General features: G+C 40.9%; 8 protein-coding genes and 1 non-coding gene across 17 annotated transcripts; 5 read left to right on the top strand and 4 right to left on the bottom strand.

Annotated features, from left to right (window-relative positions):
* The first annotated feature begins 12,776 nt into the window (after positions 1-12,776).
* Positions 12,777-38,742, top strand: LOC118661599 (cytochrome b reductase 1). The gene is made up of 4 exons (XM_036319804.1): positions 12,777-13,050; positions 25,161-25,369; positions 34,512-34,666; positions 35,522-38,742. Exons 1-4 carry the CDS (start codon positions 12,858-12,860, stop codon positions 35,820-35,822), a joined length of 858 nt encoding a protein of 285 aa, XP_036175697.1. The 5' UTR covers positions 12,777-12,857; the 3' UTR covers positions 35,823-38,742.
* Positions 38,743-103,010: 64,268 nt separating this feature from the next.
* On the top strand, positions 103,011-155,897 carry DYNC1I2 (dynein cytoplasmic 1 intermediate chain 2). 5 transcript variants are annotated; one of them, XM_036319316.1, is made up of 17 exons: positions 103,011-103,148; positions 104,198-104,314; positions 110,124-110,241; positions 120,275-120,365; positions 127,215-127,274; positions 129,340-129,455; positions 137,304-137,399; positions 137,613-137,775; positions 137,883-137,982; positions 138,757-138,882; positions 139,768-139,914; positions 140,274-140,387; positions 140,696-140,829; positions 142,377-142,521; positions 150,921-151,061; positions 152,888-153,013; positions 155,566-155,897. In XM_036319316.1, the coding sequence occupies exons 2-17, from the start codon at positions 104,207-104,209 to the stop codon at positions 155,677-155,679; spliced, it is 1,899 nt and encodes a 632-aa protein (XP_036175209.1). In that variant the 5' UTR covers positions 103,011-103,148; positions 104,198-104,206; the 3' UTR covers positions 155,680-155,897. The 5 variants fall into 5 exon arrangements, with proteins under 5 accessions (XP_036175209.1, XP_036175208.1, XP_036175207.1 ...); XM_036319315.1 differs by lacking the exon at positions 103,011-103,148 and having other exon boundaries at positions 104,135-104,314; positions 155,569-155,897; XM_036319314.1 differs by lacking the exon at positions 103,011-103,148 and having other exon boundaries at positions 104,135-104,314.
* A 16,052-nt stretch (positions 155,898-171,949) lies between these two features.
* Positions 171,950-338,838, bottom strand: SLC25A12 (solute carrier family 25 member 12). 3 transcript variants are annotated; one of them, XM_036320047.1, is made up of 18 exons: positions 338,718-338,838; positions 255,665-255,718; positions 236,734-236,876; positions 226,515-226,630; positions 217,954-218,093; positions 208,174-208,320; positions 206,054-206,192; positions 204,904-204,997; positions 203,026-203,110; positions 196,829-196,910; positions 195,371-195,529; positions 191,998-192,050; positions 191,668-191,748; positions 180,095-180,235; positions 177,518-177,656; positions 174,456-174,614; positions 174,251-174,341; positions 171,950-173,016 (listed from the first exon to the last, which is right to left on the bottom strand). In XM_036320047.1, the coding sequence occupies exons 1-18, from the start codon at positions 338,733-338,735 to the stop codon at positions 172,818-172,820; spliced, it is 2,040 nt and encodes a 679-aa protein (XP_036175940.1). In that variant the 5' UTR covers positions 338,736-338,838; the 3' UTR covers positions 171,950-172,817. The 3 variants fall into 3 exon arrangements, with proteins under 3 accessions (XP_036175940.1, XP_036175941.1, XP_036175942.1); XM_036320048.1 differs by lacking the exon at positions 338,718-338,838 and adding an exon at positions 256,679-256,803; XM_036320049.1 differs by lacking the exons at positions 236,734-236,876; positions 255,665-255,718; positions 338,718-338,838 and adding an exon at positions 221,965-222,068.
* Positions 278,265-327,395, top strand: HAT1 (histone acetyltransferase 1). The gene is made up of 11 exons (XM_036320050.1): positions 278,265-278,381; positions 280,801-280,905; positions 288,280-288,355; positions 294,304-294,424; positions 307,027-307,203; positions 307,459-307,580; positions 308,081-308,185; positions 308,507-308,613; positions 313,200-313,351; positions 318,719-318,835; positions 327,025-327,395. Exons 1-11 carry the CDS (start codon positions 278,375-278,377, stop codon positions 327,190-327,192), a joined length of 1,257 nt encoding a protein of 418 aa, XP_036175943.1. The 5' UTR covers positions 278,265-278,374; the 3' UTR covers positions 327,193-327,395.
* Positions 279,330-279,436, bottom strand: LOC118662391. The gene has a single exon (XR_004969746.1). It is a non-coding gene; the product is annotated as a U6 spliceosomal RNA (small nuclear RNA).
* A 131-nt stretch (positions 338,839-338,969) lies between the features above and the next one.
* Positions 338,970-407,175, top strand: METAP1D (methionyl aminopeptidase type 1D, mitochondrial). 2 transcript variants are annotated; one of them, XM_036320051.1, is made up of 10 exons: positions 338,970-339,057; positions 388,252-388,409; positions 390,361-390,510; positions 391,895-392,043; positions 392,617-392,659; positions 396,955-397,118; positions 404,243-404,340; positions 405,595-405,642; positions 406,544-406,622; positions 406,741-407,175. In XM_036320051.1, the coding sequence occupies exons 1-10, from the start codon at positions 339,018-339,020 to the stop codon at positions 406,817-406,819; spliced, it is 1,008 nt and encodes a 335-aa protein (XP_036175944.1). In that variant the 5' UTR covers positions 338,970-339,017; the 3' UTR covers positions 406,820-407,175. The 2 variants fall into 2 exon arrangements, with proteins under 2 accessions (XP_036175944.1, XP_036175945.1); XM_036320052.1 differs by lacking the exons at positions 338,970-339,057; positions 388,252-388,409 and having other exon boundaries at positions 390,369-390,603.
* Positions 407,176-411,729: 4,554 nt separating this feature from the next.
* Positions 411,730-416,254, top strand: DLX1 (distal-less homeobox 1). Its single transcript, XM_036320891.1, has 3 exons — positions 411,730-412,534; positions 413,211-413,410; positions 414,606-416,254. Exons 1-3 carry the CDS (start codon positions 412,222-412,224, stop codon positions 414,858-414,860), a joined length of 768 nt encoding a protein of 255 aa, XP_036176784.1. The 5' UTR covers positions 411,730-412,221; the 3' UTR covers positions 414,861-416,254.
* Positions 416,255-425,966: 9,712 nt separating this feature from the next.
* On the bottom strand, positions 425,967-429,014 carry DLX2 (distal-less homeobox 2). Its single transcript, XM_036320043.1, has 3 exons — positions 428,575-429,014; positions 427,917-428,101; positions 425,967-427,468 (listed from the first exon to the last, which is right to left on the bottom strand). Exons 1-3 carry the CDS (start codon positions 428,951-428,953, stop codon positions 427,046-427,048), a joined length of 987 nt encoding a protein of 328 aa, XP_036175936.1. The 5' UTR covers positions 428,954-429,014; the 3' UTR covers positions 425,967-427,045.
* Positions 429,015-435,553: 6,539 nt separating this feature from the next.
* On the bottom strand, positions 435,554-438,797 carry LOC118661843 (myoneurin-like). Of its 2 annotated transcripts, none has more exons than XM_036320301.1 (2): positions 437,323-438,797; positions 435,554-437,238 (listed from the first exon to the last, which is right to left on the bottom strand). In XM_036320301.1, exons 1-2 carry the CDS (start codon positions 438,719-438,721, stop codon positions 436,889-436,891), a joined length of 1,749 nt encoding a protein of 582 aa, XP_036176194.1. In that variant the 5' UTR covers positions 438,722-438,797; the 3' UTR covers positions 435,554-436,888. The 2 variants fall into 2 exon arrangements, with proteins under 2 accessions (XP_036176194.1, XP_036176195.1); XM_036320302.1 differs by having other exon boundaries at positions 437,578-438,797.
* Positions 438,798-541,377: the final 102,580 nt, after the last annotated feature.

Below are 541,377 nucleotides of genomic sequence, written 5' to 3'. Positions count from 1 at the left end.
AAAGCACGGTTAAACAGTTACAGTTTTGTAGGTTGATCATAGATGCCCTTTGTCAATTTGAGGAAGTTCCCTTCTAGTCCTAGTTTTCTGGGTTTTTATTGAATGTAGATGTTGGAATTTGTCGCATTCTTTTTCTGCATCTACTGAGATGATCATGTGGTTTTTCTATTTCAGACTGTTAATGTTTTAAGTTACATTGATTGGTTTTTTAGTGTTAAACCAACCTTGAATTCTTGGGATGAACCCACCTGAGACCTCCACATTTCCAACCATATTTAAAATCAGACAATTCCTGCAGTTCCACTTTTCACATTGTGTGAAAAATAATGAATTCATAAAATTTATCATATTTGTACTGCGGCATACGTGAATAGTTTCAAGTACATTACATTTAGATGACTTTCTGCCTTTACAGATAATTTTCAGACATGTTGGGGCCTTTTGCCAGAGGTTTCATCCTCATAAACAGAATTTAGCAAGTTAGGATTTATAACCTTCGAGGAACTCTGGGCATGTTGCCAGCCTCTCCCTGTCTTATCTCAGTCCACAGAGTTCATATACTAAATAAAATACCTGAAGTAGAAAAGTCAGTTAATCTGCATGACCCCGGTTACTTCTTTAAACCCATTTTAGTTCAATATACTTTAAAACCTTGAACCATCACGAAAGTGATGACACAGTGAACTAAATTCATAAAGATACAAACAGCGAACAGATTCATATTGAGGCCACTTTATCTGCTTAGATAATAAGCATTTATAAATTGATCTCTCAAATGAAATTTTCCAAAAAAAATTACCAGTAGTTCTTTACCAATTCTTTTTACCAATAAAAGTTTTATGGTTCAATTAAGTATTTTTTATTTTCTCTTAGAAAGGCATTTGCTCAAGGAGACAACCATTTCTGAATCTTATTTATTGTATTGCTTATCCTATTTTAGACACCCTTTAAAAGTCACAAGCTTCAAGGGCACACCTTTTCAAACTCTGTAAGAGCAACAAAAATGGCTATAGCATGGTTAAAGAATTACAGTTTAGGATGTGAGGGCGATCTGGCTGCGACATCTGTCACCCCATTGATTGCCAGGGTTGATTCGGCTGATCTGGCTGGCTAGGCGGGTGTCCCCCTCCTCCCTCACCGATCCATGTGCGTCCCTCCCAAAGCTGCGCACTCGGTTGAAGAGGGCGACCTTCCCCCCCCCCCCCCCCAGGAGAGGACCGGTCTTCGGTCAAGGGTATACGAGTAGCTGCGCTCCCCTGCTAGAACCTCCAAACAAGCTCTCAAGAATTACAGTTTAAAAGCCATTCCAACATTTCATTTTCCTGTCTGTAATCTGTCTCTCTCTGAAATTTGTTGAGACTTACTTTATAGTCCAGTATTTGGTTAATTTTGCCTAATTTTTCATTTGTACTTGAAAAGTTCTACTTTTCTCCCAAATTTGCCTGTTCATTCCTGGTGCTCTCTTATGGTTTGTTTATCTTAGCAATGGTTTCCTTTGTTTTCTTTTTTTTCTAAATTAAATTGTGAAATATAACATGCATCTTAGGGGGGAAGCATAATTCAAATAATAGCCACAAAACAAATAACCACATAACCCCTCCTCCAGTTCAAAAAATAGATTATCAGCAGCTAAGGAGCCACATATCCGTGCCTTTCTGATCACAATTCTGTCCCTCCCTCACAATGTAACCATTATCCTGACTTAGAGCAATTCCCCTGCTTTTTTAAAAAAATTTAAAATATATTTTTTACTGATTTCAGAGAAGAAGGGAGAAGGAGAGAGAGAGAGAAACATCAATGATGAGAGAGAATCATCGATTGGCTGCCTCCCGCATGCCCCCACTAGGGATCAAGCCCACAACCCGGGCATGAGCCCGACCAGAAATTGAACCTGGGACTTTTCAGTCTGCAGGCTGATGCTCTATCCACTGAGCCAAACCAGCCAGGGCACAATTCCCTGCTTTTTATTTAAAATATATTTTATTGATCTTTTACAGAGAGGAAGGGAGAGGGACAGAGAGCTAGAAACATCGATGCGAGAGAAACATCGATCAGCTACCTTCTGCACACCCCCAACTGGGGACCTGCCTGCAACCAAGGTACATGCCCTTGACCGGAATCAAACCTGGGACCTCTCAGTCTGCAGGCTGACGCTCTATCCACTGAGCCAAACCAGCCAGGGTATAATTCCCTGCTTTTAAAAATAAACGTCCTGCCTCTGTATGCATCTCTAAACAGAAGGGCTTATTTTTACCTCTTTTTGAATTTTAAATCTATAACTACATTGTGTATATTATTTTGTGTCCTGCTTTTTTACTCAACATTATTCATTTATGTTTTTGTAGGTATCTCCAACTTGTTCCTTTGTTGCATTTTAGTTTATTGTTATTATTCTATAATATTCAATTGTATCAAAATTGATCTATCCTACAGTTGGTATGTTTTTGGATTGTTTTCAGTTTGAAGTCAATTATTAACAACTAGAGGCCCAGTACATGAAATTTGTGCACTAGGGGGGAGGGGGGGAAGTCCCTCAGCCCTGCCTGCACACTCCCACAGTCCGAGATCCCTCAGGGGATGTCTGCCTGCTGACTTACATCCCTCTCACAGTCCAGTGGAAAGGCCCCCACCACTGCCGCTGCACTCGCCAGCTGTGACCCAGGCTTCTGGCTGAGCAGTGCTCCCCCTGTGGGAGTGCACAGACCACCAGGGGGCAGCTCCTGTGTGGAGCATCTGCCTGCTGATGGTCAGTGTGCACCATAGCAAACAGTTGTTTCACTGTTCAGTCAATTTGCATATTATTGTATAGGATCAGTCTGTTCTAAGATTCATTGTTTATATACAAATAGAGACTATCCAAGGAAAATGACTTCATTGTTTGGAGCTGAAATTTAGTAATTAAGAGGAAATTCTGGACAACTAAAATAGTCATTTTAATGCTGATGGAGAACCATCACTTAAAAGGCTCCCACCCAAAATTTAAGGATGATGGCAAATATCCTTGTCCCCAACACTATTCCACCCTGGGGTCAATGCAAAGTGTTCTAAGTTTAATCTTGGAAAACTATTTAAGGGCAAAGTGCATAGATATATTCTCATTTTCGATGTCCATGGCAAACCAGAGAGTTCAGGCTGGACTTTCAGATCATTATACATTTCCATGAAAGACTTTCTTAAGAGTTTAACCTGGGTGAGTCATGCAAATTAAAAGAAAAAATAGTCATTATTTCTTAATTATCCAAAATTAAGACTGTTACCACATAAACAGATAAGATCAGGTCCTCAGATCAGTGGTTTTTATGACTCTGTACATAAGCAAAGAACGCTTTGATGAAACAGGAGGGGAGCCAGGAGTATACTAGAACCTCGTTTGCGACTTTGGACTTAAGTAATCATCTTAACACACCTTAAATGCACATATATTACCTAGAGATGGAAACAAGGGCTTGGAGGAGTTTCTTTGTTACTAATGTTGTGGCCCCACCCCATAACAAAGAAACAGACTTTCCGGAGGATGAGGCCCAGCAATCAGGATTTTAAAAAGATTCCCAGGTGATTCTAATGTGCAGCCAAGGTTGAGAACCACGGATCTAGGGCCTTGATATGGTGGTATATGGTAGTCTGAGTGTTGGGGGTTCTTGTGCAAACTGTGGGTGCTGGGAAGGAGAAGAGCCAAGGTAGGAGAGGAAGGTCTAAAAAGAGGGGGCAGCAGGATACTCATGACAAACAGGATCTGTTTGATACTCTTGCCTGGCCTGGCTATGCTTATAGAACAGCTCTGCCAGACCATCAGAAAATGGAGATTAAGCAATCAAGAGGCAGGCCTTTTATTTTCAGGACAGCTCAGCATCTAATAACAGCTCTGGGTTACGAAGATTTGAGGTTTTCCTCAGTTAATCTTCTAAGAGACACATCAAGTTCTTCAAGTGCTGTTTCTTACATTCCTATCATGGTAGGATGGTGACTGTACTTTGTAAGATGTGAGGTTTAGTTGATAGCCTTCCCTGAGTTTCTGGGTTCAATGGCACAAAGTATAGATTTAAAGGCAGGAAAAAAAGCCTTAAAGGTCATTTAGTTGAGGGATTCTTGGCCTTCATGTGTATTGGCTCCCTTCACAGACAAATATTTCAATAAAAAGGGCGGGGGTGGGGGGGAGACTAATAAGACCTATGGACCTCTCCTTCAAATATTGTTTTAAAATGCATAAAATAAAATGAAAAAGGACTACAAAGGAAACCAATTCCATTGAAAAGGAGTTATCAAATTAAAAAAAACAAATTTGTGATATAATAGTATATACGCTTCATTGCTGATGCCTTGAGATCTAGCTTCAGGCCCAATAACTGCTGCAGCTCAGAAGGAGCACTGAGTACAAATGGTAAGTTGAGATATCCACAACTCTTAATGGGGGATGAAAATATCAGTGGTTTGTACTGGTGACAAAGTCATTGCCACTGCAATACTAGTGGGGCTTGTGTTTATAGTTTAAGAAACTGCTAAATTTCAATTCTAAGTTAATGAAAATAAAGGTGCAATTTTCTTCCATTTCGGGTTCTATCCACAGACACCAGGTTAAGAACCCTGATCTAGTATGAAGCTATCCTGTCACAGATTAGCAAACTGCAGCCCACTTTTTGGTTTCTATAAATTGTCTGATTACACAGCAAGCTGACAGCAGATTGAAGGCTTAGAACCGTGCATTTCCTTATTCCAAATTGCTTCTTGTTGACTGAAATCTCAAAGATCCAGGCTTGGAGGAAACGTATAAATAACAGAAGCCAAGCTAAATAATTTTGGAACAAAAGTAAAATTTGGACTTATCCCATTTGGTGTTCTCTTTAAAAAGAGCTTTTACCTACTAATAGAAATGACAACCAAGGCTTCTTGAGACTCAGTGAGGTCTGTGTAAGCCACTTGCAAATAAAATTTATTTAGCCAAATGTTTGGCCAATTAAAAGAAACTCTCTGGTTTATTTTCAGAGTTCTCTTTTTTGGGCATGCATGGTTCCTTCATCATTCTATATACATAAAAGCCTAAGCGACCAAACGACCGGTTGACCAGTCGCTATGATGCACACTGACCACCAGAGGGCAGACACTCAATGCAGAAGCTGCCCCTGGTGGTCAGTGTGCTCCCACAGCTGGCCGCTGTAGCCCAGAGACTGCAGTGGAGTGGCAGCAAGCCTACGGAGCAGGAGCAGCAGCAGCAGTGGCAGGTGCAGCGGGGCCTGGGATGAGCAGGGGTGGCAGGCAGGAGCAGCAGGCGCGTTGGTCTGCCAGTTTTGGCCCGATCCCCGCAGGTCACACCGAGGAATCCCACCGGTGCACGAATCCATCTATACTAATAAAAGGGTAATATGCTAATGAGACTGGGTCAACCGGACATCTTCCATATGTCTGACTTCCTTTCAGACAAAGCCACGGTGGTGGGGGCCGAGGCAGAGGCAGTTAGGGGTGATCAGGCCAGCAGGGGAGCAGGGAGCAAGGTTAGGGGTGATCAGGCTGGCAGGGGAGGGCAGCTGGGGCGATCAGGCTAGCAGGGGAGCAGTTAAGCGGCAATCAAGCCAGCAGGCAGAGGTGGTTAGGGGCGATCAAGCAGGCAGACAGGTGAGCAGTTAGGAGCCAGCAGTCCTGGATTATGAGAGGGATGTCCGACTGCCGGTTTAGGCTGCAGGGATCAAGCCTAAACCGGCAGTTGGAGATCCCCCGAGGGGTCCTGGATTGGAGAAGGTGCAGGCCGGGCTGAGGGACCTTCCCTTCCCCCCAACCCCCCATGCATGAATTTCATGCACCAGGCCTCTAGTATTTCAATAAAACCTTGAGATCCATGAGCCAAAATTTTGGAAATATATTTCTGAGACACTCTGCCTATGAATGCCCTTTAAAAATATGCATCCATGTCTGGGAGAACTGTAATTAGAGCCCTTAGTCCTGCTATTACAAAGCCAAAGAAGCATCCAATAAAAGTTTTCCAAAGGTAAGTGATGTTTTTGACTACTCATTAATTACAGTATAATCCAGTTCTTCACATGCTATAATGCCCCATCCAACAGTTTAGTGTACTTATAAATCTGGTTTACATAGGAAAAAGCTCGGTTATGAGGAAAGTGTCCCAGAGCACTCCCTTCCTGCTAATTCTTTAACTTTTTTCTAGTCAGTTCACAGATGTGTTATATTAAAGGCCTTGCCTTTGTCAATAACAATTATAGGCTGTACTAATTATATTTTATTTCCCCCCCTGTATTCTTGATGCTCTGGTATTTTGGGGCCTTTGGACTGGGGAAACCACTCTTTTTAGAGTTGACTAATTCCTAGCAATAACAATTTGCCTGCCAGAATACCTTTGATATACAGAACAACCAAATCTGAGTCTATTCCCTCCCCACCGCCCCCCCCCCACCCCATCTCCTTTCATGAGACTTCTACAGTCTGGGACACCATCCCCTGCCCTGCAGGGCCAGGTACCAGGCACTGTGGACCACCCCTAGAGCCCAGAGCCCACTGGAATTATTAAAATATCCAATTATTAGCTTGCTCCAATTGTTTACCTTGCATCTCTCATGCCTTCCCTCAAAAACTACAGGAAAGGCTCCTGGCTGCAGTTCCCTCTCTCCCTGCCTGATCATCTTGCTTCCCACCTTCCCGACCTTCCCGGACTGGCAGTGCATGGAGATCCATGCCTCCTGTTTCTAGGGGACTGTGAATACTAGAAAAAAAATAACTTCTTCCTTCATGGCAAGCATTTTCATGTCTCTATGTCATCCTACACCTGCCTCAAAGAAATTCTCACCCTGAAGGAGCTTATATTTTAAACTAGGATGTTAACCTAAGGATAAAAAGCAGAAGTGAGAGGCAACAAACGTTTATTTGAGATCACAGAATTGCAGTTCAGGGGCACAGATTCCGGCAGAAACCCAAATTGTGTCCCAATTACAGGGTGAAGGCAAGGATGTTTTGTTTTGTTTTTTAATTTAAAAAGGAGGGGAAATAATTACACAAATAGAAGAAAAGAATTTGTCTTGGTGTTAACAAACTGAGTTATTCTTTAGCTATACCTAGCTGATTACTGGCTTTATCTTCAGAAAGAGTGTGCAAAACCATCAGTCCTGTGGTCACAATGCCTGCTTTCCTGTTTGTTTTACAGACAGCTGTTTGGAAGACAATGTTGGTGTGTCCCCGTTCAAAGGTTTATTTTGCCCAGCTCAAGCATTCCAAAGGTTCAAGGAGCAAGATGTGCAAGCAGGTCTTGGATGGCTGCTCTGGCTCTTTTAAAAAATGGCTCCACTAACATCAACTTTTCAGTAGGATTTGTAAGTTTGCATGGGGATGAGGGCTCTAAAATAAATAGAGCCTAGATGTGACCAAACCTCATTCTTTTTCTTTTTTTTTTCCTCACTTGGTTATTTCCTACTAACCTATGGGGTAAGGGTGGTGGATGAGAATTGGGGAATCATGGAACTTAATTCTTTTCCCTTTTGCCTGGATAAAGACCACACTCTGTGTCTGGACTGGATTGCTGCACTTTGGCTGAGAGGGTAGGGAAGGGATAGGGTCACTGCAATCTTGTCTTGGCAGAGAATTACCAGGTGATCAGGAAGAGTTACCAATGGCATGCCTAAGTGCTTCCTGCCTCACCAGTTATCCCCAAACTCAACTGAAACAGGATGATAACGGAAGCAATTTAAAAAATTACATGAGGCAGTGCCCTCAGTGGTCCCAGATGGAGCAGACCCAGGGACGCCCCTTCTTCTAGCCTCCAACCACCCTCCACCCACTTTTCCAATCACCACCTTCAACCACCTCAGCTATCTGCAGCCTCCAAGACCAGCCAACACACCGTTGTTGTCTTTCTACCTTAACGCCTTATTGCCCAACAACCATGAGTTCCCAAATTCTTCAGAATTATTCCACCGAAGTGGAGGCTGCCACCAACCGCCTGGCCGGCCTGCATCCGAGGGCCTCCCGCACCTACCTCTCTCTGGTCTTCTATTTCTACCGCGCGGATATGGCTCTGGCTCTGGAGGGCGAGAGCCACTTCTGCAAGCTGGCAGAGAAGCGTGAAGGCACCAGCTTCTCTTAAAGTTACAAAACCAGCGTGGTGGCCGCATTTTCTTCAGGATGTGCTGAAGCCTTCCCAAGACAAGTGGGGTGAAACTCAGGATGCCATGGAAGCTGCCCTGGCCTGGAGAGGACCCGGAACCAGGCCCTTGGGGGTCTGCCGGCCCTAAGTTCTACCCTCGCAGACCCTCAGCTCTCTGACTTCCCGGAGAACCACTTCCTGGGTGAGGAGGTGAAACTCATCAAGAAGATGGGCGACACCTGACTCACCTCCGCAGGCTGGCCAGCCCCCAGGCTGGGCTGGATGAGTATCTCTTCGAAAGGCTCACCTGGAGCCTTTGGAGCCCAGAGGCCTTTAAGTGGCCCATGTGCATTCCCTGGGTGTCTTTTTAAAAATATATATATATATATATATTTTATTGTTTTTTTGCAGAGAGGAATGGAGAGGGATAGAGAGTTAGAAACATCGATGAGCGAGAAACATAGATCAGCTGCCTCCTGCATACTCCCCACTGGGGATGTGCCTGCAACCAAGGTACATTGCGCTATGGTATGAAAGGAGTAGAGTAATGCCTTGGTCTGACCTATGCTCACCCCACATCCTTCTCCACCCCTGTGTGCAGCATGGGAAAGACGCTCTACTGAGCTGGGTGTTTTGCTTGGCCACCTCAGAAGGTGCTCTCCTCACTCCCCATGTCCTTCCCAGAATCCTCTCCTCCTTGGGTCTGCTTACCAATCTGTGTGCCACTTTGCTCCCTCAGGAAAAGAGCTACTTCTTGCCTCGTTGCAAGCTGGATTTCTGTGGGCTGTGGCCAGATACAAATGGAATCTTTCCTTGCTTCAGCCTTGCCCTCTTGGGGTAAATGGACCCTGAGTCAGGGAGGTGGTACAGGCTGCTCCACAGCTGGTCTCCACACAGCTAGGTCTGAGGTTCCTCTCCTCACTCGTTCCCTCAGAGCAGAAACACCTCACACCTCAGCAAAGCAGACATTGGGTTTTGTTCCTGAAGACAACACAGTCTAGCCTCGCATGAGGAATGTATGTTCCTCCCATTAGCATCAGTTTGACTGTGTTCATCTCAAAACCGGAACCCATTTTATTTTGCTAAGGAGCCTTGGACCACTGCCTGGGCTTGGCTTATGTCATCAGTCACAGTGTCAGCCGTGAGTTCTTTTATTTTAGTCATCGGGGATCAGCTGTAAGCTGCTTTATTTCAGTCATCCAGGACAGCTTTCTGAGCCCCCAATCTCGGTCTACTAGAAGGGAGGACAGGAAGATGTGTGATCTCCTTTCTTCGTATACTCCTCCTTTCACAGTGTGCCCTCAGAAGGCATAGACAGTTAAGGGGCGGGTGGCTGGGGAAACAGCATTAGGCAAGAGTATTTTTCCGCTTGTCTCTGTCAGGGTCTTGCAGGAAACAGCTGGTGCAAAACAGAGAGTTTAATCAAGGGACTATTTACAGAAATGCAAACAGACTTAAGAGAACCCAATCGAGGGGGATGAAGACCCGGGACAAGCAAGAGCAGGCGACCAATACCTCACGCAGGCCTGGAGAAGCAAGGGCGCACAGTGTTACTGGGCACAAAGGAAGGCAAAGAAAGGTGGAGACTGTCAACACAGTCAACATTTGAAAGTTTAAAAAAAATGGCCCACTTATTCCACAAAGTAAGCTACTATGTACAGCTTATTATACTTTACATTAGAATACTGGACTTCTGTGTGCACCAAAAGAAATGCAACATTCCTGTGTGAACAATTAATAGATAGATGGCATGCAGGGCACCTGGTTCCAATTCTCCTGATGGTTGGGGTGCGGCTTTTCTTTTCCCACGTCTTCACACCTTATCTCCTCACTCTGCATTCAGTGACTACACCAGGGACAATCAAAATCTGTGTCCACATGTACATGTTTCCAGAATCAGGGTTTTCAGGAAGGCTAAATGCCCCGCCTACACACCCCACCCTCCCTATACACACATAGCGGGAATCCCTTAGATAGCATTGCTAACAGGTTACCTAGTCTTTCTAAGTACTTTGGTAACAAATTGTTTTACCATCTCACATGGGAAACTTTTTAATCGAACAACTCTTTTAAAAGGTTGTTAACATTATGATAATATTTAATGAATTTTTTTCTGTTTCAAGTGACAAGTTTCATCAAAGTTAGGTCCTAAAAGGACAACTTACAAATCGAACTTCTCTCAGTTTAGTTTGTAACTTCAGGATGATTCAACACCACCCATGCCACCTGGCCATGCTTTCATTAGATGGCGTCTGGAATCCCAGGAATTTTATTTGCTGCTGCTGTTGCTGAGCAAAATCAATTCAAGAGTGAAGTGAAGGTGTTGGGTCAAGGGGATGAGGAAGTTAAGTAGATACTTGTAGAGAGAAGAATAGGGATACGATGACACTATTGTTAAAAAATTCTAGTTAAGCCCTGGCGGGTGTGTCCCTTGCACCAGGAGGTTGCGGTTCAATTCCCAGTACGGGGCCTGCAGGAGGCAGACAATTGATGTTGTGTTCTCACAGGTTTCTCTCAACCTCTCCCTTCCTCTCTCTCTCAAAATCAATAAACTCTTCCTTAACACATTTTTTACTGACTAAGTGTTCCAAAAGAAGAGAAACAGCATAAAATTAAACAAAACATTTGCAGCACTCAAGAACCAAAAGTGTCTGAAAAAAAATGAGACAGGAAGATTGAGTGAATTTTGTTTATTCTGTAGACCTACTCTTACCTTTCTCCACTCTGTGGTGTTCCCTAGGAGGCTGAGCTATTGGACTGCATGAACTCCCCTCTGGCTTCTGACTAAGGTAAGCTATTCAGACTGTGCAGGAGATTGGAGGGGAGGAGAGTAAGGCTGGAATATTTCTGCCTCCCATTCTTCCTCTCTGTGGAGTTCCTGCAGGTTAGTCCCTCAACTCAAGGCCATAGCCCTAATCAGATTGCCTTTCCTATGCATTTTTATCGCCCTGGATTTCAGTAGCTCTCTCCCCTTCAGGCCTGGGCACTGCAAAACCCTTGAGGTTACCTACCCCCTGCCCACAACTTTATAAATACTAGGTCCTGTTAGTTACTGAATTGCTCGATTGAGATGTGCCATCGGTTTCCTGCCAGGACCCTGACTCACATACTCAGTCCCATTCATGTCTCAGCAAACATTTACTGAGTAACTACTACATGCTGAGGAGAATATAAGGAAAAATTAGACGGTTAATACCCTCAAGGGGTAGTCTGGGACATGGAGACAGGCACAGGGACAGATGGTTGCATCTTGATAAGTGGTGTAGGCATGCATTGGCTGTAGAAGTGCGGGTAGGTGTAAAGTGGGGCATGGACAGACTCAGGGAAGGTTGCTGGGTGCAGGTGGGCTCAGGCAAACCCCGTGGCTGCTGGGACAAGGAATATGGAGCACTGATGGCCATGCACGGCTGCAGGGACTTTCTAGGCGGCTGGTTGGCTCCCTGTCAGAAGAGCAGGAAGGTGGTAGGGAGTGGTCAGGGGCCGTGGACATCAGGGCCAGTCAGATTGTGGGAAAGGATTAGAGTGGAGGACTAGGCTGGCTCAGACCACAGAAAGCCTTACACTATGGGGAAGGGTCCTTCTATTCCATGTGCTTATTCTCCCTCTCTTTCTCTCTCCACCAAGAGAAAAACTGACAGGGGGAAGTCCGCAGCCTCTTAACTGAGCCGTTAATCCTGCCCACTATCAGGGCTTTGCATGCCTACTTTCTTGGCCTAAAACTTGTGTGTGTTTTTTTACACTGAAAACCACCCACACACACTTTCTAAGGCCTTTCGAAAGGCAACAAGGCCAGTCCTTAGAGATGAGCTGCAGGAGAGGCTAGAAGTGAATGTCCCCACGCGCAATCTAGAAGTCCTAACAGGGCCCCGTTTTCTTTAATGGCACTAGACACCACCGACACTTTTCCTGTCCAGCGGAGAATGGGTAATGATAACGTTGGGAAAGAGGGCAGGGAGTGAGCTTCACTTCAAGGTGGGGCTTTGGTCCAGATGGGTTTGGGCAGGGAGGCCCTTTACAGATCCACTTCTATCACACTATACTAGTATAGGCAAGTCCGGGGTTCGGGGGTGTCTCTCTTCCCTCCCTAAAGCGCGAACCGCAAGCAGTTTCCTTGCTAGGTAGGGCCAAGCCCATCCCACCCCACAGGTTCCTCCTTGGAGCATTCTTAGCACCAAAAGACGGCCAATCCTCTCGGACTGGGGCTCCGAAGCCTTCATTAACCAAAGTCACATACACAACCCCACCCAACGGACCCTCCTGTCAAACAGCCATCGATGGAGCCCTTCCTCCCTCCGCTCCAGCCTCATCCAAGAAAACGCAGGCCCCCCGAGCTGGCTCCCCGCGCGCGTGGGCCAAAACCTCGGGGACATCCTGAAGGGCTCAGTCGATGGCCGTTCAAGTGAATAAGCCCGGGGTGAACTGCCTTATTCAGCCTCCCACAAATAAGGAAGGGACGCGGGAAGAGTTAAAAGGAAGTGGTGGGTACGGAATCACCCCGGCTCTGACTCGCAACAACTACGTGGATGGGTTGTTCGCGCGCTCTGCAAGCTGGGGCGCCGAGTCAGGGGCGCCCACCGCGCAGCGAGAGCTCTCAGCGGCCGGAGATCCCCGAGGAAGGACGGGTGTGTGTGTGAGGGCGGCTACCCGCCCCCTGGAGGCCCCACGACCCCGGCAGCCCCTCCTCCCGGGCGGAGACGCCTCCTAGAAGGCTACGCCCGCGATCCGCCGTGGCCAGTCCAGTTTCTGCGGCTGCGGCGGCGCGGGGCATGGGGTGCTGATGGCCATGGACGGCTACCGGGGCTTCCTGGGGCTGCTCGTTTCGGCGCTGCTGGTCGGCTTCCTGTCGGTCATCTTCACCCTCATCTGGGTCCTCCACTACCGCGAGGGGCTCGGCTGGGACGGGAGAGCGCCCGAGTTTAACTGGCACCCGGTGCTCGCGGTCACCGGCTTCATCTTCATCCAGGGCATCGGTACTGGCGCCTCCTGGGAGGCGGCGGGAAGGGGGCGCGGGCCGGGGTCCCCGACCGAGAGAGGGGCCGACGTGAGCGAGTTAGGAAGTGAGGGAGGATGCAGGGAGCGCAGAGGGCCAAGGAGGGGGGAGGCTCCCCGGAGGCGGGCGGTCGGGGGGAGGTCGGTGGTCGGCCCCCGCCGGGGGGTGGCCTGAGTGCGGGGCGCGGTCCCGCAGAGCCGGGACCGTGGCCGACGTGAGCGATCGCAGGAGCGGCGGCGCGGGCCCCGGGCGCGCGGGGCGGGGATCCGCTGCGAGACTCGTTTCGGGGGACGGCCGGGCGCAGCGGCGGCGCCAGGCTGAGCTGGCCCGGGCGCCGAGCGAACTTGGTTAACTCTTTGCAGGGAGTGGCTGGGGGGCACTTGAGGCGCCCCAGCGACACCCGGATCGGGAGCCGAGGAGACATGCCTGAGCGCCGTGAGCCCGGCCCGGGCAGTGCACACGCCGGGAAATCGCTCCCTGTGGACCCAATTCGCGCAGGCAGGAGCGCGAAGCCGCTCTTTAGGCGAGGCCTTCGCTGCACTTTCTGGGCTGCAGATTAGGGGAGCAAGGCCGGGGTCTGGAAGGGTGGAGATGCGAGGTTTGCCCCTTTACGGCTCAGCCCCGAGTTCAGGCGCTGGTCCCCTGGAGCCCTGTGCGTGCAGCGTCCGCTCTGGTTTCACTCCTCTTAGAGGAGTCAACCCATCGAGGCCGGGAAGCTGCCAGGACTCCAAAGGGTGTTTTCGCGGCCCGGCCTGCACTGTTCAGTTTGAGCCCAACTTGTTTATGTGGCTGCAGATGGAATACTTCCCCTTGAGGCTTCCTGTTGGGCGCTGACCACTAACTCGGGCGGAGATGCCAGCAGGGGGCCCGGCCTGCTTGGCTTCTGCCCAGGATGTCCCGGGGTTTTGGCCCACGCGCGCGGGGAGCCAGCTCGGGGCCTGCGTCCTCTTGGATGAGGCTGGAGCGGAGGGAGGAAGGGCTCCGTCGATGGCCGTTTGTTTAATTTTGGACGCATAATTGACCTATAGCATTATATTACTTTTAGGTCTCTATCATCATAATTCGATATATGCACATATAGCTAAATGGTCACCACAACAAATCTAGTTAGTGACCCATTATCACACAGGTATTTTTTTTTCTTGTGATGAGAACTTTTAAGATCTACTCTCTTAGCAGCTTTCAAATATACAGTATGCCATCCTTCACTATAGTCACCATGCTGTACCTGACATCCAGGACTGATTTATTTTATATCTGGAAATTGGTGCTTTTTCACCCCTTCACCATTTCCCCTGCCTACCTCTTCCTACCCTCCTCTGGCCGTTTATATTGTGGCCTAGTGCCTCCCAGGATGTCCTGCAGTTTCCTTCGGCAGTTGTTTTACCAGAGGGACCTCTAGCTAGTGGGACAAGTGCCATTTATTTGAAACCACTTTCCAAGCACTCTGCCTTGGCAGAGAAAATATTTAGAAAAAGGTAGAACGTGGTGCCCTGGGGTGATGAAGAGTGGAGGGGTTTGGAAACAGGTACCCTGTTCTTGGAAGCAGGCTGCCTTTTCTTCACCAATATTTAACTTTCCACAAACAAGCAAGCAAAGAAGTGCCCACCTCATTCCTACAGAAAAGATTTTCTGTTTAAAGCCGGTGCTGCAGCCTTGGGCAGGTGTGGCAGGCACTCTCCCACTCTGAGATGTAGTGGCCAGCATTACTAATGACCCAGCCATGGCCGGCATGCTTCCCTGGTGTGAGACTGGCACTGGAGTGTGAGTTATTTCAATGGATAATCCCAGTTATTTCTCATTGCACTAAAATGAGAAACACACACTCAAGTTTCAAAGCCGCTGTCATCAGAAGCGCTCTTCCTTCATGGTGGGTGGAGCCCTTAAGTTTGGCCAGAGCTGTCAACACCTCTGCTTGCTCCGAGCAGTAGGAACAGTTTCTTTATCTCTTCAGCCATGCCTTCAGAGCAGCTCCTAATACCAAGACATTTTCCAGAGGTTGTGGAGTATCTTTTCCTCATACTTAGTATTAATTGTATCCTGACTTACCAAAGAAGAGACCAAGTCGAAAACAAGTTTCCATTTAGCGAGCGCTTTCTGTGTGCCCGGGAAGTGCATTGTTTCCTCTATCAGAGCTAACTGAGTCACAGAGCACTTGAGTAACTTACCGATGGGAGTAGTGTGTTTTCCGTGGCCTTCTTTTCAAGGTTGATTTCTCTGCTTTTATGGCAATATGCTTATTTTCTGCAAAACATATTTTTTTTTAGAGAGGCAAAAGGCTTCATTTATTATATACCTTGGAACTCTTCATTCATATTAGAGTTCATTACTATTTTCCTAAAAGGATTTCTAGTTCTCTAAAATTTGGACTTTTTAAAATCTGCTTGTACTCACTTTGGGGCAAAAAAGTGTAAGTGGGTGTTTTGGAAATGTTCATCTGCTGCTCTTATGCAAACCTTGTTTTCTTACAGCTTAGTTGCTGTATTTGCATCAGTTTTGGAATGTTTGTCCTGTCAACATTACCCATCCTGTTCACTCTTTAGATTCCGGAATTGCAAAGCATTTAACCACACAATACATTTAATTGACATGAGCATAGCTTTTTCATACATAGAGGCACATGCATCGTACCTTCAAGTTCTCAGAAATCTTGGCTCACTTTTACCTCCTCGCACCCAACAGTAGGAAGGCTCCCGCGGAGAGACTAGGAATATAAATGGTTGACTGTATAGGCCAGGAGGGAAGCAGATACTACAGCCTAGCTGTGTTATAACACACTCTTCCCCTATGTGGCATAGCTTCAGGGAGAAAACTTTTAGGCTGTGCATATGTAATGTAATGATGCCCATGCTTTTGTGAGATTGGCTAAACCAGTGCTTCCAAGCTGGCCTCCAAGCAAGAGGATCACAGAGGGGAAGAGAGGGCACTTTTACTTTAGAAGAGGCTACTGTAGTCATCACACATGAGTGGCTGTAATGTTGCATTTTGTTACTAATTTACCGATGCTACAGAAATAATCACTCATTCTTTCAACAACTACTTATTGGACTACCATATGCCAGTTCTAGGCATCATCCTAGGAGCTGGGGATACAGCAGTGACCAAAATAATCATGTGTAACACATCCTTATTAGTTATGTTATAAAGAGTTCTGCATGCATTTATTTATAACAGAAATGGTGTCTGGGGTGCCTTGAATTGTCTTTTTAAAAAAATATATTTGATTGATTTTTTACAGAGAGGAAGCGAGAGGGATAGTTAGAAACATTGATGAGCTGCATCCTGCACACCCCCTACTGGGGATGTGCCTGCAACCAAGGTACATGCCCTTGACCGGAATCGAACCTGGGACCCTTCAGTCCGCAGGCCAACGCTCTATCCACTGAGCCAAACCAGTTAGGGCAAATTGTCTCTTTATACTCTGTGAAAACCCTTATTGCCCTTCCTCTCTCTGGAAATCAATTAAAAATAAATAAAAAATATTTCACATCTCTAATAATGGACATGACACAAGCATTTAGAGACGAGGAAGGAAAAGCTAAAGTACATACAGGCATTGCTCTAAGCATAAAATGCTTTACAAATGCAATATACAAACAGTAAACAGTATTTGAAACTATGTGAGAACAAGTACGAGTCCTTTGAAACACCTTTAAGAAGTAAGGTCTGAAGAAAGGAAGGCTTGCCTAGAGTTACAAAAAAAAAAAAATGTCTCTCCCCTCTCTCTCCAAGTATATTTTGGAAGACATTTGGTTTCTAAAATAAAGTACAGCAGACTATAGAATATCTAAAACCAAAATAAAAATTTAAACTGGTAGGAAATCTGGTGAGCATGAATGAGGAAGAGTTCCAAAGAGAACTTTAGAGGAGGCTTTGTGCTTCCCTGAGAGAAAGTTTCCCATGAAACAGGTATACTGCCAGGAAATCAGAGAAACAAACCTTGAAAGGCCGCAGCAGACTGAAACAAACGAACGCTCTCAGAGTGGCCGCTGACCTTTTAAAAGGTTCAACAGGTGGAATGTGCTCTTTAGTAAAACATAGAAAATTCAAGTTTATAAATTTAGCGCAAAGAAGTCTCAGCAATTCTATACTCCTTGTTTTTCCACTTGTAGAACTCTATTGTATAAACTGAAGGAAGAGAAATAGAATAGTATCATGATATCAAGTTGGTTTTGTGAGAGAACCTAACTACACTTAAGTAACATTTAAAAGAGTAACAAAAAGAAATGAAGAGTAGTTCTTAAAAGGCATTTGGAATATCCTATTAATGTATCTAAAAGTGACCAAATTTCAAGACCGGTTAAATATATTTGAAAGGGCTCTTGGGTAAAACCTGGCAAAGAAGATAATGGAGAAAGTGCCCCAAATACCTACTCCAAAACCAGCCTTGGGAACACAATTGGTAATAAAAACCTTTCAATATTAGGGAAATAAGTGTTTTTACAAAGTGTAACGAAACAATTCAAGGCAAACCAAAAATACAGTTTTTGTTATAAATAAATGCATATGGATCTGTTTATAATATAACTAATAAAAATGTTTTAGATATGGTTATTTTGTCCACTGTTGTATCCCCAGCAACTAGAGTGATGCCTAGAACTGGCATATGGTAAGCCAATAAGTAGTCGTTGAAAGAATGAATGATTATTTCTGTACCATCATTAAATTGTTAGTAATAAAATTCAACTTTACAGCCATTTATGTGTGGTGATAATAGTAGCCTTTAAAACAAGCATGTCAAACTCACGGCCCACAACAAATATTTTTGCAGCCCAGCCAATATAACGGTATGTAAGAAACATTTTAATAAAAATTTTGTGACTTAATTTTTATAATATCTTGTTAACATAATCTTTTTTTAATATATTTTTTATTTACTTAAGATATTACTTATGTGTCCTTATCCCCACGTTACCCACTACCCTCCCATCACCCCGCTCATGCCCTCACCCCCCTGTTGTCCGTGTCCATTGGTTAGGCCTATATGCTTGCATATAAGTCCTTTGGTTGATCTTTCCCCCTTACCTCCACCCTCCCCTATCTTCCCTCCAAGCCCTGACAGTCCAATCAATGCCTCTCCGTCTCTGGATCAGTCCTTGTTCATCAGTTTATGTTGTTCATTATATTCCACAAATGAGTGAGATCATGTGGTATTTATCCTTCTCTGACTGGCTTATTTCACTTAGCATAATGCTCTCCAGTTCCATCCATGCTGTGGCAAATGGTAAGAGTTCCTTTTTCTTCTTCCTCTTCTTAAAGAATACCTTTCAGCATTTTATATAATGCTGGTTTGGTGGTGATGAACTCCTTTAGCTTTTTCTTATCTGTGAATCTCTTTATCTGACCTTCAATTCTGAATGATAGCTTTGCTGGATAAAGTAATCTTGGTTGTAGGTTCTTGCTATTCATCACTTTGACTATTTCTTTTTTTTTTTTTTTTTTATAAATATATTTTATGGATTTTTTACAGAGAGGAAGGGAGAGAGATAGAGAGTTAGAAACATCGATGAGAGAGAAACATCGATCAGCTGCCTCCTGCACATCCCCCACTGGGGATATGCCCGCAACCCAGGTACATGCCCCCGACCGGAATCGAACCCGGGACCCTTCAGTCCGCAGGCCGACGCTCTGTCCACTGAGCCAAACCGGCCTCGGCACTTTGACTATTTCTTGCCACTTTCTTCTGGCCTGCATGGTTTCTGTTGAGAAATCAGCTGACAGTCGTATGGGTATTCCCTTGTAGGTAACTGACTTTTTTTCTCTTGCTGCTTTTAAGATTCTCTCTTTGTCTTTTGCTCTTGGCATTTTAATTATGATGTGTCTTGGTGTGGTCCTCTTTGGGTTCCTTTTGTTTGGGGTTCTCTGTGCTTCCTGAACTTGTAAGTCTATTTCTTTCACCAGGTAGGAGAAGTTTTCTGTCATTATTTCTTCAAATAGGTTTTCAATATCTTGCTCTCTCTCTTCTTCTGGCACCCCTATAATTCTGATGTTGGTACGCTTGAAGTTGTCCCAGAGGCTCCTTACACTATCTTCATATATTTGGATTCTTTTTTCTTTTTGCTTCTTTGGTTGGGTATTTTTTGTTTCTTCATATTTCAAATCTTTGACTTGATTCTTGGGATCCTCTTGTCTGCTGTTGGATCTCTGTATATTCTTTATTTCAGTCAGTGTATGCTTAATTTCTAGTTGGTCTTTTTTCATATCCTCCAGGGCCTCACTAAATTTATTGGCGATTTCCATAAAATTCTTGAAAAACCTTATAAACGTGGCCTTGAACTCTATATCCAGTCATTTGCTTTCCTCCATTTCTGTCATTTGTGACCTGTTTCTTTGTCCCCACATTTTTTATGCTTCCCTGTGTTAGTAGAGTGGTTTTGTGTGCTAGGTGTCCTGTAGGGCCCAGTGGCTCAGCCTCCCCAATTACCTGAGGTGGACACTCTTGGTGCACCCCCTTGTGGGCTTTGTGCACAGTCTTGTTGTAGTTATGCCTTGGTTGTTGTAGGATCACTGGGAGGAATTGACCTCCAGGCCAATTGGCAGTGAGAATCAGCTGTGTCTTCAGTGGGAGAACTTCTGTGCTGAAGACACCCTTCTGGGGCAAGACTTGCTTCAGTGGGGCTTTGGTGCTCACTGAGACTGCACCCTGAGTGTGTCCCTTATGGATCTGAGGAGTTGTAATCTGGATGGTCCCACTCTGGCCACTGGGTACACTGGCTCTTGGATCTCAGGAGGTGCTAATTTAGTCTCTGCCTGAGGTTACACAGCAGGAGCTACGAAAAGATCTGCAGATTCCCCTTCCTTTTTTGGAGTTTGGAGGTGCCCAGATGAGGCCCAGCTGTGAAGCAATGCAAGCTGCTGTGGGGCCTTGGGCCTTCTCTTGGAAGTTCTGGGTCTGTCTGGCCCAGCTGTAATTTGTTAGGTAATTTTCAGGTTGCAAAGGGCCAGGGCATTCCTATGCAAAAGCCTCTGCCGAAGCCTGGGTGGGGCAGGGTCTCAGGGAATGAAAGGGCGGAGCAAGCAGCTATGGCAGATCCTCAGCCCTGCCCTAAGGGGCCGCATGTCTCAGTGTCCCGATGATTGCTGCAAGCACCTCTGAGGGAAAGCCGCCCTCGAGTTCCGAGTTCTGCCCGCTGCCAGACAGTCCAGTTTCTCCCCGTATGAGTCCTGGGTCCCCAGAGACTTCCTGGAACTGGAGTTCAGAGCAGTCGGGAGCGTGTGACTCCCTCCCGATTCAAAAAGACAGCCGTGTCCTCAGGTACCGGCCCCTTTCCACGCGCGCTCGAGCCTCCGTACCTTTGCACTTTACTTCCGCAGCTCCTGACCCTCAGTGTGCTTTTCTCTTTCCTTGTAGTTGGTGAATTTCCACGCAGCCAGCCTTCCTGTAATTCTGGATGATGTCCGTTTTGTCTTTTTGTTGTATTTGTGAAGTTGTTGTAGGAGGCAGCAATTTCGGTGTTTACCTATGCCGCCATCTTGGTTTCTCCTATACATAATCTTATATAATAAAAGGATAATATGGAAATTGATCCTAACGGCGGAATGACCAGTCGCTATGATGTGCACTGACCACCAGGGGCCATAGCTCAACGCAGGAGCTATCTCCTGGTGGTCAGTGCTCTTCCACAAGGGGAGCACCGCTCAGCCAGAAGTTGGCTCATGGCTGGCCAGTGCAGTGCTAAAGATTCTGACTAACGGCTTAGGCCCGCTCCCAGTGCCTCCTGCACCCCCCTGACTGGGGATCAAGCCCGCAACCCAGGCATGTGCCCTTGACCAGAATCTAACCCGGGACCCTTCAGTCTGCAGGCCGACGCTTCATCCACTGAACCAAACCAGCTAGAGCATTTCATTTATTTTTAAATTTACTACAATAGCAGGTCCCACTACGAATACATTTTTTTAATATATTTTATTGATTTTTTACAGGGAGGAAGGGAGAGGGATAGAGAGTTAGAAACATCGATGAGAGAGAAACATCGATCAGCTGCCTCCTGCACACCCCCCACTGGGGATGTGCCTGCAACCCAGGTACATGCCCTTGACCGGATCGAACCTGGGACCCTTGAGTCTGCAGGCCGACGCTCTATCCACTGAGCCAAACCGGTTAGGGCGAATAATTTTTTTTTTTAAAGATGTTAAATGTGTTTCTCACATATACAGATGGTCCCCGACTTGTGGTGATTTGATTTAGGATTCTTCACTTTATGACGATGCAAAAGTGATACACATAATAAATTACATGAGATATTCATCACTTTATTATAAAACAGGTTTTGTGTTAGGTGGCTTTGTCCAACTATAGGCAAATGTAAGTGTTCTGAACATGGCTAAGGTAGGTTAGGCTAAGCTATGATGTTCGATGCGTCACGATATTTTCAACTGAGGATGGCTTTGCTGAGCTGTCACCCCAGCATAAGTCAAACATCTGTATGTGCTTATGTTTCCCTTCTTTTTCTGGTGGAAAATGGTCTGTCAACTAGGATCTCTAACAGAAAACTCTTGTTTCAGTCACAAGTAGCTATTTGATAGCTGTTCCCCTCCTCATGGGCTTATGAGACCTTTTTCTTCCTTCCCACTGAACCTCAGGAATGGTGTCTAGGGAAGTGCCAAGCCAAAGAAGCAAGAAATATTTAAATTCGGCTCTCCAGGCAGTTTTCTAAGTGTTGAGAATAGACTGTTGTTGAAGAATGCGGTCTGATTTGTTAAGGTTGCCCTTTTTTCCTGAAGTCCACCGCATTTTGGTTATTTATACATTTTTAAAGCACATGAACATCTTATGCAAGTGCGTTGTTTTGCGATTATCCTTCATGTATCCAGACAGCCTTTTGAAGCAAGTTCCACCATCCAGCAGAGCTTCTCTTTAGCCAGGATGGCTGCTGAGAATCCCGTGCCTCACTCAGGAAAGCCCCTCAGATTTCCACAAGCTGCCTAAGTAGTCGTTGAGACTAGTTGGCTATGGATTTGCAAGCTTACAGCAGTGTTTTTACACTTTGGAACTATTATGAATTCTTTAAAGCATACAGAAAATAATAAACAGCTTGCCATGTGCTCACCACCCAAAGTGAACAAATGTGAAGATTTTTGCCAACATGAAAATTTATAAGCAAGAGCTTAGAGCTGGTAGGAATAAAATGTAAGGCAGGACGGAGGGAAGAGGTTGGGGGTTGCACCCTAACCTGAGCTAGAAACTAAAAGAAGAGATAGAGCCCGGCTGGTGTGGCTCAGTGGTTGAGCATCAATCTATGAACCAGGAGGTTATGGTTCAATTTCCAGGTCAGGGCATATGCCTGGTTTGCAGGCTCCATCCCCAATAGAGGGCATGCAAGAGGCAGTTGATCAATGATTCATCATTGGTGTTTCTATCTCTCTCTCCCTCTCCCTTCCTCTCTGAAATAAATATATATATAGGGAGATAGAAACATCAATGATGAGAGAGAATCATCGATTGGCTGCCTCCTGCACACCCCCCACTGGGCATCAAGCCCACAACCTGGGCACGTGCCCCGACTGGGAATGAAACTGTGAACACCTGATTTTTAAACCTTATAAACTTGATTTGAAAACATTTGTTTACTCAAACAAATTCGTTACACACTAGCTTTCCTTCTCCAGCAGTAGCACAAATAAAGCATAATTTAATCTTTTATTTATGATTCGGGATAATAAATAAAACATATTGTCCTATTAGTCTAAGAGTCAGCTCTTAAGGGCTCTGCAGGAAAAGATGTGCTAGCCTCTGATACAAATGGGCCCAGACAATTACAGATTTTCAGTACCTGGAGGTCTTGTTTAGAGTTTTTCTCTTCTTAAAAAAAAAAGATTGATTCTATTCTCATCATTGAGGTTTCTCTCTCTCTCTCTCTCCCTTCCTCTCTGAAATCAAGAAAAAAAAAATATTTTTTTTAAATTAAAAAAAAAAAAATCAAGTTTCAGTACCCAATGGGGGTAGATCTCAGTTTTATGGAATATTTGACACATTTCCCTCGGATGCCTATAGGATTGAGAAGAGTTAAAAAGTTTTCACTGGGAACACAGTTGTCTTTGAATTTTTTGATAACTCTTTTCTTTAGGTAAACTTTTTATTGAAGAAAAGTACTTAAATCATAAATGATGTCTTTTTATAACATGAACACACTCATGAACCCAGATCATGAAACACTATTCCAAGTGCACCAGAATCCCCCCAGTAACCCTTGTAACTCCTCTCAGTCATGAGAATCACGCCTGATTTCAACATCAGAGATTAGTTTTGATTTTGGAAATTTTTGATGTAATATCATTCAAATTGGGGAGAAAAAGCTCTTGTGATTTACTCTTCATAACTTGCTTTTGAAGCAAACACATTTCTGAGTATTATCTATAAGATCTTCAAGTTCCCTCATCTGAGATTCCTTCCCCTGGGGTGGAGCCTGGTTGATATGATGATTGCGACACCTCATGTGGAAGCTTTAAAGAGGCTGACTTCACATCTGTCTTTGTGGTTTTAGACATGTTTCTGTCTGAAAATGGAATCCCTTACATTTTTATGATTTTATGAAGTTTCATATATTTAATTCATAAATATCTTTGGTGGGAAGAGGCTTTTATTTTTCTTGCTAGAATTAGGAAATCTACATGATACACTGCTGATGTAGTGGGATCCATCTTCCAAGGAAGCATTCTTTAAACTTTTTCAACCGACCATACATTTCCAGGTCTCTACATTTTCTCTGACATGGACTAAAGAGGTGGGGTGAGGCAGGTATTGTCTTCAGCACACAAAGTAGTTGCAAGCTGGCCGTGTAATCCACTATTTAAATCAGGACACTTAAAAAAACCACCTGTTTTAAAAATCTTCTTTGTTGAAATTTAATCTATATGCCAAAAAGTGTACATGTAAATGTATAGCTTGATGAATCTAGGTATGTAGCCAGCACCCAGACTGAGAAAGAGGATATTAACAGAAACCCCTGTGTATTCCCTTTCAATTGCTATAACTCTTCCTCACAAGGGCAACCACTAGCCTGACTTTCCTTATTGCATAGATGAGTCTTACCTGTGTTTATACTTCATATAAATTGACTCATACAAGACATACTTGTTCATATCTTGTTTCTTGGGATTGATCCATATTGTTGGGTGATGTTCTAGTTATAAATTATTTGTTTTCTTTGCTCTATTAAGTGATGTGAATGAATATATCACACTTTATTATTCATTCTATTGATGGGCATTTGGGGAGTTTCCAGGTTGGACCATTACAAATAGTGCTACTAATAATATCCTAGTGCATGTCTTTTGGTGAACGTGTTTCTTTGGGGTGTATACCTAGGAGTGGCATTGTTGGATTCTAAGGTATGCCTACGTGTGTAGCTGAAGTAGATACTGCTAAATTCCATAGTCTTTGTTCTCATTTAAGCTCCCATCAGCATAACATGAGAGTTTTGATTGTTTCACATCCGCTTCAGTATTCCGTATCGTCATTCAGACATGTGGTAAAGGTGTTCTCAGTTGATTTTAATTTGTATTTCTCTGTTGAATAATGAAGTTTATGTCTTTCTTATGTTTATTAGCCACTTGGATCTACTCTTTTGTCTTATTTAAATCTTTTTGCATATTTTTCTCATCCTTAGTCTGCCTTTTTCTTATCAAACTAAAACATTTTTAGAAAGAAACCAGGTCACAAGATTAAGAATTTAGTTTTGGATGTGTGAAGTCTGAGATATTTAGGAGGCATCTATATGGATGTCAAGAGGCTGTTGGATGATGTGGGTCTGGAGTTCAGAAGAAAGTTTTGGGCTGGAGATTAAAGTTCCGGAGTCCCTGCCATGTAGGTGGCACCTCAGTGAAAGAGTGAATGAGGTCACCCACAGCAAGAGCAGGAGGACAGCCCTGGGACTGAGCCTGGGGGCACCAAAGTTTGGTCACAAGTTGGGAGTAAAGAAGAAGCCAGCAAAAGAGCCCAAGAAAAACCATTGAAAGGTGGGAAGAAGGTAGAAGCAGAAACCAAGAGGAAAGGCTTCCATGGAAGGGAGTGTTCAGTGTGTCAAACTGTGTATTGTGCGGATTTAAAAAACACACACCCACATTCTGCCCCCCCTTGTCTCCCTGTAGCCATCATTGTATACAGACTGCCATGGACCTGGAAATGCAGCAAGCTCCTGATGAAATCCATCCACGCGGGGTTACACTTCGTTGCAGCCATTCTTGCCATTATTTCTCTGGTGGCTGTCTTTGATTTCCACAATACGCTGAAAATCCCCAATATGTACAGTCTACATAGCTGGATTGGACTGACAGCTGTCATACTCTTCATGTCACAGGTCAGTGTCTCAGTAAGTTTATAAACAAGGTGTAAAAAGTAAAGCAGTTCAGATACTGTAGATGTTTTCTATACATTAATATTTTGTTGGAAATCATCTTCTCATTCCCACTAGTCCTTGTTCCACTTGTTTCCATTATAAGTATTTCCCCTTGCGGAGGCTGGGGACCTGCAGTATTTACAGCCTGTGAGCCTGAATGTGAGATTCTAAATATGGGCATATGTATCTACAGGGAAATTGCCCACAGATCACATCTAGACTGGTGTTGCTGGGACTTCAAGTTTCATGTGCTGAATAAACTAGCACAGACAAGAGCTATAGATTTCCACATTCAGTCACATCTGTTTTCTAGGTTTAACTTTATGCATGAAAAGATGAATTTGTATCTCATTGATTCTTTGAGTTTGAAGACTCAGTGTTTATTTTATTTTTCCTCTGTCCTCGCTTACTAAAAATACATACTTTGGACAGCACTATATTTAAACATAAGTTAATGGAGAGTGATAGGGATTTGGCTGTTCTAGGTCACTAAAGAAAAGGTAAATTTTAAAAGTCCTTATGGTGTTAACCACTTTATTGAAAAATCTTTGTAAACTGTGTTGATTTACTTCCTTTCTTCAGTTAGTACAGTATACATTCAACTCCCTTATTTTGGACATCATTGTGAGCTACAGTTTTCTGTAGATAGAAAAGTAAGAAACTGGAGTGAATTTACAAAATATATGAATGTATGACCTCTGAAAAAAAAGGACCTCTTACCAGGCATTTATTTGTCACTTTTCTGCTTAAGGCTTTTTGAACGTTAATTAAAGTTAATTATATGACACTACTAATTATTATTTTTTAATATATTTTTTATTGATTAAGATATTACATATGTGTCCTTGTCCCCACGTTACCCTCTACCCCCCCCCCCCCCCGCTCATGCCCTCACCCCCCCGTTGTCCGTGTCCATTGGTTAGGCCTATATGCTTGCATGTAAGTCCTTTGGTTGATCTTTCCCCCTTACCCCCACCCTACCCTACCTTCCCTCCAAGGCCCGACAGTCCAATCAATGCCTCTCTGTCTCTGGATCAGTCCTTGTTCATCAGTTTATGTTGTTCATTATATTCCACAAATGAGTGAGATCATGTGGTATTTATCCGCTCTCCAGTTCCATCCATGCTGTGGCAAATGGTAAGAGTTCCTTTTCTTCTTCCTCTTCTTAAAGAATACCTTTCAGCATTTCATATAATGCTGGTTTGGTGGTGATGAACTCCTTTAGCTTTTTCTTATCCGTGAAGCTCTTTATCTGACCTTCTATTCTGAATGATAGCTTTGCTGGATAAAGTAATCTTGGTTGCAGGTTCTTGCTATTCATCACTTTGAATATTTCTTGCCACTCTCTTCTGGCCTGCATGGTTTCTGTTGAGAAATCAGCTGACAGTCGTATCGGTACTCCCTTGTAGGTAACTGACTTTTTTTCTCTTGCTGCTTTTAAGATTCTCTCTTTGTCTTTTGCTCTTGGCATTTTAATTATGATGTGTCTTGGTGTGGTCCTCTTTGGATTCCTTTTGCTTGGGGTTCTCTGCGCTTCCTGGACTTGTAAGTCTATTTCTTTTACCAGGTAGGAGAAGTTTTCTGTCATTATTTCTTCAAATAGGTTTTCAATATCTTGCTCTCTCTCTTCTTCTGGTACCCCTATAATTCTGATGTTGGTACGCTTGAAGTTGTCCTAGAGGCTCCTTACACTATGTTCATATTTTTGGAATCTCTTTTCTTTTTGCTTCTTTGGTTGGGTATTTTTTGTTTCTTCATATTTCAAATCTTTGACTTGATTCTTGGGATCCTCTTGTCTGCTGTTGGATTTCTGTAAATTATTCTTTATTTCAGTCAGTGTATGCTTAATTTCTAGTTGGTCCTTTTTCATGTCCCCCAGGGTCTCACTATACTTATTGAGGGACTCACTAAATTTATCGGTGGTTTCCATAAAATTCTTGAAAAACCTTATAAACGTGGCCTTGAACTCTATATCCAGTCGTTTGCTTTCCTCCATTTCTGCCATTTGTGACCTGTTTCTTTGTCTCCGCATTTTGGCTGCTTCCCTGTGTTGCCCAAGAGTGGCTTTGTGTGCTAGGTGTCCTGTAGGGCCCAGTGGCTCAGCCTCCCCAGTTACCTGAGGTGGACACTCTTGGTGCACCCCCTTGTGGGCTTTGTGCACAGTCTTGTTGTAGTTATGCCTTGGTTGTTGTAGGATCACTGGGAGGAATTGACCTCCAGGCCAATTGGCAGTGAGAATCAGCTGTGTCTTCAGTGGGAGAACTTCTGTGCTGAAGACACCCTTCTGGGGCAAGACTTGCTTCAGTGGGGCTTTGGTGCTCAGTGAGTCTGCCCCCTGAGTGTGTCCCTTATGGATCTGAGGAGTTGTAATCTGGATGGTCCCACTCTGGCCACTGGGTACACTGGCTCTTGGATCTAAGGAGGTGCTAATTTAGTCTCTGCCTGAGGTTACACAGCAGGAGCTACGAAGAGAACTGCAGATTCCCCTTCCTTTTTTGGAGTTTGGAGGTGCCCAGATGAGGCCCAGCTGTGAAGCAATGCAAGCTGCTGTGGGGCCTTGGGCCTTCTCTTGGAAGTTCTGGGTCTGTCTGGCCTGGCTGCAGTTAGGTAATTATCAGGTTGCAAAGGGCCAGGGCATTCCTATGCAAAAGCCTCTGCCGCAGCCTGGGTGGGGCGGGGTCTCAAGGAATCAAAGGGCGGAGCAAGCAGCTATGGCGGATCCTTAGCCCTGCCCTAAGGAGTCGCACGTCTCAGTGTCCCGGTAACAGCTGCAAGCACCTCTGAGGGAAAGCCACCCTCAAGTTCGCCCGCTGCCAGACAGTCCAGTTTCTCCCCGTATGAGTCCTGGGTCCCCAGAGACTTCCCGGAACCGGAGTTCAGAGCCGCTGGGAGCTTGTGACTCCCTCTGGATTCAAAAAGACAGCCGTGTCCTCAGGTGCCAGCCCCTTTCCGTGGGCGCGAGCCCCCGTACCTCTGCACTTTACTTCCGCAGCTCCCCTGGCTCTCAGTGTGCTTTTCTTTCCTTCTAGTTGTAGAATTTACACTCAGCCAGCCTTCCTTTAGTTCTGGATGATGTCCGTTTTGTGTTTTTGTTGTATTTTTCACTTGTTGTGGGAGGCAGCAATTTCCCGGTGTTTATCTATGCCGCCATCTTAGTTTTCCGACACTATTAATTATTTAAGGTTGCATTACCATGCCCAGAGGTAGGGACTGGGGAGTGGAAAGGTGCCAGACAGGAGAGGAGCACAGAGGAAACCCTACAGCAAACATGATCTTCCTGGTCAGGAAGAAGCAAGGAAAATATCTCAAAGTGGATGGATGACAACTGCAGGGAACATTGACCTGGAGACAGTTGCTTTGGGGAACCTCTTCACCTCCTGTCATTTCCTTAGGACTTTTTTCAGCTGCCTCTTCCGCTTGCAGTGGTTGGTTCGCCTGGCGTTGCTCCACTTCCTTTGCGCCACCTCAGAATTCCAGAGCCCGAGCCCTGTGGGGAGCATCGACTCACCTCACACAGCCCTTTAGTGACATAGCCTTCAAGGTGCTGAGGATGCACAGGTTACACAGTCAGTGGCTCTTGGTTCTGTTTCCATGATGTCCCCATGATCACTCAGCTCGTGTTTGAGCATTCGCAGCGGAGGGCTGTATTTCTGAGGACCAGCGTGGAAATTACCCAAACTCTTTGTAGCTTCGCCGTGAAAGGGTTCTGTACTCCTGAGCACGGTAGCTAAATAAATGCCTTTACTGAGTTAGTTATATGACAAGGCATTGTTTGAACATCTGGAAAGATGTGCATTATTTTTCTTTTTATTTTCTGAATTTTCTAAACACATAAGCATTCCTTGTATAGTAGTAGTAGTAGTAGTAGTAGGAGTAGGAGTAGGAGTAGGAGTAGGAGTAGTAAACTTTTAAAGCTAAAAAGCTTTTCAGGGTCAGCTTTAGCTCAAGCGGTTACTTCGGCCTCTGCTTCTTGCGGACACATAAAAAGCTTTTCATACCAGATATGCCTCCTCATTATTAAATTTATGCTTGTAAATCTGGATGATTTTTCTAAAAATTAATTTATACTCTGCTCTATATCTTAATATGTAAAATTAAGAAATATTTAGGGATTAGCAAAAAAAGAATACTTATTCTAAAATCTATGGGTCTTAGCTAAAATGGTTCTCAGAGAAATATAGGCTTAAATGCTTTTTTTTTTTTTTTTTGGAAAGAAAACTTAAAATACATAAACTAAGTATTCACTTAAGAAACTAAAAAGAATAGCAAAATAAACCAAGAAAAGAAAAATAAAGATCCAAAAAAAAGCCATGAACAGTTGTGTTAGTGTTTACTATTGCTGCCGGAACAAATTACCACAAATTTAGTGGCTTAAAACAACACCAATTTATTACCTCACAGTTTCTGTATATCAGAAGTCCAGATTGGCTTGTCTGTTTTCTCTGCTTTGGGTCTCGCAAGGCCAAAATTAAGGTGTCAGCTGGCCTGGGCTCTTACAGGTGGACTTTGGGGGTACAATCAGCTTGCAAGCTAATTCAGGTTATTGGCAGAGTCCACTCCCTTGCGGCTGTGGGACTGAGATACCTGGTTCCTTGCTGACTGTTGGCTGAGGGTTGTCCTCAGTTCCTATAGTCCTCTCTGTGTTCCCCTCCATTAGCAATGGTTCACTTACTCTTTGACCTAGCAATGGCACATTTGGTGGGGAGCAGAAATAACATATTGTCTGAACCGTGTCCAGCACAGCCAGGAGGGAACCTGAGAAGGGGCGGTGAAGGATTAAAGAAGACAGACAAGAGAATACAGTTGGGGCTAGGTAGGATCACTGTGCCTGGATGAGGCAACAGTGACACAGCCTGTAAGCCAAGCTTTATTTTATAGTCAGATCACACAAAGCAAAACAAGGTGAGTGGTCAACATGTTTACAATCTTCTTGTGAGTTTCAAATCTATTTTGTTACTCAAGCCTTGTTTTGGTAGCACTTGCTGCACCTCCCACAGCCCATTAGCTACCCAGGAACAAGGGAGACCTATACGGTCAAGCTTAATTGTGCTAGGAGGGCTCTGCCCTCCAAGCTGGGACTTGTAGGTGGCTCTGCCACAGGTCAGTCTGAGGCTTGACCCTATAGCTGCTCCCTACCATCATGATATAAGGAACTCTAAGAAGGGTGTTTAGCCAAAACCGGTTTGGCTCAGTGGATAGAGCGTCGGCCTGCGGACTGAGAGGTCCCAGGTTTGATTCCGGTCAAGGGCATGTACCTGGGTTGCGGGCACATCCCCAGTAGGAGATGTGCAGGAGGCAGCTGATCGATGATTCTCTCTCATCGATGTTTCTAACTCTCTATCTCTCTCCCTTCCTCTCTGTAAAAAATCAATAAAATACATATTTTTTTTTTTAAAAAAAGAAGGGTGTTTAGTGTAGCATTGTTCGTATAGGCAAGAAGCGGGAAGCAAAATAAATGTCCAAATAAAGGAATGAATGGTTAAATCATTTGTGGTAAATCCATATTGTTGGCAATTATACAGCTGTTACAAAGAATGTAGTTATATCTACTGATCAGCAGTAAAATCCATGGTATGCATTTCAGTGTAAACAATACTAAAGAGTAATGTGTGTAGAAAATGGGAGAGGGGAGGAAAAAAGCATATATGTATAGATGTTCAAAGAAAGGTATGGGAACATATACCTAACTGCTATAACTGTGGGGGTGGGTAGGGTTGGTTGGGGGATTATTAATTTTTAAACTATATCTTGTTTGACTTGAATGTGTAGCTCTTTTGTTTGAAACAGAAGTAAGCCACATATGTTACGTACAAATCACACATACATGACTTTTTAAGCTAAATTAAGCAAACAGCATCTCCTCACCACAGTTGTGAGCACTCGAGTCGTGCTTGGTGTCTTCTGGCTGTTCCTTCAGGAGCCAGGTGAATGGCTTCCTGTTCCTGTTGTGGAAAAAATGACGACATTCCAGCTTTATTTTTGTTGTTATTGCCTAAAAGCTGTTTTTAAGTATTTGCATTGCTTGTCCATAGAAGTGACAGAACAGATCACTCAGGAAGAAATTAAATGAAAAAACATTTCCTTTCCCAGTGGAAAGAAACCAATTCTAAACTTGCTTTCTTCACCTTTGATAGGAGCCCAGCTCTGTCCTTATTACGATTCACGAAGATTCCTGCCTCCACATCCTTAGTTGAAAAAATACACGAGCCATAAAAATACAGCTTTGACAGAGATGTGTTTCTACCAGATTTGTTAGGTTAAGAGTAAAAAGGGGAAGTGGTTTCTCTTTCTGAACTAGAAGAGTTCCAAGTGGAGGTTCTCCTAGCTGCCCCTGTGGGTGGAGAGCTGCAGCCTGCTTGTGGCTCGCTTACGCCCACACTGCTGTGCACTTCACTCACAAAGTCTGTTGTGTCCTTTGAGGAAGGAGGGAAGGTGAGGCAGGCAGGAAAACAAGACAAGCAATACACTTCCTCCTGTGTATCTATGGGTCATAAAGCCTTTCCAGTGTAGAATTCTTTTCTATTTGTAAGATCTAGCCACTTTTTAAAAATAACAAACTCTTGTCCTAATCAGTGGTCGGCAAACTCATTAGTCAACAGAGCCAAATATCAACAGTACAATGATTGAAATTTCTTTTGAGAGCCAAATTTTTTAAACTTAAATTATATAGGTAGGTACATTGTTATTAACTCAATTAGGGTACTCCTAAGGCTTAGGAAGAGCCACACTCAAGGGGCCAAAGAGCCGCACGTGGCTGTTGAGCCGCAGTTTGCCAACCACGGTCCTAGGTGGTTTGTTCAGTGGTTAGAGTGTTGGCCCATAGACTGAAGGGTCGCAGGTTTGATTCTGGTCAAGGGCACATACCTTGGTTGCAGGCTCCATTCCCCAAGTCTGACTCTTCCCCTCCCTTCCACTTTCTCTAAAAATTAATGGTAAAATATCATCAAGTGAGGATTCAACAAAACACCTCTTGTATGTATATTGAAATTATGTATCATAATAAAATTGATTTTCGTGATTCCACCATCAACCTAATTTGGAAAACATAGAATCCCGACCCACCTTGACCCCACATCTCTCCACCTATCCCAACCCATGAAGGTAACCATTTTCCTGAAGTTTTTTTTTCTTTTCTCACTCTCTGTTTTTTTTTTTATAATTTTATCACATACTGTGAATCCCTAAACAACATATCGGTTAGTTTTCCTTTAACTTTTAAAAGTCTCATAATATATGTAGCCTAATGTAACTATGTTTTAATTCTTTTGCAACCTTTCTTTTCATTGTACTGATTCAACTATCTTGTTTCCTCTAGTTCATTCATTTTTACTTTTGTGTTCCATTATATAACTATACCACAAATTTACTTACTCATTCTCATGCTATTAGACATTTGGGTTATTTTCAATTATTCTCTGTGACATTAGACATTCAGATACACATTTCCTGGCTCTCATATACAAAGGTTTCTCTGGATGTATACTTAGGAGTGGAATTATAGACAGAGCCTAAAAAAAAAAAAATGCTAAATTGTTTTCAAAAGTGGTTGATCCCAATTATGTTCCTGCCAGCAGGGTCTAAGAATTCCCATATGGCACTTCCCTGTCAACATGCATCCTCTTCAAATGCCCCCGCCCCCCAGGTTTAAACCTCCTTTGTTGACATAAAAGTATTACTCTTGTGTTCAAATGCTTTAACTATTGTAAGCTAGTGGATATAAAATGATGTCTTCTTGTGGTTTTAATGTTTATTTCACCGATTACTTGTTTCTCTTCTAAGAAACACCTGTCCGTGTCTTTTGCCCATTAAAAAAGAAAAGTTTCTTTTTCCTTTTCTTAAACATTTGTAGTTCTGTTTCAAATTCCTTTTATATGTATTGCATATGTCTTCCAATTTGAAGCTTGTATTTTCCTCTTTTGTTAGTATTTTTAAAATCAATTCTCAATTTTAATAAAACAGGAATCATGTTTTCTTTTAAGGTTATTATGTTTTATTTCGGTGACTTGTTTATGAAAACCTTCTCTACCATGAACTCAAAATGGGTTCTCAGGTTCTACTCCAGACCTGCTGGGTCAGAAACTGTGGGGTGGGGCCCAGAAAAATGTGCTTTCACAGGCCCTCCTGGTGACTCAGATGCACACTAATGTTTGAGAACCACTGGCTATCAAGAGTCTTAAAGTTTTAGCTTTGATATTTAAGTACTTAATTCATCTGGAATTAGCTTAGTGTATGATGTGATGCTGTGATCCAACTTGGTGGGTTTTTTTTTTCCATATGGGTAAGCTGTTTCCCCAGCACCATTTATTGAATTGTCCTTGTCCTTGCTACTTACCTGCAATGTTCATGTGGCCTTGTTAATGTAACGATAGCAAAAAAACTGGAAACAAGAACACGCATAAAGAACTGAATCAATTATGTTACATCCTCAAAATAGAATATTAGCCTTTATAAAGAATAAACTAGATAATCATGTGTTGCTATGAAAAGATATCCAAGAACACAATATGCAAAACAAATATGCGTGCGCGTGTGCACACACGCACATGCGCGCGCACACACGTTTGTTTATATAGGCACAGAAATTTTCTGGAAGGATGCTTTAGAACAGTGGTTCTCAACCTTCCTAATGCTGCGACCCTTTAATGCAGTTCCTCATGTTGTGGTGACCCCCAACCATAAAATTATTTTCGTTGCTACTTCATAACTGTAATTTTGCTACTGTTATGAATCGTAATGTAAAATCTGATATGCAGGATGTATTTTCATTGTTACAAATTGAACACAATTAAAGCATAGTGATTAACCACAAAACAATATGTAATTATATATGTGTTTTCCAATGGTCTTAGGCAACCCCTGTGAAAGGGTCATTCTACCCCCAAAGGGGTCGCGATCCACAGGTTGAGAACCACTGCTTTAGAAGATGATGTTAGATGTTACCTTGGATTAGTGGAACTGGAGTGGGAAAACTTTTCATTTTATGTCCTTAGTTCTATATGAAATATTTTCTCATTTTGCACAGATTGCTTTTAAATAATAATGTTAAATTTCTATAGTTAAAACTTAAAATTAAATGATAACCATTGTACTTTTTGATGTTTAGCTTCTCCTAGGTTTTTTCATCTTTCTGCTTCCTTGGGCTCCACTTTCTCTCCGAGCATTTCTCATGCCCCTACATACTTATTCTGGACTTGTCATCTTTGGAACAGTGATTGCAACAGCCCTTATGGGAGTGACTGAGAAACTGATATTTGCCCTGTAAGTGACGTAGTTTCCCTAATTGTATACTTAAGCTATAAGTGGAAAATACTTATTCATTGGGAAAAGGTAATCAAATATAACAAAATTTTAAAAATATTACAACATCAAAAATTTTAAATATTTATTCTTAAAAACATTTATTATATAATACAATATAACATTATATATAAATACAGGTTATTATATTATACAGTATAATACTACTTAATGCTTGAAGAAGGACCAAAAATCCAATAAGTTGTATTACTCTTTTTTTTTAAATATATTTTTTATTGATTTTTTACAGAGAGGAAGGGAGAGGGATAGAGAGTTAGAAACATCGATGAGAGAGAAACATCGATCAGCTGCCTCCTGAACACCCCCACTGGGGATGTACCCGCAACCAAGGTACATGCCCTTGACCGGAATCGAACCTGGGACCCTTCAGTCCGCAGGCCAACGCTCTATCCACTGAGCCTAACTGGCTAGGGCAAGGTGTACTACTCTTAAAACAACTATTGAAATTATGCATGCCCTTACAATATTTTTGATGTGCATGTTTTTATTGATTGTAATTATGGTGTATGTACATTTTTGTATCATCCCTTTTTCATTTTTTAAGTGATACAGGTGCTCCAGAAGCTATATTATTTTTATACTAAAGTTGTTGTGTTTTTTTTAACAATATCATACTATTCCACTGAGTGAATGATTGCATAAATTTCCCCTTACTATCAAGCTTTAAGGGAATTGACACTGAAGCTGTACCAGTGTGCATTTTCAGCAGATAAATTCAAAACTGTTTGGCATGTTGCTGTCTCACTCTGTTTGTAAGTGGACTGACTCTCGCTCTCTCTTTTATTTTTTTGTTAGGAAAACACCTGGCTATGATACATTCCCACCAGAAGGTGTTTTTGCGAATACCCTGGGCCTTCTGATTCTGGTGTTTGGGGCCCTCGTGTTTTGGATAGTCACCAGACCACAGTGGAAACGTCCTAAAGAACCAGCTTCTCTCCGTCTTCAGCCAAACGGAGGCACTCCAGAGGGAGTGGAAGGCTCCATGGCAATCAACTTTGGCAACACGGACAAATCAGATTCAGAGTTAAACAATGAAGCAGCAGCCAGGAAAAGAAACGTTGCCCTTGATGAGAGTGGTCAGAAGTCCACCATGTAAGAGGTAGAGGTGTAGTCATGTAACTTCGCTTTTAAAAACTAGCCCTACAGTTTAGCGTCCCCTATTTAGCCATAAGATGATTGAGCTCCATAGCGTTTATATTGTTTTAATCATAAAGTAGGATTTCTTGAAAGAGTTGGTACTGATCGAGGCCTGTGAACTTACCTGCATTGGAAAGGAGATGGTCAGTGTAAATGATAGCAGCTATAAACTGTGGTTCTGTTACCTCTTGTTGAGGACCAACGCATCCTGTGCCTTGCAGAGCGCAGATGCTCACACTGCATCTGTCAGTTGGTAAATCTGATAAAGCGGCAGCCCTGGAAGTTCTTCCAAAGCTCAACTTAGTCCCAAGGCTTCCCTGGGGTTTGGCATATTTTATGATCCGGATTCCAAACCCAATTAAATCAAGAATGTGCCTGAATTCTTAGGCAGCACCAACTGCTCTACAAACCTCACAGAGCACTTTTTCTCCAGTTTCTGTTTTTATTTATTTTTTTTTTTTTAAGTAGTTGCATGGCACTTACTCTGTGCCAGGCGCTATTCTAAGCACTTTATAGAAATTAGCTCATTCGATCTCCAGACAAACCTTATGAGGTAGGGACTATGATTATCTTCATTTTACAGATGAAAGATCTGAAGCTTGACCTGGTTAGTAACTTGCCCCAACGTCATAAGTGGTGGAACCAAGATTCAAAACCTGCCAGTCTGGCTCCTCAGTCCATGAGTCCCACCACGTCACCATGCCATTTTTTTCTGTTTTATACTAACCTGCACCTACTTTGACCCTCCCCTGAATAAATTTCTGTTGCTGGAGTGCAGTGGCATGGTTAATGGTTACCTTCTGGCTCTTTTTGCCAAAATTCCTCAGATAACCAAGGAAAAGGGCCTGGAAATAGGTCCTGGGCGCCCTTCCACGGTCAACAAGCCATGGTTTACCTTGATGCCTCTTTGTTCTTAAAATTGTGTCTTGATGACAAAGCAAGTTTGGGCAAGAACATCTGTAGCTTTCAAGATAATCAATTGAGATTTTTGTTCTTTACGATCTTAGCTGCTGGACAGTTTCAGTTTGAAGATGGGAGAGAGAGACTGACCTCAGGGTCTGCTGTTCATGGGGGCAGCAGCTGGGGTCCTTCCAGACTTGCCTGGAATTTTAGGGGATACCTTGAGCTTTGTGTTCTCAGTCGTGAATTGCGACCCAGAGGTGACAACTTTCATGCATGGAGACCTCTCGGGGTTAATTTAAACTAAAACCTAGAGCCGTGTCTATGCTGAAGTGATGGTTTTCATTTGCGGGTCGATTTTCGGTTTCCCTGCAATGCTAAACTGGAGCACTTTAAGAAGGATAAAAACCTTACAGTTTTACAGCAAATACACTTGACTTTTTTAGTGCTTAGTGGATTTCCTCTTAGGATAGCTGGTAATTACTTCTATAGATTGAATATTGAATACACTCCACCACATCCCTTAAGCTTCATGGATAACCATTCAAAATCCCCTCTCTGAAACACTGTTTTCTTATGTAATTCTATTTCCAAAATTGGTAATAGTGTCAGTTTGATATCGGTAGAGCAGGCTAGGTAAGAGGAACTCCATTGCCACACACAGACATTTGATAAATGGATACTTCATTACATGGAGCGGTACAGAATTCCAGGAGTTTTAGAGGGGAAGGGTCAATGAGAACCTCAAAAGTTGAAACTGCCATTCCATTTTACATAGGCCAAGAAAGAGGTAATTAGTGAAAAGTTAATTATGGGTTTGGTACTAGAACATTCTGCTCCATTGCAAACTATTTGAGCACCCCTCATCTCAGCCCTTTCTTTTGTCTTTCTTTCTGGCTAATATGAGGGTAATCTTACAGATATTATAGGAGCTTCTTTCCGTTCTTTCTCAGCCTTTATGAAAACAATGCATGGCAAAATATACCTAGAAAAACTTTCTCTTTGAGACTTTTTTTAATGGGCTTCCTATTCTAAAGATAATTGCACCTTTATCTTTCAAAAGCTAATATTTTCTACCTAAAGCATCTCCCCCAAAAATATCTCATTAAAAAGCCCACAAGAAAGAATAGGGGAGAAGAAAGCCTTAGGTATCAATTCCAAAACAGTGACTGAGATCCCTACTAACAATTATAGCTTCTGTCATCTGCAGAGATAATCTGGCTTGGTTTACCCCTAATCTAATTTCAGGGGGGAAAGTTTTATTTTAACACTCATCTAAATCCACACTAACGCCTTTTCTCTTGAAGGGTTTATTGAGAAGCTCAAATGAATATACGTTTTGATTTAATGTTATCAAGTGTGCAGCTTCTTATGCTCCTTGTGTCAAACTGAGTCCACCTTCCAAGGGACTTTTCTTTCTTCTCTTTGTGTGGTTACATTTGAGCTGTGATGGTGAGAAACAGCATTGCAGGACTTACATCAAATGACAAAGGAGGCAATTGCATCTTTTAAGGGATACTGACGAGTGGTGTATGTTTTCTAAAGGACAAAGTAAAGAGGGTGTCTTGTTTTTAATTAGGGTCTTTCCCAGCCGAGTTGGAAATTCCAGTGCAATACTGGTTGACCGCAGCTGCCAAATCTAAAAGCTCAAAGATGAAGTAGAGCTTCCTGCTAGTTTTATTGCAACATGATAGAATTTTTCTCTTAGAAAGTCCTTTTTTCAGGTTTACAACAGAAAACTGTAACTGCTATGTCTTAGAGCTACACATAGGAAAGTAGAGAAGAAAGAAAACTATTACTCTTTATTCCTATAAGGTACCTGGAAAAATATCTGTGTGTGTGAATTTGTCTTTCTATCTCAACACATTTATGGGAAAATATTAAATAACTTGAGTATTTTTAAATTTTGTAGAAAAAATATGCACCTATTTTTTTCTTGACTTGGCTTTATATAGTAATAAAAGTTATTTTGGAACTTATTTGTCTGTGTTATCAATTCGTTTAGGCTAGTTACGTGTAGGCATGGTTCTGAGTTTCTTTCCCATGGAAAATTTTGTAAAGTTTCTTTATTGAAAACGCTGCCAGGTTTCTCTCTAAAGTGTACTCTGGGTGCCATACCTTTTGCATTCCTAGAAGGATTAGAAGCCTCGCAAACCTGGCGTGGTCTCCTCCACACGGGATCTTAACTGGAGCCATGCTCTGTGGTGTGAAAGGCAGCCTGAAATGTGAGCACCCCAGCAGGCACAGTTCCAGTTGGAAAAGCTTGGAAGAATAACCTATTTAAAGTGCTGGTTATTACAATGTTATTAGTTCTATGTTACTAGTTCCTTGTCCTCAAGAAAGTACATAATTAGTAATGAACACATTGCTGAGGTTTTTATTTTCTAAATAAGAAAGATCATTCACATCTAACTAGTGCCAATGCTCATCCGATCTTAATTTCTCCTCTCATTTAGTCTTTTTTTCACCTACTTTTTGTCTTCTGGGAAATGTTAATGGTATCTCATGTAATAACACCATAATATATGTCCTATTATTCCTTAGAGCTAAAGTATTGTGAATGAATTGAGTTCTAATGTTACACTAGAGGCCTGATGCATGAAATTTGTGCAAGAGTAAGCCTTTGCAGCTGCAGTGTCTGCCTTGATCCCTCCCTCACAGCCGTGGTGGTGCCTCGATCCCTTGGCAGCAGCCCTGGCTTCGTCTGGAAGGTGGTCCGGAAGGACATCAGGTCTAATCAGCATAATATGCTTTCATTATTATAGATCCTATTTTGTCACTGATTTATATATTTAACCTCAGGGGCATGTATTTCATTTCAGATTGATCTTAATTGGAAAGTACTTTGGACACTTTATAAATATATGGCTCCAGTACATTACCATGTAATTTTACATGTATTAGCTCATTTAACTCCATTTTCAGTTGTACCAGTGCCCACTATGCCCTCACCCCTCTAAGGCAGCTGTGTTTTACTGACTCCATGTTACCTACATCTCGGCCACAATTGACTGAAAAACGTGGGAGAGAACATGTCACCTGTATACAGCCTCACCATAGCTGGGGAGGTGGGCGGCAGGAAAAGAAGATGTCCTTTAATTTCATTCCAGGCTGAGGAATAAGGATTTCAGAGGAATTTGGTTCTCTCTCTTCTAGGAACTTGGACTAGGAAATACTTGAAGAATGAGGTAGTGAGAGCAGAAGCTAAACGAATGCCTAGAGACAGGAGCCATGAATCTAGACCAGGGATCAGGAAACTGTCTCTAAAAAGACATATTGGGCCCTAGCTGGTTTGGTTCAGTGGACAGAGCGTTGGACTGCAGACTGAAGGGTCCCAGGTTCGATTCCCATCAAGGGCACATGGTGCCTGGGTTGTGGGCTCCATCCCCAGTAGGGGGCATGCAGGAGACAACCAATCTATGATTCTCTCTGATCATTGATGTTTCTAGCTCTCTCTCCTTCTCCCTCTCTGAAATCAATAAAAGCATGTTTTAAAAATAAATAAATAAAAATAAAAAGCCATATTGGTTTTGTGAACCACACTGTTTCTGTTGCAACCACTCAACACTGCCTTTGTAGCTAAAAGAGGCCACAGACAATAGTGAATGCGTGAGTCTGACTGTGTTCCAATAACGCCGTATTTATAAAAGCAGTGGCAGGCCACTTTTGACTCACAGGACCACGTTTGCCAATGCCTCGACTTGACTGTGAGGTTTGACCATGATGCTTGATGGCAGGCTGAGAGGATGAAAAATCAAGAACTATGTGGTAAAGAGGAAATGCTGATCTTGGAGAGGAAGAGCCAGTCATTAATGATAGGAAGCACACGTCAACAGTGTAGCGGGGGAGTGACGACTCAGATCCTGCTGAGGATTCCTCAGAACTGCTCTGGTTCCAGTTCTAGTTCCCTGAGACCTGCTCTCCGGGAACCATGGAAGACCGCTGTCTCTTTTTAGCCCGAAATAAAATTCTGTGAGTTAAATAACACCGCCTTACAGACAAGGGAACTCGGGTTATGAGAGGTTAAGTGTTTGCCCACGTTCCCCAGCTGGAAAAATCGCAGTCAAAATAGACACCTAGATCTTCTGACTCTCAAGTACAGGACACTTCCCACCTCAAATCAATGCTTCAGTGCACTTTGAAGTTTGCTACCTAACAAACAAAGCTCTAATCTGAAAAGCAAAGCTTGCTTTTGCAAGATAAACAGCAATGCATTCATTTGTAAATTTTAAACATCTTTAATAAGGCAAACAACTTGTGCTTTAAATGGAAAGTTTGGCACCAAATGTCCTCTGTGATAATCTCCAAAGATGACCCCCATCAGTTCCCCTTCTCTCCAGGCTGCTCCTCATACCAGGAGGTGAATGAAGTCTGTTTCCTCTTTGCTTGAATCGGGGCTGGTCTGTTGGCTTCCTTTAACCAGTGGAATGTAGAAGTGACATTCTGAGAATCTTCCCACGCCTTAAGAGAATTTACAGGTCTGTTTCCTCCTCTTGGAGTCTGGCCATTATGCTGTTGCGGAAGTCTAGACAAAACCACCTGAAGGCCACCTGAAGAGAGACAATGAGAAATAATAAATGGTCGTTCTTTTAAGCCACGGTATTTTGAGGTGGTTCATTATGCAGCAATGGATGTGGCACATCGTTCTTGTTTAAAAAATTAAAATGGGTGTAGACTAAATCTAAATAGGAAATGTTTTCCAGAGCATTTCTGCAGGGGTGATTACATTTTCCTTAGGGTTTTTAAAAATTTTGCTTTGTGGAAAAAGGAGTTTGGAAAACACAGAGTTAAAGATAAATAGGTCTCTCTAATGTAGGACTTTGCATACCGGTTCCCCAATATCTTTTTATGAGCATTTTCAAACATACAGAAAAGTTGGAAGAATTAGAGTGAACATGCACACACCTACCACCTGGAGTCAATCATTAATAATTTCTTAAATTTGCTTTATCACTTTTCTAGCTATCCATTTCTTTATTCATCAAATACTCATATTTTTGATACATTTCAAAATGTTACAATCCAGTAAATTAGTGTGGGTGAACATTTCTAGTTCATTAACTATCATAGAGAAAAAGCATTCCATATGCTATTATTAAATATGTCATACATGATTTTCATCAGATTGAAGAATTTTAATTTGCTGAGTTTCTTTTATTTTTTATTTATTGTAAGACTAGAGGCCCAGTGCATGAAATTCATGCCCGGGTAGGGTCCCTAGACCTGGCCAGTGATCAGGGCTGATCGGGGCCTTCCACTGCCAGCTGGGGTCTCCCTTCCTCGGCTGCCAGCTGCCGGCTGGGGCCTTCCTTCATTCCATGCCGCCCCCTGGTGGTCAGTGCACATCATGATGAGTGATAGAACTCCCGGTCTCCCGGTTGAACTCCCGCGGGGACACTTTGCATATTAGCCTTTTATATATATAGACTAGGGGCCCGGTGCCCGAAATTTGTGCACTGGCGCGGGGGGGGGGGGGTGTCCCTCAGCCCAGCCTGCCCCCTCTCACATACTGGGAGCCCTCAGGGGATGTCCTAGTGACGGCTTAGGCCTGCTCCAGTCCCTTCACCATGAAAAAATGACAACTTTCTTTAGGCATTTTCAAGATGTGTCTTTCATATAATGATAATTTCTTTATTATTTTTTTTATCCTCACCTGAGGATGTTTCCATTGATTTTTAGAGAATGTGGAAGAGAAAGGGAAAGACAGAGAGAAACATCAAAGTGAGAGGAACACTTTGATTGGTTGCCTCCTGCATGAGCCCTGACCTGGGCCCTGGCCAGGGAGAAGCCTGCAACCTAGGTACATGCCCATGGTCAGAACTGAACCAGACCCTGCCATCGGCAGGCCAAGGCATTATCCACTGAGCTAAACTGGCTAGGGCAGGATATGACATTTCTTAGCCCTCCAGCAGTGGACCTTCATTTTTTTCACCAGGAGTGTGGTGAAAAAACCTAGGTCACCTTTTTGGATTCTTATTACCCAAGTTACTAAGAATATTACCAGTGGCATACAGGGAGCTTAGCCAATGAGTGGTCAGAAAAGGTGTTTCCTCTGTAGTTCACACCAATCACTGGCTTGGTTCCCCCGGCCCAGGCCTGACGCCTCTAGCCCAGGCGTCAGGCCTGGGCAGGGGACCCCCACTTCCCCCCGATCACAGGCTCTGCCCTCACCCAGGCCTGACACCTCGGCCAGAGGCGTCGACTCCATCACCCTCCGATCGCCAGATCAGCCCCTTGCCCAGGCCCGACGCCTCCACCAGAGGTGTCGGGCCTGGGCAGGGGACCCCCATCTCCCCCTGATCACCGGCTTCTGGGTGGCTTCTGGGGCTTCTGGGGCCTGCCTTCGGCCCAGGATCGGATCCGATCACGGTGGCAGGCAAGCGGCTTCTGGGGTCGCACACGGGGGCCTGGATGGCGGCTCTCGCGTGCTGGTGGCTGCGCTGTCCCGCCCTGCCTGCAGTATGCAAATTAGCTGCCATCTTTCTTGGCAGTTAATTTGCATATCACGCTGATTAGCCAATGGGAGGTGTAGCGTAGGTATAGTCAATTACCATGTTTGTCTACTATTAGATAGGATATTATATAGGATGTCCCTATTTCCCCCTTTTGCCCCCTCTACCCAGCTCTTGCCCCCCACTTCTCTCTGGCCATCACCATACTGTTGTCTGTGTCCATGGGTTGTGCATATATTTTCTTTGGCTAATCCCTTCTTTAAATTTTTATTTTCAGATAAATGCTTATAACTGCACTATTATATATTTTCTATTATATCATTTAGAATTAAGATATTTTTTAATTGAACCCTTATAAATTTTAGCACAATTTAATAAATTATGCTAGAAGCAATTAGGAGATTTTTCATGTAATGCAGATACATTTCAATTAATATTTTATTAATTTTTAATATTTTAATTTGAAATAATCTCATACATGTAAAAAAAACCCTATAAAATACTACAGCATATTATATGTACCCTTCACCAAATTTCTTAGGTGTTAATAATTTAAACATAACCATTATACAACTAACAAAATTTGGAATATATTTTTCTTATAATCTCTTTAATGTTAATTCATTTACTTTGTTTTTGTTAATCTTCACCCAAGGATATTTTTCCATTGACTTTTAGAGAGAGTGAAGGGAAAGGGAGAGACACATTGATTGGTTGCCTCCTGCACATGCTTTGATAGGGACTGGGGATCAAGCCAGCAACTGAGGTACATGCCCTTGACTGGAATCGAACCTGGGACCCTTCAGTCCACGGGCTAATGCTCTATCCACTGAGTAAAACAGGCTGCAGCTTAATTCATTTACTTTTAATCTATATGTGTCTTTATATTTAAAGTGGGTTTTGTTTTTGATTCACCCTCATAATCTGTTCTTTAATTGGTGCATTTATGCCACTGACTTTCAGAGTGCTTACTGATAGAGTTACTGCCATATCAGGCGGCTTCTGGGACTTCTGGGGGTGGGGCTGCCTTGCTGCCTGGGACCCGCCAATTGGGTCCTGGGTGGCAAGGCAGGCCGGCTTCTGGGGCTTCTGGGGCCGGCCTGCCCTGGATGGCAGTGCACTGGCGGCTCGCACTGTCCCACCCTGCCTGCAGTATGCAAATTAGCTGCCATCTTTGGGAGGCGTAGCGAAGGTATGGTCAATTACAATGTTTGTCTATTATTAGATAGGATGGTCAGGATCTGGTAATCATACCCAAACATCACCCCCACTTTCTATGCCTTCCAAAATTCAGAATCTCCTCTAAAACTCAGATCAGGCATCACCTGGGAAAACCCCTCGCTGGCTCCTGCTTCTTCTCCTTTGCCCCTGCTCCCACCATCCCTTGGTCTGTGTGGAGCGTTTCTCCTCAGGGCATTTAAAGAACCAGGTTCCTGCCACTAACCCTTCTTATCAGACTATATGTTCTGCTCACTGGCTCTCCCTCCCTGATTTCTGTAAGAATTAGGGAGCTGGGATTTGCACCCCCAGGCTTATGGTAGGACCAGATAGATGTGTCTCAAGATAAGCAGACCATGATAGCAAGAAAGAAACTAGCACGAGGCAGGGGAACTGCTGCGGGCTGCTGCTCCTCTGTGCTGGACAGGAGTTTGGGGATTTGGCCCTAGGCCAAATTAAATGTCCCTTTTTGACTCACTGGCATTTTTTCTTAGTCTCTTCCCTCCCTCATTTCTCATACCCTAACTCTACCATTTTTTCTCCTATCAAAATCCACCTACATTAGTGTGAAAGGCAAGATGGGGACTGGGGAGGGTACCTTAATCCAAAGGAAGTTTCCTGGGAACAGTTGGAGAGATTAATATATGCTCTTGGTATTTGAGGAACACAGTGGACTTGTATCAGCATCTGCAAATAAATGGGGGAGAGACAGGCTAGCTCTCAGAGGAAGGGAGCACGGAGAGGTTGCGGCTGCACCGAGCCAGGCCTGCAGCTCCTGAAGCTGCTGGGAAAAAAGTGCACTTCCAGTCAACTGGGCAGTCACTCTGTCCTTAGCCAGCACCCAGAAAGCTGGCATTTTTCCTTTAAGAGGCTCTTCCACCTTCTTAGGTGGTCCTCTTAGACAAGACCTAGATGACTTCTCTCTGTGGACCTCCCCTGGCTCCACATCTTTTCTTAAAGAGATGTGGACTTCCTCCCATTACAGTCAGTTGCATGAAGAACAGTCTTGGAGCCCAGATAATAAATCTTTAACTATAGAATGTTAACCTTTAGGCAGCTCAAAAAAAAGACCACAAACTGAAAAGAGCTCCGTTCCCCCCAAATCCCCACTCACCCCAGAGGCACAACCCTTAGGACCTCACCCTACCCCCGTCCCCATTTTAAGGAGGGCCACATTTGGGTGGAGAGGCTGCTGGAAGTGAGGTGTGTTGGATCTCACAATCTGGCAACCTCTGATCATGTTGGAGGTAGCCCAACATGCAACTTTATATTGCAAATCTGGATAAGAGTATGTTTGTGCTTTGTCAAAAAGACAAAGAACGTCTCTAGAATTGCCTAAAGCCTGTGTGTTTAGCTCTTGGAGTAGGGGAGTCAGCTACCATAACTTTCCTTCTGGCAGAGACTTGGGGTGTTTTGAAAGGAGAGTGAGGTTCATCGAGTAAACAGAGGAAGTTTTAGGACAGAATTTGATTAGTGAGTGGGTGGAAGGCTTCCTGATTGACTTTCAAGTGCATCTGGCAGCCTTTGATTGGTTCAATAGCCACCAGAGCTTTCCAAGCTGAGTGGGGTCAGACAGGGTTTCTTTTGTCGATTGGAAGAATATCCAGTCTCCAGCCTCAGGTCAGAATCTTGCATAAGCAGCTCCTCCATTTGGTTAATGACAGGGTAGAAAGTTGGCCTGAAGTCAGTCCAAATAAATGTTTTATATGTAGTTACTAGAGGCCCGGTGCACAAAAATTTGTGCACTCGCGGGGGGGAGGGGGTTCCTCAGCCCGGCCTGCGCCCATTTGCAGTCCAGGACCCCTTGGGGGATGTCCACCTGTCAACTTAGGCTCACTCCCCGGGAGATCAGGCCTAAGCTTGCAGTCAGACATCCTTCTGGCAGCCAGGGAGCCCTCGGGGGATGTCTGACTAAAAGCTTAGGCCCCCAAGGGAGCTGTGATGAGGAAGCGGGGGTGACAAAGGAGCCACGCTGTCCCGCCCGCCGCCCCGGGTTGGGTCACACACGGGTCGCCCGGACAGCGGCTGGGCAGGCCAGCCGATTGCTGCTGCCCGCCTGGCCACCCCGGGTCAGGTCACACATGGGACACCTAGGCAGGCTGGCCGATTGCTGCTGCCCCGCCCGTCCGCCCCAGTTCAGGTTGCACACAGGACGCCTGCCACCCTGGGTCGCAGATAGCGGGCCTGGATGGCAGCGGGGCAGGCGGGATGGCACTGACCTGCCCTGCCTGCAGTATGCAAATTAGCCACCATCTTTGTTGGTGGTTAATTTGCATATCATGCTGATTAGCCAATGGGAGGCGTAGCGAAGATACAGTTAATTACCATGTTTGTCTATTATTAGATAGGATACTTATTTATATGACTCTATCACATCGAGGCCAAACTGAGATTTGTCACCAATTTCCTTCTCATAGAAAAAAGGTGAAAAGGAGAAATATAAATATCAGATGGATGTTGCACTGGATAATGTATGAGATTCCTCTGAAGTTAGGATTCTGAGATGATTTCTTCTATTCTGTGGTTCAGGGGCTGGAGGGACTCCAAGGTCAGACTGGGTGTCCCCACAGGGCCCCCCTCTGGCTCAGGCCTGGCACACACACAGGCAGGCAGGTGTCCAGGGCTGTGAGTGCTCCTTCTTCCTCCACCCAGGCCCAGCTGGGGCGAAGGCAGAGAGAATCCGAAGCATCCTTGCCCTTCCCCGCTCCACCCATTCCCTCCCTCTTCTCTCAGAGCTCATGCTCCCCTCACATCTCTAGCTAAGAGGTCTTTGGACAGATTTTAGAAGATTCTGGGCCCCGTGACCTCACCTGGAACACTCAAGCAGAGGAAGGTAAGTAAAAGAGGGCTGAGGCAAGGGGAGTAATGATAACTTTTAAGTGTGACCTTATTCACCCCAGAGGAAGCAAAAGTACAAATGTAACTCAAGTGTGTGTAAGAGTGTGGAGTGGTGATTATGATTCAGGCCTCACGGGATAGGAAGTCACCCCGCCCTTACCCAGCCTTCCAACCCCATTCTCTCTCTTCTATTCCTCCCCCCAACCCCGCCCCTGTTCCTCTCCCCCCCCCCCCCCACCCCATACCCCTGGTCTCACACACACATATACACACATGTCCCTTCCTAAAAATGCAGTTCAAACCAGCATGCAAAACTGGAGATATCCTTCTTTGTTTCATTAAAGACCTTTTTAAAAATTCTATTTCCAGCTTTCTAAAGTGTATTAATCTATGAAGTTGTTCTCCTCACCCTTCCCCCACCCTGTTCATTTCCCAATGTTCTCGACCTTCCTAAGTACAAATACGTGATTGATTTCGAGAAGGAAACCCGTGAGATCTGGCGGTTGTGGAACTCTTTGTTTCTCCTTCGAGGAGGGTGGTTGGGTTCCATTTTCCTCCGGAGCTTTGGTGGGTCCTTGCTCCCAGAGGCAATCCAGTCCCACGGCCACACTCTCTTCCCCTTATTTCCAGAGCAATGGCGTGTGAGCGGGTGCAAGTGGGGGCGGGGAATCGCTCCTACAGGGACCATCTGATGGCAAACCATCTTTCACAATTTCTTGTCTTTGAAAACAATGTCCAATAGATAGAGAATAAACAAATACAATGTCATACTAAGACATTATGTCATCAAAATTATGTTGTAGGTGAGTTTAATAAAATAGAAAGATGTTCATAAAATGTTATTAAGTAAAATGAACAGTGTATAATACATATTATGGTGTCCCAGAAAAGTGTATACACACTTTAACAGCTGATAGCTCAATTTTGAAAATAAGATGTATTTTAATAAGCACTGCTTTTATAATTATTCAGTGTGTGTGTATACATTTTTGGGAGACATCTTATACATACATAACTGAAAGCATAATATACCAAATAGTTTAGTTAATAATGATTCTCTTTGGGGCAGAGTAGGATAATGGGCAGTATACATTTCCATCTTTTTGTTTTATTTATATTTCCTATAGTTAACATGTGCTACTTTTGTACTAAAAAAAAAAACATTACAAGTGCTTAAATATATATTTTCAGAAATCTACCTGCCTAATGGATATTACCCAAATCTTTGTTTAGTCTAGTTTTTAAAAATCAAAGGCAATATTTTAAAAACCAAAATAAATGCTTTCTCAACACCAGGAAAGAGGAATCAAAGCATTTGCCAAGAGCCCGGCTGGGCCAGACGCCCGACTGGCCGGAGGAGCCACCTGTTTTGCGGCGCTGCTGATCCCCAGAGCCCCCGAGGCGGCAGCAGTCCCAAGTCTTCCCCAGGGAACGCAGATTACGGGAAGCTGGGCAGTGAGCACGGGATAAAACAGGAGGGCCTGGATTCTTGTAAGAGCTCTATCGTGGTCCGGGCGTGTAACCTCGGATAAGGCACCTGATCTCGCATCCTCTACAGAAACAGGCCATTTTTATTTACCCACCAATTATTTACCCAGGCTCTTCCGTGTACACAGCACCGCCCTGGGCACATGCCAGGAGGTTGCATCTATGTTATTTTATGAGACTTTCACCCAATTTAATTTACACCATCATTTTCATCTTTCAGCACAGAACTATTCAGAATTCTCAAGGCTTACGAGTGGAATAAACCTCTGGTAATCTAGGTACTGAGGGCTCCAGAAACAAGAGTGTATTAGTGGGCTTTGTAAAGGTGACAAAAGAGACAAGACTGAGGTAAGGAATAAACTGAGTAAAGAGTTACAGATGGACTAAAATGATTCAACTTGACTCAGAACAGCTTGGAGGAAGGAGGCAAAAGGGAGAAATCCTGGGCCAAAGCCGTGAGGAAAATGAAGATCGTGCTGGTAAATCCCCAAGCATCACAAGCTAAGTGCCTTATTCTTCTTGGTGTACAATTCACTATTCTTTTCAGGCAACAACACTCTGAACAGAACAATGCTTATGTGTTGGCTATTCCTGCAAGAGAGGGAGAGAGTAGGTTACATAAATTTGCCCTTGAAGATTTAACACTGTTCATAACGGTTAAGATAGTAGATTTTTTACAAACATGGAGAACATGAGCCAAAATCAATAGAGACTGTGTTTTGTTCCAGAAAAACTACACCGACTAACCATGACCACACAGGACATAGTGTCAGGAAAAGTTATTTTCACACTTTTCGGAAGGTGTTTAGATACATTGCTTGGCACAGCATTTTGTTTTGATTTTTTATATACCATAATTTTATTGTTTTTCATCTTCCCACAGCACTAAGGATATTCAAAGGGCTACAGTAAAAACCATTGCACATGCTCACATAAGAACACGCACTCACATTCAAATGCAAACACACACAGACTCGAATAAATGCCATCGAAGAAAAAGACATAGGAGGTATTCAGTAAGGAAAACTGACCATTAATCAGAAATTTAACTTTGAGACCAAAAATACCTTTGGTCAAAAGTTGGTAAGCTTATTGTCTCTTTATAAGAATCAAAGGAGATCAATGCTGGGTTATTTTAGGGTTCCCCTGTGCTCAGTCATCATAGCTAATATAGGATTGTCAGGCACAGGGTGTTGCATTCCAACCTGGAGGGTGGTTGACAGGAATACAGAACCTAGTTAGATGCTCTGAAGTCAGGACTGAGACGTTTCTGGCCATTATGACCATGTGAGTCATTAAATAAACACTAAGCAAAATCAACTCATATTTCATCACACACACAAAAATAATAAAGTTCTTTGATTCATAACCCATGTGGCCCATGAGTTCTCTTACTTTTCTATTAAGAAGTGAGGAAAGCTCAGCTGAGATCATATTAATGTTTACTCGTTAGAATCCGGAAATGTGCCACTTGCGGATTTTTGTAAACAGTACATGCGTGGACAAGGGCTCTGTATATATTCTAACGTGATTGGAGTATTTTGTGCATATGAAGGCCTTCTAGAAAATTTGTGCCCTTGCCTCTCTCTCTTTCACACGCTTGCATCTCCGTTTTTCTGTGTGAAATGTGGTATCACCATAATGCTTTACAGATTCACATTAGACATTATGTAGTTAAATATGTAACGTATATCTTAGGGTCCCAAGCCTTATCAGTTACTAACTGTAAGACCTTCAGCAAGTCTGTCTCTCTGACTTACAGCTTCTACGTCTGTAAAATGGAGCGAAGGATACCTTTTTCTGGTGACTTTATTTTATTTTTTAATTAAATCTTTATTGTTGAAAGTATGACATGTTTCCCCCTCTTGCCCCCATTGACCCCTTCTAGCCTGTCCCCAACCCCCGCCCCAGGGCTTCACCACTATATTGTCTAAGTCCCTGGGTTATGCATATATGCACACAAGTTCTTTGGTTGATCACTTCCCACCCACCCACCCACCCCCTCCTTCCCTCTGAGAGTCTGCAGTCTGTCCTATGCTTCCATGTCTCTGTTTTACGATGATTTTAAAGCAGGTCCTCAAATTCTTTGACACGCCTCCCATCAGAATATGGAGTCCAATTCCTTAAGCATGGGCCAGGCTTAGCGACTCACGTCTAAAGAATGGAGCGTGGTGCAAATAATGCCTGACTTCTGACACTAGCTTTCCCCTGGCGCTCCCCCTTGGGATGCTTCCTCTTGGAACCCAACCACTTCACCATTTGGTGAACAAGCCAGGCTGCCCCATGGGAAGGTCATGTGTGGCCATTCCAACAACAGTCCTGATAAGCTCCCAGCTGACGGCCAACAACAGCCACCAGACATGTGAATGAGTGCGTGTTCAGACTACTAGAGCCCCCAATCTTTCAGCCACCTCAGCTGACACTGAGTAGAGAGAAGCTGTCTTCTTCAAGTTCTTCCAAAATTGTAGATTCATGAGTCAATCGATGTTGTCAGTGTAATGTTTATGCCATCACATTTTTGAGTGGTTTGTTATGTAGCAAGAGATAACTGGAACAGATTTTGGTACCATAATAAAGACTGAAAACATGTAGCAATGACTTCAGGTCTTGGTGGCAGGCAGAATTTGGGAGGGTATAATAAGAGACTGTTCATGAAAACCTTGTGGTTCTTGAAGTTATTGGTTAAGGCTGACAGAAAGTGAGAAAAATGTTATTGGGAGATGTCATAGATAGTAGTAGAAAGTTTAGCAACACCGTTATCGGTGGTAACATGGAAAATAGAAAATATACCAAATTAACTGAATGACCTGTCTAAGGAGATCTTCAGGAAGAGTGTTGAAGGGGCTGCCTGGTTTTTCTCACTGACTCTAGTAAAATGCAAGAGAGAAGAAAGAACTATTAAAGAGTATTATGCTAATAAGCCAGTCAGAGAAACACAAGCACCATATGATTTCACTCAGATATGGAATCTAACAAACAAAATAGAAACAGACTCATTGATACAGAGAACAGACTGACAGCTGTCAGAAGGGAGGGGTGAAGGGGTGCTAGGTGAAAAAGGTGAAGTGATTAAGCAAAAAAAAAACAAACAAATAAACAAAAACACACCAAAAAGCTCATAGACACAGACAACAGTATGGTAATTACCAGAGAGAAAGAGGGGTGGGAAGAGGTAGAAGAGAATAAAGGGGCGATAAATGGTGATGGAAGAGAATTGACTTGGAATGGTGAACATACAACACAATATACAGATCATAGAATTGTATACCTGAAACCTACATAACTTTATTAACCAATGTCATCCCAATAAATTCAATTTAAAAAGAACTATTAAATATAAGGTGTCCCCCCCCCAAAATATGTATATACACACTTTGAATAATTATAAAGGCAGTGTTTGAAAATACATTTCATTTTCAAAATTGAGCTATCAGCTACTAAAGTGTGTATACATTTTGGGGGGACACCTGTATATAGGAGCCAGAAATTTCTGGGTTTGAAAATAACCGTTTCTCCTTCCTCACCCCCTCATACAGGAAATGAAATGGCTTCCAAGTAGGATCAAATCCAGAGTGCTGTCAGGAAAACAGTCCACAGGTGAAGCCAGGGATGTGACTACAAAACTGTTAAAACCTCAAAAAGTTGCTTCGTAGACCTTTACAAGCAGACAAAGGGCCTACAGCTTTGGAGAGTGTGAGGTGGAGAAGGGCTAAAGGAGACTTATGGGTGTGGCTTTTGCCTAACGGAGTTGGTTATAAATTGCTTGATAAGAAGCCTACAATAATGTTGTTTTTTATTTTTACTTTAATTTTTTTTTTTACTTTTAATTTAAATCATTTTTAACTTTCAAATTACAGTTGGCATACAATATTGTATTCGTTTCAGGTGTCCACCCCAGTGATCAGACATTCTATAACTCACTAAGGGAACATCCGGATAAACCTAGATATTTTTTATCTTCTTTAAAAGAAGTGGATGGGTGGTTGGTTGTCTCACTGATCTCCCTGCTGGTTAGATCAGGGAGTGGCTTGGAAGAGGAACAGGAACAAAATAGAATCCTGTGCTTGGAGTTTGGAAGTCAACTGAGTATTGACCTCAGAACTCAGATTTCCTGCCTCCCCAGCCAGCACACCATTCTCTCACACCGTAGCTTCTCAACACTAGTTAGCTTCCTCCTATATGGGCTAAGCATTAAAACCAATGTCACATTAAATACCCATTAAATGGCCGGAAGTCCCCACTATCTGCCCTTAGAGGCCTTGCAATCCATGGTGAGAGGACTCAGTCAGAGGCCTGGGGTGGAAACCCGCCTCCACCACATACTCTCTGGGAGCTTTGCAGGTGTAAGTAAGGGCCTTGAGAGGAGACCATCGTGGATTACATGGGCGGGCCCTAAATCCAATGACAAGTACCCTTATAAGAGGAGAGGAAGGCACAAGCAGAGAGCAGAAGGCCTTGTGAAGACGGAAACCGAGATTGGAGTGATATAGCCACAAATCAAGACCATCTGGAGTCACCAGAAGTTGGAAGAGGCAAGGGACAGATTCTCCCTCAGAGGCCCAGCGCAAGTGCAGCCCCGAGGACCCCTTGATTTCAGGCTTCCAGACCTCGGACGGCGAGAGAAAGCATTTCTGCTGTGTAAGCCGCCAAGTGTGTGGCAATTTGTATGGCAGCCTAGGAAACCGAGGCAATGGATGAATCTCACACTCATAACATTGAATGAAAAATCCAAATTACAAAAAGAAACACATTGAAATAAAGTTTTAAAAACACAAAAACTGATACTTTATATTGTTTGTGGACACATATTTATTGATAAAAGTATTAAGAAATAAATAGGTATGATTAACACCCAATTTAGGGGAGTGGGAACCATGAAGCAATGGGAAGGAAGGGAACACAGTCGGGGTACCCAGAGGGCTTCACCTGTATTGATAATATTGTGTTTCCTAGAGCTGAGTGATAGGGTCAGGCACCATCAACATCATATTCTTCTACCATTTATATGATCTAACAATTTCACAATAATTGAATGTCAAATAACAAATAAAAGAAAAAGGAAATGGACAGGAAGGAACGGTGACAGCATTTTGAAGTGGGGAGCTGCTTTCTTGGATCAGGCATGACCTTTCAAATGTCAGCCAAAACAACATGCATCTCCTGATCCCTAATGAGCAGAGGAAAATCACTTTGTTAATATTCAGTGTTCTGATGTTGATTATAAATAATTCCAATAGTAACCTTTTTCATTGGAAAAACACCTGTACAGCGCCGACTCTGATTACTCCCCGTGGGTATTGCTCAGCTAAAAATTAATATATCATCCTTTCTAGAATGACAGATTGCGGGCTGGAATAAGAGAAAAGCAGTAATTTATAAGATGGAGTAATTACTGGAAGATCCAGGTACTATTTACTGACTTTCTTCTTTGTTCTCAAGTCAAGGAAATTATTCGTTCCACCTTCCCAGAGTCCTTTATTGGCCTTAATCTTAGGTTGTCTATCAAAAACAGTACCGTTGTGGATTAATAAACACCGCAAACCCATAATACACCGCCGGGGCCCTTGGTCTTCCAAGGTAATAAGTGAGCTCAGCTGAAGCATCACCGAGGTGTGACTGCCTGGGCTGTGGGGCGCGCGCCATTGGCGTGGCCGAGGCCGCCTCCCTGGCTGCGCTTTCTGGAATGTCCACGAGGTGGCAGCAGCTCCCCGGCTACCAACCAGTGGCCTCCAAGAACAACAGGCCACCATTGACTTCGTTATCAATGAAGGCAGCTGTGGTTTCCCAGTGGATTTGGTTGTTTCTTTTAGTGCTGGGATTAGATAACATTGTGACTATTTTCAGTGAAAAATTATTCAGGTTTAATCACAACCAACACAAATACAACATGGCCTCAGTTCTCCCTGGAGTTTCACAACAACGATTAGCTGGTAGAAATGGGGCCCTAGCTCAAGATCCAGTCACTGGGCTTGCCTGTGGTGTTATACTTCTAGTCGCCTTTCTTTTATACTAACAAAACACAAGTGTTTAGCAACCCTTTTTTGTTAAAGAGAACTCCATCTTTGCCCACTCTTTCCCATCCCTCTTCTGTCTTCCAAGAATGGATCTGCCAAACAGGTTCTAGGGGCACTTGGGGAACTGAAGCAGTGGTTCTCAACCTTCCTAATGCCACGACCCTTTAATACAGTTCCTCATGTTGTGGTGACCCCCAGTTTCATTGTTACAAATTGAACATAATTGAAGCATGGTGATTAATCACAGAAACAATATGTAACTATATATGTGTTTTCCGATGGTCTTAGGCGAACCCTGTGAAAGGGTCGTTCGACCCCCAAAGGGGTCGCTACCCACAGGTTGAGAACCACTGACTTAGAGGAAAGACTGAGGACGGGGGCCCTCAAGCTAGTCCTGTAGAGGAATTTCCGAGCAAGAATCTCTGATTTTCATCTGGCAGGTGGCCCTCCAGAATCTCCAGCTCCCTTGGAAGCTAGTTATCACTGTAGGACTATAGGACTAAGTTCTGGCCAATGGGATATGAGCAAAAATAATGTGGGCAACTTCTGGGTTATGCCTTTAAGCGGAGGGGTTTGTCTTCCCTTCCTTCCCTTTCTGCCAGCAGGAATACTGGCGTGGGAATGAACCTTCTTGGTCATGAAGATGAGGACAACACCTAAAAGATGACAGAACAGCAAGAGGTGAAAAAGCTGAGCCCTTGACGATTTGCAAAGGAAAGCCGCCATACTTTCACATGAGCGAGAAACCATCTTCCAACTTGTTAAAGCCATTGAATACCAGTTCTTACTTGTTTGAGTGGATTTCCTCCCAATATCAATATCTGTGTCAGCCTTTCAGACCCTGGGCCCTCCCAGCACCTCCTGCCCCACTATAATCAACCAGGCCAGGTTTAGAAGACTACAAGGTACAATTTGTCCTGTACTTTCTTGTTCTGCACGCTCTCTCTCTCTCTCCTGTGGTTCTTAGGTATGTCCTCTGTGAAAAGCATTACACAATGTTCTTTCCCCCATTCCGTTCTCTGCTCTTAGCTTTCAGTCCATCAATCTTTCTCGCTTTCTCTAAGGCTCCATTATGAAGCTCACCACCTTTGTGCTGTTGGCATCTATTAAGGCTGCAATTCCGTGGTTCTGCTGCTCATTCCTGACTGACTTGCTGCACTGTAGAATGGGGCAATTTACTGCCTTCAGAAAACTCTATCTCCACGTACATAGGGAAAGGACAGGCTCTCTCACAGAAAACCACCAGGAAGATGACTTTCCCAAGGAAAACAAACAAAGCCTCATTGTCCTATCTCATGGCACAGCCACTCTCGGAAGAACTAATTGGATCCCAACTGGATCAAAGACTGAAATCAGCCCCACCTCATCCCTGCAGGAAAGCCAGCTGTTTTGTGGGGGAGTGAGGAGGGGAGGGTCATTCACTCAAGCCAGAGAAAATAGTATTTTGAAACACAACAGTTGGTAGTCCAGGCAAGCTGTTGTCACCAGAAATATGCTGCAAGAATTACAGTGGCGTCTGATTAGGAGGCAGAACCTGGCACTGGGAAATCCAGGAGCAAGCTCTATTTGGGGACTAGGCTTATATTTGGTATTAAGGAGGCTGTCAGCAGATAGTAGGACTCCAGGCATCAAGCAGGAGTTCAAGGACAGGACTTCAGGCCCCAGCGTAGTGATTCCCTACTGGAGGGGATCTTGTCTCTCTAGGGGACACGTGGCAATGCCTGGAGAGATGTTTAGTTGCTATAATTGGGGGATGCCAATGGCATCTAATGAATAGAGGCCAGGGATGCTGTTAAACATTTTATAATGCATAGAGCAGCCCCTACACACAGACACACAATACAAAATTGTCCAGCACAACGTGTCAGTAGTGCCAGTGCTGAGAAAACCTGCCTTAGAGATTTACATGAACAGGGTGGGGCGCCCCTCTCAGGGGTCTCCTGTGTCCTGAGCAGTCTGCCAAGGCACAGGTTCAAGAGCAAGAAGACCTGACCCCCAAAGCTGGGCTGAGAGGCAGGTCAGAGGAGCAGGACTGAATCCCATTGCTCAGAATGGGAGCACAATGTCATAGCCAGACTAGGAGCAAAGTAAATTCATCCCACACCCCAGGGTGTCCCACCAGAACAGCTTCAACCCCTCTGGAAAACTGGGAGATGGTTCTACAGCAGGATGCTTAGCCTGGTGCCATAAATCTTTTGGAAGCAGGGGGAGATCCTTGCACATTGATAAGGAGATCTTGACCTTCCTCAAATTATTTGAAAATTATGTGTTTTTGTATTTCCCTGGGGTAGGAAACCAAAGCTTTCCTCAGGATCTAAAAGTGGATATAAGATCTCACAAAAGGTCAAAAGCCACTGCTGATGACCTGGGACAGTGGTCGGCAATCTCATTAGTCAACAGAGCCAAATATCAACAGTACATCTTCAAAATAGACTTGCCCAGGCCGAAAACCAACTTCTGCGCATGGGCCACAAAGTTTCAGTCGCACTGTACGCGCGCCCGCATGTGGTATTTTGTGGAAGAACCATACTCAAGGGGCCAAAGAGCCGCATGTGGCTCGCGAGCCACAGTTTGCCGACCACGGACCTAGGGTATCAGGTTGAGCCTGAAGGAAGGAAACATAAGGTCTTAAGTAAAGAAAAAGGAATGGTGTAAAAATAAGGATAACAGCTAGCAATAATTACACACTTGCTGTGTCCCAGGTACTGTTCTGTTACCTAATTTGGATTAACTCATTTAATCTTCATAAAAATCCTTTGAAGCAGGTGCCTTTTCAACTCATGTTACAGATAAGGAAACTAAGGTTAGACTTTCCCCAAGGCAAGCTTCCCAATTTTCTTCCCATCATGGAACACACACACACACAAAATAGCTATTATAGACAAAGAATATTAGAATTAATAAGAGAGCGTAGTAAGTTTGCCATAAATAAGATCAACAGAAAAATTGCAAATCTACACTTTAGCAATAAATATTTAGAAAAAACAATTAAAAGAAAGATGCCAATTACAATGACAAAAAAATTATAAGGAATAAACCCAGTAAAAGATGTGCAAGAGCTTCATAGAGAAGTCAGTAATAAACATCAAAAGCTCAGTGGAGTAAAGGGATGAGAATGTTTATGTCCAGAGGCAACTTGGCCAGGGGCTCCTGCAGCCCCAATTCCCTCTCAGCTATCTGCCTTGGAAGGCTGAGAGTTTAAACTCTCTGAAGCCCATTCAGAAATATCAGTTTGCTTATATGGCACACCGGATAGAAAACCCTGCTATTACTATTAAGAAAATTTGATTAGTAGTTATGTCTTCCTACAAAGAAAATACTGGGCTTGGATATTTCTTTGTTGTTGTTGTTGCTAGTCCTCACCTGAGGATATTTTTTCCGTTGCTTTTTTAGAGAGAGTGGAGGGGAGGGGGAGAAACACAGAGAGACAAACATCTATGTGAGAGAGACACATCAACTGGTTGCCTCCCACACCCGCCCTGACCAGAGCCAGGGATTGAGCCTGCAACCCAGGCTCAAGATAAGTGTCTTGACTGGAATTGAACCCAAGACCCTTCAGTCCTTGGGCCGACACTCTAACCACTGAGAAAAACCAGCTAGGGCAAGGCCTAGATATTTCTAAAGGCAGGCAAACACTCAAAAGCTTATTCCAATCATACATGAAATCTTGCAAAATGGTAGAAAAAGAAGGAATAGGGTCCAATTTATCACCTGAGGCTGGTACCTTGATACTAAAACTAGATAAAAACTAGGAAAATAAACTGTCAAAATATAATAAACAAAACACAATTGCAAATCTATACTTCAGTAACAAATATATAGAAGACACAATTCAAAGCATGATGCTAATTACAACACCACCAAAAAATAGAAGGCACCTTGGAATAGATCTAATGAAAGATGTACAAGCTGTCTATGGGAAAAAAATCATAAAACTTCAGGAAAGACATTAGGAAGATGTAAACAGTATTTTCCTAAAACCATCTATAGCTTTAATGATATTCTATTCATGGAACTTGACATGCTAATCCTAAAATATAGGACAGTAAAGAGCGAAGAATGGTTCAAACAATCCTGGAGAACAAGTAAAAGCAATGACAGCAAGATGTTTTAGAAAGTCATTAAAAATTAAGAGCATGTTATTCCTCAGAGATCGATCAGTGGGCCAAAACAGAGCCTAGAATAAAACTCATGAATAGATGAATCTATAGGGCGTTCCAAAAAGTGTATACACACTTCGAATAATTATTAATCCCAATGGGTTACATCTGAAAAGAAATAAGCATCAATGGAGCTAGCGGCTGTTAAAGTGTGTATACATTTTGGGGGACACCCTGTATAAAGAATCTAACTATGGCACTGCATATTAGGAAGCGGGGACAGACTATTAGGAAAATATTAATTGATTAGTCATAAGAGGGGGAAAATTAAGTGAATTCCTACCTCACTCTATACACAAAAATCAATTCTAGATGACAAAGGACTTAAAGACAAAACTTTAAAATGTTGAAAGAACATGTAGAATTTCTCTTTCTAACTTGGAGGTAGCAAAGGATTTCTTAACACAAACCTGGAAGCATAAGTTCAACTACATTAAAATAATAAAACTGTTCCCCAAAAGAAATCAAGAGAGTGAAAACAGAAGCCAAACCTGAAGGAAGACACTCGCTGCACCTATGGTGGATTCAGGGTTAGCATCCAGCCACATGTGCACCTTTAAAGCAATAAGAAAAAGATAAAAATCTAACATAAAATGGACAAATACGAACAGCCTTGAACGGAACGTGTCTAGGTGGTAAATAAACATTTGAAAATATGCTCAAACTTCATTAGTTACTAGAGAAATACAAGTTCCTGTTTTATTCCCGCCAGATTGGTGGAAATTTTAAAGTCTGACGATAGCGAGTGTTGGTGAGAATTTGTAGAACTGGTAACTTTCAGGCTGTGGGAGGGTAATCTGGAACGGCCCAGTGAAGCCGAACATATGCATTAACCCTGCCACCGAGCAGTTTCTCTTCCCGTGTAGTAAGCAGGCTTCTAAGGCTCCCCTAATCACCTTCACCTCCTGGTTTTCATGGCCACATGAATTCCCTCCCCTTAAGGGTGGGTGGCACCTAGTGGCTTGCTTCTAACCAATAGAGCACAGCAAATATAACGGGCCGCTGAGGGGAAGTTTCAGAAACCGACTCTGCCTAGCTCTCATTCTCTCTATCTCTTCTTACTTGCAAGAAGCAAGTTGTTAAAGCAAGCTATAGCCACAGAGAGATCAACGTAGCCACGAATTTGATGGCAAACCTATGACACGCGTGTCAGAGGTGACACGCAAACTCATTTTTTTTGGTTGATTTTTCTTTGTTAAATGGCATTTAAATACATAAAATAAATATCAAAAACATACGTCTTTGTTTTACTATGGTTGCAAATATCGAAAAATTTCTATATGTGACACAGCACCAGAGTTAAGTTAGGATTTTTCAAAATGCTGATACGCCGAGCTCAAAAGGTTCGCCATCACTGCCCTAGAGGAACTGACCCCTGTCAACAACTGAGTGAGTGAACTTGGGAGCAGATTCTTCCCCCAGAAGAATTCACAGTCCAATTCTCTTCCGTCACCATCTATTTGCTGAGGGTCATTTTTTATGCTGCGATAGACAACTACATCTGAGTATAAATCCTAGCACAGGCTTCCCCAACAGGTGCACCAAGGCACACTGATATGCAGAGCATGGATTACAGGTGAGCCCAAGGCATTGATCCTTCAACCACTGAGGCTGCCAGAGCAGGTAGGTCAAGGCAGATGTGGAAAAAATACAGTCAAGAGCAGATTACCCCCAGCCAAGAGCAGCCTCATTTGTTTACCCCAGTGTGCCATACAATATTAGTGTGTGTGTGTGTGTGTGTGTGTGTGTGTGTGTGTGTGTGTGTGTGGCATGAAGTGAAAAGGGTAGGAAAACGCTGGATTATAAAATTTCAGTTTCCTCTGGAGTTTGTTTGGTAATATGTATTTTCTAGGACTGTGTTCTCAGTGTTTCATCACCTGGAAACTTGCTAAAAATGCAGGTTTTTAAACCCCATCTCAAAGCTACTAAAGGAGATACTCTAGGGGTGAGTCCCAGCAATCTGGATTCGAAAGCCTCCGAGGTGGTCCAGGTACACATGAAAGCCTAGGGAACTGCTCTAGGGACTTGGCATTTCACCTGTTTGCAAATTTATTGAGGAAAGAGGCTCCAGTTGTCTTCTTACATCCTTTTAGCACCTAAGTCATGCCTTCTTTTCATTGCTAATGTTTGTATTTTCTTCTCTTTCTTGGTCAAGCTCTCTGAAGATTTGTCAGTACTGTTAGTCTTGTCAAAAGATGTACTTTATTGTTTCCTCGTGTTCTATTTTATTGATTCTTTCTCTTATTATTTCCATTCTTCTGTCTTCTTTAGATTTATTTTGATGCCCTGTTCCTCCTGTTAACCAAATATTTGGGAGCACACTGGACCAAATATTTGGCTTAGATTTATTGGAGGGTGGGCAACAGATGGTATCAATTCTGTCCCCAAACACGTGTAGTTAAATATTTTCCAAGTATTCTCCTCATTTTTACTTTTTATTTAGATCTAATGATGGTAGGTGAATCCCCCCCCCCCTCTCTCTCTCTCTCTCCCCCCCCCCCCCCATGCTCTTACCACCAAACCCCAGTTCAACCCTCTTAAATGAACCTAATAGAACCTCTCTGGAAATGTGGCTTCATGTGAACATTTTCCAGTCCATCTTCTCAGCTTCTACAGGCCTCATGTGTTTGTCCATCTCCTCGCCAGGTGGCCTCCTAGCATAGCCACAGCCCCCATGGCAAACACCAGCACCACATGGCCTTATACTTCTCTGAATTTTTATTTTCTTATTACTTATGGCAAGGATATTCCTCCTTTTCCCAACAGGCTAGCCAACTGTTTTAAAAGATAGAAGTGTATTTCATCCAGAATTTTTAGTTCCATACTGGAAGACTTTCTCTGTGCATTTAGTCTTCGTTATAGCCAGAAACGGAAGTCATTGTACTTATAACATAAACACTTTCTTTGTCTTTTTCTAATGTTTTACATTGAATGCTTATTTCGCTTTTAAGGCTTTCTTATTTTTTTATACTTTTAAGCTATAAATTTCCCTCTGAATACCACTTTACCCCACAATAATGATCAAGATAAAATTTTGCTGAGTACTTATCTGACTATGCAAACTCCCATTCCATAGATGCCATGCAAACTGCTCTTTATGCATGGTCTCATTAATCTTCACAAAACCTGGTGAGATGTGTGCTATTCTTCTTCTTCATTTATAATGAAGAAATTGAAGTGAAGATAAATTAAGTAATTTCCCAAGGATAATAAAGGCAGGGAGCATGCAGGGAAGCTGGGTTTCCAACCCACATTTATCTTACAACCAATTCAATGTGTTTTATGGGCAGGGGTGAGGGGAGAGGAGTGAATATTTGAGATGAGAGTCAAAAGGAAAAAAAATGACATTATTTGGTTTTAGAGTGTTACAGTAAAAAATATCTCACAGTTTGAACTAAGGAAGAAAAACGATGCAGTTTATTGAGGGAATACTAAAAATCCAACGCAAACTCAGAGACCCGGTGTACACTGAGAAAGTGTGGCAAGCAGTAACCGGTGTGTGCAAAACACCATCTGGATTCCCAGGAACTCTGAGAAAATTCGTCTTTCTCTGCCTAGTTCAAACTATTAGTTTGTACTTCCTGGCACAACTTACAAAAAAACAACAACACAAAAAAAACAACAATTTTTAACCCAAATGGCCATGTGTATAATTTATAAAACCATCACTGACAAATATATTTTTAGCCCAAAATAAAATAGTTTCTTCTGCTAATCCCAGACCTTGGCTCTAAGCCAACCGGCTTCTTGCTTTTATTATTTGCAACAGAATCCAGCATTCAGAGAGAATAAAAGAGCTGAACAGGAATACAACTCCTGGTAATATTGTCTCTGTTCCTTGTGCATTTATGCTTTTTGTCTCTCCCCAGGGGAAGAGCAGATATTCTTACTTATGCTAAATCCAGTTGTTCCCCACAGCGCCATGTAAATCCTGGCGCCACATACTCCAGAATAAAAAGTCAAGGCAGTGGGAGGTGCTCACACGAGAGCAGTATGCAGCCCCAAAGCCCCAAACTGTTCCATCCATTTTCTGCTAAAAATAAAGGGCTCTATTCATCAAAAACTTTTATATACTCTTGTGATTTTTCTGACAAAAAAAGCTAACATGATATGCAGGCAAAGGATAACAACTGGTTCACAAACCAGGCAGCCTTTCATCCCCAGAGTAAGCAAATAATCCAGAAAGAGGACAAGTACGAGAGGCAGCTTTTGCTGTATTCATCAGACAAAAAAAAAAAAAATGTCTTCTGCAAAAAGGGATCTAACCTCAAATCAAACATTGAAATTGTTCAGTTTGAGGGAAACCATCCCCTTTTGCACACCCACTTAACAAAAGGAGTTACCCAAAGCCTACGTGAGAGATGCCATAGCTTTGTTTTAATGTGATTTCTAAATATCATAATTTCTTGTCATTTCTTCCCAGTCAAGAAATGACAAGAAATCTACTCATCTTTACCAAAATTTAAAGATTATTCAGATCTTATTCTTCTATTCTCCCTCCCTGTTTCCTCTCAATCTTTAAAAGCGGTCTGTCCATTGTAAGTCCAGATTATTGTATGCATTAGAATGTTCCCTCTGCTTATTAGCACAATACTATCATTTGCTAACATTTTTAAAAGGTAAAAAATCACAATTCCACCCAAAAGTCAGCTGGTTTCCATTCTCCAGGCTTCTTTTTCTGCCCTGAATTTGCATGCATTTACTTTACATAGTTTTCTATGTCTATTTCCTTCACCAGGTTAATGACCATGGAAAAATCCAAATAATTAGACAGAAAAAGCAGAATGGGTAGTTGTGTTGGGGCTTCTCACTGGTGTTTAGCCATTAATGTGACTCGGCTTCTTGCTCTTCCTGTGCTAGTATTTGTTGCCTTCTCCCCTCTTCTAACTCCTATGTTTGCACATCAGTTTGCCTAGAGAAGGAACCCCTTTGGCCCAGCTCATCTGTTCACACCAAGTCTCGCCATAATTTTAGGGGAGTCAAAGACTTCCTGGGGTCACTCTCATCCCCTGACATACCCTTCCAGCCCCCACCCCCGCCCACCCTCCCACAGGCATACATGTACAACTAGAGACCAGCTAAGGTTGAGTGAAGCAAACCTGGGGAATGATGTTCTCTGTATCTATAGTTTAACTGTGGAAGAAAAATATTCATTGTACAGTCCCTGGGACATAGATTTTTCTGCTTATCAATGTGCACTAAAATGAGGTAGTGTGTGTAAGTGCATCACCCACGGCCTGGCATGCTCGGGAGCCCTCAGTGTTAGCTGTCATTACCAACAAAATTTGCTTAGAACAAAACCCTGGCCTATTTTTTTCTCCCTAAGTCTCCTTGAAACTCTCTTCCTTCCTCAGGAATTCTCTAATCATTCTATGTAATTATTCCACACATGTAAATCCTACCCATCTCACAAGGCCAGAAAATCCTGTAGGAGTCTTTTCTATTTTTTCCTTCGGACCCTCCACAGACTCTGGCAGAGTATTAAAAGCATAGAAAGTGCTTAAATGATAGAGTGTTTTCTGTTATTCATTTGCCTTGCTAGGTAGTCATTTAACTCAACTGAAAGTTTATTGAATTGAAAATTCCCATTAATAAGACAGTAATTATTTGAAAGACACAGGAATTTTACTAACATCTCTAGAGACATGAGATACTGTGTTTAGTCCCTCAAACATGCCAGGCTCTCCCAGGCCTGTCTATCTTTGCTTGAGTTGTCAACCTGGAAAGCACATTTTCGTTCTTTCAAAATGTTGTGTAAAGCCCACCTTTTTTATGAAGGTTTTCTTCAATTCCATCCCAAGATATAATGTGTCAATCCCTTCTTCAGGTCCCTCTATATGTTGTGCTAACAGTATAATAATAACTTACTTGTTATGAGTGATACGATCACCTCCCCGCGAGAGTATAAGCTCCCTAAAGACAAGAACTGTATTTTATTCACCTGTGGACAACCATCGTTCGCGGTTCTTTGGATGCCATGATCACTTCATAGTGTACATGGAATGGCAAATGGCAACTAGACACCTACCTAAGTGGTCTCACTGCTATTGTGATGGGAAAGAAAGTTTAGGCAACTTGTCGAAGGGTGAGAGAGCTAGTCAAAGAACAGAGCACCACAGCGTGCTGCCACCCTTTCTATGCTCCAAACATTCTGACTCGGAGAAAAAGAAAGATATAGCAGCAGAAAACACGAAATGGTTTCAGACCTATATTTGAATCTAAAAGATGAACTAGCCATTAAAAAACCTTTTCTTATGGAAAACGTCAGACATCTACAAAAAATAGACACTAGTTTAATGGCATCTCCAGCTTTGCGAGTTATCAGTATTTGGCAAAACTGCTGTTTATGCTCTTAACCATTTTCTGTCCCTACTGGATTACTTTAAAGCTAAATCTAGGCAATCTGTTTACATTTATTTTGTAAAAATTTTAGGATGTCTCTAAAAGATCTTTTATTATACATAACCATAATATCAGTATCACTAAAAACTAATGATACTTTCTGTGTATCATCAAATATCCAGTCAGTGTTCAAATTTCAACTGCCTCATTAATATTTTTTTTCAGAGTTTTGTCATCAAGATCAAAATGAGGTCCATACTTAACATTTGGTTGATGTTTTTCTTAAGTTTCTTAAGAAAGTCTCCGTTTTTCCCCTTGTAAATTATTGGTTGAAAGAACTGGGTCATTTGTCCTACAGAGTTTTTGCAGTGTGTTTTTTGTTTTGTTTTGTTTTGTTGGTTTTATGTTATAGGATGCATCCCAGTCAAATTATTATGTTTGAAGCACCTTGAAATAGTTCTCTGTGTGGTTAAGATACCCACTAAATCCACAGTGGGGTTCATTAGTTTCATTTTTTACTTTTGTAGTTATTTTATTTGAATCATCTAAAACACTTACATGATTCCAAAGTCAAATATCTAAGTAGAGTAATTTCAGAAATATCTAACCTTGATTACTAGTCTCTCCTTTTGTCTCTTCCACCTCTTTGGAAAAACTTTTAAAATTATATTTTGATTTATCTTCCACTAAAACTAGTGAATCTGGAACTTTAAAAAATTAGCATGTACCTTGCACCACAAGCATTCCCATCTCATTTCAGCAGGGCACATCCCATCCTTCCTTACGACCATTTGATTTGCCCAAAGTGAGAATGATGACAGTAACGACCCCACCGGCAGTTTGCATAAGTGTGGTTCTGATCAGCAGTTGAAAATACAAGTTGTTTCATGGTACTTTTTATGTTTATTAGGGTCACAAAGGAGCTCTGAAACCATTTCATATTTTCTGCTGATATATATCCTTTGCTCTCTCAGAATCAAAATGGTCGCAGCAGTGAAATAGCAGTGACACTCATCTATTCTCCGTGGGGAACTCAGACCATGCATTTACCGAAGCTTGGAAAAAGAAATCGTGGGGGAAATAATTTAGTCCATTTCCTTGCTCGGGTCTGCACTTAATGTATTTTAGGCAACTATTATCATAATCAACACCAAAAATATACTTGTGATATAGCACCATGTGTGGTAGCCATGAGAACTCACCTCACGAATCTGCAACTACAGGGGGTGTGATTGTCTGGGGCCCTAGCACCTAAGGTGCTCTGACACCCACTGCAGCGTTTTTAAAAAATAACATCTTTATTGAGATATAACTCAGATACCATAAAACCCACCCTTAAAAGTATACAATTCAGTGGTCTTTAGTATATACACAAAGTTGCACAACCATCACCATTACTCTCCATTATCTCCTTATCATTTTAATCACTCCAAAAAGAAAGCTCTGTACACCAGTGGTCATTCCTCCTTCTCCACTCCCTCCAACTACGGCAACCACTAACCTGCTTTTTGTCTCCATGGATTTGCCTGTTCTTTACATTTCTTATAAATGGGATCATGTAACATGTGACCTTTTGTGTCTGGCTTCTCTTGCTTCCCATAATGTTTTCATAGTTTATCGATGTCATGAAGTATAAGTACTTCATTCCTTTTTTCCCTTTTTTTTTTCAACTTTGGTAAATAAAATACACATAACATAAAATATACCATTTTAACCATTTTCATGTGTACAGTTCAGTTATGTTAAGCACTTTCACATTGCAGTGCAACCAATCTCCAGACCTTTTCCTCTTGGAAAAGTTGTGCAAATTGTGGGTACCATTCCACAGGAGGAGAACTTCTGTGTTTTTTTCACCTCAATAAAAATGTAAAATAAATAATTGGAAGGCAAAAAGTGACTTTAAACTAAATTGTTGTCCCTTACATTTTTAAACTTTGGAAAAGAAAAATCATTAAACTTACCAATGGTTCTCAGAGATTAGGGCCACTAATATAAAGTGGTGATGGACCGGTTCTGTGTGTTGATTGTGATGGTGGTTATATGATTCTGTAAATAGGATAGAACTATATACAAAGACATTTGTAAAAAGTGAAAAACTGGTCAAGTCTGAGTAAGGGCTGTAGTCTGGTTAACTGTATTGTGCCTGTGTCAGTTTCATTGTGTCAATCATGTACTATAGTTACAGAATATGTTGTCATTGGGAGAAACTGAATGATGGGTATTGGGATCTCCTTACTATTTTTGAAATTTCCTATGACTCTATGATTATTTCAAAAAGCAGAAATAAAGCAGGCAGTGGGCTGAATTTGGAGAGGACATAATTCGCTGACCCCTTTTTTTGAGAAAAGAGCTTCTTTCTCACATTTCCATTTCAAAAACATCCCAGAAGAAGACTCGGATTGTCCTGCTTGGGTCATGTGCCTCTCTCCTGTATCGATCACTGTGGATAAAAAGCAAGGTCATGTGATCACATGTTAGAACCAATATGGGGTGGAAAGTTTCCCCCCCCAAATAATGGGAGAGTTGAGGGATAGACAAAACCATATATGTCTGCTACAATGGGTGTTTTAAAAGTCCCCAAATCAGGAAGTACAAATGGGCCTTGTGCAGAACTGGAACTAGAAACCCCAAAGCCATCAGGAGCTAAAGAAGCTATGCTCTTCATGGAGCCAAATAAATATATTTTTATTTATTTCAGAGAGGAAGGGAGAGGGAGAGAGAGATAAAAACATCAATGATGAGAGAGAGTCATTGACTGCCTCCTGCACCCCCGACACTGAGGATAGAGCCCACAACCCAGGCATATGCCCTAACCGGGAATCAAACCATGACCTCCTGGTTCATAGGTCGACGCTCAACCACTGAGCCACACTGGCCAGGCTTATCTCTCTCTTTTTTCTGCATCTTCTTACTCCACTCATTCTTCAGTGTGGCTTTCTCTGCTTTTCTGTGGGGATTAAGGTGATCTCTCCACAGCTTCTGTATTCATAGGTGTTGTCAGGTAAAATCTAATTATTTTGCTTGAATTTTACATTATTTCAAAGAATATTAAAAGATAGTAACCTTTTGCCTTAATGAATTTCATTTAATGAATTTGTATTACTAATTACAGTCAATTTTTATTTTTATGATGCTGCATTCCTATCCCAGCCTAATAAGCTATGTGTATTATTTTAGAAGGCCCAGCACTATGTAAAATTTGTAATAGATTTAAAACAAAACATGGTCTCTAGTAAGAGTCTGCATATATTATTTTAGTTAAAACATTTAGTAAACAAGTAACATTTTATTAAACAGCATAGAGACTGACTGTTATCTCAGTATCTGGTCAAAATCTCTGAAAGGACCTGTTAGCCCACTTGTTATCTTTTAATTCAACAATGATCTATGACAAGTGGTGAAAATAGATAGTAAAAACATGACCGCCAGGGTCCACTGTTTAATGCAGGTGTCCCAGGGGTCTTCGACCCACCATGGGTTCTTGGCATCATGCAAGAAAGAATTCAAACTCAAGCCAGCGTAGAGAGTTTATTAGTGAAGCAGTGGGGCAGAGAGTGGCTACTCCACAGGCAGAGCAGCCTCTCCCTAATGGGATTTACTTCTTTTATTGAGTTCATTTAATCAAGGGGTAGGGCATTCAATAAGGGGGAGGAATATTCAAGACTTTTCCAGGAAAGGGGTGGAGACTTCTTGAAAGAGCTTCATCGACCGTGTTGTATCCTTATACGTACTTCCCGTTTCTGCTCATGGTGGCATGGGGTGTGCCATCTAGTATGCTAACGCATTAGAATGAGAATATAATGAGGCTAGGGATTCTGGCAAGGTGAAATTAGTCACCATGTTGGTGGGAGCTGGTCTTCTGCTGGTTCTAAGCCATAAATCCGTTGGGGGTTGGTCTTACGATCTCCTTGATAGCCTTTGTAGCCTTTATTGGTGATAGCCATTTTGCCACACACTCTCCCTCACCTTTGGTCCTCAGGAAGTTCAGGTTTTAGTGCTGCCCGGTGATGCGATCTGGCTATATTGTGTAACTCTCTGAGCCTCAGTTGCTTCAATTGTGAAATGAAGAAGTTGGACTTGATCTCAAAATTCTCTAGTAACTCTATGATTCTACAATTTCTCTAGTGACTCCATGATCCTACTATTATTTCTACTATTATTTCTGCACACACACACACACACACACACACTTTAAGAGCTATATATAAAATCCTGATAACCTTCTTACTTCACAGCATTTTATAAAAGTCAGAGAAAATTAGCTCAAAAATATATAGCAATTAACCTTTTTTTTCTAGGTTTGGAAAAAAAGTAGAAGAGGAAATTGTCAACAGAAGAAGAAAAGCATCGACTACTCCTACAGCTTATAAAATCTAACAGATTAAATACAATAAACAAGCGAGTGAAAGAGTTTCAAGTGTACATTCTCATTGAACCAGCCCACAGGATGTTGGGTCTTGATCACTGCCATCACACAAGAGGAAAATTGAAAGTCTTTCTTTGGGGACTTAACAGCATCATTTATTAAATAAGCACTGTGGGAGCTAGAGAATTGTTTAGCTCAAGAGCAGCGAGACACATCGAGAAGAGAGGAATGACAACGTGAGTCCTTCTAACAATTCAGCAGTGTGTTCAGTGGAGGGATGTTAATGTGTTAAAAAAGAAACATCAGCTCTAATGGTAGTAATAATAACTGGGATTTATATTTGTACTTAGGTAGCAACCTATTTTCAAGAAGCTCTAAGCACATTAACTTCCTCAATCCCACATTGGTGGAATACTAGCAAATACTACACCATTATTCTCACTAAACAGATGAAAAACCTGTAAAGGCATTTATTCACGTCACATTTATATGTATCCAAGTTTCAACATACCCCATATGACTTCAGGGGAAGTACAAGTTATTTCACATGAAAAACAATAATAGTAACTATTTTGGTATGACTAATAACATAGGAACACTAAAACTTGCTTTTAAAATATAAGGTTCCATGTTATTTTAATCTTTACAACAATCCAGTGATGTAGGTTGGATTTACAACGTGAATCCCATTGCATAGGTGAGAAAATTGGAGCGCAGGGAGGTTAAATGGCATGCCCACATCCAACTAGGTGGCGAAAGCAGAATTAATGCCAGGATCCAGGGCTCCCGACTTGGAAAACAATTCCAAGTGTTATTCATGGTTTATAGCAGCAGAAGTTTAATTGAAATAAAATAGGACCAGTAATGTGTTTTCAGAACTGGCATCATAAGTTGTATCTTCTAATGCCCACATACCTTATATAGACATCTGAAGAAGTGTTCACACCTATGGTACTGCTCATGGAAAGTGTCCTATTAGGGTCACAAAGTAAGGCTGCATGTGTAACAAGAGCCAGAATGACTAAGGAGGTAAAAGGGTGTCACTACCCATGTTTGTCTCCAAGTCTGTTCAAGAAGATGCCAACAGGTTTGTATCCGAGTCACGGCACCAAAACAAAACAAAACAAAACAAAACAACAACAAAAAAGACGCCAACAAATGTTTCAATCCAACTCTATTTCATTAATCTCAACATAGACAAGAAGTATCGGTTAGTTCCCCCATGTTGAATACACTTCCCCACTCTGTTAATTCAAGCACCACTTCCTCAGGGAATCTTTTCCTGACCCCTGGTCCTTTGTACTATGCTCTCTTTTCCTTCAACATGCTTTACTCAGCTAGTGACCATACATTCACCTTGGTAGTTCTATAATTATTGTTACTCTCCCCAGAGCGTGTGAAAGTCCCATGAGAGCAGGAAACATATCTGTTTTTGCTCACCACGATATCCCCAACAACTAGCAGAGTATCTGGCCACAGCAGGTATCCAATTAGTATATGTTTGAACAAATCCTTGGATGGATGGATGGATGGATGGATGGATGGATGGATGGATGGATGGATAAATGAATGAATGAAATTTAATATAAAGGATTAGGGTGGCCAGGTAAAATTCAGGATGCCTATTTAAACTTGAATTTCAGATAAATAATGAATAATATTTTATTACTAATATTCCCATACAATATTTGGTACATACATTAAAATATTACTCATTGTATATCTGAAATTCAAATTTACTGTATTTTTATTTGCTAAATCTAAATGTTGAAGTTGGAAGAAACTTTGGAAATGATAGCTCAAATCCTTCATTTTAAAGACAAAAAAACTGACACCAAAAGACATGAATATCAGGGAAGATTTTCCTTAATGGGATTGTAAACGTGGTCTTAAAGTTTTTAAATTGTGGGTTCCCTTCCTAGCTTGTCTAACTACATTAGAGGACGTCAGAGCCAAGAGATAAAGAGAGGGATGGCATTGAGTCCTGGCATCCTGCGGTGCCTGAAACAATTCTTGAACTTTTCAATAACAGGAGCCAGTAAATACCCTTTATCACTTGAGCTCGTTTGAATGGTATGTCTATTTCTTGTAACCCTGAGAGTCTCACTAATGTTATAAGCCTTTCCACATTTTCTTATTCAGGTTGTTGGGCTAATCATCATAGCAGAAGCTCAGTAGATATTTATTAAATAAGTCACGGCCTTGGTTTAGGCTATCACATCATGTTATCATTTAAACATTTTCCTTATCCATACAGTGTTTTCTTTTAGTCTGAATTTCTTTTCCTGAGCACATGCACACAAAACCAAACTAACTATATTATTTTTTACATTGTAAACATGTAAAATAATGAAGCCAGAGATATATATCTGTACCACTTTCTATGGATGGCTTGAGCATAAAATTAGCCAGATTGGAGAGTTTTGTGTTTTTAAACACTTCCATTCTTCTTTTCCAATTAGTCCCAATTTTGCAGGATAAGAAACCTAGATGTAAACTTCCATAGTTTCTTTATGAATAAAAAAGGTATTTTAACTTTAATAAAGTCCTGGATAATGAAGTTCTACAACTAAAATGCCCTTTTTTGTAATGGATTAAATTTCCCCCTCAGGACAAAAACCTCAGCTTCACGGAGGGGTGATTTTGGCAAATTTGCTTACTCATACCCAGCTGTAAACATTAAGCCATTTGAAAGGCTGAGTTGGCATTTCCGTCTCTTAATTCTCCAAGGCACTCACGTTTCTGCATGTAGACTCTGCAGCAGACCTTCTACAACTGAGCTTCTTGGACATTTGAGAGCCCAGCTCCAAGATAGTTTATGTCCAGCTTCACGTGAGTATCTATTTCTGGAGTAACGGCCCAAAATTCGTGCAAGGCACTCAACCCTCGCAGCCCTGGCTGCCTCGGCCCTTGCAGCCCCGGCTGCCTCACGGCCCGCGCCCCACCCACTGGTCGTCCGGAAAGTTGCGGAAAGTTGTTCTGGAAGGTCATTCCCCCACCAGGTCTAATTAGCATGTTAGCTCTTTTATATATATATATAAAATATATATATATATATTTGATATATATCAAATATATTGATATATATCAAATATATATTTGATATGATATATATATGATATATATATTATATATATATATATGATTAGTAAAGGAATCACATATGCACCTAAGCACTGTCTTCTTAACCATGTAATGTTCAAACATGACATTCTCCCCCACCAATCCCCACATCAAACAAATTGATTGCTTTAGATTGAATTCCAGAGCATTTCATCAATAGGCAGTTCTAAGTCTTCTTCACATTAGCATCTAGTTTGGGGTGTTGAGGCAAGTTTCCTAGTAAAATCAGAGAAATATGTTATAATTCTTTAGATGATTTTATCTTGTATCTAAACCCTAATCTCAATATTAAAAGTGAATTTTCCTAACATCATGAAAACAAATATGCTTTCATTTCAGTCAACACTGTGACATGTTATTTTCAAATATAATTGATAAGAGGAACTTGAGCAGTTTTCTCAAAAAGTTATTTGTACCTCTTCCTTATGTCTCATTATATAATTACCAAGCTTATCTTTGATCTTCACAAATAAAAATCCATGCGATTCATTTAAGCTGTGAGTTCCTATACAGTTTAAATTAAGCATTGTAGGTTCAGCTTATTTGTTTTGGTTTATGGTTTGTCTGTTTGGGCTCTGAAGTGTCATTTTGTCTCCTTAGGCGTTAGGCTGATAGAAGCCATGGTAGAGTTTGGTCGAGTCTCTCAGTGCCAGGGTTCGGATGGAGTTGTGCTGAGTTTCTGCAATTCTCACAGGTCCAATGGCATTCAGTAGATTTTTGTAAGTTTCCCACAAGGGTTGGAAACACCTTTTGTTGCTTGATATCTGACTGGGTTCTTTCAGTCTTTTATTAGACTAATAGAGGCCCAGTGCACCAAATTCATGCATGGGGTGGGGGGGTCCCTCAGCCCAGCCTGCCCCCTCTCACAGTCCAGGAGCCCTCAAGGGATGTACTACTCAGGGAGCGGGCCTAAGCTGCAGTCTGGCCTCCCTCTGTGGAAGATGACCAGGCTGACCACACCCATCACCCCGCTGCTGCTGCCACTGCTGGCTGCCACAGTTGCCAAGGTGTTTTCATCAACACGGACTCCAGTTCCTTCACCATGAAAAAATGACAACATTCTTTAGGAATTTTCAAGATGTGTCTTTCATAGGAAATGACCTTTCTTTCTTTCTTTCTTTCTTTCTTTCTTTCTTTCTTTCTTTCTTTCTTTTATCCTTGCCTGAGGATATTTTTCCATTGATTTTTAGAGAGCATGGAAGAGAGAGGGGAAGACAGAGAGAAACATCAAAGTGAGAGGAACACTTTGATTGGTTTCCTCCTGCATGAGCCCTGGCCTGGGCCCCGGCCAGGAAAGAGCCTGCAACCTAGGTACATACCCTTGGTCAGAATTGAACCCAGACCCTGTGGTAGGCAGGCCAAGGCATTATTCACTGAGCCAAACCAGCTAGGGCAGGATATGACATTTCTTAGCCCCTCCAGCAGCGGACCTTCGTTTTTTCCTCCAGGAGTGAGGTGGAAAAACCCTAGATCACCTTCTTGGATTCTTATTACCCAAGTTACCAAGAACACTGCCAGTGGCACAGGGAGCCTAGCCAATGAGCAGTCAGAAAAGGTGTTTCCTCTGCAGCTTATGCGCAGAGGCGGGACTGCTGTCAAGCGTGGCTGGCACATCCCCCTGTCTCCAGGTCCACTCCAGGCCTGCTCAGGCCTCCGCCATGGCTTGGGCAGGGCCCCCCAGCTCCGCTCAAGCATCCACCATGGCTTGGGCAGGCCCCCCCCGGCTCTGCTCCGGGCCTCAAAGCAAGCATTCTGCCTGGCCGCTCACGCTGCCCCCGCTCAGCAGCCGCCCACCCCACCCCCAGGGACTGGGGGACTCCAGCAGGGCTGAGAGGACTGGGCACTGCCATCTTGTGGCTATGGGTGCCACCATCTTTGTGATGGAGTGATGGTTAATTTGCATATTAGCCTTTTATTATATAGGATGGCTTTCATTACCCTCTTGCTAAGTTTTTAAAGTCTCTTCACGAACTTTTGAGGCTGCTCTTTACCCCCATTCATGTCCCTGGTTAAACTTTGCAGAGTGACATAGGGATTGAAATAAAATCTGAAGCCAAGAACTGGAAGGGCAATTTCCTACAGAGGCAGTATTTGTTTTTCAGAATTTGTCACTTAAAAAGTAAGGGCTGTGTCCATTGGTTAGGCTTATATGCATGCATGGTCATGGGGGGATAAGGACACACATGTAATACCTTAATCAATAAAGAAAGTTTTTTAAAATTGCATTACAAATAAATAAATAAATACATAAATTAAAAAGTAAGGGCTGAGCCCTAGCTGGTTTGGATCACACGGGTTCAATTCCAGTCAAGGGTATGTACCTCAGTTGCAGGCTCGGTCGGGGGATGTGCGGGAGGCAACCAATTGATGTGATTCTCTCACATTGATGTTTCTCTCTCTGTTTCTCCCCCTCTCTTTCACTTTCTCTAAAAATCAATGGAAAAAATATCCTCAGGCGGGGATTAACAACAACAAAAACAGCGGAAGTAAGGTCTGAAATAAATTCTTTTTTCCCCCCAAGGTTGATCCTGCCCAGATGACCTGGGACTTAACTCTCTTCTCCAGAAAACTGTGGGATGAAGACTAGGGATGATGTCCATGGAGAATTTTAATTTAAGTGTTATTAATAACACTTATTGGCTTTCTCAGCAAGAAAAAAAAATTATGTATGTTCTTTTAAAAGCTATGCTTATGAAATTGCATGCTTTGACACCTGCTCTTGGTTTCTGTCACTGACTGGGATGACCTAATTTGCCAGTTCCAGCAGTTTCTGGGCTGGGACTATTCTATAACCTTATGAGAGAGAAAAGGGGGAAAATTAAAAGCAATTAAGTTGAGGTGGGCTTGTAAAACAATGAATTAAAAATCCGAAGAGAATGTAATAATTTCTCTGCCATGCCAGTTTCTCTTTGTTATAAGCGTCCTTATTTTTAACATGAGTTCCCAGGGTGCTAAACCAATTAAATTGAGGCTATGCTTAAATATTGTCTCTTAAGACCTATTTTAAAACATAAAGTGAAGCTTGACTTTAAATTAACCTTTCTGAAATAAATAGTTCTGAATTTCCGCTGGGGAATGGAAGAGTTAGCTACTGTCAGACATGCATTTTCTCACAAAATGTACAATTACAATTCTTCAAAATCAGAACAGAGAAGATAAAGGCAACTCGGTTTTAACACCATAAAAATTCAAGACTTAAGGTGGCTTTAGATTTATTTTTAAAGGGAATATAATATTTTCATCATCTGCTCCTTAGACGTATATTTCCCTTGGTGTCAAATCTTTGTTGATTTTCTGTTGTTAAATTTAAAATTCAACTACATGAGCCTAGCAGGGATCAATCTGAGCCATTTATGGCTCTTCAAAGCTTATCTAGCCTTGTATGTGCATTTTGAGAATTTTAGACTTGATTCTGCTGTGTAAAAATGCTGTTACTTAATTACATGACACTGTGAATGAAAACAATACAGCACATCCTCTGAAAGGCTTAAAATGGCATTGCAAGACAGAAACAAATGAGGGCACTGCAACCAACCCCAGCAATCTGAGAGGTGTTTCTATAACAACCTTTGTGAGGGTGGTGGCTCAAACTGGACAGAAGGGAGAATGAGTGAGTAGGGTGGGTCTTTATCAATGACATTGATAAATTCTGGTTTCTAATTTCAGCCAAGACTTACATTACCTTCTTTTCTAGTGAAAATTTAATGTTATATGTAGAGGTATACATATAATAGGATATTAAATATATATTAAATATTTAATGTTATATATATTAAATATTGCTTTAAAGATATTTTCTCTCTTAAGTGTAGCTACATTATTTGGAAAAGAATAAGAAGAAATGATGATTATTTATAGTACAAATCAGATACCAGTGATTTTGAATGACCAGCAACTCAGTGTAAATCGCAGATTGAATGTACAGGTCAATTTAAAAAAAATGTTGATCTGGAACAAAAAATGAGTAATATTAGGCATATCAAAAAGAAACTGTGAATCCCAATAAGAAACCTCCCTCTCATCTGAAAGTTTAGTTCTGTGAGGCATCTGAGTTGGGGCTGGAAAAACTGCGGAAGGTAGAAACAAAAAATAGTTTTGGCGTGAGCGTTCTCTGGCTCTTGGTGGTTCTGTGTGTTGATTTGTTAGATTGTATTTGCCTATAGTGGCCTTTTGCACCAGGATTTGCAGTACCTTCATGTTATGCTCACGTGGATTATAGATTGTAGTGTTTGAATGTCGATTACAGTAGACCCTTTTGTCCGCTGGGTCAAGACCCCCAGTGGATGCCTGAAACTGCAGATAGTACTGAACCCTATAAGACTGTTTTTTCCTACACACACACACCTCTGATAAAGTTTAATTCATAAATTAGGCACAGTAAGAGATTAAAAACAATAACTAATAACAAAGTAGTGCAATTATAACAATATACTATTATTAAGTAAAATAAGGGTTAGTGTGTGATAGTCAATCTGATAACTCTGACAGCTAGTAGGTGGCTCACAGGTGGGAAGCATATGCAACTTGGAGATGCTGAACTAAGGGGTGACTCCGGTCCCGGGAAGGATGGCGCTACACGGCATGAGATTTCATCATGCCACTCAGAGCAGCGTGCAATTTAAAACTTATGTATTGTTTATTTCTGGGACTTTTCATTTACTATTTTCAGACAGCAGTTCACCGCGGATATACTGAAACCACGGAAAGTAAAAGCATGGGTAAGGAGAGACTGCTGTGCATGTAGATTGTAGTAGCATGCTCATCTGGTTTAGGGATTGTAGTGTTTGAGAGCCTCCAGGAGGCCCAGCTGCTGCTTTAAAATTGTGCCCCTCAGTTCACTCCTGCTATTGTGCGGTGCCATGAGACCCCAGTGTGTGCCAACAAGCACAGGAAATGAATGCTGGCTACTGAGACCGACAGCCACGTCACAGGCTCACTTAATGATAACCCCAGCAACTATTTGTCAACTGTTTCAAAGCAGCTTTGGCTAATGGAAAACACAGGTTCTGTCTTCAGGGTGAGTGGGTGGAACGGGACATTACCAACACAACAGCACCTCTCAGAATTCTACACAGGTTTTAGGTAGATGTTTGTTCTTGCCAGACGCATTTAAGTTTACAGAATTAGCCCAGTCAGTGTGGCTCAGTGGTTGAGCATTGACCCATGAACCAAGAGGTCCCCAGTTTGATTCCCAGTCAGGGTACATGCCAGGGCTGCGGGTTCGATCCCCAGTATGGGCATGCAAGAGGCAGCTGACTGATGTTTCTCTCTCATAGATATTTCTATTTCTCTATCCCTTTTCCTTCTTCTTTCTCTAAAATCAATAAAAACTATTTTTAAAAACTTGTCTCCTTGCTAATATTCTTAAAAGATTTACATAATTATATTGGATGTGACTTTTTCTGTGTTTTTTTTTTGTGTGTGTGCTTTTGTGTGCGTGTGTGTTTTTTTTAAAAATAAGTCTTGTTTGAAGCTCTAATTCTTTACAATTAAGGCTGGGCTCATTTTTTTTTTTCATATTGTTTATCCACATTTTCACACCTTTTGTTTTTTATTTCAGAGAGGAAGGGAAAGGGAGAGAGAGAGAGATAGAAGCATCAATGACGAGAAAGAATCATTGATCGGCTGCCTCCTGCATACCACACACTGGGGATCAAGCCTGCAACCTAGGCATGTGCCCTTGACTGGAATCAAACCCGGGGCCCGTCAGTCCACAGGCCAGTGCTCTACCCACTTAGCCAAACCAGCTAGGTCCAGACCTTTTTTTAAAATTAAGCATTTTTTATTTTCCAATTACTTTGACATACAATATTAAATTAAGTTCAGGGGTACATCCCATGATTAGACATTATATAACTTAATAAGTGATCATCCTGATAAATCTCATACCCATGACACCAAACATAGTTATTAGAATATTATTGACTATATTCCCTATGCTGTACTTCACATCCCCATGACTATTCTGTAACATTTTCAGATTTTATTTTCAACTAGTCTGAGGCTCAGAGTTTCTGAAAAAGCATCCCAATGTATCCAAAAGTGGCTTTGTAAAAGTTATTCTAAAAGAACGCTTTGAAAAATATTTTCTTTTATCTTGCCATCTTCAAAATTGTGTGTATGAGTGAATTAATATTGAGGCAGCAGGTGGGAACCCAGATGTCAATTTTCCCCGCATATTGAAGTAGATTTTTATGTTTTGCCTATCTACACTAATAAAAGAGAAAAATGGTAATTGGCGTACGACGCTACCCTTTTCATTGGCTAATCAGGGCTATATGCAAATTAATTGGCAGTTAACTGCCAACAAGATGGCGGCTAATTTGCATATGTAGGCACAATGCAGGGAGGCGAAAGGGAAAGCAGGAAGAAGCCCCCTGCCACTGACAGTGATCGGAAACCCAGGGGGGAGCTAAGAGCTGGGGGGCAGGGAAAAGGCAGCCCTGGGGCCGCCTTTGCCCTGCCCCCCAGCCATGATTGGAGAATCAGGTGCCTTTTCCGCCCTGGCCAGTGATAGCAGGAAGTAGGGGTGGAGCCAGCGATGGGAGCTGGGCACAGTCGAAGCTGGCAGTCCCGGGAGCTAGGGGTCCCTTGCCTGGGCCTAAAGCGAAGCCCACGATTGCAGGGCCGCTGCAGCTGCGGGTCTCCGCTGCCTGGGCCCGACGCCTAGGCCAGAGGCGTTAGGCCTGGGCAGGGGCGGAGCCTGCAACCGCGGGGAGCTGGGGGTCCCCTGCCCAGGCCTGACACCTCTGCCGGAGGCCTCAGGCCTGGTCAAGGGGCCGATCCGGTGATTGGTGATCGGAGGGTGATGAGGGTCAACTCCTCTGGCCGAGGCATCAGGCCTGGGTGGGGGGCGGAGCCGGGGATTGGGGGGATATGATGGTCCCCTTGCCTAGGCCTGAAGCCTGGGTCAGAGGCATCAGGCGGGGGGTGGAGCAAGCGATCAGAGGGAGATGGGGGTCCCCTGCCCAGGCATGATTCCTGGGCCAGAGGCCTCAGGCCTGGGCGGGGGCCAGAGCCAGTGATCGGGGGGAGATGGGGGTCCCCTGTCCAAGCCTGACACCTCTGGTGGAGGCGTCAGGCCTGGGCAAGGGGCCGATCAGGCGATCGGAGGGTGATGGGGGTCTACGCCTCTGGCCGAGGCATCAGGCCTGGGCAAGGGGCAGAGCCAGCAATCGGAGGGGTCTGGGGGTCCCCTGCCCAGGCCTGACGCCTCTGCCGGAGGCCTCAGGCCTGGGCAAGGGGCCGATCCTGCGATTGGAGGGTGATGGGGGTCAATGCCTGAGGGCTCCCAGTATGTGAGAGGGGGCAGGCTGGGCTGAGGGACACTCCCCCCCCCACACACACACACCCAGTGCACGAATTTTGTGCACCGGGCCCCTAGTATAAAATAAGAATGTTTTCTCAGTTATTGGTTTGTTGGTGGGCCCATTGCTAGTAATTTAATGAAGTGGTTTAGAGGGAAATAGTCCAGACTATTTTAGGATTGACCCATATTTATAGTATAGATACTCAAACTGAGCTGATTTGCAGAACATGGTTGATTTTAGTTACAAACCCCAGTCACATACATGTGTAATTTTCTAATCTAACCCCTTTGTGTGAACCTACGTAAGAGTAATGCAGATGTCCATTATTCTTCAGATATTTAAGGTTAGAGCTGATATAAAATTCCTACGTTCCTAGGCCTTCCTTTTATACCCATTAAATTAGAATCTCTAGGCCAGTGATGGCGAACCTATGACACGCGTGTCAGAGGTGACACGCGAACTCATTTTTTTGGTTGATTTTTCTTTGTTAAATGGCATTTAAATATATAAAATAAATATCAAAAATATGTCTTTGTTTTATTATAGTTGCAAATATCAAAAAATTTCTATATGTGACACGGCACCAGAGTTAAGTTAGGGTTTTTCAAAATGCTGACACGCGAGCTCAAAAGGTTCGCCATCACTGGTCTAGGCTCAGAATCTGCGTTTGCAAAACTCTACCCATGCTTCTTACTATGCTAAATTTTGAGAAGTACCCTCTTGGAAATATACAGTCACTCTTGGTTAATTATACTAACCACGTGTCTATTTTCCAAGTCCATTGTGATTTCCAATATTCTGTTTTATGAATGCATCTATGGTTTTTCAATTATGGGCCTAATGTTAAGCTCAGTTTGTGTGCTCACCCTTCTGGGCTTTCTTTCTTCCCTTCCAAATCATTTTCTTAGTTTAATCGAGAAAGTTAACTGACCTTAACTTTCACCTTCTTCAGGTCCAAGGCAACAACTAACTAATAAGATTAACCAATCACTGTTAAAATGGGACAGTGGCCCATGTATACATGCTGGTGGTTTTTCTTTAATCTATTAATCTAACGTTTGTAAGCATTTTACAAATTTGAATCTTCAAGCCTGTGACATAATGTATTTTTTTATCTATTTACATAAACTTTAATATGTTTCAATTAACTCTTATCGTGTTCTCTATAGAGGACTTACGTGCTTTTTGTTTGGTTTATTTCTAGCTACCTTTTAAAAAATAATATTTTAAATGATAAGTATCTTTAGAATTATAGTTCCTGTTTGTCCTTAGATTATAGAAATGTGTTGCCTTTGGGGTCGGATTTCTAATAATTTATTTGTATGTTCTTTTAGATTTTCTACGTAGACAGTCATATCCCCTGAAAATCAGTTTTATTTCTTTTTCTCCTTTACTTCCCACATTGTACTTTCAATACAATATTAAACTGAAAATAATAATAATAATACTTATTATAGTATTGTTAGAGGCCCGATGCATGAATTTTTGGCCCCTGCCGCCGCCGCTGCCGCCACCGCCTCTGCCTTGGCCCCCGCCCACCGTGGCTTTGTCCAGAGGGAAGGATGTCCGGTCTAATTAGCATATTATGCTTTTATTATTATAGATAATAGTGGGCATCCCTGTCTTATTCATGATATTAAAGAGAATGATTTTAACATTTCACATTTAATGTTTGCTCTATGTAATTATTGGATACCATTTATCACACTGAAAGCGCCTATCATTCCTTATTTGCTAAGTATTGTTTAAAATCATGAATTCTTCTTGCTGGGTATCCAACCCTTTTTCTACATTGATTGAAATATTCATGTGCTTTTTCTCCTTATATTGCTAATATGGTAATGATAAAAAAGATTTTCTGATATTAAAGTAACTCTACTTTCCTGAAGTAAATCTAACCTCATCATGTTTTATTATCTTTTTTTATATATTGCTGGATTCAGGCTGCCAGTATTTCATCTGTGATTTGTACACCTATGTTCATGAGAAAAATTTCCCTGTAAATTTTCTTTCTTATATTGCCCTTGTCTGTTTTTTATATCATAGTTATACTAGCATCATAAAATGAGTTAGTGTCCTCTAGTTTTCTCTTCTCTATAAAAGTTTGCTTAAGACCAAAAATCTCTTTCTGAAATGCTTGTCCCATTTCTCTCTGTGCTTTTATTTATTAACTTTCTTTTCCCTTAAAGAGCTCCTTTGACTTAAAAGCATCAAAGAAATTGGGCTGAAGCTCAAGGATCAGGATATCTTAATTGATGTTTTTAATATTTCCAAATATAACATTTCTTTGTGTTTAGTGTGACCAATTAGTGCTGCCTAGATGGGGGGGGGGGGGGGCGGTAATCTTGCAGTCATTTAAAATAATACTGACTGTTAAATGAAAATGAGGATTTCAATACTCTGTTGATAACCACCTATTTTGAAATATTTTTAAAACAATTCAGTCACATTTATAACATGGTAATTCTAGACTTCTCTGCCTTCTGACACTCAACAATGAAAGGAAACATTTCTACTATGTAAAGAACACATCAAGATTTCATGGAGGCAAGAGTCTTTTCACAAATAAGCTATGATGATTTTCCAAGTGTTTTTTTAAAAAAATAAACCTTTATGTTATATATTTTATAGATATAGGTCCTCTCCTCTCTTTTCAAATAGCACAAATGCAATTGTCTTGAGGGAGCATTATTTCTAAATAGTAAGGATTATTTTAATTATCTGTAAAAAAAAAGAAAAACCTGGGACATTTTTTCTTTATTTTAGTTGAAATGTAACTATTTAAAAACCCTCCATATCAATTTTATTTCTTTTCTTCTAGTGACTTAGTGTCTAAATACCAATGCTTTTACAAAATGCAAATCTCTTATTCAAAATATAATTAAATTATAGCATACACAGATTATAGGCAGTTATAGTCACATAATGTGTATAATTTCAGTTTGGGGGGGTAAAAAAAAGCCTATAAATGCACAGCTGCCACATTTGAACAAGAAATATTATAGTTCCTTTTTGGAAATGAGATATACCATAGCAAAAATACCATTTCTAGGTAAGAATGTAAAGTAAGTAGAGTAGGTCTCTCCAGAAGAATACAAATTAAGCCTGCTTCTATGGGAATTCTACAGGGGTCCTGCCTATTGATTTAGGTTATTTAATTATGAGAACAATTATAAGCATTTTATACTGAGAACATGTATTCCACCAACCTTGCAATCTGGATTATTTCCATGGTCACATACACTGATGGTTACGATAACTAATGTCCATTTTGTAGCACTTCATGTCAGTAGTCCCCCTCAAAAAAACCTGAACTGAATTGGGATATTCCAAAACAGATTTCTGAGTTTTCATAGGTTTAAACATTAACCCCATTTTTTTTCAACCCTTGAGTTGGTGGACAATGTGATGAGTTACCTGAAAGGGCGAGGACTACGCCCTCCATCTTACCCTGGGTCCTCCATTTTTGGGCAGAGCCATGTGCTCGGCAAGGCTTCTTCCTAGAAGCCCAAGCCTCTGCTAGCCACACCCAGGATTTCTCTGGACTAACCAATGATAATCAAGGGAAGTGCACGCCATCAATATGACCACATCCTGTGTAACGAGACACCGACTTGCACCTGGCCAATCGGCGGGGCCCAAAGTCCCCTCTCCTGCCCTTACTCCACCCCCCTATAAAACTCCTCGTTCCATCGGGCTAGGCCTCTCTCTGCCACCTGCTGCTGTGCCAGTAAGGAGGGCAGGGGAGCCAGACCTAGGTTTGAAATAAAGGACTCTTTGCTTCTGCATCGGACTCGCTGGCTCCCTGGTGGGCTCTTGGGAATCTTGAAATCTGGGCATAACACTGAGTTCCTCTTAAGAAAATAACACAGACTTGTACAATAGCCCCAAAATGTCATAAATATGCACATAACGTGATTAAGCCCTGTTCTTTTGTAACAAGTTCACAGAAAATAAAGCAGGTTAAAAATAAACTCAGCACTATTTTTAAATGTAAGTGCTTAAATATCTATTAACCATTTTTATATTTTACTTCATTCTAAAAAGGATTTGGATCACTTACAATAAAACACATATTTCAATATATTAAAAAATAAGAATATGAGAAAAACTAAGGTTAGAAAATAAGATAAAGCTCCAGGTAATGTCAATATCCAAAGTTTATGATATTGTTGGTGGTAAGCCTAAAATTTGGCTCTGAGCATTTCAGTTACTAATAACAGGTATAATAGGCTGGTCCAAGTTCCCAAGTCATCAGGTTCACTCCAGATTATTAATCTAAACCAATTGTGCTAATCCTATTCCTCTTGCTCAGAAGTGGTTTAAGAATGTGGGTATGACCTATTTTTGGCAACATAGACATGGAGTTAGTCTCCGGGGGAGGGGTAGCTTTCCATGGAAGGCCTCCTCATTCTTGTTCTTAAGAGAGAGAAAAGAAATCCACCATCTCCTTTCTTCCTCTGGATGCTATTCTGTCTGAATATGATGCTTGGAATGAATGAGTCACCTTGGTATCAGCCTGTGAACAAAGCCAAAACATGGGGGGGGGAGCAGGGGTAAGGGGGGCAGAACCAAGGGCATCCCTGTGAAGGGACAGGGACCCTGACATACTGCCCAGGAGCTAGACCTCTGCTTATGTCAGTTATGACATTTTCTGTGTTATGGCTTTTTTTTTTAATTTAAGGCAACTTTTGTTAGGACTTTTCTGTTATTTTAAACATTATAAATGGCTTAAAATCAGCAGTTAAGAGTACGGCTATAAAAATCAGACTAACCTGGTTTTACCATTTAACTTGTTCTATGTAAACTTGAACAAGGATTACAATATTTAAACATCAGTCTTTCACCTGTATATTGGGGTACCTCCAGTACAAATTTGTACAGATTTAGTGGAGACATAAAGCATGTGAAATATTAGCATAGAACCTGATGCATTGTAAGTACTTAATAAAGAGCAGACGTTAACACTGAGGAGAAACACAGATACTCAATACCCAAGTGACTGGCAATCGGACTTTCTGAGTCTGTAATTCAGACTCAGCCTTTAGTGAAGGTGGAAGAGCGCTGACCACTTCTTGCCTGTAAAACAATTCCATGCTGAAGTTCATTACTAGAGATCTCGTTGTTAATCTCAACTGAATATCTAGAACCAAAATTATAAATTAATTATCCTGTGCTCTTACTGAAGGAGCACAATAGTGTGACAGGGTAGGGCTCAAATATCACCGTCATGTGTCCTACAGTCAACAGATGGTCTTTATTCTGTCAGCCCTTCTTGGCTTTAGTCTCCTTGTCTCTTGCAGAAGAGCTCTTTTCAAATCTAGTAGCTATTACCAATGCCAGCCACCTTTGGAATAAAGGTTCCTTCCCCTTTCAGGCTTTGTAGAACCAAATCCTTTAGAGCCAGCCCCCAAGAAATCATGGCAATATTATTTTGTTTTTTAAGGGGCTGTACTAGTATATGGTCAGTCACTAAACCATCTCTAGCCAGCCCAGTGATCTCTCAGCATTAGGTCCTGTCCATTCAACTGGAGGAGAATCTCATCTAAAGCTGTCTGATCCCGCTGACTATCAGAATACCCAGCATTGCATTAGCAGCAAGGTTTGGGGAGGGTGGATATGGGAAGAGTTGTGGGCTGAGGGAGAAATATAGCTGAATACCCCAAACAGGAATATTTTTACCATTCTCAGGAAGCAGTAAAAGGGGGCTAATTTAATTGTCAGGGTGTGGCTGGTGACTCAGACTGTGAAAGAATTCCCAACTAAAAGAAGAGGTGCAGAGAGGAGATTTATGTTACTTTCCAAGGGAGGAAAGGGCCAAGTATTGCTAGTCAACGGCAGGGTGGGGAAGAAAGAGTGGCTCCGCGCTTTAAGCAGTTGCTGTTGCTAAGCGACCAGGAAGGGAGGGGGATAGTGTGGAAGCTGAGCAGATACGGGAGTTGGGGGGACTATTTTGAAAAGTTACAATTTGTTTGCTTTCCAGGAGACAGCTGGCAGATGTCCTAAGGAGGTGTCTTATCAGCATTTTTCCCAAGTCTGCAAAACATGCTTAAAGCAAAAGTTATAAAGAGTTCAAAAGGGGTTTGTCTGGAAGCGAGGGGGAAAGGGAACTTTCTACTAACCAGAGACTCCTTGGTGCCAATTATCGCTGAGTTGTTAAAGCAGCTGAGAGGAGGAGGGTGGACGAATGTTGCTTATCTTGTCCCACATTTTGTACAGAGGGGCTGTTTGCATCAGAGGAGCCAAAATCTTGGGGTTGAATTACCCGGTGCTTCTCCTAAATTGTGGAAGGCCACAGCAAAGAAAAGGAGAGGCCTGTTTCTGTCCGTACATTACGTTTCTTAAAGCCTGGGACTGTGTCTTCACTGGTACCATTCATTGCCTGAAAGTAGTAAGAGTAGTGAGTTATTGCTCTTATAAATTTTAAAATAAAGTTTAAACGTCGATATTTTCAAAATAAAGCCATTAAGCACATTTTGTAACTAAAGGGTATAACATAACAGGGTAATTTAATTTTTTAAAAACTCCTTTTTTTTTGTTTTGTTTTTAATATATTTTATTGATTTTTTTTTTTATATAGAGGAAGGGAGAGGGATAGAGAATTAGAAACATGGATGAGAGAGAAACATTGACCAGCTGCCTCCTGCACCCCCCCCACCCCCCCCCACCCCCCCACTGGGGATGTGCCGGCAACCAAGGTACATGCCCTCAGTCCGCAGGCGGATGGACGCTCTATCTACTGAGCCAAGCCGGTCAGGGCTCCTTTTTGTTTTCATTGTTGTTTGTTTAATTCTGTTAATTTGGGGTGGGGAGGGGAAGAAAGCATGTCTTTCACCACCCCCCGCCCCACCACCACCACCACCAGCACCACCACGGAGTTAAAAGGCTCAGTGGGTGCTCAGGGACTGAGCGCTAAGCCCCAGTGAAGGTCCCTGTGCCACAATGAGCAGAAAGCACGCGGCCCCCAGCAGAGCCACTGTGCATTGCCTGAGTGAGGAGGATCAGGAGTGCCAGCCCCGATGACCTGGAGAGGAGAGGCCCTTCTCCAATTTCCTGGGGGTCCTTTTACAATCTCAAGAGATGGGAAGGGCTTAGAAAATTACAGAGACTGATGTCTCTCAATTTTAAGAGAACAACAGCCAAGTCAGATTTACTTCTAGCTAGAATAAAACTGCCCTGCTGAAACCGGTTTGGCTCAGTGGATAGAGCATCGGCCTGCGGACTCAGGGGTCCCGGGTTCGATTCGGCCAAGGGCATGTACTTGGGTTGCGGGCACATCCCTGTGGGAGGTGTGCAGGAGGCAGCTGATCGATGTTTCTTTCTCATAGATGTTTCTGACTCTATCTCTCTCCCTTCCTCTCTGTAAAAAAAATCAATAAAATATATTTTTTTTAAAAAAACTGCCCTATGAAGCAATTCATTCCTGTTGCATTTGTAATTTTTTGTTTGTTTTTGGTTTCCTCCCTTTATGCATTTGTAATTTTTAAACGTATGCAAAGATAGAGAAACAACATGAAAATAAAAATCACACACAACCCACCACTCAGAGATCACCACTCTTAATATTTTGGTGACTACTTTTCCTGAAAACAAACACATATACCCGTATATATATTCATATGTGTGGGATTATACTTATATATCACTTTATAAACTGGGCTTTTTTTTTTTTAAACACAATGTAACAGTGCAAATATATCCACATCAATAAATACATTCTACAACATAATTTTAATAGCTACATAGTATTCTATTATATAGAGTCTATATGTTCTGTTCTACAAATACTAGTAATGTGCACAACCAAACCATTAGTGAGGTTTGTTGTTATAATTAATAGCACTATGATAATTATAATCAAACCTCTTTAAGATTCCTTTTAAACTCCTAATTTCCTTAGTACAATTTCTAAAAAGTGGAATTTCTGCTTTAAAATGTTTGTACAATGTTAAGTTTTAAAATATATATTGCCAAAATTCAGTAGGATATTTAAATATTTTTATGAATTACATTCTCTGCTTCGAGAAAATTCATTGGCCTATTAAATCATCATATAAAAATTTTCACTTTCTCTATACTTAGCAGATTCATAACAAGACTCCATTATGATAGCAATGAATTTATTACTCCAATATTGTCATATGCCTTATTTTAACTTCAAGTAAAAATTCTTTTATTTGCTAGTTACTTACTTTCTTGAATTTCTCCCACACTTGGAATCTCAATAACTGCATTTGTAGCTCAATCTTTTGGTCTAGTAATATAGGCAAATCTCTCTAGTAGTTCTATTCATTTTTTAAATCAAATTGATCATTTTGCATAAAACAGTAAGTCGTCACTATTTAAATTAAGTGAATTTAATGTAGGATATGCTAGGCCTTTTTTATTTGCAAATTCACCTGTAATAGTCATTTCTATGCTCAGTCTTTTGAGATTAACACAGCATGAAAAGCAACAGTTTTTATATTTTGGTAGCATACATTTGTTTTTAAAATGTACATATATATGTATATATAAACACACATGCATTCTAGGAATATGTTATGCTTTATTGCTTACAGATATGGAATAAATTATTTAACTACTAAGCCAAGTATTTGCAAATGTGTTTTATTATTGCTTCTAATCTGTTTTAAAAAACACTAGCTAGCACTGGCTTGTGTTTCTCAGTGGTTAGAGCATCAGCCCATGCATTGGTGGGTCAAATTTGATCCCTGGGCAATGGCATGTACCTGGATTGCAGGTTTGATTCCTGGCCCCAGTTGGGTGAATGTGGGAGCCAACTAATCAATGTGTCCCTCTCACATTGATGTCTCTCTCTCTCTCACTCTCTCTCTCTCTTTCTCTCTCTCTCTCTCTTCCTCCTTCCTCTCTTCTTCTCTCTGTAAAAATCAATGAAAAAACATACTCTGGTGAGGATTAACAAAACAACAAAAAAACCCACTAGCTAGATGCTCCCTTTTCTGTTATGTCAACCTTAGCGAGCAAGAGTATACAGTAGTCCCCACTTACCTATGGTCTCGCTTTCTGTGGTTGCAGTTTCCCACAGCCAACCAAAGCTGGAAAATATTAAATTTCCCCAACCACCAACATCATCTGCTCCCGACATTCAATGGCCCACGTCGTTGTGGCTGGAAGATCCAAGACCACCTGAAGCAGATGATCTTCCTTCTGATGTATCGTCAGGCCAACGCTAGGCTAAGTCTACATCACAGTGCCTACGTCATTCACCTCACTTCATCTCATCACACGGGCATCTTACCGTCCCACATCATCACAAGCAGAAGGGTGAGTATAGTACAATAAGATATTTTGAAAGAGGGAGGCCACAATCACATAGTTTTTATTACATTATGATATAATTATATTATTGTTAGTTATTGTTGTTCATCTCTTACTGGGCCTGATTTATAAATTGAACTTTAACATGGGTACGTAGGTATAGGAAGTAATATAGTATATGTGGGGTTTGGCACCCACTGGGGGTTTTAGAATGTATCCCCCACAGATAAGGGGGGACTATTGATAATAAACTCTGTTCAGAGGCTCAGAAAATGCTGATGGTTAGACAAGGGACAGAGAATTTTAACTTTAGATTTTAGCTTAAGTTCACAACACCAACCACTTCTTCATTCACACAAAACTCAGAAAAATGTCCCTTTCAGGGAAAACTGTTATGACATGAATACGTTTCCCTAAGTAAATGTAATATGAGTATACAAAATTCATTGAGACAACATACTAATTCCATATATTTGGGAAGCATTGTGGGATATTGACATTGACAGGTCATTTCTATAGGAAAATTTGATTTTTAGGAACACAACAAATTGGGCAATCGTCTGGATGAAACAATGAGTTAATTACATATAAAGACCCACTACTGTACTTTCCATACCTTCGGGGATCAATTTCACTCCAAAGTGAGCAGAGCCAGCAACACATGGGCGGCTATCCCGGACTGACCCCTCTGATTCAAATGCAAAATGCTATTGCAGCCGACACCCACTGGCACAAAATGTTCAATGGAAAGATTCCATTTCCAGTGGAGCAGAAAGATATTTGCCAGCATCTCATTAAGGCTTCGATACCAAGTCTTGGATTTCAATCAGCATTGAGATGGAAGAGCAATAATCCAGTAGCAAGAATGTAGCCAGGTCTTTGTTTCCCATAGCATTATGCATTTTTCCCATCTATAATAAAATCCTGATTTTTTTTTCCAGGAGAATAGATAGGGAAAGAAATAACGTTGTAATCATTTTAACACAAAGCGTTCGGGGAAGCCTCTGCGGCCTAATAACTTTGCCTCTCACTAGAGGAGAAGGTGACATCATTTGCATTTAGCCCAACTCGTGAAAAGGCCTGAAATTCTCTGCATCGTAAATGTAGCATCAATTCTTCCACCTTTGCAGCCCCACCTCCCGTCATTAATACAGTCCAGCCATTTTATCACCAGCATTTTCTCCACTTTGCCTAGAAGTAATTTACCGACTTAATGGAAATGTGAGGGGTTTGCTTTAACAGATTTTATGAATTTAAGCAAAAGGTCCTGCTGAACATTTCCCTCTGGAGAAGGGTTATTCTTTGGCCAGGAGGCATTTGTCATAGTTAGGTAATCAAAAAAGATTTGCCTCGGACTTGCTAATTTGCTCAGACTCTTAAGTAACAAAAGGATCTAAACTCTGCCTCTCAATTTAAAGGGAGCCCATAAAAGCTTCCCAGTTTAGCAAGGAAATCTAAGAATCCACAATCTGAGCTTTTCACCCCATTTCAATTTGTGCAAGTGTAATACCATTAGGGCCTAATTTCGACTATGGGGTAGCTGTGGCTTTTCATGGAATTTAGTTCTTTATCCAAGAGGTGGTGGGGTGAGAGGACACAGTGAAGACAAACTACCACAAAAATAGGCTTGTTCCCCTGAAGGATTAGATGCTGGGAACGCTGCAGATTTCATGGGAAAGTCTCTTTTCTATGAAACTTTTGGTCAAATGTAGGCAGGTAAGAGCTCGGGATTAGACTTGAATTAAGGGGTGGAAAATTCAACTGTATTCTTTTTTTCTTTTTTTTTAAGGGGAGAATGATGATTTTTATTTTAATTTTAATATATTTTATTGATTTTTTACAGAGAGGAAGGGAGAGAGATAGAGAGTTAGAAACATCCATGAGAGAAAAACATCAATCAGCTGCCTCCTGCACACTCCCTACTGGGGATATGCCTTCAACCAAGGTACATGCCCTTGACCAGAATCGAACCTGCGACCCTTGAGTCCACAGGCTGACGCTCTATCCACTGAGCCAAACCGGTTAGGGCAACTGTATTCTGAATTTTCATGGCTGCATCTGAAGAAGATACAATCAAGCAGATTTATGACACTGTATTCCCAGCATCAAGAACAGTGCCAGGCACTGGGATGCTCAGGAAACATTGGATGCATGAATGAACTCTAGTAGCACAGAGCCATAGCCATTGTTTGGCGAGGGAGAGACACTGTTGCTTGTCTCAGTTTGTATCAACATCCCGCCATTCTTGGACTGGCTTCTTTGGGCTGGTTGCTCCAGCTCCTGCTTCTAAACACTTCTTTTCCTGGAATCAATTAATCAAACTGCACAATTTAATGGGAAAAATATGTAATGAAGACTAGAGCCTCGTAACCCAGAGAAAAGTAGAAGAAAACTAACCTGTAAATCTATAATCTTGCTCAGCAACTTTGGTCCTTAAAAAAAAAACAACCTACACAATTGAGAACCTGGAATTACCGTATTTGCTGGAATTCCTGAGAGAGTTCCAATCTTTAAAGTTTTGTCTCACTGCCTTAGAAATCAGTGACTAACCATACCATGTGCTCATTCCTATTAGACTGGCAGGTAAGGAGAGAAACATAATAAGATATCAGGAAAGAGAGGACAGGCTTTGCCAAAGCATAGCAGAACTAAATTATCTCCTCCGGATATGTCGTTCTGAGAATATTAAAAACCCCACCAAACAGGATGACCAGCCCCCACAAATAAGGCAAAAGGGATAATGATGCAAGCCTCGGTGGCCCAGCATCTGATATCCAAAGTAGTATCAGTGGTGGTGAGACTAAGGTCGGTTCATAAGGGTATATAAAGAACCACCTGGGAAGGAAAGGTGACGCGCTTAGGTAACGGGGAGGGGAGAGTTCCATGTGACCGAAATATCAGCAAGTTTGGTTCCTCATCAATCCTCTCTCCATCTATGCTAAAAATTCTTCCTGAAATACCCTGCCACTCCCAGTGCAGTTCTCCCTGAGCACTTTGTACTCGCACTGTCTGAGGCCCGTGGCCTGGCCTGTCTCATTGGTGTGTTAATTGGCTAAATCATGCTGAAGTCTTGCAACTTTTAGAATCAAGGAACAAAACAAATATCACTTTGGTTGGAATAAAAACTCCTGTGGAGTACTACTTGTCGTAGGCAAACGAGAGAGGTGGCGGGGGGATGGGGGGGGGGGAGGGAAATGTATAGGGATTTTGCCTTTGTAAATAATCCCTATGTTTTTGTTTTGTTTTTCAAAATGTGGATAAATGCTTTTCTTAATTTTTTTTATTAATTAATTGATGCTCATAATTTAAACAGTCAAATGATAATATTAGGGTTCTGCCCCAAACTTCCCCACCAATAATATCTGCTCTCTTAGTTGTTTACCCTCATTTCTAAATAATATTTTTAAGCTACTATTTCTTAATTTTTTTGCAGTTTTATATTTTATCTTACTTCCTACTATAGAATAATTTGATTCTTATCCACATATCCTCCCACCCAATCTCTTCTTCACTTTCTTATCCTATATAATAAAGAGGTGATATGCAAATTGACCCTCACTCCATCACACCGTCACAAGATGACTGCACCCACAGCGGAGGCAGGGTTCCCGTAACGAGCGGTAACAAGTGATCAGCAAGGACCTGAGGCTGCGTGGTGCCAGGCCGAGGGGGGGGGGGGGGACCTGGGGCTGCACCCCCCACCCGGTGGGGCTTGATGGGGGACCTCAGGCTGTGCCCCAGGCCTGGCGGGGCTTGATGGGAAACCTGAGAGTGCGCTGGAGGACGTGAAGCTGTGCCCCCTGCCTGGCGGGGTTTAACGGGGGTGGGGCCAGCCTGGTCTGGATCTTGCCCAATGGGGGTGGGGCCAGCCAGGTATGGATCTCTCGAAATTTCAAGGTGCATGCAGGTGGACAGGGACTTGACTCTGGGTCCCGCAGGGTGCCCCATACTCTGACAGGAGGAAGATTTTCATATACATTTTACTAATATTCTTTCATCTCTGACACTTCTATTACAGAGAAAGGCAAATAGCAATATTAAAATATTTTCTCTAATTAATTTCCTTTTAATGTGCATGAATTTTGTGCACCGGGCCACTAGTGTAGATATAAAATAATTTTCATTCACTATTCAATGTTTTCATAATTACCATGTTTAAATATTTTTCACAGCTAAGCTATAAAGTATACTATAAATAATTTTCTTTATGGTACAATGCTTAGTTTTCTCTGGCCATAGTTTTCTCATATTTCCATTTGCTTAATTTTCTGTGATTCATTCCTAAACTTTTGTTGTTGTTGTTGTTGTTAATCTTCACCTGAGGATATTTTCCCACTGATTTTTAGAGAGAATGGACAGGAGAGAGAGAGACAGAGAGAAACATCAATGTGAGAGAGACACATCAATTGATTGCCTCCTGCATGCAACCTGACCAGGGCTGGGGAACCTGCAACCAAGCAAGGTACATGCCTTTGACTGGAATTGAACCCGGGACTGATGTTCTATCCACTGAGTAAAACCAGCAAGGGCCATCCCTAAGCTTTTTAAAAGAAGTACCAATATCCTTCCAGTACATTCAGATACACCAAGTAATCTAGCAACTCCATTTTAATCATCTTAGAGACATCCCTACCAGAGGGCCACATTCTCTGACTCCCATCTGGCCTGGTTGTGTCCAGGCCTGCTCTACGCTGAGAACTTCCTTCTACCCTGTCCTATATTGCCTTCCTCATTTCCCAGACCCTGTGTCTACTTTCTTGTTTTTGCAAAGCAATGTCATTACATTTCTTTTTGCTAGACCCCTAAATTAGTCTGTCTGTTAAGTCAATGGTTTCATTTCCTCTCACCAACTAGAGTTTGGTCTTGGAGATATGGAAATCAATTACTTATCTGGCTACACAACTATAACAAAGAGCAGAATCGAGCATTGATTCTTCCCTATTGAACGAGATTAATCCTTCACTGAAAACAAGATGCTTTCAGAATTGACTTGGTCAAATTCTCTTAAAACAATTAAACCTCAAGATCAATACAAAAAGAATATTCCAATGCCCATTTATGCATTTCTTTTACATGCTACAAATGTATCTGTCTGTATTTTTGCTTTTCTTTACAATAAGCATTGCCAGTTGTCTTGGCTGTGGTATTGCACAAGCAAATAATCTTTTCTCTGAAAATCTGAACTGTCATTAATGATTCAAATTCTAAGGCAAACATACAGAGAAAGGACTACAAGGGCCTGATTACCCTATAAGAATATTCTTCAGCCCTAACCGATTTGGCTCAGTGGATAGAGCATCGGCCTGCGGACTGAAGGGTCCCAGGTTCGATTCCGGTCAAGGGCATGTACTTTGGTTGCGGGCACATCCCCAGTAGGGGGTGTGCAGGAGGCAGCCGATCGAAGTTTCTCTCTCATCGATGTTTCCAAATCTCTATCCCTCTCCCTTCCTCTCTGTAAAAAATCATTAAAATATATTTTTTTAAAAAGAATATTCTTCAATTGTTAATTATTTGATACATTTGCACTTAACAGCAACAAAAGCTTCTTCCCTTCCCTTTCCTTCATGGGAAGTTGCAATGTTTTCACTCGAGGCTCCAATAAATCAGGGATAGGTTAGGTATTCCCCAGGCTGAGCATGCCACTATAGTGCCAAGAATATGGGATTTCTAGAAAGAGGAGTGTAGGACTTCCAGTCAAGATGGCAGCATAGACAAATGTGGTACTCACATTCTCCCACAAGCACATCAAAATTACAACTAAACTAAAGAACAACCATCATTCAGAACCGCCTGAAATCTAGCTGAATAGAAGTCCTACAGCTAAAGATACTAGTCTAAAGAAGAAGCCACATCAAGACTGGTAGGAGGAGGGGTGGAGATGCAGAACAGGCTGGTCCCACACACACATGTGCCAGATAAAAATGTGGAGGGATATCTGGGCTGTGGAGGTTTCCCCCGAGGAGCAAAGGGTCCTAGCCCCATACCAGACCCCCCAGCCCAGGGTTCCTGTGCCAGAAAGAGAAGTATCCATAACTTTTGGCTGTAAAAAAAACACAAAAGGGGATAGTGGCGGAGCATGACAGGAGTGCTGCTGGAGTCCCAAACATTATACATTATATATATATATATATATATATATATATATATATATATATATATATGAAGGGAGAAAAGAGAGAGGGAGAGAGAGATAGAAACATCAATGATGAGAGAGAATCATTGATCAGCTGCCTCCTGCACGCCCCCTACTGGGGATCAAGCCTGCAACCCAGCCATGTGCCCTGACTGGGGTCTTCTTTATAAAGAAGAAGGAGGAGGAGGAGGAGGAGAAAAAGATTTAAAATATGACTAATAATATGGCAATAAATACATATCTATCAACAATTGAATCTAAAATACAAAATAAACGAACAAGCAGAACAGAAACAGACTTATGATACAGAGAACATTTTGACAGTTGCCAGATGAAAGGGGGTTCGGATGAGTGGGTGAAACGTGAAGGGATTAAGAACAAATTGGTAGTTACAGAACAGTCACAGAAATGTAAAGTACATGGCCTATATAGTCAATAATATTGTAATAACTATGTATGGTGTCATATGAGGATGAGATTTATCAGAATGATCGCTTAGTAAGTTATATAATGTCTACTCACTGGGTTGTACACCTGAGGTTAATATAATACTGCAAATCAACTGTAATTGAAAATGAAAAAATTGTTTAAAGTTAAAATATTAATCAATGAACTAATTTAAAAATAAAAGAGGAGTGTAGGGATTTTGGGTTTGTTTGTTTTAACGGCATTAAACAATCCCCTTATGTAAATCAAGACATTCCTTGTCTGGCCTCTCTGCAGCAAACACTCCAAAGGGAAAAGTACAGACTAGAACAATAGTAAGGATAATAGAAAAGTAACGCTGTTAAATTATGAGGACAGATTTGCTGGTCAGCCTTTGAACATTGCTCTGAGTGAAGGAGTTCCGTAGAGAGCTGCCCTTAGGCATGAGAAGTTCTTGTGGTTTGCAGAAAGTAGAGGACGCTTTGTCTCATTTGCCATTTGAAGGGAAACATCATGCACTTGCAATGCAATCCCTTTTCCTCTACTCAGCCCCAGATATGAAAAGAAAAGCTACTAAATTCCAAGGAAATAGAAAGAAGAAATCAGAGAAAGATGGAGATCAAGAAGTGGATGTTAAAGGATCAGGGGTCAAAAGGAAAGAAAGGGATTCTGAAAGACTCACAATTTATTTGATTACATTAAGTTATTTAAAGTAAGTCAATGAGCAAATCTGTACATGTTGTTAATCCACAATTGTGTAAAATTAGAAACTCATTTCCATATTAATGTAGAAAGTCTTAACCACCCTGAAATTTGCCTAAAGTCAGTGAGGTCAAATGTTGAATAAATATTTATTCAAAGAGGAATATTACAGGTCAATGCTTCTAATCTGAAAAAAACTAATCAATCTGGTTCTGATTGGGATTTGCATAGGGTTTGTGGTTGTTTCTTTTTCTGCCAATTAGTAATTGCTGTTTTCTACCCCTACACTTCAAAACACACATGCTGAATATCCAAGAATAACTTTTTAAAAAATGATACAAGATTTTATTCCACCACAAGAAAGTAAATCAATACAAGAAATTCTGGGAGGATGAGAGTATCCCCCTACCACATTTGTGGGGGTATATAGACTCCTTTAATGGGGCACTCATAATTCTCATGACAGTTGATGGGAGTTGCATGTATGTGTCATGAGATGCACAAGCCTCGCTGTCTCCATCAGAAAAGGATTCCTTTTGTGTTGATCTTCTAGCTGTGTTTTCATTCTCCCTTTTAAAACCATTACACCTAATAGAGTTGTGAGTGCCTTATAGGTAACTTTAAGAAGCCGTCATTATCTCCTCTCTCTTAACCAAAAGTGAGAGCACACGATACACCATGCTGAGGAGCGGGGACTTGCCTTGAATTTTTGAACCCTCAGCCTATTTTCTGTAATGCTCAGTGGTGAATCACTCTTAAGTACTCCATCATTCACTAGGATATGTACTTCCGGCCAAAGGTTACCAGATTACAAAAGTACCCTTAGCTCAGAAGGGACTCATCATTTACCATCGCCTTATTTTGACACTAAGAGAGAAAATATGTGCATCAAGACAAGTAGAGAAAATAATGGGGGGTTGGGGGAGGGAAGCTATATTAAGTTAACAATGCAGCAAACACCCCAAAGGGAAAATACAGACTAGAACAATAGTGAGGATAATAGAAAAGTAACGCTGTTACATTGTGAGGACAGATCTGCTGGTCAGCCTTTGAACATTCCTGAGTGAGGGAGCTCCTTAGAGAGCTGCCCTTAGGCATGAGAAGAAATGGGAATGTTAAGATAGCTCCCAAAGTTGGAAGAGAATAGTTGTGTCAACATTTCTAAAAGACAAGATCAAGTACGTTTCCTGAAGGTGAAGAAGAAGTATTTAGAAAAAATTAAAAGTACCAGTGCCTTGGAAAGAGCTGTTGACAGGAAAAAGATGAGCAATCTCCACATCTTGGAGGCAAGGTGGTGGAGACCTCATGAATTTAGGCAACCAAAGCAAAATCTTAGAGGACCTCTGATTAAGATATAGAAAAAAAAAATAATAGAGCTATCATATTTAAGAAGAGATGTAAGAAATATGCTCTTTGCCTAGTAAAAAGCTCACGGGAATGAACTTTTTAGTGCATTTCATTTTGCAAAGTTATAACCAAATGAGTGACATTTACAGAAGAATGCTAAAAGTATAGTTACCAGAAAACTTCATCATAAATGCAGCTACAACTTTCTTTTTTAAAATATAATGTCATCATAGACTTTGTATGATGAGGTGCTTATCACAAGGTTTTCAACAAACTTAGTATAAATTCGAGAGTTGACTACTTGGGAAAGACTTAACTGGAGTCCCTTCAATATTTTGAGATCCTGGATCACTGGCTAACAACACATTTTTAACCCTTTCACATTCCTTCCCTTTCCAATTTGGGTGTGTACTACATCTTTCAGATGGTGTGTATGTTTATTTATTTTGAAGTGCCATGTTTTAGTATGTTGCTTCTTCTTAACTTCTTAATTGATATAACATAGATACAGTAAAGAGGACCCTTCTTAAGGGCAGAATTTCTTACAGAATATAAAAATCAGTAAATTTATACCATTTTACAATGTACAATTGTACAATGAATTTTTTGCAGACTATATAAATCTGTGTAACCCCCACCCAGATCAAAATACGGAATATTACCAGTACCCAGACACCATCCTATGTCCCTTTCCAATCAAGACTCTGTAAATGAAATCCTGCAGTATGTTCAATATATCACTTCAAAATTTTTTTTCATAAGTTGGCATATTTGAGTTCAGGTGTAATTCTAGATATAAATTTGTTCAACAAATGCAAATTTTATCTATTTGTATCCTCTCTTACAAACCATTCTGAGAAGATTTAAAATGCAAATTCCCCAACCATACCTCCCCTAAAACAATGTAACCCTTCAGCACTAATGCTCACTACATCTCCTCCTCAATCCCGTCAATTTAAATAATAGGAATGACATAGTGGTTTGAGCTATGTAATATCTGGAGTACTGGCCTCATCTTAATCATTATAGTCTTTGTAATCAATGCTGATAATGGATTTTTTAATATTAAAAATGAGCCCTAGCTTGGCTCAGTGGTTAGGGCGTCAGCCTGCGGACGGAAGGGTCTCAGGTTCGATTCTGTCCAAGGGCACATGCCTGGCTTGCGGGCTCGATCCCCGTGTGCAGGAGGCAGCCAATCAGTGATTCTCTCTCATCATTGATGTTTCTATCTCTGTCTCCTTCTCCCTTCCTCTCTGAAATCAATAAAGAAATATATTTTTTTAAAAATGAAACAAAAGTCCAGAAACAAAAAGTTATATGTTTATATATAATATTTTTTAAAATTCAGGCAGGCCACAGGCGAAAGTCTTCCTGTTACTTTAGATCCAAAGACATCTACCCTTCCTCTCTAGAGACATTCATTATTACTGACTTCTAGTGTGTCCTTGCAAAAATAGCATACACATACATATGTTTCTCCTTTTTTGCACAAATGAGTCAATCTGTGCAAATGATTCTATACCTTATTTTTTTCACTTCTAAATTATATTGGAGGTCATTTGCCATCAGCATATAGAGAACTACTGTGCTGATATTAATGGCTCTATGGCACTGCATTCCAGGGCTGTATCTTTATTCACTAAATCAGATTTTAGGATTTGAAAGATAGGTATGCATCCCTGTTTAGCCAGTAATTCTTTAACCACATGAGATGGAAATTTCAGGACACAAAGACACAGAAACTAGTTAAAGGGTTTCACATATGCTTTATTCCCTATTAAGCAGATGGAACTTCCAAACAATGTTTAGATCTTTCCTGCACCACTTTCAGCTCCCTGTCTCTACCCTGCCTCTTCTCTCCATCTCCCATCCTTCCAACCAAGCTGTATAAATAGGGTCTCAGCAGAAAACAAAATTCACCCACATAGTTCACATGAAGACATTTTAATGAAAGGGCCAGTTATAGGAGGGCTAGCTGAGGTAAGGCAGCAAATAAGAGTTGACAGTGTATTTAGATACTAGCTACAGAGGAGATGCTGAAGAGGCAAAGGGAGAAAATACAGTTTGCAGAGCCCAGCGAAAGGTACAGCCATGAAGGAGGGGCCCCCTGACAGGAGCTATAATCATGGAGGGGTGAAGTTCCTGCTGGAGATGTGACATCAAAAGAGAAAAGGGCCCTGGCTGGTTTGGCTCAGTGGATGGAGCGTCGGCCTGCGGACTGAGGGGTCCCGGGTTCGATTCCAGTCAAGGGCATGTACCTGGGTTGCGGGCACATCCCCAGTGGGGAGTGTGCAGGAGGCAGCTGATCGATGTTTCTCTCTCATTGATGTTTCTGGCTCTCTATCCCTCTCCCTTCCTCTCCGTGGAAAATCAATGAAGTATATTTAAAAGAAAGAAAGAAAAAAGAAAAGAAGAAAAGGAACGGAGGAGAAAGGCCCCATTTCCCTTTCCACCTGCCTTCTGATAACCTTGCCTAGGCCTTTCTTTGGTCAAACCCAACCCCAAGGAAGTCCTCAGAGAGGCTGAGGTCAATCCCCACAAGCTAGAGCTTGACACAGAAGGGCAGGAAATGAGTCTGAGGGCCAAAGAAAAAACACCACACACCAGCCTTTCTTCAGACCACTTCAAAAGGTCAATTGTTTAATATGCTAACTGCTTCATACTATCCTCCTACTTAAAAGCTGTCAGTGGATTCCCATGATCTTCAGGACTAAATCTAAACTGAGATATGTGATGCCGCTGTTATTTATGTCTTCACTCCCCAGTTCTTGTCTTAGCCTACGGCCGAATGATTTCCAGATTCTCCAGTCATCTGTGCTCTCACACTTTTGTACATTGGCCATGTTCTTTCCCCTTCTTACTGTAAGGGACCTTTCTCCATCCCCTTCGCATGGTTAACTTCTATTCAATCTCCCAGAACCAAAGACAGCCCTAGAATCCTGAAAATTTTCTTTTCCAGAGTGTTTCCATTATTTCCCTACTTAATCCGATCATAATATTTAGTTGAACTGAGTGTCCTGACAGTCTTCCCATCTTGAGAACAGAGATATACATTTTAGCCCTTATACCTACCACCATTCCTGGCGCATAGTGGTTAATCAATCACAATTTTTTCAAATTAATAAATGAAGACTCAATGTTAGGAAAGAAGAAAACAAAAAGGCAGAGCAGGCACACCTTGTTTTATTGCACTTCACAGATGTTGTGATTTTTATAAATTGAAGGCAAGACCTTCCACCAGCAGAAAGATTACAACTTGCTTTATTGTGATAGTCACTTTGTTGCAATCGTCTGGAACCGAACCTGCAATGGTTTTGATATACATGTATAGTTATAAAATAGCTCTTTGGAATTTTAGGTTATGGGGGGAAAGTCTTAAAATTTGGAGAATTTTCTTTCTCAAATTAATTTCTGAGATATTTATCTTGTTTATTAGGCCCAGGCCCAAGGGCTTAAAATTTGAATCCTAAAGGTTAATCTGAGACTTGACCATCTAGAATATAAGACATTGCTTTGGTGTTGGCTTTCATTCTTGCCAAAGAAAGCTTTAAATTGTGTAAATAAAATTTTAAGAAATGTGTATCAACCCATAAATTTCTGGCAAATTCATATTCTAACACTTTTGCTTTCTTTGTATATGAAAAAACCTACAACTGTGGAAACCATTTTTGCTTGGTTTAGATTTCAATAGTATAAAATGCTTTCTTTTCAAAAATTCTTTGAAAGAAAACCACAATGCTACCACCTATACTGCAGCAAAGTACAGGAGAGTTATATGCTATGATGATTAATATTACTTAATATTATTTTATAATTATTATTTTTATAACAGTACTAATTTTATTTGTAGCCCCAAATGAACAGTCAGTCCATGTGTACATGATGAAATTTAAGAGTAAATATAGGAGTTAGAAATTTTTATTATTAATTTTCAGAACTGTAATACTGCAGCTAAGCAAGTGTACATCATAAATACTAGTAAAAACTGAATTAGGTTTACAAGGAGCTTTCTAATTCAAGACACTTTCTCCCAGTTTTTGACAGAATGGGGTTATAGTACATTTTCAAAATTTAAATTTTTAAAAAATATTTATATTGATTTCAGAGAGAGGAAGGAAGAGGGAGATATAGAAACATCAATGATGAGAGAGAATCATTGATTGGCTGCCTTCTACTCGATCCCCAGGAATTGAGCCTGCAACCCAGGCATGTGCCCTCCAGTCCGCAGGCCGGCACTCCATCCACTGAGCCAAACTGGCTAGGGCAAAAATTTAAATTTTGTATTATAAATTTTGCCTAAGATCCCACATGGAATCTCTATAAGGCATTTTTTTTTTTTCTTTCTAAGACTGGTATATATGCCCTAGAAAGTTTCTACACCAAAATGTGCAGTGCAATATATAGGGTGTCCCAAAAATGTATATACACTTTGAATAATTATAAAGACAGTGTTTATTAAAATGCATTTCATTTTCAAAATTGAGCTATCAGCTGTTAAAGTGTGTATCCCTTTTGTGGGGACACCCTGAATAGATTCACCACTGGAAAATCCTTCTTAAAATTCAGCTAGTGCTGAGTCCAAGATCTTAAGATTCAAGGAGCACTGATCAACAACAGACTGAATACATTAAGCGCTGGAAGCTTCTCATGGGAGTTTTGAAGGAAGAAGGCCTCAAAGTGGGGAACCGCAAGACTAGGAAACACTACATGTCCCAGCATACTTTGCGACGACCATTGACCACAGCTCCCAGAATGCATTGCTTGCCCCAAGCAAGTGTCTCTTAGAGCTGGGGCTTGTAGTTTTCCCGAGTCGTGTCTGTCTGTTGGCCAGGGCGACGTTGCATATCCAGTCCGAGGATATTAGCAGTCGTCTTAGTTTTTGGTGAAGCGGAAACACGTCGGGCTCCTTGTTTCATTCCTTGTCTTGTGCTTTACGCAGGTAAATCACGGAAGGGCTACAATTCCCCGCAGCCGGGCTCCACCCCTTCTTCCTGGGAGCGACTCCGTCCTGATGAAGCCATTTGTCCCGAAGCACTCGCCGTAGCAGCCACCGCCCATCCCTCTTTGTGTGCCTGGAGTCGCCGCGGAGCCAGTGGCGGCGACGCTCGGTGTCGTGGCTGGAGGAGAGGGACGTTGTCAGAAGTTGCAGGCGGGCGGATTCTTCCCCTTCCCGCCACCTGACAGGTGGGTGAACCGTCCTCCCCTCAAGGCCCTCCTGTCCGCTAGGTCTCACGTCGGGGCTCGAAGGGCGCCTCGGGAGTGCCTGCTGACATTGCCGCCCGCGGCTGCGGGGCGGGAGGCGGAGGGCCAGCCGCGGTGACTCCGGAAGGCCGCCGGCGAGGCCACGCCCTTGCTTCTGGCCGCCCCGGGGGTGCCTCGGAGGGTCCCGTCCCGCGCCCACCGGTCCGCCCTCCGGTCCCCCCTCCGACGCACCATCCCGGACGCGCCCTCCGGGCCGGGACCCCAGGGGAGAAGGACTCCTTGTCGCCTGGCTCCTGTTGTCAATACAAGTCATTGCTGCGTTTCCCTCCCCTTTGTGTGCGGGAAAGTTCCCAGACGCGGAGACGGCAGCACGAATGCCAGAGACATTCTCTTCCTCGGAGTTTTAGGAAAGTGGCCGTGCGTGAGTCACGGCGGCTCGGGCTCCCGCGAGGATGCGCGGGCCGGGCCGCCAGCTGGGTGTAGTTGAGCGGCTGGACTTTGTTTCCGGGCTTTCACTAAGCGTACATTTACTGCAACTAAGTATATTCGATAGCAAGTGAGGGTGATGCTTGTGTTTTGCTTGTCCAAAATACTACGATGACATTGCACTTCTAGAATTTACAGGAACGTTGTGTGTGACCACACGTTGTTTTTATCAAATTCCTAGGAATGAATGAAAACCCTGGTAATAGATTTGATCGGTATGGTTTTAAGCTTCTTTATGCCAATCCACGTCCTCTGTTTTAAGAGCCAGGTATTGTGTTAAGTTTGGGCCTGTGAACACTAAAGAGCAGTGTGCTAGCTACTGTGCTTAACGCTGAATAATATTCCTTATGTACGTTTGTTCATAATGTGTTTCAAGTCTTAGTAATGTATATGCTTCCAATGTTTTAAAATTAGAGTTTACATGTTCTCTTTAGATAGCATTGAACTACACGGCCTCTTGAGACGCTTGTTGAAGACGACTTTTTGAAAAGAGTGCTGCTTTTACCAACGTTATAATGACTGTATATGATTACATGCTTCTTCAGGTATCAAACATGTCGGACAAAAGTGAATTAAAGGCAGAGCTGGAACGTAAAAAGCAGCGGTTGGCCCAAATCAGAGAGGAAAAGAAGAGAAAAGAAGAAGAAAGGAAAAAGAAGGAAGTATGTCTGAATTTTGAAAATAAACTTAATATAAAATAATTGGATTTTATTTCAAGTACTTACACCTTTACGTAAAGCTTTGAGAATAGTTTTTTTAAAAAGTCCAGAGTTGTGACTGCAAAATAATGACACTATAGGTGAATCTGACTTTAAAGAAACAGGTCTGACTAACAAATTCATTGCAGATAGTTGCATGAGTAATAATTAGTCAATGTAGGAATTTGAGATGTACAGTAGTCTCTTCTTATCTGTGGGGTCCATGACCCCCAGTGGATGCCTGAAAGCGCGGATAGTACCGGGCATGATACAACTGATCAAAAGTGGTCAATTAAAATATGATTTTTTTTACTAAGTAAAAATATTTCACGTAGAATGATGCATTTCTAGGGTTTAATTTATAAAAGTTCAATTTACATATTTAGTTTTCTAAGACTATCTATACTAATAAAAGGGTAATATGCTAATTAGACTGGGAGACCTTCCAGGAGACCTTCTGGACGTTCTTCTGGACAAAGCCATGTGGGCGGGGCTGAAGTAGAGGCAGTTAGAGGCCCGGGGGGGAGGGTAGTTGTGGGTGATCAGGCTGGTGGGGGGCGAGGCCGTTGGGGGTAAGCAGCGTGATGGCCAGTGGGGGCAAGCAGACCAGCAGGGGGAGTCAGTTGGAGGTGGTCAGGACAGCGGGGGGGGGGGGGGGGCAGTTTGGAGTGAGCAGGCCAGCAGGGGGGCAGTTGGGGGCAAGCAGGCCAGGGGGGAGGGAAGGTGGGGGTGAGCAGGCCAGCAGGGAGGGGCAGGTTGGGGGTGAGCAGGCTGGAAGGGGGGGCAGTTGGGGGTGATCATGCTGGTGGGGGGGTGGCATTTGGGGACAAGCAGGCCAGCAGTGGGGAGCAGTTGAGGGCAAGCAGGCCGGCAGGCAGAGTGGTTAGGGGCAATCAGGCAGGCAGGCAGGCAGATGAGCGGTTAGGAGCCAGCAGTCCTGGATTGCAAGAGTGATGTCCAACTGTCGGTTTAGGCCCGAACCCTGTAAACCAGCAGTAGGACATCCTTCGAGGGGTCCCAGATTGGAGAGGGTGCAGGCCAGGCTGAGGAACACCCCCTCCCCCGTGCATGAATTTCGTGCACCGGGCCACTCGTGTTAGGGGTATCAGCTCATAAAACATGGCATCTATAGTATATCATAACATAGTTTCGATTTTGAACCTATTTACCTGAAAATTTTACTAGCCTGAACTGCTAATAATATGTCAAGATAGTATTAACGACAAAGAGAAATATATAATAGAATATTTAATTGGTTAGGGCAGTGGTCGGCAAACTGCGGCTCGTGGGCCACGTGCGGCTCTTTGGCCCCTTGAGTGTGGCTCTTCCACAAAATACCGACTTCTACGCATGGGCCACGGAGTTTCAATTGCACTGTACATGCGCGCCCACATGTGGTATTTTGTGGAAGAGCCACACTCAAGGGGCCAAAGAGCCGCAGTTTGCCGACCACCGGGTTAGGGGATTTGTTTTTATCTCCTTTATCATGAGTAGTTGTTGAAATATTTTTACTGAGTTATGGGTTTGATAAAGGTGGCCCAAGTACTTATGTCTTCTGATTTTTGCATCACCGTTTAATCATGTACTACAAATATACATTGGCCCTGAGCTGGAGATATTTTACTTGCTCCTTTATTGAAATGTACTGTACATTTATCTTGATGAAAGCTCTTTAGATAAATTTGTATATTTTCACCACAGATATGTTTTAAATGGCCAGTGTAAGATAATTTGTCCTGTGACATTTGTACCAAGTTTTTCAATGTGATAGCCTAAAAAATAGTCAAGACTTACAGGAATCTCTTAGGGGAAAAATAAAAATATTAGTGAAAAAAAATCAGTGGTACGATATATGTGTGGCATGCAATGATGCTGTGAAGGTCTATAATTGAAGAATTTTCTAGTGTTCTCTGAACCTTTCTGTGGTACATTATTTTAAGTGAGTTGGAGCTTTTAGTTATGCCATTAAAAACTATCTGGTAGAAGCATGAGTCAGACTGGCAGAGCCATTACAAAGTAGTATCTATAACTTTAAGCCTCTTAGTGCTGGCAGCAAATTTGGTTTTTGTTTTCTAAGGATGGTCGTAAGTGGCCTCTAAGGGATATCTGTTACATGATTTATATATTTAATTTAAAAATTTTAAAACATTACAAGTGATAATATTAAACAGTGAGCCTACAATATGTTATACGTATATAGGTAAAGTGTCAACTTGATAATATAGCCTATTTTGACGAAATTTTCTGATGAATTTTTGAAGTTAAAATGGCATCATAGAATATTATGACTAACAAAATTCACTGCAGACAATTGTATGAGTAATAGCTATCTAGTCAAAATAGGCATTTGAGGTATACAGTAGCTTTTTTTTCTTCAAGGGATAAGGTTCCAAGACACCCAGTGGATGCCTGAAATTTCAGATAATACCAAACCCTATAAATACTATGTCTTTTCATATACATACGGACCTATGATAAAGTTTAATTTAGAAATTAGGCATAGTAAGAGATTAACAACAATAATACAGTCAGGCACCACTTAATGAATGGAATATGTTCTGAGAAATTTGTCAGTAGGCAATTTCATCCTTGTGCAAATATCATAGTTACTTACACAAACCTAGATGGTACAGCCCAGTGGTCGGCAAACTGCGGTTCGCCAGCCACATGCGGCTCTTTGGCCCCTTGAGTGTGGCTCCTCCACAAAATACCATGTATGAACGCGCATGTACAGTGCGATTGAAACTCTGTGGCCCATGTGCAGAAGTCGGTATTTTATGGAAGAGCCACACTCAAGGGGCCAAAGAGCCACATGTGGCTCGCGAGCCGCAGTTTGCCGACCACTGGTATAGCCTAGTACCCACCTTGGCTGTATAGTACAGCCTATTACTCCTAGGCCACAAGCATGTTACTGTACAAAACAAAACAACATCAAGTCTGCATAGTACATACGTGTAAATACATGGCAAACAGATTTATGAGGGCTCCTGCCAGGGTAACATGCATGCTGTTTTCCCGTAAACTCGTTTTTTATAAATAGAAATAGTACACTCTAAAATAATGATAAAAAATATAGTAAATACTTAAACCATTAACATAGTCATTTATTATTATTATCAAGTGTTATGTACTATACATAATTATATGTGCTGTACTTTCATCTGACTGAAAGCACAGTAGGTTTGTTTACAGCAGCATCTGCACAAGCACGTGCTTAATGCATTCCACTATGACATCCCTAGGAGGTAGCAATTTTTCAGCTCCATTATAATCTTACGGGACCACCGTTGTATACCTGGGTTATTGTTGACTGAAACAGTGCAGCCCATAACTGATAAAATAGAGCAATTATAATAATATACTGTAATAAAAGTTATGTGAATGTGTTCTCTCAACAAACTAGCACAGATTTCTTTTTACTTTTTTACAATTTCACAAATAAAATATTCATTCTTATCATAGAATAGATCTTAGCAACCTCAGCATACAATTGTTTTTCTTTATTAAGTCAAGAACTTTCACCTTTTCACTTAAAGGATGCATTTCATGGCTTCTATTTGGCATATCTGAAATGCCAGTGTCATTAATGTGGTTTGGGACATTATTATTATTTTGTTGTTGTTAATTCTCACCCAAGGATATTTTTTTCCATTGATTTTTAGAGAGAGTGAAAGGGAGGGGGAGAGATAGAGCGAGAGAAACATTGATGTGAGAGAGAAATATCAGTAGGTTGCCCCCTGCATGTGCCCCCAACCAGGGCTGAGGATTGAGCTTGCAACCGAGGGACATGCCTTACACCTGAATCGAACCTGGGACCCTTTAGTGCACAGGCTGATGCTCTAGCCACTGAGCCAAACCGACCAGGGCTGGTTAGGGACATCTATATATATAAAAACCTAAGCAACCGTTACGACCGAACAACCGGAATGACCAGTGGCTTTGATGCGCACTGACCACCCGGAGCAGACGCTCAATGCAGGAGCTGCCCCCTGGTGGTCAGTGCACTCTCACAGTGGGAGCGCCACTCAGCTGACACATCCGTCCTGGTGACAGTGCAACTCACCAGCCCGGCAGCAGCCACTCACTCCCTCAGTATTCCTGCAGTTCCAATCTCCAGGGTCAGCTCCGCTGCTATGATCCCGACAGCGCCGCTGGCCTCATGGAAGTCGGCCTCGGGCACCGCGGCCGCTTCCCTAGATGCTCCGCAAGGAAGAAACAATATAAAAGTGGCCGCCAGGTAGCTCCCGACAACCAGTGTGAACATCCACAGGACGGATCTGGATCCCAGGCCGGAAAGGGCATCCCACCACCAGCTCAGAGGGCCGATCGCATCCCGGCCCACCCCTCCATCCCCCTTGGGACCCCACCTGTGCACGAATTTATGCACTGGGCCTCTAGTTATTAAATAAAATAAGGGTTTCTTGAACACAAGCATTTCAACACCATGATAGTCGATCTCATCACCAAGACTGTTACTAAGTGACTTACAAGCGATAGCATATACACTGGAAAAAAGGGATGATTCACATCCCAGGCTGAAAGGAGAGCTTCAGAGCAAAATTTTATCATGCTATTCAGAATGGCATGCAATGTAAAATGTACGAATTATTCATTTCTAGAATTTTCCATTTAATATTTTCAGACCAAGGTTAACCACAGGTAACTGAGAGCATGGAAAGTAAAACCATGGATAAGGGGACAATACTGTATATATAGAACTTTCCCCAGAAGGCTTAAATTTCACTTGAAATGTTTTGGATGATCTGAGAGTATTGAGGTTTCTCTAGTTTAACTGGAAGATTTTTCTGAAATTATAAATGTCTAAAATAAAAGTTGACAAGAACTTAATTTAAAAAATGTTTTGAACTATGCAAAAGTGAATTTTACCAAACTCAGCCATATTTTTATGATGAACTAGAGGCCTGGTGCACAGGATTCGTGCACTGGTGGGGGTGTGGCCTGCGGGGATTGGCCTCCTGTGGGAGCACTGCTCATCCCAGTTAACCAAGCGGCTACAGCGGGAGCAGCCATTCATCCTGGCCAGCCGAGCAGCTGTGGACCCACCCTCTGAGTGGCTGCTCTTGCTGTGGGAGCGCCACTCATCCGGGTCAGCCAAGCGGCACTCCCATTGTGGGAGCACATTGACCACTCCCACTGTGGGAGCTCCTGCCGTGTTGAGCATCTGCCCCTGGGTGGTCAATGCATGTCATAGCAACTGGTCGACTGGTCGTTCTGCCTTTTGATCGCTGGGCTTTTATTATATAGGATAATAGCTATAGTTAAAAAAAAAATTTGTGATGCATTTTTTACAAACATCCTTACATAAAGTTGCATAAATACAATGACTACTTCATACAGAAGTTTGAGGTACCGTACTGTTTTCAACAAATCAAATTGTCTGTTTAGTTAAAATTAGTTACCTTTTAAAGAACTCCATCTTTTTTTCTTTTTCATAGCATTGTGATATTTATGTCTAAGCTTTTGTGCCACTGGGGGAGAGTTTCACAATTCCTAACTGTGGATAACAATTTAATATTGTAGATAATTAGAAGTTGACTGTACTTTTAGAATTTACCTATTAGGAAAATTTTTGTGGGAGCTCTTTAATTATATAAAAAAGTGAATCTAGTTAGTACATATCATTTGGAGATTACTTACTAGAACTCTGTTGAGAATGATTTTCACTTAATTAGTATAATGTCTATTCAAAATACATTTTTTGCAGATGTTGTGTACCATATGTAAACTTAAGTTTTTAACTTAAAAATTTTAGACTGATCAGAAGAAGGAAGCAGTTGCTCCTGTGCAAGAAGAATCAGATCTTGAGAAAAAAAGAAGAGAAGCTGAAGCATTGCTTCAAAGCATGGGGCTAACTCCAGAATCCCCCATTGGTAAGGATAAGAGCATATCCATTTATGAGAGACATATATTCCGTTCAGCTCAGATGTACTTGAGATGAGTGAGTTGACAATATATTTTGCATATTTTTCTTATTTGTGTATCTTAAGAATTATTGATCTTATCTTTTATTTTGAATTGTCTCTTTTCAGATGTGCTAATACATGGTTCTTTTGTTCAAGAGAGCTGCAAGGTTAATTATGTTTATTAACATACATGAACCACCACTTAACTTTCCTTGTTAAATCAGTAATTTATTTCAACAAATATTTGTTGATCAAGTTTTCTGTGCCATACTGTATTAACCTTAAAGATGACTGTGATTCCTGATTTTAATTCTACATTCTTTGCTGTAGGTTAGACAGAGGTGTAGATAATCAATCAAAATTCTAAAGGTATATTAGTATTCACAGGTATAGGAGTGGAAGGAGAAGCTTATAGCCTTCTGCTCTCAATGGTAATAAGGAAAATAATATTGGTACATTCTTTTGACTTAGTCTCATTCTTTTTCTGTATTACTCATTTTTATAGCAGTGCTAGACCAAAAGGCTGAAATAGAAGAGGTACTGAGGATAATCTATAGTTACATATTAGAAAGCATTAGTGCCTAAAATAATTTTGAGCTGGGTGCTTTTACATGGTATTTTAGTTTGACATGGTCATTGTCCTTTAGGGACCTAAAATTTCAGGGTTAGCTTGTGGGCTGATTTCATCTAGTCTAGGGAACAAATACCAGAGATAGTAACTGCTGTATACCTGTTGGAAAACTACAACAAAATAGTCCTTAGAGCTGATATTTCTAAAAGGTTTGAAGATGAAAAAGCTGGTTTCTCTCATGGTCTGCTTCATTGTTATTTCTTTCAGCTCATTTGCCTTTTCCTATTGTAGAGTGTGAAGATTGAAATACGTTAATGTTTAATAAACTTAATGTTGCATATTATGGTTTTAAAAGTAAATAAATCAGAACACTCTTTTCTTGTTTAAAAAATACCAACTTGCTTGTTAGCTGCTTAGTCTTTGAATAATCATTTTTTTTTCTGAGCCTTTGGCTTTTGTTTAGATGTTAATATTCCAGGTTTGGAGCACTTGTGTCCACAAGGGAGCATAATTGTAACAAGGGCTGTTTTTGAATAGTAAGAATCCTGGAAGAAATTCTTACAACCTTAGATTACCTTAAAGTTGTAGTCACCTGAGGTGTTGACTGGGACAAGAGGATTTGCTTTCAAGGATTTTTTTTTTTTAAATATATTTTATTGATTTTTTACAGAGAGGAAGGGAGAGGGATAGAGAGTTAGGAACATTGATGAGAGAGAAACATCAATCAGCTGCCTCTTGCACACCCCCTACTGGGGATGTGCCCGCAACCAAGGTACATGCTGTTGGCCGGAATCAAACCTGGGACCCTTCAGTCCACAGGCTGACGCTCTATCCACTGAGCCAAACCGGTTAGAGCACTTTCAAGGATTTTTTTTCCTTTTCTGTTCTTTTTTTTTTTTTTTTTTAAATATATTTTATTGATTTTTTACAGAGAGGAAGGGAGAGAGAGTTAGGAACATTGATGAGAGAGAAACATCAATCAACTGCCTCTTGCACATTCCCCACTGGGGATGTGCCCACAACCCAGGTACATGCCCTTGACCGGAATCGAACCTGGGACCCTTCAGTCCGCAGGCCGACGCTCTATCCACTGAGCCAAACCGGTTTCGGCCCTTTTCTGTTCTTTGTAAGATATCCATTTCACTGCATTCACCTGCACATATTTATTAATTTATTGCCCACCTCCATCATCAGTTGTTGAAAGATCATTCTTTAGTTGTATGCATATGTGTGTTTGTTTCTCCCTTATACCCCATCTCCAGTTTCATTCTTCTTCCGTCTTGCATTAAGTACTTTTGCATTTTTCACATACATCCTTTTGATCTGTCCTACATGTGTTTACATTTTTCAAATTTTCATATATCTATGTGTGTATGTTTTTTATACATACATGGCATTATACAGTGTGTCTCATTCTTCTATAAAGGGGAGCTTTTCCCTCCATAAACAGGGCTATGTGGTTACTCTAACTCAGCCATGGGCAAACTACGGCCCGCGGGCCGGATCCGGCCTGTTTGAAATGAATAAAACTAAAAAAAAAAAAAAAAGACCGTACCCTTTTATGTAATGATGTGTACTTTGAATTTATATTAGTTCACACAAACACTCCATCCATGCTTTTGTTCCGGCCCTCCGGTCCAGTTTAAGAACCCATTGTGGCCCTCGAGTCAAAAAGTTTGCCCACCCCTGCGAGTCTAACTGCATTTTATGTTAGAAAAGCATGAGACATACTTAACTTTTCACTTTAATTACTAATAGTCACTTCCAAGATGTGGCAGATAAGGGTGTGTGTGTGTGGGTGTGTATTTTATGACTTTGCTGTAATATTCTTGTACTGTCCATACTAAGTGGCCATTCTCATTTAAAATAAATTGGACAGCTTTCCCTTTTGCTGTTTTATAGAACAACTTGTAAAGGATAGATATTACCTGTTCCTTAAAAACGTGAAAAATTGAACTGTAAAGCTGCCTGGGATTATAACTTTTTTCCCAAGGGTGGTGGACAACAGGAGTTTTTTTGTTTTTGTTTTTTTCACTGTTTCAGGTTTTTTGTTTTTGTTAAAATATATTTTATTGACTTTTTACAGAGAGGAAGGGAGAGGGATAGAGAGCCAGAAACATCGATGAGAGAGAAACATCGATCAGCTGCCTCCTGCACACCTCCTACTGGGGATATGCCTACAACCAAGGTACATGCCCTTGACCGGAATCGAACCTGGGACCTTTCAGTCCACAGGCTGATGCTCTATCCACTGAGCCAAACCTGTTAGGGCTGTTTCAGGTTTTAATGATTATAGTCTATTTAAGTTTTCTATTCTTTTATCAGGTTTGTGTTTTTTTTAAATACACAAAACAATAATAAACATTTATTATCTCTAAGTTTTTGTTAGCCAGGAATTTAATAGTGGCTTAGTTGAGTGGTTTTGTCTCAGAACTCTCATGGGGTTGAAGTCAAGATGTTAGAGTTGTAGTCACCTGAGGTGTTGACTGGGGCTAGAGGATTTGCTTTCAAGGTGGCTCAATCCCATGGCTGGCAAGTTGGTGTTGGCAAGGGAGGGCTGAGTTCCTCCCCCTGTGGGCCACTCCACAGAACTGTTTGAGTATCCTTGCAGCCGGTCAGCTGGGCTCTCCCAAAGTGAGCAATCTGGGAGAGAAAGAGAGCCAGGAGGAAGCTGTCCTTTTTATGGCATACCTTTGGCAGTCCCACAGCATCATTGCTGCCACATTCTGTCCATTGCAAGAGAGTCACTAAATCCAGCCCACATTCACATAGAATTTGTGGATGTTCTTTAAAACCACCAAAATATTTTCAGAAGCTTATAGGTCTCTTCATATTTTGAGATGAAAATGTGCTTTGTTTTCCTTTAAATATATATGATGATTTATATTGGTATGTTTTCTAATGTAAAAGCATATTTACATTCTGCAACTTAGCTTTCAGATACTATTTTTCTTATACGTTGCTAGATTTGTTAGTATTTTATTTAGGAACTAGAGGCCCAGTGCACGAATTCGTGCACAAGTGGGGGGGGGGGTCCCTCAGCCTGGCTGGCAATCGGAGCTGATCGGGGCCATCTCACCCAGTCCTGATTGAGGCCGGCCAGCTGGGGGGAGGGACCATGGGAGGTTGGCCGTCCAGGGGAAGGGGCCGTGAGAGGTTGGCCGACTGGGGGAAGGCGCCACTGGAGGTTAGCTGGCTGGGGGGTGGGAGGGGCTGCGCAAGGTTGGCCCATTGCGGGGAGGGGCCGCAGGAGGTTCCGATCAGGGCGATTGGGACGAGGGGGAGGGGCTGCTGAGGTTGGCCAGCCGGGGGAGGGGCCACAGGAGGTTGGCTGTGGGAATGCACTGACCACCTGGGGGCACTCCTGCATTGACCATCTGCCCCCTGGTGGTCAGTGTGAATCATAGTGACCAGTCGTCCGGTCATTCCGATCATCCGGTCATTCTGGTCGTTCGGTCCTAATGGTCACTTAGGCTTTTATTTATATAGATTCTTTATTTAAGCTCAGAAGACTAAGATATTTTTTTTCCTTTTACTGTATCTTATCTGGTTTTATTATAATGGTTATACTGGTCTCTTTAAATGAGTTGTGTGGTTTTCCACCTTTGTTCTCTGACAAATGCCTAAAAATCTTTCCAGTATTTATGTAAAATTGGGCCTGAAGATTATGGGATACAGATGTAGACAGTGGTTGTCAAATTTTTTTGACGTTAACCCATGAGGGAAAAAAAACACATGTTGTATCATGATCCAGGGTGGATACTTGTTTTTCTTTTTAATACAGAATAAGTTTGTTAAATATATTTTATTGTAAAATATAAAAACACTGCTAGGATACTCAAGAAAATTTATTTTTTTAAATCACTCTATTATTTTTTTTTAAATGGACTTTTTTAAAAAAAATATATTTTATTTATTTTTCACAGAGAGGAAGGGAGAGAGATAGTCAGAAACATCGATGAGAGAGAAACATCGATCAGCCGCCTCCTGCACATTTCCCACTGGGGATGTGCCCGCAACCCAGGTACATGCCCTTGACCAGAATCGAACCTGGGACCTTTCAGTCCGCAGGCCGACGCTCTATCCACTGAGCCAAACCGGTTTCAGCTAAAATGGACTTTTTATTCTTTTTTTTATTCTACCAAAGAGAATTCATGTGTTGCTTTTTTTTGTAAAAGATATAGCTAATAAAAACTCTTAACTTCTGTTCACTGGTATATCCTTATTTATTTGGTCATTTGACTGCTTTCTGTCAGAGGTTCTTGAGAGAAGAGATAACATTTTTATTCCTGGTGCCCAGCACAGGCTAGACACTTAAATATTTGTTCAGTTATTAGGTTATATGTCTTTATAGCTGGTAAGGCCAAGTAAAAGCCATTCTGCTTTAAAAGCAACAGCAAAATCTTAGTGTTTAAAACTTAGGAAAAAGCATAGTGGAAATTTCCATTATGCCTTTTTTTTTAAACTAAATTTAAGTTGCAAGTCTTAAGAAAGTTAATTTTAGATACAGCATTCAAGACATATTGTATCAAATGTGGAGTTCTTAAACATTGATGATGGAAAAAATAAAGTGAATCTCCTTTTGTATGTGTAACTACTGTTTTATCTAGTTTGTAAAGAGATGAAAGCATATTGTCAGTTACTCTGTAGCCTGAGTCTGTATCAGTTGGGTAGAGTAAATGTGATATCTAGGTTTTCTTTTATTAAAAAGAAATTTGTTGGTCAAAATAAGTATTGCTTCATTTTTTCCCCTTCCTCTTGTAACTTTTGAATATTTTAAATATGATTTTTTGATAAAATGCTTTCCATATACCAAGTCATTTTTTTTTCAAATTTTAGTCCCCTCTTGTAACTTTTGAATATTTTAAATATGATTTTTTGATAAAATGCTTTCCATATACCAAGTCATTTTTTTTTCAAATTTTAGTCTAATTTTAAGTTTCTTACAGTATTTTAATTCTGTAAAATTTTATTTTTATTTCTTTTTAAGCATTTATCTGATGCTCTGAATTATATTGTAGAAAATAAAAGAACAGAAACATTTAGGGGAGATTAGTGGAGAATAAACTTCATTATTAGGAGAAGGGGCCAGAGAAAAGGGAGAAATTAATGGTTTCTAGAGATTTAAGGTTTAAAGCAATAGCTTTCAGGTAAAAAAGAGTAAGGTATGAAAAAGTTATTTAGATGTTAATATTCCATGCTCGGAGCACTTGTGTCCACAAGGGGGCATAATTGTAACAAGGGCTGTTTTTGAATAGTAAGAATCCTAGCAGAAATTCTTACAACCTCAGATTATCTTAGAAGCTCACTCTTCTATATCACTGTCTTCTACCACCACTTTCTTTCCCTGCATTTATTTGCCTTGACTGTCCACCTTTCTAGGTCCTTTTTCCTGGAAAAGTCCCTTCTTGCCAGAGGTTTTCTTTTACTTGAAAAATAATGGGGTGGTGCAGCATTTTTCATCTCTGAGACTTCTGTGTAGTTTTCAGTGGTTGACTCAAATGTAATTCTAATTCTAAATCTAGGTACATTCCCAAGTCCTTTGTGCTTTAAGAATATTCTAGACTTAGCTGGTTTTGCTCAGTGGATAGAGCGTCAGCCTGTGGACTCAAGGGTCCTGGGTTCAGTTCCGGTCAAGGGCACATTCCCAAGTTGCGGGCTCAGTCCCCAGTAGGGGGCATGCAGGAGGCAGCCAGTCAATGATTCCCTCTCGTCATTGATGTTTCTCTCTCTCTCTTCCTCTCCCTTCCTCTCTGAAATCAATCCTATATAATAAAAGGCTAATATGCAAATCGACTGAACAGCAGCATGACCGGTTGCTATGATGTGCGCTGACCACCAGGGGGCAGATGCTCAATGCAGGAGCTGCACGCTGGTAGTCAGTGCACTCCCACAGGGGGGTGCCGCTCAGCCAGAAGCCAGGCTACAGCTGGTCAGCGCAGTGGCAATGGCGGGAGCAGGCCTAAGCCATCAGTTGGACATCCCCTGAGGGCTCCCGGACCACGAGAGGGCCTCCCCCACCCCAGTGCAGGAATTTCATGTACTGGGCCTCTAATAAAAATATATTTTATATATATATAAAAGGATATTCTAGTAGTTTCTTCACAGGGCAGAAATCAGCAATGTTAATTTTATATCCCTGGAAGGCCAAAATCTAAGCTGGCGGGAAAGGCCTTCTCAATTAGCTTTTTGTCCTAGAGAATTAGAGTCATAACCTTTCAGTATTACTTACATGATCAGTGAGTGCTTGGTGTAGATTTGTTTTTCAGTTTACTCCATATTTCTCTGTCGGTTCTAAGAGAAGAGAATAGGTGTCTTTGCTCTAAGCTTCTAAGACAGCGGTTCTCAACCTGTGGGTCGCGACCATCGGAAAACATATATAGCATATCACATATTTACATTACGATTCATAACAGTAGCAAAATTACAGTTATGAAGTAGCAACAAAAATAATTTTATGGTTGGGGGGTCACCAGAGCATGAGGAACTGTATTAAAGGGTCGCGGCATTAGGAAGGTTGAGAACCACTGTTCTAAGAAGTTTAAATTCGTTTATGCTATTTTATATACTGAACAGTGTAGCAAAGTAATCTGATTAAATCACTGTTATTATTAAGCATATCATTTAAAATTAATAGCTTATGTTATTTGATTGGAATCTTAACCCGTCTTTAAAAATGAATTCTAGAATTGAGTCTTTTCTGATAATTGAGATTCAATGAGTTGTTTTGTGTGTGTGTGTGTGTGTGTATTTTAAATCCCTGAATGCATGCTTTCATTTGTTCTTAGGGGTCATTTGTTGGAGTCTGGGAGTATGTGGCATTGCCTTGTGCAATTACTGTATTCTTTGATTTTTCTAGACTAATTGGGTTAAAATATGGTAGTCATCAAATAAAACTACCATTCCCTTTTTTTCCCCTATTAACATTCTTCCTTTTTCAATAATAGTAACTTCCTTTTTTTAGTTTTTTTCCTTCTCATAGTTTACCTTAATTTATTATTGCAAGATAAAGTTGGTGGGCCAGATAACTTTGAGATCTTAATAAACCTCTTCATCATCCAGCTTAGAAATCTTTTTTTCCCCAGAAAGAATATAGTTTTGGTATAGAGATTTTTATCTTATTGTAAACTTGAAGTTATGGTGATTTATTTTGCTTCTGGCTGATAATTTGGTAGCATCACACCTAAGATGTACTCTTTATTTCTGAAACTTCTATTTCAGAATTGGCTAAGTTAGTGTATTTATTTATGTATCTATAATTACAATTTAACATATCTCCATAAAGAATTTGAGATTATATATTATATATATATTTTAAATGTAGTCTTAACCAAGAAAGATACTATTGAACTTGTTGAGTGGAGTTATTGATACTTGAAGTCACTAGAAAGGGGAAATAACATATTACATTGAAAAAGAATTTTATAGTTCATCACAAATAATTACATGGAGAGGAATATTACTATTTTCTTCTAATCTTTCTAATAATTACTTAGAAAAATTATTTTTCTAAACATGAAGTTAAGTATGTAATTTAAAGAATATAAACTTGCTCTTTTAAAAACCTCTAATATCAAAACATTATGTTGCCCCATTATGATTTAATAAACATGTACTTGTGCTTATAATGGCAAACCACTATTAGATATTGCTCTTTATTTAGATCTTAAGGGAAGCCTTATAGTGAGAAATGGACAAAAAGATAAGGAAATGTAACATAAGAGAAGTTAAGGGATATTAATGTTCTTTTATTTCAGATACAAGTAATTTTTAGCTACTTTGAGTTATACATGCAGCACTTAGCACAGTGCCATCTGCATGCGAACTATAGGTTATCCCCCCAAAATGTATATACACAGTGAATAGTTATAAAGATAGTGTTTATTAAAATACATTTTGTTTTCAAAATTGAGCTATCAGCTGATAAAGTGTTCATACATTTTTGGGGGACACTCTGTTATATGAAAGTGATTTGGTTTTATCATTGTCTCTGAGAGATTTAATCACAAAGTTAGAAACATTTGATTTTGCGTTTCAAGTCCTTTGGAAATTAAGGAATAGTTCATCACTATCTCAGGAAACATTATAGCTATGATTTTTTTCCTTCTAATCTTCCTGGTTACCAATAGAATTTGCCACTGAAAAAATAAGATGATCAGTTGTGCACCTATGTTTAAGATGTAATTTGTCATACTAAACTTGTTAGACTAGCAAACCCATTGTTTCTACTGCAGCATGTATAAACATTTAACATAATTTTAAGGGTTCAGTGAATATGACTATTTCAATAACACAGACTTTTAATTAAGTACATATTTCGTTAGTTCCTATATAACTGGGAACTTACCTTCTTTTCAGTAGACTAGTAAAAGAAGGGCTCACAGCTCAACATAAAATGTATTTGTCACTTAATATTGTACATTAGAAAATGATTTTAAAATGATACTTGGGGTTGGGGACAATTATGGTAAAATTTAACCAGAAGATGGCAGTGATGATCTTCTTACACTCCCTGCAGTGGTAATCAAAAAGTTTTACAAATGTGAAAGCATGTAATATGCACGCTCAACTGTTAGTATATAATGTTATAAATGACAGTTTAGGGGAAAGCATTTGCTGTTTGTTTTATATATTATGAAAAATGTGTATTTTTCTATAAGAAGGGATTAAGAATATTTTGGGTGTCTGTATCTTTGTCTGTACACTTCAGTTTTTTCTGAATACTGGGGTAAGGAAGTTACCATAAGTCTTGCCTTGTCTCAGTTGCATGCATCACTTTATGTTATGCATCATGTCTAGAAGGCATGCTGTTTTATGGCCTGTTTGCACTTTTCACCCAAATTGCTGGAAACTAATGGACATTTTAAAGGAGTCATTCCTGTAGTCAGTCATTCTCTAAATTGGCTTTTATTTTTTGGTGGGGGAAAATTAAATCAGGACATTTTTGAAAGAAAAAAGTATTAAATAAAAATTAACACTTAAAAATAAATCTCAGAAAAACCAGAGTTAATGACTTTTGAAGCATATTTTAGAGTTTTGATATTGACAGCAATTATAAGTATTATTTACACTCTGGTGATCTTAAAAGTGGGAAATTAGAAAGGGGAGAAGGAATGCTCTCCTTTGAAAATTAGTGCCCACATTTTGTATTGGCTGAGATGAAGATGCATCCTTCTGTAACCTTGCTTTTTAAAAATATAAAGCCCAAATGCATTTTGCCAGAGAAGTTGCATGATCATCAGCATGCATTTTTAACTTTGTCTTTCTCCTCTTCTTTCTACTGTTCATTTTCATTCATGTATTTTGTTTTTTGGTTTGCCATTTTTTATTTTTTGTTAATTACTTCATGTTAAATTACTTTTGAAACGTCATAAGCTGAGCAACCTCTCCGTGTAGTAACAGCGGATACCTGTCTGTTTCACTATTTAGTCCCTCCTCCTATGTCTCCATCCTCCAAATCTGTGAGCACACCAAGTGAAGCTGGAAGCCAAGACTCTGGAGATGGCGCAGTGGGATCCAGGTACAGTAATTTTCTTTTAATATTTTTAAGAATAGAATGCATTTAGTGCCCAGGTACTGTCGGTGCTTTAGAGGGACTCTAAATAATTATGTTGAAGTTAATATTTTGAGATCTAAATGGTACAGAAATTGTTGTAAAGTGGGGGAAATTTTTTTCTTTACAATATTCAGTTATTATACTTGATAGATTTAGTATTGAATAGTTAATGGATTTTATGCTAATTATATTAAAATAGAGGTGTTAATTTATTTAAATGTTTTCTGTTTAAGCAAACTTTATATTGGTTAATATATGACTGTTTGGAGTATAGCATAAAACCTTTCTATTGTGCTTAATTTCCCATTCAGTAATTGAAAATCTCACCAGTACAGTTAAATAGCCCAATTCTGTTCTATTAATTCACTAGTTATGATTAAGATAGAAAATAATCATGCATAAAATATCAAGAATAAGGAATAACTGCTAAGGAAACATTAAGTTTTTCACTGCCTTGAGGACATCATGCTAAGTAAAAAAAGACAGAGAAAGACAAATAACCATATAATCTCACTTATATGTGGAATCTTAAAAGATAAATATGGTCATAGAACACATTGGTGGTTGCCAAGATGGGGGGGCGTGGGCAGGAGATATGTGAAATGGGTGAAGGGAGTCAAAAGATACAAACTTCCAGTTATGAATAAGTAAGTCATGAAGATGTGAAGTACAGTATGATGACTGTAGTTAATAATACTGTATTACATATTTGAAAATTGCTAAGAGAGTAAATCTTTAAAAAGTTCTCATCACAAGAAAAAGAAATTTGTGTGGTGATGATGTTAACTAGATGTATTGTGGTGATCATTTCACAATATATACAAATATGGAATCATTATCTTGTATACCTGAAACTAATATAATGTTATGTGTCAATTATATCTCAATGAAAAAAGAAAAGAGTGCTTACTGCCAAGTTTTCCTAAATTAGCATCTTCCTTGTGAAACTGTATTTCATGTTTGTTTTAGGATCCTGCACACTTGTTGGGTCTTGCTTTTCACAAGTTCAGTAAGATTTCAGCTTCTTTCTAAAAATTGTGTTGGGAAAACTATTATTACTTCTTTCTCTCCCTCTCTACCCCCTTCCCTCTTCCTCTTATCTCTCTCTCTCTCTCTCTCTCTCTCTCTCTCTCTCTCTCTCTCTCTCTCTCTTTCTGTCACATACACACTAAGTTTTTAATAACATCATACTTTTTTACTTCTTGTGACAGCTGAAATGAGATTAAACATAGGTTAAAAATCTTTATTTAGAGTCCTTATTTTGAGCCAGGAAGTTACATATCCTTCTCAGGAAAATCTCTTAATACACCTTTAAAAAAAATTAAAAACAGAACTTTTATCTTTGTTGTGCTTGACCCCCCTCTAATTGAACTTACAAAGAAGTAATGAGTCTCTAAAAACAGGATCAGCAAAAGAGGAGCAAGGGAGCTAGATAATCCGAAACTTGGTACTTATTATTCCTAAATAGTCAGGTTATCATTAATAATTAGAAGGCACAAGAGGTTCAGTTTGAATTTGAGATGTGCTTTCCAAAACTGTTCTGTATATAGAACCAAAATTGCAAATCAAAGCAATACTGTCATTGGAGATAAATGACATAACTCTTATCATTTAAGAAAAATCAGCCATAGCCGGTTTGGCTCAGTGGATAGAACGTCGGCCTGCGACTGAAGGGTCCCAGGCTCGATTCTGGTCAAGGGCACATGTCTGGGTTGCGGGGCTCGATCACCAGTGGGGGGCATGCAGGAGGCAGCCAATCAATGATTCTCTCTCATCATTGATGTTTCTATCTCTCTCTCCCTCTCCCTTCCTCTTTGAAATCAATAAAAATATATTTTAAAAAATCAGTTTTCTTTTTAGAAATACTATTATCTTAAAAAGAGTATGTATTAAAGATTATTTAGTCTAAATTTATCTCTAAGGCTTATTTAATTTTTAAAATACTCATACTTTTGTGTTTTTATACAAATATGTTAGTAGTAGAGGCCCAGTGCATGAGATTCGTGCACTGGGGGAGGGTCCCTCAGCCTGGCCTGTGCCCTCTGGCAGTCTGGGACCCCTTGGGGGATGTCCGCCTGCCAGCTTAGGCCCGATCCCTAAACTGGCAGTCAGACATCCCTCTCGCAATCCGGGGCACTCACAGTCCAGGACCCCTCGCTCCTTACTGCTCGCTTGCAGTGGAGGTGGGAGAGACTCCTGCCACTGCTGCTGCGCTCACCAGCTGTGAGCTTGGCTTCTGACTGAGCAGCACTCCCCCTGTGGGAGTGCACTGACCACTAGGGAGTAGCTCCTGCAGTGAGTGTCTGCCCCCTGATGGTCAGTGCGCATCATAGCGGCCGGTCGATTTGCATATTACACTTTTATTATATAGGATTCCTTTGCTGATAAGCAAGTGGTATTTTTAAGTGAAGGCTTTTTTTCTTTCTTCAACATTACCATAGTAAAAATATTTCCCAAAATAAAAAATAATATTTATTCAATTTCTTTGATACTATACATTATTTTTATGTATATAATATACTGTGTTCCAAACTCAGTGTTCTTAAATTTGAATAGGATTAGCAAGATTATTTTAATGCAGCATCAGCAAGTTTGTTTTAAAAAATATATGTAACATTTACTTGGTTTTTAAAATTAATATGAATTAAAACATGTCCTTGTGAGTTTCATTGGGAAACGTAGAGATTATTAGAGACCTACTTTTGCCCCACCCTATAGAGCAGGCACTCATTGAATTGCCAATTTAATGTTAAATACTATAGATTGCCACAGAAAATAAAGTGTTCATGGCCCCTGCCTTCATGGAACTTACTTTCTAGTGATTACATCATTAATTTATGGGAGAGGATATTCACAAATGATATGTCTGATATTCAAATTATATAAAGAATTCATAAACTCAACATCAAAAAACAATGTAGCTAAAAAATGGGCAGAGGACCTGAATAGACATTTCTCCAAAGAAGACATGAGATGGACAACTGACACATGAAAAGATGCTCAATATCACTAATCATAATGGAAATGCAAATCAAAACCAGTGAGATGTCACCTCAAAAAGACAATACATAATAAGTACTAGTGAGGATGTGTAGAAAAGGGAGCCCTTGCACTGTTGGTGGGATTGCAAATTGGTGCAGCCACTATGGAAAACAGTATGTAGATTCCTCAAAAAACTAAAAATAGAACTACCACGTGATCCAGCAACTTCACTCCTGGGTATCCAAAGAAAATGAAAACATTAATTTGAACATGCATCCCTATTATAATTGCAGCATTATTCACAATAGCCAAAATATGGAAGCAGCCTAATTGTTCATCGATAAATAGATAAAGAAAGCATGGTATACATACATGAAAAAGAATGACACCTTACCATTTGTGCCAACGTGGACGGGCTTAGAAGATATTATGCTAAGTGAAATAAGTCAGAGAGAGAAGGGCAAATATGATTTCATTTGCATGTGGAATCTGAAAAACAAAACAACTGAGCAAACAAAACAGAAACAAACTCATAATACAGAGAACAAACTGATGGTTGCCATAGGAAAGGGGGGAGAAGGCAAAAAGGTGAAAGGGTATAAGAGGTACAAACTTCTAGTTATACAATAAGTGACGGGAATGTGATACACAGCTAGAGAATAGTGTTAGTAGTATGGTAATGATTTTGTACAATGACAGATGGTTACTAGACTTATTGTGTGATCACTTTGTAAGGTATATCCATGTTGCAAACTATGTTGTATACCTGAAACTTACATACTGTTGTCAGTTGTGCTTTGATTTTTAAAAATTAAGGATGTTATTCACTGTATTGAAAAGTTCTAATGATAGGCTAACTCTTGTTTAAAGTGTAGATTTTTGCCAAAACCGGTTTGGCTCAGTAGATAGAGCGTCGGCCTGCGGACTGAAAGGTCCCAGGTTCGATTCCAGTCAAGGGCATGTACCTGGGTTGCGGGCATATCCCCAGTAGGAGATGTGCAGGAGGCAGCTGATCGATGTCTGTCTCTCTCTCATCGATGTTTCTAGCTCTCTAGCTCTCTCCCTTCCTCTCTATAAAAAAATCAATAAAATATATTTAAAAAAGTAAATAAATAAATAAAGTGTAGATTTTTAATAAGTTGTAAAACAAGAAAATAGGTATTTAAATATCTTTAGGGGGTATTTGTTCTTATTGGAGAATGAGTACAAAATTAGTTTTTCTAAGTTTAACAGGGGAGGGAATTTTTTATTTATTTATTTATTGTTTGATTGATTTCAGAGAGAAAAAGAGAGGGAGAGATAGAAAAATCAATGATGAGAGAGAATCATTGATCGGCTGCCTCCTGCATGCCCCCAACTGTGGATCGAGCTCGCAACCCGGGCATGTGCCCTAGACCGGAATCAAACCTAGGACCCTTCAGTCCGCAGGCCGAAGCTCTATCCACTGAGCCAAACCAGCTAGGGCAAATTTTCTCTTTTTTAATGATGTGACATACCTTTTTAATCTTAGTACATACATTGTCTCTTTTGAACTCATTTGAAATAATTTTCAAAAGGGCTATGTTCATTTTATATATATGTGTATATATAGATATATGTAGATATATACATATGTATGTATACACACACACACACACACACGAGTTGAAAATTATGACTTCCACTAAATTATCTCCAGATTACATTAGGGGAAAGATAATTGATATTGTTGATTATTTGGTACTATTGGCAATAAAATAATAGCATTTCTAAATATAATGGTTTGAAAAAGAATAGGGTCTGATAATGAAACAGAAGTAACTCAAATTGAGCAGGCATGATAATAATGAAAAAATAAAGAGGAAAGAAGAAATATTACAGGAAAATGCATTAAGATGTGCAAGATAGCCAAGACAGCCTAAGATTAGTACACTCACAGAGAGGAAAGAGATATATTAGACATTATCAAATATGATATCAAAACAGTCACTATTTCTAAATGTCAAAAATTTCTATTGGACCTGATAGTAATTCATGAATAAATATAAAAGGCTGTGAAAAATGGTATTTCTCTAACTTTTCAGATTAGGAAGTTATATTTCATTAGGTTTCTAGTTCACTTTCTCAGTCACAGAATTATCTCTAAAATTTAGGTTGTGGCAGTTATTCTATTGGGGAATCATGCCTCTTAATTCCTTTGTTCCAATCTTGATCAGTTTATCTCTTGGGCTTTCAGATTATTTTGTAATTTTACTTTATATGTCTGTAGATGCCTTTAATAAATAATAATCCCATATGTTGTTCAGTGCATAGCCAGGCTAGTATGTTTTCTGGACAGGCTGTATTTTACAGCAAACTTTTACTCCTCAACAAGGAGTTTTATGTCACTGATAACAGCTATAGCTTCATATGATGTAAAGGCTTTCACAGAACATTCCTTGGAGAGCATCTCATAGAACCCCGTCTGGTTTAACAAAGCCTTCGTTTGTTGCTGCTCATTGCTTTGTACAAAGTAAATCTTCACTGTGACCTCCTCTTCCTTTGCATACACACAATACTGTTTAAGTCTTTATATTTTCAAAATGAAGAATTCCTCTAGTTCAAGTCAACTGATTGTTTTTATTGATAAATTGTATAGGCAAGTAAAGTACAGAAATCGTTTTTTTATATTTAAATATAGCAGTTTTAGTTATACATTGTAATTTACATGAGATGCTAATATTTTGACAAAAATGGTAGCACTGAACCTATTGTGCTTAACTTTTTAATATGGACTGTGAGCATCATACAGTACTGTACATAATTATTTTATATATTGCTAACCTGTGAGAATGCCAATGTGACAAAGTACCTTTTGTTTTAATAATGATTAGATCTCACTTAAATGGAAAAGATCCAGTAGGCAAGGCTTTAAAGCACAACTGAATATTTATTTAGGATGGATAGGATATTCTCCAAAATTTTAGTTTTGAAAATCTTTTGAATATAAAATAAATTTTTCTGGGAAAAGTCTATTTTTTCCTAGCGACAGAAATCTGTAGCTGCTTTCTAAAGCAGATGACATGTCCGCCCAAGGCAGTGCTTAACCCATAAATTACATAAGGGTCACATTTTAGAAACTTTAGCTATTTTATATCCCAGTGGAATAGTCTTTGGCTTTCTTACCGAAAGGCTTATGTGTTGACTCATTTCCTTTACCAATATGATAATTTCCTGCACACATTTAATGCTTTGGGCAAGATTATAATAGGTTAACTAAAATGTTTTTACTAATTTTTTTAAATTAGGAAACTTAAATTTTAAACTATTTTTACAGTCTCACTTGTTAACATCCAAAAATAATATATTATTTGTGTTGTTGAATGCTTGGCTGTTCTTATCCATTATTGTGCAATAATAGTTTGCCTTAATCTGAAAATACTATCTTTTAACGATTCTAGGTTGTATTTTTGCATCCTTAACTTTATTATGCTTTTTGCATGCACTAGAGCAGGGGTCCTCAAACTACGGCCCACGGGCCACATGCAAATACAAATATTGTATTTGTTCCCGTTTTGTTTTTTTACTTCAAAATAAGATATGTGCAGTGTGCATAGGAATTTGTTCATAGTTTTTTTTTAAACTATAGTCCGGCCCTCCAACGGTCCGAGGGACAGTGAACTGGCCCCCTGTTTAAAAAGTTTGAGGACCCCTGCACTAGAGCATTGAGTGATACCTGGTGGTTTTTTTCATACTAACAGAACATGTGGTTTTTTAATGTGAACAGTACTTTAGCTATTCATAGAGTATATTTGCTTGACTAACTTATGGCCTTTTCTGCTAATGCTTCATGGTTGTCCTACAACCATTTAGGACGCTGCATTGGGATACAGATCCATCAGTTCTTCAGCTTCACTCAGATTCCGATTTGGGGTATTGAATAGATTTATTACCTTCGCTTTTTTATAATTAATTTGATTCTTTGTGAAACTGTCCTAATTTTATTTTGCTTAAATTTGTAATATGCAATATATAGTTAGGAAAAGCGTTATATTTTACTGTGACACCTCATTTATCCTCTGTCATTTCGTGAAAGAAATATTCTATGTATCTGATTTTCTAGGTACCCTAAATCTGCCCATTTAAGTGTCCAGATTCCTTTTATTACTTCTGTATTTTCTATGTAAGTTTTTAAAAGATGTGTTACAAAGTTCCCAGACTTTTAATACGTATTCTACATGTGATTGAACCTTTTCTGGGTTACTCGCTATAAATATTGATTTATTTTCCTATATTAAAATCCAGTGATGTTTTCTGAGGAACAGAGCTGTTGGTCTCTATACTATGACCCCAGACTGCTATTGGTTTATTCATTTATTTATTAGTTCATTTATTCACTCATTTATTCTAGTCTCCAATGCAAAATATAAATGTTAGTTGCTGTCACTGTGCCTGACTGAGATAGCTATTTTCCCTTGATAATTTGCATCTTCTAAAGCATGCAAATGACCAATACCTTTGGAATTCTATCTAAAGTAAGAATAAATAGGTCTTGAATTGCAGATGAGAAAACTATATGTATTAGCTGGAAGGCCTCTCTGTTGGCTCTCCCACCCCCATATGCTCCCTTATTCTCAGGAAAGTGGTTTTTAGATAAGTGAGGTTTTATCTCTCTATCTTTCTACCTTTAAGTCTTAGAATATTTTGTTTGTTCTAATATTGTGATTTTTATCTACTAAGTTGTATATGTACTCAAGTTAGTACTTGTCCTAATAGTTGTTGGCTTGACCATTTTCCCCAGATATGTGAGTGCTTTATTTTTCTTACGGTTCACATCGTGAAAATCAGAATATAATATTTCTTATTTCAAATTTTATTCTTAGAATACTAGATTATTAAAATGTATTTAAAATTTCTCATTTAATTCTTTGATTATGCTCTTTTTCTTTCTTAAAGGCTAAGTCCCTAAGTAGAAAACACATTAAAAATTTCTTATGGCCCACATTTAGGAGCTTAGAGAAATTAATGATATATATAATTCAGATAGTCTGCTTGATATTCTGGAAGTTATAGCAATGTCTTTATTAGATATCCTTTTAAAACAGCTTCATAATTGAGAACTTCTTTTTGGAAGTTTGGTGAGTTTGGATGCATACTTTATTTGGTTTAAAATTTAAACATCTAATATAATAAACAAGAAAAGATCCCCCAGATACCTAATAAAAGATATTTCTCATTTGGTCCATTTTCCTCAGCCACAACTTTCTTCTGTTTGTCTAAAGAGAATGTTTTCCCTCTATTTAAAATAGAAGTGACTTGAGTAGTTGTATGGTATCCAAAAGATCTGTTGCTTTAGTTTAGGTATAAAGTACCTGCACTGTAGTTTGTCCATATATGATTCGAGGACAACATGTACCATGCAAATATTAGCAATTTAAGTTTAAATATTTCATTTTAAAATCTAAGTGGACTATATGATTCTCAATTTCTATAAAGTAGGTAAAAAGGTTGTCAACCAAAAATTACTTTTCAGTCTTAAAAGTGAAGTCTTCTACCGGTGAAGGGAACTGAAAGTGGTCTGCATGAGATCCATATTATCTGATTCTTCAAAACAGTCCAGAATCATATCCTTGCCAAAAAAAAAAAAAAAAAAGTTCTTATAGTCAACCATATTAAGCAGACCACTACAAAATCCCTATCCTCTTACTTTATTATTACCCACACATCTACTCTAAGAAACTAAACTATTTGCCTTTTTAAAGTGAAAAATAAATACCTTGAATGACTCAGAAATATCTTTTGTTTTTGTTACCTTCTAATTCTTTTGTTAAGATAAAGCCAATTCATTGTTCATCTAGAATTTCTTGAATAAAACACGGATTTAAATTACAATGTTGGATACACAATGTTTGATTCCTACTTTTCTAAAATAACATGGCTTGATGTAGTTAAATGTATCATTTATTGTATTTTAAAATATTGTGTTCACTTTATTTAGACGAGGACCTATTAAACTTGGAATGGCTAAAATTACACAAGTTGACTTTCCTCCTCGAGAAATCGTGACATATACAAAGGAAACGCAGACTCCAGTTATGGCTCAACCCAAAGAAGGTGAATATCCTTAATTATGATTGTCATTAATTCCCCCCCTTATTTTTTAATAAGTGGATTTTTTTCCCCCATGCTTTTTTGTTTTTATTTTTTGGCATATTTTCTTAGAGGGAAACATCATAAAACTAATGCATTATGTATTTGTTTTTTAGAGTTTTAAAACTTTTTCTTTTAAAAGTTAATAAAGTATAAGCTGTATATATGGGTAATTAGCATCTTTCAACTATTATATTAGCTGTTCATGTGTAAGTTCTTCAGACTTCATGTTTAAATTGATTATTGAAAATTTTTTTGTTTTTAAAAAAATATTTTTATTGATTTCAGAGAAGAAGGGAGGAGAGAGAGATAGAAACATCAGTGATGAGAGAGAATCATTGATTGGCTGCCTCCTGCATGCCCCCCACTGGGGATCGAGCCAGCAACCCTGGCATGTGCCCTTGACTGGAATCGAACCCGAGACCCTTCAGTCCGCAGGCTGATGTTCAGTCCACTGAGCCAAACCGGCTAGGGCTGATTATTGAAAGTTTCAACAGCAAAGAGAGACTACTACATATCAGGTATAGTGTGAGGCACTTTACATTACCTCTAATTTTCTCACCAAAACCCTTAGAGTTAAGTATTGGTTCTATTTGTTCATGAAGAAACTTAAGCTGAAAGAGATAATTTATCAAGGGTCACATAGCCAGTAGCTCAGATTCTATCAAGTCTGACTGATTTCCAAGATGTGTTTTCTCTCTTATGCTGCCACTGTAGCAGCATGTTCATGCTTTTATGATAGTTAATCTATGGTAAGAAATTCAATTAATATTACCATCCAGTATACACATAAATACACATGATTAACTGAAGTTTTATGAAATAGCACCTTCCCTTCTCTATTTCATTTTTTTATTATTTTATTTATTTATTTTAATCCTCACCTGAGGATATTTTTCCATTGATTTTTAGAGAGAGTGGAAGAGAGAGGGAAAGACAGAGAGAAATATCAATGTGAGAGAAACACATTGATTGGTTGCCTCCTGCACCAGCCCCAACCAGGGCCTGAGCCAGGGAGGAGCTTGCAACCGAGGTACATGCTCTTGACGGTAATTGAACCCGTAACTCTTTGGTCCGCAGGCCGACACTCTATCCACTGAGCCAATACAGCTAGGGCTCTATTTCATTTTTTAAAATGTTGAACATTATGTACTAAATTTATTGGTTTAGACCCATAGTTTGAAAAATACTTCATTAAAAGATGGCATGGTTTAGTTAGCTTATTTATTAGTGATTGCATCAGGATAATATTTTATAGTGATTATCCCATATAATAAAAGGCTAATATGCAAATCAACCGAACAGCAGAACGACCAGTCACTATGACGCACACTGACCACCTGGGGACAGACACAACGCAGGAGTGTCCCACAGGGGGAGTGCCACTCAGCCAGAAGCCCTGAGCCGGACTCACGGCTGGCAAGCACAGTGGCAGTAGCGGGAGCTTCTCTCGCCTCTGTGGCAGTCAGACATCCCCCAGGGGCTCTCAGACTGCGAGAGGGTGCAGGCCGGGCTGAGGGACTCCTAAGTGCATGAATTTTCGTGCATCGGTCCTCTAGTCTAATAATAATAAACAGCTTTGATCTTTCATTGAGTTAAATATAATATTTCTTATCTTCACTGAAAGAAGGTATAAGTGACAAGATGGGTGAACTGAGCCCAGTTTTAAAATCATAACTGATGCAGACATACCTGTAAATTTTCACTGTGAGAACTAGACTTAGATACAAATTTTACAAAGGTCCATATTTATTCATTTGCAACCTAATAAGTACTCATTGATTCTGCAAGTTTAAGAGTGTATGCTATAATTAAAGGCACTAGATTATCCTTTTTTTGTTGTTTTGTTTTTTAGTTTCAGGTTAAGATATGTAAATGAAGGAGGGTGAGAAATATTTCCCAATACCACGGGGCCATCTTTAGCCTTTGGCACTGTTTATAAAAATGAGATCATTTTCTTTCTATATTGTTACAATTATTTTCATGTCAAAGTTTATTACATTAAGTTTCTTTTCCCAGTTTGTGGAAGTTTCTAGAAAGAGGGGAAAGAAAAAAACCCTGAAATTAAGGTTTTTATAATGAAAATATTTTATGCTTAACTGTACTTGTGCTTATCCATTGCTTTAATACAGTAGTTCTCAAACTTAGCCTGGCTGGTTCCCATTGAAGAATTATGTAACAAATTCCAAAACTCACCATGAGACAGAATTACAGGACTCACAATTTGAGTGTAACAGATAGTAAATTAAACTTGGATAGGCTGTGTAATCAGTGCAGAAGTAATTTGAGTTAACCAAATTGAAGATAAAAATTGGTCTTAGATTTAACTCTTACCTTTCTCCCATTTTTTTAAATGGCTGAATCTCTTCTTTTAAAAAGCAATAGTTTTTATTTTGCCTTGTTTTTTTCTCCCTTACTAGCCATCTTCTTGCTTTCAAGTTTACTCTGTAAGTTGGTGATACAGTTTCTGAACTGATGTTCTTTGCTGTCTTACAGCACCTACTGTGAATGAAATTGACTAGGAACATGCGACCTTAGTCAATTTTATTCTCGGCAGGTAAAAAGCTTCTCATGGCAGGAGCATGGTGCCCACAGATACACTCCTGGAAAAGTTACTTTCTGCCTTTACCTTTTTAAAGTTTATAACTCTTTTTGAAAATGGCATTATTTTTTCTTATTCACCTCTCAACATGGATTTTTTTTTGTCACTGTTTTTAGAAACAGATTTTTAAAGAGGAAGGTACCTAAAGGTTATCTAATCTAATCATCTTGTTTACACCTGAGGAAACTGAGGGGTAGGGAAGTTAATTGATGAGCTTGTGGTCTCATTGTGAGAGAATATCCAGGCTACAACCAGAAGCTGCGTTTTGATTTTCAGTGAAGTGTTATACCATTCTACTTTTTTATCTGTGTGTATTTTGCAATTACTTTTGGTATTGGTTTGGTCTCCAGATATTTTTATTCTGGTACATGTTGATTAGTATTTATAATGTTTGGAAAAGTATTATATGTAAAGAGCTTTTAATTTTTTATTGCATGATCTTAACATCTGGAATCCACACTTCCCAAGTAGACTAAATTTGTGGGCCTCTGGTTAATATTACCTTTGTCAAAAATGGATTTTTTAAAAATTCTGGAGTAAATAACACATTTAATAAATTATTTTTAACCCTCAGAATCAGTAAGGACATAAACATAATTAAAAATTGAAGAATTTGTTTTTCATATTGATTGAAAGACTTTAATCAGCATGTCTGAAATTATGGTGTCAGAAAAATGTAATATTTATGAGAGCCCAGCTCACAGAATCTATGGAAATGATGCCAATAGTCTCTAAATAAAATCTGAATTTTATATTAAAAAGACCATTAGAGCCCTGGCTTGGTGGCTTAGTTGGTTGGAGCGTCATCTGTATACCAAAAGGTTGCAGGTTCAGTTTCCAGTCAGGTTACAGGTTTAATCCCAGGTCAGGGCATGTACGGAAGGCAACCAATTGATGTTTCTCACATAGATGTCTTTCTGTCTCTCTGTCTCTCTTCCTCTTTTCCCCTCTCTCTCTAAATCAGTAATAACATACCCTTGGTTGAGGATTAAAAAAAAAAAAGACCAGTGACTTTGCATCTTACTCTATATGTTTAAAAAAATAAAAGGAATGGATTCCCTTGATACATTCATGAAGCTTTGTCGCAATATAAGTTCTCTTAATAATGATCTTAAAGAATAAGGTATAAGAAGATGAAATTATGGATAAATGGGTTGAAGTGAAGTGATTCAAAATGATGTTGATCCAGAAAAGGAAGGATTATTTTGAAAATATTAAAGGAAAATTATTCATATCTGTATTTGTAAATTAATAATTGTAGCATTTTCTTCTACTATTCTCACTTTCTGAAAGATGTTCATAAAATTATAAGATGTTCATTAATGTATATTTTATATGCAAATAATTTCCTGGTTTTTAGAACTCAGTGGCAATTTCCTTCATACCACGAATAATCCGACTGCTTTTTAAATTAGGTATTCGTCATTGGATATTAAACTGTCTTAAAATAGGGGACACCAGCATAATGAAAACAACAAATTTATTTCCTAAACAACATTAATATACTAATGATGGGATTTGTTTTTCACTTCCTATTGCAAATTAATCTTTGTAAGTGATAGATAAAAGAGTATCAGTATTTAGTGAGGACTTTTTAGGACCTATGCATATTATCTATTTAAATGAGTTGTAATATTTTAAGTATACTTTTTGGCTTAGTCTTATTTAGATGTCTCTTCAATGTAATATGACATACAGATGCTAAACTTGCTCTGAAGACTCCCTTCAGTTTAACAAAAGCCACCCATTTCACAGATGATTTAACTTTGATTAACCTATTCCTTTGTAACAGATTATTCCGACAACTGGAATTTCATTCTTTGGTGTTATTTCTAGGTGCAGCTTAATTTACAGAACAGCTTTTCTTTCCATCTCAGCAAAATACATCACAATTTTGATGTTAACTCAAAGTAAAAATTCAATGGTTCATTAAACCTAGTCTTAGCATTCATTGACAAGAGATTTGTCATTTTAAAAGTAACTGCTACTTTTATGCATTCTTTACTGCTCAGTTTATAACCTTAGATTCCCTGTCAGAGAAAGCATGGAGTTAACCACTTAGCATATTTCAATGAATATTCATCAATAAATTGATGTGACATGGCAGTCCCATTTTTCAGTCTTCCTGCTCTGTTGAAGTCTTTCAGTTTTAAATATATTAAAGCTTATCATGTAATAGGGACTGGCTTAAATCTTTAGAATTGTAATATTTTGGTCATGCTAATAGTCCTTTAGTAGCTATTGTATTAGTTTTTAATAAGAGAAATATCTTTGTTTCAGAGGAACATTCCCTAGTTGGATGTTACTGATGTTAGGTGTTTTTGCCAGTTGTTTGGTATACATAGGTAATTGTTAAAGATCTGCTTTATAATGAAAATATTATGTTTTGCATTTTATAAGAATAGCAGATCATTTATTTTTATGTTCCTTCAAATTCATTTAGCTTAATCATTTTTATGAAATATGGGTTTAAATACCTATCATAATTTTTAAATCAGTTTTTAATCCACGTGGAAAGGAAGCTATGCATGTTCATTCTAAAATGAAATCCTGAAAAACATGTATTTAAATAGTTAATAATTATTATTCAACTACATCTAAAATAACCTCTGTAGGCAAATAGGCATGGTAGATGCCATATTGTAGGCAGATATAGATCACTGCCTAACATCATCTACATTTTAAAAGGAAAAGAGTGTCTATAAACAAGATCTTTTCTTTTAAATATGTAGATTATGAGGTCACTTAGCACTAAAGTACTGACCATATGCATTATGACAGGAATTTGACACCTGTCATTGGAAATGGTACTTAGAAGCCGTATAATGCAACAAAGTTGAGGGAGGAGAATACGATGTGGGCAGGAGGCTGTAATTTATAATTCACAGTGCTCAAGAGTGACCTGTCCAGGGTGATTCAAAATCCCTATCTTTGATTTTAGGGTTTACATTCAGTGAACGCTACTAATGAGATTGATTAGGATAATTGATAGTATTAGCAGAAAATGGATATATATATATATATATATATATATATATATATATATATATTCCCAGATTAAATTTTTAATTAAAGTAAATATCCTATTATTCTAAAAGTTAACTTTTAAGTTAAATGTAAATTATTTTATTACATTACACTTGCAGGTGACTTTATAGTAAAATTTCGTTCTAATGTTTGAGCAGTATAGAATTGTTACCAGCTATACTGTTTTCAGATTAATAATCCATTGTATATGAGAATTCATCTAAAAAGGAGTACTGTCTTTCTGTTTCTCTGTGTGATTATATTGTTCCAAAAAAGCTTTCATTTTTTAAGTAGCACAAAAGCTGTAATTGGCATGCTTTGTAAGGAAGTGTCAATGTGCAAGAGAGTGGCGATCACTAAGAATTCTTTTACGTGTTCTTTCCCCTTTGCACTACCGCCTCCTCAGTGGGGTCACTGAGATCACTAGCTTTTCTTGAAATGGCCATTTTCACTGGCAGGTGCATTATACCCTGTATTTTCAGATTGTTTTTCCATTCTGAATGTTTGGCAGGTTGATTGCTCTGGCTGCATTGACGGAGAAAGGGCTGACAAATGCGGTTGGGCTGGCTGAAAAGACAGTGATTACTGTTTTCCTTTGTGGCTGATTGAGGCCCTTGAAAGGAAAAATTTTAACCTTCACCATTTGGTTCAAAAGTATGAGCATATATTGAAATCATTCGTGCCATTTATCCTAGTTCTGTAAACTTGTCAGAACGTAAAAATCGCTCTATTTCAAGTAATGTAGGATTGGCATACGTCATTATCATTTTGATTAAGTTGGAGGTTGTATCATTGTGTGCATTATACAGTGTCGTTTAAAGCTTTCTTCCCTACAGCTACAGTTATATTTTTATTGCCTATACTATAGAGTTAGAAAGATTTTCATAGCTCTCCAAACCTAACACTATGTGTGTGGTTTGGCAGCTGGTGTGGCCTACAGGCTGCATTTTGTTTGCAGGGCAAAGGCTTATCTGTAGGCCTCCTGGGGTGCGGGTAATTGGATGGGCTTGCCATTGGGGAGAGACAGGATTGGAAGCAGTCAAGCGGAAGAATGTTATGCCATCCCATTGCCACCTTGTAGCAGAAAGACACAATCCTAGCAATGCCATCTGGTTGTTGCTATCTAGTCAGCTGGCTTGGCTGTGGGACCATGACTTGGCAGCTGGTTCCCATCCTTGACCATTCTTTTGTGTCCGTCGTATATATGTGTGTTTTAGATAATTTCAAACATGGGTCAGGGAAAGGACTGTAACTAACAAGGAAAGTTCCCTTATTGAATAGGCTCTCATTACTTGAGATGCACTGTGCTGTAGATGCCTGCTGCTATTCCCCCATAGACAAATGACACATCTGTTTCCGCAATAAAAAAAAAAAAAGCATTTTTCCATAAAAACCCATCTCAGTATGTAGTGAAAGAGTAGGCAGAGCTGTATGTTCTATAACATTTTAAAATAAGTGATTTTAAGTTATTTCCTGGTTTGGGAATATAAGAGTAGATTTAGTAATAAAAAGTCTTCTAAACATTATATATTATCTCAATATATATTTTTATTCAAGAAAACGTTAAGTGCTTATTGCCACATTATATAACGGTAGTAATGAGACTTGCATTTAAAATGACAGAATAGAAAATGTGGTCTCATAGCTATTATCTTTAAAACCTGCCTCTCAAATAGCAACCTGAGAGTTAATGTAAGCCGTCTTTATGCCATATGAAGACCCATTAGACGCTGATGGTTTCAGATCACAAGTAAGCAGCCAGCTCTGTAGGCTATTTTCGACATTTGATTTTCTTCATTCTACAGCATTAATGTGTCAGCATGCTACATAAAACTACATAGGAGTTGCATGTTGTTCTGTCTGGAATGATAAACCTTGCAAGCTTTTAGAAATTTCCCTGAGGAATTCATCCTAGTTGCTTACATATTTTATTTCAGTTTCTGTAGCTACAGAATTTGGAATGACTGTTGATAAGATGCTACATAGGTATGTATAAAAACCAAGAGGTTCTACATAATTCTTTCTTCAAAATTATGTTGCCAAAATTCATATTATTTGTACTTATTCTGTCTTATCAGTGATTTGCTTTTGCTTTTATGTAAAGAGTTGTGATACCTTCTGCCTGTGACCTCAAAAATTAGCAGTTATTTTCATAAAAATAATTCTTGTTCTGTTTTTTTCAGATGAAGAAGAAGAAGATGATGTAGTGACTCCTAAACCACCTATTGAACCTGAAGAAGAGAAAATTTTAAAGAAAGATGAGGAAAATGATAATAAAGGTATCTTAAAGAATTTAACCTTAAAAAATGTTGTTGATTCCTATTAAGATTTCCTTTATTGTTTATGTATGAAAGTAGAATAAAATGCTCTAAATTAAAGAGGCGAATCTGGTTGTAAAAGAATGTGTGGCATTCATTGATCCAAACTGTAATAGTGAGTTGACCTGATTTGACTCACATAAGTCAGACTTCAGAAAAACATTTGTTTTCCAGCTCCCCCTCATGAGCTGACTGAAGAAGAAAAGCAACAAATCTTGCACACTGAAGAGTTTTTAAGTTTCTTTGACCATTCCACAAGAATTGTAGAAAGAGCTCTTTCTGAGCAGATTAACATCTTCTTTGACTACAGTGGCAGAGATTTGGAAGACAAAGAAGGGTAATGTTTAATTGCTAAAATTATGGCTTCAGCAATGTTAAATTACATTAAGATTAAGAGTAAGAAGTTATAACACCACCTTTTTCTGGATTTGGTCTTTTCTATAGAGAGATTCAAGCAGGTGCAAAACTGTCATTAAATCGACAATTTTTTGACGAACGGTGGTCAAAGCATCGGGTTGTTAGTTGTTTGGATTGGTCATCTCAGGTAAATTATAAAACTGGTTGCTAATAATTCATTTTTTTTTCCTCCTTTATTTTTATTCTTTTAAAATTTTTTTTTACTTTTATTGAATTTATTGGGGTGACATTGGTTAATAAAATTGTATGGGTTTCAGGTGTACAGTTCTATAATACATTAACTGTATATTGCTTGTGTGTTCATCACCCAAAGTCAAGTCTCCTTCTATCACTGTTTATCCTCCTTCACCCTTTTCTACCTCTCCCCACCCCCTTTCCTTCTGGTAATCACCATAGTGTTGTCTGTATCTGTGAGTTGTGGTTTTTTGTTTTGTTTTTGCTTAAATTACTTCACCTTTTATTTTAATAACGGAAATTTTGTGTAATTAAATCAGTATATATCATTTAAAATAATAATAGATGATAGATCTAATGTTTTCTTATTCATTTTGTCTTATGTAAACTGTGGAAGAAATTATTGGAAACATTACTTATATTTAAAACTCAAGATTTTATTTATGCCAAAACCCAGTTTCAATTGCTCACCAAATCCTTTGGATAAAATTGTAATACACATATTAATGAAGTTAATTAAAGCATTTTAAATAACTATATTAAAACATTTTAAATAACTAATTTAAGGTAATGTTACATTCCAGTAAGCAAACTCTAGAGATACCTCTTTTTTTATGAAGTATTAGGTATTTGTATTTCAGAATAACTTGATAGAGACAATGAGTAACTAAGAATGTAAAAACAGTTCTTATCATAGCATTTTTTTCTACTTGGTTTTTGTGAGCAGTATCCAGAGTTACTCGTGGCTTCCTATAATAACAATGAAGATGCTCCTCATGAGCCGGATGGTGTGGCCCTTGTATGGAATATGAAATACAAAAAAACTACCCCAGAATATGTATTTCACTGCCAGGTAAGATGGTCTTTTAACAGCTTTCCCAAGTTTAAGAATTCATTAATGCATTTAGACAAGTGCCTTTTTTCTTTTCTTGTCAACATAATGATTTTATTGGGTTGGCATTTTCTAAACCACCCATATTTGCAAACAGATGTTAACAGAAAACTGAAGACTTCTCAATTCAACATGATCTGCCTTTTTGTAGCATTTCTGACATCCCTTATAATGTTTAATCACACCTAAAGTTCTTTGCAGTTGTGATTTTCTGTTATTGTGATTGATTGTATAAAAGAAATATTTTCTAAAATGTCTTTTCTACAGGGTGTTTCTTAGGAACTTATTTGCTGAATATACAATTAGACTATTGGCCCACTGAATTACTTATACAAGGCCTGAGGAGTTGGAACTAGATCGTTTTAAGTAGAAACATATGTGTGAAGTAGGAAACAGATGCAGAGTTTTAAAGAGGATTTAGTAGGTTAGAATTTGCAAGCCTTTTTTGGTTACATAAGTTATAATCTTTTAATAATATTATAATTCTGAAAAAAGCACTTAACTGAATCAAAGCTAGCATATACTCTGTTGTCAGATTATTGTTAGAGGTTAATGCAAAGCCAGTTACCTTTTGACTTAATACTATAATTGAATAAAATAATATTTTCCTTTCTTTAGAAGTTACTTAAATATATTTATGTAAGTAATCATTACATTAGACTTTTAAGCAAAAACTATTCAAAAATAAATTTTTATATTCTGGAACAAAGTAAAAATTTTAAAATGAATTTATTTACTTGTTTTTATAACCTCTAATACCTTATAATGAAGGGGAAAATGCTTTTTTATAACTTGTCAAGCTTCTAACATTTGAACTTTAAATATAAAAATCTTACTGATTTGCAGTCAGCTGTGATGTCTGCTACATTTGCAAAATTTCATCCAAATCTGGTTGTTGGCGGTACGTATTCAGGCCAAATTGTGCTGTGGGATAACCGTAGCAATAAAAGAACTCCAGTGCAAAGAACTCCACTGTCAGCTGCTGCACACACAGTAAGTAAAGAGGTTATTTCCATTAGACTTCTGTGCTCCTTCACCATTAAATACTTAGTAGTGCCCATCAGAGTAGCTTCAGAATGTGTTTCCTTTGATGTGTGAATTCCTTATCATTTAGCAGCCAAGAACAAAGGCCTTTTTTCTGTTTTTCTGGAAATTTGTTTTATTAGAAACCCATTTCTCTTCTGAGACATCCTTTTGTTAATCAACAGAATAGCGTCAAACTTCACATTAAAAATGCCCTGAAGATATGAGACAGTTTTGATATGAAAGAGAATATCTATGATTATGCAGTAAAAATTGTTTCACTTTCTTGGTGAAATAATTCCAGAAAACCTTAATATCTCTTTCTTCAGCATCCTGTATATTGTGTAAATGTCGTTGGAACACAAAATGCTCATAATCTGATTAGCATCTCTACTGATGGAAAAATTTGTTCATGGAGTTTGGACATGCTTTCCCATCCACAGGTAGGTTTATTTTGGAAAACTCTGAAATTTTGAGGCAAATGTTATTTTTTAAATCTATAAACCCCAGCTTATGTTTTTCATAAATGTTTTATAATGGTATTATGGTAACAGTTTATAAATCTAAACATGTGTTAAATATAGTTTATTGTATATATCTTATTTTCAAACCTGCTTCACTTACTCAAAGGCAATTTATATAAGAAGTATAATAAAAGAATTGTTTACAAACCAATTAAAAATATAAATTTTTCTTAAAAAAATAAAAATTGCAAGTTTACAAAATAATTTCCTTAATTTTTTCTATCCAGGACAGCATGGAATTGGTTCATAAACAGTCAAAGGCAGTAGCTGTGACATCAATGTCCTTCCCTGTTGGAGATGTCAACAACTTTGTTGTTGGGAGTGAAGAAGGTTCTGTGTACACAGCATGCCGCCATGGCAGGTACATCTAAACTGGAATTTACAATTATTTAAAATTTTTCCCTGAATAATCTCATTGAAACAAATTGCCCCTTGTTTAAGTAGAAATCTATCCTAGAGTCACTCATTTTTTGTGACAAATTATTTGAGGTCAGGTGTATAAAATTAAAACAATTTTTAAAAAATCAAAGGTTATTTTGGATCATGATGTATTCTGGATGTTGAAAGTTGTGGTGTAGTTTTGTATGTGTGCACAGGCTTACAGAAGTTAGTGGTGGAAAATAACATTCAGCAATTGCAAATGTATTATACACATGCCACATAGCGACCTTTAAAGTTGTAAATAAGACTTTCAGCCATTTTCTCATTTTATGTGGACTTTGAGCTTTTAGTTCAGTCCTCCTGATAATTGTAGAGTAATGTCACGTACACATTTTAAATTGACTAGTATTTCTCCTGCTGTTCAATATGTTTTGAAATTGTCTAGCTGTACCTTATCAATTGCTTCCTTGAAAAAAATTGAATGTCCAGTTTTCATCTCAAATACAGATCACCTTCACTTCAAAGCTTTTGATTTAAAAGTAGTCCAGATTTTCTCTCTTACATGTAGTATCCCTTTATCTCTATTCCACCACTTCAGACATTGAACTTTTGAGTTCTGTTTTCAACATCATGTTTATGGTTCAAATATGTACTTACTAGGGGCCCAGTGCACAGATTCATGCACCTTGAAAGGAACTGTGGGCCATGAGGCTGCGGTGGGCACAGGGGCAGGTCTCGGCCCATCCTCCACGCCCCCACCTGACCCCTCCCGCTGTGGCCTCCCGTCTCCTGTCTGCCGGCAGCCCCGCCCCCACCGCCACTCCCATGTGCTGACGTTGCGGAGAGATTGGGGCAGAGCGATCGGGGCCAGCACCAGCAGCGGGTGTGAGCAGCGGCTGCTGTCCCTGATGGCCCCTCAGGAGCAGGGGGAGGTGGAGAAGCCCTTAGGGGCAATCAGGGCTGGCAGCCGCCACTTGCACCTGCTGACAGCGCTAAGCGACTGGGACCTGCGCCGGGCGCCGGCAGCAGGTGCAAGTGGGGCCAGTGCCGGCAGCAGGTGCGAATGCCGGGTGGGACCGTGGCGCACAGGAGCAAAGAATTTTCAGTAGCCACCAGAGGCTCACCCCGATGACAGCAACTGGCACCCCACCTTGGTCCACGCCCCCTGCTCACCTGCTCCATCATCCCGCCATGGCCAACACCCGCCATGTTTCACGCTCTGCGACCTGTTGCCGACGCCTGCCATGTTCCACACACACCCCCTGGTGGTCAGCGCACATCATAGCAACTGGTTCAGTTGTTCTGCCGTTTGGTCTATTTGCATATTAGCCTTTTATTATATAGGATTGCTTTAGTAGTGTTACCAAATAGAGTAATACTCAATTTCAGTTATTCTGATAGGTTATGAGCACAGAGTTAAGTGTGTTGAAATTATGTCAAAGTCTGATAAATAAACTGTAAAATAATGTTTTTGTAAGTTGGCTATCTTACCGAGATTTCCCTAATATTATCACTTTGATGAAACAGCAAAGCTGGAATCAGTGAGATGTTTGAGGGACATCAAGGACCAATCACTGGCATCCATTGTCATGCAGCTGTTGGAGCAGTAGACTTCTCACATCTTTTTGTCACTTCATCATTTGACTGGACAGTAAAGCTTTGGACAACTAAGGTATCTAAAAACAGATGTCTGCTCATTTGCTTAGGTTTCTAACACAAGGTGGTGCTCTAGTACTACATAGGAAAGATGGAAAGTTTTCTAATAGCTTAGCATGATTAACTGATAGATCAAACTTGATAAGAAGTTAGACAGAACATAAGTGAGCTACTAGAGGTTGTAGTTTTCATAAAAGTGTGCTGACAAATATGGTCATCCCACACACAAACACCAGTCTTCCAACTACTTCAGGCTTTTTGAGCACAGAACTGTCTGCCCCGAACTGAGTTGGAGAAAAAGCCCCTGAGTATCTTGCATAGCACCTCACATAGCTGTCATGCAGCACTAAAGTCAGACATTTTTTTTTTTTTTTTGGAGAGTTTTTAGAGGTTTGTTCAGACTACAGTGGCTTATAGAACTGATGGAAAAATGGAGAAAAGACAGATAATAACTAATGTACAATAAGTCCTATTTGATAAAGCTACACATAATAAGTTTGAGTCATTAAGAAAGTATGGCCCTAGCTGATTTGGCTCAGTGGATAGAGCATCAGTCTACGGACTGAAGGGTCCCAGGTTCAATCCCAGGCAAAGGCACATGCCCAGGTTGTGGGCTCGATCCCCAGTGGGGGATGTGCAGGAGGCAGCCTATCAATTCTCTCTCATCTTTGATGTTTCTATTTCTCTCTCCCTCTCCCTTCCTCTCTGAAATCAATAAAAATATATATTTTTTAAAAAAAGGAAGTATGGTATGCCCTGGCTGGGTAGGTCAATTGGTTAGAGCACTGTCCCATTACACCAAGGTTATAAGTTCAAAACCCGGTCAGGAACATATACACGAAGCAGCCATTGAATGCATAAATAAGTGGAACAAGAAATCGATGTTTCTCTCTCTCTGTCTCTCACCCTTCCTCTCTCTAAAATCAATAAATTCTAAAAGAAATTTTAAAAAAGAAAGTATTGTATAAAGTTATAGATGGACTAGGGGCCCAGTGCACGAAATTCGTGCACTGGGTGTGTGTGTGTGTGTGGAGGGGGGGGGGAGTGTCCCTCAGCCCAGCCTGCCCCCTCTCACATACTGGGAGCCCTCAGGCGTTGACCCCCATCACCCTCCAATCGCAGGATCGGCCCCTTGCCCAGGCCTGACGCCTCTGACAGAGGCGTCAGGCCTGGGCAGGGGACCCTCATTTCCCCCCATCACTGGTTCTGCCCCCAGCCCAGGCCTGATGCCTCTGGCCCAGGCATCAGGCCTGGGCAGGGGACCCCCAGACCCCTTCGATTGCTGGCTCTGCCCCTTGCCCAGGCCTGATGCCTCAGCCAGAGGCGTAGACCCCCATCACCCTCCGATCGCCTGATCGGCCCCTTGCCCAGGCCTGACGCCTCCGCCAGAGGTGTCAGGCTTGGACAGGGGACCCCCATCTCCCCCCGATCACTGGCTCTGGCCCCCGGCTAGGCCTGAGGCCTCTGGCCCAGGAATCATGCCTGGACAGGGGACCCCCATCTCCCTCTGATCGCTTGCTCCACCCCCCGCCCAAGCCTGATGCCTCTAGCCCAGGCATCAGGCCTGGGCAGGGTACTCCCAGCTCCCCGCGATCCCCCGCTCTGCCCCTGCCCAGGCCTAACGCCTCTGGCCGAAGCATTAGGCCTGGGCAGGGGACCCCCAGCTCCCCACGGTTGCAGGCTCCGCCCCTTCCCAGGCCTAACGCCTCTGGCCTAGGCGTCCGGCCCGGGCAGCGGGGACCCACAGCTGCAGCGGCCCCGCGATCGTGGGCTCCGCTTTAGGCCCAGGCAAGGGACCCCTAGCTCCCGGGACTGCCAGCTTCCACCGTGCCCAGCTCCCATCGCTGGCTCCACCCCTACTTCCTGCTATCACTGGCCAGGGCGGCAAAGGCGCCTGATTCTCCGATCATGGCTGGGGAGCAGGGCAAAGGCGGCCCTGGGACCGCCTTTGCCCTGCCCCCCACCTCTTAGCTCCCCCCTGGGTTTCCGATCACTGTCAGTGGCAGGGGGCTTCTTCCTGCTTTCCCTTTCGCCTCCCTGCATTGTGCCTACATATGCAAATTAACCGCCATCTTTGTTGGCAGTTAACTGCCATCTTAGTTGGCAGTTAATTTGCATATAGCCCTGATTAGCCAATGAAAAGGGTAGCGCCGTATGCCAATTACCATTTTTCTCTTTTATTAGTGTAGATATGTATTTTTGTTTTCCAAAATAAGTAATTTAAATAGTTATTTTCTGTTTTTAATAAGTTTCAGTTATTCAAAACCCCCACTTAAGTAATGAAGTACTTCCTGATTCTCCAGCAATTCCAGATAAATGTGACAATGCCCTACCTCACTGAAAGTCTCAAGGCAAAGTCAGGTCAGGAATGTTACTTCCTGTGATAGGCCTTGTAATTTCATTTGAGCTGTTTTAAAATTAAAGTGCCTTGACTTTGCTCTCTAGCTTTTCTGCACTATTACATTGTTGCTTGCAAAGTCGTATATTCAGAATATCAGATTCTATTTAAATTAAGTTTTAAGCTACATTTTTCATGTTTCCATCTGCCTTATCCTAAATATTGACCTTTTGAATAATTCATCATGAGACAAAGTTTAGAGACCTTATTCTGTTCTTCAATATTTTGAAAAAACCTAGTAGTCTTAAGAGATGTTTTTTTGCTATTACAGTTATCAAATACTGGCTTCAGAAATCTAGTTCAAGTTAACTCACTGTTCACTATTATCTTTTCTTGATGCTTTCTTTCAGTCTAATATGAAGTGAGTTAGAAGACTTCGCCTCTAAAACCTTGCCTTTTAAAATTAAGCATTTTCCAGTTTGGCATTAGCAGGTAGAAAAATAGCACTTACCTTAAACCTAATGAAGGAAACAGAAAAATGCTTAACATAGTGTGTAGCATGTAGTAGGCACTAACAATGTTCAGTTCCTCCTTTTCCCTTCATAGGTATTAGAACCTGAATGCATTTAGTCAATGGTCTGTTTTCTTTCTTGTATTGTTCTTGACTTCCTTCTTTTAATTAGATTTACATCATGGAAAAGAGAAGGAAGACTCCTCCAAAGAAATGTGTAAACTAGCTAGTAACACCAAAGGAAGAGGCAGAATTGGAAAGATGAAGCCACTGCTTCTCTATAGGCTGCAGGCAGCAGTGTAAGTGGCTAGAACTTGGCTGTGCTCTCACCTTAGTAGTCCTGTGTATAGCACAGGAGACATTACATCTCTTAGGTTTTCTGGCTAGCGTCCTTTTAGTAATTGAAAAGAATTTATCTATTTGTAGATTTATTGTTATTTTGAATATCTCAGGGCTTCAGTTTGCTAGCCTTCTGTTAGCTTTAAATTTGAGGCTTTCATCCTTACATATATTGCTAACAGGACTGAAAAATGAAGGGGCCGTCTTGCCTAAACAAGAACAGAACTTATATCTGTGGAAGGAGACTAACTGATGCTTGCTTTTGTTATATTATTGGTTGATTGGTGGTTGATATCTTCTCATTCTTGTATTTTGTTGTATTTTAACATAGAACTGTCTCTGAATAAGAATGACAGGCAGGCCTATCTCTTTCTGGGCTAGGTATTGCTTTCTTCCCTGAGCTTCGTATAGAACACTCTTATTCATTCAATTGTGATATATGCCTCTTCCCTCTTCCCCACATATACATACCTCTCAAAAGTTAGTGGCCAAAGAATGGGCCACTGTATGTAGAACGGTGTTTTTATCCATGCCCAAGGGCCTTCAAAAACTTCATCAGAATTACTTTTTATTCGAATTGTTCTTCACACAAACAGTTTTGTATGAAGGATGAAACAACAATAACAATGTGCTGGGTAAATAGTTTTTATTTGCCAGTATCATGGCTCCCAGTGTCATTGCTCTGATCTTAGATTTTTTATTTTATTTTATTTTTTTAATATATATTTTATTGATTTTTTTACAGAGAGGAAGGGAGAGGGATAGAGAGTTAGAAATATCGATGAGAGAGAAACATCGACCAGCTGCCTCCTGCACCACCACCACTCCCCCCCCCCCCCCCCCCCCCCCCGTACTGGGGATATGCCCGCAACCAAGGTACATGCCCTTGACCGGAATCGAACCTGGAACCTCTCAGTCCGCAGGCCGACACTGTATCCACTGAGCCAAACCAGTTAGGGCTGATCTTAGATTTATACTTTAAGGTTAATTGTGTTGCTGGTATTTATTTCTATCCTGTCAAACAACTTGATAGAGCCTCTGTGCTCTTTAACATAATGGTGATGAATAACAGGCAGGTAAGGCTTTTAAATACTCTTTTTAAAAACATTCTCTCGTGCCGAAACCGGTTTGGCTCAGTGGATGGAGCGTCAGCCTGGGGACTGAAGGGTCCCAGGTTCGATTCCGGTCAGGGGCATGTGCCTTGGTTGCGGGCACATGCCCGGTGGGAGATGTGCAGGAGGCAGCTGATCAATGTTTCTCTCTCTCATCGATGTTTCTGACTCTCTATCTCTCTCCCTTCTTCTCTGTAAAAAATCAATAAAATATATATAAAAAAAAATAAAAAATAAAAAATAATAAAAACATTCTCTCAATTCCATTTTAAACTCTTTAAACCAGTATCTTTACATTCATGAATTTAACATACTTTTAAAGTGTTTTTCTTCTCTATCTCTGTGCTCTGTAAACTGGAAGAATGCACCATTAGATATCACTGTATCTGTGTACTTTTTAAGATCTGGCTGTGCCCCAGTAGCAAAACAAGAGTCCTTTTTTTCCCCTTTCTGTAAATCCTCTAAAAAAATCCCTAGAAATCTCAATTTGGCACTGCCTCAACTTTAATTTAAAGTAATCTACTTCTGTAGTCAGCTTCTAAATTTATTTGGTGGATATGGTTACCTTTTCAAAATACCAAATTTGAAATTTCACAATAAAAAGCACTTTGCCAGCCTTGAAAATGGTAGGAAGAATATGTGAGAAGTAAAAGCTTCTTGAAAGTAACCTGAAGATTTGTTCCATTACATTTAACCATACTTTTTACAGATGACTCTTAAACTATAAAAATTATTTATTTGGGGGACAAAGTGTTTTAATGGATACACGGTATTTTCTAGTCTCAGAGCAATATCTATCAAACCATATTTACTCTAAAGTGACAAAATTAAGATTGTTAATGTGATAATTTCTTAGAATTGGTAGTTTTCAGACTTTTGTAATCCTTACACACCCTAAAATTTTGTTACAGTCTCTGATGTCTTAAATCCCCTCCTTATTTTAACAGTTTCCCTATTTAATGCTCAGAGAATACAAGCATTAAAGCAGGGTCAAAGATATTTTACTGACTCTTGGAATAGCAACTGTGCACATTAGACAAGTTAAAATGAAAAAATGCTTTGAGATTGGGGTGTTTCATGAGGAAGCCTACTGACCATTGGGACCGAGTGGCAGCATTGACCATAGTAACTTGCTGCTGACTGGTGTCCAGCCTGTCCTTCACATATTTAGAAATTAAATTTTGTCCATCTTCTAGAGTTGATTAGCTAGGGAGTGCTGACTGGAACTGACAGGCTCCTAAGACACGGATACATTGGAGAAGGTCAATTTATTAATTTACAATGAGAAATAACTGTCAAAAAGCCCTGATACTCATGCTGGCCTGACCAGCTCATTGTTTCCCTGTAGACAACCCACATGGGAAGCCAAATTATAATCAGAAGATTGCTTAGTGAGCAAGCAATTGGAACAAAGGAAGTTTTCTAATTTGAATGTTTAATGGCATCAAGCAATGATAGCATGATTCATTCATCTTCCTGTAGAGACAGTCTTGCCCTGGGTGGTAATTCTCACAGTTCATGGATTGAGACTCTCTCCTAGATAGACAGTGCTTATATTGGATACTGTCTGTATTTTGTTGTAAGACTCTGCTTCTTTGTATTTCTTTTGTTTTTAATAGACACATTTCTTCTCAAAAAGGTCCTGTTGGCAGGTTATAAGGAATGTATTTCTGACGTGGATATCGTTTCTTTTTGTTTGTTTTTTGTTAATCCTCACCTGAGGATATTTTCCCATTGATTTTTAGGGAGAGTGGAAGAGAGAGGGAAGGGCAGAGACAGACATTGATGTAAAAGAAACACATTGATTAGTTGCCTCCTGCACGCGCCCTGACCAGGGCCTAGGTCGGGGAGAAGCCTGCAACCAAGGTACATGCCCTTGACCGGAATCGAACCCGGGACCCTTTGGTCCACAGGCCGACACTCTATCCCCTGAGTTAAACCGTCTAGGGTGGTATCATTTCTTTTTAAAGAGGATCTGTTTATTCCTGTTCTGATCCAAGTGAAACTGTATTTCCCAGGTCTTTTGAGAGCACCTCACTGTTCATGTATTTACTATAGGGACTCTTTTGGTTATTAATGTAGATCTACCCAGTTACCCCGAAAAATACAGAATTACTCTGTTTATTCCCTAGGGATGCTGGAACAAATAACCACAAACTAGGTGGCTTTAAAATAACAGAAATTTATTCTCTCACAGTTCTGTAGGCGAAAAGTCCAAAATCAAGGTGTTGACAAGGTTGGTTACTTTGGGAGGCACTGAGGGAGAATCTGGTTGCCAGCAAGCTGTGTTTCCATTTCTCTTAAGTATGGACCTAGGAGAAGAATTTCGGGTCATATGTCACTCTAATTAGCATTTCCAGGACTGGCCAAACTGTTTTTCAAAGCAGCTACACCAATTTACATTTCCACCAGCAGTGTCTGAGAGTTCCAATTTCTCACATCCTCCACCAATACTTGTTATTATCTGTCCTATATAGCCATCCTAGTGGTATGAAATGATATCTCATTGTCGTTTAATTTCCATCCCTCTAATGGATAATGATGTTGAGCATATTTTCAAGTGGTTGGTTGCTGTTTGTAGATCTTTGGAGAAATCTAGTCAAATCCTTTGCCCAATTGTTAATTGGGTTATTTGCCTTTTAATGAGTTGTAAGAGTTCTAATACTTATCAGATATATGATTTTCAAATATTTTCTCACATTGTATACATTATCTTTTCACTTTCTTGAGGGTTTTTTTTGAAGCATAAGAGTATTTAGTTTTGATGTAGCCCAGTTTATCCACTTTTTCTTTTGTCGTTTGTGCTTTTCGCTTCTTATCTAAGAAACTATTGCAGAATCCAAGGTCACAATGATTTACTCCTGTGCTTTTTCTTAAGAGATTTATAGTTTTACTTCTTATATTTAGATATGTGGTACATTTTAAGTTAATTTCCATGTGAGGAAGGAGGCAGTCCAACTTCATTGTTTTGCATATGCATATTCAGTTGCCCCAGTTTCATCTGTTGAAAAGACTTCTTTTCCCATTTGTTATGACACCCTTATTGAAGATCTGTCATGATAACTTTGTATGGGATTTGACTAAGATACCTTTTTGTTGCTTATTGTCTACTAGTGAAATGAGTTTTCTTTTAAGAGGGAGGAAATGGGAAGAGATAGCTTTTCTAGGTGTATTGTCTAGGTGAAAGCTCTCCTGTGTTTCTTGCAAAGCAGATATGTCTTTACCTATCTCTCTGAGATATGCCTTTTTTATATTTCTTTACCTATCTCTCTCTTGATCTGAGATATGCCTTCTATATATTTCTTCACCCGTCTAAGTGAGATATGCCTTTTCTGTTCCTCTTCACCACCTGTATCTGCACCTTCTCTTTCCTTTGCCCTCCTGTGCTGCATTCCACAACTTGGACACTGCTCCCAGAAGTTTCTCTTTGGTGAGACTCGGTCTTTAAAGGACTCTGGTTTGTTAGAGATTGGGGTGTTAGAGAGTTTATAAGGCTCCGACTGCACCATTAGACTTTACTTATATCACATGGAGTCTGTATGCATTTATTTATAAATGCAATTGTGTCAAAATCCCTCACAGTTTCTGCTGCTGTTCTCAGACTGACCCCCATGCTGGCCACTAAGTATCTGTTATTGACTATGAGGCTCTGTTTTCTGGCTATCAGAAGCCCGCGTGCCTTCCCACATGCCCTCCCTCACAGATGCTCATACTGTGCAGGTCTTGTATTTGTCAGAGGTTTGTTTTTACCTGCTTACATCCTGATCTTGTAGATGTCTGTGAATCTTTGATTTTGCTATACTTTATCTGGGTTTATGGAGAGATTTAGAGGACATTCAAAAAATACAGTGCGATTGCTATCCTCTTCCTAGAATCCTCTCATTAACAAATGTTTTTAAAGTACCTTCTATTCCTTTTTTTAAACAGTATGGTTAACTATAAGTTAAAAAAAAATGCAATCCAATAGTTGATTCTTAGTTCCATAACTCCAGATACGGTATAGTAAAACAAATTATGGGAACTTTTTCTAGACTGAGTTAAATATCATAAAATGTTATACGTGTTGAATGTATGTCATATTTTGACTGCGCTAAGCATCAACTTTTCCCTTTCAGAATAACAAGCCTTTATACTCATTCGAAGATAATTCAGACTATGTTTATGATGTTATGTGGTCACCTACCCACCCAGCCCTGTTTGCATGTGTGGATGGCATGGGGAGGCTGGATTTGTGGAATCTCAATAATGATACGGAGGTAAGTGGGAAAATAAAAATTGCACTGAAAAATAGAAAATTGGAGAGTTATTGAATAATTTGTGAAGTTCTTTTTATCCCAAGGAATGTAAAAGGGCTCTGTGAGTGTAGCATCATCACAAAGAAACCAAATAAGCTTTGTAATCCTAATGATGAACAGCATGCTGTGCGGAACTGAAGGGAGAAACACTGTTGTGAAGAGCACAGGGGCATTTCCTTGTACTTCTGAAAAGCACTATGGTGCCTCTCATGTCCTGGCAAAGTCTCATTCATAAGGCAGAGGGAATATTTTTCATTCATAGGCTAGAAAGCAGAGAGCCTCAGACTCTTAAAATATGTTAACCTTAATCCTAACTTTCTAGATTCTCTCTTAGCCTTGATAAAGTTGTATATCACCCACACACATTAGTCTTAGCCTGACTTATTTGAATGAAGGAAAAATATATTTTGATGACTTGTTCCATGAAAACATTCTTACTGTTACTATAAAATAAATACAAAAACCATCAAATTTCCTAATTGCTATACTAAAATCACTGGTTGGCAGTGAAATTTCACTGCAGCTATTATTTGTTGTTAGCTGTGTATATTTTTACCAGCTTAGAGAGGCTTAATGACATTCTTAGAATTCTATATTGGTTTGTGGTGTAAGAAGTAATGCTAGCAGTTCTGTCAGTAACATGTAAGGAGAAAGTCTCTTGATTGCTTTCCCACATCCCACTCATTCGCACGTCTCCTTATATTTCTAGTGGTATCAGTCCAATCCCTTGAAGTAAAATACTTGGTTATACAGGGCAAGGAGGTGATATATTGGACATATAAAAAATTTAACACTATGCTAACTGCTAGTTTAGTACTTAGAGGAGGAACATTTAAATACTGCTAGGAAATGATATATAAATGGATGATTGGACTTGATTATTCGTTGCTGATTACTAGAATGCTACCAATTTTATTTTCTGAATTTGGGTTTTGGTGTTAGAGATTTGTGGTTACAATTAAATTTTGATCTCTCCTATACTCAAATTGAAAGAATATATCTTAATTATAATTTTTCTATGTAACAGCATGCTAGAGATTAAATTTATAATTTGGGGATGACTGGTAGCAATTAGAAGTATTATTTTGAGTCATATTTCAAATTTTTTAAAAATTGGATTGTGCTCTGGTCTGAGTCAAACATTGAATGTTTGCTGTCCATGTGGCAAGTAAATCTCTTTTTCTTCAGCATTTGAGAGACACCGTCAGATTGCAGGGGGCTGGCACCATTGTGTTGGTGCGTCATTCTCCCTGCTCCAGACAGTTCATGGAACCAGGGGCTTTAGAAAACTATACTGTACCTTCAGTATGGACTGTTTCCAAGAGTTCTGGTCAAATCACAAGTTCCAGCTGACAGAGATGCAAGCTTCAAAAGTAATTCCTGTCCTCTAAAATTGAACCATAATCTGTTTATGAGGGCTTTTGAAATGTTTCTTTAAAATGGGGTTTTGGCCATCTGTTGTCAAACAGCTAGACTTCTTAAGGAAGTTAAAACAACAGAGAATGCTTTATTATAGAGAAGATCTTTCAGCATGATGTATCCAGTCATGTGAGAATTTCTTATATAAAGACTTAAGTTAATTTTCACAAACCATTTTCAAGGATTAACTATAATGTCATGCATAATGCATCACTGAACAAGAAGAAAGTTGGGAAAATTCTTTATCTGTTTTCATCTTTGTCTTTAAAAATGTAGCCAGATTGGAAGAAAGAAGAATTACTATTTTACATGTTTATAGAAATCTTGATGAAATGTTTAACACTGCACTATATTTTAAATGCCTTTAGGTGCCAACTGCCAGTATTTCTGTGGAGGGTAATCCTGCTCTTAATCGTGTAAGATGGACCCATTCTGGAAGAGAGATTGCCGTGGGTGATTCTGAAGGACAGATTGTTATATATGATGTGGGAGAGGTATGGGGCTCACTGCCTATAATTTTGACACATCTGTTTAGCTTTCACAATATAGTAGTAACTCTATCTTCGTGGTTAAAACTAGTCTTTGAGGTTCATGAATTATATAAACTATATGGTTGTAAAGATAGTACTTATTTTCCACCATGGGAAGGCTCTTGAGATTAACTTTCTTTCTAAACTGGATGTCCTGTGTCCCCATGCAACAGATTTTGAGGGTAATATCATATGTTGGAAGTACCTTGCTTCTTGAAGCATGCATTGCTGGAAGCTAGAAATTCTTTAGGCATAAAAAGAAATTTGGAGTTATAGTTGGACTTTCAAGCTTTACGGAATTGATATTGAGATAAGATTTTCTTTTTCTGTATTCATATATTTGTTTGGACCAGGTAGTGAAAATCAAAGTAATATTTTTTCAGAGTTTTCTGATGACATTGTGAAAAGTGATCTTGGCTCTTGAGCCTTGTTGCAGAATCATTATTATTGAATCCAACAGGATGAGTTGCAGTTCTCTCATTGGTGCTAGGTTGGCTGTACACAATCCCAGGAGTGATATCCTTTTTTCCAGGCCTGACTAATGCCTTAGTCACTCCTTCTTTACTGTGCCTTATGGCTCAGTAAAGGCCTTGGACACCCCAAGGCCTCTAGCAGTTGGATCTGAAGAGTAGATTGAATCATTTAGAACAGCCAATTGAACTATCTGCACAAATGGAATTATTCTGTATCAGCACTGTCCAATATGGTAGCCACAAGCCATATATGACTATTGAACACTTAAAATGTGACTAGGACAATTGAAGAACTAAATTTTAGATTTAATTTAATTTTAAGTACATTAATGTAAGTAGTCAGATGTGGCGGGTAGGTACCATATTGAATTGGATATCACTGTCCAACCTAATCTAATTTTATAAGCAGGCACATCCATTTGCTACAATGAATGGTTTGTGTCCTAATATGGCAATGTCATATTCCTCTAATATAATAACAATTATCAAAAAATTTTGCTATTGAGAGGTGGGGAAGGGAGGGGGAGGGCAGCTAGGAGGAAGAGCGCCGCAGCCTAGGCGGCAGGAGTCGGAGCAAGGGGGGGACGGTTTCAAAAAATAATTAAAAATCGAGGAAATATCCTAGAAAAGCCCTTTTGGCGTGAAAACCCCAAAGAGGATCCAGGCTTCCCAAAACGGAGGTTTCGGGTGCCGGAAAGGTCCGTTTCTCGATCCCTGGGGCTTTGGATCCCAAAGGGGAAACTTGGAGGGGTGAGAGCCGCGGCGGGAGTGTCCGGTTGCGGCCCACAAGGGCAGAAACTGGGGGACGTGGTGAGGAGCTGGGGGAACGAGAGGCCCCCGGAGCCGCCGGAGAGGCACGGGGACTCCGATCTCCTCTTTAGGGGTGCCCCCATATCCCCCCTGCACACACCTCCTCCCCGCTTCCCACCCCACCCAAATCTCCGCACCGAGGAAACTGGAAAACCAAACTGAGATGCCAAGACATCCGTGTAGACTCGACTCAATCTCCAACCCCCGCTGTCTACATCTCCAGCCCTGGGACAGTAAGACTTGACGCCCAATGGTGACCTCAAGCCCAAAGAAGCACCTAACCCAGATCACCAAGAAGGTTGCCTCTGTTTCTCTGTCCTGAGATAGGAAAGTAGACTCCAGTTTTTGAGAGATTTCTCTGTAACAAGAATTGAAACATAAAGGATGTTTTTCAAATTAATATTCAGCTCATAAATATGGACTTTGGAAAAAAAAAAAAAATTTTGCTATTGAACTGCTTCAGTGAGAAAAAAGCATCACAAGCCTCTTTTTCCGTTTTGCTCTTGGTACATCACTAAGTGGGGAGAAGTAGTGTACCTTCTGATGCAGGGATTAAGATATCAAGAAAGGTTATCTTGTGCTCCAAACAAAAAAAAAATACTTATAAGAAACCAGTTCTTTTAAATATATTTTATTGAGTTTTACAGAGAGGAAGGGAGAGGGATAGAGAGTTAGAAACATCAATGAGAGAGAAACATTGATCAGCTGCCTCTTGCACACCCCTTACTGGGGATGTGCCCGCAACCAAGGTACATGCCCTTGACCGGAATCGAACCTGGGACCCTTCAGTCCACAGGACGACGCTCTATCCGCTGAGCCAAACCGGTTAGTTAGGGCAAAACCAGTTCTTTTAAACTATGCTTCAAAAACTAGCTCATACTAGGAATAAAGTATGAAGTAAATAAGTAAAACTTTTTAAGATTTTCCTCCCCAGCAGTAAAAGTCATAAGATAGTACATAGGAGTTATAGTTATAGAGCATCATTGTTATTTTCTCTCACACTGATGGTGATAATAGCAAAATCATTTCTGAGGCTGTTAGAACACATTTCACAAGCACTGTCTTTTGTTTCAGAATGTGTAAATCATTGTTATAGTCACTGTAATTATGGAAAGGCTATTCAGGTCAACTATTACTTTTTAATGGAAAAGTTATTTGAAAACAAATTGAATAATAGTGAGTAGACCCATCTTTTATTTCAATATGCATAAAACATTGTCTTTCTTTTAACAGCAGATTGCTGTCCCCCGAAATGATGAATGGGCACGGTTTGGCCGAACACTGGCAGAAATTAATGCAAACCGGGCTGATGCGGAAGAGGAAGCCGCTACCAGAATACCTGCTTAGCCCCTAAAAAGAGGATAGCTAGCCTCAGTGGGTTTGGAGATGACTCTAAGTAGATCCTAAGACTGTTTGCATGCTTCTGTCTAAATGATAATTAAAAGGAAATTTCGTGGATTAGACCTTGGATTTAATGCAGCTAGCAAATCTTACAGTGTCCCTTTTTATATAATATGCATCTTGTTTTGGATATGTGTCATTTTTAATACAGCTGACTAACTTTGCTGAATGCAGCCTTTTTAAATTCTTATACACCAGGTGTATATTTGGTATTAGTTATTCTTTTGAGTTCTTTTCAATTTATAACACTGTATACATTTATTTCTAAAGCACAGATTAAATAAGTTCTGCATATTTTTAAATAATCATAATGCCCTGTTATACTGATAATGTTCTCATAATATGTAGAAACATTTATCTTAGCCATAGCATGCATACATCTATCAAGTTATATTCTGATATTCTTTTTCTTCTTTATAATTCATGTGATAGTTATATATAAATAAAAAAATATGGTTTAACTTTTCAAATTTTCATTTTGATTTACTGCTGCAATTTTAATTTTTCCTTCTCTTTTATAAAGTGTGGGTGTTTTTTTTTTTTTAATATCTTTAAGTTCCTGTTGTATGCAGCCACTTCAAATGTAAAACTTTTTGCCTTAACTATACCATACAGTGTACTGTAGAACTCCCAATTCATTATGAACTGATCTTCTATATATAAAAGGCTAATATGCTAAGTGTCCAACTGGCTTCTATGATGCGCACTGACCACCAGGGGGCAGACGCTCAATGCAGGAGCTGCCGGGATGTGCACAGAGAAATGGCACCGTGGAACTGGTGCCCACAAAGCAACACTCAGCTTCCCTCAAGTGGAACACAGGCCCTGCCACCACCCCAGAGTGACAGCTCACCAAATTGCAGCCGACGCTGTCTAGACCCCATGGTGCAAAATGTGGCCCACAGCCCAGCCCAGAACGGTCGCTGTGGGCACCGGGTAATGACATCACGGAGTAACGCCCGGCTTCCTCTCCCTAGCGACTAGCCTCATTGCAGTTTCTTTAGTCCAGGAGCATGACTTGCTTTATAGCCAAGTGCAAACATTTCACACTTTAACCAAATGTCTGTGAAGCGTTTTCCCATGCCTCATCTCATTTGATCCTTAGAGAAGTCCTGAAGCACGTAGATAGGAGACTCAGTGGAATCCTGTTTTATTTTTCATTAGCCAGAAAATGGAGATTTAGAACGCTTAGAAACTGACCCGACTGAAAAGAAGTACGAAATGGTGGACCTTGAAAATGACTTCAGGTTTTCTCACTGTGCAGAATATAGTCAGACACTGCTGTAGTTAAATATTTTACCCTTTTTCTCCCTGCATGATCTACAATAATAATCTGCTTCATGTTGATATTTACTGCTGTGTTGCTAACAATCACCTGAAAGAGAAGTTGGGGTGCTTCACTGGGCTGGAAAAAGTTCAGCTACATCAGAAAGCAGGTCTAATTAAGCAAGTGAAAAAATGTTCTCCAACATTAATGTTTGCTTTACTCATTTTCTTTCCATTTATGATATATTTAGTTCAAAGAATAAACAGAAATCTGCCTGTTATTTTCACTGATTTGAGTTCCCTTAGATTAAAACCTCCTTTGAGAGAAATTGATTTCGTAGTTGCAGTAGCCATGAAGAAAAGGTGCTCAAATGAACTTGGTCATTGAATCAACTGTGCATCTTGAGGTCTGTCACCACAATCTTGTCTACAAGTCTGAAAGGCGTGTGACAAAGATCTAAGAATTGGTGTTGAAATCAACCTATTTTAGAACTGGCAGAAAGGATTATGATTAGATCGTGATTTTATTCATTTTAAAGTGTCCATTTCCTTAATCTTGACTTTTTGTTCTTCTAAAGCAGGGGTCCTCAAACTGCGGCCCGCGGGCCACATGCAAATACAAATATTGTATTTGTTCCCGTTTTGTTTTTTTACTTCAAAATAAGATATGTGCAGTGTGCATAGGAATTTGTTCATAGTTTTTTTTTTAAACTATAGTCTGGCCCTCCAACGGTCTGAGGTACAGTGAACTGGCCCCCCGTTTAAAAAGTTTGAGGACCCCTGTTCTAAAGTTTATCATTTGTTCAACAGAAGATAAAATAGGAAGAAAGAATAGCATTCAGACTTTGAACATTTTTGTTTGGTAATAATTCTAACAGCTCTGTTAGGAGATAAATTTCCAAATGATAAAACTTTTAAACTATGAGTATTGGATAATATAAGGAAGTAATTGACCAGGAATATTAAACCCAATTCTGGTTCTAACTCTGGCACTCACAAGAACTGTGATTTTAGCCAAGTCTTAAAATTTAGGGGAAACTAAAAGAAAGTAGTGTTAGTGATTACCCTAATCTTTTAATATTGTAAGAATGTTGATTCATTCTATTTAGTCCTGATAGACTGTAGCCTCTTTGAAGCATATGGAAAGGAAGAGCTTGAATGAATGAAAATCCGGTGTGCAGCATATGATTTCTCATTTCCATTCTATTGGGCAGTGCATTTTATTTGTTAATCCTCACCTGAGGCTGTTTTTCCATTGATTTTTAAAGAGAGTAGGAGGGGGAGAGATAGAAATATCAATGTGAGAGAGACACATTGATTGCTTGCCTCCCACACATGCCCTGACAGGCCAGGGATCGAGCCTGCAATCGAGGTACATGCCCTGGACCAGAATTGAACCCCAGACCTTCAGTCCACAGGCTGACCGCTCTATTCACAGCCAAACTGGCCGGGCTGGACAGTGCATTTTTAAATGTATTTTCTGCAATCCCTGTATTTCAACATTGTCATGTAATTTTCTAAATAAAAAAAGCCATACAATTAGGTGTATATTAGAGAATGGAGCTTCAATTGCAGCTTCAGCTGCTCAATGACTGTGTGAAAACAGACTTGTTTAAAACATGACGTAGCATCCAAGGTGGTGGTGTCATGCCTGATTCTTGGGCAGAAGTCTAGGGTAAAAAGCCTCATTTGATGATTTATGATGGGATTCCCATTGAGATTTTTTTCCCCAAGCTATGTAGTGACAGTAACGGAATTTGCTTTTTGCTATCATCTTGCTGATTGCTAGGCAACTAGGGACCTTACCAATTTGGGGAAAAAATACTAGAAATAAATCACTTTTGACTCATTTAAAAAATGCTGAAAAATTATTTACTTACAGATCTGGTTTATAGATTCTGGGGGCTTTTAGTGCTACTGGAGAAAGTTGCCCAAAGGCAAGAAGAAAAGAACACCCATGTTCACTATTTCTTTTGCAGTAGAGGATTATAAATAAGAACATTTCTTTCATCTTACTGCCCCCAAAAGGTAATAATTTGTGTGTACCTAGTTTGTTGTATTTTTCTTTGCTCATATGCAGTGTATTATATTTTTAAAGTCCTTTTCATATATAAGAAATACATTTTAGAAAAAAGATCCTGCAATCCTATCCAGCCCAACAGGAAAACTTGGGATATTCATCATATAATTGTAATACTTTTCTCAGTATGCTCTCAGACCTTTTGTTGGACTTTAGGTTTACTGATTCTCTTTCTACCGGCCACAATTTCCTGTTCGCAATTCCCCAACTTCTTAAAGTTCGAATGGATTTCAGGTATTTAAGTTTTCAGTATGTAGCTTCTAGACACTGATAGTTTCAACGTAGCCAATCAGCAATCTTTTACAAACTTTTCTAAAATTACAGTATTTTGTGGTGTTAGTTTCATAGCAGGAATCTCCGTTTTGGCTTCTTAATATTCCATTACCAGCTCCAGCCAGCGGATGGAACAGCTTGCACTCAGGTAAGCTTTCAGAGAGGCCTGCTTCACTTTGTGAGGTCATTTATGCACCTCTGGTAATGTATTATCCTGCTTCTCTTGTACTTGATTTGGTCAGAAAGCTGTGGGGCAGTGATTGTGTAGGGTGTAGAACACACCTACGTGTTGCTGAACATGCAGAGCCCCGACTCTGTGACTCCCGAAATCAGGTATACCGCCGGTACGGCTCTGATGGCAAGTAATTTTATCTTTTGTGAATTTTTGTACTAAATTTTATCTTAAAACTTCTTTTCTGAACAAAGTAATAGAAATGCTTTGGAACAAACTCCTTATACTAAGGGCAGCCTGGTATATGAGAGAGAAAACACTGGATTTAAAAGACCCAAGTTCTATTTTCCTAATACCCTCGTTACCAGTAATGTCACTTGGGACATGGGTTAGTATTTTCATCTAAGTGAGGAAAACATTTGCTTTCTGTGAAGATTACATGAGATATTGTAATTATAAATGCCACACAAATAGGGTTTTTATTTCTTCATTACATTTTTAAATACTAGAATGGAGACTTTTGTGTAGCCATCTGTGCGACGTAACCAGATCTCATCTAAGGATTAAGTGGCTTGATATTTAAGAAAATTTTTAATTCTAAGATATCACATCACAATTTGAACCTTCAGACATTTGGGGTAGCAGCAAACTGACAGGATATTTTTGTTGTTGGTAAACCTCACCAAGGATATTTTTTTTCATTGATTTTTAGACAGAGTAGAGGGAGGGGGAGAGCACAGAGAAATATCAGTGTGAGAGAGATCATCAGTTGGTTGCCTCCTGCATGCACCTCAAAGGAACAATTGGGGATTCTTGAGCCTACATGCATTAAATTTTGTGCCCCTGCAAATAACCATATCTTGGCCACCTTTAGATTTAGGGGTGTACCTTGGGGAGGATGGACCTGGTTGCAGGGTGCTTTTGAAGGCCCTGGAAGCTGAGCTGTTCAGGCAGGAAATTTGAGTCCAGGTAACTTGAATATGATCTAAAATGGAACAGAATGGTCTCCAGGTGGGCATATCCTGTCGGCCCTATCGACTCTGTACCTCTCGGAAAGGGGCACAGCTATAGGAGGGGGTAGGCATAGAATTCTGGATTTAAGGGCTCTCTAAATTGAGGCAGCTAAAGGCAATGCTGGGCCTTTTCTCCTAAAGTCCGTTTTTTAAAATTTATTTTTATTGAGGTAAAACTGACAATATGTAACATTGTGTAAGGTGTCCAACCTGTTGACTTGAACATTTATATATTGTAGTATAAAACAGATATAGCGTAATAGAGGTACTTCGATCATGCCACATATTTATAATTTCTTTTTTTTTGTGGAAGAAACAATTAGGATCTAGTGTCTTAGCAACTTTGAAGTTTGTAATACAGTATTGTTGTCTATAATCACTGTGCTGTACATTATATCTCTAGGACCTATTTATTAGTTCCAAGTTAGTACCCTTAAACAACATATCCCCAATTCTCCCCTCACCCCCTAGGCCCCAACCTCTGGTAATCACCAATGTACTTACACGTTTGGCTTTTTAAGATTCAACATATAAGAGGTATCATACAGTATTTATCTTTCTCTGTCTGACATCTCTCAGCTTAGGATCCATCCATGTTGTCACTTCTTTCTCATGGCTGAATAATATTCCATTTGTGTGTATATATTCCACAACTTCTTTATTCATTCATCTGTTGATGGACACTTAGGTTGTTTCCATATCTGGACATTGTGAATAATGCTACAGTAAACATAGGAGTGCATACATCTCTTCAATATACTGCTTTCATTTCCTTTGTACATACACCCAGAGGTGGAATTGCTGGATCTTTTGGCAGTTTTCGTTTTAATTCTTTGAGGAACTTCCAGACTGTTTGCAAGGGTTTTCTTATCCTTATATCCTTGTCAACATTTATCTCTTGTCTTCTTAATGATAGCCATTCTAACAGGTATGAAGCAGTATCTCATTGTGGTTTTGATTTGCATTTCTCTGGTGATCAATGAGATTGAGCACCTTTTTGTGTACCTATTGGATATCTTTATATCTTCTTTGGAAATATGTCTATTTAGTTCCTATGCCATTTTTTTAAATTTTTATTTTAGAGAGGAAAGAAGTGAGCAAGACAGGAACATCAGTTTGTTATTGTTCCACTTATTTATGCATTCATTGGTTGATTATTGTATGTGCCCTGACCAGGGATCAAACTCACAGCCTTGGTTTATCGGATGACACTAACCAACTGAGTTTTACCCAGCGAGGGCATCCTATGCCATTTTAAAATTGGATTATTTGGGGTTTTCTTAGGGTATATGAGTTCTTTATCTATTTTGAATATTAACCCCTTATCCAATGTATGGCTTGCTAATATTTTCTCTCATTGCATAGGTTGCCTTTCCTTTTTTTATGGTTTATTTTTGCAGTGGTTGTCTTTGCTTTTGGTATCAGATTTTAAAAATCAAGACTAATATCAAGGGAGTTTAATGCCTATGTTTTCTTCTAAATGGTACCAGGTCTTATGTTTAATCCATTTCAAGTTAATTTTTGTGAGTGGTGTAAAATAGGGGACCAGTTTCATTTCTCATCTTTATCTGTTATCACCATTTGTTGAAGAGACTGTTCTTTGCCTATAGAGGGTTTTTAGCTCCCTTGTCAAATATTAGTTGACCATGCATGCAGGGTTTATTTCTGGGCTCTCTATTCTGTTCCATTAGTCTGTGTGCCTGTTTTCATGCCTGTACAGTACTGCTTGAATTCTATAGCTTTGTAGTATTGTTTGAAATCAGGAAGTGTGATACCTATGCTGGCTTCTCCCTTCTTCACACTCCCCCCCGTCCCCCCTCCTCCCCGCCCCCCGCCAGGATTGCTTTGGCTATTCAGGGTCTTTTGTGGCTCCATATGAATTTTAAGATTGTTTTATTCTCTTTCTTTGAAATATGCCATTGGAATTTTGATAGGGATTATGTTGGATCTATAGATCACTTTGGGTTGTATAGACATTTTAACAATATCCTTCCCATCCATGAACACAGAATATCTTTCCATTTGTTACTTCAATTTCTTTCATCAAGTTTTCATTATACAAATCTTTTACTTTCTTGGTTAAATTTATTCCCGTGTTTTATTGTTTTGATGGGATAGTTTTATTTCTTTTTCAGGTATTTCATTATTAGTGTAAGTAAACTGGTTGATTTAATACCCTTTGAGGCTGTGAGTTCTTAAAGCTGAAGTGAGTCTCTTGTAGACAGCATATCTTTTAGGCGGCATAGAGTTGGGTGTGTTTTTTAAAATCCCACTACTCTGTCCCTTTTGATTGGTGAATTTAATCCATTTATACTTGAGTTATTGATATGTAAGGACTTATTAATGCCACCTGGTGTGTTAGGTCTAGAGCCTCTTGGGAGGGGCTCTGGTGCAGGCCTAGGTCAGCGGCCATTTGTGCCCTGCTTGGTAGGAGCTGCAAAGTGATCTGCAGTTAGTTGCCACTTGTTCTGGGCTTAGAGGCACTTGAGAGAGGTTACGCTGTGAACCAAAGCTGGCTGCCACTTGTGCTTGGCTTGTGGATGCTTAGTTGAAGCTATTAAGTTCCAGGCCAAATCTGGCCACCACGTATGCTAGGCTTGGAGCCACCTGTGGACGTTACAGTGCAAATTGAGACCAGTTGCCACTTGTGATGGGCTTGGGGTTGCTTGGCAAGAGGTACACGGCACTGCAAGGGCAGCCGCTGCTTGCTTGTTTAGTGTTTGTGGATCTTTGAGAGATGTGGGGCCCTGGTCGGCAAACTGCGGCTCGCGAGCCACATGCGGCTCTTTGGCCCCTTGAGTGTGGCTCTTCCACAAAATACCAGGTGCGGGCGCACGTACAGTGCAATTGAAACTTCGTGGCCCATGCGCAGAAGTCGGTGTTCGGCCTGGGCGAGTCTATTTTGAAGAAGTGCTGTTGATATTTGGCTCTGTTGACTAATGAGTTTGCCGACCACATTGTGGGAGATGTAGTGTGAGCTGCAGGCCGCTCCTGTGGAAAAGCCGCTGGAAGTAGCTCAGACTAGAAGCATGAGTTGGGTGGGGCTGGGTCTCAGGGGACCACCAGGGTGGGAGTGAACTGTGTTATCCAGGTTAATGGAGGGCACAGGTATGGGTGAGAGGAGAGTTCAACAAAGGAACAGTGATGCCTGCCAGCATTCCTTCCCAGGAGAGCGCTGCCCTGACCTCTGTCCCTCCGCCCTCACCCTGAAGGTAGGCAGTTTAGTTCCTCTTCCTGGTGCTTTATGAGCTGCTGCCTTGCGCTGGGTTTGAGCGAGTGAGTTTGTGCTCGAGTTAGTCTGGGCATGGCCCCTCAAGAGGAGTGCCTAGCTCCCCGGCAGCCCTCCCTCTCACTCGGGTGCCATCCCTACTGCTTTTCACCACCAGATATTATGGGGACTCCTCTTCCTGGCACCCCAAGCTAGGGATCCTGGTTTGAGGCTGGGACCCCTCCTCCTCAGGGGGCACCTCCCCAGCTCAGTCGTCCCTCTCGATTCTTAATTGCCACACTGGTGTGGACCTGTGCATGCCCCGTCTTTGCTTCTACCAGCTTCGATAAGACTTCTTTATATCCTGTTACAGGACTTCTGTTCAGGTTCTCCTAAGGTGGTTCTCAGTGGTGGTGGTTCTATAATGTAGTAGTCATTTTGCTGTGATTATGAGATGAGCAGATGCCATCTTGACCAAAGTCAGGAACCTCATTTCTTTAATGCCCTTTGATATTATCTGCCTCTTTCCTGGTCTCTCCTCAGCCATGGAAGTCTCTCCTCAGTACTCTGTGCTGCTGGAGAGAAACTGGCTTCTCTTCGCTTCTCTTTCTTTCCCTCCCTCCCTCCCTCCCTCCCTCCCACATTCTCTTTAAAAAGCAATGGGAAAAAATATCCTCAGGTGAGAATTAAAAAAAGAAAAAGGGACCCAGTCATGTGAAAAGTTGGGAGCAGAGGGGAGACATCTTGTTTATGAGTTTTCCCTCTTGGGTCTTTACCAGTTTCTCACAGTGAATTCTGACAGGAGGAGGGGCCAAGGAACATTTTTTAAAAATATATTTTTATTGATTTCAGAGAGGAAAGGGGAGAGAGAGAGAGAGAGAGAGAGAGAGAGAGAGAGAGAGAGAGGTCAATGATGAGAGAGAATCATTGATCGGCTGCCTCCTGCACACCCTCCACCGGTGATCGAGCTCACAACCCAGGCATGTGCCCTTCACCGGAATCAAACCCAGGACCATTCAGTCCGTGGACCAACGCTCTATCCACTGAGCCAAACCAGCTAGGGCCAAGGAACCATTTTGAACTATACCAGACCAGTGGTCGGCAAACTGTGGCTCTCGAGCCACTTGTGACTCTTTGGCCCCTTGAGTGTGGCTCTTCCACAAAATACCACGTGCGGGCGCACAAGTACAGTGCGATTGAAACTTCGTGGCCCATGCGCAGAAGTCGGTATTTTGTGGAGGAGCCACACTCAAGGGGCCAAAGAGCCGCATGTGGCTCGCAAGCCGCAGTTTGCCGACCACTGTACCAGACCATTCTGTTTTACTTAATAAGGTCTGCCCTCAGAAGAAACTATTTAACCAGAGCCTAACTGACCTGGGGGAAGGTCTGTATGGAACTCCAGCCGACCTAGCCATCCTGTCCCACCTGAGGAGGGTGGAAGGGGGCACTGAGAAGTTCTTGAGACTTTGCTTCCCAACAATTGTCATCAGTTTGGCTCAAACTCAAAAATTCTCTATAGGTTTGAATGTTTCAACACAATGGCACAAGGGATGAGAGGGAGGAATTAAAATTGGTTTGTTATTCCAAGGTACTCACTGTCCAATTAAAACCCCAAAAGGCAGAAAAGGGGTGGAAGACAAATAGGAACCAAGGCAAGAAATAGAAAACACAAACAAATATGGTAGCTATTAACCTGAGCACAGTCCTGCATTGCTTAATGTCAGGGATGCCTACTGAGAAATATGTCATTAGGTGATTTCTTCATTATGCAAACATGATAGTGTATTTAAACAAACCTAGATGTCTAGCCTTCTACACCCTTAGGCTATATGGTATATAACCTACACAGCATGTTATTATACTAAACTAGAGGCCTGTTGCATGAAAAGATTCGTGCAATAGGCCTTCCTTTCCCCTGGCTGCCGGCACCGGTTTTCCTCCAGCACCCAGGACCCAGGCCTTCGCGCTGGCCGGAGCCACCTTCAAGCCTTCGCTCTGCCGCTTCGCGCCTATGCATGCAAATTAACCATCTTTGTTGGTGGTTAATTTGCATATCTTGTGGATTAGCCAATGGGAGGCGTAGCGAAGGTATGGTCAATTACCATGTTTGTCTATGATTAGATAGAATACTGTAGGAAATTATAACACAACTAGAGGCCCGATGCACGAAATTTGTGCAAGAGTAGGCCTTCCTCCCCCCAGTTGCCGGCACCAGCTTCCCTCTGGCACCCAGGACCCAGGCTTCCCTCACAGTCTCGGCTTCGTCCAGAAGGTTGTCTGGTCTAATTAGCATATTATGCTTTTATTATTATAGATGGCATTTGTATATCTAAATATATTAAACATAGAAAAGGTACAGTAAAAGTATCATGTAAAAGATTTAAAAATGGCATACCTAGATAAGGCACTCACAATGAAGGAAAATTGGTGCCACATCAACTGAATGAAAGACAAATGGAAAACCGAAAAGTCATCAGTAAAATGTTGCTTCAACGGCATGAAAGGAAGTTTTTTGGGTTTGTTTGGTTTTTTTGCATCAAATTGTGACTGGCAATGAAAAGTGAATTTATTTTGAGAATCCCAAACGCACAAAATCATGGGTTGATCCGGGTCAACCATCAACATCGACTGCAAGGCCAGACTGCTTTGGAAAGAAGACAATGCTCTGTGTTTGGTGGGATCAGGAAGGTGTGGTGTATTATGAGCTTATGAAACTGTTACTACTGATAGCTACCGACAACAATCAATTTGAACCACGCTTTGATCATGAAACGACCAGAATGTGCCAGAAGACACAGCAAAGTAATTTTGCTTCATGATGACGCACCATCACACACTTCAAAACCAGTTAAAGACACGTTAAAAGATCTTGCTTGGGAAGTATTAACCCACTTAACATATTCACCAGACCTTGCTCCTTCAGATTACCACTTGTTCTGATCGATGGCACACGCACTTTCTGAGCAGCACTTCAAAACGTACGAAGAAGTGGAAAATTGGGTCTCTGAACAAGAAAAGTTCTATTGGGATGGTATCCACAAATTACCTGAAAGATGGGGGAAATGTGTAGCTAGCAATGGACATTACTTTGAATAAAGCACTTTTGATGTTTCTCTTGAAATTATCGTGTTTTCTTTGATTACAAAATCTGCCATTAACCGGTACACCTAGTAAAATTTACATGGAAGTGCAAAAGATCCAGCCAAAACAGTATTAAAAAGAACAAATGTGGAAGATGTACATTTTCCTATTTGAAAACTTAATATGAAGCTATAGTAATCAAGACAGTGTGGTAGAGGCATAAGTAGGGTCATGGAGATAAATGGAACAGAACTGAGTGTAGAAATAAACCCTTACATGTATGGTCAATTCATTTTTTACAAAAGTATCAAAGTAATTCAATTGAAAAATGAAAAATTTTTTCAACAAATGGTTCTGAGACAATTTGATAGCAACATGCAAAAAGATGGATTTAAGCCCTTCAAACCATACACATAAATTAATTCAAAATAGATAATAAATTTAAGTGTAAGAGCTAAAAATAGAAAAATTTTCAAAGAAAATAGGAGAACATCTTGATGACCTACTTTGGTTTAGGCAGAAATTTTAGATGACACTAAAAGCTCAATCCATAAAATGTTAAAACTGATAAATTAGGACTTAAAATTTTAAACTTTGTGTTTCAAAAGATACCATTAAGAAAACAGACTAAGAGAAAATAATTTCAAATCCAATATAGGACTCATATGCGGAATGTATACAGAACTCTTACAACTCAATAATACAAAGGCAAACCCCAATTTAAAAATAGGTAAAAAACTTAACACAAATGTCTATAAGCAAATGAAAAGATGCCCAACATCATTATTCACCAGGGAAGTGCAAATGAACAATTTAGTGTCACTTCACATGCATTAAATAACTATAATAAAAGACAATAATACAGTGTTGAGGATATGGAGATGTGGTAACATTTGGTGAGGTGATGGGAAATGTACTAAAACTGGATTGTGGTAATGGTTACAGTTTTGTAAAGAATACCTCAGTAAAGCTGTTAAAATACTAGTATAACTGTACCACTAGACTAACTTCCAGTTTATAGTAGTGAAACAAATTAGACAATACCACAAGGAAACATATAAATAATGTGGGACATTCTGTAAGACAAATGACTTACAATGTTAGGACAAATAAGGAAGCAGGGGACTATTCCAGAAATAAAGACAAAAGATGCACAACCAAACATAATGCATCAATTTTGATTACATTCTGCATCATAAAAAACAAAGACATTTCAGGAATAGTTGAGGAAGTTTGAAGATAGACTGAATATCAGGTGATAATATGAATACTGTTACGTGTAATAATGATATTACTTGCTTACAGAATGTCCTCATTCTTAGGAGATGTATGCTGAAATATTTAGGATTGAAGTACCAAGGAGTCTGTAACATATTTTCTAATGGTTCAGAAGAAAAGATGTAAGTGAATCTAGTTGAAAGGTATTAGAGTTCATTTTGCCTCTTCAAACTTTTCTGTAGGTTTGAAATTTTTGAAAAAGTGGGAGGGAAACCCAATTATATTCCTGTATACCAGGAATGACATTTTTTAAAAGATATGATTTATAATAGCATCTAAATATATGACATACCTAGGAATGAATACTTATATTCACAATGTATAAGACAAGACCCCTTTGATGATTACAAAATTTTATTAAGACATTAAAAAGAAATAAGACATATCATGTGCATGAATTAGAAGGTCCAATATAATGATGTAAATTCTTTTGAATGGCTTACAGAGTCATTGCAACCCCAATCCAAATCTCAATCTGTTTGGTTTGTTTAGTTTTTGAGGGGAAATTGATAAGCTGTTTCTAAAATTGATATGGAAGAGCAAAGAACCAAGAGGAGCCACAAGCTCTTGAAGAACAAGAAGGTGAAAGGATTTGCTGTTCTATGTATCAAAACTTTTTAAAAAGATACAGTAATGGAAAAGAGTGTATAGTGGCACAGGAAGAGACCAATTACAAAAAAACAAAACACAAAAAAACAAATAGATCTTGGCACTGATTACCCTTAATATGTAACAGAGAAGGCACTGTAACACTGTTGGGAAAGGAAGGTCTTTTCAATAAACAGGGCTGAAACAACAGACCAACCATATAAAAGGGCAAAAATATTACCTCATATGACATTTCTGTGTAGGATGAAACTTCAGTGTGAGAGGCAAAATTATAAAGCATTGAAGAAGAGAATATCAACCATATTCATACCTAAAGAGTAAATTTTTTAAATGAAATATAAGACATGCTAACCATAAGAAAAAAATTGATATATTTGAACATACTAAAATGTTAATATATCAAGAACAATGTGAAAAGACAAGCCACACACTGGGAAAAGATTTTGCAGCACAACTCATAAAAGAGTAGTATCCAGAATATATAAAGAACCCTCTGCAAATTACTGAGAAAAATGGATAGAACACTTTATCATATACTTCACTCACCAAAGATGAACTCCAAGTAGCCAATAAACACACTGGATTTTCATATGCTGTCAGTATGAAAGTTAGTAAAGTCTTTTTGAAGAACAATGTATTTTAACATATAAAAGATGTCCAGCCTCATTTCATGGAAAATGCTTTAAAGCCATGAGATAACATTATACAGCCAACAGATTGGTAAAAATTAAGAAGAAAAATACACCCTTGGGGGAGTGTAAATCCGTGTAAGAATTTCTAGGAAGTAGTTTGACATGATCTCGCAAAGTACAATCTAACAAACCCAGTGCCTCTGTGGTTCTGCCCTTAGGTATAGATCCTTTTAAAAATGAATACTCCAAAATTCACAAAAAAGATATCCAGAGCAACACTGTAATATCCCCAAAATGGAAACAACCCAGATGTGGAGAGTTAAATGGAAAAATAAATTGTAATATATTCATACAATGAAATAAGCAAACTCTAGCTACAGTTATATGAACAAATCTTATAATGTAAAAAGAAACAAGTCTCAAAAGTATACAATATAATTTAATTCATATAAATTTCAAAACCAGGAACTAAATATTATATTTAGGGATATATGTATGGGTGGTAAAATTATAATGAAAAGCAAAGAAATGAAGGGTGGAGATGCTGTTAAAGAGGAGAGAAGGGATTCTGATGGGGAGGGTTATAAGGGGGACTTAGGAGATGTTAGCAATATCCTATTGACCTGGGTGGTTACATGGGTTTTCACTTTACGACTATTTGTTTAAAATACATATGAGTATATGTGTATGTTTGTGTATACATACTGTATACATTCCACAATAAGAAAATATTTAAATGACCAGTAACTATGAAAAGATGTTCAACCTCACTAGTAATTAGATAAATGAAAAGTGAAATAATGATCACTTATGATTTGACTAAAATGTAAAAAACTGTTAGTACCCCTTTCTGCCAATGTTGTAAAGAAACGGGAATCCTCATATGTTGTCAGTAGGAAAGGAAATTAGTAAAGCCTTTTTTAAAGAACAATGTGGCACTCAGCTGGCGAGGCTCAGTGATTGAGCATCGCCCAGGAGGTCATGGTTCAATTCCTGGTCAGGGCACATGCCCGGGTTGCAGGCTCGATCCCCAGTGTGGGGCATACAGGAGGCAGCCGATCAATGATTCTCTCTCATCATTGGTGTTTCTATCTCTCTCTCCCTCTCTCTTCCCCTCTGAAATCAATAAAAATATATTTTAAAAAAAGAACAATGTGGCAATATATATATAAAATGTAAATCCATACATCTTGTGAATTACCAATTCCAATTTTAAATATCTATCCTAATGAAATACTAGCACATGTACTCAAAATATGTGTACAAAGATGTTTACCAATTACAACAGCATTGCTTGCAATCGTGAAAAAAATGAATGTGAACAAGGGATAATTTATAAAAAGAATCATAACCTATACAATGCAATACTATGCAACTACTAAGAATTAAGATAAACTTTTGTGACCCAACATGAAAAGTCATGAACAAAAGCGAGCTATCAAACACATACATAGATTTAAAAACAATCCTGTTTGAAAGTTTAAATATGTATGTGTGTGTGTATATATATGTATGTATGTGTGTGTGTGTGTATATATATATATATATATATATATATATATATATATATATATATGAAAAAGAGCTACAAATGTATCCTCTTACCCAGTGGTTCTCAACCTTCCTAATGCCGCAACCCTTTAATACAGTTCCTCATGTTGTGGTGACCCCCAATTTCATTGTTACAAATTGAACATAATTAAAGCATAGTGATTAATCACAAAAACAATATGTAATTATATATGTGTTTTCTGAAAGTCTTAGGTGACCCCTGTGAAAGGGTTGTTTGACCCCCAAAGGGGTCACAACCCACAGGTTGAGAACCGCTGCTCTAACCTGTTAAGAGTGATAACCTCTGGGGCAGGGAGTGGTAATGGGAGAAGCAGGGCCCAGAGGGCACTTTCTCATCTTACTCTAAATACATATCTTGTATCATAGGAATCTTCTGTAAGAACATATCCACGGGCTACTTGCACATTTTTAACAGGTGGCAATAGCAAGACAACTGTATTGTTATTCATTCTATTCCAATAAGAACTGAAAACTTTGCTTTCAAAGCTAGTTCTTTTGTTCCTGCAGGGCCTGGAGAGCCTATGGCTGTGTTCAGGGCTGTCAGCCATCACTGATGAGCGCTATGGAGGATAGTAAGTGACTTGGTCCATCTCCATGCTGGCCCCTTGAAAACATTTGCATACATTCTCATATCCCGGCTCACTGGCAATAGCAATAATGTTTTCCCAAAGCACTTTGCTAAAGTAAGTAAATTCTGACACTACACATCAAGTCACAACCATACTGAAGTGTAGATGTGGCTGTCAAGATGCCCGTTGAGATCTAAATTAGTAATCACACCCTCGGTGAGTGACTTCTGGAATAAGCAGTTTGTATCTGGATTCATAAGGAAGAACCTGGCCCCACTGAATCATAAGACAGAGCTTTTCTCTTTCGTCTTCCCTCCCCTCATCCCACCATAGTCCTTTCTAAAACGAACTATTTCCTATAAAAATGTCAGAGAGGGAAACCTGATCATGAGTTATCTGGAATTAGTAGCAAATCAAAATAAAAGGCACTATCAGTATATTTATGAAGGAAAATTCAACTACATGCAGACACATTTTGGTATTTTATTTTTGACTGGAATCATATCCATTTGAGGAAAATTGCCAAAGTAGCCTTTACTGTTTTGACAGCTAGGCCCTTGCTGTGCCAGAGGAAGGCAAAACTAAGCCAGTAGAGCTGGAGATGCCCTGTCTCCATGAACACAATGGCAGAGGGGCTGTCTAGGAAATGCCTTTGGATCGATGAACAGAGGGGGATGTATGCACACACTTAATACAATGGAAACGCATCAGCACCCGCCAGTCTTAGCCTGTCCTGTGGCATCCACTGACATGCATCTTTTCCAAAGGCTCTCTTATCCAAAGGTGTCGGCACTTGGTCTTGTTATACCTCTTTATCAGCAAGTACCTTTTTCTTCCAGAATGGAAAACAAACTAGAAATTAAATACATCCAATATTGATGCTTCAGTTCCATCAGTCACCAATGAGAGAATGAATTTAATTGTAATACATTTATTTTCGTGTGATTCTTAATAAAACACTTTCAAAACATTCTGTACATTTCAAGCCACTAGGAACTGCATACATTCTATAAATGTGATTTGTTGGGATGAGGTGCCAAGATGTCTCTGTACAAAGATGTACAATATGTACAGTCACTCACTATAAGTGCAAGCTGTGCAAAGCAGTCTAGAACACTAACTCATGCCAAAGCTTAAAAACATTTCAACACGTAAGACTAAAGCTTGAAACTGCATTGTATCTTTTCCTGGGAAATGACTATAAACAAATACATGTATATGACATATAGACAGCTCAGTCAGCATCGTGCGGCTGCCTGGGTGCGTCACAGGGCTGCTCTCTAGGCCTCCCTCTTCAGGGAGCTACTCTGCCACACTCAGTGGTCGTCTCATCACTGAGCTGCTGCCACTGGCTTTGACTGAGCCACAGGGCCACTAGGAGATTTAAATTTGGGGAGATAAAGGCCAAACTTGTTTTCAATGCCAGCAAAAGTGGCTGTGGCGAGTCTGTATCCACCGATGTGATCGGGATTGGCAGGAGGAAGGTCTGCGATGCGTGACTTAGGTGTGGGTTCTGAGCCAGAGGGTTTGCTGTTGAGAGGACAAAGCTAATGGTTAGCATGCTCAGGACTGAGGATGGCACACAGCTGAACATTTCAGTCTGACTCACGTGCCACGAAAAAGAGTATCATTTATCCAACTATTTCCTTGTTATCTATGCTGCAGTAATCCCAATTTATAGGGGCTTTGAAAACTACACATTCACATATTTGATTTAGGAGACAATGGGATCAATTTCAATGCTTATAAACTTATATAAATAGATCCACAGAAAATAGATCAGAAGAAAACACACTCAAATATAAAAACTTTCTGGGAAGTGGGACTATGAGTGATTTTCTTTTTTACTTTCCTATTTTCCAAATTTTCTACACAATGCATAATCATAAAAAGTTTACATTTTTCCTTTAAGAATTTAAAACACTAACTTTTAAAACCGTAAATTCATGAAAATTATTGCTAAAACTGTTTATAGAGATATAATTCTTAGTTTTACGGAATGTGAAAGCATAGAAAAGCCTGGAGTGTAAGACTGATCTTCGTACAAGTCCCTCTACTGGTATATGAGGCGAAGACTCAGACACAGGATTGATCTTATGCTGAAAAGCTGATAACTGCTTGCTTTGGGTATAATCTTTCCCACCCAGCAAATTCAACAAGTCGCTGCTCTTCTCTCCAGCACAAGCTTCAAGTACTAAGCCTCGAGAGGCCCGATTTCTGGCCTGGATCTCCCCAGTGATTATGTCCACAGGCATAACCTCTCCTCGAGCCTCTTCTGTTTAGTTTGCAATAAATTAGCTCTAAGAACATCCAAACCTATTCCAATAATAAATTAAAGTGAACAATGAAATCTCCGAGGTATGAGGGCTTAACTAAGTCTTTAAAAGAACGGTCACAACAGTGTTACTAATACAAATTTACATTGCTTCTGGTGAAAAGGACATTACTAAATCTAAATAATAAGAACCTAAATCCATGAAGCTCATATTGCTTACACTAAAAAAAGGCACCTATTCACACAACATTTTAAGTGGCTGCCTCCCTAAACTTTCCCCAAGTAGCTGCTTAATACTGTGTGTGATGTCGCCCTGTCGAGATCTCACCTCCCTAACACGGAGGCTTTTTGATTTAAGCCCCCTGTTTGATTTACATGCACTGGTCCTCTAGGCTTCTCTGTCCTTTCAGTTCCAAAACTGCCTCTGTAGGCAAAGACCTATTTGTTTTGGGTGCTTTCTTAACAAAGGTGTCGAACAGCTGCACTTACAGGCCTCCAAAGTCAACGTAAAACCACCGCTGGAGAAGTTCATAGGTGACCAAGGTAACACCAAACTGGGGAGAGGACCGAAACACTCGGGCTGAAAGAGAGATGGGAGCGGGGCACTTAACACCAGACTGACTGGCAAAGACAACCTGTGGTAATGGGGGAGGCCCCTTACGCCAGCCGCCTCTCCACACGGCCCTGCCCCTACCTGCTGTTCCTTTCCAAAAAGCTGAGGGCCCTTCTTCCCGGAGTATCTTCCTGAAACAGTCGATGACACCACTGTATGTTGTCTGGCCAGCGCGGGCAGCCACTTGCAGTCTTGTCTTGATGACATCAGCCGGGGTTACCAGAGAAGCGGCAGGCACACCTTTCAGGAGAAAGACACATTTAATTAATCCAAAGCACCTTACGAGGACAGAAATACTACTGCTAACATCGAACAATGCAATTAGCAACTTCAACTGCTCTAACTCATAGCCTCCTAAATAGATGCCTGGGCACTAATGTAAAAGGGATATAAACACCCAGTAATGGTGTCAGTGTGAACTCTCTTTTCTTTCTAAATTAGGAAAATATTCTGTACTATATGATCTCAAAGAACTGAGCGGGGGCGAGAGAGGAGGCAGCAATATTACTGAGATAATTCCCAAATATTCCCCCTTAGGTTTTAATTACTTTATCTCCTTTTTTCTTAAATAAGATCAAGCGTTTTCACGTATAATAAGAAATGAGGATAATGTCAATTTAATGAGCTCCTAAATGTATCTGACATTAAACTAGGGTGGTGGTGTTTTTTGTTTTTTGCCAATTCTTGTCACCTTAGTGTCTGAGGTGAATAGCAATACTCAGATCCCCCCCGTTTGAGGGGCTAATTTGAGAGCTGACTGTGACTTCCTCAGACATACTTATATGACAGAAGTCATTACAACGGGAGCAGAGGAGGCTGGCAACTGGTTAAGGAACCTTAGGGGCCTGATCATGCAAGGCCTCGTCATCCATCCCCTGTGCCGAGCTCCTAGGGTCATGATGAGATTGACCAGCAGCAGGACACACAAGATGGACTTCACAACCACACCTTTTCCTCATAAAACAAAACAGGGAACAAAGGAGCCAGGTGACCTTCCTCAGGGGAGAGGCTCACAGCCTCCCTCCACAGGGCTCTGCTTCTTACGCAACTGGAGCTGGGTAACTGGCTGCCTTTGGAAGGTTCTGAATTCTGAAAATTCTCAGTGCCTGCCAGCAAAGCTGTATGGGTAAAAATTAGACAAATTCATCTCTCTTCTGAAAACTGACATCAATTGTCTGTGGGCGAGAAGTTGGTGCTGACAGTTCCGTGGAGTGTTTGCTTGGCTCCATCAGGCACTGGCCACAGGCCTGTCCACGATTACATGCTCGCGGCTGGTCTGCTGCTGACTGGAGTGCACAGAGAGAAGACTTAAGGGGAAATCTGCTGGCCCCAGTTAAAACTGGGGGACTTTGGAGAGCACCATGGGGCTGGGTGAGCACTCAGTGCCGAGGCTGAGCAGGTAGCTTTACTGCCTCTCAAATGTGCATGCAACTGACTGAAGTTCCAAGTGCCAGAATACGGGGGACTTTCTGAACCCCAAATAAGGGCTCAAAGCTCCCTGGGCGGGTTTCTTTTTGTTGTTGCTAATCCTCACCTGAGGCTATTTTTCCATTTATTTTGAGAGAGAGTGGAAGGGAGGGAAACAAAAACATCGATGAGAAAGAGACCCATCGATTGGTTGCCTCTTGCACATGCCCCAAACAGGGCCACGGAAGAACCCTGCAATGGAGGTACGTGCCCTTGACCAGAACTGAACTCACAAACTCACAACCCTTCAGTCCATAGGGTGATGTTCTATCCACGGAGCCACGCCAGCTAGGGCCACGGGAGCATTTCTTAATCATCACGTCATTCCCTGTCAAGAAGGACAACATGGTGCACCCAAGGGCTCCTGTCACATGCCGCACTTGGACGTGCTCAGGCTGTGCTGGGATGTATAGCCAGGGCACCAGAGGAGAATGAACCTAGTGAGAGCCACAGGCAATGAGCTCAGGCAATCAGAGCTCCGCTGATCATTGGGGGACAGTGTTTGAGTTTGTGTTCACCCTTCATGCTCCTCTTTGACCTGCTGTAATGGAGAAAAGGCACGTGCCCTTTCCCTCCTGTCATTCCTGGTGCAGCGGGGAAGCCGGGTACTCCCCTTCTATCACAGTCAGCTCCTCACAGCAGGAGGAAGCCTGGACCCATGAGGTCAGAGGGAAGCATCTTGGCACCTCCTGCGTTTTTTAGGCTCCTCTTTCAGATGAATCTCTTCTGTGTCCAATTTGGTATCTTAGACAAGATGAAGGTTTTCATTTTTTCCAATAGCATTTATCATATTACTAGTGGCCCTGTGCATGGATTCGTGCACATTGAAAGGAAATTCATTAGAAGATTCCTGTGGTAATTCTGTTACTGTAAAAAATTACATGTCAAAATAGTATATATAATATAGTATTATAAAATTAAAACACACGTGCGATTGGTGCCAGCAAGAGCTTTACATGCACAAGTCAACGTTTATTTTTAAACTGCCAGTGTGTGTACATGTACTGGCTGGTCAGTTGGTCAGTTGGTCAAAAGGACGGCCGGTCGGTCGGTCATGTAGCCTTTTATATATCTAGATTACCATGCTGGCCTCACAGGGAAGGCAAGGATGAACAGAACGAAACCTCTGCCCTCAAGGAGCTCCCAGTCTAGTACAGAGGGCAAAACTATACAAACCACCATTAATAAAAGACAGAAAGTATTAAGAGGCAGAGAAGAGATGCCAATCAAGGACAAGGTGGTTTGCTGGGGAAACATTGCTTACTCTGGTCTAAGGACGATGGCAGAAGAAACAGGAACAGCTTTATGATAAAAGCAATGGTTTGGTAAAGAACGTTTCCACCTTAACACTTAGCTTGGCTGCACCCAAAGTTTGAGGGGCACAGAAGGCTAAGAAACACGTTAATGATGAAAGCCCAATTTAGATGGGCAGATCTAATTTGGCTCCAAGTTGCTAAGCTGCATTAAGCTGTTTATCCACATTATGCAAATGTAATTAACTCTCATCAGAATTGCAGCACATCCCACAAAGGAGTAAAAGCGATCACATTTAAACTAAGTCAGATACGAACAATAACCCTTCCAGAAATAAAGGGGGAAAGCACACACAGATTCTGTGCTTCTTAAGGAGAATGTGGGGGGGGGGGGGTCTTAGGCTTAAAAAATAACAGCGTTACCTGCCATGGCTCCAGCTGCAAGGAGGTTTGCACCTCCCACGCGTCCGTTTTCATCAGCCAGAAGTAGTTTGCAATGAGCATAAACAGGAAAATAGATGGCGGAGAAGGGAATGTCTCGGAGGAAACACGCTTTGGCACCCTGTCACACAGTGAGGAAACAGAGCAACACAGTTGTATAAACAGAGTGTGAATGTCCACAAGGTGACAAGCCTGAGGTGTCCCTCAGACAGCACTGGGATTGATGTGGAAGGGAGGTGGGGAGAACTGAACTGGTGCAACATAGAGAAGCATACATGACTCAGAGCTTGAGAAAGGCTGGTGGATTCTGGAGTTCTAGAGCTAGTTAACTAGACAATAACATCATTTTGACAACTAAGAATTTTTTGGCATTTCCAGTACAGATACAGTTTTTAAGGTTAATAAAAAGTCAATTCTCAAACCTCCTGGGTTGTCCTGTTTGGCTTTGATGGGGGTGGAGGTGGCAAGGGAATAGACTTGGAGACGTAATATTCATAGCTTGATTCCAAAGCAACCAGCAAAGGCAGTGCCAAAACTAATAAATTACCAATTCAATCCACATCAGCTAGAGCCCCTGAAAGCCGGTAAGAAGCTATAGGCAGTGGCAGTGGGAAAGGAAGGGGGAAGAAACCACCAATGTTCTTTTTCCCCATGTCCTAAATAGCACAGGACTGGGGGGACCCAGACAAAATATTTTAGCAGGAAGTTTCCATGGGAGTGGAAAGCCACCAGGGACAGTCTGTTTTAGTGACTTGGTCACACACGTTCTACTGCCCAGGGCTTTACCGAGCCAGGCAAACAGTCCAACTTTGGTACTTGTTTCCCTAATGGCTATTTTTAAAAATGTAATTTTATTGATTTCAGAGAGGAAAGGAGAGGGGGAGAGAGATAGAAACATCAATGATGAAAGAGAACCATTGATTGGCTGCTTCCTGCATGCTCCATACCAGGGGTTGAGCTTGCAACCCGGGCATGTGCCCTGACTGGGAAATTGAACCATGACATCCTGGTCCATTGGCTGACGCTCAACCACTGAGCCACCGGCCAGGCCGTTAATGGTTATTTTTAAAAGACACCTAAATTGGCCCTGGCCAGTGCTGCTTAATGGTTAGAGTGTCCACCCACCCATTGAAGGGTCGTAGGTTTGATTCCTGGTCAAGAGCACATACTTAGGTAGCAGGTTTGACCCCTGGGCATGTGCAGAGACAACCAATTGATGTGTCTTTCTTTCTTCTTCTCTTTCCCCTTTCCTTTCCCCTTTCCTTTCCCCTTTCCTTTCCCCTTTCCTTTCCCTTTCCTTTCCTTTCCTTTCCTTTCCTTTCCTTTCCTTTCTTTCCTCCCTCCCTCCCTCCCTCCCTCTCTCTTCCTTTCCTCCCTTCCTTCCTCCCTCCTTCCTTCCTTCCTTCCTTCCTTCCTTCCTTCCTTCCTTCCTTCCTTCCTTTCTCTCTTTCTTTCTCTTCTCTCTCCCCCCCCCCCGCCTTCCCTCCCTTCCACTCTCTCTAAAAATTGATGGAAAAAATATCCTCAGGTGAGAATTAATAGCAATAACAGAAAAAGACACCTAAAATGTTTTTAAAAACATTTTTTTAATTCTAGGGACTCTCTGAAGGATGATACAAAGAGAAATAATATTAATGAACTCAGTGTCAAAGGGAATTCCAAAAGGATGGGAATTGGGGGTGAAGGGACAGAATGTGTACAAAACTCAAGATAGGCATCACTGCTTAACTGGTCTCCTAAGAGCCCTGTAGCTGTTAGAGTCTAATCCACAGAATTTCTCATTTCTAATTTGCTGCTCCAGAAGCCAACTGACACGCTTTGGCAGTGATGGATCTATAAATAAGTCAGATGTTGTGGAAACTCAGTTGTCTATAGCAGCTAAGTTTACATATTCCCTCCCTTATACCAGGCAAAAGAATGAAATGAAATACTCTTCCTTGTTTAAGAAGAGTAACAGCTTCTGCTCCATTACATCTGATCTGTAATAATGGGAATAAGTATACCTGCAGGGAAGGAATCTGTTGACTGGCATTTTGCTAAAGTACAATACACTCTATTTTTTTAATGGAATTCATTATTGACAAATCCCACCACTTAACTTCTTAAAGGCCTGAATCCTACCGAAGTCGACTACTGTTTCACTGTGGTCAAATTATTAAGACAAAGAGAAACTCCTACTGGGAAGATAACAATAGAGATAACTCAGACTCAAAATAAACATAAGACCAGCCCAAAGACAACACCAAAGAAACTTTTCCCAAATCCATCATCCAATAAGAGGCTGTGAGCCTTAGCCAGCGGGTCGGCAGCCCGGCCCTGCCAGCAGCTTCACAGGAGCCTGAGGGTGACACCAGGAACTGTGCTTGTATGGCCCCCTGCCTCTGGTGCACGCGTCCTGATTTCCTTTTTGTTTGATTTTCTACTCCAGGAGCTACCCTGCTGGACAAGACAGCTTTCCCATTGGGGGGGAGAGGGGGAGTGTGGTTTCCACTTTCTTTCACATTTCTATGGGGTCCATCACAACCTTTCTGTTGAGATAACCAGAGGGAAGCTACCCACCTTATACAAACCAAAAAGTCCCAGGTCGCGGAGCACGTTGAGGGCACTGACCCTGGGTCCCGTGGTGATCTCCCCAGCCACCTGCAGCCGAATCTTTACGATCTCCAGTGGGTTGGTAAAGATGACCTGAGAGCCGCCAGCCTGCAGGCAAGGGAGGAGAGAGAAGCAGATTTCCAAATCAGAGCCCGACTGGCAGTGCAACAAGAAAAAATCCAGAAAAGCCTCCAAGTCGTACCAGTTTACATCTCCCTCTTCACCAGGAAACAAGAGGACGGCGCTTTGGCCAGTTCACAGGGATGGTCCCAAACTGCTCAAGCCAATCTATGGCTTGTTTGTACTTGAAATGTCAGGTGTTTCTCAGACCAGTCTTTCCAGGGTCAGCCCAGCTATATACAAAATGGCAAAACTAATACTCATTTGAACCCAAAAGTGAAGCCAGATGTGGCAGTGGGGAGCTCCGATGAGAGGAAAAGAGATGCTTTGTGTCTCTTATGAACTGGAGCAAAAATTTGGATCTACAATAGTTTCTTTCCTCATCTCAGCAACCATTCACTTTGTTTAGCTCAGCCACCTGCCTCCACTTCCTTGGGTTGTAGAACAAGTAACACAACGTAGCCCCACGGAGGTGCCTTAGTGAAAGGGGAAGTCTCTTCTGGTTCAAATTCTAAAATGTATTATCCTGAGCAAATCTCTACACAGCAATGCCCACACAAAAGGAGAGAATTTAGTAAGGAAATTTCAATATTATTTCAACACAAAACCAGAAAAATTCTTCAAGGCAGAGCTGGGAAATGGAACACCCAATTCCCATGAGTACAACATAGGCGAATCAAAGCCACATCCACATCTCTAGTGCCTGGCAGAGATCTGAACTTGGATAATGAAAGGATATTTGTATCTGAAGTGCGTTAACTAGTAGAGGGGAAAAAAGGAATGTTTAACAAAACTGTTACCAACTCCTTTTCTGGTTTCTGTAAGAAAGAAAGAATGTATATGTACATGGATATGTAAAAATGAATACACTTATAAAAACTTAAATACATATCTCTATTCATGAAGTGAAAAGTCTCATTTGCACAGCTTCATTTCACCTGTAGCTATTTACATTATATACTCATAACCACCTATATTATAAAAGGCCAGTGGCCGTAACGACCGGTCACCAGGAGATGCATGGAGCCCCTCTCATCCCTCCCCCACGGCCCACAGGCTCCGATTGCAGCAAGGCTGGCAGCCGGAGGGCAGGCGGGGCGGGCGTGGCAAGGCGGGCACAGCGAGGTGCACATGGATGGGCAGGGCACACGCAGGTGGGCAGGGCAAGAGCACTGCAGGGCATGTGCGGGTGGGCGGGGCTGCGAGCGCAGCAAGGAGTAAGCGAGTGGGTGGGGCTGCGCGATTTCATGCGCTAGGCCTCTAGTATTTACCTAATTATCTATAACTAGGGCTCGATGCACGAAATTCTTGCAAGGGCCGTGGCCCTCACAGATGCAGCGGCTTGCCTCAGCCCTTGCAGGGCAAGCCGCGGTGGCTGCCTCGGCCCTCGCAGCCCCAGCTTTGTCCGGAAGGTTGTCAGGAAGGACGTCCGGAAGGTCATTCAGCTATCTGGTCTAATTAGCATATGATGCTTTTATTATTATAAAGGCATAATACGCAAATCGACCAAATGACCAAACAGCAGAACACTGTCCAGATGACCTTCCGGACAACCACGCTATGACACACACTGGCACCAGGCCAGCCAAGGCGGGTGCAATGCGATCCATCACGAAGCCCCGCCATCGATCATCCTGCAGAGGGAGGCCGGGGCCACCGGGCTGGCAGCCACAGAGGGAGGTCCAGGCCAGCTGGCTGGTGGCGCTGTGGCAGGTATGCGGGGCCAGCCAGCCATTGCCCCACAGAAGGAGGCGACTGGTGGAGGGGAAGGGGGGGTCAACGCCAAACAGATGGCAAGCAGTGGCAGTGGCGGGGGCAGCTGCTGGCAGGCAGGAGAAAAAAAGCCCTAATAGGCCCTGATTGCCGGCCAGGCCTAGGGACCCTACCAGAGAGGTCCCAGATGGCAAGAGGGGGCTGAGAGACACCCTCCGCCCTCCCGTGCACAAATTTTGTGCACAGGGCCTCTAGTATTATATAATCATAACTTCACTGCAATAGCATATCAAGTGTGAAACAGGAAATGTATGCCTCAATGGGACATTGTAAATCCATTCTATCTTCACTCACATTCATGTTCACTTTTCTAAATATCACAACCCTCCCAGACCTCCTTCCAAGAGGCACAAACAAGCCCCAGCCCATTCTCCTAACTGGCCTGGGGCTATAAACCCCCAACTACTCCAGTTCCAATCCTGACCCTTTACTCCCATAAACATCCACAACTGCCAACACTAACACTAGATTCTTTCCCCCTTCATGGGAAGCTTATTGTCCTGGATTCCCCAGGGCCCTAATCCCCTTTTTGCTGTCTCTCTCTGGGTTTTGTGCAACTCCCAACTCACACAATCCAGACCACTCGCACATAGGTCCCCGGGTGACTGACTGACCCAGTTTTACATGTTCATTTGCCTGTGTATTTTAATCTGTTGCACTACAGGCAGGAAGAAACATTGCAATGTTTCAATCTAAGCAAACAATACTTTCAAAAGGATTGCTGGGTGAAAAATTATGTTAACATGATAATCCAAATAATTGCTCCTGTAGCTATTATTAAAGACCAAACCAATTGAAAAAGTTTGCTACTTCCTTGAAATCTCTTATTGAAATAATGGTTGCAAAGACTATCTTTGGGAAAATGTACTTTATGTTCTAAACTAAAGCAGATTAAAAAATAATAGAAACACAAATTTTTATTATAATCCCCAAAATTTGCCAGCACCAGACAATGTCAACTCCTGTTGCCACATGTGGATATTATGTTTAAGTAAATATAAAGCCCTTTTGTGGCTTTAATCATTAGTAAATTATCCCGCAGAGCAGTAGCACTCCAACCAGCATTCCCCACCCGTTTCCTCCTCCCCTTCCCTCACAGACCCTTTTTGGAATCAACTGCCAGTTTACTGAGATTTGCACTCCTTTAACAACTCTTCAAATTTCTTTCCGAGTGTAACAGGCTTCTTTTCAGAACAGTACAATTAAGAGAAGGAAATGACGACATTTTAAAACAAACACATTAACTGTCGTATGCTTTGAAGACTTGTTACCCAGAACACATACTAAGAGCCAACGGTGCACTGGACAGAACCACAGAACGAAACACAAGTGAGCAGGCAGCAAGGCACACATCCACAAGTGTCTCACACCTATGTGCCCTGCTACACTTGAAGGAGAAAAACTGCTAACAATGCATAGTATGTATATGTTTTAAAAGTTAATACACATTTTTAAAAACATTCTATAGTAGGCCTAGGAATATGTAGGCAAATATTACCCAGAAATACTGGATAATTTTAGAAAAAATAAAGATTGCAATTTGTCTTAAACTTTGAATATAACACTTAAAGGGAAACCTATATGGCAAATATGCACTCTCCTTTTTTAAACTCTGAGATTGATCACTATCTCATACATACTAAATTCAAGAGGGGGGAGGGGAATAAAATCTTCAAGTAACTCAATCACTCTGCTAAGAAATCTAGTAACAGAAATAGGATTATAATAATGTTATCACATCCTTAACTTAGTGTTTCCTCTCTGAGAAACAAATACAAGAAAATTATCATTTCTCCTCTATTTTAGACTCTATTGATTATAAATGATATCATTCATTTAATAACAGCTTTTCACAGAAAACAACAACAACAACAACACACTGCTTACAGCAAATATCAACACTGAATATACAAAATTTCAGAAGTGTGAAATTGTGAAATAAAAATATGGTAGCTTTTCAATGAAAAGAAGTACCAGTAATTTTATAAAGATGCTAATGTTTGCTATTTTGAAAGCAACAAAATTAAACAGAAAAAAATGTAAATACCCAATAAGAGTTAAGTAGAAACAATTAAATGCTCTTAATCAAATAAAAAGATTGGGTAATATAATTGTGCCAATGACATAAACAGAACATAAAATATTAGGTATGCACTGATCACAAATATGTCAAAATTTACCGAAATTTGTTAAAGTCAGAATGGCTTAGAGATGAAAACATTGGTTGCCTCCTGAAAAGAGAAATAGTAGCTGGGAGAAAGAATTTTCAAAGCACCACTGTACCTTTTAAATTCTGAATTAAACTAATGTATTAACTACCCCCAAACCAAACCAAACTAAAAAACCTCCCAGAAAATAAGAAACAGAACTGGTTTTACAATCAGTGGCTTCTTTTAGAGCAGGGGTCCTCAAACTTTTAAACAGGGGGCCAGTTCACTGTCCCTCAGACCGTTGGAGGGCCGGACTATAGTTTAAAAAAAAAACTATGAACAAATTCCTATGCACACTGCACATATCTTATTTTGAAGTAAAAAAACAAAACGGGAACAAATACAATATTTGTATTTGCATGTGGCCCACGGGCCGTAGTTTGAGGACCCCTGTTTTAGAGACTAGGTCCTCTCTCATATATTCTTCCCTGTGGTAAATTTGGTAATTTATGTACTTTGAATGCTTTAAAAAAAAACAAACAAAAAAACAGTTAATGCCAGTTATCTGTGGATACAAAGCTTTAAAAAAACTTATCTGCATCTTGGCAACCGTGAATAATGCTGTAATGAACAGAGGGGTGCATATATATTTGCAAATAAATGTTTTTAAAATTTTCAGGTATACATCCAGAAGAGGGAATGCTGGGTCATACGGTAACTCTATTCTTAATTTTTTGAGGAACCTCCATACTGTTTTCCATAGTGGCTGTGCCAATTTACATTCCCACCAGCAGTGAACGAGGGTTCCAATAATTTTTTTTTTAGAAAGCTTATCTACCTCTGTATATATGATCAACAAAATCTAGTCCAATATAGCTAGTGATTTGAAATAGACACCGATATATAAAATTTCATATTAAAGCATCCTGATAACACAGCCACATGTCTTAAATGAACACTGTTTAATTTGACATCTTGCCGCTTCTGGTACTAATGCTTATATAGAAAACATACCAATCTGCACAATACCTTTGGTGAGTTTTTTTTTCACTCACCAAATCACCAAATTAGCTTTTAATTCTCTAACTGCTAAATTTCCCTCTTCAAATTGTTGCTTATATTTTTGAGCATAGGCAAGCCTTAATATTAAAACTGACTTAGATGTTTTTATTTTTCAGTATTAAATTGTCATTTGTTTGTTTAAAACTGAAATACAAATGACACAATATAGGGAACAAATTCATTTTGAATGAAGGTTACCTATATACAACAGAAATGGAAAAACTTCCATTTACTCTAGAGTCACTTTTTTTTTTTAATGAGGAAATAAACCAACTAAAGCTGACAGCAAAAGTAAGGAGGGAAAGAATGCAATATTGAGATGTCACCACACGTCTGCTGTGCCTGAGGCCACGGGGCTGCACACAGGATTAGGCCTGTTCACCTTCCTGCCCTTACAATCCCACCCCAGGGCAGAGTCCACAAAGAGGCTGGCGACCTGGCCCTGCCTGTGCCAAGCCCCCTGTTTACTTCCTTCTTTGATCTGTTGTCTCCTATAGTCTGCAACTATTTCCCTCCAACCACAAAATGTCTGAACAATTCATTACAAAGCCTTCCCTTACAGAGACTGATGAAAATTTTAACTTCAATTTAAAGCCACACCAGCTCCTTGAACAGATGTACAAAATATGTGCACTTAAAATAACCAGATTCAACAAAATAAAGATAAAGTAAAATTAAAATAACCAGAAAATGAATAAAAGTCATAGAATCAGCTGTCACTAGGACTGCCAAAGAGGAATAGGAACCAACAGTGACTGTATCACACACCATCAACCAAAAACATTCTCAGACTTTTATAAAGCAGTGGGAAATGCTATGGTTCTTTCTACAATGGTTTAGGATAATGATAGTTTAAAGGGAATAAACTGCAATTTGCTCATTGCTGAGTGATGATACATGCCAGGGTATTAGGATATGAGTAGATAAAACTACACGTACTCCTAACGAGGGTAAAGGAAGCATTAAAATTCCTATATACTTATCACAAGACATTTGACATAAATGGACTTTCAACTTGTGTGCATACGTATGTGTGTTCAGATAAGTATTCAAGCATACAGTTGGGACCACATTATTCCTGGGATGGGAGCTGGAGAAATTATTTCCAAACAACTCTTCAGAGATGTGATAGCTCAGCTTGCTGAGGAGCACGCAGCATAGGAGGCTGGCCAGCTATAAATCTTGGCTCCCAGGGTTAGTAAAAGCTCCAAGTGGACTTCTGGCTGCACCCAACATGGGGTTGTGTGTTGGGTGGAATGAAAGGAAGAAGCAATAGAGAGTAGAAAGAGTCCAGGTTTGCAAGACTGTTGACCTATATTGCCATTAATCTGGTAATCTTGGATAGGTCATAACCTTTCCAATTCTTGGTTTCTTAATATGACAACAGAGATCCTAACAACTGCCCTTCTCCCTAACAGAGCTCTTGTGCGCTAATTTGAGAGCACCATGCAAATTGAAAGCAAGGCACCAGGGGAAGGGGGTGAGTGCTTCAGGAAGCTAAGTTCACACAGGGCTAAGGAAACACCTGCAATGTGATGGATTTACACTAGCCCTTTGCTGAGCAATAAATACATTTGGAGTTTTATGACTTCTATCCATTCAGAAGTATACATTCTCTAAAGAGGTAATAGGACCAGTCAGGTAAGTGCTCTAGTTAGAATTAAACATTAAAACAGATACCAGAGAGATATTTAGAAAAAATATATAGGTCAGTCCATTTAGACTTTCAAACTTTCTGCTCTGTTGACCTGAATAGATATTACATTTTTCCCCACTTAAGTGAACAGATATATCTAAACTCTACAGACACCATTAAGGTAATTAAGAGACAGGTCATAGCCTGGGAAGAATACTGATAGCACCTATATTTGCAAAGTACTGTCTCTATGATGTATTAAAGAACTATAAATCAACAATAAAAAATAAGAATAACAATGAAAAAATAGGCAGACGACCTGAACAGATACTTCACAAAAAAAGATATATGAATAGCCAATAAAAACATGAAAGGATGCTTAATATCTTTAGGCTTTAGGGAAATGCAAATTAAAACCACAATAAGATATCATTTCCCACCAATTAGAATGACTAAAATTTTTTTAAAAAACCCAACTAAGAACATGAAACATTGGTGACTTCGGTGAGGATGTGGAATAATTGAATACACTACTGATGAGACTATAAAATGGTCCACCCACTTCAAAAAACCAACTGGCAGTTTCTTTCAAATTGAAAATACATCTACTTTATTACACTCTTAGATATTCATCCATGAAAAATGAAAGCATATGACTTGAAAATACTGTTAAGCAAACTTCTGTCAACAACAAAAGAACACATTTTGTACGATTCCATGTATATGAAATCTGAGAAGAAACAAAACTGGTGGCAGAAATCCGAACAGTGGTACTTGGGGGAGGGGAGGAGTGATTGACTGGGAAAAGGCATGAATGAATCTTCTGGTGTAAAATGTTCTTTATCTTGTCTTGGGTGGTGACTTCATGGGTGTATACAATTGTTAAAACTCATTGAGAAGACTGACATCTAAGATCTGTTCATTTTGGTACATTAATTGTACCTAAATTAATACATATGTATATACATTCAGGTATGTTAAATTTTTATTATATATACTAGAGGCCCGGTGAACGAATTTGCGCATGAGTGGGTTCTGGCTGGCCTGCCCTGATTGGGGCCAATTGGGCTGGGCTGGCTGGGGGGAGGGGCCACGGGCAGTTGGCAGGCGGGCCCCACCCCCTGGTCAAACTCCCATTTGAACTCCCCGTTGAGGGGACAATTTGCATATTAGCCTTTTATTATATAGGATACCCATAGAAAAAAAAGCTGGTACAAAGTTGAATAGGTTCATCTAGGTTTATTTTGATACATGGACAAGGCCCTGATTTAATTCCCCAAGACAGCATTATAGAATAAAAGGAGTTGGTCTTAAATAAAAATATTTGGACTCACATGAAACCTGCAGCATATTTTAACTGTGTGATGGGGTGAGAGAATTAGCCTTTCTGAGCCGCTGTTCCCCATCTACCTATTTCATATCAGTGACAATAGTGCATTTTAAAGTAGTTAAAAAATTCTAACTTGACATTAAAATATTATTCTTGCCCACAACAGATATAATAAAAACTCAATTATATTTGTGTGATATGGACATGTAATATGTGTGAATATATATGTCTTTATACACATAGGGAGACGTTCTAATAGAAAAATAAAAACAGCCTGATAAGAATGGCTTACCAATGAGAAAAAATTATTTGAAACTTGTTAGTACATACATACTAAACAAACAACATCCATAACAGGTATTTACTCAGTAACTGCACATGCACACATGCACACACACACATACACGCACACACACACTCTCACCCATCCCCACCTAAAGAAAGGTCAAGCAATTACTAAACCTAAAGTGCAATTTATAGACTCTACCAAAAAAACCTTTTGTTAGCACATCTAAATTATGATAAATTCTGAACTAGTAAGTCTTCCTTGGGAAGTTTTGTTTGTTTGTTTTTATTTTCTTTATTGATTAAGGTATTTTATATGTGTCCTTATCCCCTCATTGCCGCCCCACCTCCCACTCATGCCTTCACCCCCCGGTGTCTGTGTCCATTGGTTATGCTTATATGCATGCATACAAGTCCTTTGATCTCTCCCCCTTATCCCCACCCTCTCCTACCTCCCTCTGTGTTTGACAGTCTCTTGGGAAGGTTTTGATATAGACATAAAACAAGAGTTTAATGTTCACAATGAAGATTCAAAATTTGAAAATGCGCACTCTGTTTATACTCCTGTTCCCAAAAGTTATATTGTATTTCTAGAGTGAGAAGTTCCATTGTGACTCCCTGCTGACCTCAGAAATGGAGAGTAGCTTTCATTTGCAATCAGAAAGTCAGATTGAACAAAACTTCCATCTGGCTTAAAAAGGAATGTTTGTGTGTGAGCATGCATGTGCATACACACATACACATGCACACAAGCATATATATAGAAACATTAGAAGGAAATATACCAAAATGTTGTCAATAATTAAACTGTCATTTGGTAATATCTCTGGTCAAGGCAAAAGACCCTAAAAAATTAAGGTTAAAAAAATCTTTATATATAAAAGCCTAAATGACCGTCACAACTGAACGACTGGTCAACCAGTCACTATGACGCACACTGACTACCAGAGGGCAGATGCTCAACTGGGTCAGTGTGCTCCCACAGCCAACCTCCCATGGTCGGCTGGCGGGGGCAGCGTCTGTTCCTTCTGCGCCCAGTCCAGTGACTGTTGCCTTCTCTCCCGATTCCACTGAAACCTTCGGTCCCCAGGCTGGGATGGTGACCCAGGGGTGGGTGGTGGCGGACGCAACCCCTTTCCCAGGGTGGCTGAGGGCCGGCTCCCTCCTTGGGGTCTGCGGCCAACCTGCTGCACCCTGTCCCTCCCCCCTTGGCCAGCAGGCCCTGATTGGCCCATGGTCCCTCCCCCTGTTTTTCTACCCTGGCCGGCAGGCCCAAATTGGTCCGGCCCTGTTCAGCCCTGATCACCAGCTAGGCCTAGGGACCCCACCTGTGCATGAAATCGTGTACCAGGTCTCTAGTGGTATATAAGATCAAAGCCCTAAATGTGAGAGCTAAAACTATAACTCTTAGAAGAAAACAGAGGTATAAATCGTCATGACCTTAGATTAGGCAATGATTTCTTAAATATAACATCAAAAGTTCAAATAACAAAAGAAAATATAAATTGTACTTCAAAAAAATCAAAGTACAATTCTTCAAAGGATACAGTCAGGAAAGTACAAAAATATTTGCAAAAAAAAATCTGATCTGAGACTCAATATATAAAGAAATCTTATAACTCAATAATAAAAGACAACCCAACTAAAAATGGACAAAGAGCCCTATCTGGTTTGGCTAAGTGGTTAGAACATTGGCCCAAGGACTGAAGGGTCTTGGGTTTAATTCTGATCAAGGGCATGTAACCTCAGTTGCAAGCTTGACCCCCGGTCCAGATTGGGGCACAAACGGGAGGCAATCAATCGATATGTCTCTCTCACATAACTGTTTCTCTCTCTGTCTCTTCCCTTTCCTTCCACTCTCGCTAAAAATCAATGGGGAAAAAAAATCCTCAAATGAGGATTAACAAAAAAAAATGTGGAAAAAAATTCTACATACATTTCTCCAAAGGAAATAGACAAATGCAGATAGATAAATGCCATATGCATGAAAAGATGTTCAACATGGGCATGCATGCAGGTGTGTGTGCACACACACTAAGCCACCTCTTCCATCAGAACTTTGGTTACAGAAAGGTGAGGACCCACATGTGTGCCAGGCTGATAAATCTCATCCAGGAGAATCCAGAGCAGCCTCTCTCTGACGCTCAGGGCATCTTCTCTGAATTAAAAACTACAAAGGTCAGTGACCTCATCACCTCAGGTTCCACATGCAACTGAGGAGGGTTTAGCCAAGATTTTTAGCTAATTCAACTAAAAGTTATTAAGGTTTTCAGGGACAAAATGGACTAAGTATGTCTTAAAGAAATTGCATAATGTATTGCCAAATATGAAATGAACACCACAAATAAAATTAGTTTAGCTGCATACTTAGATTTGAGAATTGGTCTAAATCCAATGTCACACTCCCACTTTAGATAGAAACCTTTGTGCTCTCTTAAGTAAATATAATCTGAACCGCTGCGTTCAGAACTGTCCACAGCCTCAACATTGTTATGGTTGTTTGCTGTATCCTCTGGTCCCTAAAGAAGAACAATTATAAGTATACTACAGTGGCTTCTTCAGTCCTTCACCTAAATATAAAGGCCCAATTAATCCATCATCTCATACTTACAGTAACAGTCAATATAAATGTATGGTAACTCTCTCCATTACTACTATTTACTGTGATATTTAAGAAGAATCAGAATTAGAACTTCAAAAAGTGTGGAAGGTAATGTTTCAGGGGCTTTTAAGAAACTGAGCTGATAAAACACTACCTGTTTCCTGCACTCAAAACCAGTTAGACCAGTGATGGCGAACCTTTTGAGCTCGGCGTGTCTGCATTTTGAAAAACCCTAACTTAACTCTGGTGCCATTTCACGTATAGAAATTTTTTGATATTTGCAATCATATTAAAACAAAGACTTATATTTTTGATATTTATTTTATATATTTAAACACCATTTAACAAAGAAAAATCAACCAAAAAATGAGTTCGTGTGTCACCTCTGACACGCGTGTCATAGGTTCGCCATCACTGAGTTAGACTATGCAATGAAATTTAAAAGTCATCCCATATGATCACTGAGAAAATCTGCTTAGAATCCCTTAAGTTCAGAGGGAATGTCACTCAGATATTCTATCTAATGTGCAAGAAAGTTAAAGGAACATATTTGCCATGAAAATATCTAGTATTAATACGTACACAACCTCCAGCAAGGATTTCTGCAAAAAGTGGAATGGAACCATCTCTTTTGGTGAATTTGTCCCGAACAAAATCATTAACCTAATTAGAAAGAGAACATCGGTTAATCAGAGTTAACATCCGTTAACCATAATTTCTTCTACTAATATGTTATTGGTTTTACAAATCAACAAAATATTTTCTCATAAGATGAAAAATTATCAAATGTCTACATATAATTTAAAATTTTACAAATGCCTTGATAGTGTGTCAGTCTCAGCAGTATCAGTTTTCATTTTGGTTTAATGATAATCTAAACAGACAACATAAATTTAATGGGAAAAAACTTACAGTCAGTTTAATGGCCTTTTCTGGAGCAACCCCTATAAGTTGTGGTATCAGGCCTGGGTAAATGGAGAGAATTGTTAGTAATATAGATGTACTAGGCATGAATAAACAAGCCCAGAAAGAAATGGTTTCCTCCATGTTACTTACCCATAGAACATTTCAGGGTTTTTAATAAAATGGGGAAAATGGATTATCCTAAAAACTCTGTATACATATGTAATAGTTATTTATGTCAAATATAATGTTATGCTTTCTTGAAGCTGTAAATCCTTCTCTTAAGCATGCTTCCTTTAAAGCCTAGTTATCTAACACCTCCCAAAAAGCGAATGAGGAAGGAATGGAGCCTCTGGATCTTCTCTATGCTGGAACACTGCCAACAACAACGTAACAAAATCCCCTCCCTTTACAACCAGCAGCATACAAACACAGACATTTTAGAGAAGCCAATGTTGTGTGCTTGGAAAAGCTCTGAAAAGCTGTTAAGTAGACCTAGATTTTGCCACAAATTATGCTATCTATGGGATAGCATACAATGGCTTGGTCATTATAGAACACCAACTCCCATAATTTTCTCTTTAGAGAAACCTAGAATTCAGTACTCATTTATTTAAAGGGAAGCCAAAACTGCACAGAAAAACAGTTTTATGTATTATTTAATCGGTATCCTCTACAAACAAAAACACATGCCTACTGTATTCTTATTTACTAATATATGTCAAACTTAAGACATTTCAAAAGAATCCTCTTAAAACAAAGGAAATTATTATTCTTAGAAAGTTAAATTTCCCAGGCTGGCTGCAAACTGGAAAAGAAAAAAATACATAAACAATTCAACATCTGTAGATATTCATAGGGCTCAGCTTTCCAAAGCACACAGATTACCCAAATTGATAGCATACATTTTTTGCAAACATTTTTAAAGATGCTAACAATAAACATTTTATATCCTTTAAATCACCCAGCCAAGGGGTAGTTATGTATGTGTTTGCATGCTCACTGCTGATCTTAAGCCTACTTTGAGGACACTGCTGAGTGATTTTCTATGAGTTGAGAGCCAGCAAGTAATCATACATATGGCTACTGTCAGTCAAACTGAATTATCAATGACAAACACAAATCTGCACACACCTTTAATGGATTGCAGACTGATTTAAAAGAATAAATCAGCAGATGGCAGTCTTAACTTTCTAACCCTCATGATTACCAGGCCCTATTTCTCTTAGTCTGACTCCCATACAACTATGTCAGCATGTGTATTTGTTTTACAACTAGCCTCAATAAGGCTCATGGAATTTTAATGAAGTACTGATTTATGTCATTTTATCATTGTTGCCTGCGATGAAATGTAGGCTTATCTGTCAACAATTTTGTCAATCATCTGACAGAATAATGGACCAGTTCTAAGCAATATATGACAATCTCAATAATCATAGTGTTCACATACAGGATTCCTACAATCTTCTCCCTAATACAAGACTCTCTCATTTAAAGGACTGATTTTATCAGCTCGCATCCTGAATAAAACTAACAACCCCTCCTCCTCCTCCCCTACACACAACTTGCTATATCTGACTCATTTAATTAACATGACATCTCTCACAAATGAAATCTTCGGTAAGCATCCATCCATTGAGAAGGCTAAACTGTTAGTATATATCTAGGTTCCTTTAAATCAGTGGTTCTCAACCTTCTGGCCCTTTAAATACAGTTCCTCATGTTGTGACCCAACTATAAAATTATTTTCGTTGCTATTTCATAACTGTAATGTTGCTACTGTTATGAATCATCATGTAAATATCTGATATGCAGGATGGTCTTAGGCGACCCCTGTGAAAGGGTCGTTCGACCGCCAAAGGGATTGCGACCCACACGTTGAGAACCGCTGCTTTAAATACAGGACATTCTCTTTTTAAGTATACCAAGGAAGAAGAAAGGTCATTATTCAACAAAAAATGATTGAAAATGTCAAAGAAAGAAAACAACTTAAGTACCATTCAATCCTCAGATTCCCTGTTAAATAATGTGTAGGGGTACAGGGTTTAATACCATTTAAAACAAGCATTTGTATGCACAGATCTGGATTCCAGACAATGCACAGGTCTTCCACAGAATACTTGCTATACATCGAGAATTTAGAGAGGCTAGAGGTTTGAATATTTGAGCAAAATTAATTGTACTCCTTCTCAGGAGCAGGGTATTTGAGCCTAGTTTTCAGAACACTCTTTTATTCAGAACACTCTCTTATAATGCCAAAAATGAACATCTTCATGACCCTCTGTTTCACACACAGTAAGTGTATCAGAGTTAGATTTTTCACTGAAAGTCTGTACATGATGCTAATCAGAGGTGTTTTTCTCCTGTCCATGAACATAAAGCTTTGTTTGGCCTGGCCTTTCTTTCCAAGGAAGAGGTTCTAAGCCAAACAGTTCAACAGAGCTCAGAATGAGCTAGGGATTAATGAGACTGTGTGTGCAAACAAACAACTACAGTAAATTACATAAATGCCCTGGACTTAGGCATGTAGAGTGTATTTTCAAAGAATTCCAAGTGGCGCCCAAAGGGATTAAAAAATTAATCTCCTTCCCAAAGGAAACCCTAAATTCTAATGTGAAAACATGTACATGAAAGTCGTTCCCTCTCCAAAGAGAACAAGTTCTTACAAAGCCGACAGGCTGAAGAGAATTCTTCATGGGGCTGCTGCCTCTAGGCCAACAGCGCCGTGCTCGGCCTAGCGGTGATAGTAACGTTTCCTGCAAAAGAAAATCTCTCTGCTCTCACTCAGTGCTTCTGAACTATGGGGAGGAAAGGAACAGAAAGGAGACTTGGAGCCAAAAGGTTTTCTTTTCTTCTTTGTTAAACTTCAGATGACTCAGTGAAAAAGACTTACGAATGGTCTCCGTGGAGGAGACAAAACATTTGATCTTTCTTTCAGTTGAAACAAGTGGATAGGTGGTAAACTTACCTCCAGGTGGCAGCCTGGTTTCTACTTCAGAGAAGAGGCTTATTTCTCCTCTCTCACTCTTTGAGAAAAAAAGCTCTCTATTTCTTAGTCGTCACCACTGTATTCCACCTGCAGACATGTGCCTTAGTTTGTAAAGCACAGTGACCACAGACCCATGATAGGACAAACACAGGATTTGGATTCCGAGATATAGAAATAGCAGGAAGAAGAAATGAAGACCTTGTTTGCAGACTACTATTGCTAGTTACCAACAAAACTGCAAAAAGAGAAATGAGCAATGGGAATTCAAAAAGAGAAAAACTGCTCTAGTCTGACTGGGCAGGCTACACACTGGTTTTCATAACAAGTGAGTTAAAACCTGCTTCTGGTGAGATAAAAATCACTAACTTCTGCAGCTGAGATTTGCTTACTCACCCCGGTAGAGTCCAAAGAAGCCCTCATAACGCAAGACTTTCTTAAAACAGTCAAAGCTGTTTTTGTACATCAGCTCTCCCACCACAGAGCCAGTGCCACGCTGGTTTTGCATGCGGGTCTTCACCAGATCTATAGGATATACTGCAGTGGCTCCCACAGCTACAAATAAAACAATTTTGAGGCTTAAAAGAGAGCACAATTAAGTGGGGGAATCTATAAGGACAACAAATCTTATCTCAAAGGACTAGAAAATAAAACAGTATCTTTCTCACAAGAGACTTCGTTATTCTTCCTCCCATACACAGCTGAACCACACAGGCTGGCAACCACTGGATCCATAAATACAGTTGCTTCAGAGAACAACTACAGTGGATTTTCAAGTCATCACCAACATTAGACAATCAACACTCAATTTTCTATAACATTAAACTATTATACGTAACATATTTTTAAAAACAACGTATTTCCTGATATTTCCCATTAAATGCTTAAATATACCAGTTACTCCTTAAAATGACTATATATGTACACATAAGTGACTATAACTTAAAATTTTAGTTTGCTGAAACATTTTGGTATATTAAACTTAGTTACAATCATAATACTGAAACCAAATCTCAATATTATCCTACCCCTACATACAGAATTTGTTAAAAAAACCCACCAGGCTTTAGATTTCTCACGGACAAAAAAATGTATAACATGAACTAGAGCATTATATTTTTCAATTGTTGAAAACCAAAACATGCTTTGCAACTTCTAAAACCCAGACTGAAAAGAAAAAATAATAGTTTCATCAGTTCAGGCTTATTTTGAAAAATCGTAAGTATTTTAATCACACATGATATGTTCTTATCATCAAAGCAATTTTAGATTCTACACTATTTCTATGCAGAGATTTAAGCAGAAAGAAAAAAAAACACCACCACAAAAAAAGTCTTGAATTTTGCCCAGGAACAGGGAGGAGAGGTTCATTTTAGCAAATAAGCTACAAGTCCAGATATTCTTCAACTAGTAAAAGGGAAGAGGAAAAGAATACAAGTAGGGAAACAAAAGTGAATCACTTTGAGAGGTTGTTTTATTTCATAAGGTTCTGGGATTTGTACCCCAAATCTTGATTTCCTACCTGCCCTCACCCCCAACACCATAAACATAGTCTTATTCTCCATTACTCTGTACTGGCTTTAACCAGTATAATTAAAGTGAGTGCAGCACTGCAGCCAAGACTTTCACATTATGACAGAGGTTTTGTCCTAAAGACAGACTGGAGCCAGAGGGGCTATGGCCATGCTATGACAAGTCCTGTGATCAGAGGTAAAAAAATAAAAAATGTTTCAGAAAGCCCTGCAGCCGTGACCCACAGGAACAATGAACTGCACTTTTGCTGATCTGTCCCGGTCTAGTGAGATAATATTACATGATCACAAGCTTGAAACAGCACACAAACACATCACTCACCTCCAGCAACTGAGCCCAGAGTGAATCTGTAAGCAGACTCGGCAATCTGGAGCCAGACAGACCTGCCTAAACCATGAGATTGCTGTGGGGTAAAGGAAAACATGTAAAAAAAGTGGAAAAACATACAGCAAACCAAAAAAGCTACAATAGCTATTTTAAGATTTTAAAATGAATGCCTGTGTTATTGGCATTGAAAAACCATATCCAGCCAAAGAGACACCGTTGCTTTCCCCCATTTTTTTTACAGACCTATCAATGCCTCATTTATCTGCTGCTATTGGGATATACACTATCATTTTACTGAAGTGAATAAATATTTCAAGTATAACATTTCCCCCTCCTTTACATTAAACAAGTTAAATTTTAAACCTTTCTAAAATGTACAAAAACTATCTTGATTCGTAGACCAGAGACTATTGATCATAATCTACCATCTCTAATGACTGGAGGTTATCATATTCATATGTCCATCACTTACTGCATTAAGATCTGACACAGCTGTCTGTGCTATCCACCCATGCCTGACAGCTATTACCTCTTCTACCAACAGCCTCCTACTTTGATTTTGCCACCTCTCATTTGTTAGGGCTGGAGAAATCACATAATTAGGATTGTTAGGATTTTATGCAAAGCAATGTCAAGGACTTCTCTTTTGGGATAAAGTGAAAACCTTTAATAACTACTATTTCTAGAGTCAGAGTCTTATTTCTGGCTTTGCAGCTCAACCACTGAGGCTACCGCTAGCTAAGTGTAGTATTTCTGACCTCAGCTATTGAGCATTTGCTCTCCTAGATCTATGTATTCCCCAACTGCATAAAGAAAATACCTAAGGGGCTTTAAAAAAAATAAATCCCTGGGGCCTGGGGTTTATATATTTTTAAAAGGTTTCAAATTATTCTGCTATGTAGCCAGGTTGAGAACCACTGTCCTAGCCACATTTACAGTTCTAACGTAAAATCTACGATGATAATTAAGCAAAGGGGGAAATCCTGTTGTGATTCAGAATGCTATTTCATTGATACCCTACAGCATAAAGAATCTGAAATAAGTTGCCTATATTAGTGTATCAGTCTTGTTCTTTAATGTTTTCATTATGAAATAGCAGGTATTGAACAGTCTGAAATGAAAGAATAAAATACTTGCTTTATTATAAAGAAAATGAAAAATATTAACTTGAAATGAGGTTTTTAAAACAGAATAAAAAAGTTTAGATACTCTTATTAGAATAATTTAATGGAAAGGGAATCCATGCCTAAAATCTAGAAGGAAAAGGGTAAACTAGTCTACTCTGATTTGCTTTCATCTGTACAATCTCTGAATACGCTTCAGTTAGTTTCTTTATATGTTGACTAAACACAGTGAGGCTAACCTGTTATTTCTTGTTGTTTTATAAAAATATATTTTTATTGACTTCAGAGAGAAGGGAAAGGGAGAGATAAAAATATCAATGATGAAAGAGAATCATTGATAAGCTGCCTCCTGCACACCCCCTATTGGCGATGGAGCTCACAATTAAGGCATGTACACTGACTGGGAATTGAACTGCGACCTCGTGGTTCATAGGTCAACACTCAACCACTGAGCCATATGGGCCAGGCTAACCAGTTATTTCTAATACTCTGTTTCAAAGACAAAATAGTTGAAAACAAATGCAGTCTGTATCTTCAAGTTAAAGATGATGTTTGCTATCACATTGCTTGAAGAAATTTAAGTAATAACATTATGACTTAAATTTTATAATATTTTAAAATCAATGTGGTTGTTATGCTACTTATTAAACACACAGCATATGTTTTTAACTTCTAAAAACACGCACATAAAACTTTTTCCCAAAGTTAGAATTTCTCAATAACAAAACTGGGTGAAAATAAACCTCATTCTCACATAGTATGAATTATTTTCAATCATGTCTCCTCTCAACAGAATATGTTGAATTAAAACTCATAGAATAAAAGGCTATAATCGCAAATAAGAGACAAGTAACCACTAATTCCCTTTTTCATCTAAAAGGTTTGTCCTGTGTTCAACCACATATGTTTTCTTTATACTCTCTTCCTTTAAAGAATGTTTATAAGCCCTACAAAATCCTATGAAAACTGAAGGATTATACTATGCTTTAATTCTTAGCTAAAAACATCTCTAACTATGAATGCCCAAATGCCTTTTGAAAGAAATGTTGCCTCCACCCTTATTAAATAGCACTTAAAAAAAAAAAAAAGCACTATATGGTTACTAAGGGTTCTTTTTTGGGCTCAGCTATAACTTACGATTCACTTTTATTCAGGTATGTAAATTAATGTAATTAATGCTATGGATTTCACATCATGAATATTCATAAGTAGAATGCTACTGTAGCTGTCATCCCTATTAATGACTGTGTACGGAATTTTTAGCATTTAGGCTGAAAGAAAATACTCAGCACTAAGAAGATTGCCTACCGTGAGCAAATGGGCCAAAGGAAAAGGTGCTCTTTCCCTTAAGGTTATGATTATGATCTTGAAGGTGATATTTAACAAGATTGTTTTTCAAAGCAAAACAAAAGTGGGACATCTTTAAAAAAAAAAGAGAGCATCTTAAATGATTTTTAATTTGCTCCCGAAGTATACGCATATGATTAAAAGTGACTAGAGATCTCATTTGGAGAAGAGAGTGTTCTTTTGCTTTTGTTGTTATATGTATTCTCATCCTATAAATGAGAATTGGATAAGACAAGATCATGTCAGTTAACAAGTCAAGCAACCTGCCCAAACCAAGCTGCTTCATATAGTGTGCCAGTCCGATAAAGAGAACTGCCTCTTCCACATGGCACACTATTAATGGATAGGAGAAAAGGAAGAAAAAGCTGACGTCTTTTTCCCCCATCAATTAAACATTTTTTAATTGTAACATAAAATTTCAGCCAACACACGCAAAAAATTTTTAAGTAAAACAATTTAAGCAATAAAGAAGAAAATGTAAAGATACAATTCTTCCTCACTTCCTATCCCCTTCCACCTAGGGAAAGAAAGTAAATGAAGGTGGATGAAGGAATTATGTCACACACTCACACACACACACACACGCACACACACACACACACACACACTTGAGCCCAACTTGGAGTGTGCTCAGATAGGCTTCTTATAGTCAACAACAGTAACAACCACAGCAATAATGGCAATTAACATTTACTGCTTGCTTAGTAGGTGCCAGGCCTAATGTAAGTACATTATCTCATATAATTCTCACAATGACCCTATCAGATGAATACTACTCTCTTTATTTAATGAGGAAACTGAGAAAGAATGTCACATAATCAGTGCCCCAGTTCTTATCCTCTGCCTCTTAACTTCCCTTCTGTTTCTGAATTCACAGATTCTATGTCATGCACTTGTGTTTTAATAACCACTTTCATAGGTTGAGATAACAACAAAACTTGCCATCCCTCCTATTTTATTTTTATTGATTTCAGAGAGGAAAGGAGAAGTAGAGAAAGACAGAAATATCAATGAAGAGAGAGAATCATTGTTCGGCTGCCTCCTGCATGCTTCCTTCTGGGGATCGAGTCTGCAACTCCGGCAGGGAATCGAACTGTGACCTACGGTTCATAGGTTGATGCTCAACCACTGAACCACACTAGCCAGGCCCTTTCCTCCTATTTTATATCTAAGTTTCAAGTAGATATCTATAGGGCAACATTTTACATATTAAATGTAAATAATTCATGTATTCAGAGGATACTGTCATTTAGAATTTAGAAAATGAAATTAAAATAAATTGATTCACACTATTTTTGCAGAATGCAGGAGTTTGACAGAATCTTGAAAATATTTGAAGGAGAAACTGAAGTCCACAGAAACATGTAGCAGATCCCAAGAATAATAAGGCCAGATTTCACAATGTATGTAAATAGGGGCATTAATTTTAATCCCTCTTAAATCTTCATAAATTTGTCTATAAAATTCTAAAAATTATTTATTACTTCTATTGAGTTTTATTTTTAAGAGGTGTTTTAACAATAATTCACAGGGAAAAATACATTTGAAATCTTCATTTTTTATTTCTCTATTTCTCACCCTCAGCAATAAGACTACACAACCTAGCTGATGTGGGAGAGGGAAAACAGACAGACTCTGAGACTCTTCCTTTGGGGACAATGCAAGAATACCCAGGAGCTCTGCCTGTTCTCAGGAGATTCCAGATCCCTATGCCATCCTACTGGTTAGAGAAAAGGCACAGCCGGCACTCCAGCACCACTCTGGCTGTCAATCAGAAACCCAGGGAAAGAGAAGGTGGCGATTTTTATCACTACCCATTTGCGAGCATCTAACAAGATCTTTGAGGCCATCACACCAGCATAAAGGCATCAGCGCTGCCCACTGAAGGCAGGCAAATCACCTTCCAATCCGTCTACAAGAAAAATTACACCAATAGCAGAATTATACCACCTTCCTAAAGACTAAGAAATATGAAGATAAAATTAGGGTGCCAGAGATTACAAAAACAGCTTTCAGATACAACTTGTAGGAAAATTGCTAGAGGCAAAGAGTAAGGTAAAAATGAAAAGTAAGAGCAGCAGAAAGGCTGAGAAAGGAGGAATGAGTTGGGATTTTTAAATTCATTACACTGTCTTTAATAAGCTAAATGAAATATTCCATTATTATAAATATGAGGACACCCCCAGGGAAAGCTATATTAATAGACATGTAACACTGAAAAATAGCTCCTTTTGAAATGCAATTTTTCAAACTTCAAGGAAAATTTTTATAAATGTACACTATAAAATATAAAATTAAATTCAATAAGAGCTCTTTAATTTAAATAGTTCAATGTATCAACTTTTTAATAATTTTGTTAAATTTCATTATAAATCAGTGAATTGAAATAAATTAACGTATTTTTTAAAGGCTCTGAGAACTTATAAGGGAAATAAACTTTGACAGCAGCAGATAAGGGGTTTTTGCTACTAAAAAAGCTAAATTGCAATGGGTTACAGATATATTTTAATCTGCAGGAAGCTCTATTATACACCGAGCAAACAAAGTATTAACATAAAATGTAGATATAAAAGTAATATTTTCAATTTACTGCGCAGAATATAAAAGTTCTTGTTTATTATGTAAAGTAGATCTGGAAATTCTAATTCATTTCAGAGGCAGAATCATCATTTCATGGAGCTCAAGTAGAAGTAAGATTTCCTACCAAAATTCCCCAGCAGACCACACTTATAAGCCTTGATCTTTCACTAGTTCGTCGGGCTATTTCACCAGAAGTGGCAGCACTAAAGAAAGGTGGACTCGGGCTCTTTTTGTGGCATGCCCATTCAGCTTCTTTATTCCCTCCTTCCTTGTCTTCTGCCTTCTTTGCCCCTCTCCCCATGACGTCCCGATGTCATCTAGCCTCATAGGTCATCACAATCTCCTAAGGTATCAGGGACACAGGTCTCATGTCTGTGAGAGCAGGTAAATACCAGGAGGACAAGCAATAGCCCTCCTAACCTCACTCCCCACACAAAGCCATGTGACCATCACTACAACTGAGGCTTCCTCCAACTGCTACAGAAGTGGGAGTTTCTGCTTAAAACAAGATTTATTTTTTAAAAAGTTCCATTTCATTCTTCAAGGTAATATCATGGGGCTTATTTTCCTTTTAAGATAGTATTTTTGAAATCAGAAATGGAGCTATATTAACTTTATAGGACTCAGAGCTTTAATTTAATCATCCTTAATATTTTAAATAACTAATATTTTATCAAAAATTTAACAATCAAGGTTTTCTCTCTAGTTCATTAGTTAATTTTCCTGTGCTACTGTTGTAATCTGTAAGGTATAATATCAGTGAAAGATTTATTAGAGGAATTTTTGTATTTTGAAAACCCTATAAATATCAGTTTAATGATACAAAGTGAACTTAACACTAATCTTTAAATGTGACTAGACAAATTCAGACTGGTAATTCTATGGAGAAGAAAGGCAAGCCCATATATGTTTGCACTCTTCTTTTCCTTATGTTAATAAGCTAAAAGACAAGCCACAAACATAAATCTAGTTACTCCATAAAAATAGGAGGGGGTCACAGTTCTATAAAGGTAATCTTTGAACTAAGTAAAATCTCTTTCTGGTAAGTTGTTTTTAAATTTCACCATTCAGAAGCTCTAGGCTGTCATATACATACAACTCCAGCACTTTTAAAGGAGATTCTATTTATGAGACACCTACCTGTCTTTGAAGCTCTGCCAGGTTGTAAGGTAAGGCCCCCTCAGCCAACGGGGCTATTCTCTCAATATCTGCCAAAGTCAAGCGCCTTCAGGCATAAATATGAAAAAGAACTGTTAGACACCAACAAACTCCTCAATCTAAGATAATCTTTCTTCAAAAAAAAGGGGGGGGGGGAGGAGAGAACTATGACTTAAAAACAGTATTTCTCGCCCAGCCAACATGGCTCAGTGGTTGAGCGTCGACCTATGAACCAGGAGATCACAGTTTGATTACTGGTCAGGGCATATGCCCAGGTTGTGGGCTCAATCCAAATGTGAGGCATGCAGGAGGTGGCCAATGATTCTCTCTCATCACTGATGTGTCTATCTCTCCCTCTCCCTTCCTCTCTGAAATCAAACAAAAAATACATATTTTTTAAAAATAGTATTTCTCTATTCATCTAGTGAAAAAAAAAGAACTTGCTTGGCACAACATAAAGCAAAAGATTGCAGATAAATAATGTGGAGTATACAAATTTAAAAAGACTTCAATGTAGATATTAAAAGTAAAGAAATAATTTCTGGCAGAAGCAAAGTATAGATGTTGACAGTTCATACAAACTACATGTATTCTCTTAGTATACATACTTAATACATAGGTATCTTGAGAAAGACAAACACAAAACTGATGGCTGCCTTTAAGGAAAGGCAAAAGGTAGAAGGGAGTCTTTTCTGGAATGCTCTTTTAAACTCTTTGAATTTTGAACCATGTGAATACACTACTGATTCCAAAAAAATTTACTTAAAAATAAGTATGCTAGAAAGTCACTTCACATACAGTTTTGAGAAGCACTTTTTAAAAGCATTTTTTATCATGTAGGAGACTCAAAACCTTTGCTAAAAATGCAAATTCTAAATGAATGAGACATGGTCTGATATTTTATATCAAGAAACCAAAGACTGGTTGGTATATTTAGTATCATCTCTAGCTCAGCAATTCATTATGTAGCATGAAGGCAATGAATTAGCCATGTACACTCAACTTCTATTAGTCCTCAATTCTAGGATTAAAGGCCATTTTTCAGATGTTCCTACACTTAACTACTAGAGGCAACTAGAAAAAAAATCTGATCACTTAACAGATATAAGTCCCCTTTCCCACAGGTCCTGCTGGGTAGCCATAGATAAGAGTTTTTCTTTTAGATTTGCATAAGACTGCACATTAAATATTCTCCATGTACTTTGGGGATGTTTAGTCTATAAAATAGAGACATAAACATCTGAGCTTGTTCGTGATGGTAAATATGATAATAATGTCACAGCATATTTAGGAAAATAATACTCTCCAACACAAAATAGTACATACTTTTTATCAAAATGGCCATTCACAATGAATCCAAAATATTATAAGATTCCTGAACATGTATCTCAGTTTATTAATTCAGGCAAATTTACACAAATCTCTCAAAATTCCTAACACTTTCAGAGAGTCAAGATTAAACCAATTTTTTCCATCCCTCTCTTACATCTTCTCACTTCTATCCCCTTCTCTCTCATTTTTCTTCCTTCCCCTACTTCTCTGTCATGCCCTTCAACAACCCCTTACTCCCTTCTCTTACCTCACTTTTTCCCATCTCTGCTCTCCCTTTTTCTTCCTCTCCTCTCCCTTCTCTTCCTCTCTTGTTCGCTCTCCCTTCCCCTCCCTCCATTTGCCCTTACCTTTAGCTTGTCTTCCTCTGTCTCTCTCTCATTCCATTTCTAATATCTGACTGTCTTTCTTTATTGAAATTTATATACTGAATAAACTATTATTTAAATAAACTGAAAGCACACCACTGCTTCACATGTTAAAAGAACTGTCCTATTAATAAATATCGTGAAGAATTATGGGAATAGTTACCCTGTAGCATTATATAAGTCTGCAAGTTGGTATAGGATATCAATTTCTAGTGGGGTGACTTGTCCATAGCGTATTGCATTCTGGGAAAACTCCTCTAGAAGAAAAAAAAATATTTTCAAACCTTAAAAGATTCTTAAAAATGCAACAAACTTCTACCTTAACCAATTATAATCTGTAACTAAAGGCATTTTAGTATTATTTTTAAAATCTAAAACTGAATTTAAATTCCCAAATTTAACTATCCTATATAATAAAAGGCTAATATGCAAATCTACCAAATGGCAGAACAACCAGTCGCTATGACACGCACTGACCACCAGGGGGCAGATGCTCAACGCAGGAGCTGCCCCCGGGTGGTCAGTGCACTCCCACAGAGGTAGTGCCGCTCAGCCAGAAGCCGGGCTCATGGCTGGTGAGCGCGGCAGTGGTGGCAGGAGCCTCTCAGGAGCCTCTCCCACCTCTGTGGCAACACTAAGGATGTCCAACTGACGGTTTAGGCCTGCTCCCCCTAGAGGGCCTAAGCTGTCAGTCGGACATCCCCTGAGGGCTCCTGGACTGCAAGAGGGCACAGGCCGGGCTAAGGAACCCCCCAAGTGCACAAATCTCTTGTACCAGGCCTCTAGTATAACTATAAAATTCTGAAAGCTAGCAAAAGAAAATGTTATGATTATGAAACAGCAAAAACAAACAAAGATAAATTAACTTCAAAGATGAAACAATCTATTTAAAATCTTTTTATCTTGTTTATTCACCTTGGTCTTCAGAGTTACAAAATAAAAGAACTGGCTGCTCTCCAGTCACCTAAAACATCCTACTACCACTCAGCAAAAGGCGTGGGCTTGCCCTTCTCTCCGTGGCAACTCCTTCCTAGTACAAACAAGCTGCTGCCACAGTGCCACTGACCTGTTTGACAGATTGGGCCAAGGTTCTTTTCAAAACTGTCAAAGCCACTTTTCCATTTCTGACCTCAGCATCCCATTAAATCCACCTGGATTTTTGGAGACCATTATGGCCCAACTGAAGCATATACACATGGCAACATACTTTCTGGATCTGACTTCAGAATGGTAACTAAGATCAACCTCATGCCCTAAATAAAAAAAAGTGAAAATGCTGAGATTCAAATCAATATATATATTTGAAGTCTTACCCTTTGTGACTTCCACATCTTTCCTTGTGCCAGCTAGAATGCTATATATCTTACGAACAAGCTCCATGTTATTCAGCAATGAGTTAAATGCATTGAAGTAGGAGAAACTAACTTGATGTGAGATACTTCCTCCAGCTGCCTAGGAAATCACAACACAAAAAGTTAAAAAACAAAAACAAAACAAACATGTTTATGGACACTGTACTTTTCTCAAAGAATATCCAAAGGAGTCTTCCTTATTAAAATGATTAACAACCAGTCCATAAATACAATGAAAGTATCTACTGAAACACTCAGTGCCGTTCATGCCCTCAGGGAGGTCTATGAAATTTAGGTTTTAAGGAAGAAAGCAACATCTGGAAGTTGGACTTCATGGTTCATCTACCAATAAGGTCAGAAACAACAAATATAATTATTGCAGATCAAAAACAATAGTTATTTAAACAGGATTTTCAAGACCCTCAACTATGGAACTCCTGCTAGTTCTGGGTAATCCAAACATCAATACTACACTGTAAGGAGCATTTTTAAAACTTGCTTTTTTTTTTTCACACACATACAGAAAAAACAGTAGTAACTTTAAATTTTAAAACTATATCAACTTTCCTAGTCTTTTTTTTTTTTAAGGCCATTGTTATAGTTAAGATATTTAACAGTCTGTGCTGGGCTCTGAATCTATATCATGAAAGATACAACTACCCAAAACTCCAAAAAATGCAGATAAAATCTAGACAGGATTTATTCATCATAAATTATATCTTTGATGGAAGAGCTTAAAAAAGGCTCTCATGCTGGGGAGGGATGGAGGCAATGTGGCCTTCATTACCTCTGCAGGGTGAGGAGGCAATTTCTCCCTCTGCCCTACTATTCGGCCATAAACTAAAAAATGAATACTTTTTATAGTTTGCAAAGCCTAATTTCTAGGCCAGGAGTCACAGGAACCCACATGATTGAAAACATTATCTATTAAAAACTCAAATAAATACTTATGGAAATACCAGAATGGCAATCTACCACCCCTCGTACACATACATGCCTTATCCCAAATACAGATATTTGTATTAGTCTGAATTTGGATACCAGTGATCCAAAAGCAAATTATTTAACATATCAACCTGAATGGACAAGATTAAGTGGGTTCCTTCACTGTAAGGCACTCAATAAGTTCTCTCTAGGATTTTCTCTCCTTCTCCCCTTCTTTCCTCCCTCTCTCACTTTTTTTTTCTTCCTTTCTTTCATTTTTTGACCGGGGTTTGAGGTGAGGGTAAGGGAGTGGGAGATGGGTGTCAAGGAGGTGAAATGTGTAGGAGAAAGTGACATGCTCCATGTTCAAATTCACTGAAGAAAAAGAACAGAAGTTGATCTTTCTACCCCAGTCTAAATCAGAGATAATGATCTTCAGCTGAAACAACAAAAGCATTCATTGGCTTTCCTCCATTAAAAACAAGCAGCAATCAAAAACCTATACATAAGTACAACGCCTGAACAAGACAACTGGGAAGTGAGGAAAGTTTCACCATTCTTTGTGAGGAAGTGGATGACATCAGTGTGCTATTGGCCCAGATGATTACTTTATAGAGATTAGCAGTTTTTATGGAACAAAAACTGTCTGGTCCATGCAGACTGACACACAGGTGAAGGGGCAGAGAGAGGAGTGAGCCACAGAGGCTGACACCCACATATTTCCCCCATACCTTCTGCCATGGCCATGGTTGTTAAAACAGAGTAGAGGCCAATGATGATCCCTCTAGCAAACAGCACCCTGCAGGCAACAAAGGAAGGAGCCATCCTTACAGCAAGGCTTTGGGAGTCTGGGGGATGGAAAAAGGAGAGCTACTGCCCACTGGAAAAAGTAATTGCACATCCTTGTCTACGGACTTCCTTGTATTCTGTAGTTGGACTAAGTAAACGGAAATAAACAATTTGGAATATCTGAGAACAAGATGGTGGCTCCGCTATGATCTGGGGAAGACTATTCACCATCACCCCTACCGGTTTACCTTCTACCAACCAAATAAAATCAGAATAGTTGAGTCAGGTGGGTCCAGGGAGGCAATCCAGGGCCCAGTGATTCCAAAGGTTTAAGGAAGTAGAAAGCGGAAGTACTTGCTTTTACTTACTGAAACTAAGTTCTCCTCCACAAAGGGAGTAAGCATGTGAGACCGAATGGTAACCATGATGTCACTGAAATCCAGGCCAGAAATCATGCCGCTTTTGCTTTTGTCTTTCAGTGCGAAGGCTTGTCTTGCATGTTCCAATTGCAGCTCCTGAAGCGAAAAGTTAGAAATAGCGCATCAGAGTGGCTCAAGTACAACCCAACTGTATGTTTTGGAAAGGAAGCACAGACATCCTTTTGCTACATGCACTTACTACAGAAATGAAGTATGTCCAGCTCTGAATTTACAGCACTTTTACTTTCTTTTGAAAAGCCAATTTTCCTGAAAATGTACTACATATTACTACTCAGGAAAAAAGGGATCACAGCATGGCAATGAAGAAAACGGAAGAGGAGGGGAAATCTTCATTTGTTTGAAAAGTTTTCATCACTAAAAACAAGTTGAGTATATTTCCAGTGTTTTAAGTCTTTTAATTAAGTAATAATTTATTCTCTCCTGCTTGAAGGCATTCCTATCATCCAAGAGTACTTCCTGAATTATAAGTTTAGATTCATTTTAAGTTTTTCTATTTCTATATGTTGCAATCAAAGTCAGCCCACCCCAATCTCAATAAATTAGAGACCGTTTTTCAAACAATTTAAAAATAAATTTAGTGAGAAACGCTGGTAAGTACAGTTGACGATTGAACAATGTGGGTTTGAACTGCGTGGTTCCACTTATATGCAAATGTTTTCAATAAATATATTGTCAGCCCTTTGTATCCCCAGGTTTTACACTGGCAAATTCAACCAACCACAGATCTGTGTTTGGGAATCCATGGATGTGGAGGGCCAACTGTACGCATTGTTTTATACCATTTTATGTAAGGGACTTGAGCATTCTTAGAATTTTATATTGGCAGGGGCCTTGGAACTAATCCTCCATGAATACTGAGGGAAGACTGAAAAAGCTGTATGTGGATTTCCAACTGCGTGGAGATTGGTGCTCTTAGTTCCACATTGTCCAGGGACCCACTGTAATTCTAACATGAAAGGTATGAATAACAAAATACATGACCTGTGTTCAGCTATCACTTACTCCATCCAACTTTGGGCAGTTACTCATAAACTGTAAAACAATCCAGAAGATCTCTGAACTTTTGAACTATTGAACAGCCAAATTTTGTGATAAGTTATATCCATAGAAACAATAAAATGTGGCAGCAATACCTTTAGTACGATACAAAAGTCAAAATTTCAACATTTCTGCCCTAAGGACCTGCTACATAATCCAAATAAATCTGTTACCACAACATAATAATGGTGCTGTTGAATGCCATTTTCACACAATTTGCAACTATGGAAATAATATTCATATCTAAGTACTAAAATATTATTTTTAGATAAAATTAAATATTGTCATTTTCATTTATTTATGAAAGCCTACAAATGTTGCTTTACCTTTTTCTGACATTTAATATAGTTTTTGGTTGAAGTCTCACCATTTTACTAATTTATTTAAATATTTTCATACCCACTTGCAATATCTCAATAATTCAAAGACATTAAAGTTACCCTAGCAGGTGTCTTGAAAATAGCAATAGAAGTGGGGAAACTAAAATTCAACTGGTAAATACATATGAAAGAAAAACAGTACATGGTAGTAAACAACCAGCATGACTTGACAGTTTTCTCTCCCCTCCTTTACTTTTTTTAAAAATTGCAACTTTATTAAGGTATAATTGACAAACAAAATTGTATTTAAAGTGTACAATTTGATGATTTCATATATATACATGTTGTGAAAGGATTCCCAAATTAACTAACACATCCATCACCTCATATATTTATCTTTTTTTTCATATTTTTTTAATTGATTTTTTACAGAGAGGAAGGGAGAGGGATAGAGAGTTAGAAACATCGATGAGAGAGAAACATCGACCAGCCGCCTCCTGCACACCCCCCACTGGGGATGTGCCCGCAACCGAGGTACGTGCCCTTGACTGGAATCGAACCTGGGACCTTTCAGTCCGCAGGCCGATGCTCTATCCACTGAGCCAAACCGGTTTGGCTATTTATCTTTTTTTATGAGAACACAAGTTCTACTCTCTTAGCAAATTTCAATTATACAATATAGTATACAGGATGTTCCAAAAAATGTATGCATACTTTAATTATTAATTCCAATGGGATAATTTTCTTAAAAAAAATCATTGAGCCATCAAAAAATGTATGCCTCCACACCCAATATTATCAACCACAGTCACCATGTTATACACTAGATCCTCAGACCTATCCCTATCTTATACTTGAAAGTTTGCACCCTTTTCCATCCTCTCCCTATCCACCCCCCTCCCCGCCAAGTCACTGGCAACCACTTTTCTACTCTGTTTCTGTGTTCAACATTTTTTTGATTCTACATATAAGTGATACCATGCAATATTTGTCTGTCTGTCCAGTTTATTTCACTTAGCATAATGCCCTCGAAGCTCATCCACAGTGTATAATATTCCTCTGTGTGTAAAAAATTTCCTTATCTATTCATCTGTCAATACTCACTTAAGTGTCTATACCTTGGCTGTAATAAACATCAGAGTACAGATATCTCTTTGGGACAGGGATTTGTTTCCTTTGCATATTTACACAGAAGTGGAATTTCTGGATCATATGGTGGTTCTATTTTTAACTTCTTGAGGAACCTCCATATTGTTTTCCATAGTGGCTCTACCAGTTTACATCCCCACCAACAGTGTACAAATATCACCTTTTCTCCACATCCTCCCAACACTTGGTTCCTGGTGTGGTGTTTTTTTGTTTGTTTGTTTTGTTTCTAATAGCCATCCTAATGAGTGTGAGGTGGCATCTCATTGTGGTTTTGATTTGTATTTCCCTGAGTATTCGTGATGCTGAACAACTTTTCTTGTACCTGTTGGTCATTTGTATGTCTTTGGAAAAATGTTGATTCAGGTACCTTGCCAATTTTTTAACTAGGTTATCTTGGTTTGGGGGTTGTTTTGCTACTGAATTGTATGAGCTTCTTGTATATTTTGGATATTAACCCCTTATCAGATATGTGGTTTGCAAATATTTTCTCCCATTATTGCTTTTTTGTTTTGTTGATGGCTTCCTTTGCTGTGAAGCTTTTTAGTTTACTGTAGTCTCATTTATTTTGATTTTGTTGCCTCTGCTTTTGGTGTCAAACTCAAAATATCAATGCCAAGAGTTTACCCACTGTTTTCTTTTAGGAGGTTAGTTTAAGGTCTTTACGTTCAAGTTTTTCATCCATTTTGAGGTAATGTTTGTACAAAGTGTAAGATAGTTCAGTTTCATTCTTTCACATGTGACTATCCATTTTTCCCAACATCACTTATTGAAGAGACTATCCTTTCCTCACTGTATAGTCTTAGTGCCTTTGTAAAAAATTGACCATATATGCAGAGGCTTATTTCTGGGCTCTCTATTCTATTCTATTGATTTACTAGCATGTGTCAGTTTTTATGACAATACCATGCTGTTTTGAATACTATCATGTTGTAATATAGTTTAAATTCAGGAAGTGTAATGCCTCTAGTTTTGTTCTTTCTCAAGATTGTTTTAGCTATTTGGGGACTTCTGTGGCTCCATAAATGTTCTATTAATGTGAAAAATGCCATTGGAATTTAGATAGGGATTGTGTTGAATGTATAGATTGCTTTGGTGGTATAAACATTTTAACAATATTGTTTCAATCCATGAACACAGAATATCTTTCCATTTATGTGTGTCTTCTTCAATTTCTTTCATCAATGCCTTACAGATTTCAGTGTACAGATCTTTCACTTTCTTGGTAAAATTTATTCCTAAATATCTTATCCTTTTTTGTCTTTTTATAAATGGGATTTTCTTAATTTTTCTTTCCAATACGTTGTTAGTGTATAGAAATGCAGTGAGTTTTATATATTGATTTTGTATCCTGCAACTTTCCTAAAGTTGTGGATTAGTTTTAACAGGTGTGTGTGTGTGTGTGTGTGTGTGTGTGTGTGTGTGTGTGTGTGCGCGCGCGCGCGCGCGCGCACATGTGTTGCAAAGTCTTTAGGATTTTCATACCATGTGCAAAAAGATATAATCTTACTTCTTCCTTTCCAATTTGGATGCCTCCTATTTCTTTTTCTTGCCTAATTATACTGGCTAGGATTTACAATACTTTTTGAATAAAAGTGGCAAGAGTAGGCATCCTTGTCTTGTTCCTGATCTTAGAGTAAAAGCTTTCAGCTTTTCACGTATGTCAGATGTGGGGTTGCTATATATGGTTTTTATTATGTTATAGTATGTTTCCTCTATCCCCACTTTGCTGAGAGTTTTTACCTTAAATGGATGTTGGATGTTGTCAAATGCTTTTTCTGCATCTATATCTATTGAGATGATTATATGATTTTTATCCTTCATTTTGTTAATGTGGTTTATCACATTTAATGATCTGCATATGTTGAACCATCTTTGCATCTCAGGAATAAATACCACTTGATCATGGTGTATGATCCTTTTAATACTATTAAATCCGGCTTGCTACTATTTTGTTGAAGATATCTGCATCTTCATCAGGAATATTGGCCTATAATATGCTTTCCTTGCAGTGTCCTTCTCTGACTTTGGTATCAGGGTAATACTGGTCTTGCAAAATGAATGTGGAAGAAGTGTACCCTCCTCTTCTATTTCTGAGAAGAGTTGGAGAATAATCTGTACTAATTCTTCTTTAAATGATAGTATTCACCAGTGAAGCTATCTGGTCCGGAAGTTAAAATAAAAAATTTTTGATCCTCATCCAAGGATATGCTTTCCACTGATTTTAGAGATGAAGGGGGAGGGAGAGAGAGAGAGAAACATCGATAGGTTCTGCCTGACCAGGAGTTGAACCCGTGAGCCTTCAGTGCACAGGATGACACTCCAACCAACTGAGCCACACTAGCCAGGGCTTATCTTTTTGAAAAGCCAGCTTATAGCTTTACTGATGTTTTCTATCTTTCTGTCTCTATTTCACTTATTTCTGCTTTGATCTTTGTTCCTTCCTTCTCTGACTTTGGGCTTAGTTTATTCTCTTTTTCTACTTCCTTAAGGTGTAAAGGTAGGTTGTTTGAGATCTTTCTTTTTTCTTAATGTGGGTGCTTATAACAATACACTTCCCTCTTAGAACTGCTTTTGCTGCATCCTATATTTTTTGGTAGGTTCTTCTTTTTCCATTTTCATCTGTCTCAAAGTATTTTCCCTTTTCCTTTTGACTTCCTCTACCACCCCATTTATTATTCAGAAGCATGTTGTTTAATCACCACATATGTGTGAATTTTCACCCCTTCTCACTCCATCTTCCTATCACCTTAGCTCCAACCACACATCACCTTTCAATGAAGTAGGAATTTTCCATCTCTATTTCAATCTTAAAATGTGCTTGAAAGAAAGTGTCCCCCATGGAAAGGATATTCCAGAGCAGCATCAGAAGCAAACACAGGTCCCACTCTCTCTCTTATGTATGTTTTCCCTTCCTCGCTCATTCTTTTTTGTCTCCTTCTTTATATCATTTTTTATGTTTCTGTTTTCTTCATGCATATGTCTTCAGCTCTCAGAAATATACAGTGCCAACCATGGGCATGATTAAGACTTATTAATGATACTCAGTACTAAAGAAAATGTGGACCTTTATAGTAAAAACAAAGCAGAATCTTCATTTAATAGATTTCCCATTTTTTATTAGATTAACAGTTGAATTTCATGTATCTTTTAAATATATATTTCTGAAGTATCAGAGATAAAATTATGGAGTGTATGGGACTGGCTTCTAAATGATCCAGGTGTGGGGCAGGGTGGGGAGTACAAATAAAAGAAGACTGGCCAACAGTTGCTAATTGTTGAAGTTGGTTGATGGGTACATGGAGTTGATTATCCTACTCTTGAAATTATTTGAAGTCTTTCAAAATAAAGTTTTAAAAATTGAAATTAAGAACTTCAAAATGAGAAGCAACACAAAGAAAGAAGAAGCCACATATATAAAGCTCTCAGTTTATGTAGTATAATTAAAACATCAGATTAAAATAGATAATATAAAATATCTTCAGTAAATGCAAAGGAACCAACAATGAGAGAAAGCTATCTTAGGAAATATATAATATTTTCAACTTTTCAAGTTTGAACACTTTACAAGGTAAGTCAGGTAGGGACTAACATTGAAAGTATTAGAACATGCACTGGTTGTACAAATACCCACACCTAAAAGATAATAGTTTTCAAACTGTGATCACCCTAATGAGAAAAAAATAATACCCTGAGCGTATAAAAGATAAAGTAAGGCCCTAACCAGTTTGGCTCAGTGGATAGAGTCGGCCTGCGGACTGAAGGATCCAGGTTCGATTCTGGTCAAGGGCATGTACCTTGGTTGCAGGCACATCCCCAGTAGGGGGTGTGCAGGAGGCAGCTGGTCAATATTTCTCTCTCATTGATGTTTCTAACTCTCTATCCCTCTCCCTTCCTCTCTGTAAAATAATCAATAAGATATTTTTAAAAATTAAGAAAAAAAGATAAAATAAGGATACTCTAAAAAGATATTTTATCTAAAAAGATAAATATTCCATTAAATAAATGATAAAATAAAATAAGTCTGCTTCTAAATTGAAAAGTTGAATAGGGGAACTGAGGAAAATGATAAAGAAAGGAAATTTTGCTAAAGCTAAAGGTCTTGTGCACTTGGAAATGCATTTCACATAGCTATGAGATGAAAGTAGCAGAACTTCAGAAATATATGGCTGTCTTCCAAAATTCCACGCTTCACAAAACCATAGTAAAAGAACAAAAGGCAAACAAACAAAAACTCAAGAATAAAGAGAACAGAAAAGGAGAAGACAGCAACTATGTTTTTAAGATTAGAGAGAAGAAGGGCAAGTGACAAACGACTTGACAGAACCAAGAAAACTAGAAATAGAGAAAGCCAAAAAGCAATCCAAAGTACAGGATAGACCCCCAAGAGACTCATAAATTGGCTGACTAGTACTGTTGGATGTGACAGTGAAGGTGAAGATGAAAACAGGAGGCTTAGATGAAAGTCTGTTTAAAAAGCAATTAATTGCCTGCCTTACTGCACCAGAGTTACACCTCTGTCCTTTCCCAACCTTGGCAAAAGGCTGGAGGTTCACTGCCTGGACAGTTTAATGGAGGATACAGAATAGGTATTGTAAGACCAGGTTGAAAAGAGGTAAGTAAACGAAAGTCCAACTTCATACTGATTGTTGTCTTCGCAGCCAGAATGTTAAAATCCAGACCTAATAATCCAGATGGGAGGCCAGATGATTGCTCTCTGATTACCCAATTCAAAAGAAAAGACCTGAACATGCAGACATTAGAGGTTCCCCAATACAACATCCCAGCCAGAGAACTTCACAGTAAGGCTAACTAAGTCCTACCGTGAACCAAAAGCTTCAAGTAAGATTCAGTCTTAAATATCAGATAAGGATCAAGGAACATCAGACATATGAGAAAAGCCACTAACATAAAAAACAGACCCAGACAAAGAGAAATTTAGAGGAAACAAACTTGCAGGGAAAAGAAAAATTTAAAAACACAAACAAAAAACCCTGTCTTTAATATTTTTGAAGAAATAAAACAATAGTACATCTACAAAAGAAGCATAGTATGTATGCTATTTTAAAAAAAGAAACATTCAGAAAACCAAAAAGAGCTCCTGAATGTTAGAAATATAATAAAAATTGAAAACTGAATAGAAGGTTCAGAAGGAAAATAAGAAATAAAACTAAAGGATCATACATTTAATATATTTACTAGTTTTAGAAAGGAAGAAAATAGGAGGGAATAAATAAGAATATTTTCTATAACTGAAGGACATAATTTTTCAAATTTAAAAAGCCCACTGAATGCTCAGCATAATGAATAAAAATAAACTCACATCAAGGAATATCACTGTGAAATTTCAAAATACTTTAGGAAGGGAAAAAAATTTTAAAACTTCCCAGAGTGGGGGAAAAAAGATTTCAGAACAGAATTAAGAATAAGGATGGCACTGGACTTTTCAGTGGCATCACTGGATGCCAGAAAACAAGTGAGGAATGTTTTCAAAATTAGGAGAAAAATAAATTCCTACTTGAGCTCTACACCCAGCCAATCTAAGTTTAATAATTGAGCAAAGGTTTTCATATGAAAAGTCTCACAAAAAATTACTTACTTTCCTCAGGAAGCCCTTGCAGGAAGTGCTCCACCAAAAAGAAGAAATAAACCATAATAAAAGGAGAGATGAAATCCAGCACATGGAGATTCAACATAACAGAAAGGCAAATGGATTCCCCAGTATGAAGCTGAAGGGAGATCACAGGCTGACAGCTATGCATGGAGAACAAAGTCCAGCTTCCGACCATGAAGCAAAAAGTTAAACATAAAATTACCATATGACCCAGCAATTGCACTCCTAGGGATATACACAAAAGATTTGAAAATAGGTATCTAAACAAAAATTTGTATACCAATATTCATAGCAGCACTATTCACAATAGCCAGAAGGTGAAAACAACAGAGGGTTCATTAACTAATGAATGGATTAAAATATGGTATATCCATACAATGGAATAATACTCTGACAGAAAAAGAAAAGTATTAATACCTGCTACAACATGGATAATCCTTAATTCTATTTATAGTTGACCCTTGAATAACATAGGATTAGGGGCACCAACCCCCCAGTCAAAATTCCCAACTACTAATAGACTACAGTTGATGAGAAGCCTTACCAATAACATAACCAGTCAATTAACACATATTTTATATGTTATGTGTTAAATACTGTAGTCTTATAATAAAGTAAGCTAGAGAAAAAGAATATGTCATTAAGAAAATCATAAGGAAGAGAATATGCATTTATAGTAGTACATATTTACTAAAAAGAGATTCATATATAAGTGGACCTGTGCAGTTCAAACCCGTGTTGTCCAAGGGTCAACTGTATAGGAAATATTCAGAGTAGGTAAATCCATAGAGACAGAAAGTAGATTGATGGTTGCCAGGGGCTGGGGAGAGACAGGAATGGGGAGTGACAGCTTAATGGGTACAGGGTGTTCTTCTGGGGTGATGAAAAGGTTTTTGAATTAGAGGTGGTGGTTCTACAACACTGTGAATGCACTAAATGCCACTAAATTGTGCACTTTTACATGGTTAATTTTATGTTAAGTGAATTTTACCTCAATTTTTTAAAAAAGAAAGAAAGCTCCTGGAGAGCTCTCAGAAGATGAAATTGATAGAATACCTAATGTGTTTTAAACATATTAAAATGAGATTTTAATAACAGGCAAAGTTTGAGAATTACATTAATACATAGAAAATGAAACAAATAAGAAAAACTAGAAACTCTAAGTGATCATTTTAGTCATGCATAGTGTTTACAAAATTATAGTAATTCAAATATGATATTGATCTAAGTAGACTCACAAGATGGGGGTAGGGAGACACAGAAAATTTCAAGTCTGTGGTAGAGAGGAAGAGATGAAAGAAGTAATTACTAATCTTCCATAGTTCAAATTCAATAAAAAAATACCTATAAGTGAAAAATTTTGAAGTAGAAATGTCAGCACAAGTTTATTATTTAAAGCTATGGAAGTAAGTACTGAAAGAAACAATTATAAAAGTCTTAAAATGTTGCTTCTGGGAGTGGGAAATGAAAAATGGAGATAAAATACCCTAGGGGATTGCTAGTTTTTATAATAAACTTAGTAAAACTTAAAGGAAACGAGGTGAAGGAGGAATGAGATATATTTACACCAGTTATGAAAACTCAGCTCACCTGGAGAAACTGTGTGAATTCTGTGTAGTTAAGATGCTTCTTCCGATTATGCCCAAAATGCAGCCGAATAAATTCACAGTCCCAGTTAAAAGGGATATGATGATGAACAATAGTCTGTCCAAAAATTTCTTTGACATTTTCTTAAAAGGGAAAACAAAAATAAATAAATTATATCCAGAATAAGTAGTTTAGTCCACTGCAATGTTCCTACAGAAAGAAATTAAGAGAAATTTTAAAAGTCAATATTATCTGATTCTATTAAAATTAGCTGCAAAGATTTTTGTGCCCAGAAACCCATGCACAGGAACAGAATTGATACAAAATATAATTTTACACTTAAGATTGTGTACCATTACATATAAGGCCATAAGATTCTTAATTTCTCTTGATATAATTTTAATTAGGAAGTGATTTATATCTTGCACTATAAATGGCTGCTACTTTGCATCCCAGTATAAAATCAACGGTGTTTTCCCGGTTCCTCAAGGAGTCGAATTAAGCCCTTTATCAGAAGCATGAATACCTAAATTACAGTATAATGCAATATTTGTCATACTAAGTATGGTTTGATTGAGGCTTGATTATTACATTCACACTACCCTGAATATGTCTATTGAAGATAGGTATAAGAAATACTACCAAAAGCGTATCATTAGCTCAGCAGCAAGCACCTTATTAAAAGCTTCTGATACTGTCAAAAATATGGTCTTGACACAAAGCTTCAAAATCCTCATAAAAACCATGATTATTAATCTCAACTATTAAAATATTTTAAGATAAGTGAAATTAGTGATTCACTTTTACATAAAGAAAGACTAAACACAGTATACTAACTTTTAGATAAGAACTAGTCACACTGTGTAATATACAACCAAAACCCTCTAATAGCTTGTCTTCATGCACTAACCATGTCATTCACTTTCTTACACAGTTCTACCCTTACTATAAAAGTCAGTTCACAAATGACTGGTACTTTAATAAGCATAGACGGGAGAGACTAATTTAAAAGCTCATGCAAAAAAAGAAAATCATTAAAAAGTTAAGAAAGCAGGAAGCCTGTTTTAATGACATCTAAAGAACAAATTATTTTCAAATTTAAGCCAATTATATTAGTGAAAGGGTTTTACCATCAATAGCTATCAATTAATTATACCAAAGAATTAGTAAATGCAAGTTTAATATTTTATAATCTACAACTATGCTATTTTCTCTAATTTCTTCAAATTCTTTAAATAAGATACAGATCTCAATGTTGTAAATGGTTTAATGGATTCCCTTTAGTTTTTATACCTCCTTTCCTTGATAAAAGCATTGCTATGGTGGGGGGTGGGGGGCGGGGAGGGCATGCAGTGTAAGCATCCTGAACTAGAAATCCTGCCAGTCTGAACTCAACATATATAACAGCTCTGAATAGGTCACACCAATCAGTAACTTGGAAGAAGGCATTGGATGTCACTGGGGAGATGGGATTCTCATATTTGCTTCAAATGGAATGTAGCATTTTACTTCTTGCCTAAGTAGCAACAGTATTGAAGAATTTTCAAATCATATCCAATCATTTTTACTTTCCATAAACAAAAATTAAACCTATGGGGTTTTGTTTCAAAAAACAAAAAATTAACTCAATAGCAATTCATGGGATCCTGACTTCTAACCAACACAAAGGATTACCCTTAAATCTATATGAAACTTCACATTATAAAATATGTTAAAGTTTACAAGATAATTAAAATAATAAGGGTTGCAATAAAATATTTAGAGCTAAAAATATTAGGATAGATCAGAAAAAAAATTTAGAATTCTCCAATTTATTTGGCAGTTTCTATTTCCAAATTAATTATTCTTCTTTTTAAGTCTAACAATGTATGAAACTAAGGAAACATGAATAAATGGAAAGCAACCCTAGCTGGTTTGGCTCAGTGGATGGAGTGTCCACCTGTCAACCAAAGGGTCCCGGGTTTGATTCCGGTCAAAGGCACATGCCCGGATTGCGGGCTTGATCCCCAGTAAGGAGCATGCAGGAGGCAGCCAATTAGTGATTCTCTCTCATCACTAATGTTTCTATCGCTCTCTCTCCCTCTCCCTTCCTCTCTGAAATCAATAAAAATGTATATATATATTTTTTAAATATATTTTATTGATTTTTTACAGAGAGGAAGGGAGAGGGATAGAGAGTTAGAAACATCGATGAGAGAGAAACATCGATCAGCTGCCTCCTGCACATCTCCTACTGGGGATATGCCCGCAACCCAGGTACATGCCCTTGACCGGAATCGAACCTAGGACCTTTCAGTCCGCAGGCTGATTTTCTATTCACTGAGCCAAACCGGTTTCGGCAAAATGTATATATTTTTTAAAAAATAGTTTAAGAAATAAATGGAAAGCAGAACAGAGTAAGTTAAATAACTACCTATATTTAAGTAATATTATTTATTAAAGGTAATAAGTTATTTTATGATAATCTTTGTTTTAAAGGTCACAAGTCCCAAAACTCAACTATTTGATAAGAAATGTACATATTACTACCTAGATAGATTTTATATAATGGTAGAATAACACTGACTTCCCTTTATGTGATCAGAAGATAGCAGAATCTCAAGTGTGAAACTATATCAAATAAAGTAAAAAATTCAGAAGCTTTCAAACTACAAAAAAATAACTATGAAAATTGTTTTCTACTATCACAAAAATGGAATTTATAAGTCAAAATTACAGTGTATAATCTACATTTAGAAAAAAGCTCTATAATAAAAACTTTAAAATCCTATTTTATAAACTTTCTAGCAACCTCTAAATAAGATATTAGAACATCTTCAAAACAATTAAAATGATGGTCTAAATTACTCTTAGTAATCTCCCAAATATTAAATTGCCGTTTTCCATAAGTATTTGTTTGAACTTTTCCTATTTCTCCTTAAGTGGACATTTGACAGCTTTTACTATATATGGTTTCATTATGACCGTTAGAATGTGCTGTAGTTTATTAGCTACCCTTAGATGCTTTTGATTATTTTAGCTATGTCACAGTCTACAACTATAGTTACTAAGACTAACACAATGTCAAACCTACTTTGGGACCTCTTGAGGTATCTCACTTTCCTTCTGTTATTATTTACACTGCCAATTGTCTAAGGCTAATTCAGAAGGCTCACAGAAATAATTAGTACCACTATTATTCTGCAATCCAATACTTAATTACCACTTTACTTTTACCAGGATGTGCTTATCAAAAAAGTTAGACAAAGCTCCAGAACTGGAGAACATATACTTGTATAGCTGATGTTCTTACCTTACCAGCTTTTGTCAGGTTCTGTATGACATGAAAGGGAACACCAATAATCTCAAATGTACCCAGTAAACCTAAATGACACTGCATAACAAGTTGTCCCCCTAGAGAGAATCCCGTCTTTCCAGTGGCAAACAAGGGTGTTGAGCTCTAAATAGCACTTCTTGGAGTGCTAATTCAGTAGCCACAGTTCTGGCCTGGATGAAAGAGATACACAGTCACATCTTACTGGCAGCAAGATCATGATCTAGTGTTTTGTACTAGGTTGGCATTGCTAAGAGAAATAGGAATCCATTCATTTTCTGACATATGGGAAACAATAGACCACCTTTTCACTTCCTGCAGAGCATGGGCTTATGGAAAGAGATTTCTAATTCCTTTGAAAAGGGAATTGGGGCCAGATACAAAAGTAGCCTGTCATTATGTTCCCTTTGCTCAAAGGAAACTAGCACAATGATTTGTGAGGAGGGCAGGTAATGATGATAATAGATTAAGTAAAAATGTTCACAGATGTATAACATTAGTCAGTTTAGCTGAATCAGTCACTTATGATGATTGGACTAGATGAAATATACATTGAAGCATATATATTATGTAAATATGTCTTTAACAGAGGTCTTAATTTCCCCCACTGTGTCTCCCCATCTTATCCACCCTCATCCCTCCCCTGGTCCTTATGGGAGCTTCCTACTGGTCTTGTTCACCTTTCTGCAGTACAAAATTACCTCTGACCGGGGCTGGCACTCTTCTCCAAGACTGCCGCCATGCCTGCTCCATGAATGAGCCTGGAAGGAGCTGCTGTACCAACGGTGTGGCCAGAGAACTCCTCCTGTAGGTATACAAGCCATCAGCCCTGTGACACACCCCACCTACCATCAGCCCAACGACATCCTGATTCCAAGGATTTCAGCCCAGCAGGAGCCACTGCTTCCAACTTACAGGCTTGAGACCAAACATTTTTATTGTCAGGGGGAAAAAGTCCTCAACAGCTGAGTTTCACCTGCACAGCTCTTAAAGTGAAGTCAGAGAGGCCTTTAGGGCTTCCACCATGAACAATGAATATCCTTGTGTGTCACTGAACAAAAACAACGGCAAGACTGGAGGAGGTAAAGAGTTTTTCAGTGAAGGAAAACGTGGGGGAAAGAAGAGAAACAACTAAGAGACCAAAAAAGAAAACAAACAACAGCAAAATAAAGATCAACAACAGGAACTTATAGAGGAAGTCCTAATCAATACAGCATGTAGACTGAGTCCCAGCCTTCTAGGTTCTACTCCCAGGTGGATCATCAGTTTCTGGGTGACCTCCTCTGTTTTTCTGAGAGGAAGTGTTTCTGTTAACACTTTACCTACCTCCAGGAGGGACTTTGTACAGTCAGTCAACAGAGTAGTCATACTGTCAAATATATGGAAAGGTCCATTTCTCAGGAAAGATTAATTTAAAAGGCATCTATTACTATAGAAACTAGATGCTTTCACGGTCTATCACCAAATAGTATAAAAACTAATAACAGCATGTCTTTTTTTTTTTTACCTCAAACTCTAATAGCCATTCTAATAGCCTTATTAATATGACCTTCTCTGCAATATCTGAAACAAGCCTCAAAAATTCTTCCTGATTTAATTTGAACACCAGGTGAAACTCTAATTCTTACCAATTAAGCTGAGTATTTATTAGCATTAGTATTTCATATTATTCCATGTCTACAGTTTGTTTCCTCTGAGAGAAGGTACATTTTTCATATGTAGACTTCCATCTCCTGAGCCTTTCGATAATAGCAGTGGTTATGCCTAATTTATTCTTCCCTTTAGGGGGAAAGAGTCTATTTTAGAGACACAAACGGAACACATTTTTACTTGCTATACATATTGATGGTCAAAGACAATACAAAATCAAAAGGAATCTGCTTTTTGAGAATCCTACAATCAGGGGGTGAAGAAGTGCCCTTGAAAAAGTTCACTTTAGAGAGTTCCTATTCCTAGGCAAATACTTTGGAACACAATGTTGAGATTTTAATAGAAAACTTAGAATGTATAACATGTTTTATATTCATTTATTAGTTAATAGATGAAGAGTTTGGGTGGTCATTTTATTTTAATGATTATATCTTTGTTAAAGCAAAAGACTTTTCTTAATTTATGATAAAAATATATCAGCTATTGACAATACAATGTAGTGTAACTGGTTATTTAGGTTACCTTAAGCTAATTCTGTCAAGCAGAATATCCAGTACACTAGTGGATAACAGTAAGACCAAGGCAAATTTTTACTGTATCTAGCACACACCAGTCATGCAATGGCCTCAACAAGGCTCATGCCACCAGGCAGTAACAGATATACAAGCCATTAAGTAATTAACCACAGCATGCACTAGAAGTTGTATTAAAGGGACATCAAAGAGGAAACAATTATCTAATGATTTTATTCCCTCTTATAAAAACTCCAGAATCCTCTCCTGAACTTGCATATTCTGAAATGGATTACCAAGGTCTCAATGTAAATCCTCTCCCCCAGAATAAAGGCATCTCTAACAGTGGGAAAAAAAAAAAACTTGTCCAAACTCAAGAAAACATTATTCAATATTGCTACTTATATAATACTTGAAAGATGCACACAAGATATAATTTGATGTGAATAAAAAAGTGTATCTAAAAAAACAAAAGCATAGATGAGAACAATATATACAAGTACACAGATAACATCATCAGTATAGTCTATGAGAGCTACCCATGGCATACCAGTCTTTCCCCACTCCATTACACCTTCCATCCAATATTCTCTCCCACCTTTCTCTCCAGATGTGCACAACACAAAACTATTCTTTAAATAAGCTTCAAACTAGAAAACACAAGGCCATTTGGTGAAAAGAATTTCAAGTTAGAATGGATCTAAAATTTGCTTTTACTTAAACTATATTTATAAATACATAAGCATTATTCATTTTATTAAGTGGATACAAACATGAAAACTGACCTTTATCACAGATCCAAAAACCCTATAAAAATTATTTTCTTATGCTGAATTTCTACAGTCTTGAAATATAGCTTTAGAAATCTTGTTATATGGCATTTCTAACAGTTTCGATGTTCTTCCTGTTTTCTTAAGAATATAAAATTAAACTTTCTCTTTTTCATTATGATTCTTTTCATTTGAGTTAAGAACATCATCTAAAAATGGATCCTCAAAACTAGGGAGGCAAGGCAGGAAGGGGAAATGGTCAAAGTCCCCAGGAAATAGGTGAGCACTATCAAAAGAATCATCCAGCTGGCCAGAGACCCCAGTTACAATGTTGAAAGGTGGGTCAGCTTTACCTTATCCCATAAGAATCTTCCCATCTCTAGATGATGGAGAGTAATGAAAGCAGGATTTTGGAGGGTTTATATGTTCTTCAGTTCATACTAGGTGCTATAAAAACTAAAACTGATTTGTTTTGCTTTTAATCCTAGTGATATGTTCTTAAAATCATAAATCATAGTCTGAGGGAAAAACAAAATATCTATAAAATGCTAAAGCTCTATAAAATGAAATTTTAAGGTGGTGTAAACCAGCTACTTCCTACACTTATTTTAATATACTAATCAACAATGGCATGAGTCTCTATTGTTAATCTGTTAGATGTACTAACTTGAGTGACTAATTTTTCAAAATAGAAATTGGGTAAATCAATCAAATGGAGGATACACAAAGAACCATGATATCAAGATAGAAAGTACAAGATAAATCACAATTTGTTTTTGGGAAATATAAATTTTACACAATGGACACGTGATAGAAGCACAGATATACTGTCATTAATGCAGATATTTGTATCAAGGTATTTCCCAAGCATTTCTGCACATGTGGAAGTGAGACATATGAGCATGTGTGATACCTACTGAAAATAGAAAATGCAGCATTATCAGTAGCACAGGGTTAATGCTGAAGGATGAGATACAAAGGTTTTATGCTTTAAACTACAGAATCTAGGTATTTTTGAGGAAAGTCAACATTCTTTAGGAGGCAGAATGGCCAGAGATTGCTCCAAAGCAGGGAGAATGCCAAAATATGCACAGGAACCTAAAACGTTCTGCATAGGATTTTATTTGGGAAAATCTTATTCAGAAGACAACTGGGCCAATGGGCAGAAGGAAACAATCAATGCCAAGCTAGAAAATGTGCCCACTAAGATCACAGCAAAGGCACCACTGGTCCTTCTGAACACCTGTACATGCTCACCAGTCTTACCATGCAGTGATACTCCTTCCTTTGGGTTTAATTAAAAATATCTGTTTTAGAAAAAACTCTATAGTGAATAAAGATTTAGTGTTGTGGCTCAGGAAAAGCCCAACTTTCAAGAGTTACTACACACTGATGCCAATTCACACCATAAATGGGGATCTAGCTCAGCTTTACAAGATGAAAAAACTCTGGAGATCTATTTCACAACAATGTGAATATACTCAACATTACTAAACTATACACTAAAAATGGTTAAGATGGCAAGTGTTATTTAAGTGTTGCGTTATCAAACTTAAAAATTCCAAATTTTAAAAAAAGAAAGAACGGAACGCTCAAAGTCCTTAAAAACACTACATTATTTTTATTAAAAAGCCTATTGCAGGAAAAACTAGCTGATACTTTTCCTAAAAGAAAAACTAATTTTTGCAAATAAGTGTCATTAAAAATTAATACATAATGACAAACAGAAATCCAAGTTTATAGTTTGTGAGACATCAGCAATGTGCTTATTTATTTGCCTATCAAAGAATCTACACCCAACTCAGATGGCAATTTTCATAATCCTTGTTTCTTAAAACCAGGATTCTACAAGGGGGTTCGGAGAAGGCTAACTATTCTTGCCTTAACCTCCTTCTTTAGTTCCACTCATGGTGTTAAAATGTCATGGTAGCAATTTCCAAAGACACTAGAGACCCTCTGAACACTATGCCAGAAGTCCTTTAGAGAAAGCTGTTGGTCACAGTCTGTTTCATGAAGACTTTGCCCAGGCTGGCTCAGAACAAGAAAGTTTTACTCTGCCTATTTTAGGCGTGTGAGTGTCAATGACTCAATGAGCTAAGGAATGACATTCCTTGGTTCCTTCATTTTTTGCAATAGTCTAATGCTTACAAGAAAATAAAACCATTTACCTGTGTAAAGCCTTTTAGCAAAGTAATACTTCGATAATTGACTAACTCCTAAATAATCCAGCAATCTATATGCAGTTACTCGATTTAGAAATTAAGACTGGACCAGCCTCACTAACTTCACTTATCACTTACAATCTTTTCTTTTCCTTACCAAATGTCACCTCTCCATTTCCACTCTTGTCAAACAATTGGAAAGCCACTATGAACATGGAATCTGGAGCACATAAAACAGATTCAAATGCCAAAAACTCTTGATAGGAGATCAACCTAGAATAAAGTATAAAATGTTACTGGCTGGTACAAAAAGAAAAAACATCAAGCATTTAAACTGCCTTTACTTTATAAACTATAACTCAGGGTAACCAAATAATTGATGAAAAAGTTTCTTTTCATAGAGGTATTCCAGATAATGAAAAAACAAAGGAATGAATAAAATTAAAATATCAGTCTTTTGAAAAGCTCTAACAAATTAATGGACCTGGGCAAAAATCATTAGCTACTAACATCACAAAGAGAGAACTAGACCAAAAATAATTAAACTTGAATCTGAACAAGTCTGTAGATGAGAGTTCCTCAACCTTGGCACTCAATAGTGCCATTCAAGGCTGGATAATGCTTGTTGTGGAGGCCTCCTGTGCACTGTATCTGGTTTGGCAGCATACCTGGCCTCTACCCTCTAGATGCCAATCGTCTTGGTTTTTCTAAAATAAGTCTTAGGGATGAAACACTAAAAATACAATTACCCTGAAATTCAGACTATGTAGCTTTAAAACACATTTCATGGTCAGTAGTAAAACTTTCTATATTTATGAGAAGAGGGCCAAGAATTTTTCCTTAACGGTCATAAACAGTCAACTGGCAGAGTGAATTTGGCTCATACATGTATTTTCTTTGGCATGCAAAGTATTATTATTTTTTTTAGTTGCATTAGTTGCCAAAATTCAGAAATCGTAAGATTTCATATAAATATCCAGTTTTCTGGTTTGTCTTGATAAATTGCAAGCTTGGGCAATAGGTTTCTGGTGCCAAATAGCACCAGCCCCTGGAATCAAGCAAAAACTGCCTCTTTCTGAGAGATCAGGGCTCATCAGTTATCTACATCCTGCCCCTGCAGATTTGAGACTAGTTGGGCAGTTTCCAACTAAGTAGCTTTGTTTAAAATATAAAAATCTATGAACTGTACTGAATACCTAGATTTTGTCTACCAGTATATTCATAAAGGCAAATCATATATTCATGCAACTTTAGAGCCAGAGGAACTCTTAGAAAGTCTAAAGACGTCAAACAATCTGCTTTAAAACATTCAGAAACTCAGTAGGCCCAGTGAGATTCTCAACTCCTGCCTTCAATTCAGTGTACACCTCCCTACCCCAGTCCCCAAATTTAAAGTTACAGTTGAGAAACAGAAAGGTAAAATAATAAATAGACAATTACAAGAAAGTATTGGAGAAATACTCAGCCAACACTGAATACTCAGAGTAACCTTTGTTATATAGAGTGATTTATTCAAAGAAAGAAAAGTCAATTAAAAATTGTGAGAGTGTGCAGGCCAGGCTGAGGGACCCTACCGGTGCACTGTTGGGTCAGGGAGGGACCACGGGAGGACTCCAGGGCGGATCCGGCCTATCTTGCTCAGTCCCTGATCGGGCCAGACCCCAGCAGCAAGCTAACCTCCCAGTTGGAGCAAATGCCCCCTGGTGGTCAGTGCACATCATAGTGCAAATCTATCCTATATAATAAAAGGCTAATATGCAAATTGTCCTCTCCATGGGAAGTTAGACTTAGAATTTGACCAGGGGGTGGGGCCGGCAGCCAACCTCTTGTGACCCCTCCCCTGGCTGGCCCTGACGGATCGGATCGGGGTGGGCGGGCCGGCCAGACCCCACCCATGCATGAATTCGTGCACCGGGCCTCTAGTCCTATATAATAAAAGGGTAATATGCAAATAGACCAAACGGCAGAACAACCAATCAAAGCATAATATGTTAACGGTATGCTAAGGCTGTTCAACCGCTCGCTATGATGTGCACTGACCACCAGGGGGCATTTGCTCCAACTGGGAGGTTAGCTTGCTGCTGGGGTCTGGCCCGATCAGGGACTGAGCAAGATAGGCCGGATCCGCCCTGGAGTCCTCCCGTGGTCCCTCCCTGACCCGACAGTGCACCGGTAGGGTCCCTCAGCCTGGCCTGCACACTCTCACAATCTGAGACCCATCAGGGGATGTCGGAGAGCTGGTTTCAGCCCCATCTCGCAGGCCACTCCCCTTGGGAGGGCGCCAGATGCAGGGTTCATGGCTGGCAAGTACTGCTGTAGCAGCGCCTCTCCCGATTGGGACTGATTGGGCGTGAGCCCGCAGCAGGCACAGTGGGGCTGGGATGAGCAGGAGCAGCAGGTAGGAGCTGCAGGTGGCGTTGGACTGTGGGTTTCCGCCTGATCCCTGCAGGCCACCCAGAGGGACCCCACCCATGTACAAATTCGTGCACCAGGCCTCTAGTATATTTATAAAAGGCTAAGTGACCAACTGTCTGTCCATCTGACATGCTGCTACATGACGCGCACTGGCAATTTAAAAATAAACGCTGACTCACATATGTGCGATACATATAAAGCTCCCATCGAATTTCTTAATAGTATTAGTCCTTCAGGAATTCCATGTCATAAATTAAAATTGAAAGTAGGTGCAATCATCATGCTACTGAGAAATCTTAATAGTAAATGGGGTCTTCGTAATGGAACTAGATTTATTATCACAAGATTGTGACCTAACATAGTCGAAGCTGAAGTATTAACAAGATCTGCGGAAGGAGAGGTTGTTCTGATTTCAAGAATTGATTTGTCCCCATCTGACACTGGCCTCCATTTAAATTAATTCGAAGACAGTTTCCCATGATGCCAGCATTTGTGATGACTATTAATAAACCACAAGGACAGCCGAAACCGGTTTGGCTCAGTGGATAGAGCGTCGGTCTGTGGACTGAGAGGTCCCAGGTTCGATTCCGGTCAAGGGCATGTACCTGGGTTGCGGGCACATCCCCAGTGGGAGATGTGCAGGAGGCAGCTGATCGATGTTTCTCTCTCATCGATGTTTCTGACTCTCTATCTCTCTCCCTTCCTCTCTGTAAAAAATCAATAAAATATATTTAAAAAAAAAAATAAAAAAAATAAACCACAAGGACAAACTCTAGACAGAGTAAGAATATTCCTAGCTGAACCCGTTTTCGGACATGGTCAGTTATATGTTGCTTTCTCTCAAGTTTGAAGAGTGTGTGGCGTTAAGTTGTAAATACTTCATCACAAGGGAAATTAGTCAAACACTCTGAAAGTGTTTTTACTATTAATGTGGTATACAGAGAGATATCAGAATAAGTTTAATCATTTTATCAGTCATTGATAAATGTGTTTTTGTTTTTATTGTTTTCATATCATGTTTTTGTTGTTTTTATTATGCCTTTGTTGCTGTTATATCATGTTGTTTATTAATCAATTTATATATTATTTTCATATACATTTTACTAATTTTCTTTCATCTCTGACACTTCTATTATAGAGAAAGGGCGAATAGCGATATTGAAGTATTTCTTCAAATTAATTTCCTTTCAATGTGCACAAATCTGTGCACCGGGTCACTAGTTTAAAAATAAGTCACTTTATATTGTTCAGCCTTAAAAAGAAATGAAGTTCTGGTGCATACTTCATGAATGAATCTTCAAAATTATGCTAAATGAAATAAGTCATACACAAAAGGACAAATATTGTATTATTTTATTTATATGACATACCTAGAATAGTCAAATTATTGAGATAGAAAGTAGAACAGTAGCCCTGAATGGTGCTGCTCAGTGGTTAGAGTGCCGACCTTCGCATCAAAGGGCCGATGTTTGATTCCCAGTCAAGGGCACCTACCTGATCCCTGGCCCCAGTCAAGGAGTGTGCGGGAGACAACCAACGAATGTGTCTCTCTCACATCAATGTTTCTCTCTCCCTCCCTCCTTTCCTTCCACTCTCTCTAAAAATCAATGGAGCCCAGCCCTGTATGGCTCAGATACTCATAGATTGAGCATCGAACTATGAACCAGGAGGTCACAGTTCAAGTCCCAGTCAGGACACATGCCCAGGTTGCGGGCTTGATCCCCAGTGGGGGTCGTGCAGGAGGCAGCCTATTAATGATTCTCTCTCATCTTTGACGTTTCTATCTCTCTCCCTCTCTCCTTTCCTGTCTGCAATAAATAAAAATATATAAAAAGAGAGAAAAAATAAATGGGAAAAATATCCTTGGGTGAGGATTAACAACAAAAAAAGAAAAAAAAGACTAAAGAAGAACAGTGGTTACCAGGGACTGGGTGTTGGGAGAGAAAGGGGACTCACTGCTTAATGGGTATAGAGTTTTGTATAAGAAGATTAAAAAGTGCTGAAGATGGATGGTGGCGATGGCAATACAACAATGTGAATGTGCGTAATGCCATTGAATTGTACACCTAAAAATGATTAAAATGGTAATTATGTTATAAATATTTTAATACAATAAAAAAATTAAAAATAAATAAAATAAAAGAATAAGTTACCTAATGTTATTCAAGTGTTTGCATTTGTCAAAACTCAGCAGATGTCTTTAACAAACAAAATCATTGATACAGAAAACAGACTGACAGCTGTCAGAAGGGAGGGGGTTTGGGGGCTGGGTAAAAAAATTAAGCGATTAAAAAAAAAAAGACACAGACAACAGTATGGTGATTGCCAGAGGGAAAGGAGTGTGGGGAGGTAGAAGAGGGCAAATGAGGGGATCAGTGGTGGCAGAAAGAGGCTTGACTTTAGGTAGTGAGCATACAATGCGGTTTGCAGATGATGTGTTACTGAGTTATATACTTGAAACCTGTGGTGTTATTAACCAATGTTATCCCAATAAATTCAATTAAAAAAAACACATTTATAGGAGATTCCAAAATGGTGGCAGAGTAAGTGGACACACACTTGACAAATTCCCAGGACAAAACTGGAAAAAACAAATACTAAAATCCAGTTGATAAATCCATGCTGAAGTATTTAAGAAGAAGTGCATGAATGTCTGCAATTTACTTTGAAATGAGTAAAAAAATAAAGTGGGTTAAAGGAAAGATAGAGGGATAGATACATGAAAACAGATGTTTAGAAAGATATTAATGGTAGAATATATATGGTTGGGTATATGGGTATTTACTGTAAAATTCTTTCAACTTTCTAGAATGTTTAAAATTTTTCATAATAAAATATTGGGAGGAAACGGGGTAGATAGGCCACTTAGTCTCTGATATGCTCCTTACTTATTTTTAGCTAAAAATACTTAATAATGTAACAATACTCTTCAAAAAGCAAGAAATAATCTGCTTATCTGCTAACATAAAGCAAACATATTCCAGAATTATTTTTAAAGCTCTTTTTCCTTTATCTTGTCTGCCATGGAGTCCCCTATCACTAGAAGAACCTGATTGAGACTGTGGCAGGAAAAGTGCAAGCTACTAACTGTGGAGTTGAAAAAAATCATTACTTAGTTCATACTGTAAGGTTTTCTTTTAATAAGGATAACATATTTGCTGTTTGATATACTATAAAGAACACATCATTTTATGACTTTGAAACAATGTATTTTATGAATTTGATGTGTTTCTAAATTTTTCTACAGAGCACTTTTTAATGTACTGAATGGAAATTATAAAATTTCAAAATATTAATGTATTAATTTCTAATTTTTTAAAACAAACAAGATTTCTGCATAAAAGGTTCTTCTATATACATGTAATTAAGTGTAATTAATTTTTAAAAAACAATAGTCCTGGCTGGATGGCTCGGTTAGTTGGAGTGCTGTCCCATACACCAAAAGGTTGCAGGTTTGATTCTCAGTCAGGGCACATATCTAGGTGTGGGTTTGATCCCTGGTACAGGAGGCAATCAACCAATTCTCATTCTCTCTCTCTCTCTCTCTCTCTCTCTCTCATCAATTTAAAATTATCTATATATACTAGAGGCCCAGTGCACGGATTTGTGCACCAGTGGGGTTTCTCGGTCTGGCATGTGGGGATTGGGCCAAAACCAGCTCTCAGACATCCCCTGAGGGGTCCCAGATTGTGAGAGGACACAGGCCAGGCCGAGGGACCCCACCTGTGCAGGATCGGGGCTGGGGAGGGATCACAGGAGGGCTCCAGGGCATGTCCGGCCCATCTCGCCCAGTCCTGATCAGTCAGACCCCAGCAGCAAGCTAACCTACTGGTTGGAGAGTCTGTCTCCTGGTGGTCAGTGCGCATCATAGCGACTGGTCGAATGAATGGTTGGACACTTAGCATATTATTATATAGGATATCTATAATAAGAAAAGCATAATATGCTAATTAGACCGGATGTCCTCCTTCCAGACAAAGCCACAGTGGGTGGGGGCCAAGGCAGAGGTGGCAGAGGCCCCTGGCCATGGCAGACAGGGGCCACGGCAGCAGCAGATGGGGGCTGGGGCCAAGGCCCTTGCACGAATTTCGTGCATCAGGCCTCTAAAATACACACACACACACACACACACACACACACACATACTTGGGTGAGGATTAAAATAAAATAATAAAACAAAAGTATTACAGAAATTTTAAGAATGACTCTTTACCTTTCTGAAGTCATAGAACCTTTTGAAAACCTGGGATTTCTACCCAGAAAAATGAACATACAAATGCACTCATTTTATATTATACTAGAGGCCTGGTGCATGAAATTCATGCATGGGTGAGGGGTCCCTCAGCCCGGCCTGCTCCCTCTCACAATCTGGGACCCCTCGGGGGATGTCCAACTGCTGGTTTAGGCCCAATCCCGTGAAAATCCCTGAGGGATGGGGCCTAAACTGGCAGTCGGACATCCCTCTTACAATCTGGGACTGCTGGCTCCTAACCGCTCACCTACCTGCCTGATAGTCTGCCTGCCTGATCGCCCCTAACCACTCTGCATGCCTGCCTGATCACCCCTAACCACTTGCCTACCTGCCTGATTGCCCCTAACCACTGTGGTTTGTCCCAGAAGGATGTCCAGAATGACATCTGGAAGGTCTTTAGGCTGTCCGGTCTAATTAGCATATTACACTTTTATTATTATAGATTTCACCAAGTTCAGGAACCTCTGAAGATTATTCATGAACAAGAGGAGGTTAAGAATCCCTATATTTCTAGAAAATTCCATGTTTCTCTGCTTTTAGAAAGTTTCTGTTCACAAACTTATAATTTTTATGACATAATTTTGAATTAGATTTCCTAACCAATCCCAATTTGACTCATTCCAAAGACAGAGAAAAAAACAAAGTTGAAAAAGTTTTTACCATTTGAAATAGAACATATTTACCTTTTGAAAAGAGAAGCAAGTGATGATGTTGTTTTAAGTAAACACCATTCAACATTATTAGATTCTTTACTTGCCAAAACCCATTTTTGACCTATTCTTCTCTGGCAACTTAAACCCTTGACCACACTTTTAACAACCCAACTGAGTCTGGGAGAATCACATAAATGATGCTTCATAAAAGACACCACTGAGATGGACCAGATGGTCACAAAAGGAAGCATCTGAAAAGACATGGGTACTCTGAAAACGGTTCTCGGACCAAATTAGTAACAATAAATACTCTGATCATTCCTAAAAGAGCTAAATGTATATGCTACTTTTAAAAAGTCTGAAGAAGGAATTCTGATGAAACAGAATTAATTTTTTTTGGATGTTCTTTTTCTTTTTATTTCAGAAAGGAAGGGAAAGGGAGAGATAGAAACATCAATGATGAGAGAGAATCATTGATCAGCTGCACGCCCACTACTAGGGATTAAACCCACAACCCTGGCATGTGCCCTTGGCCAGAATCGAACCTGGAACCCTTCAGTCCACAGGCCAACACTCTATTCACTGAGCCAAACCGGATAGGGCTAGAATTAATTTTCATATGCCTTACTGTTTAAGCACTATGAGAAATCCAATGACTAAATGGTCCACAGTAACTATCAGCTGATTTGACTTTTTTAAAGATTAGACACAAAATATATACAACTTCCCCAATATCTGCCATTGATAAATTATATAAAATCTTTCTAAGATATAATCCTCATAGTAAATGTCAATGCAGGAAAATACAAATGAATATAACATTAAACCTGGACTCAAAGAAGATAGATAACATTTCTACTTAACAATTACAATAGTCTCCTAGGCAGCTATCACTGCATTCAAATCTTGTCCTACTCCAACCTATGATTTTTCTAAAATCGTATCCTTTACTAGAGGCCCAATGCATGAATTCATGCACGGGTGAGGTCTGGTCAGCCTACCCCAATGAGGGCTGATAAGGCCGGGCCGGTTGGTGAGAGGGGATGCAGGAGGTTGGCCAGCCCACTTCGCCACCTGGTCCAACTCTCAGTCGAACTCCCAGTAGAGGGGACAATTTGCATATTAGCCTTTTATTATATAAGATGATATTGGAAATAATGTTTAAAGATTCCTTATTTCCCAGTTTTGTTTTGTTTTTAGTTTTTCACACAAGCACCTCTACAGGGAAGAGAAAAACTCCTGGGTCTTTGGAGGCCTGGGGATGTAACTTGGAACTCACAAAACAAGGCAAATTTTCTTTATACAGTGGGGCCTTGACTTATGAGTGTCCCGACTAACGAGTTTTTTGAGATACCAACTGTCTCTCGGACGATTTTTTGCATTGAGTTGATAGAGTAATTTGAGTTAACGAGCTCCTTAATGAGCTCAGTCTCGGAACGAATTAAACTCGTAAGTCAAGGCCCCACTGTAATTCATACAAATATTCCATTTGCTCCATAATACAGTCATATGTGATTTTAATATAAAAACAGTGGGTTTTTTTCTCCTTGAATTGAATAAACTGAGACTCTAGTAAGATGCACCTTGTGATCTCTGAGACTGTACCATAAACAGCCAGGATAAAAATATCTCCACGACTGAGAGTCATGAGCCCCTCTTTGACAGCATATAGTCAAAGCCTAGCACACAAAGCCAACCACAATTCTAACTGTGGCAAAGCAGCACCACAACCACACCAAAGTACTTGTAACACAACCTCCTCACTCACACTCCCCAAAACACACACACACACACAAACGCCCTTTGGTGCTTCAAGTCACTACTGCTCCCCCTTTCATGGAATTCTCCTTCCTACTTGTCCAACCACCAGCAAGCTCCTTTCATCTTGCCAGATTTCACAATTATCACCTCTTCTGTGATGCTGTCCTGACCACCCAAAACAGACTTAATTATGCTTTCTTGAGTGTCCTTTGTACCTTTTATATACTTCTGCTGTAGCATCTTATCCCCAAAGTATTACTTTTCTGTGTTGTTTACCCATTCTTTATCTCACTAGGCCATGAGTTTCTTCTTAAGACCAGGAACTCCATTTTATGTTTGTATTTCTAAGGCCCAACAGAGCCTGGAAAATGGTGTTTGTTCAATAAATGTTTGTCAAATAAATGAGTCGACAGAGAAATGAAGAAATAACACTCTAAATTCTTCCCTGATTTTTCTTTATATCACATATAATCTCCTAACATATTCTAATTTACTTTTGATTTTGTTCATTTTTGCGTAGTTTATTCACTGATGTAATTCTAGCATGTAATACAGTGCCTAAAACATAGTAGATAGTAGGTATTCAATATTTATTGAATGAATGAATGAATGAATGAATGAAATATACTTAGTTATCTGAAAACCAGTCTGCTCAGATTATATATAAAATATGACTTTTCACACGTAAGTTTTTCAAAAGAAAAAGAAATGCCAGTATCCTTGATAATGGTAGTAAATAACAGTTTTTATGATCACCTCAGAAAAAATATGATTTATTGATATTAAAATTCCAAACTGTCATAGGTAAACTTAATGGTTTTTCCATTGTTTAATCAGACACTGCAGGGCATTAGCCTTCAAAAAATGCATAAAGAGCTCAGCCAGTGTGGCTCAGTGGTTGAACGTTGACCTATGAACTAGGACAGCCGTGGGCAAACTATGGCCCGCGGGCCGAATCCGGCCCGTTTGAAATGAATAAAACTAAAAAAAAAAAAAGACCATACCCTTTTATGTAGTGATGTTTACTTTGAATTTATATTAGTTCACACAAACACTCCATCCATGCTTTTGTTCCGGCCCTCCGGTCCAGTTTAAGAACCCATTGTGGCCCTCGAGTCAAAAAGTTTGCCCACCCCTGAACTAGGAGGTCAGAATCCCATCAGGGCTTATGCCCCACTTTCAGGCTCGATCCCCAGTAGGAGACCTGCATTGATGTTTCTATCTCTCTATCCTTCTCCCTTCCTCTCTCTCTAAAAATGTTTTAAAAACATTTAGAAAATGCATAAAGGTCTTACCCATCCTTGGTTTGATCAGCTACTCCTGCCAAGAGCTGAACAATCTTCGGATTGCTATCTGGATCATTATACAGTCCAAGATAACGCTGGACAAAGTCTTCTGGGGTCATGTAATGCTCTCCATCGACTTCAGTACTGGCATACTATAAAGTAGATAATGTATACTTAAATATTAAAGTTATTCAATATCATTTTGTAGCCAACAAATGTCTTAAGAAAATGTAAATTAAAGGCAAGTATCAAAATCAAAATATGGATAATGCAGACTTTTTCTCTGGATAGTGAAAAAACAAATACCAAGAGCATGACTTAAGAACATTGGTAAAGTACTGATATACTATGTCAGCGATTTTCATCTCATGGCACACATAAACTAATTACTAAAATTCTGCTGCACACCAAAAAAATATATTTTTTTGCCAATCTGACAAAATAAAATAGGTATAATTTTGATTCATTCACACTGGTTGGCTACTGTTGTGTGGGCTGTTTTAATTTTTTTTATTTGACAATCTATGGGGAAAGAGGTCAGTGCTTTTGAGTAAACTGTTAAGGTATTGCATGGTCCTGTTTGTTTATTCTGTTAATCCTCATCTGAGGATATTTTTTTCCCACTGATTTTTAGAGAAAGTAGAAGGGGGGAAGGAGAGACAGAGAGAGAGAGAAATATTGATGCAAGAGAGACACACTGATTGGTTGCCTCTCGCATGAGCCCCAACCAGGGACGGGGATCAAGCCCGTAACCCAGGTATGTGACCTTGACTGGAATCAACCCAAGATCTTTTAGTCTGTGGGCCAATGCTCCAAACACTGAGCCAAACTGGCTAGGGCAGGTATTGCATGTTTTAGAAATTCTTGTGGCACATCAATTGAAAATCACTGATCTAGAAAAATGAAGTTGCTTTAGCTACTTCACTCAACTATCAAAGTAGTACCATCAGAAAATTTCCCAGAACTGAAGAAACACATAATAAATTTTAAAAAAAAACAAACAAAACACCAGGACTTGGCCCATCGTCATAAAATTACAGACCATCAGAATAAAGAGAAAATCCTAAAAGTTTTCAGAGGAAAAAAAAAAAAAAAGCAGGTCACATATGAAGAATTATGAATCACGGACATCATGTTCCTCTCAACAGAAACACTGGAAGCTTAAAGACAATGCAGGAAGGCCCCGAAAATTCTAAGAGATATAATGTCCAACCTAGAATTCTAAATTGAACCAAACTTTCAATCAATTGTAAAGGTAGGTTGAAAGCACTTTGAGATAGCCACATTCTCAACATTTTTTTTCTCCATTCATGTGTCCTTTCTCAGGAAGCTATAGGATAACTTGCTCTATCAAAAAGAGAACATGAACCAAATAAGAGGGAGATGTGGGAATTAGGAAACAGACAATTCAACTCAGGAAAATGGCCAAGGGAAATCCCAGAACTGTGCTGCAGGCCCCAAGAGTACCTAATCCTGGCTGGGGCAGACAGAGGGTTCCAAGAGGGAAGCCACTAGGGAAAATGAAAGGTCAGCTTATCCAGGGTATTTATTTGGCTATGTCGAAAATAACACTGGGAGAAATTTAAATCTTTGCTCAAATGTCACCTTTTCAATGACACCTACACTTATCACCCTATTTAGTCTTACAACCCATGCCTGTATCTGTATTTCCAATTCCCCATATGTTGCTCTGTTTTCCACTTGGTACCTATCACCTATACTTCTAACATACTATATATTTTACTTTTTATTATGTTTATTATCTATCTCCCAATTAGAATGTGTCACAAAGAAAAAAAATATTTGTCTAGTTTGCTCACTGATGTACCCCAAGCACCAAAAATAATGCTTGACACATAGTAGGCACTGAGTGAATATTTATTAAAATAATGAATTGGCAAAAGGTACAAAGATTATTAAGTAAACCCTAGCCAGTTTGGCTCAGTGGATAGAGTGTTAGCCTGTGGACTGAAGGGTCCCGGGTTCGATTCCAAGGGCACATACCTCAGTTGCAGGCTCAATCCCTGACTCCAATCAGGGTGCACATGGGGAAGGCAACCAATCAATGTCTCTCTCTCTCTCTGTGTCTCTCCTCCTCCTTTCCATTCTCTCTAAGACTCAATGTAAAATTACCCTAGGGTGAGGATTAATAAAAATAAAATTATGATTACAAATATACAGTGAGGAATGGAGGAAAAAGAATGGGGGAGAATGTAGTATAAGGAATTCCTCAACTGCTATAATAAAAAAGTTAATAATGACTAGAAATAGAAGTATCCTATATAATAAAAGCCTAATATGCAAATCAACTGAATGGTGGAATGACTGGTCGAACAACCGGTCGCTATGACGTGCACTGACCACCAGGGAGCAGATGCTCAATGCAGGAGCTGCCCCAGCCCATAGGCCCACGCCAGACAAGGCGGGTGCCAGCGGGGGGCCCCCCTATTGCCCTGCTCGTCGTCCCACAGATTGGCCCTAATTGCCAGCCAGGCCTAGGGACCCTACCTGTGCATGAATTTCATACACCGGGCCTCTAGTAGAAATATAAAGGAAAATACCAAAATAAATAGCTAAAAGAATTACAAGTGGTTGCTTCTGATAAAAAAGACAGGGATGAAAAGGACCAGAGCAAAGAACTTGTGGTTAAGCATTTCAAATATCCTTATTTATAATCTAACTTTTAACAAGGACAGCATTAAATAAAAAATGTTTCCTTTGTTGTATTCTGAAACACACCACAGAGACTATCACAGAAAATTCTGTATCAACCTACATAAGAAGTAGCCCAAAGTGGACATATTTTTACTAGCTAGTGCTAACAATAGCACCTAGCAAATATCACCCCAAAATAAAATCATGTTCTCTCTACATGCTATTAAAAGTCATTCCTAAAAAGGTCCTGGGCTTAAATCCTGGCCCTACCACTAACTCACTGTGAGTCTTCAACAACTCCATTCTCCAGCCCCCCTAGATATATCACACAACTATAAAATGAAGACTAAACAATTTTTGATGTTTTAAAACAACAGGTATATAAACATAGGATTAAAAAATAAACTACATAATATTGCTACTAATAGTGAATGGATTCTACCAATTCCTATCAATTGCTTCCTCCTCTCCTTCTTTAATGTATGACATAATCTGATACATTTACCAAGATCACAAAACTACAAAAATTTAGAACCAGCAGGAATGGGGAAAGGCACAATGTCAGGGAGACTACTGCAGTTGGAAAGAGGGAGCAACACAAGGAAGTCTAAAAGTAGAATTTAGAGAGACTGACAAGTCAACCACTAAGAATATGAATGCCAAACCACAATATGAAAAAATGAACTATGGGAACCAAAAAGGAGTGGTTCATTCTAAGGATTGATAGGATGGGGTTGGGAGGAGAAAAGAGAAGGCCTGTTCAAAACAGGCCTTAAAAGTAAAATTCAATTTCAACTGCAAACGGAGAGAAAGGATATTTTAGACTAAAATATAATAGTCAATGTGAACAAATATAGAAATAATTTTTTTTCTTCTTTGGGGAGGAGAGAAGTTAGCTGGAGAGAGAAATGGTAACAAAGAGGAGGTATACATATAAAGATATGTAGATGATGAAAATGAAAAGACAGTTTGAGACCAGATGGTGGAAGACTGAAAACTAAACTGAATAACTCTGCATTTTATTCTGTGGGCCATGGGATAGCACTAAAAATTTTAAGGGAGGAGAGGTATTGTCACATCTTTGCTCTTCCTGGTAGCAATGTTAAAGATGGATTGGGGAAGAAATAAGCTGATTAGGGGCAAGGGACCAAGCAGTGACTATCACAAAGTTCCAGGTGAAAGAAGCTGAGGCTTAACCAAGGCAGAGGGAAATGCAAATTAAAAAAACAATGGGGGTGGGGGGAGAACCAATGGTTACATTCACCCATTGCTAATGGATATGATTTTAACAGCGTTACATTCATACCATTCAAAATTAAAACGGTACAAAAGGATATTATACAGTGAGAAGTCTTCCTCCCACCTCTGTCCCCAGTCACTCAATTCCCCACTCCAGAGGCAGTCAAACTCTTGTATATCCTTCCAGATCTCTTTTACACATGAGCAAGTAAATTACATATACATGATATATGTGTATATACATTATATATACATGTTAGTATATATACACATGCAAGTATGTATGAATATTCTTATCTAGTTCTTTTTTACACAAATAATAACAACTATTTACACTGTTCTGTACATCTTTTTTCAAAATCAGTCCTTTTAAAGAGTGATTTAGCAATAAGTACATACACACAAATATACCTATACATCATGTATAAAGAGCTATAAAAATGCTCACATCCTTTAACAAAGAATCCTGGGCATGACTCCTATGAAAAAATTTAAGAAAGGAAGAACTAAACACAAAATAAGAAAATACAATAGATGGGTTATGGTGACCTTTGTTCTCTATTCTCTCTCTTCACAATTGTTTGAGTGTTGCTTTCTTTCTTTAATTAGCAGAAATAAATTTTCAAAAGAGAGGATATATGAAAATATTTGCATCAGTATTAACAAAATTTGGCATCCAATTGTCCTTTTGGGGGGCACAGAGATGTCTTATAGCAATACCTGAGTTTTGATTGCCAGGATTATCACCACTACACACACAGAACACATACATATACACACACTTGCATACATTAAAAGTATACTGTACTTACTGAATCACCAGAATTTCACAATATTCTTGACTTTAAAACTACCAGGAAATAGAGCAGCCTTAGCACACACTACCAAGGACACAGCAGCCAACAAGGAAAACAAATGCTTTTGTTGACATGTACTGGAACAGGTTCAGCCAGTATCTGGGATTATAAATGATGCCAGAGAATCACTTACCCTGAGGTATTTTGCTAGTGTTTTCCCCAACTCTCCCAGTCTATTTTAACTTGATTTTGTCTAAAAGATAAAGTGTACAGCTCAGAGAAAAAAAAGTCTTCTCATCCACAAGGAGTCACTCACTACTTGACTTCTGCAGGAGATAGTTAATTAACTCATTACATTAGAGACAATTACTTGGCAATGTCAGTGAGCCTGTTGCCTGAACAGACAGAAGAGGGAGTTTAGAACTGAAACTAGAATCTACGCACATTCAGTCAAGATGCTAAAACATTTCAGGTATTATGTTAAAAAAAAAAGCAGATACTATAAAATGGGTAATATATTTAAACCAAAAGTATCTTTAATGCTTTTAAAATAAAAATGACCCATTTACTTTAAACAACTTCATTAGTTTTAATGCTTCTCATTTTAACTGACTGGGTAATAATGTCTTAAACAGATTTTTAAAAAGTAAACATGGCCATCCAGCTGGTGTGGCTTAGTGGTTGAGCATTGACCCATGCACCAAGAGGTCACCAGTTCCATTCTAATCTGATTGGACTGCAGGCTTGATCCCCAGTGGGGGGTGTGCAGGAGCTGCTGATCATGATGGTTTTTTCTCTCATAGATGTTTCTCTCTCTCTCCCCCTCTCACTCTAAAATCAATAAAAACTTTTTTATAGTAGTGTTTATATATATATAAAAAAAAAAAAGTAAACATGGCCTAGAGCAGCGGTTCTCAACCTGTGGGTAGCGACCCCTTTGGCAGTCGAACAACCCTTTCACAGGGGTACAACCCTTTCACAGGGGTACAACCCTTTCACAGGGGTCGTCTAAGATCATCCTGCATATCAGATATTTACATTACGATTCATAACAGTAGCAAAATTACAGTTATGAAGTAGCAACGAAAATAATTTTATGGTTGGGGTCACAACATGAAGAACTGTATTTAAAGGGCCAGAAGGTTGAGAACCACTGGCCTAGAGGAACACACAAGGCTAGAAATAAAAAGTTAAGTGGCCTTATCGAGACCTCTTTCTGCTACTCAAAATGACTTGAGTGTTTATACTAAAAACAATAAAAAGTAACTTAAAACAAAATTTGAGACTCCCAATGCTAAAAATTTAATATATCAAACAACTTACTAGTTTCATAATATCATTTCCATTTTGTTCCTGTTATTTCAAAGGGTGAACTAAAATGACTTTAAATTAACCAAAAATTATATCAGTACTCCAAATAACTTTAGAGTTAATCATCTGCCATTTCAAAGATATCTCTTAAGCACTAGTAAATCCCTCTTGGGCAAGAAATCAAGGACACATGAAAGACATAGACAAGAAGTGGCTGAGAGGATCTAAAAAACAACAAACCAAAAACCAAAACCACCACAGGTGGTCTATTTTCTTAAACTTTATCCAAACCCAACTCAAGTATTTGAATGTAAAAGTGCATATAGCTTTGACATTTTCAGAAATATTTAAGTTTACATTGAGTATAGTTCACATGTGCTTGAAAAAGCTAGACATTCTGAAGCTTGAGAAATAAGATGGATCTTGTAGATTAGAATCTTTACACATTTAATTCAAATTATTGCCTATAAGAGATGGCAGGGTTTCATACTCACACTGAACTACCTCTAGCTGCAAATGAAAAGATCATGTTATCTAGAAATGTTCTGCCTATCAAGCCAACAGATCAACATGTCAAGACCTCACTTGCCTGGAGTAAACTAAATAGTAGTAACTCATTTGCCATTTATCAAATTTAATCTTAAGTGGCCTTTAGATTGTGCTACCTACATAAGAGGTTAACTATAAAACAAACTTTACAAAGAATTTACACAATATCCTAAATTTCCATTGAGTAAGGGGGGGAAAGGTTAACTTAAAATTCAATAACATGAATGAGTAAAAAAAAAAAAACAAATAGTCTAAATGATACAAATTACCTGCTTAAATGGTTTAAAAATTTTTTTAAATATCCTTTGATGTTTTCTATGTCTAAAAGATTTTTTTCTGAGATTATACAGGAAAATTCTGATCTGCTGTGACTATAAAGCTGGTTACTTTTTAAAAATTATGCAGTGTATCAAGATCAAGAATTTCCTTTTTATGTATACCAAAATCAAGGTAGTGTATATAGAATTACTACTTTTTAAACTAAAAATCTGCTAAAATCAAGTCTTTCAGGTTATTGTGCATTCAATTAAAGGCATTTATGAAGCACCTTGCCTGATACTAGATGCAGAGATCAATAAAACATTGTTCCTGTCCTCAAATAGCTCAGAGACAATGGCATGATGGACACCTAAACCTGGGTCAGAAAGCAGGTCCTAATCCCATATACTGTTCACTAGTTGAGATTTCTTGAGCAAAACACTCTGAGCCTCTTTAACAGAAACGGCTATATTGTTGTGAGGGGGAAAAATGAAATCTTGAACACCAAAGTTTTTGTTATTATAGAGCATATATGCCTATTGAAATTATTCTAAAACGCTTAGAAACACAGAAAAGTTTCCCTCCTGCTTTACTGAATTTTTCTGCTTTTGCTCAAACCTGAAGGAGTTATTGTTCTAATTCTTAATTTTTCTCCAAACCAAGTTTTCTTCCCACAATTCTTGGGTTTATCAGGAGATCAGTCCTGACTAGTCTAGGCAGCTTCATCTCTGCTTATCCATCATGTGGCTGTAATATGAGTCAAAACAAACTGTTCCTCTATGACTTTGTTCCAACGGAGATGAAATGACATTTTCAGATCTTAATATACTTTCAATTTCAGTAAATCAAATGACAATGTCACAAAGTTCAGTAATTTCAATTATTAAATAGAGCACTTCCCATATAGAAAAATGAATTACATGAACAACGGGAGAAAAAGACATGCACCAAGGTAAGAGCTGAGCATATGAAGGGAACCCTTTTGCTGTTCTTCCCTATTACTGCTCCTACTCCTAATAGGAGCCCAATTTAGTAAGGAATGCATGCCCTTTCACTACAAAAGCACTCTGCATAATGAGCAAAGACCACAACTGATCTGACACACAAACCCTGTTACAACAGTACAATGTGGAATTCACCTTCTATCATAAATAATATTTTAATGAGTAAAAATAAGTTTATCACATTTGGCCACATTAATTTTAACAACTTTATTGAGCCACATTAATTTTTTAAAAACAGATTTTAGTGATGCAAAGTTTTTCTGATATTTATCAAAATCAAGTACACATGCTTTGGGAAAAGGTAGTTTTATTCATCTAAATTTAATTAGCATTTTCAGTTGCATATTGCACAATCAAAATCTTTTATTTGATTTTGCAAAAAAAATTACTCAAAAGTCTGCCTAACTCAGATTTCTTCCATGAAATACTATGGGCTTATTTTTCTTTTTGCTTTAATATATGTATTTTTACTATCCATTACAGCAAGTCCTACTGTTAACTACTAAACAATGCAATTCCTAACACAGTAGGGAGGTACAAGACCCTCGTTAATCACTGAAATCAACTGAAGCTACCATAATAAACTAGGTCGACCAAAACAATTTTCTCCTTAAAATAGCCAAAAACCTTGGAAATAAAATAATGACCCAAGAGAACTCAGTAACTGGAACCAGAAGGTTTCTAGGGGCAGATTATTAAGTTGAATAATTAATTTGCATTGTTCTTAAAATAAATATTTCAATATCTTGGTGGAAGTAACCATGGGAACATACAAGGAACATATATATTTATAAGCCTGGGTAAATCATGCCTTTGACAATCAAGGTACAACTCCTAGGGAGACAGAATGCTTTAATGTTGGCAAGTCTTGATTAAATACCAAGATTTTCACCATAGAGAAAGGAAGACCTTTATCCTTGTAGGAAGCAGAAAATATTAAGAGTTAAGAGACAAATTAACCAAATACAATGTATGAACCTGACTTAGACCCTAATTTTTTTTGTTTGCTTGATAGAGGGAATTTAATATAAGAACTGGTCATGAAAATAAGAAGGGATACTGAGGCAACTCAGAGATGAGCAACAGCAAGAATCACTCCTGCCTTAGTTACTAACAGAGATGCTCTCTGAAGTGGGGAGGGAGAGGATACTTCGGCTTCTCCTTCCTCCTCCTCTTCAGTGTCCCATTAAGTCCTTCCATTTTGCCAATACTATCCAGAAAGCAGGTGGCTAGAGAGCCTGGACAACGTAGTTGACAGGTACTTAGCTTAGATTCCCTTGAACACTTACAGTTAAGCAAGGCTTATGGGCTTATGGGTATTGGGAGATAAAATCCCAGAGAAGCAAGAGTGAGAGGAAAAGGGAAGTGAGACGTGGAATAAAACAACTTAAAAAAAATCAGGAAAATTTCAACACTGAATGGAAATCCATGTTATTAAGGAATATTTTTAGGTGTGATCATCTTATTGTGGTTTGGCTGGTTTTGCAGTCATCACCTTTTAGAGATACATTCTGAAGTATTTATTAAGTATTTATGGATACAGTGATATGTTGTCTGGGAATTGCTTCAAACTAATCCAATGCAGCTGCAATACAGATAAGCAAGATTAGCCATGATAGATGGTGAAGCTGAGTAATGGTTATATGGCAATTCATTATGCTATTTTTCTCTAAATGTGTATATGTTTAAAATTTCAATAATAACTTTTTTTAAAAATATATTTTATTGATTTTTTACAGAGAGGAAGGGAGAGGAGAGGGATAGAGAGTTAGAAACATCGATGAGAGAGAAGCATCCATCAGCTGCCTCCTGCACACCTCGCACTGGGGATGTGCCCGCAACCAAGGTACATGCCCTTAACCGGAATCGAACCCGGGACCCTTCAGTCCGCAGGCCGACGCTCTATTCACTGAGCCAAACCCGCTAGGGCAATAATAACATTTTTAAAAGGCTATAGAATGAGATGATTCTAGATGTACTAACATTATGTAAAAAAATTGTATTAAAATACATAAACCATTTACTGTACAACCTTGAGCAAGTTACTTCACCTTTCTGGGTCTCAGTTTCCTCATGTATAAAATGGGAATATTAATGATACCTATCTTATAGATCTGTTCTGAGGATTAAATATGATTTGTATAAAATACTTAGACTAGTACCTGAGACAAAACAGTGACTCAGTAAATAACCAATTACAGTTTTAGAAATCCAAAAATGGCCATGGCACTGGCTTCAGTGAATGATGCTTCAGAAATTTCAGCAGTCCTCACTTAGCATCAATAGGTTCTTGAAACTCCAGCAAAATGATGTATAAAGAAACCATAGCCTAATTGATATAAAAAATCTTAAGGTCTTATAGCAGCTCATCAACATTATAATGAAACAGTTGAGCACACAGTAAAAAAGAGCTGGACAGAACTGGGACTTGCTGATTTATTTTTTTTTAAGTTACACCTAAAAAGTGAATTAAAAGTCACTCTTTCAGATTGGTTTTGATATTTCAGAGTCTATGATTAGACTATTATTCCTTCTCTGATCCAGACCGGGCAACTGAAAGTTCAAGAGAAAACTGCTTATCTTCCACAGCCTCACAGGTCTCAGTCTTAGAACATGCTATACCCCATCTCAGAGCCTATAGACTTGAGAGAAGCCATTACCTCTTACAATTGTATTTCAGAATGTGGGGATTTGTAAACATCTTCAGATGTAGGTCTCAAGAATATAAGTAATTAACTGATTACATGTACACAGTCATAAACACATATTAATATCTTAAGTCACTTTATAGGCCCAGCAGTTACCTGGGGGAAAATAAGGGACTCAAATCCTATTCAGGAAAGAAAAGTCCTCATCTCATTTTAGAAGAAAAGGAAGAGAACAAAGAACCAAACTTTATTCAGTTCTCCATGTGTCAGGCACCATTTACACATTATTACCTCATTACCTCACACAGGGATGCTAGGTGTAATTATCCTTCTGAGAGACAGATGAAACAGGCTCCAAAAGTAATGTGAACACCTAAGGTCACATAACAAAAGGGATCAAATAAGGATTCAAATCCAAGTTAAACTACAAAGCCCACGTAGACTCCAGCTACACTCTGTTGCTTCCTGGAAGACAAGTTACCTAAGGCACAACTCAAGATATTCTAAGAACCCTATGGACAAGAGGTAATTAAATTGGAAGAATCAGTCTACTCAAAGCAGTCATTCATGACAAAGCACAGAAATGTATAAGAGAATTTACATTTCAACTTTTTCTTTTTGAACATGATCTATTTAAATACAAATTGAATCATTCTATAGTACTTCCAAAGTGCTAGACCTTCAGTGGTTTCCACGATACCCTTTAAAAAAAAAATCCAAACTCTTCTCCGTGGCCTATATGACTCCTTCAGCCTGATCTCTTACTAGACATTCATCCCCCTCACTCACTGATGCCTCAGGCACACTGGCCTCCTTTCTGTTTTTTGAATATACCAAACCCTTTTCTATATCTAGGCCTTTGTACATGTGAGTCCTCTTTTTGGAATTCTCTCCACCCACCTTTCAGTTCTTAGCTCTAGTATCACCTCCTCAGGGACTTTCACTGACCACCCTCTTGAAAAATGATAGCCTTTTTCATCATTCTGTTTATTTCCTTAGTAGACTTGTCACAGTCTGTAGTGTGTGTGTGTATACTTGTTATTGTCTGTCTCACCCCTACCTAGACTGTGAGGTCCTACCTTTACTAAACTCCTTTATCTTAGCTCTATAACCTAATTATAACCTAGCACAATGCCTAACCTGCCATGTAGTAGGCAATGAAAAATGTGATTGATAGAACATTACATGGCATCTAATAACACTAATTTTCTCATCTTTTCCAATTATTCTAGTTGATTCAAGGATTAAAGTTTGCCCTTAATGCCGAACACTTTTTAAAAAAATAAGAACTCTATATAGTTTATGGCAAATACTTTATAAACTTAAGATAAAGGTTATTTATTATCTTCAATCCCTATATTCTAAAGAATTGGGAAAACAATCAGTGTGGTTAAGAAACTATAGACCCCCTTCTGTGCATCTCATACTGGGTTTAGTCAATCCAATTTATGTTAGGAAGTCCTCTTTTAACTTCAGGTTTTAAAATTGCTAAATTCTTGCTTTTTAAATTATTCACTTGCTCAAAATTTGATACATACACATTGTAACCTTGTTTCATTTTCCCCTAATTCTTCCCCAACCAAGTTAACAACTTAGTTTCTATCCTTCCATATTTTTCTCAATGCCCATTAAATCATACAAACGTGTGTAAATATGCATATAAGTGACTTATAGAAAATTAGTATTATGCTATATACCAGTGATGGTGAACCTATGACACGCGTGTCAGAGGTGATACGCGAACTCATTTTTTTGGTTGATTTTTCTTTGTTAAATGGCATTTAAATATATAAAATAAATATCAAAAATATAAGTCTTTGTTTTACTATGGTTGCAAATATCAAAAAATTTCTATATGTGACACGGCACCAGAGTTAAGTTAGGGTTTTTCAAAATGCTGACACGCCGAGTTCAAAAGGTTCACCATCACTTCTATACACACTTCTTTAAATTTTTCTTTTCTCACTTAATAGTACATTGGAAGTCCCTCTAAATCAGCTGCAATAGATCAATACATTCTTTTTAGTATCTGCATAGCTTAATTTTTCTACCACTCCCCTTTTGATAGCATTTTTGTTCTCTCTCTCCCCTTTTTGAGGAAGAACTGAGTACTGCAACTAACAATCTTGAACATATATATTCTTACTAGAGGCCTGGTGCACAAAATTCATGCACGGAAGCGGGGTTCCCTCAACCTGGCCTGCACCCTCTCCAATCCGGGACCCCTCGGGGCTGCTGGCTCCTAACCACTCACCTGCCTGCCAGCCTGATCCCCCTAACTGCTCTCCCCTGCGGCCTGATCCCCCTAACTGCTCTCCCCTGATGGTCTGATCCCCCTAACTGCTCTCCCTTGCTGGCCTGATCCTCCTAACTGCTCTCCCCTGCCGGCCTGATCACCTCTAACCGCCTCTGCCTCAGCCCTGCCACCATGGCTTTGTCCAGAAGATGTTCAGTCTAATTAGCATATTACCCTTTTATTAGTATAGATGCCACCTTGTCCTAAAAATGCAGGTTGTTAGCAGGGGAGCCCACAATAGCATCCTGGGTTCTGACCAGGGCTTATGCACTCATGCTTTATCTCAGCAGGTGAGATTCCTAGAAGAAGACTCTTGGATGTACCTTGAACATTTCTATTGATTTTGCCAAATCATCCTCCAAAAATGTTGAACCACTTTAAACTCCCACCAGCAACAATGCATGCACCCTCTGTCCTACTTTGATGCCAATATCATTGATTTCTCCCTAGAAGCTTCCCTCCCCTCAGCTGGGACTGCTTGGCACTTGAGCCAAACTCTCTGTTCAGCCCAGGACTTGATTTCCCAAGATAGAATTATGGAGGAGGAAAAATAGTTTTCCTCTACCCTTCTGAGTTCTTAGCGGAGGCCCTTGTAATGAAGGGCAGATTACCAAGAGAAAAACTAAAGTTCATTAACATGTGTACCTCATGTATATGTGGGAGATCCCAGGGAAAAATGAATAACTCCCCAAGGTGGCTTAGAATCCAGATTTAAATACCTTCTTCCTAGGGAGAGGGGACGGGAGATATAGGCCTCTTAGAGGAGAGTACATGATTTTTAGGAAAGATGAATGGGGGTGGGGGAGATAGTTTGTAACAAAGTTTGGGTGTGATGTCAACTTCTAGTCTCCTGCTCTGTGACAGGAGTCAGTCTTCACTGGCTGATGACACTATTCCCATGTGGGAACCTTTTTGGGGGGTCCGATTTTAGGCAGGAGACTTCAGTGAAAGCCTCTCCTTGCATTTGCTGTTTTTCAAGCATCTGCTCAAGATCGTCAATATAACAACATGGCATATGTTGGGGTGGCATGTTCTCTGACCTTCAGAATAAACCCAACAAAAGCTTGTTTCCTCCCTTAGATGATTTGCCACAGTAGCATTATTCCCTGGAGACAGTATTCTAACCAGACCTTCCTGGGAGTGGTCATAACATGCCCTGTGCTTGTAGAAAGGTGTGGGCCATATCACTAAATAAATCAGAGTCAGTTTTCTCATCTTGTGGAAACGGAGATAATGATAGTTTATCTCCCTTTCCACAGGTTTCCTGCGGGTTTGTGTCTCTGCTGCAGCCCCAGTGGCCCCAGCGCCTCTGCAGCCATGGGTCTTGGGGCTGCTGGGTGCCGGCCCCCCTGCAGGCTTGTGTCTCTGCTCCTCTGACCCCAGCGCTGCTACAGCCACGGGGCTTGGGGCCGCTGGCTGCCGGGCCCCCCTGCGGGCTGTGTCTCTGCTCCTTGGGCCCCAGTGGCCCCAGCGCTGCCTCAGCTGCGGGGTTTGGAGCTGCTGGTGCCAGGCCCCCTTGAAGGCTTGTGTCTCTGCTCCTCAGCGGTGACCAAGCAGGCCCAGGGGCCCTCCGCCAGCGGGTTGGGGCAGAACACCTGCGTCGTCGCCATGGTGACAACGCAAGTGTCCTGGCCCAGCCGCTGCCATCTTTTGTGGCGGAGTGATGGCTAATTTGCATATTACTCTTTTATTATATAGGATGAGTATTTTTATTTCTCTGGGATAAATATCCCAAAAGTAGAACTGTTTGCCCAAATGGTATCTTCTTTTTATTTGAAACCCCTGCCATATTGCTTTCCAAAGACTCTTTGTTTCCACAAATATTGTATGAAAGCAATTTTTCCCCTCCACATTTGACCTGAGTTGATGCTAACATTTTTTACTATTACTTGTATTATAACTATAATATTATGGTAAGTATCCCACACTTTTGAAAACATAGCCCTAATGCATATTCCAACAAAGTGGAAGGGTCTCCTGCTAAAAGCTCTGCTTAATTTCATTCTCAGTCCCAGGTTACTGCCAAAAGTAAGTAATTACAAAATATGTAAACAAATTTTATTAAATAAAAGGACATTTCTTTCAAATAAAAATGTGTTACCATAAAACTAAAAATCACTCTTTGTTTTACATTAGCAGCATCTTTGTCCACTTATTCTTTAATCCTAAATAAACAAGATAGAAAAAGAAAGCATTTTCATAATTTTATATGGGATATGATCTTCATTGTTACATTGGTGATAATGAGAAAAAGAATAGGCTCAAAATAATTTTTGGTCTAGCATATGTAATGAAAGGTGCAGTCTCAACAAGTGTTGCTTTTACCATAGAATACTTTGATAAATGAACAGAAGGTCTACCAACTAAAAAAAAGAGTTCTTGAAAAATCATACACTTTAAAGTTTTTTAAATCTACTTTGCCACAAAGCACAGACCAGATAAAGTTTTTATTTTGAAAGCTGTCAGCCTTATAGCAAACAGCCTGTGGCATTCTTGTCTTCACCTCACCTCCTTCATTGCTTCTATTTTCTCCTTTTTGTACTGTATACTTCTGATATAGCAAAATTAGGTCGATGATAGTGAGTGGGTGAGAGAGGTAAAAGAAGAAAGATAAATCAAGAAATGACAGTTGAAAAGGTAGTAATAGTAAAACCTTAGCTTGGCAACTGGTTGTAAAATTATAGCACAGACTAACACATAGAATTCATTTGTTGTGCTCCAATTTTATAAACTTGAGGAGCAGGAAAAAAAAAACAGATTTCTACTGAATATTATCTGCTCTTTTTTAATTTATAGGAAATACAGCTCATCAAAATTTTAGAAGCAATGAATACCGAAAAAAAAAAGCATCTATTTTCCTATACTCAAAATAATAATTCTTTATTCTTATAAAGCCTCTCATGAACTCGCACACATCATTTCACTAAACATAAATATAACAGCACTTTAAAATAGGAATATTTTGCTGCTTACAAAACAAAGACTTTTGAGCCATACTGGCTATTTGTGAATTTAGACAGTTAATGACACAATTCTAAATTTTATTTTAAAAAAAGAGCTTTCAACTGTGTTCTAAAATTCAAAATTAAATCATCTTTTTAAAAGCTCAAATGATCCTGAACTCAAGTGACCCTCAAATCCTACCAAAACCAAATTCAATTAACAGTGTAATCTATAAACATATATTTTTATTGATTTCAGAGAGGGATAAGGAGAGATAGAAACATCAATCATGAGAGCATTAATCAGCTGCCTCCTGCACACCCCTTACTGGCAATTGAGCCTGCAACCCTGACCGGCAATCAAGCTGTGACCTCCTGGTTCATTGGTCCACACTCAACCACTGAGTCACATAGGCCAGGCTATATTTTAGTTTTTTACTGTATCCTTTTTGTAAAACTCTATTTTAAACTCCCATGGGACCATTCTCCCTAGTTCTCTTCCTCCTCCTCCTCATTTCAATTGTGGATATCACTTATAAATCAGCCCCTTATTCCTTGTCTTATTTTATATTCAATTCCCCTAATCACAAGGATTCATGCACCACTTATATGAATTTGTATCTGTCCAAATCTGATTTTAACTTATTGGGGCACATTTATTTATCTATCATACTTAAACTCCGCTCCCCCAAAATTCCCCAAATAGAAGCTTCATCAATTAGCATCTAATTCTAAAAATGCCAGATTCAATACTCCTTCCTTTACAAAGTCCCTGGTATTGTCCTTTCCATTTCCCAGCCTCTCCAGGTCATTATCATTCACATATATTATTTCAATAGCCTCTTAGCTGATCGTCCTACCTACTTCCAACCTCTCCACACTTTGTCCAACGAACACAAAGAGGTACCAGAATTCACCACTTCAATTTACCCACTCAGAAACCCACAGTGCCTTCCCACTGTTTCAACTCCAAACTCTTTGGCCAAATGTTCTAGGTAGTTACAGTGTAGAGGCCCTTTTTAAAAATCACCTAAGTAAACAGATTTTTTTTCTTTAACTTAACAAACATAGTTGTCATTAGCCCCTCAAAAAACTAGGCACAGTCCTAGCCTAGCTCTTTCTTTGTACTTCTATCTCTCCTCCTCCCAAAAAACAAATCCATACAGAACTATAGATTTTTCCCATGGGTTTTTAAAATTGGAAGGGCCTCAGTTCGGATGTGGTAGGTAGGTGGAGAAACACGAGCAGAGCAAGGACAATGGACCAGGTACAAAGCCCTGGTGCCTAGCAAAAGAAAATTGCAGAGAGGGACCTCGTCCCCAGGGTGACCTTTCCTCCCCTAGCATATCAGGTTTGGACCCCTGATCTTTTTTTCCTAGAGTAACACCTAGGCCTCAGTTGTATTTCAGGTCCAGGCCCAGAAAAGCAGCAAAACCAAACAAGCAACACCATAGCTGACCTCAGAATCAGCTGTATTGAATAAAGACCCCCTGCCCAGACACCAATCAACCAATCAGTGAAAACCCTGACCCTGAAAGGACACACCTGGAAAGCTACTGAATATTCTATTGAGATATTCCCTCGAAACTTCCCCTAAAATCTCCACACTTAACAGGGAGGACCCACCTCCATCGGCCTCCCACACACGCCCAAGCTCCTCCTCTTCCTTCCTCTTCCCCCAGGAACGTTACCATTACCTTCCTCATTCCCAGGGCCCTCCGTACCTCTATACCTTGTTTCCTAAGCCCATTTCCTCTACAAATTACTTCTTCTATCTCTGTGATTTTCCAAATAAATGTTCTCTTATAGTTTGAGTTTTGGCTCTGAATTCTTTCCTAGGCAGAACTCAAATACTGAGGTTGCTGAACCCTGATCCAGTCCGACCCTGCCAGTCTAACACCTGATGCCTTCCCACTGTCTACAACACCCATTCCCTTAAGTCCTACTGAGTCCCACATGAGAAGATGAAACCCAGAAAGGCCAGATAATTAGCCCACCGGTACAACCAGATAGTGTCAGGACTGGGAATTGAACCCAGTGCTCCTGACACTCATGTCAATGCTCTTTTCCCTACATCATGCATCATTTCAACTGACTTCTTCCATGCCTACTTAATCTAGAAAACAAAAGTAACTATATCACATGAACTCACAAGATAATTGGATAGAATCATATGGTGTGGATACTAACATATTTTTGGCTATTTTCAAGAACTTGTGTAAGGAATAAGGTTTTCAAACCATAAACAGAGCATTTCTATTACAATTACATTTATTCTTGAAATTATGCTTCCCCTAAAATCATCTATGCAGCCTCATCCCCCAAAATAGGTTAAGCAATCCATGTCTCAGATAAAAATGTCATCTATTCCAGGCTCATCAGCATATGTTAGAATCTGTTCCTAATATAGAATCATAAACTTTTGGAGTTGGAAGGAACCTTGAAGATCACCTCTCATTTTACAGAGAAAACTAATACCCAACAGGGACTGCCTAAGGTCAGAATTTCTGTATAAGAACCCAGGTCCTGAATAGAACGTTCTCAAAAGAAGGTTTCCAAGAAAAAGCACAATATTTAATGGAACACTTTAGTTTATCTCTCTACATCTCCTTAAGTAACTTCCTACATGATGAACTTTTGGAATTTAAGAAAAGAAAGCAAAACAAAAATCTAAGCTAACTTTTTTTTTAAGTTTATAGCCAAGTCACCGATCCTAAAACTTATCACAAGTTAAGGTGGCTCCTGGCAAAATCTCAGACAGTAATATTTTGTAATAAAACCCCAAAAGTGTACAGATATAATAGTTTAAAAATAAAGGGAGAAATGACACACATAAATTGACTAGCAATAATTGTTTATCTCTGCAAAAAATTACATAGAGAACTGTTTGTAAGTATGAAAACTTTAAAAACATGCAACTTTCAAGAAAGAATTTTAATGTCAATACATTCATAAACTGTATTTTGGCCAGTGCTTATGGGTAGTTGGAAATTCTTTTAGCGTTCTTTTACATGTCTTGAGTCATGTTACAAAAACAATAATTGAGGAAAATCTTTTATCAAACTTTAAAAGAATAAAAACCTTCATCCAAACCTTAATAAAATAAGAATTATAAGCTATATTATCTAGCCATTTTAAGAATATATGAAAATAGACCACTCCTAAAAGTTAAGGCCTGACAAGTACTAGATTTACACCTTTTTCCTCCAGTAAAAAAAGCACATTACATAGGCCAATTTACCTGTAGGAATATGTTTCTTAACTCATGAGCATCACCCCGCTTGGTTGTCTGCACCTGTAAGGGGAGAGGAAAGAAAAAAAGCCGGTTAATGCTTCACTAGAGGCCACATAATCTCTTCAGATTAGAGTTCACACGTGCTAACAATCAATGCTCTTATCTTTTATAAGGGCATTTAGTTTAAAACAAACCAAAAGCACTAATACTGATAAGAACTGTCAAATTGGAGATCTGTGACTACAGGGTGGAAAGACAAATGTGAAGAGCCTAAAACAGAGAAAATCTACCAGGTAGATTTCATCTGGATTGCAAAGGAAGGCAGTGAGAATCAACCCATTACTTTACTCCACATCCACTAACAACACGGTTAGCAACCACCCACCTTCAAATCAAGAGGCCAGCAAGAGTAGATCAACAGGAAAGTTGAAACACCCAAATTAATCGCATGGCCTAGCAGCTTTTCTTATCCGTGGAAAGCAATCCAGAATACAATCATCTCCGCTCCCCTCCCTTTCCCCACCCAACTTAAAATATGAAAGCGGCTACGTTTCCAAATACTTTCGACCTCCTGCCACCTGCAGCGCAAATGCCAACCAATGCCTCCAGTCACCATGAAGCCCCAAATTACTCAATTACGCCATCCCCCCCCCACGCAATACACAGATGCCGTAGGTACCCCGACTTTACATGTCACTTCCTCTCACTCCCTTTTCGATGGCCTCCAACTCCGGACTCACAAACCCATGCACTTAGAGCAGGACACTACTCTTCCTTCACCGACCCGGGGTCCTCACAAGCCCCTCCGACTCACAATCCTGCCTCCTTCCCCTCCCCCAACCAGGCATCCTCTCCCTCCGGTCCAAGCCCCACACAGCTCTCCCACCCGCGGGCTGGAGCCCCAGGACACGCTATCTAAGAACCAGGCAAAGAAGGAAATGGGAAGAGGTGAAGGGCTACAGGCAGGGTCCCCAGAATGTCTCTTATGCAATAAAGGCAGCAGTAGAGAGTTGGAGTCACCTTGACCGCCATGCTGTGCTCGGAAGCCGGGGACGAGCAGGGGAGCGAGCAGGGCCCAGCTGTCAGGGCGCGCGCGCGCCGCCACCCCGGCCGCGCCCGCCCTCCCGCTCGCCGGCGCCGCGCGCGTCCCTATGCAAATGAGCCGGGGCGGGCGGGGCCGGGAGAGGGCCCCGCGCCGGGTTCCCAAAGGGGAGCTGACCTGGGGGCCGGAGGGGGTCAGCCCCACCGCTACGCGGAGGAAGGGGACGCGCCTCCATTGGCGAAGACTGGAGTGCCAGCCGCGGGATTCCGACGCGCCGCGTGGTTGCTGACAGCTGCTGAGTCGCCGCCAGAAAGACCCAGGTTTCCTAAGGCCTCCTAGTGGGTGTGGCTTTGGGCAACGACTTCTGCCAAAGTCTTTTACCCTGAGACTTAAAGGAACACTTGGGGCCTAGATTGAGTAAGATTTCAAAGGATCAAAGAACATGTTCCATTAATAATAATAATAAATGAATTAATGACAACTAATGGCAAATACTAACAATAAAAAAGATTGGGAACGACACACTCTGGGGAAAACCTAAGTAAACATAACTTGAGAAATATGCCCCTAAACTGGCATGGGGTGAATAGGCCTAACCTATTTGTGCTTCATGTACTATTGTAAAGCTTTATTAGGCTCACTTCACATTCCCCATCACCCAAATTTTTTGTGCAATGAGGTACCGCACAAATGCAAATGGGGAAAAAATCCATTTGTCTTGGACTGGGCTGGCACTGAATCCTGGCCCAATTTGCCCCTACATAAATAGGTCCAGCCCTCCCTATTAGTAGCTAGTTCTTGAACCAAAATAATGTCTCTAAAACGGAATCCGACTATGATGACTATATTGAGCCACATATTGATTCATTCAACAAACATTTCCTGGGCAGCTATTATATACTAGACATAGTTTTGCTTGTAAGGACAACGTATAGTCCCTACCCTCTAGGAGTTTATTGATGGTCAATGCTTCCACACAATCCCAACCCTAAGTGTATTTTTTTGTCTGTATCTTTATTTTTTTTAAAAAAAAATATATATTTTATTGATTTTAGAAAGGAAGAGAAAGGGAGAGAGAGAGATAGAAACATCAACGATGAGAGAGAATCATTGATTAGCTGCCTCCTGCACATCTCCTACTGGGGATCCGAGCTGGCAACCCAGGCATGTGCCCTTGGCCGGAATCAAACCTGGGACCCTTCAGTTCACAGGCTGGCGCTCTATCCATTGAGCCAAACCAGCTAGGGCTGTTTGTATCTTTAAACCAAGCATGCTGCCTTTTTTGTTTTTTTATGCGTTTTTTTATAAAAAGGTCTAACAACTCCAAGATTTATCTTAACCTCATAGGAGGCATCTCTTTTTTCTCCAGTCTCACTAATCATAATTGTGTTAAGTATCCAAGTTAATAGAAATGAGAAAAGGGTGACAAATAGCGATTGTTGATAAGGAATGCTACATTACTAGTACTCTTAAAATGAGCTTTTCTGCTGCAGTTGGTTTAATTGCCTACACCATTACATCTTTCTTCAGTCTGTTCAAAGATCTTTAACAATGTAATTGGACATAGGATGTACAAATTCACATTTTGTTCTACTAGCATCTTACGACCCTGATACTCTGCTCTCTCTTATTTTATAAAGTTTCTCTAAGTAGGAATCTTGAGCTGTTTATTTTGTTACTTTACAAGGGACGGGTTCTAATAGCCCAGAGTCCCTCAGTTTGAATAAAAGTACTTAGTGAGCCCTGGCTGGTGTGGTGGGATTCTGATGGTTGAGCATTAACTTGTGCTTGCTCGAGGAAGTGGGGGCGGGGAGTGGGGGGTAGGACACCAGTTTGATTCCCTGTTGGGGCTTAGTCTCGGGTTTGGGTATGATGTTTGTTTCTCTCTCTCCCTCTCCATCCCTCTCTCTAAAAGGAAAAAAAAAAAAAGGCATTTATTTATAGTGAATGGATTATTTTCTATCAGAATACATTGTTATTGTTTTTTCAAGTTACATACCAATACATAGTATTTTATAACTCTTTAAGTTTCAAATGATATCTGTAAACAAGAAATAATTTTAAAACTTGGAACAAGTTGAAAACTTGATAATTAATACAAAGTCTATAAAGAATGACATTTCAGAAAGTAAAAGTGGAAGTTAAAGGCTAAAAGACTAACTGCAAATATATTGTCATAAATATAATTGGTTTCATAAAAGACTCAATACATAGCTTCACTGAGCTGGAGATTTAAATCTGTTCATGAAGTTGTTGCCCATGAAAATAATATATTACCCCCAGATGCAAAACTGAAATGTGAGCCTACGAGACAAACCCATAGAAACATGTCTCCAGCTCCCAGGCAGCTTACATTATATTAATTTGAAACCAGCCAGGCACTTTGTGGGTGAAAGTTAGAATTACACTAATGCCTAGAGCCCTAATAAACTGAAATGTAATTATTAAAACAAGAGGCAAATTCCAATGAGCATGTTCTGCCAGAACTCCTGGACCTCCTTCCATCCTTAATAACATACCATTTCTGTTTATTTTCTAGCTTCCTTTGATTATTTTACAAACATGAGTACATTTTTATGCATATTTCTATATCCTGCACAGCTACTATGGATGTCATCTTGCAAGAAGTAAATCAAGGTGGTGTACCAACATTTAATAGAGCTTTAGGCTATCACTGACAAATTAAACTAGGAATGGAGCTCTTCCTGGGTTAAAGATACACATGTCATCACTATGACGAGAAGCCAGATATTATGCCCCCATCAAGATAGAGCTCACAAAATATTTGAAATAAATAGCATGATCTGACTTTGGTACACACACACACACACACACACACTGCATATTTGAACATCTGTACCTTTCAAGTGTATATTGGTTTTGACCTATACCTAGAATTATAAAATGGTACTCTATATTTTACTGAAATATTGCAAAACTTACAAATTTTATAAGTTGTGCTTTTATTTTGTTAATTCTATTGATTCTTAGGGAGAGTGGGAGAGGTAAAGACAGAGAGAAATATCAATGTGAGAGAAACACATCGATTGTTTGCCTCCTGCACGTGCCCCAGCTAGGGCCCTGGGCTGGGGAGGAGCCTGCAACCAAGGTACAGGCCCTTGACCGGAATAGGACCTGGGACCCTTTGATCCACAGGCCTACACTATATTCACTGAGCCAAACCAGCTAGGGCTATAAGTTGTGCTTTTAAAACCTCCCTTGCTAAGAGTCTATCTGAGGAAATGGAAGGCATTAGGCTGGGGAAAATATGAAGAGCTAAGTGTCCAAGTTTGAGCAATTTATGTTCTAGGTGGTAGACTGACCTGGAAATCAATAAATCAGAAAGTATTATTTTAACCCAGGCAACTTATAGTTAGATAATAGAAAAACGACACATTTAAAGCTACTCTATACTGTAAAAGTATTATACTGCCTGTATGACATTTGCTCTAGTTGAAATAAATTCTCATTTTGGTAGAGGGGAGGGGGTATCAAAAATCTGGTGAAATAGTTGTACTCCTGCAATTATGTCTTCCTAAACTGCTCTTCCTCACAGTCTGACTCTAAGTCATATAAATTGTAAAATGAGGCCCTGGCTGGTTTGGCTCAATGAATAGAGCACTGGCCCATGGACTGAAGGGTACCAGGTTTGATTCCAGTCAAGGGCACATACCTCAGTTGCAGGCTCAATCCTGGGCCCTGGTCAGGGTGCATGTGGGAGGCAACCAATCAGTGTGTCTCTCTCACATCAATATTTCTCTCTCTCTGTCTCTCCCTCCCACTCTCTCTAAAAATCAATGGAAAAATATTCTTAGGTGAGGATTAAAAAACAAAAAAAGAGGATGACAGTAATCTTATTTTTGGACCACAGTCTTCGTTATTCCTTGTGCAATAACAGCCAGTTTACTTTTCAATGGATTTTGGGAGAAATGCATGGAATGAGTTGCTCTAAATGTTTGAGGCTGTGAGTGCCCTATCATGATAGTAGACAAGTGTTTAGTGGGAAACCTTAGTGGGTCAAATGGAGGATTGAGCCATATGAGCTTTAATGCTTCTTTTAGCATTCTAATTTCATGATTTGGAATGAGCCAAATTTTATTTAATTAACATTTATTGAGTTCTTGTATGTGTACTAAACTCACTGTTCAGCTATAGAATATATAAGAAAAATAAGTAGCATGAGTCCCAGAGTATGGAAAATATTTTCTGCAGCAACTGCTACAATTTATTTTTTTTAATGAATAAAGCTGAAAGGATGATACCAAAATCTTTTGCATGTGCCAAAGGCCAAAGCAGCCTTAGGTAATAATGGGATAAAAATAACTTCGTGGTTTGTCACATATTCCCATTCCAATCAAAAGTGTATAACTAGAAGAACAAACATCCTGCTGAGTCCCTCAGATGCCCATAAATACCCTACCATGACGACTTACTTGGATTTGGGTTTTGCCTCTTTTCTACTTAGAGGTCAACAAGAAAGGACACTTTGAATTTAATCCAAAGCAAGGGAAAAAATTCTTTAAAAAAAATTCTCTTGCGGAAACCGGTTTGGCTCAGTGGATGGAGCATCGGCCTGCAGACTGAAAGGTCCCGGGTTCGATTCCGGTCAAGGGCATGTGCCTGGGTGGCGGGCATATCCCCAGTGGGACATGTGCAGGAGGCAGCTGATCGATGTTTCTCTCTCATCGATGTTTCTAACTCTCTATCTCTCTCCCTTCCTCTCTGTAAAACATCAATAAAACATATATTTTAAAAAAAAAATTCTCTTTTTTCTTAAAGAGAATAAAGTTGGATAATTTACACTACCTGGCTTCAAGATTTACTATAGAGAGAACCAAGATGGCGGCATAGGTTAACGCCGGAGTTTGCTGCCTTGAACAACTACTTCAAAAGTGAAACCAAAAAACAGAAGGGACAGCACCCAGAACCACAGGAACGCCGGCTGAGTGGAAGTCCTACAACTAGGAGGAAAGAGAAACGCATACGGACACTCAGAGGAGGCGCAGTGCTGAAGTCAAATTCTGAGGTGCGGAGTGCGCGGAGCGGGCTGGCGGCGGAGGGCGCGGTTGGCGTTTTCAATCGGGAGGGAGTCGCAGACTCTGAGCTCCAGATCCGGGCGAGTCTTTAGGGACCCAGACTCAAACGGGAGCAGCGGGACTGTCTGGCTTCGGTCAGAGCGAGTGCAGCTTTCTCTCTGAGCTTTGCAGCGGGTGCTGGGACTCAGAGAGGCAGAGCCCCTGGGGACGGGACTGAGAGCCGCCATAACTGCTCTCTCCGGCCCACCCTGTTGATCCTGTGCGACCCGCCCCATCCAAGCCCTGCACTCAGGCATTTGCCGGATAGCCTCAGGCAAAGGCTAGATTAGCACCTCCCTAGAGGACAGAAGTTCTCTCATTGCTGACACAGCTGATTCTCATAGCCACTTGGCCTGGAGGTCAAACCCTCCCTGGAATTAGCTACAACAATCAAGATTTAACTATAAGACTGCGAACAAAGACCACTAGGGGGTGCACCAAGGAAGCATAACAAAATGCGGAGACAAAGAAACAGGACAAAATTGTCAATGGAAGATATAGAGTTCAGAACCACACTTTTAAGGTCTCTCAAGAACTGTTTAGAAGCCGCCGATAAACTTAATGAGATCTACAAGAAAACTAATGAGACCCTCGATCTTATATTGGGGAACCAACTAGAAATTAAGCATACACGGACTGAAATAACGAATATTATACAGACTCCCGACAGCGGACCAGAGGAGCGCAAGAATCAAGTCAATGATTTGAAATGCGAGGAAGCAAAAAACACCCAACCGGAAAAGCAAAATGAAAAAAGAATCCAAAAATGCGAGGACAGTGTAAGGAGCCTCTGGGACAGCTTCAAGCGTACCAACATCAGAATTATAGGGGTGCCAGAAGATGAGAGAGAGCAAGATATTGAAAACCTATTTGAAGAAATAATGACAGAAAACTTCCCCTACCTGGTGAAAGAAATGGACTTACAGGTCCAAGAAGCGCGGAGAACCCCAAACAAAAGGAATCCAAAGAGGACCACACCAAGACACATCATAATTAAAATGCCAAGAGCAAAAGATAAAGAGAGACTCTTAAGAGCAGCAAGAGAAAGAAACTCAGTTACCTACAAGGGAATACCCATACGACTGTCAGCTGATTTCTCAACAGAAACTTTGCAGGCCAGAAGGGAGTGGCAAGAAATATTCAAAGTGATGAATACCAAGAACCTACAACCAAGATTACTTTATCCAGCAAAGCTATCATTCAGAATTGAAGGTCAGATAAAGAGCTTCACAGATAAGGAAAAGCTAAAGGAGTTCATCACCACCAAACCAGGATTATATGAAATACTGAAAGGTATCCTTTAAGAAGAGGAAGAGGAAGAAAAAGGTAAAGATACAAATTATGAACAACAAATATGCATCTATCAACAAGTGAATCTAAGAATCAAGTGAATAAATAATCTGATGAACAGAATGAACTGTTGATGATAATAGAATCAGGGACATAGAAAGGGAATGGACTGACTATTCCTGGGGGGGAAAGGGGTGTGGGAGATTCGGGAAGAGACTGGACAAAAATTGTGCACCTATGGATGAGGACAGTGGGTGGGGAGTGAGGGCAGAGGGTGGGGCGGGAACTGGGAGGAGGGGAGTTATGGGGGAGAAAAAAGAGGAACAAATGTAATAATCTGAACAATAAAGATTTAATTAAAAAAAAAAAAAAAGATTTACTATAAAGCTAAGTAAATCAATATGGCATGTCCTCAAATAACATTATTTTGTGCAACAGCTTGACCAAGAACCTGAAAGGTCTCAGTCAATGTTGTATTCTGCATATTCCATTCCCAGTAGCCATGACAATAGGATACTACTTTAAAGGAAAATTATATAAAAATGAAATGAACAGAAATTAAGAGTTGAGTCATAAGAAGGGTCCTCCCTAGGATAAGGACTTCGTACTGCAAAAGATGCCACAAAGGATAAGAATAAACTTTTCTTTATCCAGAAGGTCACAGTTCAATTTGATTCCTGTTAGAACACATGCCTGGGTTGCAGGCTAGATCCCCAGAGGGAGGTGTGCAGGAGGCAGCCAATCAATGATCTCTCTCGACATTTATGTTTCTATCTCTCTCTTTCTCTCCTTCTCTCTTCCTCTCTGAAATCAATAAAAATTGATTAATGAAGCCTAGGAATATGCCCTGACCAAGAATCAAACCGTGACCTGGTTCATAGGTCAATGCTCAACCACTGAGCTCACCAGCCAGGCTGTAGTTTGCACTTTTTTTTTTTTTTTAAATATATTTTATTGATTTTTTACAGAGAGAAAGGGAGAGGGATAGAGAGTTAGAAACATCGATGAGAGAGAAACATCGACCAGCCGCCTCCTGCACACCTCCTACTGGGGATGTGCCCGCAACCAAGGTACGTGCCCTTGACCGGAATCGAACCTGAGACCCTTCATTCCGCAGGCAGACGCTCTATCCACTGAGCCAAACCAGTTTGGCTAGTTTGCACTTTTAAGGAAGCTTCTGGATAATGCTTACCTGCTGCTTCTTCCCTGATTTTGGTCCAGCCAGCATGGGAAAAAAACTATGGAGTAACAGATATACATGATCTTGCCTATATTATCCCTCACTATCATTGCTTGGAAAGAAGCCCAGAAATAGTCATTGTTTACTCACGCTGCTCTTCTGTCACCCTAAATGGATGGGTTTACCTGGATAGTTCAGGATAGGAATGGGTAATAAAACAGGGAGTCAGCAATGATACTTCCTTTAATCATCCCCCTCCCTTTAGTAAAGCATTATATGTGAATAAGTTTTGTGTTGATGATGTGGAAGAAAATTAAAGTGCAGTAAGGGGAAGTGTAACCTTCCTCATGTCACCTCTTCTCTGAGATCCATCTGGCAGCAGCAGCAGCAACATCGTTTTATCAAAGATAGTAAGCTCAGAATTCTGGGTGGCAACAGCAACTGAGTGTAACCCAAGGCATAACTGAGTGGTAAGGAGGGGTATGGATCACAGAGAAACAACTCAGTAGCAGATGAGACAAATTCCCCTTAAACCAGTGGTTCTCAACCTTCCTAATGCCGTGACCATTTAATACAGTTCCTCATGTTGTGGTGACCCCCAACCATAAAATTATTTTCGTTGCTACTTCATAACTGTAATTTTGCTACTGTTATGAATCGTAATGTAAATATCTGATATGCAGGATGTATTTTCATTGTTACAAACTGAACATAATTAAAGCATAGTGATTAATCACAAAAATATGTAATTATATATGTGTTTTCCGATGGTCTTAGGTGACCCCTGTGAAAGGGTCATTTGACCCCCAAAGGGGTCGCAACCCACAGGTTGAGAACCACTGCCTTAAACATACAAGAGAAACTTGAAGGGATGGTAGGACATTTCATTATATAGAACTCTACATGGTTATAAAGTTCCAATCCATCTCTTAGACATAGTGTTGCCTTATATTGATATCTATAAGCAGGTAATATGAAGGGAACATTATTATCCCTCTCTATAAATGTATTACAATGTTATTGGAAAGATGAAACATAAACAAAACCACTAATTAACAATGCATATGCTCAACTGTGTGATAAACTTATGCAGTACAGGTTTAGAAAGATAAAACATCAATTCAAGCTGGACAACATACAGCAGGTTTTACAGAAACCGTAATTCATCACCTTCTCTGTGTTTCTTCCAGAGTATGTCTTTTTACCTTATCCTTTCTCCTTCATCCACACTCTCAGTCCTAACATTTATCTCAATGTCTGACATTAGCTATGTAGGTGCTAATTAAATGTTTAATAATTATTCCTAACTGTTCACTCTACCACCAACCATTAGTCCTCTCATATTTCCTAAGTGAAGATCAGTACCTTTGTCTTCGTTGCTCAAGCCAGAAAGCTAGGGTCTGAGACAGACTCTTCCTTACCCCTCACATCCAAATAGCCACTCAGTTTTGTGCTTCCTGTCCCCTTCAGTGCTTTTTAAAATCTCTCTTCTTTATTATAATAGCCTTCATTATGCCTCTTAATTGCTCTCCAAGCCTCTGGTTCTCCACTTTCTGCCTCCTATCACTAGCCTCAAATCTGTTGTCCACAGCGCTGTCAAGTGTTCTATCTGAAATAGGAATTAAATTTTGTCACTTCCTCATCCTTCAATGGCTCTCTACTGACTTCAATATAAAATCCAAACTCCTCAGTATGGTGAAGAGTGGAAGCCTCCTCATCTGGCCCCTTCCTCTTATTACTACTATACCTATCCCTTTAGTCACAAGAATATTTGAACCTTTACACTATTTCCTTTGCTGGAAATATTTTACTCCACATTTATATCAATTTGCCTACCTTTTAAGATACAGCTCAAGAATATCATCCTGCCCTAGCTGGTTTGGCTCAGGTGATAGAACGTGGGCCTACGGACTGAAGGGTCCCGGGTTTGATTCCAGTCAAGGGCATGTACCTTGGTTGCGGGCTTGATCCCCAGTGGGGGTTGTGCAGGAGGCAGCTGATCAATGTTTCTCTCTCATCAATGTTTGTAACTCTCTATCCCTCTCCCTTCCTCTCTGTAAAAATCAATAAAATATATATATTTTAAAAAGAATCTCATCCTTAAGCCCTTTACCCTATCTGGGGTAGCCTCCCAACCCTGTGCATAGGATTTATCACACTGTATTGTAATTATCTCTTTGCTTATTTTCCTCTTCCACTGGTGGCTTTCAAATTTTATCGATCCAGACCTTTATAGTAAAAAGTATATTTTTATAACAACCCCAGTACACATACGTGAATTTTTGATAGGTCAAGTAACACCAAGAAGATATTGGGGCTTGAACTACTTTTGCAATGTCCTACCCAGAAGGGAGGCCTACTGACAAAGGAGACAATAATAGCAAGGATCCATAATTTCCTGTCGGGGAATTAGTACAATGCAGAGGCCCCTTTCAGCCACGAAATTAAGAATGCATGCTATGTGAGAAGCAGTAAGAGCATCAGTCAGTCGCCGGAACCGGTTTGGCTCAGTGGATAGAGCGTCGGCCTGCGGACTGAGGGGTCCCAGGTTCGATTCCGGTCAAGGGCATGTACCTGGGTTGCGGGCACATCCCCAGTAGGAGATGTGCAGGAGGCAGCTGATCGATGTTTCTCTCTCATCGATGTTTCTAGCTCTCTATCTCTCTCCCTTCCTCTCTGTAAAAAATCAATAAAATATAAAAAAAAAAAAAAAAAAGCATCAGTCAGTCAATGTCAGCTGAAGAAGCAGAGATAACCAAAACAGAGAGTAGTTAAATATCAACATTTGTTTCTCTTCTAGTCCTACTTCTAGCCCCCAACACCAGAAGAGTGAGCCTTGAAAAAGAGGAAAAAATATCCTAGAATGAGACACTCTCCCTGGCCCAATCTTTTTAAAAAATGTATTTTTTTATTGATTTTCAGAGAGAAGAAGGGAGAAGGGAAATGAGAAACATCCTTGTGAGAGTGGAACATCTATTCGCTACCTCCTGCATGCCCCCTACTGGGATCAAGCCTGTAACCCAGCTGGCCCAATCTGTAGGGGCTTGAAGAGGGAGAATGAACGAAAGCATGACTATACTCCCTTCCTCATTTCAGATCCCTGTGGCTACAAGTCTGCCCAACAATGAAGGAAGTTTTAAAACACCAAACTTTTAAAGTAGACCAGAGTGGACTTTGAGTAAGTTGAAAAAAAAACCCACATGAAAACTATGAAATCTGCCCAGGAGGAGAGGGTATTTAACAGTACAGTGGGAGATGTGACTAGAGAAAAATTTGACATTTTATGTTTATACCCCCACCAAGTTCCAATCCCTCAGTAACTTGGTCACATAAAATTAAGAGTAGTGTGTAGTTTGTGATTAAATAATAAGTGAATAAGTCAGAACTTGACATTGTACATATATGGCAAGTATAACTGTATAAGTAACCTGAGTATATTAAACAAGCCTGGAGCAAACAACTGAGTTTTCTCTAAATTACAATTTTTCATAGGGTCAGCAATATGGTATACTTAACTAAATCTACTACTATAATTCTTTTTGCCATTTTTTAAGAAAATAAGTTTATTTAGTAAGATTGCTTTTCATGAATCCATGTCATACAGTGAATACTTGGCCACCTTCTGTAGATTTGTAAATTATATATTTTTTGTTTTAGAGTGGTTTTTTTGGTTGTTGTAGTTTTTCAAATATTAACACCAGCTATCCTAATATATAAAAGGCTAGGGTTGTAACAACCGATCACAACCAAAGGCTGACCAACCCAGAAGTCCTTCAGTCAGAGCTGGGTTGCTGTGGCACTGACTGCCCAGGGGCCCGAGACCCAGAGAGAGGGGCAGGGTCTGATCCACAGCCTCAGTGGCAGCTGTTGATCAGTACTTGCGCCTCTCTTTCTCTCCCTCTTTCTTTCTGAGCTTCAGCAGCCGGTCTTCTCTCTCTCTCCCAGCCTCTGTGGGGCTGCTGTTCAGCCCCGCCTCTCTGATCAGGCCCAGAGATAGGCCCGGAAATGCTGACTGGCATAGGAACTGACCAATCAGAACCAAATGTGGGTGCTGTGAAGAACCAATGGCTGCCTAGGAGGTGGAGCTTTTGACATTGACTGGCATAGAAACCAATCACTCAGAACCAAATCTGGGTTCTGTGGGGAGCCAATGGCTGCTTAGGAGGTGGAACTTTTGACACTGACTAGCATAGAAACCGACCAATCAGAACCAAATCTGGGTGCTGTGGGGAGCCAATGGCTGCCTAGCAGGCAGAGCTTTTGATGCTAACTGGCATTGAAACCAACCAATCAGAACCAAATCTGGGTGCTGTGGGGAACTATTGGCTGCCTAGGAGGTGGAGCTTTTGATGCTGACTGGCATTGAAACCGATCAATCAGAACCAAATTGGTCAGCAGATGAGGGTAGTTGGGGGTGAGATCACGCCTGCAGGGGAGGACAGTTGGGGGGGAGATCAGGCCGGCAGGGGAGGGCAGTTGGGGGCGATCAGGCAGGCAGGCAGGCAGAGGCAGTTAGGGGCAACCAGGCTGGCAGGGGAGGGCAGTTAGGGGCGATCAGGCAGGCAGGCAGGTAAGCAGTTAAAAGCCAGCAGTCCCAGATTGCGAGAGGGATGTCCAACTGCCAATCCCACAGGAATCAGGCCTAAACTGGCTGTTGGACATCCCCCAAGGGATCCCCAATTGGAGAAGGTGCAGGCTGGGCTGAGGGAACCCTCCCTCCATGCACGAATTTTGTGCACCAGGCCTCTAGTCCTACATAATAAAAGAGAAACATGTAAATTGACCATCCCTCTGCTATGCTCACCAGCCAATCAGGAGTGAGTATACAAATTAACCCGACAAAGATGGTGGGTTAATTTGCATACACAGGTGCCAGGCAGAGAGCAGAGTGGGAGAGCTGGCGGCTTGTGGGGAATTGGCTCCCTCAGTTACTCCCAGTGACCGAGAGAGTGACGCCCCCCAAGCCACCAGGTGGAGAGCAGAGCGGGAGAGCCAGTGGAGAGTAGAGAGGGAGAGCTGGTGGCTTGGAGGACTTGGCAGAGTGGGAGGCCATGGGACCGAGACAGAGCAGGAAGGGAAAACCAAGAGTGCGGGGAGCACCAGGAATTCTGGGAATAGTTCTGGTGGCAGCCCCAGGACCAGAAGCGGAAGCCCAGAGTGTGGGGAGCACCAGGAATGCTGGGAATCATAGTTCTGGTGGCAGACAGATCTCCTAGACCCGTGGTTGGCAAACCACGGCTTGTGAGCCACATGCGGCTCTTTGGCCCCTTCAGTGTGGCTCTTCCACAAAATACCACGTGCAGGCACGCACGTACACCGCGATTGAAACTTCATGGCCCATCTGCAGAAGTCAGTATTTTGTGGAAGAGCCAGTATTTTGTGGAAGAGCCACACTGAAGGGGCCAAAGAGCTGCATGTGGCTTGTGAGCCACGGTTTGCTGAGGCGCAGTTTGCCGACCACTATCCTAGACACTACAGCAGGTGACTAAAAAATTAGAAGTTAATATTAATATTTAATATAGGAATTAGCAGTATTAAAAATACATTAGAGCCCTAACCGGTTTGGAGCAGTGGGTAGCGTCGGCCTGCAGACTGAAGAGTCCCAGGTTCGATTCCAATCAAGGGCATGTACCTTGGTTGTGGGCACATCCCCAGTAGGAGGCATGCAGGAGGCAACCGATCAATGATTCTCATCATTGATGTTTCTATCTCTCCCTCTTCCTTCCTCTGTGAAATCAATAAATATATATTTTTTAAAAACTGTATAAAATAACACTATATCTGTACTAAAATAAACTTTTACACATACAACAAAATGTAATTTTACAAAGATATAAAAAATGTAAATTTATTCTTTAAATGCATCCTAACCCTACCAATACACCCATCTTACCTGATGAAGCAGGTTCTCTTTGTTATTATATGGTGCTAGTTGGCATGACCCTTTCTTCCTCTTAGCTCATTCAAGAGACAGGCAAAGGGATTCTCTGACAGCCCTGTGTTGATGAGATTAATGACAAACTTAAAGTCTGGAATCCCTCTAGCAAATTTTTTGGAAAGAATTCTTTTAATTTTACAAATTTGCACAGTAACTGTTGGTTTTGCTTGTTGAAAACTATATATATGCCTTAAAATTCTGAGTTGTAAAAATATAAGAAACACTACAATAAAACTAAATTTTATTTTATAGTTCTTTTAATATCTTATAATTCTATAATTCTTTCATAATTCTTGAACTAAACACTTAATTGACAGCATTATATAGCTGGTATAGAAGCTCTTAATTGACAGCATTATATAGCTGGTATATAAGCTGTTCACTTTGTGTGTCCAGATCACCTGAAGTTAAGAGTCTTGCTGTGCATAGTGACATGGGTAAATGAGTTACAAGTCTTTAATGAAAACCAATTTATTAAAATGACAGCTTTCACAACATTATGAATATACTTAACACTACTGAACTGTATACTTAGAAATGATTAAGATGGTCAATTTTATGTGATGTGTTTTCCACCACAATCAAAACTTAAAAAGGGTAAAGTGACTGAAACAGTATCATCAGTTTAAAACGAATATTTCTGGTCATAATTTTTAGTCTTTTTTCTTTAATATCTAAGTAACATTAATAAAGTTTTCTTCACCCTCCCCTACCTGGAAACTCTTTCACATTAAGAAACAATGTAAAGCAACAGCAAAAAAAGTTTAAAAACAGAGGCATAATCATCATTTTTTGTTGACTAAAACTGAAAAAGAACATTTGAAATAGCATTTTAACTGTGGAATTTGAAATATCATAACATTATTGTATAACCCACCCTAAGTAGACATACATAACTAATGTCATTCTTATGAATTAGAGTTTCAAAGAGTAAAAAAGGCACCACAGAATGATCATTTTGTAAACAAGTATAAGAAATTATGGTGCTCTTCCCTCATTTGACTAATCTTTGCTTATAAATGACAGAATGCAAAACTAGAAATATTAATTCTCAACTAACTTCCTATTTTCAATTAAGCTGCTTGCACTCTTTGACTCTGTGTAATCATAATTTATAGAATGTAAACTAGAGGGTAAGGAGTTAGCAACCATGTCTAAAAATTCCAAAAAGAATGATAACTTTCTAATTATGAAAGCAACCAGTACATCTCATTAAAAGAAGCAAACGGTATTTTTTTTTTTAAATCCCTCATTGCCCTAGCTGGTTTTGCTCAGTGGGTAAAGCGTCAGCCTGCGGACTGAATTGTCTCAGGTTTGATTCCAGTCAAGGGCACATGCCCAGATTGCGGGCTTGATCCCCCCAGTAGGGGACATGCAGGAGGCAGCCAATCAATGATTCTCTCATTGATGTTTCTATCTCTCTCTCCCTTCTCCCTTCCTCTCTGAAATCAATGAAGATATATCTATCTATCTATCTATCTATTTGTACTTTTTAAATCCCTCATTAATCCCCATCTCAAAATTCCCTCTCCTACAGGGAAGTTAAACTTGTTAGGTATGCTTGCAAATGTTTTCTATGTTTCTATCATAATATATTTTTATACAAATAAAATAACATTATAATGTAGTGTCACTTATTTTTTAATTATATAGTAGATATTTTCTCAAGTCAGTACACATTATCCAGTGCTATTCTGTGTGTGTGAAAAGTCAGAGAATTTTATTGACTTTTATATGTTCTTGGAGAAAACCATTTACTTGTAAAAGTTTGAAATTTGATATGGGATTTATTCACACTTAATTTTGCAAATAAATTATTTAATTTGGAGGTAAGACACAATTTTTCATTTCAAGAGGACTTTTACATGATGACAATCACAAAATTGGCACACCATATTAAAAAACTAAATCAAAAAGAGCTAGTCAGGTATGCAGCTTTATATTAATTTCAATCTCATCACACACCATCCCTCATGTATGATTGTGGAAGTATCTGCTGTGAGCTTACTAGTATATTAATAGAGAAGGTCTGAGGTCACAAATGATTGTTTACCAAACGAAACCTCTTTTTCTAGTGTTTATCATTTTGTTATAGAAAAATATTACAAATAAAAATTATTGTTATTGAAGGTGTTCATTTCAAAAATCACATGTGATACACAGGTTCAAGCTATTTGCCCCTTGTAATATAGAGACATCACAAACACCCTATGTGAATTATTGATTAAATGCACCTTAGCATCCACTACCAGCTTAGTAATGACACATTCACTATGTCAATTAATTGAAAATGAGAGTGAATTAAAACATATTCAGGTATTGCCCTAGCTCAATGATGGTGAACCTTTTGAGCTCAGAGTGTCAGCATTTTGAAAAACCCTAACTTAACTCTGGTGTCGTGTCACATATAGAAACTTTTTGATATTTGCAACCATAGTAAAACAAAGACTTATATTTTTGATATTTATTTTATATATTTAAATGCCATTTAACAAAGAAAAATCAACCAAAAAAAATGAGTTCGCGTGTCACCTCTGACACATGTGTCATAGGTTCGCCATCACTGCCCTAGCTGAATAGAGCATCGGCCTGTGGACTGAAGGGACTCCAGTTCAATTCCAGTCAAGGGCATGTGCCTGGGTTGTGGGCTTGATCCCCAGTGGGGGGCTTACAGGAGGCAGCTGATGAATGATGCTGTCTCATCATTGATGTTTCTGCCCCTCTCTCCCTTTCTCTCTGAAATAAATAAAAATATATCTTTAAAAACCATATTCAGGTATTGAGTTTACTCATAATTTGTTCTTAGAGAATCAAAAAAACTGCTAGAGAAACATGACAAAATTTGTATTTCCTCATTCAAGAAATTTGTCTAAAAATCTGTAATTATAAGACAAATGTGCTTTTTTTTTAAAAAAAATGGCTAACTTTTTTTTCCATGGTTAGATTCTTATTTAGAGATGATTCCAATTTTAATTTGGGTCCTCTTTCCCCAGAGGGTAGGGAGGGTGGTTCAGTATAATAAGGTATATTCAACAAACACAGGGATGTTTCAAAGAGGAATATAGAGCACTGTTATAATCAGTCAAATTATAAATGTTTCCTTTCTTATAATCATGTAAAATAAAAAAAGCCAGCCACTTTTATGAATGTTGTTATTTCCAATTTGCCAGTATAATTAATACTGCATTGAACATCTTTGTTGATATGTCTTTGCATATTGTACAAATAGTTTTGCAGGACAAATGCTTATAAATGGAACTGTTGGTGCGAAAGATATACAAATTGAAAAATGTGTTAAAGTTGTTAAATTTGTTAAATTGCTTCTCAAAAACTAGTTTCTATACCTATGGACAGTGTATGAGAGTTAAAAAATGGAATGTACGATCTGTTGGTAATGTGTGTCTTTAAGTTATTCCTCTAACAGTAGTTTTCAATATTAGCTTTTCTATTTTTATTTTATTTTATCTCATATGAAAGTCATCTAGCTGGGTAGGGGATTCTGGATAACTTTTCTGGGAACTGGAACTCATACCCCACCCCTATACCATTAGCACTATGAGCTAAACAAATGAGTTAACTATTTATTGTTATTTTTCTGTATATATTTTAAAATAAAGACACATTAAGTACCTACCTTTATCTTTTAGAGTCCATATTTCCTACCTCCACTTTTTGATGACCATATGTTTAATACCATGTCTTTAAAAAATATTGCTTCTGGAGGTTTCAAGATATGATAGCAACATTTACTAGTCTATATACTCTTGAACCTGTAGCAAACACATGATTGCTAGTTAATTCCTAAGAGTATATTTTCTAGACCTCTTATTCTAGAATAAATGTAATCATACAAATACCACCTCATATTAACATAGAATTTTTGATAAATATTTTCCATTTGACTCACAACAACTAGTATGGTGACTGGGAAGGTATTATTATCTCCAGTTAATAGATAAAACAAGGTCACAATCATGAAAAAGTAGAACTTAGACTAGTATAGCTTGGACTTCCCACACCACTATGCTGCCTCTTTCATACATAGTAGGACAGCATATTCCTTTTCATATTTTATTCCATGGTGGTAACATTCACTTCCTAAATTCTCTTTAGGATAAGGTAAAATATAAATTCAAAAAGAGGGGAAAGACCCTACTAAAAAAGGAAATATATTTTCTTTTTTGGTAATTTTACTATTATGTTCTGAAAGAAGTCATTCTTTCATCTTTTAGGCAAACTGCACCTAAACATGTATTCTGTGGCATTTTAATAAATGTGTGAATAGCTCTAAGACAAGGATAATTTAAAACTGTAACCTCAATTTTGCAAGCTGATCATACTAAATGCTAGTCACATGATATAGCGCATCATATTCCTTATTCATATTCATCTTATTTCTTATTCATATTTATCATGTATAGTATTTCTTTACTACAACTAACCATGAAGTCACAGGACTAATCCATTTCAGATTTGCTGCAGCTGAGAAAACTTTTGACTTATTATAAGGATCATAATTGCTGTTCAGCAATTGACTGATCTATAGATAAGGTGGTTTTGGAAAGAAACAGTAAGTCTTGACATTTTGAAAACATTATTGCTTCCCTTTTTTGATCCATAATGTCATTGATTATAGTATTGATTCAGTTTCCTATTTAATACTGTATGATCATAATTTCTGGTGTTTCATTAAGGCTTAAAGGAAAAGGATCTGAGCATTCTGGGTACCTTTTTTGATCTTATCTTCAAGAGTCCCATCTCCATGTCTTATAACCTGTGCGGTATCTGGAGAACTGGACTCCTGCATAGGCTGTATACTGAGAGGACTTAGCCAATTTCTTTTCTGGGCTTTAGTTTCCTCATCTCTAAAATGAAGGGGCGCACTCGTTCTAGACCAGGGTGGGCAAACTTTTTGACTCGAGGGCCACAATGGGTTCTTAAACTGGACCGGAGGGCCGGAACAAAAGCATGGATGGAGTGTTTGTGTGAACTAATATAAATTCAAAGTAAACATCATTACATAAAAGGGTACGGTCTTTCTTTTTTTTTAGTTTTATTCATTTCAAACGGGCCGGATCTGGCCCGCGGGCCATAGTTTGCCCACGGCTGTTCTAGACTATCATCTTAAGGGTCCATTTTAGCTCAAGCATCATCGTACAACCTAATAACCAACATTTGTTGACACGAGGCATTCTACAGTATACACAACACTGTAGGGATACTTGTGGTTATCAAAAAAGTGGCTTATCCTCTGGGACAAGCAGTTCAACAGTTTCTAAGTAATAATAAGCCCAATGGCCAAAAACAGGTATCATACGGCGATGTGGTCCAAGCCGCTAAGACAAGTCTTGAGGTATTAACTATTTCAGGGCACTAAATGGTTGCCTAGTAACCTTCGGAGTGAAAGCAGAGTCCCTAAATTGATATCGCGTGCGGTATACTGTTAAAAAACATGAGAGAAAAGGAAAACGAGGTTAAGCAAGTATGGACAGCAAAAACAGAAAGAAGTAAAGTAGTAAAGATGGCGGCATAGGTAAACACCGGAGTTTGCTGCCTCGAACAACCACTTCAAAAATACAACTAAAAGACGGAACAGACATCGTCCAGAACCACAGGAAGGCTGGCTGAGTGGAAGTTCTACAACTAGGAGGAAAGAGAAAAACATACGGAGACCCAGAGGAGGCGCAGTGCTGAAGTAAAATACTAAGGTGCAGAGTGCATGCGGAGCGGGCTGGCGGCTGAGGGCACGGTTGTCGTTTTCAATCGGGAGGGAGTCTCAGGCTCTGAGCTCCAGTTCCGGGAGAGTCTCTAGGGACCCAGACTCATATGGGAGAAGCGGGACTGTCTGGCATCGCTCAGAACCCTAGGGCAGCTTTCTCTCTGTGGGGCTTGCAGCGATTACTGGGACACTGACAAGCAGAGCCTCTGAGGGCAAGACTGAGAGCAGCCATAATTGCTAACCCCGCCCTGTTGATCCCGTGGGACCCGCCCCGCCCAAGCCCTGCAGGGAGACTTTTGCTGATAGCCTCAGGCAAAGGCTAGATTAGCACCTCCCTAGAGATCCAGGAGCCAGGAAGCCCAGAGGTCAGAGTGGGGCCATCCAGTTTGCAGCTCCGTGGAACCATAAAAGACACACTCAGGGGGCAGACTCAGTGAGCACCAAAGCCCCATCAAAGCAAGTCTAGCCCCAGAGGGGTGTCTCCAGCACAGAAGTTCTCCCACTGCAGACACAGCTGATTTTCACAGCCAATTGGCTTGGAGGTCAATTCCTCACAGTGATAACTACAACAACCAAGGCTTAAATACAACAAGACTGTGCACAAAGCCCACAAGGGGGTGCACCAAGAGTGTCTACCTCAGGTAATTGGGACACTTAGCACAGAAAGGCACTCTATCGACACAGCGAAGCATAAAAAATGCCGAGACAAAGAAACAGGACACAAACAACAGAATTGGAGGAAAGCAAACTGTTGGATATAGAGTACAAAACCACACTTTTAAGGTCTTTAAAGAACTGTCTAGAAGCCGCCAATAAATTTAATAAGGCCCTCGAAAAGACTGGTGAGACCGCCGATAAATGTAGTGAGATCTTCAAGAAGACTGGTGAGACCGCCGATAAATGTAGTGAGATCCTCAAGAAATCTAATGAGACCCTCGATGTTGTGATAAAGAACCAACTAGAAATTAAGCATACACTGACTGAAATAAAGAACATTATACAGACTCCCAACAGCAGACCAGAGGGTCGCAAGAATCAAGTCAAAGATTTGAAATACGAAGAAGCAAAAAACACCCAACCGGAAAAGCAAAATGAAAAAAGAATCCAAAAACACAAAGATAGTGTAAGGAGCCTCTGGGACAGCTTCAAGCGCACCAACATCAGAATTATAGGGGTGCCAGAAGATGAGAGAGAGCAAGATATTGAAAACCTATTTGAAGAAATAGTGACAGAAAACTTCCCCCACCTGGTGAAAGAAATGGACTTACAGGTCCAGGAAGTGCAGAGAACCCCAAACAAAAGGAATCCAAAGAGGACCACACCAAGACACATCATAATTAAAATGCCAAGAGCAAAAGACAAAGAGAGAATCTTAAAAACAGCAAGAGAAAGAAACTCAGTTACCTACAAGGGAATACCCATACGACTGTCAGCTGATTTCTCAACAGAAACTTTGCAGGCCAGAAGGGAGTGGCAAGAAATATTCAAAGTGATGAATACCAAGAACCTGCAACCAAGATTACTTTATCCAGCAAAGCTATCATTCAGAATTGAAGGTCAGATAAAGAGCTTCACAGATAAGGAAAAGCTAAAGGAGTTCATCACCACCAAACCAGGATTATATGAAATGCTGAAAGGTATCCTTTAAGAAGAGGAAGAGGAAGAAAAAGGTAAAGATACAAATTATGAACAACAAATATGCATCTATCAACAAGTGAATCTAAGAATCAAGTGAATAAATAATCTGATGAACAGAATGAACTGGTGATTGTAATAGAATCAGGGGCATAGAAAGGGAATGGACTGACTATTCTTGGGGGGGGGGGGGACGCGGGAAGAGACTGGACAAAAGTCGTGCACCTATGGATGAGGACAGTGGGTGGGGAGTGAGAGCGGAGGGTGGGGTGGGAACTGGGTGGAGGGGAGTTATGGTGGGAAAAAAGAGTAACTAATGTCATATCTGAACAATAAAGATTTAATTGGAAAAAAAAAAGAAACAAGTAAAGTAAGTGAAAATTTCTCCCGCAACTTCAACTCAAGTCCTACATTCTAAAGGAGGGTGTAGGTGTTTGGATCTAGCTATCCTTCAGGCCAAGGGGAGTTTTTCTCTCCGTCTTCAAAACATCGCCGGGGTGGGGGGGGCGGGGGGGCGGGACAGAAAGCCATAAAGTATATTATTCAAATTAACCTCAAGAAACGTTCCCAGGGCTAAATAGACGGTCCCTTTTACGGCCTCCTTCTCTACTTCAGGCCTACAGAACGGCTGACGGCACCCGCGGCGGCCAGGCAGCGGCCGGAGCATTCCCGGCGGCGTAAGTCCCGCCTTCTGAGCTGCTTCCGCCGCCCCGCGCGCCGAGCCTCCGCCTCCCATTGGTGGGCAGGGGAAAGGCATCGTTCAACGCGCTCACTTCCGGCCAGGGAGCGCGCGGGTTGATTCGTCCTTCCTCGGCCGCGGGTGCTCCCAGCTCGGAAATGGCGGGTAAGTTCCCGGGAAAAGTTTACCGAGGGGAGGGGGCCGGCAGGTTTGGGAGAGAATGCCGAGGCCGGGGTGACAGTGCCCGCTCGGAACTCTCGGGCTCCAGCCTGGGTTCCAGAAGGCCTGCTTCGGGCTGCGGGCGCGGAACTCCCAGCGCAGCTTCTTATGGGTCGAGGTTTGCGCCCCCGCCCCCAGCTGCTCAGGGTTCGGCGCCTTCTGCGAAGAACTTGACCCCCGGCGGAGCGACGGGGAGGCAGGCGGGGAAAAGCGTCGCGATTCGGGGTGTAAGGTGCCAGGTGCTCTGAGGCCTGTTTCTCTTCTCGCTCCTTTCGCCCGCTGCTGCCTCGGCTCCCCCAGGCAGGTTCGGTTCCCGCCAGATGATCTGAATACCCAGATCCTCCTCCCCAGGTCCGCCGCCCGCCGCTGCCATCACCCTAAGAGCTAGCGCGCTGCTGCCTTGCCCTGCACGGGGGCTCTCACTTGAGTGTTGGCTGACTTTGCCGTCTCCTTCGCCTCTCACACTTTCGCATCTCTAGGATGGGTGTAGATTTCCTTGGAGAAAGAAGTTCTCTCACGATCCCTGCGCCTAAAGCCTTAACCTCTTTTTAGAGTGTGTCTAGTATAATGTAATTCTCTCGTGGTCATTCTACTCTGCTCTCCAATTTATTGAGTCTCCTTTACAACATTTAAGAACAACATCTAATAATGATGTCTGTACGTGTATGAAGACTGTTTTGATGTGACTATTATGCCTCCCCCCACCCCAATTACATATCTTTTGACGTGATGAACAGTTTATGATCTCTGTTCCCAGTGCCTTCGTAGTAGTCTCACGACACTTTCTTTTATTATTATTTTTATTATTTTTTTTCCTTTTTTCTTTTCTTTCTTTCTTTCTTTCTTTCTTTCTTTCTTTCTTTCTTTCTTTCTTTCTTTCTTTCTTTCTTTTTTTTAAATATGGAACGCTTCACGAATTTGCGTGTCATCCTTGCGCAGGGGCCATGCTAATCTTCTCTGTATCGTTCCAATTTTAGTATATGTGCTGCCGAAGCGAGCACTCACGACACTTTTGTGGATGTGCTGGATAGACAGGCTGTAGCTTGAGCTCTACAGACGTTTAAGGAAGAGCCGTGGGATCATTGAGTTCCCTGGTGCTGCAAGAGAGGGGGAGCATGGGTACTGTAGGGTATACATGTTATGGGAATTACACCTGAATGGGAATCGCAGCTTCGCCTGTAGTAGTGAGGTGCTCTTAATTAAGCAAGTACACCTCTTTCTAAGCCCGAGTTTTTGAATATGACATGGGACTTGATATAGTATCGACTTGTGTTAGAGAATTGTGGGGATTAAGCTAATGTGGGGTTTCACAAGTTAAATTTAGTTGCTTAGGTTATACATAAATTCTTCGAGGTGGGTTCTGTCATCTCAGTTTTATAGATTAGGGTCGGAGAGGTCCGAGGAAGTAATTCACCGATGAAGTAAATGAGTGGTGAAGACTGGATTTGAATGCAGGAATTCTGATTCCAAATCATTAATCTGTAATTGCCTCAGGTGTTCCCCATTTTCTGTGTATGTGTTTTAACCACTTATTGCAGTAGTATGGCATGTCACTGTACCCCTTTTGTTTCTGCTCATGATTTTTCCCCCTGAATTTTTACTAACTTGGATATTTATTTTGTCAGGAGACTTATTGTCATCTTTGCTTGAAAGTTCCTCTTGATAATGATTTCTTTCATTAATTGTTATATATCTTGATGGCTAGCCATGTTATAAAACCATTTGGTTATTCCAGTAGCTGAAATAGTTTATGACTGCACAGATGGTAAAAAAATATTTGTAATACAATGAAATTTTTCTTTCCTAACCTTATCCCCATTCTTTCTCATATCCTAGAGTTAACCATGGTTACCAGTTTCTTGTGTATCCTTTCTGAGATAATCTATGCATTATCAGTTCATAGTTTTTTTAATGGTCTGGAAGTACTCTGGGTATAATTTTTCCAGTATTAGAAATGAAATGTTATTGTAATTATCAAAGGACATTCTCATTTTATTTCTTAGTGGAGCAGTGGCATCCTTTTTATATTTCTTTTAAAAAGGCTACATAGGCATAAATCCTAGTAGGAAATTTATACTACTATTAAATATTCAGAAATGTCAGTAATCTGTCATGTTAATTTTCAGGTGTACTCATTTATGTAAAGCAGCGCTGCTTCATAAGCCTTTATCTCAAATGATGTTTTATAAATGAGGCACTCATACTTAGTACATTTATTTAGGAGGATGTGAACAATGATCTATACTTTTATGATCTATAAAAATGCTTTAAATCTTACTTTTGTTTCACTTCTAATAACAACCATATTTTTAGGTTTGCCTATTTAAACCATTTTCAACCAGACCTTTAAAAATCTTTCTCTTAGGATTTGGTGCTATGGAGAAATTTTTGGTTGAGTACAAAAGTGCAGAGGAGAAGAAACTAGCAGAGTACAAATGTAATACCAACACAGCAATTGAACTAAAATTAGGTATGTATGCCATTTTTACATGGTATTATGTATGTACTGTGTGTCTATATATAATTTAATCTTTGAAGTAGAATTTCATGTAAGAGCAGTTGTTTGTGTAAATATAGTTTCCTGCATTTATTGAACATACTCAGATTTTATTCAGTCTTGATTTATGTCATGGAGTGGGTAGATGTTTGAGAGGTGGCAAAATTTACATATAGGAAGTACAGTGTGGCAAAAAGTGGCAGGAATAAGTGGTCTCAGCTTCTTTAAAATATTTACCTTTACTCTTTCTTATAAAAATAATAGACAGGAAGTGTTGGTGAGGATGTGAAAAAACACTCATATAATGTAGAAGGGAGTGTAAAATAATACAACTACTTTGGAAAACCGTTTGGCAAGTTCTTAAAAAAGCTAAACATATGAATTTATTAAATGACCCAGAAATTCTACTCCTAGGTATCTACCCAAAAGGAATGAAAACAAATGTCCATATAAAAATTCATACATGAATGTTCATAGCAGCATTATTCACAATAGCCAAACAATGGAAACAACCCAGATATCTATCAATTAGTAAACAGATAAAGTGTGGTACGTATATCTATATGATAGAATATTACGTGACAATAAAAAGGAATGAAGGTCTGATAATGCTGAAACATGGATGAACCTCAAAAACATTCTAAGTAGAACCAGACCAAAAATAAAAACACCAAAAAAACTACCCCATATCCTGTATGATTCTTTTTGTATGAAATGTTTGGAAAAGCCAATTCTGTAACAGGAAGTTGATTAGTGATTGCCTGGGGTTGAAGGTGGGAACAGAGATGACTGAAAATGAGCATGGGATTTCTTTGGGGAATCATGGCAGCGTTTTAAAATGAGATTGTGACCAAGGTTACACAATTTTAAATTTACTAAAAATTATTGAATTATACACTTAAAACAAGTGAGTTGTATGGTATATAAATTATGCTTCAGTAACACTGTTTAATTATATACTCATAAGTCCTGGTTCAATCACTTTATGTCCCCATTTCCTAATCTTTAAAATGGAGTTGCTAGTATTTATAGTAGTTGTAAAGATTAAATGAAAGGTTAAACACAAGTAAAGTGTTTGAATAACTTAACTTTTAGAAATTCTCAATAAATGTCAACTTCTGTCATTTAAACAATACAAACATAATAGAAATACAAAGAAAATGACAAATAAGGTAAAAGATAATACTGATCTAAATTTTTTCCTTGTACAGACGTTATTTTTCTAAAACCAGGAGCCTGTGGTTAGGCTCTTTTATTATTTAGCTTAACAATGTCTTGAATATCATTTTCTGTAAATAACATATAGATCTATCCTATTCTTTTAAGTATATAGTACACTATGACTGTATCATAACTTATTTAAGTACTAGAAGCCTGGTGCACGACATTCATGCACTGGGGGTTGGGGATCCCTCTGCCCGGCCTGCGCCATTTCACACACAGTTCGGGAGCCCTCAGGGGTTGTCTGACTGATGGCTTAGGCCCATAGGGAGCAGGACAAGCCGCAGTCGGACATTCTTAGCGCTGCCGTGGAGGCAGGCTGCTGCACTCGCCAGCCATCAGCCCGGCTTGTGGCTGAGCGGTGCTCCCCTGTGTCTGCCCCTAGTGGTCAGTGCACGCCATAGCGATCAGTTGTTCTGCAGTTCGGTCGATTTGCATGTTACCTTTTTATTATATAAGCTAGGATTCCCTATTAGGGATTGCTTCTCCTCTCGTTATTAAAAATAATTCTCCAATAATTATTCTTCTGTTTATCTATACGAACTTGTGTGCGTGTTCAGCTTTAAACCCACTAAACAACTGTATAACCTTGAGCAAATTAGTCCTTTTTGCATCATTCATCTATGAAATGAACGTTCGATAACTCTTGTGAGGATTAACTGCAATCTATATATAGGAGCCTTAGCAACTGTTACAAACGAACAACCGGTCAGCAGGTTGCTATGATCCACACTGATCACCAGGGGGCAGATGCTCAGTGCAGGAGCTGCCCCCTGGTGGTCAGTGCGCTCCCACAGCCAACCTCCTGCAGCCGGCCAACCTCCTGGGTCCCTACCCCCAGCTGGCCAGCCCTGGATCGGCCCTGATCAGGACTGGGCAAGACAGCCCCGATTGCCAGCCAGGCTGAGGGACTCCACCTGTGCACAAATTTGTGCACCAGGCCTCTAGTAATGATTATAAAATTATTAGCAAATTGCCTGACACACAGTTAATGTTCAAGTGACAACTACATAATAATATTATTAGTAACATGTTATTTTTTGTGTGACTACTCCTGAAGACTATATCCAGTGTTGGCATACAACATTGGTCACAGAAAAAACTGTAGTACATAAACGTTAGTAGCAGCAATATTCAAAATAACCCTAAAGTGGAAGCATCCCAAATGTCCATTAACTGGTGAATGGATAAACTAATATGGTATATTCATCCAGTAGAGTATTATTCAGCTACAAAAAGGAATGAAGTACTGATACCTGCTACAACACCAATGAACCTTGAAAACATACTAAGTGAAAGAAGCCAGAAGCAAAAGGCCACATATTATATGATTCCATTTATGTGAAATGTCCAGAATGAATAGGCATACTTAGAGATTTAGTTTCATTTCTCTCATAGTAATTGCTATACTTATGTAAGTATTGAGGGTTATTTAATGAGAATAGAAAACTCACAATTGTCCCGTGTTTATTAAAAGGACTAACTCTATTCTTTGTGCCCTTGGCACCAGTTGTTTGTTCCTGTTGTCTAGGCCTAGGGCCTTTTGCCTTAAAAACCCTCTTTTGAGAAGATAACTTTTATTCTAATCTCTCTCAAATATAGCCCTTAGTATCTTCTCAATGTATAATCCCAGGAACATTTGGGCAACATTTTAGAAATAAGCACATCATGGTTGAAGGTTATGCAGTGAACAAGTTTTCATGTAATAAAATGTCTAATATAAAAACTCCACTTAACTGGATATTAAAAGAATCCTTTATAAAGCATATACATTGGTTATAAAAAGTTTCTCTTGGATTCTTATATTTAAAATCTAATCAAACCCAAACCATAAATATCCTATCTAATAAAAGAGAAACATGGTAATTAGCGTACGACCGCTACCCTTCCCATTGGCTAATCAGCGAGATATGCAAATTAACTGGAAGCCAAGATGGCGGCCGGCAGCCAGGCAGCTGACACGAACAGGGAGGCTTCCTTGCTTCAGAGGCTGCCTTGCCGGCCTCTCAGCTGCACTCTAAGCAACATTGTAACAAATATAGAAGCTAAACAAAACCCCGGGCTTCAGCCAGCAGGACCGCAACATTGTTTCAAATACAGAAGGTAAACAAAGGCCAGAAACCTGCTTTCAGCAGCGGAGGTCTCATAGCTGGAGCTGAACCTCAGAGCTAAAGCTGGCCCAGAATAAAAAAAAAAGGAAAAAAGGACAGGTTGGGAGCTTCAGTCACCCGCCAGCTTGAAAACGGCCCTCAGCCTCTCACCCAGGCTGGCCAAGCACCCCAGTGGGGACCCCCACCCTGAAGGGTGTGTGACCAGATGCAAACAGCCATCATCCCCTCACCCAGGCTGGCCAGGCACCCAAGCAGGACCCCCACCCTGATCCAGGACACCCTTCAGGGCAAACCAGCCGGCCCCCACCTGTGCACCAGGCTTCTATCCTATATAGTAAAAGGGTAATATGCCTCCCAGCACTGGGATCAGCGGAGCAGCGAGGCCTCCCAGCACCGGGATCAGCGTGACAGGGGGCAGCGCCCAAACCCCCTGATCGCCCTGCAGCTCTGTGTGTGACGGGGCGGGGCCACAACCTCCCTATCCGCCCTGCTCTGTTCGTGACAGGGGGGAGCTCCCCAACCCCCTGATCGCCCTGCGGCTCTGTGTGTGACAGGGTGCGGTGCCCCAACCCCCTGATCGGCCCTGCTCTGTGAGTGACGGGGGGAGCTCCTCAACCCCCTGATCGGCCCTGCTCTGTGCGTGACGGGGGAGCTCCCCAACCCCTTGATGGGCCCTGCTCTGTGCGTGACAGGGCGGAGCTCCTCAACCCCCTGATCGGCCCTGCTCTGTGTGTGACAGGGTACGGAGCCCCAACCCCCCTGATGGGCCCTGCTCCGTGCGTGATAGGGGGCAGCGCCCCAACCCCCTGATCAGCCCTGCTCTGTGCGTGACAGGGGGTGGCGCCGCAACCTCCCTATCGACCCTGCCTTGAGTGTGACGGGGCGGTGCCCCAACCCCCCAATCGGCCCTACCCTGAGCGTGACTAGGGGTGGCATCGCAACCTCCCAATCCGCCCTGCTCTGTGCATGACGGGGTGGTGCCCCAACTCCCCAATCAGCCCTGCTCTGAGCCCGACCAGGGGCTGCACCTAGGGATTGGGCCTGCCCTCTGCCACCGGGGAGCAGGCCAAAGCCAGCAGGGTGTTATCTCCCGAGGGGTCCCAGACTGCGAGAGGGCACAGGCCGGGCTGAGAGATCCCCTCTCCCCCCCGAGTACACAAATTTTTGTGCACCGGGCCTCTAGTCTATATAATAAAAGCCTAAGGGACCGTTACAGCGGAACGACCAGAACAACTGGTCTCTATGATGCGTACCACCAGGGGGCAGATGATCAATGCAGAAGCTGCCCCCTGGTGGTCAGTGCACTCTCACAGGGGGAGTGCCGCTCAGCCAGAAACCAGGCTCATGGCTGGCAAGAGCAACTGCTGTGGCAGGAGCCTCTCCCACCTCTGTGGGAGCACTAAGGAGCACAAATCAGGCCTCTGGTATAGTATAAAAAGGTGGTTTTGCTTTTATTTTTTTGCATGTATCTGTCCAATTTTCCCAACATCATTTATTGAATAGGCTATATTTACCCTATTATATGTTCTTATCTCCTTTTTCATATATTAATTGACCATTAAGGCATGATTTTATTTCTGGGCTCTCTATTTTGTTCCATTGATCTATGTGTCATTATGCCAGCACCATGCTGTTTTTATTACTATAGTCTTATAGTATAGTTTAATGTCAGGAAGCATGGTACCTCCAACTTCTTTCTTTTTCAAGATTGCTGTGGCTATTTGGGGTCTTTAGTGGTTCCATATAGATTTTTGGATTATTCTGTTCTTGAAAAATGCCTTTGGTATTTTGATAGGCATTGCATTGAATCTATAGATAGGTTTGGGTAGAATGGACATTTTAATGATGTTAATTCTTCCTATCCATGAGCACAATATATGCTCTGATTTATTTGTATCTTTTTCAATTTCTTTATTCAGTATGTACATTCTGGATATTTTTATTTCCTTTTGGTAGTTTGTAACTTACTCCCCTACCCTCTATATTTCTTTTTTAAAAAATATATATTTTATATTGATTTCAGAGAGGAAGGGAGAGAGAGATTGAAACATCAATGATGAGAGAGAATCATTGACTGGCTGCCTTCTGCACGCACGCCCCCCCCCCCCCCCCCCCCCCGGGGATTGAGCTCGCAACCCAGGCATGTGCCCTTGACTGGAATCGAACCTGGGACCCTTCAGTCCGCAGGCCTACGCTCTATCCACTGAGCCAAACCGGGTAGGGGCCCTCTATTTCTTGTAAAGTGGAAGACAATAAAGCTGGTTTAGATCTAAAATATTTTTGGAAAGAAAACTTTATAGGTGATGGTGTATACATTATATTGCATTAAATTAGGAGACACATTATGTTGGTCTGTCCAATAATGAGTTAATTCTAAGATCCCTTTGAAAGGTGTTAAGTGCCAGATCTCTACAGGTCTTTTCTTCTGTAAATCAGTAAGCTGTTAGATGATACTTTGGTACCCTGCAAGTGACTTGCTTTGTGAGGAGAGTATTAGCAATTTTTCATCTACAACTCATCTTTTTTCATTCTTCAATTGCTTAAGGATTTTTTTTTGTAAAATTTTTCTTCATAAGATAAATTATATTGGGAAACTGTTCAATAATATCAGTATTCACAGTACATACAAATACAAGTAACAGGATTCCCATTTCCATTTTGGACTGGTAGAAATTAAAGTTGAAGGTATAGAGTATTGTCAAGGATGTGGGAAACAGGAGCTTAAAAGCTGCTGGTGGGTATATAAACTGTTACAGTATTTTTAGAGGGCATTTAAGTAGTATTTATAAAAAATATTTTAGTACTTTCACTAAGCATTTCTACTGCCAGGAATTTACCTTGTGTATATTGTAAAAGTACAGCAAGGTATTATATATAAAATGTCATTGCAGTGTTATTTATTTATTTATTTATTTATTTATTTATTTAAAATATATTTTATTGATTTTTTACAGAGAGGAAGGGAGAGAGATAGAGAGTTAGAAACATCAATGAGAGAGAAACATCGATCAGCTGCCTCCTGCACATGTCCCACTGGGGATGTGCCCGCAACCCAGGTACATGCCCTTGACCGGAATCGAACCCGGGACCTTTCAGTCCGCAGGCCGACGCTCTATCCACTGAGCCAAACCAGTTTCGGCCAGTGTTATTTATTTTTAATCCTTACTTAAGGATATGTTTTTATTGATTTTTTAGAGACAGAGGTAGGGAGAGAAAAAGTGGGGAGGGATAAACATCAAAGAGAAACATCAATCAATTGCCTCCGCACCCCAACCAGGGATCAGCAACCTAGGTATGTGCCCTTACCGAGAATCAAACCGGTAACCTTTTGGTATATGGGACATCGCTCCAACTAACTGAGCCACCTAGCCAGGGCACAGAGTTATTTTTAATAGCAAAATAACCCCAAAACTAGAAACAACATTGCAGTCATAAAGAATGATGTGATGATATGGGCTTCATCAACTCACATTATTGTTGTTCTCAATGCTTCCTATAGATTCTGTTTTTGTTTCCTTGATGTTGAAACTTTTTCGTATCTCAAAGTGTCTTTTTTGGTTTTGTTTAATTTTTGCATTGTGTATGAACATACAGAAAAATAAAAACTAAATCAGATGCCTCTGTCATACCTAGTTTTCTTATTCTTAGTATCAGTAGGTATTATTTTCTTTTTTTTTAATTTTTGTTGATTCATTTCTTTATTTACTTATTTTTAATTCTTTATTGTTTAAAATATTACATATAGTATTACATGTTTCCTTTTCCCCATATTGACCTCTCTCCGGCCACCGACTCAGTAGGTTTTTGGTACTAAAGTACTCAAAGTGATTTTTTGATTTTCATTGTTCATTTGTCTCGTGAGAATTCATTATAAGTCATGTAATGGAAAAGCAACAACTTTAAGTAAGAAAAATATTGACTATATAGTGAAATTCTTGAAGTGGAAATAACCTGTCACCTTTAATATCTTTAATTTAATATCTTTAATATCTCTACATTTTTTTCTTTTAAACAGTTCGTTTCCCCGAAGATATTGAGAATGATATTAGAACTTTCTTTCCTGAATATACCCATCAACTCTTTGGGGATGAGTAAGTAACATAATAAGATGTTTGTCTAATTAGTATGACAAAAAAAATTCTATTTCTTTAAAAAAAATTAGAAATCAGACTTTATTTTCTTACCTGTTATTTTTCATGTCATTTATTTTAAAACATATATTAGAATGGCATTTTTGACATTGAGACACCAATTTACTATCTATTATTTAGTGCCATAGATGCATCATCTCATTTAATTCTCACTATAGTCTTAGTGATACCATGTAGTATTATCATTTGTTACAGTGTACATTGGTCTAACTGGATAGTTGCCTAAACATATGAAAGACTGAAATTCAGATTCAGGCAATCTGACTACAGAGCCCATATTCAAAACTACTACTTTTTCTAACTACCACTTTGGTATGCTGCTTCTAGTGCAAAATACACCCTCCCTTCTAAAGCAAGAAAGCTCAAATTATTATTCTATGACAAGGAAGTAAGCAGTAGAGAGAAATTTATTTTTAAAAGCAACTTTAAAGGTATGTCTTGGAATATTCAGCACAATGCTTTAATTTCCTATACCTTCATTACATTATTAGAATAGTCAATTACCTTTTTAAAAAAACTGAATTTTGAAAAAAACTTTGCAGAAAGTCGCAAGAATAGTGCTCTGTAGATCCTTTATCTTGATTCACTAGTTGTTAACATTCAGCTATATTTGCTTTAATCACTCTCCTTTTAAAAAAAAAGAATGTTTTTTAAAACTATGTTTTTATTGATTTTCAGAGAGAGGAAAGGAAAGATAGAAACATCAATGAGAAAGAAACATTGATATGCTGCCTTCTGAACACCCCCTACTGATGGTGGTGCCCGAAACCTGGTCATGTACCCTGATGGCAATCAAACTGTGACCTCCTGATTCATGGGTTGATGATGCTCAACCACTGAGCAACACCTACCAGGCAATCATTCTCTCTTCTTATATAAATACAGGGTGGGGCAAACGTAGGTTCACATTTGTGAGTACAGGAAGCACAAAGTTTATTCTTGTATTATTATTTATTTATTAATTGTATTATTTTCCATACGAACAACTGTAAGTCTATTTTTGCCCCATCCTCTATATCAGTATGTTGTTGTGGAGCCATTTGAGAGTAGGTTACAGATACTATCTTGACTCCTTACTCCTAAGTTCTTTAGTGTGGAGTTCCTAAAAACAAGGACACTAACTGTAGTAGAATTACCAAGACTCAGGAAATTTACCATTGCTACATTACAGTACTATTTTCTAATATGGAGTTCACATTTCAAATTTTGCCAGTTGATTTTCAGCAATTCTTTTATAGCTTTTTTTCTCTATCCTGGACCCAGTCTAGAATCACATATTACATTTAGTTGTCACATATCTTTATTCTCCATTAATCTGAAACAGTTCTTCAAGCTTTCTTTGTTTTTCAGGACTGACATTTTTGTAGAGTATAGGTTAGTGTTGTAAATCTTCATTTTGGATTAGTTTGATTGTTTCTTCATGATTAATTCATATAATGCATATTTTTGTAGTACTGTGACAAATTGTATTTGTCCTTCTCAGTGTGTTATATCAGAAAGTCCATGATAACAGTTTGTTTCATTGTTGGTGAGGTTAACTTGGGCCACTCAGTTTTGAGATATCTGCCAGGTTCCTCCTTTTTTATTTATATATAAAATCTGTGGGGAAATACTCTGAGACTAACAATACCCTGTTTCCCATCAAACTTGTACCCAGTAGTTTTAAATCCACTATTGACTCTTGCCTTAATCAGTATTTTACTGTGATTATAAAATGGTGGTTTTCTAACTCTGTCATACCATCTACATTCATTAGTTGACATTCTGCTATAAGGAAAAACTTCTCCCCATTATGTATTTCTTTGTTTATAACAATAGACTCTAGGATTCTTTTTTTTTTAATCCTCACCCAAGGATATTTTTTTCATTGATTTCTTTTTAGAGAGTGGAAGGGGTGGGGAGGAGGAGAGAGAGAGAGAAAAACATCGATTGGTTGTGTCCTGCATGCAACCCGACTGGGGCCAGGTAACCCAACCTGCAATCCAGGTTGGGTTACCTGGCCCCATCTGGGAATTGATCCTGAGACCCTTGGGTGCTCGGGCTGATGCTCTAACCTCTGAGCCATACTGGCGAGGGCTAGGATTCTTTTTTAAATTCAGTGGGTTATAATCTGTTTCTGTTACTGATTTTGATGATCCCAGATTAAGCAAGTAGTTATCCTGTCAAACCTGCTTTTGAGTCCTTTTGGTGTACCGTCATCATTTTGAGGGCCTGTTACTTTCTGATACAGTAAGATATTCCAGAGTCACCTTTTACATTTCCTACTAGTTCTGGAGTCAGCCATTTTCCCAAGGAACCTTGGTTTGTTGTAGTAGGGAACGGTGTTTAGACATAATTCACCTTTAAATTATTTCCCTTCATGGTTTTTTTTCTATGCATTATTTCAACACCTTTGATATATTTAACATGTTTTAAAATTGAAAAATGTCTTTTCATGGAACAAATTTCCTGAATATTTCTCATTATTGATATATCAGATTAGGCATTTAATGTGCTTTTAAATATTAATAATTATATTTTGTTATATTGATTCATACCAGAATATGAGCCTTTCATATTTTAAACAGGTTTTATTATAAAACTAGGAGCCCAATGCGCGATTTGAAATCACGCGGCACTGCCCTGCCTTGACACCCCAACCTCTCCACGCAGAGCTCCAGGGCGCCTGGCCCAGTCCCCAAACCCTCTGGCCTTCTCTGGCTGCTTCAAGCCCCGCCCTCAGTCCCTCGAGTCGCCTAGGGCTGGTCTCGCCTTCTTTGGGTGCCTCGCCGCTTCTTCCGCCAGTCTCCAGAGCAACGTGGTGGCTCCCCCCAGTCATGGTGCCAGAGGAGAGCGTGGAAGCCTCCCGCCTGCTGCGCTGTGCTCCTTCACCTGGCAAGTGGGCCGTGGGGCACTCAGAGTGCTAGCAGTGGGTGGCGAAGGACTGGTGAAGGGGGCGGTATGCGCTCTCACCTATACCCTTCCCAGCACGGGATGGTCCCGCTGAGTCCGGGCACCTCCCCTCTTCCGCCCAGTCTCCAAGTCTCCAGAGCAATGCCCCAGCTAATATGCTAATGACCTGGTCATCACCCAGTGTATCGATCATTAGCATATTAGCTCTTTGTTAGTATAGATAAGACTGTTTTGCCCTAATCGGTTTGACTCAGTGGATGGAGTGTCTGCCTGTGGACTGAAGGGTCTCAGGTTTGATTCTGGTCAAGGATATGTACCTTGCGAGCACATCCCCAGTGTGGGGTGTGCAGGAGGCAGCTGATCAATGTTTCTCTCTCATCATGTTTCTAGCTCTCTATCCCTCTCCCTTCCTCTCTGTAAAAAATCAATAAAATATATTTTAAAAAATAAGAATGTTTTCTCTTTGGATTTCTATTTTTAAGGAGCTGTTTATTTTATTCGCTTCCTTTTACTGCTATTTAAAATATCTTTCTGGCCTAGCTGGTTTGGCTTAGTGGATAGAGCGTCGGCCTGTGGACCAAAGGGTCCCGGGTTCGATTCCAGTCAAGGGCACATACCTTGGTTGCAGGCTCCTCCCCAGCCCTGTCCCTTTTAGGGCTCCTGCAGGAGGCAACCAATTGATGGGTTTCTCTCATGTCGATGTTTCTCTCTGTCTTTTCCTCTCTCTAAAAATCAAAACAAAACTGTCTGTGGTAATTTAGTGGGTAGGATGTAATTTTATAGATACTGCTTTTAATGGCATTTTGCACCTTCACTTATCTGTCTTGATGCCATTAAAAGTGATGTGCTGGCAATAGACACAGATAACACTGTGGTGATAGCCAGAGGAAAAGGGGGGTGGGGGCAGGTGGAGGTGGGCAAAGGGAGGATAAATGGGGCAGAAAGATACTTTGTTTTGGGCTGTGGGTGCACAATGCAGTGTGCAGATGATGTTTTGAGTTGTACACTTGAAATCTGTATGGCTTTGTGAACCAGTATCACTCCAATAAACGAGAGAGAGAGAGAGAGAGAGAGAGAGAGAGAGAGAGAGAGAGAGAAGGGGAGGAGAGGAGAGGAGAGGAGAGGGAAAGAAAAGAAAGATAGAAAAGAAAAAAGAAAGGGAAAAAGGTGTGTTGGCATACCCCTCTTCTAAGATAGACAGGTAATAGTCACACAGTAGTGATAATCATATTTTTATAACCCAATGAAGACATTAGGCTTGATCCTAGTATAATTGCCACTTCTTTCTACTGCACCTAATTTACAGAGTCCTGGAATAGACACTGCTCATATTTTGTTAGCCTAGACAGAAATCTGGAAATGACACTCTTTCAGACACTCATCTTTGAGAATTCACTTAAAAAAAAAAAAGCTTTATTGAGATAATTTACCATATACTTGACCTATTTTAAAGTATTCAGTTCAGCCTGCCAGTGTAGCTCAGATGTAGAGCATCAACCCAGGAACCAATAGGTCACCAGTTCAGGGCACATATCCAGATTGCAGGCTCCATTCCCAGTAGGGGGCGTACAGAAGACAGCCAATCAATGTTTTTATCTCTCTCCCCCTCTCCCTCTCAAAAGAAAGAAAGAAAGGAAGGAAGGGAGGGAGGGAGGGAGGGAGGGAGGGAGGGAGGGAGGGAGGGAGGGAGGGAGGGAGGAAGGAAGGAAGAAATCCATAGAAACATATTTAAAGTATACAATTGATTGGTTTTTACTATATTCAGAGTTGTACCATCATCACCACGATCAATCTTAGAACATTTTCATCATTCCCACCAAAATATTCCTAACCAATTAGCAGTCACTACCTTTTCTCCCATCCTCCCTAGACCTAAGCAATCACTAACTTACTTTCTGTCTCTATAGATCTGGATAGTTTAGAATTCACTTTTTAAAAGACTTTTATTTTTTTTATTTATTTTTTTTAATATATTTTATTGATTTTTTACAGAGAGGAAGGGAGAGAGATAGGGAGTTAGAAACATCGATGAGAGAGAAACATTGATCAGCTGCCTCCTGCACATCTCCTACTGGGGATATGCCCGCAACCCAGGTACATGCCCTTGACCGGAATCGAACCCGGGACCCTTCAGTCCGCAGGCCGACGCTCTATCCACTGAGCCAAACCGGTTTCGGCTTAAAAGACTTTTAAGCTGAAAAAGGGAATAGCAAGGTAGGGTTGGAAAAAGAGCAGCAACTCCAGATCTGCTTTCTGAGTTCATGGAAGGATATAATTAGGTCTGTTACCACTTTCAACAGCTCTGGAGGTTGGTGGTGCAAGCAAGTGGTAAGTTATAAGGACTGGACCAAGGCTACATCTTAGTTGCTTGCCTAGTCAGATACCAGTTTAACATTACTTGTCTCTGATTTTAAATGCCTTCTAGTAATAGTAGCAGCTACAGTCACAGTAGTAGTAAACATTTATTGAGTACTTGTACAATGTGCCAATGTTATAAGCAGTTTACATGTATTAACTGTTTATTTAACCCAAACAGTTTCCCTGAGGTTGGAGCTATTATTCTCTCTTATTTTATAAATGAGGAAAACTGAGGCACAGTTTCATTACACATACTTCTGTTTTTTAAGAAGTAGTTTACGCCGAGACCGGTTTGGCTCAGTGGATAGAGCGTCGGCTTGCAGACTAAAAGGTCCCGGGTTCGATTCCGGTCAAGGGCAGGTACCTGGGTTGCGGGCACATCCCCAGTGGGAGATGTGCAGGAGGCAGCTGATCGATGTTTCTCTCTCATCGATGTTTCTAACTCTCTATCTCTCTCCCTTCCTCTCTCTGTAAAAAATCAATAAAATATATATTAAAAAAGGAAAAAAAAAAAAAAAGTAGTTTAAAATCTTAAAACTACCAATAGAGCTAAACTTGTTTATATAGGGTTAATACTTTGTGACTTTGCAAAGATTCATTTTGAGATCATAGTTAACTGCTGTTTTTCCCCCTTTCAGTGAAACTGCTTTTGGTTACAAGGGTCTGAAGATCTTGTTATACTATATTGCGGGTAGCCTGTCAACAATGTTCCGTGTTGAATATGCATCGAAAGTCAATGAGAACTTTGACTGTGTAGAGGTAAGAAGAGAAATAAATTTATTTTGGACTCTATTTTTCAGTTGACTATAAAACAGGTTTTAAAATTTAAAGGTTTGAGGGAGGAGAAAATCTGTTACTTAGTAGCTCTGAAACCACATATTCAATCTTAAGTTATGGAGATGATTGCCTGTTAATCTCATTAACCTTGCAGTTTTGATCCTTATCCTGATATGTTTCTTGAGTGGACCTTCTCTATAAAAACCTTCATTTTTATGATCGGAGTAGTATTTTATTTACCAACTTTTGTTTTTTAAATTACGCACATGAAAATTCCTTTTTTCCCCAGCAGTTAAGTAAGATGGAGGGAAATAACTAAATTTTCTGCTTTATGTAGAATCTGCTTATTTGCATTTCTCATGCTGCATTTCTAAGCCCACAAACTTTGCTAATATCTTTTATGAACATGGGTAATTAAGCTAATTACATTATAAAAAACAAATTGACCAAAAGAGGGTAAAAGCAGAGAGTAATTGAAGAGTATGCTTCTGTGGCAGGCTAAATTATGACACCTCCCTCCCCCGCCCAAAGGCAGGATGACCACAGAGGCAGAGTGATATGGCCACAAGTCACGGAATGCTGGTAGCCATCAGAAATTGGAAGAGGTGAGGAAAGTTTCTCCTCTAGAGCCTCTGGAGGGAGTGTGGTCCTGTTGACACCTTGATTTCAGCTCTGTGATACTGGGTTTTGACTTTGCTGCTAGGCTGTGAGAGAATAGTTTCTGTTTTAAGCCTCTAAGTTTGTGGTAACTTGTTAGAGCAAAAAAGATTCAGGACTTGATGATTTGGGAGATTCTCAGCCTATCCAGTTTTCAGCAGACACTAAAATTAGGCTATTCATTGTCAGGAAAATGTAGCTATGAAGAGAAAGCCAGGAGGGTGTCTAGATAACCTTTTGCATGAGGAAACCTTTCAGATTTCCTCAGTAGTCTCAGCAAAAGCCAGGAATAGAGATTGAATAGAGAGGTCAGGGAAGGTCTGTGGAGGACCATCTCACGTATCTAACGATGAGAACCCTCGTGGCATACACAGGCATCACAAGAGTTTTGAGAATATTTTATCAGCAAAAACACTGCCAGTTTGGACTGATCAGATGAGGGAAGGCTGATGAACTTTCAAAATTCAATAAGCAGGAAACAGCTGCAAATACCCTTCAAGAAAAGGAAGAATGGCCCTGGCTGGTGTGGTTCAGTTGGTTGAGCATCATCCTATGCACCGAAAGGTTGCTGGTTCAGTTCCCGGTCAGGGCACATGCACAGGTTTCAGTTTGATCCCTGGTGCATGCAGGAGGCAGCTGATTTGATGTTTCCCTTTCTCTAAAAAACTCAATAAAAACATATTTTTCAAAATTAAAAATAAAAAAGAAAAGCAAGAATGACTCTAAGAGTGGAGTTTTGTTTTGTTTTTAAATATATTTTACTGATTTTTTTACAGAGAGGAAGGGAGAGGGACAGAGAGTTAGAAACCTCGACGAGAAAGAAACATCGACCAGTTGCCTCCTGCACACTCCCCACTGGGTATGTGCCTGCAACCAAGGCACATGCCCTTGGCTGGAATCGAACCCGGGACCCCTAAGACCGCAGGCCAACACTCTATCCACTGAGCCAAACCGGCTAGGGCTAAGAGTGGAGTTTTAAGCCCAGAGGGTAGAGCCACAGATCACAGTATTCCCAAGCCTTGAAATATAATGGAATTTGACTTGCTGGACTTTGAGATTGCTTGGTCCAGTGACTTCTATCTTCCTACCACTTTCTCCCTTTGAAATGGGAGAATCTATAACTTTTATCCTATGCCTGTTTTACCGTTGTATTTTATTTTTTTTTTTATTTTATTTTATTTTTTTTTATATATTTTATTGATTTTTTACAGAGAGAAAGGGAGAGAGATAGTTAGAAACATCGATGAGAGAGAAACATCGATTAGCTGCCTCCTGCACATCTCCTACTGGGGAGGTGCCCGCAACCCAGGTACATGCCCTTGACCGGAATCGAACCTGGGACCCTTCAGTCCGCAGGCCGACGCTCTATCCACTGAGCCAAACCGGTTTCGGCTACCGTTGTATTTTAGAAGTGATAACTTCTTTTCTAGTTTCAAGTGGAAACAAATTTTGTTCCATATTATGTCATAGCCAGAGTCTGACCCATACTTGATTTAGGTAACTTAGATGATGGTATTTTGGACTTGAGTTAATGCTGGAATGGTTAAAACTTTTTGGGATGTTGGCCTGGGTGTGGGTGTATTTTGCATTTTTGGGAATGGACATGAATCTTTGAAGGGATTTAAGAAAATTATGTTTTAGACTTGTTCTATTTCTGGGCACTCCTATTTAAAGGCATTAAAACTTTCATCAAGAATTACTTCACAGAGCCCTAGCCAGTTTAGACTGCAGGCCTAAGAGTCCTGGTTTCGATTCCGGTCAAGGGCACATGCCTGGGTTGTGGGCTCGATCCCTAGTAGCGGGTGTGCTGGAGGCAGCCGATCAGTGATCATCTCTTATCATTGATGTTTCTATCTCTCCCTCTCCCTTCCTCTCTGAAAACAATAAAAATAAAAAATAAAAATAATTACTTCACAGAGTTAATTTTTTAAAAATTAAATGACATTTTTGTCACTGAGTCACCTTTATAAAATGGAAACTTGGAAATTTCATTTTGTAATAAAGGCTCTTATTGTTTGGACCTATGAAGCCAGCAAGTTTAATTTGATAAAATCAGTCATATTATTGATAATACTGCTACATACAACTGGGCATAAAATTATAATGTGGAAAATGAAGATCTTATGTATTAGTACATACTGAATGCCATACTTTCTTTTGTAGAAGTAGCAGTTCTTAAAGCATTAACAATGAAGTCAACTTTCCCAAGGCTTTAAACTGACTTTAAACTTCTGACTTAAATCTTTTGCCAGCTCATACTCCTATATTTTTTTGTTAGAATATCCTTTCATTATTTGGACTGGTTGATATGGTCTTTTACTATTACTTAATTTTTTTTGGGGGGGGGGTTATTTAAAGGACTTTTACTTGTGTGCCCAAGGTCACACAACTAGTAAATAATCAAGATTGTACTAAGAGAGCCCAGCTTGCATGGCTCGGTTGTTGAGTATCAACCCATGAACCAGGAGATCACAGTTTGATTCCTGGTCAGGGCACATGCTCAGGCTGCAGGCTCGATCCCCAGTGTGGGGACGTGCAGGAGGCAACCGATCAATGATTCTCTCTCATTATTGATGTTTATATCTCTCTCTCCCTACCTGAAATCAATAAAAATATATTTTTAAAAAATTGTACTAGGAGATAATGGTAATAGGCATAATGTATAGTAATATCCTATTTAAAAATGTTAGGACTATTTATGACCAGCTCTAAATGGGCCCAGGCTCTTGTGCTTATTAGTTTTATTTCTGTTTTTACAATGTATACTTTATTTTTTCCCCACTCCCATACTCTTATGTTATAAAGTCTCAATTTCCTGCTGTTGTGAGGTGCTTCTTCCTTGCAGATAGTCCCCTTATGGGTGAAAATACCATATTGGTAAGTTTACTGGAACTGTAACATGACTTAGCTATAGAATAAAAGAGGTCTAAAATAGTCTTTTATATCCATTATTCAACTTTAGTGTCAGAAATAGTTTGAGCACTTACTTCCCACTTCCCAGCCCTGTTCAAGATGACTAAACTTGTCAGATAAATAATATATAACTTTATTTAATACAGTATTTGTTTTATTCAGTGGTTTATATCCCTTGAAAATTTTTTTAAATTTTGCAGATTTAAAAGTATTTCTGAATAATGCTGTAGTCATGGTGATTTGATGTTTGAAAAGATTTAATCTTAACTAAAGTAGCATTTAACACAGACTTATTAAAATGTAGTTTTCCATAGCCAAGTTTTTTTTTTTATTTATTTATTTATTTTTTATTTAAATCTTTATTGTTCAGATTATTACATTTGTTCCTCTTTTTCTTCCCCCCATAACTCCCCTCCTCCCAGTTCCCGCCCCACCCTCCGCCCTCACTCCCCACCCACTGTCCTCATCCATAGGTGCACGATTTTTGTCCAGTCTCTTCCCGCATCTCCCACACCCCTTTCCCCCCCAGGAATAGTCAGTCCATTCCCTTTCTATGTCCCTGATTCTATTATTATCACCAGTTCATTCTGTTCATCAGATTATTTATTCACTTGATTCTTAGATTCACTTGTTGATAGATGCATATTTGTTGTTCATAATTTGTATCTTTACCTTTTTCTTCCTCTTCCTCTTCTTAAAGGATACCTTTCAGCATTTCATATAATCCTGGTTTGGTGGTGATGAACTCCTTTAGCTTTTCCTTATCTGTGAAGCTCTTTATCTGACCTTCAATTCTGAATGATAGCTTTGCTGGATAAAGTAATCTTGGTTGTAGGTTCTTGGTATTCATCACTTTGAATATTTTTTGCCACTCCCTTCTGGCCTGCAAAGTTTCTGTTGAGAAATCAGCAGACAGTCGTATGGGTATTCCGTTGTAGGTAACTGAGTTTCTTTCTCTTGCTGTTTTTAAGATTCTCTCTTTATCTTTTGCTCTTGGCATTTTAATTATGATGTGTCTTGGTGTGGTCCTCTTTGGATTCCTTTTGTTTGGGGTTCTCCGCGCTTCTTGGACCTGTAAGTCCATTTCTTTCACCAGGTGGGGGAAGTTTTCTGTCATTATTTCTTCAAATAGGTTTTCAATATCTTGCTCTCTCTCATCTTCTGGCACCCCTATAATTCTGATGTTGGTACGCTTGAAGCTGTCCCAGAGGCTCCTTACACTATCCTCGCATTTTTGGATTCTTTTTTCATTTTGCTTTTCCGGTTGGGTGTTTTTTGCTTCCTCGCATTTCAAATCATTGACTTGATTCTTGCGCTCCTCTGGTCTGCTGTCGGGAGTCTGTATAATATTCGTTATTTCAGTCCGTGTATGCTTAATTTCTAGTTGGTTCCCCAATATAAGATCGAGGGTCTCATTAGTTTTCTTGTAGATCTCATTAAGTTTATCGGCAGCTTCTAAACAGTTCTTGAGAGACCTTAAAAGTGTGGTTCTGAACTCTATATCTTCCATTGACAATTTTGTCCTGTTTCTTTGTCTCCGCATTTTGTTATGTTCCTTGGTGCACCCCCTAGTGGTCTTTGTTCGAAGTTTTATAGTTAAATCTTGATTGTTGTAGCTAATTCCAGGGAGGGTTTGACCTCCAGGCCAATTGGCTATGAGAATCAGCTGTGTCAGCAGTGAGAGAACTTCTGTCCTCTAGGGAGGTGCTAATCTGGCGTTTGCCTGAGGCTATCCAGCAAATGCCTGTGTGCAGGGCTTGGGCGGGGCGGGTCGCACAGGATCAACAGGGTGGGCCGGAGAGAGCAGTTATGGCAGCTCTCAGTCCTGTCCCCAGGGGCTCTGCCTCTCTGAGTCCCAGCACCCGCTGCAAAGCTCGGAGAGAAAGCTGCACTCGCTCTGACCGAAGCCAGACAGTCCCGCTGCTCCCGTTTGAGTCTGGGTCGCTAAAGACTCGCCCGGATCTGGAGCTCAGAGTCTGCGACTCCCTCCCGATTGAAAACGCCAACCGCGCCCTCCGCCGCCAGCCCGCTCCGCGCACTCCGCACCTCAGAATTTGACTTCAGCACTGCGCCTCCTCTGAGTGTCCGTATGCGTTTCTCTTTCCTCCTAGTTGTAGGACTTCCACTCAGCCAGCGTTCCTGTGGTTCTGGGTGATGTCCCTTCCGTTTTTTGGTTTCACTTTTGAAGTAGTTGTTCAAAGCAGCAAACTCCGGCGTTAACCTATGCCGCCATCTTGGTTCTCTCCATAGCCAAGTTTTTTTATTAGATTGTTAAATTCTCAAGCCCAGCTAGATACTCTAATTAAAAATGCAGGTGGTGTTTTCTCTTGTGTTGTACAAAATTCACTGGTTGTTTGAGGATTTTGGTGTGTTTTTAAGTTCCAGCTGATAGTGTTGAATTGATTTCTTCCAAAGGAACTATTGACGTAATTATTGACAAATCTTTCAAATGCTATGTGCAGTGAAAATAGCTATGTATTTGCATTGACTTCTAATTGTTCCATTCTTGAAAGCCAGGTTTTCCCATTTAGAGGTACTGTGTTGCGAGTAAGGAATCAATCTTTTATAATGTCTTTTTGTAGGATTATTTGCTTCATGATCGAAGATCATTTATTTAAATTATATGTTCAAGCAAACACTTTTTCCCCCTTATGAAAAGAGAATGGGTAGCCCTAGTCGGTTTGGCTCAGTGGATAGAGTGTTGGCCTGCAGACTGAATGGTCCTGGGTTCGATTCCTGGTTGCAGGCTTGATCCCCAGTAGGAGGCATGCAGGATGCAGCCAATCAATGTTTCTCTCTCATCATTGATATTTGTATCTCTCTTTCCCTCTCCCTTCCTCTCTAAAATCAATAAAAAATAAATAAAAAAGAGAGAATAGGTAGTGGATGTTAGGGAATGGGCTTGCCTCTTCTATCTCAGTTTGCAGCAAGAATGTTCATTCCATAGTGCCTTCTGTTTTCTTGATGCCAGGGATATAGTGGCAAACAAAACAGAGTTGCTGCTCTGATGGAGCTTATATTCTAGCCAAGAGGAACAGTCAGTAAACAAATCTATATATATAAAAGCCCAAGCAACTCTTACGACTGAACACCCAGAACGACTGGTTGACCAGTCACTATGACGTGCACTGACCACCAGGGGGCAGACGCTCAATGCAGGAGCTGCCCCCTGGTGGTCAGTGCACTCCCACAGCTAACCTCCCCTGGTCCCTAACCCCAGCCAGCAAACCTCCCGTGGTCCCTCCCTCTCTCCCTCCCCGTCTGGCAGGCCCTGTCCAGCAGCCTCTGAACAGCAGCTGGCAGCAGGCCTCCAGGGACTGGGCGAGACAGCCCCAATAGGCCCTGATTGCCAGCCAGGCCTAGGGACCCCTTCCATGCACAGATTTCGTGCAGTGGGCCTCTAGTAGTAAATAAACAAATTAAATTTAGATAGTGTTATGAAGAAACATTTTGCTGGTTTTTAAATGAAGAAGAGCCAGCCATGTAAGGGAAGAGCTTAGTTAGCAAAAGGACCAGCATATGCAAAGGCCCTGAAATGAGAACACTCTTGGCATTTTTGTAGCCCCGGAAGATCACCATCATTAAATCATTGATGATGGAAGAGAGGGTAGTAAATGATTGAAGGGCTTGGCAAAACTAGATCATGTGGGGTAAGAATAGTTGATAGCATTTAAAGGATTTAAGTGGGGGGGGGGGGGTCCTATGATACGGTTTTTACTTTTTAAATGATTCTGGCTGTTATGCAAATAACACACTGTAGGGGGGCAAGACTGAAAGAAAGGAGACCAGAACATTGTAGTGTTACTGCATTCAGTTGTTTTATTGAGGATATATTTTGGAAAGAGGAATAAGGAAGACCCCACTGCTTAAAAAAATAGTGGTACTATTAAACAAAATAGAAAAGATTAGAAAAGATTTAGGGGGTAATCAAAATTTTTGTTTTAGGTGTGTGAGGTTTGATACTATTACATATGAGATTTTGCAGACTATACTAAGTAGAATTTTTGTATATGAAAAATATACCCTTTTAGATGATCAGAAACCACAGCAAATCTGCTTATAAGTTTGCTTACTAGAATTTTGCCATTACATTAATCTTTCATTGTTATTTCTTTTTATTTTCCATGCAAAGTTCTCCAGTTGCATCTAAAGTTTTTTAGTGACAAAATGCCTATAAAATACTCCACTAGCCTTCATCTTTAAAGGCAGCTGTAATTATTCTGAATTGTACAGTACAGTAAACTTGATTATTCAGACACTGATTGTTCATTTTATGGTTATCCCTGACCTTTGCTTTTATTAATACCTCCTTCTCTCTCTTGAGGTAGTTTCATTGCTTTTAAGTGAAAGCGTGTGTAACTAGGATTGTTCAGTCCTGCTATTGTTAGCATTTCTGGGAAAGGTTTGGTAGAGAAGGTTTTAATACATAGATAAGGTATTACCTGTGAATTTCAGTAACCTATTTATGTTGTCTCCTATATATGGATTGAATTTGTGAATAGGTAAGAGCAGATTTTAAGATTTTTTTCTGGATTCTTTAGCTTCTTACAGAAAAACCCTGCACATTTACAAAAAGCTAATCTTGAGGAAATGAAAAAATAATCTTTATTAGACTAATAATATTTCACTATACTCTTTTTAAAAATAATTTTGAGTGCTCTTTATGAGTAATCCTTTTTATGAAGTATAAATATCAATAATATATGTTTAGATTTAAAACCATATATTGAGGTTTTTATTTTGGAATTTTTTTGTGAGTTCATGTAGCAAAACACTAATGTAATATAAACAAACATAATACAACCATTGTTTTTCCAGTGGTGAAAAAGTTTTATTAATTTCTCTAACAGTAATCAAATTTTTACAACTTAAATATTGTCAGAGGATTTTAAAAATTGTTTAGATTCCAATTTTTTATTTTTTTAACATATTTTTAAAATTATTGACAGTATTACAGAGGGCCCATTTCCTCCCGCCCCCCCCCCGTATCTCCCTCCGCCCAGCCCTCCCCTCCCCGAGGCCTTCACCACATTATTGTCTGTATCCATGGGCTGTGCATATCTTCTATCCATATATATATATATAAAAGGCTCATATGCAAAGTGTCTCCTTGGGAGTTTGACCTGGAGACAAGGAGTTTGATCGCTAGTAAGTATATAAGTTCTTTGGTTTATCTCTTCTCGTTCCCCCTTTCCTCCCTCCCTGAGAATTTAAAATTGAGCTTAAATTAAATAGATATGGAATTTTCTTCACTTGCTTTTATAGCATATCTTAGGTATTCTTTGAATTATAGTTAATGTTAACTCTGCCACTTTAGCCAAATAAAGGACAGTAGGTACCACCTACTTAACATGCCTTTAAAATTATTGTTTCAAAAATAACTCTCCATAGACAAATTTAGACAAATGGTGCTGTTAGGTTAAGACACTGCAGGTATAGCAGGTCCTTGAATAATTTTTTCATTCAGAGTCATTACTATTATAACATTGATTATATGCTGTAGGAACTTAACTCATTTATAAACTCATCAATTATCCTGTGGTAAAATTGGTTTCATTACACATCGTTTCACTTAAAATTATGGAACTTAGCAATGACATTAAGTGAGGACTTAGTGTAATTTGGTTTTCAAATGTGTATAAATACAAATGTGAGTGTAAACATTTCTTTTTTTTTTTAATATATATTTTATTGATTTTTTTATAGAGAGGAAGGGAGAGGGATAGAGAGTTAGAAACATCGATGAGAGAGAAACATCGATCAGCTGCCTCCTGCACACCCCCTACTAGGGATGTGCCTGCAACCAAGGTACATGCCTTTGACCGGAATCAAACCTGGGACCCTTCAGTCCGCAGGCCGATGCTCTATCCACTGAGCCAAACCGGTTAGGGCAAGTGTAAACATATTTCTATTATAGCAGACTACCAGTTATTCTCAGGCACATTGCTTTAAGCAGTGATGAGGAAAAGCAAAAATTGCTTCATAGGAACATATGTAACAAAGTATAGAAGTCAGAAGTTGAAATGACCATAGTGAGAGAGTATACAATCTAAAACATTTCATCATAATTCACCTAATATAAGACCTAAATAAAATAGTTAACTTTTATACTTTCCCTTTTAAAAAAATGCTGCCAAATGTTAGGAAAACATTTGTAAGGCATGACTTTATTAATAAAATGTACTAGGTTTTATTCTGAATTCTTGATGTATTCAGCTTAATTTGTTATCCTTTCATTAACTATGTTTTTGTATAATTTTAATTGACGTTTAGAATAATGTTCTTCAAGATAGGGAATTTTTCAGCGATCTTCAGAAATGGAATCCAAACTTTTAGCCACAATCCTTGGGATTAAAGTTTCAGTTAATCTTTAATTCAACATTCAATTAAAAATGATTAGATAGAGTTTTTCTCTAGTTTATTTCATCTTGAATGATTTTATTATCTGGCCAGTAATCCATTATGAGAAATGAATATTTAACTGAACTGAAATATATTTATTCCTTTGGAAAACGAGGAATACAGATCTCAAAAACATGATGTTTATAGAATTTTTTTTCCCAAGGCACAATCCATTTAATAGAGAAATGTAAACAGTTTTCCTTTAGTGATGCGAAGTTCTAAATTCTAGATTTGAAAAACTATTTGTTTTTATGTAACATATCAGATACACAGGATGGGACCAAAGTAGATTTACAGTTGTGAGTACCAGGAATAGAGTTTATTCTTGTGTTATTATTTATTAATTATTGAATTATTTTCCATACAACTGTAAACCTACTTTTGTCCTACCTGTACATTTTCTCTAACCTGTTATAAATAATAAATTTCTTGTTTTTAAAGTTAGCCTTTTATTCCCCTGTAAAAGTTCTTAAAGTAATGTGTAAACTTGCCCAAAGCAAAATACTTGAAACTATTTACTACAATAAATAGGTATCTTTTGAAAGTTAAACATTAACTCTCTTTCAATTTTATTGTGTTCATACTTTTGTGTTGTTCTGTCTTCTACCAGAACTGCTACTTGAAACTTAGGAGTGTCTAAGAAATATTTGAAGAACATTTGATGCAAGATATGTGAACTTAGTTGATCATGCTTTGCAATGCCTTGTTGAGAAGACAGAACATAGGGAATGTTTTTAAAAAGTTAAAATTATATACATTATAAATGCCTTGAAGTGTTTTCTTTGAAACTGGTAGATAATAAACCTCTTTATTTAAGTAGTGTTTCTTTTTTTAAACTTGAACTAAAATTACACTGCTTTACCCATCAGTACTCTGGATTTTGGTTGCCACACAACAGACCTATTAAAATTATCCTTTTTTTATTACAATTTCTTCTTGTAATTATTGAAATTGTACAGATTATATAAAATGTGCTTAAGATGGTTTCTTCACATTAGATAACAGTTTCAAGGAGAAATATTTATCAAACAGTACTTTTAAAATAAAAATAATCCTATCAAATGCAGTTTATTTGATCTTGAATGTAAATGGATTGCAAGGACTAGTGTACATATTAGAAATAAGCTGTTGGGCAAAATGTTGAAGAGCTATATTTTAAATAATAGCTCTCTTTTTTATGGCTATAAATAAGATAGATAGATATATATATATATATATATATATATATATATATATATATATATATATATATATATAAATGTTGGTGGTACCAAAGCACTGAAAATAGAACTTGTTTTTGATAAACTCCATCCTTGGTTCTGTATCCTAAAATGTAACTGAATGATAATAAAGTGCTATTCATCTGCAGGTGCATTGCTTCTACTTAGTTAAAAAATGGTTGAAAGGACAGGAATTAGTAGCATGTTGTATTAGCCTTTTGTAGTGTATTTTGTCCTAAGCATCTTAATTTCCCTGTTTTGAATGCTAAGTAGCAAGGGTCTTGGTTAGAACTAATACCCATCATGCATGTAAACGGTATGAAAGAGCTGCTTAGTAAGTTAACACAAAGTGTTCTTGTGTCAGTCCTTGTGGAAATAGATACAATACAAACATTACAGCTGAACTCATGGCAAACTCCATTAAGTAAAAACCTGGCCTCATTGTTCAGAAAAAAAGTTTGAATAGTATGCAAGCTCATTTTGTTGAATGTAATGTCAGGCTTTTAGGGACTGTATTGAAGGATAAGGTTTTGTTAAGTTGAGACCAATTCATTAAGTTTTATTGCCTGGTGAGAAGCAGTAATACTTTATTGTAAGACTTCATCAAATATTCATGGTTAAAGAGAAGTAGTAAATGTATTCAATCAAGTGGTCTTTTGGGGGTTTGAAAAGGATTATGAAGTCTGCTCAGCTGATAGTTTTAACATTCATTGAGGTTGTTTAACAAGGGTAATTTTAATCTCTGAATTTAATTTTGTTGTCCAGACTTGTCTCTTTTTTACTGTCACAAATCTAAGTCCATAAGAATTATGTCACATTATAGGGATGAGTGGATAATATATCTGTTCATATAATTTATGTATTTCCTAAGAGGGTATAATTTAAAAATTATCTTAATTTTGAGTTTGGTGTCTGAGGGAGTTATGGCCTGTCTATTTGTTCTTTGTGAGGTTGTTACTGTGGTCATACCCTAGCCTCACATCACTACTGCGGGTGATCTTTTCATGTCTTGGATAATATGGTCTCCTTGACACACATTAATAAGCAGTCTTTGTTTTGGCCAGTTCAAACTGTCCTGAAGGGATATAGTAAGCATTTTCTACATGATATTAGAAATTTCAGTAGCTCTCATTCTTACACTTGATTTCATGCTACTTGCCTCTTTTTCATGTTATGCTTTAATCTCAGATTTGTGTGGCAGTATCTAATGTACATGAAACTTATCCTTTCCCAGTTCACTACATGTTTACTTTTTACTTTTTAGTTTAACTATGAACTTAAAGTTTTTTGGTTTTTGTAGGTTTTGTCCATTTCAAAGAAATTAAGCATATTTAACTAAAAGTAAAATTTGTTATTAATGTATTTTTATGTCCTTTCACCTCCATTCCTTAGGCAGATGATGTCGAGGGCAAAATTAGACAAATCATTCCACCTGGATTTTGCACAAACACAAATGATTTTCTTTCTTTACTGGAAAAAGAAGTTGATTTCAAGCCATTTGGAACCTTACTCCATACATACTCTGTTCTAAGTCCAACAGGGGAAAACTTTACCTTTCAGATATACAAGGTAAAAATAAGTCTAAATATTTCTTAGGTAAAAGGAACCTGTGTGCTGTTTTGTTGTTATTTTCAGTGATTTATTCTAACTTCAGGAAACAAAGTTTTGTCAGCTTTGAAAACAAAGATATATTTTGTGTGTGTCTGTGTACACATCTTAATCTGAAACTTGTAAACATTTTCCCACAGGATTGTTTTGTGTTCTCCACATTTTCACGTACCTCTGTGATGAGTTTCACCTGACTTTTCCTGGCTTTTTCCCTAGGCTGACATGACATGTAGAGGCTTTCGAGAATATCATGAAAGGCTTCAGACCTTTTTGATGTGGTTTATTGAAACTGCTAGCTTTATTGACGTGGATGATGAAAGATGGCACTACTTTCTAGTGTAAGTACAGTTCTAAAGCAACAGTAGACCTTATTACCTCCACAAAGCTAGCATTTTAATTGTGGTGACCCAATTATTGGGACAGTATAATGATATTTTTCCCAGGAAAGAAAAACTATTGTTTATGAAGCTTGAGTTTTCCTTCATTATGCTTTGGGAGACTTTGAGAATAGAGCTGAATTAAATGCTGTTGTCCGTTAGGGCCCTGAATGTAGGCTTAAACAGTAAAATGAGCTTTGCCTATGTTTTCTTTTACTTGCCACCTATTCATCTTTATAATAGGCAAGTGCACTGAAGTGATGTAAAGAGGTCTGATTTATCCAAGTTGCTGCACACCAATTAAGTGAATTGTACATTCAGAACATAGCAGGTGTACCCATTGGGCCCTCACAGAGTAGCTTGCTGACACTGAAAATTCAGTCAGAGAATGGAAAAGAAAATGGACACTGCATGGGAGCGTGACTGTAATTGACCTGCTTGGCTTTCTGTTTTATCTGCAGATTTGAGAAGTATAATAAGGATGGAGCTACGCTCTTTGCGACCGTAGGCTACATGACAGTCTATAATTACTATGTGTACCCAGACAAAACCCGGCCACGTGTAAGGTAATTGGCAGTATAACACGTGCCCTGCCTTTTATTTCAGAAGAAGGAACTGCTGAAGTTTCCAATACTTGTTATAATAGTGTTGATTTGTTTTTAAAAAATCACCATTATTCATTGGCTGTGTACTGATTTATTTCATTGTTCCCTTGGAAACAGTGAGGAAAATTAACCCAATTTGGAATATCTTGATAATTTTTGGATTTTTTGACAGTTGATTGAAAAAAGTCATGCAGATTTTAAAATGTTCATAATACTCTATTTGAAATTTTTAAACTGGTCATGTTGTGATATTTTAACTTTAAAATCATTTCTTTACTGTAGTCAGATGCTGATATTGACTCCATTTCAAGGTCAAGGCCATGGTGCTCGACTTCTTGAAACAGTTCATAGATATTACATTGCATCTCCTTCTGTTCTTGATATTACAGGTATGTAAGTTTTGATTTGTACTGAAAGAGACTTTCTAGAAAAAAATTTGTGGATCTTTTTTTTTGGCAGAGATAAGTATTCTATTTTAAACAGCATTGTCCTTGGGTCTTTTTGGCACTGTCTAAAGATGGCTGAAATCATAAGCTTTTGTGGTATTGGATTACATCTCTACATATGAAGTGCTTATTAATTGAACAAACTGAAGATACTTTATTGAATTGATATTGGGAAATCTTGGTTAGGCATGAATATGTTGTAAGTATGGTATGACTTATTTGTTCATTTTATTTAGCAAACAGTCGCATTGCTCAGAGACCATGCCCAAATTTTCATGTAGGGGCAGAATATTCTAAAACTTACTGAGGGAAAAAAGCCAAATAAGTAGTTCCTGAATAGAATACACATTTCTTAAAGAGTGTGTTTTATATTCCTAAAATGCATGTCTTCACAACAGTGGTTTATAAGGTGTAATGTAGGCCTATTTGTTTTGAAAACATCTTTTAGTGTGAATTAGCCGTAGAAATGGTATGATGAAGAGGAAAAGAGACTCTTTAATGGAAAAGTCATCATTAGACAGAGTTACAGATGATAGATAGTATGTAAATGTGAACTATCAAAGAACCAAGTGGCCCAAGACACATTTATATTGTCATTATTTCATTCTTGAGTAACACTGTTGCAAATTTGTTACTCATAAAGTTGCTGCTTGAACTGAAAGTTACCTCCCCCCACCCCAAGAAAACTACTGTACCAGATACTCACATCCAAATTAGATATTACAAGTTATTCTATAAGAGTTTTAATACATCTTTGTTTTTAAAACTATTAACACTTAACATGCACAAAAAAATAAACTTTTTAAAAATGCTATTTTGGAATTCTGTCAATTTGTTTAATGACATCAAAAAAATACACTGAATGTGGGACTAAAGTATATAAATAGGCTGGTAAGCAGATTATTAGTGTCTTCCTTTTTCATGTAATACAGTGGTTTTGCTTGCCCAGGCTAAATAAAATTAACCCTTTGAGTGCCAACCAATGTCCTAGGAACTATGCTAAAATTGCCAAGGCATTTTTGGTGATTTTACAGCAGTTTAGGAAAAAAATTATGAATCGCAAGTAAATGAAGTTACATATTCAAAATCTTAAGGAAACCTTTACTACATTGACATATTTAGCAATATCATCATCACTAATAAAAGCAGACTTAGAACTGGACGCCATTGCGAAGCTTTGATAGCGCTCCCGGCACTTTTGGCGAAAGACAGGAGGAGCGCGATCGCACTCCCCGGCACTCTAGGGGTTAAAGTTACCCCAAAACAGATTTTGAATTGATCCTGTAGATTAATAAATTGGAGGGAAAGCATGTTTTTAAAAGGGAGTTCCATGTTTATAGAGTTGAATTATGTTTTCATGTGACTTTCCTACTGTGAAATGGTTTAGAAGCTTGGACGATAAAGCTGTCATTACTAAAGTTAATTAATATCAAAAGTTTTGTTACACCTTCACTAACTTAGTGACTTGTAAAATATAGAAACATAATACAAATGATAACACTTCTTTTTAGCTAAGCTGAAAATTGTTTAGCTTCTGTTTACTTATAGAGTTTGGACTAGGTGCTACATGAAGGGACTTTTTTTGGTGGTGATTTTAATCTGGAGTTCACATAAGTAGTCTTTGTCTTCTCTAGTGGGTAATGTGTCAGCAGGGGTTGTTTCTGTGAAGCCTCTTAACCACTTTCTTCTTTCTGTTCCAACCAATAAAGTCCTTGATACTTAGCACCAATTAACAGAGAAAGAATTTTATTTCTTAAATTTCAATGAAGAGTCATCAATAATGGTAGTCTTTATTCTTTGCAAACTGAAGTCTGTTAAGAGAATAGGCTAAACATGCTAAAGGACTTCTGAATTTGAAAACTAGGGTATCAGCCTTTATTTTCAGTGTTAACATTTCTCAGCATTATAAATACTAAAAATGCCTTATCAGCTGTTCTCACTAAGATAGTTCTAGATTCCATACTCAGTCCTTTTAAAAAGTGGAATTTTCTCCTCTAAGTCATTTTAGTTGCCTGTTTCTTCATTATTTTGTGGGTTTGTTTTTTTTTTTTCTTAACTTTGTGGGTTTTTTGTAGGCTTTGGATCTCCTTTTGCAATTCAGGATATTCTTTATATTGAGATGGCCTTTTGCTTACTTGACATAGAGCCAGATAGAGTGATAATTAAAACTTACCATCTATGGCCTTTGTTACAGGATACATAGGTGTTTGTGGTGTAATTGCCACCTTTCTTTTTTAGCACTTAATTTTATTTTATTTTTTATTTATTTATTTTTTTTAATATATTTTATTGATTTTTTACAGAGAGGAAGGGAGAGAGATAGAGAGATAGAAACATCGATGAGAGAGAAACATCGATCAGCTGCCTCCTGCACATCTCCTACTGGGGATGTGCCCGCAACCCAGGTACATGCCCTCGACCGGAATCGAACCTGGGACCTTTCAGTCCACAGTCCAACACTCTATCCACTGAGCCAAACCGGTTTTGGCAGCACTTAATTTTAAAGTAAAATACTAGTTGATTCTTTATATCTTGAGCCATCTTCATTTTGACAATATCAGTATCTTAAGATATATTGCACATTTGAATATTTCTCAATTGTGTAACTTTATAAATAGAATCAATGATTTGTTTCTTCAAGAATTATGAAGAGAGTTGCATTTGACAGTGGAAATGTTTTTATATCCCTTGGGTACATACCTAGGAGCAGAAATTATGGAGAGTATGGTTACTATGTTTCATCTTTTGAGGAACCATCACACTATTTTTCACAGTGGCTGTACCATTTTACATTTCCACAAGGAGTGTATGAGGGTTGCAATTTCTCCACACCATCAATATTTGTTACTGTCTTTTTTATTCTAGTCATTCTAGTGGACATGAAATGGTATTTCCTTTGATTTTGATTTCCTTGTGGCTAGTGAGTGATGTTAAGCATCTTTTCATGCGCTTATTATCCATTTGTATATCTTCTTGAGAAATGTGTGTATACTTCCTTTGCCCATTTTTAAAATTGGGTTGTCTTTTTCTTATTGAATTATAAACATTTTTTAAGAAGTCTAAATACATGTCTCATATATATGATGTGTAAATATTTTTTACCCTTGTGGGGTTGTTTCTTCATTTTCTTAATGGTATAATTTGAAGCACAAGAGTTTTAAATGTTTATATAGCCTAATTTATCTATTCTTTTGTTGCTTGTGTTTTGGTTGTTATCTAAGAAACCATTGCCTAACCCAAAAGTCGTGAAGATTTACTCCTTTTTTCATCTAAGAGTTTTATAGCTTTATCTCCTACATTTAGGTCTATAATCCATATTGAGTTCATTTTTGTGTGGTGTGAGAAAAGGGGGTCCAACTTCATTCTTTGGTTTCTGGCGATCCCTTTGTCTGAGTATCATTTGTTAAAAGACTGTTCTTTCCCTCATTGAATTGTCTGTACTTCTCAAAAATGGACCGCAAATATATGGGTTTATTTTTAATTTTCAGTTCAATTCCTTGATCTATATATCTATCCTGTGCTTGATTACTGTAGCTTTGTAGTAAGTTGTGAAATTAAGAAATGTGAGTCCTCTAACTTTTGTTCTTTTTCAAATTTGTATTATCTCTTCTGGGTTCTTTGCATATCCATATGAATTTTAGAATGAGTTTGTTAATTTCTGAAACAAAAAGGCCAGCTGGGATTTTGATAGGGGTTGCATTGAATAATTTGTAGAGTATTATTGATACTGTAACAATATTAAGTCTTGTGGCCCATGAATTAGCTCAGATTTTAACATTCTTTGTTTTTAAGCCTCTACTGATCAGAAAATGAAGACTTAGAGAATTAAGGTGACTTGTCCATGTAAATGACAGAGTAATCCTCAAGCTCATGTTCTCTGATTGTGCAGTATTTTTTTTACTCATCATGTTTTGATGTTTTCCTTGTCTGCTACTTAGTCTAATGTAGATAACATATACAAACATAAAGGAATATTTATGCTACTCAGATGCAGTGAAGAAAGGATTGATATCATAGCCTGATTTTACTCTCTAAATAAAAAAGAAATGCTTTTATAAAGGAAGAATTTTTTTAATTAATTGAAAGAAGTATTGCAAACTATAAAGGTTATTGGATTAAAGTAAGGAAGTTATGTAAGTTGAGCTTTGGAACCCTTAGATATTAGAAAATATTTGCGTTTGGATTGATTATCCAAACCTTAATCTTTTGTTTAAACAGCTATTTTAATTGAAAATAAAACTAAGATGCATAGTCAATTAAAATATATATTTTTAAAGTTTAAATTTGAAGAATAGCTCTAATTTCACAAATAAATACATCTTTGCAAAAGGATTGCACCTATAATTTTACTTGGCAAAAATAATATTATTATTTGATTTATCATGAATAATCCTTTCACATTGTAACTTTTGTATATGTATAATTGTTTTAAGAAAATTTGCCTTTCTAGACTAGCATGTATAGTGAGATTTAAATGATAAAGACATTATGTCGAGTAAAGGAAATGTTATTTTGCTTTATTTCTTTAGCGGAAGATCCATCTGAAAGCTATGTGAACTTAAGAGACTTTGTACTTGTGAAGCTTTGTCAAGATTTGCCCTGTTTTTCTCGGGAAAAGTTAATGCAAGGATTCAATGAAGATATGGCAATAGAGGCACAACAAAAGTTCAAAGTAAATAAGGTATTTAAGTATATAACCTAAATATTGCAAATACATTAAGAATACATGTGTGGGAAGTAACAGTTGTTATATAGGCTCTGAAGCCAGATTGCCTGGGTTCAAATCTGGCTCCACCACTTGGTCTGTGACTTAGGGCAATTTAGTTTACCTCCTGTGCCTCAATTTCCTCATTAATGGAGTGGGAAGATATTTTATGTAATGGCTATATTAAGTGTAACAAGCAGAAAAAGGTGAATATTGGGATCTTATTTTTGCTTTTTAAGAAAATGTTTATCTAAACTGGTAAAGTACTTAATACCCCTGGAGATAGTATTGGCAGGGAGAAGGGGTTGAAATAAAACACTTAACTTGCTCTTTATATTTACTTGAGTTTTAAAGTAGTAAAGCCCGGCCCGCATGGCTTAGTGATTGAGTGTCCCTATGAACCAGGAGTTCACAGTTCAATTTCCCATCGGGGCATATGCCTGGGTTGGCCTGGGTTGCAGGCTCGATCCCCAGCGTGGGGAGTGCAGGAGGCAGCTGAACAATGATTCTCTCTCTTAACTGATTTTTCTCTCTCTCCCTCTCCCTTCCTGTCTGTAATTAATAAGAATATATTTTAAAAATAAAGTAATAAGTATCTTAAGATAGGTATAGAAAAAACATGGGAGTTAAGGGAATCTTTTATTATTTATGTAAGCAAGGGAATCAGAGTGTTTTGGGTTTGCATTTGATCTAAGCCTTAAAGAACGGGTAGGATTTGGATTATAAAAGTATGTGGAACGAAGGGTATTCTAATAATAAGGACTAGCATTTGATACTATTGACCTACCCTCCTTTGGCTTCTAAGGCACTACAGTTCCTGGTTTTCCACTTACCATTGTGATCATCTTTTTTTCTAATTGGGAAATTTTAATTAATATCAAATGCACTTTACATTGATAACTGCAATACTGGAACTGTGACATTTTAAATATTTTTTCACAAAAAGTTAGTGATTGTCTTTTTCCTGGGAAACATGGAGATCCAACTATAAGCATTAATATGGCCAGTCTAGGTCACTATGGTTTAGTTCAGCCGTGGGCAAACTACAGCCCGCGGGCCGGATCCGGCCCGTTTGAAATGAATAAAACTAAAAAAAAAAAAAAGACCGTACCCTTTTATGTAATGATGTTTACTATTAGTTCACACAAACACTCCATCATGCTTTTGTTCCGGCCCTCCGGTCCAGCTTAAGAACCCATTGTGGCCCTCGAGTCAAAAAGTTTGCCCACCCCTGGTTTAGTTAATGCTAATATCTAAACTCGGTCATGTGCCCCTGACCAGAATCGAACCCAGGACCTCAGTCCACAGACTGATGCTCTATCCACTGAGCCAAGATGTTCCTATTTCACATCTACAATAGGGCAGACTGTGAACTTCTTTCTGCATCATTGAATTTTAGCAAAAATTCTGTGAGATAATTTTAAGGAATATCAGATTTTTGAAGTGCAAACTCATAAACTGCATTGGGATCATTTTTTTGCTTGAAGTACATCTGACTTAAAAATACAGGTGATTTTTCTTTTCTGATTCCTTGGGAAGATATTTCTGCAATAAGTCTGCGTCTTCTTTACTATGACTGGTTGTTTTTAGGAAAGATTTATCAGCTTTGTGGTTAGTTTTGCACAGCTGATGAAAATCTATAAAAAACATAAGGAAAAAAAGTTGTTTTTCAAAGGCTGCAGGAACAGGAAAGAATAGCACTTCTTATTTGTATAAGCACAAACACTTAAAGCTAATCATACTGCAGGTATATCTAATATAGCATTAGAAAGTTCTATAAAAATGAGCAAAAGATACGTTTCCTTCTATTGCTCCAATAGTCAAACATTAGGTCTTCATGAGAGTTGCACGGTAGCAGTTTGCTAGTTCAATTTAAGAGTTCAAAGTCCTTTTTGTATGTTTGGCCTAATGTCCAAATTTTGGAAAATTTTACAGAAAAATGACACTACCCAATAATTCCAGCAGCAAGAATGATTCCTGCCACTCTTGCAAAGAAAATACCACTGCAAAGTTGGAAAGTGGGATCATGGAAAGAAGACAATATCCAAGGACACTTGCTGCACAACCAAATAAACACCTGTCATACTCATTACGTTTAATAAATAAAACATTCCTAGACATCCAATTACACTGATTCCATATACATTGCCAAACCAGATTTTGTCAGCCAAGTAACAGTGTGACTCCAAAGGCAAGGCAAAAAACCATGGGTCCTACCAGATCAGTCTCATTCATGATGTTGCTATCGCCTACTTTTTAAAAAAATTGATTTTAGAGAGAGAAACATCAATTTGTTGTTCTAGTTACTTATTTTTTTAAACTTTTTTTTTATTTCAGAGGGAGAGAGAGAGAGAGAGATAGAAACATCAATGATGAGAGAATCATTGATCAGCTGCCTTCTGCACACCCCCCACTGGGGATCAAGCCTGTAGCCCGGGTATGTGCCCCTGACCAGAATCGAACCCAGGACCTCAGGCCACAGACTGATGCTCTATCCACTGAGCCAAACCGGCCAGGGCTGTTGTCCCACTTATTTATGCACTCATTGGTTGATTCTTTTTTTTTTTTTTAAATATATTTTATTGATTTTTTAAAAATATATTTTATTGATTTTTTAAAGAGAGGAAGGGAGAGAGATAGAGAGTTAGAAACATCGATGAGAGAGAAACATCGATCAGCTGCCTCCTGCACATCTCCTACTAGGGATGTGCCCGCAACCCAGGTACATACCCTTGACCGGAATCGAACCTGGGACCTTTCAGTCTGCAGGCCGACGCTCTATCCACTGAGCCAAACCGGTTTCGGCCATTGGTTGATTCATGTAGGTGCCCTGACCAGGGATCAAACTACAACCTTTCGGTATTAGATGATGCTCTAACCAACTGAGCTACCTGACCAGGGCCATCTGCTACTTTTAATGGATATAATACTGTTAAGTATTTTTTGTCAGATGTGGTCAAAAAAGAAAAGGAAACAAAATAAATGAAATAATAATAATGAATCTAAAACATAGTAATAATGGCTATGTTAAGATATAGATAGGAAAAGTAAAACGGAAAAACAAAAAATAAGAAAAATTAACAACAATAAGAACAGACAAAAGTAGAATAGAATCAAAGGAAAAAAAATAGAGATATGCAAGAAAAAAGAGAAGAAAAAAACAACACAAAAAAATAGTCTACATACACACACACACACACACACACACACACACACACACACACCACACACCAAAAATCAAAACCACACACATTCAAAAACCTTTGGGTCTGCTATTTGTGGAGCTCACTGGATTTTGCTCTGATGTTGTTGAATCTGGTCCCTTGGTGTGTTTATCTTGGGCCTCCTGGGAGCTTTGCTGGTACAGGTCTATGTGAGTCACTGTCCCTTTCTGGCTCTGGGAAACCTAATTGAGGTTGAAGGTTTGAGGGGTTGAAGCCCCTAGTAGTTCAGTGAGCAGGGACTCCTTAGCTCAGAGACTGGGTCTGCCTTGAATAGTCTCATGCCTTGATTGTCCCTTTCCCACATGGAGCTGGTTCCACAGATGTCAGTTGCAGGTGCTCAGAGTTCCTTAGCTGTGTTCACTTAGGTGCGCGGTCTGGGTGCTGTCTGCTGTGGGTGCATGCAGGTTCTGGGTTTTGTCCTTGGGATGCATGTGTGTAGGGTGCCTGTGGGTTCAGGACTGGCTATGGCTAGTCTGGTTGGTGGCAAGGCTGGGTGCCTAATCATTGCCACTCCCCGCAGCCTCTTCCCAAGGAGGACCTTGTAAATCCTTTAAGATGGTGTGGTTTCCAAGCCAGAGGGGCTCTTTGGCCAAGAGAGCCCAAACCAGCTGGCCCTATCTCTCTCTCTCTCTCTCTCTCTCTCTCTCTCTCTCTCTCTCTCTCTCTCTCTCACACACACACACACACACACACACACACACACACACACTTCCCCTCTCCTTCACACACTCCCTCACTCGTCCTGCCAGTACCATGTTGGAATCTCCATGCTTTTTTTTTTAAAAGAAATTAAAATTCTTTAGTATAGCACACAGAGCCCATCATAATCATGACCCTACCTACCTTGTTACCTCAACTTTCCTACATGCTCTGGCTTTACTGAATCTCTTGCCATTCCTCAGCTTTGCTGCATCTTTCTGATTATGTTCCTTTACTTATGAGTGCTATTCCCTTTGCTCTTGATAACCCCTTCTCCTGTTTCTCCATCTTTGCCTGGCCAGATAGTACTCATTTTTCAGGCTCAGCTCAGGTGTCCCGTCCAAGAAAGTTCAAATATCATCTTCCTAACCTACCTATACCTGACTGCTCCCCCATCCCCAATAAATATATAAGTGAAACAGTACAAATAAAAACTGTGGGCTACTTCTTTGACTTCAGTGATACCAAAACTTCCTAATTCTGATATTTCTTTGACTGTTTTTCTCTGTCCTCTGCTCTAGGGTTCCTACCTCTCCCATCTTTTTGTATATGCTTTTCCTAGGAGATCTTAACCAGGCTTACAGTTTTAACTCTTGCCTATATACCAATATTGCTTAAATCCTTACCCTTAGACTAGAATTTTCTTCAGATTTATGTTGTTCTGCCTCCTGAATCTTTCTAGACTGAAAATTCACTGTCATTCCACATCCTGCTCCACAGCCAATCTTTCCTCTTCTGTATTTCTAGAATCCTTGTTCCCTTGGTATTCTTACATGTACTATCTCAGTTCATACCCTCATCATTTCCCCCCCCTGACTTAAAACTCAGCTTCCTAATTGGTCTGTCTTTCTTTCTTTTTGCTACCATTTCTGTGTAGCTGAGAGAATGCTTTACTTAACAAATTTGCGTACTTTGCTCACTTCCTCATTTCTGTCACTTACTAGATAAAAAGCCCAACTCTTTAATGCAGTATATAAGGCTCTGTGCTCTTGCTCCAACTTTACTCTACTTCTGCACCTTGCTTTTCATTTTGTGCTCCAGCATTATCAAGCTCCTCTGTTCTTCATGTGTGTGCATACTCACACATACACATACATGATGCCCTCACTTCTTTCTGGAATGGTATGCTCTCTTCCCTTTAAGATTCAGCTCAGGATTCTCCCAGGAATCCTCTTCTAACATTTCTCTCATTCCCAGGTTATGCTACGATAATACTTTATGCATATTTCTATCACTTGTGTTACCCACTAGACTGCTAAGTAGCTCCTTGAGGGCAGAGACTGTCTTCTATTGCTTTTCATCTGGTACCTAGCATAGTTTCTGGACTGTGGCATGTATTCAGTATACCCTATGTTCTTTTGAGAAAGTGTCACTTTGTAATTTGAAAAATGCATATAATTTTTTTTGTTTCATTTATTAGAAACATGCTAGACGGGTTTATGAAATTCTTCGCCTACTGGTAACTGACATGAGTGATGCTGAACAATACAGAAGTTATAGATTGGATATTAAAAGAAGACTAATTAGCCCATATAAGGTAGGACTTTCAAGAGTCTTAAACATTATATTTTTGTCCCTATTTAAAATGGAGAAGAAAGTTTAGGAAATGCCAGTGTGTGGGAAATTCCAAATCATTTTGCTAAATTAACTTTTACAAAAGTGAAAATATTCTTCCAGTTATAAGAATTCTCACTGTCATAATTTTCCAATGTAAGCTACAAATATCTTTCATGCATTTAAAAATTAACCCTAAGAATAGTCTACCTGTGGTTTTGTTGTTTCATTTGTATACAATTTTTAAAAATCTGAATGTCCAGATTCTTCCCTAACAAATTGTCTTTGGTTTTTTTCTGAGTCTGTCTTCCCATTTGTCATATACATTCTGTTTGCCTTTGCTCCTAAATATGGCCTTTTTGCTATTTATATTTTACCATAGCTGGACTTGCAACTTAGTATTATTTTTTAAAATATGTTTTTACTAGAGGCAAGGTGCATGAAATTCGTACACTGGTGTGTGTGTGTGTGTGTGTGTGTGTGTGTGTGTGTGTGTGTGTCCCTCAGCCCAGCCTGCACCCTCTCCTATCTGGGATCCCTCTCACAATCTGGGACTGCTGGCTCCCAACCGCTCGCCTGCCTGCCATCCTGATCACCCCCTAACCACTCCCCTGCCAGCCTGATCGACGCCTAACTGCTCCCCTGCCGGCCCTATCGCCCCCAACTGCTCTCCCTGCCAGCCCGGTCACCCCCAACTGCCCTCCCCTGCAGACCTGGTCATCCCTAGCTGGCCTCCCCTGCTGCCCTGGTCTCCCCTGCTGCCCTGGTCTCCCCCAACTGCCCTCCTCTGCTGGCCTGGTGGCCCCCAACTGCCCTGCCGACCATCTTGTGGTGGCCATCTTTGACCACATGGGGGTGGCCATCTTGTGGGAGGGTGTGAGGGTCAGTTTGCATATTACTTCTTTATTATATAGGATTGATTTCAGAGAGGAAGGGAGAGGGAGAGAAAGATAGAAACATCAATGATGAGAGAGAATCATTGATCGGCTGCCTCCTGCATGCCCCTCACTTGGGATCAAGCCAGCAACCCAGACATGTGCCCTGACCAGGAATCAAATTGTGACCCTCCTGGTTCATAGACTGATGCTCAACCACTGAGCCACACCAGCTGGACAAAACTGTTTTTAGTACCATAAAATAATTTATTCAGTTATACTCATTTAATATTTATGTGACATAGGCAGACTAGCAAATGGGGGATGATGAATTTTTAGTGTAAATAGTATTCACAAAGTTAGGCCAAATAATGGGAATTTCTGTAGTTCACGAAAGCAAGTATTTCCTACTCTAAAGAATGATAATGATTTTTTATATTAAGTATCTTCATCTATCCATCATCTTCACCTACCTGAAAGACAACCAAAAACTGGTTATTAAACTCTTCAGATTCTTAACAGCCAAAATGGATATCATCATTCTTGAAATAAAGCTCAGAGGCAAATTACAAATTCTTCAGATACTTGTTCAAACCCTACTTATAATAATATACTTTTTAATGAATTTAGTTACCCAGTATTCTATCCCATTGAGAAAACCAAGAAAACTTGAGGGTCCCACTCCCCCTCTTTGGTTTGAAGGCCACAATGCTTAGGCTAGGAAACCTACTATAAATTGGGAAAGCCTATAAATGAGTTCAAATGCCCGGCTGGTGTGGCTCAGTGGTTGAACATCAACTTATGAACTAGGACAGTGGTGGCGAACCTATGACACGCAAACTCATTTTTTTGGTTAATTTTTCTTTGTTAAATGGCATTTAAATATATAAAATAAATATCAAAAATATAAGTCTTTGTTTTACTATGGTTGCAAATATCAAAAAATTTCTATATGTGACATGGCACCAGAGTTAAGTTAGGGTTTATCAAAATGTTGACACGCCGAGCTCAAAAGGTTTGCCATCACTGAACTAGGAGGTCATGGTTTGATTCTCCATCAGGGCACATGATGGGTTGTGGGCTTGATCCCCCATGGGGGTGTGCAGGAGGCAGCTGATCAATGATTCTCAGCATTAATGTTTCTCCCTTTCCCTTCCTCTCTGAAATCAATAAAAATATATTTAGGGGGAAAAAAAGAAATGAGTTAAATGTCATATAGGCATGGGAGGAGTTGATAAGATTTCCTTGTTGAATGTATGCAGATGATTTTCTCCAATTTGTCATTCCAAGCTGATATTCTTGTACTTTGTTTTGTTACCACAGCATTCTCAAATACAGAATTAAATTTAAGAATAAAGTAAAATTGCCAAATAGTGAATGTAGTTTAGAAATTTTTTAGGTCTCTAAAATGTATGCCTGCTTAATGGGGAAAGTTTGGAGTGTAAAATTTACATTTTTAACACATTTTATGAAAAAAAATTATAATTTTGATTGTTGCTAACTTATTACTGAGGTATGAATTATTTATTGATTGATAGAAAAGTCCACCAATTCTGTCTGCCTTTATTTAATGGATCAAGTTTACATATCAACTTAAAAACACTCTCCCACTAAGAAATTATTTGGATAGATGTTAGCATTACTTGTACCTTATTTTAAAAGTTCTTTAAACATTGATACTTTATTTGTATTGGTGCCAAGAAGAGATAAAAATAACCTGTATTAACTAGAATAATTTTTTTAAAGCACAAAAAGGAACTCCATCTCTAAAACAGAAGTAATTTTCAGGTGTTAAGATAAATTTGAACAGCCCCCCCGCCCCCCCCCCCCCAAAAAAAAGTTAAGATTGGTGCTGTTGCTTGGTCTTAGCATTAAACCTCTTATATTGTTTCAAAGGCATATTTAATTCCTAATTGGTTTACAAACATAAAATTTAGAATGGGTGTTATCTCATTGGGTTTGGAATCAGGAATGAGGTCTAGTTCTACTTTTACAAATTGTGTGACTGTCAATAGCATCTGTTTATTAGGCTTCTGTTCTGTAACATGGAAATGCAGAGCTCCATAGTGAGGAACTAAACACAATACAGTGTGCATGTTTTTAAAGATTTTTTAAAAATATGTTTTTATTTTGAGAGAGAGAGAGAGAAGAGAAACATTAGTGTGAGAGAAACTTTAATCGGTTGCCTTTTGAAAGTACCCTGACTGGGGATCAAACCCGAAATCTGGGCATGTGCCCTGACCAGAATTGAACCACAACCTTTTGGTGCATGGGATGACACTCAACCAACCGAGTCACACCAGCCAGGGGTTTAAAATTTTTTTGAGAAGTCTTTGGAATTTAAATGTTTCCACACCATTATTATTTTTAAATTCTTGCAAAAGAACCTTATCTCTGTACTTCACAAAAGAGGCTAGATCAGCAGATAGATGTGAATAACCTTTAGAGGTGGTGGCATTTTTGAGATTTTATTTGTAAGACCTCATAGAACCTGTGAAAACTAGACAAGAAGGGTAGATTATTTTCTGGAAATGAATTCATAATAAGTCAAATGTTAACATAAATAAATTGACATTAATTCCATATTTAATTAATTTGTTTAATTAAAATTTTTCAACACGCCCTGTCTGGTGTTGCTCAGTGGTCGGAGCATCAGCCTGCACATCAAAGGGTCAAGGGTTCAATACCTGGTCAAGGGCACGTACCTGGGTTACAGGTTCCATCCCTGGCCCTGGACAGGGCACATGTGGGAGGCAACCAATTGATGTGTCTCTCTCACATGTTTCTTTCTCTCCCTCTACCCCCTCCCTTCCACTCTCTAAAAATCCATGGAAAAAATACCCTCTTGTGAGGATTAACAAAATACTTTTTTCAATGGCTCAAAACCATGAAGGAAATTTTTTGTTTATGGAGAGAGAAAAATTATTGTGAAGCCTATAGAATTTCTATTCCAATCTTAACGAGTTCTACCTTTCAGTATTTCATTTGTGCTCCCAATGTATGTCACTTGGCTAGATAAAGGTGTTCCCCAAATCAGATTTTTTTAAGTTTTTTTTATAGTTATTATTGATCTTATAGAGAGGAAGGGAGGGTCTCAGAGAGGGAGAGAAACATCAATGGGTTGCCTTCTGCACACACCCTTGACTGTGGATCGAACCTGCAACCTAAGTATGTGCCCTGACCAAGAATCAAACCCACCACCTTCTGGTGTATGAGAGGGAGGACACTCCAAACAACTGAGCCACACTGGCCAGGGCTTAAGCTCTAATTTTACACATTCTTTAAAAGATTAATTAGGCCCAGCCAGCGTGGCTCAGTGGTTGAGCGTCGACCTATGAACCAAGAGGTCAGGATTCGTTTCCCAGTGAGGGCATGTGCCCAGGTTGCAGGCTTAATCCTCAGAGGCAGCTGATGATTCTCTCTCATCATTGATGTTCCTATCACTCCCTCCCTCTCCCTTCTTCTCTAAAATCAATAATTTGTGCCTTGGCCGGGTGGCTCAGTTCCTAGGACAGCCATCCCGTAAACCAAAAGGTTGCAGGTTTGATCCCAAGTGGAGTGGTGCAGGAAGCAACCAATCAATGATTCTCTCTCACATTGATGTTTCTCCCTTCCCCCCACCCCCCACTTCCCCTCTTTCTAAAATCAATAAACAGCCCTAACCAGTTTGGTTTAGTGGAGAGAGCATTGGCCTGTGGATTGAAGGGTCCCAGGTTCGATTTCGGTCAAGGGCATGTACCTTGGTTGCGGGCACATTCCCAATCGTGGGTGTGTAGGAGGCAGCTGATCAATGTTTCTCTCTCATCGATGTTTCTAACTCTCTATCCTTCTCCCTTCCTCTCTGTAAAAAAAATCAATAAAATATATTTAAAATAAAGATAAAATAAAATCAATAAACATATTCTCAGGTGAGGATTTAAAAAAAAAGATTAACTTGTAAAATACATATACAAAGTGGAATATATAGTTTAAGGAATATTAAAGATTAATAAAAATACCTCAAATTAGTTACTTTTTATTTATTATTTATTTTTTTTTAATTTTTTTTATTTTTACTTTTTAAATTGAACCATACCTTATATGTTTGTGAGGAATTTACATATATAGTTTTCTATTTTTTCCATGAAATTATTATTTTTTATTCCTTGGTACTTAGCACTCTTGAATTTAAGTCATAGACTTGCCACATCAATTAAAATTATAATAGAGATTAATTCTGACATCCATCTGAAAAAAATTGACAGTGAAGAAAATGAAGATGGTAAGGGAGGGGGAGATAAATTCGGGAAGTATTCTCTCTTAGAAAGTTAAAAACAGCATAATTTAAAACATGTTACAGGCACATGATTGATTCTATTAATTATTTGGAGCAAAACTGATAGTCTAGAAATATTTAAGAATGTAATATGATAGTTTTATTATATATAAGAATTTAATATATTGGAAGCAGCTTCAAGCAATGGATTACTGAATAAATGGTACCACTGGTTTGCAATTTAGAAAAAGGGCTTATATTCCTATCACATACCACAATACTTTTTTTAAAACATATTTTTATTGATTTCAGAGAGGAAGGAAGAGGGAGGGAGAGCTGGAAACATCAATGATGATAGAGAATCATTGATCGACTGCCTCCTACATATCCCCTACTAGGATCGAGCCCAGGCACGTGCCCTTGACCGGAATCAAAACCAGGATGCCTCAGTCCCCAGGCTCACATTCTATCCACTGAGTCAAACCAGCTAGGGCCCACAATATATTTTTGATTCCTGAACTGTTTCCTAGAGTTAGGGCTCTTTTATATGATGCAGTCATGCCTCTTGGCAGAAAAAAAAATCAGTTACAGCTGAAACAAAGCATTTGTCGTCCATGTTATTGAAGACTAAAGGAATACACTTCCTGTTCTGGCCTTAGAAAATAAATTTGAATTCTCATCAGTACTCTAGAACTAATATTGAAAGAGTGGTTAGTGAATCAGCAACATTAAAGTAATCTGGAGCTTGTTAGAAATGCAGTCTCACCCCACTCCAGACCTACTGAATCAAAATCTGTATTTTAACAAGGTCCCCAGCAATCTTTGTGCACATTCAAGCACTGCTTTAGAAGGGTATCTTATGGAAGTTATTTTTTTTCTTTCTGATTATAATAGTAGCAACCTCCTTTAATTAGCTCCACCAGTTTAGACTCAGTATGAACCTCATCTTTTTGTACTGTCAGATAGCTTATTTCATTATAGGCTTATCTTCAAACTTTATTGTTGTTACCTTGTTTTATAAAGGTGTGTGATTATAAATTTAGCTTAATATTGAGCTTTTCTTTAAAAGCAGTAATTATGACATAGGTGCCTAGTATTCCAAAATTATTAGGGTTCCCTTTAAGGGACATTCTGTTTTTATGATGGATTTAAGGTATTGTTTGGAGTGGGGGTGGTAATTGTCATTTGAAAGGCAGTTAGATACAGGAACTGAAAATACAGATTTCCAGTCAGATCATTAGGGTCTGAATCCTGGCTTCTCAGCTTACTACCTCTATGGTAAGTTATTTAATCCCTGAATCCCTTTTTTTCTTCATCTATCAATTGAAGAAAATTGTACCTATCTCATAGAATTGTTAAGATTACATGAGTTAATATATGTAATTTTTTATCTCTATGTAAAGTGAGTTCTTTATTATATACTCTAGTAAAAGAGGATTGATATAGTAATCTAGAAGAGTTGGTCCAAAATGCAAGAAAGTTGCCTTTACTGTAGTGTTTCATGTATTGCAATGTTGCCACCTATCCAGGAATCTTGGAGTCATTCTCCTTTTTTCTTTCCCTATATCACCCAATGTTTTCTTCTTGAAATCTGTCCTGTCCCTTCTATTTCTGCTGCTGCTGACTTGGTCTAGTTTTCATCATTTCTCGCTTGAATTTGTTTAGTAGCTGCTAACTTGGTCCTCTAGTCCCATCCTCAGCAATTACTGACACAGTAGTTTTCTGACGTTGTCCTGCTTAAAAGTTGTTACCAGATCCCTACTGCATGGTGGTTTCCTTCTTGGTAAAAGAGGGAGACTTAAGTGTCACAGATTTTGGTTTATCGTTCTGAAACTCTTCCAACAATTTATGTTAAAATTGGTATGTGGTCCATAAATACATTGCTGGGTAAGGGAACTTAGAAATGAGCATAGTGTCAAGAAAAAACCATCTTGGAATTAAATTAACTAATGATTGAATCGTGATATGAATAATAATAGTGCTTAATCTCAGTTGTCTTCAGTTAATATATTTTATTGGTTAAAGAAATATCTGAGCCCTAGCTGGTTTGGCTCAGTGGATAGAGCGTCAGTCTGCAGACGGAAAGGTCACAGGTTCAATTCGGGACAGGAGCACATGCCTGTGTTGCATATGGGATCACCAGTAGTGGGTGTGCAGGAGGCAGCCAATCAGTGATTTTCTCTCATCATTGATGTTTCTATCTCTCTCTCCCTCTACCTTCCTCTCTGAAATAAATAAAAATATATTTAATAAAAAAGAAAGAAATATGAGTGTCTACACTGACCAATTGTGTTGTTTTTTTTTTATGATTTGGTGAGAGTGCTGTGAGTCACATATCTATATTTATCATCAATTAACACAAATTCCAGGTCTTCTGGTTAACTCCTTTTAGAAGGATTGTAATTCATGGTCAAATTTATGTTTAGGTTTCCATAAGAAGAAAATTGTATGGGACAAATTTGGGCATATTCCTACCACTCTTATTTATTTTTTTAAAATATATTTTATTGATTTTTTACAGAGAGGAAGGGAGAGGAATAGAGAGCTAGAAACATCAATGAGAGAGAAACATGGATCAGGTGCCTCCTGCACACCCCTTACTGGGGATGTCCCCACAACCAAAGTACATGCCCTTGACCTGAATCGAACCTAGGACCTTTCAGTCCGCAGGCCAACGCTTTATCCACTGAGCCAAACCGGTTAGGGCCCACTCTTATTTTTAATATTGGAGATTTGAAATTCTAAGAGTAGCCCAGCCGGGGGTGGCTCAGCGGGTGAATGTTGACCCAGGAACCAAGAGGTCATTGATTCGATTCCCAGTCAGGATATATGCCTGGGTTGTAGGCTCAATCCCCAGTGGGGGGCGTGTAGGAGGCAGCTGATCAGTGATTCTCTCATTATTGATGTTTCTATTTTTATCTCTCTCCCCCCCTCCCCCTTCCTCTCTGAAATCAATAAAAACATATTAAAAAAATAAAATTTTAAGACTATAGACACATATCAGCTTCCTTAGTCTAACCAATAATTGTTTTTGTTGCTTAGAAAAAGCAGAGAGATCTTGCTAAAATGAGAAAATGTCTCAGACCAGAAGAACTGACAAACCAGATGAACCAAATAGAAATAAGCATGCAACATGAACAGCTGGAAGAAAGCTTTCAGGATCTTGTGGACGATTACCGACGTGTTATTGAACGCCTTGCTCAAGAGTAAAGATTATACTGCTCTGTACAGGAAGTTTGCAAATTTCTGTACATTGTGTTGTGAAAAATATAATTTTAAAATCTTGTAACATTTTACTTACATTAAAAGTTATCTATCTTATTTTTAGTTGAAGATTTTCTTTTGGAGAGATTGTATATTTTAAAATACTGTTTAGAGTCTATGAGCATATATTAAAGATACAGCTTCTGAAATACCACTGCAATTGCTTGCCTTCTTAAGCAGTATAATAAATGCTTAGTTGTGATACATTAATGTGTGATGATATGATTCTTAAATACTTATGTCTAAACTTTTTCCAGTCATGTTAAAAACTTTAGGTTTTAAGCTTTTATTATTCTTCCCACTCTTTGCTTTTAAGATTTTACACCTGACATCTTTAAAACACTTTTTTTTTAGGTCTTCCTAATAATCTTGTTTTTCCTATGTGATTTTTCTAAATAGAAATGTTCCTAGTACAGATTTATTTTAAGCAAACTCCAGTTAACCACTGTTGGGGGTAGCATGGATAAGAGAGATAAGGGAAACTAGATACAGCCTAAAACCTAAATGTTTGGCATCAGATATTAATTGAAGATAATTTAGAAGTTAGTTTTAGTATAACCACTTTATAAATAACAGTAATATAAGATAATAAGATGAAAATCAGTTTATAAAAATCCAATTTACACCATAATTGAAGTCTTGTGTAAAATGAGGTGTATATCTGTTGTGATTTGCTATAAGGTTACCAAGATGTTGAAGTCCAGCAAGAAAAAAAGTAATGGTAATAGTATATTGTTACTTTATTTTTATTGGAGTGTAAATTGCTTGATACAGAATCATAAAAGTAAAAACTTGGTGTTTATAATGCGTATCAGAAAGTAAGATTGTTATATAACCTCCAAAATGGTATGTAACTTGAACTTTACTTTTTTTTTTTTTAAGAGAGAGGAAAGGAGAGGGGGAGAGAATTAGAAACATCAGTGATGAAAGAGAATCATTGATCGGCTGCCTTTTGCACACCCCACACTGGGGATCAAGCCTGCAACCCTAGCATGTGCCCTGACCGGGAATCAAACTGTGACCTCCTGGTCCATAGGTTGACGCTCAACCACTGAGCCACACCAGCTGGGCTGTATATATATTTTATATATCATATACATATGGTAACCTCCCACATATATTGTTTTCTAACTTGCTGTTTAAACTTTAAACTTCTGAAGATCATTGGAGCTATCTTGTTTAATGCAGTTATTCCACTGTATGGATATACCATAAGTTACTCTACCAGTGCCCTATTATTTAGGTTGTTCCAATATTTTCCATTACAAACAACACGCAGTGCATGTTCTTATACATGTGTTATGCTTAGATGTGGGAATACAGTAGGCCCTTGAACAAAGCAGGGGTTAGGGGTATCAACTACCCACACATAATAAAATCCACATATAACCTAAGTCAGTCCTTTATGTATGCAAATTCCCAACTGTGGATTAAAAATACAGTTGACCTTTGTAATGTGCATGTTCACTTGAACACAGAAATTTTAAATCTACATATAGGAGGACCACACAGTTCACTCGCATGTTATTCAAAGGAATACCTAGAGTTCAAAGGCCTAGAATCAGAGACTTAGTCTGACCTCATTCTTACAGTGACAATATTCTGTTTACAACAGTTAAAATTATTAACATGAACCAAGGTTACAGAAGCTTGATATTGTACCAATCTGGAATAAGCTCTATGCAAACAGGAGCATAATGGACTTCTATAACCATCCACAGCTAGAAATGTGAATTATCTTAAAAGTACAATAAGTTGAATGCTTAGGCTTGTGCACAAGACTTTCTTTGTTTATTCCTTTAGTCTTACTTAACTTCTCTCCAACCTTACCATTCAGTGCTCTACAGCAGGGTTTCCCAACCTCAGCAATATTGACACCTTGGGGCAGGCCCTTCTTCGTTGTGCGGGCTGACCTGTGTATTGTGACCTGGTTAACAGCATCCCTGGCTTCTGCCCACTGATGCCAGGAGCACTACCCCTACCTCCAGTTGTAACAACCAAACATGTCTCCAGATATTGCCACATCTGCAAGGCAAAATTACCCTTGATTGAGAACCACTGCTACATGGGATTGAATATTCTTCCACTGTAAGCACTATTTTTTGTTATGTAATGTGGACATAGTACAAAATTCAAAATCAGTAAGAACATTTGATGAGAAGTATGCTGCCCTCCTTTCCACCTTCCCAATTCACTTCTCTAGAGACAGTTACTTTTACCAGCATCTTTTCCCCCCCTCAGAGTTAGTTATCAGTCTGCAAACACTCATAATTTTAATACAAATGATGATATACTATATTCAGTACTCAGAATCTTCCAATTAAATTTAACTCATATTTTAATTACTACATATTAGAACATTTCAACTCTAAACACCTTCATTCTAATAGTATTCTGTAGTTTGATATTACATAGTTTGAGCTCCCTGTGTTGAACCCAATCCTATATTAATGGACATTTGGGTTGTTTTCTATCTTCTCTTAGGAGCAGTGCTGTAGTGAATATTCGTGTCTAGGCCCCATTCATGTGGGAGTATATATGCAAGATAGTGATGGAATCTCTGAGTGAAGGGTATGTATGGCACTTCACATTTTGGTAGATTTTGCACACATTTGAGACAATAGAGAAATCTGAATATGGATGGACTCTAATGTTAGATGACATGGAATTTTGTTAATTTTCATAGTTGTGATAGTAGTGTTGTGATTGTGTAGATTCAAAAATGTCTTTATTCCTCGGAATCACATGTTTTAAGTATTTAGGATCAGAGTCATGACCTCTATAAATTACATTCAAATGGTCCAGAAAAAAAGAATGTTTGTGTAGGTGGGATATATATACACATCCATCCATACATATATGCATAAACATCTACAGACAAACAGAAAGCAAGCAAGTGTGACAATATTTTTTAAATTACTAAATGTAGGTGGAAGATATATAGAGGTGTTCACTGTATGATTCAGCTTTTCTGCATGTTTCTAAAATAAAAATTGGAAAGAAAAGATACTGCATATATAAAACTATGAAAAAGGAACAATCAATGAATAAGAGCTCTTAGAAATTTAAAATGATTTTTCTAATTCACGCAGCAGAAATGTAGGGTATAAAGTTGAAGAAATTTCCCAGGAGATCAAAAAGAGAAATTATGAGAGAGGAGATAAATTAATGTGGGAAGTCTGGTAACCAGCTTATTTTCATTTTAGAGTGGAAAAGCAAACAGAAGGACATTTTTAAAGAATGGGAGGATAATTCCTTAGAAATGGGGAAATGAATCTTCAAATTAGAAGCGCTCACTGAAGATTGAGCAAGATTAAATCATCACTAACATCCACTGAGTGCTTACTATCTGCTAAGCACTTGCATCAGTCATCACAGTTTTCACAATAACCCTATGGCGCACATGGTCTGATCAAGTGAGGTTATTTCTCCCGAGGTCACATAGTGGCAGAGCTAAGATTTTACCCCAGACAGTATAATTCACTTGCATGTTTTTTAAAAATATATTTTTATTTCAGAGAGAAACATCAATGATGAAAGAGAATCACTGACTGGCTGCCTCCTGCATGCCCCACACTCGGGCTCCAGCCTGCAACCCGAGCCCACAATCCCGGTATATGCCCTGACCAGAATCAAACAATGACCTCTTGGTCCATAAGTCAACACTCAACCACTGAGCCATGCCAGCCGGCCTCACTTGCCGGCCTCAATTTTCCACTCTAAACCACTACACCACTTACCTAAAAGGATCACATGTAGACTAAATAAATTTCAAAACACTGAGCATAAAATAAAGATCCTAAGTGTTTTCAGAGGTGAAAACCTTTGAGAGGAGAGGGAATTAAAATAGCATTAGATTTCTCAGCCATACTTCATGCTAAAAGACAATAGAACAATGTCTTCAAAGCTCTGATGGAAAATTATTTTGAATCTAGAATACAATAACCAAATTATCAGTCAAGTTTGAGAGCAAAACAAAGGTGGTTTTGGAAATCTAAGAAACCAGAAAACTTACTTCACACACTTTCTGATGAAGTTATGTGTAGATCTATTTTAGCAGCATGAAGGTGAAATCAAAGAGCACGTAAGATGTAGAGTACAAGAAATAGTAAAACTGATCTGATTCCGATTATAAAAAAATGTGAACATGGCAACTTAATTACATGTCCAAGAAAGTAATTGGTCCAAATTAGAATAGAAAATTAACTTCAGAAAAAAAAAAAAGAGTGTACAAGAAAGTACACTTAAGTCAGAGTCCATATAATAATAAAGCACAGTTGGCATGACTTTGAGCAGTAACCAGAAACAAAAACAGTTCAAAGTGATTGAGTCTGGAGTCAGACTGGGAAAAGGTGGGATGGGAGACTTGTTTTTCATTGTAAACCTTGTTATAATTGCATGTTTTTTAAAACTGTGTGTTACTTTGAAATAAAGTTTTGCTTAAATAATATATTGTTCAGCAACCGAAACTCCATATAATTGTCAGATAAAATACAATTGTAAACCAAGGAAATTTTTAAAATAAGTTTATCTGAAGCAGATAAGTGGCACCTTTATACAGCAAGATTGCTCAGCCTAACTTACACAAGCAGAATTCGCCAAAAGAAAAGACAGTGAAGAGCTTTCTTAAAAAAATAAAAAAGAGCAATACTCAATCCTTTTCTTTGGAAACTGATTCTCAAAGGAATCATAGTTTACTTGAACTTGATTTGGCTACCAAAAACAAACTGTCCCCATCTTTGACACCCTTGTTCTATAAATCAACTAAGTGTAAAACCGAAGCTTTGAAAAATGTCCATGTCATAATTTGGGGGCTTTCCATTAACCCTGTGGAGAAGTACAATAAAAACGTAATGCCATCTCTTATGAGTATCTGAAGAGCTATTGTGCATAAGATGCTACACGAAGTGCCTTATAAATGTCCTGTAAAAATATATTTTAAGATATGCAGTGTTATTTTGTACACAGGCTGGAACAGGGGTGAATCTTCCCTCCTACGATCTTTCTGGGCTTACCTATATCTTAAAATTGGAAGGTGTAGAGTTAGAGTTGGATTAGGTGATCTTTGAAGCTCTTTCCAGTTCTTCAACTGTATTCTCTTCCAACTTACTAAAAGGCCAGTTGGAAAATGTGCTTTGGTTAGACTCTCAGTTCACCTGGACAGTTCTTTAGATTTTTAATTAATAATTTTGGCAGGTGAATGTGTGTGGAAGTCTTGGGCGGTACAGTTTGTTTGCCTAGCTCTCTTGAATCCCCTTTGTGAAGGCTGTGGGACCACCACAGCGAAGCTTGTTTGCTGTCTGCTACTAGAGCAGCTGCTGCTTTTCTTCCTTTATCCTTTATCAAGTAAAAGAAAATTCAGTGATGTTTGTGTGTGCTTCAGGAGAATGCTCTCCAGAGAGGTTATTCTCTGGGCTAAAGTGGATGGGTGAGCACAGAGGAGCTCAGCTCAATGGGAAGAGAGGTCGAGGCAGCATCTGCCCTCTTGATTGTTTCCACCGTTTCAGTCTTGAATATAGAATATAGAATGTGTTGAGTGAGAGGAAGCAGAAGTTAAGAAATGCACTACTGCTTAGTTTGTCAGCCAGTTTGGGGAGTGAAGGTGGAATGTGGGAGGGGAGGAAGGGACATGCAGCTAGTTTTCTTTATTCATTATTAAATCTCTTGTTATTTCATAATCTCCACTTTGGAGATTCTTACTGCAGTGTATTTTGCATAACTGTTAATTGACTAAGGAGTATTTTTTCATGCTGATAGGCAGGAAATATATCAAAATCACAAATATTTTCAAACGCTGACTTTAATGGTCAAAGAAAAAAAGAAAGAAAAAAACAACAGTACAATCTATATAATTATAATAGAGAAATATGCTAATCAACCGGGACGCCATAATGGGTCAACCGGAAAGGAGGAGGTTGCGTGCTCAGCGTCGGGGGGTGAGGCAGCAGGGGCCTCCATGCCTGTGCTGTGGGAGGGCCTGATCAACAGCAGCAGCCGTGGCTGCTTCAAGGGCCAGAGAGGGAGACAGGGCTGGGCCGGCGACTGAAGGGTGGGTGGTGCTGCGTGATTTCGATTCGTGCACTAGGCTCCTAGTCAGTAATATTACAGAAGTCTGGAAACAATCACAGAAGAAAAACAAGTGCAGAGTGAAGGCCAAAGAAAAAAAAGAGAATGCACAGTAGACTGCAGTAAAGACAGGTAATATTGTGCATTCCTGCCTTTTTGCATGTGGTTTGTCTGGTCTGCTATCTTTTATTCTACACAGATATATGACTGGGCATGGTAAAAATAGGTACCTTCCCTTAGAAAGTCCAACAAATGGTATATGTATAAAAAAAATCTGGATAAATATACATCAACTTGTGAACAGTGATTACCTGGAGGGAGCTTTTATGGGGGGCCCTCTACTTTCTGTATTATACATTTCAGTATTTTTAAAATATTTGCGTGTCTTTTAGGTCCTCCCCAAGGATATGTTTTTATAGATTCTAGAGAGAGAGGGAGAGAAAGAGAAACATTAACGTGAGAAACACTGATCTTTTGCCTCACATATGAGCTCTGACCAGGAATCGAACCTGTAACCGAGGTATGTGCTCTGATCGGGAATTGAACCCACAACCTTTTGGTGTAGGGGATGAAGTTCCAACCAACAGCCACCCAGCCATGGCAAAATGTTTTTAAAGAGCACATATTACAGACATGTGTAAACAGAAAAGAAAAACCAAAACATTTTAAAAATAATTCCAACAAGAAGAGCGAGAGCCTTTTCCTTTCTCTTCTTTTATAAGTGTATATTGAAGGTGCTTAAAAGAAACACATTTCCCTTTCTCTCACCTTCATCTTTGCAGAAAGTAAAGGAGATTAAACAGGTGCAATTTCCTGGGAACTTATATAATTAGAGTTCAGCATTTTTCTCAGTTCTCAGCATCCAGAGGTAGTCAGAATCTGTGACACCCTCACTCCTGGCAGTGCTCCTATGGGATTTCAGTTTTTCTCTATGGGCAATCTTATGAGCATATCAGTCTCAGCTTTCCAATGAGCTTCTAAGAACAAAAATAGTATCATATTTCCTTGGAGCCTAGTGTGGGCACTTAAGTTATTTATTGATTGGCTGATTGATCACTAGATTCTTTTGGAAACTTTCTGCCATTCTTCCTTACTCTGAATAGGTTCTTTCTCCAGAAGTGTATAAGCAGGTGCTACTTTCCCAGGGATTACTGAGAATAGATGGCAATAGCTAATGGTATACATTCTTATTTAAATTTCATGGGGCAAATGCACACTTCTGCTTTAATCCAACTTCCCGCAGAGCCAGTTTCAAGAGATGAGGTCAGGGAAGCCTTGTCCCTCAAGCCTGTACAGTTCCCAACCATCTCTGACTAAAGCAAGCAGTGTTTGGGACCATCCACCGCCTTTTCCCAATAACCTTCCCATACCTTCCCTCCCTCGATCGCTGCCAACCATTCCAGGTAGGCAACTGCTCCAACAGTGACTAGGCTGTTGCTGCAGCATGATTTCTGCTTTACAATCTCCCATAATATATTTCAAGCCCAGGGGTTGAACCAGCTTAAAAAAAAACAAAATGAGCCAGACTGGGCCTGAGAATAACTACTCCCTTGGGGCAATGTTAGCCCTGTCTGGTCCCATTCCACTCTGCTTACCATGACAGACTGCCAATTTGGATTAGGTCTACACATGGCTACAGGTCCCTGAAATCTTCAGAATTTCAATATAGGAGGGGCTCAGGTAGAGCAATCTTGTTAGAAGGGAGGGAGACTTAAAGTTTATTTGAGAAAATGTCATTAGACAAAAAATGGGAGGGGCATGAGGGTCACACAACTAAATCCCTCTGCCCTTATCAGGGGTCACTCTAGGCAACTACAAATCCAGGAAAGGGTACAAGCACACGGAGAAATCCACATGATTTCACAACTGCCTTGCATATAGCATTATTTTTCCTAAAAAACCATGGAGCATTTACACATTTTTTTCTAAGGACATCCCTAGATTACCAGTAAAATATCCATTATTGTCTCAAATGACTGGTATTGGAAATGACATTCTGCACGCAAGTTGGCTAAAAGAGTGCCCCAGAAACTTTTTGCTTGAACATATAATAATTTGAAGCTAGGCCCTAACTTTAAAGGAGTCTACTCAGCTACAAAGAGGGGTCCCTGTTGTGTGCACAGATGATATTTATGCAGAACTCCTAGTTCCTGGAAAGAATATTTGACTTAAAACATGTAAATAAATAAAAGTATTTCCTTATACTAAAATTTAACAAACTAGAGGGCAGTTTTGGAAATACTCTTCTCAAGCTATAGAGTAAAATGCTAAGAAATGATCCTGAAATCAAAGAAGAAAGCTACTTTTTCTGATTCAGATGGCAAAACTGATGCACAAGCTCAGGAATGGTGAATGAAGGCTAGACTACATAGAACCTGCTCTGTGCCCAGTAAAAAACACCACATTTTTTCAGTTAGTTTTACATGTTCATAAATAACTTTCTTCTATAGATATGTAAGCATCTTACTATGTTTTTTTAAATATATTTTATTGATTTTTTACAGAGAGGAAGAGAGAGGGATAGTTAGAAACATCGATGAGAGACAAACATTAATCAGCTGCCTCCTGCACGCCCCCTACTGGGGATGTGCCCACAACCAAGGTACATGCCCTTGACCAGAATCAAACCTGGGACCTTTCAGGCCCACGCTCTATCCACTGAGCCAAACTGATTAGGGCTTACTATGTTTTTAAGTATCTTGCACTACAGGTAATCCTAATGAGTATTTAAAATTTAAACTTGCAAAACAAGTTACAAAATGTATTACAAAGCAAAATTTATTTTCAAAGGATTTAATGTCACATAATCCCCTAGAGCATTTAAAAATGTAAATGTGAATTACAAATTCAATACATACATTACAGATACTGATATAATTTAAATATTATCACAAACTATATACAACTTTTGAAAAAGTTATATGGTATAAGTCTATAATAAAATATTACTAAGTAGAAGGAGAAAGGTAAGACTGACTTTTCAAAAATATAAGTATCAGAACTTATTTCTGATATATTTCTTTTGTAAAAAATAATACAAATATTTTTAAAAGATTCTAATAAGACATGATCTTTTAAAAACCTAGGTAAAAGGCCTATAAAACAATGGTTAATCACAATTAATAAACATTTTATCATTGAAGAATGAATTTTTGGACACAAAAAAATGAAGGTATTGAGAAGTTATCCTTTATTTCTTGAACCCTGGTTTTGAAAAATTATTCAACTTTTACTCAAGAAACTCAAGTACAAACTCTGAATAATGGAGGGAGTTCAAATCAGTGAGGTACCACAATATAATTAACTTTCATTTCACAGGTGGGAAGATGGGCAGACATGGAATCGTGAGTCACTAATGGTTACTCATCTAGATGAAAGCATAATGCCCTATAAGCCCAGGACCACAGCATATTAGCATTGCAAGAGGTCCCAGATTATCAGTGGGCTAGCCCTTTATCCTATTGGCCAGTATGCATATATCTCGTAAATGGGTGATTTAGGAGGACACATGCTGGCAGCTTTTAATCCTCCTATAATAGCAGAAAGATATTGTATGAAAGAAACCAAATTAAGAATCTGTGGATGAACTATACAAGTTACTACCTGCTTCATTTCTCACTCATCTGATACAGCCACGTCCTATGCTGACCTAACTGGGGATTCCACCATGGTGGTTCCACCGGAGTCCTCACAGTTTCCTTTTCCTTGTCCTTTTAGTCGCAGGGGAATATATTCTGCGATGGTTTTCCCCAGGTTGGCTGAACTAAATCATGTGAACATGTGTTCTGTTTCAGATGTTTGAAATTGGGCTTAATGCCTTCTGACCTTTCACTAGGGATTCTGGGTTTCTTTTTTCTGCACACTTCCTGAGATTCTATGTCCTGCTAACTCTCAGGCTCCTTTGTTTACCATCTTCAAAAAATCTCTCCCTGAAATTGACCTGGATTTGAAAAAGGTGGGCATTAGAGTAACCTGTAGGGGTATTTTTCATTCTCATCACATACATCTTATTTACCTCAGTGGAAAACATTATTTCTCTTTATCTTTCAAGGTGACCCAAAAGCACCCAAAACTGGGTCACCAAAGAGTACAGCATGTGTCCTCTAACAAACTGCCAAAAAAATCATTCTCTCTCTTTTTTTTAATCCTCGCCCAAGAACAAGATTTTATTGATTTGAGAGAGGGAGGAAGGCAGTGAGGGAGAGAGAGACAGACACAGAGAGAGAAACATTGATGTGAGAGTGAAACATCAATCAGTTGCCTCCTGCACGGCAGACAGAATGGATCCTACAACCTGGATAAGTGTCCTGACAGGGAATCTAACCTGTGACCTTCTGGTGTACAGAACAAAGCTCCCACAGACTGAGCCACATCTGCCAGGGCCAAAATTCACTCTCTTTAAAAAGTAAAAATATCAGAACTATGTAGTCATTAAAAAGAATGAGCTAAGTGTTCTGAGATTTGATGTTTATGATGAATGGAAAAAAACAAATTGCAACAGTAAGTCTGTGAATCCATTTAAAATATTTACAAATATTTGCCTGTTAAAGGCCTGAAATGATGCACACTGGGGTTGCATCTGCAGAGTGGGATTGTGGAGTGCAGACAGGGTGAGGAAGGGGACTGCACTTTTTCCTTTACTCATTTTTGAATTGTCTGGATTTTTCACTGAGTGTATAATTAAATCAAATCCTTAAAAATTAATTAGGAAACACATTTACCAAGAATCCTTATCAGTCTTCATTGCATTTAAAGTCCAAGAAACTGTTACATTCTTGGTTTGACAGGTTCCATGGAGAGTTCAATTCCTTCACCAGATACTCCTTGCATATCAGTTCTTTGCTGGGCACCAGACTACCAAGATGAATGATACCTGGTCCATGACAGGATGGAATCTGCCCCAGAACGCAAATAAGAGGAAAGGTGAATTTGCTACAAATGGGCACTGTCATCACTAGGGATGCATCAGCTCCCTCACTTGACTCACAACTGGCCTTCTGCAGGCTGCATCTTTCAGCAGCGCAACTGGCAGACGTCATCCTCTCATTCTTAAAAGTCAAATGTAGGATTAAGTCTCCAGTTAATACAGCTAAGCGGGGGGTGTCCTTGGGAAATGAAAAGTCCCCTAAACATACCCAGAACAGATTTTGCAGCTGCACATAAATCCTGTCTTGTCTGGAGTCTCCGTTGAATAATGTTGTCGATTATGGGACTGCCAAGGGGCAGCTGGCGACTTGGAAGCCAATTTTACATTCGAGTTGAATCCAGGGAAATAATTCGCAACGAAGTGGCAAACAATACAAAGTGCTAAGTTGAACGCTCGATTGTGCTTGATTTTTTCCTCCCAACTTCAGGTCTCCATGCACCCAAATGTTGATGCTACAAATATTGGATGCCACGCTTACCTGATAGGCTTCTTCCATCCCACCTGGGCGCCGGGCTCAGCGCGAGCGCGCGAACCGCGGCTGGAGCCCGCCTCTCGCGGCGGGAGCGGGCTCAGTCGGACGCGGGCTCCCTCGCCGCCCGGGGCCGGACCCGCTCCGCCGCCCGGGCTCCCGCAGTCAGGGCAACGCGCGCACGCGCGCTCCCCGGGGCGGTCTCGGCGCCGCCAGTTTCCCGCAGGGCTGCGCCGGGACGGCTCCGGCGGGCGGGGCGGGGCGGGCGGGGCGCGAGCGGGTGCCAGCGGCCACGTGACCCGCGCCAACATGGCGGCGCCCAGCGGCGTCCACCTGCTCGTCCGCAGAGGTAAGCACCTGCGGGACAGCCCTGCGGGGCTTCGCGGCGGCGTCGCTCCTTCGCCGGTTCCTCGGGTTCAGAGGGACCCACATTCGCGCTCCGACGTCGCGGCGCCCACGAATGTGCGTTCAGTTCTGCGGCTCCGCGCAGGCACTCGCGGTGACACATGGACACGCCGCAGGGACAGGCGACCCACGCGTTTGCTAGTCGCCCGCCGACCCCGCGTCACGGCGTGGCCTCTCCGCGCACCACGCCTCGGGGTGTAGGGACGTTGTGTGGGGTTTCCTCCCCCCTCGGTGGGGTGACTAGCGCCGCGAACGTGCTCGCTCCGGGCGGTGCACCTGCGGCGGCTGAAACGCGCCGGGCGCAGCGGTGCCGCAGAGAAGGCTCGCTTGTCGGCGAGATGCCACACGCCCTGGGGGGATTGCAGAATGGCAGTGTGCTTCCGGGGACTTACGGTGAAGAAGAGGAGAAGTTATGTCGGGGAGCTTTCAGCGTGTGTGGCCGTTGTATGGGTGTGTGTGTGTGTGTGTGAAAATTTAGTAAATGTACAGATACTTCTGCAGCTGAATTCGGGAAATCTTCTTTGGATTTGAACTAGTTTCTGAATCTTTGTTAGAAGGAAGTAGGAAGTTGTCTCAAGGACGCGGAGCGGGAGAACTTAACGCTTTGAGAGACTGACTACTTCAGGGGCCAGGCTGTGGGAATAAGTCCTGCGAGGTAAATACTACTTTTATAGTAAATAAGTGCGTGCATTAAGTACCTTATAGTACATGACACTGTGTTAACTACAGTACATATGCGAGCTGCGGTATAGAACCCAGTACACTGGCATCATTCCCTGTTTGCAGATGATAGAAGTGAGACAGAGAGGTTAAGTAATGTGACGAGTCACACAGATTGTAAGAGGCAAAATGGGCATTTGAACATGACTCATTTTTTTAAGGCTAATTTCTCTGCACTGCGTGGCATGGTGTCTCCATAGAAATCAGCGTGCAAAGCTCAGGTGAGGCAGGACAAGCATGATGCGTGTGTGCGTGTGTGTGTGTGTAAAGCAAAGAGGAGAATGTTTTTAGGGAGGAAGAGGTTGCTAAGCCGATAAACCTCCGTATTTCAGTGTTGGTGGAGCTGAGAGGAGCCAGAGGAGGATTGGGGTGAGAGATGTGTCAGGGGAAGGTGAGGGGCAGTGTCTTGAACTGGTTGAATGGAAGAGTGGAGGTCAGCATGAGAGTGCAGCCTTGTGAAAAGAGCACCAATTTACATCGCTGAAGATCTGGGCTCCAGTCTAGATATCAGACTCCTGCTCCCTTAGGGTTGAAGGAAACGATAGATGTGCATATAGACAGTTTTTCATGTGGGAGAAAGGACAGAAAGTTGAAGAAGCTCGACTTCTATCTCTTTCTGTACATTTCTGCAGAGATGGGAGATGAAAGAAGGTAAGAGATTGGTAAAGAGGAGGAAAAGCTGATAAAGGATAATAGGACTGCCCCGCACTGTGAAGATCCAAGTGAAATTAGAGACAGTGTATTTGTAGTGGCCCCATTCATTGCCACTGTGTGATTTTCTCCAAATGGGCATCCTCTGTGTGTGTAAAGAGTGAGGGAAGTTGGCTTGATTGGAATTTTCCAGATGGATGCACTGGAAAGACCAGGGAGTAAGTAAGGGAACAGGAGGGGTTGGCAAGAGGGGGATTAAATTAATGAATTCTAGAGTCAAGCCTAGGCTGGAAGTTTTCTAAGGACATGACCTTGTCTATATTGTTTGTTTCTGGGTCCATCATTATTTTTTACTTTTTTAAATTTAAATTCTTTATTGTTTAAAGTATCACGTAAGTCCCCTTTTTCCCCCATTGACCACTCCCCAGCTGCCCCCACCCCCCTGTCTGTGTACATTGGTTATGCTCATGCATGCATAGAAGTCCTTTGGTTGATCTCTTACCCCGCCCCCCCCCCCCCCCCCCCCCGCCTTCCTGGGTCCATTATTATTACAACGAATAATCCAGAGTATATAAGTAAAAAGAGAAGAGGCTAGTTTGGGTGGGGGAAGGAATTGTTCTGAGAATTACCAGCAAGGTCAAAGCACAGGTATAGTGGTAATGAAGAGAGAACTGGAGAGTTTGGGGCTAGTCTGGAGTTTCATGATGGAGGTGACTTCTGAACTGGGTTATATAGTTCTTAGTTTCATTGGAGAAAGAAGCCTAATCCATATAACAGTACAAAGCAGTATAATTGTGCTCTTGAAATAAGAGGAAGGAAAGATAATTTGGGACTGGAGTGATCACTTCACAGAAGAAATGGGAATTGAATTGGACTTCGAAGGATGCCAAATAATTGTACTGTATGGATATACCACATTTTACTTACCCATTCATCAACTGTTGGACATTTGGGCTATTTCCACTCTTTGGCTCTTCTGAATAATGCTGCTGGGGTCATTTGGGTGCAAGATTTGTGTGGACATATTTTTATTTGTTTTTAAATAGAGGCCCTGACTATGTTTACAAGTAGAGGGAAGGAAGGAAACTGGTGAGGAATAAGGACCACTGGAAATCCTGGAGATGGGGGCCTTTCAGGAGAGAGGACAGATCTGAAATGTGGAAAGGAACGGGAGGAGGAGAAGGGGAAAAATTTCCTTTGGAAGTGGGGAGAGTGTCTCTACTTCTGAGACCAGGAGTGAAGAAAGAGTTGGAATTTCTTTTTCTTGGAATGAAAATACTTAATTAAAAATATATTTTCTGCTTACAAAAGTAATATGAGGAAAGCTGTATAACAGTGACTAAGAATGTGGGTTTTCAAGTCAGACTCGTTTAGGTTTGAATCTTGATGTTGCTGCTTACTAGTTGTAGAACCTTGTACATGTTGACCCATATAAGCTTTAGTTTCTTCACTTTTGTAATCGGGATGAGACAAATACCTACCTTACTGGGCCGTTATGAGGATTAAAGAAATATTGCCTGTGCCGCTGTACTAGCTACCTATTGCTGTGTAACAAATCACCCCAAACAGCAAACACTTATTACGTCACAGTTTCTGAGTGCCAGGAATCTGGGTGCGGCTTAGCTGGGTGCCTTTGGCTGAGGATCCATCAGGTTGCAGTTGAGCTGCTGGCTGGAACTGCAGTCATCCCTGCTTCAAGCGCACTCCCATGGCTCTGGGCAGGCCTCAGTTCCTCCTGGAGACTTCACTTTCTTATCACCTGTGTCTCTTCATAGGACTGCCCACAACATGGCAGTCTGCTTCTTTCAGAATTGGCAATAAGCGAGAGAACTGGAGTACCTATGACAGAAATCTGTCTTTTTAAACCAAATCTCAGAAGTGACTTCCCATCACTCCTGCCATATGCCTTTGATCACATAGACCAGCACACAGTGGCAGACCAGGTGTGAATACCAGGAGGCAGGGTCACGGGACCATCTTGGAGGCTGGCCACCACAGCAGCTCTCAGCACAGTGCATGACACATAATAAGCTTAATAACTATTCCTACTGGTAGTATTAAGATATTATAGAGATGTATAAAGAAGAAAGTAAAAGTTATTCATGGTCTCACCATAGATCGAAAGAGTAGGCATTTTTAAAATTGTTTTTCCTCTTGCCCAGCTGGTGTGCCTCAGTGGTTGAGCATCGACTTATGAATCAGGAGGTCACAGTTCGATTCCAGGTCTGGGCACATACCCAGGTTGAGGGTTTGATCTCCAGTAGGGGGCATGCAGAAGACAGCCAATCAGTGATTCTTTCTCATCATTGATGTTTCAATCTCTCCCTTTTCCTTCCTCTCTGAAATCAATAAAAATATATTTTTTAAAGAAAAAATTATTTTTCCTCCTAAGGAGAGCTACTAGTAATATGACTATGATTTTTAAAAATTTTTACCACACCCATAAGAGAAAGTTTATTAGTAAAATATTAACTTAGGAAAATTAACTTTTGAGGTCCTTTTATTGTTCACATTTGGAGTCTATACATCACACTCTTATTTATCCTTCTCTTCGCGATTGTGATAATTCTGAATTTGGAGTATCATATACTCTGTCTCTGTCATCAGTGAGATTATGATTTTCCTATAAGATCAAACAGAAATAGGTCAGGAATGAAAAGAACACCCTTGTCATACTCTCTGTCAACTGGCTAATGCTGGTGAAAACCAAACCCTCTAGGAATTGCTATTTCAAAAGACAGCTCCTCTCTGTCGTCTTCTGTCATTTCTTCCCTACTTTATACTCTGTGACTTGCAGCTGTTCAGGGCATTGCTGAGCTCTGGGGCACTGCAATCGGAAAAGTGAGTGAGCAACACAGCAGTAGAAGGCTGGGGTGTAGGGAGGCTGTCCTCTGGTGATACAGTAGGTAGGAGATACAACAAACAGCTAGATAGCAGTGTGATGGCACGTTGGAAAGCACTGGAAGATTATCAATTACCTAGATTTAAAAAAACGAAAGCCCTTGACCATCTCTTTCGCCAGTCACCTTTCAGCAAGGCTTTCTAACTTAGGGGACAGGGAGACAGTACAGGTTAAAGGAAAATCACAGCTGCCCAGGAGTCATGTGAAGTCAGCTTATGTGGATCAGTACTTGTGCTGGCTTCTTTTACAAGGGTCAGATTAATTTTCTAATATTGTTTTCTACTTTAATGTTATTGCTTTAATCATTAGACTACCACCAGTTCCTTCAGGCAATAGGAAGTGATTGAAGATTTAATGAGACTCATATTGCTTATGCTTAAATGTTGATGACTTCCTGGATGCATATTAACCCTTTGAGGGCCAACCAATATCCTAGGAACTACGCTAAAATTGCCAAGACATTTTTGCTGATTTTACAGCAGTTTAGGAAAAAAATTATGAATCGCAAGTAAATGAAGTTACATATTCAAAAATTTAAGGAAACCTTTACTACATTGACATATTTAGCAATATCATCATCACTAATAAAAGCAGGCTTAGAACTGGACGCCATTTCGAAGCTTTGATAGCGCTCCCTGCACTTTTGGTGAAAGACAGGAGAAGCACGATCATGCTCCCCGGCACTCTAGGGGTTAATTATTGCTGACCTTGATCTTAAATTCCTTCCTAATACAAATGCTCATCAAGCATACCTACTAGATCCCTCAGTGTTTACCAGATACCTGGTTTGTTTCCAAAAGAATATTAACTCTAATGTTCAGAGTATGTCAGATTTTTTAGTACCCTTTTCTGATTTGTCTTGCAGTTCTTACTAGGACTGTAAATCTGGAAAATTTAGGGAGAGAAAAATCAGCAACTCTTAACAGGGGATTTAGCCTAGTTTAAAAGACTGTTCTGTTCAGCAGACCTTGAACATGTCCTAATTGGTTGTTTGGGTCAGAATGTCCAACTGGCAACTCTCAGACCCCATCCAGGCCACAGAGCGTTTCTGTGTGCGCTCCGGCTGTCTGTCGAGCAGCAGGACTTGGCCTGCTCCCTGCTTTGGCGGCCCCCTTCTTTAGTTCAGGCCCACCCCCTTCTGCCACAGGCCTGGGAAACCCTGGCTGGCCACCTGGCCTCTCCGTGCCCTGCATCCGTGCATTGGCACCCCCACCCTTGCCCCAGTTATCTCCTCAGCCACCCTGGCAGATTTCCTGACAACAGCCCTCTCCAGAACTAGGACCCAGGGCAGCAGCTGTTGGAGCGTGTGCTAGGAGAAGTGAGAGGGCCAAGGAGTCTAAGGGAAGTTGAAAGCAAAGGAATATGGAAGAGAGAGGGGGAAAGGACCACATCAGTTGAAAAGAAAATAAGTGTATAAGTACTTGAAGTGGGGTGGTAGTATACATAGAGACATGTGAGTGGGAAGTAGGTAAGAGGTGAAGGAGTTTGTGTATGGTGATGCCCATCTGTAGGTGAGGAACAAGAGAGATGAATGTGCGCATGAAAGAGGCCACTTGTGAGAGACAGGAGAAAAGAGAGCAAAACAACAGCTCAGTTTGGCAGACCGTGACCACGCACATGCGCAACATTGGGGAACAGTCTGACAAAGCATTTTTTCCCCCAGATTTGTGAATATATTATAACAAAAAGTGTTGTTTTAAAAAAGTTAAACCACAAATAGATAGACCCATAGGAGAGTACATTGAGGTTATTTTAGAATGTCACAAATGAGTAGTCATTTGATTCAGAAGCACTGCCTGCTTGCTGGCATGTTGATTGTTTTATCTATCTATTTATTTATTTACTTACTTACTTGTTTATTTAAATATATTTGTATTGATTTCAGAGAGGAGGGGAGAGATAGAAACATCAACGATGAGCCATAGTCTGATAGGCCCATGGACTGAAGGGTCCCAGGTTCGGTTCTGGTTCCGTGAACATATCTTGGTTGTAGGCTCAATCCCTGGCCCTAGTTGGGGTGAGTGCCGGAGGCAACTGATAGATGTGTCTCTCTCACATCAATGTTTCTCTCTCTCTGTGTCTCCCCCTCCCTTCCACCCTTTCTAGAAATCAGTGGAAAAATATCCTCAGGTGAGGATTAACAAAAAAAAAAAAAAGAAAGAAAGAGACATCAGTGATGAGAGAGAATCATCAATTGGCCGCCTCCTACACACCTCCCCCCTTACCCCCCAGATTGAGCACCCAACCCAGCATGTGCCCTAACTGGGAATCCAGCTGCAACCTCCTGGTTCATAGGTCGATGCTCAACCACTGAGCAGCACCAGCCAGGCTATTGAATGTTTTAAATGTGGCTCATCCCAACCAAAAAACTGTACAGTATCAGGATTTTGATAACTTAAGTGTTTACCATTTAAAAAACCCACACAAATAAATAGGATGATTTTTACACACCAATATAAATTTTTTATCTTTTTAAATTAGGCAATCTTCTGTTGCTATTTAATGTAATAGGTGGGGAGATACCCATTTTGTTATAATTCTTCATTTTTGTTTATACCTTACCCTCAACTTAGTATGCTGTTTCCTTGCCCTTCATTTTTGCCAAAATCCTATATATATCAAGGACTATGTCCAGCACCACCTTCTTTATAGGTCCTCTCTTGGTCTTCCCTAATGATTGTGATCTTATCTCTCTGTTCCCCTTCCTTTTAAAAAATATATATATTTTTTATTGATTTCAGAGAGGAAGGGAGAGAAAGAGATAGAAGTATCAATGATGAGAATCATTGACTTCCTCCTGCACGGCCCCTACTGGGGATTGAGCCTGCAACCTGGGTATGTGCCTTTGACCAAAATCGAACCCAGGACCTTTCAGTCCTCAGGCTGACGCTCTATTCACTGAGCCAAACCAGTTAGGGCTTCCCTTTCTTTTTCACATCAATTGTTTGAACCCCAATTGGGGTTAAGTTGCAGGAAACTAAAGTCATTCTAGCTATTTCAAGTGGAAGTACCTTTACTTTAGGAATTGGGTGTTCTTTGTTGTTGAGGGGTTAAAGAAACAGCCTGTAGCCTGAGCCTACAAGAACAACTTCCAGAATAGCTCTTCTGAACTGGCCCACCAGGGGAGCTAAGCTGCTATCCCTACTCAATACTCATGAAGCTATAGACACCAGAATGCTGCTCAGAAAAACCTAACATTTGCACACCTGTGCTCACCTGTAGAAAAAGGATAGTAAAAGCAACAATAATGAGGACTCCATCACACTTTCCCATTCAAATCTTCCACCAAGGCATCTAATTGTTAGAGTGACATTCAGATACAGAACCCTCATGTAAGAGAGTCTGGGAAGTGTAGTTCGTAGCTATACAGGCTCTGTAATATGGAAAATAATTAGGTAAAGGTTGGGATGGAATGCTGAGTTCATCATTTCCTATATAGTCACTCACTGTGAGACACAAGCTGTTATATTTGTAATGATTTTCACACTAACCTTATCACACTAGTTAGTGGATTATCAAGACTGCTAGGGCAGGAAATATGTATAAGTAATTTTTATACCACCCCCCACACAGTAAATATACAAGTTTCTATAGAGGGTAAGAACTGGTTACTTGCTAAATGAGTGAAGTTTAGTCATCTTGCCAAGAGTAGCATCATTACTTGGATATAAGAGAAAACATTTTAATATTAACCCAGGACAAAACAAGGTAGTAATTAGAAGGGAGTCTAAAAAACTGCAGGGTAAATTTAGGTTTGTTTATTTAAAAAATAGAAATTTAATTGAGAATATATCTCCAAATAACTTTTTCCCAATACTGAAGACAGCCTATGAATGGTCGATGAATAAGAGGAAGTGTCATTTGGGGGAGGAACCATTGCCATTTGATGTGATGTTTGGAATGAGAAGATTCAGGAGTATAGATGGAATTGAGTCCTGTAAACTTGTCTCTGCTTATTAAGAACAGAGGCAGATAGCCCCGATGGCGTGGCTCAGCAGTTGATCATCCACCCAGGAACCAAAAGGTTGCCAGTTTGATTCCCAGTGAGAGCACATGCCCAAATTGCGGGCTCGATCCCCAGTGGGGGGGTACATGCAGGAGGCAGCCAATTGATGTTTCTCTCTAGCCCTCTCCCTTCCTCTCTCTCTCAAAATCAATAAAAACATATTTTTTAAAAAAAGAACAGATGATCTGCTGTGATGATTAAGATATGAAAGCAGATAAGTTTTAAAAAGAAAAAGGTTATTAGAAAATATGTGCGTGTGAGAAATAAGGGGGACTTTCATGCCACAGATAGCAAAGGTGATTGATGACTTCATGACTACTGACAAATTTATGAGAATATAAGGACTCTAATAATGAACTGCAGTCAGGGTTCGAAGGATAGCTTCAACAAATAAGATACTATATTATAAATCTTTCCTTTATCTGAAATAAGAGGCTCACTTAAGAGATATTTCCAAGTAGTGCAGAAGTAGGAATAAGACTATGAGGAGCCGAAACCGGTTTGGCTCAGTGGATAGAGCGTCAGCCTGCGGACTGAAAGGTCCCAGGTTCGATTCCGGTCAAGGGCATGTACCTGGGTTGCGGGCACATCCCCAGTAGGAGATGTGCAGGAGGCAGCTGATCGATGTTTCTCACTCATCGATGTTTCTAACTCTCTATCTCTCTCCCTTCCTCTCTGTAAAAAATCAATAAAATATATTTAAAAAAAAAAAAAAAAAGACTATGAGGAATGGTGACTTCAGCTCTGGATGTAACTTACCATGTGACTTAGTTGGCAGCCTGTGGCTTCAGCTGCCACTACTTTCTGATCTGTCTGTCTATCTGTCTATAATATTCCCCAAAGTTAGTTGTCCTCTGGAGCTAGAGATTAGGCTGTCCCAGTGGTTACAAACTTCAGTGTGTGTTAGAACCTGGAGGGCTTGTTGAAAAATAGCTAAGCTCCGCCCAGCTCTCCAAATTTGTATTTCTTCTTTTTTTCTTTAATCCTCACCCAAGGATATGTTTCCTTGATTTCAGAGAGAGAGAGAAACATCACATCAATGTGAGAAACATTGATCGGTTGCCACCTACATGCTCCATGACTGAGGATTGAACCCAAAAACTAGGTATGTTTCCCACTGGGAATCAAACCACAAACTTTTTTTCTTTTTTTTCCTGTGTGGGACGATGCTCCAACCAGCTGAGCCCCTCAGCTGGGGGCAAATTTGTATTTCTAATGAGCTCCCAAGTGATGCTAGTCTGAAGAATCACACTTTGAGAACCACTGCAGTGTCATGTCCAATATAGAGCTCATCATCCTTGCCCAAAAGTCTCCTCTTTTCCCTTTTTGGGTTAATAACTCCAGTATTCATCCAGGCTCCTAGGACAGAGACCTGGGGAGAGGAGAGTAAGGGGTAAGTAATTGCTAGACTTCTCCATCTTCCCAATCAGGCCCACTCACTTGTCCCCTTCTGTACTAAAATAATAGCCTTTTTCTTTACCTTCCTGCCTCTTCTCTGCTCTTAACCCAGCCCACCCAAATTTTTTGAAAATTTAATTTAAAATTTAAATATGATCAGTACTTTTCTTTGCCCAAATTTTTAATGCCTTCCGCCTGTCTTTAAGATACAATTTAGCCCTACCTGTTTTGGCTCAGTGGATAGAGAGTTGGCGATTCCGGTCAAGGCACATACCTTGGTTGCAGGCTCCTTTCTGGCGGAGCCCTGGTCAGGGCACGTGCAGGAGGCAACCAATGGATGTGTTTCTCTCACATAGATATTTCTCTCTCTCTTTCCTCTCTCTCCCACTCTCTCTAAAATCAATGGGAAAATATCCTTTGATGAGGATTAACAAAAATAATAAGATTTAAAGTCCTTATTTTAGAACACAAAGCTCTTTATATTTCGTCCCTGAGATTGCACCTCTGATCCTTGTGATAGGCACTCTGCCCTCAGGCTGTAGCTCCTGTACATCACACAGAGACTGCTCTCTGTGTGAAATGCATATGCCACCACTGACGCCCACCTCACAGCACATTTCTGCTCACACTGTGGAATTCAGCTTAGGTACGCTGTGATTTGTGTGTACCACCTCTTGGTTCCAGTAGCATCCTGATCACACATCTAGTGCTGCATTGTAACCTTAGCTAAACAGTTTATCTTATTCCCTTCCAGGCAGCATGGGTATTGTGAGTCAATAGGTGTGGAGTGGGGCCTGGGAATCTGCATGTTCAATAAGCTCCTTGGCAATTTTTGAAGGCACAGACCTCAGTTTTAAGTGGTTTCTAACATCTACTTCAACTCTGAAATCTCAAGGCTTTTCCTTCTTGCATTTTAACTGGTTCTGTGAAGGAGGAAAAAAAGCTTTGGGGTAGTTGATTAAAACCAAAAAAAAAAAGCATATTGTAATATTCTTTAATGCCCACAGTAAGATAGCTTATTATACTGAAATATAAGACAAGGTAGATATGTAGAAACAAGACAAATAGCCTTATTTAAGAGTGTTTCCTTATCTCTTCAACTTTTTATTCATTAATTCTAAGACTATTTATTGAGGGTTTGCTATGTGCCAGACACTGTTCTAGCCATTTGGAGTACATCAATGAATAAAACAGACAAAATTCCTTACCCTCAAGAAGCCTGCATTGCTAGGCAATAAACAAATATAATGAATAAATCACAGACTGTTTTGGAAGATGATAAGCACTATGGAAAATTGAGGGGGGGGGGAGCTTTCTTTTGTCAGGATTTAGTAGTGAATCACTAGAGATAATAGTTTATTTAATTTGAGCTATTTAAATAAGCCATTCTTTAAGTGGCAGACTTTAATCTGCACCCAGTCAGAAGAGAGTTTGTGATTTGCAATATTCAAGATTGGTTTTCTTTTATAAAATTGACAATAACTGGCTTTCCCATTTTGTCAGTAGAAGAAAAATAATAGTTTAGGGAATTGCTTCTAAGGAGTCCTAAGTAAATTATGTGTTTTAAAATTTGTACTACTATAAAGAAAAAGGAAAAAAATTAAGTCTCAAATCATTAAAGATAATTTTGTGTTTTATACTAATCTCTAAGGCTGATTTAAATTTTTTTAAGAACTTTATTCCTCTTCTTGTCTCCTTCCCATTTTAAGTTTTTGCTTGTTTAGATTTCCATATTTAGGTAAAAAGTGTCGATCCTTTTGGAGTTTATAGGGACGCTTCATGGCATGGATGAAGAAGCGCAGGACTTTAGCTTTATCTCTCTGGGCCGCTCAGAAGTAAGAGAAACAGACTGTCTCTGTGGAGAACCAGAAATCACTTCCCCATCTTTACTTTCATATAACCAAATCAAAAGATCTAACATTTCACTGTGAACAGTTTTAAAAGTCAAATTAATGTCACCTGCAGAGTAAGCTAAAAGAGTGATAAGTATTATTGTGCACAACAGTTGAAATTGTTTTCAGAGTCCTACCACAATGAAAGACTTTTGTTGCTCGCCTTAAAAACTGGAACTGTATGGTAATTCCGATGACTGTCGGTTCCTGTGGGGTGTTTACACAAAGGTACTTATAAATGAAGAGTCATTTTTAGAGCAATTAGAGAAGAGGCTAGACAGAGAATAGCCAGCTCAGGGGCCTGGCAGGTCGGGGTTAAGGTTTATTGACAGGATAGGGTCAGGGTCTGTGCCACCACTGTTGGCCCTAGTACCTACCCTCCGGATGCACCCAAGACCTCAGCCTGCCTCCGCGCCCTGCCATAGGCCAAACTCCCATGCAGAATGTGGAGAAGAGAAAGAAGAAAGAGGAGGGGAAGTTCTACTAAAACTTTACAGTTCCGTATGGAAATGCAAGTTTGAGACTATTTGTGTATATTTTTCTGGCCCAGATGTTGTGTCACATTAGGAAGAAGAAACTTTAAAACATACAAAGAATTGTCTGTTCTTTCAACTTTGTAGTTTGCAGTTATTGCATCCTGAAGAAAGAAATTGCCTGGCCAAAGTAGTCTTTTAATTTCATTTTTCCGTTTTGAGTTACAGGTTTCTGGCAAGCTCCCTGACCACTACTATTACCTGGTGGCGCCTATATTTCATCAAATTTAGACATGCAGACTACCTGGATCCAGGCCCAGATGAACTGTTGTGACTGATAAACATGATCCCACCCTGCCCCCGTGCATGCTCCTGCTTTTCCCTTTAAGGGAATCTAAGACTTTGAGTTCCTGAGTCCTCAAGGGAGTTAAAGAAAAATGTGTTCCGGTTTTCAGTATTTGAGTTTGCTCCATGGTTTTCTGTGCTGCATCTCTGCTTGCCCAGAGTCTGGTGAACATCCCAGCAGTGCCCCCACTTCTCCTGTGTTGGTAATTAATGCAGGGAAAATTTTTTGTTTTTAATAAAAACAAGCAGAGACATTTATCAGTACCCACAGTCAAGGCAGAATTTGTTTGACATCTTGTGATTGCTGCTTACAAAGAAAATGACAGCAGTTAGTAAACAAATAAGAAAAAAGATGCTGTTTATTGGTAGTTTTCAGATATCCTAAGAATATCCTTGCAACATTACTTACTGTCTTTGCACGCATGAGTAGAAAATAGTAGAATTAATAGAGTCATTAATTTTTGAAGTCTGGATTGCATTAGATTTAGATAATAATAAAAATTCAAATATTAAACAAACATATATTTTCACAAAAAAATTTTTATTGTTGATCCTATTACAGATGTCCCCTGTATTCACAACCCTGCCCCCCCCCTTTGCCTTCCTCCACTCTAAATGTATTTTTATCTGTATAATACACTAGGGGATTTTTCTTACATTAGATTAGATTTCAAACATTTGTTTTTATTATTATAGGAGGAATATTAGCATTCATTTTAATTAAACTTAATTGCATTTCCCATGTGAAGTATTTTTTTAGTAGCTATACTAGTATTCCTGTAGGTTTGCCCCAATAGAAGGTTATGAAAAAAATTGTCTACTTGCTTCCTAGCAGGTTTGGCTCAGTTGACAGAGTCTTGGCCTATGGACTGAAAGATTTAGGGTTCGATTCCCACAAAGGGCATGAACCTTGGTTGCAAGCTCTATCCCGGGCCCTGGCCAGGATGTGTGTGGGAGGCAGCCAATCGATGTTTCTTTCTCTCTGTTTCTCCCTCTCCCTTCCACTCTCTCTAAAAATACGTGGAAAGATATCCTTGGGTGAGGATTAACGTAGCAAAAACAAAAAATTGTCTGTTTGCTTGGAAACAGAAGTTTAATTTTGAAGTTTTCATTTAATTCAGAAATTTTAAAATGAAATTTTGGGATATAGTCAAATGGGAAAAGTATGAAAATGTTCAGGATCTGATGCTTTTGTTTTTATATGATCTAAGAAAAATAATTATCCTGTCTGTGGCTTAAGTTATCCTACTTGGAAAGTGTTACTTATAATTTCAGTCCCACCTCACGAGATGATGTGGAAGCATCAGACCATATATTTCCATAAGTACTGGGTAAAGGTGGGATTGCTGGGAAGGGAGGAGAAGAAACTTCCTGGGGTGTTGGTAATAGTTTGTATTCTGATAGACAGGAATATGCCTTTGTCAGAACTCATCAAATGATATGCTTAAGATTTGTGCATACCATAGCATATAAAGTTTACCTCGGTATACAAAAGATAAGGAACTCTAAACACACATATTGAAGTTTGGGCAGTGATATGCATATTGAAGTAAGGGGGAATGGGTTATTGATCTTTTGAAACTTACTTTGAAATGCATAAAAAAATGGATAATGGAATGTTTAGAAATGTGATAAAGAACAAATATAGTGAAATGTTAATTGTAGAATATAGGTAGTATACTGTACAATTCTTTGAATATTTTTATATGTTTGAAAATTTTCATAAAATGTTGGGGAGAAAATGAAAGTGCTGTTTTTTTCTCATTAAAAGATCTGTGTACTTCCATTTTTTATTCTAGCCCACTCCTTTAATTCAAAATCAAGCCACTTGGATTAATACCAAAAGTGGCTAGGGGTATGAGTGTAGCCATTTAGATAAATAGAAAAATGTGCCCACCTCATATTTTCTCTAATAACTTTAGAAAAGCCATTACCAAGCATGGAAGCCAAGGGTGTCTTTACAAACAAGAAGAGCTCTAAGAAACCCAAACCATGCAGCCCCACCAGTGACCTTTCTGGGCAGATGAAAATTGGCCTCCAGAACCCTCACCTTGGAAAAGGACATGGCCTCTGGACACATAATCTTCACCAATGGCAGGCAGGTGACACCCCTAACCCACCCCACCCCCCGCTATATACCTTATATACTAAAGCCCTATCAAATGAAAATGGGCTTTCTGTTTTCAGCCAAACCCCAGGGATTTGGCCATGAACACCTCCACTTTTATCAGAATGCCAAGCTATCTCTTACATCTTGATAGAGCCTTCTTTTTAAAGATATCTTATATGGGACCCCTGTGATACTTATGGTGTGTGTGTGTGTGTGTGTGTGTGTGTGTGTGTGTGTGTCTTGAAGGATCAAAAGGGTAAATTGGTTCTGGTGGAATTTGAACCAAACTTTTAAAAGCTAATAATAATATATTTTTAAACAATGTTGCTTAGTTGGTGCTTGAACAGTAAACTGGACAGTCAAGATTCAAAAGGCTTAAAGATCTCAGTTCTTTTAAGGTTTCAAAATGAACTCTGGCTGCTTAATTTATCTTTATCCTTTTACTTTCTCACTTGGAAAGTGAGGACTGAAACTGACACAAAGTGCCCAGTAAGTGGTTCTCAAGCTTTAGTGTTTATAAGGATCATTTATGTAAGAAACTGTAGTGTGTGTAAAAATTTCTTAGTTTGTTGAAATGCATATTCTAGCTCCTATACTTGAATTTTCATAATCAGTATGTCTGGGGCAGAGCTCAGAAATCTGCATTTTCATAAACATTCGTTGTGATATTGATGCAATTATTGGGCCAGGTGAGAACTGGAGTAGATGTGTTTTGATGGGTACTATGGTAACTGATAAAAGCTTTCTTTTTTTTTACTTTTTAGCTTTTCCTTGGGGAAAATTTTAAATATACACTAAACAGAATCCTATCTAAAAAAGAGGGAATATGCTAATTGACCCTCACACTGTCGCAAAGATGGTGGTGCCCATAGCCAATAAGGAGGGAATATGCTAATTGGCTGTCCCGCCCTCAAATATGGCGACACCCACAGCCACAAGATGGTGGTACCCAATCCCTTCAGCCCCGCCGGGGTGGCAGGCACGCACCTGCCTCCAGAGTCTCCAAGTCCCCTCAGGTCCCCAGCCACCCAGGGCTGGCCCGAGGCACAGTCAAGCCTTGGATGGTGGCTGCCCAGCTACCCAGGGCCGCCCGAGGCGCAGGTAACCAGGGCCAGCTGAGGCTTACGCTGCCAGCAGTGGCAGCAGCAGAGGTGTGATGGGACGTTGCCTTCCCCTGATCACCAGGTTGCCTCCCGCCCCTGAGGGCTTCCAGACTGTGAGAGGGGGCAGGCTGGGCTGAGGGACCCCCCTCCAGTGCATGAATTTTCATGCACCGGGCCTCTAGTAGTATAATGAACTTCCTTTGACCCATCACCCAACTTCAACAATGTTGGTTTACTTCTGCACTCATCTATATCTTGTATTCCTCCTTTACAGATTATCTGTGGAAGCAAATCTTAAATATACTTCCATAAATATTTTAGTAGGCAACTCTAAAATATTTAAATATAAGTACTTAAAAAATGCACCATTATTAAATCTTACAGAATTTGAGAATAATTTCGTAGCATCAAATATGTTAATGTCTAGATTTCCTGGATATTTTTTCACAGTTGATTTGTTGGATTCAGGAACCAGACACAGTCCACACATTGCATTTGATTGATGTGTCTCTTTAATCTTTTAATCTTTAGGCTTCCTCTTCCCTCTTTTTTCCCGCTTGTGATTTATTTGTTAAAGAAACCAGGTCATTTATTCTGTAGATTTTTCTCAGGCTAGATTTTCTGATTGGATCATCATGATGTCATTTACCATTTTTCTTTTCCCTGTAATTTCTGTAAACTCCATCACTTCCATCCTGGAGTTTGATCAGATTAAAGTTCAAATTTTTTTTTTTTTGGCAAGAATACATCATAGGTAGTGTCATATACTCCCATCAGGAGGCACATGTCTGGTTGTTCTCTCTTTTGTCATGTTAGCTGCCATAGATAATCATTACTGAGATCCTTTATTTTCTAGAGAGAGCCCTGTATTTTAACTTAGGAAGTAGCTCATGGAAGAACCTTCTCCCTCTTATCATGGATTTTTCCTTTTCTTAGTGAGGCTTTTAAAGCTTTCAAAGCAAACTCCTAATTGCCTACTTAGATGTTGTGTTTGCTACAGAAAGCATAAAGGCTTTCTTGCTTTCACATCTTAGTCTCATTTTCACAATATAATCTTTAAAATTTGTCTTAGCATCTTCAACATTTATTTCAGTTCCTGAGACACATTGAGATGAATAGATGACCACACAATTGAAGAGAAAGTTTTGGGCCTGTTAATGAAACTACAGCTACAGGCTAGGTGACCTGGTATAAGGACAAATGAGTCAGAGCTACAAATTCTGTACCACCATCCCATCCAGAGGGGAAGGCAATGAATTTTAAAATAAATTTTATATATATATATGTATCTTTATTGATTTCAGAGAGGACGGGAGAGGGGAAGAGAGATAGAAACATTAATGATAAAAGAGAATCATTGATTGGCTGCCTCCTGCACGTCCCCAACTGGGGATCAAGCCTGACACCCAGGCATGTGCCCTTGACCAGAATCGAACCTGGGACCCTCCAGTTCGCAAACTGATGCTCTATCCACTGAGCCAAACCAGTTAGGGCGTAATGAATTTCTTAAGAACTATATTTATTGATTTTTGTCCTGAAAGCAAATATGAGATTTCTGGATCAGGGCAGACAACTATTACTTATAGCAATAATCAAATTGGTTCCCTACACCCATTTCCCCTTCAGAGCAAAGAGAAGGGGTCTAGAAGAATGAGGTGGTATATGTCAAAATCACTTCAGGAACTGGAAATGAATGGGTTCCTTCCTTCATTCAACAAACATTTACTGATTGTTGCCTATATGCTGGACATTGAGCCATCACTGGGGTAAATGGTAAATACTAGAGAACGCCCAACCTAACACATGCAACCATATATCTCTGTGCTTAGAGTTGGCCTTCAGATGTCATATTTATAGGTAATCAAAAACATATATTTTATGTGTGTGAATATATTTTATTATGAAGTCACTAGAGGCCCGGTGCACAAAATTCATGCACAGGGGGAGGATGTGTGTCCCTCAGCCCAGCCTGCATGCTCTCTAATCTGGGACCCCTCTCACAATCCAGGACTGCTGGCTCCCAACTGCTTGCTTGCCTGCCTGCCTGCCTGATCACCCCCTAACCACTCCCCTGCCAGCCTGATCAATGCCTAACTGCTCCCCTGCTGGCCCGATTACCCCTAACTGCCCTCCCCTGCCGGCCTGGTCACTCCTAACTGCTCTCCCCTACTGGCCTGGTCACCCCTAACTGTCCTCCCCTGCCAGCTTGGTTGCCCCTAACTGCTCTCCCCTGCCAGCCTGGTCGCCCCTAACTGCTCTCCCCTGCAGGCATGATCATACCCCCAACTGCCCTCTCTTTCAGGCCTGGTCCCTCCCAACTTCCCTCCCCTGCTGGCCTGATTGCCCCCAACTTCCCTCCCTTTCAGGTCTGGTCCCTCCCAACTGCCCTCCCCTGCTGGCCTGATCACCCACAACTGCCCTCCCCTGCCAGCCCATCTTGTGTCTGCATGGGGGCAGCCATATTGTATGTTGGAGTGATGGTCAATTTGCATATTACTCTTTTATTAGATAGGATTCCTTGGTATCCTTGAGGAATTGCTTTCAGGACACCCATGGATACCCAGATCCTTGGATGGTCAAGTCCCTTATATAAAACTAGAGGACTGGTGCATGGATTGGTGCACCAGTGGGGTCCCTTGGCCTGGCCTGCAGGGATCAGACTGAAACTGGCTCTCCAACATGCCCCGAGGGGTTCTGGATTGTGAGAGGGTGCAGGCCAGGCTGAGGGACCCCACCAGTGCAAGATTGGGGCCAGGGAGGGACCACAGGAGAGCTTCAGGGCATGTCCGCCCATCTCTGCCAGTCCCAGGCCTCTGATGAAGTGATATTTGAGCTGAGGCCTGAAGGATGTTAACCCTACCAGACCGCTGCACCGATTTTTCGGTAATTTCCGAATCTGCCGCTATATCGCTATACCTAATTTTCGGTACTTTGCCTAGACCTATTTTCTACAATGTCTCCAAGTTCCATCTTATTCTAACCACTTGTTTGCATGTAACTAACATTTTTCTATATCATGTTGGTTTTTTCTCTTTAATGCTCAGGAGCTCAGGTATAGGGGACAGTTAGGTTCAGGGCCTCAGGTCTGGTAGGGTTAATGAGCCAGTGATTTGAGGAGTTGGTGAAAGAGCAAATGCACACACAAGAAAGGACTTAAAATGTCTGAGGAACACAAAGGGACTGTGGTTGTGGGGGGCAGTGAGTGACAAGGAGAGTGGAGTGTGAGGAGGCTAGAGAAGTAGGCAGAGGCAAGACCATGCAGAGCCTTGGAGACTTTGAGAAGTTACAATTATGTCCTAAAAGTGGTTGATAAACTGAAGAATTTTAAGCAGGAACACTTAGTAATTATCCTAACCTAGACTTTTACTTTTCTATACAGGTGCAAACATCCATGTGTGTTTTTAATGATATGATATTATACATGATCTGCAACTTGCTTTTTTGCTTACCAATAACTTAATGGGCATCTCTGAAAGGAAGATTTATTAAAAAAAATAATAATTAGTTTGTTTTGCTGTGAACTACATGACAAATAGATTTAGATATGTAATAATTTGAAGCTCTGGAAAATCAGTTTCTTGGGGGTTAAAAAAAGGAAGGACAGTGCTTGCTTTTAATGGCAATTATAGATATGAATTCACTTCGATAATTTAAGAACATTAAAACCATATTCTAACTTGATTCTTGATTTTGTGTTAAACTTATCATGATTAGTATGTTACTTTAGCTACATATTGTTAAAGCAACTTTATAGGTCATTTTTAGTCTTCTAGATACAGCATAGCCTGAACAAAGAAGGGAAATCAGAGAATAAGAATTCAGTAGGAAGTACATGGTCAAACCATAACAAATCAGGAGAGGTTCAGTACATTCCATAGAGCATGTATCTCTTTTAAAAGTATAGTTGTGACCTGACCAGTTTGGCTCAGTGGTTTAGCATCCACCAATGAACTAAAAGGTAACTGGTTTGATTCCCTATCAGGGCACATGCCTGGATTGTGGGCTTGATCCCCAGTAGTGATCTTGCAGGAGGCAGCTGATTGATGATGTTTCTCATTGATGATCCTATTTCTATCCTTCTCCCTTCCTCTCTCTTTAGAAATCAGTAAAAACATTTTTTTTTTTTACAGTTGTGGCTCAGTGCTTGAGCATCAACCTATGAACCAAGAGGTCACAGTTTGATTCCGGGTCAGGGCACATGCCCAGGTTACAGGCTCCATCCCTGGTGAGGGGCATGCAAGAGGCAGCCGATCTATGATTCTCTCTCATCGTTGATGTTTCTATATCTCTCTTCCCTTTAAAATGAATAAAAATATATTTTTATTAAAAAGTGCAGTTTACTATTGTCAATAATTATAACTGTACTTATGTATTTGCTTTTAAAATATTGTGAAAAATACACCTAAAAATCCTTGAACTATAAAATTCCAGCATCTTTTAGTTCTTGTCCATTTATAAAATCCAATCTAAAGCATGAGTAGAAGAATCAGTCTATCCTATATAATAAAAGGCTAATATGCAAATCGACCCAACGGCAGAACAACCAGTCGCTATGACACATAGTGACCACCAGGGTGCAAATGCTCAATGCAGGAGCTCCCCCTAGTGGTAAGTGAACTCCCACAGGGGGAGCACTGCTCAGCCAGAAGCCGGGCTCACAGCTGGTGAGCGCAGCAACGGTGATGGGAGCCTCTCCCGTCTCTGCAGCAGTGGTAAGGATGTCCCACTAACGGCTTAGGCCCGCTTCCCGCAGCAGGCCTAAGCCATCGGTCAGACATCCCCCGAGGGCTCCCGGACTGTGAGAGGGCGCAGGCTGGACTGAGGGATACCCCCCTCCTGAGTGCACGAATTTCGTGCACTGGGTCTCTAGTATTACAATAAAGTAGAGATAAAGAAAATGTTTTCTGGTCTTAGAGTCCCCTGTTGTATGGACATCTATGGCAAACATTTTCCAAAATACCAGGTGAATGAAAAAACTATTCCCCACAAAACTAACTACCTCAAACTCATGAACTAGAATTTAGCTCATTTGTAAACCTACATTAACAAAAAAAAAACACAAAAATCATTGCAGAGGTAGAAACTAACTAAAGCAGGCAAGAAGTTATCACATTACAGAAGGGATACTCGGACAAAACCCCTGTCTGCATTCTTAACCTGCGAACCCCGGCCCTTGCCTTCAGCATTTGAAATTATCTTTCTGAATTTAAATTTTTGATATGCTTCTGGTTTTGTAATAAAGTCAAGATCAATAGTAATGTAGTCATCAATTACCTTTCTGCCTTTTTTCTTATACTAGAGGTCCGGTGCACAAATTTGTGCATGGGTGGGATCTGGCCGGCCCACCCCTATTGGGGCCAATTGGGGCCGCAGTGCACGTCAAAGCTATTGGTTCTGGCATTCCGGTCACTTGGCTTTTATATATATAGACTAGTGGCCCAGTGCACAAAATTCGTGAACAGGGGGGAGGGTGTCCCTCAGCCCAGCCTGCACCTTCTCCAATCTGGGACCCCTTGGGGGATGTCCGACTGCCGGTTTTTTGTCCCACAGGGATTGGGCCTAAACCGGCAGTCAGGCCTAAACCAGCAGTCAGACATCCCTCTTGCAATCCAGGACTGCAGGCTCTTAACTGCTCACCTGCCTGCCTGCCTGATAGCCCCTAACCACTCTGCATGCTGGCCTGCTCACCCCCAACTGCCACCCCCGCCAGCCTGCTAACCCCCAACTGCCCTCCCCTGCTGGCCTGATCACCCCTAACCACCTCTGCCTTGGCCCCACCACCATGGCTTTGTCCGGAAGGTCTCCCAGTCTAATTAGCATATTACCCTTTTATTAGTATAGATTAAAGTCACTGGAGCAGCATCAGTTAGTAAGAAATACTCTGTTTCTTAATAAAAATCTTTCACTTTCTTCTGTACTTAAAAATGAAAGTATACTTAGCTTCTCCAGATATTTAATTGTATGTTATCCATTTGTTAAAAGATGCCTTTTTTAGAAATATACTTTTATTGATTTCAGAGAGGAAGGGAGAGGGAGCAAGAGATAGGAACAGCAATGATGAGAGGGAATCATTGCCTCCTGCATGCCCCCTACTGGGGATGGAGCCCGCAACTCGAGCATGTACCCTGACCTGGAATCGAACCAGTGGCCTTCTGGTTCATAGATCAGTGCTCAACCACTGAGCCACACTAGTGGGGCAAAAGATTTCTTAATTCCATAATTAAACACACACCCACATGTATGCATGTATATATATGCCATATATTAAAAAATCTTCTTGTTACTTAGTTTTAAGAAATTGTTTTGCCTGGCCAGGTAGCTCAGTTGGTTAGTGTTGTCCTGATGGGCCAAGGTTACAGGTTTGATCCCTGGTCGGGGTACATGCAGGAATCAATGAATGCATAAATAAATAGAACAACAAAAATTGATGTTTCTCTGTCTCTCTCTCCCTCTCCCTCTCCCCTTCTCCCCCTCTTTTCCTTTCCCTCTAAAATCAATAAATAAAAAATTGTTTTGAAAAATAAATATGACAATTTAGAAATATTTTATCTCAAGTGCTCATCATTTTCTAAAATTCATAATTAAGAAATATTTCATTGGAATAGGACACTAAAGACATTTATAGTGCCCCCCCCCCCAGAGTTTTATTCTTATGAAACAGATTATTAACAATGGTGTAACTAAAATCATTGGAAAGGTCTGATTGCCCCAAAATATCTCCCTTACAACCTGTTTGGAACATAAAATTTCCAAGTACTAGAATCATTCCTTTGGGATAAGAGAATCCTATATAATAAAGAGGGAATATGCAAATTGACCATCACTCTGCCACAAAGATGGCTGCACCCACAGCTGAGGCCGAGTTCCCATAACAAGCCTTAAGGAGCAATCAGCAGGGACCTGAGGCTGCTCCCCCCCACCCCCGCCCCATGGGGATTGACAGGGGACCTCAGGCTGCGCCTCCCGCCCGGTGGGGCTTGATGGGGGACCTCAGGCCTCACCCCCTGCCCTGGCACCAGGCTGGGGGACTGCAGGCTGTGCCCCCCCCAACCGGTGGGGGTTGACAAGGGTGGGACCAGCCAGGTCTGGATCTAGCCCAGTGAGAGGGGCCCGGCTGGGTCTGGGTCTCATGTGATTTTGAGGCGCAGGTGGGTGGATGGGGACTTGACTCTGGGTCCCATGGTGCACCCCAGACTCTGACAGAAGGAAGATTTTTATATACATTTTACTAATTTTCTTTCATCTCTGACACCTCTATTATAGAGAAAGGGCAAATAGCAATATTAAAATATTTCCTCTAATCCCCTTTTAATGTGCATGAATTTTGTGCACCGGGTCACTAGTATCTCCATAAAGCCTTAGTTTAATAGGAGTTATCATTCCTGCTTTGCTAAGATTGTATTAGAAGGAATAAGTTGGTATGTTTTGTTTTGTTTTTATTTTATCTTTATTGTTGAAAGTGTTACAGATGTCCCCTTCCCATATCTCCAACGCACCCTCCTCACCCCCCCATCCCCCCCCTCCACGCTCACACACGTGTGCGCGCCCGCCTTTGGCCTTCAGTATGTTTTTGTAGTTTTAGTTAAGAGGAGGGTAAGGATTCATGGTGGAAGAGAAGAGAGACACTCCTCTACCAACAGCTCCAAAAGAAGGCTTTAGGCCAGGGGTGGGCAAACTTTTTGACTCGAGGGCCACAATGGGTTCTTAAACTGGACCGGAGGGCCGGAACAAAAGCATGGATGGAGTGTTTGTGTGAACTAATATAAATTCAAAGTAAACATCATTACATAAAAGGGTACGGTCTTTTTTTTTTTTTTTTTTTAGTTTTATTCATTTCGAACAGGCGGGATCCGGCCCGCGGGCCGTAGTTTGCCCGCGGCTGCTTTAGGCTGTGGGAAAGGCAAAGCCCCTACTTCATAATTATGAAATGTCTGCTTTGTTAGTTTGGACTGATAGTGCTATGTGCTCATCTAAGTTGCAGAATGAATATAATAAGATAGACCATCTCATTCATGAACACTTCTGTCTCTTTTTTAGTATAATGCCAAAGTGTTTGCAGAATAACTTGGCACCTTCACTTCCTCCACAGTCTGGGGGTAAAGTCCAGAAAACAGTCTAGTTGAATTTTCAGATGGGTTTTTGGCAAGAAGACAAGGTGGCTTCATATAGTTTGTCTCTGATGTTACTCACGGAATGTCTGAAAGAAAAGGGAGGATTTGTGGACCTGATTAAAACAAGGAAGTAATCCAGTGACTTAAAGAGATGGGTTGTGGAACTTGAATCCTAAAATAAACCCCTCCCCTCCTTGAGTTTTCAGCCATGGGAATAACCAGTTGCTTCATTGTGTGTTTTGTCAAAGTGCCTCAGCCATTTGGCCAGCCTGATGGTTACCTGCTGCCTCTTTTTATAGCCTCTGTGTCCTTTGTTGTTGCCCTGCTGGTCAAACATGTGTAACAGTGCCCTGGGGCACCAAGCATGCCCTGGGGAGCTAAGTGCTGCCAGATGTGGGGAGCAAGGGTTGATTCACATGGCCATAATTTCCAATAGCTAATTTTACCTGTTTTCTTTTGGTTTTGGGTTTCTTTCTTAAAGAAAAAATCCATTCGGAGTTGGGTTTTTGTCCCCTTTAAATTGCAGCCTTGTCTTGTTACCACTATTCTTCCAGCCCCACCCCACCCCCAAAATGAAAGTGTGAGAAAAGAGGGATGGAGAAGATATGTGATTTATTAAATCTGGGTAATTAATGTTTTACTTTATGATAAAAATTAGTGAAGTGTATCTGTTTTACTGGACTCTGACCATTATTTTTACTTCAAAGTAAAATTAAGTTTCACTGACTCAGTCTGTTACATAGAAGTTATTTACACAGAAATAGATAATATTTTAGATAAAATCTTCCAGATAGAAATTTTATCTCATCTCTTATTAAGAACACTGGATTTATTGATCAAAGCTCTAAGTTTTTAACTAGCTAGTCTGAAAACGGATTAAATCAAAAGAAACAATCAAGCCTTTAGCTTAGTTTTCTGTATGAACTGAACCTCTGGTTGATCAAATCCTTTGATAAAAGGAAGTTTTTCTTTATACAAGTATTTCTGCCAACAATTGAAAGAAGTCTGATAAAATATCACCACTTGGTAAACCCCTAATGAGTTAATGGATTGAAGCCATCATTGGTTGCTAACATCACAAAAGGAGAGACAGCTGTCTGAGCCCACCACCATCTATTAAATAATTCTTACTAAAAAAAAACTGAACTTGAATCAAAACAACTCTCTCAGTTTAATATCAGCCTATAGGAAATATAAGAAACATGTTAAATGTCACCAGTGAGATACAACTAGTAAATTTCAGAATGTGGGAGATGCTAGGGACAAAGAAAGGCATTTCAGGAGGAGAAAGGAATTGATTAAAACAGGCACAAGACATGCCAATCAAATGCAGTATTTGGGTCATATTTTAACAAACTATTTGTTTAATGAAAAAAATTATAAATATATGACAAAAGGAGAATATCAGAAGACTACCCAAATATTTGATGTTATTAAGGAATTATTGTTAATCTTTTAGGTGTGATGTGGTTGTATTGTTTAATCATTAAAAGGAGTTATCATCTTTTAGATATACATATATGTAAATATTTCAGATGTATATGAAATTATATGTCTGGGATGGGCTTCCAACTAATTCAGTGGGAAAGGAGGATGGTTATAGATGAAACGATCAGCATGATTGGATAATTGTTAAAACTGGATGATGGGTACACGGCAGTTATAGTACTCTGTTTATTTTGTATATGTTTGACATTTTCTATAAATAAAAAGGTTTTTAAAAGTAGGCTTAAGTTTGAAATCCAGATTTGCCACTTGTAACTTTTGTGATCTTGGGCAAGTCCCTCACCCTTCTTGAGTCTCAGGGGATTTTGCCTGTAAAATAAGTACAAGAATATCTTCCCAACTTACTTTACACAGGTTGTTGGACCAAATAAAATAATGTGTATGAAATTATTTTAAAAATTGCTACAAGCATGTCCGTTTTATTATTATTATTATTATTATTAAGCCTATGAAAGGATATAGTTTTCCTGCAAAGAACATGGTAGCTTTTCATGCTTCAGCAAGTAGTATTGTCATCCCATATACATTATAGCAATTAAAAAACTCTGGAATTGGCCCTGACCAGTTTGGCTCAGTGGATAGAGCGTCGGCCTGCGGACTGAAGGGTCCCGGGTTCGATTCCAGTCGGGGACATGTACCTTGGTTGCAAGCACATCCCTAGTAGGGGGCATGCAGGAGGCAGCTGATCGATGCTTCTCTCTCATCGATGTTTCTAGCTCTCTATCCCTCTCCCTTCCTCTCTGTAAAAAAATCAATAAAATATATTTTTAAAAAAACCAAAACTCTGGAATTGGACAGAAACATGCAAAAAAAAAAAAAAAATGAAATCAAACCACCTTCTTATACCATATACAGGAATAAACTCAAAATGAATTAAAGACTTAAATATAAGACTTAAACCATAAAACTCCTAAAAGAAAACATAGATAGTAAAATTTATGACATTTCTCTTAGCAATATTTTTTGATAGATGTCCTCAGGCAAGGAAATAAAAAGGAAAAACAAACAAATAGGACTATATAAAACTAAAAAGCTTTTGCACAAAGGAAACTATCAACAAAATGAAAACACAACCCACTGAATGGGAGAAGATGTTTGCAACTGCACATCAGATAAGGGGTTAGTGTCCAAATTTTATAAAGAACTCATACAACTCAACACCAAAAAAGCAAACATTCCAGTTTAAAAATGTGCAGAGGACCTGAATAGACACTTCTCCAAAGAGGACATTCAGATGGCCAATAGATATATGAAAAGATGCTCAATGTCACTAACCATCAGAGGGATGCAAATTAAAACCAAAATGAGATATCACCTCACACATGTCAGAATGGCTATCATCAGTAAATCAACAAACAACAAGTGTTGATGAGGATGTGGAGAAAAGGGAACCCTTGTGCACTGTTGGTGGGAATGCAGAGTGGTGCAGCCACTATGGAAAACAGTATGGAGCTTCCTAAAAAAGCAGCATTATTTACAGTAGCCAAGATTTGGAAGCACCCCAAGTGCCTATCAATAGACAAATGAATAAAAGAGTGGTGGTACATACATACAATGGGATATTATTTGATCATAAAAAATAATGAAATCTTATCATTTGCAAAAGCACAGATGGAGCTAGAGGGTATTATGCTAAGTAAAATAAGTCAGTCAGAGAAAGATAAATACAAAATGATTTTACTTGCATATGGAACCTAAAGAACAATATAAATCAACAAACAAAACAGAAACAGACGCATAGGTACAGAGAACAGACTGATGGTTGCCAGCAGGGAGGGAGATTGGGGAACCGGGCGAAAGGTGAAGAGAGTAAGACTATAAATTGATAGTTACAAAATAGTCCCAGGGATATAAAGTAGAACATAGGGAATATAGTCAGTAGTATTATAATAACTATTTATGGTGCCAGGTAGGTACTGGAAATATTGGGGGGAACACTTTGTAAAGTATATGATTGTCTAACCATTATGCTGTACACCTGAAACTAATACAAAATAATATTGAATATTTTTTAAAGTAAGTAATTTCCTGATCCAGCAAAAAAAGAGAAAAGAAATATAGATGCCTGTGTATGCATATGTTTCCTATCTCAGTTCACTGGAGGAACTGAAATCAGTGATTTTCCCCGTAGCAATCAGCACATTTAGTGGCTATATCTTTATTTCTAAATAACATTCTGCAGTAAAAGAACTAGGGGTCCTTGGATTGATTTCAAGATTGGGCAGGGAAATACAAGATGAGTATAGAGCATCTTGTGATGCCAGAAAGTAAGGGATGCTAAAAACAAGGGACAGGAAATGAAGCACATTGAAAGGGCCACAGGAACTAACCTGAAAGAGCTTGAGCAACAAAACAATGATAGAATTGGATTTGAAAGAAAAGAATAAATCTGCACAAGCCCGTATCTTATATAATAAAAGCCCAGCGACCAAACGGCAAAACGACCAGAATGACTGGTTGACCAGTCGCTACGACACGCACTGACCACCAGGGAGCAGACTCTTAACACAGGAGCTGCTCCCTGGTGGTCAGCGCACTCCCACAGTGGGAACAGCCGCTCAGAGGGTGGGTCCACAGCCGCTTGGCTGACCAGGATGAGTGGTGCTCCCACAACGGGCTGATTCCCACAGGCCACGCCCCCCACCAGTGCACGAATCCCATGCACCAGGCCTCTAGCTGATATATAAAAGTAAATAAAAAAGAGGATAGAGAGAATCATATATGGTGACAAAATGAAACTAAACTTTGGGTAATGAGTATGTAAAGCAGTATAGAGATGATGTAATATATTATTGTACACTTGAAGCGTATAATCTTATTAGCCAATGTCACACCAATAAATTTAATTTTAAAAATACAAAATTATAAATAGGAAATCACTATTAGAGAATATCACAGTAAAAAATGCTGCGGGCAAGATCCACCCATGAGTACTAAAGTTAGTGGGGAAATTTTTAAACAAATACAGAAGATTTGAATAGTCTCAAAGTATCTTCTGTAAAATATTTAATACTTACAATGGAAAATAGTATCTTTACATTGGATAATCCTGGTAGCCACCATCTTAGCAAGGTTAACATCATAATGAATGTTCTGATAGGGTGCACTGAGAAGGACACATCTGTGTGGTATTATTTGAGATACTCTATATCTCAATTTTATCATGAGAAAACATCAGACAAAGCAAAATTGAGGAATAGTCTATAAAATAACTGACCAGTATTCTTCAAAGGTCTCCAGGTCATGAAAGACAAGGGAGGTTGAGGAACTGTTGCAGACCTGAGGTGACTAAGGAGGCATGACAACTAAATACAATATGGGATCTTGAATTGGATCCTGGAACAGAAAAATTATGTTCCTGGAAAAATAGGAGGAACCTGAATAAGTTCTCTTCTGTACTCTAGCTAATAGGATTGTATCTTAGTGTTTATAAATCCTCCATGGTTATGTAAAATGTTAACAGAGGATAAATGAAGCTGGTGAAAAGTATATGGAAGTTCTCTCTACTATTTTTGCAACTCTTCTGTAAGTCTAAACTTATCTCAAAATAAAAAGTTTTTTAAGAAAGCTATGGAATAAGAATGTAGGTACATGGTCATCAAGGGTATTTATTAACTAGTTTGTAGTAATAGAGTAATTACAAGAAACATCAATGTGAGAGAAACACTTCAATTGACTGCTTCCCACATGCACCCCAATGGGGGCTGGGGATAGAACCTGCAATGGAGGTACATGCCGGGGACCAGGAATCGAACCCAAGACCTTTTGATCCGCTGGCCGACACTCTAACCACTGAACAAAATTGCCCAGGGTTATGTTCCCATTTTTTAACAGATGAAAAAATTAGGGCACAGAATCCTATATAATAAAAGCCTAATATGCAAATAGACCGAACAGCGGAACAACCGGCAGAACAACCGCACTGACCACCAGGGGGCAGACACTCAACACAGGAGCTGCCTCCAACCTGCAGGCCCCAACCAGCAGTGGTGGGGGGGGATGGGCTGGTGAGCAGGTGGCGCCAGGCCAGCCAAGGCGGGGGCGGGGCGGGCCCAGGTCCCCCCACCCCACAGATCAGCCCTGATCACCGGCCAGGCCTAGGGACCCTACCCATGCATGAATTTCATGCACTGGGCCTCTAGTAGTTAAATAACTTGCTGAAGGTTGACAGCTAGTAAATCTTACAGCCAGAGCTGAAGCTAAACAGTTCTACTGGCTCCAACTAAGTTATGGACAATTATTAAATAGACCTCCTGCCCATATTGGTGAACTCTGGAGAGAGAGGGGTAATAGTCCTCCAGAGCCAGCGTGTTTCCTATCGGAGTGGCTGTATGGGGGCTTGAGATGTTCACTCTTGTGTTAAGGATTAGGTAAGAGGGGTTGCTTGAACTTGAAAACCGACTTGATTCCTTTCACCTGCTCTAGAAGTTGGAAAAAAGTTGAACATGAGGATCCTGGCTCTGGAACTGGTACAGGTTTTATAGGAAAGGATGAGACTTGGTCTTGTCCTCTCCTCTGTAGTCTTTGAGGGCTGCTCAGCCTCCATCTACTTTCCAGTTAAGAGAAGGAAGCTGAGAATGGGCTGTAGGAGACAGTAGAGTGGACTTTGCACTTTTCCTAATTGTCCAACAGTGTGGAGCACCTTTTCCTTTAGAAACCACATTGTGAATGGCAGGAACATTCCCAGGCTAGCTCAGTTAACCCGTAAGGTAGCTAAAATACTAGGTGCTTGCTGCTGAGTGTTTCCAAACCTTTAGTTTTCGTTGCACATGTACAGTATTTCAGTTAAATTATGGGCAAATAGGCTAGCTAGCCTGAGAACTTAGCCACATTTTTTATGGGGGGAAAAAAATGCTTTCCAAACAGCTAAGACCACATATTTATCTTGGTGTAGAACTAACTTTATAGTATAGATCACCTACCTGAATATTCTGCTTCAAGCACACTATAAAATATGCATTTGTTGTTTTGATGGTAAAGTGAAAACCATCTCTAATGAGATAGGTAATCACAAACACTGTGACTTGGACCAGATTTTAATTAGCTAAAATAGTTTAAAAATTCTAGCAATACAAAAAAAAATGCATCTGCTTTTCATTTCTCATATAGAGCTTTTATTTGTCAGCCTACTTAAAACATTGAAACATATTAATGTGGCTATCTGAACCGCTTGTAGATCTTCAGATTTGTGTAGCAAAAGGAATGATAATTATAATCTGCTTCAGGCTACAGGCTAGAATAATTCAAAAGGAAATGTGCACTACTAATATGGTAAAACTCATAAATTCTCAATGTCAGTATGCCACTTGTAGCTGGAAATTGCAGTCAGGCTGGTTGGCTAGAGGCAAAAAGACTAGAGTTACATAATATTTATGAGGTCTGAATTTGCAATCACCAAAACCAAATATTGCCAGTCTTTTTTTCAGATTACTCCAGGAGGTCAGCATCATCTAGTCATGGCAATAGAGTTGAGAGCAGGGTAGACTGGGTAATGATGAAACTTTAGTTATAAGTATGAATTCTGTCCACATCAGTCCACTGCAACTTCCTTTATGGATTATAGCCTTCCTATTTTTTACATTACTAGGGTCCACATGCACATTGAAAGGAAATTAATTAGAAATATTGTAATATCACTATTCGCATCTTGCTAATGAAAAGAAAATAGGATTCTACCGAGTCTCCTATCTACCTACTCTAAGACTTCTGTGAGGAGCAAATGAGATGAGGCATGGGAAAATGCTTCACAAACATTTGGTTAAACTGTAAAATATTTGCACCTGGCTATAAAGCAAGTCAGATTCCTGGGCTGAAGAAACTCCAAGGAGGCTAGTCACTAGGGATAGGAAGCTGGGCGTTGCTACGTGATGTCATTACCCGGCACTCACAGGGACCATTTCTGGGCTGGGCTGGGCTGTGGGCCACATTTTGTGCCATGGGGTCTTGGCAGCGTTCGCTGTGATTTGCTGGGGTGTCATTCTGGGGTGGTGGCAGGACCTGTGTCCCACTTGGGGGAAACCGAGTGTTGGTTTGTCAGCACCAGCTCCCTGGTGCCTTTTATTTTTAAACTAGAGGCTCGGTGCATGAAATTCATGCACTTAGGGGGGTGGGGGGATCCCTCTGCCCGGACTGCACCCTCTCACAGTCTGGGAGCGGGCCTAAGCCATCAGTCAGACATCCTTAGCGCTGCTGCAGAGGCGGGAGAGGCTCCCACCACTGCTGCTGCGCTAGCCACCCATAAGCTCGGCTTCTGGCTGAGCGGCGCTCCCCTTGTGGGAGCACACTGACCACCAAGGGTCAGCTCCTGCATTAAGCATCTGCCCCTGGTGGTCAGTGCACGTCATAGCTACCGGTCAGAGGGACAGACACGTAGCCTTTTATATATATAGATTCCCAAAACACCTACTTGGGAGACCCAATACCATTGTGCAAATATCTACTTGCTGCCTCATGTTTTATAACACAAAGGTAGAAATAAACCTTCCCTCACTCTACAGTGTTTCTTTAACACTTACAGCATTGACTTTCTGTGAAGACTTACTGCCTCTCTGTACATCACCATGATGGACAAGCCCAAAACACTTTACATCCCAGCTGCACCTTACATCAGACTGGACTCAGAAACAATTACGTGCCCAGTCTTGTGATCTCTTGTGCTCTGGTGTACTTTTAGGAGTTTGACTTGCCAGTTTATGAGCAGCTAAAACTCTGGGCCCAAGAGTTTCACAGCTCCTGTGGCTGTGAACTGCAAATTAGAACTGTGTGACTAATTTTATAGTTCCACCATCAAGAAGTACTAGTCCTAGCTTACAGCCTAGGAACAACTGCAACTGCAGGTCAATGCTCATTTTAAATATATTTTTATTGATTTCAGAGAGAGGAAGGGAGAGAGATAGAGAGATAGAGATAGATAGAGATGAGAGAGAATCATTGATCAGCTGCCTCCTGCAAGCCCCACTCTAGGGATCAAGCCCACAACCGGGGCATGTGCCCTGACTAGAAATCAAATCTTCAGGTTCATGGGTCCATGCTCAACCACCAAACCACACTGGCTGGGCTCAATGCTCATCTTAAATGCTTTGGTTTTTCACATATAAACAGCATCCCAGATTTAAAATAACCCTTCCATTTTTTACACTTCTTAGAATACTTTAGAAAAGATACTGTTTTTAGTACATAAATACTTTTAAAACTTTTTATTATTGAAAATTTCAAATATAGGTAAAAATAGGGAAAAGGTTATAACAAACTCTTCCATGCTTTTGTCTATAATCAGATATTTTTAATGCAAAAATATTAGTCATTTTTTTTTCTGTCAGCTGTTTGGCGTAGTGATTTTCCAAACTTGTAGGTGGAGTTAGAAGTAGTATTCTGAAACTCGGAGAAAAATACATCGGGAGAGCATTTGCTCAAAGGGAGCAATAGGGGACCCCCTGTCCTTCTACAACTTTAAGACTTCTTGCTCTTTCTAGGAAGAAGTCAAGCTGAGTGCAAGAGGACCCCAGGAACTAGTGCTATACAGAGTCCTTGTTCAGAAGGCTGGCAATGATTAAGGTGTAAACTTAAGTAAGTTTAAGATTACTGCCCTATATTTAGGCAGAAAATATAATGGAAAACATCCCATTTATAAAAAAGTCAAGAATCTAAAATACCTAGGAATCCTCTAGAATAAGAGGTGATATGCAAATTAACCCTCACACCCTCACAAGATGGCTGCCTACAACCAGGCTGGCAGGGGGGTTAGTGAGGGACAACCAAACGACTGAACAGCAGGATGCGTGGGGCAACCAGGCTGGCGGGGGGGCCATGAGGGGCAACCAGGCTGGCAGGGGGGGCAGTTAGGGGCAATCAGGCCAGCACGCAGAGGCAGTGAGAGGCGATCAGGCCAGCAGGGGGGCAGTTAGGGGTGACCAGGCAGGCAGGCAGGTGAGTGATTAGGAGCCAGCAGTCCAGGATTGTGAGAGGGATATCTGACTTCTGGTTTAGGCCCGATCCCTGGGGACATCCCCCAAGGGGTCCCACATTGGAGAGGATGCAGGCTTGGCACGAATTTCGTGCACCGAGCCTCTAATAAATGAATAATAATATACAGGACCTATATAAAGAAAAAATTAGACCTCTACAGAAGGATATTAAGAATACTGCAGTAAATGTGAACTTAATCTCTTAAATAAAACAACTATTTTAAAGAGTTATATTCTCCCTAGATTAATCCATAAATTCAATGTGAACCCAATTATGTGGCTCAAAACACTTTAAATACAGTTGAAATGCAAATAGAGAATGGAAAAAATATATTTGAAACAATATAGTACATAAATTCACAGAGTACTCTTAAGATTAAGTCAAGTAAAAAACAACCCAAGAGGCCTAAGTAGAGATTTCCCAAAAGACTATAAATGTATAAATAAAGGGAAGATCCTCAACCTCAGCAGTATCTGAAGAAAAATAAGTAAAAATGAGATACCTTTTTTCATTTATAAGACTGGCGTTAATATTCATGAGGGTATAGGGAAATAGGCACCATTGGGAATAAAAATTGCTGTTTTGTGGAGAGTAGCTTTGCAAATATGTCAAAATTTTACATATTTCTTAACCCAAAGAATTCTACTTCTAGGAATTTAAACTAAAAAGAAAAATAGGTCCTATGTGCAGTTGTATTTGTAAAAAGTTTACTATGCACAGGAAAAAAAACTTAAAAATAACCTGCCTAAATGTTCATCATTGGTTAAATAAAGTACTTTGTGACCCATCCATATAAAGGAATACTATGAAGCCACTAAAACAACACAGTAGGCCTAAAAAGGATCATGCAGATCTATATTTATTTATTACAGACAGATGTCTTTCATATATTGTGGAGAGAAATTAATTACTTTCAAAAAAGCAGTTTAATAAAACTACATGTATAAATTGAATATGTATAAAATATGCTAATTAATATTCTATAAAATATAATAATATATTAGTGGATACATAGAGAAATGTTCTAAAGTGTATTTGCTGAATGTCAATAGTGATCAACTGAGGAAGATTTTTACTTTTTTTTACTATTTGCTGTTTCTGCTTTCTCAGTATCGAATATCTATTTTCATAATCAGGAAAATAAAACATGGGCTTCTTGTGGACTTTGGCTCATTCTGTGTGGTTTCAGGAGAGGGCAGAGCACATCCACTTGAGAGGATGACCTTTCAGGGTTCAGAATGAAAAATTTAATGATTGACACCGTCTCCTTCCCAGCTGCCAAGAAACCAATAAAGAGCTTCCACTGGGAGGGATGTGACTGTATGTCACTGCCATACTCGTGTTTTAGAAAGCACATAAATCACATGGAACAGACAAAGTGGTGGGATGGTTATGCAGAATGATTCTGGCGTGTTGCCTGGCTTTGTACACCAAATCATCCCTCCATCCGACCCAGTGAAAAGTCAGTCATGACCACGCAAGGAAAGGGAAACTGTGGAGTTGCTCTTTGTGAGTTCACGGTGTTGCTTTCCATGTTCCTCAGCAGATTCTTTGTTATTGATTCAGGGCTGAGTCCATGTGGTCTGCAGCTCTTTCTAAAGGCTGGTTCTGCTTTTTCTTGTTCCCCTTCTCTTCACTTTCTAGGAGCCATCGGCAGGCAAGACAAGATGGTTGTCCAGAGTGAGGGCTGCATCCCCATCTGTGCGCAGTACATTTTTATAGAAACTATGCGCTGACCCTAACCTTGGGACCCAGTCTCATTTGGAGCTGGGTTCTCCCAATTTTATTCTTCTCCAATAAAAAGTTTTTATAGATTCCCATCTAATGCTTTTTTTAAAGTTACACTTAAGTATCTCAGAAATCTGTCCCTGTGGGTGTTCACTTGGATTCCAAAAATGGAGCTATGGTCTTGAAGTGGTTTCTGAATAAATAATGAAACATGTGTTCAAAGTCTGCAACTCTTCCTTCTCCTTACCCACATCCTAGATAACCCGCCAATGGTGAGTGTCATTTGTGTGAATAGATTCTCTAGTTTTAGTTTTCAAGGCCTTTTTTTTCATTCTAGCTGTCTGAATGATTAATGTGACTAGGAAAATACTGTTGACCCATTTAAATCATGTCAAACAACATCCATTGCTCATCTACATAATGAAATACACACTGAACATCACATCTTAAGTGTGGGAGCCAGTGAACTACAAAATAATGTTTTACTAATGTAGCTTATGAAATGAAATATAAGACACTAGGACTGACTACAGCATTAAATATTAAACTATTCAAATGGTAATTGTTAGTGAAAATCACCTCTAAATTGAAATAGCTAATAGCTTTAGTTTTTAATTAGAGGAAGAGGGGGTGGTTGCATGCAACAGTGTGAGTTTTAAAAAGTCTTTATGTCAAAATGTGATTTAATATTATTTGATTACTGTGGGATTTATTGTGTATAGTTGAGTTTTTCAATTGTTAATCAGTGGTTGTGAAAATAATAGTTTGCTGAAAAATTAGAAAAAATGGCTTGACATTTTTATCATGGTTTCATTAAATTGGTCCTTGAATAATTTTAAAGATAGCTAATTTATAGTTGAAATTATTTTGATCAATGATCAGATAACAAAGATAAGCTTTGACTACTTTTGAAATATTTAAATCTTGTAAAGACATCATTTAAACAGTGTTTAAATAAATGCAAAATTTAAAGGCACTGAATTTAGGTTATCAGGTTTCCATGGTTACACCTTTTCAAGTTATTTTGTGTATCCTGTAAATAGGTCTATGAGTCACTGATAATTATTTGTTTTTTTGTTTGTTCTGTTGGCAGTTCTGTGTTCAGCTGAATTTAATACAGTTCACACAATTTGCTTTGGTTTATGTATATTGTGATTGACAGTGATTGAGCATTTCTTATGGAGTGCTTGCCTTTTTTTGTCATAAATTATGTATGTTGGTAATGCTAGAAATGTAAATAAGTTCTTCCTGTATCACTGTTTAATAAATAGGAATTTTTATGCAAAGACTTCTTGGTGCATTTAAACAATAAGATTTGGTAAGTGCTAGAATATTTCTATTAAATAGTTGCACACTGAGACAGATATGTTTAAATTCTTACAGACTTTAAGTTACTGAGGTTACCAAGAATTACAGAACAGCTTATGAATACGCACAACGTTGATCAAACATTATTTAGTAACACAACAAAAATAGCAGCATTCTGATCTAATCCTTAAAATCGTGATAGTGAGCTTTATAGGGAATGTCTTCACTGCCAAGTGGAATCTTTCTATAACATGATTTCTCCCATCCCACACTTTGCACACATGTAAAAGCTATTCTGTATAGGAAGGATATGATTCTTGAGGAAAGCGGGGGTCTTTTATGACTCTGAGTGGAAGAAGAGATTTTCCTTAGACCTCACAATTAGCCATCAGAATTTTAGGAAGGCCCCACCAAGAACTCTCAGAAAATTGTCAAAATTGTGTTGAGCATAATTTGTCCTATTGCATTTCAGCATTCTCTCTGTATACTACAATCATGAGATGCTGTCTAGTTTGTAAAGTATTTATACATCTGCAATCTCATTTGATCATCAGGGTGGTCCTGTGATGAAGGTAGGAAAGGCCCAGTGCTTTGGATGACGTGGTCTTTAAGTAGCAGCTTTGTGAAGTACTTACTTTGTGAATTAGCCAAAGCACAGTTCGAAATTCAGCTGGTTTCTCCCTACTCATTAGTCCTTTTTAGAGTGACCTTCTCCCACAGTCAGGCAACCAGTGATCATAATTATCATTTATCCAGTGCTTACCTTGTGCCACTTTCCATGCCTCATGTCATACAATTATCATAGCAATCCTGTGAAAAAGGTAATTCCTGTTAACAGATGAGGAAACTAAAGCTTAGAGAGCTTAACTAACTTGTCTAAGTAAACCGACTAGTACCAGAGAAACCAATTTAAACAAGAACTCAAGTAAATTTAATTAGGAAGGCACATTTTTGGAGGAAAATCTCATTTACTAGCAAAATGTAAAGTGTTTTAAATTCCACAATATTTCCTTCTTTTTACCTCCATATTGGCTATGTTTTATCTAGGTATTTTGGGATTGGTTTCCTTTTAACACTCTGGTAGGAGTATAGTTCAAAAAATGTTCAATACACCTCACATTAGACAATAAACATGTTTCAAATATTGTGTATATCGAAGATTTCAGTATCGTGGTTATGTTGGAGATTTTAATCTAAAAATTAGATGATGAACTTCTCATTTCACCAAGTGTGAATAATCTTGGTCAGCTAAGGTTTTCAAGTAAAATTGTGTTTTCAGTTATGAGAGGCAGCCTGCCTTGTACAGTTAAAGAGTACATGTTTTTGTTAGCTACGGTAGTGGTTTTAATTTTTAATCTTTAGTACCAAAAGTAATGGTTTTATAGTTGAGCTTCCATATCTGAAAAATAAAAATTACAAGGGCCCGTTTTAAACAGGCTTCTATGGGACTCTTCTTTTAAGCCTGCACCATTTTAATACACTGCACTTTTTGCATTCATGCCTAAAGCTATGGAGTGATTATTTATTCACGTGGTTAACTAAGTCTACACAGTTGCATTGAATATAAAATTATTTGTGGCAACATTAGTACATCAGTCCAAAAAGCTGCCTTCAGAGTGTGGGGATTGCCTGGGGGAGGGTAGAGGGGAGTGTGGGGAGGCGAGGCGGCAGAGGGTATAGGGGGGATAAATGGTGATGGAAGGAGACTTGACTTGGGGTGGTGAACACACAATGCAGTTTACAGATGTGTTATGGAATTGTGCACCTGAAACCTATATAGTTTTATTAACCAGCGTCACCCCAATAAATTCAATAAAAAGGAAAAAATAGTAGGAGGAAAAAAAGTTGTCATTTGGAACTTTATATTTTGCTAAAGAAGCTACTGTGTATTTTATCTTTATTTTTCTTGTGAAAAAAATGCCCTAATGCATGATCTCAGCTTCTTTTGTCTTTTTTTTTTAATATATTTTATTGATTTTTTACAGAGAGAAAGGGAGAGAGATAGAGAGTTAGAAACATCGATGAGAGAGAAACATCGATCAGGTGCCTCCTGCACATCTCACACTGGGGATGTGCCCGCAACCCAGGTACATGCCCCTGACCGGAACCGAACCTGGGACCTTTCAGTCCGCAGGCCGACGCTCTATCCACTGAGCCAAACCGGTTTCGGCTTCTTTTGTCTTTAATCTGTGTAATCACAACTGCAGAAGCTTGGAAATGTATTGTTGCGTAGAGCTCTAGCTTTCTCATTTTAGGTTGTGATTATTGACCTACCTACCTACCTACTTACCTATCTACTACTTCTGTTGCCTGGTTACAGGGCAGAGCCAAAACTCCCACAATTGTCATAACAACTTTAGGATTTGTATGCACATGTTTTCTTTTTATTGCATGCCTTTCACTTGAAGTTGTACAGTGAAAACATTCTCAGGAAAATATTAAGATGGTAGATTCTTTTTTGTATTGATACTGCAATTTGGTCAAAACTCTGAGCTGTCTTTACCAATTGTTTGCATAAATAACTTTAAATGGCTCATAAAAAGAGAAGGGGGAAGAGGAAAAGAACTACTTCTAACAATATAACGAGCATGTTGCATGTAGAATTCAGTTGACACTATTGTAAGATGAAGACTAAAATTACACTCTTTTCAAATGCTTTAATACAGTTGAAAAATATTCATATTAAAGCTGTTATTTTGATCATAAACTAAAAGTCCCAATGTCTTCTATCACTGGAGATTTTTATCCAAATTACTAATATTTTGAGTAGTATTGTACATGAAAGTAGTGTTTATGAATAGGCTTTTGAGAAAATAACTAAAGGACTTTCTTACTACATCAATTATTTTAAATTTATAATATTTTATATGAATTTTCTCTAAAATTGAACTCCATGTGTGATTTCTGTGAAATTGCTCTTTCTGACTCTCATTTATATGCTTGAATATAAATTTTTCTATTTTCCTCATTTTTAACCAAAGTGTGTGAGGTAACAGGAATGTGTGGGGGTTTTTTTCAGACTTTGGAAAGTTGAAGTTTGCCAGATGTTCTGTGCTAACCTAGAAGTGTGCATTCTCTGGGTCTCAGGACTGTGTAAATTTCTTTTTTGTTACTTTGATGGAACGACATTTGCTTTTGGTTCATTTTGGTGTTGAACTTCTACTCTGATCAGAGATTGTCTTTTATTCTGTATTTAAATGATATTGCGGCATCCAGAAAATCTGGCAAAGAAAATGATATTTTGATGACATTTTCACAGGGCTCAACTAGAATGAATTATTACATTTTAACCATAGCCCTAATAAACAGCTCCTTTATTTCCCCTAGGAGAATACAATATTTCTTTGTCCATGAAGTGCCTGAGTATATGTATTGTTGAAGTGCTAAAAACTGCTTTTCTCTAAACTTTAGCTGAGAGACAATAGGATTTTCTAAGCATATGCTATTTCAGTGTGACTCAATATTTTATGATAATAAAGATAAATTTATATTCAAATTTTGAAGTAAACACTTTTATTCTAAATGGATAAATTTCATACAATAGTTCTATTTTCTTTCACAAATTAATCATTTCTATGAAATTCCACCTATTCACCAAATGATCTGCTTTTAATTTTAGATTTTGAGTTTTTACTGAAATCATTGACACACACCTCCCCACCTGTGGTTGGACCAGCCCAAAGAAATTTTCTTCTAGGCTCACAAACATGAGTCTACTTTATTAAGTAGGTATATTTATTAAACTGTGTTTCTAAAATAGGTGGGGGGGTTTTGTCTCCCAAGAAAGGGGGACTGCTTTTTGTTTAAATCATAGATCCCTGGGTGCAAGTGTTGTACCTTAATGAATCATCACATATCATCCAATTAGCTGTTGTAAAGAAGCAAAGAAGTATTTTTCTAAACCCTTTCTGAACTTGTCACTGATGTTATACTATATCAGTTGCTATTGATGAATTTTAAAAAGGAGGAGGGATGTAGTGTGGAGCCAACTTCCTGATGGAGCCTTGGGGAAGGTCATGTTTTGCCATGACCTGGGTATCATTCTTGAATGTTGTTATTATTGGAAGAGAGTGCCCTCAGGCCACCGCCTTTCCTCTCCCCAGAAGTACTCTAACTGTGGCTGACTTTCCAGCATCTTCTCTAGAACCAGGACTCCCAGGCTCTGCTCTATGGCTTGATGATGAGTTCTGACATCCACAGGCTACATCTGTGGTGAAGACTACTATCTCTTCATTTGACTACTTACTTCTAGTGGTAGTGACCCAATCCTATTTTAACATGAAAATGATGAGGTCTCATAGATATTGCAAACTTAGAGCTTTAAGCCACTACACCAAAATTTTATGTTTCAGCATAAAAATGACTTGTGATTTTTTTTTTTGTCACTTAAAATATTTTACACATTTCTTTTTTACTTATGTGGAGTCTTTGTTACTGTTTTAGCAGTCTTAGCTATAAAATAAAACTTCAAGGACAACACTGTTGGTTGTCAAATCGAATCTTTCAGATAAGTATTTATGCCAGTATACGTTAGACTCAACTGTGTGCTTTATTTTGAGCATTAGAGAAAATTATTTGTTTTCTAATACCTTTGTAATAACTGGACCTGCATCCTCTTTATAAATGTTGTTTAATAAACACTGTGGTTTTATCATTCAGAGGCTGTTGCCAAATGCTGTTAATTAGGGGGGAAAATGTTTTTATGGGTTTGCGAAACAGATCTACTCCTCTCCTTTTAATGGCATCTTAGCTTGAAATCCAGGAAGCAATGGTGTATGGTGTCCATATCCATGATTTCCTGAATTGGAGAAAAAGTGTGGAAAGCATCTGGGGAGAAGGAGGCTCTTTACCAGCTTGTTTCCTGTAAGCTCAATTGGAAGACCTTGTCTGTGCAAATAGATTTCAAAATAGAGCCTGCCCTTTGACTGTCTCCATAATTACATGGCTCGCTCTGTATTTTATTTGGCAGCCAGAGCAGTTAACCCCTGGAAGGAAGGGGTTGATGGCATGGCCAGCTTGGCTCCCCAGACATGTCCATGGGAATGAATAAACCACTGTTTGGAGAAGCCCACAGCTAAAAAACACACCAGAATAGTCTTCAACTGAACTGAAACTTTCAAAAGCAAGTTTAATGATGCTTATTATGATTGGTTTAAAAACTTACTTTGTCCTTATTGTATAGATTGTAGAGAGATATTAATTGTTTTTTAAAAAATTGGAATTACGGGAGTTCCTTGTTGCTTTGATGTAATCAGCATCTGTCAACAGAATGAATTTGCTTTTGTTTAGTTTCAAGGGCCCTTGTCCTTTAGCTTTGCACAATCAGTGTCTGCTTCAGCCTGGGGCATTCCCCTAGCTGTTTTTTTTTTTTTTAATTTTTTTCTTCAACAAATGCACAGGTTATTTCTTGTGAAACGTGAGCTTCTCTTCTGCTTTATAGTCTCCTTGAAATGGGAAGGACCCTTCAATCTTCTCATTTACTTTTGAAACATGCATCTAAGTAGTAGATTGTAAAAATCAATGAGAGTTATATCAAATAATGCAGACTATTTAATTTTCCTTTTGCAACATTCGTGCAAATTACCAAACCTATGGAGCGAACAGTGTTTTAGCCAAGAAGTATGAGGCCTGGGTGTACGCGCACTGTTCTCATTTGGACGTGAAGCACACAGTGCTGTAACAGCCGGAGCTCCTGCTCTGAGTAATTGGTTGGCGTTCATGAAGTGTGATCTTTCTGTGGTTCTAAATCTGCCTTGAAAATGTATTTCTATGGTGCAGTCCCTTCTGAGCCTACTGTAGGAAGCAGTATTTCTAAACAGTTAAAAGTATCTCAGTTTGCTTTTTTTTAAGTTAATGTATTATTTAAGCAAATCATCTGGTTTAAAATTTAAGTTATCAATGAGTGTAAAAGCTGTATTTGAAAATGAATTAGCAAAACATTGTTGTTTTCTCTCTTGATAATCATAAATCATTTAAATCTGGCAAGCATTCCTCCATTCATCCAAAATAATTGCCTCCATTTGTAAAATCAATTAGATGTTGATATGCTATAAATAATAGGTCTGTTACTAGGCTTTGGCATTTGCTGATCATTATGAAAAAATATATTCAGTAAGACATTTTACAGGTGTCTTTTAAATTACGCATTATCTCTGGTTGACATTGTTGGCTAATGTAAAGTAGTACAGGCTATTGTATCGTGTTGTTTTCTACTCAGATATTTGATACCTCTGAAATGTAACATAACGGAATTGATGGCACGCTGCAGGGTGAAAGTGCTTCTCTGGAAATGTACAATGAAAATAAAGGTATTGGTAGCCCACACTTGAGTACAAATATACTTTTGTTCAGTTTTACAACTGCTTAAAGTAAACATTTTAAATGCCTCTTTGAAAGTTCATTCAGACCTCTCCCTTAAAAATACTTGTTGACCAAAAGAAAACTCACATTTTCAAGGGTAAAATCGGCTTAATTAAGGGTCATTGGTAGAGGTGCACATAAAAACCCAGGGCTCAGTGGGTGAAATGGAAGCGTTTCATTATGTGGCATAGAATGCGTGAGCAGATAACAATTAAACTGGACCCTGAGTAAGAGGCCAGTAAATATAGGGCATGTTTGTATAGCAACATAAGTTATTTAAAATGCATTCCTCCCTCTGTCATATTGAATTCTTTAACCCCACCTTTCAGACCTAATCTGTAAAGGGAAATAAAATGCAGCTTTAAGCAATTGATACTATTACCAAATATAAAAATATTTAAAATCATAACCTAGAATTTATTGCAAATTAAGTTAAAATATGAAAAATGTGCTGCAGGATCCAGAGGACATATAGCAATTTCAGGAGAAGTTTAGGCCACACAGTGTGCTCCTCGCTGTGCGTGAAAGAAGCAGTTGCCTATAATTTTCAACTTTCAGCTCTAACCAGGCACTGATAGAAATTTTGTAACAGTGAAAATAATTCTTATTATTACCTTTGATAACAGTAAATATTCTAGTGTCCATAACAAATAACAGATAGATTTACTGCCTAAGAAAACCCTACATAGAGTTTCTGTTACATAATCAACAGTAACAGCACTTGGTACGATCATGTCTTTTAAGATCAAATTAGTCCAAAGCAGTTCCTTGCGATCTGGAGCGCTCATACTCTCCTGAGGTTTCTGATGGTTTTCTACTAGCGTCTCCTAAACTTCAGATGAGTCAACTTGCCCCTTGCAATAACTAGTACACTCCTGAATCTTGTTTCCCTAAAATAGCTTTAACAAAGAGGGTGTGCTGTGGGTCGTGAGACAATGATGCCCAGAGACAGAGAGACCATTCCTGTGGCTGATGGCAGCCTGGCTGGTGTTCCTGCCTCTGATGATCAACATCATGAGTCAAATTAGCTGTAACATTGAAGGTAGCCAGTTAGGAGTTGGATGTAGTTATTAGAAGGTATCAGCAACACTTTTATGTATTTATCTTTAAAATCGTATATAATTAACATATAACGTATTAGTTTTAGGTGTACAAAGCAGTGCTTTTATAAAGAAAGGAAATATACAGGAAACTCAAAAACCTTTTCTAGAATGATATGTAGTAGACACTGCAGTTTGGTTAACCTGAGACCGTGAATATCATTGGGTCTGGGGATTTTAATTTTGCTCACTCTGCATTTAGAAAATTTGTTAATTACTATTTATTAATTACAATAAGATAAAGTTGAGGATCTTTCCTTCTCCCTTTTTTCTTGGCCATGGTAATTGGAGGACCATTTTCTTCAAAAGGCATGTATTGACCTAACCCCATTTCTTCATTTTATTTTTGAAAACACTAGATTTTTTTTTCAAGTTTGTAATGAATAGTTAGTGGAATAAACACAGTATGGTACCTTATTATCCTATTACTTGTAACAACATTTATAAACTGTCTTTTTATGAGGTTAAAAGAAATTATTTTACTTCAAATAAAAAAGTATCTTATGAAACTGAAATTGCCGAGTACACTGCGGAACCATAATTGTCAACAAATTGGATAGATGCTTTCAGCCTGTGTTCCCAATGTGTGTCACGTGTGGATGTGCGTGCATCTGTGGGGCAGTGAGCACATAATTTGGCAGAACAGGTACATTGGCAGCACTGTTCATCCTAGAAGTGAATGTCTCAAAAGCCTCATCCACATATTCTAGTGGAGGCCTGATGACATCACCCTTTATGTTTAAGTACATAGAAAGGATTCCCCTACAATGACTGTGTACTTGTACTTGATAATACTGATAAAGATAAGCTCTCTTTTGTGTTATCAACCACATTGAACAAAATCTTCACGAGTCCTAAAATTGATCAGACTCTACATCATCCCATTACCTGGGATGTAGCATGACAATCAATTGCTGCTGAATAAAGGCATAAATGTCAGAGTTAAAGGGACCTCAAAGATTGTGATGCCCAGCTCCCTCATTTTACTAAGCAGTGCTGTGTTACTTTGGCCCATTTTTCATCATGTATATCCCCATCTGATACGATCTCTTGGTTTGCTTCTTGTCTGTATCCCACCACAGAATATAAGCTCCGCAAGAGCAGGACTTTGTCACATTGTTCTCCCTGTGTCCATAGCATGGCCTATAGGAGGAGCTCAGTAAGTCGTTGTTAAATAAAAGAATAAATAGCCCTAGCCAGTTAGGCCCAGTGGATAGAGCGTCCGCCTGCAGACTGAAGGGTCCCAGGTTCGATTCTGGTCAAGGGCACATGCCCGGGTTGCGGGCTCCATCCCCAGTAGGGGGCATGCAGGAGGCAGCTGATCAATGATTCTCTCTCATCGTTGATGTTTCTATCTCTCTTCCTCTCTGAATATTTTTTTTTAAAAAAAGAATAAATAAATTTAGAGGTCCACAGGTAAACATTTCAAATGGTTGAGAAGAGAAAGAAAATTAACATTTGTGGAGCACCTACCTATTAAAGATCGTTTACATATATACGGGTATGTTATCTCAGCTAGTGCTCATAACAGTGGTGAGAAAAGCAATGCTATTTCCTTATGATGATGACGAAAGAGGCTCAGAAGGTTTGGTAACTCAGACCTATCTGACTTCAAAGTTCACGCTGTTTTCACTAGCACAATGTTTTTCAATTAGGTCAGTGTAAGAATTTTCATGAAAAGTTGGCTGATCCCATGATATTTAATTTTTCATGATTAAAAAAAAAAACTTTCCTCGCCCTAACTGGTTTGGCTCAGCAGATAGAGCATCAGCCTGTGGACTGAAGGGTCCCAGGTTCTATTCCAGTCAAGGGCATGTATCTTGGTTGCGGGTACATCCGCAGAAGGCAATGTGCAGGAGGCAGCTGATCGATGTTTAACTCTCTATCCCTCTCCCTTCCTATCTGAAAAAAATCAATAAAATATGTATTTTTTAAAAACTTTCCTCAAAATCCATTCCCTTAAAAAACATAATGTAAAGCAAAACATCTAGCTACTAGAACCCCTGCACGTTGCTAAAAGGCAGCTTGGAGTGGCAGACACAGCCTTGGACTTGGACTTTGAAGACCTGAGGCAGGGCCAGCCATTGACCCATCACCACAGGTTGAGCCTCATCTGTAAAATAATGACATCAACAGCTGCCTGCCCGTCTGACAGATGGGTTGAGATAATGTATGTTGAGCACCCAGCACTGTGCTTACTCAAAGAATGTGGCCCTTAAATGTTAACCACTGTTATTGTTACTATCTCTATCAGTGTTATCATTATTCATAGTAATCATAACACATCCATACTTTCCTCAGAAAAGTATGTCTTTGGTCTGACCTACCAATGCAGTTCATGGGCCCATGGCCCTAGATTGTTCCACCTGAGTGTTTGCTTTAGCTGGGACCCAGATTTTCCATTCCATTCCACAGTCTCAGAATGCCCAACCAACTTCCCACTGAACCACGTGTTTGGTCAACAGAAGGAGCTTGTCTTAAGAGAGTGAGTGGATTAGATCAAACCATAACCACTTTCAGGAAAATAACTTAATAATAGTAGTAATTTTTAATAGTGTTATGGTGCCTTTCACACTTTCTGGGTGTTTCCATGTATGTTAGCTCATTTTTTCTTATGCATGTAAGAGAAGTAATATACTTTGTGGGAGCAGTTTGACCTGCTTCCCCTCAGTTTTGGCACTAATTGCATGTCCCTGATTTACCTTTGTGTGCCTCACTATTTTCAGCTGTGGAATGGAGTAATAACAGTGTACAACTCATAGGGTTCTCGGAAGATTAATGAGCTAACATATGTTAAGTGCCTACTTTGACACATTAGTGCTCAGTATTAGAAGCCGTAGTGGAGTCTGTGTTTCCTTTCTTATTTTACTTTTTAAGTGTTCTTGAAGAAACTATCATTTATTGGACAGCTACTAAATGCAAGGTGCTTTCACATATTGTATTCCAGTTCATTCTCTCCTGAGACCCAAAAGAAGAAACTTGCTCAAGACCACAGCTAGCAAGTGGTAGAGCTGAGATGAAACTCTAGACCTCTGTTTTCTAATCATTTGCTTTTCCTGGGATACTACCCTGACATCCATATACCATTTGACAGTCTTGGAATAGTGATGGAAATATTATACTTTACAAGGTTTAGAGAATATGTACATACTTCAGGCTACTTTTTTAAAAGTGATATTACTGACATTTTGTCTGGTATTTGGAATTATTTAAAATAATACCCAAAACACCTCTGTAAGTTTAATGCAACAATATTAAACTGATCTTTATGGAAGAATATAATTGAGTAAAATCTAAGACACTCAATCACTGACCATTGGGCTTTGTTTGCATCCCATGCCTTTTTCCAAATCACTTAGAGATCATGGATTTGGGGGCCAGTACTCATCTGCAATTGGTGTTTCCATTATGTTTCACAGCTGTAAGGTTGCTCTAAGCCAGTACAGTGGGGCCTTGACTTACGAGTTTAATTCGTTCCATGACAGAGCTCGTAACTCAAATTACTCGTATGTCAAATCATTAAAATGAACGAGTGAGACACGTGATGCTGGGCTGATGTTGTGGCGTTCACTGTGACGTTCGCTGCGCCAGCTAGCGGTGGGGTATCTGAAGCTGGCTAGTAACCCTAAATTTAGCTCGCAACTCAAAGCAAAAAATCTGCCGTATCTCGAAAAACTCGTGAGTCGGGACACTCGTAAGGCAAGGCCCCACTGTACTTCTCAAACTTGTGTGTGCATCAGAATCACGCTGAGGGCTCGTTAAAGCATAGATTGTTTCTGAATCAGTAGTTTGAGGAGGGGTCCAAGAATTTGCATCATTTTCATATGATGCTAAAACTGCTGGTCTGGGTACCACATTTTAAGAACCAGCGCTCTAGATCAGGAGTAGGCAAACTTCTGCAAAGGGCCAGATCTGTCACAGCTACTCAACTCTGCCCCTGTAGCTCAAAAACAGCCATAGACAATTGAAAGCAAATGAGGGTAGCTTTATTCCAATAAGTCTTTATTTAGGAGCACTGACATTTGAATTTCATACATTACAAAACATTATTTTTCTTTTGATTTTTGCAAGCATTTATAAACATAAAAAATCAATTTTAGGTGGGTGGGCTGTATAAAAACAGGCAGCAGGCCAGGTTTGGCCGTAGGCTATAGTTTGCCAACTCCTGATATGCAATTACGATATGTTGGGGGTTTCCAAAACTACCGTTTTAATTATAAAAATTATGCAAGTAAATTTTTTTAAAAAATCTAACAGTTTAGAAGAAAATAAAATGCTTCAAGAAGTCTTCATCCCCAGCCCCAATCATATGTCCCAGAAATAATCACTATTGATGAATAGCAATTTTCAGAAATATTCTAGGTATATTCAAACATATATAAATGTATAAGCTCTTTTTACATTAATGGGCAGTTTATACATACAAGGTGGGGTAAAAGTAGGTTCACAGTTGTGAGAGTACGCCAAGCAGAGTTTACCTTGTATTATTATTTATTAATTATTATATTATTATATTATTTTCCACATGAACAACTGTAAACCTATTTTTGCCCCACCCTGTATTGTTCAGTATTTGCTGTTTTCCTAGCAATGTACTATAACCTCTTTCCATATCAATACTTAGAGATGATTTAGCTTATTCTCTTTAATAGATCCATAGTTGTGTAGATATACCATAATATATTTAACCAGTCCCCTACTGATGGACATTTGAGTTATTTCCCATTTTTCCTACCACAAACAATGCTGCAGTAGGGTTCATCTTCATGTATCCATCATTGTATAATATCTGCAAGGTAAAGTCTTAGGAGGGTGAATTGCTGAGTCAAAAGATGTGTGCATTTAAAATGTTGATAGATATTTCAAAATTCCTGTTGTGGGTAATTTAGGACCTATATTCATCTTTTTTCAGGGTTACACCCTATATTTTTGCTATCTAGTCTTTATTTGACTTGAACATTCATCGCAGTGAATTTCAGTATGATGCCTCATTGCACATGAACTTAACACAGAGTAGTAATGAGATCGAGGGCAAAAAGTGCAGCTGGCAATTTGTCCATGATTTTTCACGGCTTTAAAGAATGAAAAGCCACCCAAACAGTGCCCCGAGTTTCAGGTCATCCAGGACATTGCTGCGTAAGGTACCACAGCAGAAATGGTTCTTTTTACAGACCTGGTGCTCAGCAGATGTTTCTATATGTTTATTTCCCACTAGAGTAGAGTTTTCCATTGTCAAACATTTATGTAAACATAGTATTAGCTAATAAATATGCTGTGCTACTATTTTATTAGAACTGAGAATGCCACTGCTTTTCTTTCTATTTGGGGCTTTTCCTCTTTGAGTCAGTAAAGGATTAGAATAATGATTTAATAGGCAACAACACAACATCTTAAAATGTAGCACTATGTTAGGTGGTTTTTGTTTTTTTTTACTTAAAACATGTCTCTTTCTGCTCCTAGGTTGTCATAGAATCTTCTCTTCACCACTCAGTCATATCTACTTACACAAGCAGTCAAGCAGTCAACAAAGAAGAAATTTCTTTTTCCGGAGACAAAGAGATATTTCACACAGTATAGTTTTGCCTGCTGCAGTTTCTTCAGCTCACCCAGTCCCTAAGGTACTGTATTGCCTATTATCTGCTGCTTTTTCCAGCCAAGATAAAGGTTAGCTGCAGAAGCAATCAAATGTTTTTGCACCTTTGATTTCTAAGCTATTTGAATCATAATTTTTAAACTGGGTTTGTGATTTTAAATTGTCATTTGAGAAGTTTTAACATCCTGTCGTTCTATGATGTTAATTTTTTTAGATAAAGAGCTGAGCTTACAATTGCTTATCTTGTTTAGAATTAAAATTTCTATCATATAATTTTCTATATTAAATTTTTAACATGAAGATAAAACTACATGTATGTAGTTTTTTTTTGAGAAAAAAATTGACTATAACACTGGGATCATTCAAGAGAGATTACTTGAAACTAATACACTAGATCTTTTTTCCTAAAGTCTGCTCTTTTGCACTTAATGTTATTAATGCTGCTGTCTTTGAATCTCCTTTACAGTAAATTAAACACCTTGTCTTAGCATTCTTGACTTTTTTTCTAGAGATTACAATTTTATGGAAAGGCAATCTATCCTTTTTTGTTAATGCAATATAAAAGAGGTGTGCGGGTTATTTAGGAAGAACCAGAATAGCTGAAAGAAATTCAGATTTGTGACAAAAATCACCTGCTTTCCCCTTTATACATTTTTTTACACTGAACCCACATTAAGTATGTTATACTTCCTGAAGGTGAGTGACCTAGTTTTGTGGCAAGGGCTGACAAGACAGGCCACCAGAGCCCAAAGTAGGTTCCTGGTATTTTCTTAGTTAGAAAAGAAAAAAAAAAATCTCTGGAGAGGGGAATGTATTGTTTTAGAATTTCAGGGATAGTCCCATAGCTCTTCTGCCTGTAGTTGTAACCTGGCCGGATCACAAAGTGGAGACAAGAGCACCGAGTCTGTGGGGGAGACTGGGAGCTTTTGTGGGCACTGGTGGGAAAGCTGTTGGCGAGAGATGCTCCTCCAGACCTCAGCCGTGGCAACCTGAGCAGTGGCGTTACCCGAGTCAGAAAGGGCCGTCCGACACGAGAAAGGTGCAGGTCCTTCAGTCCTGCCGGTTGCCCTTCCAGAGTTGCTGTGATGTCAGTTGAACAGTGTTCTCTCTCTCAGCTCCCTGTCCCTGTCTCCTGTGCAGCCTGGCTGGGTACTGTCAGCAATACTGATGTAGCAGTTTCCATAAGTAGCGTGTAAAGATCTGTGCAAAGCTTTGGGACTGAGAGAAGCGCTGTGTGTGAGGCAGTGTCTTTTCTGCACACTGCCCATGGAGTTAAGAAAGCGATGGAGAATGTTCCATCAGGGTAATCCGAGTCGAATGTTTTGAGTTTGGGGGGATACTTTGTTATTTTTTGACAAATGATAGAAGCACTCTGTGTATTTTAAGGTACTTAAAAAGAAAGAGAAAGAGGGGGAAAGCTGTTTTATTTTATTCTCTAGTCCCTTATTAGTTTGGGTACAGTTGTGAGGTGTAAGAAAAGTGTATATGTAATAGGCTTCAGTGGCCTTGACAGTCAGTCTTTTACATAAATTCATTAAGAGAAGGTGTTGTGAGCTATCCTTTGCATAAATTTTATCTTTGTGTTAAGAAGATGAAAGCGCTCTTAATTAGCCATTTGACAATTTGGAAGCTTGGTGCTATTTTTTCATCAATGACAGTGTGCTTCTCACGGGGTTGGGAGAAGGCAGAAAAGAAACTACTGTTTGTTTTGACCAGAAGTCTACTTCAGTCCAGTTTGACTCAAAGCACAGTAAGGTTAATAGACCATCCAGAGACAGCACTAACAGGCAATGTTAAGTTCAAAAGGGCAGGGGAAGGAACTGGGGGCAGCCTGGAGGGTCTGTTGTGCTGGCTTTGGAGGTCGGTGCTCCGGCAGGAAGGGCAGAGCTCCATGAAGTAGGAGGCTGTGTCCGAAAAAATGATCCCATTGTCGTGCGCTGGGTTCTGATCTTCGTTTTCAATCCTTTTTCCTCAAGCACATAAAGAAGCCAGACTATGTGACGACAGGCATTGTACCCGACTGGGGAGACAGCATAGAAGTTAAGAATGAAGATCAGATTCAAGGGCTTCGTCAGGCCTGTCAGCTGGCCCGTCATGTCCTCCTCCTGGCTGGGAAGAGTTTAAAGGTGGCGTCTCACCAAACTTCAGAAGGACTTACATGAGGGGCAACAAACCCTCTTATTTTTCCTCTTTCCCTTTAACTCTTCTTTTGTACACATGTAATTTGTTAATAATTAAGTAAAGCCTTGGGATGGGGGAAGGGGATTGTATTGTTTTATGTGTGTATTCAAGAGATTGTTTAAAATCCAGACTCAGTTTTAAATAGAATTCTGGAAATGCTCTGGGCTCAATCAGCCTATGCAAGTTGATCAATGGCAGCCGGCTCTGACTTTTGCCCCCGTCCTCCTGCCTGTAGTTCCTGCTTTCATTCCCCACGTTATTTCCGTGTGCCTGAGGAGTTGCTTGCCTCAGTCTTTGTCTACTATTTTCCTGCATTAGCTCTGCAAAGAAAGATCAGACCAGATACACAAAGCTATGGGTAATAGAGCAATGTAATTGTTACACCCATCTTACTACAAGATTTAGTCCTTTCAGCATAATCAGAAACACTCTGCTGTATACGGATCATAAACAAAAATATGGGCCTGTAGTTTCAAAAAGGTGGGCAGAGTTTAGGAAGTGAGTGAAACTCAACGATGAAATCACTTAAGGTACCATCTGGGCCGTTCTCTTGTTATAGCAATGTAACCAAACATAATGTGAATATAAAATAGCACAGAAAATTATTGAAGAAATAGTTCATTTTTAATAAAAGATTTTGTTTTAGAATTTTATTCATGATTTATGTGTTTAAGATAGACTTCATGTGCTCACAAAACTAGATTATAGTTTTTCTTTTATGTGTGGATTTAAGAGAAAAAATATTTTTAGAAAACATTGACTTATTTAGGTATGAAAGAAATCAAAATCAGTGAAAATGAAATCCATAAAATATATATCAGACTCAGTTTTTTACATGATGATTCATAATTTCTATGCCATTGCTGCAAAACCCATGTAATGTTCCTCTGAGATATGGGATGACCTAATTTTCAAGCTTTGTCATCTAAACTGATGAGCCATTTGAGTATTTATTTATATGTTTCTGTTAACCCAGGTTACTAACCATTGAGGAAGAGGAAGGAATCACCTAAGGACATATTTTTTAAATGTTCAGTCTAAAAAGGAATCATATCATTTAATGACTCACAAATTATCTGAAGGATCTTAAGAGTTTTAAAATTTCCATTTTCTAATAGTCCGTAGCACCATCATATACTTAAATGATTGTCAAAAAGGCACAATTTAGGATTTTAATGTTAATCATAATTAATTAACATTTTGTATTACAAGTTTATCACAGTAGATTTATATACTCTTGCTTGGAAGTGCTATAGCTAAAAGCATAGTCAATAAATACAGGAAATGTCTTTAGCTGTCATTGCACAATTTCTTTATTTAATATTTTAGGTTGACATGACAACTGAAGAGATAGATGCTCTTGTTCATCAGGAAATCATCAGTCATGATGCCTATCCCTCACCTCTAGGCTATGGAGGCTTTCCAAAATCTGTTTGTACCTCTGTAAACAACGTGCTATGTCATGGTATTCCTGACAGGTATTCATTGCTTAATAACATATTGTTCCTTTGGAAACTAAAACATGAAACTAAGATCTATAACATATGGTGAAAGACACTATTGTTTAATTGAAACCCACCTGCAAACTTTTGAAGCTGATTATGTTAAAACAAAGATTTGAAGTATTTTGCCTCTAAGTGCACATGCTACCCCCATTTAATGTTTGTTAAAGCAGTCTGTAATCCAAAAAAATAGTTTTTTCTTTAATGTCCTTAGATTTTAACCATATAAATGGTAAAAATCCAATTGTAGGTAAATATTAGTTACCAACTGTTTTGGCTTTTTGCAAAATTAAGGTAACTAATAAGTACATTTTTTTAAAGACTAGTAGACTTTTATAAATAGCAATATGTTCATGCTGTATATTTCTTGTAAACTTTGATGTGACTAACATAAGTTAAAGATTAGATATAGTTATTCCATTTATTCCTCTTTTACTCCAAATTATCATTGCAACTCATTGGGTTTGTGATAATAGTCATTAGGTATTTATTTTTATATCCCTTTTATTGAGATCTGTCTATCACCATTTTTTCCTGTTTATGTTTCAGTCGACCTCTTCAGGATGGAGATATTATCAACATTGATGTCACGGTGAGTAAATCATATAAAAAAATAGTCTTTGATCAAGTTCAGAACTGCTGGTAGCAACAGGAAGAAGAGTGGATTGAAAATGTGGAAGTGCTGTTTACTTCTAGACCCAGACACAAGCAGCTGGTTTCCTTTTTTGTTTTTAACTCTGTTTATTCCAAGTAAACCCAGGCCTGACTTGAATTTAGGGATGGAATCAGATGCACTGAGATCAATGTTGGCCTAAGTGAAATGTCAACCCAATCCTGCTATGTGTCATGTTTTTGAGAAGGTGTAATTGTTATTGATCCACTGTGTAGTTAATGCAGAGCACCGCCGCACTGGGCAGCTGCTGAAGCTAGATATGTATGAGATGAGCTAACACGAAGAAAGCCAGCATTTTTCCTTCACTCTGCCAAGATTGATCTTCCTCTTCCTGCTGATTTTGAGTGGGGCCTGTCATTATCTTACTCTGTCATTAGAGGCTGCGTTGGCCTGTGTGTGTCAGTCTATTTGGACAGCAACTCTTTTGCTAGCGGTGTTCTTAGATTTATTAAAATCCCTGAAGGTAGCACCATGTTCCATTTCTGGTATAGAGAGCCTTGAACTCAAAGCATACCAGCAGAATGGTTTTCTCTCTAAACTTAAGTTTTCATCAAATGGTTAACAGCTTTTCTTTTAAATAACAACCCAAAATAATTTAGCCTAGGAACTTCAAATGTATAAGCTCTAAACCTTTTCTAATATTCTTAGCCCCTGACTATTTTCAGATGTGGCGTATTTGTGCTTTGGCAGTTCATCTTGCTAAAAAGTTTGGTAATGATACCTTTGGATTATGTAGATTATAAATAAATTCTATACATCTGATGATTAATAAATAAATTTTAAATAACTATCATTTAAGCACCTGATGAGAACTAGTTGAGGTAGATAGTATTCAAGGGTTACAGTTTCTATTAATGAAGAAATATTTTTCTGCTTGAATTTTTTATTGAATTTATTGAGGTTACATTGGTTAATAAAATTATATAGGTTTCAAGCATACAATTCTATAATACATCATCTGTATTTTTTTTCCTAAAATATGTTTTTATTGATATTTAGAGAGAGAGGAAGGGAGACAGAGATAGAAACATTGATGAGAGAGAAACATCCATCAGTTGCCTCCTCCATGTCCCTTACTGGGGATTGAGCCTGAAACCTAGGCAGGTACCCTGACCAGGCATCTAACCAGTGACTTCTTTGTGTATAGATGGACGCTCAACCACTGAGCCACACCCACTGGGTCATAATCTGTATATTGTATTGTATGTTCACCACCCAAATTCAAGTCTCCTTCCATCACCAATTATCTCCCTTTCCCTCTTTACCTCTCCCATCCCCTTTTCCCTCTGTAATCACCATACTGTTGTCTGTGTCTATGAGTTTGTTGTTTTTTTTTTGGTTTTTTTTTTCAGTTAATCCCTTCACCTATTTCACCCAGGCTCCCAAGTCCCCTTCCTCCCTGACAGCTGTCAGTCTGTTCCCTGTGCCTATGAGTCTATTTCTGTTTTATTTGTTTACTTGTTCATTAGATTCCACATATAAGTGAGATCATATGATATTTGTCTTTCTCTGACTGGCTTATTTCACTTAGCATAATACTCTTCAGGTCCGTCTATGCTGTCGCAAAAGGCAAGATTTCCTTCTTTTTTACGACCAGGTAGCATTCCATTGTGTAAATGTACCACAGCTTTTTATCCACTCATCTACTGATAGGCATTTGGGCTGCCTCAAGATCTTGGCTATTATAAATAGTGCTTCAGTGAACATAAGGGTACAGAGGAAATGTTTTTAATAGTTACTCTATATCCAGGTCATAAAACCTAGGTAGGAGTGGGAATGAGGTGGAAATTGGCATCCAGTAGTTGAGTTCAGTCAGATTTTTAATTGTTCAAATTAATTAATCTTTTTTTCTTCATATCAGTTTGTGTGACAGTATAGCCAAAGGTTCTTTTATTGCTAATACTCTTTCCTATCATTGTGTCCTACTTAGAATACTTGAACATTTGCTCTATTCATATTCTGTTGGTATCTTTCAAACTCAGAATCATGTAGAAGGAGGTATTTTACGAAGTGTACCTGAAATAAAGTATTTTTCATGATACACTTTTCTTTTGGATTGTACCTGATTTGGGGGTTTTACATTTATTTTCTCACCTAATCACCCCCTAATAAAATATTGCTGCTTTCAGTGAAATCAAGCATACTCTTCCCTGCTGCTTTCAATGTGTTCAAGGAGAATATTCCATGCCTTTTCTACGTTTCCTGAAGACTTTTCATACATACTTCCATTTTTAACATTCAGTAATTTCATAATTGCAAAATTCATAAAGCAAAGTGAAATATTTTCAATGTTTAGAAATGTGAAGGAGTCAAGGAAATATATAGGTTAGTATCTGAACAAATTATATTTCTTTTGAAATATTTTATTAAGTGAAAGATTCCATTATTAGATTTCATATTATATTAGAAAATACTCATTGCATGTTATAATTGTTTATATCTAGTATATATCACAAGAAAATAGATTTATTTTTCCCTTGAAAGTTGAATGTTTAAAAATAGACTATGCAGTGCCCATAGTAGTTGCTCAATAAATATTTGTTAAATAAATGAAGTACAAAACAAGAATAATTTGTGGGTATAAACAGTAATTATAGTAATTATAGATAACCTGTCACAGACTTTCAAAAGTATTGTTATTGCCATATATATATTGACTCTTTCAAGGAGTCATTTTGAAAGCTAGCAAAAGTAATATGAAAAGGCAAATAAATATTTTTTAAATACACTTTTACTTAAATAGCAGTTATGCAAACATTCAGAGCTACAAAGTTTTTAAATAATTACTCTTTTATTAATAAATGTTATATACTTGTATATAAAATTAAAACTTGTACTTTCTTGGCTTACAAATGGGAATAATTGTATAGAACACTGTTCTATTGCAAAGTATTTAAGATACTTTTATACAGTAGAAAAAACACAGGATTAAAGGCAATAATTCATCATATTAATGTGGATCCACCTCTGTATTCTGCCACTAACCTTAGACAAGTTACTTGTTTACCTCAGTTTACTGACTTTTAAAATGAAGACATAATAAAGACTTTTCCTGTTTCCCTCACAGTGTGTGGGAGAGTATTTTTTAAATGCAGAATTGTACACAGAGTTATGTTATTCATTCAGTATTAAACAGACAGAAAGCTCAGATAAACATTTTTATAACAGTTTCTGCATTCTACTTTTACTTGAGAAAGAGAAATGTGAAAAATAATTGCACAGGAAAAATTTATGCAAAATAGCACATTTCATGCTACACAATGGATCAATATTCTAGTAATCTTCTCAGCCTTTTATATTTATTGTAGTGTTCAGTAATTATTGATTTTTATAATGAATCTGTTATCTTTCAAGATCATATAGGGACTGCTGAATCATTGAATACTGATAAAATTAATTTTAAAATAATTTTATTCTTAATATTGTTTTCTTATATTCTAAGTCAAGGGTCCTCAAACTACAGCCCGCGGGCCACATGCGGCCCGCCGAAAACATTTGTTTTTTTACTTCAAAATAAGATATATGCAGTGCGCATAGGAATTTGTTCATAGTTTTTTTTTAAACTATAGTCCGGCCCTCCAATGGTCTGAGGGACAGTGAACTGGCCCCCTGTTTAAAAAGTTTGAGGACCCCTGTTCTAAGTCTTTAAATATTGATGTGTAGTGTTTTCTGCTATCTGGAACATTGAATTAAGATTTCACTTCCAGGCAAGATTTTGCATTCCTATATTGAGCCACTGTCTATGTAATATTGACATGTCTGTCTTATTTCTTGTTATTATCTATGACTTCCAAGCATAGAAGTAGTAAATAAAAGATTGGATATCTTCATGACATTGAAGAAACTTTTCACTATGTTAAATATTGCTGGGTTCAACCTATTGTAATAATTGTGGGTCAATGTCTTTGGGCACTAAATTTTGCATATATAGTTTTGTCTTTTCAAAAATAAAGTGAAGAATCAACATGCTGCTATAGCATTGCCAATCAGAATGCTGAAATAGCCACACTAGTAGTCACTTATTTATTCTAAATTGTGTAATATTATTGCATGGCTTCATCTGTTAAATTTCTGTAAAATCTCAGCATATCTATTTCTTTTTTTGTAGGTGAACTTAAGAGTAATTCTGGAAGGCTAAAACAAATGAATCCAATATATACTTTAGAAGAGTAGATTTTTAAACAACAAGTTATTAAATTTCTGCCTATGTTTAGGTCTATTACAACGGCTACCATGGAGACACCTCTGAAACGTTCTTGGTGGGCAATGTGGATGAATGTGGTAGAAAGTTAGTGGCGGTTGCCAGGAGGTGTAGAGATGAAGCCATTGCAGCTTGCAGAGCAGGGGCTCCCTTCTCAGTAATTGGAAACACAATCAGGTAAGCCTGACACTGACAAGTAAAGGGAGGGTTGGCAAATGGTGCAAGGTTATTGGTGGCTTGGTATAAAGTTGATGACATGTTTTATGATTCAGAACCATCATTTCATTCTGATATCAGTATGTGAACTGCCAGGCTACAGTGTTGTTCCCTGAGTTAAAAAAAAAAAAAGAAAAAGAAAAGAAAAAGTGAATTATATCAGGGTCAGCAAAGAAATGTATAGAAGCAGCAAGCAATATTTGTGGACTGCTTTTGTTTTAGCTTGACATGTTGGTCTGTAGTGTTCCTCTACTCAAAATCACACCAGACGTGGAAGAAAGTACTTCAGAAGGAGCTAAGCATCCTAACACTTGGATGATGAGACAGGAGAAAAGCTAAGTGTTCTAAAGGAATGAAATAAACATATTCATGTGATGCAGAGGTAAAAAGCCCAAGCTCAAGCAAGCTTTACCATTCAAATCAGTGGATTAGCAAACAGCCTGAAAGGGTGATCTGTCCTGTTGGGTCTGGTTCATTTTTCCTGTAAACCATTGTTTACTTTCCACACAGCATTCTGTACTTGCTTTTTTAGTAAATGTGTATTTTCTGAATTCAAGACTTCTTCTTTGTAATCTGTTGCCTACTTTTAGATCTTTTCCCCCCATAACTGTTTTGAAGTAGACATGTAGAATGTATGGTTGCTGTTTTTTATTTAAAAGTAGTACATTTTGTTAAAGATGACCACATCAGTACCTTTTAAAGTACTATTCTCATTAATATGAACCATTGAATGCTTCCCATTTGTCTGAAGGATGGACAACTTAGTCACCTTGTAAAGATGGTGCCTTTTTTTTTTTTTTTCATAAGCCCGCAAATGCTTTAAGAAAAATGCAGTTAAATGTATTTATGGCTTTAAAAATATTGTAACAGTGTCTGAATCAAACTTTAGTAAAATCTCTTTTGGTTATATCTGAGAAGCTTTTATTGAAGACTTTGAACAAAATTGTGTTTTTGACAGTTTTAAATTATAGGCTAACTAGCCTGGGAAAAAGGGATAGTGTCTCTCTGTTCTTTCATAGGAAATGTTGAATCAGACCCCTACTGGGAAAAGAAATTTAATGCATATCTCACTATCTTACTGTCCATGAATATAATAGAAACGAATTCAAAATGCAGTTTTATTTTTGCAAATGGGATGAGTCGATAGATGTACCTCATATTTTTGAACACCTAGGGTTCAACAAATTTACTGGTGGTGTTCTTGCATTTTAACAAAATTTATTCTTCAGTGGAAGGGGGCAGAGAACACTAGATTCTTATTCAAGCATTCTATCGAGCTCTGCATTCATGGCTGTGTCTAAAGGGCATGTCAGCCTTTGATTCTCTCTGAGAGGTAATTATCCTTTTCCTGTCACGGAACAACAAATGATAGCTAACTACAGAGGCACATTTGCAGTAGTCACATTCATCAACTGCAGGAAAAAAAATTCAATTTAATTGTGCAACACAGCTGCACATGGGCTTTTGAGCATTTCTGTTGTTCTCCCTGTCTCGCTATTCCTCCCTCCAGATCTATTTTTTAAACTTTTTTTCTGGTTATTTTTTCCCCTTTTTTTGTCTCTTCTTCCATTTTTACTCTCTGTACTTTCTTGTTAAAGTAATTTTCCTTTGTGGCTCTCATTCTTTTTTCCCCATTGAAGGCTATGAATGTAGAAAATTATCACAATTACTCATATAATTGAGCCTCTTTGTAGCAAGTGCAACTCCAGTAGCCTTTCTCCATCATGAAAATGGTTTCATTATAGGGTTTTTCATATTCCCTGACACCATCTACACAGAGGAACAGGCGTGCAGATGAGATGTACTAGGAACAGGCTGGATCAGTAAGGTCACAGTAGGAATAATTAGCTCTGCTATGGAAAGAGCATCTAGGCCTTTTACTGCTACATAAATGTACTGTCCGTGGCTTTTAGTCACAAAAAAACTTACTAACAAATGGAGCTCCCGCCTACTACTTTGAAAAAAAGATTTGTATCAACACTACAATTTTCCATCATTAAGACTAATAACACAGAGCCTCGTATACATCAAGGGGAATAAAAAGAAAAATCTCACATTCAAGTGGCGGCTGGGTGCTGACCTTTGTTCCCTTTTTTTGTGTACGACTTAACTGTTTACAAAAAAGAGCCACACGCCACACCAACATGCAGGTGAATTCCAGCCAGTGCTAGCAAAGCCCAGCATTCAGTCGGAAAATCTGATAAATCTTTATGTAGGATAATGCATTTCATTACATATTCACTACATTAATTCTAGATACATAAAAAAAAGAAGAGTAGAATTGAAAGTGACATTAGATTTTAGCTATTTAAATGCAAAGGTCACTTTTTGCAGAGTACAAATTTGTGTGTATCAGCTCCTTTGAAAACCAGATCAGTCCCAACAGCATTTACAAAACTAGATAAAAAAAATAACAGACAATGAACTTTTTACTTTTTCCCTAATACATTTCATTATTTAGATGGTTTATGTCTCCACCGGACAGAAAACTGGCCCAGATTCTAACAAATGTTTGCTCTAATGGGTTAAGGCAGTGTTTCTGGACATCTATTATTTCACCTTTTCTTATTCAGGCAAACTCTCAAGGGAATAAATAAACAAGCAATCTCCACCTTTATGCCAAAGTACTTGGAATCATTACAGACCTAAGGTTTACAAACATCTTTCAACTCAGTCTCATTTATTTTAAGATATTTACCATGTTTTTTGCATGGCCTCCCTCTACTGATACAGCATGAAAAGAACATTCAAGCATCTTTTATTAGTATTCTGTTACCAAAAATCAAATGATCTTTATAGGAAATTTTTTAATTCTCTGAAGCCTGAAGGATAGGATATCTCTGGAAAAGTATTGGCCAAAAGAGTTTAATGAAAACAGTCCTTCTCTGGGTGTCCTTTTGTTTCATGAGAGCTAGTGATCTTTAGGTTACAGTGTGTTATTATCCTCACTGTAGCTCCATTTGCTTTGAATATTTCTAAATCTGTATTTTCATAATTATATCTAGATGGTACGATCGGTACATATGAGAATATTGTGAATGTGTAGATTCATGCATCACAAATATGTGACAGTTCAATCAAAAATAATTTAAACTTATACTTGTAAATGTCATGATGAAAGTATCAATAAACGGTTTTTAATGTTTAATTCATAAGTATATGTTTTGATATTAATTTAGAAGAATATAAAACAGATTTTGAAAAATAATCTCTTTCTATTAGATTATGCACATTTAAACAATAAGTGGCTCAGGCAAAATAAGTCATTTTAATGTCATTTGTGATGGATTTTTCTTGACAGCTACTGTAAATTACAATTATACTGCTTCTCTTTGCACATGAAAGTAAGCATTGCAATAAATTATCTTTTATTTCAATCCATCATGTCTGCTTTTCAGAAACAAAAAACCTCAAATAAAAGTTCAAGAAAAATACAGTAATTTGTGGTCCAGTTTGAAACAACAACAACAAAAAAGTACCACTCTTTTGGAAAACAATTACTGGCTTTCAAAAATATTACTAATTATACTTCAACATTTCTTGTCATTAGAAGGAATCATTGGATTGTGCATTCCTTCATTAAAAGACTACTTCTTAAAATAAAAATCTGGAAACATTAAGCTAAAATGTCATAACTTAGAATATCAGTTGCCATTTAAGATCCTTTAATTAGAGATGTGGCCAGTTAGAGAATAGTTCTGTTTAAAAGATTCATGTAAAATGGTAATGAAACTATTTCCATGTGCATTTTTATTTTGTTAGAAGAGTATGTACTTAAATATTGGACTCCTCTGCCCTCTTGGGGAATGTAGTCTTAGTCATAAAAAGGTAGTTGAAATATATTAAGAATTTTAATTATTTATTGAGACATTTAATATTTCAGTTGAGGAAAACTGCCTCCATGAAAGGGATATAAACTAAAGAAAATGGTCACAAGATGAAATTCCTTAAGAGATTTTTCTTTCAACTACAAACTATATCTGACACATGAACTATAATAATACAGTATAATTTAAAAGTAAGTTTATAAACTACTTTTATACACCATCTCTCCCCTCCTCTCTCCCCAAATATTCTATATGGGCTGCAAATCATAAATGTGCTCAGGCTCATGCAGAGGTGCCCTACTATCTTAGAGGATTTTTAGTTGGGGGGAAAAAAAGAGAAGAGCTAAAACCATAAGAGTTCTTTTCAATAGATTTCAGGAAAAAGAAGGCAAAATGTCCAGGACAGGAGACCCTTGTGCTCAGAAATGGGTCATGACCCTAGGGTGGCTGGTGTTGGGGAACACCTGCCGCACTTCTTGGGCACCCCTGCCCACCCAGCTGTTCCCCAACACACCAGTCAAGAGAAGCACACGTGCTCCACCTTCCCGTGCCACGATTACGGGTACCAGTTCTCGTTTTCATGTTAGAGTAGCATTTGCTACTACAAGTCATTTGGCTTGTCTCTATGAAGTTAGATTTAAACCCTAGAATTAGGTAATCTTTGCTTCCCATGTATTCCAAAATAACAGAAGGGGTGTGCTTTGAAATAGCAATTTGGAACATGGATGAGACTTTTTATCCTATTTAGTCCCTGTAGGTATGTGTAAAAAAGCTAACTACCAATCCAAAAGGAAAGCACTCTGAAAAGCAGACAGAAGGGTATATACTAAGCTGAGAATCGAGCCTTGAGATGGGTGCTCAACAACGAAACTAAAGGAAATGTGTCCTGCTCTTTCCCCCACGGTGGTGAACCCCTCTGACCTTTGCATCCATGACAGATACATTCTATGATATTCCAATAGCTGGGAGTTCCAGTGGGATCCAGGCAGTAAATTGTTGTAGGAGAATGCACTCAGATATCTTTAGCCACCTAGTAATTGCAGAGCTTCTTTTATGAAGAGGAATGAGAGGTATGATGGGGGGAGGGGGGTGGATCCCCAAGTGTTTTTTCAGAGTGGGCTTTCTTCCTCTCCTCTCATCGGAAATTAAAATGAAGATTGCCAGTGTAACGCACATTTAAGATGTAGCTGTGATGCCTGCCAATCAGAGCCTTTTTTAAAAACCTAGGTGGTTTTTTTCCTTAAAAAAAAAAAAAATAGGAGAACAGTTTATATTGAATGCTCTTAGAATCAATGAGATTTGTTGAATCTGAAGTAACATTACAGGTTTAGATAGAGCCCATTTTTGTAAAAAAAAAAAACCAAACAAACAAAAAAAACACCTATATCATTATATCTTATTTCATAATATCTCTTCCACCCTCTATCCACTCTTCATCCTCAGTTTCTATTCAGAAATTGTGTGGTACAAATAGAAAAGCCTTGGAAAACTTGTTTAACCTGCCCAAAGTGCAAAGATATGTGGAAATAACCATAAAATACCACTTAGATTAAAAAACAAGATTGATTTATCATTCCTGTCCTCGGCACATGCATTGCTTACTTATTTCTGTGTTATCAGTTACAAGGAAGTTAAATCTGAATGAGAGTCTGCCTGTCTGCTGTGTAGAGTGATATCCAATATTGCACAGGTCTGGAGATGAAGGTTAAAAATGTTGAGAGAAAAGCACATCAACATGCATGCTCATAAAGATTCTGGCTAAATGCCTTTGAGCTCATATGAAACTAAATGGAGGGTCTTTTGGAAACTCCAGTTTGGGATCTCAGAACTTTGGTTTTGTTAACAATTTAAATAGGGATCTTGTAAATCCCAATCCATTGTTATGGTTAGGATTCAGGCACTGTGCCCTTCCTTCATCCACCTGAAAATATAAAAATTGTTAATGGTATATATGTTCTTGTCTTTCTTGTACTCCCAGAAATAAAACATGTGCACCTAATTTCAAAAACAACTTCTTAACCTTGTAGGTGAAGATTTTATGGTTGGAGTATATGTACCATATTTTATTTATATGGAATAGATGGAACCTAAATGATGTGGTTGTAGAAATAACAAATGAAGCATTAAGAATTAGGAATTGCCGAAACCGGTTTGGCTCAGTGGATAGAGCGTCGGCCTGCGGACTGAAGGGTCCCAGGTTCGATTCCGGTCAAGGGCATGTACCTGGGTTGCGGGCATATCCCCAGTGGGAGATGTGCAGGAGGCAGCTGATCGATGTTTCTCTCTCATCGATGTTTCTAACTCTCTATCTCTCTCCCTTCCTCTCTGTAAAAAATCAATAAAATATATTTTAAAAAAAAAGAATTAGGACTCATAATACTAGTTTTTCTTAAGCATCCCAATGGTTAAAAAGCATTCTTTATGATTCCTCTATTTTTTTAAATTGATTTCAGAGAGGAAGGAAGAGGGAGAGAGAGATAGAAACATCAATGATGAGAGAGAATCATTGATCGGCTGCCTCCTGCATGCCCCACACTTGGGATCGAGCCTGCAACCTGGGTATGTGCCCTTGACCAGAATTGAAGCTGGGACCCTTCAGTCTGCAGACTGACGCTCTATCCACTGAGCCAAACTGGCAAGGGCTATGATTCCTCTTTGTGGTGTAAGTCTTAAGGAGAAATCCTAAATGATCCCAAAGTTTTGTACTATTTCAAGAATACAGACAAAGCAGATTTGACCTTTTGTGCAAATGTCTGTTTGCAGAATGTATAATGCTTTGACCAGAATAAGGGAACTATAGAAGTAGGAAGTCACATTTCTAGATTATAAATTTTTTTCTCTGGTTCCCAACTTAGTAGTAATTTGCATAGTCTTTTTGTGAAACCCCATACACCCACGCAGGTTTTTATGACCTGCATTATATGCACATGTATCTTGGTTATATTGACCTATATATGTGTGTGGCACACTCACTTGTCTAAAAGTGGTCTTGTTTGAACATTGTGCTAAGGTCAATGAAGCAAACTACTGTACGTTAGATACATACCTTTTTTCTTCATTTATCCAAAGGAAGTTTTACAAGCAATGGCAAAAAAATATTTAATTTATTCCAGAATAATGAAAACATTGTCATTATCTGACTCTAAATATAACTGATTTATCTATTTCATAGAATATTTTAAGTGACTTTGTTTTATATATGAATGCATTAAAAACATATCTAATTAAATTAAATATTCTGTTTGGTCACTTTTAAAGCCACATTACTCATCAGAATGGTTTGCAAGTCTGTTCACATTTTGTGGGACATGGGATAGGATCTTACTTTCATGGACATCCAGAAATTTGGCATCACGGTAAGAAAGTTAATTTGGGAGCAATTAATTGAATGGAATCAAGATAAGGCAGTTTTGCTCCTGAAGTTCTAACTTTGAATCCACATTATCATCTTTATGTGTGTGTGGATTCAAAATTAGAATTCAAAGGATAATTAATCAGAACCAGCACGTTACTATGTTACTGGATTATTGCCCAGTAGTTTCAGTCCCAAAATAAGATTTATTTTGCTTTTTGTCTTCTCTTGAAGAGTGATTGATGGCCGGAAGGCACAAGGAATATTTGTCTAGGAAAAGTTAACTGAAATCAAGACGCTGCTGCACCAGTGTCCCAGCAGCATGCACATATGACTTTTCTGTTTTCCTTTTTCTACCCCCTTCTCTCACTGCTGACTGTTGTGGTTAAACTTCATCACATCCGCCACAGCGATGACAGCTGATGTATTTAGCAGCATGTACTCTTTAGTGATTTCTAGATTATACCCACCCTGTGTGCCTTCCCTAGAATCTCCTGTTTTTCACTGCCTGGGTGTGCACCCTACAGTGGGGAAGCAGGGTGGGCCACAAGGCAGTGGAGGCAGGGGGTCGGGGGAGGAGATGGGGTTAGGGTAGGAGGCAGTACTTTGAAGACCCCCAGAGACCAAAGGACCCTGTGCAGGTGGGCATCCCCCTTGGTTACTTGGGAGTAGTCCCTGGAGGAACTACTGCCTAGACCCCATGCCCTGGAAGATCCTAGAGATGCAACAGGTCAGAACTTCCTTTGGGCCAAAGAGCCCCACCTGAGGTCCAGGAGGAAGTGCAGAAAGGGCCTCTTAGACATATGCCCCACCCAGAGCTCACACTTGGACTAATTTGAAGTCACCCCTGACCTTGCCTCCTGTAGCCTGCCTTCTCTTTGCATCTGTTCCCAAGATGTCTTACTCTTTGGATTGGGGGTAGATCACAAGGCCCAGGACCCAGCAAAGCCAGGAGACATCATAGCAAGTGGCCAGGGCAGCAGAGGATCCTGATAAGGGTCTAAAACACCCAGGCTGCTCCTGCTAGGCCTTGATCCCCAAGGGCAGAAAGTGCAGTGACAAGCCCAGGAGCCCTGTGTTTAACCCTGGGTTGTTTGTGAACACCCAGGATTCTAGAAACCTCCACCCTCCTACCCCAAAAGAAAAAAATATTTAAATTACCAAGTTTTTTTAGCAGCTCAACTCCTCTAATTCTGTTTCTATCTTTTTCTCCATTTCCCATTCCCATTCCCCCTACCCCATCTTTTATTTCTTACAGCAAATGACAGCGATCTACTCATGGAGGAGGGAATGGCCTTCACCATAGGTCAGTGCTGGAGCTCCTCTTCAGAGAGCTGCAGCTCCCCTGGCAGAAGCATCGGCAGTGGCGCTGGCCTAGGCCAGGCAGTCCCGTGAAGGACTAATAAAGCCAATCAGCATAATGAAATAATTCAGATGCAGAGTAAATCTGATTAAATAATATCCTCAAGCCCATCTTCCTAAATCAGATACTTACCGACACATTTAGGAGAGGCAGCCCTCCACCCTCTAATTCTGTTACCAAGATAATGTGGTGTTTGGGTTTTTGGTGTGTGTGTGTGTGTGTGTGTGTGTGTGTGTGTGTGTGTGTTCATTAACACGCAGTAACTGGAGACGATTATGTCCCTTGCTCCCTGTCAGCAGTGGCATGTACCCTCTGTGGCCCATTCCTGGCTGATCATGTGATTGGTGTCGCCAACAAATTCCAATCACCTAAGACCCGGAAGGCCTCATGTTTCTGACTGGGGCTTAATGGAGAAGCAATTAGAGTGAAATAAGAAAATTATTATTTACTGATTAATGAACATTTTGAGCATGTTTTTTTTAAAAAATTCAAATATTTTTAAAAACTCACTGGTATTTATAAGAGGGACTGGTGTTTGGGTGGTTATTATCCACAGGGTCCTAATTAAGGCTTGATTAAAATGCCCTTTTTCCTCTAAAAAATTAGGAACTAGGCAACTTCATACATTTTGAATGCTGTAACGTTTCCTCTTCCTACTGTTTAGTTTGTAGTATACTGTGCAAGCAACATCAATTATCAGCCCTTGCAATGTGACAACATGAACCCGTGGGGGAAGTACTTAGGAGGAGGGGGAAAACCTTCTTATTCTCTTTTTTGATAATCGGGAAACAATGTTTGACAGGAATCTGATTAGTTCACGCAGTAAACATTTTCCCTCTTACAGAGCCAATCATAACCGAGGGATCCCCCGAATTTAAAGTCCTGGAGGATGCGTGGACTGTGGTCTCCCTGGACAATCAAAGGTGATTACTTTTCAATTGTTTGGAAAGGGAAGGTTCATCCCACGGCGCTGGTGAGCTGCGCTCCCCGCCCCGCCGGCGCTGGCGCGAGTCCTGAGCGCCGCTGCCCTGTGTGTTTCAGGTCCGCCCAGTTCGAGCACACAGTGGTCATCACGTCGGAGGGCGCTCAGATCCTGACCAAACTGCCCCACGAGGCCTGAGGAGCGGCCCCACGATGGCAGAGGCTGGGCGCCTTTTCTCCTAAATTGCTGAAACCCAGTTGGAGAACTTTTAGTAGCACCGGCGGAAGGCTGGTCCGCTGTAGCCTACCTAGGGCCTGGAAGCGTCTTGGAAAACCCGGCGGGGATTGGGGGCGCTTGGGAACGCAGATCTGAGGCCCGCGTGGCGGCGCGCTAGGATGGACTGATCCCGGAGCCGGACTGTTTCCCAGCTCGGGGAACATTTCTTGAGGGGGAATGGGACGCCCTCGTTTGGAAGAGGAGGGATTCCCATAGGTGCATGGTTTTCTCCTTCCCTTGTCTTAACTCTGCCCAAGTAAAAGGCTTCACCTCTTAAACCCGTTGTGTCTGCGCTCCTAGTCTCTGACCGTTACTGGGGGGCGGGGGGGGGGGGGGAGGAAGAGAGTAGTTGGTTAATTTTTGAGTTTCTGAACTTTTCATATGCCCGCGCATAAAGAAAAACCAGAGCCTGGGTGTTAGGTGGAATTTTTTTAAAGTCTCTTTTTACCCCATTATGGATCCTCCAATTGGCCCCTGCTCCCCGGCCCTTCCCGTTCTTCCCCTTCATAAGGGCTTTGCAATGAAAGATCAGCCCGAATGGAGGGGTTGGTTACAAACATGTCTTTGCCTGTGGACCCCAGCCTGGCTCTTCTGCAGGCTTTACCAATCTAAAAACAGGACTTTCTGATCCCCTGCAGCTTTCCCTCCCTGACCCTCATCCTGCCCTGCGGTGCATCCCAGAGGTTACTTTTACAAAACACACACACACACACACACACACACACACACACACACACCGTTTGTTGCACTAGGAAATGTATGAATCCCAGGCTGCTGTAGCCCCTAAATCAGAGGTTCTCAACCTTCCTAATGCCGCGACCCTTTAATACAGTTCCTCATGTTGTGGTGTCCCCCAATTTCATTGTTACAAATTGAACATAATTAAAGCATAGTGATTAATCACAAAAACAATATGTAATTATATATGTTTTCGGATGGTCTTAGGCGACCCCTGTGAAAGGGTCATTCAATCCCCAAAGGGGTCGCGACCCACAGGTTGAGAACCGCTGCCCTAAACTAACCTCTCCCCATACTGGCCCCCTTCAGACCACATTCTAGCACTGGAGACCCAGAGGTTCCCAGCGAGAAGAGATTCGGCATTTTTTTAGGGCAAGGGCCCAGTTAGCAGGATTGGAGTTGGTGAGTTTCACTCCAGTTCAACCTCCTGCTCACAGCTCCACCTGCTTCAGGAAATCCAGAGATCCACATCCCTGTCCCAAGACCCATTCCTGCCGGGAGCCTGCTCATACCTGGGCCCAGGGGTGGAGAGGGGTTGGGCCTTTGGCAGGACACAGAGAAAAGAGTTGCCCCTCTGGTCATGGTTTTAGGAACAAGTCCCATTTAGGGTTTCCTCAAAGTCAGTGCTAACTCTCGTTTTTACTGAAGTGGTTTTCCAAAGTTGCCATCCTCTAAATATAGCTTGGGCTAGAGAGCACCAAGGAAATGTAAGACACCTGTAGTTGCCAAAACAGATGGCCTCTTTGACTGGGTCCCAAGGGCCAGCTCCTCTCTGTGACACTCACAGTGGTCGGGAAAGAGATAGGAAACCGAGGCCAATGAACATGCTGGGAACAGTGTTCAGTTCAGTTTGTTCCCTGAACTTGGAATTCTCCTGAGCATTCTCCAACACCTCTGGCTCTCTGTGTCCAGAGCTGGGGAATTTGGACAAAAATGATTCTGATTCTAGTGGATCTCCGAGCTGGAAAAGACAAGGAAGGGGTTGAAGATCTACAAGATTCATTGAAAAACTTCTGGGGTCCTTAAAAAACTTTTACAAGCCTAGAGACTTTCAGGGGCTGCTGCCTCTGAAAGACCTGGTGTCTCTTGCCTGAGAAGGACTTCACTTCTCTCCCAGAGCAGTCGGATTGCACCAGTTACCTGTACCTTCTCTACAGGTCAGGTTCCCCGAGAATAATTTTATTAGGACCACAGGATTTTACCAACCACTGAGACAGCACACTGCTGTGCAGCAGTTATGCCAAGGTGCAAGTATGTATGGCTTTATAACCCCTTTATTAAAGTAACTAGCCTAAAGTGTAAACATTGTACATATACAGGCAATACTCTGCAGCGCCATAGGAAAGAAACTTCATTTAGAACCAACTCCGTTTAACATGCTTTAAAGTTGAAGTTAGAGAAGCAGATTTTAAAGTACCACTCTCCACCCCTCACCCCTGCCAGCTTAATTGGCTCCAAACCTCACCGGGATTCCAGCCCACTGGTGGCTACAGCTAACCACCAGGCGCCAGTCCTGCGTGCCTCCAAGAGGTTCTACTGGCAATCCGGGACATTCTCCGGATACAAGAGAGAGTTTTATTTTCTCTGAGAGTTGGGACAGGCAGAGATCTAAGCAAACCTGCGTTTCAGAACAGGTGTCCCCTTAGCGGGGTGGGGTGGACGGGCTCATAGAATAGAGATAAGATCACACGTTGAGAAGGCTAGCCAAGGCCGGCCGCGTCTCTGAGCCCGGAGGGCCCTGGCTCATCCGCCCCTCCCTGCAACTGCTTCTCTGGATCTAAGAAATAATTCCGGAGTGCGGACACTCGCTCGCCCACAATAATTCATTTCTAAAATAACCAAGACTCTGAAACCCGTTCCTGAAGGGGCGCATGCGGGTCTTTTGTTCCCCTGAGCCAGCCCGGTCCACTGCGCTACGCATGGCTTGGAGTCCCCCCTCCAGTGTGGACGGACAGAGAGCCCTGGGGACAGACCATCGCGACTTGTGGCATCCTCTCTCCCATTCCCCCACCCTGCAGTTACATCTGGAATAAACTGGCCTTGGGTGACTCAGCTGTCGGGTTTCCTCTTGCATTGCCCCGAGCACCTGGAGTGACCAGCCCCGCTTCCCTCGGTCCCAACCCCAACACCGCTCCAGCCACGGCGATCACTTACGTGGTCAGGGCCCGCCAGGCGAGCGGGAAACCAGGGGCCCCCGGCGGCATCCGTGCTGCTGTGCTGGGCGCACCACACCGCGCTCCACACCCGGCTCTACACCCCAAAATAGGCGCTAGGAAGGAGCAATGAAAACCACAAGTGCAACACGGAAATCAAGAGGAGTCCTGCAGCTCTTGGGAGTTGTCTGGTAGCGGAGTCATTATTAGCTGGTTGTTGCTACAAAGTATCACCGTGTGGTTGGGTGATTAAGAAAAAAAATCTTTTTAAACGTTGGCAAAGCTGTTATTGGTTTGGAGGATCGGTTGTGGGGTGGGTTGTTGTTGGTTTTTTTTTTTTTGGCTTTTGTTTTTCTTTTTGCTCCAACCACACAGCCTGAAATATTTCTACCCCCAACATCATGCCCTTAAACCAAAGGAGAGGAATTCCGCGGGCAGCTGCTGCTGCTACTGAAGTTAAAAAATAGAGAAGCCCCTTCCACTAATATCTGCAACGACAGCGCCGATGTAATTTGTTTTGAGTGCTCATTTTTATTGGTGTTCCTTCTGCCAAAATGTACTTGATTACAGAGGTTTGTCCTGTGATCATTGCGACACTCCAGCCAGGGGAAGGTGCGGCGGGGAAGGTTCAGCTCAGGCCAGATCAAATCCCAGGCTGTTTAACGCTGAAAGGCTGCTTGTTGCTATTAGTGTTAAATATATGGCTAATTATGCGTATGAAAATTAAACATCAGTGTTATGCTAATGGGGCGCCTTCAGCTGTGGATTCGAGCACTTGAGACTACCATTTAATCAAATGAATCAGTAACTAATACATCTGCACGTGTGAACTTTCACAAGATCATTTCCCCGTTCCCGCCACACCGCTAAATTATGAAAGAAATAATTATCAACACTTTCTAATTACCTAACAAAGTAATTCTGGATTCACCGTGAGGCTGGAGGAATCGGGAACCAACAGCCCCTCGAAGACAGCATGGTTTGCACCACGCCTCAAGAGGGTGGCTGTGTGGTGGTTACAGCGTGGGGGGGGGGAGTTTTGGGGGGGGCTTTTGTGCACTTCTCTGTACCTAGCGCCCCAGACGATAGGAGGCCTTGGCAGCTTTTGCCTCCACCAGTTCTGTCCCCAGGCCCAGTTGCGCCCACTTTGACCACTGAAGATGAGAAGGATCCTGGGCGACAATGAGAGACACGTCCACACACAAGATATATGAGCCTATTATTGGCCTGGTTTTGCCGCGGGTTTCGGTGTCCCCGGGACTCCTAAACCCCAGTACTCTCGTTGGCCCCCAGGAGGCCGGGAAATGACCACCTGGCCTCCGCTGCTCAAGCAGAACCGAGCCCGCCAGCTCCAGGACGCCACTCGGCGCCGCGCCCTAGGGGCGCGTGAGCCCTGGGCGCCAGGCGCAGAGGGAGTGGAGAGGGGAGGGGGCGGTGGAGGAAGGATGGGGGTGTCGGGGGAGTGGAGGGCGGTGCGGCCGCCTTTCCTGGGAGGAGAAGCGCGGGTTCCTGGCTCTCCGCGCGCACTGCTTTAATCAGACCGGTGCAGCCTCGAACTGGAGTGGCCAGCTGGGCCTGGAGCAATGCGAGCCGGCCCCAGGGAGCGACGGCGGCGGCAGGGCGGCCGAGTGAGTGAGTTCGCCCGAGGGCCCCAGATCTCACCCCGGGGATGTGGCCAAGCGAGCCCAGGCTAGGGCGGGGCCTCCGGGAGAGCGCTGCGCTAGGCACAAGGCGCTGGGGAGGACAGCGCCCTGCTAGCCGCCTCCGGCGCCCCCCAGTGCGCGACTTCGCGCTCGGGAGGTCGCGGCCGGGCTCCTGAACGGCCCTCGCTCAGCGCCAGACCCGGTGGCGGTGGCTGGGAGAAGCTGTTCCCGGGGCCCCGGTGTTGGGGTGGGAGGAGGATGGGGATCGTAGGGGAAGGGGAGGGCGGCCGCCAAGTCGCAGGTTGCGTTCTGGGAAGTGAGGCGCTCCGGGAGGCGGGAGGCCTGGAGCCGCGGGCCGCGGGAGTCCTGGCGAGGGCGCCGGCCCATTGTGCGTCCCGCTCGGCGCGCTCTTTTGCAGAGGAGCGAGCCCCGGCCGGGAACTGTGGACGCGTCTCTCCCGAGACCCGGCCGCCTCGCCCGCTCTAGTCCAGCGGAGCCGGAGCGCCTCGGACCAATCCCCGGTGATTATGCAAGGCAACGGACCAATCAGCTCCGCCGGCTCATGAATATTTATGACCTTGGCTGAGTCAAAGCTTTGAAGCGAGTTTGGGGAGCTCCGCAGCATCATGCTTAGACTTTTCAAAGAGACAAACTCCATTTTCTTATGAATGGAAAGTGAAAACCCCTGTTCTGCTTAAATTGGGTTCCTTCCTGTCCTGAGAAACACAGAGACCCCCAAAAGGAAAGCAGAGGAGAGAGAGAGACCCACACCCAGACCCCGCGAGAAGAGATGACCATGACCACCATGCCAGAAAGTCTCAACAGCCCCGTGTCGGGCAAGGCGGTGTTTATGGAGTTTGGGCCGCCCAACCAGCAAATGTCTCCTTCTCCCATGTCCCACGGGCACTACTCCATGCACTGTTTACACTCGGCGGGCCATTCGCAGCCCGACGGCGCCTACAGCTCGGCCTCGTCTTTCTCCCGACCGCTGGGCTACCCCTACGTCAACTCGGTCAGCAGCCACGCGTCCAGCCCCTACATCAGTTCCGTGCAGTCCTACCCAGGCAGCGCCAGCCTCGCCCAGAGCCGCCTGGAGGATCCAGGTACGTGCGCCTGCCCGGGAGAGGGAGACTAAGAGGTATGAAGGGAGAGAGGGAGGGGAGGGAGGGAGGGAGGGAGAGAGAGAGAAAGAGAGAGAGAGGAGGGAGAGGTTGAGAGAGAGGTGGGGTGGGGGTGGGGAGAGCGCCGGAGCCGTGGAGGTTTCGGGTATCAATCTATGGATCCTTGTCATAGCAAAGAAAAAAATTTTTAAAAATCCTCCTAACTAACAACTATCCGGCAGAGGATAAATAAATCCGAGAGCGTCCCCTGCACTAGCTGGGCCTCTGGGTGGCTCCGTGCGTCGAGCACACAATGGCCCCCTGGAAAACAGAAACCCACATGTGCACGTATTAGTCTCGGTAATTATTTATTGCGTAGCGCTATAAACAATGTGTGCAATTAAGGGTAATTAAACTTCAACTACCGCCTGCAAAAACAGCAAACTTTCCCTGCAAAGGCAGGAGCTGCGCGCCTGGGAACTGTCCCGGTCCGCCTGCAGCCGTCCGGGTCCGGCCCTCTGATTTTGCGGGACCTTCCCCTGGTTTTTGGAGTTTCTGGAGCATTCTCTCTCCGGGTCCCGGCTCCGCCACCCCGCTCGGGAGCCGCTCGCCCCTGGCTCCCCACACGGAAGGCTGTCCCTCGCATTAACAAGGGTCCCTGCTTCTGCTGTCCCTCCAGGGGCCGACTCGGAGAAGAGCACCGTGGTGGAAGGCGGTGAGGTGCGCTTCAATGGCAAGGGGAAAAAGATTCGCAAACCCAGGACCATTTACTCCAGTTTGCAGTTGCAGGCTTTGAACCGGAGGTTCCAGCAAACTCAGTACCTAGCTCTGCCCGAGAGGGCGGAGCTCGCGGCCTCCTTGGGACTCACGCAGACGCAGGTACCTCGCTGCTGCCCCACCGGCCCGCAGGGTTCCGCGGCCCGCCTGCGCCGGGAGTTTCATTTTTACTCTCTGACCCTCAGGGTGTGTGTGTGGTGGTTGCGGGGGGGGGGGGGGGGGGAGTGTGTGTGTGTGTGTGTGTGTGAGATGTGTGTGTGTGTCCGCCACCCCTGGCCCTCCCAGCGTCTCCCCTTCTTCTTTCTCTCTGCCCGGGCTCTCCCTGCACTCGGCACTCTGCACTCCGTACTCCGCGCTCCGTACTCCGCGCTGCTTGCCGCCCGGACCTGCAACCCTGGACGATCTGATTAGGGCGCAGGGAGGATTTCCCCGGACGTTTTGTTGGGGGATTCTGAAGTCACACGTGCCCGAGCAACTGGAACAATAGACTCGGGGCTTAATCCCTTCTTTGCCTTTAAAGTGTGTGGCTAATCACTTGGGGCCTGGCCTGAGCCTGTGTCTCCCTCCTCCTTCCTTTTCCTTCTCCTCCTCCTCCCTCTTCTCCTTCTTCTTCGGGGTGGGGGGGGGATCCCTTCTTTTGCCTTCTCACACCACCCAAGTCCCAGACCCCGGAGGAGAAACGGACCTTCCTTCCCAATTTCTCTGAGAGTCCGGGGAGCCCATGGGCGTTTTGATGACGAATGTCCCGGGTTTCCAACGTTGGGGCCGGGATTTGAAGCAGAGCTGGAGAGACAAACAGACATTAAGAAAAGGTTTACATAAGTCCAAATGAAAAGTTTAACAAAACCTTGTGGCTTCCTTGGTCAGTCTCCAACTCACTCAAGGGCAGAAAGGATGGCGAAGAGAAGGCATTGCAAATAAGTGTCCTCCACTCCTTTTCGCCACTCGATTCTTTTATTGATGCTCATCCTGGAACTGAAGGCTCTATGTTGTGCAGGCCCTGCATCTTCCCCAGAGGATTGCCAGCCAAGGTTGGGCTGAGTCCCTGGCAGGAGAAGGCCTAGATCCCCTCTCACCCCTCACCACCACGCCCCCTGGCTCTAGGAGAGCTGCCCCTGCCGCCAGGTTCTTATTGGTGGTGGTGGTGGTGGTGGTCTGTTCCCCCAGCTGCGAGTTGTCCCTTCTCCCAGGGCGGTAAGGGACATCCTCTCTCGCTGTCCCACTGTCACCTTATCTCCCAGGACCATGACGGGCGCAATGGACCTAGCTTGAGTCATGCTGCTGTCCGCTCTTGCAGGTCAAGATCTGGTTCCAGAACAAGCGCTCCAAGTTCAAGAAGCTGATGAAGCAGGGCGGGGCGGCTCTGGAGGGGAGCGCGCTAGCCAACGGCCGGGCGCTCTCTGCCGGCTCCCCGCCGGTGCCGCCTGGCTGGAACCCCAACTCCTCATCCGGAAAGGGCTCGGGCAGCAGCACGGGCTCCTACATCCCCAGCTACACGTCATGGTACCCCTCGGCACACCAAGAAGCTATGCAGCAACCCCAACTCATGTGAGGTTGCCCACCCGATCCCGCCCACCTCCTTCCCATTTCCCCTGGTCCGGGGCCCCTCCTGCCTCCGGGTCCGTCCACCCCATTTGTGTGCCGTGGACCCGGAGAAGGGCTCAGAGGGAAAGAAGAAGGAACCGTGGAGGCAGGACGCCCACCGCCTCCTCAGAGCCCCTTGCTGTCTGGACTGGCTACTTCCCTGGCGTCCACACCCTCGCCTGAACCCTGGCCTGGGCCACGAGCAGCAGAGAGAGGCCTTGCAGCTCAGTCATAGCCGCAGGAGACAGCTGGAGCAGCAAGATAGCCTGTTGGACCCAACCGACCGGGGACCCTCATTGTGTGGGACTATCAGGAAAAACACACAAAACAAAAGCAATGTAGAAAAAGCAAAAGCTATTTTCTGTCCTGTCCGTCTCTTGTCTCCTTTCGCTCGGTATCTGTGCCCTGACAAGTCGAGGTCCTCCTCTGTCCACTGTCCTCATTCTGCAGCCTCTGAAAAACCTCACCAGGTCCCGGGAGGCGCTGTCCACCAGGCCACCCAGTTCCGGATACTTGGATGTTTTACCCTTTCAGACCTTTTCCTGGGCCTGCCCAAACATCTGTGTAGCTCATTGGGGAACTGGGGGAAATTGGAGGGAGGGGGCTTATTTATTGAGAAATGGACTTCTCCTGAGGCTGAGTGTTGGCCAGTACGCAATTCTATGGGACAGGAGGAGCACACTGTCCAAATATACCAGTCACTTCAAATGCACCCGGGGGAAAAAAAGAATAAGGAGGACCTGGTGATTTTTAACTTATATAGTAACTTTTGTACTTCACTGGTCTAGAGCGGTTGGAGTTGAATGATTTGCATATTTTACATGTTTTTAAAAAGAAAGAAATGAAGCCAACACAGTTTCTCATTTGGAGAAGAACGCTTAGTCTCCTTGCCTGGACAAGTAGGAAAATCTGAATTCTCTCCTTAGGGAGAAAGAGAGAGAGAGGACCCACGGGCAGCGGTGAGAAAAGAGGCGGGTGTGAGCGAGCACCCTAATGCCAGTGGGCTTGAAAGCAAGCAAACGCAGCTTTTCAACAACCCCCAGAGGAGCCAGAATGATGCCAGTCACCACCTGAACGCACAGCCTCCAGTGCAGGATCTAATCGCTGTACATATTATTGTTGTTATTAATTATTATTGTTATTATTATTGTTCTGTAAACATGTTGCACAAGCTTAGCTATTTTTTTTTCTGTTCCGTTGAGTGTGGCTGTAAAACCCGATGCTTTGTGAAATGAGAATCTTGACATTTTACTTGTGAAATTTGGAAAATGTGATCAGTTGAAATCAACCATGTTTTGTGTTCTCTATGTCAAAGTTTAGTTTTATATTGAGAATGTTAACTTATTGCTTTGTATCTTGGGGGGGGGGAAAGAACTTTGTAAATAAGTTATAAAGTTTCTTTGACAGTAAAATTATGGTTTCGAGAAAGAGCTGCTGTACGGTGTGCTGTGTGAGCGGGTGCAGGGGGCCGGCCAGGCTTCTACCTCTGGGGACGCAATGCAGGGACAAGGACTGACTCCAGACAACAGGATAAGGGCCTAGGCCCGCTGGCGCTGCTCTTGCCTAGCGCCTAGCTCCTGACCCACAAGGGGTCTGATCCCACCTGGGCTAGAAGGGTCTCAGGGAAGGAGGACCAGGAACAGGTGCCGCACGTCAGAGTCAGGGCTCAGGAACGGAAGGGGTGGTGAAGGCCGGCTGCGAGGAGATCAAAGCAGAACTCAAAGACAGCCGGCCTGTGAGATTTGAGTGACACCCCTAACTCCCCCCCCCCCCCCAACACACACCCAGTCACCTTGCGGGAGTCCTAGAAACCTGGAGACGGAGACACCTGGCTGGGCCCCTCGCCTCCTTGGGGATCTGGCCTCCTGGCTTTGGCTTGCCTGGAGGGCGCTGGATCTGGACGAGGAAAAGACGCGGCCAGACGCCGGAAAAGGACCGGAAGGATACGTCTGTCAGGCTAACCCCCAATCCATCAGTGAGCTCCCGGGGACAGTCTCAAGGCGCCACCCGCGCCCTCCACATCCACTCCCATCCACACGGCCCCACGCACAAGGACAGGCCCGTTCCTGCCTAAGGACCCCGGGCTTTTTCTCTGCGCCTGGAAGAAATGGAGGGGCCCAGGAAGGGCCTGGTGGGCGAGGGGAGCACCCTACCCCAGCCCGAAAGTCTCCCGGCCCGGCCATGAAGGGGGCACCTCTACTGAACCGCTCAGATCAGTTCGCTCCGGATGAACAGAGCTGCGAGCAGTTAGAACTCCCCTGGCCGGGCGCTCTGCCCAACCCCAGCCCCGGCTCCCGCAGCCTAGGTGAGGAAGTTTGGGAGAGCTGCGGGCCTCGTCTGGCTGCTTTGAGCGAGTCCCACTCCTCTCGGCCTGCCTTGCGACACTGGCCCTCCGCCTTTGGGGGACCCTTTGCAGCGCGCGGTGGGGAGCTGAACGAGGAAGGCAGTGATCTGTGTTGTGACAAGCACCCATTTTTCAATTGGTGCTGGTGAAAGATCAGATGTGCCAGGCTCTTCCGACGCCCTTTGGGAAAGGGAGGGGAAGCGCCGGGGGGGGGGGGGGGGGGCTGGAGAAAGCAGGGAAGTGGTGGGGGATGGAGCTCGGGACCTCGAGGCCCTTTCTGGGCCTGGGTTTGGGGCTTTTCTCTTCCCGCAGGTCGCCGGAACCCGGAGCGCTAATGGGGGAACCGACCTCGGAGACCAAGGTGCGCGCGCGGACCGGCTGGAAGGGGGAACGGAGAGCCTCGGCGGCTTCGGCCGCGGGGGCAGAGCCCCTCCTGGATCTGGCTTCCCTGCGAGGCGTGACTTTGCTGGCGGGGACATTTGGCAGATTTATCTCACGCATCCGAATTGGTTCCTCAGACGGCAGCCAGGGCCCAGTGCCGAAGCCACAGGCGCAATCTAGTTGGTCAAGCGGGTTTCAATACTTTGAGATATTAGCTTATACTAATTTAATAATCTCTTGCTAACAGTTCAAATAGAGAAATTATTAGTTTTAGCTCAATGAAGGCGGTCTTCAGTTAGGCTCGATTATAATTATAAGCGGTTGTACTTTTTAAAATGTTAATCTCAATATAGGCCTAATTAATGCTGCCTTGTTACTGACAAGCAGTTCATCAAATATCTGATTCAAAGATTTTCATAATGACTATATTAATTAAACTATGAATAATCTAAAGGTGGTTATATTTAAACAATACCTCATTATAATGATTAAATACTGATTTTGAATATTATATCTTAACAATTGTCGCTTAGAAAACACAACCTTTCCTTATGTATGAGTCTGTAATGGCAAAATGCAATTTTGGGATTTTTTCCCCTTGTTCAAAAAATGTGAACCTCATTTTAAAACACTTCTGAAATAGGTTACACACAGCTTAATGATTATCAAAATGACTCTTTTCTGCAAAAAAAGACCCCAAAGTGCGTGTACAGCTGCAAACCCAAGAGGGTCAGCATCATTTCACTGTATTCTCTTCTTGATTACAAGCCGGGCCCATCAAACACAACATAATTACAGTAATTTCAGGTTTATTTATTCTAATGCAGTTTCCCCATCTCTCTGGTAATTATGAGCAATTTTTTCGCCCAGGGAATCTTTTTGCATTAACAAAAGAGATAACGCACTGAAAGCCAAATTTGCTGTGCATTGAGAAAAGGAAAAAAAAAATCAAATAGGTGCGAGCTGCCATCTCTGCAATTCTCGGTACCGGAGCCGGCAAATTGCTTGCAGGTGTATGGAGCAAGCTTGTCAATGGCCGGGCTTCCAAATTAGCAAATGCACAGCGTCGAAGTAATGAAGACAGACTTAGCAAAATTGCCAAACAACAGATACCTCTTTAATATCTTCTCTCAGACACACTTGCTCAAAAAGGGGTAGGGGTAGAGGTGGAGGGGCAAAAGCAACAATCCAAAGTCCCCTCCTCACTGGTCTTGGGTTTCATAAGCCAGAAATGGAGTGGTCATCCTAGTCATTTAATTGTGGAAAAACCCAGCGCCTAAATCGAGGCAACATCTTAAAAATATGAAATGGGAAACATGTTTATCTAGCTCGCAGCTTTTTTTCCCTTTCTTTCTTACTGGCCATCATGTTTTATGTTTTTTTTGAGGGGGGGGGATCTGTCCTGGGCTTGGACCGATGGCTCTTCAGCCTTTCCTGTTCTGACCACAAAAAGTTTTAAAATTTCCCCCACCTATATGAACAGAAGTATGAATTTATTCTTGGAGTCATTTGATATAGAAATTTCTTCCCTTGAAGAAATCATCAATTTCTGTCACCAAAGAAAGCTAGGTCTGGGTGGTGAATATAGAACCTGAGATACTTACTTGATCCCAAGAAAAACTGAGCAGAAAGAAGCAACCCAGGCCTCCAGCTATGTGTTTACCTCGCTATCCAGCCCTTTCATTCTGTATCTTTAAAAAACCCGATGTCAGGATTCTCTAGTTTTTGACATCCCCCCGCCTGGGTTAATCATCCTGAAATCAAAGTCTCAAGCGAAGTTTTCTACCCCTGATCCCTCAGGGCCACTGGAACTTCCATCAAATGCGGTACAGAGGGCAAGGGTCTTTCCCTCCCACGACCTGAAGAAATCCTCCTCAGGTCCCAGCCTCCACAACAAACCCCAGCTCCAGCGTGGACAGCCAAACGGGTTCTAACGGGTGCCTTCCCCAGGCTAAGAAACATGTCACCCCGACCCAGCCTTCCTTACTTCTCGCCCTCATCCCCCAACCTTCAGGGATTAACACTTCCTAAAACATCAAGTGTTTTTATAAAAAGGGGGAAAAATAATCCTGACATCGCTGACAAGACGTTTTGATGGAAGAATTAGCTGGTGCATACATAATCACTCCCCCACCCTCCTACTCCCAGAGCGGGAGCCGCTGCCGCGGCGGGCGCAGCTCAGCCTTCCAACCCTCTGAAAAATGAAACCGGTTTCCACCCTTACCTTCTTCAGTGTCAATGTCAGATAATCTGGACACAATCTTTGCTACATCAAATCAAAAGGGTCGAAGGCGGCTTTTGGCTGAGAGAATGACAGGAAAGAAAAAGAAAAAAAAAAAAAAAAGGAAAAACAGGAAATACAAAACCGACCAAACCAGAGCAAAACAAAACCAGAAAACCAAAAAGAATCCCCCAGCCCCATCTTCCCATCCCGAGAGGAAAGAGTGAAGAGAGGTCCCCAGGACCAGGCGCCTCCGAGCGATCAGGCTTTTTGCAGCGTGGCGCTTGCAGAATAGGACTGAAATTTTCGGCTATATAGCCTCTGTCTTTATAGCTGATGAAAAAAATTGCAGATTATTAGCATAAATGTTTACTCTTCATTACGCTGATGACATTGTGCACTCGAGATCTTGGTAATCTTTGGGAAAATTATGAGTAATTTTTAAAAATTTTAAAGCAGCAGCAGTTACCATGCAATTCAGGCTAATTCTGCGTAGGCTCCGAACGGATATAATTATCGAGGAGTCAAGATGTTATGCTAAAAACTATGCATTGATATTCCCATTTATTATGTACATACAACTTTGACAATGTTGATGCTTGAAATAGCAGGAAATTGTCTTGCGCAAAAATTACAGTCCATATTAGGACATCTGAAATTGCGAAGAATTATATAGTAATTGCAGGCTTTCAGATGGGAGAGCCAGAATGCTCAAACTAGTGCAAATGTGGATAAAATTACAGATCAGAGCAAAAATTAGGGGAAAAGGGGGTCTGGGATTTTTCAGGTTGGCTATAGGATTCCGGAAGTGTCTAATGCCACATGATTGCTGCAGCTTTAGGGGAGACATTCATGCCTCAAATAGCGCCTTGGCCAGGGTGGCTTTAATTGAATTTCTTGGGCTTTTTCTTTTAACAGGGGCAAATGAGAAAATTGGCCACCCAAGGCAAATTTTCACTGTTGTCCCGTGAACACGTCGGGAAGAGAATCCCCCCCTCGCGCCCCCCCCCCCCCAGCCCCCGTGTCTGCTCTCTCTGGGCTTGGGTGCCCCAGAGGCCCTAGGCTCCCACCCTAATTCGGCAACAGAGCAGGAAAGTGACTGAGCCGGATCCCCCCTCCCCCGGCACACACACACTCTTCCTTTCTTTTTCTTTACAGTTCTCCCCTCCTCCTTCCTTAGGGCCCTTTCGCGAATTCTTGAAACCGCCTTGCACAGTTCAGCCCGGCTGGTCTCTAGAATCTGCAGGCGGGCCCAGAGGGCGGGCGGGGGGTGGGGGGCGGGCAGCTGGTGGACTGAGGAGCTGCTGTGAGGCGACTTAGCACCCAAGACAGAGCGCTAGCTGTTTCTTAGTGCCGGCGAATATGAGCCTGCTATTTGGAGGCGTTGGGACAGGAGAGAATAAGCTCAATTAGGTCCTTGGGGCCAGCGCTCCATCGCCCCAGATAGCGCCCCCCCCCCCCCCGCCCAGAAACACTCCCTACTGGGGCGGCGCTTCTCTGGGGCACTGAGACACCCTGCGACTTTAAGAAGCCGAGGCCAGGGACGCCGAGGGATGGGGCGGGGCGGAGGCTGCCCCGGAGGAGGGGGCAACGCGAAGGCTTCGGGCGAGAGAAGCCGCCAGGAGTGGGGCCACAGCTCAGACCAGCTTAGATTCGGTCAGGTTCCAGGGCCAGAAGTCACCATTGTCCCGAGAGCGACGATTTCATCTCTAGGGTGCCTGAGACTCCTGGAGCACAAAAAAGGGCGGTGGGGGGGGGGGAGTGCGGAAAGCCCGCCGCGTTAGCTGCGTCCGGCCCCAGTCTGCGCTCTGGGATTACCCCCCGCGCATTCCGCGTCCAGTCCTTCCCCGCCTCTTGCCCTGTTCCTTCCCCGAGGTTCTAACCCTCTGCCTCACAGCTACAGCCCGCCTCCTGGAGCCATCCCCGTCCCCGCCCAACCCTCGCCAACTCTCTCGCCCCCCTCGCTCCTAGCGCTGCTGACCGGAACCCATCCGGGACGCAGCCAGTGCTCCAGGACTCCTGAGGACCCCCGAGGACCCCCCAAACGGGCCTCGGGAGGTTCCCAGGAGCGCTGCCACGCAGCCCACAAACTGCTAAGACACCGCAGTGCTTGCGGTCTGGCCCGACCCAGAGGACGAGCGAGGAGCCGGAGCTGGTCCGGGGAAGAAACGTCTATGTAGAGACTGTGCCTGCGTTCTCTCGGGAAGGCGCCCAGGAACTGCTCCTGCAAGACCCGCCTGCTCTTTCTTTTCTGGAAACATAGTGTCTCCCTCGCCCCGCCCGGCCCCGGGCCCCAGGGAGGAATGTAACATCTTGTAATGTGGCAATCACTGACAAACCAGTACCCGGGAGGGGAGCTCCCGCCAGGGAGGCCTCCGAGGGGCGCGGGGCCTCCGCATCTCCCCACCCCCGCGCCGGTTTGTATTTAGGGGAAGGGGCGGGGCAGCGGGTAACGCTGGCGGGTCAGATCCCAGGTAGGGAGGGAGGATCTGACCCGGGGGAGGCTTTCCTGGGGCTGTTGTGGGTGGCTTGACCCCGCCAGAACCCGGCAGTCTCCGCAGAGCCCAGTCTGACGGGGCCAGGGGCGCGCCCCACCCACCCGCTTGCCGGACCTGGGACCCCAAAGTGAAGTGCAAAGGGACCGGTGTTTTGGGAGGAAGAGAGAGCTTAATTCTCAGAGGTTTCTGACCTTAAAACAGACTTAAGGCACTGGTGGTCGTTGTTCCTGGGCGGGAAAGGAGCGGGCTGGTGTCCTTGGAGCGAGTGCTCTGGACTCGGACGGGGTAGAAGGAGGCAGGAGGCGGTGTCGGAGTGCGGGATGTGCTCCTGGGTTTTACAGTCAGTAGGGTGACTTTTTTTTTTTTTTTTTAAGGCAAAGGGGCTTCTGCTCCCCGTCCCCCTTCGCGGGGGGAGGGGGGGTTCTAACAGTGGAGGGGACTATTCATCCACTCCCAACACTCCTCACTTTATCCCTTTTCCTCCTCCCCCTTCCACTACACAACTGTTTGTAAACAAAGCTGCCGTCTGATGGGGCTCCCTCTGCCCCCATCAAACTTGATACGTCTCCCAAACTCGCCCCACCAGTCTCGGAAATCCTTACACAGGACGGATATTCACAATTTTCACAAGTAATCCTGAAAGGAGGCTGAGAGGAAACTTCCTAAACGGTCCCACATTGCAGCCGCTCTGATTAGGCCCAGGATTCGCCCCCTTTCTTCTCTGCACTCCCCTACCCGCCAGCCGCAGGAATTCGGCGCAGCGGGAGGGGTGTGTGTCCACGCTCTGGGGAGCACTTATGGCGGGGTGGGGGCGGGCGGGGGCGCGCACGCTGGGGGTGTGGGTGGTGGTGAGGTGGGGGGGGGGCGGGAATCGGAGGGGTGGCGGGTGCGTTCCGGCAGCCAGCCTCGGAAATTGGGACTCAGCGCCCCACAGGAGTTTGGAGCAACCCCGCCACGAGGTGGAGCGGAGCGGGTCGGACACCCCTGACTCTTCCGCTTCCCTCCCCGGGCTTCCCAGCGCTTGTCATATTCAGAATCGGGCCTGATATTTCACACGAGCGAATGGGAGGGGAATGCAATGAAGATTTATGTGTGTTCCCAGCGCGGCTGGGTTCCCAGTGCAGGGAGACGAGATCGCTGCTTCCCTTGTCCATTTTTCATTCGCGCTTTGGGGAGCGCAGTCGGGCGCAGGGGGGCGGGGGCTGGGGCGGGGAGAGCTAGTCTGCTGGCGGCGGGCTGATCACAGGGCTCCGAGTCTCCCAGCGGGCCGCGAGGCTGTGAGAAAGGCTTGCCAGCGCTTCGCCCCCGGCAGGGCTGGTGCCGACCCCCGCCTCCCCAGCCCAGCTTTGTTTCTCCCCTCGCTCACCCGCCCCCCACCCCTCCCGTCTGCTCACTTCTAGATCTGAGGCGCATCCTCGCTTCCCCCTCTCTTTGCCTTCTCCTAGTCTGCGGAAACGCCCCCTTCCTCTGGCCCCTGCACCCTTCTGCCCTCTGCTTCCAGCGGGCTTCCCAGGGAAAGGCGCGCCGTGGCCCTACCCGACCCCTCTGCCGCCGGGTGCCAGGTTTGGTGACTCCGGCAAGTCTGTGGGGCCTCGGCCCACCCCGGAGCTGGGGCCGCCCGCCCTCCCGGCTCCCAGGCTCGCTCATGCCAAGGCCTGTTGCGTGATTCCAACTTGGGCTGACATTCCCTGCCCCGGGCGCTCCGGCGTAGGCCTCTTAATCATCTTGTCTGCTGCAGATCCTCTACACCAGCCAATTTACGGCCCCGTTTCTCCTTGCTGGTTTCAGGGGGGGTGGGGAGGGGAGTGCGCGCAAAGGAGGGGAGGGTACAGTAAACCGCAGGGTGAAGCCTGGCACCAGCTATTGGCACTCAAAGAAAACCACGGAATTTGGAGCTGGGGGGAGGGAGGGCTGGGATGGGGTCTGCGAGGCAGCGGCTGCTTAGAGAAGCCAGAATCGCGGGGTCAATGGGATTCAGCCCAGACCTCCTCAGCCTGGGAAAACACGCAGGAATGCAAGCGGACGCAGGATTGTGTAACCTAACTGCCTTCTGCAGAGCCCCAACTCCCTGGACCACACTCGGTTGTAAAGCAGGCCCGGTGCAGGCCCCAAAACAATCTGGCCAGAAAAATTGGAATTCCGCTCAGGATGATGCCACTGAGCCTAGACACTCACTCCTGTCTGATGTCTGTCTTTTTGGCAGAGGTGAGTTAAGACACACAACAAGGATGAACGGAGTCGCCATTCTAGAGAAGAGGAGTCCTGGGACCGGCAAGCAGGGTTATCTGGCTTGCCAACCTCCTCTCCAGAAGAGTCCAGCCCCAGTGGAAAGGATGCCCAAGGTTAAGCCTTTCATGTCTGAAAGCTCCAGAGGTCTCCCAGCCTTAGCGTGCTGCTCTTCCACACAAGAGGAGGTTGGAAAGGCCTCTGGCTAACTCTGGGCCTCCTAATTGCAAGCAAAAGTAAAGCCCTCTTGTTTGGGGGCACTGGGCTCAAGCATTATAACTACTCGTAGCAAAAATGTATTGAGTGCTTACTATGTGCCAGGCACTGTGTTACATCATGGCCTCATTAAATGCTCACGACTCTGAGACAGCTGTTTTTATTTCTCCTATCTTAGAGGTATGCACCCCACAACACAGGTGAGGCGGGTAGCCCAAAGTCACACAGCTCGTGAGTGAAGCCAGGAAGCTTCCAACGGCAGGCCCCAGGGCTTTCAAGAAAAAGGAACTTTAAGTTCAGGCCTGCGTTACTCACCTACCCCTGGCTTTTGCAGAGAATGCCAGAAAGTAGGGTCACTTCCAAAGCTGGAAGCTAGTTGGGTGGGACCCAAGGTGGAGAGCAGAGCTGAATGATGTGTGAACCTTTCTCCTCAGGGAATGTGAGGTGGGAAGAGGCCACTGCCTACGCACTGAGCATCCGTCTCCACGTGAGTGTTCCTGTGTGCGCGAGTGTGCATAGTGAGCGTGTATATCACTGTGTGTGCATCTGTGTCGCGGGGTATGGTTCAGTGTGACTGTGTGTCTGAGAGCGCGTGGCAGTATCGATGTGTCTGGGAGGTTACGGTGTGGGATGGATGTGCGCTGGGGAAGCCCTGTGCCTGAGGTCGCCCTGCATTCCAGAGCAAGCCAACCGCGTCTCCCGAGGGCCTGGGTGACTCACTGAGTTCTGCACTCAACCAACCCCAGAAGGGCTGCGGGGCAAACAGAGGGGAGGGGCCCATGTAGGGGTTTGACCCCCGGCTTCCACTGCGCTGGGGCTCCGGCTGCAGGTTCCCCGCGGGGGCTCGGATGCACCGCTGGGCCAGCACCTTGGACGGAGGCGGCGGAGACCTCCCAGGCGCAGGGCGCCGGCGCCGGCCGGGCAGAAAGGGCGGAGACGGGAGCCGCCGGGCGCTGAGTGACTCACTGCGCCTCCAGCAGACGAACCCCGCGTCCAGACGCGGATGGGGGCAGAGCGCGAACATTCCACGGGGCCTGAGGAGCGAGCCTGTCCTGGCCTCACCGCAACTCGCTGCTCCCACAGCCGCAGGAAGATGTACATGTCACCCTTGGTTGGCCAGGATCCCCGCCTGGGAAGGGGCTGGAGGCTCCAGGCCGTGCGTGCCACCAAGGTGAAAACGCACACATCCAATGAAAACAATAATTTATTTAAATAATATATTCATAGTGTAAAGTCAACATGAAGAGCATGTTGTTTTCATAATAAATAACCCCCAAATACCTTTCATTTCAAGAACAAAGACTTCAGGATAAGATATAACAAATCCAAATCAGTAGCTTAGCTTAACTGAGAACATTTTTAAGGGACAAATAAAACGGAGGGGTTGCTGAGGTCACTGCTAAACCGGAGAGTTCACAAGTGAGGGTTTACAAAACAGTCTGAAAAGATGAGTATTTTATACAAATACATCAGTGGGGAAACCTGCACGGACACCTTTATTTACAAACTCTATGTCGAAGTCCCGGCTAATAACCCTGAATAGGTTTTAAAAAAGATAATTTAAACACATTTTTTTGCAGTGTCCACATATTAAAAAATCATTTTCCCCCCAACATCAAAATGAGGTCATCCGCAAAGGCACCTAAACTTTTAAAAAATAAAAATAAAAACTCCACTGGTGATGGATGAGGAGAGAGCTCAGGGGAGAGTTCGCGGCTGGGAGAGAGCTCCGCGGGCTGGGAACGGCAGAGCAGAAAAAAGCGGCGGGCGGGCGGGCGGCCGGGTCACAAGGGTGTGTGGGGGCGGGCGGGCAGGACGCCGGGGTCAACCACCCGGGCGGACTGCGCGGAGCCCGGGGGCCGGCGAGGAGAAAGGAGCTTCAGAGCGCCCGGGAGGCCTGGCGGGCGGGGGAGGAGTCCTTTCCCGGACCCAGCGCGCTGCCCGCGGCGAGGACGGCGCCGGACAGCCTCGCAGGGAGGGGAGGAGAGCAGAGCAGAGGCAGGTCTGAGGCGGGGCTCCGGTCGGCAGGGCGGCCGTGGCCCGCGGCCTTCACCACGCAGCTACCCGGGACCTCCGAGAGGAGCCTTCCAATTCCCGGGGGCTCAGTGGCCGCACAAGGGAGCAGGGCTCGGGGCAGGCCATCCCGGGCCACCACCCCCGGCAGGGGTGGCATCGGCGAGCCGGCTGGAGAGACCCCCCTCTGGCTTGGGGGCGAGCACTGAGGATAACGGGTCTCTGCTCTCAGTCTCTGGCGCAGTCTCCCGGGGTTAGAAAATCGTCCCGGCGCTCACCGGGGCGCCCCCGCCGCCTGGGTGGTGGTGGTGGTGGTGGTGGTGATGGTGGTGGTGTGGCTGCGGGGTCTGGGTGGGGTGCAGCAGCGGCGCCGCGGCCTGCAGATGGGAGGCCGAGCCCGAGGCCTGGGGGTACCACGGGTAGCTGCCCAGGAAAGCCGAGGCCGCGCTGCTGGGGCTGGAGCCCGAGCTGCCCGCGCCGCTCCCGCCGCTGCCCGGGCCGCCGCCGCCGCCCCCGATCCGCTGCGGCGCGCCGAAGTCCCAGGAGGCCGGCGCCGAGGCCGGCGGCGAAGCACACGGCGGCGAGGCGCTGGCCCCAGGGTGTTGCTCCGAGGGGATCTCACCGCTTTTCCACATCTTCTTGAACTTGGACCGGCGGTTCTGGAACCAGATTTTGACCTTTGTGGAGAAGGGACCGGAGCATTAGTGGAGGAAACCCGGCACCGGGCAGGGGAGGGAGGAAGCGTAGAAAGCCCAACAGCGAGAGGTGGGCACCGAGCACCTGGGCAGGGAGGCGGCGATGGCCCCTGCCCCTCTGGTTAGCCATCGCCACAAGCCCGGACAGCTGGTGTGCGCGGTGCTGCTGTGACAGCGGGAGGGGGTCAGAGGGGCCGATAAATTTACCCGCTTAATCGGTAGTGCGGAGTAAGACTACGGAGCACCGGGACTCAGCTTCGAGTGCAGAAGTTTAGGCCGCTCAAGAAGTGGGCCTCGAAATCCTTTAAATTATTTTAAAAATATATTTAAAGAAATTTTGTTTTGAATCTGTCTTCTTCCCAGCCACCCCGGACAGACCCCCCTCCCCCCGTCCCTCTTCCTGCCCCCACGCCCAGCGGCGAGCGCTCACCTGGGTCTGGGTGAGGCCCAGGGACGCGGCCAGCTCAGCTCGCTCGGGCAGCGCCAGGTACTGAGTCTTTTGGAAACGCCGCTGAAGAGCCGCCAGCTGGAAGCTGGAGTAGATGGTGCGGGGTTTCCGGACTTTCTTTGGCTTCCCGTTCACGATCCGAATTTCAGGCTCGAGGTCCTCTTTCTCTGCAACGATCCGGATTCCTGAGAATCGCGCAACCCAGGAGCCCAAGAGTTCCCGCCCGCAGCCAGGCCCGGCGTGGGACTTGGCCGGAGCCGGGAGGGGGATGATCAGGCGCAACTTCACAATGCGCGGACCCCTGCCGCCCCCAAACCCTGGAGCTGGGCCCACCAGCGAAGGGGAAGACAAGCGCATACGGGAGAGAAAGAAGCAGGTGGCGAGGAAATGAGGTTACCAGGAGGCATGCACCACGCCCCCCCCTCCCCCAGGCCACCCGGTAGGACCCGCTGAGCACCGAGGGACGTACCCAGGGACCCTCGGCAGATTGGAGGTTGAGAATGGTGAGGGCGCGGGGCGGGCCGGGAGCAGGTAGTGTGAGAGGCCCGGCTCCGGAGAGATCCCCGCCCCAAATATTTTTATCCCACCCATGGCAGTAGCTAGGCCGACTTGGCACCCTTGACGCCAGCGTTATGCTCACCAGGTTCGTTGTTGGCCGGGGACGAACTTGTCCCATAGGGCGCGTAAGAGGTGTAGGCGGTGTATCCCAGGTCGTAGCCACTCTTGGTGGAATAAGGGACGTTGCTGAGGCCGCTGGCGTGGTACTGGTAGGAACCCATGTTCGGGTAGGGCGAGCCCCCGCCGCCGCCGCCGCCCGCCGGGTGCTGCTGGTTGGTGTAGTAGCTGCTGTCGGTAGCCGTGGACACCGGGAGGGTCGGCGACTCCTGGGGCTTGTGGAGGCTGCTGCCGGGGCCCGCGCCGCCTCCGCTCGGGGGCTGCTGGGGCTGGTGGAACGTGCTGGAGGCCGTGATCTGGGTCGAGTGCATGTCAGCCACCAAACTGTCAAAGACTCCAGTCATCCTGGCCCGGGACGGGGAAGAGCAGGGGTGGCGGGCGCGAGGGGGGAAGCGAGGCGCCTCCTCCGTCTCTCCCGGTCCCCTCCGGCAGCCAATGTAATAACGGGGTGGGTGGGTGGGAAGGAAAACAAGAAATGTGGCAATGGTCTAGCCTAGGCAACTCCTCCTCCGGGGGAGGCGATCACCGTGCACAGCTCGGGACAGCCGCCGTCGGCCTCATCCTCTCTCGGCCTCTCGGCCCGTTCGGCTTCTTGCCCGACGTCGGCTCGGGCGGGGCCGGCAGTGGAGGGGGGTCGGGGGTGGCGGGGCTGGGCCGGGGCTCCGGGAGGCGGGAGCAGGTGAGCAGCCCGCTGCGGCTTTACGATTGTCTGCGGGGCGGGCTCCTGCAGGGTGGGCATTTAACACTTGTCACGTGAACCCAGGCAACGTCACCTAGCAACAGCCAATCAGAAGCGCCAGCCCGCGGGGCCACCAGCGCCCAGGATCGCCAGGCGGGCGGGGGCGGGTGTCACCGGGCCGGCGCTGCGGCTGCTGTGGTCGCGGGTGCAGACGGGCGGCTGCTGAATGGGAGCAGCGAGGCGAGGGCTGGGAGTGGGGCGGGGCGTGAGCGTGGCCGGCGGCTGGAGGACAGAAGGCGTGAAGACGGAGACTGGCATTTCCCCTTCCGTGTACAAGTACCAACCAATTCCAGTGAGGCCAGCTTTCAAACATTAATCCAAAGAAAACGGTGCCCAGAGCCGGGCCAGTTCTAGCACCGCTTTTCCTCGAAGTGTCTGGCACTTCCTTTTCTTGTCAGCCACTCTGCACTTGACGTAGTCAATTGATTTAAATTATCCATAAACCACGTACTGTATAATAACACCTGCTTCCTAACCAACCCGCAGGGATATTAGGACAATTAATTAGATGGTATTTAAACGATAGTCCTTGTTGCTTGAGAGAAAAGCTATATAAATTCAAAGGTGTTATTGCTATTGATGTGCTATTTGACATCATTCTCCCTCGTACTTTCCTGACACGTGGCGAGTGTGTTGTTGGACGCCCGAAAAGCCATCATGGGGATTTCCTCTCTGGGTTGGAAAGCTAGACTGACCAGATGGTCTTCAAAGTGAATGTTTACTCTAAATTCTGTGTTTTTACTAAAGAGGAAATGGAATGATACTTAGGTGAGAGAGTCATCTCCATACTGCAAGTTTTGGTAAACTTACAGAAACAAATAGAAAAGTTTTATCTCATGCACGTAACCCTACTTTACAGTTTTGCACTGTTCCACCCTATGGTTGAAATTTCTTCTTTTAAGTCGGAAGTGGCGACTTGCTCTCTCTCTCTCTATTTCCGGGTGGCTGGGAACGGTGGTCCGAAGTTGGGGGACGCCAGCCTTCACTGGACTCCCAAGCCCGCGGTTCCTTTGGCACTACCTGCCTTGTGGCGCCACCTTCTGGGCTGTGCATGGTTGCGGCGGGCCCAGGAGACGGTCTAATCGCGCCGAGGCGCCAGTCTCTGAAACCCCACAAAAGAACAAAACAGTAATTAAAAGCCACAAAATTGTGCTAGTGCGCGCCATCTGAAGCACCCCCTTCCTAAAGACATAACGTGTAGCTGAAAGAACTTGTTACAACAACTGTCTAATGGAAAACAAGTTGATACTTTGAAAAATATGATCTTTGGTCGTCTTCCCCAGAAAAAGCAAATGTGTAATTAAAACTACAGCAGCCACACAGCTCAGCCTCCGCGGAATAATGAGGAAGGTAATCCGCCTTCAAATCTGCCTGGATGTCGTTCCCAGCCTTCCTTCTGGCTAATGGAGAAGGGTGAGCTGCTTAGAAAGGCGTTGGGAGGTGGGGCTTGCTTACCACCACAGGACCACACTGCCTCAGCGCTGCACACAGCCTGCTGCTCTGGGGGCCCCAGAAACAAAATTAAGCTCTAGAATAGATATTGAGTCAGATTGCCTTTTGGAGTCTGGGCTCCAAATTCCAAGTCTTACGTCCCCACAGTGGAAGTTGCTTTGACCAAATATAGAAACTACCAGAAAATGAAATCTAAAAGATCCATTAGCAATCCTCTCGCCTTCTCCGTGCTCCTTTGTTCTCACCCAAGCATGTCCTCCAGACTTTTTCGCGATGTAAATTTGTTGCATTTTATTATCTGTGTGAATCTCCATTAACAGCCTAAAGTGCAGGCCAGCTGAAATCCAGAAAATGTCATCTTCCTGCTCTGAGAGGCATTCTTTCCTGCCTCGACATAGTAGCTCTGGGAACCTGCATGTTCTGAATCTCTGTGGATTCCTTCTAAGGCACTGGGAGAGGGCGGGGGGGGGGGGGGGGGGAGGGGTGGGGGGGGGGGGGGGGGGTGGGGGGGGGGGGGGGGGGTGTTGTATGGGAGACTCCCATTTCCACCTTTCCAGGACCACACCGGTCCTGCTCTCATGTTGACACAGCAGGAATGAGCTGTAAAGAGAGTGGATGACCCTCAAGGCTCTGCCCTCTGCTGCCCTGGCACCGCCCAGCCACACCCTCACGTCTCCTTTGCCTTCAGCTCAAAGACTGTCTCAGATTTACCGTCTTTATGGGTCCCTTGCTCTACCTCTCTCTCCATCATCTCCCCCATGAACTTGAGGGTCTCAATCAGCCACTTCCCTCCCACCCACTGTGCCAGGCACTGTGCCAGGTGCTGCTAAATTCTGTCCTCCAGTAGCTTACAGTCAAGTGGAAAAAGCAGATATATTGCCATAAATGAATAATAATGGGTAGCATTTAGTTATTGAGAGTTTACTGAGCACCAGGAGTTCTGTCAAGCCCTTTGCCTTCCTTATCTCACTGAGCCCTGGGTCCTATGTGGTGGGTACAAAATTATTCATATTGAGGCAGCCAAGGCTTAGCGAGACCAAATCACTTGCTTTAAGGACAGAGACAGGACTGGAACTCAGGTCTGGTCCACAGAAGCAAGGCCACTGCGGATCCAGGCTGGGGAATCGCTGTAGAAGCCGCTCCACACCCACCTCTACCCGGTTAGGTGTGTGGGGGGGGGCGGGGGGGGGGGGGAGGGGAGGACTGGATGTGGTGAGCACAGGGGTCAAGTGCAAAGGGACATTGACAGTCTGAAGTCTAGCGTGCCCCTCTGGCCCCAAAAGTGGACTGGAAGGAGATATTTCTCCTCCTGGAGACCAGCAGACCCGCAGGGGCCCGTGCGCGGGAGGGATCCCCAGACTGACCCTGGGAAGATGCAGAACAGTCTTGAGGGTCATGGAGTGGTGGGGAGGCAGGCACCCCTGGGCCTGCAGGCGAACCCAAGTTTGAAAGGGATGTTTTGCGCCTGCTGCAGATTAGCTGTGCTGCCTGCTGGAGTGTGAATTAAACCCAAAGGGCTTTGGGAAAATGGGCACACACACAACAGTCACAGCCAGGACCCTTCAGTGGTTGGGTCACGGCATTGGGTTGTCAGTTCAAATGGAACCAATAATATCAATCTACAACTTAGCTTTGTAATAACATGGGCAAGAAGAACACAGCTGAGGACTGAGAAATAAGCAAAAAGAATGTCTTAAAAAAAAATGTCTTGAAATGGTCCAAAATAACATCTCAAAGTCCTCTTAAGTTTGTATACTCTCCTCAAAGGAAAGCTATTTGAACCCTTTTAGTGGGAAGTTTCCTGCTTTATTCTGTTTTCCTCTTTTAAGTTATTTCATTAACTAGAGGCACGATGCACAAAATTTGTGCAAGAGTAGGCCTTCCTTCTCCCGGCTGCTGGCACCGGCTTCCCTCTGGCACCTGGGACCCGGCTTCCCTCACAGCTCTGGCTTTGGACATCCGGTCTAATTAGCATATTACACTTTTATTATTATAGATAGTACTTCTTGCCTTTGCACTGTCTTTACTTTGGCTCATCCCATTAGCTTAAGTACTGTGGATCCGAAAGAGACTGTAGTAGGGAGTGGGCTGATCATCTCATGACAACTCCTAAGCATAATAAGCATGTGCCCAAGGCAAGAGTAACACTGACATGGAGGGGAGGGCCCACATGGCAGGGTGACAAAATCTCTGCAACCCAGAACCTTTAAAAGGAAACACATATGATTTGGCTTAGACCTGCCAGAACCTCACCAACGATCATTTTAAAACTTATGTTCCTAACAATAACAACCAGCTGTGTTAACCTATTTCTATTCGTGGACTGAATGCACCTAGAAATCAAATGGTTTGACTTCTATGTTTGGCTCCCAATTTAATCTCTGGTTTTCACAGATAAAAGATGTTCTGACTTTTTCTGCAATTTGCTGACAAAGTCATCACACTCTGACTCCAAGCTCATATTAGTAACAGCAGCTAAGTTGCTATATATTTTTTTTTAAAAAAGATACCAGCCTGGCCAGTGGTTGAACATCAACCTGTGATTCCTGGTCAGGGCACATGCCTGGGTTGCCGGCTCAATTCCCTGTGAGGGGCGTACAGGAGGCAGCCAATCAATGATCCTCTCTCACCATTGATGTTTCTCTCTCTCCCTTCCTCTCTGAAATCATCTCTGAAGGCCTCATCCCGGTTCTCTTGTTCTCTTCTAACCAGAAAACAAGAGACTGTGTGTGATGTAAGAGAAAAGGAGAGACAGAGAAAGGCAAGCAGAAGTTACTGCGTTTGGAGAATCCAGTAAAGACTTGAGGCATTGATTCTGATAATGCAGACACAAATCTGGGTTTGACCAAATTATCTGATTACCGCATCACAATATCCAAGCGGTTTCCTCACTTCGGTCGCAAGTCAGGGAAACAGTATCATAGAAATTGCCATTCTGTCCACAGCTCAGAGCAGACTGATGGCACTCTTCATAGTGCCCTGAGAGGAGTCAGGGGAAACTCAGAACGAGTTTGGGGGAATAGAGGTGCCTCCTTTCTGCCAAACTACCTCCTCTGCCTCAGGGCAACTTCCTTCCTCTTTTCCGCTTTCTGTTTTCTCTCTCAGCCCAGGCATTCTTTTAATCTTCAGGAACTTAGAGAAGGATGGGGAAGGAGGCGAGCTCAGTGTCTCTGAGCAAGAAGAACACAGCTGAGGACCGGGAAATAAACAAAAAGAATGTCTTGAAATGCCTTCTTGCTTTGGGTCCCGTGCCCACCAGGTTGTCCCCCGAGTTTATCAAGTCGCACTGTCGTCTCCTCTGTGGAAGCCTCGCAGCAACCCTTGTCAGGCCGTGATAGAACAGGGGCGGGGTCATCGTTCCCATTGTGTGGATGGACACTGAGGCTCTAGAGCAGGCACCACTTCCTCTGAGTTAGGTACCCCTCCTTTCTCTGTTGCCATAGCGCAGGTCACAGGGCGCTTACTGTGAGCCTTCTTTGAGCAGCTCTGAGTCTCCAGCAGACCCCGAGGGGCCTGGAGAAAGGTCACTGCGCCTTGCTTTCAGCCACTTGCCCCAAGGCTGGCCAGGGTCAGGGTTTCAGGACTTGGCCCAGCCCAGTGCACTGACTCTGCTTGACCACTGGGCGTCCTTCCTTACTCAGAAAGCAGGCCCTGAGGGGTGTGGCGGGGGAGGGGTTGCCCCGTGCCAGGCAGGGGTGCCCTTTGCTCAGAGTGATAGGCCCATTCTCACTTGTCTGTTCCAGCCAAACCAGCACGCTTTGGCTGGACTGCCCCCACTCTGCACTCTCTCACCCTGAGTCCCAGAGACATGGGTTGCCGGGCCATTGGTCGGAGATCAATTTATCTTTATTCTCCAGAAACGGTAGACTGCTAATGAGCCTTGCCTAATGGTGCCTTGTATAAGATGACATCCACTGGTTATTTAGGGTCTTCATCTACAACAGCCCAATTCATAGTAGAGCCAACACATTGTACATATTAGTATAAGTGAAGTGCTGTTTGCTTGAAAAAACAAAAGAAAAGAAAACTTTATCCTAACATAATAACTAAACCCTCAGACTCTCCACAGAGAGAGATCCTGTGAAGGAAGTGGCAGCAAAACTTTGCAGCCTGGACTCTTGTACCGTAATAGTTCCACCTTGGACATTTCTCACTACTGGGGTAATTACTTGCCCCAGTTGAGCTCAATGGAAGGTTCCATTGCACTCTTTTTTTTTTTTTTTTTTTAATTTCCATTACACCTGTGATACTCTGACCATCTGGCCTCTTAATCATCATAATCCAAAGAACAGCTGAGGAAATCCTGAGATGTTTAAACAAGGTTTTACTAAAGTCTTGGGATAGCAAAAGGGAAATATCAAAAGTAACCTGGACGCAGATGATGAAATGTCATAAACTCTTTGTTGGTATGGACCACCTGTATCTTGTATGCTGAATCCCCATCACCTAGTGAGAGACTGAATGAAAAAAAGTAACATATAAGAGACTTAAATGATAACTTAGAGTTAACAAAGTAAGCAGTTGAGAGAAGAACATTATAGGAAGAAGGAATAGTATATGCAGAGTTCAGAGTCTAAAAAGAACATTTGAAGATCCAAAAGAAGGCCAACTGGGTTGGACCACAGTGAGTGAGAAGAGGTTACAAGATGGGGCTGGCAAGGTATGCTTAATTTCTGACTGGTCCTTTTCCAAATTTTTGGAGGTTTCTAGAAGATTCTTTTTTTTTTTTTTTTTTTTTTTTTTTTTTTACCAATAGAAAACACATTAACTTTATTATAGATGTAGTTTAAAACCAAAACAAGCCACAACTAATGTATGGCAGAAATAAAATATAATGTCACCAAGGTGTTCGATGAGCGGTATAGGAATTGACTCTGAAAATGATAATGTTCAAAGATCAGGCAGTAAAATAAATCAATACTAGTGTGTGGGAAAAGTAGAATGGGGAAGAGTGGTAGCAAATATCAGAATAATACTGATTTTCTATATTCATTAGGAAGGAAAAGGGTGACTGTGAAGCTACAAACCACCACCAAATGTTGTGGTTTATTATAAAATTTTCAAACTCAAAACTTATAGAACACTCAAATATAAAATGTTTAATAAACTGGCTTTCTGATAATTCAAGTGTTTACTAGTACTTATAACTGAAGTTAAATTTCTTAAATCTATGTAATATAATGTATCAAATTCAGAAACCAAGTGATTTACAGTATGCATTAAGTTTATATTTAGAAAATTCTTTTTAGAATTTTCTATTTTAAAAGTGCACAACAGGTATAAGAGAAACTTATTCAAAATTTTAAAAACTCAGTATATTTTCCTCATCTTCAATAATCTAGAAACCTATTAAAACATAACCTGAATCAAATTTTGAAACTGTCTTGTAACAAAGTAAAAATACCAAATAGCTATTTAAATTTATTTTGAAAATATAATGTCAGATAACTCAAATCAAAGGTACTGACCATTGGTTTTCTCCAGAATACTGAGTTCTAAAATAAACAAGAATTTATATACAGTTTTCCAGCTTTTACGAGAAATACTTTTTGTTTCATTAAAAAAGTTATCTCCAATGGAATATATTAATAGAGATATAGCACAATTCTTATTCAGTATCTAAATTTTCTTAGGCAGAAATATGGAATTTTATTTTTTCCCTCATAGTTTATGTAGTGGTCTATGGAGCTTAGTAACAGCAATCTCTTGTGCTGATACCATTATGGATTTTACTTTAATTTTGAGGGGAAGAAAAATTTTAAGTCCCACAGGTCAAAACTGAATCATATAAACTGACAGATTCCACTTCAATAAATGAAAGGCAAGTCTAAAATGCAAAATAAAAATGGAATTTAGGCAGCTCTAAAAGATAAGGAAACTCAACCACCCAAAATAGTGCTACTGATATAAAAGCCAAAACTCAAAACAAGCATTGCAGTTATGAGATATAGCATCAGGTGCCTTTACTTCAGTGAATGAATAATGGCCACAACTCAAATGAATAATTTAAGATGAATATACGCACCTTACCAGAGATGTTTATGTTTACTACCAGAGATGTTTTAGCAATTCCATAATCCTCACAAAGTCAGTATAACTGTTGTAAAAAAATCAATTGTGGTTCTGAATACCCATTCACAGTTGACCTCAACAATGTGTCTGATGTCAGAGACTGATTATCTGTGACAGGCAGAAGCATGTGGTGGTCCTCAGTCCCAAGTGGAAGGGCTAGTGGCAAAGTCATATCAGAAGGTTTCACATCCAAAGTTTCTGATAAAGGGCTTTTTTGTATGGAATCTTGTTCACTTAAGGGATGATCCTCTATAGTAGTATCTAGAATTTTATCTGCCCCAGAATGAACTTTTGTTTTGTGCTTCTTTAAATTTTTAATATCCGTGTAAGAATTTCCACATAATTCGCAGATAAACGGTCTTTCTCCTGTATGGGATCGAAAGTGTTTGTTGAGCTCTCCTGAGGAAATAAAACTTTTCCCACAAATACCACATATGTATGGTTTTTCACCTGTATGTTTTCGAGAATGAGTGATAAGAGAACTAGAGACAGCAAATGCCTTCCCACAAGTATCACACACATAAGGCTTTTCTCCAGTATGCCTACGAACATGATAGGTCAATGTGCTCGCTTGGGCAAATCTCTGTCTACACCTATCACAGACATATGGCTTCTCTCCACTATGCTTCCTTGCATGAATCTTGAGATTGCTAGAAGTTGCAAATTGTAAATTGCATACATCACATTTATAGGGTTTTTCCTCACCATGATGCATGCGACTATGGAAGACTAGCTGGCATTTCTGAGCAAATCCTTTATCACACAATTCACATTTGTATGGCTTCTCACCTGTATGAGTTCTTACATGTGTTTTCAGCTGGTTACACTGGGTAAATGCCTTTCCACACAAGTGGCAAACATAAGGTTTGACTCCTTTATGTATTCTCATGTGCCTTCTCAAGCTGCTGGCTTCTGAAAACACTTTCCCACATGTGTTACACATTGGCTTGGCCTTGGAATACCTCTGATCCAGCTCTTCCCCAGAGCTCTCCAGCTCATAAGAGTTCTTGACACTGGCTATATTGGACATAGAGTGTTCTTTCAGAGCACAGTTTGGCTGTGATTTTCCACGTTTCCGTTTCACTGTAACAGTTTGCACAATATCTTGGGCTGGAAAAGTATTTTCCACAACTGATGTCAACTCAAGTTCTGAATTATCATTTCTCTGTGCAACCTGTTCAATTACAGGTGTGGACAGTTTATTTGCATCTAGGAATAATTCAACAGATGTATTCTCTAAAATGCTGCTGGGATATTGCACTGTTTTACTCTGCCCTGTTTTCTGGGAGTTGAAGGCCTTCTTCTTCTTTTTAGTTTGAGATGACTTCTTTGCTAAAGCCCCTTGTTTAGGATTTGCCTGAACTAAATCTGTAGACACTTCCGATTTCTCCCGACTGTTATAATCTCGTAGAGTAAGAAGACAAGTCTGTTGATTCAATTCAATGTTTCCAGTAATACTAGATATCTCTGTAGAAGAGGGATTAGCAATAAAAGCAAAATCTTCCATCTTTATTTTACATTTAGTGACCACCTCTTCCACTTTGAGATAGTCAGCAGCCTGATGAATTTCTTTAACATTCCAACTGTCAAGGTTTAAAGTTCCTGTGTATATAAACTCCAACAGTTTCTTAAATCCATCTGCCTTGACCTGACTCTGGTCAAGAAAGACATTGTTCTCGGACGTGCTTCTGTAGATGGCACCGAAATACTCACTGAACGAGGCCAGCACATTCCTGTGAGCTTTAAACTGGAACTCCCCAGTCACGATGGTGCAGTCGCAGAGAAAACCTGCTTCCCGCTGTTTGTTCAGCCTCTCCAAAAGGTGCTCACAGTGGTGCGAATACTGCATCTTGAGACCGGAGTGGAACTTTATCTACCCTTGTTCTAGAGCCACCCAGCCGGGGACACTGTTTCTTCACTCTCTCCCCGCCCTAGAAGATTCTTGAGTAACCTTATAACTGTGGTTTTGAATTCTATATTCAGTAGTTTGCTTTCTTCCATTTCTTTCATTTGTGACATGTTTCTTTGTCTCCACATTTTGGCTGCTTCCCTGTGTTTGTTTCTATGTATTGGGTAGCTGCTAAGTCTCCTTGAGTTGGTAGAGTGGCCTTGTGTAGTAGGTGTCCGATAGGACCCAGTGGCTCAGCCTTCCCAGTCACCTGAGCTGGGAGCTCTAGGTGCACCTCTTTCTGGGCTGTGAGCACAGTCTTGTTGTAGTTGAGCCTTGATTGCTGTTGGTGTCACTGGGAGGAATTGACCTCCAGGCCAATTGGCTGTGGGGACCAGCTATGACTACAGTGGGAGAGCTGCTGTGCAGGAGACACCCCTATGGAGCAGGACTTGCTACAGTGGGGCTTTGGTGTTCGCTGAGTCTGCCCCTTGAGTGTGTCACTTGTGGATGTGTAGAGTTGTAATCTGGTATGGTCTGACACTGAACACTGGGTAGGTACACTGGTTCTTGGGTCTCCAGGGAGGTGTAAAGTCAGCCACTGCCTTGGGCCACCCAGCAGGAGCTACAGAGAGATCTACAGATTCCTCCTCTTTGTATTTGGTTTGGAAGTACCCAGATATGGCTCAGCTGTGAATCAAGGCAGGCTGGTGCTGGTGCCAGGTCTTGGGCCTTTTATTGATAGGTTTGGGGCTCCCAGCCCCAGCTTCAGCTTGCTTGAGAGATTTTAGCCTGAGCAAGGACAGGCCATTCATATGCAAAAGCTGCTGCACACAGCTTGGGTGAGGTTGTAAATTGGATGAGGTGGGGTCTTAGGGAATCACCAGGGTGGAGCAAACAGAAATGGCTGCCAGTCAACACTGCAACCCAGAAGGTCCTAGCATAGGAACAATGATCCCTGTGAGCACCTTTGTCTGGGAGAAAGCAGCCCCCAAGTTCCTGCCCCAATGCCAGGTAATCCAGTTCCTCCTTGTAAGTGTCTGTGTTCCCCAGAGCCTCTCCCTGGTGCTGGAGCTCAGAGGAAGCAGGACCTTATAAGTTCAGTTCACGGTGCTGGCCTTTTAAGAGGAACAACTGGGTCTCCAGCAGCCTCTGTGCCACTGAGTCCCAATCTGCACTGTTTTTTACAGCCCGTAGTTCTTACTGCCGGTAGGGACTTCTTTTCCCAGCTCTGGGACCCTTGGCTGGGACCCCTTGCTTCTCCGGGTGGCCTCCGAAGAGATGATCTCCCTCCCCCCAATTAAAAAAGCTACATACGTAGGTGCCGGACCATACGTAGGTGCCGGACCAGCCCATTCACCTCTGCACCTCCTACCAGTCTCAGCGTGCTTTCTTCTTCACTTCTCTAGTTGTAGGGCTTCCATTCAGCTAGCTTTCCAGTGGTTCTGAATGATGGTTGTTCTGTATTTTAGTTGTAATTTTGATGAGATTGTGGGAGGCAGTGAGTACAAGCATTTACCTACACCACCATCTTTCTCAATCTCCGAATTTAATTTTTTTTAAAAATAAAGTTTTATTAGAATATAACCATACTCGAAACTGGTGAATATAATAGAACCAGGGGCATAGAAAGGGAGAGAACTGACAATTCTTGGGGGGAAAGGGGTATGGTGGTGCAGGAAAAGACTGGACAAAAATCGTACACCTATGGATGAGGACAGTGGGAGGGGTAAGGGCAGAGGGTAGGGTGGGAACTGTGAGGGGAAAAAAGAGGAACAACTGTAATAATCTGAACAATAAAGATTTAATTAAAAAAACAGTATATTATGTAAAAAAAGGGAATATAACCATACTCATTTTAATTTAAATATATTTAATATAACATTATGTAAATTTATGGCATATAAAATGTTGATTTGACATATATTCTAATAAAATTGCCACTGTAGTTATAGTTAGCACCTTTGTCACATAGTTATCAACTCTGAGTTTAATTTTAAACATACTGATTTGAGGTATCTTTATCATATAGCTATTGCTATGTCAAAAACTATACCAAAACTTGGTAGCTTCAAACAGTAAACATTTTTTATTGTTCATAAATCAATTAATCAGCTGATCAGGGCCAGGTTCAGCTGATCTTGCACAGCTTGCTCATGTGTCTGTGGTGGGCTGAGTGGTCAGTTGAAAGCTGGCTTGTCAGGAGTGGCCTCAGTCACATGGCCGGTAGTTAGTTGGCCGGCAGCTGAGACAACGAGGGTGATTGGGCCACATGTCTCTCATCATCTAGCAGACTGACCTGTGCTTGTTCCCATGGCAGTGGCAGGGTTCTGGGAAGGGGGAAAAATGCATATTCCTCTTGAGATCTAATCTTGGAATTTGCAAACTGTCACTTCCACTGCATTCTATTGGCCAAAGCAAGTCACCAGGCCAGGCCAGATTCAAAAGGGGAAGTGGATTTAGGATGACGGATTCATCTTGAATTGGCCATGGCTTCTCTGGTTTTAGCACTCTAAGTCTCTCTCTTGTTCCCGGAAACCCCTCAGTCCTGGGAAAGTTGGAATGGCTACCCTAAGTAGACTCTACTTCTTGGTATGAAGAACTACAAAGTCACATTGCAAAGAGCCCAGTTATAGGGCAGGATAAAGAATTGGGACAGCCCTAGCTGGTTTGGCTCAGTGGATAGAGCGTAGGCCTGCAGACTGAAGGGTCCCAGGTTTGATTCCAGTCAAGGGCACATGCCTGGGTTGTGGGTTTGATCTCCAGTAGGGGACATGCAGAAGGCAGCCAATCAATGATTCTCTCTCATCATTGATGTTTCTATCTCTCCCTTCCTCTCTGAAATCAATAAAAATATATTTAAAAAAAGAATTGGGACATTTTGCAAGCAGTCTAGCACAAAGCCTATGAGATAGATAAGGTGAGGCATCATTTGGCTCTTTGAAAGAGAGGTCTGGTGTGGAGATAGGTTTGGCATATTGTGTGTGTGTGTGTGTGTGTGTGTGTGTGTGTGTGTGTATGTGTGTGTATGATTACCTAACATTTATTGAACAATTGAATGAAAGATACTAATATAGTAAATTACTTAATTTTAATCCTCACAAGTTACTAGAAAATATATATTACGTTTATTTCCATCTTACAAATGGAAACAGGAGGTCAAGTATTGTTTCTTATTTTTAATTGATTTTAAAGAGAAAAGAAGGGAGAGGGAGAGAAAGAAACATTGATGTGAGAGAGATACCTTGATTGGTTGCCTCCCATTGAACCCACAACCTGGGTATGTGTCCTGACTGGAAATTGAACTCGTGACCTTTTGGTGCATGGGCCGACGCTCAACCAACTGAGCCACACAGACTAGAGCATTCTTTTTTTCTAATTAAATTTTTAAAATCCTCACCCAAAGACATGTTCATTGATTTTTAGAGAGAGGGGAAGGTAGAGAGAGAAAGAAACATTGATGTGAGAGAGAAACATCATTGGTTGCATGTGCCCAACCAGAGCTGGGGAAGAAACCTCTACCTTTCAGTATATGGGACAATGCTCCAACAAACTGAGCCACGCAGACCAGAGCAGTATTGTTTCTTGAGATAAAAGGAAAGTAAGATAAAAGAAAACTGATGGCTTGGGATAGAGATAGAAAAACTACCAAAAGCTGATATATGGCCCCTAAATACAGCAATTTTAGGCTAATTAAAACAGGGTGAATATCCTGACTCACCCTGATTAGTTTTGATGGATATGGCAAATTGTTAATCTTCAAAATAATGTCTTGAGAACTCAAAGTTAAAATATGTTCAGCATGCATTTCTAGTTTAATTCCATTGTGGGCAGAGGACATATTTTGTAGGATTCTAATCTTTTGAAATTTATTGAGACTTGTTTTATGGCCCATATATGGTCTGTTTCTGTAAGTGTAAAGTAATTTGTGTGCTTGAAAAGAATGTGCCTTCTGTAGTTGTTGGGTATACTCTTTTAAAATGCCAATTAAATCAAGGTGGTTGATAATATTGTTGAGAATTTCTATGTTTTTACTTTTCTTTTCTTTTTTGGACTCATTCTAACAGACAGTGAGAAAGAGGTGTTAAAATCTTTAGTAATGAGTCCTAACCGGTTTGGCTCAGTGGATAGAGCATCGGCCTGTGGACTTAAAGGTCCCAGGTTCGATTCCAGTCAAGGGCATGTACCTTGGTTATAGGCACATCCCCAGTAGGAGGTGTGCAGGAGGCAGCTGATCAATGTTTCTCTCTCATTAATGTTTCTACTTCTCTATCTCTTTCCCTTCCTCTCTGTAAAAAATCAATAAAATATATTTAAAAAATATTTAGTAATGATTGTGTTATTTCCCCTTTAATTTCATCAAATTTTTCTTTATGTATCTTGAATTTTTTATATTAGGCCAACACATTTATGACTTATGTCTTCCTGATTAATTTAGATCCGTTATCATTGTGAAATGTCTCACTATATCTCTGGTAATACTTGATCTTGAAGACTACTTTGTATGATAATAATATGGCCAGTCCGCTTCCTTTTATTTTTATTGTTTGCAGGGTATATATTTGTTTACATTTTTCCTTTTAACCTATCTGTCTTTATATTTAAAGTGCCAAGTGCTATGTCAGTTAGAGTCCAGCCAGGAGACAGAAAGTACACAATAATTTCAACCAGGAAAGTTTAATATAAAGAATTATTAAGTAAAATTGGGGATTGGAGTAATGAGGGATTGGCTAGCAAGAAGTGAAGAAAATTCTAAAGACCATAAGAATAGCAGATATAAGGAGTAGCCACTACCCCTAAGGCAGAGATAGGGTGCCCAAGGAAGAGTTTCTCCTGTCCCTAATGCTCCCAACCCCCTCTTTAATTAATTTATTTTTTTAAATCCTCACTCAAGGATATTTTCCATTGATTTTTAGAAGATGGAAGAGAGAGGGAGAGACAGTGAGAAACATCGATGTGAGAGAAACAGCGATTGGTTGCCTCCTGCACGAGCCTGACCAGGGCCGGGGCGGGGTTGGAGCCTGCAAACACAGTACATGCCCTGGACTGGAATCAAACCCAGGACCCTTTGGTTACCAGGCTGATGCTCTATCCACTGAGAAAACTGGCTAGGGCCCAACCCCTTTCTTACCAGAGCTGAGAGCTAGACCTTGTTGGAGTGGGTGAATCCATGGCATGCAGATGGCAGAGAAGTCACTGTGGTGCTGCACCGACAGAATTTGTTGGAAATCACCCTCTGGAACTGGCCAGAAACTTGCCACCTAGGGAGGGGAGGAGAGTTATTCGTGCAGAGGACGAATCAGCGGTGGTGGTTTTGCTCTGAAACTCCCCAGAGGATGCTGGAGGAGCTGCTGGTTGCTGGGTGCCACTGACCACTGTGCCCCGGAGAAGCTGACAGTGCTGCATGTGTCTTCTGAAAGAGCACTCAGAAGCCAGGAAGGAAAATGCTTTCTTCCTACAATGTTTCTGCAGGGCTTGCCACTAATAAAGCTTAATGTTGTACCTGGTGGCAAAGGGAAAATATGTAAACACATACGTGTTCATCGTTGCTATGTAAATTGTATGTCTTATTGTGATTATGGTAAAAAATGTTTGAAAGCCACCAGCTAAAAGACAGATATGAAGTAAGACCTGTTCCAGAAGACTTCAAATTCTCAGAGGACTTTCCCTGAGAGAAACAAATGTTTCTGGGGAGCTCTCCCCCCACCCCCGCCCCAGAGGAGTGAAAGGGGAGGATAAAAGCACTTGCTAAAAGCCCAAGTTCTCTGCTGCAGAATCTCTAGGACTCTTGCTAAGACATTAAAATGGTGCTTCTTGGCTCAGAGGACCTCAGGGCAGAGCAGGAGAAATCTGCTCTTAACAAGTTCCCCAAGGTGATCCTGTGGCAAAGAAAAGCTTGAGAACTTTGGCCTCGAGGTTAGCATTCATTGAGCTTTGACTGAAGCCAGAGAGGTAAGTAATCTGTCAGAGGTCACGTAGATTAGAAGTGACAGGAAACCCACCGTCACATCACTGCCATCTAGACCCCATGTGAGTGTTGCCAGTTGCTCCAAACAAGTTCTTTTGGCAAAAGGATCCAGTTCAGGATCATTCATGCATCTATATTTTCATGACACTTTTGAAGGCGTGAACTAGGATTATCTGGGCCCTAAACTAAGCCCTAACTCTGAACCACTGAGTGGAGCAGGGCCTAAGATACCAAGTTTGCAGAGATAGGAAAGTCGATTACACCAAGCAATGGCTTGGCGGGGCTCCCCTCTGTTACCTGTGTGATTTCAGGCCTGTTTCACAAGTTCTCTGGGCTTTGATTTTGTTCTCTGTAAAATGAGGGTGTCTTGAGGGTTATGGACTGGGTTACAAGTTAGATGAGTCTTTGTGTTCTGTCCTTTTATTACACTCTGCCCTTTTTTCAAATGAAGGTAGTAATGACGGGATTGTTGGGGAGACCACAAGCCCTTTTGCAGCCAAACTAGGGGAGAGAGGGCCTCAAGGGCTAGATGGAATGGAGGCCAGCTCTGAGAATAAAGGCCAGTCTCCTGGGGTTAGCAGGCAAGGACAGGAGAATGCAGAGGGCCTGTTTGGGCCTTGGAAGGGCTTCTGGGATGAGCTTCGGAGGGCCTTTGTAAGGTTTCCCTGCACTCATGAGATCAGGGCAGTCTGCTTTTAACATGGTTACAGCGTATATCCAAAAGCCAGGGGACTCTATTTCCTCACTGGAATAGTTTGAGGATTTATGTTTTGAAGTACTTCAAGCATTTTAAGTAAAAAAGTGTTGTAGGAGGGCAAAAAATCATTTGCTTACTTAATTTTCATGTTTACATAGCATTTGTTTTAAAGTAGTAAGAATCTAAATTTCAAATCGGGTTACAAAATCAGCCTTTACTTAAACTGGTAAGTGCATTTTAATGAGGCTTACTTTGAAATCATACATTTGCATATTGAAGTTTATGTGAGCCAACTTTTAGAGTATGATCTACAGAGCACAGGTTTTCTGGTGTTCTGAGAATGTAACAATTCGTTTGAGTTGCTTTTCATAACCTATAAACCTTAGCTCAATTGACATAAGGCTTAGCAAAATGGAGAGGATACAAATTAATAATACTTTTCCAAGTCATTTTTAGAATGTTCTTGGGATACTTTAGAACCCAAATGTCACTATTTTGGAATACTGTGTTAAACATACTTATTCTGCAGTTCATCTGCATTTAAATCAATAGGCATGAGAAGTTAACATGTGAGAATTTGCCAAGCCAGAAGGTATCCATTTTCTATTGATACCTTCATGCAAAATCAGGCTGTATTATACACTTATTACAAGTATACAAGTATAACTTATTAAAAGTATAAGCTTTTAAAAATATATTTTTATTGATTTCAGAGAGGAAGGGAGAGGGAGAGATAGAAACTTCAATGATGAGAGAGAATTATTGATCGGCTGCCCTTGCACGCAACCGAGGCATGTACCTTTGACCAGAATTGAACCTGGGATCCTTTAGTCTGCAGGACAATGCTCTATCCACTGAGCCAAACCGGCTAGGGCAAGTATAAAAATTTCAGAGGGACTTCTGTAATTATATAAAATGAAGTTGATTGCCGAAACCGGTTTGGCTCAGTGGATAGAGCGTCGGCCTGCGGACTGAAAGGTCCCAGGTTCGATTCCGGTCAAGGGCATGTACCTGGGTTGCGGGCACATCCCCAGGAGGAGATGTGCAGGAGGCAGCTGATCGATGTTTCTCTCTCATCGATGTTTCTAACTCTCTATCTCTCTCCCTTCCTCTCTGTAAAAAATCAATAAAATATATTTTAAAAAAAATGAAGTTGATTTATTTTAAATCTTTATTAGTTGTAAAAGATAACACATGGAGAAAAGTGCATAAAACACAAAGTAATGTATGATGAATAATTGTAAATCTATAATAATAAAAGCATAATATGCTAATTAGACCAGACGTCCTTCTAGACAACCTTCTGGACGAAGCCGGGGCTGCAAGGGAAGCCCAGGTTCCGGGTGCTGGAGGGAAGCTGGTGCTGGCAGCTGTGGGAAGGAAGACCTCTTTTTTTTTTTTTTTTTTTTTAAATATATTTTATTGATTTTTTACAGAGAGGAAGGGAGAGGGATAGAGAGTTAGAAACATCAATGAGAGAGAAACATCGATCAGCTGCCTCCTGCACACTTCCCACTGGGGATGTGCCCGCAACCAAGGTACATGCCCTTGACCAGAATCGAACCTGGGACCCTTGAGTCCGCAGGCCGACGCTCTATCCACTGAGCCAAACCGGTCAGGAAGACCTACTCTTGCACAAATTTCATGCATTGGGCCTCTAGTATAATTATAAAAAACCATGAAAACACCACCCAGATCAAGAAATAGAAGATTGCCATTACCCCTGGAACCCCTCCCTATGTGTCCCATCCTAGTCACCTTCTTTTCAATATTCTTCTTACACCTACGTAATCATTATCTTGACTTTTATGGTCATCAGTCCCTTGTTTTTCAGTTTTTGAACTTTATATACAGATGGAATAATACTAACAAACACTGACTTGGCTAGCCTGCTGACATCAGTGCAAACTTGGCCGGGTAGCAGTCCCCACTGGGGCACATCATCTATGCAGAAGAGGCAACTGAACCATAATCCTCAAGCTGGAGCTTGATCCTACCTGTACAGTGACCTCCCCCAGTCAGCCCAGGCCTTTCCCTTAAATGACAATCCTGCATATCCACAGCCACTCAGCAATACTATAGGTTTGTTTTCTTAAAGTCTGAGAAGGTCTTGGTCTTTTTGGCTTTAAATGATCCAATCCATTTCTTGTCTCCTCAGTTTCATCTCCCAGAGTTTAGACTCTATGCTGGATTAGGTTTCCTAGCCTGGCAGTAATTTTTTCCACTCAGCACTCAATCTCAATCTTTGGTCTTAAAATACCAAGGGATTAAATGATCATTTTTCTTTAACACTACAGAATATATTCTTTTGTATATGTCTTTTCCTGCTCAACTCTGTAAGCTTCATTCACGTTGGATGTGCAGTTGTAGTTTGCTCATGTGTGCCGCTGGATAATATTCCAATATGTAAATCTGTGCGTCCTAATTTATCCATTCTATTGTTGATAAACACTGGATTGTCTTAATTGCTGTTTATTTTTGTACATGTCTCCTGGTAACATATACATGTATTTCTGTTGGATATGTACCTAGCAATGGAATTCCTGGATCATAGGACATATGTATCTTATACTTTAGTAAATAATTCCAAACTGTTTTTCAAAGTTGCTATGGTGTACATTTATGCAACAGATTTTTAAAAATGTGCCCAATGTAGAGAAATAAAAGGTAAAATAAGTCGTTCTTCATTTTTATCCTTAAAAACTATCTGCTTTATGAGATCAATGTAAGTGGGCTCAGGCTCAAGTTAGTCGTCCACCTTCATTGCTGTTCCCATTACAGGTGCCTCTGGCTTAACATGGTGGCTCTCCCGGGGAGGCTAGTGCACAGATGGTAAAGCTGGTGGATTCCCAGGTGGATGTCTTGGAGGAGGCAGGGCAAGATCTAAAGGTTCTTTTCGCAGCCCGTGCCTTCTTTGCAAAGTGAGAGTTTCCTTTGAGGGTGTTTTGTTTGTTTGTTTATACCTGCTTTCCTCAAAGCTGTAATCACTTCTGAGGTATGAGTTTTGCTGGGAGCATGTTCTTTTCTTCTCATCTGATGTTCTGGTTACAGGCAGGGCCTGCCCCCAAATTATATGGCTTGTTGATTTGCAAATGGCTACATCAAGAATGAGTTAGAGAAGTAGTTTCCCACTTTTTAAGCAGGACAACAAACAATTAAAAACACTTTTTTTTTTATTATTATGGACTTTTCTAAACGTACACAAAAGTCGAAAGAATAGTATTTCATGAATCCATCTCGGAGCAATGGCCAATCTTGTTTACACCTCTCTCACTTGTTTACCCCCTTCCCACTAGGTACTTATTTTTTTTGTAGCCAAGGTCTTTAATAGAAATGAAATGAGGTAAACACCTCCCTACTAGCCCCCCCCCCCCATACACGTCTCTTCACCCCCATCCCCAGGACAAGAGAGTAATAGGGCACGTGCTCCGCTCGCAGGCACACCCAGCGACCTCGGTTCCTCTGCTAGAGCAGGTCCAGGTCTTGGGGTGCAGCGCCTGCCTGCCTGCCTGGGTGGGCACACGGAGGCACTTCACCGGCTGCTCAGGGACCTCCGTCCTGTCTTCTAGTCCTTCTCGAGAGCAGGAGCTGTGGTCCCCAAAAGGGCAGCGTCAGGGCTGCAGGTGCCTGCCGGCGGCCACAGTTCACGCGGGGCTGGAGCCCGATGCCCGCCGGCGCTGGCACCGCCAGCTCGGGACCGTGTCCTTGACCTGCACGGACTTGCCGCGGGCGTGGCCCCCGGTGACCTTGGGGCGTGGGCCTTGCAGAAGGTGCGTGGGACACCCGCGCCAGGCTGGGGGCCGGCAGCTCGGGAGGCCCTGGGCAGCCCTGCCCATGCGCACTCTGCCCTCACCCTCCTGGAGCCGCTCCTCACCCGCCCATCTGCTGAAGCCCCGCCCCCAGGCCCTCCACTTCCGCTTCCGGTGCCCTCCTGGCTTTCTGGCCTCTGGGATTAGTTTGAAGGAAAACACCCACAGCAAATGATTTCATCCACAAATCCTAAAAGGTAAGTAAGAACACAACCACGGCCCTAGCCGGTTTGGCTCAGTGGATAGAGCATTGGCCTCCAGTGTGGGGCCCGGTTGGGTTCCGGTCAGGGCATGTACCGGGATTGCAGGCTCCCGGCCCTGGTCCGGCAAGGCAACCAATGGATGGGTCTCTTTCACATGGATGTTTCTCTCTGTCTCTCCCTCTCTATTCCACTCTCTCAAAATCGATGGAAAAAATGCCCGTGGGTGAGGATTAAAACAAAACAAAACACACAACCGCAATACCATTGTCACACTTAAATAAAAGAACAATAATTGTTTAATGTCATCGAATATCTTCTTAGTCTCCACGTGTCCCCAGTTGTCTCATAAGTGCTTTGTAGTCAAGGTCTCATCAGGTTGACACCTTGCATTTGGTTTCTACATCTGTCTCTTATTCTCTGTTTTTCTCATTTTTATTTTCTTGCCATTGATTTGTTGAATAAACAAGATTATTTCCAGTAGAGTTTTCTTATCTTAGGTATTTTATTTTATGTTATTTCTGTGTTGATGCTAATTTTCGTTTTTGTGGTAATAAAGGCCATTGTGATATTAGTAGTACTTTTAGCAACCTTTGATTAAGAAAATGGCCTTGCCAGCCAGCATGGCCCAGTGGTTGAGCGTTGGCCTATGAACCAGGAGGTCCTGGTTGGATTCCTGGTCTGGGCACATGCCTGGGTTTCGGGCTTGATCCCCAATGTGTGGTGTGCAGGAGGTAGCTGATCAATGATTGTTTCTCATCATTGGTGTTTCTCGTTCTCTCCCTCTCTCTTCCTCTCTGAAGTCAATAAAAATATATTTAAAAAAAGAAAAGAAAATACACAATGACAAAGGATTACTATAAATGCAGTAACACTTTCAAATTACTTTGTGTGTGCATGTGTGTGTGTGCCTGTGTTTGTGGGCAAAACAGCTGCAAAACTAGATCAGCAGGTTCTGAAACTTTTTGGTCAGGACTCCTTTATACTCTTAATATTCTTGAGGAGCCACAGTACTCTAAAAGCCATTTGTTTATTGATATTTACTGTATCAGACATTACAACAAACAATTCCAAATATTTAATTCATTTTAAGACCATAAATCCATTCGATGTTAACACAAATAATATACTTGTCAGAAAATTTTTTTTTCCCAAAACAAACAAAAAAAATTAGTAGGAAGAGTGATATTGTTTACATCTTTGCAAATCTCCATAATATCTTGCTTGATAGAAGCCATCTGAATTCTTTTATATATTTTGGTATTTAATCTGGTACAATATTACTTACCATATAGCTCAGAGGTTCTCAACCTGTGGGTCGCGACCCCTTTGGAGGTTGAACTACCCTTTCACAGGGGTTGCCTAAGACCATCGGAAAACACATATTGAATATATAATTACATATTGTTTTTGTGATTAATCACTATGCTTTAATTATGTTCAATTTGTAACAATGAAAATACATCCTGCATATCAGATATTTACATTAGGATTCATAACAGTAGCAAAATTACAGTTATAAAGTAGCAAGAAAAATAATTTTATGGGTTGGGGGTCACCACAACATGAGGAACTGTATTAAATGGTCGTGGCATTAGGAAGGTTGAGAACCACTGATATAGCTTCTGGAAACTTTGCCATACATTTTTGAGAAATTGAGAGTGAAAAAGGCACACACAAGAACGTCTTAGTGTTCGTATGAAAATAGTTTTCACCTTCAGGAGCATCTGAAAGGGTCTTGGGACCCCTGTGGGTTCCTGGACCAGACTTTGAGAACTACTGTTGTAGACTATTTATGTGTGGAAAGATATAATTACTATTAGTGTGTAGACAAGGCTTAGTGAAAAGGAGTGTATTTGAGGATCTCTTGCAAATAATTCTCAACTTCCCCCCTCTCTCTGAGCTCCACAATTTCTCCCTTTTTATCCCATTTGGGACTGGAAGTACAAAAATATTCTGTGGATGTGGTAGTGGCATTCTATGTTCTAAAAAGTGTTTAAAGGCCCGGCTGGCATGACTCAGTGGTTGATCGTTGACCTATGAACCAGGAGGTCACAGTTCAATTCCCAGTCAGGGCACATGCCCAGGTTGCGGGCTCCATCCCGAGTGGGGGGTGTGCAGGAGGCAGCCGATCAATGATTCTCTCTCATCACTGATGATTCTATCTCTCTTTCCCTCTCCCTCTCTGAAATTAAAAAAAAATTTAGAAAGTGTTTAAAGAACACCTTCCCTTCCAAATATCTTAGCAAACTCCATAACTTTTTCCTGAGAGTGCAAATGAAGTAGTGGAATGGAAATGTGGAAACATGGATTAGGACCCTTTTTGGTTAGTCAGAGGGAGAGTAAGGATTGGATACACCACAGCAGACTGAGGATTGAAGAGTAATGAAGTATGTGTCGTAGCCCCTTGTCAAGAGGTTTTGCGAAGATTTTTCACACCAGCAAGTATGTTCAGAACAAGAACCAAAGCCCAACATTTTTTTTCCTCCTAAAATCTTTATAACCTTCTAAACTCCATTCACTAAGGCAGGGTTGGCAAACTGTAGCCTGTGAACTAAGAATAAAGCCCTTGCTTCTATTTTTACATTTTCAAATGGTTGGGATAAAAAACACACAAAAGATGAATAATATTTTGTGGTACATGAAAGTTACGTGAAATTCAAATTTCAGTGCTCATCAGTAAAGTTTTATTGGAACACAGACACATTCTTTATGGAGTATCCATGACTGCTTTTATGGTACCAAGGCAGAATTAAGTTAACATGTCAGACACAGTATGGCTTGCAAATATTTACTATCTGGCTCTTTACAGAAGTTTGCAGACCCCTGCCCTAATATAAACCTACAATTTGCATTTTATGGCTGTGCTTTCAAAGGTAGTCAACAAATAATCCTAAACCACCCATTTATATATCTTCTCTTACTCAATTTTGGTTCAACTTTTAGGTTCGTTTTAGGTTCTAATGACTTCTGCTTCAACCCTTTCTTTTATATCAAACGGAGGTCTCTACTCTGACATCTTTAATTAGGCATCTCAATCTCCTGTGAAAGTTTGAAGGCTGTAACAGGTGCTCCTCTGTGATCCGCCCATCCCTCTTCATGTCTAGCGGAAAGCCCCAGCCTGGCTTCTCCTATACTATAGACTTCCTCAAATTCAAAACCACCTGCACTCTTGGACTTTCTATTTCCAAGGCCTTCTTACCAATAGCAGTTGTTGACAGTGGCAGGAGAAAGATGTGATTTTCTCCCCCTTTTTTAAAACTAGGGCATAGTCTGCTCAGCTAAGTCATTAGAGCAACTTTAAATTTGCAGTTTTGTCACTTCATGGTTTTCAGTGGTCTTCATTTAGACTTTTCAAGAATTTAGGCTGAGGTCTGAATGAGCTGGAGAATGAGTTAATTCAACAGTTAAAATGGATAACAAAAGAAAATATCGGCACTTCCTTTCTGCATAGAAATCTTGGAACTTTTTTTTTTTTCCAAATATATTTTATTGATTTTTTACAGAGAGGAAGGGAGAGAGACAGAGAGTTAGAAACATCGATCAGCTGCCTCCTGCACATCCCCCACTGGGGATATGCCCGCAACCCAGGCACATGGGATATGTGCGCAACCCAGGCACATGCCCCTGACCGGAATCGAACCTGGGACCCCTCAGTCCGCAGGCCGACGCTCTATCCACTGAGCCAAACCGGTTTCGGCGAAATCTTGGAACTTTTAAAGACATAGCTACATGTGTGTAGCTACTTATTTTACACCGGATTTAATTTATAGAGGTATGAGTAAGTGAGGACATGGAGAGGTCAATGCCATTGACTGAAGATTTACACTAGTCACTCCTGGGAAACACAGGATAATTAGGAGGCAGAAGACAGAAGGGAGGGAAAATCACTGGACCAGAGCCTTTATTGGGGTTTCCCGAATGGAAGGCAGGGCAGAGTAAACAGTTTAGAATTAGCTAGTTTGAATAATCCTGTTCGGCCTCGGAGGGCATGGGAACTGTCCCTGGTTCCAAACCCGGTTCTGGGTTTGATTTAGGGCAGGAGATATATTGGCTTGGTTGTGGGAGAGTTAGGTAAGGAACTAGCTGGGGGTGTAGGCTGGGGCACTGGTTGGTTTGCATATGAAAGGCATGCTTTTAGGCCGATGTTATTTTTTTTTTTTAATATATTTTATTGATTTTTTACAGAGAGGAAGGGAGAGAGATAGAGAGTTAGAAACATCGACGGGAGAGAAACATCGATCAGCTGCCTCCTGCACATCTCCCACTGGGGATGTGCCCGCAGCCCAGGTACATGCCCTTGACCGGAATCGAACCTGGGACCCCTCAGTCCGCAGGCCGATGCTCTATCCACTGAGCCAAACCGGTTTCGGCTAGGCCGATGTTATTAACTCTAGGGATTAGCAGATTTGGGAGGGGTAGTTTCTCTCTGGGACTGTAAGGGCCCCAAATGCCAGAGTATCAAGAATACAGAGCGTGTGGGAGGCAGCAGATCGATGTTGTGCTTTCACATTGATGTTTTTCTTTTCTCCCTTCCCCTCTCTAAAACTATTCTTAAAAAAAAAAATACAGAGGAAAACCAAGATGGCGGCATAGGTTAACGCCAGAGATCGCTGCCTCAAACAACCACTTCAGAGATATAACTAAAGGACAGAACGTACATCACCCAGAACCACGGGAAGGCTGGCTGAGTGGAAATTCTACAACTAGGAGGAAAGAGAATATCATACCCAGACTCAGAGGAGCCGCAGTGCTGAAGTGAAAAACTCAGGTGCGGAGTGTGCGCGCGGAGCGGGCTGGCGGTGGAGGGCGCGGTTGTTGTTTTCAATCGGGAGGGAGTTTCAGACTCTGAGCTCCAGATCCGGGCGAGTCTCTGGGGACCGAGACTCAAACGGGAGAAACGGGACTGTCTGGCTTCGGTCGGAACTCGAAGGCAGCTTTCTCTCCGAGGGTTGCAGCCATTGCTGGGGCTCTGAGAGGCAGAGCCCCTGGGGAAGGAACTGAGAGTCACCATAACGGCTTGTTCCGTCCGCCCTGTAGATCCCCGGGGACCCGCCCCGCCCAAGCCCTGCGCAGCGCCATTTGCCGGATAGCCTCAGGCAAACGCTAGATTAGCACCGCCCTAGAGATCCAGCACAGAAGCCCTCCCACTACTGACACAGCAGACTCTCATAGCCAGTTAGCCTGGAGGTCAAATCACCCCGGTATTGCCGACATCAATCAAGGCTTAAAGGCAACAAGACTGCGGACAAAGACCACTAGGGGGTGCACCAAGAAAGCATAAAAAATGCGGAGACAAAGAAACAGGACAAAACTGTCAATGGAGGATATTGAGTTCAGAACCACACTTTTAAGGTCTCTTAAGAACTGTCTAGAAGCCGCCGATAAATGTAGTGAGATCCTCAAGAAATCTAATGAGACCCTCGATGTTGTGATAAAGAACCAACTAGAAATTAAGCATACACTGACTGAAATAAAGAATATTATACAGACTCCCAACAGCAGACCAGAGGAGAGCAAGAATCAAGTCAAAGATTCGAAATGCAAAGAAGCAAAAAACACCCAACTGGAAAAGCAAAATGAAAAAAGAATCCGAAAATATGAAGATAGTGTAAGGAGCCTCTGGGACAGCTTCAAGCGCACCAACATCAGAATTATAGGGGTGCCAGAGGATGAGAGAGAGCATGATATTGAAAACCTATTTAAAGAAATAATGACAGAAAACTTCCCCCACCTGGTGAAAGAAATAGACCTACAGGTCCAGGAAGCGCAGAGAACCCCAAACAAAAGGAATCCAAAGAGGACCACACCAAGACACATCATAATTAAAATGCCAAGAGCAAAAGACAAAGAGAGAATCTTAAAAGCAGCAAGAGAAAGAAACCCAGTTACCTACAAGGGAATACCCATACGACTGTCAGCTGATTTCTCAACAGAAACTTTGCAGGCCAGAAGGGAATGGCAAGAAATATTCAAAGTGATGAATACCAAGAACCTACAACCAAGATTACTTTATCCAGCAAAGCTATCATTCAGAACGGAAGGTCAGATAAAGAGCTTCACAGATAAGGAAAAGCTAAAGGAGTTCATCACCACCAAACCAGTATTATATGAAATGCTGAAAGGTATCCTTTAAGAAGAGGAAGAAGAAAAAAAAGGGAAAGATACAAATTATGAACAACAAATACGCATCTATCAACAAGTGAATCTAAGAATCAAGTGAATAAATAATCTGGTGATCATAATAGAATCAGGGACATAGAAAGGGAATGGACTGACTATTCTTGGGGGGGAAAGGGGTGTGGGAGATGCGGGAAGAGACTGGACCAAAATCGTGCACCTATGAAAGAGGACAGTGGGTGGGGAGTGAGGGCGGAGGGTGGGGCGGGAGCTGGGAGGAGGGGAGTTATGGGGGGAAAAAAAAGAGGAACAAATGTAATAATCTGAATAATAAAGATTTAATTAAAAATAAAAAAAAAAAAAAAAAAAAAATACAGAAAATATAGTTAATATAATTGGCCTTGTAATGAATGGGTACCAAATAAATACAGAATCTAACAAAAACACATTTATGCATTTATTGGAATAATGATTTTTAACATTAACAAAGTAGAAATTTGGAAATGAGTTTAAATATTAATAAAAGGCATAGATACTCAAGATAAAATTTTAAACCTGTACAAAAGTTTATAATGTGAAAATTAAAAAGATTATTCACTACTGTTCTTAATCCTCTTTTTAAAAAGTTTTTATTTATTGATTGATTTTAGAAAGAGAGGGAGAGAGAGAAACATTGATCCAATTAGTTGCTTCTTGTATGTGACCTGACCAGGAATTGAACCCACAACCTTGGCATTTCAGGATGACCCTCTAGCCAACTGAGCTACCCAGCCAGGGCCCTTAATCCCATTTTTAAATTAACCACAAATTAAAAAAAAATTATATATATATATATATATATATATATATAATTTTTTTTTTCAAAGAGGAAGGGAGAGGGGGAGAGAAACATCAATGTGACAATGAAACATCAAAACAGCAATCTTTTTATATATATATATATTTTATTGATTTTTCACAGAGAGGAAAGGAGAGGAATAGAGAGTTAGAAATATCAATGAGAGAGAAACATCGATCAGCTGCCTCCTGCACACCCCCCACTGGGATGTGCCCGCAACCAAGGTACATGCCCTTGGCCGGAATCGAACCTAAGACCTTTCAGTCCGCAGGCCGACGCTCTATCCACTGGGCCAAACCGGTTAGGGCAACAGCAATCTTTTGGTGCATGGGACGTCACCAACCAACTGAGCCACCTGGGCCAGGCCTTAATTAACCACAATTTACATCTTCCTAGAGCAGTGATGGGAACCTATGACACGCATGTCAGAGATGACACGCGAACTCATTTCTGTGGTTGATTTTTCTTTGTTAAATGGCATTTAAATATATAAAATAAATATCAAAAATGTAAGTCTTTGTTTTACTATGGTTGCAAATATCAAAAAATTTCTATGTGTGACACGGCACCAGAGTTAAGTTAGGGTTTTTCTTTTTCTTTTTTTTTTTTTTTTAATATATTTTTTATTGATTAAGATATTACATATGTGTCCTTGTCCCCACGTTACCCTCTACCCCCCACCCCCCCACCCCCGCTCATGCCCTCACCCCCCCGTTGTCCATGTCCATTGGTTAGGCCTATATGCTTGCATATAAGTCCTTTGGTTGATCTTTCCCCCTTACCCCCACCCTCCCCTACCTTCCCTCCAAGTCCCGACAGTCCAATCAATGCCTCTCCGTCTCTGGATCAGTCCTTGTTCATCAGCTTATGTTGTTCATTATATTCCACAAATGAGTGAGATCCTGTGGTATTTATCCGCTCTCAAGTTCCATCCATGCTGTGGCAAATGGTAAGAGTTCCTTTTTCTTCTTCCTCTTCTTAAAGAATACCTTTCAGCATTTCATATAATGCTGGTTTGGTGGTGATGAACTCCTTTAGCTTTTTCTTATCCGTGAAGCTCTTTATCTGACCTTCTATTCTGAATGATAGCTTTGCTGGATAAAGTAATCTTGGTTGCAGGTTCTTGCTATTCATCACTTTGAATATTTCTTGCCAGTCTCTTCTGGCCTGCATGGTTTCTGTTGAGAAATCAGCTGACAGTCGTATGGGTACTCCCTTGTAGGTAACTGACTGTCTTTCTCTTGCTGCTTTTAAGATTCTCTCTTTATCTTTTGCTCTTGGCATTTTAATTATGATGTGTCTTGGTGTGGTCCTCCTTGGATTCCTTTTGTTTGGGGTTCTCTGCGCTTCCTGGACTTGTAAGTCCATTTCTTTCACCAGGTAGGGGAAGTTTTCTGTCATTATTTCTTCAAAAAGGTTTTCAATATCTTGCCCTCTCTCTCCTTCTGGTACCCCTATAATTCTGATGTTGGTACGCTTGAAGTTGTCCCAGAGGTTCCTTACACTATCTTCATATTTTTGGAATCTCTTTTCTTTTTTCTTTTTCGGTTGGGTATTTTTTGTTTCTTTGTATTTCAAATCTTTGACTTGATTCTTGGGATCCTCTTTTCTGTTGCTGGATCTCTGTAAATTATTCTTTATTTCAGTCAGTGTATGCTTAATTTCTAGTTGGTCCTTTTTCATGTCCTCCATGGTCTCCCTATACTTATTGAGGGATTCATTAAATTTATCGGCGGTTTCCATAAAATTCTTGAAAAACCTTATAACCGTGGCCTTAAACTCTATATCCAATCGTTTGCTTTCCTCCATTTCTGCCATTTGTGACCTGTTTCTTTGTCTCCGCATTTTGGCAGCTTCCCTGTGTTGATAGAGTGGCCCTGTGCGCCAGGTGTCCTGTAGGGCCCAGTAGCTCAGCCTCCCCAGTTACCTGGGGTGGACACTCTTGGTGCACTCTTGGTGCCTTGGTTGTTGTAGAATCACTGGGAGGAATTGACCTCCAGGCCAATTGGCTGTGAGAATCAGCTGTGTCTAAAGTGGGAGAACTTCTGTGCTGAAGACACCCTTCTGGGGCAAGACTTGCTTCAGTGGGGCTTTGGTGCTCACTGAGTCTGCTCCCTGAGTGCGTCCCTTATGGATCTGAGGAGTTGCAGTCTGGATGGACCCCCTCTGACCACTGGGTACAGTGGCTCCTGGATCTAAGGAGGTGCTAATTCAGCCTCTGCCTGAGGCCACACAGCAGGAGCCACGAAGAGGCTCAGCTGTGAAGCAATGCAAGCCGCTGCGGGGCCTTGGGCCTTCTCTTGGAAGTTCCAGGTCTGCCTGGTTCGGCTGCAGTTAGGTACATTCACATGCAAAAGCCTCTGCGGCAGCCTGGGTGGGGCGGGGTCTCAGGGAGTCAGAGGGCGGAGAAAGCGGCCATGGCCGATTCTCCGCCTGGAGTCGCGCGTCTCAGTGTTCCGGTAACGGCTGCAAGCACCTCTGAGGGAAAGCCGCCCTCAAGTTCGCTCGCTGCCGGACAGACCAGCTTCTCCCCGTATGAGACCTGGGTCCCCTGAGACTTCCCGGAACCGGAGTTCAGAGCCGTCGGGAGTTTGTGATTCAAAAAGACAGCCGCGTCCTCAGGCGCCACCCCCTTTCCTCGCGCGCGCGCCGCCGTACCTCTGCACTTCACCTCCGCAGCGCCTCTGGCTCTCAGCGTGCTTTTCTTTCCTTCTAGTTGTGGAATTTACACTCAGCCAGCCTTCCTGTTGTTCTGGATGATGTTTGCTCAGTCCTTTGCGGTAATTTTCAATTGTTGTGTGAGGCGATAATTTCCCGGTGTTTACCTATGCCGCCATCTTAGTTGCTCCCAAGTTAGGGTTTTTCAAAATGCTGACACGCCGAGCTCAAAAGGTTCACCATCACTGTCCTAGAGGCTTTGCACCTGTATCTGTCTTGCTTGGAGTAAAAGCAGTGTTCTCATATGGTCAGCAGGCCCTCTTACCCGCCTCTACTTTAACTCCTGCTCGCTCCATCTCTTCTCCCCACCAGCTGGAATCCCCTAGGCATGCTCCTGCCTCAGAGCCTTTGCTTCTATTTTCCAGACTCTTCCTTCTGATAGCAGCCTGACTATCCCAGCACTTTCCTCTGTTCTTCACTCAAATATACCTCCAAGAGGTGATATTGAAAATTGTACTGACCCCAGGCTTCTATTTCCCTTCCCTAAATTCTTTTTTACATTTCTTTTGCTTATTTATCTAGTTTATTATCTGTTTCCCCTACTGGAATTAGTTAAGTTTTGTGTAGGCAGGGATTTTCATGCAGTACCTGATACACAGAAGATGCTCAGTAAATATTTCTTGAATGAATGGATGAGTATTAAGCACAGTTATACAGTACATATTTATTTTTATATTTTACCAACTGGGATCATATTATATGTGCAGCCTCCTTGTTTTTTGTTTTCCCCCAGAGAGGCATCTTGGATATTGTTCATGTTAGTATATCTGGAGGCAGTTCAATCTTTTAAGCAGCAGCATAGTTATCCAGAGTCTAGATAAACCTTAATCTACCTAACCAGTCATTTACTGATGGCCATTAGGATGTTGAGAATTTCACAATTTCCCAGAAAAACAAATCAAGGAATAGAATGCATACCAGGTTCAGGGAGAAGACCTTGTTCCAGAACTGACTAGGAGACGATTGGTCATTTTCTGACTTTCTTGTGCTGTAATTTATGTTTTTCTTTAATCCTGGCTACTCAAGTAGAATAAGGTTGCTCAGGTGAGGTATGGGCAGAGATGGATGTTGGGACGATCACATTTACTTACGATAATTCTACATTAATAGTCAGGTCGTAGAGCTGAGGGTAGTCGACCTCTGCAGAGGCAGGCTACAGGCTTGTAGGGAGGATCCCCTCATCTTCTTTGGCTCAGGTCAGCCCATTTATCCACAACTGTCTGTGCTCTTATGTGATACACTTGCTGACTGGTCCATTCATCTACCATGTGCCTTCAAAATTAATACCGGACACTCCATGTGCTGGTAAATTTCTCTTCTCAGTAATCATATCTTTTATTTTCTATTCATTTAAACCCCACTAGTGAGTCTTCTTATCTTTTAGAGCTTAGTCACGTGATCTCTTTCCTCATTGAAATCTGCCTAATCTCTGACATCTTCCATATAGAAGTTCAAACCTCATCTCTCCATGATGCTTAATGAGATGGCCTTCATCTTGCCTTTCATTTCCTCCCTGGCCCTGGACCAGTCCATCTGTTCCTCCCCAGCATCTCTGTTGCTTTAATCTGTTCCTGCCTCTGATCTGTGCTTGTTACACCTGCAAACCCAACCCATGTAATATGCTCTTCCTCCCTAGACTTCAGAAATCGCATCTGCTTCCCTGAGTGCTTCCAGCCTTTCCAGCCCTTCCAGTCTTCCCTGAGTGATTCCAAAGGCTGCTCGAACTGGGATGTTTATTTTCCGTGCTTTGTCTCTTTTGAATATTCCAAGTTTGGCTTAATTAGGGTGCTATGGGTTTATAGTTGGCCTTCCATCGCAGAGGGTTCCAGCCTCACTAGGCAGGCATGGAAATGACAGGAACTATAGGTGGGCTACCAGGCCTGATGTCTCCAAGTTTCTGGGTCCACTAGTTCCTCCATGGTGCCAGGGTGCTCTTTTCAGGAGAGCGGGACAGTTGGGTTTGAAAAAACACTGTTGGATTATGGAAGATACTTATTTCTGTAATAAGTTAGTGTTTTTGGGGGGACTGCTCTTGATGATAGCTAGGAACCTTTTTTCCCCCCAGAAAAATTTACATATGCACAACATTTTGAATGAGCTCCAAGATGTTCAAGGACCTCTTGAAACTGACTGAAGATTCCATGGCCTCAGGTTAGAGCCCACTTCCCTAGATCATGTTTCATGTTTGTCCTTTTTTGTTGTTGTCTTCCTTCTGCCTGTCCACTGACTGTGGCAGGAAAGCATTGTCTTAATGAGATAGTGACATAGACATAAAATGACTCTGATGGCATTGTTGGCTTTTCTTATTTTTAAAGCAAATTTGGTTACTCTTTGGAGATGTCCCATATTGGAATGTAAAGAATTAGGTAGGGTTCTTCCCCCAACGCCATGCATAAATTTGGGACTACCAGGTTCTGTCTTATATCTGAGTTGTTTGGACTGTGGTGGAGGTTGGTGGGAATTTTTCTCTGAGTCATATTGGGGATTCTTCAATATTGGTTCTTTGCCTCCTTTCCCATACAACTCAATTGAGGTCTGGTGGATTAACAAAGAATAAGGGAAATATAGAGAAGTGGTCTAGCTTAGGTGTAAGTTTTGTTTTGTCTGCTCAGCAAAGTTACCCCGATCTCCATAAAAGCATTGCACAGCTACTTGTTCTATACTGACCCCCTTAATGCAGTTAGGTCAGTGGCTTGCCCTGAGGCAATGCACTTTAGGATTTAGCTTCTCCATTTGTAAAATGAGTGTAATACCCACCTCAAAGAGCTAAATGAGTTAGCTTGATTCCTGTAAACTCTAAACAAATTGTACATCTGACTATTAATAAAGGACAGTGATGGATGCCTTAGGAAGTGCTAGATGTGTGGGGGTAGAAACAGGATGGAGCTGAGAGATACTAAGTCAATTTGAGAATAAAAGCAGGTCTGTTAGGGAAAGCCACATAAAGTGGGAGAGCAGAATCTGGTCCAGAAGGTTGTGGACCTGCATCTGGAATCGCTGGCACCCGGCTCAGAGAACTCAATGCCCAGGGCTTCGCTGGAATGGCAATGTGTGGTTTTGACTGTTGCTTCTGCAGGGGAAGTGAAAGCCGCTGTCCAGGCCTCCTTCCTGTGGATGCTCTTCCCTCCAGGCCTTCTGTGCTTCCCACGTCTGGCTCCTTCCACTGCCCACTCCTTGGATTTCACAGGCATTTCCAGACACAGGAATGCCTTTGTTGGGGCAGCATCCTTTGCAGCCCTGAAAGGTGGGCCTGGGGTGCCATGGCTGTGTCCTTAGTTTCTGGAGCTCATTTTAATCAGCAGCTGGGATGCTTTGATGTCCAGTCTCCCTAGGGCTTTCATGAGTGGACCACCTTGGCCTGGCTCAGTATTAACTTCCCACTGACTTGGGCTCTGCTGCTGTCTGTGGGCAGGAAAGGATATGTAAGGAGAGCCTCTGATGGGGCAGGATAGGCAGACTCTGCCTTCTGACTCTGGGTGGCAGGCTGTGGGCCCAGCCTCATTATCAGAGAGCTCAGACTGCCGTCAGATCTGGAGAATCTGGGGGTGAGGTTGAGGCTGGATTGAGGACAGGGAGTGAAAACTCTCAGTGTTGGTACAAACTCAGAGGTTAGGATTGCAGGTCCAGGATTCAAATCTCAGTTTTGCTGTTTATAAACTATGTGCCCTTGGGCAAGTCACCTAATCTCCTGGTGTACCAGTTTTTTATTCTATAAAAAGGGATAATAGTAGTATCTGCCTCAGAGGAATGCTCTAAAGATTAAATGTGTGTGTGTGTGTGTGTGTGTGTGTGTGTGTGTGTGTGTAACAAGCAAAGGAGTGCTCTAACATTGTGGTTTAAGGACAGAAAAGAAACTTTTTTGAGAGTTAACCACCGTGGTGTTATTAAGACTTACATTATTACATTAGGATTATTTTAAGTGGTCTGTAATAAGAATAAAGTGAAAGGAAGTGAGCACATAAGAGGTTGCTGGGCTCCAGTTGTGAAAATCAGAATGAGGAAACACCAGAGGCCTTCTCATTAGAACCATGAATGGATTACAGAACACCCACCATTACCATTATCATTTGATGTCTTTCCCAGTTTGTAGCTAGTGCAATTAAAGATGAAACAGAAATAAGATTTAGATCATTGGAAAGGAAAAGACAAAATTTTATTATTTGCAGATGATAGGATTTCATACCTAGCTTACTAAGAGAATCAAGCAAATTGAACCCCCAACCATGGGATTTAATAAGAGAGTTTAGTGTGTTGGCTGCAAGAGGGATAGATAAACTTAAATCAAAAGCTTTCCTACTTGCCCAACATTGATGGGTTTTAAAATATAGTAAGAGAGGGGGCGAGAGAGAGAGAGATAGATTTCATGTTTAAAAACAAAACTCACAAACTACCCAGGAATAACCTTAATGAGAAATGTGCTGAGGGATCTATGTAAAGAAAACCAAAAAATCTGCTGAAATTTATAAAGATGTGATTCATATAGAACCATACTGTGCTTTTTTTCTCTGATTACCAATGTTTTTTATATCTTTCTTTGTTAACTATTTACCACATTTTCACTCTGCTAATGGGCTCCACTCAGAATTCAATGGTGAAAAACACAGACATGGTCCCCTTACGGAATTTACAGTTGAGTGGAAGAGATGAATGATCAGCTGCCTCCTGCACACCCCCTACTGGGGATGTGCCCGCAACCAAGGTACATGCCCTTGACCCGAATCGAACCTGGGACCTTTGAGTCTGCAGGCTGACCCTCTATCCACTGAGCCAAGCCGGTCAGGGCTTCTTTCTTTCTTTTTAAAAATATTTTTATTGATCTCAGAGAGTAAGAAAGAGGGAGAGAAATAGAAACCTCAACAAGGAGAGCGAATCATTGATTGACTGCCTCCTGCACACCCCCTTCTGGGGATCGAGCCTACAACCCAGGCATGTGCCCTGATTGGGAATTGAACCATGACCTCCTGGTTCATAGGTTGATGCTCAACCACTGAGCCATACCTGCCAGGCTCCAGTATGTTATTTTCTAACATGTGTTTTCTTCTCTATTTATTATCCATCTCTTTGTTTGCTCTAGTTACACCCTGGATGAAACTTTGCTGATTTCATTTATAATTTCTGCCCAAATCTTCCATCATTTTCTTTCTTTTTGCCCTGTCAGAATTTTCCAAGAGGTCCTATAGCTAACAGACAGTGTTCAGCTTTGGAGAATAAAGGGAGTGGATAACCGTATTTTGAAGAGTACCCTCCTTTGATGCTCTCTTTATAAAGTGTTCTAAGAACATATGAAATTAATTTTCCTTCTGAGGCTTTACAAGTTCGTTTGTTTCCAGAAGGAAGGTAAGTATTGGCCAGGTGTGGAGATGGGTTAAGTCTTAAAATTGTTTCCGTTTTGCTAGGAGAAAAGCTAAGGGTGCTAGTCACCATGGAAACATCAGGAATTTGAGGACTGTTCTCAAGGAGGAGGACTTACGCCTCGCTTTGCCTTCTGGGCCATGGTGGTAGATACGTCTCAGGAAGCAGAGACTTGAAGAATAATCTGTTAGGGCTTGAAGGGAACTTTAAAGACATTCATTTTAATCACTTCTTTTAAATAAGGAAGAAACTGAAGCCCTGAGAGGTGAAATGACTTTTCCAAGGAGAGTCCAAATTTTTGCCCGTTAGTGTTCCCAACACACCTTGACGTCTGTTACAGCCTTCCGGTGGTGATCTGAGAAGAAGACTCTGGCTGTGGCCCCCCTCTTGCTACATAACACTGAGGAAGTCATATGGTATCTTTTTCTCTAGAGAATGGGAGAATGATAAGTCACAAAGAGACTGTGACAGATTCCTAAAGATGCACACATTCATGAGAAAATGACAAAGGTGAGATGCTGATGCAGAAAAATGCTCCCAACCATATAGCTGTGAAGAGGAACGCCCTGCACACTTTCTGGCAGTGGAAACAACGCTTGCTTGGCCAAGGTGTGTGCTCAGGTTTGTGCGTTTCAGGAGGGTCAGGGTAGAAGGCATTTGAGACCAAAGATAATCTACAAAGACATAGGGAATGCTATACCATCCAGGATCACCAAGGGGAAAAACAACAACAACAAAATATGGAGACCATATTCAAGTCTTTACCCGCTACATTTTAGTTGAGAAATGTCTATAGGAAAGTTGAAAGGATAATGCCATTAACACCTCTACTCCCTTCACTTAGACTTACTAATTGCTAACATTTTTGACACTTTAGCATGCATCTCTTGAGAATAATGACATTTCCTCTACATAACCACAATGCCATGATCACACCTAAGAAAGTAGCAATATTCTGATGTATAATTTGTATTCAATTTCCTCCATCTTTTTGTAGCTGTTTTTTTTTTTTTTTTTTCGTTTCAATCTGGGATCCAAACAAGAGTCATGATTATATTGAGTTGTTATGTCTTTAGTATCATTCAGTATAGAATAGTTGCCCCTTCCTTTTTTCCTCAGGACACTGGATTTTAAAAGAGACCAGGCCAGTTGGCTTGTAGAATGTATCATATTCTGCATTGCCTGTTTTCTCGTGATTTCTTTTAGAGAAACATCTTGGGTAAAACTATTATGTAGGTAAGATTGTGTGTCTCTTTTTGCATCACACCATGAGGCATATAATGTGTTGCTCATTGTGGTCACTCAGCCATCACCAGCTAGTAGGTGTCTCCCTATCCCTCCATTTCCCCTTTATAAGTGTTAAGTTCTCTGTGTAGTGTTACTTTGAGTCCATGTGAAAACACTGTTCCCCCTATAGTTTTAGTATATATTGCCTGAATTGATCATTACACCAAAGGTTGCAAAATGGTCATTTCAAAACTTTATTATTTTTCTATATTTATTAGTTGACATCCTTCATAAGGCAAATCTCCCTCTTTCTCCCTCTCTTTTGAGTATCCCCATGTACCATGGGTTATTTCTTAAAAACAACTCATTACATTAGAATCCATTATTACCATTACTTGATTCTTCTATTTACTGGTCAAGTAATTCCAGATATGGGAAGCAGGATGGTTTGTGGGTAGGAGCAGAGGTGATATGTAGCAGCAGCATCTCAGCTCGGCTGGCCACTTCCTGATTATAGCACAGTGTTAATGGTGCAGTGGCAGAACCAGATTCGGCTTGTGATGCGTTGTTCTCTGGCCAGTCCTCTTCTGTGGCTTTGGAATTTTTCCTAGAAGCTCAGCCTACACGTCTGTTTCTTGTCAAACCATCTCCCTACCCCCCACTTGAATGATTCTGGAAGCTATATGATACCCTGCAACAAATCTCTTCTTGCTTAAAATAGCCAGAACAGATTCTCTGCAGCTAGGCCCTTACTGATGCAGGGTATGGCCTCCCTACGCAAGTATTGGATGTGTGTGTAAATAAGCAATGATTAAAAAGCACTATGTTAGTGGATATGTCAGAGAGATCACAAATCTAAACCTATAGCACAAACTTGAAAAAAACACCTGAATTTATATAATTATGGCTTGGTATTAAAAATGCCCAGTGACAGCGCCATAGATAGAGTGTCCCAAAAAATGTATAACACACTTTGGATAATTGTACAGGCAGTGTTTATTAAAATACATTTCATTTTCAGAATTGAGCTATCAGCTATTAAAGTGAGCAGACATTTTTGGGGACACCCTGTATTCAGAGTTCCCTGATATTCAAATTATATGGTGTTACTATGGTCTGAAACGAATGTGCAAAAGGTGGCCATTGAGAAATGCCGGCCTGCGGGATCAAGGATCAGCATAATCAGTAGCAGTTTGGTGTCCAATAGTATTTTGGTGCTCAGTAAGCTATTCAAATGACAAATGAAATTGGCGAGTCCTGTTGCTGCGGACGGCTTCTTTCCTCTGTTTTTGTTCCTGTTCCTGTTCTGTCTTTCCCCCCACTCCTAACACAGAATGAGTAGCACTCCCTCTCTGCCTCAGGGAGCTTGTGGGGGCTCAGTAAGGGGACGATGTGCAAATCCGAATTCACAGCCCAGAGGCAGTCCACAGGCAATGCCAGCAAGTAAGGGGACACTTGTACTTGGGCAGCGGCGATTTCAGGAGGAGGTGGCGTTTCAGGTGAGCCACACCTACTGTCCTAGATTTTACTAGATCCTTAGAGTCATCCTTCAGATAGGAAGGAATAGTTCCTTCCTTGGACTTCATCAATTAACCAGTTGTGTGGAATAAAAAACCCAAGTCTCTCAAACCAGAACTTCCCAGCAAGTCTGTTTTCACCCACACGGTGAGTGACATGCGGGAGGAAGAAAGACCAACCAAGTTCAGCCACTTGTCTTGGCAAACAGATGGACTCCCTCCATTCGCCAGGGAGGAAGGAGACCGCTTCCCTGTCAGCCTTTCCTGGAAAACCAGCAGGTGGGAGGCGGCGACCCTCTGGGTCTGCGCCCCACTGGTCGCTGGGTGGCCGTCGGGCGGGCGCAGTTTCCCCGCGGCCCGCTGGGTCGCACTGTGGCCCCACGAATGCGCGCCTGGGCGGGGCGGTGGCGGCGGCTGGGTCCGGCCCGGGCGCAGGTGCGGGCGCTGGGCCGGGGCTGTGCCGCAGGAGCGGCTCTCTAACCCCTGCGGAGCTTGCACTTGACCACAGATCCCAGGGGTTGGACCGCGCCTGCCCGCGGAGCCACACAGGCCACCCACCCTCGGGAGAAGGGCGCCGGTTCCGGGCGACCCGGTGTCCCGGTCTCCGGGGAGTTTGCCGCCTCCACTTGCTGTCGCCCGGTCCGGGACACTACCGAGTGGCTCCGAGGGGAGCGGGCCAGGCGGGATCCGATTGCAGTCAGGGAAGCGGGTGTTCTCGGGCAAGGCCACGCTCGCTCTGACGCGCAGTATGCTGGGGGAAACGACTCCAATGCTTTAATCTTCTATCTACTACACGATGTTTTACTTTTTAAATTTTATTAAAAGATTGTCTGCCTTGCTTCTTCCTTAAGCATTTGAGTTTTCATGGGTGCCCATTATTGGGTGGGATGTGGAATCTCCTTCCTCCAGATAACAGAGCTCAAAGCACCATGGATCCCCGCCCTGCTTAAATATCCATTTCATGTTTACAACAATGAGCTAGTTTTTAAAACGGAAAAATAATAAATGCCTATGATAGAAAATTTAAGCAGTACAGAAGCCTCGCTCCCTTTTACATGGCACCAAGCCTCCTTCTCGGAGGCAGCCACTGCTAATACTTTCTTTTAATTTCTTCCAGAACACAGTATACAGATAGCTCATTTGAAATGCCCTCCCTACCTAAAAAATTAGGTCATCTGTGACCCCTCCCCCTTAGACTATATCTTGGAGATGGCCTCACATAAGACCATGTGATCCCCGCATTCTTTCAGAACGGCTGCCTGGAGTTCTATTGTGCTGCACACCAGAATTCTTCACTCAGCCCTCTATTAAAGGATATTGAGGTTGTTTCCAGTCTCTCGCTATTACAAACAGTTCTGCAGTGGACATCTGTGTGGGTATGTGACTTGGACTATATGTGCAACTTTGTCTATAGGATACATTCCAAGAAGTGGAATTGTCTCAATGGAGAATATTTGCATTTTTAATTTTATAGATCTTGCCAGTTAAAAGTACTACCAAATCATACTCTCATCAGTGACTGCTTTCCACTCCCCATCTTGTTAACACTAGATTTATTGAACTTTTAAAGTATTTGCCAGTGTGAAAGATTTATTACTTTTTATTTTATTTTTTTAAAATATATTTTATTGATTTTTTACAGAGAGGAAGGGAGAGAGATAGAGAGTTAGAAACATCGATGAGAGAGAATCATTGATCAGCTGCCTCCTGCACATCTCCTACTGGGGATATGCCCGCAACCCAGGTACATGCCCCTGACCGGAATCGAACCTGGGACCTCTCAGTCCGCAGGCCGACGCTCTATCCACTGAGCCAAACCGGTTTCGGCTACTTTTTATTTTTTTTAATCCTCACTGAAGGACATGTTTTTTTTTATTGATTCTAGAGCATTGGTTCTCAACCTTGGCTGCATATTAGAATCACCTGGGAATCTTTTGAAAATCCTGATTCCTGGGCCGCATCCTCCGGAAATTCTGTTTCTTTGTTATGGGGTGGAGCCACATTAGTAACAAAGAAACATAATTTCCAGAGGATGAGGCCCAGAAATCAGGATTTTAAAAAGATTCCCAGGTGATTCTAATGTGCAGCCAAGGTTGAGAACCACTGTTCTAGAGCGAGAGAAAGGGAGAGGATGAGAGAGACACATACCTATGGATGGAGAAACACATATACCCAGTAGGGGGCCTGCAGGAGGCAGCCGACCAATGATTCTTTTTCATCATTGATGTTTCTATCTCTCTCTCCCTTCCTCTCTCTGAAATCAATTAAAAAACCCCATAAACAAAACAAAATCTAAACATGACACTTGTCCTTACTAAAAAAATAATAAAAGTAGCATGTCATTGTTTTAATTTGCATCTTTTAAATTTTGAATGAGGTTTATTCTTTTTCACATGAATAAAATTATTTGAGTTCTATGAGTGAATGGTTCATGTCCTTTGCTTACTTCTATTGGACTTTTGGGCTTTTTCTTAGGGACTGCAATGCTTTTGATATATTAAAGAAATTAGATCTTTGGCTATAATATCTAATCAGTCTTTTGGCTTCTTTTGCAGTGTTTATCATTCATAAATTTTAATATTTATAGAGTAAAACATATCAGTCTTTTACTTTATAGCTGCTGGGTTTTCTATTTATTTAGAGAGAACTTACTGACACAAATATTGTATTCAGATGCCCCCAGGTTTTAGTCTGGCAATCTCTCCAAAGGAATCCAGGTAACAGGACGAGCTTACTGTATGATTGAATAAAAGGGAGGGAATATTATTTTTTCCATGGGGAAAATGTATGATTTGAAGTTAAGCAAGTAGTTTGTCTTATAAAAAATTAACATTTCCCACCCTAGCCAGTTTGGTTCAGTGGATAGGGCATCGGCCTGGGGACTGAAGTGTCCCGGGTTTGATTCCGGTCAAGGGCACATGCCTGGGTTGCAGGCTCGATCCCCAGTAGGGGCCGTGCAGGAGGCAGCTGATCAATGATTCTCTCTCATCATTGATGTTTCTATCTTTTTCACCCTTTTTCTCTGAAATCAATAAATAGATATATATTAAAAATTAACATTTCCCCCCGTTTACAAAGATTATGTATTTTTATTGTAGGAAATTTGGAAATGTGTAATGCTATAAAGAAGGAAATAAAAGTCACCTACAATTCTACCAGAGATAAACAATGACATTTATATGTTATATACATATATTTATACTGTTTATATTTTGTAACCTACTTTAGAAAATATAGCAATATTTTATGAGAACTTTCTCAGGATATCAAATATTTTTCTAAACATGATTTTAATCATTGGATACTTATTTATTATATACTAGTAAGTAACAAAAGTGTTTAACCAACACTAGTTGTAGAATGTTTAGGTAGTATCTGATTTTTTAAAATACATTTTTATTGATTTTAGAGAGGAAGAGAGAGGGATAGAAACATCAATGATGGGAGAGAATCATTGATTGGCTGCCTCCCGCACACCCCCCACTGGGGATCAAACCCACCCTTGACTGGAATTGAACCTGGGACCCTTCAGTCCGCAAGCCCAATGCTCTACCCACCTAGCCAAACCAGCTAGGGCTCGGCAGTATCTAATTTTTCATTGTTGTAAAGAAGTAGTGTTAATATGCATGTCTCTCTTTTCCTTGTCTTCTAATTTAGCCAGTTCTATAAGTACACATGCACTACAAAGAAAGGAGAACATGGATTTAGCTTCCAGATGGAGCCTGCCTGTTCCTAAGTATCTTTTTGCACATGACCAAGTTAATCTACGCCAAGACCCCACAGTGTCGGTACCTTCCTTTAATATCTTTTTGGGAAGTATTCATGCTTTTTTGCACATAAAGGAAGAAGCATGTCAACAATCCAGTTCTTTAGAGTTTTCATATTGCATTACTTACCTGACAGACTAAAAATTGCAATTTTCCTTTTTAAAATATATGTATGGAATCTCTAAGGACCAGAGTAGGAAACTATAAGCATTATTATTTGTATGTCTGGAAAGAAGATGAGAGGCCATCTAATCTAGTCCTTTCCTGTCCCAGGTGGGGAAGTTGCGGCTCAGAAATCTTATGAGCCTTGCCCAAGACTCACAGCTCAGCTGCGTTAGGTGGCACAGGATTCATATTAGGTTTTTTTGTTGTTGCCCATTATCTGAATTGTACATTTTTTAATGCCAGTTTTTAGGTGAACTGGCCTTTCCTAGCTGTGATTACAGAATTTCTGAATGGGGCACACTTGTATAGAACGCTGACTGTGCCAAATGCCTGGCTGAGGAGGAAATCTCAACTCCACATACAGGTTCTTACCTTCTCCTCTATGTTTACATCTGTACTGAAAAGGTTCCTTTATGAATTTCCTTCCTTGTCTATCATTTTCCTGAAGAGTTACCTACTTTACGCTGGGTGTTTGCCTTGGATACACATCAGGTTTTTATTTTACTCCTCATTGAGAAAGCAGAACTTATTGTGAACTTTCTTCATAAGGGCTTTCACTTACACTATGAAACAATGCTTTAGACAAACATTATGCAAGCTTTGGAGTCTATTACCTAATTGGCTTGAAGATAAGTATAGTTAAAAACACTTTGCTTCTGCACACCTGCTACAGGCATCAGTTCTTGAGAATCTTTTTGGACAAGAAGTCAGCAAGGTTAGTCTGATAAAGCTCATCTGGCTGGGAGTTTGAGGAATTTGAAGTTGGTTTGCTTTGGTCCTTGCTGTCCCTTAGACTAAGACATCAGGACAGAATCCATCTCTCTTTTCCTTTTCCTCATAGATTTGGCAGGTAGTTCTCTCTTTGCTTTTGACATAGAATAAAGTTTTTTTTTGTTTGTTTTTTTTTAAAGAAAAGTTCTGAGAAGTTATTTTTGCTTTGGTCTTGGTTTCTGTATGACCTTGGCAGAAATTTTATATATAAAGTTCTATGTGCCTTTTCCCCCCTCTGGAGAATAAATAGAATATCTTATTTAACAATGACATTCAGAATATTAGATTATAGACTTTAATTTTGGATCTTGAATGTGGCTGATTGTCACAGTGAGAAAATGGCGATGTTCATTATCTAGGACCCTTAGATTTCAAGGGACAAAGCCAACAAAATCCAGCTAAAGCCACAAGGGAGAATTTTTTGATTCATACATATGGGAAGTCTAAAGTGGTGGTGGTGGTGGTGGGGTAGTTGTGGCTCCAAACATGGCTGAATCCAGAAATTGAAGTGATTCTGTCTTTCCCTCTCTATTTTTTCCAATTGTTTACCTCTCCGGGGCTTCATGTAAGCCTTCATGGTCTTTACAGATCACAGTCCTAGTGTAAGAGAGAAAACATTTCTTTTTTAGTGCCCACATGTCAAGTCTTAGGGAAGGCTCTGATTGGTCCGGTTGGGACACTTATTTATCCCTGAATAAATAATGTGGCTAGAGCAGCCGTGGGCAAACTACGGCCCGTTTGAAATGAATAAAACTATTGAAAAAAAAGACCGTACCCTTTTAAGTAATGATGTTTACTTTGAATTTATATTAGTTCACACAAACACTCCATCTATGCTTTTGTTCCGGCCTCCGGTCCAGTTTAAGAACCCATTGTGGCCCTCGAGTCAAAAAGTTTGCCCACCCCTGGGCTAGAGCATGGGGTGCTCTGATGGGCCAGCGAAGCTCGTGAGCATACCCCTTTGGCAGGGGAGGATTGGGACACCATGAGAGGCAACCTACCAGGATCCGATGAAGTCAGATTAGGATAGTTGTGTTCCAAAGAGCAAAGGGAGCAAAACAGGCCAAACTAGCACTACAAAGCCTTTGGATGAAGTATGAGTGTACTAGCTATAGATCTGTTCAGTATTCAGACATGTTTGTCTCTCTCCGTAAATGTAACTTCTACATATGCTCACATTTTATTTGATTTCACTATAAAGCTTAAGCTCCATTGAACTGAAGTAGCACTATTGTAAAGCTAGCAAAGATGAGTTATTAATACAGAAATGAAATGTATATCAGAGAGATCAAAGTGATAAGTGAACTTTTTTTTTTTTTTTAGTTTCAGTTAGCACAAAGTCATTGTATTTATAATAGTTTTCCTTGGCCTCTTTAATCATATAACGTAGAAAGGTCTTCAAAGTATTTTTTAAATTATAAAGGCACACAAGGATATAAAAGTGAAAAAATCGTTTCTTTTGTTTCATTCTAGAACTTTTCTATGTGTTTGCAAGAATACACATACTGTATATCTATATATTTAAAAAAAAGAAGTGATATGCAAATAAGGTCGAGACTCCATCATGGTCATGACCAGCTCAGGAGGAGGGGCCGGGCTCCGCCCTAGCCTGAGAGATCAACACAGAGGGGCACCTGCTCCAAGCCTCTGCAGTGCAGCTGGGAGCAGGCCCCCAGCGGACACACATACACACACACACACACACACACACACACACAGTGCCTGCTCCAAGCCTCCGCGGCCAGACTGACGGCCTAAGCCATCGGTAGGACATCTCCTGAGGGCTCCCGGACTGTGAGAAGGGGCAGGCTGGGCTGAGGGACCCCCACCCCCCAGTGCATGAATTTCATGCACCGGGCCTCTAGTTTTATATAAACAGGTAGGATGATTCCATATGTCTGCTCTGCAACTTTCTTTCTTCACTGAGTGCTGTGTATTGGAGATCGTCATTTGTCAGTACAGATAAAACTCCTCTCTTCTTAACAGCTGCACAATCTCCCATAGTATCAATGTATAACCCAACTGCTCTGTCACCAGAGGATCTTAAGGTCCTTTACAAACCATTACTCTTTGGCCTCTCCTGCCTGCAAGAAACATGCTGTGGCTGGAGCACCTGTGGCTCAGAGTTGGGCCAGGCCTTGCCCACTAATGTGGATGCAGCAGAAGCAATGATGCCATCAAGGATTTCCCCGAGGGAGCAAGATTCCTGCAGGGCTAAATTAGAACCAGCTTCTGGTCCTATTACTGCCCCACCCTCCCCTCCCTGTGGTTAACCAGGAGGGATGCCCATTGTTGAGTGACTTGGCAGGTAGTTGAGAAATTGCAAGGGTGTAATGACTTCCTTTTTTAATTTACAGCCACTAAGGGGACTGACACTATTTTCACAGAATTCCTGGGTAGCTTCTGTTCTCTGGCCCCCTGAATAGGCTCCTTGGTGTCCTGTATCAGTTTGCAAACATCCGCATGTATTTCTGGGCTATGGTCAATCACAGCCAATTAATTTATGTCTGGTTTGGAAATGCTCATATCAGATGTAATTCCCTCTGAGGTCTTTTTATATTTATTTTTGTCTGTTTCTTGCTGCTGAGTTATCACGGCTGTCATGAAAGGCAGGCTGGGTTGGAGGGCTAGTGACTGGGATAGGTTGAGAGGACAACTTAAAGGCAAACGTCTGAGAAAAAGCCTTTGGTTCTCCTCCTCCACAGCCTCTTCTTCCTGGTTTTTCTCCCCCGTACTCCTTCCTGCTTCACTCCCTTAGCTTCCATGCCAAAGGAAAGGCTGCTGTAATATTTTAACACTGCCCCGACTCCTGGCATCTTCTGGCCAGATGAATGGCTACAGAGTTGTAATGACATAGGAATTACAATATGAGACCAGAATGTATCTTCCCTCTTGTTTTTCTCAGACTTCTCTCTCTGCGTTTTAGTGCCCCCCCCTCCCCCGGATGGCTTTGCTTATTGCAATTTTTATACTTCTAGACCCAGCTCTAAGACCACCATGAGGATCTCTGGTAATCCCAGTGGGAAGGGTCCCTCACCTCTGCTGCATGTGCCACCTGCCCACTGTATCTCTTACTGGACCTGGACGTTCTTGAAGACCTTTGCTTTGACGTGCTGGGATAGATAAGCTTTGTCTTTTCCATGCCAGACTGTCCCACTGCCCCCCTCACGGCTCAGAAGGCACTGTATTCTTAGCAACTATCATGATACCTGGTCCATAGTAGGTACTGTTGACAAAGGGGGCCAAATGCTAACCTGACAAGCTCAGGGAAGGCCTGCATGGCAGTCTTGTAAACTCAGAGACCTAAAGTACCACAAAGGATGGTCTGAACTTAAAACTTTAACTAAACGCAGTTATGGTGGGTAGTCATGTCCTAGGCCAGTATCTTCTCTGACAAGGTCAATCTTTACCTTAACTGAGCTTATTGTCATTTTGCATCTCTGGTAGCGTACCTATGAAAAGTCAGAGTAACTTGTAACTTCCCTTTTTCTGGACTCCTTGGGGCACAACCAAATGCGCCTGGCACCAGGACAGAGACCATAAATTCCTTCATTGTTATTGTTATGTTAATTGTTGACTGTTAACTTTTCTGTACCCACCTAAGTAAAAGAAGTATGTGTCTATCATTTTACTTTTTATCCAATCCCAGAGTCCTCCCCAGACCCTGACTTTGCTTTCTCCCGCCTCCCAAATCTACCACCAATGGATTTCATGTAATCCACTTACTAGTACATCTCTCCTTTGATGTAATATATAAAACAAGGTGAAAAACTGCCATTCTTGGGAGCATTACCCCAATCCGTTGAGATTCTGCTTCCTGGCAGTTGTTGACCAGTTTGGCTCAAATAAACTCACAAAAATTCTTTACAGGTTTGAATGTTTTTATGTTAACAGTGCTTAATATGCTTGTTGAAAATATGAATCTGTCTAGATCAAGCTTTGCTACAGGAACTTGGACCTAGTTTTACAATTAAATCACTAATAACATTTTTTAGGTATTTGTTCCTTTTGTTAGTGTTTGAGTTCTGGTGATAATTTAACATTAAAAAAGACATATTTGTATTTTTAGTCTCCTAGTAGACCTTAAAACTGTCAGATCCTAGGAGAAGTAATTGCATAGGGACAGGTTGTATGTAAGTGTAAATTGTTTTGTAAATTCTAACGTCAGAGGAAAAAGAAAAATAAATAAATATAAAAAGACCTCAAAAAATAGCGTCTTGTCATGCAAGGGGTTGGGCACCCTCTCCATATTGCCACGATATATTTTTGGACCCCAGAAACTCTCCTGAGCATCTCTCCAAAATAAGGAAGAGCCTGCAATTACAAGTGCAATGGCACTAATTTGCCTCTCTAGGGTGGCCTGGAGTACAAAGAACTCAGAGAGGCTCACATCAGTTTGGGGTACAGGAATGTGCTCTGAAAAGAAGATTCTGTTTGTTTTGTTTCTTGACTCAGATGTAAATAGCAGCCTTTGAGGCTTTGTTAAGCAGACATTCACTCCTTTGATTTTCAGTCCGGGAATATCACCTCCTTCTCCTCTCTGGATGATGGCAGTTCTGCCTAACACATGTCGCACAACCTGTCTTTGCCTTTTTATCATCTTCTGAAGACAGTTCAACTTCTATATATGGGTTTTCAAGGCCCCGCAAGGCCAGCCCTGACTCTGGCTCCAATATAGGTTAGGATGGTAAGTCTAGAAGCTGCAGAAAAATCCATTTCCTGTTCCTAAATGGAGATCAGCATTTCTATTTTCAAAGATGTCTGGCAAAATCTCTGTGACATCTGTTTGGTAACTAATTTTTATTTATGCTAGCTCTCCCCTTAGTTCTAATTGACTTCCCCTTCTTCATTTCCCTTAGAAAACCCATCATGTAGTTAAGGGATTTTCTTTTTATTTATTATTTTCAGACCTTATAATTAAAAAAATTTCCCTTTGAATAAAAATGTATGCTCATTGAAGAACATCAGAAAAGCACAAAAAGTTTAAAGAAACTAAAAGCAGTCCTAAATTTATCTTCAAGATAATCTTGCAGGTCTGGCAAGTTTTCTTCTAACATTTCTTCGAGAGATTTCTCTTTTAGGTTCTTGAAGTACCCTCTATGCCTCTGTCATATTTTTCATTTCTTTATCCTGTTATTGTTTCTGGGAGAATTTCTCTATTCCACCTGTCAGCTTTCTAAATCTGTCTTTTACTGTGTCCATTCTGCTAGTCAGCCTAATTACTGGAGTTTTAAAGACTACTTTTTTTTTTTTTTTTTGAGAATGAGCTCTTCTCTTACTGGTATTTGGTGTCCCTCTGTCACATTAAGGGTTTTCTTCAAGTGTTTGCTGGTTTGTAACTGTGTGTTCATTTATAATTTGAGAGTTTGGATGGTATGTCTGAGAATGTACTATCCTCTGGCGGTAGGGCAGGAGCAGGATGTGGGGCTGGGCAGCGTGAGTCAGTAGTCTTCTAGCCAAGAAGCTTCCACTCCTCCTGGGTGAGGCCAGCTACTGGAAGCATCACTTTGATTCTCTGGCCCAAATGTTGGCCCAAAATATGTCTCTTAGGCTTGCTGCTCCTACAAGCTTTGGGTGGATGTGGGGGGGCCACCTGAATGGTCGCTCCTACTGAGATGACCCAGAACTCCCTTGTCCACACAGACTTCTCCCTCTGATTTAGGGCCCTGTGGAGCCATCCCGCCACTGTCCTCTCCTGTGTGTTTTAGGTTCATTAATCTGATTCCATGTGTCTTTCAGAGGTGACTCATTATTACTGGCCACAGAGGCTGTCTTTCTTTGCTTACCTTCATTGTTTGGAATCGTTTTTTTAAAATTATTTTCAGTCATTTCTAATGATTTGGAGTGAGGAAGGTTGGCTGGAGCATGTCAGCCTTCTTTATCCAGTCTTCTCAGCTGATTGTTTTTTGAAGTAATTTGCGGTTTTTCTTGTGGACTAAGAATTCAGAATTGATAATCGAGGAGGTAATAGCTTAATGTTTGCCTCCCAATAAGAATTTAAAACCTAAATACAGAGAAAGCATAGTTTTGAACCATCCACTTGACTAAAATCCAAACTTCCCTTATCCATAGTTAAGGGTCACTTTTCCTCAGAAGCTGCTCTGTTGACTCCTGGCAACCTTGTTGCTGGAGAACTTTGGTGGCCTAAAAGGAGACAGTACCTCCTTGGGTAAGGACACTGTTTTGAAGCTTTGCAACTTCAGGGAGTGGTCTGGGCGGGTCACGTTCCAGCCGCACCCCATAACATTTCCCACGAACTGGCCGTGTTGATAGCTGGTGCTGTCTGCGGTTCACTGTTCTGGCCAATGAAGGCAAAAGAATTGCTTGCATTGAAAAAGCATTGACTCACGCAGCAGACTCATGCATTTATAGACCTCTGGGGCTGGCATTTCTGTGAATTCTTTCAAGTTCATTCCTGTTCCACAGGCTCACCCCTTTACAAGTGTTTGCTTGCCCTGCATGCCTACAATGACAGAAGGACATCAACTCCCCATGATAACTTGTCAGTGTGTTTTCTCTAGGATTTTCCTGCATTAGTGTGTTATCATTTCCATGTTTGTGAAAAATAATAAAAAAGGTACTTTGTACTTGTCTAGAACATTTCCCATGAGGAATTTTTAACATCTAAAGAAAAAGTTTTGTAATCTTCATAATTTTTCGTCTGAGGTAAATGTTTCTTTGTTAATTTTTCAGGCAATGAATATGACTTTGAAGATAGCACAGTGGTCTTTAATTTTACCACAGAACAGAAGAACCTTGTATTCTAGGCCTGAGTACAAATGTGGCGTTTCATACTTATTGGGGGCGGAGATATACATACAGGTATCTTTCACTTAATGGTATTTCAGTGAGGTTTACTAGACTATTTGTCACAAAACTTATTCTAGTTTCCCAAGACTTAAAAATTTTTTAAATTATTTTTAAATTTATCTTAGATAGAGGAAGGGAAGGAGAGAAAGAGAGAGAGAGAGAGAGAGAGAGAGAAACATTGATCAGTTGTTTCCTGCAAGCACCCTGACCAGGGATCGAACCCACAACCTGGGTATATGGTCTGACCGGGAACTGAACCCCCCACCTTTTGGTGTATGGGGCAATGCTCCAACCAACTGAGCCATATGGGGCAGGGCTAGTTTCCCAAGACTTTTTGATATGAAATCAGATTTATTTCTCCATAGGGACAATTTCTAATAGAAAATGTTCACATTTTGCGAGGCAGGACTAAGGAGAGAGTTTAACAGTCAGGTGTCTAAAATGATAGTTCTTCACCATGTTTGCACACTAGAGTCACTGGGGAATCTTTTAAAAAATACCAGTGCTTGAAACCCCAGTGGTGCCTGGGTTGGGGTAGAACAGGGACTGACAACGAACTGGCACTGGGGAGCTTTTGGGGTAAAAGGAATATTCCACACTGGATTGTAGTGGCAGTTGCACCATCATATATATTTACTAAAAAAAGAAAATCATTGAACTTACCAGTGGATGAATTTTATGGAATGTAAATTATTTCTCAGGAAAGCTCTCTTTAAAAAGCCTGCCTGGGTGTCACTTCAGACCAACTAAATTAGAATTTCTGGTAGTAGAGCTCTGGTACTGGAATTTTTAAAAAGCGCCCCAACTGATTTCAATGTGCGGCCAAGACAAAGAACCACTGGCCTAAACCTGATTTGTCTTGGTAGGATAATCCTGCCGTAGGGCCAAGAATCTTTCAAACAATATTTCGTAATGAGATTTGGTATAATTGCCCATCCCTTAAGGCTTATATAGGAAGATGGATGATGCATCCAGATTATAATACAGCAATCTGAGTTTAGGTGGCAGTGCTGTGTTGGGAGTATAGGTGAATGACTAAATGAGTTATTGATATTTTTTGGGGAAAGCCCAGCCTTTGTAGGGTGAATCTCTATATGCCTATTTAGGTCTCGGATGAGGGTAAGGCAAGCAAGGCACTCATCTTGGGTGTGAAAATTTAAAGGGTGTGAAAGAACTCACTAATCAAAATAAATACTATTTTAATGCAATTAAAAATCAGATCACGGTTCGATTGTTTTTGCTGTTCTGGTTAGGTGTTTTCTGCTACCTTGTCTTCCAAATTGCTGATTCAATCCTCTGTTTCATCTAATCTATTGTTGATTCCCTCTAATGTATTCTTCATTTTATTTATTGCACTCTTCATTTCTGACTGAATCTTTTTTGTGTTTCCTATCTCTTTATTGAACTTCTCAGTGGGATCATCTGTTCTTCTCCTAGATTTATCGAACACCCTTATAACCAGTGTTTGAGCTCTGCATCTGGTAGATTGCTTGTCTCCACTGTTTAGTTCTTTTTCTGGAGTTTTGTTCTGTTCTTTCATTTAGGACATATTTCTTTGTCTCCTCATTGTGGCTCTCTTCCTGTGTTTGTTCTATGTATTAGGTAGAGCTGTTACATCCTGTGGTCTTGGTAAAGTGGCCTTGCTACTAGGTATCCTGTGGGGCCCAGTGGCAATGTCTTTCTGGTCACCTGAGCAGAGTGCTCCAGGTGTGTTCCTTGTATGGGTTGTGTGTGCCCTCCTGTTGTTATTTGAGCCCTGATTGCTGTTGGCATGTCATTGGGAGAGACTGACCCTCACTAATTGGTTATGAGGACAGTCTGTGACTACAGTGGAGGAGCTTTTGTGTAGGGGCTGACCCTGTGGAGCAGGATTCACATTAGCAGGGCTCTTCAAGTGTATCATTTGTAGAGGTGGCTGGGTAATACTCTGGTGTGGTTTGAAGCTGGCCACCAAGTGTGTTGGTTCTGAGGCCTCTTGGGAAGTACAGACCAGAGTCACCCACTGCCTGTGCCATCTCCTGCCTTGTACTACTTGGTATGAGCCACCCAAAGTGATTTGCAGATGGTTGCTACTTGTGCTGGGCTTGGAGGTGCCTGAGAAAGGCTAAGCTGTGAGCTGAGGTCGGTTGGCACTAGTGACAGGCTTAACAAGAAGTGTGGGACACGATGAAGCCAGACATTGCTTAATGGAAAAGCCACTGAAAGCAACTTGGGTGGGGCAGAGCCTCACTCAGGGGATCACCAGGTCAGGGTGAACAGTATTGGCCAGGTTGATGGAGACTCAGATATGACACCTCCTGCACCTGCAGGGGAAGGGCTCAACAAAGGAACAATGGCTTCTACCAGCACTTCTGTCTGGGAGAAAGCTGCCCTTCCAGCCCTTGTCCCAAAGCCAGATAATTCAGTTCCTCCCCATATGTCCCTGGTGCCTTTTGAGCTGCTGTCTCAGCACTGAAGCTCAGAACACGTGAGTCAGTCAGCGAGTAAGTTCATGCTTAAGCCCTTTAAGAGCAATGAATGCCTGGGATTCCAGCAGCCCTTCATCTCACTCTGCCTCAGTCTCTGCTGGTTTTCACCGTCAGAAGTTATAGGAACTTCTCTTCCTGGCACTGGAACTCTGGGCTGGGAGGCCCGGAGTGGAGCTGAGGAACCTTCCTCACTCCTCAGGGGGCACCTCTACAGCCAAGGTATCCCTCCTGATTTTTTTTTTTAAAAAAATATTTTATTGATTTTTTTACAGAGAGGAAGGGAGAGGGATAGAGAGTTAGAAACATCGATGAGAGAGAAACATGGATCGGCTGCCTCCTGCACACCCCCACTGGGAATGTTGCCCGCAACCAAGGTACATGCCCTTGACCGGAATCGAACCTGGGACCTTTCAATCCACAGGCCGATGCTCTATCCACTGAGCCAAACCAGTTAGGGCCCCTCCTGATTTTTAACTGCCACACATGGGTGTGGGTCCAGTCCATTCTGCGTCTTTACCCCTCCTACCAGTCTCTTTTGGCCTCTTTCTTTTGTATATTCTTAGTTAGAGAGCTCCAAAATGTCGTTTTAAATAAAGACAGTATCCTCTAGTCTCCCGAATACAGCCTGGCTATCTGTCCCCTCTTCCTGAGAGTCAGGACCACATCCAGCTGGTTCCATAAGAAGGAGGGCCTGATGACTGGCCCTGAGAAAGGAGGACTCACCCATCCTTGGCTGCTACTGTTGAACCTGCTGGGTGCACAGATCTTGTTTTTCCTCTTGTTGGACAAGGGAAGAGCCAACTTTCTGGGGAAAGCTGGCTTCCTGAGTGCACTGAATGCTCTCTGGAGTGGTGAGAAATAACTTTTAACTTTCTCTTTTTCTCCTGAGGGCACGAGAGCCTCAAAGGTTGCCTGTTCTTTCATCCATATTCTGTAGGTCTATGTCTCTTTGTAAAAATCCTCTGCTTGATCTCCAAATCTGGGACTAGACAATGAGTCTTTAATCTGATAAATTCATGGTCTCATCCAGGAATGGATCCATGTATTGTGGAGTCTGAAGCTTATACCATTTTGGGAACCTTCCTTAAGAAGAAGAGTCCAAATTTAAAAATGCAAAATTAAATTTAGGGCTTTGGAAGGACACCCTTGCAAGTGAAGAGCACAGAAACTTCATTTGCTTCATGGTAAAACTATCTCCAATCTTACCTTAGTATTTTATTTTTCTTATACCTTTTCAGGACTTCTCTCTGCAGTTTATTAACTCACAATAATAGAAGCATGTCTCAAGTCTTGTCTTCCAATTTCATACTTTCAAAAGCCTCAGAATATTTTCTTTTGTGAGGTAGTGAAATAATTAAGAGAATGAATTCTAGCATCAAACTGCCTGATTTTATCTTCTGGATTTGCCAATTGTATGACTTGGGCAAGTTAATTAGTCTTTTTGCCCATTTCCCCCTCTATTCTTACTTCATAGGTTTTGTTGGGGCAGGACTAAATGAGATAATGGATGTGTGAGGGTTAGCACAATGTCTGACACAGAGAAAGCACCCAGTAAACGTTACATAGCACATCCACCTGGATTCTTGGTTCTAAGCAACAGAAACTTATTCTGGCTACTTTAAGTAGAAAACTAATTATTGGTAAGATGTTGGATAGTTCACCAGATTGATAGGAAGTTTGGAAAAGCAGATGCTGAAAATAGGTAGGAACTAAGGAAAGTCAAGCAGCAGAAATACTCTGATCAGAACATTCTGTTCCTGTTGCCTGTTCCAGAAACCACTGCTGGATTCTTCCACTGCTGCAACCCCAAGCCACCCATTCCTTCTTCCTGGGGTCTCTTCTTAAGTTTCAAAATCACTTGTGATCCTGTCTGAGGCCAAGATTAGGGAGGGAGGGTCTCTCCAGTTAGCTTATACAGTAGAAGTTGGGGCCTCTTACTTTGCAGTCTTCCACCCAGATAGAGGGTTTGCATGTTGAGGAAGAAAAAAGTGCCAAACTAACACTATTGTTTCTATTGTGATTCTTTTGGTGTATTCTGTAATGTTTAATAGAACCGAGTTGCAGTGTGATATCCTGCCAGTAGGTGCCACACTTTAGATATTTGAGTATGTTGCTTAATCTCTAACTTCACTCAACAGTAATCTGCTATGTATAGAACACTGTGGTGTTTCCCCACTAAAATCACAACTGTGATGGTCAATTCTCCGGTCACAGAATATGCATTCAGTTCTCTCAGGTGAAAGCTTGCTATCCATAAGATTGTTAATTCTTGGTTTCTGTTGCTCTTTATCTGACAATAAATATGGACATCTGGTAAATTAAACTTAATGGAAAAGCACAGAACCAGTGAATAAGGCTTACTTTACTAATTTTTTTTTTCAGGACATGCTTTCAGGATGTTGAAAATATACCGATTACTTATCCTATAGCAGCACTGTGCTAGGTGTAACTGTGAGGTTTTGCCATTCTACTTTCTAGTAGAATGATTTTTCTAGAACATGATAGAATTAGATGGGTCAATGAAACATGGCATTTCCCAAAGGCCAGGTATGGCTTGGTGTTGTTCCAAGAGCACTGCTAGACCACAGGTTCCCCAGGGCCAGGTACTCCATCTTTTATTTGTCTATGCATACTTAGCACAGTTCTTGACATAGGTAGTTCTTAAATAAATGGAGGAAGGGAGGAATGAGCATCGCAGATTGTAGGGGCAGCACTACCTGGACTAATTTGAAAATCACTACCATAGTTTGAAAAGTCCTGAGCCTTGGAATTTGAGTTGGGTCCCAGGTTATGGACATGGCCTCTCTCCATTCATTTATTCATTTGCTTCCCCCACCCCCCATATCTTTAACGAAAATGTACTGATTGCTTATCATATAGCAACACTGTGCTAGGTGCAGTTGTGAGGTTTTGCCAGCAGAGTCTCTTGCCCTCATGGATGTCATGTTTGAGTTTAGGGACAGACCCACAAGAAAACTATAAAACATGAGGTCAGAACTATAAAATATGATAGAAATATGCAGATAGGGCAATTAAGAAGAAGGACAGCTCCCCCAACTTGGGAGGGTCAGGGATGTTCTCCCAGAGGACAGAAGTCTAAATGGAACTTTAAAGTTCTTCAAAGTGTTCAACGTGCACATAAAATCAATTAATGTACTTTGAGTAGAAAACTCTACAGCATGTGCAATAAACAATAATTGATCTTATAGGTTTGGAATTCTAGACATCACAATGAAACACAGTACCTGAAACAGGATAGATGGTCATTAATAAATAGTTGTGGATTAGTTCATTGGTTTAGGGATAATTGTACTGTCTAGGCTAATGTAATCCATAGCATACTGCTAAATATAGGATTGATTTTCTAGTATCCACAAATTGAAGCTCATGAATTTGATTCCTATATCATCTGGTTAGTTACACACTTAGGAAAAGTTTCTGTTTCAAGGTCATAAATTGAACCTCACAACTCACCTGGTTCCAAGAAAGGCAGCAGAAATGTGGCAGTGGCTCCCTGCAGACCCGCCTTCACTACCAGGAAAAGCAAGGGATGCTGCATCCTGTGGTAGACAAGTGCATGTCCCCCTACTCATCAGGTTTGCATCCAGTCAGGCATCTGTCCAGAAGACATTCTTTATTTTTAACATAGAAAAATCCACCATAACTATGGGTTGTATCGTAAATCAGCGAATGAGATACAAGACGCCTTCATGAGCCAGTTAATTAGGAGTCGTTTATTGCGCGTGGCCCAGAGGAAGGTGTCTCTTCCAAATCTCTGAGCCCCACATACAGGAAGTTTCCCGTATTTATACTTTTCGAGTCTCTTTGCAGGTTTCACAAAGACCTCTGCGTAGGTTATTGTTACAGTCAGTTTGTAACCTTTAATACACAATGAGTTAGTACTTGGCATAAATGGAAATTATTATCAGTATTAGTCTATTACATTGGATGGCTAGCTTGCAAGGTCAGACAGTTAAGTTTATCTTTTTCTATTATTTGAACTAAAAACAAAGTCATTTTATAGAATAAGTGACTGTCTTAAAGTGACAGAGTTTACAATGACAGAGTTTACAGGACTAGGAACTATCTAACACTAGCAGAGAATTCAAACGGCAGTTTTATACAAGATGGAATTTACTATGCTTCATATGCAACGAAGGCCATTTAGAAAATTTATGGAGATTAAGATGAACCCAATTAAGACTAAATTTATATAAAAAATACTTCCATCCACCCCCCACAGGCCTCCAAAAGAAATCCTTTTGTTTTTTTTTCATGTGAAGGTGACTTATTAGAACGTGTTTCCAAAAGAAATATTGATTCAAATTGATTAGCATGTGACACTGTATTTGCCTTGTTGCAATACTATTTGAGTTTCAGAAATTTATTTCACAAAGGGAAAGAAAGGTTTGTCTTAATTCTTTTTCTTTGAAATAGAAATGTAACTAAGTTTTATAACATTTCTACCTGGTTCTCTGCTTTGTTTATCTAAACACTACAGAATCTTGATTCAGGTTATAGTTTGGTTTGGTTTAACTTTTAAATAGTAATTGGGAGATGGGACTGGAGGTGGGTTGGGTCATGTAAGGCTATAAGGAAAGGATGTAATATAAGATGTAAGGAACGATGTACAATTCAGCCATGGTTGGTTTATGAGTGAGACATTCTGTAAGGACAGTCTGGTCATGCCCCTGTGTAATCAAAGGGTCAGCTTCCCTCTGCTTCTTACCTCTCATGTGCAGTAAACAGTGATGCTCTCTCTATCTGCATATATATAGAGTTTGCTGCTGTAATTACATTTATAACCCAATTAATCTGATACATGCTCAATGATAAAAAATGATTTTGTCTTCCACGGAAGACAGCACTTCCCATAAATGAAGATATTTTTAATAGCCAAACTGACATTTTAGAGGTCCTTTTCTCACTCTATTTATTTAGGACTTGTAACAGTTCTACTACTTCCTATTTTATCTCGGACACACTACCTTTTAATGAAAACCACCTCACTCATTCTCATACATTTAATCCAGGTATCCTACTCTAAGCTGAAGCTCTCCGGTCTCCTGCCCAAACCTCACAGGCAGTGACGTCCCAGATGAGTAATGGAGAATTAATGAGAATAAGCTGGGGGCTAGCACATGCAAAGGCAGGACATGATGGAGAGCAAGGCAGGTTTGTGGGATCCCTAGTGGTACAGTGGGGATGGCTGGCACAGAGTTTAAGAAGAGAATGGTCAGAGATGAGGCTGAGGCCATGGGGCCTTATATGTCATTCTGAGAAGTCAGGGCTTTATACTATGGGAAGCCATTGAAGAATTTTAGGCAAGGGAGTGACACAGTCAGATCTGGTTTTGGAAAGATCATATTGGTCAGGTTAAAGACTGGTTAGGATATGATCAAAGTCTGAAGTAAGATAATAGCAGAGGAAACAGAGAAGAGGAGGAATTCTGGAGATAACATGCAGATAGAATTAATGGACAATAAAAAATAATTAATAGGACAATGTATCCTATTGGTTATAGGCCATGAGGGAGAGAGAAGAGGCAAATAGTCTTCTTGCTTGGGTAATAGGGTGGACTTCCGAATCTAGGAAGAGAAAGAAAGCCTTTTGGGGGAAGATGTTGTGGTCCATTTGGGATATGTGGACTTGGAATGCTTGTAGGATATCCAGCTGGAGATGTCCAGGGGAAATGGAAATGGGATCTTTGAGTAAGGACCAGGGGAAGGTCTGGGCTGGAGGAGAATATGGGCTTACTCGAGGAAGAAGTGGGGATGAGAAGGGAAGGATTCCAAGCCTCTGGGACTACCAAGTGCCTCTTTCCACCATCCCAAGGGCCTAAAAGGGTAACCTGGGGCCTCCCTCACTAATGCTGGCCTGCTCTGGTCTCCCTGCCTCTGGTTCATCCTGGCCTTTGACATTGCTCCTAGGAGTGAAGTTCCAGAATGTGGAAAGGGGAAATCTATTTGTGATCCTTTAGCCTGACCATTCCTTTTATCTGCAGAGCTCCTCACCCTGATACCCTTGTAGCTCACTCCTTCACTTCAAGCTTTCCCTCAATGGCACTTAGGTTAAATGGCATTAGAAAGCCATGCACTTGTCTGGAGTTACAAGTAGTGACTTTGTTTATACAGTAGCTTGCGAATAAATCACTTAGCTCTTCTAGCTTCAATTAAGGCACCTTTCTAGCCTGTGAAGTGTTTTTGCAAATAAAGTTCTCTGAGAGGAATTTACTGCTGAGGGAGTTCTGTGAGGTTTATCCATCTGTTTCATCATAACTCAAGTGGTAAAAGTCTAGACAACCATGTAATGGCTGTGCACTCAGCTGGCAACTGCTTGGGTCATCATAGCACCCCTCTCCCTGAGCTTCGCATCTCAGTAAACACACGACAGGGTTGGGCCATGGAGGTTAATGGATGACGGCAGGGTGGCCTTGTAGGCTCTGAAAGTCAGCTCTGACGCATTTTGACAGCAAAGTATTTCTATTTCAGAAAGTTCTGTAGCTTTCTGCCATCTCCCTCTCTGCACCAGCTGGAAGACAGGTCGGAACCCTGACTTACAGTCAGCTTGCTTATCCACCCCTGTCCCTCTCTCTGTTCTCTCATTGGGAACTTGATGGGTTTTTTTTCCTGGTAGTTGCATGTAGCAGGTGACATCTTGTATGGGGATGGATTTGTGTAAGAGGGAGAAACGATATCTTTCACAATATTCACTTCAAGAATATCTCCTTAAGATACATTCACATGGAAAATTCAGGGACCCCATTTCATCCTTATTTCTTTACCTAATTTTCTTTATAGGGGCAACACCCACTTTCATCCTTTATAGATATCAAGGGCATCTCAGTGTATAGTTATCTTCCAAGCTACTTTAGAAAGGCAAGGAAGGCTCATCTACCACCTGTTTTCTCCACCAGGTACATGTGAGAAGGACCAGGGGTTATCACAGCACTTTCCGTTCATTGGAGCTCATGAGGGAGTTGGCAGACCAATCCCAGACCCACCAAGAGGGACTTCTGGTTAGAAGGAGGGACGCATTCAGGGTTGTTAATTCTGAGGAGGCTGTAAACGTCTTTTTCTGTGGCCTTGACAAATAGAGGATCTTACTATCAGTGAGGAATGTGTACTCCTGTCTGAAAGCTGGGAGAAGGCTTGCAGGGCCTCCTTGTGGAGGCTGCTCCCCTGTGTCTTTTTTTTCTCCTTTTTAACTTAAGGAAGCTAACATTGAGCTGAGGTAGCAGAAAATCTATTTATAGAGCTTATGTTGTGAAAAACAGACGCAGGGAAAGAGCAGATTTTCTCTTCTGGGATGGCAATTTTCCAGGCTATACATTGTGAAATAGCCTAAAGGGAAGTGGCCTTGGTCTGATTCATATCTGACTCCTTTTTCCACATTCATAAAGGATGGTGAGCCCAGGGTCAGGCTAAGGCTGACTTCTGACTCGATGGCTCAATTGTCAAATATGTTATGCAGGTTACAGGGAGTGCCGAGCTGCTCTCAAAGTTTCCTGACCCGCCCCATTCCCCACTCTTGCTAAACAGTCTCAGAGAAAACACTGGAATATGAAAATGATAAACCAGAGGAAAACACAGAGGAGTAGTGGAACACTAACAGTGGATAGAGCCATGAGCTAATTTCATTTAGTTTTTTGTTTGTTTGTTTGTTTTTTAGTATTTCCAGAGCAAGCCATTTTTCTTTATTAAACTTTGGAGATTATTCTAGCTCTTATCAATTGTTCTAATGTATTTCTAGTATCCTTCGTGTAAAATTTTAAGTTTGTTTTCATATTATAAAATTAAATGCTTGTGCTCGGCTGGTGTTGCTCAGTGGCTGAATGTTGACTCATGAACCAAGAGTTCACAGTTGGATTCCCGGCCTGGGTTTTGGGCTTGATCCTCGGTACGGGGTGTGCAGGAGGCAGCCTATTGATGATTCTCATCATTGATGTTGCTATCTCTCTCTCCCTCTCCCTTCCTCTCTCTGAAATCAATAAAAACATATTAAAACACACACAACTAAATGCTTATTGTGAAAGATTAAGTTAAGAAAATAATGGGCAAAACTCATCCATACCCTTTTCTGGCCATGCTATCATATGGTATATTACCAAATGAACTGATCCATGGGAAGGTCTAGTTGGTGTGGTGGGAGGAGTTCAGAAAGGTTTGAAATCTAAGCCTGAGGTAGTCAGGTCAGGTGCAGAAGGGATTTGAGCTAGGCCTTAGTGGGATAAGATTTAGTTCAGGTGTGAATGGAGAGGGCTTTTACAGAAAAGGGAATGTCATAAGCAGAAGCACAGAGGTGGAAAAACACAGAGTTGATTTAAGGCAATAACAAGTGACTGAGAACAGTGGAAAATGAGCCTGGAAAAGTGAAGTGGGCCAAGCAGAGGGTCTCAAAGGCCAGGAGTTTGGTCTTCAGCACATAGGCAGTGACATCTCATCAGAGGTTTCTGAATAGGGGACTGCCTGTATGATCCTAGTCATTTTGTGTTGTGGTACAGTTTCCAAGTTTCCTTCTCTCCCTGTGTACACCTATTGCTCTTTGTCTCAAGATGTGGCAACTACTCCCCTTCCCTGTACATCTGGGCTGGCCTTAGTGACTTGCTTGACCAACAGAATGTTGTAGAAATGACATGCTGGGACTTCTAAGGGCAGGTCATAAGAAGCCTTGCAGCTTCCTCTGGGTCCCTTTGAATACTCAATTGTGGGATATTCCCTCTCGGAATCCAGCTATCCTTTGAGAAATCAAAGGCACACGGAGAGGCCATGTGTCTGTGTCCAGTGGACGGTCCCCACGGAGCTCCTCCACAGTGTCAGAGCAGAAGGAACGACAGAACCTGGACCGCTGGTAATGTAATTCAGTGACTGAATCAAATCCAACTCTGACCTCCAGGTCTAGAAACCAGTAAGTCAGTTTTGTTTTGAGCCAATTTGAGTTTATTGCTTCTTACAATAAAATGCATTCTCAACGATACTAAGGAGCACAGGATAAGTACTAGCTGAGTTCACCTCTTAACGATGTGACCAGAGACAATACCTCTTGACTGGCTTCCTTTTTTCTAAATCTTTAAGGGATGCTTTAGGTGGCTGGTCTTCAGGTTACTCTACAGTATCCCAGATAAAAGTATTTCTCTCCCCTGGACCTTTCTCTGTGCATACTGAGAAATTTCTCTCCTTGAATTATCAACTGCCTTTCATTTTAGAACTTCCTTTTTATTTGCTTTATGCATTAAGGCCATCCCACACTTAAGTTTCCCATACAATACTTGTTCTAACATTCTCAAATGTCCACCTTTTCTCAATAATGCCGCTAAAAACACCACTATCTATAGGAGGGGTGTCCTGGTAGGAACATGGAAGTGTCTCTAGTCACAGGGAAGGTCTTACTCTGTTTAATTAAATAAATTAGCTCTTAGATAAAAAACAGTGTTGACAGAGTTTGGCTAGAATGAACAGTTTCCCTTGGGCTTAATTACTATGGTTAAGCTAGCTGACTTTTGAGATTTTGAATTTGTAGTCCTGAGCAATCCCCCAATCTGTGAAAATGAGCCCTGGCCAGGTGGCTCAGTTGGCTGGAGGATTGTCCCGTATCCCAAAAGGTCCTCAGGTTAGGTTCTTGGTCAGAGCAGATACGCAGCTTTCGAATTGGATCCCCAGTTGGGGTGTGTATGGGAGGAAACAAAACAATGTTTCTCTTTCACATCCATGTTTTTCTCTCTCTCTCCCTCTCCCTTCCTTTCTCTCTAAAATAAAAAAAAAAGAAAGAAAGAAAGAAAAAAGATGGTACACAATGAGACCTTAGTCTCATTTAGGCTAAGCTTCCTCTTTAAGTTATTGGATTTCTTGTCTCCAGGGATTTTGAAGGGAGAATCTGGAAGTTTTCTCAATTCTGGAACATTATAACTTAAAATAAGTGTAGGTCTGGGTTTTCTGAAATAAAACAAATCTCATGTCCAAAAATGTTATCATTACTAACCTATAATAAATATTGGTTTAGGGCTTTGAGAAATTCTTCAGTTGCCATTGTGTTTTTGCCATACCTGAGGACTAAAATTCTTCATTTTCTGATTTTTAGTGGCATTGTGAAGGCATGGACAGGGGGGTGTCAATGACATGGTTAGAACACTCTAGTTTAGAGATAGCAACGTCATAAATACAGATGCCAAGCTCAGACACACCCGTCCATTTCCATCCTGCTGCAGGCGTTTTTCTGTATGCGGCCCTCATGTTAAGGGAATCAGAATTACGCCTTCCTTGGTATTTGACTCCTATAAATAAATGCATTCCAGCCCAGTCTCAGCATTCAGAAGAAGGAGATCTAAGTTGTAGGGCATCTTTGCCTTTAATAGCGTTGGGTAAGTCACATAAGATGATTACCATCTCTCAGGGCTGTGGGATGAGACACATCAGGCAATGAAACAGCACTCTGAACGCTGTGAAGCACTGGTCGGTGTGTCTCAATCTCTGTGTTCTCGGTACTTTTTCAAAGACGAGCCTTTTTTGGTGGAATGCTTGAGCTGTTAGAGGCTAAAACAAAAGCCAGGTTTGGAACATTGCAAATAAATTCTTCTATAAATTATAGTCCCAGGTGGCCTACTTCCGTCAGTTACCCAAGTAACTTTCGAAGGGAAAAGGAGGAAGAGTAAATAGCAATATATGGAGGAAGGAGAAGGAACGAAAGGAGGAGAAGCCCAGCAGAGGCTCTGTAGCTTGTCTGCGTATCATGTTGGAGACTCTGCGTTTATCTGGTTAATTTGATGGTTGTAGACAGACAGATAATTACAAGGAGAAACATTAGCTTTGGGACATGATTTCCCCAGATTGACTGTCTAGAATAATCTAATTGTCAAGCTAACCAGCAAATCTGTATTTCACTTGAGGCTATAATGAGTTATAGCTGGTTGTATATCACTGGGAGCAAATGCTTAGGAACGTATAGTATATTTCTGGTTTAGTGCTAGAGGAGTGTGTGTGTGTGTGTGTGTGTGTGTGTGTGTGTGTGTGTTTTCATTTGTTTGTTTGTTTAGAGTTTTCTTTAGGGAGTTGTATTTAGGAAAAATCCTACATAAAATGTCTAGGTCTCCAACGTATTTCCATTCCAGATGTATATTTTTGATGTTACCCATGTATTCAGTTATGGTTATTTAACACTACTACAGATGTTAAACTTCCCCTTTTTTCCATTTCATTAGTGACGAGAAGATTACAGTCTACAATCATAGCCTTCGTAAAAAGGAAAAAAGGAAATTAGCTGTTTTTTCTCTTATTTAGTCATCTTCTCTGACTTCCTAAATTTCCCAAATTACCTCTGGGTTGTATGCCCTCCAGGGTGGTTAGCATTCTATTGATTTGGGAGTCCATTTCCTGCCAACTGGCCTTCTAACTGGAGTGCCACATTGCTTTTTTCAAAATTAACCCCCTTAGAGCAGGCCAGCTAAGAGGAGGAGTCACATTACCTACTGCCTGACTTACATTAAAACTTAGATTCCCTGCCGCTGCGGGTTCTCTGAGGTTAAAATGCGGCCTGTTACTCTAAGGGTCGGAGAAAGCACAGTGGAAAGCAGCAACAAAGTGACTCTGCAGCGCATTGTTCTCAGGTCAAAAGGACTTAAAACCTAACAGCACAACAAAAGAGTGAAGAGAAAGTGCTTTTTGTCACCCTGCAGAATCCTTTGCCCAAACTCCTCTCTACTTGGAAAGAATGAAGAGCTTTACAAGGAAATATGGCTCCGTTCCACGTCAGGACCTGCTATTTCTCGGTGGGTACAGGAGGGCTCTTGTGCACATTCACCCAATTATAGGAGAGAGGCATTTACCAGCAAAAGCAAGGCACGCTTGGAAAAGGCATACAACCTTCCTCTCCTCCCAAACATAAAATGGCAGTTTGGGAGAGGGGGATTTGTTCCTTTTGACAGGACAATAGTAGCCGTGTTCTAAATCCCATTGTATTCTTACTTGAAATTACCTCCCTTAATAATAAAAGCCTTCCCAGTACAATGAGTACTGAATAAAATAGGCATATGAAAGACTGTAGATTTCAGATTGTGGGGAGATCTGGGATTTAAATTCAGATTTAGGTCATTAGAAAATAACCAATAATATGTTTCACTTGAATCTGTCTATTTCTGTCTGATTTTTCTCCCCGCTAGAACCGTGTTTCTCAGACCTTACATACATCAGAATCACCAGGAGGGCTAGTTAAAACACAGATTGTAGCCCAGCCTGCATGGCTCAGTGGTTGAGCATTGACCTATGAACCAGGAGGTCATGGTTCGGATTCCTGGTTGGGGCACATGCCCAGGTTGTGGGTTTGATCCCCAGTGTGGGGCGTGTAGGAGGCAGCTGATCAATGATTCACTCTCATCATTGATGTTTCTCTCTCCCTCCCTCTCCCTTCGTCTATAAAATCAATAAAAATATATTTTAAAAAAACACAGATTGCAGAGCCCTACCCTCCACAGTTTCTATTTTAGTAAAGCTGGATGGGGCCAGAGATTTAGCATTTCTGACAGGTTTTCAGGTGCTGCTGATACTGCTGGTTAGGGGACTACACTGGGAGAACCACAGGAGGAGCAGGGCTGGCTTAGGTGTCTATAAAGCTACCCTGATTTGTATTAAATCTGGCACAAAGCAAAAAGTTGAGTATTTGCCCAGCCATTTCCTCGCTGGACTTAACACTATGACTGGTGTTTGTTGGTCAAGTTGATGAGTTCACATCTGGGTTCCAAATGTTAAAGATAAGTACAGATGAATGATTCTTTTATACACCTCAGGGAGGAGATGTGAAGGCAAAATGTGCAAGGGTTTTGAGAATGTAAAGATAGAAATTGGCACAAAATTTCATTATAGGCCTTGTGCAATGGAATAATTTTTCTTGCCTTAATTTTCCCTTCATAATTTTAAATTATTTGAATCTTCAAATAATCCTATATAATAAAAGCCTAATATGCTAAGTGTCCAGTCATCTGGTTGTCCGGTCATCTGTTCAACCAATCAAAATGTAATATGCTAATGATATGCTAAGGCTGCTCTACTGCTCTCTATGATGTACACTGACCACCAGGGGGCAGACACTCCAACTGGTAGGTTAGCTTGCTGCTGGGGTCCGGCAGATCGGGACTGAGTGAGATGGGCTGGACATGCCCTGGAGCCGCCCCGCGTTCCTCCTCGGCACCAGTGGGGTCCCTCAGCCTGGCCTGCACCCTCTCCCAATCCGGGACCCCTTGGAGGATGTCAGAGAGGCGGTTTCAGCCCCATCCCTCAGGCCAGGCCAAGGGAACCCACTAGTGCATGAATTCCTGCACTGGGCCTCTAGATTATTCATAAGGAGGGTTGGACTTGAGAATATTATGCTGCTCCTAGGATAAGCATAGCGATCTTTTGTTCTTTTTTTTTTTTTTTTAATATATATTTTATTGATTTTTTACAGAGAGGAAGGGAGAGAGATAGAGAGTTAGAAACATCGATGAGAGAGAAACATCGATCAGCTGCCTCCTGCACATCTCCTACTGGGGATGTGCCCGCAACCCAGGTACATGCCCTTGACCGGAATCAAACCTGGGACCTTTCAGTCCGCAGGCCGACGCTCTATCCGCTGAGCCAAGCCGGTTTCGGCCGATCTTTTGTTCTTAAATGCCTCTTCAGTTAACAGAAAATCACTCTGCATCAGGGCGAAGAATTTTGGGACTTTTGCTTCTGGCTGTCACACAGACAGGCAGGGAATATGCCTTAGCCCAGCCTTACAGAAATGCAAACCAGAGTAGTGTCCAATGACAAAACCCAAATAGCAGGCTTGATGTCCTTTCTTCAAGGGAAACCATTCCATGGATTGGGGGAGTACAGTGCCTCACAAGCAGTGGAGCACTCCCCCTGAGGGATTTGGGACAAGAGTAAGTGTTAGAGTGAATTAGAGGATGCAACGAGGAAACAGCGTGGTTGGCTAGGAGGGCGGATATTTTTCCTCCAAGGTCAGCAGGTCCTATTTTCTAGCGAAAGCTGAGTTGCAGGATTGTAATTGGTGTTAGATTTCCTTGACTGAGGTGTTTCTGGTAAGTAGGCTTCGATTTGGGGCATGGGCAGGGCCACTGGGGTGGCCTTCATTTTGTGGTTGCCTTTTAACTTATCAGTAGTATCATAGGATGATAGGGATGGAAGGGGTCTCAGAGGTCATCTTCTTTTAAAAAAATATTTTTTTTAAATTGATTTCAGAGAAGAAGGAAGAGAGAGAGAGATAGAAACATCAATGATGGGAGAGAATCATTGATCAGCTGCCTCCTGCACGCCCCCTACTGGGGATGGAGCCCACAAACCGGGCATGTGCTCCATGTGCCCTGACAGGAAATTGAGCCGTGACCTCCTGGTTCATAGGTTGATGCTTAACCACTGAGCCACGTCAGCTGGGCCAGAGGTCATCTCTCTCATTCTGCCCCTTCTTCAGATAATTAGACCCAGCCAGAGTTTTGGAAGGAGGTGACTCTGTGGCAAACTGCACAGTCCAATGTGGCAACTGGTGATGGGTCCAGGTGGAGGGAGAACTTCAGGATAAAGGCCCAACGCATCCCATTGCCTTGTTTGTGGTGGTCATGCCTTTGTGACCTCGTTGTGTGGAGGCAGGGGATTCAGGCTCTGAGAAAAGGAGGACATCATTGAATCTGGCAGCTAAACCATGAAACCTCCATCCCTAGGATTTCATGGAGTCTGTAGGCTCATTGGGAGGCCAGCCAACTTGCTGTCTGCTGCTGAGTGTGGGCGAGGAGGTGGGAGGAGAGCACTGGGTGATGAGAGTAGGAGGACAAAGAATCCGTGAGGATGGAAAATTTGTGGAAGGGAGTGAAGAAAAAGCGAGTAAGACATAAGAACCCCAATTTAAAATCCATGACTTACAGGACCCTGCCATCTACAGTAGACCAGGGACTTTACGTGTTTGTCACTTAATCCTTGCAGGCTTTGCTGGCCCTGTGCCCATTGGTCCTCAGATGGAGCCCCTGCTTTGTCTCATAGAAAAGCCAGCTCGTAGATGTGTTCCCCAGGCTATATCTGGATGGTGTGCCCAGTGGAAGGCGTTGATAGGACTGAAAGATAAGGGGATGGGAGAAGTCAGAGAGGCCCTCGCTTCCACCTCTGCCTCAGGTGGCTGCACTGGTGGCAGCTGCCAGACAAGCCCTCAGAGACCCAGCTTCCTGAGGTGACCCTGAACTTCCATCATTTCATCTCCTCTCTTGGTCTGCCACCCCAGGGTCATTGTGGTTTCCTTCCTCTCAGCTCCTGCTTCATCTGTGGAAATAATTCCCTGCATTAAGCTCTTTCTATGATGAATGCTTAAAAGTGGTTTCTGTTTTTGTGGGTTAGATCCAGGTTGTAATTCTTATTCCTAGTGAACTGATGAGTAAAACCAAAGCTTATCTAGGTTAACTAACCTGTTCAAGGTCATCACAGCTAGCAAATGATGAAATTGATATTCAGAATGACACTATGTGGCCACTCAGACTGTTTGGAAAAATTAAGAAAAAGGAAGAAGAGAAATATTTTTAATGTATAAAACAGTGGTAGTGGTGTGAAGTCATTGTTTTACCTCAAGAAATTAGGTAGTCATATGGTGTGCGCCCTGTGTTCTGTAGCCCTAAATCTTGGTGAATTAATTCAACTCGGGCACTGGTGGCTAGCCTTTTATTAATCCTCATTTTCTTGGTTGATCATAAGGGATTACTGATTTCCACTCATCTAGCTGCAGTTTGTGAAAATGTGGCCTGAGCCTCGCTTGGGAACTCAGGTTGCTATAGAAACCTTTGATGGGAGGTGAATGGATCGTGAAGGTTTATTAATGAGAATTTTCCCATTCTACCTCTGGGCCCAGTCTGAGTGAAAATCCAAGCAAGGCCCATTAGTTTTTGTATTAGTCAGGGTTCTCCAGAGAAACAGAACCAATAGAATGTATACAGATAAAGAGATTTTTTCTTAAGGAATTGGTTCACATGACTATGGAGGTGGACAGGTCAGCAATCTGGGGACTTAGGAGAGGGATGGTGTTCTAGCCTGAATGCCAGCAAGCTCGAGACCCAGAAAGTGTGACACTTGCCGTTTGAGTCCAGAGGCAGGACAAGGCAGCTCAAGGCAGGAGTCCTCCTTACTAAGGGGAGGGCTTTTTGTCCTAGTCGGGCTTTCAACTGATTAGATGAGGCCCACCTACATGAGGGAGGGCAACCTGCTGTAATCAGTCTACTGATTCAAATGTTAATCACATCCAAAGACAACCTCACAGACACACTCTTCTTGATCAAATGTCTGGGAACCCTGTGGCCCAGTCAAGTTGACACATAAAATTAACTATTACAGAATGTTTTTTTTCAGGCCTCAAAGGAGAGTGTATCCCTGAATTGATTGCTGTCTGGTTCCTTCAGTAGAAATCTGTTTTGAATTGATGGTTATTAGAGAGCCACCTAATACTTGAAAGATAGAGGGCAGTGAACTTCAAAAAGTGGTCCTTGGAGCACCAGCATCAATTACACTTAGGGAACAGTTAGAAATGCAAATTCTTGGGCCCCACCCCAGACCTGCAGGATCAGAAACTCTGAAGGTGGGGCCCACTAACCAGGTGATTCTGATGCACGCTCAAATTTGAAAACCAGTGGCCTATCAGTGGTCGGCAAACTCATTAGTCAACAGAGCCAAATATCAACAGTACAACGATTGAAATTTCTTTTGAGAGCCAAATTTTTTAAACTTAAATTATATAGGTAGGTACATTGTTATTAACTTAATTAGGGCACTCCTAAGGCTTAGGAAGAGCCACACTCAAGGGGCCAAAGAGCCGCATGTGGCTCACGAGCCACAGTTTGCCGACCACAGGCCTAGGTTATAGCAGCTATAAAGCCTCTATGGGTCAGCAAATGCATTCTTGGAGACGTGAGATTTTGCTAAGAGAATAAAAAATGAAATTTTTTATTTTGGTGAAAATCCAAAAAAGCAAATATAGCTATATTCTAGGTAACCTACACTATCAGTTTATAAATAAATATTGCCATAATATTTCTTTTCCCATAATTTGTGTGGTATTTGCTTTTGTGTTGGTGTAATATAGAATTGCTGGTTAATGAGAGGCATCTGTGCTAAGTGATGGAGAACTGAAGTGTTATATGGTATGACACTGTATGCTTGTCAGACGTGAGAGACTTGCACCCTGGTGTCAATGTCTGTTTAAGTGTGATTCAGTTTCAGCAAACAGCATCATCTCCCACATTGATTTATTGTTGATAATTGGAATTTTGTATGTGTTTAATCTGTAAGCTTGTTTTGACTTTATTGTTGTTTGTATACATAAGCTCAAGGACCGTAACTGACATTTATATTTGCATCTATCTATGTAACATAATAATGAAAATAATGTAAATTAACTTTGGAGTCCATACAAACTTATTCCTTTTAAAAGCAATTTGTTTTTAAGTAAGTATAGGTGAACTTACACAGCAATATTTTTAAAATCTCAGTTATTTAACTCAACAATAGTTGAGGGGGTATTGCTCAGTGACCTAAACTGAATGAGGCTTCATTTTGACTTTAGCTGTCTTTAAAAAGATTTTGTTTATTGAAATATAGTTCACATCCACCACATTATGCCACTTAAAAATATACAATTCAGCCCTGGCCAGTGTGGCTCAGTTGGTTGAGAATTGTCCCATCCATCAAAAGGTCACCAGTTTGATTCTGGTCAGGGCAAATGCTGGGGTTGCAGGCTTTATCCCCAGTAGGGGATGCACAGGAAGGGGAGTCATGCAGGAGGCCGCTGATTGATGTTTCTCCCTCTTCTCCTTTCATCTCCCTCTAAAATCAATAAAAACATATTTTTTAAAGGTATGGAATTCAGTGGTTGTTAGTATTTTACACAGTTGTGCGAACATCACTATTGCCTAATTCGAGAACATTTTTATCACCCCAAACCGTGTACTAATTGGCTGTCACTCTCTATTTCCCTACCCCCTCTGCTTCCATTAACCACTAATATGCTTTCTGTCTCTGTGGATTTACCTATTCTGGACATTTCATGTGAATGGAATCATACAACATGTGGCCTTTTGTGTCTGGCTTCTTTGAACTGACAATGTTTTCAAGGTTCATCCATGTTGTAGCATGTATCAGCACGTCATTCCCTTTTTATTGCTGAATAAGATTCCTTTGAATGTGGATATACCACATTTCGTTTATCCATTCACCAGTTGATGGACATTTGGGTTCTATCCACCTTTTGCCTATTGTGCATAATGCTGCTATGAACGTTCTTGTGTAAGTTTTGTGTGAACATGTTTTTCATTTTTTTGGGATACATACCTAAAGGAAAAAATTGCCAGGCTGTAAGATAACTTGATATTTAACTTTTTAAAAAAAATTTTTTTTATTATTAGTTAAGGTATTACGATATTTAACTTTTGAGGAACTGCCAAATTGTTTGGCACAGTGGCTGCACCATTTTATATACAGCAGTGCACAAAGGTTTCAATTTCTCCACATCTTCTTCAATACTTGTTATTGTCTCTCTTTTTAATTATAGCCATCCTAGTGGGTGTGAAGTGGGTTTTGTTGTTGTTGTTAATTTTGAAAGAGAAACACCGATTTGCTTTTCCACTTACTTATGCATTCATTGGTTGAGTCCTGTATGTGCCCTGCAAGGATCGAACCTGCAGCCTGGGTGTATCAGGATGACATTCTAATCAACTGAGCTACCTGGCCAGGGCTGTGAAGTGATTTTGATTTGCATGTCTCTCATGATTAATGATGCTGGGCATCTTTTCATGGGCTTTTGGCCATATGTGTATCTTCTTTGGAGAAATGTCTTTTTAAATCTTTTATATATTTTTATGTTGGGTGTTTTGAGTCTTAGGATTTAATATCCATACTACCCTCACACAACAGTGTAAATGGAGAGTATCACGCAGTTACCAATGTATCTACTCTAAGAGTAAAAAGGAACCTTCATCCATTTTCTAAAACCCTTACTCATGCTGCACCAATTTGATATCATCAGTTTATTACGATATTAGATATTGTAGTTTTGATGCACAAACAAGATAGAAATATCTGTAAAATTAGAAAATTAAGCATAATATTCCCCTGAGTACTATATTTGGAAAAAATCTGTAATTTATTTATAATTTATCTCTTAACTGCCTGGAAAAAGTGAGGTAGTTCAGGGAAAAAAAAAAGAACATGACACAAGATGGCTAAAATAAACATTTGGAAAAAATATCTTATTTGAAAAAGAGTGTTAGTTATACTGGGAGGAAAAGAGGCGGTCATTAATTTCAGCTCTGAGCTTCCTAGCAACACAAGAAAAATAGAAACATATTTCTTATTCCAAAATAAAAGGGAAGTGCATTAGTTTATCTATAAATAAAGGTCTTCCTGTTAACTAAAGTCTACCAGGTAAGAAGAATTATATTCATTTCCTTATGTAAAAGCCACCATTAACATAATCAACAATATAGTTTGGCCCAGACTTGCTAACGATGTTAAAACTTTTTCATGTGACCATTTCTCATATATGAGAAAAGGTAAGGACATAAAATCTGGCTGTATTTTTGGTAATCCCAAATTTGGTGTTTCTCTAGTGTAAGTTAAATCATAGTGGTCATTAGTGCTGTTTACCAAATATTTCTGATTTTCCACATTTTTCAGACACATGGTAAGACTGCACTTCTCTGCCCCCTTAAATTAGACGAAGCTATGTGACATGCATGGCCAATGAAATGTGAGCATCAATAACACAAGGAACTTCCAGGTGCGAGCATACATTTTGCCACAACACTTACATACTACTGTGGTCTTTAAGGCTGCTCAACAACGGATTCTAGAACATGACACCTAAATCACAAGCAACCAGAGGAAAAAAGATAAACTGGGCTGCATAAAAATTGGTGCTTCTTAGAATGCTGTCAAGAAAGTAATAAGACACCCCACAGAATGGAAGGAAATGTTTTCAAATCATATATCTGATTTGTTTTCAGAATATATAAAGAACTCTTACACCTCAACAATAAAAAGACATAGAGATTCAAAATTGAAATTATGATTATTTATCCTAAGAAAATAATTTGGGAAGTGGGCAATGATGAACAGTAATATAATAATGAATACTGTTTAAGCTCATGGTTAGTATTTTGTATGTATTACCTCATTTAAAAGCTAGGCACCACTATTGCCCCATTTAACAGATGAGAAACCTGAGCTTAAGTGACTTGTCTGATGTCACTTGCAATGTCACAAGCGCCTGGGACTCAAACCAAAGCAGTCCAACTCCCAAGTCCTGACTTTTAATCATTATGAGGTGAGAGCCCAATTTGGAAACAATGAAAATGTTGCAACAATAGGAATTTGTTAAATGAATTAAATCACACATTGGAAAACCAAACCTGATTTATTAACAATAGAAACTACTCACAATATATTGTTGAGTGAGAAAAGCAGGAAATATAATAGTATGCCAGATACCATATAAACATGTGTGCCTGGGCGTGTTTGTGTTGTGTGCATGTGTCTGTGTTCAGGGAGAGGATTCACACATTGAAAAGGGCCCAGAGCAGGGCTTCCCAACTTTCCCTGAATCTCAGAATCCCTGGAGGCACCTTTAAAAAGTACTGATGGCAGAACAATGAAATCAGACTCTCTGGGGGTGTGCCCCAGGCTTCACTCCTTAAAAGCTCCCCAGGTTATTCCCAGGTGCTGCCAAGGCTGTGGGCCAGGAGCAGAGCAGGAAATTCACCTGGGTATTGAGTGGTTGTCTCTGAGTAGAATGGGAGTCTGCTCTTTTTTTAAATTTTCTATCATCTTTTTTCCTATAATGAGGCTATTGCTTTTGTAATTAAAATCCTTTTTAATCAAAAGAAATTTGATCCAGTGGCTAGGAAATGAAATGTTCATTCCTTTTACTTTCCCTTACTTGTATATATCCTAGATTGCTCTTTTATTTTCTAGCACATAACTAAAACATATAGTATGTGTGTCTGCGTATGTGTGTGTCTGTATGTGTGTTGGTGTGAAGTTGTGTTTTTCCATTAGACTGCAAGGGAAGTAAGAGGTAGAGTTGAGTCGATTCCCTTGGGGAGCCAAACTATGTCACAGATGCCTGGGGGACCAAGCCAAGTTCCACAGTCCTGGTTCTCCCCCCAGTTTGGGGTAGTTAACCCTTGACCTGCTTAGTTCCCCCCAAGAGCCACTCCTGCCGGTCCCTCCAGCCTCTGAGAGCGACCCATCATTCCAGTGTGCCCAGGACCTTCCTGGTTTCAGGAAATCCCTTAGTCTTGGACAAACAGGGTGGCCGGTCACTCCATTCCTGCTCCGCTGGGCCCTGTCATCGTGGTTCTTCCCTGCCACTCAGTCTCTTTCTAGACTCAGCACTGCCACCCCTCCAGGGGAGCTCTGCTGTTCATACACACCTACCCCAACGTGGGGAGAGAGGGATAAAGCAAACCTCACCAGTATTTGCTCCAGGGCTAAAGTACAAATGAAAACTCCTCTTTTTTCCATTTGCCTTTTGTTTGAAAGGAGGAGGATGTCTCTGAGCCCAGTAGTACCAGAATTTACTTTCTTTTATTTTGCTCTGGGCTGTCCTTAATGGCCTTGAACGTGCTCAATTTTCTAATCTATAGGAGAGCTAAGGCATTCTTGCTGAGTAGTACATTTATTTAATATTCCTGAATCATACTATATTTCTCGAGGGTATGTTAGAGGCTCACTGGCCAGTTCTTCATTGTAACTTATCTTAGGTAGGGTTTTATAAAAAGCTGGCTTAGATTTTGTTTAGATAACTTTAAAAATAGAATCCATCAAAATAATCTATTTCTCCCCATCACTCTTTCTAAATTGCTGTTTGATCTTGTCATACTCTGCTAAACCATGGCACCTGTTTCAAATTGCACATCACTATTTTTACATAGTTTGAATAATATAGCAAACCTTACTTGAAATGCACATAGTATATCAAACCCTGTTGGTTACTCATAACATTTGCAGTGTAACACCATTGCACATATATAACTCTTTTTCTTAAACTTGGTGTATCAAAAATTTCCCAAGTTATTTGCATCTTTACCCATAAATTCTCACTAAATAATGGAACACATGACCCAAATCAGTTAAACCAAAATGTCTTTGATATATAAAAAATGTAAGAACCAAAGCTCATTTCCAAGCAATTAGATCTAGATTGTCAGATAGAACTGAAGATTCAAGGCCAAGAGTGTGTTAGGGTATATGTTCTTTTTGTAGACATGGAGACTGGACATAATTATTTACCAGAAGTTGGTAATTTACCCTCCTTCTGCTATAGTTGTTCACTTAGGAAAAACTGATTTTATTAGGCAACATTTTCCCCAGACTCTGTAGTTTATATTGCAAAAATAATAAATAGTTTTTCAATATAAAATGGCATACTAATTACACTTTTTAAAATCCTTACCCGAGGATATTTTTTTCATTGATTTTTAGAGAGAGTGGAAGGGAGGGAGGAGAGAAAGAGAAACATCGATATGAAAGAGACATATCAACCCGCTGCCTCCCACATGTGCTTCCACCGGAGCTGGGGATTGAACCTGCAACCCAGGTACATGCCCTTGACCAGGAATTGAACCCGCAGGTTCACACTCTAACCACTGCACCGGCCAGCGGCCTCCTGGATATTCTCATTAAGCTCCTCTTGGGGGCAGACTCGCCCCTCTAATCCTCCTACCCCCCTCCTCCCCAGCCCCACCCTACCGAGAATCATTGGTCCTGGACCCAGAAAAGAGTAACTATAATTGCCTCAAGGTTAGCCAAGGTCACAGGTCACCCTGATCTTCCTCCAGGAATGGAGCTCAGACACTCTGAGCCAAGCTGTTAGGAAACTGGTGGGGTAGCCTGGCCTGAGGTGGGGGCATGGTTGGCTTGTCCAGAGGAAGCTGAATTCAAGCTATTGGTCCTAAATTCTTGTAAAACCAGTTGTCGCTTCCTGTGGGTGTGTGATCCAGATGACTTAGAGATAAGCACCAGGTAGGAGAGGCCATACAGAATTTTGGTTTCAGAACTACATTGGGGAGCCTGGTCTCCTGGTAGGTTGGGCCCTGGATTTCTCAGGGAGGATGGAACAGGCTTCCCATCAATGGTGATGTGGAAACAGTGAGTTTTGTCTCACTATAGAGCAGGGAAGAAGGGAAAGAAATTGGTGCCAGTGAAACCCACTTGCTGCTCTTTCAGAATCTTGTTTTGAAGTGCCATCTAGATTTCAGCAACATGCTTGCACTTGAAAAAGGAAAACATTGGACAGAGCTGGTGTTTTCGAGTGTGAACTTGCTCTGGCATCCAGTGTAATTTTTTTTTGGCTACGTAACCACCATTCTTCCCATCTGCTCCCCCGAGCAAATCTTTGTGGCAGAGGAGTTCCAGCTGGGAGATCTTAGCTGCTTTGTTAAAAATGGGCTCCGGGCAGGAGAGGGAAGGGGCTTTCCTGTCTCCAGAGGGGAGACTGTTACAGGGACACTTACCCATGGACAGGAACCGAGGAGACAGGAACTGTGCGCTTGCAACCAAGGTCATCAGGGATCAGCTTGCACCATCTACTCCTTACCTCTCTTGGAGTATTTAGGGATCCGGGCTTCTTAGCTCAGCCTTTCCTGGTGGGAAGATGCTCTCACCAAGCCTCAAGGTGAGGGTGCAGTAAGGATTCTCTGGGTCTTATTCAGGGCTGAGCTGCCTTGGTTAAATCCCAGTCTTCATTTGTGAGATAGTTTCTGACCTCTATTAACATCCTTATTTTTACTCTTTAAGAGAGTAGTGCCAGATAAAATACAGGACCCTGGTTTAATTTGAATTCAAGATAAGCAAATTTAATTTTTTTAAATTAACTATTCACAAATATTGCATGGGATATACACTAAAATTTGCTTATCTGAAATTTGAATTTAACTGGGGCTTTATTCTGTTGGTTTGTTCTTTGCTAAATCTGGCAACCCTAGTTCCATGGGGCCCAGTGACTTGAGCTGGAATGAAGTAGCAAATTCCAGGAAGATGGCAGGGTTCATTTCCTGGCCCGTGTGTGTGTGTGTGTGTGTGTGTGTGTGTGTGTGTGTGTGGTGGCTTGTGAAGACACCAAGGAGTGTGTTTGGAAGCAGAAAGAAGCTGATCCCTGATGAAGAGTCCCCCTGCGTTCCTTCCTCAGGGGGCAATGAAAATGTCCCCTTCTCTAACCAGCCTTTTCTTCTCAGAGGATCAACGCTACCAGCTTTGGCCAGTTATCTATGGCCTGGCTTAATGTCCTTCATTGGTGCAGGGAGCTGTTTGTTGTACATTTCTCATCTGGGAAATGGCCCTCATGCTTCCTGCTGAGAGCTGATAACAGGAGTGAAATCAGGAATCCAGTGTGAAGATTATGCCATTGGGAGATATGACAGGCTATTGTGACGGGAAAACTTTATAGCCAGACAGACCTGGGTTCAAAGCCTGGGCCTATCACTTGCTTGCTAGTTGCTGGATCGTGGGGCTGGGGCTCAGTTTCCTCATCTCTAAAATGATAGTGATGTTTACCTCACGGGCTGTAGTGAGGGTTAAAGGAGATGGGATAGTCACGGCATTCAGATCGTGATGAACGTGCTTGTCGCCACATCCACACCGTAGTTCAGCCCACCTGTGCCACCGTGTTTGTCAGTACGATCTCACTGAAAACTTTCCTGTGCCATGGAAATGGGATGTGTTACATGCCTCCTTTTTGAAAGCAGAAAGCTGGCAGGCCAGCCTCTGAGTCTCCTTCTAGACTCTAGGGTTTCCGTAATCAGTGGCTACACTCAGGCTGATCAGCTGCAACTCCAGCGTGAGGCTTATCATGATTTCATGAGCTCCTATCTAAACTTCTTCACATCAGTGTTAAGTCTAAGTAAACACAGTGTGTATATGCTCTGCAGAGCCAACTTCACACAAGTCCTTGTTCCCCAGTCAGACTGAGCCCAGGCCCCTCTCAACCTTGGGAGTCATCACCCTGGCCTGTGTTGCTCAGTGGTTAGAGTGTCGGCCTGTGCACCAAAGGGTCTCGGGTTTGAATCCCAGACAAGGGAACATACTTGGGTTGCCTGTGGGAGGCAGCCAATCTCTGTGTCTCTCTCACACTGATGTTTCTATGTCCTCTCTCTCTCTCTCTCTTTCTCTTTCCCTCCCTCCCTTCCACTCTCTCTAAAAAAACAATGGAAAAAATGTCCTCAGGTGAGGATTGACAAAACAACAACAAACAACAAAACACAACCTTGGGAGTCACAATGGGGCCAGATGATGAAAAGTGTCTGAGACACCAAGTGTGACAGGCTCTCCCTGCAGAGGCCACCAGGCTTTAATGGACCTGATAGGCTTTTAGAAAGGACGTTACGAGAAAGTTCCAGTGATGTTTTAATTGATTACATTTAAGAATGGGGGAGGCTTGTTTTGGGGGCGGAAGCCTAGACCATGGGCCACAGATTGGATTCCAGGAGCGGGCAGAGCCAATGCAGCAGCCCCCTGCCTCCTCGGGCTTATTCCCCTCCACCTGGCAGCTGGGGCCAGCCTTGCTGCGGCTGCCCCCAGAGTCAGCTGACTGGTGGGTTGGCTGAGTAAGGTGGTGTGTGCTGAATTCCTTTGCAAGGAGCCGGAGGAGATGCCAGCCACCCACCAAAGAGGCGAGATACTGCTGTGGAGAAAATGGCTTTTGCTCATTCCTTTGTATTTGGGCCTGAGTAAGAGCCAGAAGCAGTGGGGTTCACAGTGGTCGGCAAACTGCTGCTCGGCAAACCGTGGCTCTCGAGCCACATGCGGCTCTTTGGCCCCTTGAGTGTGGCTCTTCCATAAAATACCGACTGCTGTGCATGGGCCACGAAGTTTCAATCGCACTGTACGTGCGCGCCCGCACGTGGTATTTTGTGGAAGAGCCACACTCAAGGGGCCAAAGAACCTCATGTGGCTCACGAGCCCCGGTTTGCCGACCACGGATTAAGAATTCAGTTACAAATCATGCTGATCGGATGCTCATGGTCTGGAACATTAGGACTGGGGAGCATGTGGTTGAGTGTTGAGAATCTTAGGGTGTTATCTTCCCTAAGGTTCGCTTTTGGAGCGGTGGCGGTGCAATGACGTCATCACGACTGGTGTGAGAGGCCAGCTGGGACAGGGAGGGCCAGGCAAGGGTCAGGCTGGCAGACACTGAGGTCTTTCTGTGATGTGATTATGGTTGCCCTGCTAAGCCGTGCAGATGGAGGGCAGAGGTGTTTTGCCTTATGCACAAAAACAAAAAAGAGCAGAACAATGACACGTGCCACCCCCAGACACAATCAGATGCTCTAAGTGGGGTTTCCCTTGGACCTGTGTCATCCCTCAAGATGTTCACATGAGATACACTCAGCAAAAGGAAGAATTCTTTTAGTCCTATAAATGCTCCCCCCCCCCCCGCCCCGCCCCTGCCTGACCTTGGTATGTCCTGGCACTGGGCTCTCACTGCTGGCTTGGGTCTGAGTTTCATGCAAGTGCTGCCAACTGTCCTTTTCTTCTAGAGGTCGAGTGTATTCCAGGACGCGGCTGACTTCCTCCTCTAGGAGGTGATGTGTGGCGCTGAGGGGACTTGGCTTCATCAGTGACAGGGGGCTTTGTTGGGCACTGAAGAGTTTCCCACCGCAAAACAGCTGGTGGAGAAGTGTGCAGAGGTTATCAAGAATGTCACTCCCTGGCTTACAGGAACCATCTTCATGAAGATAGGGGCTACCATTTTCCTGCTATTGTCCTAATGCCTCTCCTCCCGATCTGGCTCCAGACACACACCTGCAGCCCTTCACTGGCCCCTTCTTCTCTTCCCAGATGACTAGAAGCTTACAAGTTAATTATACTTGTAAAGGGCCTCAGTATTTTTTTTAAGCCGTGATGGTGAACTAGCTTCTCCCCACTGCCAGCCTTCCTGACTCACTGCCCCGCCCAGCTGCCAGTAAGAGCTGGGAGGAGGAGGGAAGGGTGACTAACAAGGGAGAATCGCTAGCCTGGAGAACCATTTCCCTGCCTGCCTTATACCGAGTCATTGTGTAGGAGTGTGTGTGCGTGCGTGTGCCTGCTGGAGCCTTGTCCAAAAGCAAGTGCTTTCTCAGCATCACCTGGGGCCTTGCTCTGAGGTCATGCTCTTTTCCTTCTTGGAGACAACCCTGAGTCCAACATTAGCTTTGTTGTTCCGCCAGATAAGGAAACAGACCCTGTGGAAGTCATTTTTCAAATCATGTTGAAGGAATGTTTTCAGCTTACTAATCCTAGCGCCTTCCTTGGGTAGGTCAAGGGTGAGCATGAAGCACACTAAATCCTTCAATCAGGTCTTTTCCCCTCCCTCAGATTTCTGTTTTTTTCCGAAACTGTGCATCTACTGAGCATATACTCCTTTAAAATGGAAGTCCCTCCACAAACAACTCCATTGAAAATGAAAATAAAATCCTTCAGCAAACTCCTTGCTTCCTGGGCCCTCAGAGAAGGGATCAATTTGGGAGACAGGGATCATGCATTCAAACCTCACACCTTCAACCCCACTGCAAAGGGGTCTGTGCCATTATTTATAATGTATTGACACAGCTCTGTGGCCCTTGAAGAGGTCTGTTTAATGAAATGCTGGACTGTTAGAAATCATTATGAGTAAACAGGTATAGAGATTTACTTGCTTCCCCCGGAGGTCTCTCGGAGGTCCCCAAAGATAAATATTTGCATGGGGTCCAGTTTGCATTTCCCCAGCCTAAGGTGGTGCTGAGGTGAGTGGTTTGACTTCTTCACTGAGCTTGTTAACGTGCACAGAGCTGTTCTCCTGTCCGGGCAGCAGGGATGGTCTAACCTGCCTCCGTGACAAGTGCCTGGGCAGCAGCCACGTCCCCAGCTTAGCACTTCGGTGCAGGCGCCAGCTTGCTGCTATTCCAAGCAACCACATGCCGCTGAGGCGTGGACCGACTTGGACCGGAGGAGCTTTGCCTTGAGTGCGGGAGGCCCCATCTCTTCTGTGTGAGTCTGCATTGCTGTCCTCGTGTTAGAGAATTCAGCTGTAGAGGACATCATTCTCAAGAGTCCTGAGAAATCTCTTGAATTCTCAGTGTTCTTTCTGGGGAGCTGATTTGAACTTTAAAAAAATATTTTTTTTTTCTTCAGACCCTTAGTAACATTGCAAAACAAACTAGGAGATGTAATTAAGACCAGGATTTAAAAACTTTTTTTTTTTTAATTATTGATCTATGTCTCCTTTCTTGGTGAAAAGTGAAGGAAGAAGAAACTACAGAGTATTTTATGCTTCTAATATTCGTTTTATTTATTTAATTACAAATTAGGAAAGTAGGCCTAAGGTTACTCCATAACTAGTCATTTTCGATAACATTATGATTAGCATAAAACGGGGTTAAGAGGAGGTCTGGGACTGTTTAATTTATTTTATAGCGCCATACTTGACGATGGCAGACATCTTAGAAATTGGTGTGTGAATAAATTTAGGAAATGTTTTCAGCTCAGGCTCAACATATTCTTTACTGTAAGGTACTGATAGTTCTCTAACCTAAGCAATGCTATTTGCTCATGTCTGTAATGGGCACACAACTGCATGGGCAGCCTTGAGGAAGACTGACGTCACCTGTCGGGGATTTGCAGAAGCATAAGGCAGATTGAATTCAGCCTGCATAAATATGTTAATCTAGGTATATATTGCCCAGCAAACGTGGCTGCTTCATCCTGCAAGATTCAGCAGTTGATGTTTTTAAGACCATTGTTGGAAGGTCAGGGTTGAAAGCTATTATGAAATACTGCTACTTGGGTAGCACCCCATCCATTCTATGTGAATTCTCACAACATGAAACAAATGGAGTGAAGGAGGCCAGTGAGCTTTCTGAGAAACTGGCAGCCCAGCAGACATGCTGACACCGGCAAGAAACCAGCTGGAACTGAAGGTCTTTGTACCAGGAAGAAAACAGTGCTTCTTCCTTAAAAGAGAATGAGCCTGGTGCTGGAAGGCCCTCGGTGGTAATTGGATAGCAAAGCTTTGGAGATCGGAGGGTTGGAATTTGGAGCTCTCCAGGGTGAAACATAAGGGATGTAGGGATGGGAAGTGGGTGGGGAGAATAGCTGAGAGTGTCTGCCAGGATGTGTCCCTTCTGCTGGTGGAAACCCCCTCCTTGTTTTCAGTGAGATCTCTCAGGAACTGCTTCATGCCAGCGGATTTATTTTGGGAACAGTGAAAGGGCTGCATTTTGCATTATGGTGGTGGGGGAATGAACAAGAATGGCGTGCGGATTCAGGTGGCAGCAGGACATCAGACCCCCTGGGAGTCTTGGGGGAGGTTTTTGAACCTTCCGAGACAGTAGAACTGGTAAATTCAAGACCACTTCACCCAGATCTTACAGGACAAAGAGATCTGCACCTGACATCTGGGTCACAGCTTTAAAATAATGTCCAAATGGATATTTGTTCTTTAAACTTGTGTCCTAGCAGGCTTGCTAAGCAACTTGATCCATCGATTCTCTGTTCATGCCCCCAATGAATATGGAATGGGAAGGGAGGATCAGCCCTGGGGGAAGGCCAAGACCACGGCTGGGAGGCTGCCTGCTTTGCCTGGTGAGCAGAGCAGGCAGCGAGGAGGTGGCCACGTTGGGCAGCAGCACAGGGAGGGCCAGGGGACGCTGTCAGTGGTGGGCGGTGCCCGGAGAAGCAGCTCTGGGACAGCTGGCAGCTCAGCGGCAGCAAGGAGCATAGTGACGGGTTCTGCAAATAACAGCTGCGGAGCAATCATTCTGTTTGGACAACATGGGAAGGGCCGTTGTTCGCAAATTGGTCTCTTCAACAACACCTGCAAGCACAGATAATAATCCATTGTCGGTCTCCAGCTTTTAAAGACAAAAGACAGCCGTGGAGGGAGGAGCGAGCCTGCAGACAGCGGAACTTTTGAACGAGGAGAGTGCAAACAAGGACTCCAGGTTCTGTTCCTGGATTCACCGTGGGGTTCTCTTTTTATCCTTGCAGGCCACCACTGCTGCCATCATCATTTCCTGTCAGTTGCAAAGCATGCTCCCTTGCAAATCAGTGATCAATACTGGTAAAGTGGCCCCGAGATAGGAAAGGTCACACGTGTGTATGTAAATTGAAAGGTTTATGAGGCGCAGGTGGCTTATAGTCCTTGGAGATTGCAGAATTAGCATGTCAAAGCTAAAATGGAACTAAGGTATAGATGCAGTCTCTTCCTGTGGCCCTGAGCATGACCCTCTTGATCCTTCAGTTTAAAATCATAGGTGGTGCCAGATGTGGCCACCACATCGCTACTGCATCCAGTCCCTCCCATTTGCACAATACTTTGCCGTTAGGTTAGCCAGCTTACTTGCATCGTCTCACTTTAGCCTCACAACGACAGCTTGTAGAGTAAAAGCCCCATTTTAACAAAAGAGGAACCAAAGGACCAAGTCTGGTGTTCTGTCCACTATAGTACTTGACACAACAGCATAGGGAGGGCCTGGGGACGCTAATGTATACAGTGTGTTGTTTAGATCTTTTTATATTTTTTTCCTTTTTCAACCTTTATTGAACTGTGAAGCGAAAGATGAGGTAATAGACACATAGAGACATAAGAGGTACATTTCCTATAATCACTGGTCTAACATGATGCCACTAGCTAAATTTTAACTAATTAAAATTAAATAAAATGTAAAAGTCAGTTCCGCAGTTGCACCAGACACATTTAAAGTGGTCAGTAGCCATATATGCCTGGTGACAGATCAGCAGTTTCTGTTGGATAGAAGCGACACTGTATGGAGGCCAACAATCTAGGGATGTTTAAGGAAACATCTTTTCTGCCCTATTTGCTGTTTTTGAAGTTCAGTTGTTTCTTGGTGTATCCATGCTTCTTAGAGTTGTCTAAAAGATGGCCTGAGCAGTTTTAGTTTCTTGGTAAAGAAGTAAAATGTACAAACAGTAGATACATTCATTTTGATGCACAATTTAGTAGTTTCAGCTAATGTAAACAACAGGGTAGTCACCACCATTATCAAGACACAGAACTTTGAGATCTTTCTGAAGTGCTCCCTTGTGCCCCTTCCCAGTTATTCCTCCCTTAACCCTTGTTCTAGACAACCACTGATTTCCGCCATTATATATTAAATTTGTAGTTTCTAGAGCTTTATATAAATGGAATCATATAATATTCACTCTTTTCCCTGGCTTCTTTCACTCAGTGTGAAATTCATCCATGAGACTCACCTATGTTGTTGCATGTACCACTAGTTAGTTCTTTTTTGTTGCTGAGTAGCGTTCTTTATAGGGGTACATCACAATTTGCTTATCCACTCACCTGTTGATACACATTTGGGTTGTTTTCAATTTTGGTGATATGAACATTTTCATACTCGTCTTTGTGAGGGCACATTTCCACTTCCTGAAACTTTTAGGTCACATGGTGAATGTATGCTTAACTCTATAAGAAATTGCCAAACTATTTCCAAGGTGACTATATCATTTTGCATCGTATTTAGCAAGGTCACTGGATAAAAATCAATTATATTTCTATATACAATGTTTATATTGTTTATATTGTTTACAATGTTTATAGCTATAAACAATGAGAACTAGAAATCTAAAAAGCACCAATTATGACAACATAAAATATGAAATATTTAGTGTTAAATTTAGCAAAGTTTGTGTATAGTCTGAACATTGAAAATGATAAAATACTGCTGAGAGAAATGTCAAGACATATAAGTGGAGAAATATATACTGTGCATATGGGTTGGAAACTTGATCTTGTTAAAGTGTCATTTCTCCTCAGATTTTTGGGGGAGTAGAAAATGACAACCTGAAAATGGAAATACAAAGCATTTACAGTAGTCAAAACAATATTGAAAAGAAGAATAAAGTTTAAAGATTTATATGACTTAACTTCAGACTTATTTTAAAGTTACAATAATCAGGATGGCATGGTTCTGGTGTAAAGAGTCTAGATAGAAGATACTGGAGAAAGACTGGAGCAGGACAAGATTTTGGAAAATCTTTAAGGAAGTGTGTCGAAATCGTGGCTTTGAGCTTATAAAGAGGGATTTGTGGGGTGAGAAGAAAAATCTAATGGTGATTTTCATTAATTTGTTTACTGTCTGTATTTGATGTAATTCTTCTGCAGTGACAACCTTAACTTTTTAGTGAAGTTGTTAAGTTAAGCTCAGAGGATGCTTGGTTCCAGCATCATTTTCATAGGAAGCCACAGAGGGTAGAACCAAGATGGCAAACTCAGATTAAGGAGAGGAGTTGGGGGGCATGGAATATCAGGAGGACGTAGTAAGATCCAGAAGAAAGTAAGTAGAGTATAGAAGGCCTGAAGTAAGATCAAACATTTTACAATAGGATGGGGAAGGCTTTAGAATATTCCAAGCTGTGGAAGTAGGGTTCGGACCACAGTCAGATTTCCTATGTCCAGGTAAAGACTTTTCTCATGTGAAGAATGCCTGCATCCAGTATATTGTACAAAGCCAGTGGCATATTTCTCTGAATTCTCAGTGAAAGCTTGTCTCTGGAGTTGTGCGACTCAACTCGGCAGCCCTCATCAATGGAATCTGAAAATCACATTGCAAAAAAGCCTGTGGGAGTGTGAGGTTTTCAGTATAATCTCCAAAATTATATATGAGCTCTTTTGTGTTCCTCAACTGTGTCCTAAAATATGTTCTTTACTTTCCAAACATCTCAGATAAAGACCCGGGAGAAAGGAGAGGCAAGGGACACAATGAAACCACCTTATCAAATGGGATTCCTAAAAGGAATTCTTTTATTTTTTTCCCCCATTTATCTTCTATGATTTGGGAAGTCAGAAAAGGGAAGGAAATCTCTTCTTCAGACAGCCTGGATTAAACTACATGCTAGTTCTATTCTACCTACGTTTGAATGTTATATTTCAAACCATTTGCAAAGTTCTCTCCATTTGGATATTCCAAATAATTAGGCATGTTCATAACAGAAAGTAAAGCACTTTTACTGCTTTTAAATATCCGACATTCATTTCCCTTCTTTAGCTGTGGTACCCTGATTTCCCTCTGAGGAATTACCCTTACCCTTGCTCTGGGTAGAATTCATTGTTCTCCTAGAACAAGGGAAGAGCATGCCACTCCACCCAAGTCAACCAGGCATCACACTTCTTGGCCTTTCTGATTAGTTCCTACGTGGGGCACATGGCCCAAGTTGGACCAATCAGAGTGAAACTCCTAACTGCGGAAAAGGCTACCTTCTAAGCTGCCTAAAGTCAGAAGTATTGTCAATAACACTTTATCCCCCTTTAAATTAGTTTAGGTCAGGTATTATGTTACCTCAAAGCAAAGCAACTCCAAATGAAACAATGAATTTATTAATCCATTCTCTAAACTCATCTCAACGTCCTGTATTTGTTGTTAAAATGGCACGACTATTGTTAACAACATAACCAGAGAGTCCGGAATGTCAGTAATTTACCATAACAAGCCATGTGAAACCCAAGTGGTGTTCCTGGTTGGCAGGTGCCTTCATGTAGTCATTCAGGGACCTAGGTCGTCTTCAGTCTTGTGGATTTGGCCTCCTCTTTCGGGCTCAGAGCCTTCTTCATTCATCAGGAGATGGGAAGGAGAGTGGAGAAGCATACGTGGGAGGTTTTCATGGGCCGGGCCTGGATGGGGAGCACATGGTTTCTGTTTATAATCTTTGCTCAGAACTCAATTACAAGGTACACCCAATTGCAAAGGAGGCTGGGGAAGTGTTGTAGCTGTGGCCCCAAGAGGAAGAGGAAGCTACACTGGAGCTCCAGGATTAAAAAATATTGTCATTTGTTACTTATTCTTCTCCTTGAGTTACCTTCAGCCAGCCATCAAGTCCTGCTAGCGTTTATTTTGTGATGGTTCTTATCTGTCCTTCTCCTTTCTTCTCCGTTCTAGTTTCTTAATACAGTCCCACCTCATGTTCTCCTCTGCTCCAACCCATTCTGCATTCCCCTCTGCCAGGCTCCTCAAGGTCATCTGATGCCTTCTCCAGCTTTGTATTCTCAGTGCCTACAGGCACCTCATAAGCATCAAGAAATGTTTGCCTTGTGAAAACCTGACAGACTAATCTTTCTTATGCACCAATTTCAGCATGTCAATCAGTGTGCTCAGAAATCTTCACTAGATCTTACCCTGTCAACTTTGCATTTATCTACTTGCCTTTAAGCACTCAGGCCATTATTTCGATCCTACTCTAAAATCTTCTCTGCCCCCCAGGCCCAGCTCCAGCCCAAGTGAGTCCTGTCTTCTGGGTGCCTGAACATACCACTGTGCCTTTCCTCAATGCTGTTTGCCTCTTCCCTCTGTCTTTCCAAATACTGCCTTCCCTCAAGGTCTGCCCAGGCCCTGCCTCCTCCATGAGGCTTTCCCTTTCTGCTCTTGCCTTCCTGACCTTCTCTGCACTCTGGTTGCCTGGATTGCTGATAAGCAGGGTGATCTTATGTTCTTGCTTCTCAGAAATAGCCCTGAAAGCACATGATCTGTCCTGTTGTCAGACACACTGGACTCAAAATACTGGGCATGAAAAATAGACGAAGATGGAGCTGCTCTGATTGCAGTGAGATGGGCAGAGATCAGTCCTGTAGCACCACACCTCCTGCCCCAGCCTCTTCTTGCAGCCCATTGATCAAGTCCAATCCCTTCATTTTACAGATGAGGAGACTGAGGCACCCTGAGAGGCAGCCTTGCCTAAGATCATATCTGTGCCAGAGAAATAATTAGAACTCACAGCTTCAGATTCCCAATGCTGGTGTTCTCTCCTAGCAGCTGCCTCCTTTATATTTTGTCTTGCTTTGGTCTCTAGTACACCTGTGTAGGAGATAATAAACTCTACAGGACAACACTTGCCTGGTAGCTCTTGCTATGGATGAGATTTAAATGATATTAAATGCTCAATTCAGATTTATTAACTTGAATTCAATTTTATGTCACAGGGTTTGAAATCTAGTGAAATTAGCCAGGGTCTGTACTAAAACTTGAACCCAGTACACGCGCGCGCGCGCACACACACACACACACACACACACACACTAGAAAGGAACACAGAAATACGAATTTAATTTGGTGGTTGGCAGAACTATGGGTGAGTTCTTTTATTTAGACGCCATTGAAGGTTGGCAATTCAGTAAAATTAACTGAAGTCTAGTTATATTCAATGCAACTGACAACCATTTCCCTCCCTTTATTCTCAATTTTCTTTTTTTAAATGTATTTTTTTTCTAATTTCAAAGTTTGCTGATTCCAATGTTCTGTCTTCTTTCAAGTTCCCCCTAATCTCTCTTTTTCATTCAAAACCACCGCAGGCAATTGAGAGTCTATTTCACATCAGAAATTTATTATTAATAAAATCAGTGAAATGAAACCTGTAATTATTTACACCATAATTTTAAACATGGTGGAGCATCTGCAGAAGTATGGACCTTGCCTGAAGGGTTAGAATGTGCATGTTCCATGTCGATATGCAGCACGAGTACATCCCTTTAGATAAGATGACTGTTGGATCTCAAAGATAGAGAATTCTTCAATTACGTTTAATAATAATATAAATCAATTTTTTTAAAAAAAGACCATCCCCAAAGGACAGAGAACAAAGGCAAGAAAGAGGCTGCTTTGAAGAAAGGTTTGAAAGAGACATGGGGTAGGTGTGGCTGTGGCTGGGAGCAGGCCAAGCTAAAGCCATGGGGTCTAAAGACGCTGCCATCTCAGAGCTGCCATCCTTTGAAAGGGGGATTCTGTGACCTTTCTTCACTAGAACCAGGGATGAGGACCAGGAGCTATGTGTGTGTGAGAGAGAGATATTGGTCTGATGTTTTTATTTCTCAACCCTGTTAAGAACTGGGGACAGTTTTGAAGAACCATCCTTAACAAAACTTGCCAGATCACAGTCTAGTGCAAGGAGAGGAAATAAAATGCTGCTTTCAATAATTTAAATTACAAGGAAATTGAAGAGTCATCTACAGGTAGTTCTTATGGGCCTTGTCTGGAATCTTCTTGTGTAGACCTTGTTGGACAGGGGCCTGAAGTGCCCGATAAGGTTGAGCACTTTGTGCGCTGTACAAAAGCCAGGTTGAGGTGGTGAATCAAGCCTGGCTCTACTTACTTGGCTCTGTACTGATCTGAGGCTGCCTCAGCCCAAAGGAAGGGCACTTTAATCTAATTTACACAAAGCTAGATTGCCACGCCAAGTGCCCAGCGGGTATGCCCTTGTCTAACTTGCACAAAGACACCGAGTAGGCTCACAGTGGCCTGGGATAGGGAAGGCTGAAAAGACAGGGATAACAATACAGGAGGGAGATAACATAGAGAATTTAATTGTTGGGAAGAGAAACCTTCAGAAAATGTTACAAGATACTGTATAATCTATTGGCATTACTGCCAGCATTCCATCCTCCTATTCCCCTCTGCTTCCTACCCTCCCTCCTCAGTGATTCCTTCAAGCCCATGGCTTAGGCCTCCACTTGGATGCACAGGACTTACAAATTTCTATCTTCAGCTCCAATTTCTCTCCTTAACTCCAGGACCATCTGTCCAAAAACCTATATTGGAAATATCTACTTGGGTGGCCCTGATGCGTCTTAAACCCAATATGTACTAAACTATATTCATTATCTCCCTTCACCCAAACTTGTTCTACATTCTTGATCTTCCAGATCCTTATTCTCCTCTTTATTTCCTCTGCCCATGCTGGGTACAAGTCTAATAGCATAACAAATCTCTCCTTAATATATTCTCTGCATTTCCTGCCTCTAATCTTTCCTCAATTTAATATGTCCTCCACATTTCTGCCACAGTAATTGTCCTAAAAGGAAAAAAAATTCTACCTCTCTCCTTAAAACTCTGGTAGAAAGATCCCTTTTGAGGAAAATGTCTTATGATCTGGTCCCTGTATACCTCTCACCAGCCTCAATTTCTACTTCTACCCCCTTCCTGTTTTATAATAACTGACCTGGAGCGTGCTACACTTCAGCTCTTTATGCCTTCCTCCTTGTTGATACCTCTGCCTGGGGTGTCTTGCTCTCCTTGCCTACTACATTTTATTCACAATCTCACTTCCCCTTAGAGGATTACTCACTCTTTCTCTTGTGCTACCTCAATGCCTTGTACTGTTTTGAAATATATTTCTTTATATATCAACATTCCCTCCTAGATGGGGTTCTGTGATGGTTAATTTTAGGTTTTCATCTTGACTGGGCTAAAGGATGCTAGGAAAACAGCGTTTTTGGATGTGTCTGCAGAGATGTTACCAGGAGAGATTAGCATCGAATTGGTAGACTGAGTAAAGAAGATAGCCCTCACCAATGTGGGTTGGCATTATCTAAACTATTGAGGGCTTGAATAGAACAAAAAGGTGAAGGAAGGAGGAATTTGTTTTTGTTTTTGCTTGAGCTGGGACATTGATCTTCTCTAGACCTAGGGCACCGGCACTCCTGGTCCTTCCATCTCAGAATGACGCCTACAGCATTGACCCCCCCCCCCCCCCCCCGCCCCAGTTCTAATGCCTTTGGACTGGGATTGAATTATACCAGAGGCTTTCCTGAGTCTCCAGCTTGCAGATGGCAGATTGTAGGATTTCTTGGCCTCCATAATTGCACGAACCAGTTCCTATAATAAATATCCTCTTATATGTATCTGTCTATTTATATATTTTATTGGTTCTGTTTCTCTGGAGAAACCTGGCTAACAGCAACTTCACTCCGTGAAGTCTTGGTCATCTATAGGTAACCTGTGCCTGTAAGTTTTTGGCTTCGTCAGCCTGTGCCAATGGATACGTCCTATTTTACTTGAATGGAAATAGCACAAGTCCCCTCCAGTCTACCAGAAATGGGCATTCTTTCAAATGGCCATTTGTCTATTTTTGAGAGGTTTTTAGGGGACCACTTTAATCTCACCCCTACTCTGGTTTGGGGGTGAAGAAGACCCATGCAGCTACTAGCCTACAACTGGTCAAACATTTGAAGGTCAAACATAATAATCTTAGAACCCTCACCAAATCCCTGGTGGGTCTCTACATGGAGAATTTCTCAACATCTCCAAGCTAGTGATAGACCACTTGACCTAAGACCACTAAAATCATTGGCTGCCTATGACCTATATGGCTGGTCCCCAAAAGTTTACTCTGGCAAATCAGATGCTCTTACTTGAAGTTTAAAACACTGAAACATGTTGCCAGTTGGTGGCAGGGGAAGAATGTCAAAGGATGCTAAATGGTAGTTCCAGGACCCTGGCCAACCAAATCATGGATAAATCACTGTAGTCAGAAGCCAGCAAAACTGTGAGTGAGTAGGGGAGTCTATCTGGGGAATTGTGGAAAGAAGCAGACGTATGGAGAGTAACAGCAGCAGGGGGGAGCTTGAGACCTTCTGCTGCTAATGTCTTTAAAAGACACCTCAAATCCAGAACACCCTGAGGCTTTAGTTCCCATCCCGTGAGGACTGCTGTATCATGGCTCAGTGTCAATGAGATCCTGTGACATCCCTGTCTCCTCCTTACCTCTTATTTATTCTTGCAGTAACAACCCCTAACCCCCAACGCCCCACCCTGCAATAACCAGATTGAGTTGATCTCTGTTCTTTCCATATCAACAAGCTGAGACTGTACCTTCAGCTTCTGGGGTACTGTTACTGGTCCAAGTTACAATTGCTTAACTTTCTGTCTTAGGGTATGTTTTTTCCACGTGGCCCACCGCAGGAGCCCAATTAACTCTCATTGAATGACACCATAGGGATTTTAAAAAGAGAAAGAGCAGTGTAAGTTGCTGTGGTCCAGCAAAGCTTCCTGGAAGAGCGAGAACTTTCTTGGGAGATGGCTAGAGGGGAGATATTGCAGGCCTGAGACAGAGCACGTAAATAACCCTAGGTCATGCTAAGGAAAAGGTCGGTTAGAGAGCATTCATTTGAAATTGTGTGGGAACGCTGAAGGCATGAAAGTCTCTCATGAATTTTCAGGCTGCCAACAACCCCTCTCCAATATCCCCAAGTCATCACTTGGATTAGTCTGACCCCAAAACTTGGGAACGACAAAGAATGACTATTAAAGAAATCACACTGCACCATGGAAGATGGAAAGGTAAAACTGTGCTGTAATGATCCTGCAGACAGAATAAATGTTGTAGTGGATTATTATGTTGTCTAAAAACAGTCTTTGTGAATGGGGAATGACACGTGAAATTTGCAGCTATTTACTTTGCAGTGCTTCCATTTCCATTTATTTGGAGTGATGGCTACTCCGTTCCAGTGCCTCCCCTTTTCCATCATCTTGGCAGTGGGAAATAACCTGACAGGTGCACTCGGGAACTCTCTCAAGGTACAGCCGCCAGAGTTCTCCAGAATTCTGGAAAGTTCCACTTCTTCAACTGTGTTGGGGAGAGAGAGAGAGAGAGAGAGAGAGAGAGAGAGAGAGAGAGAGGGAGAGAGAGATACAAAGAGAGGATGGGTAGCACTGGCCAGCAGCCATGGAGACAGACATTCATGAAAAGGCATTTATGCAGAAACAGCCCAAGGTGGGGAAGATACTTGAGGGTAAAGTAAAACCCTTTAATATGCTTGAGCTTTGTAAACTTAAGTGTGGCATATGGATCCTCTAAGCCTAAACCTCCCTAGCATTTTAAATTAACTTTTAATATTTTTTTCACTTTTGGAAACTAATAATATACCCATTTTGTTGGTTGATTTGCTGGCTAGGCCCGTAATGTTTCCTAAGAAAGTATCTCCACTGTTTGCCTTGGTGCTTTTGCTCATGCTGTTTCTTGGCCTGGAAGCTTTTCAATTCTCCTCACCCTGCAAGGCCCAGGCAGAGCTTACCTCCCGGTGCCGCTTTCCTATCGAACCCAGGGGAAGTTTTCCTTCTCTTGCTATGTGCCAGGACAGTCATTAAATCTGTGCAATGCAGGGAAGGCACAGCATTCACCATAGTCTGCCTTGGATCATGTTCATATTCTTCTCTTAAACCATTGCCTGCATCTGTGTTTGTTACCTACGTTTGCCAGGCCACAGATATCTGGGGCTTTCACAGAAAGGTAACAATCGGTAATTGTATTTCTCAGGCGTTGTTCTCACCTGCAGAGGCAGGTCCTTCTGCCTCCCTGGAGTTCATCCGCTTGAGTTCTGAGAGTCCCCTGGGTAGCCCATGTGTGGTCCTGAATACTGTCCTCTGCATCCTGCTCTGACTCTGGTCAGCGATGAGGGCTCCTGGTGAGGGTTCTCTGACTCTCAATGCTTGATGCCCACAGAGATCTGGGAAGTTGCTGCCGCCGCCGCCTGCAGAGCCCAGGCCCACACTGAGCTGACACTGCCCTGCCTCTTCTGCGCACACTGTGGGGGTCCCTCAATGGGCTGCCCTGAATTGGCCTCTCAGCTGAGTCGGGGGAAACCCCTGATTTTCACTGCTGTGTTGTTTCATGGGTGTAGACCAGTAGGACTTTGCTCCTAATGTTTTATAGATTTTTAGCTCCAGAGCTCTGCTCATTTTCTTTGCTGTCTCCTCCTCTTAGAATGCAGCGGGGGAGTCCATTGAGACTGAACCTTCAGCTTCTAAGGTACCATTACTGGTCCATGTTACAACTGCTTAACGCTCTGTCTTAGAGTGTGTACTTTCCAGGAGACCTCTCAGTAATAATATGCTGCAGGCAGGCACAGGCTCTGACCCCTTCCCACACAGAAGCCTTGCAATGAACTTATGAGCTTGGTACTCCTGTATCCAGTTGAAGAAGCTAAAGCCCAGAGAGGTGAAATAACTTGCTAAAATTGCCTAGAAAATTAGTGGTAGAACCAAGCTTCCTGATTCCCAGTCTAGCGTTTCTTCCTCAGACCAGTGACTTCCCAGCTCTTCCTCTTTTTATTTATTTTTTTGTCAGTTTTAAATTTTATCTCATTAGCTTAAAAGGTGAATAATACGTGTTTCAAACTCATTTATTATTAAACTTATTAAACTCATTTATCTCAATATGTTTACATAGAGCACAGATACAGGATTTCAGGTAACTTATGGTAGAGGCATAGTCCATTTAAAAATAAGCTTTCTTCCACAAATACTGCATTGAAAGGCAAAACAATTTTCTTTTATACTGCATAAGAGCTACATGGAAACTTTTTTTTAAAAATATATTTTATTGATTTTCCACAGAGAGGAAAGGAGAGAGAGATAGAGAGTTAGAAACATCGATGAGAGAGAAACATCGATCAGCTGCCTCCTGCACACCCTCCGCTGGGGATGTGCCCGCAACCAAGGTACATGCCCTTGACCGGAATCAAACCCGGGACCCCTCAGTCCGCAGGCCGACGCTCTATCCACTGAGCCAAACCAGTCAGGGCTAGATGCAAACTTTTGATGTAAATTTATTTTATTGTGAACGCTCATGCTAAAGCTGGGAGGCACAAAGGTTCATAGTTCAGTTACTAGTAAATGATACAAACAAAAAGCTTCAGTTTCTCTCAGATACAAATCAGAAACCTCCATTCACGTCTCTTACAGTAGTATGTCAGACTTGATTGTCTTGCCAAGTCACTTCTTCTTTCCTTTCCCCTTTTTACTTCCTTCTCATTGCTGAAGAGTTTGGTCACTATCTCCTGCTTTTTGTGTCCTTGTTTTTAGTTTAGGAATCATTTCCGCTGTATACAACATTACTGACTTATGTGATGGGACTTGTACAAGACAGAGGCTGCCAACTTCCTGTTTGAGTTGAACCCCGACTCTGCCCCTGTACTGAGCATTACGATTCCATTCTCTGGAGTACATTTTGTTTTTCTCACAAAATGCATTAAATCCAATTGCTGAGCGCACATCTTGAATCTCTGTAGCTGTAGGATTTTCAACAGCCTTACTTTTGGGGATTTGCCTGCCCTCCAAGATGATCTTCTTGTTATTTAAATAAGCAGGGTATCTATCTATATATATATAAAAGGCTAATATGCAAAATGTCCCCTCGGGAGTTCAACCTGGAGACCGGGAGTTCAATTGCTCGCTATGATGTAAGTTGACCACCAGGGGGCAGTGCAGAATGAAGGAAGGCCCCGGCCGGCAGCCGGGGAAGGGAGGCCCTGGCTGGCAGCCAGAAGGCCCCAGTCAGTTCTGATCACCCGTCAGGCCGAGGGACCCTACTCATGTATGAATTTCATGCACCAGGCCTCTTAATACAAATAAACCTGTCTTGGTCGGCCGCTGTGCAAGCCATCTCCGCCCATGCCCACCAGGCTGAGACCCACCAGATCTTCCTCTGTTTAAAACCAAATATGTCCCACCCTGGCTGGGTAGCTCAGTTGGTTAGAGCATTGTTCCGATGTGCCAAGGTTGCACATTTGATCTCCAGTCAGGACACATACAAGAATCAACAAATGAATGCATAAATAAGAGAGTAACAACAAATCGATGTTTCTCTTTCTCAAATCAATCAATAAAAATATTTAAACCAAATATGTCCCTTTCTTCAAGTGGAATCATTCAAGAAACCCAACATGTAAAGCAAATATGGGTTGGCCAGTATAGGTGTGAGTCAGCCTATGAACCAGGAGGTCATGGTTCGATTCCCGGTCAGGGCACATCCCCAGGTTGCGGGCTCAGTCCCCCATAGGGGGTGTGTAGGAGGCAGCTGATCAGTGATTCTCCCTCATCATTGATGTTTTTATCTTTCCCTCTCCCTTCCTCTCTGAAATCAATAAAAATATATTGTAAAATATAAAACAAATATGGCTGGGGCTGCTCTAGACGAAAACAGGATGAATGTGGGGTTTTCTTTAGCTCGGCCACACCTTCCCCAAAGGCAGCTGGGCCCTGAGCTCTGTCTGAGGAGTGACCCCCGAAAGACTGCTCCTAGAGTTCCCGGTCTCATCCAGAACACAGATGAGCTCCCTGTCGCATCAAAAAGGGAAGTTTCCCACGTAGAAGGATACAAGTTCATTTTTACACAGGCCAGCAAGAAACACAATTTTATCAGGCTTTGTTTTATTTTTTCTCTCCCCCCGCCATTTCTCTTGAGTCACATCTCCAAGTCTCTGTGTGTTTAATCTGTCACTCATCCCTTCTCTGCGAGCCCCTTTAGCTGAGCCACTTTCATCCTGGCAGGTGATCGCCACAAGCCTTTAAGGAGTGGTAAAATGAGATGGAGAAATAATCAGAAGCCTCAAAGCTGCTTTAGGTGATGTTTGTACTGTCTCCTTCACCCTCCCACTGGGCTTCAGGTTTTCCATTCAGGCTCATGAATGCCACACCCAGGGCATTCCAGCTGAGCTCTGTGTAGCTGAGCCAAGAGTTTGTAGACAGCTGGAGGAAAAATGTGCTGAAGAAGCAAGACCTCTGCGCTGTCACCCCAGTAGCTTGAGCCAGGGCTAGCATGACCAGGTGCTAAGATGGTCTGTCTGCCCTGTGCAGTGGAACAATGTGAGGGGAGTGAGCAGCACCTAAAGCAGAACCTAGCGCCTCTCTGGGCTGGGAATTACTGCAGAATGAGCAAGCATCAAGGAGACAGGACAGACTCACCAAAGAGAGAATGGTATGTATGAGCCATTTAGAGTGACTCATGAGATTTCCACCTGATAAAGGAATGTTGGCTTTTCCTGGACATGCTTTAGGAAATGCTCAACTCTAGAAAACCCTCACCCAAATGCCACACACTGCAAACTCCAGACTTCCTGTTTTTCAGATAGGGGAAAACAAGACTGTAGAAGGGAGCTGGATCCCCAAATGACACTTTGAGACACCTCCATGTTTCAGGTGTGGATTCTGGTTTAAAATGGTTATTTGCCCTGGAGAGACTGTCTCAAGAGTATGGCCACTTGCCTGCCCTTCCTGAATCTGCACATTTAGTGGCTGAGAGCTATTCCCGGGCCACCTTTCCAGATGATAGCTCTGGGACCTTGATGAGTAACCATAACTTACATTTCCATAGCAGTTTATAGTTCTTGAGGCACTTTACCCAAATATATCAGACAGGATTCTGCACAGGTAACAGAAATCACTCTAGTAGTTTAAGCAGAAAAAGACTTACTTACTATAGAAGATTAGGTGCTTGCAAGGAGCAGGCTTCAGGCTGGGCCTCCAAGAATGACTTTCAGAGCTGTATCCCAGAACTAGCTTGACCAGAGAGTGCCTACTTCTGCCACAATCAGGAAGATACTGCCAAAAACGTTGGCTCTAAGAATATACTGCCTTCATTGTAATTTGGGGATCAGAACTGCTGCCTCTAACGCCATGTGACTCGCAGTTTTGATTTGCACTAGCAGAATGCATACTTCATGTCCACCCCTCTCTCTTCTTAACTTTTTAAATCCAAGCTCTGGGCAAGGATGTCTGCTTAGTAGGACCCAAATTACCCTAAAACATAGCTGCAAGGGAGTCTAGAAACTAAGTGTTAGCTTTCCAGCCTCTGCAGTACAGAAAGGCACACTAGAAAATTAGAATAGACATTTAGTCTGTATCTGCCTTCCCATATTACTATTCCTGGGAAATCTGGAAAGTGACAGGAGAAGTGATAGCCTCATTTAGCACATGAGGAAAATGTTGATGGGGCTAGAGAGACAATAAATGGGGAGATGAGGAGGTCAGGGACTGTTGCCCTAAGCAAGTGTAGTTTGTGTTGAGATGTAAAGAATGCTACAGGTTAAAGTGGATGAAGGGATGAGTGGGAACAGTATTCCAAGAAGGAAGAATAGCATGCATACAGGCTCCAAGACTGGGGGGAGTGTGATACAACTGCAGAACTGGAAGAAAGAAGGGACGTACTTGTGGGGCAGTGAGAAAAGGATGTGAAAGGCTGGAGAGGCTTCAGGGACAGACAGGCAAGCCCTGTGGGCCTCATTAGGAATTTGGCCTTTATCCCAAGAGCAATGAGAAGCCATTCAAGCATTTTATGGAGGGAAATGGTTGGGGGAGGTGTGTGTGTGGGGGGAGGAGCAGGGAGCAGATCATATTTAAGTTTGAAAAGATCACTGGCGTGCGTGTGCGTGCGTGCATGTGACTGTGTGTGTGTGTGTGTATGTGTGTGTGTGTGCTGACCCCATGCCTGTATTTGCTTACTATGGTCCACCATGTGCCACCAAACTATCATTATTGTCATGTATTACTGAAGGGGTTTTATTTTTGAATCATTTGCTCGCTTTCATTCCAAGCAACAGGAGAAAAAACCCATAGCACAAAGAGGTCTACAAGTCTGGGAAAGTATTCTTTTGGGTTTTTACATTTGTATAAATAAAGGCCTCTGGGGGAACCATTCATTTCCTTTGTAGCTGCTTTAGGATGTTAGGGAGGGCATTCAGTGTGAGCTGTTGGAAATGCTTCTGCACATTGTTCTGTGGGTGGAGCTCAAAAAGGTGTGGAAATGAATCAGCAGGCGAGGCCTCCGCTAGTGCCTCTGGTCCTCTAGAAATGTGCTGCTGCTGCGCTGCGGGTCCTCTGTCGGCAGTAGCGTGGTGGACGGTAGGTCTTCTCTCAGGGATCAGCAACTGGGGGTTGGCAGCATGTGAATGAGGGCTGTTCCAAAAAGAGATCAAAAAGCATAAATTTAAAAAGCTGTCAGATGTGACTGTATTCCAAAGAGACCACACGTTTTAAAAGAACCAGCCTCTGAGAGTTCCAAGACTCAACTTCTTCAGGAAGCCTTTCTTCCCAAAAGAACCCAACTCTGCTAGCACCTTCCTCCCACACGTATGAATGCGGCGTCCCGCAGGCAGTCCCACCTCATTGGAAACCCCGGCTCTGAGTCCCAATTCTTAACCAGGATCTGAGTTCCTTCAAGGCAGGCATCATGCTTTTTAAATGTCTTGGTATTCCTCACAGCACCCATCTTGGTCAGTTCATGGAAAATATTCATGAATCCCGAGATATTTTTTACTTGTCATTGGGTCCTGATAGCCGTGGGGCAGGGTGTCCGTGGACCAGTCTTTCAGAGCCTTTGCTTAAACTACCTCAACAGGGCTTTTCAGCCATGACCTCTTTCTGATTATCCTGAGCCTATATACTGGAGGGTTGTCCACACTGGCCTGAGACCAGGGGCCAAGTGCAGGAAGTGTGCTTTGCGAGGTTTACACCTGGAACAGTGAGTGGAAGCAGCTGCAGTCCTTTTGGCCTCTCCCTTCCTGCAGAGGTGTGCAGTCAGAGCTTTTGAGGCACAGGTGCGTTTTGAGGCACAGTATTAAAAATTGCTAAGGTAGGGGACCCTATCGATGTGATTTGGCTGACTTGCTGTCTGCCTTTCAATGCCACCTTTACCCACCTGTGGAAGGTTTGGGATTGTGGTACACTCGTTTCTCTTTGTATGAACAGCTAGGGTGTGTAAAGCCTTGGTGCTGTGAAACTTACTTCTTTGCTCAATTCAAGCACCCGCTGGTCATCCCGGCTTCTCCATCTATAGCTACCCAATGGGAATATAAATCCCAGAGAATCATTTCTATTTATATTTAGGGGATCCTCAAAGAACTAGATACCAACAAATCAAAGCATTACCCATTTTTTTTCCATTGAAAATGATAACAATGAAGTGATAAACGATTAATGAAGTAAACCATTATGGACAGATAGTGTCATCAAATTCATAGAGATAAGAAGTAGAATGGTAGGTACCAGGACTGGGAGGAGGGAGAATGGTGAGGTATTGTTTAATGGGTACAGAATTTCAGTTTGGGGAGATGAAAAATTGCTGGAGATAGATGGTTGCACAACGATGTGAATGTACTTAATGCCACTGAACTATTCACTTAAAATGGTAAAATTTATGCTATATATATTTTGCCACAATAAAAAATAAGCCATTTTGAACGGAACATTGTCTCATTGAAAAGACACTAAACTTGACTTTTAACTTGAGTGCTGTGTGTGTGTATTTATATTAAAAGTAACCTGTTTCCTGAAAACATAACCCACTCCTGGCCAAGAGGTTCTTTTCCTGTGCATTTGTGCATCCTGAAGCTGGCTCCACAGTGTGTTGGTCAGGAAGTAGGTGACTCATGGGGCCTTTATGACAGATCCCTGAGTCACACACACACACACACACACAAGTCCCGCCCCCACCTCACCCCCTCAAATGGGCTTCTAAGACAGGCAGTGATTTGGGCACTGGAGAAATGTGCCTGGGCATGGCAGGAGGCCGCCTGGTGCCCATTGCCAGGCACGTTCCTGAGCGGCCTCTCCCGTGGCTTAGTAATAGGCTGAAGCTATGGCCACAGCTCCCAACCCCAGGCCCAGCATTACTTTTCTGTCTCTCTTTAAAGGCCAACCTGAATGGTAGCAGCAGTGGAGAGCAGTTGGTTACTGAAAGCACCTGGTGCTTACTTGGCCATTGTGGCCACGCCTGTTTCAGGAGCCTCTTCTCACTCTGACATGAGTGACGCTGGATGTAGGCATGTGAAATGGCTGGTGTGTGGTGGGTGGCACAGTCAGGTTATTCACAGGCTGGCCTTATGTCTTCCTGGTGGTCATGAAGGTTTGGGAGCTACTCAGTTACATTAACAAGTGAAGGACGGACCTAAAAGTCAGGAAACCTGAGTTTAGACTTGGCTCTGCCACTAACTGGTTTTGTTACCGAAGTAAATCATCATGTAAGGTCTCTGGCCTCGGTTTCCTCCTCGATCAGGATTGGCTGCATACAGCTCATGTGTCAACCACCCCTCCTTTGCGCACAGCAGACACAACAGCACTGTCTCCCCCTGAGCTCAAATTCGAACTCATGTCCTCCTCAGACAGCACTCTCCATACCTCTTTCAATGAATTGGAGTTAGCATTTAAAATGACAACTATTTGTCATTTTAAAGGCTAAATTGTTGGTTCTCAATTCTGACTACATATGAGAATACTGAAGAGTGTTCACAAAATACAGGTGTCGGAACCCTACCAGTATGGATTCTGATTTAATAAATCTGAGATTGATAGATCTTAAAAGCTCTCCAGGTGCCTCGCCTGTGTGGCTAAGTGGACTTAGTGTTGTTTTATGCACCAAGAAGTCACCGGTTTGATTTCCCAGTTAGAGCACATGTCTGGGCTGTGGGCTCAATCCCCAGTGAGGGGCATGTAGGAGGCAGCCAATGGATGATTCTCTCTCATCATTGATGTTTCTATCTCTTTCCCTTCCTCTCTATCTAAAAAATGAATAAAAAAACTATATAATGAACAACATAAACTGATGAACAAGGACTGATCCAGAGATGGAGAGGCATTGATTGGACTGTCGGGCCTTGGAGGGAAGGTAGGGGAGGGTAGGGGTAAGGGGGAAAGATCAACCAAAGGACTTATATGCAAGCATATAGGCCTAACCAATGGACACGGACAACGGGGGGGTGAGGGCATGAACGGGGGGGGGGGGGGTAGAGGGTAACGTGGGGACAAGGACACATATGTAATATCTTAATCAATAAAAAATATATTATAAAAAAAAAAATAAGAAAGCTCCCCAGGTGTTTCTAATGTGTAGCCAGGATTGAGGGCCCCTGGGTGAGATGGTCCTCACTAAGGCCCCTCCCAGAGCTAACATCCAGTCTCTCTGTGAACAAGTGCAGGCGTTAGGATGGTGGACATGGTTGGGCCAGCTGGGCCACACTCGGGTGGCAAGAACATTAAGGTTGAGAATTGGGACCTCATGTTGTTGTTTCTCAGTATCATACCTAATTCATGTGTAATCTTGAGTGAGTTATCTTTTTGAGCTTTAGATTCCATGTGTATAAATTAGGAATAATAATCTCTTGAACTTTGATTTTTGATATATTTTAAGAGGATGAAGTGGTAAAAGATATATGAGGAAAAGGGCTACATAAAGAACTACATAAATTATTCCATTTTTATAACCCAAGTGCCCCCAAATACCTTAAAATATAAAAATTTGAATATATCTCTTATGGGATTTTGTGAGGCTCCAGTGAGGTAGTGTACACACCAGCAGCACTCAGCATAATGCATGGTAGGTGAGCAATAAAAGGCTTGTCTGAAAAATTTGATGAAGATTATTGCACTCCTTAATCACCAGTGGAGTTTTATGAGCCTTCAAGGAAGGATAAGCTCATTTCTGTGGTTACTTGTTAGAACTGGTCCTTTACTTGATTTTTCTAAGGTAAAAAATTATAAATATTAATGCCTGAAATATCATTATAAAATATGCAAATGATAGAGAAGTAAAAAGAGCAAACTATGGAAGCCCTCCTTATTTCCCCTAAATCACTCTTCCCCTCTGCAGAAGGAGTCACCCATAGTGACTGAAGGGAATCTGCCTAGGGCTCTTTCTATGCATTTATATCACACACCCACAACACACACTTTTTTTTTTCCTACAGAAATGGGGTATAGATAGTATTCTGCAAATTCTGTATGCAGATCCTTTACTGACCCTTTAAATTTCACACCATGAATGATGGGCACTAGAGCCCAAGCTTGGAGATGTCAGTGATTTTATCTTAACGAACTAGAGGCCCGGTGCACAAAATTGGGGTACAGGTGGGGTCCCTAAGCCTGGCCGGCAACCAGGGCTGATCAGGTTCCCTGCCTTCCCGCCTCCCTGCCTCCCTGCCTCCCCCTTCCCTTGCCACTCGTGCACTGCCACTGCATGGTTCCCTGCATCCCTCCCCCCACTCCTCCTTCCCTCACTGCCCACGTCCACTGCCACCCACCCCCAGTTCCCCATCCCAACCTGGGGCCCAACCCTGATAGGGCGATCGGGTCCTGCTGGCCAACAGGAGGGACCCGGAAGGTTGGCCGCTGGCTCTGAGGTGGGAGCCGGCCCTTGACCATCTTGCCCCCCCCCCTCCCCCCCCGGGAAAGGAGCTGCGTCCACTGCCACACACCCCTGGTTCCCCATCCCAGCCCTGGGGCCCAACTCTGATTGGGCGATAAAGGCCTGCTGTCTGGGGGGAGGGACCAGGAGGTTGGCCAGCAGTCCCCATCGGCAGTCGGGGCCTGCAGGCTGGGGGCAGCTCCTGCATTGAGCATCTGCCCCCTGTCACACTCAAGGCAGGGTCGATGACTGACCAGTGCATGTCATAGTGAGTGTCCGTTCAAATAGTTCCATTCGTTCTGTCATAATGGTCACTTAGGCTTTTATATATATAGACTAGAGGCCCGGTGCACAAAAATTTGTGCACTCGGGGGGGGGGGGGGTCCCTCAGCCCGGCATGTGCCCTCTCGCAGTCTGGGACCCCTCAGGAGATAACGACCTGCTGGCTTAGGCCTGCTCCCGGGTGGCAGAGGGCAGGCCCAATCCCTTGGTGCAGCCCCTGGTCGGGCTCAGAGCAGGGTCGATTGGGGAGTTGGGGCGCCACCCCTGTCATGCACAGAGCAGGGCGGATTGGGAGGTTGTGATGCCACCCTCAGTCACGCTCAGGGTAGGGCTGATTGGGGGGTTGGGGCACCGCCCCCTGTCACACTTAAGGCAGGGTCGATGGGGAAGTTGCGGTACCACCCCCTGTCACGCACAGAGCAGGGCCCGTGGGATGGGGAGGTTGGGGCGCCGCACCCTGTCACACACAGAGCCACAGGGCGATCAGGGGGTTGGGGTGCTCCCCCCATCAGGCACAGAGCAGGGCTGATCAGGGGGTTGGGGCGCCTTCCCCTGTCACAAACAGAGCAGGGCAGATAGGGAGGTTGTGGCCCCGCCCCCTGTCACACACAGAGCCGCAGGGCGATCAGGGGGTTTTGGCGCTGCCCCCTGTCATGCTGATCCCGGTGCTGGGAGGCATATTACCCTTTTACTATATAGGATAGAGGCCTGGTGCACGGATGGGGGCCAGGTGGTTTGCCCTGAGGGGTGTCCTGGATCAGGGTGGGGGTCCCGCTTGGATGCCTGACCAGCCTGGATGAGGGGATGATGGCTGTTTGCAGCTGGTCACAGACCCTTCAGGGTGGGGGTCCCCACTGGGGTGCCTGGCCAGTCAGGGTGAGGGGCTGAGGGCTGTTTTCAGGCTGGCGGGTAACTGAAGCTCCCAACCGCTCCTTTTTTCTTTTTTTTCTATTCTGGGCCAGCTTTATCTCTGAGGCTTGGCTCCAGCTCTTAGGCCTCTGCTGCTGAAAGCAGGTATCTGGTTTGTTTGGGTTCTATAATCAAAACACTGTTTCAACTCCAGCTCTGAGATCCCGGCTGGCTGAAAGCAGGTTTCTGGAGTTTGTTTAGATTCTATATTTGTAACAATGTTCCAAACTGCAAGCTCAGAGGCTGGCAAGGCAGGCGGGGAATGTTGGAGTCTTCCGTCACTGAAGCAAGCAAGCCTCATGTTCGCTTCAAGCTGCCTGGATGCCGGCTGCCATCTTGGCTGGCAGTTAATTTGCATATCACCCTGATTAGCCAATGGGAAGGGTAGCGGATGTACAGCTAATTACCATGTTTCTCTTTTATTAGATAGGATATTCTGATGTCAGCCTTTTCATTCCACTTCTGGGGCTTGGTTTCTCTACTGGAAAGCTAGGTACAATATTATCCATCAGGCAAGAAGTGCCGAGAAGAAATGTGATTGGAACTCATGGGTGGCTACTTATGACATCCCAAAGTGTTCGCTTGCAGGGCTGATGAGCACTAGGTCATGACCTTGTCTCTAATTTCTCTCGGAGGTATGTTAGGGAAGGTACAAGAGAGAAGTTGTTGGCGTTTTGCCTCTAGAAAGAATTTTGATTAAGCATAAACATATTTCAAGGTTCTGTGAAATCGAAGTCACGTGAATGCTAAGTGATTTCTTGGAATTAAAAATCAATCTCTGGCATGTCAGCCCTAAAAAAAATAAACACTTTTTACCTTCTCCAATACCAGGAATAGCCAGATTGGCTTCAGCTATTACAGCAAAAGCTTTTAAAATAATTACTTCTAGAATACAATAATATTAATGATTAGCTTAGTGTTAAAATTGAAGAGATAAGTAGTTAAATACTAGGAATAATAAACCTTGGAAGTGTCATTGTGTAATAAGTTTGCCCTTTAGAAGTATCATTTTAAACAATTTTTGTTCATAGTGAATTGTTCAGGAAAAATTAAATCCCTCACTAAATAATCCTGTCTATGATTTAGGTGAGTTCTTAAAATCATCTTTGATTTTCATACATTAGAGTCAGACCCTTCAAAACAACAGATTTTTAAAAAAGTAGTTATACCCTCATTTATAAAGTAGTTTCTATGTGCCTGGGCACTGTGAATGCACAATCTTATTAACTCTGCAAACAGCCCTATGGGTGATAATGACTATAACCACCCCATTTTAGAGATGAAGAAACTGAGGCTTTAGAGAGGTTTTGTAATTAGTGAAATGAATACAACATGTAAAAGGCAGATCTGAGATTCAAAACCTAAGCAGATGCTCGATGTGCCAGAGGCTAATTACTGCAGAGGTCTGGATTTACTGCAGGTCAGATAAATCCTTTGAAACATCAGAGGAATGTGTGTAAAAAGCAGGCGTGTGTGTGTGTGTGTGTGTGTGTGTGTGTGTGTGTGTAAAAATGAAGGATATTGCCGAAACCGGTTTGGCTCAGTGGATAGAGCGTCGGCCTGCGGACTGAAAGGTCCCAGGTTCGATTCCGGTCAAGGGCATGTACCTGGGTTGCGGGCACATCCCCGGTGGGGGATGTGCAGGAGGCAGCTGGTCGATGTTTCTCTCTCATCGATGTTTCTGACTCTCTCTCTCTCTCTCTTCCTCTCTGTAAAAAATCAATAAAATATATTTTAAAAAAAATGAAGGATAAATGAGGTGGGAGGAATGGGAAGCTGGTAGACTTTTACAATATAGGTCTTTTGGAAAAAGCCCTCTCAGTGACTTGTTCTGCCAGGGTGCAGATTGACTGGCAGAGGGTGGAGGGAGCTGGCAGCTTCCCTCTGAAGATTAGAGGGGCTGGCCACTGGAAGGACCCCTAGGAAGAATAAACCCCTGTCTGTTGGGAATGTCAATTTTGTAATTATATTAAGGTAAGGGAAGCTGTACTGAAGGAAGTCCTGCCCATAAGGGTGTCTCCTGCACAGCAGCTCTCCAACTGTAGTCACGGCTGGTCCCTGTAGCCAATTGGCCTGGAGGTCAATTCCTTCCAGTGACACCAACAGCAATCAAGGCTCAACTACAATAAAACTGTGCACACAGCCCACATAGGGGTGCACCAAGAGTGTCCACCTCAGGTGATTGGGGAGGCTGAGCCACTGGGCCCTATAGGACACCTGCTACACAAGGCCACTCTATCAACTCAAGGAGACTTAGCAGCTACCCAATACATAGAAACAAACACAGGGAAGCAGCCAAAATGCAGAGACAAAGAAACATGTCACAAATGAAAGAAAAGGAAGAAAGAAAACTGGATATAGAATTCAAAACCACAGCTATAAGGTTACTCAAGAATCTTCTAGAAACCTCTGAGGGACTTAGTGAGACCTTCAAGGATCTTAGAATGCCAAAAAAATGGAAAAATACCAGTCAGAAATTAAGCATACACTGACTGAAATAAAGAATAATATACAGGGATTCAACAGTAGACTAGAGGATCCCAAGAATCAAGTCAATGATTTGAAATATGAGGAAGCAAAAAACACCCAACCAGAATAGCAAAAAGAAAAAAGAATCCAAAAATATGAAGACAGTGTAAGGAGCCTCTGGGACAACTTCAAGTGTACCAACATCCAAATTATGGGGGTGCCAGAAGAAGAGAGACAGCAAGATATTGAAAACCTATTTGAAGAAATAATGATAGAAAACTTCCCCTACCTGCTGAAAGAAATAGACTTACAAGTCCAGGAAGCACAGAGAACCCCAAACAAGAGGAATCCAAAGAGGACCACACCAAGACACATCATAATTAAAATGCCAAAAGCATTCAGAGGGAAGGTAGGGGAGGGTGGGGGTAAGGGGGAGAGATCAACCAAAGGACTTGTATGCATACATATAAGCATAAGCGATGGACACAGACAACAGGGGGTGAAGGTGAGGGCAAGACTGGGAGGATGAGGGGACAATGGGTGGATAAGGACACATTTGTAATATCTTAATCAATAAAAATTTTTTAAAAATGCCAACAGTAAAAGACAAAGAGAGTGCCCATACAAATGTCAGCTGATTTCTCAACAGAAACTATGCAGGCCAGAAGGCAGTGGCAAGAAATATTCAAAGTGATGAATAGCAAGAACCTACAACCAAGATTACTCTAGCAAAGATTCAAAGTAATCAAGCAAGATTACTCCAGCAAAGCTATCATTTAGAATTGAAGGGCAGATAAAGAGCTTCACAGATAAGAAAAAGCTAAAGGAGTTCATCACCACAAAACCAGTATTATATGAGATGCTGAAGGATATTCTTTAAGAAGAGGAAGAAGGAGAAAAGGGTAAAGATAAAAAATATGAGCAACAAAGTGACAACAAATACATATCTATCAACAAGTGACTCTAAAAAATCAAATGAATAAACAATCTGATGAACAGAATAAACTGGTGATGGAATAGAATCAGGGGCATGGAAATGGAACAGACTGACGATTCTCAGGGGGAAGAGGGTGTTGTGGGGGGTGTGGGAAGAGATTAGACAAAGATCTTATATGCATGTATGCATTACCTATGGACACAGACAATAGGGTGGCAAGGGCCTGGGAGGGGGTGGGAACCGGGTGGAGGGGAGCTATGGCGGGGGGGACGGGACGAGGGACCTCTGTAATAATCTCAACAATAAAGATTAAAAAAAAAAAGGACATTAATTAACCTGAACAATAAAATAAGAAGTGAAATTAATCTTGATATATTTTATTTAGCTCAATATATTTAAACTATTATCACTTTAACATATTCATATGAAAAAAGTTATTGATGAGATATTTTACATTCTTTTTTGCATGCTAAATCTTTGAAATCCAGCACATCTCGATTTAAACTAGCTACATTTCTTTCTTTTTTAACTTTATTGAGGAATAATTGGGAATAACTGATCAATATAATTGTATTGTGTACAACTAGCTATATTTCAAGTGTTCAATAGCCACATGTGACCAGTGGCTTCCACATCGGAGAGCACAATTCTAGAGGAAGGTGAAGATTAGTTACAAGGTAGGGGTCAGTACCCCAAATCATCTCCCAGTGTTAATTAGGAGGATGTAAGCTTTTTTTCTTTCAAATAATGAGAGCCACTTTTCCTCATACTCACATCCTTAAAGGATAGGAATCTATCATCCATGACTTGAACGCCTTCATTTTTCAACCTGCATGATATGGGGGGTGGGGGGGCGGGTTAACCCCTTTACATTTTAGTAGTTTCTTATGCAGAAACTTTTGTAATGGACTAAAAGCTATACTCCTATCAGAACTTCCTGATTTGAGTCTTCTGGAGTTGGGTGAATAAGATCCTGCCAACCCTTTATGGGCCTTTGGGGGTATCTCTGACTTGCTCTCTAATGAGGTCTTGAAGATATTGCATGAAGAGGCTCAACCTTTCAAGAACCCAGGATTATATTAATACAGTTGCTTTTGTACATCCCCAACCCCCTGTGGTCTCAAATTTTGCTTTTCTCTGCAATTTTTCTCATTCTTTCCTGGGTAGTATTTATTCAGCTGGTGCAGAGATCACATTTGGGGTTTATACCTATTTCAGTCATGCCCACCTTTTCCATGCTCCCTGCCCCCTACCTCTGTTAGACCTCAATAAGAAAATTGCATTCCAAAAAATACCCAGGATCCTTTTCCACTGGCCTTTTTTGAGAAGTTAAATCAGAATTCCAAAACTGCAAGCTTCAACAAGGAGTGGCCAGTCTGACAGTTACCACCATGTACAAACTTGTCTAATATTTTTTTTTAAACCTTAAAACATAATTTGGGTGACTAATATCCCCTGGGAGAGGCCAGACACTTGGTTTCTTCCAACCCCACCCAAATTCCCAAGTGGGTCTCAAAAACATGTTGTGGGAAAGCCTGTTCTGTTTGTTTTTACTGTGAGAGAACCCTCAAAGCTAAAGCTATGCGATCAGCAAAACACTTCCCTCCTCCTTGCAGTGGCGGGCTTGACATTGAGGCCTTGAAAGGACAACTGATGTGGGGCCTGATGTTTCAGTCATGGGCAGCCGTTGTCTGCGGAGAAAGCAAGCCCTACCTTCTGGTGCAGCGTTATAGGCGAGGAGGGATGTGACCATCAGGATTCTGAGAGGGACTTGAAAAGAAGGGGAGGATAAATGAAAAGAGAGAGAAATGGGAGTGGGTGAGGAGGACTCAGCTGGCTGGGGAAGGAGAGACCGTCTCTGTGGAGCAGCAGGATTTGCACCATAGCAAACATGGCAGGCGGGCCTTGGAACATTCCTCAGGATGCGGTTTGCTCCCTGCAGGATGCCCTTTCTTGTTGAAGTCTTTAAAATGCACAGTATGAAAAGGACTGGGAGAAGCTGGGAGGGAGAGAGGGGAAATCATCAGACTTCATCTCTTAAACAATGTTTGGTACCGCCAAGGGATCAGCACCTTGACATTACCTTCCTGCTCTCAGGGCCTGACTTCCTTCTCTCCCCACCCCACTGGAGGGCTCAAGACTTTAATTATAGGGACGGTGAAGATTTTACATCTGTCTGGAAAGCAAGTCGGGCATTTTTTCCTGCTCCTTTTAAATCCTGGGATTTTCCATCATTAGCCATCAAATGAATTCTTAAGGAGTTTCCTGCTAATGCTTGTCTAGGTGATTGTAGACACACATACACACACACACACACACACACACACACACACACACACACACACACAGTACAGATTCAGGATGGAGTAAATAGCAAGCAATACTTTTTGACAGCAGAAATTCTGAAATCTTTGTTCAAAGAGGAAGACTTTTCCTGGAGTTTTTCAAGTGATAAGCAGATAAGAAGAGAGAGAAGCCACTGGGACTGGCATCAACTGTGGGGCTCACCGCAGCCCCATCCGTAAGTTTCCCTTCCAGGAAGGACTGTCTGCTCCATGGGACTCATGATTCAGGCGGTTACTCGAGCAGCTTGGTGGTCTCGGGGACTGTCACCCAGGAGGGGCTGCAATACAAGGGTCCGTGGAATAAGAAGGTGGATAACTGTTGCCATAAACCGTAGATGTTCTACTTTTTGAAGTCATTCTTTCTTTTACCTTTCAGAGACTATCCGCTGTTGGTCAGCAGGGACCTGATGATTTTAAAACAATTTACTTGGCATATAAATCCCTTGATCACTGGCATAGTTCATGATTTTTTCCATTTTAAAAAGTCCCATTCAGTAGGGCCCCTTCATCCAAGGTTTGTAGTGGTATTTAAAAATGGGCTATCCACTGATAAATGGATTTTTTAAAAGGTGGTTTTCCATACAATAAATATTATTTAGTCATTAAAGGGAATGAAGTACTGATATGTACAACTACACTGATGAAGCCTGAAAAGATGAGGCTAAGTAAAAGAAGTAAAAAAGGCCACCTATCATGATTCCATGTATATGAAATATCCAAAATAGGCAAACTCATAGAGACAAAAGCAGATTAGTGGCTACCCTGGACAGGGAAGAGAGGGAAATAAGGAGTGCCTGCTAGTGAATACAGGGTTTCCTTTTGGGTGATGAAAATATTTTGGAACTAGATAGTAGTGCTGGTTGTACCACACTGTGAATGTCCCTAAATGTCCTTAATGGTAATTTTTTAAAATATATTTTATTAATTTTTTACAGAGAGGAAGGGAGAGGGATAGAGAGTTAGAAACATTGATGAGAGAGACAGGGATGGAGAGTTAGAAACATCAATGAGAGAGAAACATCGATCAGCTGCCTCCTGGACACCCACTACTGGGGATGTGCTTGCAACCAAGGTACATGCCCTTGACCGGAATCGAACCTGGGACCCTTCAGTCCGCAGGCCGATGCTCTATTCCCCAAGCCAAACCGGTTAGGATGGTAAAATTTTTTTTAAATATTTATTGTTGAGATTATTACAGAGGTCCCTCTTCCCTGCCACATAGCTCCCCTCCACCTGGTTCCCACCCCACCCCAGGCCCTCAACACACTATTGTCTGTGTCCATAGGTAATGCATACATGCATATAAGATCTTTGTCTAATCTCTTTCCACACCACCCCTCTGAGAATCGTCAGCCTGTTCCATTTCCATGCCCCTGATTCTATTCCATCACCAGTTTATTCTGTTCATCAGATTGTTTATTCATTTGATTTTTAGAGTCACTTGTTGGTAGATATGTATTTGTTGTCACTTCGTTGCTCATATTTTTTATCTTTACCTTTTTCTTCTTCTTCCTCTTCTTAAAGAATACCCTTCAGCATCTCATATAATACTGGTTTGTGGTGATGAACTCCTTTAGGTTTTTCTTATCTGTGAAGCTCTTTATCTGCCCTTCAATTCTAAATGATAGCTTTGCTGGGTAGAATAATCTTGGTTGTAGGTTCTTGCTGTTCATCACTTTGAATATTTCTTGCCACTGCCTTCTGGCCTGCATAGTTTCTGTTGAGAAATCAGCCGACAGTCGTATGGGCACTCCCTTGTAGGTAATTAAGTGTTTTTCTCTTGTTGCTTTTAAGATTCTCTCTTTGTCTTTTGCTGTTGGCATTTTAATCATGATGTGTCTTGGTGTGGTCCTCTTTGGATTCCTCTTGTTTGGGGTTCTCTGTGCTTCCTGGGCTTGTAAGTCTATTTCTTTTAGCAGGTAGGGGAAGTTTTCTGTCATTATTTCTTCAAATAGGTTTTCAGTATCTTGCTGGTGCTGGTGCCACCCTTGGGCCCTTTATTGATAGCTTTGGGGCTCCCTGACCCAGCTGCAGCTGGTTTGACAAGTTTTAGGCTGAGAAAGGGCAGGCCATTCATATGCAAAAGCCGCTGCACACAGCTTGGGTGGGGTTGTAAATTGGGTAGGATGGGGTCTCAGGGAATCTCCAGGGCAGAGCAAACAGAAATGTCTGACAGCCCTGCACCAGGGAGGTCCTAGCATGGGAACAATGACCATTGCAAGCACCTCTGTCTGGAAGAAAGCCGCCCCCACATTCCTGCCCCGATGTCAGACAGTCCAGTTTCTCCCCACATCTGTTTGGGTTCCCCAGAGCCACGCCTGGCACTGGGGCTCAGAACTAGTGGGAACTTGTAAATTCAGTTCATGGTGCTGGCCTTTTAAGAGGAGCAGCTGGGTCTCTAGCAGCCTGTGTGTCTCTCAGCCCCAATTCACACTTGTTTTTATAGTCACACTTACTGCCCATAGGGACTTCTTTCCCAGCTCTGGAACCCTGGGCTGGGGGTCTGGTGTGGGCCTGGGACCCCTTCCTCTCTCGGGCAGCCTCTGCAGAGGTGATCTCCCTCCCAATTAAAAAGCGGCACATCTGGGTGCTGGCCCAGCCCGTTCCATGCCTCCGCACCTCCTACCAGTCTCAGTGTGCTTTCTTCTTTACCTCTCTAGTTGTACTTCCACTCAGCCAGCTTTCCCATGGTTCTGGATGATAGTTGTTCTGTATCTTAGTTGTAATTTTGATGTGGTTGTGGGAGGCAGCAAGTACAGGCATTTACCTATGCTGCCATCTTGGTTCCTTCTCCAGTAAATCCCTCTTACTTATTTTAATGTGACAACTAGAAAACATAAAAATTACATATGTGGCTTATCTCTGTGGCTCACATTCTGCTTTTATTGGAGACTGTTGTATTAGAATCCTTTGCTAATAATCATTGCCATGATCATGTGTAAGGGGTTAATGGTAATATGGCCCAAACATGGAAAGTGCTGACTTGTGGCATGGCTGGAATGTCCAAAAGCCAGTGTACTGAAGGTCATGGGCACACCACCAGAGCAGAAACACAGAGATTCTTATTGATGAAAACAACATTTTTAAACCTGTTTTTCTGGAGCTGCTTCAATTGAGGCCCATTTCCCTGACCTGAAGGCTTCTAATTATAGTAGGTATCTAATGCTAGTGTTGTGTACTCACTTATTTAAGGCACTTAGAACAGTGCTCCATAGTAAATGCTTTATAAACATTTGCTATTTATTCACCCTTTTCTTATGAGACAGTGAACCTCTTTAAATAAATGGGTTTTCTGGATAGTGGTAACATTCCTTTGTGTGTTTTTTTGCCCCAAGTTTTTAGTTTGGGGGAATGGTGACCTACTTTGCCCCTTTACCAGCCGTTAGGGGCTGCCACTGATTGGGTCTGCCCCAAGTGCTACTTGGACCAATGATGGAATATAGATCCTCTTTCTAGTGAGTAAGGTTTGGGTGTGGTCTGTGGTCCACCATGCCACTGTCTGGGTGTCTGGGAGGGATTTTATTTCTGGGACATCTACTTAAGCACTAGGTGTAGTTTCC

Source organism: Myotis myotis, unplaced genomic scaffold, assembly GCF_014108235.1.
Source record: "Myotis myotis isolate mMyoMyo1 unplaced genomic scaffold, mMyoMyo1.p scaffold_m19_p_8, whole genome shotgun sequence".
Classification (NCBI taxonomy): domain Eukaryota; kingdom Metazoa; phylum Chordata; class Mammalia; order Chiroptera; family Vespertilionidae; genus Myotis; species Myotis myotis.
Note: the sequence above shows the minus strand (reverse complement) of the source record. Positions and strands in the feature narration are given on the sequence as shown.

Bases quoted from the DNA above. Each gene is read 5' to 3' on its own strand.
- LOC118661843 (XM_036320301.1), bottom strand. From the start codon at position 438,721: ATGCAGTATTCGCACCACTGTGAGCACCTTTTGGAGAGGCTGAACAAA. The intron at 437,239-437,322 runs GTGAAAAACCAT...GATCCCATACAG, and splicing joins TCATTCTCGAAAACATACAG to GAGAAAGACCGTTTATCTGC.
- DLX1 (XM_036320891.1), top strand. From the start codon at position 412,222: ATGACCATGACCACCATGCCAGAAAGTCTCAACAGCCCCGTGTCGGGC. The intron at 412,535-413,210 runs GTACGTGCGCCT...CTGTCCCTCCAG, and splicing joins GAGCCGCCTGGAGGATCCAG to GGGCCGACTCGGAGAAGAGC. The intron at 413,411-414,605 runs GTACCTCGCTGC...CCGCTCTTGCAG, and splicing joins TGGGACTCACGCAGACGCAG to GTCAAGATCTGGTTCCAGAA.
- METAP1D (XM_036320051.1), top strand. From the start codon at position 339,018: ATGGCGGCGCCCAGCGGCGTCCACCTGCTCGTCCGCAGAG. The intron at 339,058-388,251 runs GTAAGCACCTGC...TTCTGCTCCTAG, and splicing joins CCACCTGCTCGTCCGCAGAG to GTTGTCATAGAATCTTCTCT. The intron at 397,119-404,242 runs GTAAGCCTGACA...TCACTTTTAAAG, and splicing joins GTAATTGGAAACACAATCAG to CCACATTACTCATCAGAATG.
- SLC25A12 (XM_036320047.1), bottom strand. The intron at 208,321-217,953 runs GTGAGCTGAGTT...TTTTCGCTTCAG, and splicing joins AATTCACACAGTTTCTCCAG to GAGCTGCAATTGGAACATGC. The intron at 173,017-174,250 runs GTAAGTGCAGCT...TCCTCTCAACAG, and splicing joins TACGTTGACTTTGGAGGCCT to CAAACCCTCTGGCTCAGAAC.
- DYNC1I2 (XM_036319314.1), top strand. From the start codon at position 104,168: ATGACTGTATATGATTACATGCTTCTTCAGGTATCAAACATGTCGGAC. The intron at 110,242-120,274 runs GTAAGGATAAGA...TTCACTATTTAG, and splicing joins AACTCCAGAATCCCCCATTG to TCCCTCCTCCTATGTCTCCA. The intron at 120,366-127,214 runs GTACAGTAATTT...ACAACCATTTAG, and splicing joins GATGGCGCAGTGGGATCCAG to GACGCTGCATTGGGATACAG.
- DLX2 (XM_036320043.1), bottom strand. From the start codon at position 428,953: ATGACTGGAGTCTTTGACAGTTTGGTGGCTGACATGCACTCGACCCAG. The intron at 428,102-428,574 runs GTGAGCATAACG...GGATCGTTGCAG, and splicing joins CCCGGCCAACAACGAACCTG to AGAAAGAGGACCTCGAGCCT. The intron at 427,469-427,916 runs GTGAGCGCTCGC...TTCTCCACAAAG, and splicing joins TGGGCCTCACCCAGACCCAG to GTCAAAATCTGGTTCCAGAA.
- LOC118661599 (XM_036319804.1), top strand. From the start codon at position 12,858: ATGGCCATGGACGGCTACCGGGGCTTCCTGGGGCTGCTCGTTTCGGCG. The intron at 25,370-34,511 runs GTCAGTGTCTCA...TTTGATGTTTAG, and splicing joins TCATACTCTTCATGTCACAG to CTTCTCCTAGGTTTTTTCAT. The intron at 34,667-35,521 runs GTAAGTGACGTA...TTTTTTTGTTAG, and splicing joins GAGAAACTGATATTTGCCCT to GAAAACACCTGGCTATGATA.
- HAT1 (XM_036320050.1), top strand. The intron at 294,425-307,026 runs GTAAGAAGAGAA...TCCATTCCTTAG, and splicing joins AGAACTTTGACTGTGTAGAG to GCAGATGATGTCGAGGGCAA. The intron at 307,204-307,458 runs GTAAAAATAAGT...CTTTTTCCCTAG, and splicing joins TTACCTTTCAGATATACAAG to GCTGACATGACATGTAGAGG.